Here is a 487459-nt window from a genome sequence, read left to right on the forward strand (position 1 = left end):
GTAAATACAACTGGTGCCTTTGCCAGTCTGCTGCATTGTTCAGACAAGAACCACCATGTCCTGGCTAATTTGACATCTCTCCTGGATATTTGCTCTCAGGGGAAAAGAAAAAAAAGGCAGGAAATAAATCACCAGCTAAAGACAAAGCAGCAGAGGAAGGAGAACAATAGCGAAGAACAAGATGAACTGATGCAATTTGAAACAAAACGAACGGGAAGATTCATGAGGAAAGACCCCTGGAAAACAAGGTGCATGCAAGGCGAGCACTCCAAACAGCGTACCTGAGCTGCACTTCCTTGCGCCTTCCCTCGCCCCGGCTCCTGCTGCAACACCTCCTTCGGGAACTCTGCTCTTTATGAATCAGGGCAAGGGGGAGTGTGCAAGGTCTCAAACCCGGCTGGTGCCTGCGTTTTAACACCAGCCCTTTCCGCCCACGTCAGGTTGAGCTGGCCACGCCTGCCCTCCCCCATTCCCCACACTGCCACGCATGTTCTAGTCCAAGCCCAGGTGTGCCGTAAAAGGGATGGTCCAGATGCTGTAGTCTAAGGGAGGATCCCAGTGCAGCTGGCAGAGGGTCAGGCTCCTTCCAAAACTGCTGGTAGGTAGCTCACAGGAAGTGCAGGAGGCCTGAACACCCGGAGCTGTGCAAGTACCATGCATGCTCCTCTGAGCTGCAAAGGATAGTGCCAGGGAGATGGCAGCAGGCTCCCAGCCCAGCCCACCATGGGCACAGGTGTCACCAACACCGGCCACGCATGATAATAATTAATTCTCTGGGGGGTGCTAGCCCACTTTGAGATCCTCAGAAAGAAAAATCTAGAGATGGGCAAACTATTAATCTTTTTATTGGTTTCAGAGGAGCAGCCGTGTTAGTCGGTATCCGCAAAAAGAACAGGAGGACTTGGGGCACCTCAGAGACTAACCCATTTATCTGAGCATGAGCTTTCGTGAGCTACAGCTCACTTAGTCGGGTGCATTCAGTGGAAAGTACAATCTTTTTATTACTGACCTCGACACAAAAAGTGGGAGTGAGCTAATAAAGTTTGTGGATGATACAAAGCTGGGAGGTATTGCCAATTTAGAGAAGGACCGGGATGTCATACAGGAGGATCTGGATGACCTTGTGAACTGGAGTAATAGTAATAGGATGAAATTTAATAGTGAGAAGTGTAAGGTCATGCATTTAGGGATTAATAACAAGAATTTTAGTTATAAGCTGGGGATGCATCAATTAGAAGTAACGGAGGAGGAGAAGGACCTTGGAGTATTGGCTGATCATAGGATGACTATGAGCCGCCAATGTGATATGGCCGTGAAGAAAGCTAATGCGGTCTTGGGATGCATCAGGCGAGGTATTTCCAGTAGGGATAAGGAGGTTTTAGTACTGTTATACAAGGCACTGGTGAGACCTCACCTGGAATATTGTGTGCAGTTCTGGTCTCCCATGTTTAAGAAGGATGAATTCAAACTGGAACAGGTACAGAGAAGGGCTACTAGGATGATCCGAGGAATGGAAAACCTGTCTTATGAAAGGAGACTCAAGGAGCTTGGCTTGTTTAGCCTAACTAAAAGAAGGCTGAGGGGAGATAGGATTGCTCTCCATAAATATATCAGAGGGATAAATATTGGAGAGGGAGAGGAATTATTTAAGCTCAGTACCAAGTGGACACAAGAACAAATGGATATAAACTGGCCACCAGGAAGTTTAGACTTGAAATTAGACGAAGGTTTCTAACCATCAGAGGAGTGAAGTTTTGGAATAGCCTTCCAAGGGAAGCAGTGGGGGCAAAAGATCTATCTGGCTTTAAGATTAAACCCAATAAGTTTATGGAGGAGATGGTATGATGGGATAACATGATTTTGGTAATTAATTGATCTTTAAATATTCATGGTAAATAGGCCTAATGGCCTGTGATGGGATGTTAGAAGGGGTGGGATCTGAGTTACCCAGGAAAGAATTTTCTGTAGTATCTGGCTGGTGTATCTTGTCCATATACTCAGAATTTAGCTGATCACCATATTTGGGGTCAGGAAGGAATTTTCCTCCAGGGCAGATTGGAAGAGGCCCTGGAGGTTTTTCACCTTCCTCTGTAGCATGGGGCATGGGTCACTTGCTGGAGGTTTCTCTGCTCCTTGAAGTCTTTAAACCACAATTTGAGGACTTCAATAGCTCAGACATAGGTGAGGTTTTTCGCAGGAGTGGGTGGGTGAGATTCTGTGGCCTGCATTGTGCAGGAGGTCAGACTAGATGATCATAATGGTCCCTTCTGACCTTAGTATCTATGAATCTATTATTATAATCAAGCTTAAGAGGTCAGTGATGCAAACCCTGGGGAATAATATTGTAATCCAGCCAGCAACCACTACTCCTGGGGGAATTCTGCACCAAAAAAATAAAAATTCTGCGCACAATATTTTAAAATTCTGCAAAATTCTGCATCTTTTTTGTCAAAATAATGCAATATAATCCAGCTAGTTTCAATTATTTTGGTAATTGGTTTAAACTACAATACAGTGGATAGAGGATGGGAGTGGGAAGCATTGGAGGAAATCCCCAAACCCTCTCTGTCTAATAGTAATGTAGCTTGTATTGACCCTTTACCTCTAAGTATTAGTCAACAAATATATGCAGACATAGTGTTATGTGTTACATCATAGGCAACTGAAGAGCAAGTGAGGGCTGTGGACTCAAACTCACAATTTTTTCTGAGTACTGACCAGCTCCAGAAAGGTCAGTAGCAAACAGTTCATGGAGCACATTTTGATAGGAAATTTTTTCAGGCCAAAAATTCAGACCAGTTCTAATCACTGAAGCACCATAAGCATTTATAAGGTGACACTGTCCTTTACAATAAGTCTCCTTTACACCACTCCGGCAATGTAAGGAGCCTTAACATTTTTACACCTGTTTTATACTCCTGGGGGAATTCACTAAGAATAATGGGAACAATTCACAAGCAGGCAGACTGCTACATTCTCCTCTGCCAGAGGGAACAGAGCCTGCCCTATGCCTACCTCTTTGGAAATACCCCAAAGCCCTGCTCCTCCAGGCTGAGCGTGCTGCAATAGCGAATGAGAGGGACAGTGTGTGTCTCTCTCTCACACACACATGACTACCCAACCTCCCCCCAGGCAGTGATTTACGTCTCTACTGGCTGCTCTGAGTGCCCAAACCGACCTGTCTGCACTGCCAGGGAGTGGGCACATGACCGTTCTTGCGGCTTCCATTTGCTTCCCCGTCAGAAGTCATTTTTCTGTGGATAAGCCAAGAAATCTGTGGGGGCCATGAATTCTGTGCATGTGCGGTGATGCAGAATTCCCCACAGGAGTAAACCACCTGGGATGTTACAGCTCTTTCTATGTTGCACTCCAAGGAGATTGAGAACTTCATGGTGACAGTGAGGATAGAACTTACCCTCCTGCTCCAAAACCCCAAGCCTTTAACACCCGAATCAAGGGGGGATCTCCATTAGAGGTTAGTAGTACAGAACTCATGAAACACAGATGTCAATTCAGATTCCATCCACCTTCAAACACGTAATGTTAATTTCTCCCCTTCAGGCACCTCTGCGGCAGCTGGATACAGATATACCAGGCTTGGATAAATGGATGCACAAGGTGTGTTGCTTGACTGGTGCAGGCTGAAGTGGGACACTGTCTGTGTGAAAGGTCATTTCTAATGGAAGGTCCTGATTCTGCTACCATTGCAAGATGGTGATAAAAACTCCTCAGGTGGTGTAAATCAACACAGCTCCATGGAAATCGGCTGAGGCTCTGACCCGATGGCTTCCATAAACCTGGGCTCTAGCATTCCACACTCTCATCCTGCTGTAGCCAATTGGTTCGTATGTAACAGTACACGCACCGCGGCCGGGAGCCCCGGGAGATGGCGACCACCCGCTGCACGGACAGAGAATGGACGTGGAGCATAACTCAGACTCGCTCTTGAAACGTAGAGATTGGAAAAGAAAGTCAGGAAAGGGACACACCTGTCTGTACTCCCTAGCACGAGCCTCTCAATTCCTTTCTCTCTCTGGTCCTACCCACTGTTCTAGGATTATTAGACAATTACACAACTTGTCCCTTATGGGAGAGATGTGCAAGGGACAGCTGGGCACCTACCTAACTCCCTGTTGTACGGTGCCAAGCAAAATGGGGCCCAGTCTGGTCCTTATAGTCAGGCACTACCATAATATAAATGTATAATAATAATAACTGATCATTTGTGCCTTTGAAAACTCTCTGTATAAACAAGTAATTGAACCATAACTGTTGTAGAATTTAAAGACTTACGATTTCAGTAAGGCATTTATTTGTGCTACATGTAGGAATGATGAGATATCGAGTTTATTACAATTACTGTTTTATTGTTTATCCCCCTATCCATCCATCCTCTTATAGGGGTGCACATCTCCACAGCATCTGTGTGCCTCGCACATGACAACCTCAAAGACCTCATGACCACCTCCCTTGGGTGGCTCTACCCAGAGCAATCTTTATAACACAGATTTTACCGGAGAGATTTACAGATTGAACCTTCATATTTTTCACAGAAGCACCATGAATCATTGCCCTTCTGAGATTCTCTTAAAAGCGCTAAGTCAGATTCTGCAGTCCTTATTCCTGCAAAACTCCCCCGAAGCAGGCCACCAAGGCTGGGTATTAAGCAGTGAAAAGATGAGACATGTAGTATCTGTCCATCCTACCTTACATATTTTTTAGATAGCTCTAGATTTGGGGCCATTGAAACCAATGGGCATTTTGCCACCAGTTTCAGTGGGAGCGAGGACTGCTCTTTAAAAGAATAAATCCATTCAGGGAGAGACTCACTCTGTATACCCCTATGTGCTTTGATTTACCTGACCACCTGGCATTGTTAGCTAACTCTCTGAAATCTCCGACTACCAGGAAATCCATTTGACCACAATATAAACTTCCTTCCTTATTGCTCCTTGATCTCTTTTAACAATCTACCTAGTGTTCAGTTTAACACCCCTTATTGGTTTTTCCTCCCTTAACATTCCTGGGTAAACAGTATTTTCTTGGAATAGTCATTGGGTTGTAACTTTCTGCACAGATGTTTTCCCCATAAAAACGGCGAGATTGTATGAGAAAGTAATCGCCTGGCAAATTTTATTTTCCTTTAATGGCAAAATCCACCAAAATCATTGCTGTGGGGCTCAAAAGCCAGATTTAGATCTAGAACTGGGATATTTATTAGTGCTCTTCATACATCTTTACGGTAGCATCATGGGGTTCCGACCAAGATTAGGGCCCCATTGTTCTGGGTGCTGGACACTCACAAAGTGAGAGATGCTCCCTGCCCCAAGGAGTTTACAATCTAAAAAGACAAGGGAAGTGTTACCACCCCCTTGTACAGACGGAGAGTGGAGGCAGAGAGAGATGAAGTGACTTGCCCAAGGTCAAAGTGGTTGTCGGTGGCATAGCTGGGAGCTGAGCCCAGATTCCCAGAGTTGCAAGGCTGGCCTTCCTTGGGAGATATTTGGCTTTGCAGCCGACAGGGATGCACCATATCTGAGAGCTAAAGATAAGCGCAATGATGAAAAGCACCGACTCGGACTAGTGGTGAGAGAGGAAGGAGGAATTGGGTGGTTTGATGATAGGATACGGAGACATTAGCCTCTGGATTACCATATTGTGTGACCTCGAAGCCCTGGCCAGCTGGTGGTTCTCAGTCCAGCTCCTTGTGGGCTTTCAAGGAATCCACATGACAACACACCCCAGCATAGGCAGCCTCCGCAAAGAGGCCAATGTCTAAATGGAACCCGAACTCCCCTCTTGCCCCTGAAGGGCATCCCTCCAGCCAGGTGCAGCAGCGGGTAATGGGGCTTCCTTGGCGATCCCCCATGGCTGCAGCCTCTCTCACCTCAGATCCCTTTGCCAACAGTAAACTCACTTGACAAACAGAAAACAAAACTCCAGCCTACATGCGTCCAGCTTTCACCCAGACCACACGGCACGATCCATTGTCTACAGCCAAGCTCTGCGATACAACCGCGTTTGCTCCAACCCCTCAGACAGAGACAAACACCTACAAGATCTCTATCAAGCGTTCTTACAACTACAATACCCACCTGCTGAAGTGAAGAAACAGACGGACAGAGCCAGAAGAGTCTCCAGAAGTCACCTACTACAGGACAGGCCCAACAAAGAAAACAACAGAACGCCACTAGCCATCACCTTCAGCCCCCAACTAAAAACCTCTCCAACGCATCATCAAGGATCTACAACCTGTCCTGAAGGACGACCCATCACTCTCACAAATCTTGAGAGACAGGCCAGTCCTTGCCTACAGACAGCCCCCCAACCTGAGGCAAATACTCACCAGCAACCACACACCACACAACAGAACCACTAACCCAGGAACTTATCCTTGCAACAAAGCCCATTGCCAACTGTGTCCACATATCTATTCAGGGGACACCATCACAGGGCCTAATCACATCAGCCACACTATCAGAGGCTCGTTCACCTGCACATCCATCAATGTGATATATGCCATCATATGCCAGCAATGCCCCTCTGCCATGTACATTGGCCAAACTGGACAGTCTCTACATAAAAGAATAAATGGACACAAATCCCCCGTTCCTCAGACATTCCTGTTAACACCTTGAAATGTGCTGGAAATGGCCCACCTTGATTATTACTTCAAAGGTTTTCTCTCCCCCCTACCCCACTCTCCTGCTGGTAATAGCTCATCTTAAGTGATCACTCTCCTTACAACGTATATTTTGTCATGGTCTGTGTGTATATATAAAATCTCCTCACTGTACTTTCCACTTTATGCATCCCATGAAGTGAGCTGTAGCTCACGAAAGCTCATGCTCAGATAAATTGGTTAGTCTCTAAGGTGCCACAAGTCCTGCTTTTCTTTTTGAGAAAACAAAACCCAACTCGCAAAAAAAAAGGGAAGACTTTTGCTGTGTCTTTAACATTCGACTAACGGCCTGACGGGCTCTGTGTCCTAGAGGGATGCAGTTCTTTGTACTGTATTGTTACTGCTCTTGGCACTTTCAAGGCCAAACTGAAATCCTGTGTTGCTTTTTTATGTTGCTCTGCTGTAGACCAGTCATTCCCGACTCTGTGCTTTCCCATTCCCATCCCGCACGGCGTTCGGACTCACCCCGGAGGGCCCAGCTGCCATAGAGAGAGGCCTGTTTGTTGCAGTCCTTTTAAACTCCCCCATGAATTCTGACCTGAGCAAAAAGGGAGATATTCTAAGATCCCTCTGAAAAACATTTCCAAGCCCAGGAAAGGCAGGTGCCCCACAGAACCCACTGGGGTTCTATTAGGTTACAAGCCCAGTCACTGAATCAGTGAAGGAGCAGAAGTGCGATCGCTTGGGTTTCGGGAAAGGACAGATTCCCCCCAGCGTTACTGGCCTGGAGGAGTAAAGCAAGGGAAATTCTTTCAATAAAAAAAACACCAGGCAGCCTTTCCCAGGACGAGGGCGATTTTATAAATATCTGATTCCTGGTTCTGGTGCCTGAACTGCATCAATACCCGTAACGGTACGAGCCTGACCAAACACCAGGGGGTCTTTTCAACCGGGACAACCATGGGGTGAAGGAGGTTTCTTAATGCTCAGATGGAACAGCCGTGCCTATTTACAGTGAGAAAGTGACACAGGTTTTAAAACTCTCTCTCTGCTGGTGCTCTCTGCCTGGAGCGAGGAGGTGGCTTTTGGGCAGCCTGTGCCCTGAGGAGGAGGCACAGCCCAGCAGGATGGCAAAGAAGGCTGCAAGCCCTTGGGATCTGGGCAGTTCCAGAAGCAGAAATGCTGGAGCGGCGTCTAAGGGCTAGGGCAGGGGGCAGGATCTGTTCCATCCGTCCTCACCCTAGGAAAACTCTCCTACACTCAGCTCTGCAGACTCTTCAGAGCAGGGACTTGCTCCCTCTTTTCCTCCCTGGCTCACACAGAAGCACGCCTGCCCGTGCCTGCGTCCCGACCTGGACTTGTCTAACACAGCCCTGGCCGGGGGTCATTTTATAAAAGCAAAGTATGAATCTGGCAACGGGCTGGGAAACATAAAAGCAGGTAGAATTGCTGGGCCAGTTCCTTGCTGCTGCCCCGGCCTGTGAACTCAGGCATTCCTTATGGAGCTGAAAGGCCTGGGGTGGTGAAAACGCCTAAGCCCTGTGACATGGATTAATCTCTCCCCCGCCCCCGGCCCCCGAGCCCACCACAGGCTGTAGAAATCCTTGCAAAGCCTCAGCAAAATAAGAACTAGTTAAGTGGCAGTGGGCCCAAAAGATCAAAGTGACTCACAGGAAGTTCGATAAGGCAGTTAAGCAGAGCAGGAAACAAACAAACACTATTTTGGATCTCAAATTATAAAGAAAAACTCCCCTCCAAAATCCACCCGGACAAGCGACACAGAACTGTCGGTCTGCTGGGAGGGAGGACAGGACTTTCCCAGGAGGAGTCAGGCCATGCCGGTTGGGGTGAAAGCCACTTTTACACGAACTCCTGCCGCTGTACACTAACTGGGCCCTGGTCCACCGCAGGCTGCAAAAGGCAGTGTGGGCTAATGAACAGGGCATCAGGATGGGAAACCTGGGATCTATTCTGGATCTGCCCTGACTTCTATGTGAATTCACTAGCCCTCGTGCTCTGTCTCTGGTCTATTTAGATTGCAGGTTCTCTGGGGCTGGGACTGTCTGTTACTTTGCGTACATGCAGCACCGAGCACGACGGTGCCCTGATCTTGGCTGGAGCCTTTAGTGGCTATTGTAATGGGCTAAGTACTTTGGGAAGGACTCCTATTAACAGCAATGGCCTTTGGCTCAGGCCCAAGTCTCCAGCCAAACACAGAAGCATGACTAGTCCCGTTGGCTTGGAATTCTGATGAGCTGCAAAAAGCTCCCTGGGACCCCAAAGAATCGTAGCTCCCCGCGACTGCCCCGAGCCAGGCACGCGGTGACGTCAGAGCGCAGAGAACATCGAGGTCTGGCGGGCAATGCCGAGGAGCAGCACTGCCTCCTGGCCTGCAATGCTGGGGCTCAGTTCACGGCATCATGCCAGTCCTGGGTGCCAGCCCCATGGCGGCTGCGGTAGGGCTCCCAGCTCCCCCAGAGCACTGTGCTCTGCATGTTCCTCCTCGGTCCTGCTTGTGCCGTCTGCTCCCGCTAGCGGGACCTTTGTTCTTCTGAGGATTTCTCAGCGAGCTGCCTTTTGATTGACAGACCCAAAACGCTGCTTTGGGACGCTCGTCCTGTTCCTGTCGCAGGGTTTAAAACCTTCTCTCCAGTTCATGTGTTCAAACAAGGCATCCAGGCACAGGCGCAGACCTGGAGCACCCATGGAGAAAAATTAGTGGGTGCTTAGCACCCACCGGCAGCCCAGCTCCGCTCCCTCCCCCCACTCTGCCTGCCACCGATCCCTGCCGATCATCTCCTCCCCCTCCCTCCCAGCGCCTCCTGTATGCCATGGAACAGCTGTTCAGCGGCATGCAGGAGGTGCTGGGAGGAAGGGACAGAGGGGGAGGATTGGGGAGGGGGCGTGCTCGGGGGAGGGGGCGGAAAGAGGCAGGGAAGAGGTGAGGCCCCACAGGAAGGGGTGGAATAGGGGTGGGGCCTGGGGCTGAGCAGGGGCGGAGCACACCCCCCAACGGGGAAAATTAGAAGCCGGCACCTATGCATCCAGGTCAGCTGAAAAGGATTTGCAAAATGTTCCTGATCCCAAAGGGAACCCTGGCACTTTGTTATGTGCCCAGCGAAGCAGGATGGACAATTCTGCAAACCCCTCTTATTTCAGACCACCCGGGGAGGAGCCCCAACGAAGCCTTACAATGGGAAGGACAAAAGGGCCAGACCCAGCTCTGCAGTGAAACTTCCTCGCCGGGGTGCAGGAGCGGGCTAATGCTGGAGAGAAAGCACCTAGGACTGCACAGCTGTTCCTGTGTAACCTGCTGCAGCCACTCAGAAAGTCACGGCAACCCAGGCCAAATCTCCCTGCGCCAAAAGGCCCCGTTGCTCTGCGTCCGGCTAGCTCGACTCCTATGCCATGTGTTCCACTCGTGGCTGTTTCTGCAGTCTGCTCTTTTACAGTTCAGAACGTAGGACTTGGAAGACTTTGGGCCCCCTGCGCCTTTCCCTCGCAACTCATTGCCACTGCGCAGGTGAAAGCATTTTGCAGGACTCACTCAAGGTGCGGATACAGCGCTCGGGACTCACTCCAGTTCGGTTTCCTGCACAGCGTGCGCTGCTCGGAGCTCCCAGTGTCCGGACGGGAAAGCACTGTGTGAGCACAGTGGCTGGTTATTATCCGAGCTGGAGTTTTGCGAGTCACCTGTGACATCTGGTGAAGTGCTCTGAAAGGCACACTGCCATCCGGGACGCTGTATAACGGGTGCCGGGTTTTTGATCATTTCAACCATGTTGTGTGAATTTGTCGGTCATGAAAGTTACCAATCACTGGCACACTCGCAGGGCTGGCCATGCAGCCTTCCCCCACGTCTGCCCACGCACCTCAGTCTTGGTTTGCAACTCCTTTACTCCAGAATTCCTCCTGCCCTGGGGTCCCCACACAGCTCTGGAAGCCCCTGCAGTCCGGGCCTGAGGCTCCCAGCTCTTCCAGTCTTGGGATCTCCATATGCAGCCCGTTGATGCACCTTGGCCCTGATCTGCAGCCCCCTATTTTACCCCTTAGAGTGACCAGACAGTAAGTGTGAAAAATTGGGACGAGGGTGGGGGGTAATAGGCATCTGTATAAGAAAAATCCCAAAATATCAGGATGGTGCCTATAAAATCGGGACATCAGGTCACTCTGCCTCCCCTTGAACATTGAACCTCACTCTGAACCTGCAAACACTGCAGTTCTGATGGCTCCTAGGCAGAACCACCGCCCCAGGCCCCGCAGATCATGCGCTGGGGCCAACAAACTCGTTTTGGCTGAGACGAGATTTGAAGGCAGGTCTCCAGAGCCGACGTTGGCGTGACCCGTGCAGCCTGCTCGGCTGGTTCACAGCCACGGGAGGACAGAAGAGCAGACCCTGAGGCAACAGAATCTGAGATTTAGAGGCACAGGCCAGGGCAGCCAGTGGGGTTGCACCAGGGACGAATTTGGTCCATAGCCTCATGCTAGAAACCCGGGGTGGGGGAGTGAAAAGCAGCAGGTCCCTGGTTCCTGAGAAGAGGGTTCTCCCCACCCCACCCCTGCCAAGCCACAAGCTCCGGCAGGGTCTGCAGAACCGCCCCACGTGCTGCCAGGTGAGTCACCTGCCTGCTGAACACGTTTACTCAGAGCAGGGACGCTCCCCCAGAGCTACTTTTATCAGCCTCCCTCTGCTGAACAGGGACCTTTTGTGTTCCCTGTGAGACAACAAACCCTGCGGCCACTCGCATCCGCTCCCAGGGACCGGATCATTCTGGGATGCAACAATGAGCCTTGTTAGGGAAAGACTCAGCACCTCCACCCCTGACACACACAGTCTGAGGCCTGGGCTAGCCGCGGCTGCCCCAGGGTGATGGGTGGGTCTGTGCAGGAGGGAACGTGAGCCTGGCCGTTACCGCGCGGCGCGTGTCGCAGGTTGTAGCTCTCGGCAGGGGTGGCGATGCCTTGTGATGAAGTGGGACTGTTCTTAATGTTTCCTCTGAATAGTGTGGGGGTGCCTCAGTTTCCCCTAGGCAGTTATTAAGTATCTAGGTGGTGGGGTAAGGGTGTATGATCATTGCAGAGCCCTAGAGGGCAGGTGTGTGCAGGGGTCTGGACACAGAGAATGGCCGACACCCTGCTTCCTGGCAACTGATGGCCTGGGCCCTTCCCCCCTGCGAGGTGAGAGCTAAAGGGTTGGAGAACAAAGGAACCAGGTGCCCTCCTGGCCCGGGAAAGGGACAAAGCCCAGGGGAGGAGGGGCTGGGGGGAGTTTCAGTTTGGGGCTGGCTGGAGTCATGGGGTGAAGGGCAGACGGGGTTGTCTGGCTCACTGCCCCCCAAAATGGACCCAGCTGAGGGGTCCTGTTCTCTGCACCTACAAGCTCTGTTTTAGACCATGTTCCTGTCGTCTAATAAACCTCTGTTTTACTGGCTGGCTGAGAGTCCCGTCTGACTGTGGAGTTGGGGGCAGGACCCTCTGGCTTCCCCAGGACCCCGCCTGGGTGGACTCGCTGTGGGAAGCGCACGGAGGGGCAGAGGAGGCTGAATGCTCCGAGGTCAGACCCAGGAAGGTGGAAGCCGGGTGAGCTGTGTGTCCTGCAGACAGGCTGCTCCCAGAGAGGAGACTTCCCCAGAGTCCTGCCTGGCTTCATGGGGAGCAGGTCCAGAGCATCGCCCGGGGACTTTGTGACACGCCTGTCTTCACACGGTGCAGTGAACCCTGCAGCATCCTGTTCATGGTGCCCACGGCCTGGGGGGTGGGAGTTGCTCTCCGGGGGCAGGTCAGCACAGCAGGCCCAGTGCTTGCTTGTTTCCTGCTTTCTGCCTCCATCAGTGGCTCCAGATTGGGCCCTATTGGGAATCCTGGCGGTGAGCAAAGACCGATCCTGGGAGGTGCTGAGCGCCCTCCGCACCAGGAGACGTTAGGGGTGTTGAGTGCGGATAGGGGTCCTGATCCAAAGCCCACTCAGGCCATGGAGTGGACTGCAGCCATCCCCATCTTTAATACAAAAGTGACCCCCACACACACACCGAGGCTGCAGCGCTCAGCTGGTCCCTGCATCCCTGCACCGCCCACTGGCTCGCTGCCTCCCTGTTAGCGATTAAAGGCAGCCCTGGGCTGTGTATCAAACTCGGCAGGTTGCATTTGTCCACTAGCTCGTGCTCTTGGCTGGGCAGCACATCCAGGAGACCCAGGATACAGGCCGCAGCTTCTCCAGCCCACCTGGAGCAGTGTGTCCCAGGAGTCAGGGGAAGAGCACACAGGAGCCCGCGGAAAGGCCAGAGGCAGTCCCCCTATCATTTACTTTTGTTCATGTGTTTTCCCTTATAAAGCCTGGGCCATATCTGCAGCGTTTTCCCCTGGCCAGGCTGATGTTTCCTTTAATTAATCATTTCCTGAGGTGGGATTTTTTAATGAGGAGGTTTGCTTAAAACAACCCCCCCCCCCCGGCGAAGCTGTCTGGTGGGGGATGTCCCCAGGGGTGGAGGGGGCAGTTTGGCTGGTGCTGGCCGCCCCTGAGTGGGTGGTGCCCACTCTTTGGAAATCCACACGTCAGGGGTCCAAAGCTTTCCTTATAAAGGTGCCTCTGGGAGCTTCCTAGCTGCAGTTCTGAACAAGTTCCCTGTTTATGTAAGAGCTGGGATGAATCATGGGCTCGCCAGACATCGTCTAACATATGCCCTGCGATGCCACCGCCTTGCTGCCAATCCCCACCGAGCAGCGCAAGCACCGGTGCCCCCCACCTTCCCAATTGCAATCGCAGGGGCTTCCTGGGGAGCTGGACTGGGGCAGTCTCCCGGGGCAGGGGAGATTCCCGACGCCGTGTTGGCTCAGCAATGCGGGGCTGAGCCAAAGCCCAAAGAACTTGGCTCCCATTGGTGTCAAAGGGACTTTTAGCGCAGGCCCTAGAGGGGCTAGTTGAGGAGCCGTGGACAGGTTTGGAATCGTGGCCCCGTTCGTCATTCCCAGGGACGGATTTACTGATGGGGCCAGGCATTCACGCCTCTCTCGCTGACGTGCAGGTGTGACTTGAGCTCTGTTTCTTTGGTCTCCAGTCCCTAAGCGGGGGCCTCGGGCTGTGATCCCACCGGCTCTCGCCAGCCAAGCCCAGCTAGAACGTGGCTCGGAGACCGCCCAGGAACACCTGGGTGACCCGCGGGCGATGGAGTCGATGTAGGCACTCAGGGTTAGGGGGCATCGCGGAGAGGTCCTGACCACTCCCACCCCTTAACAATCCTCTGGCACCTTTCTCAAGGGGAGGGACCTACACTCCAGGATCCAGGCCAAATTCCCATGTGGGCAGCCACTGGGCTTCCCTAAATTCGCTCTCCCGTTTCAGAGGGATACAATGTTCCTCCCTGTTTCCCGACCTGGCCTATGTTGTTGTGTGTCTGAGCACTGCAGTGTGGATGCACCAGCATGGTGGGGAAGCCCAGATTTCCATTGCTGTCCGGATGCTCAGACACGGGTTTGGAAACGTGTGTTCCACAGAGCCAGGCTCGGGGTGCAGTGTGGACAGACCCCGCCCCCAGTGAAATCATTGAGCGTTTCACCATTCACTTCAATAGGAGTTGGAGCAGAACCTCAAACAGCCCTGACATCCCATCCCAGAGGTGACTGCACTGCCGTGCTGGGTGATGCTTTCCCTGCATAGTTTGTGAAGCACCTTGGGATCCTTCAGGATGAAAAACCCTCTAGATATCGTGCAGTAATAGAGCCCATCAGAGCAAAGGGCGAGACCAAGGCAAGTCAAGGCTCCAAAGGGCTCGTTTCACCTTCAGATCAGCCCCTGAGAAGCCCGGTGTTATGAAAAGCAGCATGTCAGCGTGAAAGCAATGCATTTTGGGGTGGATCCAGTGGGCCCGTCTCCAGTGCAAGTGACTGATTGCAGGGCGGATGCAACACTCACGAGGAAAACGAGTCATTAGTTAAACCCTGGCCTGAATCATCGGCTCTCTCAAGTACCAACAGAATCCGGGTCCTGACGGGAGGCTTGGGGGCGTGTCATTTTATTGTCAGCCAGGAACATTCCTCACATAATCCCCCAATGAGCACGGAGCAGAGAAATTGCTAATACAAGCTGCAGAGGAGAACAAGACGTTGCTAATTAAAGAATCTCCCAGACTGATGTGGGATGAGTCCTTGATCAAACCTGGCGGTTACTTTGGGGTGACAAAGGGGATGGCTTAAAGAATGTGGGGGTTCCCCCAAAATGTCAGCAAAGCCAAATGGTCTGCATGTGGGGTTGAGCCTGCATTCAGGTGTACGTACGCAAGCAGTGTGTGTGTATACATGCGGCATCTGCACACCTTTACCAGGTGTCTGTAGGCGTGCACAGCTGGACCAGAAGTGCGGGAAGGCTGGAAATAGAAACCAGGTTTGAAAATGTTCATTTTAGGAAAATCTGGATTTGTTAGAGGTGAGGAAGGTGGGGTGTGCGTTTGGGGAGGATAGAAAAACTCCTGTTGGAGCTGCCCACCCGCTATATCTTGAAGGAAATGTTGCAGAATCTCATCCAACCTAGAGTGTAGTCGAATCTCTTGCACGGAGGCGTCAGGTGGAGCGCGGGGCGTATGGGCCAGGACGTGGGAGTGTCCTGATCCCTGCCTGTGGCATGCAACAGTCCTGTCCCCTGAGGGCTGACACTCCATGTTGGTGGAGGGGTTTAGTGTGCGGGTGCCGGGAGGGCGGGGGTCTGGCTGTACAGGAGGTCAGACCCGCGATCTGGGGCTCCCTTCTGGCCGTACACTATGGCTCTGAGCAGCAGCTATGGTCAGAGGTGCTCTCTGCTGGGAGTTCACTGCCAGGTCTCCCAGTCCAGACATCCCGATTCTTGGAGGAAGAAGAACTTTAAGGCAACACAGCAGCATTGATGACACGTTTCTCCCCGGCCCCTGCTTTTTCCCAGACATCCAGGAGCGGACACCGGGGATGTTACACCGAGGTATTTACACAGGGGAAGCAGCTGCTGTCTGGGTGGCCCCTAATGCTACATTAACAGCAAAGGGGTAGTGGGGAGAAGCTACAATAAAATAAAGAAGGTGACAGTTGTTGTAGATTGGGCTAGGGCCACCTGATGCTCTGGGTCTTGATCCATTCCATCCATCTCAGGTCTTCGCACAGCCCCCATCCCCATAGGGTCTTCGCAGCTCACGATTTTGTTAATGTCTTTATGCTCCTAGCCGGGGAAGCAGGCAGGGCTGTTGTCCCCATTTCACAGATAAGGAGCTGAGAGAGAGACTGAGATGCAGATTTGTAAAGGTATTCAGGCCTTGGCATCATGATACCGAACTGACCAAGGAGCCTCCATGTCATTTTCAGCAGAGATTTAGGCATGTAGGAGCCAAAATCTCGTTGACAGTCACCACAATCTCGTTGACAGTTACCTGAAAGGGGGTTCCAAAGAGGATGGCTCTAGACTGTTCTCAATGGTAGCAGATGACAGAAGGAGGAGTAATGGTCTCAAGTTGCAGTGGGGGAGATTTAGGTTGGATATTAGGAAAAACTTTTTCACTAAGAGGGTGGTGAAGCACTGGAATGCGTTACCTAGGGAGGTGGTAGAATCTCCTTCCTTAGAGGTTTTTAAGGTCAGGCTTGACAAAGCCCTGGCTGGGATGATTTAACTGGGAATTGGTCCTGCTTCGAGCAGGGGGTTGGACTAGATGACCTTCTGGGGTCCCTTCCAACCCTGATATTCTATGATTCTATGATTCTATGATTCACAACACCTGGACACCTTTAGAAATCTGGGGCTAAGTGGCTTGTCCACAATCCCACACCAAGCTTGTGACAGAGCAGGGACCTGCCTGTCCTGGGAACCCGGCTACCACTCTAACCACTGGACTATCCTTCCTCTCAGGGCACCATTCACTATCAATCGACAGCACTCTCTGGATTCCCTAGTCCAGAACAGCTCACCCAGCCAGGAATGGCTCTCCCATTGCCATTCAGACTGGAAAGAACACTTACACTTTTGACAGTGAGGGTAATTAGCCAGTGGAACAATTTCCCCAGCACCAGCGGTTTTGAAATCAGGATGGAGTGTTGCTTTAGGAATTATTGTGGGGAAGGTCCCTGGCCTGTGCCGTACAGGGGGTCAGATGACATGCGCACAGTGATCCCTTCTGGCCTTGGGATCTAGGACCCTGGAGGCAAGGAACTGTAAAAGGCAAAGCTATTGTTTGGGAGCCAGGTTCTTTGTCAGCAAGGTGAAGTAAGAATAATCCCCCTCCACGCAGATTTTTCCTCTTCTGTCTCCACAGCCCGCGCTGTTTGTCCAGGTCTCATTACCACCAAGCGGGATGATTGATAGGGAAGTAACCCTGGACAGGAAGCTGCACCCAAGTTTGCTCAGCAGAATGGCCAGATGGTGGGAGGCATTTCTGGCCTTGGCCAAGTGTGTTAATTACACTTGGCACTGGTGATAAGGAGGGCGAAGCTGGGAAGGAGGGGGAGCTGGAGATGGGAAGGGAGAGGCAGGGTCACAAGCTGCTGGGACTGATGGAAGGGTGAGGAGGCAGAGGATCAAGAAGAAAGAGGTGAGAACAGAGAACCATAGAAATATGGGACTGGAAGGAACCTTGAGAGGTCATCTAGTCCAGGTCCCTGCACTGAGGCAAGACAAGGTATTATCTAGAACATCCCTAATAGGTGTTTGTCCAACCTGCTCTTAAAACCTCCAGTGAGGGAGATTTCACAATCTCCCTATGTAATTTGTTATAGTTCTTAACTACCCTTACAGTCAGGAAATGTCTAACCCGAACCTCATTGCTGCAATTTAAGCCCATGGTTTCCCGTCCTGTCGTCAGAGGTTAAGGAGAACAATTTATCATCCTTTTCTTATAACAGCTATTTAAGTCCTTGAAGACTTATCATGTCCCCTCTCAGTCTTCTCTTCTCCAAACTAAACAAACCATTTTTTCCCACTCTTTCCTTATAGGTCATGTTTTCTGGACCTTGAATCATTTGTGTTGCTCTCCTTTGGACTTCCTCTAATTTGTCCACATCTTTCCTGAAGCGTGGTGCCCAGAACTGGACACAATACTCCAGTTGAGGCTTTATTCGTGCTGAGTAAAGCGGAAGAATTACTTCTTGTGTCTTGGTTACAACATTTCTGCTAATACGTCCCAGACTGGTGTTCACTTTTTTCCCCAACGATATTACATTGTTGACTCAGTTTAGCTTGTGATCCACTATGACCCCCCCAGATCCCTTTCCGCAGTACTCCTTCCTAGGCAGTCATTCCCATTTTGTATGTGTGCAACTGATTGTTCCTTCCTCAGTGGAGTACTTTGCATTTGTCCTTATTGAATTTCATCCTACTTATTGCAAATAATTTCTTAGTTTGTCCAGATCATTTTGGATTCAAATCCTGTCCGCAAAGTGCTTGTAACCCCTCCCAGCTTGGTATCGTCTGCAACCTTTGTAAGAGTACTCTCTATGTCATTATCCAAATCATTTACAAAGATATTGAATAGAACCAGACTGAGGCCAGATCCCTGCAGGACCCCTTTTGATACGACCTTCCAGTTTGACTGGGAACCATTGATAGCTACTGTCTGAGTATGGTTTTCCAACCAGTTGTGCACCCACCTTATGATAGGTTCATCTAGGCCACATTTCCCTAGTTTTCTTACGAGAATGTCACTTGAGACAGTATCAGAAACATTGCTAAAGTGGAGATATATCACTTCTACTGTTTTCCCCTATCCACAAGGTTTGTTACCTGTCAAAGAAGGACACATGAGGTTTGTTTGACCTGATTTGCTCTTGACAAAGTTGACGGTTACTTATCACCTTATTATCTTCTAGGTGCTTACAAATGGATTGTCTGATTATTTGCTCCATTATCCCTCCAGGTACTGGAGTTAATAATTCCCCAGGTTGTCCTTATTCCCCTTTTTATACCTAGATAGTATATTTTCTTTTTTCCAGGCCTCTGGGATCTCTCCCCTCCTCCCCATTCTGAACAATCATTGCTCATGCCTCAGAGAGCTCTTCAGCCGGTTGTGTTCTAGGATGTATTTCGTCAGGCCTGTTGACCTGAAGACTTGTCTAAGTAATTCTTAACTTGTTCTTTCCCTATTTTAGCCTCAGATCCTACCCCATTTACACTGATGTTCACTATGCTAATCAGCTGATCGCTGCTCACCTTTTCACTGAAAACTGAAACAAAACAGGTATTTGGCACTTCAGCCATATCGTAAGCCTATGGGGTTGTGGCAGGTGCGAATCACGGAGAGCTGGAAACCTGCCAGGAGGTCATTGTGGGTGGGCCAGTGGGGTGCTGGGAGCCTAAGAACATAAGAGCAGCCATTCTGGGTCAGACCACATGTCCATCTAGCCCAGTGTCCTGTCTTCCGACGATGACCAATGCCAGGTGCCCCAGAGGGAATGAACAGAACAGGTAATCAACAAGTGATCCATCATCCCCTGTCGCCCATTCCCCGCTTCTGACAAACAGAGGTTAGGGACACCATCCCTGCCCATCCTGGCTTATAGTCATTGATGGACCTATCCTCCATGAACTTATCTAGTTCTGTTTTGAACCCTGTTATAGTTTTGGCAAGGAGTTCCACAGGTTGACTGTGCGTGTTGTGAAAAAAATCACATTTGGGATCTACTTATACAGCTCCTAGAATAACAGGATCCTGGCCCATGGCTGGGTACTACGTTCATACAAATAATAAATAATAATGATGCTCATTCACCATGGGCCTGACCTAATCCCCAGTGAAGACTATGGGAGCCTTTCCACTGAGTTTGGTGGGCTTTGGATGAGGCCCAAGGGAACCACTGTATATCTCCGCAACCTCTTCTGTCTGAGTCAGGGAGCTCCATCCGTTTGTTTTCCATGCTCTGACTAGGCACCGCTTGGGCACCAGCTGCAACCCTGGTGTCCTGCAGCAAGAGTCTGGTTCCGTTGTGGCACTGCAAGGCGTTTGCTTTGCCTTGGTTTGCAGTCGCTGAGTGGCAGTTGGTGCTGCAGATGGGCCCCTCCGCTGCTCACATTCCTCCGCGTTTGCTCACAGGGGACAGCCCAGAGATGGTAAAGCCAGGGCTGCCCTGCCCAAAAGCATTGCAACAGGCTGACACCTGGCTACCGCTGCTCTAGGCTGAAAACACTTCTGACATCAGCTGGAGCAGGTGACAGTGTGGCCACCTGGCCTACCTACTTCCTCCTGACCTAGTCAGCCACCGTATGGCTCAACGCTGGACTGCAATACGCCTGCTCGACCGGTCCTGCTCCCCCACCCAGCCCACCGTTCCAGCGCTGGAGACACATGTGCAGCTGTCAGGGCACCTCCCTGCTGACACCGACTCCCTGCTACTCCAGTTCTAGGCGTCCCACATTCTGACGCCCCTCGGGCCAGCCCTGCGGCGCCCCCCGGCAGGAGCACACTAACCAGCTCCCCTCTTCCGCAGCCCCAGCGGAAAGATCCAGGATTGAGGCGCAGTCTGTCCAGGAGCGGGGTTGAGGTAGAATTGCTGGGGTGCTTGCCTTGCTGCTGTCCATATTCTAACTGTCCCGTGAATAAACAGAGACTTCAGCTTGCAAGTGCTGGCAAGGCACTAAATCCACCTCAAGGACAGAGCAGTGGGAGCTGCTCATGGAGCTGGAAGCGATTTTCCCGGGAGGAAGGCAAACTGCCCTGGAAAGAAAGCACTGCACAGCTCACTAGCAGGTTTCAGAGGAGCAGCCGTGTTAGTCTGTATTCGCAAAAAGAAAAGGAGGACTTGTGGCACCTTAGAGACTAACCAATTTATTTGAGCATAAGCTTTCGTGAGCTACAGCTCACTTCATCGGATGCATAGCATGGAACATATAGTAAGATATATATACACATACAGAGAAGTTGGAAGTTACCATACAAACTGTGAGAGGCTAATTAGTTAAGATGAGCTATTATCAGCAGGAGAAAAAGCTTTTGTAGTGATAATCCAGATGGCCATTTAGACGGTGGACAAGAAGGTGTGAGGATACTTCACTTAAGGAAATAGATGCAATATGTGTAATGACACTGGTAGATATCTGCCATCATGTGCCAGCAATGCCCCTCTGCCATGTACATTGGCCAAACCAGACAGTCCCTACGCAAAAGAATAAATGGACACAAATCTGACATCAGGAATCATAACATTCAAAAACCAGTCGGAGAACCCTTCAACCTCTGTTGCCACTCAGTAAAAAATCTAAGGGTGGCAATTTTGCAACAGAAAAGCTTCAAAAACAGACTCCAAGGAGAAACTGCTGAGCTTGAATTAATATGCAAACTAGATACCATTAACCTGGGTTTGAATAGAGTCTGGGAGTGGGGCTGGGTCATTACACATATTGCATCTATTTCCCTAAGTGAAGTATCCTCACACCTTGTCAACTGTCTAAATGGGCCATCTGGATTATCACTACAAAAGCTTTTTCTCCTGCTGATAATAGCTCATCTTAACTAATTAGCCTCTCACAGTTTGTATGATAACTTCCAACTTCTCTGTATGTGTGTGTGTGTATATATATATATATATAATCTTACTATATGTTCCATGCTATGCATCCGATGAAGCGAGCTGTAGCTCACGAAAGCTTATGCTCTAATAAATGTGTTAGTCTCTAAGATGCCACAAGTCCTCCAGCACACTAGCACTTCCTCAGCCGCCCCCCCCCCCCCCCCCCGGGCTCAGGGCTTCAGGTTCAGAAGTAAGATTTGCAATTCCAGCAGACTGACAAGGCACAGCGCCCCCCACCTCCCCGAGAGGGGAAACGTCTGGCATGAGGGCAGCTAGTCTGAAAGACATTGGACACCAAAGCCCCCTGCCCCTTCCGCACCCAGAGCCTGCTAAAGCCTTTCCTAACACAGGCACCTCCACAGTGAAGGACCACCAGTCAGAAATGGATCTTGGCAGTTGCGGGTGGGCTCGACCCATGTGTCAAACTTGCCACCATGGCCTTCTTAATTTTCATCCTGCCATAAGGAATTTCCAGTGCTTTTCTCATGACATTGACCAAACGTGGCATGGGAAAGGGAAGGCACTCAGCATTTATGAGGACAAGATGATCTGCCTTCTGGCTTTATTTGTTTCCTTCGTTAGTGAATTAGCCTGGGAACTCTCTCTCTGTCCCCCTTCTTTTCTGTCCCGAGTCCTAGAGTAACCCATAAGAATGCCCATACTGGGTCAGACTAAAGGTCCATCTAGCCCAGTGTCCTGTCTTCCAACAGTGGCCAGTGCCAGGTGCTTCAGAGGGAATGAACAGAACAGGTAATCATCAAGTGTTCCATCCCCTGTCATCCACTCCCAGCTTATAGCAGTCAGAGGTTTAGAGACACCCAGAGTATGGGGCTGCGTCCTTGACCATCTTGGCAAATAGCCATTGACGGACCCATCCTCCATGAACTTATCTAGTTCTTTTTTGAGCCCAGTTATACTTTTGGCTTTCACATCTCCTGCAAGGAGTTCCACAGGCTGACCGCATTGTGTGAAGTACTTCCTTACATTTGTTTTACACCTGCTACTTATTAATCTCATTGGGTGACCCCTGATTCTTCTGTTATGTGAAGGGGTAAATAACATTGCCTCTTCACTTTCTCCAGCGGTTTTATAGACCGCTATCATAGCCTCCCTTAGTCATCTCTTTTCCAAACAGAACAGTCCCAGTCTTTGAAATCTCACCTCATAGGGAAGCCGTTAAATACCCACAATCATTTTTGTTGCCTTTCTCTGTACTTTCTCTTTTCTGAGATGGTGTTACCAGAACTGCATGCAGTATTCAAGGTGTGGGCACACCAGGAATTTATATATGGATTTATATATGTATGATGTCACTGCCCACGTGAGTGTATCATTGAAAGCCAGCCACTCCAATACAAAGGAAGGGTCTGCTCCTAGTACTGCGATGGGTAGTTAATGGGAAAATAAATATAGGTTGCAGGCAGGTAGACAGCTTGTTTATTTCTTCCTGTTGAATGACAAAAGTGTCATGTAAATATTTTCCTGTTAAACTGAGTACCATGAAAACAGGCTCAGAAATGACCTCACTGATAAAGCATATGATGTTTAAAGTCCATTCAAATTCAGAGCTCTGGGCCAGTCCAAGACTGTAAAATGAACTCCCCTGGGATTTAAGCACCATCTCAAACCTCACCACCTTCCATTGCATGTGCAAGGCACTGTTATTCTACTTGACTTTGCTAATATAAACACTTAGCACATACCACACATACTCTGTTCCCCCCCCCACAGGGAGACAGAGAGAGAGAGAAAGAACAAACCACATGTGGCAAATGCTAGTCACATCATTTAATGCACTGTTGGAAGGCGAGCAGATGCCGTCGTCATGGGCTTGGTAGCTGAAGCCAGATATAATAGAATTTTGCAGATTTGCAGATTGTTTTCAGTACCACATATACTGTCAAAACAATGTACTAACAGATGAGTCCATCTGAATCTCAGATTGCTCTGGACTGCCTGCCGGCATGCGTTGCCTAGTACTTAGAGCTGAGGCGTGGGAATCAGTACTCTAGGCTTTTCCTCTGCCTTCTGTGGTTAGCTCACCAGCATTAGTAGGAGAAACCCTGGAGCCGGGATGCCTGGGTTCTGCTCTAGCTCCTTGCCACAGTGCAGCCTTGGGCAAGTCACTTTTTCTCTGCCCCTTAGTTTGTCTCCCGGTAACCTGAGTGACGATGGTGACCCACATCACAAAGGCTTCATCATGAATGTCCGTAAAGAGCTTTGAGATCCTCAGAGGAAAGGCGCTATAGAAATGCAAAGCCCCATCCTCCCCTTAGGTTGTTTATCATTCACAGTAATGGAAAGTGACTAAACATGGATCATGACAACTTTAAGCTGCCATTGCTAGTACTTAGAGGATGCCACAGCTTACATGGCTCAAGGCTGGTTTTAGAATGAGGAAACCTTGACCTTTGCCAGCATCTTATTGTTTCTGGATTTCTCTGGGATTGTCTAACCCTCAACAGTAGCAGCAACAACAAAAAGGGGTTTAATAGAATCCATGGCAGGAAGATGAGGATGTTCAAGCACCAAATGGAGCTTTTAGGCAGTGTTCAGAGTGTAAACAGGATTCCCGGAGGAACTCTGCCTTTAAAGGAAGAATAAAGGGTCATGCTGTGTCACAGAAATCAGAAGAAAATGACGCACAGCTCAAAAGAAGAAATTAGAAAGTCTGTGGGAACCAGAAGTGGAAAGGAAAATACGCTAAAGGGTCTAATTAGAGCTGACCTACAGGGTATGCTCCAGTTCCCCCATCTCTGTGCTGGGCTCTCCTCCCCAGCACAGACAGACACTGCAATGTGGGACTGGTTTCCTCTCATTTTCCCTTTCCACTCATTTTATGCGTATTGCCATTTAATTACTGGGAGGAAGCAGGTTATAGGTGCACAGAGATGTAATAAATCGGATGGTCTAATGTTGCCCTCTAGTGGACAGTAGCTTACAAAGCATGTACACACATTGTGGGAGCCAGGGATTCATTACAACTTGAGGTGATAATGCCCTGGCTCATAAGGCCCAGGCCCAGCTCAGCCCTCTCTTCACATACACACACTTCAACCCCTCTCCTTTTGCTACAAAGCTGCCTCATTTCTTTACAAGGGAGAAGCGATATCTCTCACCCAGTCAGACCAGATATACCCGCTCTTCAATTTTCACTTGTGTTGAAAGGGCTCTGGATTGGGGGGGACTGCCATCACCCCCAGTAAAGCACTAGGGGGAAGGTGTTCTCACTCGATTGCCAGGCACACTGGAAGGATAGCTGAATATTTTGCACACTCCTGCAGCATTCTGCACTACCTTCTGCTGCCCTTTCTCAGCTGGTATTGCCATGGACACTCCTTCCTGATGCTACCCCAGTGATACGTCCATTGTTGCTTCAACATGCCAGCAGCGAACAAATATCTTCCTCCAGGCTGGATTTCTTGAGCAGCAGGGAGTTGCATGGTTAGGAACACATCTACGAATCAACAAAATCAGGCTCTTGTTTAATGCTCTTGCTTTTAATTTATACTCGGATTCTCATTCAGGGTTATTTGCAATATCTGGGACCAGGGATCTTGTTGGGGCTTTTCCTACCTCTAAGATCTTTGGGACCCATACTGTGTATGGCGAGCATCTATCACATTGCAGATGCTACTTAAATAGAAATAACCAGTAATAACTGCTCCTCCTCCTCCTGCTGCTGCTTTCCCCACCACTCAAGCCTCAGTTCAAAACCATCCTTTGCTTCCCTTTTCTCTGTACTCAGCTACATTCTGTGCTATATTTCCCATCAAGAAATGAAAAAAAGACATATAAAGGTGAAATCTTGACTGGCAAATACAGGATGGATCCCTGTAGTCAAATCTGCAGATTATTATTACAGATATGACACTGTGGTATCTGGCTGCAGTGCAGAGGTGAAGTTGAGATACTCTAGTTCTCAGATGCTGTGTTTTTGCCACCTCCATTTGGAAGGGGTGGGATCTTTACAGTCTAGCAGACCTCACCCTCAGGAAGATTTCGCTGCTATTCAGCCCAGTTGGTAGGTTTTCTTACTTCCATCCCTATTCCTCCTAGCTGCACCATTAGTCTATTGCAAACAAGTTACTTGGTCCTTTGGCAGTGTTGCTGTTTGTTAGGTCATGCAGCATCTTCATGTGAGAGTGCAACACTCCATATATCACTCAAATAATATTCAGGCCCTCCAGCTGGTTAGAGATGGTAAAATCCAGCCTCATGTGCAAGGCAAAAGGGGCAGTGTGTGCACAGATGTGTTAGCAGCATATTTCAGCATAGCTCACTGGATGTGAAGCATACACACCACAGTTTCTCATGTCAGCCCTCCAAGAATACAGCATTTTCCCTTCCATGGGGGTGAAGCCTTGGTTAGCGTTAAGGAAATTATGCTCTAAACATGGCCCTGACCCTATGGCCCCATGCTGCATCACGGCACACCTAATTCCTTAGCCACTGCACCATGCCACGCAGGTTTGCAGGGTTAGCTCCCGGGCATCAGACCCTGCCAGTGGGGCAAGTTATAGCGAGATCGCTCGGGTGACAACAGCTGGCTCCGGGGCCCAGAGCCAGGCCAGGCAGCTGCTGCAGCCAGTCACAGAGCTGGGCGAGCGGCCCATGGCTTCAGAGCCCCCTGTGAGCGTCCCACGCTCTCATAACCCCTGGGGATATCCCCCCCCCCGGCCGCCAATGACTTGCTGGGCCAGGGGGCCATGCCCGAACCCACTGCGGCTGCCCCCGGCCCCATCCTCCCTTCTCCAGGCTCTGCCAGGACCCCAGGGCGATGCCCAGCCCCGCAGAGCCAGCTTGTGCCCTGAGCCCCCAGGCCAGGGCCCCCCCCCCCTTGCTCCAGCCCATGAGCCCCCAGCACAGGCCAGGGCCCCCCCCTTGCTCCAGCCCATGAGCCCCCAGCACAGGCCAGGGCCTCCCTCCCCCTTTGCTCCAGCCAACCCTGCGCCAAGCCCCACCCCCCTTTAAAGCCTCCTGCGCCGGACGCCCCGCCCGGGCTATTCCAACAAGCCCCCGCTCCCGGGGGGGGAGCGTCCCTCCTTCTCCAGGGAGGGCACGGCGCGGTCACGTGGTTTTGTTGTGGCCCCGCCCCCCCAGCTGTGTTTCTGGCCAGGTGTTCGCGCTGGGGCCACGTGGGGCCGGGGCCGGGGCCGGGGCCGGGCCCTGGCGGGGAGGAGGCGGCGGAGACAAAGGCCGGCCCCGCTCCAGCTGGTTGCGGGGGGGGCTCTTTGTGGGGTGCAGAGGCTCCCTGGGGGCGGGCTCTGGGGGGAGTCCAGGGGCTTCCTGGTGGCTGGTTAGCAGGTGGCCCCCGGGGGCTGGGAGCTTGTCCACACCCAGCTGTCAAATGGGGGGTGGAGTTTGCACCTGTGCGCCCCTGTTAAGCTGATAACTTTTTATTTAAAACCATAAGCTCTGTCCCCGCTTCGTGGTGGGCCCTCCCCTCGGCACTGCCCCAGCCACCCCTTGGCCAGGGCTCCTCTCCCTCTCCCTGGGACATTGCCCGGCCCCCACTCAGCCCTCGGTCATTCCCTGGGGCGGAGGCTTGTGCATGTGGCTTCCAGGGTCTGTTTTGTGGCAGGCTTTGGGGGGGGGGGTGCAGGTGTCTTTGTTATGAGGGGTTAATTCACCAAATGTGACCCGTCCCCTTGGTAAGAATAACCAGCCCAGTCTGTTTTCCTTCCATCTACGATCGGGCTCTGGGCTCATCCCCGGCCCTGCCGGGGCGCTAAGCGAGGTGATCCCGGGAGTCTGAAGAGTCCAGAGCGCTGATGAGCCTCAGCAGATCAATTCCCAGCACTGCCAGAGACTCACCAAGCGAATGTGGGCAAGTCAGAGAATCCTAGACCTGTAGGGTTAAAAGAGACCGCAAGGGCCATCTAGTGTGACCCCTCCTCCCCGCCTTACTCCCTTTGTGCCTCAGCTCCTCATCTGTAAAATGGGGACAGTGACCTTTCTTTTCCCTACCCCATCTCATCCGTTTGGACTGTAAGGACTTAGAGGCAGGGGCCGTCTCCTCCTAGGGATCTGTATGGCCCACCGCCCGGGGGCTCTGCTATTGTATGGGCCTCGTAGGCATCACTAGACGGCAAGTAACAGCCTGCACCCGTCACTGCCTCACTGCTCACCTGTGAAACGTGCAGTGCTTGTGTAACCCACGCACCTCCTCGGTGGGGTGCTCTGTCCCATCTCATGGCACCGAGACCACTTAGAGAGAGAGAGAGAGACAATGAGTCTGCTCTACAGCCTGCGCTAACAGCCAGCTGGCTATTAGCTCATGCACTGAACTCCAGAGGCCCCAGGTTCGATCCCGCCTGCCGACAACCGGGGTCTGTCAGTGTTACGCTTGCCGTCAGTAGCTACATTGGGTGCCAGGGTCCCCAGCACTGGGGTTCAGCTCCTTAAGCCGCCCTTTATTGAGGGGCTTCTCAAAGCTTCAGTAGAGCTTATTTAATCTGGCTCCGTTAACCCTCCTCACATGCACTGAAATCTGCTCCTCTGTTCCATGCACATGCTGACTTATTGCTGGGTCACTCCTAAGCACTGGGCTGCTGGCAGCTTCCTGGGTTGGGAAGGGAAATGCCCCTTTAGGGGGGTGAAACCAGGCTTATGTGGAATTTGCAGACTTACAAGGAGAGTGGTGAGCAGTTCTATCAAAAACCCACCCCCTGCCTCTCACAGCAGAAGCGGGACTGTAAAGCAAATTGGCTTTTTGTTTAATTCTAACTTCTTTCAGTTGGGAAAGAGATCACACTTGGCTGTCCCTGCCATGCTGGGAGTGCTGACTGCTCTGACTACACCGAATCTAGTACGGTTCATCGGATTTCCACTAATCACCTGAGGTGCAGAGGGCGGGAGGCTACAAAAGGACCCTGCTGAGCTGGTGTTAACAGGATTTCAGCCTGTCTGGCAGTGTTCAGCCTGGAGTTCTGATAACCACGGAACTGCAAACTGTTCTCAGTGGTAAGCCCCATGTCCATGTGGCTACAGCCATCCTTTAATCACCTGTCTGGTCTTCATCTTCATAATTCATAGCCAAGTATTTCTTTTGCATCCTGTTGCTTCTGTTTCTGCCTGTTGTGGGAGTTTAAATTCTTTTCCCTGTTACTTTATATTTCACTTATGTCTAGAGGCTCCAGTTGCTCGGCCCTGTGGAAACACATCACTAGTCTCTTCCCGAAAGAGTTCAAAATCCGGACAGACAAAGAGTGGGAGAAATAACGAATATCCTCGCTTTACAGGCGAGGAAGGGAGGCCCAGAGACAGTAAGCGGCTTGCCCAAGGTTGCCCAGTGACAGAGCTGCAAATTAAACCCAGATCTCCTGAGTCCCCGTCCAGAGCCACCACCCTGAGACCAGCCTCTCTCCCACCCTTTTATTTCTTCACATTCTGTTGGAGAAATTGTCGCAACCTTCTGAAGTGGGGAGATGGCACTGGCTTGAGGTCCCCTCCAGAATGAGCAAGGGCCTTGCTCAGGATGCTTAGTGGCGTGTGGCTTCGTGTGCAACTTTGCATGGTGTCACGGTTTAAAAAGTAAAGCTTCTGTGTAGCTGGGACTTGGGAAGGTCCTTGCTCCTGTATGGTTTCCTCTGTGCCCTTCAGGGTGCTGGCCACACGTTTCCTAGAGCTTGTCTATGTGGGGACATTGGAGGAAGATTAAGCTAAAGTGAATTAAGCCCACTTCACTTCTGAATGAGAGCGTCTACATAGGATGCTTTAACTGTAACTTCACGCCTTTCATTTTTCTTCTCTTTCCAGAAAGTCCCCATGTAGACAAGCACCAAGTCTCGGTCTCCTTTTTGCAGAACCGGACGGTGGACAACGTTTGTGCCAAGGTGGCTTGAAAACCAGTAGGACTTAAGAGCCTAGGTACTGGTGAAAATTTTACCCAATGTTGTTTAACTTATGAATGAAAAATAATGTACATAATACAGCCAGAGGTTTACCAAACTCTTGGTGGGTGTAATAAATACAGAGGAAAACAAATGCTGCTTCTCTTTGCAAATGCTCTCTGGAAGGAATTGACAGCATCTCTCTCCTTCCCCTTTACACGGATGTGCCAATGCCCATCGGAAACTGAAACTGAACTGCCTTGTGATGTTGCCTTTCAGCGAAAGCGGGAAAGATGCGGATGCCTGGAAGCATCACACCAGTGGTGAATGTTGGAACCAAGAGAGAGACTAGGACCCCGAAGAATGGGAGTGTGGCAGGTAAGAGACAGAGTGACCTTTTCCTTGGGTCTTTCGGAGCTACTGCCCCGGCTGAGAGGGTCAGCCACTCAATACAGGGTTCTCTCATGGGTTGTTACACTTTGGGAGGTGGCGAGAGACTCTCCTGGGGTTGACCAGAGACCGTAACAAAGAGAGAAAGGATCCCTAGGGTCATCCCATTGAAGTAGTAGTCCCTGTCCCTGGCTCTAGATATTCCTGCTAACTGAAATGCAATGGACAATAATCTGCTGTATCTAGGGTGTTGTAAGGGGCAGTGTGCTCAAAGTGTGGCTGCCATCTTTCCCCTAATCCACACCCTCTTCCTCACAGAGCTGCCCGGCTCCTCGTGAACCTGACGAGTCCCTGCCCACAAAGGCGCACGCACGACGAGTTCGCTGCTCTAATTCCAGATGGGCAAAGCCAAGGGCCAGGCTGCCAAGGGCGCTATTTACTGCGAATAAAATGGAGCAAACGCTGCCTCCTTTGATACCAGTAGGGTGGTGCTGGCCATGGAGATTGCAGGTTCCAGTGTGAGTAGTGTATCTTTCTGCCTCGCTCGCGATGGACCATTGCCTAGTCCCTGAAGGCTGCACCCCCAGATTGTCTGTCCATAAAGTCATCTGTGGGCTGCACTGTGTCTGCCCCGATTCAAATAGGCTTAGAGCCCAGTCCGGCGGTGGTGGGGAAGGAAAAGCACTCTTCATTGTTTTTCATGTGCTGGGATTATTTGGATTTCAGGTGTCACTTCCTGCCGACATGGGGGTTAACTGTTTTAATCACCGCCCTTACCACATAGGTGGTGATTGGGCCATGCCAAGTCACTTGCAGGTGGGAAGTGTGAAAACCGGTTTGCACAATTTACACCTTATCCGCCAGCTCTGAAGAGGCAGCTCCTCCCATCTCCAAGTTAGGTTTGTCTGTTTGCTTTTGGAGATAAGCCTCAGTCCCCAGGAACTATGAGAGAGCGAATGCAGTACTCACTGGAGAATAGCTTTACGATTTGTATTTAGCTAGTAGGGAAACCTGCATGATTTTGCCTCTTGGAGAAAAAAAAACAGGACAGGAGGAGAGGAGGAATAACACATAATTCTTAACTAGAATCCCCCCTCCCCAAGCCCCCCAGTGCAAACATCCCTGTATTTTGGATTGGGCCCACATTGTGATATAGGTGAACGCTAGTGGCGAAATTTTAAAAAGGTTATTAGTGTTGTGCAGGGGGAGAGGATTTTCTTACTGGGTTTGCACCACAGGAATGATAAACAAGCTATTGAGCTTGTCTGCGTGGCCTAGCAGTTACGTGTAGCTTGTGAATATACCATTTTTACCCAGTGGGATGTGGCCCCGCCATCCCCCCCAAGTTGGCAGCCAAACTTCTGTTTCCTTTTGAGAAAATGATGTCTCGAATAGAGACTGAGCCCTGGCGTGAACAAAAACCTTCTAGCACAACCGTTCTGCCCTTCCAAGGAAGTTGATCATGTTTATTGTCCAGGTGGAAGATGTTTTATCTTGTCCATTCCCGTTCGCATACCCAACAAACCCCAGTTCTTTTGCCTTGGGGAAGAAAATACTCTGACTCTTGTGCTGTTCTGAGCAGAAGGATTAGTGGATGGTTATTTTGGGTCCAAAGACTAGTCCTGCTTTGCCTTTCCTGTTTGGCTTCTTGTCTTGCTGTCACGCTCGAGCAGATGTTCATTCTCCAGCAGTTCAGGTGAAAAAGATTGCAGTAAGATATTGGGCATCTCTGAACCTGTCTGCTCTGCTTGGGCACCAGGACTAGATCTTTCTGCTTCCTCCCCAGTGCTCAGACATCCCACAGGTTCATTATCATTAGGGTGGATCGCATCACACAGTGGAGATACAGTCAAAGTAGAAACAGTCTTTCTTCCCCCTCACTTGGCTCGTGGGGTGGTGGGTGAGGTCTCTATCTAAGCCCTATCTGAAGCCATAGCTTATGTCATGTGGGAAACTTGTTAACTTTGTGTGTTGTGGCAGCACTAGGAGCCCCAGTCGCAGACCTGGCTCCCGTTGTGCCAGGTGCTGTACAAAGACAGAACAAAAGAGCTCACGCTCTGTGTAAGGCAGACAGATGGGGGGAGTACAAGGGAACAGTTAGACCACAATGGTCAGCGTGATGTTAGAGACAAGCTGCAGACACAGTGTCCTAAGCCATAATCCGTTCCCTGCTCTGCCTTCCCAGCATGCCTCACCTCCAGGTTTCCCATTGCTGGAGCCACATGCTAGAAAGCAAGAGGAGAGGGGAGGGTGGGTCACTGGTGGTAGAAACTGTTCCGTGTAACCTCTTGGAAGCTGCAAAGGGAGGCTGAACTCCTCACCCTGCTATGTGTACATTGTTATTCGAGGGTTGCGTGCAGTTAGGGTGGAGGGGGAGGTCAGTGAACAAAACAGTAAAACACTTGGGGTTGGGGTGGGTGGGGGAATATTTCTAGGTGACAGACTTCACACACACACACACACATTGTTTTGGTGGGGTGTGGGCAGAGCGCCTTCCAGGGAGCTGTCAGCATAGGTGGAGTAGAGACAAACGGTAGCAGTTGTTTTTCTTCATTTGAACCTCTGCAAAAAGCCACAGCTAAAGGGCACCTCTTCTATGCAAGTGAGAGAGAGATTGTCAAAGCCAGCTGCCATGGAGAGGGGAGGTATCAGTTTGCAGCAAACGCGATCATTTTCCCCTTAAAGCATAGTAAACGAACACTCGGCAATACAGAACCAGCCCTTCTGATTTCATGAATGGCAGAGTCCATGTGTAGATGAGGAGCAGTATGGTACAGTACAACCCCAGCTGTGAGGGTGGATCGTGGAAACGTGGGAATCCTTCAGAGAGAGGGAGCTGTACTAGAAGCTTTGACAATAGTGGCTGTAACTGAAGTTAAAGCCTTGCCAGCGTTAGGCTCCATTGAAGTTGAGCATCTAAAACTAACTTCTAGTTTCTGCATATTGGACAAGAACTGCAGCTGCAGGCTTTACAGCAGTGGTGGGCAACCTGCGGCCCATCAGGGTAAGCTGATTGTGGGCCGTGAGACATTTTGTGGTCAGTGTCCACAGGCACGGCGCCCTGTAGCTCCCAGTGGCCACGGTTCGCCATTCCCGGCCAATGGGAGCTGGAGGAAGCGGCAGTCACCACATCTGTGTGGCCTGCAGCTCCCATTGGCCAGGAATGGCGAACCGCGGCCACTGGGAGCTGCAGGGGGCCGTGCCTGTGGACATTGACTGTCCACAAAATGTCTCGCGGCCCACAATCAGCTTACCCTGATGGGCCGCCGGTTGCCCACCACTGCTTTACAGGGACTGCATGTGTGAACATTAGCAGCTGGGAGGAGGGTCAGTTTTTATTAACTGGCTGCAAACTATCCTAATCTGGTAACTTTTTGCCAGCTGTATTCACAGTCTTTTGCCTAAGAAGATAGGCATTGCTATGCTACACTGGATCTTACCAACAGTCTGTCTAGCCTGGTATCCTGTCTTTGACAGGAGACTACACAGAAAGGTGCTAGAAACCGTTAATGGACAATTATGGTATCATCCACATATAGGAGAAGTTTTTTCCTGACCCCTATCAGTTAATGGCTGTCCTGTCCTGAAGCCTGAGGATTGTGTTTTCTAACCGTGTTTTAAAATACTAATCAATGTGTCTGTGGATGTTCTCTTCCATATAAACCTTTCTAACTGTTGAGTCCCGGATCAAGCTTTTGGCTTCAGGCAGTGAGTGCCATGGGCTAGCTATTTTTTTCATGCAGCTTATTTCTTTTACCAGTTTTAAATTTGATACGTTTCAAATTTACTGACTGGCCCCTGGTGTTTCTCTGTTGCATTCCCCTCTTATTTGTTTCAGAGTAACAGCCATGTTAGTCTGTATTCGCAAAAAGAAAAGGAGTACTTGTGGCACCTTAGAGACTAACCAATTTATTGAGCATAAGCTTTCATGAGCTACCTCTGAACTAAACAACCCCAGCCTTTCCACCCGCTCTTCATAGGAAAGTATCTCCAGGTTTCTAATTGTTTTTTGTTGACTATCTCTGAACTCCACCTATTTCTACTGTGTTTCCTTTTCTGAGAGCGGGTGTCCAGACCATAACACGGGAGCCCAGAGGAGGCGACCCTCTTGAATGGCATTATGTCTTGTTTTGGTGTTTTCCACCCCATCCCATCTGGAACAGCTGGAAGGATACACCTTTACTTCAGATAATACTGGGAAGAGGGCAGTGTTGGGCTAGAGGGCTGTAGAATATACAGAAATTGAGAGCACCAAAGGTTACATTCAAGGCAACATGTTTTCAATGAGCTGCATAAAACTGTTGTTTAAGCCCGAATTGCAGCACTAACCTCCCAAGCATAACACGATGCTTTAGAAAATCCAGCTGTTCCTTATCTCTACCCAGGGGGTGTGTCACAGTCAGCTGATGCCTCCTGAGGAAAACCTTTATTTGTAGAACTCATTTGATCAGCGAGAGCTTTAATGTAAGTCAGATTCCTTCCCTCCATGATCACCAGTATAACCTAACTCTGACACCTTGGAAGACTCTGCCTTCAACTGAGGGATGCCACCAGAAGTGGATACACTCTGAAGCTGCTGCAATGATGCTGGTTTTCTGCAGACTCTGTAGTGATCAGATGAACAAGGGGAGGCTGAAGTCTCTAAAGTGACCTAGGGACCTGAACACTCCAGTTAATGGATGGTGACGTGTCTAAATCCCTGAGCCTGCTCCGAAAAATCTTGTCTGCCGAATGCAAGCAGAGCAGTCTGTGTAGGGACCACTTACCGACGTTTCCCACAAGGTGTCAGCATCCCTTAAAGAGAGCTCAGTCAGTGTTCCTGTCCCACAGCATGCAGGCTGTTTTACCCAGGCAGGCCTTCGCCTGGTCCCAGGGAAGCTTTCCAGGAGTTAATACCCTTGCATCTCTTTATTATCTAACACAGTGGGAAGGGAGCAAGTCGAAGAGAAGAATATGCCGTAGAAATGTTCATGCGGCTGTACGTTCTGCAGCTGTCAGGATCCAAAGCAAGGTCCGTAGCCACACACTGACTGCTTTCCACGTGCAAAGAGCAAAGCAATTGCATCAGCATGTGAGTTTTAAAGCATAAACTAGACACTGCTTGATGTGTTCTGTCTGTTCCTGGAACCAGACGGGTAACAGGCAGCCTCTTGTCCTACTCCTGAGACAGCAATTCAATAACTAAGTTAGGAAGTTGTCTACCCTGGTGGTAGCACTTGCTTCCAGAATTGTTGGGCCTCTTACACGAGTTACTGCACAGTGTGTTCTGAGTTTGTGCCCAGGTTTAGAAGCAGCTGCCTGCCACTAGTTTTTTTGTTTTTTTTTTTGCAGCTCTTTGCTTGTTTTAGCAGGCACTGCATTCGCTCTGTTGAGCGTGAAAGACCATCCTGTCACTTGCATTTGTTTATTAGTTACAGTCTGATAAGCAAGCCCGATTGTTTTCCCTAAGACACCCTCTCTACTCAGAACAGCAAACAGTTTGTGTGTGCGAGAGCAAAAGGCAATCCAAGTGTCTGCCTTGTTTCTAATGGCTTCTTATAGCAGCTCAACATAATTGCCACTTACAGACCATTGTCTGGTATTGTAATGTCTCCTAACACGCTGATCGGGGATCTGAATTGGAGACTGCCCTTGGAATTCAGATCTTATGCAGTTAGCCAAGCTGTTCCTGTGTGGCTAGTGGCATGGTCCCGGTGATGTGGCTCTGGATAATGATTTCACTTGGCATGAAGACAGCCCTGCATTGTAAGAGTGCAGAGAATGCTGAGCCAGGGCTAATGCTGCTTTCATTTCAAAGCGAACTCTGGGCTGGATCAACCAAAATCATGGCAGTAGAACAGATAAGGACAAGGCCAGCAGCAGCATGTGCTTCCCCTGCAAACGCCTCAACCTGCACCTAGAGGGGGACATTTAATCTCCCTGGTCCTTTAAGGACCTTATCCTGCAAGGTGAATGGTGACCTCAACTCTTGTCAAAGTCCATAGGAATTGAGCGTGCTGGGCATGTAGCAGGATTTGGCCTCTCTGTGGCCCAGGGGACGCTCTCTGGCCTGCACTCCCCAGGGGTCACATCAGAAATGGCCCGCTTTGGCCTTCAGATCTCGGCATTTATCTTCGGCCTCTCTGCTGAGCCTGCCAGTAAAGGGGCCGTGCCACTTCTGGTGTGGACCCCTGTCCCAGTGGGGGGCTGGACTGAAACCCCTCCCCGCCCCCATTCATCCCACATTGGCCATGGATGGGTTGGATTCCAACCTGTGCCTGACCTGAATGCCTGATATGGTGAAGAGCAAATTGTCACATGGGAATTTGCAGACATCTTGGGAAATCTGTTGTCTGCACAGTGTATATAGTTGTATTCTGTCCAGTCAGTTTTCAGTTTTCTTCGCGGGACTCCTTAGACACAGTCTGCAGACAGAGCATGTGTTGAAAACCACTGCCCTAATCTGTGCATTTCATCTGTATTCTGTCTTCAGATAGGTTCCCTTCACAGGAAGAGTGACATGTTTACATTTCAGCCGCTGGTCACTGCAGAATTATTGCAGTGGACGGCTTAGGCCATGACCCACATACCAGACACACGTCTGCGGGGCTTTATGGGGAAAGAATCCTTTTTATTAGTGATATAAAATGAATTAACTTGCAAGCGGGAGATCACCACTTCTGCTGGGCAGGGGTACGCCCCCTGCCCTCCAAAACATTGGTGTGAGAGCCAAGGGATTAGCCAGAAAGCCTGGTGAATTGTTACAGACCTGAGGCATCCTGCTTAATCACATCCTGTTTGTGTATCCACGCCCGCACCCCTGTGTATTGATCCCCACCAAACAATTCTTGGATGACTGGAGGGAAATACATGGTGTTGCTGGCGCGTGACCGGTTTAAGTCTGTGCTGCAGTTTTGTCTGCTCCTGACAGACAATGGCCCTGCTGCAAGAAAGAAGCAGAAGCCTCCAGGCACCGTTTCTGTCCCCCATGCTGGTCACTGGAGCTGCGGAGGGGACATTGGGGCGTTCCCTGCACCACGTTGATGCAGGAGCCCGGATTGCAATGCACGGCTCCTTCCCTGCTCTAGTCTAGGGGTGGCTGGGAGCGCTCTCGAGTCAGCATCTTCAGGCACAGTCCCAGCTGCTCGGGGAGAGGGCAGAAGTGAGTCAAATGAAGGGCCTCATTGTATTGGTGAGTTTCAAAGGGCGCATCTTGTCCAGTCCTCTTTGGCCAGAAGAACAATGGCTCTGACACAGGGGCTGGTGGAAGTGGCTCTGGTTACGACCAAATATAAAGGGGCAAATACATCTCCTCTCTCCGTCTTCTGGGGACGCCGGTGGCAGGACAGTGCGATGTTCAGCCGTGCAGTTCCCTGAGTAGGATGCTGGGCCGAGAAGCTGGGGTTCGAAGGCTATTTCAGGTCTCGGTGGTGGTGGCTAGCAGGCCTGTTCCTGGGTTTCTCACTGTCTGCGGTGCGCTTTCAAACAATCCCCAGTCTGATGCTGGAGCTTGCTCGGACATCGCAGCCATGTGGCGCGCTTCTGCTTGTAGAGTTACCTTGGGGCTGCATCAGAAGCAGCCGGCATGGAAGACATGGTGCTCAATTATCATTTATCTTATTTGCCAGCCCTCTTGCAGCCCCTTCTAAAGCGCTTGTGAAGTCGGGCCCTTGTGCAGCACTGCTCCGTGCGAGGAGGTAATCCTGTGGTTAGGCTTGGGGGCGTTGAGTGTATCTGGTCTTGACGCCTGAGGCACCTCTGGGAATGTTCAGCTACGCCGAAGAAAGTGCTCTGCCACTGAGTTGTCAAAACCTCTTCAGAGGAGCCCTGCGTGGCTGCCGGCAGAAGCTGTACGGCCCGCACTTGCTGTTAGCTGGGTTTAGTCATTCTGAGAGAGGCTGTTTCCCCCTTGTCTTCTCCCTCCCAGCCCAGACACCACTGTACCGACTGTTTCTGCCCGACTGAATGCTGCGTGTGGGGTCCTTGGGAGCCTTCACAAACTCTTCCCACAAAACCACCAACTCTTACTTGCCAGGCTCTGCTGGTGGGACGTAGATAACGTTTAAATGTTGCGTGTAATGGCAGCAGCCAGGGTCTGCCCACGCTGGGACCAGGGCCCTCCTGCGCTGGGCAGCTTGCGAACATGTATCAGGCAGTTCCCTGCAGTCTCGAGTAAGGACGAATAAGATGTAAAGTTGGTGGGGGTGGGCGGGGATAATGGAGGATGGGGAAGGGTGGTGTGGGAATGTCAAAGTTGCATAGACCAGCTGTGCTCAGACCAGCTGTGCTCGTTAAATAAGAGTGAGTGATGGCTACACAAGCCAGTCACCATGTAGACAGGTTACCTTGCCCCAGGCAGAAGCAGAAAGAAGTGTGTCTTCCCCTGCCTTGTAACTGGGGTGGGTGGCACTTCGGTGAATTGAAATGGAAGGTTGTCTGGGATTAATGTCGGTTTACAGGTCTCTCTGACGACTCCTCCTCCTTTCTGGAACTCCACTGTGAGGAGTTGAGGGTCTGAGATCCCTCCTGCTGACATATGGAGGAGCTGTGGGGCCTACTCATATGGTTGGGTGCTAATCGCTTTGGGCACGTCTGAAAATTTTACCCAAATTCCAAGTGACTTAAAAGCATAACTTCCCTTGACTTTGGCCAAGATTTTCAAAAGTGACTTGGGTTGTTTGTAGTTTTTCGGGGCCATGCATGAGACACCTTAAAGGGGCCTGACTGTCAGAAGGTGGGCGGCTTTCTCAAAAACAGGTCCTTTGACCTGCTTTCCATTGGGGCACCAAAAGCTGGAGGCACCTGAAATCTCTAGTCGCTTCTGAAAACGTACAAGGCTTCATCCGTACGCTGGTCGGGTGCCAAAGTTGCTTTTGAAAATGGGTCTTAGGCTCATCGCTCATGGGGGTCTTAGGCACTCATGGAAACGTTACCCTTCCTCACGAACTCCTGCCTGCGCTGTCTGGAGTGTGGGAATACTTGTTGCTGAAGTAAAGTGGGGCTGAAAAGGTGCAAAATAGCATTTCTGGAGAAGAGTTTGCAGAGGCTCTTCTGAAATTCTTCAAGCCTTTCCGTGCAGTTACGGAGGAACCTGCTGCTCTGATATCAAAGCAGCTTCGGAATAGGTAATCGATAGCCGCAATGTTTTATTCAGTAAAACTTAAAAATAGGTACAGCTTGGATGGTTCTGGGTGTCTCCTGGGGTTTTACCCCTGTACTGTTGTGTATGTCAGAGATTCATACAGATCTTCATCCAAGGCTCACTGAAGTCAACAGAAAGACTCCCATTAACTTCAGTGAACTTTGGATCAGGCAAATGGTGAAACAGGAGGGAGCTAGAACCAAGTAGGGGAAAAAACGCAGCAACCTGTTTCTTTAACAGTCAAATACCCAAGACTTCAGTTCGTTAGCTGATGCCCGTCCGACTGCTTTCCACGTGAGCTGGCTTGGGTGTTTCCTCCCTTCTTAAAACTTCAGATCTACCTCTAACTCACACGTTGTCAGAAACGGTAGGCCCAACCTCCGTATGGCACCTGGCACTTGTGTGCCCTGCAAAACTGGGACTTTATTATCAAACAAAGCCACACAAATAGCTAGAAAATAAATAGCTGTTCAATACCTTGTTTTAGACAATTAAATGAAAAACAAAGCAGCTAGAAGGGAAGTGGTAGTTTCAGTTCCCACAATCTGCAGCTTTGCGTTCGTACTGCAATGGCAAGAACGCCAAATCCTGCCGAAAGTCGCTCTCTGTTGAGAACTGTTGAGCTTCTGCTCGCCAAGGCAAGATTTTAAGATTTTTTTGTACCAGTTGTTGGCATGAAGGCTGCCTAAATCAGTGTTGGGAGAGACAGCTGCCTTCTGTGTCTTAGGTGTTTGCAGGAGAAATAGACCCTTGACACAAGATCTTGCTGGATGATTAAAGTAAAAAATGTCTTCCAGCAATGCTTTGTCTGTAACTTAAAATTCTGTGTGTGTCTGGTGACTTGAGATTTTAATACACTGTTGACAAAATCACATAAGTTTGCTTTTCTGTCTTAATGAGCAAGGGGAAATCTCATGCATTTAAGAATACCTAGCTCTTACTTACCTCCTTTGTAAAGTATCATTATCCCCATTTTACAGATGGGGAAACTGAGGCGTATAGTGTGACTTGCCCAAGGTCACATGGGAAGCCAGTGGCAGAGCTGGGACTAGAAACTACATCTCCTAAGTCCCAGTCCAGTGCTCTGTCCTATAGGCCACACTGCTCCTCTACATACCCTGTCTTTGGGTGGAAACACTGAAGCATGTCTAAAATTCTTCAGGACTGTATAAAAACTGAAGCCAGCTTAGCAGTGTCCTCTCCAGCTATCTTCATTTGGGGTCAGCGATCTGGTTGCCCCAAAGAACTGCAGTGCACATGCACTGTAAGGGGCTTTCAGAGCAGAAACAGCTCAGGTACTGGGCCATGATTGTCAAATAGTCTACTACCACTAAACAGCAAAGCTTTACTGTGCATCTTCCTATGGCTTTGCTATTCTTACCTTTTGAGCTCGAGTCCCATAATTAACACAGAATGACTCCAGCCATAAGCTACCAGTTTAGAAAGACATCTTTAAAAAAATTGTCAAGTTTCCCCCTTTTCACATATTTTGTTTTATGGTCACCAATATTCTCAGCCCTGAGTGCGCTGTATTAAATGCCTGTTCTCTAATATCTTGTTCTCTTCCAGCTCTCCCAAGCAAACTCTCATTATATCAGGAGCCATAAGGAGGGTAAGGCTGTCTAACACTGTATCTTGTAGCCTAGCATTGTATTGCTGTTCATACCCATAGCTTTTTCAGTGTGTTTTGTGGGGATCTGTTTCCCTCCATGGACCTGTACCTCTTGTAGGAACAACCAGACAGAGACTTTTGTGTATTTCCGAGCTTCTCTTCTGGTCCCTGCATGTATTGGCTCAGGAGTTCCCGACCTGGGCTAACTTCCCAGGGGGGAGGCAAGGGCCAGTTGCAAGCAGGATTCCTACCATGCTGCCCTTCCCATATTGCTAACTGGGAATGATGGTCCTGGCTAGATTGACGGGGGATCCTTGATACACAAAGGGCTCAAAACTGCTGTATTAAATCCATCAAATGTAGCTTTAAGAGGAGACAAACTCCTCTGTAGAGCTGCTAATAACAATAAAAACTAGTAGTAACGATAAAAATTCCTCTTATAAAGTGTTTGTCACCAGTAGGTCTCCAAGTGCTTCACACTCCTGTGTTTCTCCTCACAACACCCCTGGGAGGCAGGGCAGGGCTGTTATTCCCCATTGTACAGCTGGGAGAACTGAGGCATGGAGAGGCTAGGTGACTTGCCCAAGGTCCCATAGGAAGTCTGTGCAGGGACTTGAACCTAGGCCTCCCACATCTTAAGCTAGTGCCCAAACCACTGGAACATCCCGCTACTGGCTGGCTGACAAGCATAAGAGCAGCCAGACTGGGTCAAACCAAGGGTCCATCTAGCCCAGTGTCCTGTCTTCTGACAGTGGCCAATTGCAGCTGCCCCAGAGGGAGTGAACAGAACAGGGAATCATCAAGTGATCCATCCCGTCGCCCATTCCTAGCGTCTGGCAAACGGAGGCTAGGGACACCGTCCCTGCCCATCCTGGCTAATAGCCACTGATGGACCTATCCTCCATGAAGTTATCTAGCTCTTTTTTTGAACACTGTTATAGTCTTGTCCTTCACAACATCCTCTGGCAAGGACTTCCACAGGTTGACTGTGCATTGTGTGAAGAAATACTTCCTTGTGTTTGTTTTAAACCTGCTGCCTATTTCATAACATCCTCCCCACTTCCCAAACTCTGACACTCCCCACCCGCCATTTGACAAACTGAACCAGGCCTGCGTTAGGAGGTGGGGAGGAGAGGGGAGCTCTTAGCCCACCACCTGCTGCTAATTCAATATCTGCTTATTCAATATCTTCATAAATGATCTGGAGGATGGTGTGGATTGCACTCTCAGCAAATTTGCGGATGATACTAAACTGGGAGGAGTGGTAGATACGCTGGAGGGGAGGGATAGGATACAGAAGGACCTAGACCAATTGGAAGATTGGGCCAAAAGGAATCTGATGAGGTTCAATAAGGATAAGTGCAGGGTCCTGCACTTAGGACGGAAGAACCCAATGCACAGCTACAGACTAGGGACCGAATGGCTAGGCAGCAGTTCTGCGGAAAAGGACCTAGGGGTGACAGTGGACGAGAAGCTGGATATGAGTCAGCAGTGTGCCCTTGTTGCCAAGAAGGCCAATGGCATTTTGGGATGTATAAGTAGGGGCATAGCGAGCAGATCGAGGGACGTGATCGTTCCCCTCTATTCGACATTGGTGAGGCCTCATCTGGAGTACTGTGTCCAGTTTTGGGCCCCACACTTCAAGAAGGATGTGGATAAATTGAGTCCAGCGAAGGGCAACAAAAATGATTAGGGGACTGGAACACATGAGTTATGAGGAGAGGCTGAGGGAGCTGGGATTGTTTAGCCTGCAGAAGAGAAGAATGAGGGGGGATTTGATAGCTGCTTTCAACTACCTGAAAGGGGCTTCCAAAGAGGATGGCTCTAGACTGTTCTCAATGGTAGCAGATGACAGAACGAGGAGTAATGGTCTCAAGTTGCAGTGGGGGAGGTTTAGATTGGATATTAGGAAAAACTTTTTCACTAAGAGGGTGGTGAAACACTGGAATGAGTTACCTAGGGAGGTGGTAGAATCTCCTTCCTTAGAGGTTTTTAAGGTCAGGCTTGACAAAGCCCTGGCTGGGATGATTTAACTGGGAATTGGTCCTGCTTTGAGCAGGGGGTTGGACTAGATGACCTTCTGGGGTCCCTTCCAACCCTGATATTCTATGATTCTATGATTCTATGCTGAGTGTGTTACTGCTCCTCCTTGTGACCTACGTTCATTTAGTCAAGGTCTGTCCGATTTAGCCCCTACTCATTCTTTCAAGGGCGGCAAAGACTTCCCTCCCGCCACTGCCCAGGTGGCTCACGAGAAACTGCAGCCCTGCGTGGAGAAGTTTGCCCCACAGCAACGCATCAATCACCACATCCACCAGCCCCGCAAGTGACCCGGCAGGAAGCAGCACCTGGGCCTGAAAGGATGAGGATGAGCACGTGAGAGAAGGCTAAAAACAGACTGGGGAGCAAAGCCAAATCTCATGCTGAGCCACACAGAACAACAGCGTCCTTTGTATTTAGTGAGGCTTGAAACCAGTTCACCCTTCATTTCTCCCTCCTCCCCCAAGGTTCAGTCAATGGCTAGAGCTTTTAAGACTCCCTTGTAAAATAGAGAGAGCTATGTTTGTTTGCGGGGGGGGGAGCAGAATCAGGGAGCCAGCCTTAGTAAGCTGGAGCAGTCTGTTCATGTCTGGAGCAGTATGGATTGAATTTGGATCCCAGCCCTTAAAATGGTGATGGCTTTCTCTTAAGCTCTCGAAGTGACTCGGAGAAGCAGTAGTGGTCGTCATGCGGAATCCAGATGGCTGAATGGACACGTAGCCAGCTGTCCTGCTTTTTATGTGGTGCAGGTGGGGTCTCCTTAATGGGGACAAGAGGTGCAGTTCTTGGCTGTAGGAGGATGGGGTGGACGTGCTTGGCATTGAACACTTGCCAGAGAGGGAGGAAAAGAGGGCTTTTTGTGACTTGCACTATTTTCTATGGCTCTGTGTAGTGACCACAGGCTGAAGGGGACAGGGAATGGGGAAAGGACCAACAAACTGGTTGGCTACAGAGCAACCTCAGTGACACCAAGACTGCCTTCAGTCTTCACTGACTAGTGAGATAACTCGGTGCTTTGAAAGAGAACATACCGGTTTGAATTCTGATTGGTTTTGCCTTTTGGAGGGGGCCAGCTGAACTTTGAGACTAATTACATGGTTTCGCCTGGTCCCTTCTAATGCACTGGGAATTTATCTTCACACTGCTGTGGAGCTGTTCTTTATGGCCTGGACTCTGTTTTATTTCTCTTTCTGTGCCTGTATGTTTGGGATTTTTTTTCTACATTTAAAAATAGCAAGTCCATTAGCAGAAGAGTTCAGTATTAGTCCAGATTAATTACGGACTGGGTTGGTTTTGCCTTGCCCTGCCCTGAACGTAGCTTCCAGAGACTGAATTGTGCCTCTACTTTGTTGTTCTGCCATGTGTATTTTGACAGACGTGTGGTCAGGAGCTGGGCTCTGAAAATGCCTGAACTTGAGTGTCATGTAGCTGGTTCCAGACCCCATCTGTAAAATGCTTGTGTGAAGTGTTAGTAGTATCTAGTTAAACCTGGAATCCCCTCTTCTAAATTCAGGCAGCAGGGCCCCTAATTAACTAAAATTATCTTGTCTGCATCATTCATAAAAAATTCTTCCTGGTGATCTTGTGGTTGGTTTGGTTAATTGTCTTTTTAAATAAAGGTTTAAAACTGAAATTCACATGAATCCCCTGAGCAGTTAAGTCACTTTTCTCTGTAGTTTGCCAATGGAGGGCATTAAAAGCTGGGCCACCCCTGGGCAAGTGGGATGGTGGGGTATATACAGCTTCTTCTCAGGCTGTAATCTGAGAAGGTTGTTAATGGACCTCGGCTGTAACATTCTAAATGAAGATCTGAACTTGCCCAAAGATCCAGGGTTTTCAGATTGAGAAGCTGGGATCAGATCCACCTCTAGCAGGACAGGTCGGCGTTCTGTACCCACACCACGGGGGAGACCGATCGTAAACTGTAGCCTTGCAGCAGCTCAATGGTCAGGCAGACTCGGAGGTCTGATGGATCTGATCCAGAGTCTGTCGAAAGGCTCCCATTGAGTTCAGTGGGCTTTCAGTCAGTCCTTACGCCCTGACCTTGCAGAGGCTTGCTTGAGGGAGCGGCGTATGCCGCGAGACACCCACAGGGCAGGGCAGTAACTGCAAAATTAAGAAATTAGTATGGTTTCTATGCAGTAGAGTTGCTCCTGCTTACCTAGTTGGTAAATTTGGCCTGAGCTGTATTAAAAACCCTCTTCTCGCATATTTGCCACCTCAAACAGTACGGTGGCGGCGCATCCTTTAGATGATATCTCTTATTGCTACCTGAAGGGTGGGCTGACTTTGAAACTGGTTGAATGCTTTAGCGCTAGAGAGGAACCTTTAGTAACTTGCGTTGCTTGGTGAAAGCCGAAAGGAGCCTTATTCTCTAGGGGCTGAAGCCTGGGGGGGGGTGTGTGTGGGGGGGGCCTTCTGGTGTCACCTGAGGTTTTGTTCCCCTTTGATTCCATGCACCTCAGAATCCTGACTGTGACTGACACCTGACCTGCTCTGTTATGAACGGCAAAAAGGATATTTTTGTTTGGCCTCGTGTTCATCCGAAGTAACACCTGCCCCGGAGCAGGTGACAGTGTGGCTTGTTGACCAGGGATTTAGAAGAGAATGCGTTTCAGTACAAAACCAAAAAAAAAACCCAACAACCTGCTTTTTATTCTTGTATTTGACTAAAGCAAACTCATGCCTGTGAGCTCTGCCAGGGACTGCACATGTGCCCTGCAGTTGGGAATCCAGCCATTTCTATCGCTGCATGCTTAGGGCTTCTTCACTTTTCTCTCCGTTGGTGCTGCTCCCAAAATGCAGTTTTGCTCGGACCACGTCACTCAGTCATTTCGGTGACTTGAGATTGGCTTGCTCACAAGGGATGGAGACCACTCTCTGTTTCAAGTGCAATCTGTATTTTATAAGACAAATTGGAAGCTGTGGTTGTCCCTGGTATGTGAACCGACCTTGCATCATGTGAGTCCAACATGGGGAGCTTGCCATTAGTGAAATGGCTCTTTGCAGAGGGGACAAGTGTGTGCCCTTTGAGAGCGGGCCAGAGCCTGCTGCCTCATGCCTGTCAATCATCACTCTGTGTCCTGAAAAATGACAAATGCTGCTGCTGTGTGTCTGCCAGCAGGTCCTAGGGATTCTCTGCTGATGCGGTCCCTTTGCATCAGAGATCAGAATCCAGCCCAGACTTTGCAAGTGCACAGCATGCTTGCAAAACACTTCATGTTCAGTTCTGGATAGCGCTGCATGCCCGTAGTCAGTTAAGCACCTTAATTCATGGTTAAAATGTTAGTTAATGGGATGCAAATTACAAAAAGGCGATTTTAAAGAAAAAAATCTTTAAGCCTAGTTTTGTTCAGGGCCCTTTGAGTTTTTTAGACTGTGTTGGTTAGATCATCTTTTTTACTGAGGTGTGTATGTAACTGAATACTTTATAAGATGTGGTTGGTCTTTTTAAATGTCTTAGGTTATTTTCACTTGTAAAATAATGAAGGCTGATGGACTGAGAAGCATCTTTCTGTTTGTTTGTTGTTTTTGATTGATCCCATCCACGTCACAGGCCAATTTCATTTTACAACAGCAGTAACTCCTTCTGATTTAACTGTCATGTCGCTACAGGATTGTTGATGTGGTTAAGGGTTAAAAATATCCCAGGATAAAACTGCCATAGTTAAGTTATAAGACAATTTTTATAATGGATATCAACCCTCATGCTTTAGGTAATAAGCCAACCTTGGAGGTTAGGAATAATTTTCCTCTGTGTATAGATTGTGGGATAACTGTCCATCATGGGGTGTTTTTGTTCTGTTTTTGTTTTGTACCTTCCTCTGGCACTGGCCAAAGTCAGAGATAGGAGACTAAAATAGCTGGACAACTGGTCTGATAATTTTTTTAAATACAGGATTCCTAGAAACTAACAAAAATAAAGGTGAATTCCAGCCAGGAGCAATGCTGTCGTCATCTCATCATGTGAACAACTTCCACAAAGTGACCAAAAAATAAGACCTCCTCGTTACTGAATTTGTTTTATTAAAGATAAAATTGTTAACAGTACAAAATACCCTCTTACATATGCAGTAATAAAAAAAGGCATCAGATTTACACAGTAACTGAGCAGCATTGAGGCAAATGGGTTAGAATAAGAATAAACACCATTGTTTTAAAATACACCGGTAAGTTATTTTACTGTATTTATCACCTATAGGTGAAGGAAAATAAGATCTCCAGATAAATTCCCAATTAAGGATATTTTACACACCTTTTTCTATAGAGTAATATTGATGTGAAGCTAGGCTGGGCAAAGGAAACAAACCAACAAAACATCTCTCTAGAGGACTAGAAGGATCGAACATTAACCTTTATGATCAGTAGAAGCTCCACGTCATGGAAAATATACCGGTGGAGGGAAAAAACAAGGTGTGTTTTTAGTTAACGGTAATGTTACTTTTTGCATCACTGGCAAAAACTCATCTTGACAGTCTGTTTTCAGTTTAAAATGTGGTTCAGAACAGGTTAGAAAAAAAGGTCTGTCAGGGATGGGATGGGTAGGTAGACTTAAGACTGCCCCAGTGCAGGGAATGAACTCGAGGATTCTTGAGGTCCTTTCCAACCTGACACTGCTGTGATTCTATTGGGCCCCTAAAGTTAGGCTCCTGAGTCAATATTAGACATCTAAATAAGTGGCCTGCTTTTGTGTTTTTGTTTTTGAGTAACTAGGTACATTGAGATCAACAGTGTCTCCTATGGAAGATACATTTGGTTCTTCGAGTCTCGAGTCAGAAGGGGCCTCTTTGATCACCTAGTGCAGTGGTTCTCAAACTGTGGGTCAGGATCCCAAACTGGGTCATGACCCTATTTTAATGGGGTCACCAGGGCTGTCTTCGACTTGCTGGGGCCAAAGCCCGAGCCTCACCACCTGGGGTTGAAGCTGAAGCCTGACTGCTTCAGCCCTGGGCAGTGGGGCTCAGGTTACAGGCTCCCTGCCTGGGACTGAAACCCTTGGTCTTTGGCCCTCTCACCTGGGGCGACAGGGCTCAGGTGAGCTCGGCTTCAATCCTCCATCCTGGGGTCATGTAGTCATTTTTGTTGTCAGAAGGGGGTCGCAGTGCAGTGAAGTTGGAGAACCCCTGACCTAGTGTGACAGAGGCCACAGGACTCACCTGCATTAATTCCTCTTGAAATAGAGCAGATCTTTTAGAAGAAAAATCCAATCTTGATGTAAAAATTTCCAATGATGGAGAATCCACCACAGCCCTTGGTGAGTTGATCCAGTGGTTAATTTCTCTCTCTCAAAAATGTACAGCTTAGTTCCAGTCTAAATTTGTCTAGCTTCAACTTCCAGCTATTGAATCTTATCAGACCTTTGTCTGGTAGATTGAAGAGCCCTGTATTATCGAGATTTTGTACTCCGCTTTATGAGAGCTGAAGTGCTCAGCACTCTTAGACACGTGGCCTGACTTGCCAAATGCCTAATGTGGACTTAGAGCCTAACTTTAGGCCCACCACTTGCAAAAGATCTTGGGCCAAATGTTTAAGTATCTGGCTCTTCTGTATTTACATAATTTGTGTGTAACTTTACCCAGCATTCTGCTAATATTCCTTTAATAATCTGTCTCATGTAGGCACTGATGCCATAAGGGCTTGAAGTATGTCCTCATTTCAGAGGATGGAATGAGGATTGAGAATCAACATGGCTTTTATAAAGGAAAATCCTCCCTCACCAATCTACTAGAATTCTTTGAGGGTGTTCACAAACATGTGGACAAGGGCAATCGAGTGGATACAGGGTAGTTGGACTTTCAGAAAGCCTTCTGACAAGGTCCCTCACTAAAGGCTCTTAAGCAAAGTAAGGAGTCGTAGAATAACTGGTTAAAAGACAGGAAGCAAACAGTAGGAATAAAGGGTCAGTTTTCACAATGGAAAGAGGTAGATAGTGGGGTCCCACAAGGATCTGTACTGGGACCAGTGCTGTTCAACATACATTCATAAAGGGGTAAACAGGTGGCAAAGTTTGCAGATGATACAAAATTACTGAAGTTAGTTAAGTCTAAAGCTGATGTGAAGAGCTACAAAGGGATCTCACAAAACTGGACAACTGGGCAAGAAAATGGCAGATGGAAATTCAGTGTTGATAAATGCAAGGTAATGCACATTGGAAAACATAATCCCAACCATAGATACACAATGATGGGATCTAAATTAGCTGTTACCACTCAAGAGCAAGATCTTGGAGTCATCATGGCTAGTTCTCTGAAAACATCTACTCAGCATGCAATGGCAGTCAAAAAAGCAAACAATGTTTGGAACCATTAGGAAAAGGATAGATAAGACAGAAAATATAATGCCACTGTATAAACCCTGGTATGCCCACAACATGAATACTACGTGCAGTTCTGATTGCCCCATCTCAAAAAACATATATTAGAATTGGAAAAAGTACAAAGGGCAACAAAATGGATATGGGTACGGAATGGCTTTCCTAGGCAGAGAGATTAAAAAGACTGGCCTAATCAGCATGGAAAAGAGATGACTACGAGGGGAGATGACAGAGGTCTATAAAATCATGCATGGTGTGGAGACAGTGAATAGGGAAGTGTTATTTACCCCTTCATTTAACACAATCAAATTAATAGGATGTAGGTTTCAAGCAAAGAAGAGGAAGTATTTCTTCACAGAATGCACAGTCAACCTGCGGAACTCATTTCAGGGAATGTTGTGACAGCCAAAATATAACTGGGCTCAAAAAAGAATGAGAAATTCATGGAGGGTAGATCCAGCAGTGGCTATTTGCCAAGATGGTCAGGGACGCAACCCCAGGCTCTGGGTGTCCGTAGACCTCCAACTGCTAGAAGCTGGGACTGGATGACAAAGGATGGATCACTCAGTTGCTCTGTTCTATTCACTCCCTCTGGCACTGGTGGAAGACAGCCTACTGGGCCAGATGGACCATTGGTTTGACCCCATATGGCCATTCGTATGTTGTTGTTGTTATAAGACTTGATAAAATTACAATTGCATTTTCTTGGTGACAGTTTTTTTAAATGAAAAATGAATTCGTTTGAACATGTTTAGGCCAGAAAAAACTTAGGGCTTGTCTCCACAAATGGTTCTCAGAAAGCCGTAGCGGGACTCTACCCAGCACTTGTCTGCCACAGACTGACTGTTGGCGTAGGCCTTGGTAGTTCACGTTAACCGTTTGTTAATGTGCTTTGATCTAGTCCCATTTCAAAGAGGATTAGATCAAAGCACATTAACAAAACTGTTAATGCAAATCTGCAGTGTGTACTTGAACAAATTAGTCCACAACAGATTAGTGCAGGGAAGATTCACACCCCAGGTTCCCATAAATGAATTGTTTGTATAGACAAACCCTGTTTCTAGGCAGTACAGCCTTACAGAATACATTCATGTACAAATTCACCTCTCTTATTCTACGTATAGCAACTTTATCTGAATATACAGTACAAGTCAATCCTATTGATGCACCAAAATAAGACCCTGTATTAGACTTATTCCTTGCTCTGGCAAACACATTGAGAGATGATTGGTAGCTTTCCTGAATAAGGAGGGCAGGATCAAACCAAAAAAAACTAAATATCCAGTGTGTCAGTTCACAGCCCCTATTACTTAGGGCTACTAAGAAAGCAGCACTCATTAGGCAAGAGACATGGGCACCATGAAACACTACACAATCCTATTTGATTGTTTGTAATCCTAAATACATCAACTGTGCAGAGCAGAATTTGTTTTCTCCTTTAAGGCAGTGTATCCTTTACTGAAATCTCTTGCCCCCGATCAAAAGCTTTCAAGAGGGTTATTTTTATAGTGAACTATTGTGTAGCAGGGTGCAAGAAGGATCAGCTAGAGGCTGTTTGGCTTCTTGCCAGGGAGGGCAGAATTTGGGTTTAGTGTGCCAAGAGGATGGGAGTTAGGAGCTTCCTTCTGTGTCACTCGGATGTTGTACAACGGCCCCTCCCACAGATGCTGGGGTAATGCCAGGATCTTTTGCCCTCGGTAACTGGTTCAAGGGAGACCTGTCTCTCTGTGTGCTTTAATGATTACATCTCTGTAGTCAGAACAGCTGCCATGGCAGACTGAATTACAGAGACTCCTACTCCAGTGCCATTCAGTCATCCCATGACAGCAATTCCCAGGATGTCCCTCCACAGGTTTGAGTCCTTCAGGCTTCCACTAAATGCACCAACTGGCATGACACTCTGGGCTTCTTTTCCATGTCTTAGTTTACATGACAGTAATCTATTGCTTATCTGCCGCGGCCACATGGCTGGCTGCCACTTGCGAATCAAACTGTAACAAAGAGCACCGTTAATAGCACTGACTGTGTGAATATAAGATGCACTTTCAGGAGTTTATGGAGGTTTATTTTTTAAAATTTCCCTTGCTTTATCAAAAGGCACCAATTACCGCTTCTTCTAGGGAAAAGAGAGGTTGGGTGGCGAACTCGCATCCACATGTTCCTCTATTAAACTGAGGTCAGTAAAGTGAGAATAAAGAACGCTCCTCCGTGAGGAAAACCTGCCTCCCATCTCATGAAAAGCCTGAGCAGCCTTTATGACAGGCTCCAAAGCTTGGCATACATAAGCGGTCAAATCAAGGGCAGAAACAAATTCCAGATGAGAGCCCTCCACTGAGAAATATATATTATATAGCTATAGGGGCCCTGGACTCATTCCTGCTAAGCACTTTGGCCCAGTCCAGCAAAATGCTTATTACACATGTGCTTAAAGTCAGGCATGTGAGTAATTCTATTTGACTTTGTTGGGGTGGCAGGGGCTGGGGACTGTCCGGGTGCTTAAAATTAAGTATATGCTTAAGTATCATGTTAGATTGGGGCCAGAGTACTCTGGCCCCATTTTCAGGATCAGGCAGTAGTGCCCCAGATATTTTCAACTGGTAGTTTACAAACACCGAGGGCTTATCTATGCAGGGACGCTCAGGAAAGTAAATCCAAATTAACTAAAGGTGTGAATTTAAAGCACATTAGTTAAAGTTCATTAACGAATTAAATCAAATCAAATTAAGGCTATTTTAATTCGGAAGTGTCCACATAGGGGTTTAATGTGGTTTAACTAATCCACTTTAAATTCACACCATTAGTTAATTTGGATTATTTATCTGGAGTCTCCCCTTGTAGACAAACCCTCTCATTCAGTACTGAAGTGGCCGCGGTGCAGTTTAGCTTAATTTACTGCCATAACGAAGAAGCTGCCTCCAATGACGCACAAGCCTTAAACTATATGGAACTTTACAGGTGAAACCCAAAATCTCAGCACAAGCAAAGTGAATTGAAAGCCATTGTTTCCCCCCGGCAAACTTTCGAGATTTTGCATTAACATTGACTGTTCTCAAACTTATGCATTTTAAAAATCTGTAGTTTTAGGGTTAATTATGCAAATCTGACTTTTGGAGTGGGGAGAAGGGAACTGGGAGTTGCATGTTTCAGAGTAACAGCCGTGTTAGTCTGTATTCGCAAAGAGAAAAGGAGTACTTGTGGCACCTTAGAGCCTAACAAATTTATTTGAGCATGAGCTTTCATGAGCTATAGCTCACTTCATCGGATGCATTCAAAGTCTAAGGTGCCACATGTCCTCCTTTTCTTGATGCTAGAGATACTGATTCATTCCAGCAACTGAAGCCTAATCAAGAATCAGAAGTCAATGCTAGCTTATACCATGTTTTGTGCTGAGCTTGGAGTTTGAGGCACGGCTTGGTCCCTTTCTGTCTTACTAGCTTGCTCGTTGCTACAAAGTTTGTGTGCGTAAGAAAGAGCAAAATGCAGTCTTGTTAAATGTGGCATTCAAAGCAAGGTGGTGCTCCAGAGAGCTCAGCTGTAACACAAATAAGAAAAAGTTTTTATATTGGAGCAAGGAGGAATGATGCCCAAATGGATTTGAGGGGAAATAGAACAATTAACACGAGGTCTAATTGCTCCCCAGTTTAGTACTCTGTTGTAGCCTTAGCCGAGTCTCTCCAACATGGAGTACTGTATACCTACCTGGATCTCCTGAAATGTGGGGAAGTTAACAGTTTTTGTTCTGCACGGATACAGCTCTCTGGACAAGGTGAGGTTGGACCTGCTCAAATCAGTAATTCAAGATAGCTGCAAGATGTAGGAATACACCAACCTTGGCCCGGTCAAAGCAGGCACAGAACACACCTCATGGTGAGAAAGTGGTAGTTGTCTCTGTCTCCATAGCAATGGAGAACCGGCTGGTCTCCCTGCAGGACGACAGCTGCCAGAGCCGCTCCTGGCTCAGGCAACCCAGCTCCTTGAGAAGCTTGAAGAGGTCATTGCGGAATTTGACGCCAATGAAGGCATAGAGGAAGGGGTTGAGGCAGCAGCGGAAGCAGGCCAGAGTGTAGGTCACGTCGTCTGCCACATCCAGCTGCTTACTCTTCTCGCACTGGCTGTCAGTATTGTTGAAAGCTGAGATGGTCTTGGCCAACATGACGCCATTGTAAGGCAGCTGGAAGACGATGAAGACTATCACCACAGCGATGATGACCTTGATGGCCTTGTTCTTCTCAAAGTTACGGGCCTGGAGCAAGGTCTTGACGATGACAAAGTAGCAGAAGGACATGACCAACAGGGGTACTAGGAAGCCAAAGACCATCTGGGACACTTTGATGCCGGTGTCGAACTTGTGCAAGTCGGTGGTGGCAATGATGGAGCAGCGGGGGGTCTCGGATGAGTTCACTCCACTGTGGACCAGTTCTGGGATGGAGAGGACAAAGGCCAGGATCCAGATGGAGAAGCACGTGATCTTGCTGATGAAGATCATGCGGGAGCGGAGACGGTGGGCGGAGGCGGCCTGGACGATGGAGAAGTACCTGTCAATGCTGATGGCCAGGAGCAGCAGCATCCCGCTGAAGAAGCTCATCTTACAGATGCAGTAGACGGCTTTGCAGGCAAACTCCCCAAAAAGCCAGTACTTGGCTGCACTCGTGGCCCAGAAGGGGAGTGTCAATAGGAAGAGGATGTCCGCTAAAGCCAGGTTCAGCAGGTATATGTCGGTCATCGTCTTGAGCCTCTTGAAGTAGATGTAGGTCAGCATCACTAGCCCATTACCCAGGAGCCCAACAAAGCAGATGAATGAGTACATAGCTGGGAGGAATGCAGCGCGGAAGCTCCGGACCTCCGCCTTCTCACAGAGACTCTCGAACATGTTGTAATCGACAGTGACGTTGGAGTCATAGTAGTCCGTGACATTGTTGCCTGTGCACAACTAGAAGGGAAAGGAAACAAGTGTGCTCAAGGCCTTACCCTGCAATGAGGTAGATCCCTGGTAAATAACTCATTGCAGGAGCGAGGCCTGAACTGGGAACGTAAAGTGAGTAAAACCGCCAAGCCTCCAAAGCGGAGAAATCCCAGATCACTTCCAAGCCTTTCCCTGGCAAGCATCATGAGCTTAGCTGGTCAGAGCTTTTCATAATTTTTTTTTTTTTGGGGGGGGGGGGGGGGGATGAAAAATTGAAATTCTATAGGAAATGCTGGAGTTTAACTAAAATTTTTCATGTTTTCGTAGAAAAACCAGAAACCTCGGGAAAAAAAATTCATACTTATTGGCTGAAATTTTTCAGGTTTCAAAAAACTGAAAATTTTTCAATTTTGAATGAAGGCTTTTAAAAAAGAAAAAAAAAACTTGACAAAAATGACTTCCTCTTCGTTTAGACTATTTTGTGGGAACAAAAACATTTCCTGACCAACTCTGGTCACAAGGAATTTTCTGCCTTTCCTCCTTGAATATTCACCCTTGGGATAACTCTGCGTATAACAAATGGCATGGAATAGACAGAGCGGTGCCATTTAATAATAGCTGGCTTTTATACATGTGGCCATGATCCAGGATGGGGTCTTCTAGGCACAACCATAAATATATACAATTAAAATTATATAATGGTTTTTGAACTTTTGGGGGATTCTTAGTGATGAAACTGCTAAACGAGAGTGATTGCAGGAGGTAAAGCAAGAAATCACTCTCGTTTAGCAGTTTCATCACTAAGACTCCCCAAAAGGTTCAAAGGCCTCTATGCTTCTGGGGCGAAACAGAGCAGTGGTGTCATGAAACACACAGGAACACGTCAGGGTAGGAAACGTATGCAATAGGCCCTGTAAATGGAATATAACAACCCAAGTAAGCCTAGCCGGGAAACATCAACATCGCTGTTCTCATAGTGTCCTGCAGGTTCTTCAGCGACTCCCCCAAAGGATAGAATTTTGGATAAAATTAGAACAGACCTTGACAGGTCCCTAAAGGCCAAACAGAACTGAACCTTAATTTGAGCAATTCAAACTTTGGTTGGCATAATACTTCATCAACAGGCACCTCTGTAGGGAGAAGCAGCTAATTACTGCAAGAGAGAAAGTGATCCTGTGAGGCTTCCAGCCCCATGGGCCAGAGCTGAGAGGCCTGAATCAGTTGCAGATGCGCATTTTCACCCACATCCTTTGAAGGCAGTCAGTTGCTAATATCAGTGTAGCCTCTGCACCAAGGGGAATGTTGCCCTCGTGAACAGAAGTCCTGCTGGCACTGGGTGAATTTGCTAAAAGACCTGAGGGGTGGCATTAGTCCAGAGAAGCTGGCCAAAGCTTCCCTTGACCAAGAAAGCAGCTGGATGCTGAAGAGGGAGTTGGATTCCTTATAGATATTCAGGATGAGAGGGTCAGGCTGGCACTGCCCAGAGCTCATTCCTTAAAGAGGCTCCTTGTTTCAAGTGTTGCGCTCAGGGGTTTTAAAGCTTCAGCCTATGGTATATTAAAATGTTGGTGTGTGTTTTTTTTTTAAATTTAATCTGTGTGCAGGAGCGCTTTGAACTCCTAGACTCCTTGCTCTGCTGGGACCAAATTTCACTAGCCCCCCAGTCATCCCACTAAAATGGAGTGTATTGTAGAAATGCTGGCATGCACAGCGACTGAATTACAAAACAACATCTGAATGTACCACAGTCACGTCACGGATATGGAATGTGGACATGGTGGTATTGCCAATCACAAGTATTCAAAGATTGAGTCGGGTCCCCCTAAAGTCATGAAATGGGCGTATTTTTTTTTTCCTTCAAATGGAAGGTTCCTATTTGATTTCTGGAGCCTTTAAGGGTCACATTTTCAAGGTTTCCTTGTCAGCCAGGAGGATTACAAACATTGGCTTTTTGAAAACAAAAGCTGAAATGCTCACATAATTCCATGATGCCGGGGCCGGGGCGCTAAGAAAAACCACCACGTGGCATGCGATTCATGATAGAATGGTGAGAGTAGGCAATGCTGGAACAGCTTTGCAAGCCCAGTTCTCCTTAGATGCTTTCTGGCTCTCCTAGACCCCAAGGCTGGATGGGTGCACTGTCATTGTGTAACACGAGCCAGAGAACTTGCATAAAACAACTGCTACCCTTGCTCTCCCTGTTTCGAGTAAGCCTGTGAAGTAGCAGAAACGAAGGACTTTGGTGTGGTTGTGGACAGGGCTCCTGGGGGATAGGCTATGACTGGGCCCCCCCACCTCAGTGACTTTCTGTAATAAAACAATAAGAGGGTCACTACAGCCCAGACAAAATCCAGTGAGTGAAGCTGCCAGGAAACGAGTGTCACTTTATCAGAGTCTCCTGCTGCTTGACTCAAGTTTCGTTGCTACTGCTTCTCTCTCAATTTGCCAGACTAGAGCGGCCTAAAGAGCAGCATGAGCTTGTGATGTCTGCACCCTGCTGTTCTCTGTCCCACTACCCTCCCTTCCTCTCTGCTCTGTGCAAAGATGAAAGGCTTCCCCTCTGGGTGGCGTCTACCTGTCTTATCTCTGCGAATCTTTGCATGCTCTTCGTGGCAGCCAGGCTTGGCTTTTACCACATCCTGCATGTATCTGAACCCCTGCCACCTGAAGTGAAAGGGGAAAGAAACCCACCGCAAAACCTTCCTTGCAGAGTCTGAGCCTGTGGGGGGGTGAGGAACACTCCCAAAGATGTAGCAGTCCTAGAGTACAGCTGGTCCTAGAGTAAGTAAGGTGCTTCTGGCCCAGAGTTCACTAGCAGGTCAGAACGGACAGTTCAGTAAAGCTAGATTCTTTGACGTGTTTCCTTTTTCCAGCTCTAGTTTTACTCTGAATTGGAGGAAGAGAATGAAGGAGGAGTTCATGGCAGATGAGAAACTTATATAAAGTCTGCTGCAGTTTCCACGGCATGCATCTGATGAAGTGAGCTGTAGCTCACAAAAGCTCATGCTCAAATAAATTGGTTAGTCTCTAAGGTGCCACAAGTACTCCTTTCCTCCTGCAGTATGAACCGATCAGGTCCCAATCCTGACGGCCTTTCTCACATGATCAAAGGCTGCAGTATCAGGTCACTATGACCAGATTTTTCCAAAGAGGTCAGCACCCAACAGGTGGGAAACCTGGCCATTTGTTTAGGTGCTGAAATGGGAGCAAGGCTGTCGGTATGGAAGCCCTTCTGGAAATCCCAGCCTTAATGCTCAGTTTGTATTACATTCATTATCTTTAGTTCTTTTTCTTTCTTTCCTCAGATCTCACTGGCTCTGGACGGGTAATAATTCAGATAGTTGTTCTGTGAATTCTCCCCACTTTGGTCTAGGTGGCCACCTGAAAACCCTTTAGGATTCGAATATGAAAAGTAGTTTCTATCAGAATCACTTTTGCTGCTGCTTTGTCTATCAAAGTTATCCATACCTTCAGCTCTCCATTCAGTACAGGAACGCAGCTAGATTTCAACCAAGTCCCTTTTTTGTTTTTAATCTCTTACCTGAAAAATGAAGGGAAGACTCAAAACAACTGTCACCTTCACCTGTTTACCTAGAGAAGGAGGAAGCACAATATTAGTGATTACGATTCATAGATATTAAGGTCAGAAGAGACCATTATGATCATCTAGTCTGACCTCCTGCACAATGCGGGCCACAGAATCTCACCCACCCACTCCTGCGATAAACCTCTCACCTATGTCTGAGCTATTGAAGTCCTCAAATCATGGTTTAAAGACTTCAAGGAGCAGAGAATCCTCCAGCAAGTGACCCGTGCCTCGTGCTACAGAGGAAGGCGAAAAACCTCCAGGGCTTCTGCCAATCTGCCCTGGAGAAAAATTCCTTCCCGACCCCAAATATGGTGATCAGCTGAACCCTGAGCATATGGGCAAGATTCAGCAGCCAGATACTACAGAGAATTCTTTCCTGGGTAACTCAGATCCCACCCCATCTATCCCATCACAGGCGATTGGGCCTATTTACCATGAATATTTAAAGATCAATTAATTGCCAAAATCATGTTATCCCATCATACCATCTTCTCCATAAACTTATCGAGTTTAATCTTAAAGCCAGATAGGTCTTTTGCCCCCACTGCTTCCCTTGGAAGGCTGTTCTAAAACTTCACTCCTCTGATGGTTAGAAAATTAAGAGGGGTACCCAGGTAATGTACATTTGTCCTAGAAATAAAGTTTGAAAATGGTTTCCAAGTTTTAACATGATACATTGCACAGCTGTAGCGTCTCTCATCCATGAATCCCAAAGCATTTGACAAACCTTATTAAGCCTTGTACAGATGGATAAACTGGGGCATAAAAGAGAAGTTAAGGTCCAGATCCTAAAAGGTCTTTATGTCTCTAATTCCCACTGAAATCAGTGAGAGGCGCCTAAGGACCTTTGAGTTTCTTGCCTTAGTCAGAGGTGGGCAAACTATGCCCTGCAGGCCACATCCAGCCCACGGGACTGTCCTGCCCAACCCCTGAGCTCCTGGCCAGGGAGGCTACCAACCCCTCCCCTGCTGTCCCCCCCCCCCCCCCCCCAGCCTCAGCTTGTCATGCTGCCAGTGCTCTGGCCTGCTGCTCCTGCCAGGCAGCGTGGCAACATGACTGGCTCCGTCCGGGTGGTGGGGCTGCAAGCTCCTGCTGCTCGGTAGGGGGGCAGGGAGAGGGGGAATTTGATAAGGGGCAGGGAGTCCCCGGGGGGGGCAGTTAGGGGACAGGGGGCGGTTGGATGGGGCGGAGGTTCGGGGGGTGGTGGTCAGGGGATGGGAACAGGGGGGCTCGGATAGGCATGGAAGTCTCAGGGGGCAGAGGTGTGGATAGGGGTCAGGGCAGTCAGGGAGTGGGGAGGGGCTGGGGGGAGTGGAAAGGGAGGATAGGGGGCAGGGGCCAGGCTGTTTGGGGAGACACAGCCTTCCCTACCTGGCCCTCCGTACAGTTGTGCAACCCCAGTGTGGCCTTGGGGCCAAATAGTTTGCCCACCCCTGGCTTAGGTGACAAACCCCAAGTCACACAGCAAGTTAGGATAAAAGCAAGAAATAGAAATCAGGTGTCCTGCATCCTAGGCGTAAAGAATGAAGTTAAAAGACTTGTAGTTAACTTGTGCTTGGTTTATCACATTGTCTGGTTTATTTTTAGTTATTTCTTTACAAAAAGGCTATCCCTCTTGCAGGGGGCGAGGACAATCAGCAACCAGCCACACGTAGCTCATACACGCCTCTTAATTGTTGGGCTAAAGCTTACTTAATGTGAATAAAAAAAAGTATGGCTGTGTCTGTGATAAATTTGGCCCAGCTGTGCCCTGACAGAAGACTACAGAGCAAGGAACTGAGATCACCTACAGGATACATTTGATTTAAGTGGGCTGAAATTTATTATACTTTTCTAAGTGTCAGAGCCAACTTCTGCTTTGAACCCAGAGGTGCTGCCTGCTGAAGATGGGGAAGGAAAAAAAGTAAATTCAGAGCCAGGAGTGACGTGCTGGAGCAATCGCAGACAAGCAGCTCTTCCTCTGTGGTTAATGAAGGCGCAGAGGCCAGTGAAAGCATTTTGCTTTCCGCTGTTTAAAACGGACTCCGGTTTCTTACCTCAGCCTCCAGTCATCAGCTACCTAGGTTAGACGTCGATCCTGCAAGGCATGAAAGCCCTCAGTTCCCTCTGGCTCTGAGGGGAGCTGTGGAAGCATCTCACCTTGGAAGATACGTGGTCTCTTGGGGTATATTTACACAGCCCGCGGCAGCGAGCCTCCCAGCCTATGTTGACAGAGCCCCTGCCCAGGGTCTCCTGCTAGTGCTCTACTGTGTAGACAGTGCTGTGGAGTTGCGGCTTTGGCTCTGAAGCCCAACTCCCTACCTAGGCTTCAGAGTAGGCTGTGTAGACATATCTTGGTATGACTGGGCCCTTCCCGCATCTCTCTTAGGAGCAAGTGGGTTTGTTTGCTAGGATGTCTGCAACCCCCTAGTAATATTTAGCACTTGCTTCACACTGCTTTTTGCAGGGATCATCCAAGTAATGAGAAACAGACCCCATCTTACCAATACGGAAATTGAGACATGCTAAAGTCAAGTGATTTGCCCAAGGTCACTTAGCAAGTCGCTGGCAGAGCCAGTGATGAACCGTTGGTTCACAGCCCTTTGTTTCTTCCCATAGGCCATGCTGCCTTTGTATCTTTAAACCCATTCATTACTGAGTTTGAATCATTCATTCACTCCCACTGTTGTTACCATCCTGTTCTGTGTTCAGCTCTATTCTTTGTGGGATTGCTGGCTGTTGTTTCTCAAGTGCCTTTGCAATGCCAGTTTGTGCCTGCCCGGGGCTCAGCTCTAGGAAGCTCTTGTGCAGTTACTCCTATGCACTGGGAGGATTGATATCCATTAGTTCACGAGTCTGTTGCCACACTGCCATCTGTAGGTCCTAGGCCGGAGTGGCATTATTCAGATAAACGGTTAACTCAGTATTGGGTGATGATCAGCAAAGGTGTTGTAGAGAGAACAAAAGAGGCCTAATCTTCCCATAGAGCGATGAGAAAGTCATGCTTCTCTTTCTCCCAGAGCCTTCTGTGAGCTTACCACAAAGTTTCTCAGAAGTCTGGGCCTTGGCTGGAGATGGGACATTGGCAGGGAGGGCGAGGGCTCCGAGGTGGCACTGAGCTTTCTCTCTCTTGGGGTTGGCTGGCTGGTTGGTGCTCCCATGCTCAGGAGGTAGCGGATCACCATATGTGGGGTTGGGAAGGAATTTCCCCCCCCCAGGTCAGATGGGCAGTGACCTTAGAGGAGTTCTTCACCTTCCTCTGCAGCATCTAGCTGTGGGTCACCTGCCAGCTTCTGTAATCAACCATCTGATATAATTATATCCTGTACACGCACCCACCCTCCCTCTATTGGTTTATACAGGATCCAGGACAATCCCCATCTGGAGGGTCCTAGATGCTACAGCATTAGACATAACACAGAAGCAGAGACACTTTGGTCTCCATCTGTTTCTTTGACCAAACTACATGGGGTATCAGGGAAAGCTGCACATGACCAGTGAAGACAAGTAGAACCAGAAGAGCGACCAGGATGGATCAGACTAGTAGTTCATTCAGTCCAGTATCCGATCCCTGACAGTGGCCAGGACCAGATGCATCCAAGGGTGGAGTATAACACCCCCTCCCACCTCAAAACTGGCAGCAAGAACGGCTTTGCTCACCCTTGAGAGCTGCTACCCCACACTTGGAGCTACAGCACAGCGTATGGGGCAGGAAACATGGAGGGTGCCCACAATCAGTTGAAACAGCTGGTGGAATTTAGTGAGGCAGAAGCCAGTTACCTGGCTTTGGAGGGGACACGGAGGCTAACACCCCAACTCTTCCCAGAAGCCCCGTGGGATCTTTAGTGATAAGTGAGGCCTTTGTCTTTTCTTAATCTCCTCCAAGACCACAGCTCCAGCAGCATGGAGCCTCCTAGCACCAGGCTGTGGCGGGAATTCAGTAATTGAGAGGGCACTGCATCTTTCATCCAACCGCTGACCAGATCTGCCCACACTTTAACCTCTGAGGAGTGACATCAGAACCCCACAGTGGTCTGGTTTTTTGCTTTGGAGAGTGATAATGAACTGAAAACAAAAGTGACTCAACTAACCATTTTCGGATAGCTCATCTGCATAACTTTCCTTTAAAGAACCCCTGTTTTGCTTTCTTTAGGAGTTTTCAGTGTCACTTGACTTCCAATACCAAGAAAAACTGCTTAAACAATCCCCCTGGGGCAGTTGACAAACCAGAAAGGACCAAGGAGACAACGTCTTCCTACCTGGCTTTCCCTCACCAGCTTGTTGAGTGAGTCCCACTCTAAGTGTAGTGGGCATGGAAGCCCACTGCCCTCTCTTGCGAACACCACTGCTGGGAACCAAGCTTTCCAAAGCACTGGGGAGAGATGAAGTGGCTGGCAGGAGAGGAGTGGAAATGAGCCAAACGGCCCTTTGAACTCTGGAGTTTCATGGGCATGTTTAGAACATTTTTTTTTTTTTACCTGTGGCTGTTCTTGGTTCTGGGTATTTTCCTAAAGTTTCATCTCTCAAAATACTAATAGAAACTCCCTCCCTGAAAGTCCCTGTAACAGCAGAACTCGCAACCATGCTAAATAAAACAAAATAAAATATCCAGGGGAGGGAACTAGTTCAGACAGGAGGTCCAGTGCCCCCCACCAGCTCCTTTGGCTGTTCTCTGTACGTGCTTTTCAACCACTCTGTCCTTCAAATGCACCACATCATTCCAGAAGCCCTGCACGGAGAGACTTCCGGCTCAGCCTGGTTCCTCCTGGATCAATAAGGGAAGAGCGATTCCCTGTTGAGGTTCCTACCAGCCTATCTGTGAGGAGGTGGGTCCCAGCTGGGAGCTCCTCACTCCTTCTGGAGACAGGGTAGGGTTTTTTTGAAAATGCTCAGCATTGGCCCATCTCTGCTCCCATGAAGTCACCAGCAAGATGCCCATTAATTTCAAGGGGCAGGGAGATAGGCCTGCGCTGAGTGCTTTTGGCTCTTTCCCCCCAGCGTATGCATTGTGCTCGGGATCGTCCCATTGCACAAGGGAACAGATCTCAAACTAGATCAGGGAAGATACTGCAGCAAGAGGTTAAAAAAGAGGCATTTGTGTTCAGCTGCACAGCCTACGCAGGAGTAAAGAGATGGAACTAGGAACAGGAAACTTTAGGGTGAGCATCAAAGAAAATGCTTCCAGACCATGGGATGTATCTGGCTGTGGAACAGCCTCCCAAGCGAAGTAGCAGAAACCCCATCAACTGGGGTATTTAAAACTAGACCAGACCCAGCCCTGCGGAATGGACCAGAGAACCATCCTACCCAGACTCTTGTGCAATGAACCACAATTGAGCTAACAGGTCTGCTCCATCCTCACCTTCTAAGAATCTATGACTCAGATTGGGGTGGGCTAAACTCTCATCCAGAGATGGTCGTTTTACACCCATTTTGCACTGTAAATGGCTGCACCAGGTGCAGGGCAACAGGGAGCTGGCCACACCACTGGATTTTCAGACGATGGCTGGAGAAGACTTTGAACAGTAGCAACAACAGATCCAATAAACTCAGCAGAAAACCTGCCTGGCTCTTACAGAGGAGAGTCTGCTCTGGGGCTATGGCCACAGGTGAATGATCCTTTCGCACTAGCCAGACATACAAAACCTGAGTTTCCAAGTCAGGGACCTAAACCCACATTTAGACTAAGGGCACATTTACACAGCAAGTTAGCACACTGAGACTGGGCATAACCGTTGTAGATTTAATCTAGCTAGTGCAGGTAACAAGACCAGTGAAAATGTCCCAGCACAGGATTCAGTGTGGGTTAACCATCCCAATTCAAACCCATTGGGGACTCGGGGTACATACCCAGGAACGGTCACATGCTGAAGTCCATGCCACCACATCTACACTACTGTTGTCCTCACTAGCGAAATTAAAACTGGCATGGGAAGGCATAACTGTGTGCGACCAATCGTATGTTCATGTGGGGTGTAGACATACCTCTGGGCTAATGCAGTGTGTGTGTTCTTGTCTTCATGTGCAGTGCTGCTGAGGTGCTTTAGTAAAGACACGACTACACCAACGGGAGAGCTTCTGTCGACACAATGCTGTCTACACCAGGGGCCAGGTTAGGGTTGCCAAGCCTCCAGGGTTGTCCTGGAGTCTCCAGGAATTAAAGATAATCTTTAATGAAAGATTATGTCATGTGACGAAACCTCCAGGAATACGTCCAACCAAAATTGGTAACCCTAGGCTGCCAGGTTGGTATAACCCCGTCGTTCAGGGGTGTGGATTTTTCACACTCTTGAGCCATGCAGTTATACCGATATAAGTCTGTAGTGTAGACCTGGCCTGTGTGTCTGCTACGGCAGAAGCTGCTTCTGACGCCCCCCTCACACTCTTCAAACTCTGTGACCTTCAGGAAAACAACCAGTTGTTTCTGAGAAAGAATGGTTCATCAGCATTCATTAGCATATTTAGTCTCTCTCTCTTTCTGTCACTCAGCTCTTGCTATCAGGGCCTACTTCCCTCATTTCAGTAGCGAAACAGACCAATGGGGCAAAACCGGGTCTTTCATCTCAGGCACTCGCAACACATTGTGACAGAAGGGAGAAATTTCTTTCCCCACCCCCTCACGGAAATTGTGAACCGAAGGAGCGGGCTGCAGAGATAAACAGATTAGCAGAAAATTCATTCTAAAAAAGAAGAGCTCGTGTTTTCTGCCATAAGTGCTGTATCAGTAATAATCCCTAAGCCCCAGTCTGAAAAAGCACTTTAGCATAGGCATAGTCCCACTGGCTCCTGTTGTGCTGGTAGTGAGGTTAACAATGTGTTGAAGTGTCTTGCTAGATTAGGTCCTAAGTCCCTTGAGCTGGACCTTGCTGTCTTTACACAGCTGAGCAGGGATTTTTAATGTGAGTACATGTTGCAGGTTAGGGTTTCTTCTGCATCATCTAATGTCTTGTAGGCTTCCACAGGGCATGGACAATAAGGTGACCTCCCTGTTGTCTCCCCATATTTATTTCAGTGGAATGGCATTCTGCACCTCCCTCCTTTCCCCGCCATGCCAAGGCTCAGGAGTCTCTATCCCTGAACGGCACTGGCCCTACTCGAGCCACACGTGTTCTGTGACAGTTGCCCTATACCTTGCCCTATGTTTGCCCGTTTATTATTCTCAATCCATGTTCACTGTGGGCACTTGCTGCTGGAGTTTCAAAAACTCCTTAGAGAGGAAGCATGGTCTTGTGGTTAAGACTGGAGTGAGATATAGGAAACCTGCGTTCGTTTCCCAGCTCCACCACCATTTCCCTGTGTGATCTTGGGAAAGTCACTTAATTTTTCTGCACCTCAGTTTCACCATCTCTAAAAAGGGGAAAATACTTCCTTGCACCCACCTTTTCTCTGTCTTGCCTATAATGGGTGGGATTTTCAAAGAGCATAAGGGAACTCAAAGATCCCACTGAAATAGTTAAGGGGCAGGGACTATCTTTATATGCATGTACAGCACCCACACAATGGGACTCATCTCAGCTGGAGCATTTAGATGCTACCATGAGGAATGCCCTAATAACGTCCCCCAGGCTGCTGTGCTGGCAGAGGCCTAAATGCACAGGGAAGCCTTTTAACTCCCTACTCATTCCAGACTTTGACTTGAAAATATGGCACGAAGATAGGGCAGCAGGACCCACCTCCTCGCTCAAAGCAAAGCCCAACCATCTACAGATGCTGTTATGCTTCTGTGCTCTTTGGTTTCTGTGGGCAGTATCTCAGAGCAGAGCTTGCCCAGAATCTGTACCACTCTCCTAATTATAGCATTGACCATCCATTCATTCCCAGAAAATCATCAGGTGTCTTTCAATCCCACTTTGCTTAATTCATTTGCAAAGTGGTTCGACCTTCTGCTTTCTTCTGATGGCAAAGCTGTTACCATTCTGCGTTCTCTGTTGTGTTCTCTCCCCCACCCCTCCACCTTTCTTTGCCCCTTTCATTCATTCCGGAATGATTTTTTGCAAGTATTTTGAGCACTAAAGAAAGTGAAAAGAAGTATGTTTAAAAGCAAGCACTAGGAGGAAGGAAATTACTTGAGTAAAGCCTGGAGTCGAAAGGATAAAAATATTTGCACTCCAGTTGTTCAGCCACATCTCTGACCCACTACTCTCTAGTTTCCTATGATTAACCCTGTGGATGCAACAAAACCACTGAAGGGAAATCTGAAACACGTTCTTGCAAAGCAGACCTGAGCTATAATCAAACACTCAAGGAGAGTCTTAAATGCTGACAGTAACAAGCTGCAAGTTCTCCAGGAACAACACTGGTGCTGTATTTCCAACAGCAGACAGAGCCAGTGCCTGCTGCTGCTCATTTTGATGCTTAACGATGAAATAATCCATGGAAATACAGCTCCAACTAGATTCAGTCCCACACTGAGTGAATCCAAAGCAACAACTCTGCATGGATCCAAGGACCTAAAAATGCTTTCCCTTTGAGAGAGGGAAGCATTATAAAATTATCCCCACCTCACACCTAGGGAAATTAAGGCAGAGAGAAAGGAAGTGACTTGCTCAAGACTGCACAGGGAGTCTGTAGCAGAGCCAGGAACAGAATCCAAACATCCTTGCTCCTACTCAAATCGCTAGACTATGGTCAACGATACTCAGGAGAAAGGGTCCCCTTTGTCATTTAAAAATAGGAAAATTAAGTAGTTTTAAAAATTTGGTTAGAGAGATGGTTTCCCCTGTTTGTTTTCAGATGTGAAAATTGAGGAAAATTAAAACAATTTAAAAACAATATTTTAAATAGAAATTTAAAAAAAAAGTATTTCAGTGTAATGCATGGTGGGTCCTTTCCTCTCAGCGTCGTTTGGAATGACGTGGGGAGCATCCCTAATAGCGCAGATGAGAACAAGACTATATGGGGATACCCAAAGGATGGGGAAGATGCACTCACCACTGTCCATGGTCTGCCTTCTGCTGGCGTTACAATCGCAGGGTGGGTGAAGGCACCACATACGACAGTGTGGTGTCAGAGAGCAGCATTTGTCAAGGGCCCCGTTCGGGGGACTCTGGCTTTTATACCCTTATCACTAAGAAGCACATGACATGCTTGGAGGCTGCTGAGATTTTGATTATGCTCCTCCTCTCCACCCCACTGAGCCAGCCACACTATACCAGCCTGGGAACCACAGAGTGCTTTCTGGTGCACTGCAGTATTGCCGAGTGGCACTTTCCCAAAACAGAGACCTGTAAATAACAGCAGAGTCTGGTGCATGAGGCGAGTGACTGTATCTAAGCGGGGAGGGCTTGTCATTCTTTCGTTATTTCGCCTCCCTGTAATTCATCCACACTGAGGTGAGCATAGACTGCAGAACATTTAGCACATCTACCAGAACCCAAGTACTGATGAGAAACAGAAAAAAACCACTCCTTCCCCCCCCATCTTTTCCTGGGGAGACCACTCAACAGCTGCCTGGGAAGGGAACAAGTTTTCTCCAGTGGTTTGTTTACAGCAAGGAAGCCAAGGTAAATCTATCTAGGTGATTATATTAGCTCCCATCACCAAGTTGATCTCCCCCCTGTCTCTAAACGCTGAACAACTTCCAAGCCTGCAAATGAATATCCTCCTCCTCTGTGGTTTGTATCATCAGCCACTAAATATCTCACCGCACACTATCTGCCTTGAAAGTCTCCGTGGGTATGTGATTCCCCTGCTCCTTCCCCACCGCCACCTCACTCCAGGAATTTCTGAGTAATCGCAGGTTCCTGACTAAAGGTCCAGTTTCCACAACAGCGTCCTCCCCTCCTTGTGGGACGGTATCACTGCAGGAGCTTTGGGCTCTGAAGGACATGGTATCCCTCTTTTGGCCTGATTCTTCCTTCCTGGCTGCTCCCTCCAAGGCCCATCCGTGTACAGGATGGACACCAGGAGTTCCCTGAGCATACTGCCTTGCAGAACTCCCAGCCCCTGTGAGCGAGCATGAGGAGACGGTCCCTCCAAGTTAACAACGAGGCGCACTGTAAAGGTAGAGAGAGTGGGAACTTTGCATTGTGGTTGCCCGTGCTGGACTGTATCACCTGCTCTTTGGAGGGACTTTGTTCTCAAGGGCCGTCAGTCCTGTGCTGCTCTCCCCTAATTGGGCTTTGCGTAATCCTAGTTGTCGCTCTCACAACAACGGGCCAAATAAATCCATGATGCAACCCCAGTGACTTCAGTGCATTTACACCAGAGATGAATTTAGCCTAATAACTAGAACCATTACACTAGCAAATCCAAAAGTTGTTATCCTGCAAGCATTATGAGGTGAGGGAGGGAGGGAGGGAAGGAGAAGAAAAAAATATTCCCAATAATTTCTGTGCAAACTCTGTAAAATTGCTTTTTTTAAATAAGACACTGCACGTGGCATGTGCAGAACACACAATGTGTTGTGGGGCTGAAGTTTTAATCAGTCCTCACTTGGGATGATCTACGAAAATTAACTTTTGGCTTCCTAAGCACATACCACCATGATGTGAGTCACATTCTCTCTCTCTCTCTCCCCCTATTTGTCTAGGCATACGTAGGTCCATTTAACAACTGAGTCTTTGACACTTTCTTTGACTACACAACTTGCAGAAGAAGCAGGTGTGCTACCGCTGAGAGAGAGATCCCCCCCCCTTTTTTTTTTTTTAAAATACCTCTTCCTGGAACAAGGTCTGAAGAGGAAAACCACATTGTAGGGCTAGGTAAAATATTTAGAAAGGGTAGGTAGAAAGCTTTTGACTTGCACACTTTACTTACTGTATATAGAAATGAGTGGAGTTGGTAGGATGGTCACATTCTTCTCAACCCTCTCTTGGCCAGCGCAGTTACCAGATATATAGGAGCCAACCTGAGCTTAATGCAGTGTCAATTCAGAAAAAAGAAAAGGAGTACTTGTGGCACCTTAGAGACTAACCAATTTATTTGAGCATAAGCTTTCGTGCGCGACAGCTCACTTCATCGGATGCATTCAGTGGAAAATGTAGATCTTTTCGTACACACAAAGCATGAAAAAATACCTCCCCCCACCTCACCTACCAGCAGGAGAGTGAGGTGGGGGGAGGTATTTTTTCATGCTTTGCGTGTACAAAAAGATCTTCTACGCTTTCCACAGTATGCATCCGATGAAGTGAGCTGTTGCTCACGAAAGCTTATGCTCAGATAAATTGGTTAGTCTCTAAGGTGCCACACATACTCCTTTTCTTTTTGTCAATACAGAGTGGTTCTGGCTGTGGTCAGAGACAATGAGAGTGGGACAGTCAGGCAGATGTTTGCAGTTTCTTCTACAGCTTCCTGTATGCTTGTCACATGGGTTATCTTCAAAGCTGCTGTTCCTGCTTTAGGATCAATTGTAGGTTGTCAGAGACGAGTGAATCTATGTAAATAACTTTCTGCAAGGTGCGGCTAGAAACGTTAAAAATAAAAATGCACAATGTGTTTTCAATGTAAAATATTATCACCCCTGTTGCTTAGCAGCCATGTTCATGGTTTGTTCCCCCCCAAAAAGGAGATTTTTTGGTGACCATTAGCTCAGAATCCTAGCAGACTGTTCTTACTGTCTTATCTGCAAGCACGGGTACACTCGTCCCTCGGTGCCCTCCTCCATGATTGTCCTGTACAGGTTACCATACTTTTCAGACAAAAATAGCATGGAAGAGGTTAACGTCCCAATGGCAGATGATAGGTTCTGCCTGTGACTGATTTCAGTAGTCTCTTTGCTGGTAGTGTCTGGAGATGGATGTTCTGTAGGGAAAACTGATAAAGTGTATGGCAATCCAGTACCTCCTCTATTCCTCTGTTGTCCTTGATGCTACTGACTTGGACCAAGGGGAGTCATAAGGAGGAAAGGATAGACTGGGAGTGCTCCCTTTATTGAAGAGATATGCCTGCTTCTGTGCTCAGTGGTATGGTTCCTTGCTGCTCCTTGATTATCATATGACAGCACTAGCTCAAAATGCTCTTTACCATTTTTCAGGTAGCAGGGTCAGGACAGGGGATCAGGCCCTTCCTCCCTGATGTGCTCCATCCACAGTGACCCATGCTTTTCCTATCTCCAGGCTGGAGGCTACTTGGAAGCTTCTGCTTGTGAGTGGAGGATCATATAACACCTACACTTCCTATCCAGTTCTGGGTGCAATTCAAAGTGTTGATGATTACCTATTACAGGGGCTAAGCGGACACTTAAAACTTTGCATAATCTGAACTTCAAGAAACTTTTCATGTTGGGCCTGATCCTGACCCAATGAAGTCACTGCCAACTGGCCCTTTAGGAGAAGAGAGAATGTACTACATTAAAATCCAAATTAACATTTTTTTCAAACAAATCATATGAGAGAGGATTCAGAAATTGACACATATCATTACGCTAGAACTGCCTTTTACTACTTCCCATCCAGACGGCAAGAAATAAAGAAATCAGCATTACAATTCATTGTATGAAAACCCAATTCTAAGCCCTGGTCTACACTAGGACTTTAGGTCGAATTTAGCAGCATTAAATCGATGTAAACCTGCACCCGTCCACACGATGAAGCCCTTTATTTCGACTTAAAAGGCTCTTAAAATCGATTTCCTTACTCCACCCCTGACAAGTGGATTAGCGCTTAAATCGACGTTGCCGGCTCGAATTTGGGGTACTGTGGACACAATTCGACGGTATTGGCCTCTGGGAGCTATCCCAGAGTGCTCCATTGTAACCGCTCTGGACAGCACTCTCAACTCAGATGCACTGGCCAGGTAGACAGGAAAAGAACCGCAAAGTTTTGAATCTCAATTCCTGTTTGGCCAGCGTGGCAAGCTGCAGGTGACCATGCAGAGCTCATCAGCAGAGGTGACCATGATGGAGTCCCAGAATCGCAAAAGAGCTCCAGCATAGACTGAACGGGAGGTACGGGCTCTGATCGCTGTATGGGGAGAGGAATCCGTGCTATCAGAACTCCGTTCCAGTTTTCGAAATGCCAAAACCTTTGTCAAAATCTCCCAGTGCATGAAGGACAGAGGCCATAACAGGGACCCAAAGCAGTGCCGCGTGAAACTGAAGGAGCTGAGGCAAGCCTACCAGAAAACCAGAGAGGCGAATGGCCGCTCCGGGTCAGAGCCCCAAACATGCCGCTTCTATGATGACCTGCATGCCATTTTCGAGGGTTCAGCCACCACTACCCCAGCCGTGTTGTTTGACTCCTTCAATGGAGATTGAGGCAACATGGAAGCAGGTTTTGGGGATGAAGAAGAAGATGATGATGATGAGGTTGTAGATAGCTCACAGCAAGCAAGCAGAGAAACCGGTTTTCCCGACAGCCAGGAACTGTTTCTTACCCTGGACCTGGAGCCAGTACCCCCGAACCCACCCAAGGCTGCCTCCTGGACCTGGCAGGCGGAGAAGGGACCTCCGGTGAGTGTACCTTTTAAAATACTATACATGGTTTAAAAGCAAGCATGTGAAAGGATTAATATGCCCTGGCATTCGCGGCTCTCCTGGATGTACTCCCAAAGCCTTTGCAAAAGGTTTCTGGGGAGGGCAGCCTTATTGCGTCCTCCATGGTAGGACACTTTACCACTCCAGGCCAGTAACACGTACTCGGGAATCATTGTACAACAAAGCATTGCAGTGTATGTTTGCAGTGTATGTTCAAACAACATCCGTTCTTTATCTCTCTGTGTTATCGTCAGGAGAGTGAGATATCATTCATGGTCACCTGGTTGAAATAGGGTGCTTTTCTTCAGGGGACACTCAGAGGTGCCCATTCCTGCTGGGCTGTTTGCCTATGGCTGATTGGAATGTTCCCCGCTGTTAGCCACGGGGAGGGTTGAGGGGGTAGCCACGCAGTGGGGGGAGGCAAAATGAGACCTTGTAACGAAAGCACATGTGCTATGTATGTAATGTTATCAGCAAGGTTTACCCTGAAAGAGTGTAGCCACTGTTTTATAAAATGTGTCTTTTTAAATACCGCTGTCCCTTTTTTTTTCTCCACCAGCTGCATGTGTTTCAATAATCACAGGATCTTCTCCTTCCCAGAGGCTAGTGAAGATTAGAAAGAAAAAAAAACCGCTGTCCTCCCACACTGACAGAGCACAGACAAATGCATGGAGGCGAATAATGTCAGAGTGCAGGAAAGCACAAAATAGCCTTGGAAACAAGCAGGGAGAACTGGAGGTCCTGGTGATGTCAAGGAATTATGACGTGATTGGAATAACAGAGACTTGGTGGGATAACTCACATGACTGGAGTACTGTCATGGATGTTTACAAACTGTTCAGGAAAGACAGGCAGGGCAGAAAAGGTGGGGGAGTAGCACTGTATGTAAGGGAGCAGTATGACTGCTCAGAGCTCCGGTATGAAACTGCAGAAAAACCTGAGTGTCTCTGGATTAAGTTTAGAAGTGTGAGCAACAAGAGCGATGTAGTGGTGGGAGTCTGCTATAGACCACCGGACCATGGGGATGAGGTGGATGAGGCTTTCTTCCGGCAACTTGCAGAAGCTACTAGATCGCACGCCCTGGTTTTCATGGGCAACTTTAATCTTCCTGATATCTGCTGGGAGAGCAATACAGCGGTGCATAGACAATCCAGGAAGTTTTTGGAAAATGTAGGGGACAATTTCCTGGTGCAAGTGCTGGAGGAGCCAACTGGGGGGGAGCTTTTCTTGACCTGCTGCTCACAAACCGGGAAGAATTAGTGGGGGAAGCAAAAGTGGATGGGAATCTGGGAGGCAGTGACCATGAGTTGGTTGAGTTCAGGATCCTGACACAGGGAAGAAAGGTAAGCAGCAGAATACGGACCCTGGACTTCAGGAAAGCAGACTTCGACTCCCTCAGGGAACTGATGGGCAGGATCCCCTGGGGGAATAACTTGAATGGGAAAGGAGTCCAGGAGAGCTGGCTGTATTTCAAGGAATCCCTATTGAGGTTACAGGGACAAACCATCCCGATGCGTCAAAAGAATAGTAAATATGGCTGGCAACCAGCTTGGCTTAACAGTGAAATCCTTGCGGATCTTAAACATAAAAAAGAAGCTTACAAGAAGTGGAAGATTGGACAAATGACCAGGGAAGAGTATAAAAATATTGCTCGGGCATGTAGGAATGAAATCAGGAGAGCCAAATCACACCTGGAGCTGCAACTAGCAAGGGATGTTAAGAGTAACAAGAAGGGTTTCTTCAGGCATGTTGGCAACAAGAAGAAAGCCAAGGAAAGTGTGGGCCCCTTACTGAATGAGGGAGGCAACCTAGTGACAGAGGATGTGGAAAAAGCTAATGTTCTCAATGCTTTTTTTGCCTCTGTCTTCACGAACAAGGTCAGCTCCGAGATTGCTGCGCTGGGCATCACAGCATGGGGAGTAGGTGGCCAGCCCTCTGTGGAGAAAGAGGTGATTAGGGACTATTTAGAAAAGCTGGACGTGCACAAGTCCATGGGGCCGGACGCGTTGCATCCAAGAGTGCTAAAGGAATTGGCTGCTGTGATTGCAGAGCCATTGGCCATTATCTTTGAAAACTCGTGGCGAATGGGGGAAGTCCTGGATGACTGGAAAAAGGCTAATGTAGTGCCAATCTTTAAAAAAGGGAAGGAGGAGGATCCTGAGAACTACAGGCCAGTCAGCCTCACCTCAGTCCCCGGAAAAATCATGGAGCAGGTCCTCAAGGAATCAATCCTGAAGCACTTATACGAGAGGAAAGTGATCAGGAACAATCAGCATGGATTCACCAAGGGAAGATTGTGCCTGACTAATCTAATCGCCTTCTATGATGAGATTACTGGTTCTGTGGATGAAGGGAAAGCAGTGGATGTATTGTTTTTTGACTTTAGCAAAGCTTTTGACACGGTCTCCCACAGTATTCTTGTCAGCAAGTTAAAGAAGTATGGGCTGGATGAATGCACTATAAGGTAGGTAGAAAGTTGGCTAGATTGTCGGGCTCAACGGGTAGTGATCAATGGCTCCATGTCTAGTTGGCAGCCGGTATCAAGTGGAGTGCCCCAGGGGTCGGTCCTGGGGCCGGTTTTGTTCAATATCTTCATAAATGATCTGGAGGATGGTGTGGATTGCACTCTCAGCAAATTTGTGGATGATACTAAACTGGGAGGAGTGGTAGATATGCTGGAGGGCAGGGATAGGATACAGAGGGACCTAGACAAATTGCAGGATTGGGCCAAAAGAAATCTGAAGAGGTTCAACAAGAATAAGTGCAGAGTCCTGCACTTAGGACGGAAGAACCCAATGCACCGTTACAGACTAGGGACCGAATGGCTAGGCAGCAGTTCTGCGGAAAAGGACCTAGGGGTGACAGTGGACGAAAAGCTGGATATGAGTCAACAGTGTGCCCTTGTTGCTAAGAAGGCCAATGGCATTTTGGGATGTATAAGTACGAGCATAGCCAGCAGATCGAGGGACGTGATTGTTCCCCTCTATTCGACATTGATGAGGCCTCATCTGGAGTACTGTGTCCAGTTTTGGGCCCCACACTACAAGAAGGATGTGGATAAATTGGAGCGAGTCCAGCGAAGGGCAACAAAAATGATTAGGGGTCTGGAACACATGACTTATGAGGAGAGGCTGAGGGAACTGGGATTGTTTAGTCTGCAGAAGAGAAGAATGAGGGGGGATTTGATAGCTGCTTTCAACTACCTGAGAGGTGGTTCCAAAGAGGATGGTTCTAGACTATTCTCAGTGGTGGAAGAGGACAGGACAAGGAGTAACGGTCTCAAGTTGCAGTGGGGGAGGTTTAGGTTAGATATTAGGAAAAACTTTTTCACTAGGAGGGTGGTGAAACACTGGAATGCGTTACCTAGGGAGGTGGTAGAATCTCCTTCCTTAGACGTTTTTAAGGTCAGGCTTGACAAAGCCCTGGCTGGGATGATTTAATTGGGGATTGGTCCTGCTTTGAGCAGGGGGTTGGACTAGATGACCTCCTAAGGTCCCTTCCAACCCTGATATTCTATGATTCTATGACCGGGAGGAGAGGTGGCAGGCTGAAGAGAGTAAGTGGCGGGCTGAAGACAGGGCTGAAGCTCAAATGTGGCGGCAGCGTGATGAGAGGAGGCAGGATTCAATGCTGAGGCTGCTGGAGGATCAAACCAGTATGCTCCAGTGTATGGTTGAGCTGCAGTAAAGGCAGCTGGAGCACAGACTGCCACTACAGCCCCTGTGTAACCAACCGCCCTCTTCCCCAAGTTCCATAGCCTCCACACCCAGACGCCCAAGAACGGGGGGGGGGGGGAGGAGGGGGCCTCCGGCCAACCAGCCACTCTACCACAGAGGGTTGCCCGAAAACAGAAGGCTGGCATTTAATAAATTTTAAAGTTGTAAACTTTTAAAGTGCTGTGTGGCATTTTCCTTCCCTCCTCCACCACCCCTCCTGGGCTACCTTGGTAGTCATCCCCCTATTTGTGTGATGAATGAATAAAGAATGCATGAATGTGAAGCAACAATGACTTTATTGCCTCTGCAAGCGGTGATCGTAGGGAGGAGGGGAGGGTGGTTAGCTTACAGGGAAGGAGAGTGAACCAAGGGGCGGGGGGTTTCATCAAGGAGAAACAAACAGAATTTTCACACCGTAGCCTGGCCAGTCATGAAACTGGTTTTCAAAGCTTCTCTGATGCGTACCGCGCCCTCCTGTGCTCTTCTAACCGCCCTGGTGTCTGGCTGCACGTAACCAGCAGCCAGGCGATTTGCCTCAATCTCCCCCTTACTCTCACAGATATTGTGGAGCACACAGCAAGCAGTAATAACAGTGGGAATATTGGTTTCGCTGAGGTCTAAGCGAGTCAGAAAGGCGCGCTGGCGCAGTTTAAAACGTCCAAATGCACATTCTACCACCATTCTGCACTTGCTCAGTCTGTCGTTGAACAGCTCCTGACTACTGTCCAGGCTGCCTGTGTACGGCTTCATGAGCCATGGCATTAAGGGGTAGGCTGGGTCCCCAAGGATAACTATAGGCATTTCTACGTCCCCAACAGTTATTTTCTGGTCTGGGAATAAAGTCCCTTCCTGCAGCTTTTGAAACAGACCAGAGTTCCTGAAGATGCGAGCATCATGCACCTTTCCCGGCCGTCCCACGTTGATGTTGGTGAAACGTCCCTTGTGATCCACCAGAGCTTGCAGCACTATCGAAAAGTACCCCTTGCGGTTTATGTACTCGGCGGCTTGGTGCTCCGGTGCCAAGATAGGGATATGGGTTCCGTCTATAGCCCCACCACAGTTAGGGAATCCCATTGCAGCAAAGCCATCCACTATGACCTGCACATTTCCCAGGGTCACTACCCTTGATATCAGCAGATCTTTGATTGCGTGGGCTACTTGCATCGCAGCAGCCCCCACAGTAGATTTGCCCACTCCAAATTGATTCCCAACTGACCGGTAGCTGTCTGGCGTTGCAAGCTTCCACAGGGCTATCGCCACTCGCTTCAACTGTGAGGGCTGCTCTCATCTTGGTATTCATGCGCTTCAGGGCAGGGGAAGGCAAGTTACAAAGTTCCATGAAAGTGCCCTTACGCATTCGAAAGTTTCGCAGCCACTGGGAATCGTCCCAGACCCGCAACACTACGCGGTCCCACCAGTCTGTGCTTGTTTCCTGAGCCCAGAATCGGCATTCCACAGCATGAACCTGCCCCATTAGCACCATGATGCATGCATTGGCAGGGCCCATGCTTTCAGAGAAATCTGTGTCCATGTCCTGATCACTCACATGACTGCGCTGACGTCGCCTCCTCGCCCGGTATCGCTCTGCTAGGTTCTGGTGCTGCATATACTGCTGGATAATGCGTGTGGTGTTTAATGTGCTCCTAATTGCCAAAGTGATCTGAGTGGCCTCCATGCTTGCCTTGGTATGGCGTCCGCATAGAAAAAAGGCGCGGAACAATTGTCTGCCGTTTCTCTGACGGAAGGAGGGGCGACTGACGACATGGCTTACAGGGAATTAAAATCAACAAAAGGGGTGGCTTTACATCAATGAGTATTTCAGGCAGGACTACACGGAGGGTTCCAAAAAGAAATATTGTTCTTATTGGGACAAGCAGGTTGGTCTGGCCTCTGATTGATACATGGCTAGATTTACCTCGCTGCACCTTCTCTGTGAGTGACTGCAGTGTGACCTAGAGGAATGAGTCCCCTAGACGGGGGTGGGGGGAAAGCAAGTGAGTACAAAACAAATCTGGTCTATTTCTTGTTTTGATCCACTCCATCTATCTTTTACATCTTTGGCTGGCAGCAGATGGTGCAGAAGGACTGCAAGCCATCCACATCTCATGGCTGCTCAACAGAAGACAGTGCAGTAGGACTGCTAGCCATCCTCATCTCTTGCCTGTCTGGCAGAAGATGGTACAGTAGGACTGCTAGCAATCCGTATCGCCTGCCTGCTCACCATAAGACGGTTCAATAGGACTGACTGCAGGACTAAAGAGAATGACCTGGTCAAGTCACTCCAAATTTAGTCCCTGCGCCCATGTCTGCCCAGGTGCTCCTGGCCGACGTGGCCAGGAGCACTTCGGACATGACGATGACGGCTACCAGTCGTACTGTACCGTCTGCTGCCACAAGGCAATGGGTTGATGCTGCTGTGTAGCAATGCAGTACCATGTCTGCCAGCACCCAGGAGACATACTGTGACTATTACCTGAGTGGGCTCCATGCTTGCCGTGGTATGGCGTCTGCACAGGTAACTCAGGAAAAAAGGCGCAAAATGATTGTCTGCCCTTGCTTTCACGGAGGGAGGGAGGGAACGGGGGCTTGACGATATGTACCCAGAACCACCCGTGACAATGTTTTAGCCCCATCAGGCATTGGGATCTCAACCCAGAATTCCAATGGGCAGCGGAGACTGCGGGAACTGTGGGATAGCTACCCACAGTGCAACACTCCGGAAGTCGACTCTAGCCTCGGTACTGTGGAAGCACTCCGCCGAGTTAATGCACTTAGAGCATTTTCTGGGGGGGGGTACACACACTCGAATATATAAAACCAATTTCTAAAAAACCGACTTCCATAAATTCGACCTAATTTCGTAGTGTAGACATTCTCAACCAGTCTTAGGGTATTTTCCATTAAAATGATTTTTTGCTAGGAACTCCCCCCCCCCACTTTCCACAAAATTAGAAGCTTCTACAATTAAAAATAAATCAAAAGAATTTGGTTCAACCTGACCAGAATCGTTTTGGTTTGCTGTAACAAACTGAAACATTTTGTTTTGAATCAGTTTAAAATTAAATTGCACCTGCCTAGGATGTTGCAGTGCTTCATGGGAACAGTAGTTCAGATACTTTATGTCCCCATTCTCTTCTACGGGCTGTATTTCTTGGCTGGACTATATCCCTTGTGATGTGCTGAACCATGTGGTGTACCATGGGAATCAAATACCTGCAATGCATCATGGGATATGTAGCCTGGCCCACAGAGAGTAATGATGGCAGAAGGCACCAGAATTACACCACTCAAGAGGCTCTGTGCCACCACAGATATTAAGCTCTGTCTGCATATCTGACTCAAAAGGAAATGATTCACAATTTCCAAATGAAAATTTTTCTGAATTTTTCACTCCACAAAATTTTTTGATATTTTGACTTTTTGTCCCAAACAAATGTTGAAATATCAGAATTTCCCATCAGCTGAATATTCCCATTTTTGCTCCCTGCTACCTATTTCCATGTACTGAAGTGTAAAGAATCAGCAAATTGCATTTCATGGATTATCTCATAAAATGCACGGGACTAGCAACATTAACAAATCCTTTCCAAATAAGGGACTGAAATCATCCCAGCACAGAGTAAGGCTGGGTATCAGAAAAAAGGTTTTGTATTGCCAAGTAAAACGCTAAAGGCCAAATTAAAATCTCAGACATACTGGTCCCTGCCCTACCTCCAAGCCCTTTCTGTACTGCCACACATTGAGGTACTGTGGAGGAATGCCTCTTGCTATATGGGGGCCCAGACTACTACCCACCTTCTGCTTGCCCTCTGACCCAGCTGGGAAGATTTCTCCCATAATCACTGAAGCCCAGATTCATCTAGGCTGGGAAATCAATAGGTCACTAAGCATAAGGGGGAGAATTTCAACAACCCCTTAAGTGCCCAACTCCCACTGACTTTCAATAAGAGTAGGGTATCTAACTGCCTTTGTCATCTGCCCCCTAAATGAAAGTGCAGTGAAGCACTTGAAACTTTGTGGAGACAACTCTGCCATCTTCTCCCTATGTGCACAGTTACCCTTTCTGCGCTCGAGAAGCACAGAAAAATTCTCTATGCAAAATAAGATACACAGGAGAGCCAGAGTGTCACACCTCTGGATTCTCTCACCAGAAGTTTTGCTTCTAACTTCTTAAATGTCCCTGACAGTTCTCAAGCTGGTTATACAGAGTTTCGGGGGGGGGGGGGGGGGAGAACCTAGAAAAGTTCAGTTTCACTGAAGTCAGTGTGCTCTTCAAACAAAATAGCAGAAGTGAAATCTCAAGGGAATTCTTGACATTAAAAGCCATAGGGAGCTGGCATACATCAGCCAGGTGGTAATTTTGTGATTTTAGGGGATATCCTGAAAGATCATGTGAATGTTCTGTCCTAATGTGGTTGTTACGGTGACATCCATCCACACAAAGGAGGAAGCAAGTGCTTGTGCAGCAGGCACATCTTGCAGATAATCAGAGCCAGTCAGTTCGCCAGAAGGATTCTGAATGCCAGCTAACCACGAGTCCATTTGACTCAGCATTCTCTGTTGGCCAACCACACGTAAACGACGCATACATGCGGTCATTGGGAATCCACCTCCCTCTCAATTATGCCATTTCGCTTCTCTTCAGTTCTCTTTTTATTTCAAGGGGAATAGTTTGGTGTGGGATTATATTTAGTATGCATTTTAGGGAATAATTTAGCACAAAGCAGGAGATGAGCATCAGGACTCTTGGGTACTGTTCCTGTTTCTTCTACTGACATGAGCAAATCACTTGGCAAGCTCTCCGCACATTTACCCAATGTCTATATGTTAAGGAAAGTGGCTCCCAGACTCTCACATTTGTGTCATGATATGAACTAAGCAGAGCTGCTTTAGACTAAGCTGCCAGGCCTGTAGCTGCAGGGAGGCCAAAGGGCCCATGCTTCACCAGGAATGGGACACTAACCATGTTGGGATTTAATTAGCAGCCAATGTAAATCCCAAAGCGCTGGCTAAATGTGTAGAAAACCCTGAGTTTTAGTTCTGCGCATTGTAAGGGCTTTATACATCTTTCCAGACAGAAGGTTAATGCAAATCAATGAGATGGACAATGGTACAGGTGGGAGAGATTCACCAGAGCGAATATAGGACTGCAAGCAGACATTGTTCTTTATAATTTCAGTGGAAACAGTAAACAAAGAGAAGCATGAAGAACTGTTAATAATAAGCACCAATGTGGTGAAGTAGTTGACAGCTCATTGGGTGCAGATGGCATACAAAAGATGGGCTTTGAGCTTCATTTAAAAAAAGCTGAGCAACAACAGAGAGTTCCAGAAAGCTGGCGTGCTGGCAACAAAGAATGAACCTGTAACAGGACATTGTGAGAGGAGACATTGAGAGGAGGCCAGACTTGGCAGAGCACAGGGTGGTTGTAGAGTTTTATAGAGAGAGGAGATCACAGGCATAGCTTGGGCCATGATGCCTATAAAGGACCTGGAAGAGAAGAAGCATGGTCTTGTAGATGAGGAACCAACAGATGTCTTTACAACATGAGTATGAGCATGAGGGCCTGCTGCAGCCTTGAACTTGGGATATAAAGCCTGGTCGATTTAAGGCAGCTGTAAGTGTCTGCATTAAAATGTAGCTCTCACCGATGCAACTTACCCACTACCCCAACTTCTTAACTCCACCTCCGCAAGAGGTGTAGCGCTTCAGTTGATGTAGTTAGGTCGACACAATGTCAGTGTAGACGCTGCATGGCTTACGTTGACTGTTTCTGCTTTTCAGAAACAGTCTCACAATGCCCCATACCGGCAGTTAAATCAGCGCAAGCGCTTTTGGTGAGTACGCACACCCCCAACCCATGGAGCGCAGTGTGGATGTGTAAAACTGATTAAATTACGGTGGTGGCTGTTTGTCAATGTAACTTAGGTCATCTTAATTTTGTAGTGTAGACTTGCCCTTAGAGATGCAGAATGTCCCAAGGGGAGGGAGTTTCAGACGTCAGAGCAACGGCAGACAATCGTTCCGCGCCTTTTTTCTGTGCGGACGCCATACCAAGGCAAGCATGGAGGCCGCTCAGCTCACTTTGGCAATTAGGAGCACATTAAACGCCACACGCATTATCCAGCAGTATATGCAGCACCAGAACCTAGCAGAGCGATACCGGGCGAGGAGGCGACGTCAGCGCAGTCATGTGAGTGATCAGGACATGGACACAGATTTCTCTGAAAGCATGGGCCCTGCCAGTGCATGCATCACGGTGCTAATGGGGCAGGTTCATGCTGTGGAATGCTGATTCTGGGCTCGGGAAACAAGCACAGACTGGTGGGACCGCATAGCGTTGCGGGTCTGGGATGATTCTCAGTGGCTGCGAAACTTTCGCATGCGTAAGGGCACTTTCATGGAACTTTGACTTCCTTCCCCTGCCCTGAAGCTCATGAATACCAAGATGAGAGCAGCCCTCACAGTTGAAAAGCGAGTGGCGATAGCCCTGTGGAAGCTTGCAACGCCAGACAGCTACTGGTAAGTTGGGAATCAATTTGGAGTGGGCAAATCTACTGTGGGGGCTGCTGCGATGCAAGTAGCCCACGCAATCAAAGATCTGCTGATATCAAGGGTAGTGACCCTGGGAAATGTGCAGGTCATAGTGGATGGCTTTGCTGCAATGGGATTCCCTAACTGTGGTGAGGCCATAGACGGAACCCATATCCCTATCTTGGCACCGGAGCACCAAGCCGCCGAGTACATAAACTGCAAGGGGTACTTTTCAATAGTGCTGCAAGCTCTGGTGGATCACAAGGGACGTTTCACCAACATCAACGTGGGACGGCCGGGAAAGGTACATGACGCTCGAATCTTCAGAAACTCTGGTCTGTTTCAAAAGCTGCAGGAAGGGACTTTATTCCCAGACCAGAAAATAACTGTTGGGGACGTAGAAATGCCTATAGTTATCCTTGGGGACCCAGCCTACCCCTTAATGCCATGGCTCATGAAGCCGTACACAGGCAGCCTGGACAGTAGTCAGGAGCTGTTCAGCTACAGGCTGAGCAAATGCAGAATGGTGGTAGAATGTGCATTTGGACATTTAAAGGCGCGCTGGTGCAGTTTACTGACTTGCTTAGACCTCAGCGAAACCAATATTCCCACTGCTCTTACTGCTTGCTGTATGCTCCACAATATCTGTGAGAGTAAGGGGGAGATTGAGGCAAATCGCCTGGCTGCTGGTTACGCGCAGCCAGACACCAGGGCGGTTAGAAGAGCACAGGAGGGCACGGTACGCATCAGAGAAGCTTTGAAAACCAGTTTCATGACTGGCCAGGCTACGGTGTGAAAATTCTGTTTGTTTCTCCTTGATGAAACCCCCAGCCCCTTGGTTCACTCTACTTCCCTGTAAGATAACCACCCTCCCCTCCTCCCTACGATCACCACTTGCAGAGGCAATAAAGTCATTGTTGTTTCACATTCATGCATTCTTTATTCATTCATCACACAAATAGGGGGATGACGACCAAGGTAGCCCAGGAGGGGTGGTGGAGGAGGGAAGGAAAATGCCACACAGCACTTTAAAAGTTTACAACTTTAAAATTTATTAAATGCCAGCCTTCTGTTTTTTGGGCAATCCTCTGTGGTGGAGTGGCTGGTTGGCCAGAGGCCCCCCACCGCGTTCTTGGGCGTCTGGGTGTGGAGGCTATGGAACTTGGGGAAGAGGGCGGTTGGTTTACACAGGGGCTGTAGAGGCAGTCCATGCTCCAGCTGCCTTTGCTGCAGCTCAGCCATACGCTGGAGCATACTGGTTTGATCCTCCAGCAGCCTCAGCATTGAATCCTGCCTCCTCTCATCACGCTGCCGCCACATTTTAGCTTCAGCCCTGTCTTCAGCCTGCCACTTACTCTCTTCAGCCCACCACCACTCCTCCCGGTCATTTTGTGCTTTCCTGCACTCTGACATTATTTGCCTCCACGCATTCGTCTGTGCTCTGTCAGTGTGGGAGGACAGCATGAGCTCAGAAAACATTTCATCACAAGTGCGTTTTTTTTTTCTTTCTAATCTTCACTAGCCTCTGGGAAGGAGAAGATCCTGTGATTATTGAAACACATGCAGCTGGTGGAGAAAAAAAAAAGGGACAGCGGTATTTAAAAAGACACATTTTATAAAACAGTGGCTACACTCTTTCAGGGTAAACCTTGCTGTTAACATTACATACATAGCACATGTGCTTTCGTTACAAGGTTGCATTTTGCTTCCCCCCACCGCATGGCTACCCCCTCAACCCTCTCCCCTCCCCGTGGCTAACAGCGGGGAACATTTCTGTTCAGCCACAGGCAAACATCCCAGCAGGAACGGGCTCCTCTGAGTGTCCCCTGAAGAAAAGCACCCTATTTCAACCAGGTGACAATGAATATCATCTCACTCTCCTGAGGATAACACAGAGAGATAAAGAACGGATGTTGTTTGAACATACACTGCAAACATACACTGCAATGCTTTGTTGTACAATGATTCCCAAGTACGTGTTACTGGCCCGGAGTGGTAAAGTGTCCTACCATGGAGGATGCAATAAGGCTGCCCTCCCCAGAAACCTTTTGCAAAGGCTTTGGGAGTACATCCAGAAGAGCCGCGAATGCCAGGGCAAATTAATCCTTTCACATGCTTGCTTTTAAACCGTGTATAGTATTTTAAAAGGTACACTCACTGGAAGTCCCTTCTCCGCCTGCTGGGTCCAGGAAAACCGGTTTCTCCGCTTGCTTGCTGTGAGCTATCTTCTTTGTCCCCAAAACCTGCTTCCATGTTGCCTCAATCTCCATTGAAGGAGTCAAACAACACGGCTGGGGTAGTGGTGGCTGAACCCCCGAAAATGGCATGCAGGTCATCATAGAAGCGGCATGTTTGGGGCTCTGACCCAGGGTGGCCATTCGCCTCTCTGGTTTTCTGGTAGGCTTGCCTCAGCTTCTTAGGTTTCACGTGGCACTGCTTCGGGTCCCTGTTATGGCCTCTGTCCTTCATGCCCTGGGAGGTTTTGACACAGGTTTTGGCATTTCAAAAACTGGAATGGAATTCTGATAGCACGGATTCCTCTCCCCATACAGCGATCAGATCCTGTACCTCCCATTCAGTCCATACTGGAGCTCTTTTGCGATTCTGGGACTCCATCATGGTCACCTCTGCTGATGAGCTCTGCATGGTCACCCTGGCCAAACAGGAAATGAGATTCAAAAGTTTGCGGTTCTTTTCCCGTCTACCTGGCCAGTACATCTGAGTTGAGAGTGCTGTCCAGAGTGGTCACAATGGAGCACTCTGGGATAGCTCCCGGAGGCCAATACCGTCGAATTGTGTCCACAGTACCCCAAATTCGAGCCGGCAAGGTCGATTTAAGCGCTAATCCACTTATCAAGGGTGGAGTAAGAAAATCGATTTTAAGAGCCCTTTAAGTCGAAATAAAGGGCTTCATTGTGTGGACGGGTGCAGGTTTACATTGATTTAATGCTGCTAAATTCCTAAATGCTAAAGTCCTAGTGTAGACCAGGGCTAAGAGAACTAATTGTGCATAGGTTGGCTAATCAATGGCTAAGAGGGGATACGATAGTTAACAGTCTACAAATATCTGAAGGGTGTTAACACCAATGAAGGGGAATAATTATTTAGGATGGTACAAGGATGTGTAATTAGGTCTAATGGGATGAATCAAAAGAGGGAAAAATTAGGCTGAATAGAACAAAAAACTTCCTAGCGGTGAGATTAGGTCATTGTGTCACAGGTGTAGTGGATTTAAGCCCATTACTTGGGATATTTAAAAACTAGAGACAAAGGACTATACATGACAATAGGAAACATTCCTGCATTGTCTGGATCACTTAATTGTTATTCTTCACCTCAGAGTTCTATGATTCTCTGAACACACTCCAGCCGTGGTAGAAAATAACAGGATATGCAGACTGAGTTTTTATGCTCTTATCACCATGCCAATTCTCATTTTTACATTTGTTCATTTCTTTCATGGTTAAGAACTCCAGAAGGATGCTTTCTTGCCCCATCTCAACAGAACAAGATAAAGAACAGAACTAAACTCTAGTTGTTTACAATGAATTGTGGCCTTTCACATCTAACAAACGTGTAACCAAGGCTGAGAGTGATGTTGCTGTGAGATGATGAGCAGCCTTGACAATAACAAAAAGCCACTTCAAAGAAAACCCTGAAGGTCAAAACACCAACGAAAGGAAAGGGAAGAGAACAAAACAGCAAGAGACAGGAAAAACCAGAGCAAGGACCCAATCCTGCAAACTGACAGCTTGCCAGATGAACGCCCATTGGTTTCAATATGAGTTTCTTATGAGGAAAGTTTGCAGGATCTGGCTCCAAATCACTATCAAAAGGCACCTCACAGCACCTTATAAAACTGATTAAGCTTCAGAAGCCCCTGTGGGATGTAGGTAACTATCACAGGAGTCATTCTACTAAGCAGGAAACTTAGGCCTGGTCTACATAGAGAGGCAGCTTACGTCTACACTACCAGGATGATCCCGCCGATGTAAATGGCCCACTACATCAATTTAGTAACTCCACCTCTGCAAGAGGCACAGCGCTTAGGTTGATGTAAGTAGGGCAACGCAGTGTCTGTGTAGACATGGAGTTACTTACATTGTCTGTTGGGTGTCAGCCCCGATGCCAACGGCTGACAGCTGGAGTCCTGCTGCCACCTCCCAATGAGGGATCGCAGGTGGGGAGAAGGATAGCCCACGCCTGGCCACTGCCTGGCATGAGCTCTCCTCCCTTTTCTCTCTCAATCTCTCACCAGGAAGCAATGGTGGGGCTCCGGACTGTCAGCCCTGGTGGTGGGACTCTGGGGCTGTCAGTGCCCCGCAATGCCAGTTAAATCAGTGGAAGCTCTCCTGGTGAGGATGGGCACTGCTGACAGGAGCGAGTCTGAACATCCAAAACTGCAGTAATTACTCAGTGGGTGTACATACACCTAAGTGAAGTAGACTTAATTTTGTCTTGTAGACAAGGCCTAAGAGTCACACAGAGAGTTCACCTTCCCTGCTGTAACCATCAGAATGACCATTTGTGACCACTAACAAAGAACGTCTCTGTCCCAGTCCCAGAGAAAAAGCGATTTTTTTTGTTTCTGGCAACAGAGGAGTGTTGTACCTATTCTGTAAGCACTCATACAGTGCCCCCATGGCAAATAGGGCTGGCAGCTGGGGATACTCTGGTCTGGTGAATGCAGTAGGTTGTGTCTAACTCCCAGGCACATGGGTGCTTTTGAAAACCCCGCTAGTTGTCTATCTGCATGTGCAGGGGCCTAAATACCTTTAAAAAGCACAGGACCTTTGTCTTCATTGCCAAAAAGGTGTGTTCTTATAGTGAGAAAGCTAATGTGTGTTAGTGCTCTCAATGTAAAATCCTAGCGGAGGCTAGGCTCTGTATTTTTTTACCACAATGTAGCTAGTTAAGATCAAACCTGGCAGGAGAGGCAGGGGTATCGTGTTGAACTTGCCTAGTTATATCTTGCTAATAGCAACCTATGCCTCGTCTGCTCCTTGTAAAATTGGGTGGACATGCATTCGGTATCTTGTTGTAAAAACCCATCTTTTTTGCTAGTGAAGACAATGTCAGTTTACTGTTGTTGTTTACCACAGACTGAAGTTTTTTGCACTTCCTTATCACCTTTCCCCAAGAATCAAAGAACTTTGCAAACATTAGGGACCAAAATTTGCTCTCTGTTAAATCAGTGCAACTCCAGATTACCTCCCCTAATAACTGAATTGACTGCAGTGGAGTCACTCCAGATTTACAGCAATTTATCTGAGAAAACAATTTGACCTATACTAATTGCATGGGAAAGCCTCCGTGTAGCTTTCCAACCCATACACAGTTAGTGCCTGGAAAGTTAAGAAAACAGGTATATTTGGCTGTATGATGTTTAGTGACTCCTTTCTGCAGTGCATGCAACAGACTGGGCCAGTGGATTCTGAAGGCATTTACTGACATTCTATGTGGTTCTTCTTCCTTTCAACCACAGTTTCTCACATTTTGCAAAAACAACCTGAAGTTAAAATCTTGTGCAAAAAAAAACCCAACAAGACCCTTGAAGCTCTTTAGTTTTTGGGGAACTCAATGTAGGCTGCATATCTTGGGACAAAGTGCACAGAGCCACTAAATCCAGTTGACAAAATACTTCATGCAAACAGTACCTGGCAGATTGACACTTCACTCTGATGTGTGCCATTTTCAGCTGCAACTATAGAGCTGTAAAATGTACGCAAGATGCTTTCCTTTGCATGTAAAACTGGGCTTATCAATCATATTTCATATTAAAGGGATTACTGTTGGTGACACATAGAAGTTTTCATTAAATTTCTCTCTGCTGTTCCCGGATACCATCTTTTCTTTCCTTTCTCTAAGTACACCTTTTCCTAAAGTACATGCATAATGGATTCCACACAAGTTCTTCCAAGGCACCGCTTTACTCTCTGCTTGTTGCATATGAAAAGTGGCTTTAAATTTAACAAAAAAATATTATGGTGTTTTCTTGATTTGTTCACTTATTTCTCTCATAGCTTGGGACAGGCAAGAAATCCACTGCTGTTGCTCACAGTCAGTGATGGAGCAAAATAAGGATTATTATAATATGGAAGCAACATATCCTATAGCCTTAATAGGCAGGGAAATATACTTCCAAATTAGATAATTGTGCAGTTTCAGGCTCTGATCAGAATTTGATAAGCCATGTGTAATGTGCCCTAACTAGAGATTCTTGATGCTGTCCTTTCTGGAGTTCATTGCTAATGGACGTCTTTCAAGCCAGAATAGAACAACATCTGCATTCTTATCCCTGACAGCTACTTACCTGTAATTCTTACTGTAGCTTGACAGCTATAAAGGCTTACGAGGGACACCTAGTGGCTGCATTTGCTGTAATCCTTCATGATCCTGCATTCATTAATCCATCTCTCTCCGATTCATGCCTTGGCTCCATAAACGGACACTAACTGTCTCGGTAATTCACTCATTGATTTATGAACCTGGGAGAGGTTTGTTTTGACCTAACTATTTGATTAGTCCTGGTAGCTACTTCTATTAAGGGGATGCATCTTTTTTTGGCGGGAGTATAAGCAAAGGGGCAAATAAAGGACACTTTATGCATAAATGAAGGCACAAAAGCTTTCAGAGCCAGATTCTACTTTTCATTCCATAGAGGTTGTGTTTGCCAGATCAGCTCAACAAGCCAGAACGAGTCTCTTTACTCACTCTTACAGTCCTCAGCACACTCCCCTACTTAGGGTAATTAATCCCCACTGCCTTCAATGGCTGGACTTTGTAGTAATCCTTGTAATTAACCCTACGTGAGATACTGCTGATTAGCCAGTTGCTAGAGAGAGTCCCAGCTCCACAAAGGTACTTCAGTGCCTAGCCCCCAGAGTTTTCGGCTCCACTTCAACACACAAAACTTCAACTCAACTGCTGCCTAAACACAATCAGCACCTACATTCTTTGCAGAAAAAGTTCCCTCGGTGCTTAAGATTCTGCTTCCGGGCACGTGCACTGCGGCCCCACTCCAGGCACCCAGACACCGATCTCCCTTGAACCCCAAATGATCCACAAATCAGATGAAGTCAGATGGACAGACCCTATCTTGGCCACAGGCACAGCCAGGTAGGCATGCTCAGACGCTCCCTCCCGGATCGGGTCCCATGCAAAATCTCACAAGTGCTGGTGCTGCCACCTATACCTCATAACTTTTCACCTGGAGGCTAGACCACTTGCCTGGAATGTGGGAGACGCAGGTTCAATTCCCCCTCAGACAGAGAAGGGGGAAGAAAAAGGATTTTTAACAGGGGTCTCCCTCACCACTCAGGTGGAACAGCTTGAGATACTCTGATGTGGCTAGTCCACTATATATAAATCCTCAAAGAGTCATAGAGCCAAGCAGAGTGAGAATGATTCTGCAGCCTGGTTGTCAGGGCACCCACCTGGGAAACCCAGTGTCCAGTCCCCCACACGTATCACCAAGAGGCATAGGAGACCCCAATCCAAATCCTTTCTCCCCCTGTTTGAGGCGGCACTTAAACCTGGGTCTCTCATGTCCCACGCAGGTGCTCTAACTACTGGTGCTATAGGATATTCTGATGTAGGGCTCCCTTCTCTCTTGCTGAAGCTGTTCCACTTCTGTGTAACTAATTAAAGAGTCATTGAAGCATGGTGACTGGACCCTGGGGAAAGAGTCAATTTGAATGAACAGTTTAGCCACATTTCTGTCTGCTGGGGTGTTCCTCAAAGCATTCTGGGAAATCTCTTCTTGAAGGAATACTGCTTTGCTGGTGCTTCCTATAAACTAAAAATCAAAACAAAATAATCCTAATAAACTTTGATTTGGCCACAGTTCTCCTGGTTGGGCTGTCCTCACTGATTCAGGCCAATCAGTTCTTCCACCCCTGGCTTACTGTTCCCCTTGGGGTCACCTTCCTCTGCTGGTATCTCCCTGTTCCGAGAACATATCTCTATGTTCCCATATATCCATATAGATATGTCCCATACCTCTTTCCCAGAGCTGGTCCTGGTTAGTTGGGAGAGACAGGAGCTTTGCCCTGCTCTGTGTTCAAGGCTCCTGGTCCGGGGCCCTGAAAGGGAAAGTAGACCAGGTCTCCCCCAAAACACAAACTATAACCCCAGGACTGCTTCCTCTCTCCCTGTAACTGCCTCTCCTATTTTCCTAGGCTTTTGGGGATCTCAAAACTCTCCAAACCTTAACAGGGGCATTCTGTGGAACTAGATCTGGCTGATCCCCTAGGCCCCACTACCCTTAAAGGGGACAGATGACCCATTACAACTCCCCACTTCTTTCAGACCACTTTAAGCACTGGTTCTGAGCCAATGCCCTGTCACAGGATTAGGAGGTGACATACTGCTTTCTTATGGATGAGACATAAAGCAAAGGTCTTCTGAGCTTCATGGGCATTTAAAACACCATGGCATGGCATTGCTTTGCAGGTGGACAAGCGTTAACCTCAGTATCCCAAAATTCTGGCTTAGGCAGAATCAGATTGTCCATCTAAAGTCCCCACTTAACTTTCACGTAGATACCTTCTTCTTCAGTTCCTGCCCTGAACTGTTGTACAACATTGAGTATATCAGGGGTAGGCAACTGATGGCACGTGTGCCAAAGGCGGCATGTGAGCGGATTGTCAGCGGCACTCACACTGCCCGGGTCCTGGCCACTGATCCAGGGGGGCTCTGCATTTTAATTTAATTTTAAATGAAGCTTCTTAAACATTTTAAAAACCTTATTGACTTTACATACAACAATTGTTTAGTTATATATTATATAGACTTATAGAAACAGACCTTCTAAAAATGTTAAATGTATGACTGGCACGCAAAACCTTAAATTAGAGTGAATCAATGAAGACTCGGCACACCACTTCTGAAAAGTTGCTGACCCCTGATGTATATTTTAAACAGCAGCCTCATTTAACTTCAAAGGCATTTCAGCTCAGTCTCCCTTCATCACCCACCACACACAGTGAGTCATCCTAACTACCACCCATGTAACAGTTGATATTTAATCCATCTCGGTCTCCCTGTTTTATTCCGTTGTATCATACAGAACGGAGATTTGCTCTTAAATAAACAGCCATTTACATATAAATGCATATCCTACTTGATATGGATGAGCTTTACAAAAGTATTCCAAAGGATACTCAGGTGATTTTCCAGATTAGTAGCATTAGTCTAAAAGAAGTGCAATTCCCTTTTATGTAGAAAACCAACTTCAGCCACTTCGGGTCAGATTTTTAAAAGGTATTTTAGGCACCTAAAGGTGTAGGCAGGCACCTGGTGGGATTTTCAAACATGCCTAAGCAGGTTAGGCCCCCAAATCCCATGGATTTCAATGCACTTGAGGCAGCTAACTTGTTTAGGCACTTTTATGGTGATCTATAGCTTTAGGTGCCTAAATACCTCTGCAGATCAGGGCCTGATGCTGAGATTAATCCCATATCACGCAAAGTTTATTAATTTCATATCACCCATATCACTTTTCCTTTTCTTATGCTTATACTTTCATGCCTGGGTTTCTTGGGCATTACTGATAGAAATAAGGAAACTCTTTACTTACCTGGGCTACTTGAACCACTTTGAAAACTTTTAATAAAAATCCACTAGTAGGTGTTGGAGGCATAGCTTTGAGAGCTGTCAGGGAAAGAACAAACAGACCTGGCCTACTTGCTTCTAGCCCCACTAGTGGGCACACTGCGAAACAGCAGTGTTAAAGGCTTCCAACCCTGGTCTCTGATACTTCAGGGGAATTCTCACAAATGTGCCTCAGAATGTACCTAATTACAGAATACCTATACAATACTTAACTGTGTTGTATTATAGGGGGACATTTCTCCTCACCCTAGCTCAGTGGTGATCAGTTTATGCCCTGAAGCATAAGGATTTAAAAAATGTTATCCTATTATAATTATGTTATTAATAATTATGTTTATTAAGGTAGTGTGTACCTACCAACCCAGATTGGAGCCCCATGTGTTAGGCACTGTACAAACACAGAGTGGTAGACAGTTCCTGCCCAGAGGAGTTTGCAATCTAAATAGGCCAGGCTACCACACAAAATCAAAATGAACAATGTGAAGGCAGCCAATGTCACCACAGTTCCATGATTTTTTCGGGGGCGGGGAGGGGAGTTAGACAGGGATAAGCTATGACAGCAAACGAGGTGTGTATTCATTTCAAGAGTTTATTCTATGTCCTTGAGCTGGTACTTAAAATGTTTTTGCAGGTTTATCACCTACTGGGAATTAGGTCAAATGGGTTCCATAGTGCTCAGAAGAATTAATTTTATCATTGAAAAATTTATCTGCTCCTTTTCACACACACCCTTTACTGCAAGACATCCTGTTTCTGCCAGTAATTACTATTAAAATATGCCATATGTTCTTGCTGAATACATAAACAACTTAAAAAAACCACAACCTTGCAGATAAAAGCTGTTACAACATAGGAGTTCACAACAGCTAGATCTCTTAATGTCAGCAAATAGCCTTATTAACGAAGAAAGGAATCTCTGCATCTAATCAAAGGAATGACTTACCATTTACAGCCAATAGCACCAATCCTGCCTCATTTCTAAAGGACACATAATATTGATTGGATACAGATCAGCAGCATAACTTGAAAAAAAATCCCTGTGTGCACTGTATAGGGCTATCCAGGGAGAATGAAAGAAGAGTTAGTGTGTCAGGTATTCCCTGTTTTATATCTAAATTAACCATCCTACTAAGAAATATAAAAAGTGCTAATTAGGGCCAACATGTTAATCAGTTAAGAAAGGCAACAGCCCTGCCTTTCTATCCTCTTCCAATAATAATAATTTGATTTTAACAAAGGGAATTCCCCACTGTGTGTGTTCTGTTGCTAATTACATGTTCCAAATGGGATGAGAACAACATAATGGCAGATGCTTACACAATGTTTACCCCGAGCAACTGAACAGACTCAAAAGTAACAGAATTAAGCAAATTTACTTAACTTTAATTGTCGGAGTAAGAATAGGTGAGCAAGTTACAGTTTAATATTAACAGCTGTCAGAATTTTCAGACTTAAAAGCCTCTGCACTAATAGCGCAAAACTAAGAGAACTAAACATTTGCAAGAATCAATTACATTAGTAACTCAAGCCCATATCCACACAGGTACCAAAGTCTTGGGTTTAGGAGTCTGTCCCACTTTTAATCTCCACTATGATCCACAAAACTCCCACCAAACTATGGCACCAAATGATTTTAGGCGCATAATGTTTCTGAGCACGTACACCAGTGCCTCTGTCTAGCTCTCCAGATACTGTATTTTCCACCTAAACCCCTGAGCAATTCGTGACCTGGGGGGAAAGCAAGTGTGCATCCACCTTAGTTGTGTGCAGGACCCAATCCCATGGGCAGCCTCTGACTGACCAGATTTTAAATGGGACCTGATGTGGTAGACTCTGAGGAGGTGCTGCTGCCATCCACTTTATAATTTTTAACCCAATAGTTAGTGCACTCATCTGGGATGTGGGAGACCCAGGTAAAATTTACCTGCTCTTACGGACGGTTGGTGGTGGGGAGGAGGATTTGAATCGGGGTCTCCCACCTTTCAGGAATGTTCTAATCACTGAGCTCTGGGATACTCTGATGCAGGGCTCCCTCCATCTCTTCTGTTGAAGCTCTTCCACTGTGGATAAATGAGTGATTGGAGCAGGTGGGCTGGCCCCTGGGTCACTCACCACAAGTGTGTGCCTGAGCCGCTGGACTAGTCATTCTCACAATCTCTCTTCTCTCTCTGACCCAATGACTGTTGCACTGTGGATAAAGACTCAAAAGTCATACAGCAAGAGAAAGAGCACAATTCTATAGTCTACATACAATATCTGAGAGCTCAGTGGCTAGGGCACTCTTCTGAGATGTAAGCGACCCCTGTTCCAATCTATTCTCCCCTCTGGCAAAGGTGGAATTAAACCTAGGGCCTAGGAATTAAATCCTAGGTGAATGCTAACCACTGGGCTAAAAGTTAAAAGGTGGGTGGCACCCCCTCTCCCCCAGCTCCTTTGTGTGGACTGAGCCAGGCATCTAACTCATTCCCGCAACCAGATGAATTCCCATTTGGGGATCACTAAGCAGAGATAGGCACCTGCCTCTGACCGAGGGGTAGGATTTTGCACAATCCCCCCCCACCATCAGTAGCCCCTTACCTATCGCACTGAAAGACGCCTCTCTCCCCCAATTCATTGTATAGGGAGCGTAAGTGCCTAATTCAGGCTTTGTGGATTGCAGTGGTGTTCCTGTGATATTCTAGGTGCCATGATGCTCAGCATTGCAATACCCAAGACCCTTTGTGGATCAAGGCTTCTGTGATTCAAATAAAGTATTTGTGTAACAATTTGAGAATTTTTATATTATGTAGGAACTAAATGCTTTTGAAGGGGGTAGTTAAGACAAGTTTAGATTTCTTTGTGACAAATTTTGCCTTTGGTCTGGAAGGCAATTAAAAAAAGTCTTTTGTAGTGACAAGTATATAATTAATCTGATTCTGCTTATTAAAGGTCTCTCTTCCACCCAAGAGAGCAAGAAAATGTGTAGCTGAATTTAGCATGAGCACCTAGATTATCAAGCTTGTTGTGTCTGGATCAGATACTATTTTTTTCCCCAGGGTGGTACATTTCTTTAGAAAGGGCAGGCCAAATTGTTAGACGGACTTTTAAAACCATACATAGATACCTACCTTTCTGGAGCAGTTACAACCAAACATGTAATTTCTAGAAAAATTCACTCCTCTCAAGAATCTTAGTAGCTGTGTTTCCAGGAACAAATTTGTGAAGTTAAAGGTGGGAAACTCCTGAAATGTAATTTAACCAATACAGATACAGCTGTTTAAGCATAAAGTTCAAACACCACTCATCTCACCTGAGGAGAGCCTGACTTTTACAGACAGTATTTAGAACAGCTTTTAGGTTTTGGTCTTTGTTCCACATGGCTTGTTTTAAAAAGCATACAAAGAGACATTAAAAAAAAAATCAATCTTTTCCACAAGATTCAGGTGTAACCAAGATTTCCATCAAAGCTTCCACACTCACATGTTTTGGAATTCTCTCCCCACTCAATCATCAATAAGCACTTTTCTCCTCAGGACACGTGCCAAAATCATAACTATCGATTTTCCTTTTAGAGAATTAAATAATCCACTTGAGTAGTTTGCCGTTTTATCTCTGCTAAGCTACGAAAGATCCATTAATTACCATCCTCCCTTACTTCCAACTGTATTTTGATCTTTGTATTTTATGCTATTTAATCTGCAGTACTAATTAAAAAGATAGGTATGCAGATGTGTACATTTTAACAAACATCTAAAGTTAAATTATCTGTATTAACTGGTTTATAATCATTCCTGGTGTGCAAGCAATATTCACTTTTCACTGGCATGGTTATATAACAAGTGTATTCTTCACTGCCTCAACAAGCAAATGTTTTGAAAATGTGTTATTATTCCAACAAGATTTGCCCAAAGGGTAAAACAAGACAAAACATATGCACGCTGAAGCTTGGTGAAACTTGTGATCGTGTGTGTGTGAGTGTTAGTATAATTTCCATAATAAGGATTTAAAGCAATACTCTAGATGGCAAGTCCCAATGCTGTTTCACACAAGAACCCACATGTTCTAAAGATTACCGAAGGCAGTCCAGCGAAAGCCTCTACTCAGCACCAACTGTCAAGAGGTTAAGAAATAGCATCTTACATATTCAGTTCCCCTCCTGGACAGTGTGTACATGAATCTAACCAGTATGTACAGCAAGAGGAAATGATATGCCCATAGTGCATTTTGCATGTATACACAGCAAATGCACAATTTAAAAGGAAGTAATGCAATATAGGATTTAGTTACTATTTGCCTGTGGGAACCCAAAGGCCAAGTCCAGCCCTCCTTAATGTTTGTGAAATCCGCTGATGTCAAGGGGGCTGCACAGCAGTGACCCATGGCAGAATTTATGCTAGGATGTTAAAATACTCAGATTTCATGGTTGGTTCTTCATCTCTTGCAAACCAATTATTGCTTTTAATCCAAACCAAAACATGTTGTGGAAATTTCATTTTGTTCTAACAACATTTCAGTTATTATTTCAAGTCAGTCAAGGGGAGTTAAATGTTTATATGCAAAAGGTTCACAAGCCAGCTGCTCCTTATGGCATTTCCACTTCAAATCTTTTGTGTTCAGTAGTTTAAACTGAAAGACAATTAGAATTCTTTTCAGAGATATTTGGCATGTTAGCTCTTCAGCAAAGAGCAAATACAAAAACCAAAACACAAACCAACCCAAAGACAAGTATTATTGCAGAATAACTTTTTGCATTTAATATACTACAGAAGTGAGGCTTGTGTATAGTGAGTGGACTTCAAATTTTAGCTCATCTCTGATTTAAAAGGGAGAAGTGCTGGGGCGGGGAAGGAGGGGGAAGCTCGTATCAAACATAGCCAATGCCTGAATACACAGATAACACAGACCGATGCAGATTTTTTAAAAAAAACCAACATGTTCTATTTTATTATGTTTAGAACATTTAAAAAAAGACCAAAAGGGTGTTTTTTTTTTTTTTTTTTTTAAAGAGAACACACTATCAGAAATACTACTATTCAGTAAAAACATACTAGAGTTTACATGAAGCAAATGCATCGTGTGGTCTCTTTTAGCTGGAAAAAGTCATGAAATGTCTTGTGTCTGCCTTAATTTTATCAAAAGTTACTGAGCATTTTATTTGGAAGGGGTGGTGGTTTGGGGTGGGGGATAACAAAATTTTCATGTTTTGAAACTGCCAGAGATTTTGAAAGCTCACATCAAGGGAGGTGTCTATTTTTTACTGTTCTCAGTTCACAATGGAGTAAGCATGGGAGGGCAAGAAATATGACATTTAAACATTTCCTTGCTTTATATTTATGCCACACCTTTGGATAAAGTTGTTTGTATTGAACAAAGGCATCAAAGAGCATAGACGAACAAGGACTGAGGCGGATACGAATCCCACATTACATAAACAGCCCTGAGGCTTACCATAACCACAGTAATAGCATTTGAAGCAGATTGAGCTTCTGATCATTTGGAAATGTGCACGCAACTTTTCAGAGCATACAAGAACAACCTGCCTTTTCTCTCTTGTGAAACAGTTACTGTTACTGCACGAAAGAGAGCAGAGACCACACAGAAGAATTGGGACCAAGTCCTGTAGCCCTCACTGAGAAAAGCTCTTCACAGATTTAAAGGCAAGTTTTCAGTGAGCAAAAGCTGAAGGACTTGGCACTTACTGGAGATATGGCACTTGGCAAAAAGGGAGGCAGCTATAAAAGCAAAGTGGCAACACATGCCATGCTGCTGTACTTTTATCCCTTTTAACACTTCATGCTCTTTTCCTGGCATATGGATAACAACATGACAACTACCTGAAAGACAAATCCATTATTTTAGCCAGAGGAATTTAAGTTAGAGAGAGAGAGAGAAACAAAGCAAAGCAAAACAAACTGTGGAGGGGCTTATGCAATAAGAGGTCTGATCTCGCTATTATGGCCTGGAACAAATGGAGTTTCTTCATTGGCACCAATGCAAACTGCACTAGAGCATCTAAAAATTTTAATCCCAACCAGTGTTTATTGTATAGAAGTGAATACAAATGCTGCAAACAAAAGTTTCCCCAACAGCCAATTCAATGCAACTTCATTAACATCCAGGGTTGAGATATCAACTCCCTGGCTACATATTTAGTACTCCCTTATGATAACCAAGATGATGGATTTGGAGGAAAACACCTGAGGCTAAGGCAGAGAACTGGAATGGACTGGTGACCCACACAAAAGGTCAAACCCAAGCTGTACTTTACCCAGTCTTCAGCTGAATGGGAGGGGATGCCACATCAGTCACTGAAGGAGTTCCTAGTTAGAACAGACAGAGAAGGTACCTGATATTTCTTATGTAAAAAATTATTAACTTGGGCTGGGGGAAGGAATCCAGCCCATGAAGGATACTATCTTTATATCACAGAGCACTGGTAAAGGACACAAATACTGTCTTTTCCTTTCTAGGTTACTATCAAGACATTCCTCACCCCCAAAGGCCCCTTTAGGTTGGCCACGCTGGTGTTGATACTTTATGATAATCAAGTAGTTAATGCCCAGTATCCTTTGGTGACAAATGATATGGACAAGGAAGATACCAAAAAAACAAACAAACAAAAAAACCCAGCACATTTTAAACTCAAAACAATACTTTGTTAAGAAGAGACATGAAATAAGCCAATATTTATTCTTTCTTCTCACTATCCTCAGGGGTAGGGTCTGCTGGAGGCTCTTCAACAGTTGCGCTATTGCTCTCTGAACCAGTGTTACTATCACTAGTTCCTTCCTCTGCAGTACTGTCAACCCCTTCCTGGCCACTCTCCTTATCTTCGGGTGTGGACGTTCCTTCTTCGCCGTTCTGCTGGTTCTCTGTAGTTTCTTCTGGGTGAGCCTCCTCTGAAAGAAGACATTTCTCAGTGTCATTTACACCACTATAGTTGACTATGCAAATACATTTTAGGTGCTAGAGAGTTACAGGAGAGAAAGAATTGTCAGGGATATCTTTGATACTATTTAAGATCAATAATTTACATTGTTTAGAAATTTTTAGTAGTTACTGCTCTGGAAAAGTCTCATAAAACATGCATGCATATATAAGGTACCTTCCACACTACTTCTTAAAAGTACTCTGCAGCCTCTAACCCTAAGAATGGTAGCCACAAATAATAAAAAAAAAAAGAAAATAAAGCAACAGAACTGCAACTTCCCTACCATGCTCACCTACCCCCAGCTGTTATGACAACAAGCTATGGTTCAGAATGACGCAGTCATGCTTACAATATCTAATTCTTCCACTAGTGCCACCACTTTTGGTTCGGCAAGCAAATTTGACAGTGGGGGAGGTAAACAAGGGTTAAAGACGATAGGTACAGCCAGGGAAGTGCAGCTTTCCCATGTCTGCTAAAAACAGAGGGAGAGCTCCCTCTCTTCCTTCACTGATGCAGTGAAAACTCCCTGTTTTGTTTCAATCTACATTAATGACTAAAAGATAAGGTGAGATTTAGGGAAGGTTTGGAAATCAAATCTTTTCTACTGGGTGCATCACGCATCCTGCGCAATATGCTGTTTTTGTTGCTATACTTTTTTTCCCTTTTCAAAATTGAGGTTATTTAAAGGTGAAAACCCCCTAAACCTTAGTAATGGCCCTTCCTGCATGTTGTATTGACGTAAGAGAATTCTGAAGCCAGTCTTCAAGAGCTGTTACCTGTCTCCATGGGAGTGCTCTCTTCTTCCTTCTTCTCCTCTGTCTTGTTAACTGCTTGCTCTTCCTCAGGTGCTGCATTAGTTTGACTGCGTTCAGCTTGCTCAGCTGCTTCTTTTTCCCTTTCCTCTTGCCTCTTGCGGGCCTGTTCCTCAGCCTGAGCAATTTCAGCTGCTATTTTTTCCATGTCCACCTCCACCTTCAAACTGCATAACTAGCAATCAGAAGAGAAGAGTCCTTTTATTAATCCAGCACTTCGCTCTCTCAGTTTAGCATTTTGGTGTCAGGCAAAGCAGATATCTTGTGCATTAAGAATGCATTCTGAAACAACCCAGAGGAAAACCTCATTCTGAGTTCAGTAGTTCTGCATGGGACAATGTTTGCACCTTGGTTTGCTAAGTTTAAGAATGTAAAATGGAGAGCTCCAGCAGCTACAGAAGTTCAGTTCTATCACAGAGATCTGTGATAAGACTATGCAGCAAAAACAGAAAAACAATGTAGGCCTTGATCCTCAGCTCTATTCAAGGAATACACAGTGCATTTGAGAAGCATGCACACAAAGGTGGCTTTAAACTATCTTTGCTATCTCTTGACCTTGGGAGCACAGTGCTGGTCTCCTTGACTTCAGTTAGACCAGTCTGAAAGCTGCTTTTAATTATGTTGGCTGCCAATAATCCCACTGGGCCATTGCAGAAGCCTGGAATCACCAAGGTACATGGAAGTCCTCTGGCTAAGACTCACTGCATTCTATAGCTCTGGGGCACTACAAAAAATATGCTAGAATATGAACCCTCTATATTTAAGAGCTAGACTGAAGCTGGGCAGAGGACTCTTTTTGAACAATGTGCAACAAGTAGTGTCCTAGAAGGAGAGAGAACATTTTAAAGTTGTACCCTCTTCAGTTCATTGTTAAAGGATTCTGTGCTTTCCAAGAACTTCCTCTTCTTTTCCTGGTGGCGCTCTTCTATTTGCAGGAGCTCAGCTTCCAGTTTTCGCTAAAAATGAAAGTAACCGAGTTATGAAACTTAATACTCAAATATACCAAATACTGGATAAAATGCTTTGATGCATACAAACTATGTAGTTCATTTTTTTTATATCCATCTCACCCTTATGGTGGAATCTGACTTTCCTGATTTGATGCTCAATAGCTGAAATGTACAAATGAGGGAAGCCCCCCCCATCCCTAAGTTGTAGCAATAAGAAATCAAAGAAATTGGATGGATTATATTGTGCCTGAAGGAGTTCTAGGCCCTTTACAAAAACAGAAGATGATAGGTGCTTGACCTGAAGAGCTTGCACTCTTCAGACATGCAATCTGTCTTTCTATACATTTACAGTGTCTAGCGCATTATATGCACTAGTACAATACAAATGAAGATTAAAATGGGAGAAGTCAATCGGATGCAACATATATTCCCCTTTCTTTTGCAATTTAAAAAGAAATCTTCACTCTTTCTTGTCTCTGCCTAATTTGCCCAAGTGTTATGTATATACATACACGCACAATATATATCAATCAGCCTTGTCTTTTCAATTGGTACACACACACAGGAATCTGTACAGTTGAAGTTAACTGAATGTGTCTTAAATGTGAGTTATTAGAAACTTACTTATGCTTTTAATTTTCAGTTACAAATGTTAAAAAGGGGGAGATTTGCCACATTAAAAAGATGGCCACTAACAACTACACAGCTATAGGTAACAAGCTACTGAAAGTTACAACTGCACCAATATCTTTAAATCAAAAGCTTTTCTTTACCTGTTGAAGGGTTATAGAACTGCAGAGGACTGTGACGTGATGTATTGTGATAATTAAGAGGTTAATCTACACCTCTTAATCACTACACTTTATCCTTTAGTAGATACAAAATTGTGACATTGTATGATGCATGGGAATCACAAGAAGTTTGGACTTATCCCTTGCTCCTCCCAAAAAAACAGGGAGAGATTAGTTATCTGGGGCATGAAGAATATTGACACTTCAACAAGTACATTCAAGTAGATGATCCAAATGATTTTAAACTTGGAGTCCAGCCCAGAACCATTACATTTAATAAATTTTAGGTAATTAATCTTTACCTGATGAACCATTAAGGACTGAACTTGACGTTTGAGAACTTGCATTCTAGCTGTAGTAACAACAGAGCGGACGTCTGGTACTACACTTTCACTCAGTATCTCACTAATCAGACGGTGGTTCCTCTGGAAACGGGCTGTAGCTGTGTGCTTCATAGAAAATCCATCATCATAATCTGAAACAAAAATTTAACAAGTTAGACAAGTCCCATTAAACTGTATCCTTAAAATACATTGCAGTCTTCAATTCAGCCAGGAACAAAACTGCTGCCATGACAACATGAATAAGTTTTATGTACAAAGATACTAGATTTACAGAGCAGTAAAATAATCAAACTCAATTTTGAGACACAGTATTTTATGTGCTGTGAGACAGCAGAGCATGGGAGCTATGATTTTAGCCAGATCCTACACACAGCTACAAACTGATCTATTCGCTTTAAACAGTAATCAGTGCCTATGCCAACACACTACTTTTCATGTATCAAGAACAAGAGAAAAACACACCACACTGATTATACAAATTCTGATAATGAAACTTCACAATTTACGGTGCTCACTACAATAAATTCCTCATTAAAATACAGACGAGAGTTCAACAAATGTAAACTTTGTGCTTCAAAACTAAAGGGCCTAGTTTGTAGAGGTGCTGAGCACCTGCAGCACCAACTGAAGTAAACAGAAACGGCAGATGCTCAGCAACTCAGGTCCTCATGTAAAAAAGCCACACTAACAAAACCTACTCTAAGTTTGTTCACAGAAGCCAAAGCATTTAATTAGTAAAATCACTTGCTGGAAAAAAAATTGAGATAAACATGCATTAGAAGCAAGTTATAGGTCAACAAATGTCAAGTGCTAGTCTCCTGCTTCTTGAGGGAGGAGAAGAAAATACCAGAGAAAGGTTTGGTCTCAAGCCTATGACGACCTGTCTTTTTTTGATACATCTGTAGAAGACAAACTACCCCAAAAAGCATGTGACAGACCAAAGAAATTTTTTCCTTAATTAAAATGGAGCTTTAGCTCTGTGGCAAAAATCGGGAGTTTAGGCAGATGTTATTCTGAGGATTATATAAAACTAATATATTTTTTATTTATTTATTTATTTTTATAACAGTTGTGAAACTGTTATATTAACCAAATATTATTGACTGTACTAGATATTCACTTTAAAAAGCAGAACAACATTTTGAGACAACACCAGGAAAAAAAATAAAAATCTCTCCATGATTATTAAACTGGTTCTCTCTTATTTTAGGACTTGTCTACAGGAATGTTTAGTTCAGGCCAAACAGATGGCTCAATCTACCCTGCACTAGCCTGCCACAGTTTGCTGTCTGTTTGGAAACAGCTGATGCGCATTATCAATTCATTAATGCACTTTGATCTATTTCTTTTTCAAGATGGACTAGATCAAAGCACATTAACGAACTGTTAATGTACCTTGGCAGCATCCACAAGGACAGTTAGACTACAGCAGGCTAGTTGAGCTCCATTCCCACTCCAGCTTGCCACAAACTACATTTTCATGATGACATGCCCTTAGTGTTTTCAATAGTCCCATCACTGTAATATCAAAGAGGTTCTAAGCTTTAAAGGATGACAGTCCTCCTGTGCTTTCATTTTCTACCATCGTCATCACTGAAAAACCTTTCCCCATCTCCTTTAAATGTCTACAAAAATGTCTTGTTATTCTAAGTTCTGTTTTTTATTTTACACAAACTTTCCCAGTTATGGGATACATGTTGAGATTGTTGCTCCACTCTTTACAAAACGGGGAAAAAAAATTGAAAATAAGTTCTGTTATGCCAGAAATTCTAGTACTGAGAAGGCCAATTTTGATTGAAACTCAGACTGAATATTGCTTTTCTGGAAGAAAAAAACCCAAACAAAACAGTTTCACATTTGGGATGTATAAAGTATTAGATTAATTTGAAAATAAAATTAAAAGTGGAAAATAGTAGGAAATGTGGCAAAGAGTTATTTCATAGATTTTCAGGCAAACTGAGACCTTTATCATCATTAGCCCTAGAACTGCACCAAGTGATTCCTGAAAGAAGCCCATACCTTCTGTTTTTTGCATCAGAACACAACTTTTAGAAAGCCATCCAATCCTGATTTAGACTTCAACTGACTGAAATTTATAGGTGATGGATTCTCTATTGTTTTACTACCCTTGCTGTTAAAATTTTAAAAGTGCTTAATTTCTACTCTGAATTTGTCTAGCTTCAGCTTCCAACCACTGGATCTTGTTATAGCTTCATCTTCTAGAAGAAAGAGCCTTCTACCATTAGAAAACTACAATCAGCGATATGTGATTTCAGTAGGAGATTGCAAGTCCCCTTCTATGCTGTCAAATGGTGGAGCAAGTATAACCCACTTCAGTGGGAGATGCACCTGGTTATATCCAAGTTGAATTTGACCCAGGTATAAATCAGGTTGAATAGCAGGCTGTGAAATGCCAATTGCTAAAAAATCCCAGGCACATTCATGTGTTTTACACAGTTTATACTGCATATAGTGGAAAGTGCTATTTACCACGGGAATTATCTCATGGCTGGGCTTGCTGGGAAGGGTGGGGGGGAAGAGGGTGTAATTGCCTGGCTGCATTTTTCACTCTCAGGTTTCAACAGATAATTCAGTCAGCCTTTTAGCATAATTTTAAAAACTGAAATTGACAATATCTTTGCGTAACTTTTCTCAGTGGGTGTGATATGGATGCCAAAGTGGTATTTCCTTTCAGTTAAAGAAAGCATTTTGACAGTTTCCTCATTAAGTTGCACTTTGTATTGACAAGTTATATTTTGATTGACAGAAGCAGTTGAACTTAAAAAGGCTTACGTGTGTTCAGTCACCAGATGGAATAAGTCAAAAGACAACAATCAAGTAGAGTCTGTCAGAACTACCTGCTGCGCCTATTATTAAAGTACAACATTCCATTCAAGTAGGACTGAGGGAACCCTATGCAGTATAAGGTACTGCGTGGACTAAAATAGGTCTGGATTTTGTCAGAGGTCACAGAAAATGTGAATTTGAATAAAGTCAGTGAAATCTTATAAATGGTTGTAAAAATACATATGATTAGGCCTCCAAATTAAGTGTTGTTGCCACCTGGTTCTGTGACCCCGTATGCTACGTTGCAAAGCCAATCAAATTAGACCCATTAGCTCCTCCATTTCCATTTACGGAGGGGCAAATGGGACAAAACCTGAGTGGCACTGCAACCCCTCCCCGTGCACAAGGTTACAGTGAGCAGAATGGGACAGGAGCTGCTGCTGCATGGTGAGTGCAGCATGAGCTTGCTCTCACTCTTGTGTATGTTACTGTAGTGAAAGCTACATTCCCGCCCCAGCACCTCTGCTGTGAAATTTAGAACGGAAATTTTTAGCAAAATTGTAGCCTAAACCACAAATAACCAACTTGTCAAGTCTGAAACAGGCATTTTGAAAATATTTTTAACAGGGTTGCTACCCACACCATTAGAGGTTTACAAGAACTTTTTAAGAGTAGCCTGGCTGCTGGTGGTCAATTCAGTCGTAAGCTTAAGAACAGCTGTGTACCTTAACATGTAGTTTGAGGTAAGATGATTCTGAAAGTTAGTACTAAAGTTATACATTTCATGTTTTCTTTGTTATATGGTGTGCAAGTGTTTCCCGTTATAGTCCAGGAGTAAGTCAGTGAACTATTAAGTTTTAAAAATACTGAGGGAATAAAAACAGCTACCTGAAACTTACTCTAGATTTTATTTCCCATGGTGAAAATATACCTCACCAAAAGTGTATACAAATCTCCTTTCTGCTTACCATCTGGGTCTTCTGCTGGTTGGATGCTCATATAGGGTTCACCTTTCTCCATGCGTGATTGCCTTTGTCGGCTTTCCTCCTCTAACGCAGCCTCAGCCCGACTCTTTGCGTTGATGTAGGCAAGGTAAGCAGGCGAGTTATGGTAGGCCTTCATGGATTCATTGTACTCTATCTGAAATTTGATGGATATTGTTTTATTGAAATAAAAACTTATCTATTGTACCCTGGCAGCCCTGTTTTGCTTACTGACATCAGCCCAATGGTCCAAAAGGACAATTTGGTATAAATAATTTGCCTCCCTTTCTACTGCATTTCTCTTTTAGGTACATAGACTGAGAGACTAAGGCCAGAAGGGACCATTGTGATCATCTAGTTGATCTCCTGCACATCATAGGCCACGGAACCTCCCCCATTACTCCTGCAATAGACTCATGACCTCTGGCTGAGTTACTGAAGTCCTCAGATCTTGATTCAAAAAGACTTCAAGTTAGAGAGAATCCATCATTTAAATCTAATTTAAATCAGCAAGCAACCCGTGTCCCATGCTGCAGAGAAAGGCAAAAAATCCCAGGGTCTCTGACAATCTGACCTAGAGGAAAATTCATTCCTAACCCCAAACATGGTGATCACTTAGACTCTAAGCATGTGGGCAAGACCCATCAGCCAGATTCCTGAGAAAGAATTCTCTCTAGGGGAAAGAATTACACAATTACTCTTTCATATTGCTCTTGATTTAGGGTGCACTACTAACTTGAGTGGTGGTGGAGCATCTAGACACAAGAGCAAAGAAGAATTTAATTCTGGGAAGTCTTATGCTATCCTCACTGCTATAATTAAAGATTAAATCTTGCAAGCAATTCTTTGTTTTATCTGTAACTACTGTAGAGTCATCCCATGTTTCCGATTCTATCACTTCCAACTACTTTACACATCTAGAAATTCTGAGAGTTAACCTTGACCCTGATCTCCTCTCCTCCCTCACTCCAATACCTCTTATCTCAGAGTCTGATTATCACCTCCTCCAGGACAGGACCAAACCATTTTTTATTTTTGTCACTTCTATCATCATGTATTGAAATTCTCACTTTTCATTCTTTTATTGTGTTCTTCAGTCCATCCCTACACGTGGTTAGGGGTGATCCAGACAGTCTATTTTCTCACTTCAGGTAGCAGAATTGTATCACTCCACCTGCTTACATTGATTTACTGCCCATTTCAACCACTTCTTTAAATCTCACTTTTAAATCTTGCTTTACAAAATCAAAATAAACATTTTCACAGAAATGTAGGGCTGGAAGGGAAGTCATCAACTCGAGCCCCCTGCACTTAGGCAAGATCAAGTAAATCTAGGCTACCTGACAGGTGTTTGTTCTTAAAAATTTCCAAAGATGGGGATTCCACAACCTTCCTTGGAAACCTATTCCAGAGCTTAACTACCCTTACAGTTAAGTTAGATCTCAAGAAAAACTTTCTAAGTCTCTCTTGCTGCAGATTAAGCCCATTATGTCTTGTCCTACATTCACTGGATGTGGGAGAACAATTGATCACAGTCCTCTTTCTAACTACCCGTAATATATTTGAAAATCCCTTCCCCAGTCTTCTGTTTTCAAGACTAAACATGTCCAGCCCATTTAACCTCATATAGGTCAGGTTTTCTAAACCTTTTATTGATTTGTTGCTCTCCTCTAGACTCTCTCCAATTTATGCACATCTTTCCTAAAGGGTGGTGTCTAGAATTCGACATAGTACTCCAGCTGAGACCTCTTGTGCCGAGTACAGTGAGACAATCGCCTCTCGTGTTTTACATAGAATGCTCCTCTTAATACACCCCAGAATGATATCCTTTTTTGCAATTGCATCACATTGTTGACTCATATCCAATTTGTGATGATCCACTATAATCCCCACATAATATTCTGCAGTACTACCGCCTAGCTATTTATTCCCATTTTGTAACTGTGCATTTGATTCTTCTTTTCTAAGTGTAGTACTTTGCACTTATCTTGGTTGAATTCAGTTCTCCCATTTGTCAAGGTTGTTTTAAATTTTTTTCTTGTCCTCCAAAGTACTTGCAACCCTTCCCAGCTGGGTGTCATCTGCAAATACTTGCGCATACTTTCCACTCCACTCCATTATTCAAGTCATTAATGAAAATATTGAATAGTCGGAACCAGGACTGACCCCAGTTATAAATACACCGGCCCAGTCTGACAACAAACCATTGATAATTACTCTTTTGAGTATAGTCTTTCACTTGTTTTGAGATGCTCTGTATTAAAGGTCAGTTATACGGTATGATACTGCTGTATGTACCTGAAGGTGTCTAACTTTTAACTAAATTAGTCCTTTTTAGTGAGTTAAAAGTAGGAATCCTTGATTTTGTTTCAAATGGCAGAAACCCAATTTAAAATAATTTTTCTGTTGGTTAAAAATAGTAAAGTGATATTTTGAATGAAAACAGTTCTAAGCACCTATTTGACCAGATTACCTATGACCTCAGATGCCTGAAATTTTAATACAACACAATAAATGAACAAGAGATGTCAAACGAACAGCTTGTAACTGTCCTACATAACTTTGGATATCTATTACTGTAGCAGCCTTGCAAAACTTTAAAATTATCAGCAGAGACACAAAATATATTATTGCCCTTTGTCATGATGATCAATAATGAAAAACTAATGATATTTTACTTGCCCATCAAAAAACAAACAACAACAAAAACATTCTGGCAGAGTAAAGTTTTGCAAGGCTGTCCCATAAAAACCAATTCTTATATACATATTCATAACTGACCAGCTGAAGCTACAGAGAATCAGTTTTGTAAGAGGATTTAGGTGTGGAAAAATCAAGTCCACTCATAGTTAAAATTCCTACTCAATATAAACATTTCGAGTATGGTCTAAAAACTGAAGTCCCTGTTGACATATGATTATTATTATTAAGATGCTTATCAGTATACATAGGGCTTAGTAAATGATATACACATGCCACCATATAGGAAAGATGAAATTTGATTCTCAGAGTAGTTTCTAGAAGAAAAACATCAAACACCACAGGATGGAGGACATATTGTGGGGAACAATCCTGGAAAGGACTAGATGACCTAAGAAGTTATTTTCTATTTATATGTACTGTGAAATGTTAAAAGGTCCCAATTCAGCAAGGCATTTAAGCATATGCTTAACTTAGAGCATGAGAATACTCCATTAACTTCAATGAGACTACTCATGCTTAAAGTTGGGCACTTGCTTAACTACCTTGCTGCACCAGGGAACAAGCTTAACTCTTCTGTGACAGTTGTGCCAGGGACATAAGATGGGAGAATCAGCATTAATAACAAAAGATTTCATCCCTTACCTTTTCTGCTTCATATTCATTCAAGTACTCTTGCTTCTCCTCATCAGTGAGATCTCGCCACATCCCTCCAATGATCTTGCCAATTTCCCATAACTTCAAGTCAGGGTTGGATGCCTTCACTTGATCCCAGACCTTAACAGAAACAGCTGGAGCTTTACTACTGATATGTAAACACTTCCAAATTAAATGTTTTATGGTATCATCTTAGTATACTTTCAGAAAAGATCACTATAAAACAAAACTGTATTAAGAAAAAGTCTGGCTACCTCCAGTGATTACTTTTTGGGGCAGGAAGACAATAGTACAGTCATCTACTGAAACTGGCAACAGCCTGATTTATTGACAATAGCTTCAGTTGTGAATCTTGCCCTTAAATCTGTGAATTCTATTCTAAAATGCACATCACTGTATCTCTGGGAAAAAATTAAACATTATCATGCAAACATGTCCAGCAGCATTTATGTTCAGATACACGACAATGTGCATTGAATTTTTAAGATCAGAACTTGGACCTTCCTGTATTCAAAAAGTTTTCAGTCATGTTGATCAATTGCAATTCCAAAAAGTTCTGATTCCATCAAAAACAAGTTTCTAACTTTATATAAAAAAGAAAGCTGCCAGTGTTATTACTTGCCATGTATGATTAGGAATACTATTTGACTTGATATGCAGCGGTGGGAGGGCTGTTGACTTAATTCAGACTGCTGGTAAAGACACTTTACCAGAAGCAGGAAGGCATGTATATTTCCTTCTGGCTCACCCACTCCTTGAAACTGGATCACACACCCTTCCCAAGCCGAAGCAGATTCCAGACTCTGCACAATACTCCCATTGCCTCTCAAACAGTTTATAAAATAATGAGGTAGTGCTGCAGGTTAGGTAGGTGAACACACACATTCCTCCCACTGCTACTCTTCAGGTCTAGCTATGCCACTGTACTATACAGAGGAAGTTCCGACAATACGTGGATCCTTGACAGCAGGGGCAACGGTAGTAAACAACCATTTCAAAGAAAATCTTAATTTTCCCTCCCCTAACCCTGTAGATAAAAAAATATGTAACAGGAAAATTGAGGGTGCTGACCTTTTGTTTGGGGGATAATTTTTGTTTTCCTAGAAGGTGGCATATGTTTAGACCATTGTTACCATTATTCTGATGGGGAAAGCAACTGTGTTTTAAAATTCCCTTGCTGAATAAGTAATCTCTGCAGGTTGTTAGAATTTAATAGAGTTTAGAAGTTGGAACTAAAATAACTAATCAATTGTTGGCATAAACTTAACCTTTAATGCTACTTATTCAACCTAAATCCAAAACACTGGGTACCCACCTTCCTGCTGTACCTCATGTAGGGCATCAGAGGCTTATCTGGTGGCTTTGGGGGTTTGGGAATTGTAATACCAGAGGAAGCCTATAAAAGAAACAAAAACAAAACGGATAAATCCATTTCTTAACATGAAAACTAGGCAACTTCAATACATAGCAGTCTGGGAATATAAATACTCTTGTATATTAAATACATGTACAGGTACTATAACTGGTCCTCATAATAATTTGCCAAATTCCCCCTCCCCTGGCCCCAAATGTAGTTGTCCAAGTATTAGTTTGAAAAAGGTTACTCAATAAAAGTCCAACAGGGAACAATTTTCTAAAAACCAAAAGAGACAGCCTCAAAATTTGCTTCTGTTCACCGGCTCCAACAGCTTGTTTTCTCAATTTTGATGAGAATGACTGTTATGGTACCTGCTCTGACAACTAAAGAAATTACTACTGGAAAAAGGATAAGGAGAAAGTGTGAAAGAGCAGGAAATTATCTAGACATTCTTTCATTCAGTCCGTTTTAGAAATACACTTCTTCAATGAAATCTTTCAATGGGAACTTGGGAGTCAATCCAAATATTAAAAAACGTCCCTATGAGACTGATCCCTCAACCTGTGCATCATCTGTGTCCAAATTGCATTGTTCTTGTCCAAATTAGATTGTGAGCTCCTTGAGAGACCTTGTCTTCCTTTACGTTTGTACAATGCCAAGCACGTTGCCTGCACTTAAAAAAAAAAGAAAAAAAAAGAAGACACTAAACAGTAAGTGTTATTGATTGAAAGCTGTAGCATCCACTTATTCTTCTGTTCTCTTCCACCTACACACCATCTCAGTTAAAAAATAGTGCATTTATAATAAGACAAGGTTTGTTCCTCCTGGAATAGTATACTGACATCATCTAGTTTATAACAGCTGTAGATTCTAAAGGCCCCAATCCTGCAAACACCCATGTATGGGACTATTTTCACGTCTAAAATTAATCAGGCTCAAATAAGTATTAACAGGATTGGGGACTGAGGTTCCAAAAATACTTGAAAATGGCCAATAAGGTTATTGTTCAGTGTTTTTGCTTTCAGTATTTTTAATCCGGATATTTTTATGTTTCACTACATACATGAAACAATGCATACATACTTGCATAGAGTTATAATGTACATGAGGTGTATGCATTACCAAATGTATACATATATACACACAGAGATGGATTTGAAAAAGATTAACTGAAACTGTTTAATGCTTTTAAATTAACAGGAATTTAAAGATACCATACATATTAATATATGCATGGCAGAGAAAGCTGTGTATGCTTATGACATACAGAAACAATGAAAAGTCTGACAAATCTAACCTATTCATGTATTCAGTAACATAAATGTAAGTTCAGACACTACGTTCAATCAAACGCCAGCTCATACCTTCACTACAGGGCAAGGGGGTCTTTTCTTTAGGCACCTTATTAAACAAGCTGAATTTATGGAGTTTAAAAAGGTATACTGCATTAAATGGCAACATCTATGGATTAACTGACAAATTCTTATTTGTATTACACTCTGAAGAGACTAGAAGTTGTGTAGATAATTTTTTTTTTTTTTACACCTTTGGAAAGAAATTACATAAAAATGAAAATGATCATTTTTAAATTAATAATTTAAAATAGTGTAGGTCTACAGTTTTTACAGTAAATATTAGGTGAAAAGTGTGCATTTAAAAATTTTATTTTCTTTCTTGCCTGTATGTGAATCATGTTCTGCATCTTCACTCAAGCTCAGAGGTACCCCGTATCAGTACATTTCCTCCCACTTTATGCCAAGTATTTCTTAAAGGGTCTACAAAGCATCCACATTTCATCCAGCCATGGAGGACAGAAAGCAGACTCCCTCATATTTTATTGACACCACTCATTTGGTTGGAGAAGTCACTGTTGAAACTGGAGATCTGATACTAACCATACAAAGTAAGACTGGAATGGAAAATAGAAACATGGGTTTCTTACATGGCACAATAGTGCGATGTAATCACCAGTTACAATTTCTAGTTTGGAACTTGCCTTTCCTCTCGTTCCATACCTATAATCTCAATAAAATGTATAATTCCCTCCCTCCAAGAGGAAAATATAATCCACACCCATATTTAAGAATCTTTCCGTAAATGTGCAGTGATCACTGAGGCGTCAAGCCATGGAATTCCAAAAAGACAGACTTTCCACATCTCAGATGGGAATAATAGATCTCTCTCGATCTATTAAATCGAAGCTTATTTTCCAATACAAGGCTTCACAATGAAAGGGGGGAGGTAGGAGAGGAGAGAAGATGGGGAAAAAAAATCCGAGTTAATTTTTTCTCTTTTATAAAAGTGGCAGCAGCCAAGATTCAGAAGAACCTAACTCTAAAGCCATTTCTGGTCAATTCCTGTTGTTTGCCGGATGATGTAATAGTTGATTCTCCTACCGTGACCCGGCTGTTGGTGCCCGGGTTCCCTCCCAGCCTGTAGTTGTTGTAGGCCAGATGGCTGTATGGATTGTATCCCACAAACCCTGGTGTGCTGGGCATTTGCTGATGGAAACAAATGAGACAAAAACACGAATGAGAAATGAGCTCAAACGAGGAAAACACAGAAATGAAAATGATCTGCAATATGGCATGCAAAAACAACTAGAATTTAAACAAGCAAATGAGGTGTAGTAGTTGGTTTCCTCTCAACATGTGAAGTACTCCAACAGAAACCTGTTCAGGAAACAGGATTTTTAGCTGAATGTGTTACTGTAAATTCAAAACTGTCATTTGATGTTTTATTATCAGGCGTGCAAACTTTTAACATGAGTGTGCCGTATAGCCTGCTTATGGCTATTAAAGTTTGCAGACTTTTCATAAGTGGCCAAACAATTCAGGAAGAATCTAGTATCCAACGAAACAAAACATACAAAGCAATACAGTGCATACGATTATGTGGAAATCACCAACATCATTCATTATGTGCACCAATGGAAGCACAGGCTATTGGACAAAAAAGTAAAAAACCCATTGATACTGATAGTAGAAGAACAGTGGTTCTCGAAGTGCAATCTGTGGACCAACAGTGGCGTATGAAGCCATTCCTGCAAAATTAAATGTTTTAGAAATTATGCACCGGGGGGTGCAAGGGGATTTGATTAGAAGGCTGGAAGAAAAGGTGATCCATAGAGGTATCTTTCCCTCATGAAGTACTCTGCAGAATTAAAGAACTGGAGAACCACTGCAATGGAATATACATGTTAAATAACTACAAAAAAATGTATCAAATCACTATTTAAATTGCTTCTAAAACAATTACATAATTTAATTAACATGTCCATATCCATTCCAGCAATTAAATTCAGTAGGTCAGTTTGTATACATGTCTGTAATAGTGTGGGTCATTAAATTTGGTTTCTTAGGGATTCATTCTACTCATTAAACCTTCAACCGTTACTGTCTCATTCTCTGTCTTTCTCTCTTCAAATTAATTTCCGTCTTGCCCCTTCTCCCTGTTCCCTTAGTTTCTTTGTTAGAAACCCCCCCGCAGCTGTTTCACAGTGAGCTAGTCTCACCCTCAACTGTACTGGTGGTACCACCCCACTATAATTTTTCCTTTACAAATCTTTGTATTTTACCCTACTCTGTTCCTTGATGGTTTTAAACCTCATCCATGCAGTGTCTAGCCACATTCTTCAGCAGAGTTGTGGTCTTAATTAGCAACACATGCTGGAATAATGATTTAAGGGGTCTCAAAGTACACTCTGTCAGTGGGATGTATTAGACTGCTGTTATAAACACAGTTAAAATGGAGTTCAGTGTTCATAAGAATCAAGACGTAGAGGCTTCATATCAAAGGGAAGAGTCTTATAATCGGAAATGCACATTCACGTTATAAACACTTCAGTGCAAAAATACATTGACACACTGCGGTCAATTTACTTTGACACAGAAAACACAGTATCTGATGAAGTGAGCTGTAGCTCACGAAAGCTTATGCTCAGATAAATTGGTTAGTCTCTAAGGTGCCACAAGTCCTTCTTTTCTTTTTGCAAACACAGACTAACACGGCTGTTACTCTGAAACAGTAGTAAAGTTACACCTTACTTGCCAATCTTTAAACATTAATGTGTTTTACTGTTAAGCCTCTCAAACACAAGCAAAGCAGTTGCCATTTATTCAAATTTGTCATATGTAACTACTGTATGTAAACTCACTTTTCAATAAGCAGCCATTTCACTACAAGATCAGCAGTGTATGAAATATGCCTAAACAAATTATATTTTATTAGATCTCTCCTCCAAAATAACTGGACGCTATAATGTACAGACCTTAAATCTTTATGGTTGCAAAACAGACAAATCCAATATTACAAAAAAGAAAAACACCACAGAAATGTTTATTTCATGCACACTGTCTCAAGTAAAGTGGATTAATGCCATTTTCAGTACTAAGCACAGTAAGATTTGGTAGTGGAGGAAAAAGGCAACAGATGTGTCTGCTTTTCTGTTTTATCAACTACATTCATAGAGCGTAGATTAGATTCTCAAGTACTGTACATGAAGTACCGTGAGTAGTACAGATAGATGATGTACATAAGATAGGCAACACACATTGCTAACTGCACATCTGAGATCACTCTTTAAAAGACATGCTTATTTGACTAAAGAAAGTAGCACATCTGAAAATGAACAAACAAACACTGCATTCATGGAGAGCCGCACTGAAATCAATTGTGTTCCAAACATATGCAGGGACCTGCGTGCACAGATCTGATTGCAGGATCAGGGACTGTCACATCAATCTGAATAGTAATATAAAACCAAGTAAGGTATTTGCAGAGCAAAAAAAAATTTTAAATAAAACTTTGGACTCAAGCTGTTACCCAAACTGGCACACTTATGCAAAAATAGTCCATCCCACCCCCGCAAATTTATATGGGAAAGTTTACAAATTTCTTTGACACCAATTATATATTTCCTGCTCTCCAACCTCTTTAAATGTGGATTTTTGTCTAATAATAATAAAAAGTTACATATTTCCTATTTTGTAGTCACTGTCTACAGGACTGAGGAAAAAGTAGATCCTAAGAGCACTAATATAATTAAAAGGTCTGTTGACATTTTCTTTGGCAAGCTATTTCACTTGTGCCTCAGTTTACTCTTCTATAAAATGTGGATAATACTTTCCCGTCCCCACAAAGTGTTGTGATGTTTAAATTTGTAGAGTGTTCCAGTCATCGGATGCAAGTTGTTATAGAAGTACAAACATATTTTCAGATGCTTTCCTGACCACATTATGTCAAGAAAGATTGAATATTATGTAATAAAATTTTCCAGGTAAATCCTCAACAGATTGATTCCTTTGCAAACAGAAGTACTTACTTTATACTATGTGAGAAACTTTATTCACACAATGCTCACATTACACAATGCCATGGATTTCAATAAATTTAAGTAGTAAGATTTTCATCATGAGGGTTCCATTATTCTGACCCAATATAAATGAAAGTTTGCATAATTCTACATAACTGTGTGAATACCACTGAAAAACTATAAATACAAATTTAAACCTACTGTAAAAAGTACAAAAAAGTATGTTAAAAACTTGGACCGACATTAAGCTTTTAGAGGCAATAAAATTTAGAATTAAGTATGCTACTTAGTCCTTAGTTTACTGTTATATCAAATTGGAATATTTATAATGGATACATGGTTATCAGGCCCAAAGCCTAGAAACATTCACCCCTGTATTTAACTTTACTCATGTAGGTAGTCCCACTGTCTTCAGTGTAAAGTTAAACACAAGTTTAAGTGTTTGAAGGATCTGGCCTTAAGTATTGAGTGAGTCTTATCTCAGTTTCCCCACCCCTTTTTAAAATTTAATTTAAATGCTGAATGTCATTTCAACAGTTCAGTGCAAATAGTCTTATGTTCATAATATTTTAATATTGGTAGCTGTGACTACCAAATTATTGTCTTAAAAGCCAGACTACCAGATTTGTGTTAATGAGAAAATTCATTATACTTACGGTTGTGGGAGCAGGGGTGGGAGGTGGGGCATAGGATGGCCTTTCTGTTTAAAAGACAAAAGCAAATACATAACTTCCTGACAACTCAGATATATTATGCATACGATATCCAAAAGTGTACTAGGCACACAACAATAATTTGGTAAGAAACTTATGATAACAAGACAGATCCCTGTCCCAAAGAGTTTACAATCTACATTGACAAAATAAAATTAAAAAAAAAGGGATGGAAGAAGAAGAGATGCATTTTAAAAAAGGTGACACCAGTGTCAGGTTACTATTCTTTTATTTAGATGTACTGGGGTAGGGAGAAATGTAGGAAGAGAATTAAAAAAAAACTGTGCTAGCCACCACGGAAATTAAAGCATACTAGATTTTCTTCAGAGGCAAGGAAATGGATTTGAAGTGTAGAGTTTGACATGTAACAGTATGCATTAGGATGAAGCAATTGTAGGCTAAATTTTACATTCAGTTGTGCAGCTCACCCCCTCCCCAAGTGGTTTCATTCATGGCTTTCGGTAGCATATAATTGGCATTAAATAAAAGCATGGAGAGGGAGCACATCTTTTCCTACTTCATTTAGAAGTTGCACAAGAGTAACTGAGTGCAGCATTTACACAATTTATCTTTATTAAAGAAGGAGCAAATCTCGTCCCTTGGTGTGGAAGGTCCTGCCCATTGGAGGGGGAAATTGTGGGGACAATAAGTAAGGGAGTATGAATCCCAAAGCCTAACTCCATTGGTGATCAACGCATGCCACTGAGGTAGGCATGATGGGATGCGTCTTCTGCCACTATGGAGGACATACCCAGACAGCAGAAACTATTCCAGCCTTAAGACTGAAGAAATGGCTACAGAGCAATTCTGCAGCTTGTCAGGTAGGATGCTTGTGTGTTTCTTTCATCTTTTGGACACTTAAAGAAATCCTCAGTGCACAGCCAGGGCTGTGCACTGTGGCAATATCTAGTACCAACTGATTGGTAGTTCACTTATAATTACTGTATATGATAATACATATAACACATTCCTCTTAAAATGAGCCTGGTCCAGTAGCCCTTTTTCATGTGACAGCAATGGGATTATTCATATAAGTAAAGGCTGCTGAAACAGATCTTTACTTGTTAAATTAAAAAAAAACAAAAACGTACTTGACATTTTGGTATATAAATTTTCAGCCAGCTGACATTATATCTCAAATTCTGAAAGACAAAAAGAGAACACAACGTCAGACTATTAAAGAGAACAATTTTTGTTTTCATGAACCATTAAAACTAAGACCATTATAACTAGAGCATCTGCTTTTCAGGGTTTATTATTTTCATTTTTGGGGGGTTATTTTTAGCAATTTTGAGGTTTTATGTATATATGTCCAATCAGTTTTTTTTTGGGGGGCCGCCTCTTTGTATATACTGTAATGAGTAATCTGTGTAATATTTCCTAATGTGCTTTAATGTAGAACAAACAAATAGCATGTTAACGCACACAAGGGAACCTTTAGCACACACCAGCACGGTCTACATAGACCAGGTAATGTGAGTATGCTTTAGAAATCACAGCCCTATAATGTGTACTGCTGCTATGTGTAGACAAGGTCTTAGATACAAGTAAGCATTTCCAATGTTTTTCCACAGTTTATTGGATAAACATATTTCTTTTTTTTTTTTTTGGTATCTGGAGTGTTTTATTAATGTTTAAGAATATAAGAATGGCCATATTGGATCAGACCAATGGTCCATCTAGCCTGTCTTCAACAGTAGCCAGTACCAGAGCTTCAGGGGGAACATACAGAACGTGGCATTTGGACTGATCCACCCTGTCTTCCTCTCCCGGCTTCTGGAAATCAGAGCTTTAGAGCTGCCCTGAGCAAGAAATTGCATCTCTGACAATCTTGGATAATAGCCATTGATGGAATTATTCTCCATGAACTTACCTAGTTTTTTTTTTTTAAACCAGTTATACTTTTGGCATCACAAAATCCCCTGGAAATGATTTCCACAAGTCAATTGTGCACTGTGTAAAAGAGTATTTCCTCCGGTTTGTATTAAAGTTGTTCTTTGCTGGCTAAAACCTAACTTAAGGAGCCTTAATTATAACAATGTATTGCAGATAAATTCACAAATTTGTCAGCTCTGAAGTGAAAGAAAATAAACAACTTCCCAGAAACTAGGCCTACATTTTCTTGTAGTGACTGATGAATTTTTTGTAAACTAGCTTGGCCCTTAAGGCTGAACTACTAGGATTAAATAAACAACTCTGAAACTGAAATCCAAGGTTCGTCTGATCTTCCTTGTAAAGATTTTACTTGTGCATCACTTTTAATAAAAATTACAGTACTATATATTGGATTTCAATTACTTGTCTTATATGGCTGGCTTCAAGGACTGGATATGAATACAGGAGTGTGCGCATATGGTATCCTAAACAACAATATAAACAAGTTCATAGTAATACATTGTCACATGGCTAAATTGCACATCAGAGTAACAGGAAAAGCAAGTGTACCTGTTACAGCTAGTAATGTCATAGTCAATGGAAGCTGGGATTGTGCAACCTGTTGCAGGAGTAAACCCATACATGTAAAATAACAGCAATATCCTGCTGGCCTCTCTCATGAATTAAATCCATTGAAGACTTGAAAGAGCAAGATTTGGGCAAAATCCTGTAAATGCTCAGCATCTGACATTATTAATGTTTATGGCACCAAATACTAAGACTGCTATGCACATGCTTCAATTTTGAACTTGTGATTATTTCCACACATAATGGACAACTTATGCATGTAAAGTTCCAGGCATGCTTGAGTATTTGTATGCCCAAGGCCTACAGATAGACTGCATTGTTGACAACACTAGACAACCCTTACTAAAGAAGTTGCCATTCCCACACAAAGTCCAATGAAAAGAATGCTTACACAGATCAATTTAAAATGCAGACCCTGCTCCAGAGCAACAGAAAGATCTAATTACTCATCCAATTTTGGGGAGAGTAGGAGGGAATGTGCTAAATACACAAATATTTAATATGCAATTCCACCGCCCCCCCCCCCTTTTTTTTTTTTTTTTAAGAGGCAGCAGATGCTAAGCACTCTGGTGACTCAGGTCACTTCTAAACACAGGGTTTCAAACCCTGATAATTTCAATCAGTAACATGGTACCTTAGAAAACCAGACCCACTGCAAAAAAAATGCCTAACTACAGCAGGGGAACTTGCTTAGAGGAGGATAGTACCGGCCTCCTCCTCTACCACTTTTGGGATCCATGTTGGGGATGGGGAAAAAAATGTTTTTGACTACCTTTCTTCCATCCCCCATGGAGGGGGTGTGAGGTAGCTCCCCCTCCCCCTAGGAAGTGCGTGGGTGGGTGTGGTGGGGGAGTAGCTCCCCCTCTCCCAGGAAGAGTGTGGGTGGGTAACTCCCCCTAGGGGGGGCGTTGTGTGGGTGGGGGGCAGCTCCCCTTCCCCCTAGGAGGTGCGTGGTGTGTGTGTGGGGGGGTAGCTCCCCCTAGGAGGTGCGTGGGTGTGGGTGTGTGTGGGGGGTAGCTCCCCCTAGGAGGTGCGTGGGTGTGGGGGGGTAGCTCCCCCTAGCACGGGTGTTGTGTGGGGGGCGGGGGGCAGCTCCCCCTCCCATGGGCGCGAACGCGGGGGTGGGGATCGTCTCCGTCTCTCTCCCTCAGCCCCTCCCCACCCCCCTTCGTAGGCCCAGGCTGCCGCCGAGGGGAATCGGTGATTGCCGGGGCAGAGGCCCCCGCGCTGCAGGCCCCGCTCACCGCCCAGCCCCGCCCCTCGCCGCCCCTCCGAGACTCACCCGCTCCGGCGCCGGCCTCGGCCCTTTGTTCCCAACCAACACCGGTCTCCCGGGTGCCCGGGCAGCGGCGACTGGGGGAAGCCGCCTGCCCTTCCGCCTCAGCACATTCCACACGGCATCCCAGCTCCCCCGCTCTTTTGCTCCCGCCCCGGGTTTACTCCGAGCCAGGCACCTCCATACACCACCGGGGGATTTTTATCGTTTACAATAAGGGCGGGGGGAGGACGGTTATTCTGTGGCGAATCTGAAGAGCCGAGCGGGTAAAGAAAGCCAAGAGGGGAACAGCTTCGCCGGGCCGGAACGCACGCCACGTGACGTGACGCGACGCGACGCGCGGCGCCCATAAAGCGAACGGAGTGACGTCAGGAGAGCCTAGAGACGTGTCGGGCGGAGGTCAGGGGCCAGGGAGCACGTGATGCGCGCCTGCTGGACGGGGGCGGGGTGGCGCTTGAAGCGTTGGTCCCTCCCGGCCTTTACAGTTCGTCTCGCGCCTTCAGGGCCAGCTGGAGGGCGGGGGGAGGAGCTGGGCTTGGCGCCTTTTTCTCTCTCGCGGCTGTTGGTCTCGCGCCTCCCGCCTGGCAGCCGTCGCCCGAGGAGAAGGCAACGGGTTGGGTTGGGCGCCCTTTCCCTGCCTGCTGGCGCTGCCCCTGGGCGTCCCCTCCCGTAGGGTCCTGTCAGGCCCCGCTTCGTTCCTCAGGAAACAGCGGATGCGGGCCCCGCAGCTCTGCCCTACCGCCCTCTGTTCCCGTACCCCACTGCTCCCTGGCGCGCAGCGCTCATTATTAACACAGCGCCCATTGGAGGCTGGGTGCCCCGGCATGCGGTACTGCCGCGCACGCTTCTTCTTAGAACCCAAGGTGCCCTGGCACAGCTGCCATTACAGGAGGAAGCACCCAGGCGTGGGGTATTGCCACGCGCGGTTATGATTATAATGCGAGATGTCCCTGTGCCGCGTAGGGTTACTGCTGTAATATGAGACGCTGCCTCAGATGCCCCTGTCGTGGGGTTATTTTATAGACCGAAGCTTGCCCCACTCAGCTAGCACTCTAAAAGGAGGTGCCCCGAGTGAGGCAGTGTGGACATGGCGTCTGTTAATTGTATGAATTGATACAGAGTCTGAAGCAAAGTACGGGGCTTGGTGCTGGCAGAAACGAGGCCAGGACCGGCTCTAGGCACCAGCAAAGCAAGCACGTGCTTGGGGCGGCACAATTCCAGGGGTGGCTTTCTGGCCATCCTTTTTTTTTTTTTTTTTGGCTTGGGCAGTGGTGCACTTGGGACGGCAAAAAACCTAGAGCCGGCCCTGAATAAGGCCCTGCGTTTTCTCTTGGGCGTTCACAGTTTGTCTAAATCAGACCGTCACTGAAGAAATGTCACTTTTGCAAACAAATAGAAGGACAAGGTCACAATCTGTGGCTACAGTGAAGACTTGGTCAAGTACAAGGGATAAATCCATGACTTGCATTTGGCTACTAAAAGACAAAAGAAACCAAAAATACATGTTTTATGATCAGCTGCATGAGCTTCTTTTTAAACCACCATTTTTACATCGTCAGAAAATTTATGAGAAAAAGGTGAGAAAATATCTTTTTAAATGTGAAAAATATCCTTTTACTCAGGTTTTGCGTGCTGTTGGTAAAGGAGTCCATGGAGCAAAGTGCAGGTTGCACTTAGTGTTAGAGGTGGGACTTCCATCCATGAATCCTGGCTTTCAGTCTTGGGTTCACACCATTACACCACACTTTTCTCTCCAATCTAGCAATAACATGATTTTGGTAATATGAAAAAGCTAAAATGTTGAAAAAGATGCCTTAGATATGGTCATATGAGTCTGTTTCTCATTGGCATTTGTATACTCTGGTCCCAAGTGTGTAATCTGTACATGGTTGAGCATTTAACTCATGAGAGTAGTCCCACTGGAGTTAGTGGGACTAACTGTTGTGAATAAATGTAGAACAATGCAAGTAAAAATTGCACAATTGGGCTTTCTGGTATTAATCTGTAAAGCTTTTTTTGTTAATGGGCTCATTTCTACCACACTTACTCAGACTGAATAGTACTCGATACTGCAAGCATTTCCCCTAGTCTTGAGAGGCCTACAAGCTAAGTAATGCACAATTTAAAATGAGAAGAGTTGGCAGAATCTGTCGTAATGGCCATGGATGACAGCTATCATAGGCTGCAGGAGGCTGTGCCTCCCCAAACAGCCAGGTCTGGCCCCGCCCACACTCCACCCCCAGCAAGCCCCCTCCTGCTTCCCAGTCTGCGGCTCCCTCTGTGCCGTGGCCCCGGTTCAGGCTGGGGCTGCGCCGCCCATCCTCCCAGTGCTCCAGAGCTGTGGCCGAGCCTCCTGTTCTCCCAGCGCTCCAGGGCTGCGGCTGAGCCGCCCGTCCTCCTGGTGCTCCAGGGCTGGGGAGGTTGGCGCTGTGCCGCGCTCCCTCCTGACATTCCGGGGTTGCGTCTGCGCCACCCCAGAACTGTCATGGGATAAGAGGGAAGGTCCTCTCATGGATTGGTAACTGGTTAAAAGACAGGAAACAAAGGATAGGAATAAATGGTTAGTTTTCAGACTAGAGAGAGGTAAATAGTGGTGTCCCCCAGGGGTCTGTACTGGGACCAGTCCTATTCAACACATTCATAAATGATCTGGAAAAAGGAGTAAACAGTGAGGTGGCAAAATTTGCAGATGATACAAAATTACTGAAGATAGTTAAATCCCAGGCAGACTGCAAAGAGCTACAAAAGAATCTCACAAAACTGGGTGACTGGGCAACAAAATGCAGATGAAATTCAATGTTGATAAATGCAAAGTAATGCACATTGGAAAACATAATCCCAACTATACATATGCAACGATGGGGTCTAAATTAGCTGTTATCACTCAAGAAAGAGATCTTGGAGTCATGGTGGATAGTTCTCTGAAAACATCCGCTAAATATGCAGCAGCAGTCAAAAAAGCGAACGGAATGTTGGGAATCATTAAGAAAGGGGTAGATAATAAGACAGAAAATATCATACTGCCTCTATATAAATCCATGGTACACCCTCATCTTGAATACTGCATGCAGATGTGGTTGCTCTATATCAAAAAACATATATTGGAATTGGAAAATGTTCAGAAAATGGCAACAAAAATGATTAGGGGTATGGAATGGCTGCCATATGAGGAGAAAGAAAAGGAGTACTTGTGGCACCTTAGAGACTAACCAATTTATTTGAGCATGAGCTCAAATAGTCTCTAAGGTTAGTCTCTAAGGTGCCACAAGTACTCCTTTTCTTTTTGCGAATACAGACTAACACGGCTGTTACTCTGAAACATATGAGGAGAGATTATTAAGACTAGGACTTTTTAGCTGACTAAGGGGGAATATGATAGAGGTATAAAATCATGACTGGTGTGGAGAAAGTAAATAAGGAAGTGTTTACTCCTCATATAACAAGAACTGGGGTCACCAAATGAAATCAATAGCAGATTTAAAACAAACAAAGTATTTTTTCACACTACACACAGTCAACCTGTGGAACTCTTTGCCAGAGGATGTTGTGAAGGATTCAAAACTATAACGGTTCAAAGAAGAACTAGATGACTTCATGGAGGATAGGTCCATCAATGGCTATTAGCCAGGATGGGCAGGAATAGTGTCCTTAGCCTCTGTTTGCCAGAATCTGGGAATAGGCGACGGGGGATGGCTCACTTGATGATTACCTGTTCTGTTCGTTCCCTCTGGGGCACCTGGCATTGGCCAATGTCGGAAGACAGGATACTGGACTAGATGGACCTTTAGTTTGGCCCAGTATGGCCGTTCTTATGTTCACTTACCATCCTGGTGCTCCCAGGGGAGGGGGGGGCAGCATGGGTCAGAGGCTGGTGGCTGCAGTTGGGGGACTCTGTGCTTCGGCTCGGGGGGACGGGACACAGGGACACATGGAAGGGGCGGGGCCTCTGGCAGAAGGGGCGGGGCCAGGGGCTATCCTCTTCCAGTTGGCGGTTTACGTGCTGCCCATGGTAATGTCACATCCTCTCCCCAGTTAGAGATAGTAATTGAAAAAAAAAATATGGTGACAGGCAAGGAAATAAGGGGTTGGGCTGGTGATTGGACATTCTTTGTATTATTAATGTTTTTTCTAAAAGCCAAAATTTGTTTAGAAAAGCTGTGGTAGAGATAAAGAAAATAATGAATGGCATATAGAAGGCCAGTTTGTGGAAAGGGAGGTGGAGAGTGAGGGAATCACTTTCAGTGATTTGGCCTCTATCAGGTTGGTAGAAGAAAAAGGTCAAGGAGCGAGGACAGCATAAGAGAAAAAAATGAGAGAAGACAAAAGAGCAGAAAATTCAGTAGAGTGGAAAACTCCAAAGGATGAAGACAGAGTACAGGGACTGAAGGAGATACGCAAGAATAGGTATTGGAGGACTTAGAGTGAGGAGAAAAAATGAGTGGAGCTTTTAAGGGACAGGGAAGAAAGCAGTCACTGGGTTGTGGATGAGTAAATACCATTTTCTTCCCACATACCCTTTATGGTAATTTAAGTCCGGTGTTTTTCCTTCTGAAAATAGGTTTACTGTGCAGCTGCTGGAAGAGGGAATGTACTTCATATATTCTTTTACCAGAAAATATCTGCTTTCAAAGTGATGAAGGGACAGCCTCTTCCCCAAGATCCTGCATCTGGAGATGGGAGTAGGCTGCCACTGGTGTCCCTCAGATCTCAGTTACTAAAGAACCTGAGAGATCTTAGTTGAGAATGCAGGCCAGAATGAAAGGAAAAAAGAAAGATAACAGGAACTGCTGTTAAGTCTGTCAATGAGGTATGATGGCCTTTACAGGTATTTAAAATGTTTACTCCATCTCTTAAAGAAAGAAATAGCTTGTTGGGCCACTTGTCAATTCTGCTGACTCAAAGACTGAATAGAGGTTTGATTGGCACTGAAGATGCTTTACTGTGATTAAATTGGGCATCAAAACTTGAAGACAAAGAACAATGAAAATGACCAGAACAATATAGGCCACTTCACCTTGAATGGTTCCTTGAAATATGTGTTAACTGCTTATGCTAAACAAGTTGTTGCACCTTGTATTTAACTGTGACACTCTGAGGGTATGTCTACGTTATGAAATTAGGTCGAATTTATAGAAGTCGATTTTTTAGGAAGCAATTTTATACAGTCGATTGTGTGTGTTCCCACTAAGCTCATTAAGTCGGTGGTGTGCGTCCACAGTACTGTGGCTAGCGTCGACTTTTCGGAGCGTTGCACTGTGGGTAGCTATCCCACAGTTCCCGCAGCTATCCCACAGTCCGCCGCCCACTGGAATTCTGAGTTAAGCTCCCAATGCCTGATGGCGCAAAAATATTGTCATGGGTGGTTTTGTTTTGGATACGTGTCGTCAGTTGCCCCTCCCTCAGTGAAAGCAACGGCAGACAATCGTTTCGCACCTTTTTTCCGTGCGGACGCCATACTGCTTTCAGCAGACGGTGCGGTAGGACTGCTAACCGTCGTCATTGAACCACCGCTTCCACTGCAACTCTGCTCTCCTGCTCTTGTCTCGATAGTGAATTTATCCGTGTTGGCTGTCATGGGCTCCCGCTTCCACTGCAACTCTGCTCTCCTGCTGTCATGGATGCACCTCACAGGTCCTCTCGTTGTTCTCTATAAATATCTATTCTTGTGGCATCTGTCATCCGCCACCGTTTCTGCTGCAACTCTGCTCTCCTGCAGACGCCATACCATGGCAAGCATGGAGCCTGCTCAGGTCACCGCGGCTGTTATGAGCATTGTAAACACCTCGCGCATTATCCTGTAGTATGTTCAGAACCAGAACCTGCAAAAGCAGGCGAGGAGGCGATGGCAGCGCGGTGACGAGAGTGATGAGGACATGGACACCTCTCAAAGTACGGGCTCTGGCAATTTGGGCATCCCGGTGGCAATGGGGCAGGCTCATGCCGTGGAACGCTGATTCTGGGCCCGGGAAACAAGCACAGACTGGTGGGACCACATAGTATAGCAGGTCTGGGATGATTCCCAGTGGCTGCAAAACTTTCATATGCATAAGGGCACTTTCATGGAACTTTGTGACTTGCTTTTCCCTGCCCTGAAGTGCAGGAATACCAAGAGGAGAACAGCCCTCACAGTTCACAAGCGAGTGGCGATAGCTCTCTGGAAGCTTGCAACACCAGACAGCTACCGGTCAGTCAGGAATCAATTCGGAGTGGGCAAATCTACTGTAGGGGCTGCTGTGATCCAAGAAGCCAATGCAATCACTGAGCTGCTGCTATCAAGGATAGTGACTCTGGGAAATGTACAGGTCATAGTGGATGGCTTTGCTGCAATGGGATTCCCTAACTGTGGTGGGGCAATAGACGGAACGCATATCCCTATCTTGGGACTGGACCACCTTGGCAGCCAGTATGTAAACCGCAAGGGGTACTTTTCAATGGTGGATCACAAGGGATGTTTCACCAGCATCAACGTGGAATGGCCGGGAAAGGTACATGACGCTCACATCTTCAGGAACTCTGGTTTGTTTGAACAGCTGCAGAAGGGACTTACTTTCCAGACCAGAAAATAACCGTGGGGGATGTTGAAATGCCTATAGTTATCCTTGGGGACCCAGCCTACCCCTTAATGCCATGGCTCATGAAGCCATACGCAGGCACCCTGGATAGTAGTTAGGAGCTGTTCAACTATAGGCTGAGCAAGTGCAGAATGGTGGTAGAATGTGCATTTGGACGTTTAAAAGCGTGCTGGCATAGTTTACTGACTCGGTTAGACCTCAGCGAAACCAGTATTCCCACTGTTATTCCTGCTTGCTATGTGCTCCACAATCTCTGTGAGAGTAAGGAGGAGTCGTTTATGGCGGAGTGGGAGGTTGAGGCAAATCTCCTGGCCGCTGATTGCGCACAGCCAGACACCAGGGCGGTTAGAAGAGCACAGCAGGGCGCACTGTGCATCAGAGAAGCTTTGGAAACCAGTTTCATGACTTGCCAGGCTATAGTGTGACATTTCGGTTTGTTTTTCCTTGATGAAGACCCACCCCCTTGGTTCACTCTACTTCCCTGTAAGCCAACTGACCTCCACACTTCAATCACCGCTTGCAGAGGCAATAAAGTCATTGTTGTTTCAAATTTATGCATTCTTTATTAATTCGTCACACAAATAGGGGGATAACTGCAAAGGTAGCCCGGGACGGGTCGGGGAGGAGGGAAGCTCTGGGTGGGGTGGTGGAGGAGGGAAGGACAAGGCCACACTGCACTTCAAAACTTATTGAATGCCAGCCTTCTGTTGCTTGGGCAGACCTCTGGGGTGGAGTGGTTGTGTGCTCGGAGCCCCCCCCCCCCCAACCCTGCGTTCTTGGGCGTCTGGGTGAGGAGGCTATGGAACTTGGGGAGGAGGGCGGTTGGTTACACAGGGGCTGCAGCGGTGGTTTGTGCTCCTGCTGCCTTTCCTGCAGCTCAACCATACGCCGGAGCATATCAGTTTGATCCTTCAGTAGCCTCAGCATTGCATCCTGCCTCCTCTCATCATGCTGCCGCCACCTATCATCTTGATCCTGCCACCTCTCCTCTTGCTCCCGCCACCTCTCGTCTCGTGTGTCCTTCCTGTCCTCGCATTCATTTTGTGCTTTCCTGGACTCTGACATTGCTTGCCTCCATGCATTCTGCTGAGCTCTTTCAGTGCGGGAGGACTGCATGAGCTCAGAGAACATTTCATTGCGAGTGCGTTTTTTTCACCTTCTTATCTGCGCTAGCCTCTGGGATGGAGATGATAGGGGGAGCGTTGAAACATTTGCAGCTGCGGGAGGAAAAAAGGGAGAGTTGTATTTAAAAAGACACATTTTAGAGAACAATGGTTAGACTCTTTCATGGTGAACCAAGCTGTTAACATTACATAGCACATGTGCTTTTGGTACACGGTCCCCCCCCCATTTCTCTGGGATGATCGCTTCACCCACCCCCCCCACCGTGTGGCTAACAGCAGGGATGATTTCTTTTCAGCCACAGGCAAACAGCCCAGCAGGAACGGCCACCTCTGAATGTCCCCTTAATAAAATTCCCCTATTTCAACCAGGTGACCATGAATTATATCACTCTCCTGAGGATAACACAGAGAGATAAAGAACGGATGTTGCTTGAATGCCAGCAAACACTGGGACCATATGCTGCCATGCTTTGTTATGCAATGATTCCAGACTATATGCTACTGGCCTGGCGTGGTAAAGTGTCCTACCATGGAGGACGAAATAAGGCTGCCCTCCCCAGAAACCTTTTGCAAAGGCTTTGGGAGTACCTCCAGGAGAGCTTCATTGAGATGTCCCTGGAGGATTTCCGCTCCATCCCCAGGCACGTTAACAGACTTTTCCAGTAGCTGTACTGGCCGTGAATGCATCCCAAGTCTTCAGGGCAAATTCATCATTAAACATGCTTGCTTTTAAACCATGTATTAGATTTACAAAGGTACACTCACCAGAGGTGCCTTCTCTGCCTTCAAGGTCTGGGAGCCCGGGTTAGGAGGGTATTGGCTCCAGGGTGTTAAACAGTTCCTGGCTGTTGGGGAGAACGGTTTCATCCTCCTCCTCATCTTCCTCATCCCCAAAATCCTCATCCCTGTTGCATGAGACTCCCCCCTTGCAGGAGTCCACGTACAGGGGTGGGGTAGTGGTAGGGGCACAACCTAGAATTGCATGCAGCTCATTATAGAAGCGGCATGTCTGGGGGTCTGACCCAGAGTGTCCATTTGCCTCTTTGGATTTTTGGTAGGCTTGCCTGAGCTCCTTAAGTTTCACATGGCACTGCTGCGGGTCCCTGTTACAGCCTCTGTCCTTCATGCCCTTGGAGATTTTTTCAAATATTTTGGCATTTCGGCTTTTGGAACGGAGTTCTGATAGCACAGATTATCTTCCCATACAGCAATCGGATCCAGTACCTCCCGTTTGGTCCATGCTGGAGGTCTTTTGCAATTCTGGGACTGCATAGTCACTTCTGCTGATGACCTCGCCACACTGGCCAAACAGGAAATGAAATTCAAAAGTTCTCGGTGCTTTTCCTGTGTACCTGTCTAGTGCATCTGAGTTGAAAGTGCTGTCCAGAGCGGTCACAGTGGAGCACTCTGGGATACCTCCCAGAGGCCAATACCATCAAATTGAGTCCACACTACCCCAAATTCAGTTTAACGTCTGGTATTTTGCTTGTTAAGAGGATTGTATCTTCCACTTGCAGCATGGTGGATTCGGTGTTACAGATCTTTTCCATCTATATCTTCTGTGGTTTCATGCAAATTATTAGAACTTTTCAAAGTAACCCTTCTAGTTGGTGTGGTTTTGAGACAGTAAAGTAGGATTAGCCCTCAAAGGGAACTCCTTTATCCTGAGTTTTGTAATACATGTTATAGTATATGTATAGTGATGTGACTTTCTGGAAGCAATTTATAACTGTCTTACTAAATACTTCTGCTCACTGTAATGAATTATAACTGCTCCTCTTCAGATTTGTATGCAGTGTTGTTGTAGCCATGTGGGTCCCAGGATACTAGAGAGACAATGTGCATGAGGTAATGTCTTTTATTTTACCAACTTCTGTTGGTGAGAGACTGTGTAGCGTTTTCTCTCTGACCAACAGAAGTTGATCCAATAAAAGACATTACCTTACCCACCTTGTCTCTCCTCAGATACGTTAATTTAAAAAATCAAGATTTGTACCCATGTTTTCAGTAGTGAAACAGTAGTACTTTTATCCACTGACTGCTTAAGCACTTTGATACTTAAGTGGAAATACAACATAACCTTGATTAAACATTTTGGTCTGAACCTTCAATCCTTAATCTGGTAAAACTCCCACTGATTTCAATGACAGGTTTCAGAGTAGCAGCCGTGTTAGTCTGTATTCGCAAAAAGAAAAGGAGTACTTGGCACCTTAGAGACTAACAAATTTATTTGAGCATAAGCTTTCGTGAGCTACAGAATGCATCAGATGAAGTGAGCTGTAGCTCACGAAAGCTTATGCTCAAATAAATTTGTTAGTCTCTAAGGTGCCACAAGTACTCCTTTTCTTTTTACTGACTTCAATGAAATTTTTGTCTGAGTCTGAATGGGTGGTTTGACTGCACTGTAAGGCCCACAGTCCCAATTCTGGAAAGGGTTTACTATATGGGGTCTCGTTTGAAGTAACTAGGATTCTATTTGGGAGTTAAGGATCTGTGCTTGTGATTAAATAGGTTGCTGACTACCATTATAGACCCTATATTCATTTTTTTTTTCTTTTTAGATAATCTACACATTTTAATGTAAGCTTATTAGGCCAGACGTGTTCAGCAGTACAATGCATGCAGTTTATAAGGGTAGTGAGAACAGTCATAGTTGCATTAGATAGGATAAAAAATACAGAAAATATCATGTTTCACAGCATATGCCCAATGATGGATGGTTAAAATTAAATTTTCTTATGGGCAAGGTTATTCCATAGTTGCCCATTGCAGGGATTGTAGCACCTTCCTATGATGCATCTGGTATAGACTATTGTCAGATACAAGATCCTGGATGATTGGTCTTATCTGGTATGGCAATTCCTATGTTCCTGTGCGAACTTTTCCCGTGAGTATCCATGTGCCTAAATAGTTTTACTGTCATATATGTCAGCCTAGACTTCTGATAATTACTTACTTGCTGTTTGTCTATGTTGTCTTTTAGACTGTAAACTCTTTGGTCTAGGGTCTGTTTTCTATTCTATATTTGTACAGTGCTTGGCACAGTGGGGTTCCAGTCCTGGTCAGGGTCACTGGCATACCCAAATAGTAATAGTCAATAATAAATAAATGATGATATACCAGGCAACATTCCCCCCCCCCCCATGTGATATGAGAAGATCCACAGGAAACCTGGATTATAATATTTGTAGAGAAGTTCTAAAGCAAGCATGGGTTGTAATGCTAGAGCACCTGTAGTCCACTGCATTCATTTTAGATTTAGGTAACTTTATATATATATTGATATATATAAAGTTACCTAAATCTAAAATATCTATCTATCTATCTATCTGTATATGTGTGTATATATACTGTGTATACCCCTCCCCCTCCCCACCCCCCCTCACCTTTTAAATGTAAGTGCATGTCAAAATTACATAATATGCAGTTTCAGGTTCAATTTAATTATTCTTTATTGCAGTGGTATCATTTACTTTGGTAAATTCATATCCCTGTTCAAAGTGCCTTAAAGCAGTTTAGTTTAAATTCAAGTATTGTAAAAGATATATATTATAAACACAAAAAAACTGCATAGTGGAATTACTAGAACAGGCTGTTACATTCAGGATGCCAAGTACTCAAGTATTAACAACACCAGATCAATATTTGACTGTCAAGGTTAATGTTAATTAGTTGGCTTAGAACAGTAGATATAGAACAATGGCCTACAGTATAAATGCATTGTTTTTACATTAATACAATTTAGAAGCAGTTAACTAAATAGTGGATGAAATTTGCAGTGTCAGTATCTGTTTTGCATGCCACAGGTAATAGGGCAATTGCTGACACCTGAATAAAATGTTGACATGCTAATGGGAAACAGCAGAAAACAGAGATACTGAATGCTTGCAGCTCCCATGAACTTCAATTAAAGTTTGGAAGGTCAATACCTTAGATATTCTTCATAAGTAAACTGTTATTCTTACCTAAACATATATGTTGTTTAAACCTAGTTTCACAGTATAGTAAGAATATGTTTGTATAAGTTTGTATTTCTATTTTCCTGTGGAAAGAAAGTTATCTAATGTAGCTGAGGTTGACCCACACTGCTTTAAATTAGCAGTGGAAGATACCATAAAAGATATAGTAAAAATTTTTTATTTAAATTTGTAGTCCTTATTTGGTTAATTTAATTAAATATACAGTAAATAAGCCCAGGCATAATAATGATGTGCCATATACTGTAAAACAATAGCATAAATTACTTTTTAAAGAGGATTTTATACAAATTACTTTAATTTTAACACTTACTGTAACAACTGGAAATGTATGGAAATAACTGTTTTCAAAATTGTGGGATGGCTAAATTTTTAACAGCTTCAAGGAGCTATTTTACTTATTGCTCAGACGATAATACAGATATATTAATCAGGAGGGAGAAGCAGTTCTAGGATTTTTCATTTTCTATTTATTTAATGCCAATACAGTAGAACCTCAGAGTTACGAACACCTCAGGAATGGGGGATGTTCGTAACTCGGAACAAAACATTATGTCTTTTCTTTCAAAAACTTACAACTAAACATTGACTTTATGCAGCTTTGAAAGTTTACTATGCAGAAAAAAAATCTGTTTTTAATCATATTAATTTAAATGAAATAAGCATAGAAACAGGTTCCTTACCTTGTCTTTCTAGTAACACAATGGAGCTGATCCTACAAGACTTCTGTGTGTGGAACTTCCATTGAAGTCATAAAATGTCATGCATGGAGTGCTTGTGGGACTAGGTCTAGTATTTTGTATTTCACATCAGGTGAAATCCTGGCCTCAGTGAAGTCAGTTGCAAATCTCCTATTGATTACAGGGCAGTCTGGATTTCACCCTTTATATTTCACTAGAACTCAGAGAGGGAAACCTATAGATGTAGTAAGCTCAATGGCCTATATCATACCTTCAGTTTTAAAGTAAAACCCAGAATTGATTTTAATGGAGAATTCTCCTTAAAAATCAATGGCATGATATCTCTCAATATTATTTCCTTGTAAAACCGGTTTTAAGGAATATGTGCATGGATGCACTGGAGAAAACACTATTTTAGATGGGTTACTTTCTCAAATTAAAAAAAATTAGCCATTTCCTTTTCAAGGAAAATTTATTTGTAATTATTTGTAATAGTTTACATACTTTAAGAGTTTTTATACATTTACCTTTTGTCAGTTAAAAAAAATGGTTTTAGATGTGTACCATCCAGTATGATACTTTTGTGTTTTTAGTGATACAAGGATACATTATGACTGTTATATTGAAGAATAAGAAAATAAAATGTTCAGTTTTCATTAACTGAAAAGAGAAAACAGATTCTTTGTTACAAAAGTAACGTAAAGGTATAAAGGTATAGTTCAATTCTTCAATATTTGACGAAATTCTACAAAGCAAAGCAAGGTTTTGGAAAAAACAAATGAGAAAATTAATGAACAAAGAGTAAAAAACTAATAGGAGTTAGGTTTCTTGAAATATAACACCTATACCCAGCTCTCTTTCATTTAAGACAATCTCACATTATTCGTATATTTATTAAAGCATATACTTAGTAACATTTCATAGTTGTGACAAGATGAGGGGAAGCCATGTGGTCCATCTACATCTGTCCTAATGTTATTTATTTCCAAAGCCCATCATAAATGACCCATGAGTTAGTTTGCTGCAGGTTAAGGTTTGATAGATGGAATACTGCAAGACCTCCTCATTACCAGCCTGACTTCAATGTCAGGTAGGTTATTCTGTTTAGTCTGTAAACATCCATCATCTGTTGCTGCTAGGTGGAGATCAAAGCGCAAAGAAACAGATTTTTTCCTTAAATGAGGATTGTCCTTAAAGAAAGATCCTTCCCATTCTTTAATAACTTCATCCACTTTTTCTGTCCTGAAACAATAAATGAAATGTAAATGTGATCCTGAAGGCACAGTATTACATGTCTTCAAAGTATGCTTTTAAAATGTGATGAAAAATTCCGTAATGGGATATGGAGATAATTTTAGGAAATGCAGAGATTTCAGAGTTCTTTTTTCATAGCTACATTCTCAAGAAATACAGACTAAAGGGTTAGCCTCATTATATATCTACTTATTGTAGAAAAATAGAAATGGATCAAAAGCCATGAGTCTAAACACCCCCAGGTTTTAGTGGGAAGGTTATTTGAAATCCAACCCAGGATCTGAGTTTTGCAGTTACCTCTATATCTGTAATGGGCATAACCAAGTCCCTAGATCTGAATGCATTCAAAGTAAGGAGGGTTAGAAATCCAGATGCAGACTATCTTCAGTGCAAAGATAGAATTAAGTACATAGTAGCTAAGAGCCTGATTCTAGAGCCTTCATTCACATGAGTAAACTTTACTTAAGCAAGTAGTCCCATTTAAGTCTATCAGACTGTTGGGAAGAGTGAGGATTACTTACATAAATAAGAGTTTCAGGATCAGGCCCTAATGATTTCAATGAGTAATTGTACTTAAATATTAGTGACACAGTTGGCCCAGTTTTCATTAAATATTAATGAAAAAAAGAAGGTACAAAAACAACAACAACGATGCTGTCCTCTATTAGTAAAGCAAGTTAAGGTAAATAATATTTAATAATTGCTTTAATTAACAACAAGGAAACCTGGCAAATTTATCATGTATCTGTAGTTCATAATGAAAGTAGGAAGGGGACTAATATGAAAAACACAAGAATAGAATCTGAAAAAATAATGTACAAGGCTAATAAAATACCTGTTTTTTTTTTAGTAAGATAGTATAGTTCACAGTTCTTAGGTCTTAAAATGCTTTTAAGATTGGCTAGGTAAAATATAATTTTATTCTATTCTGTTTCATACTAAAAATGTAGAAAGTCTCTTGAAGACGGTATGTTTTTATATAACCTTTAAATAGTCTATTGCAGATTGATGTAAGTATTCCTCAACTGATAACACATAAGGAGTGAAATCTGGGCCCCACTGATATAAATGGGATTTTTGTCATTGATTTCAGTGGCACCAGGATTTCACCCAAAGGGTATGATTCTGAAAATAAACTATTTGGATTCCACATTGTGGAGGTACATGGAAACCCTCAAAATCACAGTTTTTAGCCTCATGCAAGCAGAAGGTCGACAGCAATGTTGTTGATTTACGTAATAATTATTTAGCACTCTGCAGCATTTAGTGAAGTATTGCATTGTTTACCTTCTTTTTTTTATCATTAAGGTTACTAACTGACACATTATTGGAAAGGAATCAGATACTAGAATTAGTATGTTTATTATAATATATAATGTCTCATAAAAACAAATACAATCACAAAACTTAGATAATAAAAAATTGTGCAACGCAGTATAGCTTGAAGAGTAGTTATTGCTACTCTGTGTAGTGTAATAGTTGCTTATAGAAATCAAAGCATTTATTGGGATGCTGCAAGTAACAATTCCAGCACGCAAAGGCATGGTAAAAACGGTACATACCCCTCCCTGCTCAAATCCAATATCAAAACAAGACAATTTAGTATTAAGAGAAAGATACAGCATCACTTATTGGTGGAAGTGCTGTCTGCACTGATAATTACTACTTTCCCCCTGCTGGTTAAATAATTTAAAAACAGTAACAAAAGTTTGATTATAGTAACTCCTAGGAATCCAGGTAGTTTGCCATCCACACAGATTTCCGTGTTGGTCTGTTCTCTTGAGTCTTCATTCGTAGTTGGATCTAGATTATCAGTGAGTGCAGGAAGAAAAGGAGTACTTGTGGCACCTTAGAGACTAACCAATTTATTTGAGCATAAGCTTTCGTGAGCTACAGCTCACTTCATCGGATGCATAAAGTGGAAAATACAGTGAGGAGATTTATATACACAGACCATGAAAAAATGGGTGTTTATCATACACATTGTAAGGAGAGTGCGGGCAGGGTCCATGTCCTTCATGTTAGGCTTATCTGTTGTGGACAATGCCTGTTGAAGACTACAGTATCTTGAGGTTCTGAAGACACCCTGACAATTCCTCCTCCATGACTTGCCTCCCATAGCTATAGGAACCTGCTTGGATTCTTCCAAATCCTTTTCTGTATCCCTTTGGGATGATTATTGAATATCTTAAGTGTTTGTCTCCCCTTTCTTTCAATTCATCTGTGCATCAGTTCTCTAGGCACTACGAAAGGGTGAGCTCTTGCTTTTTGTAACAGCAAGAATAAGTCATTTATTTTCTTAGTTATTGTGCAAAGTTCCCTCCTAAAAGGTATAAATTTGGATTTTTTTCCAGGCTGCTTTTTCCAGTTGTGTAGCCTTCTCTCCTTCCTGGATGGGCGCATAATGCTCCTATTTCCTGGCATCTTATTCCTGGCATGCTTGCTTCCAGCTCATCTTTCCTCCACCTTCTGGAATGCTGTCCTCAGGTCAGATATAAGACTTGGCCATGTCACCCACCAGTGGAGGTTCAGGGGGCCTTGCTGGTTCCTGCTGCCTCAACATCCACAGGGAAGCATGAATTTGCAGAGTTGAAAAATAATTTCATAGGGAGAGTGAGGGACAGTTGCATGCTGGCTGGTGTTATATGCAGAGATGACAAAAGATATCTTTGTGTCCCAGTCTTGTTGGTCTTCACTAAAACTCTATGCATGGAACCAATGGTCTGGTTTACTCTTTCCACTCTCTCATTACTCAGAAGGTGGACAACACTGGTCCTCACCTTGTTTACCTGGAGTTGTCGGCAAACCTCGTGTAATAACCATGATTCAGATTCTTTCCCCTGATCATTACAGATGCAACTACATGTTTCATCAATGCATCCATAACTCTCTCACTCCTTTTAGCCTTTAGTAGTTGTGCTACCATGTACTTTGAGAAGGTGTCATACACTATCAACCAATATTGATTTCCAGCTGGTGTTTCTGTAGTGGGCCTTTTAAGTCAATCTGTATGAACTCGCAGGGCTCAACAGATTGAGGCATTTCCCATAAAGGACTTCTGCCTCTCGTTGCTGGCACTTTCCTTTCTTGATGGGTGAGACAGGAAAAGTACCTTAACATCAGCAGCCATGCCAGCCAAAAAAAAATCTGTTCTGTACCTGGCTCATTGTCTATTCATACCACTGGTGTCCTGCAGCTTCATTATCATAAAGACACTGCAATACTGTTGTTGTCTGTAAGCTTGCTGGCAAGACAATCATGTTATGCTCCTTCACCAGCAAGTTAGTAGCTGGTTAAACGGGTAATTGTTCTTGAATTGAACCTCCCTCCATCTACATATCCTTCATTTAATCTGTTAGTGCACCAAAATTAACTCAGTCTCCTTAGTCTGTTCTTACTGGATGTCCTCACAGGACCAGTGTGAGTCTATTTTTACTGCCCTGACCTGGCAGAGAGTTTCCTCAACCATATTTTGCTTTCCAGATTTATGGTGAATGTATATTTGGACAGTTAGTGGATGTCCTCACAGGACCAGTGTGAGTCTATTTTTACTGCCCTGACCTGGCAGAGAGTTTCCTCAACCATATTTTGCTTTCCAGATTTATGGTGAATGTATATTTGGACAGTTAGTGAATCTATCTCCACGGGTTTTCCTTCTAGGTTATGCTTCATAAGGAACCATTGCAGGGCATTATATGTGTACACTGTGAATTCCATAACTAATAAATATGGACAATAAGCCTGGAGAGTTTTCACAAATAGCCAAACACTTCAGTTCTGTAACCAAAAGCCACCGATCTGTGACTACCAAGCTTATCAGTTTGTTCAAGTGCTTATAGATTCATAGATACTAAGGTCAGAAGGGACCATTATGATCATCTATGACCTCCTGCACAATGCAGGCCACAGAATCTCACCCACCCACTCCTGTGAAAAACCTCACCTATGTCTGAGCTATTGAAGTCCTCAAATCATGGTTTAAAGACTTCAAGGAGCAGAGACTCCTCCAGCAAGTGAATATCAATTTGTTCAAGTGAAACCTTTGAGCCCTTATAGGTTACCATGAATGGACAGGATGGGTCTGGGAATTTAAGTACAACATGGCTGAGAAATCCTTCCTTCAGTGACTCAAATGCTTTTTGGTGTCCCTCTGTCCAGAGAAAGTCATTCTTAGTTATCTGGTATTCACGTTGTGAAATTTAGTACAAATCTCTTATAGAATCTGGAAAGGTCTACAATCTACTTTACCTTCTCCGGGTTTGTAAGAACCTTCACAACCTTTATAATGGTCAGTTTCTGGGGTTGGGGTTTCAACCCTTCTTGCTGACTGTATGTCCTGATGCGATTCCTCACAAACTGACTTTTGTTTCCTGCATGTTTAAACCATGACTGTTTAAAAAGCTTTAGAATCCTTTCCACTTTTACCAGATATTCCTCCCATGTTTTGTGGAAACAAATGAAGTCATCTGTGTACATGAGGATGTCTTCAGTTCTCAAAACTTGGGTTAAATCATTTACTATTCTCTGGAAATATCCCTGATGCATTCATGAGTCTGAAAAGAATTGAAATAATCCATGAGGTTTCACAAAGGCAGTTTTTTCTTGATCTTTAAGTGCCACTTTAATCTGAAGGTATCCGAATACCCAATCAAAACTACTAAAATATTTTGCTCCTGACATACTATCTAGGAGTCTATGTGGGTAGCTATCTTGAACTGTTTTTGAATTAAATCTCCTGTAGTCAATGCATATCATAGAATCATAGGACTGGAAGGGACCTTGAAAGGTCATCTAGTCCAGTCTCCAGCACTCATATCTTCAAGTCTCTGTTGGGCTTTTCCACAATTACAATTGTGGTTGCCCAAGGTGATGTAGATTGCTCAGTCAGGGCATCCTCCCACAAGTGGTTTAGCTTTCACTGTTACTTGATATGTCAGGGGCATCTGATGTGGAGGCTGCATCACGGGAATGCTCTCTGGTTTAAGCCCAGTTCGATGTTGCACCAAATCATATCTCTCAAGCTCTTCAGTATTCTTGGAGAACATGCTAGCATATTGTAAGAACAGTTCGGATTGTTTCCTTTTATTGCCTTCTACAGGTGCTTCTGTCAAGTCAGCCTCTAGCTGTACTACTGACTGGATTGCTCCACAGCTCTTGACCTCTGTGAGAGGCTTTGAGACACTAGCTACATTGGACACTGTCCCCGTGGTCTGATTTTTCACTAGCTTGCCAGTCCTCATTTGGTCCAGCTTGAAACACATTTCTGCCAAACTGCAATTCTAAATGGATGTTTCTAGCTTCCAACACTCCTACAGGTTCACTGAAACAGTCCTTTATTCTTAAAGGTATTATTGAATGATGACCTGGTTTCACCACAACTTTATTCTGAACCACCACAGGAAGCAATTTATCTCTGTCACCCTCTGTAGTCATGGTAGAGTCACCTCTAAGGCCCCAAGAGTTTTCCCTCAGGATCCACACTTCCTCCTATCCACATCCAACAGAGGTATCTGAATATTGTATGGGGGCAAATTTGTTTTATTAACACCCCAAGGGTTCTTGTGGTGCTCTTGGATGAAATCCACTCCCAATACTACAGCACTAGAAATATTGGTCGCCTCAACAAAAGCCCATTTAGTGTGCAAAAACCCTGAGTTCAGTAGGAGCTGGATGTCTCCCATTATGTGCAGTGGTTGATGATCAATACTTATCAGTTTACCTCCTGCATAAACTTTTTTATTCCTTTCAGCACTGCGTGTTCTCCATATATCAGACATAATTCAGGTCATAAGTCCAACAGCATTGTGGTTTTCCAGCTGTTGATGTCTCTAGACACATAGTAACAGGTATCTGGCTGGCTCTTCAAATGGCCCATTTTAATAGTTGCTGAGGGTGACCCTACTGCCTCAACAACTTTTAGCTTCTCCGGTGTGGGTTCCTGTGCTCGGGCAATTCTGACTCCAGTAGCCTTTTCATCCACTTTGCCTGCAAATGTCAGGAAACGGTCTGTCTCAAGTAACCCATGAGACACCTGAGAATAGCTTGCACCCATGCCTCCTCCAGCATTTTAGCCACCTCACTAGCAATTATTTCGTGAAGTGCTGCATCTGGCATAAAGGAGTCACCATGAGTCTGGGCATTAACAGCTGATACTTTAAGGAAACCCAATTTCTGCTTCCACATTTGTAACTCTGTATATAATCTGGCCCATAGCCTTATCTAGTATTTTATCTTCCTTCCCCAGGAGTTTATGAAGTTCCCCTATTAAACTGTTTATAAACTGTCTTTTCACACAGGATTCTCTCATGGCTTGCCACTGGACATAGGCCCCTCTCTGCATTGCCTGTTCCAGATTTTGCACAGCACATTCTGCTTCACTCAAGTCATGTTCTGGACAGGGTGGTGTAGGGAAAGCCTTATTGAACAATCTTTTCAATGCACACAAATAACTATGCAGGAGTTCCACCTTCCTGACACCTCCTGGCTTGTCATTCCTTCCAGTATTTCAAAAGATCCCCTCCCCTTCACTCCCCAGCAGTGTATAAATGTTTGTGTAACTTTTTGTAAGATCCATGATTTGCACTAGGAAGGTGCTAGCAAAAGGCTTTGGCATCACCATCCAAAAAAACTGTGAAGTACTGTACTGCTTTCTCATCAGTCCATTCATTTACAGAGCGCAATAGCTCAAAGTCTGTTAAGTACTCACAGATTCCAGTCTCACCTGCATGACCAATACATTTATTCTCGGGCCAAAGTGCTTTTGCCATCTTGAAGCTACTGCCACCAGTTGTAATACTCGCTTACAGAAATCAAAGGATTTATTGGGACACTGCAAGCAACAACTCCAGTATACACAGGCAGAACTAGAAACTTCTCCTCTCCTTTCTCCTCCCTTGTTCTGATCAGAGAGCATACTATCAAAACAAGGCAACACCTTAGCACTAAAATAATGATACAGCACCACTTATTGATGGAGGTGTTGTCCACACTGATCTTATAGTTGCCTCCTTGCTAACTGGAAATGGTGTACAAGAAGGATGCTACCAGGGATACAGAGTGCAGCCCAGAGAGGTTTACATTTACATATATAGAACATATATATATATATAATTTTGCTAAATTTATGTTTGTCTTACTGTATAGTGCCATGAGCTTCAGCACTTTCCTTCACAACGCTTCCATTTAAGATTGCTTGCTTTGTCAGTTTTTCCACCTTTTCATATTCATGCTTCTTTACGGCACCAGCTGTAAAGGAAAATGCAAATATACCAGATATTTCTTCTGAGCCCTCTTCAGGAGCCTTCACTCCTTGTACAATCATCAGGAAAAGATCTCTTTATAATGTTCAAGAGATTAGTAGGAGGTAATCCTGGCTACTATGCCAGCTTGTGTACCATCTCCTTAAGGGACTGTAGTCTGTCACTTGGGGGCGTATCTGGTAACTGAGCTATCTATATGTTGTGGTCAGCAGTATGTGCTAGCTTTGGGTGCAAGCTACCCCCTTTCAGAAGAAAATCTGTGTTTCTCTGTATGCCCTCCTAACTCACCCACCTGAATTCAGCCCTGGCAAACAAATTCCAGTGGAGGATCATACACCAGGCCCTGTCTCTGGCCATCTTCTCCATTCTGGCCTGAGAAGAACTTAGGTCAAAATTGTTTATTTTGGCATTATCTGTGACTAAATTAGGCATTTAATTGTTTTTTAAAGATACTGTAGACTGGAATATGTGACAATAGATCTGAGATAAGAGAAATCAGAAATAGTTCTTTCCTAGCTATGTATTAATCAAATACAGAATCAGCTATGGTTTTCAATAATTTACTGTAAGATATCTGATGCACAGCATTCGTCAATATATTTTAATTCAGTAAAGTTTTTACTACTGGAGTTTGGGGTACAAGTTTTACTCTCCTTTGGGTTTATCTATGGGAAGAAAGCATGTGGTCCATCACAACACTAGTACCTTTTTGTCACTCCTGTTTAGGAAATTCATCTGGGCAACATTAAGAACTAAGAAACTATTGTGGTTTTATTTTAGGAATGTTCCCTTGTCTTAAAAAACTCACTTGAAGGTGGGATAAAAGCTGTCTTGCTGGTGGTAGGTTTTCTGTCATCTTTTCTATCAGGTGTAGAACAATGAAACCTGAAAAAAATGAAAATATTACAAAAATGTAATAATGTTGTTGTTTTAATCCAAAACGTGAATGGTGAGCAATTGAGGGGAAAATATGTAGAAATAATGACAATGAGATTTGTATATAGATTTATTGTAGTCATATCTTATTTTGATTGTAGGACTAAAGAATGTTGAAAATTTGTATTTGTATTCCATCATTCTTTCCTGAAAGGTTTTTAGTAATTTTGAAGTATGCGAGAAAGGACTTTTCTTAATATTTTTTTTATTTATTCATAATGAGCTATGTATATTTTTACATAGTTATACAATAGCAATATATTGAAAAAATGCGAAATAAGTTCCCTCACTTGGGGCTCTAATGTGCACATGTTTTTGCCTGTGAGGTTCTTGGAGTGAAACCCTCTAGCTTCTTCTGCATGGGGCAGAGGAGGCAAAATTCCTTCCCACCCAAAAGTATTCCTAAGAAACACTTTTACTTGCAAAAATAGTGGAGTTTCATGTTGCCTATGGAGGTTATCCCTATTTCAGGGAGAATGGGACCCTTATTCTTTAACGTGGGAACACTACCAATATTTCAGTATTTAACATCATTTATGTTGACAGATACAGATGTGCCAAACCCAAATCCTGCCTCTGATACCTGAGATTTTCCAGATGAAATTTATCTAATTTATCTTCAGGGAATTCACATATTCAAAGCATGGGAAGGCTTAAAGATGACAATGCTAATGTATGAGCAGTACAGTGTATGTGGGAAAATGAAGAACTGTTTAAACTAGTAGCTTTGGAATTATAATTATTTAAGTTTTCTCTCTTTCTTTAAAACATTAAAGCTAAATCTGTGTTGAATTATTACAGCAGCATTTTGTTTTTACAGGTTTTGATCAATATATTTTACTCCAGTTTGATGCTGGTGTAACTCAATTGAAATCAAAATGGTGTAACACTGTGGTAAATCAGGTCCACTATGTATAATTAGATTAAAACTGTACTGAAGCAAACATCTGATAATAGAGGTGGGCACACACACCCAGTACTATCCTTTTTTGTTTTCAATTAGGGTTGGTGAGTCCTAAATATTTCCTACTGTGGGGGCCAAACTGCTTTTAAATATTGGTTAAATAATAAACTTTACTTTAAAAAAACAAAACCGATAATTTGTCTAAAGAAAACCATGGAAAATCAGAAAAAATAAGCACTGCAGAATTTGTAAGATAAGATATTTTAATGGCATGAAAGTTGTTCATGCAATCATTTAACATATTAATTTTAGATTTTAAATATGCCTGAATAGAACTTGCACAGGTCAAAATGAAAATTCCTTTCATGAAGGATTTGCTACTATATTTGATGGCGGAGTTCATGTGATTGCAACTCTGAAAAGTACTGCAAACAGAAGTTCTGAAAAATAATATAAAAGCAAATACACTTTCTCCATTCTGTAAAATACCTGTTTTCCTCTTTCTCCAGCAAACTGCGATACGTTGCTATCTCCTGTTCCAGCCTCATCTTAGTGTTCAGTAGTATTTCATGCTCCTGAAGCTGTTCCTCAATACCTCTCCTCACTTGCTGTAGCTCCTTCTCTAAACTTTCAATCTCAGCTTTTAAATTCTGCAGTTGCATCTGGTACCGCTGCTCAGTGGCATGCAGACAACTTTCCAATCCTCTTTCCTGGCAAATAAATCCAATATTAAAGGTCCAAAAAGTAGTTCTAAAAGTTCAGTTCCACATAGTGTTTACTAACAATTCAGACAACATATTTTAAAATTTATTTTTCAATTTATTTGCTAAATAATCTTTAGGAACTGTAATAATAATCCAGCTTTTATAACACCTTTGATAAGAAACTTAAACTGGTGGCTTTTTGCATCTAATTTTCCAGAAAGATCTGTAAACATATAAACTCAATTAGAAGCTCACACACAAAAATTGTAGCCTTCTACTATATGATGAAATCAACCAGTTTTGATGAGTAATTTCACCCAGCTGTCCAGAATGATGTGTTTTCTAATAGTCACAGGTATTCACAGTGTTGCAAAGTCATCATCATCAAGTTACAACCCCTGTCTGCAATAGGGAAATTGACAAATATCTGACATCTGTTGTCAGTAGTGGATCTCCCTGAAATCCTGTTACAAACAGTGTAATTCCTAGGCTTTGTCATCACTAGTGAATTTTAAGAAAAATTCCCATCAGTGCTACCACCACTTTATCTACACCACTGGGAATGCTGGTGTACACAAGTCTCTTTTGGTGTGACACTGGAAGTTGCCAGAAACTAATCTACACTAGATCTCCCACCAGAGCAGATGAACTGATGATAGCAGTGGGAGAAGGATTGTTTTCTAAAGTTCCCTAATGTAGTCAGTCAAAGCAGTTGGATAGATGGACAGAATTGTTTTCAACACTATTATAGACTTTAAGCTGTGATTCAGCAAAACATTTAAGTACATTCTTAACTTAAAGTATATTATTAATTGTTTTGTTGACTCAGAGCCATAGTTCCAAAGAATTAAAATAAACATGATTTGAATAGATCAGTCAGGCAGGATATTTATTAGGAAATTGATATGGGGATATTGTGGAAGAATTCTTGAAATCTGTGGGTATTGATTGTCAGGAGTAAAAAAGTAAACATATAGCAGTATGTGCAAAATTATAGATTCTGAATCAAAAGATGTCATATTCTTAAGCATTGATAACTGACTGGGGGAGTTTCTGGCAATTAATGACCAAGAGAAAGAGATAAAGGCCCCAGGCAAAGCCACTATGCATTTCTGTTCTTGCTGTGTTTTCATCATCTGTTGGATGTCATTGATGTGCATATTGAACTATGGAATGCTGCATGTCAGAAGAAGAAATGGGTTATTTTTTTCAGGAAGTTGATAATATCAATTTTTGACCATGCTTACCACAGCCTGGAGAGATTCAATTTCAATTTGCATACGATGCCACTGTCGCCTGGCTTCACTGAGCTCTGCTCTGGCTGCCTTTAAAGCTTCTTCATCTTTGTCCATTCTTTCACTTGTACCTTCTTCTAGCTACAGAAAATGATAAACAAGATAACAGTATTACAAATAAAAAATATTTTAAAAGAATGAACATAAAATAAATGTACTTTTGAAAAAAAATCTTATCTACTTCTCTTAAAACAGGTTTTTTAGGTTAATTTTTTTGTGTGGCAACTGAATATATTTGTTCAAGGTTGTAATGAAAAGCTAAACTGTCATTATCAGAATATTGTAAACTCTGAGGAACCTGTTGTATTGCAACCTCTACTGGGAAATACTTTGCTGTATCTTTAGTAACTGTTGCACTTCTATGAAAGAGGCTTAAGAAGACAGGTTACTTTTGTCTCTGCTATCTTAACATAAATACTCACAGAAACAGACACAACTTGGACATATTCTGTACAAAATCTCAGTTGATTAACAATATCGGGGCCAGATACATTGGCATGGATTGAACAATCATATAGTAGAGAAAGAATGAAGAACTCATTGAAATATTTTATTAATAATTTTGAGACTTGTATTATCTTAGGTGCAGAAAAGTATAGGATAGGGATGGTCAGGCTAACCTATTAGAGAACCTAAACCAGATGTTTAGAACACTCTCTTCCCCTGCACTTTATAACACTCTTCGTTGTAATGCTGATCCAGTATTGGCTTATCAACTATATTATGACCAAATCCAGCTCTGTATTAAATAAGCCTAGCTTCACTGAAGTCAGTGAAGTTGGCAATGCTTATTTCAGATCTTATTCCACTATTAGATATGTTACATAAATTAGATTGTGAAGCAGCTTGACAGTAACTGTGGTTATGGGGTATATTACATGACTTTAAAATGGTCTTGTCAGGTCAGTTTCTAGTAGGAATAATGCTCGGTATTTATGTAGTGTTTATTATGATAATGATAATTAGGGTTCCTTTCACATTTCTGTGTTTTGCCTGCAAGCATTGGTGACATCACAAGCACCGGAAACAGAACATTTTCCTTTGCGCACTTTCCTACTTTACCATAGGTTCTTGTTATGACATCAGCTGTTACTGAGGGAAAAATTCTTGAATTCGGGTCTTGGCAGGAGAGTAAAAGAAGAACTAATATTTTGTCTTTAAAATGTTAATGTGTTTTTAATGTTATCAATCCACCATTATGATAAGAAAAGCCATGTAATTCACACTTCATGCTGAACTCTGTTCTCTACCTGCTGTTTTGTGTCTCAGTACTGCAACACATGTGAGGCCAGATTTCTCAGTACACTTTGGCTGCTTTGCACTGCCCTGGTGCAAAGAAAATGTAAAGTTGGCTTAATAAGACAGTTAAACTGTGTTTATGGCTGCTTTGCGTCTTCAGAGTGGCGCAAAGCCGTCAGAGTGTATTGGGGAATCTGGCCTATGATGAGTAAATCTCTCAGTATTCAGAATTTCTGCAATATTAAAGGAATATGGTGGCAATTTAAAGACTAACAGATTTATTTGGGCATAAGCTTTTGTGGGTAAAACACCAGTTCTTCAGATGCATGGAGTGAAAATTACAGATGCAGGCATTATATAATGACACATGAAGGAAAGGGAGTTACCTCACAAGTGGAGAACCAGTGTTGACAGGGCCAATTCGATCAGGGTGGATGTAGTCCACTCCCAATAATAGATGAGGAGGTGTCAATTCCAGGAGAGGCAAAGCTGCTTTTGTAATGAGCCAGCCACTCCCAGTCCCTATTCAAGCCCAAATTAATGGTGTTAAATTTGCAAATGAATTTTAGTTCTGCTGTTTCTCTTTGAAGTCTGTTTCTGAAGTTTTTTTGTTCAAGTATAGCTACTTTTAAATCTGTTATAGAATGTCCAGGAAGACTGAAGTGTTCTCCTACTGGCTTTTGTATGTTACCATTCCTAATGTCCGATTTGTGTCCATTTATTCTTTTACATAGGGATTGTTCGGTTTGGCCGATGTACATGGCAGAGGGGCATTGCTGGCACATGATGACATATATAACATTAGTAGACATGCAAGGGAATGAGCCTCTGATGGTGTGGCTGATGTGGTTGGGTCCTCTGATGGTGTCACTAGAGTAGATATGGGAAGAGTAGGCAACGAGGTTTGCTACAGGGATTGGTTCCTGGGTTAGTGTTTCTGTGGTGTGGTGTATAGTTGCTGGTGAGTATTTGCTTCAGGTTGGGGGCTGTCTGTAAGTGAGGACTGGCCTGCCAAGGTCTGTGAGAGTGAGGGATCATTTTCCAGGATAGGTTGTAGATCATTGATAATGTGCTGCAGAAGTTTTAACTGGGGGCTATACGTGACAGCCGGTGGTGTTCTGTTATTTTCCTTGTTGGGCCTGTCCTATAGTAGGTGATTTCTGGGTACTCTTCTGGCTCTGTCCATCTGTTTCTTCACTTCAGCAGGTGGGTATTGTAGTTTTAAGAATGCTTGATAAAGATCTTGTAGGTGTTTGTCTCTGTCTGAGGGATTGGAGGACATTCGGTTGTATCTTAGGGCTTGGCTGTAGACAATGGATGGTGTGATGTGTCCTGGATGGAAGCTGGAGGCATGTAGGTAAGTATATCGGTCAGTAGGTTTCCGGTATAGGGTGGTGTTTATGTGACCATCACTTATTTGCACTGTAGTGTCACGAAGTGGATCTCTTGTGTGTACTAGTCCAGGCTCAGGTTGATGGTGGGGTAGAGTGGAAATTGTTGAAATCCAGGTGGAATTCTTCAAGGGCCTCCTTCCTGTGGGTCCATATGATGAAGATGTCATCAGTGTAGCGCAAGTAGAGGAGGGGAGCTAGGGGACGAGAGCTGAGGAAGCATTGTTCTACGTCAGCCATAAAAATGTTGGCATACTGTGGGGCCATGCGGGTACCCATAGCAGTGCAACTGACTTGAAGGTATAAGTCATCCCCAAATCTGAAATGGTTGTGGGTGAGGACAAAGTCACAAAGCTCTGCCACCAGGTGTGCCGTGGCCTCATCAGGGATACTGTTCTTGACAGCTTGTAGTCCTTCCTCATGTGGAATATTGGTGTAAAGAGCTTCTACATCCATGGTGGCCAGGATAGCGTTTTCAGGAAGATCTACCAATGCATTGTAGTTTCCTCAGTAAATCAGTGGGGTCTGAAAGATAGCTAGGAGTGCTGGTAGCGTAGGGTCTGAGGAGAGAGTCCAAATAGCCAGATAATCTTGTAAGATTGCTGATGCCTGAGATGATGGGGCGTCCAGGGTTTCCAGGTTTATGGATCTTGGGTAGCAGATAGAATACCCCTGGTCGGGGCTCTGGGGGTGTGACTGTGTAGATTTGTTCCTGTGCTGTAGCAGGGAGTTTCTTGAGCAGATAGTGTAGTTTCTTTTCATACTCCTCAGTGGGATCAGAGGATAGTGGCCTGTAGAATGTGGTGTTGGAGAGTTGCCTGGCAGCATCCTGTTCATAATCCCACCTGTTCATTATGACTACAGCACCTCCTTTGTCAGCCCCTTTGATCATAATGTCAGAGTTGTTTCTGAGGCTGTCGATGGCGTTGCGTTCTGTACAGCTGAGGTTATGGGACAAGTGATGCTGTTTGTTCACAATTTCAACCTGTGCATGTCTGCGGAAGCACTCTCTGTAGAAGTCCAGTCTGTCATTTCAACTGTCAGGAGGAGTGCATGGAGAATTCTTCTTTTTGTAGTGTTGGTAGGAGGGTTCCTGTGGGTCAGTGCACTGTTCTGTGGTGTTTTGAAAATACTCCTTGAGTCGGAGACGACGAAAGTAGGCTTCCAGATCACCACAGAACTGTATCATGTTCGTGGGGGTGGTGGGGCAGAAAGAGAGTCCCCGAGATAGGACAGACTCTTCCGCTGGGCTAAGTGTGTGGTTGGCTAGATTAACAATATTGTTAGGTGAGTTGAGGGTACCACTGTTGTAGCCCCCTGTGGCATGTAGGAGTTTAGATAGTTTACTGTCCTTTTACGTCTGTAGAGAAGTGAAGTTTGCGTTGTAAATGGCTTGTCTCTTTTTTGTAAAGTCCAGCCACGTGAAAGTTTGTGTGGAAGGTTGGTTTTGTATGAGAGTCTCCAGTTTTGAGAGCTCATTCTTGATCTTCTCCTGTCTGCTGTACAGGATGCTGATCAGGTGGTTCCTCAGTTTCTTTGAGAGTGTGTGGCACAGTCTCTCACCATAGTCAATGTAGTATGTCGATTGCAATAGATTTTCTACCTTCAGTCCATTTGGTATGATGTCCATCTGTTTGCACTGGGAGAGGAAGATGATGTCTGTCTGTATCTGTGTGAGATTTTTGTTGAGGCTGATGGATTTCCACTCCATACAGCTAAATTTAGTGCCTTGCGTAGTGTCAAGTATCAGGGGGTAGCCGTGTTAGTCTGTATCCACAAAAACAACAAGCAGTCTGGTGGCACCTTAAAGACTAACAGATTTATTTGGGCATAAGCTTTCGTGGGTAAAACACCACTTCTTCAGATGCATGGAGTGAAAATTACAGATGCAGGCATTATATAATAAATTTTAGTTCTGCTTTTTCTCTTTGAAGTCTGTTCCATCATGTGCCAGCAATGCCGCTCTGCCATGTACATTGGCCAAACCGGACAGTCCCTACGTAAAAGAATAAATGGACACAAATCAGACATCAGGAATGGTAACATACAAAAGCCAGTAGGAGAACACTTCAGTCTTCCTGGACATTCTATAACAGATTTAAAAGTAGCTATACTTGAACAAAAAAACTTCAGAAACAGACTTCAAAGAGAAACAGCAGAACTAAAATTCATTTGCAAATTTAACACCATTAATTTGGGCTTGAATAGGGACTGGGAGTGGCTAGCTCATTACAAAAGCAGCTTTGCCTCTCCTGGAATTGACACCTCCTCATCTATTATTGGGAGTGGACTACATCCACCCTGATCGAATTGGCCCTGTCAACACTGGTTCTCCACTTGTGAGGTAACTCCCTTTCCTTCATGTGTCATTATATAATGCCTGCATCTGTAATTTTCACTCCATGCATCTGAAGAACTGGTGTTTTACCCACAAAAGCTTATGCCCAAATAAATCTGTTAGTCTTTAAGGTGTCACCAGACTCCTTGCTGTTTTTGTGGATACAGACTAACACGGCTACTCCCTGATACGTTGTAATATTAAAATACAAAAGGGTGATATAAGACCCAAATTTCAGTGTGGAATTTTTGGCATTTGATGGTTTGTAGTCAGATTTGTCACATTATTGTAACATTGTTGTTCTCAAGAGATGTGTTGTGTGTGAATTTATAATAGGGTATTTATAACCTTTAAAAATATGACACAGAGAACAAGTAATATAAACATTGCAGACAAATATGGCATAGTTTTATGAAAACAATAGAAAATCTGTCCCGAGAAGGTAAAGTTTTCCATAACATATGTGCTCAAAATTGTAAATCCTCTTTATAAATGGCTTCTTTACGTCATCTCTACATGATATTCAGGATGTTTTCCTCCTGAGGGATAATTCTAAATGAGGCTAGAGGGTACCATGTTATTGTATATGTCATCATGTTTTTTTAGTCACAACAATATAACTGTCTTGTATGTACAGACAAACATCCAGATTCATTACAGAGCATTCCTTTCGAGTGAGTTTCATAACCTAAGCATAACATTTTCTTAGCTTCTAGGTCTAGTCATACTGCAGTAAATTCTAAATCAAGTAATATGCTGCATTGAAAAGGAAATACTGTACCTCAAAGAGGTTGAGGCTGAATTTGGTAGACATAGATTGTCTCCTTTTTCTCTTTACCTGGGTTCTTGTTGAGAGGACGGTCTCTATCTGATTTCTGGTGATGAGCATTTCATAGTTTGCCCTGATCTCATTGAGGAGCTGGGACAGTTCCATTCTGCTCCCATCCTCCACCTTGACTAACGGGAACCTTATTGATAGGATGAGCCAGCTGCTGCAGAGCCTGCACTGCCTGCAGTGAAAGCAGAGAGAGGGAGAGAAAATACAGCAGAATTTTAAAGATGCAGAGCTCTTTTTTGTAGGAGCATTGAAAAATCATCTGCTTTTAATCGGTTTTGAAGATCATGTTTAAAAATACAAATACCTCTCAATTCTGCAGTGATTAAAAAGGTAAGACCCAGATAATGTGATGAAATGAACAAAAGTAGTGTCTTCATGTGTATATTACATTGTAAAGCCAGACACTTACCCAAGAAACTAGAGTCTGAAAGATATATTGATAATAAGGGCAAAATTATAGCTGTCCAGTGTGAATTTGAAAGACCAGAGAGGGGGCACAGTACACTTTCCTGGCAGTACACTCTTGCATGTGGCAATCATAATTTGGTTGGCTGTACTCCTGGAATGCAAAGGAGGGAAGTAAGCCAGCATTAACAACAGTCAGAAAGTCTAGTGTTGTACTGGGTGACTGGGCAACTAAATGGAAGATGAAATTCAATGCTGACAGATGCAAAGTAGTGCACATTGGAAAACAGAATCCCAAGTATAGACATACAAAATTATGCGGCCTAAGTTAGCTGTTACTACTCAAGAGAGAGATCTTGGAGTCATTGTGGATAGTTATCTGAAACCATCCACTCAATGTGCAGCGGCAGGCAAAAAAGCTAACAGAATGTTAGGTACCGTTAGAAAAGGGATAGATAATAAGATAGTAAATATCAGAATGCTGTTATATAAATCCATGGTACACCCACACCATGCAGTTCTGTTCGCCCCATCTTAGAAAAGATATATTAGAAATGTAAAAGGTACAGAGAAGGACCACAAAAATGTGTAGCAGTATGGAACAGCCTCCATATGAGGAGAGATTAAAAAGACTGGGACTGTTCAGTCAGGAAAAGAGACAACTAAGGGAGGATATTACAGCGATCTATAAAATCATGATTGGTGTGTAGAAAGTGAATAAAGAAGTCACTGAGCCTCAAACTGGCAGATGCTGGGACTAGACAATGGGAAGAATCACTTGATAATTGCCCTGAACTGTTCATTTCCTTGGAAACATCTGGCATCACCCACTATCTGAAGACAGGATACTGGGGTGGATGAACCATTGTTCTGACCCAATATGACTGTTGTTATGATAGAAATTTAAAAGACCTAGATAGGTTTACAGTGTACAGTAGTACAGTTAGGACAACTAACATATGCTTTTGTTGATAATATATATTTGATCATTTTCCAGTTAATTTTTGGTGTGAATATTTAGATAAAACTAATACTATACATCTTGATTTATCTAGTTATTTCTGCTTAACTAGATAACATTGATATATAACTTGCTGAACTCTACTTGCGAAAAAAAGAACTTTTAGAAACACTGAAGTGTAATTTAGTCCAAAGAATGTTGCTATCAAAATCTAAATCTGTATTTAGAAGTCATTATTCTATGCGAGTTTTATCTACTGTTAGCATAACTGTATCTTAATTTTTATTACGGTCAAGAAAACACCATAATAGAGGCTCAGACTAAATGTATACCCCAAATCAAATAAAGACAGTAGGAGAACCAAAAGAATGCCACCATGGCTAAATAGCAGAATAACAGGCTGTTAGAGGCAAAAAGGCATCCTTTAAAATTTGGAAGTTAAATTCTAGTGAGTAAAATAGGAAGGAGCACAAACTCTGGCAAATAAATTGTAAAAGTATAATAAGGCAGCCCAAGAAATAATTTGATAAGTAACTTGATAAAGATGGGAAAAGTAGCAGCAATTAAAAAAAAAAAAAGTAAATCAGAAGCAGGAAGCCTGCCAAGTCAGCAGTGGGGCCACCAAACAACAAAAGTATTAAAGGAGCACTCAGGAAAGACAACGCCATTGCAGAGAAGCTAAATTAATTCTTTGCATTAATCTTCACTACAGAGGATGTGGGGGCAATAGCCACATCAGAGCTATCCTTTTTGAGTTTTTTCCTACCTACAACCCCCCCGTTCCTCAGACGTTCTTGTTAAACCCTGGATTTGTGCTGGAAATGGCCCACCTTGATTATCATACATATTGTAAGGAGAGTGATCATTTTAGATATTACCAGCAGGAGAGTGGGGTGGGGGAGAGAAAACCTTTTGTAGTGGTAAACACCCATTTTTTCATGGTTTCTATGTATAAGAACATCTTCTGTATTTTCCACAGTATGCATCCGATGAAGTGAGCTGTAGCTCACGAAAGCTTATGCTCAAATAAATTGGTTAGTCTCTAAGGTGCCACAAGTACTCCTTTTCTTTTTGCAAATACAGACTAACACAGCTGTTACTCTGAAACAAATCTGAAGTATTTTCCCAAATTGAAGTTTTACAATGAATTGATAAATTAAACAGTAATAAGTCACTAGGACCAGATGATATTTACTCAAAAGTTCTGAAGGAACTCAAGTATGAAATTGCAGAACTACTCACTGTAGTATGTAACCTATTACTGAAATCTGTCTCTATATCAGATGACTGGAAGGTAGTTCATATTGCTAATATTTTAAAAGGGCTCCAAAGGAGATCCTGGTGATTACAGGCTGATGACCCTAAGTATAGATTGTGAGATTAAAGGAAAAATTTTCAAAAGTGACTTAGGTGACTAAGTCCTAGGGTATGTCTACACTACGAAATTAGGTCGAATTTATAGAAGTCGGTTTTTTTGAAATCGGTTTTATATATTCGAGTGTGTGTCTCCCCACAGAAAATGCTCTAAAGTGCATTAAGTGCATTAACTCGGCGGAGCGCTTCCACAGTACCGAGGCAAGCGTCGACTTCTGGAGCGTTGCACTGTGGGTAGCTATCCCACAGTTCCCGCAGTCTCCGCTGCCCATTGGAATTCTGGGTTGATATCCCAATGCCTGATGCGGCAAAAAACATTGTCGCAGGTGGTTCTGGGTACATGTCGTCAGGACCCCGTTCCCACCCTCCCTCCCCCCGTGAAAGCAAGGGCAGACAATCATTTCGCGCCTTTTTTGTCTGCTGCCAGCCAAAGATGTAAAGGATCGATGGAGTGGGTCAGAACAAGACATAGACCAGATTTGTTTTGGACTCATTTTCCTCCTCCCCTGTCTAGATCACACTGCAGTCAGTCACAGAGAAGGCGCAGCGAGGTTAATCTAGCCATGTATCAATCAGAGGCCAGGCTAACCTCCTTGTTCCAATAAGAACGATAACTTTGGTGCACCATTTCTTATTGGAACCCTCCGTGCAGTCCTGCCTGAAATACTCCTTGATGTACAGGCACACCCTTTGTTGATTTTAGCTCCCTGAAGCCAACCCTGTAAGCCGTGTCGTCAGTCGCCCCTCCCTCCGTCAGAGCAACGGCAGACAATCGTTCCGCGCCTTCTTTCTGTGCGGACGCCATACCAAGGCAAGCATGGAGGCCGCTGAGCTCATTTTGGCAATTAGGAGCACATTAAACACCACACGCATTATCCAGCAATATATGCAGCACCAGAACATGGCAACGCGATACCGGGCGAGGAGGCGACGTCAGCGCGGTCCCGTGAGTGATCAGGACATGGACACAGATTTCTCTGAAAGCATGGGCCCTGCCAATGCATGCATCATGGTGCTAATGGGGCAGGTTCATGCTGTGGAACGCCGATTCTGGGCTCGGGAAACAAGCACAGACTGGTGGGACCGCATAGTGTTGCAGGTCTGGGACGATTCCCAGTGGCTGCGAAACTTTCGCATGCGTAAGGGCACTTTCATGGAACTTTGTGACTTGCTTTCCCCTGCCCTGAAGCGCATGAATACCAGGATGAGAGCAGCCCTCACAGTTGAGAAGCGAGTGGCGATAGCCCTGTGGAAGCTTGCAACGCCAGACAGCTACCGGTCAGTTGGGAATCAATTTGGAGTGGGCAAATCTACTGTGGGGGCTGCTGTGATGCAAGTAGCTCACGCAATCAAAGATCTGCTGATATCAAGGGTAGTGACCCTGGGAAATGTGCAGGTCATAGTGGATGGCTTTGCTGCAATGGGATTCCCTAACTGTGGTGGGGCTATAGACGGAACCCATATCCCTATCTTGGCACCAGAGCACCAAGCCGGCGAGTACATAAACCGCAAGGGGTACTTTTCAATAGTGCTGCAAGCTCTGGTGGATCACAAGGGACGTTTCACCAACATCAATGTGGGATGGCCGGGAAAGGTGCATGACGCTCGCATCTTCAGGAACTCTGGTCTGTTTCAAAAGCTGCAGGAAGGGACTTTCTTCCCAGACCAGAAAATAACTGTTGGGGATGTTGAAATGCCTATATGTATCCTTGGGGACCCAGCCTACCCCTTAATGCCATGGCTCATGAAGCCGTACACAGGCAGCCTGGACAGTGGTCAGGAGCTGTTCAACTACAGGCTGAGCAAGTGCAGAATGGTGGTAGAATGTGCATTTGGATGTTTAAAGGCGCGCTGGCGCAGTTTACTGACTCGCTTAGACCTCAGCGAAACCAATATTCCCACTGTTATTACTGCTTGCTGTGTGCTCCACAATATCTGTGAGAGTAAGGGGGAGACGTTTATGGCGGGGTGGGAGATTGAGGCAAATCGCCTGGCTGCTGGTTACGCGCAGCCAGACACCAGGGCGGTTAGAAGAGCTCAGGAGGGCGCGGCACGCATCAGAGAAGCTTTGAAAACCAGTTTCATGACTGGCCAGGCTACAGTGTGAAAGTTCTGTTTGTTTCTCCCTGATGAAACCCCCCGCCCCTTGGTTCACTCTACTTCCCTGTAAGCTAACCACCCTCCCCTCCTCCCTTTAATCACCGCTTGCAGAGGCAATAAAGTCATTGCTGCTTCACAGTCATGCATTCGTTATTCATTCATCACACAAATAGGGGGATGACTACCAAGGTATCCCAGGAGGGGTGGTGGAGGAGGGAAGGAAAATGCCACACAGCACATTAAGCACAGCACTTTAAAAGTTTACAACTTTAAAATTTATTGAATGACAGCCTTCTTTTTTTTGGGCAATCCTCTGTTGTGGAGTCGCTGGTTGGCCGGAGGCCCCCCCACCGCGTTCTTGGGCGTCTGGGTGTGGAGGCTATGGAACTTGGGGAGGAGGGCGGTTGGTTACAGAGGGGCAGCAGTGGCAGTCTGTGCTCCAGCTGCCTTTGCTGCAGCTCAACCATACACTGGAGCATTCTGGTTTGGTCCTGCAGCAGCCTCAGCATTGAATCCTGCCTTCTCTCATCACGCTGCCGCGACATTTGAGCTTCAGCCCTGTCTTCTGCCCGCCACTTACTCTCTTCAGCTCTCCACCTCTCCTCCCGGTCATTTTGTGCTTTTCTGCACTCTGACATTATTTGCCTCCACGCATTCGTCTGTGCTCTGTCAGTGTGGGAGGACAGCATTAGCTTGGAGAACATTTCATCTCGAGTGCGTTTTTTTTTCTTTCTAAGCTTCACTAGCCTCTGGGAAGGAGAAGATCCTGTGATCATTGAAACACATCCAGCTGGTGGAGAAAAAAAAAGGGACAGCGGTATTTAAAAACACACATTTTATAAAACAGTGGCTACACTCTTTCAGGGTAAACCTTGCTGTTAACATTACATACATAGCACATGTGCTTTCGTTACAAGGTCGCATTTTGCCTCCTCCCACCGCGTGACTACCCCCTCAACCCTCCCCCCTCCCCGTGGCTAACAGCGGGGAACATTTCTGTTCAGCCACAGGCAAACAGCCCAGCAGGAATGTGTCCCTGAAGAAAAGCACCCTATTTCAACCAGGTGACCATGAATTATATCTCACTCTCCTGAGGATAACACAGAGAGAGAAAGAACGGATTTTGGTTGAATGCCAGCAAACATACACTGCAATGCTTTGTTCTACAGTGATTCCCGAGTATGTGTTACTGGCCTGGAGTGATAAAAGTGTCCTACCATGAAGGACGAAATAAGGCTGCCCTCCCCAGAAACCTTATGCAAAGGCTTTAGGACTACATCTAGGAGAACCGCAAATGCCAGGGCAAAGTAATCCTTTCACATGCTTGCTTTTAAACCATGTATAGCATTTTAAAAGGTACACTCACCAGAGGTCCCTTCTCCGCCTGCTGGGTCCAGGAGGCAGCCTTGGGTGGGTTCGGGGGGTACTGGCTCCAGGTCTAGGGTGAGAAACAGTTCCTGGCTGTCGGGAAAACCGGTTTCTCCGCTTGCTTGCTGTGAGCCATCTACAACCTCCTCCTCCTCCTCCTCATCTTCTTCGTCCCCAAAACCTGCTTCCGTATTGCCTCCATCTCCATTGAAGGAGTCAAACAACACGGCTGGGGTAGTGGTGGCTGAACCCCCTAAAATGGCATGCAGCTCATCATAGAAGCGGCATGTTTGGGGCTCTGACCCAGAGCGGCTGTTCGCCTCTCTGGTTTTCTGGTAGGCTTGCCTCAGCTCCTTCAGTTTCACGCGGCACTGCTTCGGGTCCCTGTTATGGCCTCTGTCCTTCATGCCCTGGGAGATTTTCACAAAGGTTTTGGCATTTCGAAAACTGGAACGGAGTTCTGATAGCACGGATTCCTCTCCCCAAACAGCGATCAGATCCCGTACCTCCCGTTCGGTCCATGCTGGAGCTCTTTTGCGATTCTGGGACTCCATCATGGTCACCTGTGCTGATGAGCTCTGCATGGTCACCTGCAGCTTGCCACGCTGGCCAAACAGGAAATGAGATTCAAAAGTTCGCGGTTCTTTTCCTGTCTACCTGGCCAGTGCATCTGAGTTGAGAGTGCTGTCCAGAGCGGTCATAATGGAGCACTCTGGGATAGCTCCCGGAGGCCAATAACATCAAATTGTGTCCACAGTACCCCAAATTCGAGCTGGGAACGTCGATTTAAGCGCTAATCCACTTGTCAGGGGTGGAGTAAGGAAATCGATTTTAAGAGCCCTTTAAGTCGAATTAAAGGGCTTCACTGTGTGGACGGGTGCAGGTTTACATCGATTTAACGCTGCTAAATTCGACCTAAAGTCCTAGTGTAGACCAGGGCCTATTTTCAAAAGGGATTTAGGATCCTAAGTCTCATTGAAATCTGGCACTTCTCAGGTCCAGATTTTTAAAGGTATCTAGGTGCCTAAAGATGCAGATAGGTACTTAATGGAATTTTCAAAAGCACCCATGTGCATAACTGCTATCGATTTAAAGAAATGTTTCTAGGCTCTGAAAGTTTTACCCTGGTATTGTTTCTCATTGTAAAAAGTCATGATTCAGTCTACCTATATGAATGTCTGTGTTATATTCTGTGTAATAATAATTAGTAATTAATTGCTAACAGCTTTTGTAATCACATATAAATCATAGGGCTGAAAAACCACAGTTTATTTAGGAAGCCTTCTGTGTTGAACAAGGGAGGATTTTCAAAGTTAAAAATAATCAGGGCTAATGCAAAAATTATTTGCAACAGTTAAAAAATTTATTGAAAAACAGCAGTAAATAGAATGTTTCTTTTAGCACCCATAAAAGACTACATCTCAGTGAAGTGAGAAGAGAAAGCAGATACTAGAACCCTTATTTTTAAGATGGAGAACTCTTAAGCCACTTAAAATTCTACATTTGTCCAGAACACTTCCTTGTTTTTGGTTCTGTCTGTAGGCACATATAGGAGGATCCTCTGTTCCATTTTCATGTTGCTTATTTAGCTGGCCTTTCTTCAACTGACTGGACTTTTGATGAGACTATTTTGCCGTCCACCAGCTCTTCAACAATTGTCTTAACCATTCTAGTTTTAGATGGTTCTAAAAATAAAATATTAATAGTATTATCCATTCAAGATATTAAAATAAAGACTCAAATAACATAAAAAGTTGTGGTCCAGTTAAATAAACATAGGACAGTATGCCTTAGGACAGTGTAAACTTTCATGGCAAAAATTATAAATATATATGTATATATATATAGGACCTTTATTTGTCACTTTGCTGAAATACATAGTGCAGCAGAAAGTTACCTTCAAACATGAAAAAGAGGTTGAAATCTTAACTTTGACAGATAGTGGTGTACATTAAAATCTTTGAGGCTTTTTTTCTTTATAACAAGTTACTAATTTTATTTCACCATTTCAGGCTCAATCCTCTGGGTTATTACTTGTCTCCTGATAACCTCAAGGGGAGTTGAAGGTTCCTAGCACTTCACAGGAAGCACTCAGCACTTTAAAGAACTGGGGCCTGATTCAGTGCCCAGTGAGGACAATGGGAAACTTTCCATTGACTTCAATGGGGATTGGATCAGGTCTTCAGTAAGTAATTACTTATACAAATATAAGTTACCAAGATCTGAAGAGTTCTTTTCTGGCAGAGGTAATGCTGTTTGATTTTTAAAAGTGCACTCCTACATCCTTGTAGTTCAAAGACACACTTGAAAATAAAAACAGTAACTTATTTTAATTACCTTTGATTTGAACTCTTGATTCTTGATATGCATAACCTCCAGATCTAAAGCTGCTGTTAAAAATAATTAATAGTCATTAGTTATCTTACAGTACTTTTGGAATTCTAAGAAAATATAATTATTTTGAGAGTTGATGAGAATACTGGTGTTAAAAGCAAGTTTATTGCTATCTTTCTAGAAACAGCATGGCAGGCAATCAGTTTTGTAAGTGATTGGAACTGCTATGTATCATATATATCTGATTGCATTTTTTTGTTGCCAAACAAAAAGGTGAATAATTGATTCCACCAAAATGCTTTACAGGATAAAGATTAAATAAAATACTTTATCAAATATGGATGTAAGATCAATCTGCTCTTTTATCTTGATTGATAAAATGAAAATTTTCTGTGGTGGATATTCTATTTACTGGAGTCATTTTCAGGTATTTGCAGCTGCACATAATGTACAGTTCTATAATATTTGCAGATGCTGAGACAGAACAGAGAACTGATACAGCAATTTGTTTTCACTTCACTTAGGTCTATTTCAGTGGGCATTGCAAGGCTCTGACTGATTTCAAAGTGTGTTGAATTAGGTCCTTGGATCCCACAACAGAGCCTTACAAATATTTTTATTTCTGAAGAACATTTAATGAAATGTGCTACTAAGAAATATCCTTCTTAGTAAATATTCTGTAGACAAAATACATAGAGTCCCAAACTTTTAATCTCTCAATGACTTCAAGAAAAGGAGTACTAGTGGCACCTTAGAGACTAACCAATTTATTTGAGCATAAGCTTTCGTGAGCTACAGCTCACTTCATTGGATGCTCAAATAAATTGGTTAGTCTCTAAGGTGCCACTAGTACTCCTTTTTTTTTGTGAATACAGACTCACACGGCTGCTACTCTGAAACCTGTCAATGACTTCAAATCACATTGAAGTCAGTGGATTTAAGAGCACCCTGACTCATCACCTTGCAGGATCAGATTTATAGTGTGATAGAGAAGAAAAAATCCTCCTCTTGAAAAAGAGGATGCTTCCTATGGATCATATTTGAAATGTGGGCTCAATCCTGCAAGGTGTTCAGCACTCATGCAAGGTTATGAAGGCCCTCAGCTTCCACTGAAGTCAGTGGAATTTAATGTAGTTAAGCATTTAACTGGAATGATCTGCACCTTACAGGATTTATCCCTATATGCACGGAACATGGAATAAGATATATTGATGTTTATTTCTTATTTCTAGAGTTCTGTTTTTCAAAATAAATTCATCTAACTGAAATAGTTTTTTCTTCAGGCTGTTTGCTTACCCTCCTTCTCCATCTAGCAGTCGCCTATAGGTCTCAATCTCCATCTCTAGATGTGTCTTGATGCCCAGGAGCTGTTCATATTCTGCATTCTGGCACTCCATTTCAGATCTGATCTGCTTTAATTGTTCCTCCAGATTGCTAATCTGAAGCTGAATTTGTGAAAGCTGAGTACTGTAGTTTCCTTCAGTTTCCGCCAAGGTGCCTTCAAGGGAGCATTTCTATCAACGCATAACAATGGCATGTTACTGATGAAGCTGAAATGCTTGATTGCACACAAGGAAAATTTTCTTTAACAGTGAAAATAATTTATACCAGAGAAGTAGAAAAAATATTTCCCTAATCATAACACTTAATTAGAAATAAAATTAAATTTTTTTCTCTATCAGTTTTCAATACCACTAGTTTTTGTGATGAAAATTATTTCTCTGGAATAGTTTTTCCTTTCTCTTCTCTCTTTCTCACTGTAGTTTTTTAGTATTATATTACTAGTTTTATAATGTTTTATTGCTTTATACACTGCTTCTTCTGTAACACTTTTCTCAAACAATGCAAAGTAAAAATGTATTAAATTAATTGGATATGCATGTAAAACAATTTTACTTGTATGTTAAGTTTATGAAAATAAGTGAAAGGTCAAAGTGGGAATATAAGAATTTAATCTGTTTGGTGCATGATTATCTGCTATACAGGTGTTTGAAAGAAATTCAGATTTGTTCTTATTGGCGAGATGTTGAAGATAAGTAGTTTGGCTATTGACTGCTCTTCTGAAGAAATCCATAAGAGCCTTTTGAAGTTGTCTTTTCAGAGATCAGAATGAATGAAAAATAGTCACTGAGAGAACATGATGAAACAACTTCATGCCAAAAAGCTGGATGGCATTAAATTTAATATCCTGTTGTTTTTTATTTACATTAATGGTTTATCATATGTAAATATTAAAATACTGATTAGGCCACCAAGGGATTATTCAATATTCAGCATTCCCCATACACATATTCAGTCATTTTACACTTACTTAAAAGGTGGTGGACCATATTCCATCCTGGATTCTTGCCAAAAAAAAAAGTTCCATTGAAAGTGGATAAACTTGCATGTGTGTAATGAAGGTGGAATATTGACCTGTAATGCCTCTTTTGAGGCCATGTCTATTACAAAACTTTATAAAGTGTTTTTGAGACTGTTTAAAACAAATCTGTTTATTTTGATTATTCTTTCTAACTAGTCAAACTCACCACTCTTCCTTCTCTATGGACTTTAGTATTTAGTTTAGAATTACAGTTGTTTCTCTGTGCTTAGAGTAAATATAGGTGAGCTATCAAAACACGTGTCTATATTAGAAACAATTATATATTAAATGCAAATATGCCCTTACATAATGCCAAAGTAGTGGATAAAGCTATTATGGACACTGTAAATGTTTTTAATAAGAATTTTGAATTATAAAAGTTACCTTAAGTGGCAGCTATTACAAACCTTGGCCAGAAGGGCTTGTAGCTCAATGTCCAGGGTTTGGAGAGTACGTTTGATCTCAGTTATTTCATGCCTGGCTGAGTCTGCTGCACCAGCATCATCATAGATTTGTTGCTGCAGCTGTTGACTCTGGAAAAGTCATAATACAATATAATGAATACAGGGTGATGAAACAAATCTTTGGATTTGAATATGCTTTCAGAAAACGTATCAATCATATTGTTACCATTTTATTAAATTGTTCTTCGGCCTCCCTACGATTTTGCTCAGCAAGGGATTCATACTGAGCTCTCATGTCATTCAGAATCTTTGTTAGATCAACTCCTGGAGCAGCATTAATTTCTACATTCACTTCACCTGTAGAGCCATGCTGGAAGCTTTTTATTTCCTGGTTAAATGGAAGACAAGGAGATTTTAATTTTAAATATATTGCAACTGCAGAAGCAGGGAAAAATTAAATAACTGAAATCAGTAAGTGTCAAAATCTGAATGTTTTGAAATAGTAAATTGACCATAAACCATTTCACTTTTAAACCACTTTTAAATGGAAAGACTCTCATTGACTTCAGTGGGAGTTGGACTGGGACCTATATTTGCAAAAGGAAGGCAAAGATCTTACTTCCTCATGGTTCTTCTTAAGATACACTAGCTCCTCAGTCAGGCTTTCAAGCTGTGCTTCCAGGTTGGATCTTGTCATAGTCAGATCATCTAGGACTCTACGCAGACTATTAATGTCAGCTTCAATACTTTGGTAAAGGAAAAGCTCATTTTCATACCTTTAAAATGTTAGGAGAATTTTGAGAATATAATCAGATCAGAAAGAAAGGAAAATCTCTTTTTCCTTGCAAGAAAAATATTTGATATTAATAAAGCAGAATTTAATTAGAGAAGATGTGAGAATAATGCATTTTTATTATCTGTTTATTTTGTATTCTGGTTTTTATGATTTGGCAAAAGTTTTAATAGTTTTTTTAAAATTAAAAATATAGATCTATTGCATATAATAGTTATAAAATTGATTTTAATATTGTTATCATTTTTGGAATAATACTTCAGATTTCTTTTAATACTAAAAAGTGTAGAGAAAAGTGTCTAAGGACCATATGAGATGATCAGTTTGTAAGCAGCAAACAATGGTGAGTTCTGCTTAAAAACAAATGGCATGAGGTGGCCTAAGTTGTTACTACCCCATCATTACTAACTGGTTTTCACTGAACTCACTTAAGTCTGAAGTCATCAGCAGCAAGCTTGGCATTGTCAATCTGCAAGACTATCTTGGCATTGTCAATAGTTGCAGAGATGATCTGGATAAATAGAAAGATAGATAAGGAAAGAGGCAATATTTATATGACTACTATGAAAATATCCTTTGCATTTAATTTTGGGCAAATTTAGAGGCTAACATGAAAAATGCAGATTTAAAAAATAATTTGTTTATATGCAGTTTAAACATAGAGACATGATTTCTTTCCCTTTTTTTAAAATTAAGTATTTCCTTTCCACGTTAACAAATTAATTTTAATGCATAAACAGTAAAAAAAACTAAACATTCTTAATAATAAAATAGATACTTTTATAGTCATATTAAATTAACAAGAATTTGTGTGAAAAATCAGTTGGTAGAAATATTACATCTTAAAGTCTACTGCTTTAAGTATTCTTAATGTCAACAGAAAATGATAAATGTCTGAAATTAAGCTGAGCAGAATTTCTCATTTGGTAATAACTCATGCACTGCTTGTGAGTTATAGTTTAACACAAGATATGGTTACAAGGTGCATGCCATTGTAAAGTGCTGAAAAATTATTTATTACCTGATTCTTAAGATCTTCAATTATCTGGTAATATTTGCTGTAATCACAGCATAACCCAGCAGCAGCAGGATCATGTTTCTCATACCACAGCCGGATTTTATGTTCAAGATCAGCATTTGCCTCCTCCAGAGCACGCACCATATCCAGGTAGTTAGCTAGGCGGTTATTAAGGTTCTGCATGGTTTCCTTTTCGCCACCAGACAGAAGGCTGCCATCAGCTCCACCAAAGGCCCCACTAAAGCCTCCACTATAGCCACTACCCAAGCCCCCAAATGAGCTACTGCGGTAGGCATTTCCATAGCCTCCTCCAACTGATATATTACCAAACCCACCACTATAGCCTCCACCAAAGCCACCACCTGCTCCCCTTCCTAATCCACTCCCTAATCCAACACCAGATCCCCCAGCCAAACCACATACACTCCCACTACCAAAGCTTCTTCCTATGCTGGAGACTCTGACTGATCCACCACCTCCACCAAATGAGGAAACCTGGCTGGATCCACTAGCAATACAAAGAGACATAGTTTTTTAGTGGTGGTCTGAGTTGTTAAAGTGTAACAAAGGCAGCAAAGTAGAGTGAGAGAATGTCTTGGCTAGGCAGTTCCTTTACCTTTTTATACAGAATTATTAGGGTGTTTCTTTCTGGATTCCTCCTACCTATGGCAAAATATTTTTTTTGCCAACTCAGTATAGTGTTAGCCATGATTGGATGATTTCTCCTCATTAGCATTTAAATCAATGGTGACCGTTCATGTAAAGAGGTTAGTGCCCTGAAGATGTTTGTTATATCAGGAATAGAGAAGGGTGGAACAAAGCAAAAGAATCATTATTACATTTTAATCATAGATGAGTAATTCCTTTGCTTCTTCCAGACCTCAGGCATAACTCTCATAATTCCCCAAGAAGATAGAGCAAAATTTCAAGTGATATATCTTTATCATTCTTACCACCAAACTTATCATTTCTCTCTTTGATAAATTAATAGGGCTGTCAAGCGATTACAAAAATTAATCACGATTAATTGCACTGTTAATAATAGAATACCATTTATTTAAATATTTTTGGATGTTTTCTACATTTTCAGATATATTGATTTCAATTACAACACACAATACAAAGTGTACAGTGCTCACTTTATATTTATTTTTGATTACAAGTACTTGCATTGTAAAAAAACAAAAGAAATAGTATTTTTCAGTTCACCTAATACAAGTACTGTAGTGCAATCTCTTTATCATGAAAGTTGAACTTACTAATGTAGAATTATGTACAAAAAATAACTGCATTAAAAAATAAAACAATGTAAAGCTTTAGAGCTTGCAAGTCCACTCAGTCCTACTTCTTGTTCAGCCAATTGCTCAGACAAACACGGTTGGTTACGTTTGCAGGAGATAATGCTGCCTGCTTCTTGTTTACAATGTCACCTGAAAATGAGAACAGGTATTCTCATGGCACTGTTGTAGCTGACATCACAAGTATTTACGTGCCAGAAACGCTAAAGATTCATATGTCCCTTGATGCTTCAAGCACCATTCCAGAGGACATGCGTCCATGCATGCATGACGGGTTCTGCTTGATAACAATCCAAAGCAGTGCGGACTGATGCATGTTCATTTTCATTTTCTGAGTCAGATGCCACCAGCAGAAGGTTGATTTTCTTTTTTGGTGGTTTAGGTTCTGTAGTTTCCTCAACGGAGTGTTGGTCTTTTAAGACTTTTGAAAGCATGCTCCACATCCACAGCTCGTCCCTCTCAGATTTTGGAAGGCACTTCAGATTCTTAAACCTTGGGTCGAATGCTGTAGCTATATTTCAAAATCTCACATTGATAACTTCTTTGCGTTTTGTCAATCTGCAGTGAAAGTGTTCTTAAAACGAACAACACATGCTGGGTCATCAACCGAGACTGCTATAATATGAAATATATGGCAGAATGCAGGTAAAACAGACCAGGGGATATACAATTCCCCCTAAGGAGTTCAGTTACAAACTTAATTAACGCATTATTTTTTTAACGAGCATAATCAGCATGGATGTATGTCCTCTGGAATGGTGGCCGAAGCATGTAGGGGCATACGAATTTTTAGCATATCTGTCCCGGAAATACCTTGCAATGCCGGCTACAAAAGTGCCATGCAAATGCCTGTTCTCACTTTCTGGTGACATTGTAAATAAGAAGAGGGCAGCATTGTCTCCTGAAAATGTAAACAAACTTGTTTGTCTTAGCTATTGGCTGATCAAGAAGTAGGACTGGGTGGACTTGTAGGCTGTGAAGTTTTACACTGTTTTGTTTTTGAATGCAGTTTTGTAACCAAAAAAAATAAATCTACATTTGTAAATTGCACTTTCACCACACAGAGATTGCACTACAGTACTTGTATGAGGTGAACTGAAAAATACTATTTCTTTTGTTTATCTTTTACAATGCAAATATTTGTAATCAAGAATAATATACATTTTGATTTCAATTACAACACAGAATATAATATATATGAAAATGTAGAAAAACATCCAAAATATTTAGTAAATTTCAATTGGTATTCTGTTGTTTAACAGTGTGATTAAAACTGCGAGTAATCGTGATTAATTTTTTTGAGTTAACTGCGATTAATCGACAGCCCTAATAATAAATAAAAGTGCCATTAGTCCCAATGTTTGTTTGTTTGATTTGCATGCAGTTTTCCTTCTTAACTGTTGTTCAGGTGGGATCTTCTTAATATTTCTAAGTATGAGCTACTTCAAGACTTCCAGTAAATTTGGGGGCCGACTAAGGGCCTTACATAGGTTCTTCAAATTTGCCTTTACTAATAAAATCATCACCATTATTATCATCTATAATCTTATTTTCAGAGTGCCTTCCTGCAGAAGCAGTTTGTGTATTGCATGATATTTGAACACATTAAAATATTAATCCATTATTATTAAATTTGACCTCTTAAAATTTAAATGAATAAAATGTAGGCATATCCTGGAATTCCTGATGCTTAATTTTTTCTTAGGAGAGGTGGAGAGTGTGGTCAGATATTGGCTGCATATGTCCCAGCTCTGCGTAGATAGAGGAGATAACAGACCTCAATTAAACTGCCCAATAAATCCACAGACTCAGTTTTTAGCCAAGGCACCTGGCCAGGTTTATTGTCAATGAGGCACGGTCTTAGTATCCTGCAGACTCTACAGGACCACTAACACATGTATGCCCGTTACAAAGGACCAGCTCGGTGAATGGCGGGACTTTCTGCTCCCCACAAGGCCAGACAAAGACATTCCCTCTGAGATATATTTTTATACCCCAGTACAAACAAGTTATGTACTACCTCTCTGATATAGTTAGGTGCCACACTCTGACGTGAGTTACTGCCCCCTCTGACGTAGCTAACCACAACCCATTACCTCGTACCTGTTGGTTTGATTAAAACATCTCTATCCATCATGCTGTCATCCTGACCTTATTTTTAAAATGGGTCAGCATGTTCCTGTTATCTTTTGGGGAAAGTGTTGTGTGACAGGGTCGGGCCAGATGGCTAGAGGAGAGTAATAGAAGGCAGATATATTAGCCCCAGGCTAAGTAGGTCCCTTTTCCCTGGGTAAGGTAACAGGGAAGGTTCCAGAACAATCAGGAAGCTTCTGGAGACAATTAAGTCAGGCTGATTAGAATACCTGCAGCCAATCAAGAAGCTGCTAGAATCAATTAAGGCAGACTAATCAGGGCAACTGGGTTTTAAAAAGGAGCTCACTTCAGTTTGTGGTGTGCGTGTGAGGAGCTGGGAGCAAGAGACACGAGGAGCTGAGAGTGAGAACGCGGACTGTTGGAGGACTGAGGTGTACAAGCATTATCAGACACCAGGAGGAAGGTCCTGTGGTGAGGATAAAGAAGGTGTTGGGAGGAGGCCATGGGGAAGTAGCCCAGGGAGTTGTAGCTGTCGCACAGCTGTTCCAGGAGGCACTCTAGACAGCTGCATTCCACAGGGCCCTGGGCTGGAACCTGGAGTAGAGGGCGGGCCCGGGTTCCTCCCAAATCCTCCCAACTCCTGGTCAGACACAGGAGGAGTTGACCTGAACTGTGAATTCAGAAAAACGGCCAATCTGAGGGCTGCCGTGAAGCTCCAAGGTGAGCAAATCCGCCAATAAGCGCAAGACCCACCAAGGTAGCGCAGGAACTTTGTCACAGTTGGTATCGAGGTGTTCTGATACCACCTTTCCGGAATGTGTTTGTGTATATATTCTTGTGCCTATCACTGCTTAGGAAAGTGTGTTTCTGCAATACCAGCCATGTTCTTGGCAGATTCTGTGAGCAGGGCCTGCTTCTTGCTTACAACTTAACTTTGCTTTATATCAGCAAAGTTTTGACCACTACTTTAGCTCAGGCCCCTGATACAAGGGCTTATGTTTCAGGCCCTTTTCCTACTACAGAGAGATTTGGAGCTGGGAATTTTATCAGGACTGCTCAGTAGATAAAAATGTAGAGTCAATTAAAGTAATCTCCTCTGCAGAATTCGCCCCAATTCAGAAATCAGTTACTCAGGCACTTACCTTTAAAACACGAGTAAGTCCATCCTTGTCCTCTGAAGCACTTGAGCACATTCTTGAATCTGCTAACAGTTAAGACTGTGCTTAAGTGCCTGGCAGAACAGGGATGGATTTACATGCTTAAATTGAAGGATGTGGTTAATTGCTTTGCTGAATTGGGCCAACATGCAGTATGTATGCATGAATTATTTTGGATTTTGTACCAACCTTTTAGCTTAAAATCCAGTGAATGCTAGGTACACTGAGTTGATTTGAGGATGATCTTTGTAATAACTGAGGGAGTGGATAATTTACATGGTTGTTTAAATGTTCTGTTGTTTAATAAATGGAGGTTCCTTTTGCATGTCATTTATTTTAATCGGTTGAGGTAATGAGGCTATTAGTATAGCTCGCTCTTAGATGCCTGTGCAAATCCTTTCTTTGGATCCCAGTGTCATTGTGCAGTTGACTGAAGTTCAGAGTATTTGTGTATAACATGTAGGTGACTTTGTGTTGATCTGTGTTGTGTTTAATAGATCATGACAAGAAGGTGAAAAGATAATGCTTTGTCTGCTATTCTCTCAATTGGGGAGATGCTTTTCACCACTTTCTCTTGTGTTAATGGTCTTTTTCAAATGAACATGTATACTTATTTTTTTAAATTTATATTTTATTGTTTTTAGATACTTTGAAAAAATAATTAAAATATAAAATTAGTCTATTTAAACTGAACAAAATACTGTATAACCTTTTGTCACTTTTGTATTGAGCTTTAAACAAAAATAGCTTTGTCAACTCACACCTGACCTTTGGAGCAATACCTGTAAATGATATACATTAGAGAAAGATTTTACTCTAATCCTAAAAGAACCAAAACACTTTCCAGCTTTCTGTACAGTGGGAGGGGAAAGATGTCCAGTCCCAGCTTCTGGCAGTCGGAGGTATATGGAACCCTAAAGCATGGGGTTGCATCCTAGACCATCCTAGACCATTGATGGACCTATCTTCCACAAAGTTATCTAATACTTTTTTGAACCCAGTTATAATTTAGGCCTTCACAACATCCCCTGACAACTAGTTCCATGGGTTGATTGTGCATTCTGTGAAAGAAGTACTATCTTTTGTTTGTTCTAAACCTTCTGCCTATTAATTTCATTGGGTGACCTCTTGTTCTTCTTATGAGAACCTTTTCCACACCATTCATGACTTTATAGACCTCTATCATATCCCCCCCTTAGTCGTCTCTTTTCTGAGCTGAACAGTCCCAGTCTTTTAACTTCTCCTCATATAGAAGTTATTCCATACCCCTAATCATTTTTGTTGCCCTTCTCTGTACTTTTTCTAATTCTAATGCATCTTTTTTGAGATAGGGTGATCAGAACTACAAGCAGTGTTCAAGGTATGGGCGTAGCATAGATTTTTATACTGACATTACATTATTTTCTGTCATATTATCTTTCCCTTTCCTAATGCTTTTTTAACTGTTGCTGCACGTTGAGAGGATGTTTTCACAGAATTATCCACGAGGACTCCAAGATCTTTTTCTTGAGTGGTAACAGGTACTTTACACCCCATCATTTTATATGTATAGTTGGGATTATGTTCTCCAATGTGCATTATTTTACACTTATCAACACTGGATTTCATCGGGGGCCATTGTGTTGCCCAGTCACCCAGTTTTGTGAGATCCCTTTTGTAATTTATCGCAATCTGCTTTGGATTTAATTATTTTGAGTAATTTTGTATTGTCTGAAAATGTTGCCATCTCACTGTTTACTCCCTTTTCCAGATCATTTATGAATATGTTGAACATATGATAATCTGATAGCCATATCATAACAGATGATAAAATGATAACTCCTAGTTTCAAGTGACTGAAAATAATGTAGACTCACACTTTGGTCTCAAGTATTTGAATAATGAATTACTCAGATAGCTGTGTCTTGCTGTGTGTTAAACTACCGCACTAGCAGTATTTCTTTTCAACAGTGTCATCAAAGAACATTGATGACGCTTCAGATTAATGGTATCAGAAAGGCCCATTCTTATCTTTAGATGGGCAGGTGTGCAGGAAAAGGGACACTTGATTGTTGTATTGTGAATAGCGAAGAGTGGAACTCAGTTTTTACTAAGTGAACTTGGAAGTGGCAGGGCTCAGTCTCTTGGTGGCAGATAGGCTAAAGAAAGAGTTATCTGGTCTCTAATGGTTTAAATGTCACAACCCTTACTTGGCCACACAAGGAAGTAAGGGGGACTAAGGCCCATATTTATTCCCTTCTGTGGCCCCGCTTTGATTATGATGTTGGCTGTGGTGAAGATAACAGGGGTTAGTGGCCCCATACTCCCTAGTTTGGGGAAATGTGTGGGGAAGGGACAAAGAAGGATGGAATGTGGGAGGAGCCTTTGCTCTGGTCCCTCCCACCTTCAGCCAGAGTAGCTGGCTAGGTGCACAGCAGGGAGGAAGCTGCTTCATGAAAAGTAATTTACACCCTCTCTCATCCCCGTTCCCTCCTTGATCTGTGGGTGGGGCAGTGCTCTGAAGTAAATGATAATGTAGTGCACAATCTTGTAGTGAAATGGCAAAAATTGTTGAAATCCTGCTATGACAATTACTTCCTAAAACAGGCATTGGCTAAATGAAAAAGATGTCACAACTACACAAAGTGTTTCTTTCTCTAAAGATATTGTTTAACTGGATTCCTACTCTTGATTCGTAGGTCCTCAGCACAGTATAGGCTGGAGCATCTTTCAGATCAATCAAAATATTGCATCCCAATTCTTTTCTGACCATGGTTAGCTAGAGAGCTCCCCATTGGAAGTGCAACCAGGTTGTAGTTGTCTTTCACCGTTACAGACCTTGGCTTTGGAAAATATTTCTATATACCTTGATTGGTTTGCCATCTTCTTCAGTGCCCAAGGGTAGCTTCTTGGAGCAGCAGTCTTCTTTGATGTTTTTAGCTGCATAGCCAAAGTAATCTGTGAGTTGTTGGCTCTTCTAGGAAGCGAGGACGGTGTTTTTGGACATCATGGTTCATGTGCAGCAATCGTTTTGTAGTGTGAAGGGAAACATCTAATTTAAGAGGCGAACCTTATGTACTGCAAAAAGTGTGCAGGTAGTGTATTTTATTTATTTTTTTATTTAGTTAGCCTTAACTTTCTTTTTTGTTTCTTTTTGCCATTCCTATGTAGAGAACATCTTCCTGGCAAGACATAGAAATTTCTGACAGCAAAAGGTAAGTGTAAACATTTATATCTTTGCTGGTTTTTATATCTTTTTGAATGCTAGTAACTTTGAATACTTACATTACCAATGTTGCCTTTTACTTAGTTTTGTACTCTGGATATTTTGAGTAAATTGTTTTGCACTGTATGGGCTAAAAATAGTGGCATGTTAGTTGCTAGCTGCTCTGGTCAAATGGTCGTCACTGGTGCCTTTTGTTGCTGCTTTCTAAGAGTATGGTAACTGACTGACTGTGGCTGGTGGTGTTGTAGTTGCTCCATACTATACAAGTTTATACTAATATTTCTTCTGATGTCATAGTGACGGTTTGATGATAGTATCCAGTTTAGGAAAAAATGTAAATGTAGATACACTGCAAAAATTATTCAATAGAACAACAGCAAATAAACTAAACTCTAAGTTACTGTGTTTTGATTTTTACAGCAACCATAATTCCGCTTTTGTGTGTGTATATGGTATTTCTTATTCCTTTATATTGGGTAATATTTACACCTAAATCCATGTACATTTGGGGGAAAGGGGATGAAAAGTGGCTACATTTTCCCCATCAAAAGGGAGATACTGGTAAGAGTTGGAAAGAGATTATGGCCTCAGGTTTCTCTCATATGAAAAAGAAATGTTGAGAGTTGAAGAGGAAGACCATGAGCGGTGGCCTCCATTATTAAGAGGTGCTATTCAGATTAAATTTCCCTCTTGAAGAATTCCTGTCTGAAGAAGGTCAAGGTGGGATTTGGGTCTGTACCCTTGAAGATAATCAAAGGTGATGGTGAAGGGTAGTGGAGTTGATGGAGTTAATTCTAGCATTCGATGCTGCTGCAAGCTGCTGTTGTGTTTATGTGTGGTGAACAGGATAGAGGGATGTCATTCTAGAAGTGGCCTCATAAAATGTGGATAAACATTCGTAATTTATATGCTTATCAGAACTGAGACTAAATTCTAAATATTTTGAGTTTCTCTCTCTGCTGGTATTAACAAGTGAGGTACAGAGTTTCACAGTTTATTGTAACTATAGTTGTGACCAAATATATAACTTGTAATAGTAAAAAAGTTTATTGAAATAGACTAGCAAATGAAATTAGAATATCAGAATATACTTTTTAGTTTCCATTAAAGAATATTTTCCAATTAAGTAGAAAAATGAGAAACTCTTGGTGTAATTCTGATTTTAAAAATAGAAATTATTTCCTCAGACCACTCAGGATGCTGCACTTGTTCGGGAGATTTCCTCCTTTCTTGACTCTTGGTTTTGACACCTGTAAAAGGATCACCTGTGCAATCTTGATGCTGTTTATTTAGTTGGCTTTTCTTCAAAAAGTCACAAGGGAACATATTTTCACGGTGGAATATAAATCCCTATCAGAATAATTATACATGAAGCAAAGGTGTATTGTATTTTGAATTATGAAAACTGGTGTGACAACTATTACATACCTTGGCAAGTTGAGACTAGAGCTCTAATTCCAGTGCATCAAGAGTGCCTTTTAGTCTCATTATTTCACTCTTTCTTGAGCTTTGTTGATCAACATTGGCAGAAATCACTTGTTGCAGGGCTCCATACTGTAATACCACAATCAAATAAAAATAAAATGTTAGTTAATGAAATAAAAACAGTGTTTCATATACTTGCTATACCTTTCAAATAATGCCATTTTTACCTGAGAGTTGAACTGTTCTTCTGTCTCTCTGTGATTCTTTTGTGCAAGGGCTTCATACCGTGCTGTCTTCTCATTTAGTCAGATAAACTCTTGGAGATGCATCCATTTCAACATTGATATCACCGCTAGTAACCCTTTGAAAACTTTTTAGTTTCTGGAGAAGACGAAACCAGGAGGACTTTAATAACACAGTGAAGTAACACTATAAGATATGAAAAAGTGATCACCGCCTGGAATAAGTTTAACACAGCCCTGACTGTATCCACAAAGTGAGACTGTCTTTGGATCATTTGATCTAGGCCATGATTCAGTGAGGTATTTAAGTACCTGCTTACTTACATGAGTAATCCCATTGACACGTTCTCTGAGCCTGGGTCTACACTATGAGCTGGGGTGTGATTTCCCTGCTCATGTATGCTTACTCGCAGTAGATCGCATTGACCTAGCATGGGTATAAATAGCAATATTGCTGTGGTAGCATGGGTAGCGGCAGCTTGAGGCACAACTCCTTCCAAAGCTGGAACCACCACTACAGTCTAGGCCACTAGATGTTCTAAGAGGTCCACCACTACCACTCGTACTGATTGAGGAAAGGCATGAGAATAGAGACAGATATGGCATTAAAACAGAAGTGGGAACTGCCCCAGTATATCAGACGGTGTATCAGCCAGGCAGATTTTTAGCCGGTATATGTGTAATTAACAGAGGTTTTCATTCCTGAATTTTGTCTCCTCATAGCAAAATGTAGTTTGACAAGTTAATGTCTATTATCTACAATCGGGCAATTTTTTTCTAATGTTTTTGCTAACTTTATTAAGTACACTTTCATAGAAATATGTTCTTAGGATATTTGTTATGCCAAGGATTGTTATGGCAGTAGGTAAAGTAGAGAAAAACTTATTTCACTATTCTTTTAATCTTTTATTTAGATGAGCAATCTTTTTCCCCTTTTAACTTTAGCTCTGCTACATTCTCTTCATCTTTCACACCTCATAATTTCAACAGGAAACAGAACAAAACTTAGAATGACATATCTGAACAGCACTGCTACCTGGATTATTAGTTTTGCATTTTTTATTTTTAGCAAAGAAAGGAACATCAGATCCGTTGTCATTGTTTGACTCAAAGACATAATTTAGCCAATGCACAGATTTCTTCTTAAGTTATTTTTAAACAAATTTGGTACTAAAACCTGAGCTGTGCATTTGCTCCACAGGAGCCTGCCAGTGAAAGTCCTGGTATGGGGGGGGGCGGTATTCACTAAAGCAAAAAGTTCTTTCTAATTTGGGATTTATAAGAGGCTGAGATATTGCCTGGTAAATTCATTTTATAATCTGAGCTCACTGGAATTCTTTAGCAAATATTGATTGTAAAAGAGGATTTCACTGGTTGTTGCAATAAATCATCTAGTTTATTTTGTAAAAAGAAAAGGAGTACTTGTGGCACTTAAGAGACTAACCAATTTATTTGAGCATAAGCTTTCGTGAGCTACAGCTCACTTCATCGGATGCATACTATGGAAAGTGTAGAAGATCTTATTATATACACAGAAAGCATGAAAAAATACCTCCTCCCACCCCACTCTCCTGCTACACAGACTATGCTGACAGCTTGTGCCACACGCTCTCAAAGAAACTGCAGAATCACCTGATCAACATCCTCTACAGCAAACAGGGAAAGATTAAGAATGAGCTCTCCAAAATGGATACTCTCATAAAAAACCAACCTTCCACACAAACTTCCTCGTGGCTGGACTTTACTAAAACTAAGCAAGCCATTTACAACACACACTTTGCTTCTCTACAAAAGAAAAAGGACACTAAACTTTCTAAACTACTACATGCCACAAGGGGCTACAGCAGTGGTTCCCTCAACCCACCCAGCAATGTTGTTAACCTATCCAACTATACTCTCAGCCCAGCAGAAGCAGCTGTCCTATCTCGGGGCCTCTCCTTCTGCCCCTCCACCCCCACGAACATGATACAGTTCTGTGGTGACCTGAAATCCTATTTTCGATGTCTCCGACTCAAGGAATATTTCCAGCATACCTCTGAACAACATACTAATCCACAGAGACCTCCCTACCAACACTACAAAAAGAAGGATTCTAGGTGGACTCCTCCTGAAGGTCGAAACAGCAGACTGGACTTCTACATAGAGTGCTTCCGCCGACATGCACGGGCTGAAATTGTGGAAAAGCAGCATCACTTGCCCCTAACCTCAGCCGTGCGGAACACAATGCCATCCACAGCCTCAGAAACAACTCTGACATCATAATCAAAAAGGCTGACAAAGGAGGTGCTGTCTTCATCATGAATAGGTCAGAACATGAACAAGAGGCTGCTCGGCAGCTCTCCAGCACCACTTTCTACAAGCCATTACGCTATGATCCCACTGAGAGTTACCAAAAGCAACTACAGCATTTGTTCAAGAAACTCCCGGAAAAAGCACAAGATCAAATCCGCACAGACACAACCCTGGAACCCCGACCTGGGATATTCCATCTACTACCCAAGATCCATAAACCTGGAAATCCTGGGCGCCCCATCATCTCAGGCATTGGCACCCTGACAGCAGAACTGTCTGGCTATGTAGACTCCTTCCTCAGGCCCTACGCTACCAGCACTCCCAGCTACCTTCGAGACACCACTGACTTCCTGAGGAAACTACAATCCATCGGTGATCTTCCTGATAACACCATCCTGGCCACTATGGATGTAGAAGCCCTCTACACCAACATTCCACGCAAAGATGGACTACAAGCCGTCAAGAACACTATCCCTGATAATGTCACGGCTAACCTGATGGCTGAACTTTGTGACTTTGTCCTTACCCATAACTATTTTACATTTGGGGACAATGTATACCTTCAGGTCAGCGGCACTGCTATGGGTACCCGCATGGCCTCACAGTATGCCAACATTTTTAGGGCTGATTTAGAACACCGCTTCCTCAGCTCTCGTCCCCTAACGCCCCTACTCTACTTGCGCTATATTGATGACATCTTCATCATCTGGACCCATGGAAAAGAAGCCCTTGAGGAATTCCACCATGATTTCAACAATTTCCATCCCACCATCAACCTCAGCCTGGACCAGTCCACACAAGAGATCCACTTCCTGGACACTACAGTGCTAATAAACGATGGTCACATAAACACCACCCTATACCGGAAACCTACTGACCGCTATTCCTACCTACATGCCTCCAGCTTTCACTCTGACCACACCACACGATCCATCGTCTACAGCCAAGCTCTGCGATACAACCGCATTTGCTCCAACCCCTCAGACAGAGACAGACACCTAAAAGATCTCTATCAAGCATTCTTACAACTACAGTACCCACCTGCGGAAGTGAAGAAACAGATTGATAGAGCCAGAAGAGTTCCCAGAAGTCACCTACTACAGGACAGGCCTAACAAAGAAAATAACAGAACGCCACTAGCCGTCACCTTCAGCCCCCAACTAAAATCCCTCCAACGCATTATTAAGGATCTACAACCTATCCTGAAGGATGACCCAACACTCTCACAAATCTTGGGAGACAGGCCAGTCCTTGCCTACAGACAGCCCCCCAACCTGAAGCAAATACTCACCAGCAACCACATACCACACAACAGAACCACTAACCCAGGAGCCTATCCTTGCAACAAGCCCGTTCCCAACTGTGCCCACGTATCTATTCAGGGGACACCATCACAGGGCCTAATAACATCAGCCACACCATCAGAGGCTCGTTCACCTGCACATCCACCAATGTGATATATGCCATCATGTGCCAGCAGTGCCCCTCTGCCATGGACATTGGTCAAACTGGACAGTCTCTACGTAAAAGAATAAATGGACACAAATCAGATGTCAAGAATTATAACATTCATAAACCAGTCGGAGAACACTTCAATCTCTCTGGTCACGCGATTACAGACATGAGTCACTATTTTACAACAAAAAAACTTCAAATCCAGACTCCAGCGAGAAACTGCTGAATTGGAATTCATTTGCAAATTGGATACAATTAACTTAGGCTTGAATAGAGACTGGGAGTGGCTAAGTCATTATGCAAGGTAGCCTATTTCCCCTTGTTTTTTCCTACCCCCCCCCAAGACGTTCTTGTTAAACCCTGGATTTATGCTGGAAATGGCCCACCTTGATTATCATACACATTGTAAGGAGAGTGGTCACTTTAGATATGCTATTACCAGCAGGAGAGTGGGGTGGGAGGAGGTATTTTTTCATGCTTTGTGTGTATGTAATAAGATCTTCTACACTTTCCACAGTATGCATCTGATGAAGTTAGCTGTAGCTCACGAAAGCTTATGTTCAAATAAATTGGTTAGTCTCTAAGGTGCCACAAGTACTCCTTTTCTTTTTGCAAATACAGACTAACATGGCTGTTACTCTGAAACCTAGTTTATTTTGTGTTGCAGCTATCAATGCATTTAATAATAATAATAATTAATAAAATATGTATATAGTGATTTTGTGTAAGGGGCTGCTTCCTGACTTTGAACTTGTCTCAGGAAGGATTACTAGCATTGTAAGAAAAAATTGGTGCATAAAACAAATACCACAACTTTTGTCTATTTAACAGTTTTTCAAAGAGATTTACAATACCTAGTGCAGTTTTTCATTTTTTCTACCACAAGCACAATAAACATTTTCCCAGCTAAAATTGTATGTTGGTTATGAAAATGAAACTTAAGCATCACAGTGGAAGTTCAGTTTGGGAGAAATTCTCAAAAAGTAATATGGAACAGATGATCAAGTGTCCTCTTTTTAAAAAGAGCAAGTCATTTCAAATTGAAATGTGCTATTATAACCAGTGCATGAGTACAGTTGCAGCAGGATTCCTGTTACTTGCACCTGGTATAGAAATGTCAGCACCCACACTATCCCTTATGGGGTTTGTGGTCGGACATATTTCTGGGTGCAGCCCACAGGTTGGGACTGCATACTATATAGTTCCTCTTTTAATAAAAATAGCAAAAGTGTTAGAAGCTAGGCCTCCAGATAGTGTCACTGAAATAATAGCAGCAGAAGATAAATTAGCAGCATTTCATCTTCCATAATTCCAGTGCATTAAACTTAACTCTGTGAGTATAAATTCTGCCCTTGACATAGACAGGAGGGTTACATTGTTAATCAAACCCAGTTACCAAATTGTTTGAGCTTTGCCCAACACTAGAATCAGACAGTACTTAATTCACATAAAAATAATCGGGGCAATGTATATAATTAGCAAAATTAAGAAAGTTTATTGACATACACCAGAACATATATATATTTTTTTGTTTTGCTTTGCATAATAGAACACTTCTGATTAAAGTGAAAAGAAAAAGCAAAGACCTTTCACTAGACTCTCCCTTTTTAAGGAAAGAAAATATTTCCATAGCCACTCGGGATGATGCATTTACTCATTTGCATTCATTCTGGTCACTTTGTATTAGTATCTGTAAAAGGACCATATCTTGATGTTGTTTATCTTATTGGCTTCTCTTCAACTGACTGGACATTAGATGATGTGATTCTACCATGCTGATCTAACTCTTCAATGATTGTTTTAAATACTCTGATTTTTGTTGGTTCTGAACATGAAATAGAAAATGTGAATGTCAAAACTTAAATATAAGATAAAAAGTAATGCTCAATTCACTGTCATTTTTTTGCAAAGGATATGTTTCAGATATACTATAGTACATCAATCAAACATTGATTGTAGGCAGACAGTGGCGTAAATTAATTTAAGATACTACAAGGACTTCTTCATTTCTTTCTTAACTCGGAGGATGAAATTCCTCATTACCATTTTGGGATAAGAACTTGACTAAAATACTCCATTATATTTAAAGAAAGTCAATTAGATTAATAACAAACAACTAACACATACTGAGAGCATATTTTTTACTCATAAATAATAGCCAAAAACCCCAACATTCTTCTTCTACACCTGAATTGCCAAGATCTCTACAGCCTAATAACAAAAATCATAGGAAAACAAACACAGAAACTGATTTCCTTTGCTGATATCACCTGACTTAGAATCAGAGCTTGCAGATCCAGAACGTCTAGATCCCAACTCTGCACCAGAGCCAGAACCAGTAGATTCTGAAACCGTAGCAGATCCTGTACCTCTCAATTCCAAACCTGTGCCAGATCCTAGATTTCTAGATCCTGAATCCCCAGATATAGAACTTCTAAATCCAGGACCTCCATATCCGGAATCACTGTAATAAGTAATATTTTATTTTAATTATTATTTAACTATATTTTCAGCTCTCCCATTATACGCAGTGTGGAACAAAAGTAGAGAATGAGATTTTGTGCTTCGCCTCTAAAATTTGCAGCGCAGAACTTGAAGCACAGGGAGATGAGGGATTAAGGTGGCTTTAAACCAGGGGTTCCCAAACTTTTTACTAAGGAAACCCACCAACTGCATTTTGTCTTTATTTTTGTGCCCTAGCCAGGGACCAAATTCGTGGGGTGGAGGGTGGGGAGGCAAAATCATAGGCCAGCATCCCCTTCTTCTCGTCCCACTGAGGGGGAACTGATCACCCACAGCAGTACCCTCTGTCCTGGCACTGCAGCCCTAATCCTGGCCTGGTGTGGAGGGGAGACCCCAAGAAAATGGGGTTGGAGAACAAGACTGTGCTGTGTTCACTCTGCAGCAGTAGGTCCATTCCCACAGGATTGGGCCTGCCTCCCCGCTCTAGGCAGTCCATCCTGGTGCATGGTGTCACAGCCCCATCAGGTTTGGCTCAGCCACCCCTCCGTCATGATGGAGGGGTAGCCAGGCCAAATCTGAGTGGCGCAACCACCCCTTAGATTGGAATGCCTGGAGTGGGAAGCCCGGCCCTGCGGGACAGGAGCTATCGCTGCAGGGTGAGTGAATGGCAGGTTTATTCTCCAACCCCTCTGCACGAGGCCTGCGACCCATGGAGAACCTTCTGGCAACCCACTGGTGGGTTGGGGTCCACTGTTTCGGAAACATCACTTTAAGCAACCTTCATATCCTCCTAGTCCTGAGCTGGACTAGGCTCTGCGACCAGAGCCCTATGGGCTGCAGTGCCACCTGGAATCTCCACATTGTTGCATGTTCCAGCCTTGGGCTTGACATGCTGTTCCTGCCTCCATCCCCCTCCCTGGCATGCCCATATTCCTGTGCTTGCCAGAGAATCCCTGGACAACAACTTTAGGGCTGTCTTTCACAGTTCCAGCACTGGGAGAATTTTCTATCAACTGGAACTGAGGCTTGTAGAGTCCCTTTACACTGGTCCTGCCCTTTTATCTCATTTAAAGAGGCTGGAGTATGAGTGACGATTTAATCTGCAGTCCCTGCCCAAGGAGCATGCATTTCAAACGAAACAATCCATTTCAGACACATTGTATATCAGATTATATGAAAGTCTGATATCAGAGTAGTACTGATGGCCAGTTTCAATGAAAGGTTTTGTGGAAAAAGGTTTGTTTTAAGAATGGATTTGAATGAAGAAATGGTGACTCTTTTACACAAAGGAGGGAGATATTTACCATATAGTAATATTAAAATTTCAAGGAATACAGAGAGATTTCAAAAGGGAATCAGAATTTTATGAGTCTGTCAATATTTTAAAGGGTTGTAGAAAACATAAATGTTTAACATAAGATTTTTTTTCTTAGTAATTTTAATGCAATATCAAATTAGATCCCGCTAAACCGCACTAACATGAAGTGGCAGTAGTCAGAGAACAGTGATACATGTAGTACCTAGACTAGAGAGTGGATAATACATCCAGAGCTGGGTGAATTTTTTATGACACATAGTTTACTTGCTGAAACTGCTGTTTCTGGCTTGATCGAAACTATTTGTGAAATTGAGTCGAATTCGCTGAATTGTTTTGGACAAAAAAAAATTTCAAAAGTTGATGCATTTTGGTGTTTTGCTTAGAAATGTAGTTAGATATATTTAAAAAACAAAACCAAAAAGAGGTTAAAAGCACCTAAAACCAAAGTGAACCCCTCCCCCCCCCAAATTTTTGTTCTGGGTCAAATAAAACATTTTGTTTGATCTGAAACAGAATTTTTTTTGTTTTTTGTTTTGGCAAGGAAAACTGAAAAAATTGCCTTTCTAGTCGACCCCAAAAGATGTAAAAAAAATTTTCACTTTCCTAAAAAAATCAGTTATTTGTTTAGCTGTAAATACTTTGTTTCCTTCAGTACTCTTCCCTTTTCTTAACTTCCCTCTCCATCTAGCAGGCGGTGGTAAACCTCAGTCTCATTTTCCAGATGAATCTTGATGTCCAGGAGTAATTCATACTCTGAATTCTGGCATTCCATATCATCCCTTATCTGTTGCACTTGTGTCTCCATGCTGCTAATCGCCACTTGTATTTCTGAAAGTTGTGCACAATAACAACCTTCTGTCTCTGTCAAGGTGGCTTCAAGAGATTGTTTCTGACATAGAATAAGAATGCACAGTACTATTATGAGGGGGTGGAAGAAAAACCTTAATAACAATGAGATATGAGCACATGAAATTTAGGAGCCTAAGCCCCATCTTCAAAAGGAATGTAGCCACTTGGAGCCAAAGTCTCATTAACATTTTACCTTAGATCTTTGGTTTAATAACATGGAATATAAAGATAAAGAAAGCAGGTTTTATTATTTAGTATAACAAACCACTCAACAATTAGTAATGCACAATTTTAACTCTTTAAAATGGTCACATATTAGTTTTCTTTGTTGATATACCACTTAGGAGCCAAAGTCCCATTAAAAATTTGACCTTAGATCTTTAGAAATTAATTTAAGAGGTATCTATTCTCATACCAGAACAAGTTGGGATTTCAGCTCTATCTCCAAGGCTTGAAGAGTGCGTTTCAGTTCAGTAATCTGCTTTTTGTTGGTACTGGTCTCCTCAGCTCTAAAGTTGATCTGTACATTGAATTCTTTACTCTGAGGTATTGCAATAACAAAAAAAAAGTTATTTAGTGAAGCAAAATGTCCAAGTTTCATGGAATTGAGTCTGCTTTCAGAACACTTGTTAGCATATAGTTACCTTTTCACTGAACCAGGCTTCAGCGTCTTTCCGATTTTTCTCAGTGAGGGCCTCATACTCTGCTCTCATTTTATTCAGATGAGTAGTGATACCAATTCCTGGAGTAGCATTAATTTCTACATTAGCATCACCAGAGATCGTGCTTTGCAAACTTTTCATTTCCTAAATGAAGAGAAAAGAAGACTTGTGCCTTGATCCTGCAAGGAACTAAGTTCTCTAGCCTTCATGCTCAGTGTTCAGAGTACCTTAAGGAAATGTCTATGCTGCAGTGTAAGCCCAGGGTTCAAATTCAGGCTCAAACTGAATCTCACTTCCCTACAAATCATGTTAACCCAGGGTCCGAGGACCCCACAGATGTGGAGGGTCTGAGCCTGAATCAGTCTGGGACTTAGGTTCAAGCCCTACTGCTTTGTAGTGTAGATGCAGCCCCACTAGACTTCTGGGAGTCAAGCAAAAGTATTCCACAATCCCGTGAGCCGACTTGCTTTGTCCTTTGAACAGTCAAGTTTGGTGGACAGACAGTTTTCCCATGCTTGCACCATAAACAAAGAGCTAGCATGGCCACATTTTGAGAGGGCAGTAGGAAGTCTGAGATGTGGATGGTTAGATTTGGCCCTGTATAATACAGTGTAGGCACTTGAGCACCACGTTGGGACCCAGGGTTCAACAATTCCTAACCTGGAGTTACAAATGAGTGTAGACATACCCTAAGTGGCTTGTTCGTGGTCTGCCTAGTTCTATTGCTTTTTATGCCATGTGTAAGTAGAGTCAGGATGAGCTCCACCCTGACATCTGGTGGTGAGGTGTGGCGAGTTTTCAGGGGCTGATCTCATTTGCATAGGCACACCCCCCCCCCCGCCTAGAATGAGGCCATAGCTGCCCAAATGGTCACTTTGGCTGCTCTGGGATCCCCAGTGTCTCTGTTATTGGGGCAGGAAGAATACATTGTTATTACCCTGATTATGGGAATCAAGGACAGTGGAACTGTACTTGGCCTTTTGTTATGATGGAGGGACTCGCCATTAACTAAGTAGCGTTCGCTAGGCAAGGGACATGGGTTCCAAAACTCTGTGAATTGAGAGAGGCTGGAGACGGGTATTAGTACCTGGTGGTGTGGGCCCCTTTGTGAGGGCCTGAAACATCAATTGCACCTCTGTCTCTCTCCACTGTGGAACATCAGAGCTAATTTTGGGTCTATTAGGAGTCTAGCTACACTTGCTGAGCTGAATTCACTTTGGCCTTATGGTGCACCAGCACTGAGGCTCCCACTACTACAAGCTGAAATCACTAAAGAGCTAAAATCACTGAGCACTGTGTCCAGTAGTGGGGAGCCTGAAGATCTGGAGTGGAGCAGAGCAGTTCATGGACCGGCTGGTGGAGCAGTTCATGGGATGGCGGGAGCTGCTTGTGGGATGCGGAGCGGAGCAGTTCGTGGGACAGTTGGTGGAGCGGAGCGGCTCGGAGTGAAGTGCGCGCGCACACACACACATACAAAAAACACTCTGCAGATGAACTCTGGGGCTGGACTTTTGGGTTGTTGGACTTTGGGTGATTTCTGGATTGCTGGACTCGAGACATTTGGGTTGTGGGACTCAAGAACCTGAGGGAAAGGACATGGCCCAATTTGCTGGGGTGGGTCTTTGCTCATGGTTTGGTTGATGAACCCTAGTTGTGGTGTTTTCCCAATTTAATGCTGATGTCGTTTACCTCATGTTATTAAAGATTCTCTGTTACACCGAGACTCTGTGCTTGCGAGAGGGGAAGTATTGCCTCTTTGAGGCACCCAGGGGTGTGTGTAAGATTTTCCCAGGTCACTGGGTGGGGGCTCGAGCCAGTTTTGCATTTGCTTTGATGAGAGGGAACCCCTGTGTACTGAACCCGGCCCTTGCTGCTATCAACTCGGCCTAGCAGAAGGGTTACACATGTATACTTGTTTCAAGTACATGGGGATAAGATTTGCCTACTAACAAAGTATTCCATCTAACAGTAAGTAATAACAAAGTGTAAAAACCATTTTAAAAAGACTAGCTGCATAGCCCTTTATAAAAATACCTGCCAATTTATGATTAACATCCAGATTTAAAAGATTAAGCACTTAAATTTAAAAATCCAGTATTATGCTTTTAAATTTTGTTTTAAAGTACTGAGTTAATTATAATACACACGAGGAATTTTTTCCCCAAAGTCTCAGGATGTAAATTCAGAATTTTGTTTTCAATATATAGTTTAATTAATAAATCTGTTTGGAAAGATGAATCAGAGCCATTAAATGTATGTGAGCACTCTGTTTTGGCCAAGAATTCTCTAAATCATATAGTATTAAAATATAAAATAGTTTAAAACTAAGATTGAGTGTCATTAAAATTTTGCCACATGAATTAATATGTGAAGGAATTTGCTTCCACATCTCTTTATTTATCAAGTGTATTGCTCTGTACATCCATAGAGGGGCAAAAAAGTACAACTTTATTTCATGTTCTTTTACCTAAAGAAATCATAAGGCAATCCTCTTGATTTGTAAAGACATATGAAAATTAATCCTTTTCTTTCAAATGTAAATCTTTGCAAAATTGCAACAAATCCCTCCCTTATTGCCAGTTATGAATTCTAACAATGTCTGACTAGTATAAATGCTACAACTCACTAAATAATTGGCTAGATTGCGTCTTTGCCAGAAGTCATGAATGAGGATCAGTGTTGTTGTTCTACTGCACCATGAGAAGACCAGGGACCATATTGTGGCACCAGAGACTCAGTAAGGTTCCTGGTTCCCTGCTTATTCTGTGGGGAAGTAATCTGTGCCAGCCCCCTACCCGGTGCAGATTACTTCCTCCTCCATGCAGGCTCAGCTGTGCTGAGTGTGGAGCCAAATCTCTCTCCACTCCCAACTCTTGCCAGCCCACTTCCCACTAGCCACGTACTTGGAATGGGGAGTAGTGACACTGCAGAGACTGCTCTTTTCAGCACTGCTACCTGCAATATTGATACACTGCACAGAAGAGCAGGGGGGCACCAGACACAATCTTTCTCCTCTGCATGGTGTGCAGCGTGAGTGAGAATCTTGCTCAATATCAAATTATCAAAATTTACAATTTATTTTGTCCTTAAATTTTTCTGAAAAGCAGTCTCTTTTATAATGTATACCCCCAAAGAATAAAAATATTATCTAATCCTTCAAAACAATAATTTACAAAGATAGTATGCAATGAATTATTAATAAACAAACATCTTGGGCCTGATTCTCAGCTGCTTAAATCAGCGTACCTTCATTGACTTCAGTGGAGCTACACCCGTTTATAAAAACTGAGAAATTTGGTCCCTTGACTTCAGGAAGCTAGTTATAGATCCTGCCTTACCTCCTCATGGTTCTTCTTGAGGTAAGCCTGCTCTTCATTCAGGTTTTTAGTCTGCATCTCCAGGTCACTCTTGGCAAGAGTTATTTCATCCAGGACTTTACGTAGACCATTGATGTCGGCTTCAACACTTTGGTGGAGGTGTATCTCATTCTCATATCTAAAAAGAATTGTTAAAAGAAGTAGGGTCAAATTGTAATACCATAGCCATTGCTGCATGGTATCTTATTCCACAAACAGTACATTTAAATCAGTGGGCTTACTCACTGAATAAGGTACTTCTCAGTGTGAATAAGGTTGGCAGAATCTGGCCCTTAAGTCTAGAAATCAATTTAGATCATTTGAGTAAAAATTATTTGTTTTCATCTCTTTTGCTAATTTGTAAGTTCTGGAAAATGCATGCAATCAAAATTTCCATTGACTGAAAGATTGGGTTGATGGCCATTGGACATTAGTTTTACAATCTAAATCCCTCTACAATTCTATTATTTTTATAAACCACCAAATGTGTGCTAAAATCTGAGTTATACATTGTATTACACAAAGAGTAGTTGTAAAATATTTTCACAATATGAATTTTTTACAGAGATGTTAATCAGTGCTGGAATCTGTAAAAAGATTTAAGAATTATGCTTGGAACAGTGTCTCCTTCAAATGCAAAAGAGAGAATATTGAAAGATTCTAGTACAGTGGTCTAATAGTATTAACTTTTGCATGATTTTGGCAATACATGTCTAATATAATTAATTCAACTTACTTCGGTCTGAAGTCAGCAGCAGCCAGCTTGGCATTGTCAATTTGCAGAATGATCCTGGCATTGTCAACAGTTGCAGCAATGATCTAAAAAACAGCAGGAGGTACTGAAAAATAAGTTATTTCTTGGACTCTTGTAAGTTTGACAGGTTTACTTGTGTCTCATGGATTGGATGAACTTAATCAAAGTCAATGGAGAAAAAATTTAAGTAGTTAAAAAAACGATATCTGATACTTACATGAATATCTTACTTACATGATATCTGATACTTACATGAATAACTAAAATGATAAAATATTTGCTTATCTTGGTTAGTTCAGTATTTTAGAAATATTTAATCATTTGTCCACATTCTCCTTTTTGTTACTCCGTTCATGCTTATTCTCATTTTTCTTTTTCCATATCCTTTTCCAATAGTTAACCTAACACCAGGTGTGCATCAACTTCATACCCCCTCTAAAATAAAGCCACATTAGGACAATGTTTGACACAATGATCTCTTTCTTGTAGTTTCCTTTAATTCTGGCAGTCTTTATAGCTCTCTACTTTTGGAGATTTGTGAATATCTCCTGGGTTATGTCAGTGAACTTCCGCTGATTTTCTTAAACTTGATCTTCATTATGAACCTATTGAGTACACTCAGGTCCCTGGAGCCCAATCCTGCTGCAAATGAAATTGTCAACTTACTTATAATGTAGGCTTGATATTTGACATTAATATTAGCCAGAGACATAGTTAACAATTTACTTTTCAGAATAAGACAATAATTAAATACATTATTTAATCCCAATAAGAAATTGTTTAAAAATATAACTTCTTACCTGATTTACAAGGTTTTCAATAATAGCACAGTATTTACTGTAGTTGTGAGGTCTTCCATCAGTATGTGGTCCAAATTTCTCTTACCAGTCCTTGATTTTGTGTTCAAGCTCTGTATTTGCCTCTTCCAGAGCATTTACTTTGCCCAGGTAGGAGGCCAAACGGTCATTAAGGTTCTGCAAGGTTTCCTTTTCGCTACCTGAGAGAAGTCCACCATCTCCGCCTGTAGCACCAACAGCACCATAACAGAAGTTATAAAAGGATCCACCTGCTCCACTTCCAATGCCACACCATCCAGAACCAGCACCCCAGCCTCCGCCAGACCCATACTTTCCCACTCCAGAACCTCCACCCAAGCTACATGCTCCACCACTAGGTATTTTTATAGATGCACCGCCACTCCAGCACCCTGTCTTGTTGAGTCAGACATGCCAGTCTGCTCCAGCACAGACCCAGGGTCTGAACCAGGTGCCCCAAAACTGCAGACTTAACTGAAAATAACTTAAGAAGAGTTCCTGTCTTTAACACTCAGATACCCAACTCCCATTGGGGTCCAAACCCCAAATAAATCCATTTTACCGGTAAACTCATAAAATGTTCGCCCTCTATAATACTGATAGAGAGATATGCATAGCTGTCCCCCCCCCAGTAAAAAGTGATTTTGTTAAATTCAAAAAGTAGGATTTAAATGGTTCCAAGTAGTAACAGACAGAACAAAGTGAATTACCAAGTAAAATAAAATAAAACATGCAAGTCTGTCTAGTAAAGTAGTAAAACTGAATACAGATAAAATCTCACCCTCAGAGATGTTTCAATAAGTTTCTTTCACAGACTGGACTCCTTCCTAGTCTGGGCACAATCCTTTTCCCTGGTACAGCCCTTGTTCCAGCTCAGGTGGTAGCTAGGGGATTCCTCATGATTACCACCCCCTTTGTTCTGCTCCACCCACTTATATATCTTTTGTATAAAGCAGGAATCCTTTGTCCCTCTGGGATCCCACCCATTCTTCTCAATGGAAAAGTACCATGTTAAAGATGAATTCCAGTTCAGGTGACATGATCACATGTCACTGTAAGACTTCATTACCCACTTGCAAGCCCACAGGTATACAGGAAGACTTACAAGTAAAACAGAGACATATACAGGTAATTGTCCTTGGTAATGGGAGCCATTAAGATTCCAAACCACCCTTAATGGCCCACACTTTGCATAACTACAATAGGACCTCAGAGTTATATTTCATATTTCTAGTTTCAGATATAAGAGTGATGCATTTATACAAATAGGATGACCACACTCAGTAGATTATAAGCTTTGTAATGATACTTTACAAGAGACCTTTTGCATGAAGCGTATTCCAGTTACATTATATTCACACTCATTAGCGTATTTTTATAAAATCATATAGAGTGCAACTTCACACTTTCTGTAATGAGTTACATGTGTTTGCAATTTTTGAAGTTCCTTTTGCCGGAAGGCTGTGCAAATACTTCTGGGTTGATTTCATCTTATTTTGTTTCTTCAATCAGGATAGTGCTGAATAACTATGGGCTAAATTGTCACTTTACAATTTTCCCTGAGCAAGGGGATGCATGTAGTTGTGTTTCCCCAGAAGCAGCCTGGCAAGCCAGTTTTGACTCAGAGCTTTCTGGTCTCTTCACTGCAGTGGGTAGGTAATGTTCTATACTGGGTTTATGCCTGGCTCAGCATATATAATCTGGCACATCACACAGAGGGTCGGAGCCAAGGCTCTGTCTAGTCCCTGCCCCATCCTGCTCACCTGCAAAATGTGGAGGTGTGGGGAGGAAATAGTGGTTCTTTTTCGAGTGGATCTGCATATTCCCACTTATGGGTATTGTGCCACCTAGTGGTGCATAAGAGCAGAACCTTTTCCAACCAGTGTCAGAGTGCTTATGCGTCCTCTTCTGCCCCTCTGCTCAGCATCTCTGAACGTTCTGATTGTGAGGCTATATAAAGGCTATATAAAGGGGTGCAGAGCCCTCCACCACCTCAGTTCCTTCCAATTGCATGCCAAAGATGGAAGGCAACTGCTCTGGTCCATTTGGATCTGGGTATTTTTCCTCTGTTCTTAGTGTTCTGTTAATTGTTTAGTATCGTGACCCTGGTCGCTGGAGGGGCCTCACTGAGATTGCTCAATCAGGGCAAACTGCAAAGAATGGGCGAGACGATCCTCCAAACTGATTATTCTAATAATTAGCAAAAAGAAAAGGAGGACTTGTGGCACCTTAGAGACTAACCAATTTATTTGAGCATAAGCTTTCGTGAGCTACAGCTCACTTCATCGGATGCTGTAGCTCACGAAAGCTTATGCTCAAATAAATTGGTTAGTCTCTAAGGTGCCACGAGTCCTCCTTTTCTTTTTGCGAATACAGACTAACACGGCTGTTACTCTGAAACCCATCTAATAATTAGGTTAATCAAGCCAGCAACAAAACAGCTTCTGCAATACCTTACTGGTTATCAAGAAGCTAAAATACAGCTCCCCTAAAGCAGTCCACCTGTGGTCTCCCACCCAGACAGCCCAGTCAAATATGGTGGTGATTATTTCAGATCTTATCTATATATAAAGTTCCACCAAGAGATTGGACACATTACCCACCAGGTCAATGAATAATTCAGATTTTACCCAAATGCACGCCTATAGCCAATTCTTATGAACTAATCTAAGATTTATTAAAAAAGAAAAGAGAGTACTGTGGTTAAAGATCATTACACATACATATATGGATAAAGTTCTTAGGTCAGTTTCATAGCAGAGATGGTGAGCTGCTAATTTGTAAAAAGTTTGTCCAGAATCAGTTCCATAGGTTATAGTCCAATAGGCAGTCATTGTGCAGCGTTTGTTTAAATTCTTCCATAAGAAACAGCAGAGTAATACAGAATTGAGCTGGAGGCCTCTGTCTTGTGACTTAAACTTCCCCTGACAAAGTTCAAGAGATTTGAGATGAACAGGATCAGGTCCCAAAGTTCTTTTATAGTTGAAGCGCAGCTGATAAACCTCTTGTCACAGCAAGCATTCCTTGATGAAGAATAGATAATGTATATTGTTGCTTTGAAGTCAATTCCTATTTCCTATGTATACACAGGCAGTTAGTTGCATTGACTAGCATATGGCAGTTAACCATTCAAATGTTCCCAGTAGGTAGTTTACTACAAACTTTACAGAGAAATAAAGACGATATTATTATAACACATGTTTCATCAAGAGTTCCTGTACCTGCTGTTGGTACCAGGGGACTACAACCCCTGAATGGATCTTGAATGGCTCCCAGCGGAGCAGATTACTGTCATACCAGTGAAAAAGGTCCACAGTAATTAGCTTGCATACACTGCAGTTTGTTCAAGAAGGAATTACACAAGTGGTAAAGGGTTACATTAAGCACATAACTCCTGTGTTAGACATTAAAGAACTATACAGTAAGAGCTTGAAGGGTAAACCCCTTTAAAATCCCTCCTGGCCAGAGGAAAAATCCTCTCACCTGTAAAGGGTTAAGAAGCTAAAGCTTAAACCTCGCTGGCACCTGACCAAAATGACCAATGAGGAGACAAGATATTGTCAAAAGCTGGGAGGAGGGAGAAAAACAAAGGGTCTGGGTCTGTCTGTGTGATGTTTTTGCCGGAGACAGAACAGGAATGGAGTCTTAGAACTTAGTAAGTAATCTAGCTAGGTATGTGTTAGATTATGATTTCTCGAAATGGCTGAGAAAATAGCTGTGCTGAATAGAATGAATATTCCTGTCTGTGTGTCTTTTTTGTAACTTAAGGTTTTGCCTAGAGGGATTCTCTATGTTTTGAATCTAATTACCCTGTAAGGTATTCACCATCCTGATTTTACAGAGGTGATTCTTTTTTTTACTTCTATTAAAAGTCTTCTTGTAAGGAAACTGAATGCTTTTTCATTGTTCTAAGATCCAAGGGTTTGTGTCTGTGGTCACCTATGCAAATTGGTGAGGATTTTTACCAAACCTTCCCCAGGAAGTGGGGTGCAAGGGGTGGGAGGATTTTGGGGGGAAAGACGTGTCCAAACTCTGTTTTTTCAGGAACCCAGATAAAGTTTGGTGGTGGCAGTGGAAATCCAAGGGCAAAGGGTAAAATAATATGTACCTTGGGGAAGTTTTAACCTAAGCTGGTAAAAGTAAGCTTAGGAGGTTTTCATGCAGGTCCCCACATCTGTACCCTAGAGTTCAGAGTGGGGAAGGAACCTTGACAGAGCTATACATTCCTCTTAGTGAGCCTCTCTTTCACAAACATACACAAACAGGCCCTGTGCTAGCCTCACACAGTTCCTGCTTGGCAAACGGAGAAGGTAGTTAACAATTCTATGGACGACTTCTCTCCAGGTCTGGTCTCCTCAGCCCTCTGGTCTGTCTCAGATTCCCTCAAGGCAAGGCTTTGGCTGCCTGGAAACCCCTCTGGTCACAGTCCTACTCGAGCCCACAGAGCAGAGTTTTGGCTACTCTGTCTAGCGCGCCGTGAAGCGTCAATTAAGGAATTCCCCCAACCGTAACGTAATTTGCTTGATTTTTATACTCTTTTTCCTCAGAGGAGTCACATGTCCTAAAAGCATGCCCAGTGGGCGTGTGGCTACTAATTTTTACTAATTAAAAATTTCCTAATTAATACTTTAGGAGGAGACTGCAGAGTGGTGCCAACTGAACATTATCCCACATTCACTCCCTTTTCAATCATTCACTTCAGCCTCCTGTCCTTCAGCAGGGTTGAGATGCCCCGGTGAGCCCATGCTCCATTCAGGATGTTCTGCATATGTTGTTTGCTTTCAAGTGGACATTTTTGCTGATCCAAAGATCAGTATTGATCATACACACAGAATGGAGCCAGTCAGTTTCACCTCTGCCATCTGCCTGATGCTAAGAGAAGGATTCTGCTCCCAGAATCCTCTTTCGCAGTTCAGTCACGTCAAGCCATGTTCTCACCATTCATTTAGTATGGCCACACCAATTCGGCACCATCCCAACACTTGCGATGGTACAGTCTCATTGCACTAGAGTTGGGGCAATGTCTTTTGCTTGTCTTAAGCAAGCCCCTGAGATTTGCAGGGCTGCTATCTGCAATTCTGTATACACATTTACTATCACATTATGCTTTCTATTTGGCTTTAAGGGGTGATGCTAGATTTGGTACAGTGGTGCTTCAGTCTCTGTTCTGTTCAGTTTCCTCCAAGTTATTTTCAGCACTGCTTATCAAACAATCCGTAAGTGGGAATATGCAAAGCAACTCAAAGAAGAAATTAAGGTTACTTACTTGTAACCGGAATTCTTCAATATAGCACCCGCCATCCCCTCTTTCTCAGAGTCCTTTTATTCTGTGTCTGTGGGTTGGTGGTGGAAGGAACTGAGATGGTGGAGGGCTCTGTGCCCCTTATACAGCCTTGCCCTCAGAATGTTCTGAGACACTGGGCAGCGAGGGAGGAAGGGGTAAATGAGTGCTCTGACAAACTGCTTGGAGAAGGTTTGGCTGTTAGGCATCAGTAGGTGGCACAATACCCATAAGTTTATATATGCAGAGCCACCTCGAAGAACTCAGTTTACAAGTAAGTAACCTTCATTTCTGTGGAGTCTGCTTCTTCTGCTGCACTGTGACCTTTGCAGTAGAAATATATTAATAAAGCCCTAGTTGTGACATTAGTTGAACAATAATACACTCATCCTGACGCTATATATTTTTATAACCGCTTAGAGGCCACTTTCACCTGAATAAAAACATGAAAAGAGGCCATTTATGGAAAAAGAACATTACTGAACCACAACTGCTTTGTGTCCTGTTTTCTGTTATTGATAATATTTTACTTTAAATAATGTCTCTCCACATAGTTCAACTTTTTCTGCTACTTTTGTTAGAGACCACATTTCAGCAAAGCACATAAGCACATGCTTAACTTTAAACATGAGTAGTTCCAATATTGGAACATGAGTAGTTCCAATAACTTGGCTGTAAAGTTGTTTATGAACTCCCAGATTATTAACTAGAACTGACTAGGAATTTAAATTAGATTGCTTGCTTACATAAGTAAGGTGAGTAGGATTTAGCTTAAATGGGTAAAAGGAAGTACTACTTTAAAGAAGTGTGTGTGTATATATATCACAGCCATAAGATTTAATAGCTTAGTAAAATTAAAAACAAATAAGACATATAGCATCTGCACTTACACTAGATTAAGATAAAAATTTTAATGGCTATTCTTTTCTTCAGAGCATCATATGATCCTATGTTGTGGTCTTAAAGAAAATATCCTGCAATGTTGTTGAAGTGGGGGTGGAGGAGAGGGAGAGGGCTTACATCTTTCTTGGGAGCATATGCCATAGCAGAAAAGGATACCGGACTAGGTAGACCATTGGTCTATTTTGGTATTGTAATTTCTAGGTTCACATAAGGGTAAAAGTGAATTAACCTCATTTTTTTTAGGTCCTGATGTCTATCCTCTGGACTTCATTTTTTTTATTTGAAAAATCATTAAAAAGAAATTCATCTCAACTGTGTCTGGCCCTAGCTAAATAAAAAATAAATTTGTACAGAACTTTACATTTACTGTGCATTTGCTAATGATCTTTGCAATAAAATGTGAAGTTATTTTAACCAGTTACCCCATTCAAGCCTGGTAAAAGCTACTGACTTGTTAAATCTCCTGTTTTGTTGAAATCATTTTCTGTATGTTGCAACACATACTCATTCCTAAACCTTGAAACACAAAACAGGTTTTTGGGCCATAAAAACAAGCTTTGTTAAATGATTAGTCATTCACATCAACTATTCTTACCCTATTAAGGAGTGAATACTTCTGTGATTTTGCCCTTCTCCATTCAATGAAGGTTTGGCTAGTTCTTCACCATGCTTGACTAATAAAGGTTCACAAGGGTAAGTTGTGATGCTGTTAGTCAAATCTGTCTTTTAAATGATCCTAGAACAATGGTTAACCAATTACAAATTATCATCCCCTGTGACATGTCTCAGAGTCTTTTTCCTAGTGACTCAGCAACGTGGAAATGGTAAGTCCCACTCCATCTCTTTTGTGCCATTCCTAAGGTGCAAATGGAATTACATCTGCTCCGAACTCCCCTGATGGGGATACCCCAATCTTACATCATCTTCCCCAAAGTTCCTGCAGGGGATATATTCAGATTGGAGAAGGACAGTCGCCTTACTGCCTAGCACACTGGCTCTGCACAGCTGGTTGACAGTACATTAGGACCAGCTTTTCGAAGGTATTTAGGTGCCCAAAGATGCAGCTAGATGCCTGGTGAGATTTGTCAAAAGGACCTAAGGAGGTTAAGCACCTATGGGACATTGAAATCAATAGAATTAGGTACCTAACCTGAGTAGGTGCTTTTGAAAAATCTCACTGGGCACCAAAATATATTTGAAAATCTGGCCGTTACAGACTGTTGCCAGGGAGGTGCAAGTTGGAGCAGTTCCCAGTGGAAAATCAACTTAGCAGAAAATCTGGACTGATATCTCTGACTTCTTGGTCAATGTGTTCCTAAATACAGAGAAATGTTTTTAAAAAGACCAGTGTTTATTTCTGAGTTTGAGACTGTGATGGGTTTGGTCACAGAGACCCCCTTGGAACTGTTACCTGATGTGCTAGAATTACCTCTGAGCCCATTTTCCCTGCCAGCTTGGGACTCCAGAACCCTGCCTTGTTGAGCCAGACACACTAGCCTTCTGCAACACAGACCCAGGTCTGGTCCATGCCCCCAAAGCTGCAGACTTTAACCAAAAACTTCTCAGCAGGTTTCCTATCACCCAGCTCCCAATGGGATCCAAACCCCAAATAAATCCGTTTTACTCTGTATAAATCTTATACAGGGTAAACTTATAAATTGTCCGCCCTCTCTAACACTGATAGAGAGATATGCACAGCTGTTTGCTCCCCAGGTATTAATCACTTACTCTGGGTTTAATAATAAACAAAAGTGATTTTATTAAGAATAAAAAGTAGGATTTAAGTGGTTTCAAGTAATAGACACAACAAAGTAAGTTACCAAGCAAAATAAGACAAAACACGCAAGTCTAAGCCTAATACATTAAGAAACTGTTTACAGGTAAATCTCACCCTCAGAGATGTTCCAATAAGCTTCTTTCACAGACTAGACTTCTTCCTAGTCTAGGCCCAATCCTTTCCCTAGGAGGGCCAATCCCTAGGAGGGCCAAATCGCACCTGGAGCTGCAGCTAGCAAGAGATGTCAAGAGTAACAAGAAGGGTTTCTTCAGGTATGTTGGCAACAAGAAGAAAGCCAAGGAAAGTGTGGGCCCCTTAATGAATGAGGGAGGCACCTAGTGACAGAGGATGTGGAAAAAGCTAATGTACTCAATGCTTTTTTTGCCTCTGTCTTCACTAACAAGGTCAGCTCCCAGACTGCTGCGCTGGGCATCACAAAATGGGGAAGAGATGGCCAGCCCTCTGTGGAGATAGAGGTGGTTAGGGACTATTTAGAAAAGCTGGACGTGCACAAGTCCATGGGGCCGGACGAGTTGCATCCGAGAGTGCTGAAGGAATTGGCGGCTGTGATTGCAGAGCCATTGGCCATTATCTTTGAAAACTCGTGGCGAACCGGGGAAGTCCCGGATGACTGGAAAAAGGCTAATGTAGTGCCAATCTTTAAAAAAGGGAAGAAGGAGGATCCTGGGAACTACAGGCCAGTCAGCCTCACCTCAGTCCCTGGAAAAATCATGGAGCAGGTCCTCAAAGAATCAATCCTGATGCACTTGCATGAGAGGAAAGTGATCAGGAACAGCCAGCATGGATTCACCAAGGGAAGGTCATGCCTGACTAATCTAATCGCCTTTTATGATGAGATTACTGGTTCTGTGGATGAAGGGAAAGCAGTGGATGTATTGTTTCTTGACTTTAGCAAAGCTTTTGACACAGTCTCCCACAGTATTCTTGTCAGCAAGTTAAGGAAGTATGGGCTGGATGAATGCACTATAAGGTGGGTAGAAAGCTGGCTAGATTGTCGGGCTCAACGGGTAGTGATCAATGGCTCCATGTCTAGTTGGCAGCCGGTATCAAGTGGAGTGCCCCAGGGGTCGGTCCTGGGGCCGGTTTTGTTCAATATCTTCATAAATGATCTGGAGGATGGTGTGGATTGCACTCTCAGCAAATTTGCGGATGATACTAAACTGGGAGGAGTGGTAGATACGCTGGAGGGGAGGGATAGGATACAGAAGGACCTAGACAAATTGGAGGATTGGGCCAAAAGAAATCTGATGAGGTTCAATAAGGATAAGTGCAGGGTCCTGCACTTAGGATGGAAGAATCCAATGCACTGCTACAGACTAGGGACCGAATGGCTAGGCAGCAGTTCTGCGGAAAAGGACCTAGGGTGACAGTGGACGAGAAGCTGGATATGAGTCAGCAGTGTGTCCTTGTTGCCAAGAAGGCCAATGACATTTTGGGATGTATAAGTAGGGGCATAGCGAGCAGATCGAGGGACGTGATCGTTCCCCTCTATTCGACATTGGTGCGGCCTCATCTGGAGTACTGTGTTCAGTTTTGGGCCCCACACTACAAGAAGGATGTGGATAAATTGGAGAGAGTCCAGCGAAGGGCAACAAAAATGATTAGGGGTCTGGAACACATGACTTATGAGGAGAGGCTGAGGGAGCTGGGATTGTTTAGCCTGCAGAAGAGAAGAATGAGGGGGGATTTGATAGCTGCTTTCAACTACCTGAAAGGGGGTTCCAAAGAGGATGGCTCTAGACTGTTCTCAATGGTAGCAGATGACAGAACGAGGAGTAATGGTCTCAAGTTGCAGTGGGGGAGGTTTAGATTGGATATTAGGAAAAACTTTTTCACTAAGAGGGTGGTGAAACACTGGAATGAGTTACCTAGGGAGGTGGTAGAATCTCCTTCCTTAGAGGTTTTTAAGGTCAGGCTTGACAAAGCCCTGGCTGGGATGATTTAACTGGGCATTGGTCCTGCTTCGAGCAGGGGGTTGGACTAGATGACCTTCAGGGGTCCCTTCCAACCCTGATATTCTATGATTCTATGATTCTTTCCCCTGCTACAGTCCTTGTTACTTCCAGCCGGCATCTTAGGTGAAAAGCAGGGGCTTTCTCATGACTGGGACGCCTTTTGTTCTGTTCCACCGCCTTTATATCTTTGGCACAAGGCGGGACTCTTTTGTCTCTCTGGGTTCCCACCCCTCCTTCTAAAGGGAAAAGCACCAGGTTTAAGATGGATTCCAGTTCAGGTGACATGATCACACATCACTGTAAGACTTCATTCTTCATTACCCAGGAGCTGGCCGACATGTACATAGGCAGGCTTGCAGGTGAACAAACCCATTCACAGGTCATTGATTCCGAAGCACCCTTCATGGCTTCCACTTAGCATGTTTATATCAGTAAGACAAGTTTATATCTTATTCTCCTAACTCTAGACAGAAATTATACATGAAAACAAATGGGATGAACACATTCCGTAGATCATAAACTTTTTAATGATATCTTACAAGAGAGCTTTTGCATAAAGCATATTCCAATTACGTCATATTTACACTCAAAGCATATTTAAAAAAAAACATTTTGGAATGCAATGTCACAGACATATCTTAAGAAATGCTCTTTTCCTTGCAACATTGCATAGCCTAGTACTGCAATTTGTACAAGACTTCATCTGCCATCAGTGCAAGTTTTCTCAGATGCCTCGCAGCACATTTGTGAAATACATCATAAACTTAATATAAAAAACCTACCCATTTTTAATTAAATAAATAAAATTAGTACTGAATGTATTTTAAGCTGAATGCTAAGTTATGTTGTTCTAGTAAAAAAGGCTTAAGGGTGAAATTCACCCCTGTGCAGAGTGCCAGCACAAGGCATATTAAACACTGAAATCTCACTTGAGCTGTTTTGAAGGCTTATAGTACCTTGTGATGACCTTGTGCACAGGGTTGAATTTCACAATAAATTAACATCAGCTCTGTTATATACTAAGAATCATGAAAAAACATTTCCCTGCAGTTGTCATTAAATATCTGTCAGCTCACTGAGAAGTCAGACACCAAGAAGTATATTCTAGTAAATGAACACTGTCAGTTTTAATTGCTTTATCAAGAAGAAAGGTAGCAAGGATAATAGTTCTGTGAAGGTACCCAATAGAACACATGTAAAATCATTGAAGTCATGGCCGATTCCTCTCCCCTTGCATGCAAGTTTAAGATTTTTGTTCATTTTAAGACCAGATTGTGAACCCTTATCTGGATAGACTTATGCTTTTCAGATAGCCTCATTGAAATCAATGGGACTATTTGAGAAGTAAGTTTCTGTTCCCTGGCTCACAATCTGTCTCATACCTTTGTTTCAGGTTAGATACTTTCTAATAGGTTTCAGAGTAGCAGCCGTGTTAGTCTATTCGCAGAAAGAAAAGCAGAACTAGTGGCACCTTAGAGACTAACCAATTTATTTGAGCATAAGCTTTCGTGAGCTACAGCTCACTTCATCGGATGTATTCAGTGGAAAATACGAGGAGATTTATATACACACAGAACATGAAAAAATGAGTGTTATCATACACACTGTAAGGAGAGTGATCACTTAGGATGAGCTATTACTAGCAGGAGAGCTGGGGGGAGAAAACCTTTTGTAGTGATAATCAAGGTGGGCCATTTCCAGCAGTTAACAGGAACGTCCGAGGAGCAGTGGGGGGTGGGGGAAATAAACATGGGGAAATAGTTTTACTTTGTGTAATGACACATCCACTCCCAGTCTTTATTCAAGCCTAAGTTAATTGTATCCAGTTTGCAAATTAATTCCAATTCAGCAGTCTCTCGTTGGAGTCTGTTTTTGAAGTCTTTTTGTTCTAATATTGCAACCTTTAGGTCTGAAATCGAGTGATCAGAGAGATTGAAGTGTTCTCCAACTGGTTTATGAATAATTCTTGACGTCTGATTTGTGTCCATTTATTCTTTTACATAGAGACTGTCCAGTTTGACCAATGTACATGGCAGAGGGGCATTGCTGGCACATGATCCATATATCACATTGGTAAATGTGCAGGTGAACGAGCCTCTGATAGTGACAGAGCCAGAAGAGTACCCAGAAGTCACCTACTACAGGACAGGCCCAACAAAGATAATAACAGAACGCCACTAGCCATCACCTTCAGCCCCCAACTAAAACCTCTCCAACGCATCATCAAGGATCTACAACTATCCTGAAGGACGACCCATCACTCTCACAAATCTTGGGAGACAGGCCAGTCCTTGCCTACAGACAGCCCCCCAACCTGAAGCAAATACTCACCAGCAACCACACACCACACAACAGAACCACTAACCCAGGAACTTATCCTTGCAACAAAGCCCATTGCCAACTGTGTCCACATATCTATTCAGGGGACACCATCACAGGGCCTAATCATATCAGCCACACTATCAGAGGCTCGTTCACCTGCACATCTACCAATGTGATATATGCCATCATGTGCCAGCAATGCCATGTACATTGGTCAAACTGGACAGTCTCTATGTAAAAGAATAAATGGACACAAATCAGACGTCCAGAATTATAACATTCATAAACCAGTTGGAGAACACTTCAATCTCTCTGATCACTCGATTTCAGACCTAAAGGTTGCAATATTAGAACAAAAAGACTTCAAAAACAGGCTCCAACCAGAGACTGCTGAATTGAAATTAATTTGGAAACTGGATACAATTAACTTGGGCTTGAATAGAGACTGGGAGTGGATGTGTCATTACACAAAGTAAAACTATTTCCCCGTGTTTATTTCCCCCACTCCCCCACTGCTCCTCGGACGTTCCTGTTAACTGCTGGAAATGGCCCACCTTGATTATCACTACAAAAGGTTTTCTCTCTCCCTGCTCTCCTGTTGGTAATAGCTCATCTTAAGTGATCACTCTCCTTACAGTGTGTATGGTAACACCCATTTTTTCATGTTCTGTGTGTATATAAATCTCCTCACTGTATTTTCCACTGAATGCATCCGATGAAGTGAGCTGTAGCTCACGAAAGCTTATGCTCAAATAAATTGGTTAGTCTCTAAGGTGCCACTAGTACTCCTTTTCTTCATACTTTCTAATAGTTACTTAAGTGTTGTGGTTAAAAAGTCAAAGATATTTGAAAAGTTTGTTTTGTGAGCCCCCAATAGATGGCACCCCAGGATAAAATCTGGCTGATAATTGGTTATGATATTATACTTTGAAACACTGATAGAAAGACTGTCTGTCTAGCTACTCTCAAACACTCTTCATTTTCAGTAAGTGTACAAGCTTGGGCATTCTTGATTCTGCAGAAAGCATATTTATTTTAAATGTCTTTCTACATTGTGGCAATAACAGTTTGGCTAATTTTGCTCTTCATGAGTCATTCATTTTCTGATTTCAGGGAGGGAGTGGGTTCTACCAACATGAAACTCCATTGCTGGCAAATGAGGAATGCCATGTCATATACGCTGGCTGTCCCCATCTCACGCCCCAGCGCTGGGGCAAGCTATTTATATCATGCTCAGCCTCCTTTAACACACCACACCATGACAAGTCACTGCTTTTAGAGAATGTTCCCTGTGATAGTATCTCGGTCATTATCATTTCATTCATTTCTAACTCGGGATCATACTTTTAGGCTGACACTATATGTAAATGCTCTATTATAGTTGCTTGTGTATTCATTAATGAAGGCACTTTTGCCACTGCTTCTTAGTTTTCTGTTGTGCTATGCAGGCTATTCAGTAAAGTTTACAGTTGTTCATGAAGTCTGACTGCTGTTATGGAGTCCCCTAGTGTAATGTGCTCTGTATTCTGGGGTATTGGAGCAGCTGAGTGATATTAATAATAATTATAAAATAATTATTATTACTCATATCACCACAATAAATGTTCACGATGCTTTACAAAATACAGAATAAAACAGTTCCACTCCAGCAAACTTATAGTCTAAGTCATATGTGTTCTTCGTTTGGAAGCATTATGTTGAAATAATTGTGACTGATTAATGGAATTTATTTTCCTAAATGTCCCTAGTGCCCCAGTAGTAAAATCATTAGTATGAGGCTTCCTTTATTACATTTAGGTTAAGGTTTTAAAATAAAGTCTCATCTACAACATTTGTGCTCTAGAGTATGTTGGGTGGTTCCAATTGGAAAAAAATTAGGCAACAAGAGAATGTACGTACATTTCATAACAAATCATTTTGATACTCTGATTTGTTACAGGTTTCAGAGTAACAGCCGTGTTAGTCTGTATTCGCAAAAAGAAAAGGAGTACTTGTGGCACCTTAGAGACTAACCAATTTATTTGAGCATGAGCTTTTGTGAGCTACAGCTCACTTCATCGGATGCATACCGTGGAAACTGCAGAAGACATCATATACACACAGAGACCATGAAACAATACCTTCTCCCACCCCACTGTCCTGCTGGTAATAGCTTATCTAAAGTGATCATCTAGTTGGGCCATTTCCAGCACAAATCCAGGTTTTCTCACCCTCCGCCCCCCCCCCCCCCAACTCACTCTCCTGCTGGTAATAGCCCATCCAAAGTGACCACTCTCTTCACAATGTGTATGATAATCAAGGTGGACCATTTCCTGCACAAATCAAGGTTCTCTCACTCCCTCACCCCCCTCCAAAAACCACACACACAAACTCACTCTCCTGCTGGTAATAGCTTATCCAAAGTGACCACTCTCCCTACATTGTGCATGATAATTGAGGTGGGCCATTTCCAGCACAAATCCAGGTTTTCTCATCCCCCCAACCCCATACACACACAAACTCACTCTCCTGCTGGTAATAGCTCATCCAAAGTGACAACTCTCCCTACAATGTGCATGGTAATCAAGGTGGGCCATTTCCAGCACAAATCCAGGCTTTCTCACCCCCCCCGCCCCCGGAAACACACACACACACACACACTCACTCTCCTGCTGGCAATAGCTCATCCAAACTGACCACTCTCTAAGTTTAAATCCAAGTTTAACCAGAACGTCTGGGGGAGGGGAGGGTGTTAGGAAAAAACAAGGGGAAATAGGCTACCTTGCATAATGACTTAGCCACTGCCAGTCTCTATTTAAGCCTAAATTAATAGTATCCAATTTGCAAATGAATTCCAATTCAGCAGTTTCTCGCTAGAGTCTGGATTTGAAGTTTTTTGTTGTAAGATAGCGACCTTCATGTCTGTGATTGCGTGACCAGAGAGATTGAAGTGTTCTCCGACTGGTTTATGAATGTTATGATTTGTTACAGAGTATGGGATTTAAATTGTGCACCATCAAATACTGCTTTGATCACAAACTTAAACGGTGCTTGAATGTAATGTTCTTGTTACAAACACTCTTTCTTAAATGAGGATTAAAATTACAAATATACACACACAAATTGTATGCTAAAGCAAGGCATATGTACAAAAAAAGTATATGTTCAGTAACTACAGTTCTAAAGTTATGATTACACCTCTCAAAGAGCACTCATTTTAAAAGCTTGCTTATTCCCTTTTTATTGGTCAAAAACTGTGTATGGGGTTTAGAATAGCAGAGTAATTATATTTATTATTCACTTATCAAAATTACAGATAAGCCTACTGTATAATAATAAACTGAAAATTTAACATGTACACTAGAAATCTGTTTTGTTTTGTTTTTTCAGATATTTACTAATGACATAACAGTAGCTGGTTTTGAATGGTGAATACATTTTGAAAGTAATAAAGACAAGTATAATTTGAAACAGAATGTTTATTGCATTACCAAACTTCAGAGATTCAGAAATGTATTTTAATTTTGTATAAAAGAATCCTGGTAAAATCAAAAGAAAAAGAAGGCAACATGGACTCATCACTTCAGACAAAAGAACAGAGATCCAAAGTTGTCTCTTCATTGAGATGCTTGTCAAAGAAACAATCTAATGACTGGATCCTCTGCAGTTTCATGCTGTTGCTTACATCTTCTCTTCAACTTCCTTTACATGGGATGAGACAACTTTACCATCCACCACCTCCTCAATAATTGTTTTGATCTTTCTGGTTTTGGTTGGATCTAAACATTAATAAAAAAGAGTTTGTTTATGTAGGATTAAGGTTATTAAAAAAACCCTCCAAATGCAGAATGGAATTTGGAATGCTGCCTAAGGAATGACAGGGATGTCAAAATAAGCTAAATGTCTTTTGAGCCGCTGTGCTTACAATGCTTCCATATGCTTGGGAGACATGGACAACATATTGTCGTCACATTAAGAAACTTGATCAGTTACATGTGCTCTATCTTTGGTCTGTTTGCAGGGTCAAATGGTGTGACAGGATTCCCAGTATCAAATTCCTTAATCATTGTTGGATGTCTGTCATTCAAAGCATACACAGTTCAGCTGCTTTGGACTAGGCATTTCATTCATGTGGCCAACTCGAGAAAAACCAAAGCCATATTTTATAGTCCGCTAAAGCAAGGCACCCGTTCTCATGGTGGCCAGTACAAACAATATAAGGACATACTGAAGTCAAACTTGAAATCATGTTGGCTTGACCCTAGCAACTAGGAAGCAACAGCCCATGCCAGAGCAAGATGGAGTCAGATTTATCATGTCGCCATTCACCGCTTTGAAGCATTAACAGCAGATATGAAAAAGGTGGTCATCACAAAGCAAGGATATGACAGCCTGCAATAGTTAAGAACAATCTTTTCTGTCACACATATAACTGTGTTTGTGAATCTCACATTGGTCTGACCTCGTGTGTGTGTGTGTGTGTGTTTGCTGAATCTTCGTACATCAACATTGACATCAGACTTCATCAATTAAAGTTATAAAGCAGAATTATATACACAGATACTAGTTATGTCCTTAATCCTTTTAAAATTAAAGATTAAAGTTTCTTGCCATGATGAACTTTACAGTGTAGAGGAACAGAATGGCATTTACTAATTTAGTACAGCAATTGTTTTATAAAATCATTTTAACTGGGTATTTCCTCCCGCACACAAACATTAACGGCAATTTTACATCTACAGTTCACAGTACTTAGGAGTATATACACACAAATCTAATCATCAGTTGAAGTTCAATGCTCAAGGTCAATGGACACTTGCAAAAATAAATGTTATCCCAGGAGACTCTACTCACCATTAGAAGAATCCAGTGATTGTGTTTGTGATTTAGAACCTGTCAAGGATGAACTTTCAAATGAACCTCCTTGTCCCCCAGCAAATTCACTTCTGCAAAGAAATCACAGATATACAATGCCACACAATAGTTGTCAGGATCAGGAGTATAGAGCAGCAAGTTTCTTGTTGATAATTTTTTAATCCTGGATGAGTCAGAAATAAGTTCTCTCTGATTTCTTCTTCTTTTTTAAAATACTGAAATCATCAGCATCATGGTTGAGAACTTTACTTTAAAAAAAATCATTATATTATCCTGCTTCGATCAGTCAGTATGATTGCAACCCTGCCAGGTCAGTTCTTACCAGGCCACCAAACGTATTCATTGAAAAGGACAATTTATTTACCTCAAAAACATATATGACTACATCTACTTCAACATTTTCTTAAGTCATTGGTCTGGTAAATTTGCGGGAACTCCATGAAAAACAAAATTTCTGGCATGAAATAGCCCAAAATAAAATAACAATTTTTGAATGAAATTTTGTGTAAACAGTCTCATTACTTTTACACAGGTTTAATTCTGTCATATCTTAGTTAAACCCTGAAATTCCATGTATCTCTGGAATCTCCATGGCTAACACACACTAACTCTAGTTCAGACATAAAGAGTCACATTTAAGGAATGACTTAAATATAGGATAGAATTGCTGATTCTCCTTAAGTGGTTTCTATATATAAAAAGAGCTATAACTTTAATCATTACAGGATCTTTTAGAACCAACGAATGTACAGTTGAAATCTGTGTGTGTCATAGGCCTTACTTTCTATTGGTTTGAGGACCACCAGTCTGCACCATTTCTACTTCCTTGGAATTCACGTTGAATTCACCATGGGAATGAGTAAAAAGGGAGTTTTCAATTTCAGTTCTGTACTTACCCAAATTCCCCATCTAGCAGGCGACGGTAGGTCTCGATCTCCATTTCCAGCCGGGTCTTGATGTCCAGGAGTTGTTGATACTCTGCATTCTGGCGCTCCATATCAGCCCTGACCTGGAAAAGCTGGGACTCCAGATTCCCAATCTGAAGCTGCATTTGTGAGAGTTGAGCACAGTAACTTGCTTCTGTTTCTGCCAATGTGTCTTCAAGGGATTTTTTCTGCATAAAAAGATATGTTATTGATTAAATGTAGTCTGTGAATGGGGAGAAGAAAACAATGTAATAATTAGGAAGAAAAGTAGGCTAAAATGATGGAGAGAAGTGGTATTCTTTCTCTTTGTGTATAGTGAAACATTTACAAATTTTCCTCTTAGAATGAAATATTAATTTGTAGAATTCCTACTTTGGCTTCTTATTAAATCTGTAATCCTGTTTTTTGCTGTACCCAGTCATAACAATGTATTTGTTTTATAATGCATTACTTGCAATTCAGGTATTCCAGATATTACTGGAGTTTATGAACTAAAAAGAATACAGAGTTCCCTGGGATAATTAAATGTTAATCTTAAACAGCAGTATATCTGAAATCGGAAAAGCTACTCTGAGTAGCAGCTGTCTCTCAGCATACCATGGCAAGTTGAGACTGTAGTTCAATTTCCAAGCCCTGAAGAATGCGTCTTAGATCTGTGATTTCACTTTTTCCTGATTGAAGCTGTTCAGTGTTGGTGGAGATTTCCCTTTTCAGTTCCAGGCTCTGAAATGTCATGGAAAAATAGAATGTAATTCAGCTACTACAAATGTTTTTCCTATATTTAACTGTGTTTGGCTGAATTTGTTATCTCTAAGATGTTTACTTTTTCATTGAACCATGCTTCAGCCTCTTTACGGTTCTGTTCAGCAATGACTTCATACTGTCCTCTCATATCATTCAGAAGCTTGGTCAGATCAATTCCTGGAGCAGCATCCATTTCAACACTGACTTGGCCAGTGGCATTACCTTGGAAACCTTGAAGTTCCTAGAAGGGTAAAAGGAAGTAAAGGTGTTTCAGTATAATAATGAACAAAATTATCAGCTCTAAATTATGTATAAAGAAAAGTGTATGATTCAAGATCCCTTTAAGTCAATATTAAACCTTCCTAGTCAAATCTAATCTACCAGTACCTGTACTGTAAAATTTACCCCATTTTTAATATGAATTTCTTTTCACTGTATCACAGCAACCTCAGCAATTCATATCTACAATCTTGCCATTTCAATTTTTACACCTTTTTGGACATTTCTAAATTACAGAGAAGTCATCTCTTCCCCACACAGTTCCCTAGGCTATTAGTAAAAAAATCACTGAAGGGAAAGATAGGGTACTAGTTTAATTGACTTCACAGATTCCTCTGGTTCATTTCGGTATTCATTTCGGTATTACTTGAGAGAAAACTTATCCTTGGTGGGAAAAATATTTTTTCATACATTATTTTATATTTGATACAGTTTTGCCATGTCTGTTGAAAACATATGTAACCATCCATTGTATCAAAATAATACATCTGACTGATTTTCATGATACTTCGAAAAAGAATATGAAAAGATCTTGCAAACCACTTTCATTTCATTCATCGCTGAATCGACTTACAAAAAACTGAGAAGAGTTGTTAGGATGAAGTGATAGCAAGAGTTAAAAATGTGTTGCATACTAGTGGAAGCAAATATGCCTACAGTTCAGTGTCCTGTACATTTCCAGAATGAACCCAGAAACTCAGGAGCAGCTGAAAAGAAAACATGTTGCTGCCTACCCAAAGGCTAAAGGTAAATAACTGAACTTTGCAAAACCAAAATAAAGAGAATGTAACATGCTGGTGCATTTTAAAGGGCTTTTGTACCTGATGTTTTTTAAAGCCCAGAAAAGTAATCAAAAGGTGCAATCTGAAGCTTTTTCTATTCTTACATGGCAGATCTAAGCCTATTTAATCCTTTTTCAATAAAGTAGTTAGCTGGATCTTTGCCACACCCATCTTGGCCTATCCGTTGTATTTACATAGAGAGGCCTTACACAAAGCATATATTCTTGGCAAAATTGCTTATTATATTACGTAAAGTGAATCTGAGAAAACCAGTAATACTAGAACCATTAGCGCTCACAGTTTGCCTCTTGGTCTGCCTCTTTCTGTGTCTCTCTCCCCCAATTCCTTGATTGAACTGAAGACAAAAAAACAAAAACAAAAAACCCAACAACAGAAAGAGCTCTTTCTCAGGATAAAAAAATCAGAGAAAAGACTGACATTGCACATCTCATCTCCTTTTTTCTAGTACGTTTTGAGTTTTACTATTAATCAATTTATGAGAAAACTGCAATACTGAAGCAAAAAATCTGTTTACCTCCTCATGGTTCTTCTTGAGGTAAGCCAGCTCCTCATTCAGGCTTTCTATCTGCATCTCTAGATCAGCTCTGGTCAAAGTCAGCTCATCCAGAACTCTACGCAGACCATTGATATCAGCCTCCACACTCTGGTGAAGAGCTGCTTCATTCTCATATCTTTAAAAAAATCATAAACCAGGTTTTTGTACCATAAATGGGATCAGTGTAACCCATACAAATAAAAATACCATAACTGTTTTTTACTAAATGGTTACATCTTTTACTACCACTTCAAAACCAATGTATTATGATTATGATTGTTATTAAATTATACAATAATGTTTCATTTAAATTTTCTAAGAGAAATATCTGAAAATTGCTGAATCGATTTGGAATTTTTAAATAAAATATTTATAATGGGTTTCAAAACACATTTCATGATACTACTCCCTGCTTACTTCAGTCTGAAGTCATCAGCAGCCAGTCTGGCATTATCAATCTGCAAAACGATCCTGGCATTATCAATAGTGGCATTAATTATCTGGAAAGACAAGCAGGATGCCCAGAGAGTGATTCTATAACCTGATAGACTTACTGTTCAGTGTATTTAGTAATATAATAATGCAAGGGACATTCATTAGGCTGTTGTACAAGTATATCTAAAATATTTAGGACCACATTCTCGGCTAATGTAAATAAGCAACACCAATTTATGCCAGTGACTATCTGGCACATGGGCTCTAAAGTAGCTTTTCAGATAGTCTCTTTATTGCAGAAATTGAATTTGGGGTGCAAAAAGTAGGAAGGGTATTAACATGAAAACTTTTTTTCAACTATCAAGAAGAAAAGTAATAATCTGAGTTAGTATTAGTTAATTTTATCTCTGCCTTCTCTTTAATTCAAATGAGGCCAGGTTAGTTCACATCATCAAAAGGGATTTAGCCACACAATTTCAATAAATTTGCTTTATCTGTACTACAACTAAAATGTTCTTAGTATCAGCATAATATGATAGATGATCATTACAAATAATAGTATGATAGAGAAAATTTGCTGTTAGTTTCTCAAAAGAATTATTATAATTTTCACCTTGGAAAATATTAAGTGAATTTAGATTGTAAAAAGATGTAACAGGTGATTTTTTTTACCTTATTCCTAAGGTCTTCAATTACTGGGTAATATTTACTATAATCATGGCCAGCTCCAGGGCCACCAGCACCAGGACCATTTTTCTCATACCACTCACGGATTTTATGCTCCAGGTCAGTATTACTCTCCTCCAGAGAATGTACTTTGTTTAAGTAGGCAGCCAGACGGTCATTCAGGTTCTGCATAGTTTCCTTTTCCGTGCCAGAGAGAAGGCCACCATCACCACCACTGCCAGCACCAAAGCCACCTCCAAGACCAGCGCCTGAGCCACTACCAAAGCCACCTCCTAAACCTCCACCAAAGCTACCTCCAAAGCCACCACCCAAGCCTCCCCCAAAGCTACTACCAAAACCTCCACCAAAGCCAGAACTAGAGCTAAGCAGAGAAGCAACACCAAAGCCTCCTCCACCACTGGAACTAGATATTCTTACAGATCCCCCACTAAGAGCACTCCGGGACGAAAATTGCCGAGATCCTCCCCCTGTACGCACAGAAAGAGCCATGGTGTTCAAGGTGCCCTGATGTAGTGTAACAAGTAGATGAAACAGAGCAGGGTAGCTCAGAGAGCACTTTTAGCCTTTATATACAGAAAGGAATGGGTGTTTCAGTTGTACAGTCCACACCTCCTCAAGCAAAGCACTTCAATGCTTTTCTTTTTTTCCCAGCTTAACATCTCCTGACCAGACTAAATGATATGTGGAAATCCATATTGTCCATTCATGTGAAAATATATCACCCTCCAGATATTTGTTCTACTAATAGGAGATATGGGTGGAGTAGAGCTAAGCTTTCATTATAATGTTTCCTCATGTGCAACTGAGCACAGAAAAGTCATCTTTCCTTTTAATCACTCATACATAATTTTTTTCTCATTCTAATATTAATCTCCTTTATTATTTGTGGCTGTTCTTGTAGGAATACACCTGAGAGAACCAGTAGAAAAATTCCGTTAATCTCATTATATTTCTCTTTCTGTCACTTGTCATGAAAGAGAAAGAAAGAAAAGAACATTATTTTCTATAGATCAGTAAAGATTGAGCAGAAAGCAATACCAGCACTTAGACACCAATAATAAATATGGATGGGGAAGAGAAATATTTGTGACGTATCATACCATAATTTTATATTGGACTCTTTAAAGGTTTTTCCTTGTTTCTCTAAGTTGTCTGAAAATTATTCAAGACTGTACTGTGTTTGTACTTTGTCCCAATGAGAAGGGGATCTACAGCATACATGTTTTCTTGGGTATCTAACAGGATTTGTATTTGAGTCTCCCTTGTACTACCATTCCAAAGTTATGTATTTATGAATAAAGAAATAAATATTTTGTTAGGTCCAAGAGTCACTTTTTAGGAGCACTAATTGTATTATTCACCTACATTAGTACTATCTTTCCTAATGAATTCATAAATAGACTGCGCATAGACTGGTATGTCCTTTTTGTTTTGTTTTTCTTTAAACCGTGTTTCCTTCACAATAAACAGACATCTTATGTAGTAAATCTCTGTAGTGATGAGAGGGAGAGGGGTTGAGTTGGTATACCTGAGCCTTTTTAATATGCAATAACTCCTCACTTAATGCTGTCTCAGTTAACGTTGTTACATTGCTAATTATTAGGGAACAAGCCCGTTTAAAGTTGCATGATGCTCCCTCATAAGGCCATTTGGCAGCTGCCTGCTTTGTCCATTGCTTGCAGGATTCTCTGGAAGAGCAGCTCCTCCTTGTGGGGATTAGAACTGTGGGGGGGGGCAAACCCCACCCCATCAGCTCCCCTAAATTCCCTGTAAGGTATGTGGCTGGACGGCTGCCCATCAGCAGTTCAGCTGTCCCTCCCCCAACTGCTGTGCTGCCCCTGCCCTGCCCTCTCTGCCTTGGAGCTGCTCCCAGGAGCTTCCTGCTCGCTGGGGGAGGTGGGGAGAGGGGTGCCACAAAGTGGAGGAGGGGGACAGGGCTGGGAACAGAAAGGAGGGAGCTTGCTGGAAGCTGTTGCTTCCTGTCTGAATTGGCTGATCTGCTTGAAAGGGCAACATACGAGAAGTGGTGTTAAGTGTACTTAAAGGAGTAATGCATGTCTCTCTTTCTCACTGATGCGCACACCCCACAGCACTTTGGAAAGTCAGCACCTGTGCAGTCGTGCATGTGCTGTCAGGAGGAGGGAGTGATGCGCTCCAGCTGGATAGCATGGGCTCATCATCGTGTTCAGTTTTTGCAGGGAAGTGTTTGCAGCTACTGCCCTGCATCTGTTGTGTTTCCTCACTCCTGCCTCAGTCCATGCTGCCTTGTAGAGTGTGAGGCTACATTAGCAACAGCATATTAACCCTTGAGGGGTCAGCCGAATGCTAGTTCCATCATTTAGCAGCGGGGCATTCTCTGGGAAATATTCCACCCTCCTACTCCACCACCTCAGCCAAGCTTTACAATCATTCATTGCTGTGTACAATATTAAGCTGTTTGTTTTAAATTGTTTAAAACTTATACTGTATATGTATATAATGTCTTTTGTCTGGCAAAAAAAAATTCCCTGGAACCTAACTCCCCCCCTCCCCCATTAATTCTTATGGGGAAATTGGATTCGCTTAACATGGTTTTGCGTAGTCGCATTTTTCAGGAACATAACTACAACGTTAAGTGAGGAGTTACTGTATCTGTAATTGGAAATATAATACATTACTACATCAATTTTATGTTTTAAAAGGAATATAGTTCTTGAAAATTTCTGTCATGCATGTGTTTTTAAATCTGGAATAAAAAATTGCAGCCTTCTCCAACCAGCATTTCAAATTAGGAAAAAAGGATATATAAAAAAAATCATACAGAAAGTTCAATAAGAGGTATTACAGATGACATACACAAAGACTTTCTATTGTCAAACTGAAATCACCTTTGTTTCTTTTATATAATTTGTTAATATCCCAAAGTCGGGGCTCTAATCTCTGGGGTAGCTGATGGTCGTCTTCTGTTGTGACTAGAGCTTGGTGAAAATTTTAGGCAGAAACTTTTTGACAGAAAATGCAGATTCAGTGACACCAAAACATTTTGTGAATTAATGTTAATTTTGCCTAATTGTTCCCATTAAAAATTTTCAAAAAATCAAAACAATTCACTGAAAATTTCAGCAAATTTACTTTTTTGTTTGACCTGAAAATAATTATTATTTAATATTGTTTATTTTATTAAATATATATTTTTAATTGCCGCTGAACTAAAATCCATTATTTTCCCAGCTCTACTTATGACAGTGGACTTAAAAGGGGAGGGGACACCCTAGGAACTGCTGTTTGGGGGGCCTTGGGGACTTTCAAACTTCATTAGTAATGACATTATCAGCCCATTTGTCATGGGGGCAGTTATTAGGTAGCACTGTCTCTTTCTTAGCCACTCCTGTTCCATGTGAGATTGCCTGCAGAAATCACAAAGCCTAGTGGGTTATCTGAAAAATACCTCTTTTCCTGCTACGCAGCTCATAAGGTTCACAGAGAACCTTAAGTAAAATTGTATCATAATGTAAATGCACAAAGTGGTAGCTTGCACATTCATTTTTAATGCTGTCAGTTTTTGATGTCTGGGTGTTTAACCATGCAATCCTAATGTGCTTCTAATGTAGCTTTGTGTGTGAAGTACTAGCACTAGAGCATTTTAGAAGGTGATTTACAATCCCCTATCGAGAAAAGAGAAAAGGAGAGGACTTGTGGCACCTTAGAGGCTAACCCATTTATTTGAGCATCAGCTTTCATGACCTACAGCTAGTAGTGTACATAAGTAGTGTACATAAGCTACAGCTCACGAAAGCTCATGCTCAAATAAATGGGTTAGTCTCTAAGGTGCCACAAGTCCTCTCCTTTTCTTTTTGCGAATACAGACTAACACGGCTGCTCCTCTGAATCCCCTATCAGTGCATATTTTTTCTCTTTCTGCCATTTTCAAAAACTATATCACCTTTGGTATGAATTGTACCAATGTTCATGAGACTCAGAAAATGCCAATTTTCTATATAGGTTCTCATAATTGCACTCATTATCATGCTATTTATTCCTTATTAAACTTTGGAACATGAAATAGGTTGGAGTACCCTCCAGTCAGTGTGTTTTGTAGATGTGGGAGGGCAGGAAGCACAGTCTGGAAACACCTTATGCTACACCTACAGAACTATATTGTGATATGCAACTAGCAGGATACTTTACACAAACACTAATTTGAATAATTGGAGGTACATACAATGTGGGACAGACAAAGTGATTGCATCTGTAATAATCCTCAAGGAAAAAGGGAGAGGGCAGACAATATTCTACATTTATTGGCCATAAAATCTCATTTTTAGGTGTAGATGTGTGCAAATCTTTAAAAATAGTTATTGGGACTGAAAGCTCTTAGTACAATATTTTTTTCTGACTTGTATCTAAAGATCATATATATGTTCTTGTTGCAGGTTTAAACATGGGAACACTTGAAGTCAACACACTTTCCTTTTAAAGTTATTTCAATAAACAGAAAACTTACTTTTCTTTGTAATGATTTAATTATATAGTTAGATATGTCATCTCAAGTTTATCACTTTTTAATTTATCCACACCCTAGAGCATGGGTATACATTTGACAGAAATTTGATATGAGCTGTATTGGTCCCAGAGAACAAAGGAAAAGGTAGGTTCCATTAAAAGCATTTTTTGTTTAGAATAGAATCAGTCTGATGGTGTCTCATTCATGGTTGTGAAAGATAAAAAGTATTTTCTTTGACAGCTGTGTGTATGCCGTTCATAATAGAATGAGCAGGTGACTTTTCGAAAGGAAGATTTTTGTGTTTGTTTTGTCAAGAGGACAATATGTACTTACTAAACTGGTACTCTGTGGAAAGATAGTATGCATTTACTGCTGGAAAAAGGTATTAGTAAAACATTTCTTAATAACTTTTACCCCAGTGCTTCAGGTACTCACCTAGGATGTTAGTGACCCCCAGTTCAAGTCCCCTCTCGACATGATGGTAAAAGGGATTTGAACAGTAATCTGCTATCTCTCAGGAGAGTGCTGTAACCATTGGTATATAGGATATTCCGATGGGGGAAATCCTTCAATCTCTCCTATGGAAGCTGTGGCACTGTGGATAATACAAATAATTAAAAAGCCATTCAAGCAGGGGGACTGGCTTGTGGGTCTCTCACATCCTGGGTGAGTATTCTAATTACCAGGCTATAGAGTCATTCTCATGCTTATGCTCTCTCATGGATGTAGTTGGGCCAATGACCTGGCCAACTCAAATAGGAAAGAAATGTATATTAGTAGTAGTGTACTTTGCCACTAGATACTCAGAGACAGTTGCCTATTCTAATATAGAGGCTGAAACAGTGGGTAGGGCTCTGTTCACTGTGTTCAGATGATTAGATTTTCCAGAGGAGAGCTCAGATTGTGAGTCAAATTTCATGTCACAGTTATGTGGTGAATTATGGCAGATGTGTGGTGTAAAACGTGTGGGGAGACAAACGATTTAGTTGAAAGGGTCAATAGGACTCTAAAATTTATGCTGAGAATGTATGCAACCAAGAGGTCAAATGACAGGTATGTAATGTTACCCTATAAGTTATTCGCTCGTTTTTATTTGCAAAGATAAAAATGAGAGCCAACATAATCCAGAAACTAGCTGGTACAACCTGGGGTGCATCATTGTTGCAAACATCTGCAGTAGCACTTGTATATTCAGTAGCTGAATACTGTGCACTGGTATGGAGCAGATGCAGCCACATGCCACTTGTGGATACCCAGCTGAATACAGTGATGCGTTGCATCACGGTAACCCTTAAGTCAACTCCAACCCCATGGATACCTGTTCTGTCTAACATCGCTCCTCTGCCGATAAGCCAAACTGCTGCGACATTCCACAAAGCTAAGCAAATCCAGGAAAACAGATGTCTTCCTATCCACCAAGACCTTGACAGCGCCCCCACACTGCAATGTCTTAAACCCGGAAGCCTTTCTGTGCACATTCATTTAGCCTCATGCAATCAGGCTACGATCAGGAGGAGGCTTGGAAAGCAGATTGGGCTAAACAAGGCTTAAAAAATAAGCACCTTGTGCCAGATCCCATGCAGAAGGTTCTTGGGTTTGACCTTCCACCGTCATCTTGGTCAACTTTGAACCGAATCCAAACCAACCATGGTAGATGTGGACATCTAATGCACAAATGGAAAATCAAGGACTCCCCGGTCTGGTTCCTCACAACAGGCCATTGAACATATCAGTACCTACTGCCCAATTGATAAATATGAAGGAGGCATTACTGCAATAAACTCTGCTACTCCTGTCGTAGCCATTTGGCTTGATCAACTTCAGGTGAAATTATAATTGCTGCTCTACACTAGCCATGCAGAAGAAGAAGATAAATTATTCACTTACAAGGATGTACCTCACAGAGTACACCCCATGCGATGGGCCATTGGACCTCATCAGGAACTCCTGGGACGATGGCACTGAGGCAGAAGGGGAACCACTGGCTGAATATGTACAGAAATTTAGGAAAGATTTATAAACTATGATGGAAATTGTTTAGCAAAACCTCACTAAAAGCCATCTGCATGGAAACTGTGGCATGACCGCAATGCCTGTGAGCAATCGTTTGATGCAGGGGGACTTGGTGATGGCGTACTCTTGTAAAAAGGCACAAAATGCAGAATTCATGTGTAACCCTTCTGCCAGGTTGAGTCGGCAACAGCAAGGGCTTGGTTCAATGTTTAGGGGTTTCTCTTAACAACAGAAAACAGAACTGGCCTGAGCCTCCCCATAGTAATCTGGGAAAACGAAACACTACCCGTGAGTGCCTCTAAGAGGCAATGCTTCCCCTCTCTCAAGCACCGAGTGTGTGTAAAACAAAATCAAACTTTCATTAAAAGGGAAAAGAGGACAGAACATTAATTTGGAAAAACACTACAACCATAATCAAAAGCACATGACCATAGGCAAACACCCACCCCCCACAGTAGGTTGGGCAGTGTCCTTTGCCTCAGTTTTTCATCTTGCAGCATGAAAGTCCAACAAACGAGTGTCCCTTAACACACCACTCCCCTTTCCCGCCATGGCACCACACTCACAGTTGGTAGTCCTTGGTTAGTGAAGACCCAGAGTTCAGAGGTCTGTTCGTGGGCAGGGGGAGGGGCCTTGGAGAATGCCTCTGCTGCTGCTGTCCCTCTGCTGCCACTGGCTGCCATCCCGCTGCCTCTTTCTGCTGTGACATCATATTCTGAGGTTCTACCACTAACCCAGCTCTCAGTGATTTCAGCAGATAGTGGGGAATCTCACTGCCAGTGCAGTTTCTGGGTTGCCTTTCTCTGTCCCTACACGAAGTCTAAGGCTTAGACTTGCTCAGCAATCAGGGCAACTCTAGGAATCACCAGCTGGAAACAAGGGCTCTTAATTGAGTCTAATCAGCTCTGTCATTAAATGCTACAGAAGGATAGGCCAAATGGTATCTAGGACTTTCTAGGCAGCAGCCACACCACCACTAGGAACAACTGTTCCCACTCAGTCTCATCTTCACTGGGATTTGGCATCTCTACCCCCTACTTAGCAAGCAAGGTTCAGTTTAGGGTGACCCCCTCAATCAGGGCATGTTAAGCATAGTTCTGCTGCCCTTTACTTGTACAATAAGGATAACATTTCATTACTCCTGCATTCAAATACTAGAGTGATTTGTGACCCTGCGCCTGCTGCCTGACTCTGACTTCCTGGTATCCCGACTTTGCCCCTCATCTTGCCCCTGATCTGCCCCATGACCTGTCTCAGACTCTGATAACCTGAGTCTGCCTGCTTCCTGACACATGGCTTCGTCTGCCCTCTGGCTTGTCTTGGACTCTGATCTCCTGTCAACTTGACTCTCGGTCTGTCCTTGGGCCTATCACAGATTCTGGTCCACAGGTATCCAGATCTGGCCTGCCTCCTGGCCCCCAACTGCTGCTTTGACCACTAGGTCAGACCGCCTATGTCCTGGTCAATGACACTAAGCACTCTAGACCTAACAAAGGGCTATTGGTAAATCCCATTAAACATCAAAGCACTGACAAAATCCACCTTCATTACTGATTTAGGACTTTTTGAGTTTAAAGTGTTACCTTTTGGGTTAATTAATGCAGGAGCCATCTTTCAGAGGCTTGATAGTCAAGTGTTAGCTTACAAGACTTTGCATAAGTTTATATGGATGACATTGCAATATTTAGCAATTCTTTGTCAGATTATAAAAATATCTTGGGAATTGTGCTGACAAAATTCAGAGATGTACGTCCCACTGTGAAAGTGTCAAAATGCAAAATAGGAGCAATCAAAGACCCTTATTTAGGACACTGGGAAGGAGGTGGCTAAGTTTCCCCAGATCCTTTGAAAGCAGAATCCATAGTTAACTGGCCTATAGCCAAGACTAAAAAACAAGACCAATCTTTCATAGGCTTGGCTAACTACTACTGCTGATTTGAAAATGGTTTCAGTGACATTGTGTCTGCTTATCACAGAGTTGTGCAAAAAGACAAGACTCAACAAAGTAATATAGATGGCAGCCTGTCAGAAAGATTTCAGTGAGATAAAGAAAATCCTGTCCTGACCAGTCCAGATTTTGACAGAATGTTTGAACTGTCTATACATCTATTTGTTTACATATACATTTGAGTATTGTTGAGTATATTTGAGGGATAAACATAAGTAGCATAAATTTGATGCAGGGAAGGTTAATTAGAGGTGAAAAGAGATGTTCTTTTAAACTTGGCTTAACATATTTTGACTAGAGTATGGTGAATTGTTGGAAGTACAAGAACCACATTAATCTTCACACTCAACAAAAGCAGGCACTGATGTGCTGTGTAGTGTAACACCAGATACACAGATACCATACGTTACATGTAAAGTTTATTACCAGAAGTACAGAGGAAACAATTTTGATAGTTTAAGAAAGATTCAATAACATTAAACTACATGGCGCATGCATCATGCTCAGGCTTTTGTACTTGTATGATCACTACAGTTTTATTAAGCTTTTTCATAAATATATAGCTACATAGTAATTGCATATTGCTGAAAATTGGTTGTTAATTACTCCGAGAAGATCCATAGTAATTGCTATAATCATATGTACCATGGTTAAGATAAACTGAAATAATAATGGATTTATAACAGCACGGCATTCACTGTGTCTATACACAATATTCTCGCACTGAATGGCCCTCATTTTGTAATCAACTTGCCAGTCACCATGTAAGTAAAGAGCTTTTAAAGGATATTTGTGCCTTGTAACTTAGTGATGCAAAGCAATTTTTGGTTAATGGACAAAAAATGAGGATATAGCATGTTGTTTCTCAGTAGATAACATGGCAGTTTTCTTTCAGCTTGATCCAGGTACCATTGAAGTAAATAGCCTCCCACCGTACTTATGTGGCTGTGTCTACACTGCAGAATTTTATTGCCAAAAAGCAGCTTTTGGTGACGAAACAGTGGAGGTGTACGCACTGCAGTGCCACTTTTTTCAGCAAAACTCTTCAGTTTCGACAACAAAATGAAACCACTTCAACGAGAGGCATAAAGCTTTTTGTGGCAAACTTAAAGCGACAAAGCGTCAGTGCAGCTGCTGCCATTTGTTATATTGCCTTACTGGCCTCTCCCAGTATCCCACAATGCCCGCTGTGACCACTCTGCTCACCGTTTTGAACTCAGCTGCCCTGCAGGCATGCACCCTCTCCCCTTTCGAAGTTCTGACAGCACCACGAATACAGATTTCAGAGTAACAGCTGTGTTAGTCTGTATTTGCAAAAAGAAAAGGAGTACTTGTGGCACCTTAGAGACTAACATACTTAGAGATGCATACTGCATCCGATGAAGTGAGCTGTAGCTCACGAAAGCTCATGCTCAAATAAATTGGTTAGTCTCTAAGGTGCCACAAGTACTCCTTTTCTTTTCACGAATACAGAGACAGGCAGGCAGAGGCATGTGTGTGTATGTCTGTGTGAGAGAGAGACTGCTGTGCTGTGCAGCGCCAGGGTGGGGGGCTGATGTCAGGGATGTCCCCCTCCCCCTGCCTCAGGACTGGTTCCTTCTGGTGGCTGTCTGAATTTAGAAGTTGGGGGAGTTTTGTTCACTCTCCCCAATGCACACACTCCCGCAACACACATTGTCTCTGTCTCCCCCCCCCCAACACGCTCCCTGTCACACATACTCCCCCCTCCCCTCACACACTTTAGTTGAAAAGCAGCTGGCAGTCTAGTAGGATGTCCACGGGCCCACGGAACGATGGGATTGAGAAACCTGCAACATATGACGCTGTATCTGCCCCATGAGGCATTGCAAACCCTTCCCAAAGCACCCTATGGCCAGTTGCACAGTGCACTGCTCTCTGTGTCGATGCAAGAGCTGCTAATGTGGATTCACTCTGCAGACACAAGGAGCATACTGTGGAAATGCAACAGCAGTTTAATCAAAGCACTTTAATTAAAGCAGCATAAAACTTTTGGCGACAAAACAGTCCAATCCAACTCCCATTGAAGTTTAATCAAGTAATTTTTGCCATTAACTCTAAGAAGTTCAGAGGCATCTCCCTGCTGATGCTGCTTATATTGTCTCTTCAATCTCTTTGGTCTGGGAGGAGACAACTTTGCCATCAATCAGCTCCTCAACAACTGTCTTGATCTTCCTAATTTTATTTATTTCTGGAAATAAAATTGCACAGAGTGTTAATTAAAACATTTATATTAATATATTTTAATGTTTACTTCAGTAACTAGCTCTATACTTTTAGTTTTCCAGCCTGTTGAGCAAACATATTTGGAAGAAAAGGAGTACTTGTGGCACCTTAGAGACTAACCAGTTTATTTGAACATAAGCTTTCCTGAAACCTGTCATATTTGGAAGCACTGCCTTAATCCCACATTGGCATAATCGAGTGGAACATCAGAAAATTTGAAACACACATGAAAAAGAAAAGTTAAATTACTGATCATGTATAATTTTGCTCTTCAGTTTAACAGTGGGTTTAAGAATGAAAGTGCCATTTATTGTAAAATAGATATTGAGCTTCTTCTTAAGTGTAAATGATATGCTTATTTCAGTCTGAAGTCAAAATTCTGGGTTTTCAGCTGTCATATTAGTAGAGTGCCTGCTGGTCATAGCTGGGGCAAATGGAAGTGTTCACTTTCACTTGTTTGGAAAAAATCCCTCATTATGGAAAAGAATAAACAAAATAGTACTGTCCAATTCATGTGTGGGCTGAGGCCAGTTCTAGGGTGGAGGTGGGGGAATACCTATGTAAAAGGGAAGCATCAAGGACAATGCATGTCATCTCTTGAAGAATATACAGCTGAACACAAGGAGGCGCCAGTCCTGTACGTGTGAATATGCAAAGGTGACACTAGTAGCTGTTTTGTGATAGTAAGTAAACTTTCTTTCTTGGTGTACAGAATATGGTTTCTCCAATTACTGAACATCCTGTACATCACCCTGAACTTTTTACAGAACATTGTTTTGAGTGAATCTTTTATTCCTCCTGAGCATATTTTGGTGGTTAGGTTTTGTACAAACTGAATAGTTCTAAGGTGCTTTTAACGGAAACATTACATTGAGAGTTATATAGTCAGGCAATTGAATTGGCAATTTTGCCATAAGATTTCACTGATTTAATATTTGCATATGAAAGACTTATAGTACCTCAATTTGTTTTATATCAGCTTAATTAATTTTAATGCAGCCAAATTAGTAGCAACCAAATATAAAAATATGAAAACAAAAATTTAAGTGACATACCTCTCTCAGACTCTTCAATAGTAGATATTTCTGACTGTAAAGGTCTGTTAAATATATGAATAAAACATACTTTGTAAATAAAGGTGCTTATTAAATTTAAGAAATGTTGAGATCACTGATCTTTGTACATTTAATTTGTTCACTTAAACCCCAATACAGCAAGGTACTTAAACATGTGCTAAACATTGTTTTTCTTGTTAAATTCCTTGGATTAATCTCACTCAGTTCTACAAACAGTTATCTCTGGGGGGAATGGAACAAAGCCTAAGTAAATGAACTTTGTGTCAGGTACTGTGAGGAGGCTTGGTGGATACTGAACCAACCAACTTCTTTAGCAGCCTCTAGAATGTCCTCTCTGCAGCTGAATGTGGTGACTAACTGACTGACTGTCAGCAGGAAAAAGAGAGCGGAGCTCCTTGAAAAGTCGCTACCACATTTGGGTTATATGGAATGGGAAAGGAGGACAGACTTACCTGAGAGTAGCCAACGAGTCAACAGGAAGTAACAAGACCAGTTGGGGGCACTGACCCACCATGTGCACCAGGGGGAAGGGGAGCGTATTTTTAACCTGTACATTCCGGAACACACACTCTCTCTGTCTTTCAATCACTGATCAGCAATAGTTTCTGCAAGGAGGTGTGACAATGCAGTAATGCCTGTAGCCTGCTTTACTAAAGAGTGCCACATTGTTTTCAGACCCACTGGCCAAGTCCCAGATTGTCCACATCTTCTCTCCCCATGCTGCTTTGCAGAGATATCCATGGTGCAAAGGATAATGAAGAGCGCCCTTGTGCTACCAATCAGGTTGCCCCAGAAGCTGAACAGTTCAGTGCCATAGTTTAGAAAAGACGTTACCATATACAACAAGGGTACTTGTAATTGGTCATTTCACTGTTACTTTTTGTGGGGGAAGCATTTGTACTCATTTTTTAAAATACAAATATTTTTCTATTTTAGAGCATAATTACCTTCTCACTTTGCTTGTTTGTCTTTGACTTTCATTCTCTTTAGTTTCAGCCAGACTGGACACCACCAGTAGAGTAACCAGTGTTGGCAGGAACAAATTTTAATATGCAGAAGTATCCTTTATCCATTCATTTTATTGAATGCAAGTGTAATTCAACATCTGTCCTCTTTTTACCCCTAGGCAGCCTTTATAAAGAGTATTTAGAATAATTGCTGACTTGGGGGGGGGGGAGGGATAGCTCAGTGGTTTGAGCATTGGCATGCTAAACCCGGGGTTGTGAGTTCAATCCTTGAGGGGGCCATTTCGGGATCTGGGGCAAAAACTGGGGATTGGTCCTGCTTTGAGCAGGGGGTTGGATTAGATGACCTCCTGAGGTCCCTTCCAACCCTGATATTCTATGATAGAAAACTGAACTAAACAGCAGACTTCACTGATACTCAGTTCCTTACCTACTATCCTCTCCCTCCAGTAGGCGTCGGTAAGTGGCAATCTCCATTTCCAACCGTGTCTTTATGTTCAGCAGAGAACTGTACTCAGAACTCTGGCTCTCCATGTCAGCTCGAAGCTGCATCAGCTGTGCCTCTACATTGCCAATTGCAGCCTGTATTTGGGCAAGTCGTGAACCATAAAGTGCTTCAGTCTCAGCCAGTGTGTCTTCTAAAGCCTTTTTCTACAGAAGGTGAAATAGAGGACTTACTTATTTGTATTTTTAAATTATGTTTACATTGAAAAACCTTGTAGTTCCTTGTTTATCCAAACAACTATCTGTTAAAGATATTCCCTATGTTAAATTTTAGATATGCTTTACCGTAATAAGCTGGGACTGCAGCTCTATCTCGAGACCCTGGAAAGTGCGTCTCAGATCTGTGATCTCAGTTTTTTTGGTTTGCAGTTGTTCAATGTTAATAGCGACTTCCTGGTTCACTTCTTCTGTCTGAAATACAAAGAATGGAAAAGAAGGTGTAAAGGCAGTGAAGTTCAATTTTAAATCTTGACTGAACTCCTTGTGAGGTGCTGCTGCTATATGATCAGTGAGACTTTACCTGTTTATCAAAGTGGTCTTTGGCTTCTTGACGATTCTTTTCTGCCATGCTATCATATTGCTGTCTCATGTTTTCCATAATCTTGGCAAGATCAGTGCTCGGAGCAGCATCCACCTCTACATTAACTGTGCCCCCTAGCTGTTTACGCAGTTCACCAACTTCCTACAAACAATAATGATTATAGATAATTCTATATTTATGAACATCAGTTAACCTTTTAAATAGGAAGAGAAACGTGCAGTCATCTTAAGACAGAAAGACAAACAAATTCAAAATGCATAGAAATAGGGCTATAAAAAGTAATTCCTAGGCCTGCGTTAGCACCTTTCTTCAGAGACTCTCAGTCACTTTACAAATATTAATTAAAACCTTACAACCCACCCCCTCTGATGTACTGTTTTCCCCATTTTATGGCAGAGAAAACTAAGATACTGAGGTGAAATGTTTCAGAGTAGCAGCTGTGTTAGTCTGTATTCGCAAAAAGAAAAGGAGGACTTGTGGCACCGTAGAGACTAACCAATTTATTTAAGCATAAGCTTTTGTGAGCTACAGCTCTCTTCATCAGCTGCATGCAGTGGAAAATACAGTGAGGAAGATTTATATACATAGAGAACATGAAACAATGGGTGTTACCATACACACTGTAACAAGAGTGATCACTTAAGGTGAGCTATTACCAGCAGGAGAGGGCGGGTGGGTGGGGGGGGACTTTTGTAGTGATAATCAAGGTGGGCCATTTCCAGCAGTTGCCAAGAACGTCTGAGGAACAGTGCGGGGTGGCGTGGGGGGAATAAACATGGGGAAATAGTTTTACTTTGTGTAATGACACATCCACTCCCAGTCTCTATTCAAGCCTAAATTAATTGTATCCAGTTTGCAAATTAATTCCAATTCAGCATTGTTGGAGTCTGTTTTGAAGTTTTTTTGTTGAAGAATTGCAACTTTTAGGTCTGTAATCGAGTGACCAAAGAGACTGAAGTGTTCTGATTTCCCCAAGGTCATAGTGAGCAGTGTCAGAACTGTGACTAGAGTGCAGGAGTCTTGGCTCCCAGTTATCTGGTTTTGCATTTAGTGGTGGCCCATAGAACCAAAGGATATTCTTTAAACTAAAGGAAGACCATCACACCTTAATTTTCAGAGCCTCTAAAATGTCATATTTTTCTACACAGTTAGAAAGAAAGTAGGTATGAAAAAGTTAATACTATGACTTATGATTGCTAAGAGGAATCATTTTGTGTTATGGATTGTAACAAAGGAAGCCTAACGTATGACACAATTCAGGCTTTCTGTTAGTAACTAATAGAGTAGCAGGTTAATTCCAGATTTCAGTTATGTGACCCTACTTCTTGAAAAGAACGGAAGAAACCAAGATTGGTTAACATTCTTAGTTTTATCTTTTCACTTTATGTCTCAAATTATAAAGTTTATGTTTTTTCAGATTAACCATGGAATTTTCAGTATTCTTAACAAGATTTGCATGTGTCAAATGTTTTCTGTGTGTCATTGAGAAAATATGTGAATTCTGAATGAGTTTCTCTGCTGCTCTCACCTCTTCATGGTTTTTCTTGAGGAAAGTCAGCTCTTCATTCAGACCTTCAATCTGTAGCTCTAAGTCTGCCTTTGACAAGGTCAAGTCATCAAGGACTCTGAGTAGTCCAGCAAGATCATTTTCCACATTCTGTTTGATTGCTAGCTCATTCTCATACCTGGAAAATAAATGTTCATTCCAGCATCATTAATATATAATTACTAATGTGCAATTAATATGTAATTAATTACTGATATGCTTTACCGTGATAAGCTAGGACTGTAGTTCTGTCTCAGAGAATCACGAACTATTACTATCTCACTCTGCAAATTGCCTTTTTACTGACTCTTTAGGGACAAACAAACAGTTTAATTCTCAATTTTAACTCCAATAACTTTATTACCAAGACAAGATATACACGTGTATATGTAGGGTTTCTCTGTGGGAATAGGGCAGGTGGGATTTATGTAATGTATCCATTTTGTATTACTATTCAATTTCAGTGATCTGAAGGCATTCAGTTCTCTCCTAAAAAACACACATTTGCCAGAAGACCCCGCTGACTTTTAAAGAGATCACTTGACTGACATTTGGGGAGGACATCACATTAATTCATCATAGAAACTTACTTCATTCTAAAGTCATCAGAAGCCAGCTTGGCATTGTCGATCTGCAGAACGAGCCGGGCATTTTCCAGATGTGCAGCACCAATCTGGAAAAGAAGATGATAGATTGTAAAGTAATCTAGAGTTAGCAAACCAAACCAATATTTAAATGTTATAAAAATAACTTTGGATGACATTTTGAAATATGGAATCTGTGCCAGCAATCAGATTGTTCTGTTTTCAGAAAATCTTGATATATAGGCAGATACATTCCTCTCTAATTTATAGTGTTAAGGGAAGGCAAATCTAAGGTTACCTGTACTCTTCAGAGACTACACTATATGCTGTCGGCATAGTCCCTTAGGGACAAAGCAAATGAAGATTAAATAAAACATTGAAGCACAGATTAAGTTATGGAAAAAGAGATGTCTTATACATTGAACTTCTAGTTGTTTGTGATTTGTGACCCCATCTTAACTTAAAGATTGATTTGTGTTATTACAAACTATAACCCTGTCTCTACAAAGAATGGTAAGTGATATTGTTGACATTTTGTCATTGTTTCAAGCTTCTCATTTCCAGAACTGGAGGAAGAAGGAAAGAAAACTACAGACTTTGAAAAACTAGGGAAGAGATATGAGACATAAAATAGAAGGAAAAATGTCAATAATGTTAGTGCATGTACCCACACATACATTATGTTTCAGTTTGTGTGTGTGTGCGCATGCGCATGCATGCATATTTCCCTGCTTCTGGTGGATTTCATTCCCATCTCTAGATACCACTACAGTGTTCCTGCCATGGTTTATTATTATGCTAGATCTTAGCTATGTCTGAAGACCAATTAATTTTTTTTGCCTTTGGAATGCACCAGATTGCACCACAGAGAGGGTGTTTTTTTGTAAAAATTCCTGGAGCAGAATATGCTTGGACTGTCACAAAGAATTTAGGGTAATTTGTAAAATATATCTTGTAGGCTGGCCAAAAGGTATGGTCCAGACCACTTGATGCTGTAAACAAGAAAAAATCTCAAGACCATAGAAAAATTAAAACACAAACTATGGGCAACGTTGAAGAGAGGCCTATCAAAATCTCAAGGCTCACATCTCCAGCAGGAAAAAAAAAATGAAATGGGCTGGGGAGACCATTTTTATTAAAATTAAGAAGAGTGTTTAACAGGGGAGGCCACTTTTTGAAGAAGCTTTTGAAAAAACCTTCAGGAACATCAAAAACCATGATGTAAATGTTACATTAAGTATGGTGTCATATGTGTGAATTGATTCTTTCCACAGTTTCCTCCCTCATCATGTCATAATCTTAGGAGCCACGCATTCTGTCAGTCGTGATATTTTGACAAGGGAGATTTTTTTGCAGGTATAAAGATAGACGCTCATGAATAATGCCTATAGGTCAGACATTGGAAAGACACTGGTTTCCTGTAAATGAAAGCTGCACCTAGTTTGCTCAGCATAGTAGTCAGAAAGTGACTTCCCTCTAGATCTACAATGAACTGGATTTTAAAATAAAGTTTAAAACCTTAATCCACATTGCTGAATATCTTGCTGTTAGAGACCTTCTCTTTGGAATGTAATATTTGTGACACTGGCAACATGGGGTCCGATATGTAAAATGATGAGACATTTTCCTTCACTGCTACTTGAACAGTTGAAAAAAGATTAAGTATTAATGTTTTTGTGTAAATAGTCAACAGAATGTTTAAATAAATAATAAAAAATGACAACTGAAATTACTTGGGGAAATCAGTTAATTATGAAACTGCAAAGAGAACTTTGGATTTTTAGATTGCCTCAATAAACAGCACCTCCCAGATAACAATCTGTTTATTTACTGTTGTCCAGGTGTAAGAGATTAGATTAAACACACACACACACAAGAAGAAAAACAAAGTCTAAAAGTCTGATGTGAAGCCCACAAATACATAGCAATCCACAGAGATAACCAAAATGCTGTCTTTAAAAAAATACTCACTATTATACATAGATAAATAAAATTAATGGATGCTGGGAGACCTTTTTAATAAACAATTTAAGATGAGCTAAGAAAGGAATTTTACCATTTACTCTAAATTTCCTGTCTTTTGTAGGTATAAATCTGATCCTTAACGTCGCTTTATCTTGGGTTTTTTTTAATTCCGTGATATTAAGAAATAGGTTACTTGTCATTGAGTGTTTGGTGATCCATTCATACGTTGATTATGACAAACTGTAACAGCACTTTCAAAGCCTTTAAAGCCTTCTATGAACTTAGAACTTCTGAAATAATTTACATTAATATGAAGGTAAGTGTCTAAACTTAGAGTGTGTGACCTTCTACAACATTGAGGAAAGAATTAAAGTTTTATATTCTCACACTCCAGTTGTGAGTGTGGTTAATTGGATAGTGCAATGTAATGAGAGGCAGGAAACATTAGTTCTGTCCTCACCCCTGCTCTTGATTTGGTGTATTATCTTGGGCAAGTGACTTCACTTCTTTGTGCCTCAGTTTCCTCAGCTGTAAAATAGGGATAATTATATCTTCTCTAGAAAGCCCCACTTTGAAATCTACAGTTGAAAAACCCTATATTATGTAATTATAGAAGAATTAATTCAGCCTTTATGATAGATTTTGAACTGTTAGGTTACACATATCCATAGACATTTTTATAGCAATATAAAATGAGATGTGATAAACTGACTTTGCACAATTTAACCTGCATCTTGCCAAAGTTAAATGGTTAGCGTACATACAGTGAGGCCACAGTGAATTGAAAAAAAAAAAATATTCACAGCTAGCTGACTCTCTTCATTCTCTAATAATTGGAGTACAGAAGCATATAAAGTTACAAAATAATGGATACTTTTATGATTTCTTACCTTGTTTTGGAGGTCTTCAATGGTTTTAAAATATTGACTGTGGTCATGCGTTGTAGTTGAGGATCTATTCCCATAGTACTCCCTGATCTGCTTTTCAAGCTGGGAGTTGGCTTTTTCTAGAAAATGCACTTTCTCCAGATAGGAAGCCAAACGGTCATTCAGATTTTGCATGGTCAGTTTCTCATTTCCACCAAGCAGGATGTCACTACTGCTGGTGTTGAGTTGAAATCCACTGCCAAAGCCACTACCAAAGCCTCCTCCATAGTTAGTGCTGGTGGAAATGCGGGTGCCATAGCCACCAGCTCCCCCATAGACACTCGGTGCCTGATACTTTCGGATAGCTGTTTTCCTGTAGGTTGAACCACTTAGACTGGGTGCAATAGGCTGGAAAGTGGAGCTTGTACCAGTAAGGTAGCTTCGGCTGGAGAGTGACATTGGTGGTGTTTTTGTTTTTAAAAAATAGCTAAAGCACCACAAGATTGAGAGCAGCTAGAGTGGAGAGCACTGTATGCTTCTTGATCTTTTATACTTTATCTGAAAAAGAGGCATGACAGTTGTAAACTCCACCTCTGCTGACACATAGTTTAATTGGGGTCAACACCACCAACTCTTAGCATCTTGCTCAGAGTAATGTAACAGAACTTTAATTTGTTCATGTGTGCGCCAGGAAAAGTCCCCAGGTAGTGGGGGCATCTTTGTGATTTTTTTAGAGAAAAGGTAAAACACTATTGAAAAATGTATTGCATTTTACCTGAGGCCACAGTCTCGATATCCCTTTTGAAAAAAACAAAGGAAATATTTTACTCCCTATTTGTAGATTATGGTATAAAAAAAGCAGAGGTGTGTGTAGGTAACGAGGGGCATAAAACTTGGTTAGAGTCAATAATATATTTCTACTGACAAGACAATAGTCACTGCCCGAGAAACGATTTAGAATAATAGTAGTATGTTTGTATAATCTAATTAGGCAGATGATTAGAAAGATTACTTTTGTATTTACCATGGTCATTTATTTTATAGTAAATGGAAAACAGCATTAACATTTAAAACAGACATTAAGCATTTGTGATTTAGCAAAGGTAAGGTATGTTACATATAAATATAATATGGGTTTTAAACAAGAAATCCTTACTATAATTTAAAATGAACAGACTTTCAATACACTTGAAAATAAAAAGAATATTACTTTGTCATATGATGTAAGTAAATGCAACTTAAACAACAGGACAAGAGCATTTGAAATCTCATTGCTCACCTTCATTTCCATAGCAGCAACTGCATCAATGGAGCTATACCAGGGATTAAGTTTAGCCAAATTAATTTATCGTAGACATACTTACCTGCCCAGTGTAGCTGGTCTCAAACACTTTTTGCACTCTCGTGTGGCTGAAGTTAAAGTGAAACGAATAAGCTTTCATTATATATTCTTTTCTTGTTTTATATGCTCAACAGGTAAAAGTATATGTATTAATTTGAGCTGTATTTTGGCAACTACAATAGGTTGCACTCTGTGTATTAATGATTAACATTAACTGATTATGTTGGCATGTTAGTAAAAAACCATTCTACTTTTCCAGTACACTTGTTTCCTTTATTAAAAAAAATATTTTGCTTAAAAAACACAACATTTCTTTCCCCCAACCCACCCATACACACGTACACACACACTGTGTCCACTTGGCTATTTTCTAAAGAAATTTGAAGATTTTAGACTGTTCCCTGTCATCTGACAGAATGGTTTAGTTTCCAAATGTTGGTGATACTACAGTTCTCCTCTACACAGAATTGTTATATCTCAAAGAAACAATTAACCCTTAAAGAAAGATAATATATCTTTGTATCATTCAGGACCAATAAAAAGGTAGGTTAGAGTTCGCAAATTACTTAGGTATCTGGCATCATATGCACACTTTTACTTTCTTTGTTATAGATATATGATAGAAACAAAAGGGTTGTGTGCCAGTGACAAATATTTGCTAATTTGAAAAATGTATTTTTACTTGCACAGTTCCATTTTCGTTTATTTGAACTAGAAGACCTACTAATGCTGTTGCTGTTGATAAAGGAAGGCGGGGAAGAAAGGAATGTGGCTAGTAGGTTCAGGATTATTCGGATCCACTGACAACCTCATTTAGGGCAAGTATGGAGACAGTAGCAATGCTGTAGTAGAAGCTGTGTAGAAGTTGCTGCTGTGGTCATAGCTTAGGAGGGAAGAAAGATTCTTTTGCCCCAGTCCTGATGGCGTTCCCCTTTGTTTTCTCTGGTGCTGTGCTAGGAACAGGGATGAAATGCTGGCTCATTGAAGTTAATGGCAAAACTCTCATGGACTTCAGTGAGGCCAGGATTTCACACCAGGATTTCTGCTTAAGTGTCCCACTTACACTCATAGGTGAGTGATTCAGCAATGAGGTTATAGGGTCTGTGACAGGGTCGGGCCAGATGGCTAGAGGAGAGTAATAGAAGGCAGATATATTAACCCCAGGCTAAGTAGGTCCCTTTTCCCTGGGTAAGGTAACAGGTAAGGTTCCAGAAAAATCAGAAAGCTTCTGGACACAATTAAGGCAGGCTGATTAGAACACCTGCAGCCAATCAAGAAGCTGCTAGAATCAATTAAGGAAGGCTAATCAGGGCACCTGGGTTTTAAAAAGGAGCTCACTTCAGTTTGTGGTGTGTGTGTGAGGAGCTGGGAGCAAGCGGCACGAGGAGCTGAGAGTGAAAACGTGGACTGTTGGAGGACTGAGGTGTACAAGCATTATCAGACACCAGGAGGAAGGTCCTGTGGTGAGGATAAAGAAGGTGTTGGGAGGAGGCCATGGGGAAGTAGCCCAGGGAGTTGTAGCTGTCGCACAGCTGTTCCAGGAGGCACTCTAGACAGCTGCATTCCCCAGGGCCCTGGCCTGGCACCCAGAGTAGAGGGCGGGCCGGGTTCCCCCCCAGATCCTCCCAACTCCTGGTCAGACACAGGAGGAATCAACCTGGACTCTGGGTTCAGAAAAACGGCCAATCTGAGGGCTGCCGTGAAGCTCCAAGGCGAGCAAATCCGCCAATAAGCGCAAGACCCACCAAGGTAGAGCAGGAACTTTATCACAGGTCTGTTTTCTACTTTCTCTGCAATGTACACACAGAACTATCAGGTTTCTGTAGCAGGAGACTGACTGTCTTTTACATCCCATGATTAACCAATTACCAAAATCAGTGGGGCTCAATGATCTTACTAGGTAAACTATTCTGTAAGCTGAACATTGGGCACAGGTGTTTATGTGCCAAATACAGGGAGATAAAGCTAGGGAAGAAATGGGTTATTGAATGAATTTTTCAGAACATGAATGGCATAGGTGTTCACAGAACAGACAATAGCTCTAGAACCTCAGGGCATTGCAGTTAATTTACCTTATTAAGTAGAACAGCAGAACAGTCAAAAAAGCACACAGGGCTTTCATAGTTTAAAGTAGCTATACCAGATGCTGGTGTTCAAAGCTTGGATCAGAGAAATTGTTGGAGCTTGTTATTCAAAAGCAGTCTCCTTGTTTTCCTTTGGTTCCCTGCTGTGGAGGAAAATGGGTATGGCAGCTTCTTGGAGTTTGTAGAAAGGTTTAGGAAATTGAAATAATCATGCAATAAATTGTGGTGGAATTAATTTTGCAATAATTACATGGTCATGCATTAATCGTGACTAACAGTTCAGGATGACAAGGGTTAACACCACACCTTTGTGCAGTTGTGCATATATCAAGAAAGTGGCATGTGAAAAATTAGCTAATACCTAGAGAATGCTATATAGGTTTTAGTGAGTTACAAGGACATTATTCTATCAATTTGTTCTGGTGACAACATAAACCACAAGAGTGAAGCCTAAGATGGATGAAGTCATCATTAATTTGTTTGAGGAAGGAAGAGAAACTTTTCTTCTGTCAAATGGCAAATTTAGCATCAAAAAAGAAAAAAGCAAAGGATTCACCATTTTCTGTCTTTTTAAATTAACTTTGATAAACTAGTTGGAAAGTAAAACAATAACTACAACCAAAAACCTATTTGCTGTAGACCACAAGAAGTGTGAAGTGTTCTGCCTCAGACGGGGGTCCAGTCAGGGTTACCTGTCAGATGTCTTTCTTATCCTTTGGGCACTGGGACTGCTGTAGGCCTTCCCCTTGGTCCCTGTGATACTGACAGTCCTGAGGAAACTGAGGCAAGATCTAGGATTGATTATTATGACTGTCCCTGCATAGGCAAAGCAGTTCTGGTGTTTGGATTTGGTGACTCTCTCAGTGCAATCCCCGATTACTTTGCCTGCTCTGTCTGACATAGTCTCACAAAACCATGGTCACATCATACATCCAGACCCAATATTACTACATCTGGCAGCCAGGATGCTGGCTGGATGACATCCACTGAAAGAAGAAGTTCAGATGAAGTTTGAAACATTCTACTCCAAAGCAGGAAAGCCTCAACCAGACTTATAAACCTAGGTGGAAGAGGTTTTCTATTTGTCTATCTCAGCAGCATCTCTCTCCTTTGAGATGACCCATTTCACCAATATTGGACCATGTGCTAGCCCAGAAACAATTGGGACTTTATCAGTTCTATAAGGGGCCATTTAGCAGCAATATCTGCACATTGCTCTGCTATCCAGGGCCATACTGTATTTTCTCACCCTCTTTATTCATGTTTTCCCCCAGTTCGGGAGTTCCCTTCCCCTTGGGACCTCAACATTGTAATAACTGGGTTGATGGGTCCCTAATTTGAGCCCTTAGGTGGCATAGGGAGCAGGTTTCTGTCAGTGAAGAAATAGCTTTTTATAGCTATTACATAAGCTGGAAGGGTAGGGGAGATTCAGGTCTTCAAGGGAGGTCCCTCTTCTACAGTGCTTCATAAGGACAGTGTTACTGTTAGGCCTTATCTTAAGTTTCTGGCCAGGGTTGTTTCAGAGTTCCATATGAACCAGTTCATTCATCTGACAGTTTTCTTCCCCAAACCTCAATCAGCCTTGGCAGAAGCTAAATTTCAGACATTTGATACAGTAAGGGAATTATTATACCACCAACAGGAAAAAAAAAAATCATTCAGGAACACATCTACCCCCAGTTTGTGGCCTTTGTTGAAAGGGTTGAGGGTCAGGCCATATCTTCACAGACAATTTCAGAATGGGTCTCCTCATTTTTAAGAACATGTTATAAATTAGCCAGGTTAGATCCACCTAGCCGTATTAGGGTTCATTCCTCTAGAGCTCAGGCACCCTTTGCTGCTGCCTGTTTGAAGAATATTGCTCTTTATGAAACTGTAAGTTAGCTATGGGAAGCTCAGTCCACACCGTTACAGGACACTTCTGTTTTGCAGAGATTCTCAGATCAGATGCCTGCTTTTGTAGGACTACCTGGCAATCATTATTTAAGTAGGTCTCCTATTGTCCACCTCCAAGCAAACAGATAACTGGTTGTTAGTCACAAAGAATGGAATCCATGTGGACAATCACTAGAAGAGGAAAGAACAGTTACTTACAGTACAGTAACTGTAGGTCTTTGAGATGTGTTGTCCACATGGATTCTACAACCTGCCCTCCTTCCCTTCTACTACAGAGACCTACTCCTCTGGGATTCTGTATTGTGTGACAGATTCAGAACAGAAGAATATAAGGGAGTGCTGGAAGGCAGGTATATCAGCCTGGATAGCCAAACAAAGGCTACTCTAGGCCAATTAAGACACCTGATGCCAATTAACCAGTTAAGGCCTTTAGGCTAATGGAGACAGCTGAAACCAATCAAGGTCCCACTTATACTGTTTAAAAGCTCTCCTTCCAGTACCCTCCAGGGGGCTGAGGTGAAAGAAGCTGGAGGAGAGGAAGCATTGCTGAATCCTGAGGTGAGGGTGAAGCTAGGAAAAGGGGACCATGGGGGAAGTGGCCCAGGGAATCAAAGCGGTATCAGTGGTGAAGGGAAAGCCACCAATAGCTGCTACAATTAGGGTCCCTGGAGTAGAGGGCGGTCCTGAGTCCCCATCCCTCCCATACTCTACAGAGATCCCCTGGAGAAGGAAAGCAGGACTTGGTCCAGGCAGGATGCCGAACTGTGCTTACTGAGCACGATGGAGCTACAGAGACTGGGGGGTAATCCCCCTTCCCATTTCCCATACTGGTCGGTGATGAAAGTAAGCCACGAAAGCTTGTGCTCCAATATGTCTGTTAGTCTATAAGGTGCCACTGGACTCCTTGCTGCTTTTACAGATCCAGACTAACACAGCTACCCCTACTCAATAGGCTGTGACTCTTGCCGCTACACTGAGAAAGGGAGGTCACACTGGGGCCTTATCAAGTTTGAGGCCACTGAAACTTCCCAGAAGCGCAGTATGCAGTAATTACTCAGAGAAGCTGGCAAGATGTAAGCCTCAGTGGGCTCACCCCAGGCGAACTCCCAGGCAAACTCCTGCTGTTTGCTGCTCTGCTGTTCCCCGCTGCTCAGCTGACACAAGGGAGAAAGGAAAGCAGCAGAATACAGACCCTGGACTTCAGAAAAGCAGACTTTGACTCCCTCCGGGAACTGATGGGCAGGATCCCCTGGGAGAATAACATGAGGGGGAAAGGAGTCCAGGAGAGTTGGCTGTATTTTAAAGAATCCTTATTGTGGTTACAGGGACAAACCATCCTGATGTGTAAAAAAAGAATAGTAAATATGGCAGGCGACCAGCTTGGCTTAACTGTGAAATCCTTGCTGATCTTCAACACAAAAAAGAGGCTTACAAGAAGTGGAAGATTGGACAAATGATCAGGGATAAGTATATAAATATTGCTCGGGCATGTAGGAATGAAATCAGGAAGGCTAAATCACACCTGGAGTTGCAACTAGCGAGGGATGTTACGAGTAACAAGAAGGGTTTCTTCAGGTATGTTGGCAACAAGAAGGCCAAGGAAAGTGTGGGCCCCTTACTGAATGAGGGAGGCAACCTAGTGACAGAGGATGTGGAAAAAGCTAATGTACTCAATGCTTTTTTTGCCTCTGTCTTCACGAACAAGGTCAGCTCCCAGACTACTGCACTGGGCAGCACAGCATGGGGAGGAGGTGGCCAGCCCTCTGTGAAGGAAGAAGTGGTTCGGGACTATTTAGAAAAACTGGACGTGCACAAGTCCATGGGGCCAGATGTGCTGCATCCGAGAGTGCTAAAGGAATTGGCGGATGTGATTGCAGAGCCATTGGCCATTATCTTTGAAAACTCATGGTGATCGGGGGAAGTCCCGGAAGACTGGAAAAAGGCTAATGCAGTGCCAATCTTTAAAAAAGGGAAGAAGGAGGATCCTGGGAACTACAGGACGGTCAGCCTCACCTCAGTCCCCGGAAAAATCATGGAGCATGTCCTCAAGGAATCAATTCTGAAGCACTTATACGAGAGGAAAGTGATCAGGAACAGTTAGCATGGATTCACCAAGGGCAAGTCATGCCTGACTAATCTAATTGCCTTCTATGATGAGATAACTGGTTCTGTGGATGAAGGGAAAGCAGTGGACGTGTTATTCCTCGACTTTAGCAAAGCTTTTGACACGGTCTGCCACAGTATTCTTGTCAGCAAGTCAAAGAAGTATGGGCTGGATGGATGCACTACAAGGTGGGTAGAAAGTTGGCTAGATTGTCGGGCCCAACGGGTAGTGATCAATGGCTCCATGTCTAGTTGGGAGCCGGTATCTAGCGGAGTGCCCCAAGGGTCGGTCCTGGGGCCGGTTTTGTTCAATATCTTCATAAATGATCTGGAGGATGGTGTGGATTGCACTCTCAGCAAATTTGCAGATGACACTAAACTGGGAAGAGTGGTAGATACGCTGGAGGGGAGGGATAGGATACAGAAGGACCTAGACAAATTGGAGGATTGGGCCAAAAGAAATCTGATTAGGTTCAACAAGGACAAGTGCAGAGTCCTGCACTTAGGACGGAAGAATCCAATGCACCGCTACAGACTATGGACCGAATGGCTAGGCAGCAGTTCTGCGGAAAAGGACCTAAGGGTGACAGTGGACGAGAAGCTGGATATGAGTCAACAGTGTGCCCTTGTTGCCAAGAAGGCCAATGGCATTTTGGGATGTATAAGTAGGGGTATTGCCAGCAGATCGAGGGACGTGATCGTTCCCCTCTATTAGACATTGGTGAGGCCTCATCTGGAGTACTGTGTGCAGTTTTGGCCCCACACTACAAGAAGGATGTGGATAAATTGGAGCGAGTCCAGCGAAGGGCAACAAAAATGATTAGGGGTCTGGAACACATGACTTATGAGGAGAGGCTGAGGGAACTGGGATTGCTTAGTCTACGGAAAAGAAGAATGAGGGGGGATTTGATAGCTGCTTTTAACTACCTGAAAGGTGGATCCAAAGAGGATGGATCTAGACTATTCTCAGTGATAGCAGATGACAGGACAAGGAGTAATGGTCTCAAGTTGCAGTGGGGGAGATTTAGGTTGGATGTTAGGAAAAACTTTTTCACTAGGAGGGTGGTGAAACACTGGAATGAGTTACCTAGGGAGGTGGTGGAATCCCCTTCCTTGGAAGTTTTTAAGGTCAGGCTTGACCAAGCCCTGGCTGGGATGATTTAGTTGGGGTTGGTCCTGCTCTGGGCAGGGGGTTGGACTAGATGACCTCCAGAGGTCCCTTCCAACTCTGATATTCTATGATTCTATGACCCACCAATACAGGCTCGGGACTTTATCACAATTGGTGAAGGAAATGAGGGATGGATGCACCTGCTCCACTCTTTATTCCCCTGGGTGGGGAGGAGGTGACCTGGGGACGTCTAAAGCCCAAGTAATAATAAGTCAATTTCATAGTAGAGGACAAATATTAGATAGAGAACAAGAGGGAGGTGGTGTGGCCAGAGTGCCCTGTGTTCTAGCTATGTTTAGTTGGCAGACTGTCCTTAATGGACTGTTGTGCTCTGGCAGCTCCTAGGTTACTCTAACCTGCACCTGGGACCAGGCAGAGAATCGGGAAGTAATAGGTAGCTCTCTGATGGCCTCTTTCCAGTTTCGTGCAATGCAGATTGTCCCTAAATTTAAACATTTTAAGTAAATTTTGAGAATCTGCACTTCCCTCATACTTTTTGATCATTATATAAAGTGCAATTTTCAAAGTATGAAAGTTTTCCAGACCAATATGAACAACCTTTAAAATATCTCATGTTAACTTTTTATACAAGGATGCCCTGCCCTCGTCAATGTGAATTGTCTTTGGACTTCAGCCCTCTGTGCGTGTGACTGGTATCTGTAAATGACTGAAGAATATTTATGAGTTGAAGTCAAGGTACACTAACCAAATCTCTTAGGCAGTAACTATGGAAACCTGCAATAGGTCTTTATCTGTTTATTAAAAACATTAAATCTGAGAGGAGTGGAGAAGCTACTAGAATAGAGTTCATACTTACGAGACCTTATTTTGAGTGCAGTAGGTGTGTGAGTCATAATAACTTAACTTGGCTAATTATTCCACTACCTGATTGTCTGGCAGTGGCTTGTAATATCCAAATTAAAGGTATCTTTCTTGCTCTTTAATTTTATTTTTTTGTAATTACTCATTTGTCAAACACTGCATTTTCCCTCTCTATTCAACATTGAGCAAAAGCCAGCATTCAAGTTTGTAACTTCTGTGTTAAACTAAAAACATCACTGATGATGTCAGCATATTTTTAAGACCAGCTTTCATAGGCCAAATTCTCAGCCTGGAAATCCATAAACATCCTCTATCCAGATCAGTCTATGGCTAGATGTTCCCTGTATTCAAAGAGCAAATACCATGCATAGACTATAAAACTAGGTAGCAGTGTGGTGAATCTGCAAATTATAGGACTATGATCCTGTATCGAGAAGCAAGAATAAAACTGTAAAAAAGGTCTTAAAAATGAAGGCTGGTTCTTAGGTTTGCTTGGTTAGTGAAACAGAATGCATCAAGTGTTCCTGCATATTTATAGCAATAACTAACTTTGCAAGTTACACAGGCCCAGATCCACAAAGGGACTTAGGCACCTAGAAAATCACTGGAACGATACTATGGTCCACGGTGCCAAGGCTCCCTGTACAATGAATAGGGAGAGATTGGTATCGCAGAACGTTATCCACAAAAGCCTGCACACTAAGCAGGGAGTCACAAAAGCTAGCCAATTGGAGATGCCGAGGGAAGAGATGTGCCCTAAACATTTACCTGTGTTATGGGAGACCCAGGATTAATTTCCCCCTCTTCCTGAGAGAAGAACAGATTTGAAGAGAGGTCTCCCACACCTCTCAGGAGAGAGCCCTAACCACTGGGCTATAAGATATTCTGATGTGGGTCTTTCAGAGTCTCTCCTCATGCAGTTGTTCCACTAACAGAGTACAGCATCCACCGTCTGGACACAATGATTCATTGAGGTGCCAGAGCACTGCTCCTTCCATGGATAACAGAGTTGTTAGGGGTTTTAGGAAGAACACAATCAGACCTACCCCAGTGAGAAATTTTCCTGTCCTGGTCAGAGCAAAATTTTCTGTCTCTATGTGCTCTCCTTACCAAGAAGGAAATGAACACCAAGGATAAACAGTGAGGTGGCAAAATTTGCAGATGATATAAAATTACTAAAGATAGTTAAGACCCAGGCAGACTGCAAAGAGCTACAAAAGGATCTCTCAAACTGGGTGACTGGGCAACAAAATGGCAGATGAAATTTAATGTTATAAATGCAAAGTAATACACGTCGGAAAGCATAATCCCAACTATACATGTAAAATGATGGGGTCTAAATTAGCTGTTACTACTCAAGAAAGAGATCTTGGAGTCATTGTGGATACTTCTCTGAAAACATCCACTCAACGTGCAGTGGCAGTCAAAAACACGAACAGAAAGCTGGGAAAAATTAAGAAAGGGATAGATAATAGGACAGAAAATATCATGTTGCCTCTATATAAATCCATGGTATGCCCACATCTTGAATACTGTGTGCAGATGTGGTCGCCCCATCTCAGAAAAGATATATTGGAATCGGAAAAGGTTCAGAAAAGGGCAACAAAAATTATTAGGGTTATGGAACGGCTTGCATATGAGGAGAGATTAATAAGACTGGGACTTTTCAGCTTGGAAAAGAGATGGTTAAGGGAAGATGTGATTGAAGTCTATAAAATCATGACTGGTGTAGAGAAAGTAGATAAGGAAGTGTTGTTTACTACTTATAACAGAAGAACTAGGGGTCACCAAATGAAATTAATATGCAGCAGGTTTAAAACAAATAAAAGGAAATATTTCTTCACACAACGCACAGTCAACCTGTGGAACTCCTTGCCAGAGGATGTTGTGAAGGCCAAGACCATAACAGGGTTCAAAAGAGAACTAGATAAATTCATGGAGGATAGGTCCATCAATGGCTATTAGCCAGGATGGGCAGGAATGGTGTCCCAAGCCTCTTGTTTGCCAGAAGCTGGGAATGAGTGACAGGGGATGAATCACATGATGATTACCTGTTCTGTTCTTTCCTTCTGGGGCACCTGGCACTGGCCACTGTTGGAAGACAGGATACTGGGCTAGATGGACCTTTGGTCTGACCCAGTAGGGCCATTCTTATGTTTGTATTGCAAAAGTTGGATAAGCAGAGTAGCTCCTACATCCAGAAATACCTTTACTCATTGAGAATTTATTTGGTGGTCTAATGATTGACCTCTTTGCATCTGGAAAGAGTAAAAAAAAAAACCCAAACAAACAAAAAAACAAGTGACCTGCAGCCCTTCTGTGTGTTGGGACCTGGGATGTGAGATTGTGAAGGGCCTTTTGCCAAGCTGGGCAAAGTCTCTAGTATATGTCTTTCCATCTTTTCCACTTCTCCTCAGGACAGTGCAAAAGATGAGAAGGAGAGAGTGGCAGAGATACTTTTCATCTTTGCGGGCTGAAGAGGCTATGGCTCTGAGGATTAACCTAGTGTAGGATCTTTGGATGTCTCTGTTTCACAGAAGAAGTCTGCTACTGCAAGATCAATCCTTCGTCTCAGACCAGACAGGTTTAAAATAAATAGCTGGATGAAATGATGATTGCTTTAATAGACACTTCCCACCACTCCTCCCCCCAAAATAAGTCAACAAACACTTGTTCTAATAGCTGGTGCAAAGTCCAGAGTTTAAGTACCATGTTAAACAAGTGAAACACAGAACTGAGTTCCTTCAGGAGGATTTTATTTGAGTGGGAGTGTCCAACCAAAAAAGTCAAGTCTCTGTAGTATAATGTTCTCAGTGTGTTCAAGAAAGATAACTTTTCTACAGATCCCAACATAAAATCTTTCTTAGGGCATCAACTCTTATTCCAGTCCTGCAAGGTCATAGAGCACAACATAGTAACCTTATTTTGCTTCTTACATTACAACCCAGGTTGAACTCCTGCAGCAGGTTTTATTAGTGGGAGTGTTGAAAGCAAGATACTAGAAGTAATTCTTCCATTCTACTCAATACTAATGAGGCCTCAACTAGAGTACTGTGTCTAGTTCTGGGCACCAAGCTTTGAGAAAATCCAGAGGAGAGCAACTAAAATGATTAAAAGTCTAGAAAACATGATCCCTGAGGAAAGGCTGAAAAAAATTGGGTTTGTTCAGTTTAGAGAACAGAAGACTGAATGGGATATGATGACAGTCTTCAAGTACATAAAAGGTTGTTATAAAGAAGAGTTCAGCAGTATATGCTGGCTAGCATATATTTATATAGTCAATAATATGTATTATCTGTACCGTATGCATATTAGCAGGCATGAAGCACAAATAGCATTAAGCACATTGTAGCAGTTATATAGCCTAAACTGGCCTATACCTTTACTATCATCCTGTTCACTTACGCTAAATATTCCACAGCACCTTGCATTAGCAGAAATAAGCTTTGATTTCAGTAGATAGGAAAGCTGTCAGGATCAGGACATATGAGTATTTTACCACAGCAAGAAGCTATTATCACAAGCCAATACTGGAATATTGCAAAAGAAGATGACAAGATATATGATTGTTCTACCCTCGTACAAACCTGGAAGTTGCCTTCACAGACCAGTACCTGGAATGGTCGTATCCGAAATAAAGATAAGGAAAGTAACAGAACAATAAGTTAAGGAACTGTGACAAACTGATGGTTTGAATTTTAGTGACCTGTAAAGAGATGTGTAACTTGTAAAATCATCCCATAAATACTACCAGCTGCAATGGATATGTTTGGGAGCACACCTTCTACGGTGAACGTAATAAAGCTGGACAAGACAGTTTCCTGGAAGCTGGTATTGTACAGAACCTTTTCCCTGTATATTGTTATTGGCTTATAGCACTAAACTGGACATTGGTTAATTGGTCTCTTAAGTATAGTTAATAACCAAAATGTGGTCAAACAATTGATTATGCAAATTTTCAATAATGGTGATAAATTGTTCCCCTTATCCACTGAGGACAGGATAAGAAGTAATGGGCTTAAGTAGCTGTGTGAGCTATTTTCCTGATGACCCACAAAAGGCGGTGAAGTGGATTGGCCAAACTATTTATCCAAGATGTTATTGATTTGGCAGCACTGACTGGGCCTTTGCAAAACCAGTTTACAGAGCTCCCTGTGATACAACACTGGAACTAAATTTCTCTAGTCAGAAACTCAGCAGATGTTGATTGTCTCGGAGAGAGAAATTAATTAATTAGTTGCAGAAGCCTGGAAAGTTCTTATACCATTTTCCTGTTTGCATTGCTGTGAATTAAGTTTCTCTTAGATGGTGATGATAAAAGCAAAGTATCATAATCATCTATTGATTGAAAATTACTTAAGATTGTGTATTTCCCTATTCCACATTTTGTTGAAGATCTTTCATCAGCACAACAGGCTTTAAACTAAATGGTGTGATTAACCCCAACCCTCCCCAAGATTGTTGCTGTTTTCTTTCTAAAAGCCAACCTCAGCCAATTTTACCACTAAATGACAAATTCTGAAAAGATACTGTAGCTTCTTTTTGGCCAGAGTGGTTAGCCAATATGTGGGACCTTGCCATGTTGTTTCCATTAGGAGGAGAAACTGATTATATGAGTCTGGAATTTTTTTGGTTGCAATTTTATTTATTTGCAGAGAATGTTCATAAAGTCCTGTTTCCATGAACACAGTTATAATCAACAGGAGATAGTTTCCTTGTTCACAATTTCCCAGCCTGCCTTTCCAGCGAGTCCTGTGCCCTAAAGAACTCTTTCTCTGCTTCCTTTCAAGACCGTGTTCTCCACTGCTTCTCTTGCTTTGAAACGAGAGTAGTTCAAAGCACACTAGGGAACTGTTAGTCCCCAGCAGCAGGGTCCACACAGACACTTAGTTCACGGCAGGCTACTACAGGGTAGATTTACACCTCAGCTTGCTTCAAACTAAATGTTCATGTAAACAAGCCCTCACACTCACACACACAGCTGCAACCAATCAGTCTTCCAGCCCCCGCATTTACAGTCTGACCCCAGGGAAACCCTTGGCCCACATGGCTTAGCTTCTGCTCAGGCCTTGCTGTGTTTCCAAGGCCTTGGGCTTTGGCTTCTATTGTTTCATCTCTTACTACATGTGATAGGATTTACAGACCCCACGTAGAGACTAAGGGTACGTCTACACTACCCACCAGATCAGCAGGTAGTGATCGATCTATTGGGGATCGATTTATTGCGTCTAGTGTAGATGCAATAAAACCGATCCCTGATCGTTCTGCCGTTGACTCCTGTATTCCACCGTGGCGAGAGGCAGAAGCGGAGTTGATGGGGGAGCGGTGGCAGTCGACACCTCGTGTCCTCACAGCGCGGGAAGTCAACCTAAGATACGTTGACTTCAGCTACGCTATTCTCATAGCTGAAGTTGTGTATCTTAGGTCGATTCCCCCCCGCCCGCCCCATTGTAGACCAGGGCTAAGGAAGTGAAAGAGCAGCACTAGACCAAGAAGGCCCTGCCCATCAGCAGCTGCAGAGCATGCTCCAGTTGGAGGATCTACTCAAAGTCAAAAGGGGATTCTGACAGTCTAGCAATGAGGAGAGTGAAGGAAAACCTGCCTGAAGGGGGAAAGCCAGTTTGCTGCTTCTGGGGACAGTGATTCACAGGAGAGGGGTCTCTCACTGTTGGTAACAGCCCAGCTCAGAAGGTAGGCCTTGACCCTTCCCCTGTCACTTCCTGCTGAACTTTGGGAAGAGAACTGGGGAATACTTATTTGACCAACTGAGCTGCTGAAATTGATTAGGAATTCCCTGCTAGGGTGGAGGTGGGGGCTGTCACTATGCCCCAAACTGAAAAGAGAGCGGGGAGGTAGGAAGCAGCCCAGGGAAGGCTGATCAGGTGCACGAGGAAGAGGTTTCTGCGCCTCTCCCCCTTGGGCCCTGGGCTGGGACCCAGTAGAGATGAAGAGCCTGGATCCCCCTACTTTCTTCCCTCCTGGCCTTCCTGTCAGGGGAGTGATGGACCACAGCTTGACTGCTAGCCAGGGGTGAAAGTAAGGGGGTATGGGCCGGTATGGCGTACCGGTAAAAGTACCAATGCTTAAAGCGCTGCCCCAGCAGCCCTTTAAAGTCAGCAGTACCAATACTGGCCTGTGCTGCTGACTTTAAAGGGCTGCCAGGGCAGAGCTTTAACATTGCTGCCCCTTTTGCACCCCCAGTTGGCGGCCCTGCCAGGCCCCTACCAGCAGGGCCGCCAATGGGGGGGCGCAAAAGGGGCAGCGATGTTAAAGCATGGCAGCGCTCTAATATCACTGCCCCTTTTGGACTCCCAAGCCGCTGACAGTGGGGGGGCCAAAAGAAGTAGCTGCCCTGGGGCCACGATTTAAAGGGCCTGGGGTTCCAGCCACTGCTACCACGGCAGCGCCAGCCAGAGCCCTGGGCCCTTTAAATTACCATTGGAGCCCCAGGTGGCGCGGGCTAGGGAGCATAGGTGGACTGGCTGGGGGGGGCCGGGGGGGCAGGCAGAGCGGCCCCGTACCGGTAAGATCTGCATTTTACTTTCACTCCTGCTGCTAGCCCACTGACCATCAGGGAAGCCTATCCCAGGACTCTGGGGGGGTGGGAAGACTGTCAAGCCATGGCCTGCCTGCAGGCCTCTAAATGGACCCTGCTACAAATGGTGGAAGGGCTACCTAGGCAGGGTCTGTGCAGTAGGCCTGCTGGCCCCCAAGTGGAAACCACTACACTATACAAAGGGGCATTTAATTGCTCCTTCCATTTAGCCTGAATGAAGGGGACTTAGTACACCCATCAGCTCGAACCAGGTTGTGACTGACGGCAGTCATTAACACCTTACAGCCTAACAGTACTTCTCTCTCATCCTGGTGCATTTATAGTAAGTTATTTCTGAGTCTAAAGGCAAATGGAAACATTAACAATAGTGTTTATTAGGAGAAATTTAACTGCAGAAGCAGGCGAACTACAGTTCAACCACCAAAAGGGATTGAGGATAAATCAACCAACCAATGAAAATTCTAGTTAGATGTATTACTTCATCAGAATAACTCTCCTTGGGTGATTGGTGATCCTGAAGGTGGAACATTGTTTCCTAGCAACTTCTGAAAGGTTACAATTAAACCTTTTGTGGGTGTTAATATGCTACATGTCTTCCCTCTCTTTCTTTCCCACCCACTGGCTGTTACCTTCCTTCCCTCCCAGTAAGTTTCATTCCTGAATATTCTGTTAAAACAGGCTACAGAGTCATATACAACAACTACTTTCAAAGAAAGGAGCTGCACGGGCTGAGTGGTTTGTGTCTAGTGAAATAAGGTGTTCACAGAAACATTCAGAGATTATTTAATTTCCTGAAGTTTTACCTGTGTGACTGAAGTTAAATATATTTTAGGAGGCAATGAGGATGACTCATGCAGGAGCGTGCTAATATGTGCATGTCATTAGTATTACTCATCTATTTACTAACCGACCCGCTGAAGTTCAAGAAAGGGGCCACACCTCTCCTCAGTCCTGTATTCTTGCAAATCTGTGTGTGTAAAGTAGGCTTTTCTTTTATTGTAAAGAGAGAAAACAAAAACTGGCTGACTTCCGGAATTGATAATGGGGTATAGAACCTTTCATCTCAGCCGTTGATAGTTGCCCAGGTTGATAGTGTACAAAAGTCATGGCTCTCTGCTGCCTGTAGTGGCCTGTGTGAAATGAGTTGCTGATCTCAGTCCAGTTCTTAGGTTGGACTTTTGTATACTGCAGAACTTCACTGATGCAGTCTTGAATAGACTCCCTATGTAAATATGCATTCAGGGGAGAAGGGGTTCCTTGTTCAATATTGCAACATATCTCTTGGCAGTTCCCCTTCCACCTTTCTAAATCTCAGGTTTTTTTCCTCTCTAAATATATGCTAAGGTGGTTCTTGCACAATGAGAAATGGTGCAGGACAGAGCTTCAGGGGAAATAAGAGGCTATTTATAGTGTAGTTAAGACCAAATCACAAATATGGATAGGGAACCCTTTGAGCAGAAACAGCAAACATGGTGACTATTTGTTTTTCCTCTGAATTGAGAATCCAGCACTATGTGTTTCATATCGATTAATGTCACATATGGAGTGTAGCTGACATGCAACAAGAAAATGGCTATTTTATTGTGCTATGTTTTATCCTTCTTTATCTGCTCTTTGCTGTAACACTATATCTGACATACCATGGTGCCCAGTCACCTGAAACCCTAAAAAATTATTCTTACAATAACAATGACACTTCATACACTGATGTGGCATGGAGTGGGGCAGTTGAGATATGTAACAATACCAGCTCTGTAGCAATTTCCTATACATTTTATAGCAAGCTAGGATGTAATACAAAGATAATGATCAGTTCTAATCTTCACCAAGTAATATAATTTTCATCTGCTTTAAATTAAATATTTTCACTGTGAGAAGAGAACTTTGGACACTTCTCCACCCTGTAAGCAAATTATTTCCCACATCCTACATTACTCTAAATACTGCATCCTCAAAATGCCCGTCTCTATCTAATGCTCAGAATGATTACTACTCATGCCAGGTGTGACCAAGAAGTACAGTATACTGAAGTAAATTAAGAACAAAGCAAGTCCCCTGCTCTGTGACAACTGCAGGAAGCAATAATCGATGTAGTTTATAGGGGCAGCTGTTCTTCTGAACATATAGACTAGATGTGTTCAGAGTTCTGTACTCTGAATTATCCAAGATAAAAGTCCAAATCAGTTGCATAAAATTGCTTGTTTGTAAAACTAAGCAGAAGTTAGAGACAAAGATCTGTATAAATTGAACATTTAAGTTAAAAGAACTGTGAGAGAGGTCTTCAGAGCCTCTGGCAAAGTCATGGGATGGCATAATAATGAGCTGAAAGATTCTAGAAATGGGAGGAAATATTTGTGGTTGAAATCACCAAATGCAGTGCTGCAAGTGAAAGTCTGCACCACAGACAGAAGAGGCTGCCTCTTCTACCTTTGCTGCTCTTTTGAGACAGGATCGGACTTCAGTGACAACAGTAACAGCTTAGGCCATCTTAATTAACCTTTTCTCTTTGTCTTCCAAAAAAGGACAGTAAATACCATTTTTAATACCATCTAAAAGAATGTCAAGCAGTGTTTTTTCTCTGTAAAAGACTATGAAGCTAAAGGGAAAGGACCCTTGGAATGAAGGAGGTTCACAAACATTTTAATTAGTTTTGTTGTTTCTTTTAACATCTATTGGTTTCTGCATGCCACATGAGGTATGGGTATCAAAACCCTTTGGGGACTTGTCCAAATCACTAACCCACATTTTTTATATATATATTCATTCATCACTAGAGGCCTCCACATGCCTTCTTAAAATCAGCCACTTGTAGTGTAATTAGGATGTTATTTTACAGGAAGAAACCCATGCTGGGACTTGAGAATGGCTAACAAAGCAGCTGCTTCCAGTTGAAGCAAATGTACTTTGTCACAGTAGTCTTATATATCTCCTATTTTTTACACCTTAAAACATCTGTTCACACTATCCAGTAGACAAAAGGATTAAGGACTCTTGCATCTAAATGTTTAAAGTGCTGTGAGGATTTACCTTCATAATCTCAAACATTACATAAAAAGTGTTGAGTTAAAGTACAAATATATTGCAATGATTTTATAAGCAGCAGGAACAGCTATTATGTAGTCTGCAATTGCTTACGTATCACTGTGCACATTAGAAGATGAATTTCTGAGAAAGTGAATGTTTACCACTGGATTAGTCATTTCTTACTCTTTGTGATAAGTGCCATCATAGCCTTTAACTCCCAGATAGCAAAACCTCTACAGATCAAAAGAAGAGACCTTGTTAATACCTTATTTAAGGGCACCTCCAACAGAGCAGCAGACTCACCCCAGTATTGCACTGTGCAGCTTGTGGGACTAAAGATCATGCATCTCTGAGATTGTTCTAAATATTTCTGCTTACTGTGAAATGGAGAAATAAGGTCTGGACACTGACTATATAGACATTAGCTACAACTAATCGTGGATAGTTCTCTGAAGACATCCACGCAGTATGCAGCGGCAGTCAAAAAAGTGACCAGGATGTTAGGAATCATTTTAAAAAAGGATAGAGAATAAGATGGAGAATATCTTATTGCCCTGATACAAATCCATGGTATGCCCACATCTTGAATACTATGTACAGTTGTGGTCTCATCTCAAAAAAAATATACTGGCATTAGAAAAGGTTAAGAGAAGGGCAACTAAAATGATTAGGGGTTTGGAATGGGTCTCGTATGAGGAGAGATTAAAGAGACTAGCTCTTTTCATCTTGGAAAAGATGAGACTAAGGGGGGATATGATCCTGCTATATAAAATCATGGAGTGGTGTGGAGAAAGTGAATAAAGAAAAGTTATTTACTTGTTCCCATAATATAAGAACTAGGGGCCACCAAATGAAATTAATGGGCAGCAGGTTTAAAACAAATCACAGTCAACCTGTGGAACTCCTTGCCTGAGGAGGTTGTGAAGGCTAGGCCTATAACAGGGTTTAAAAGAGAACCTCCATGAATTTATCTAGTTAAGTCCATTAACGGCTATTAGCCAGGAAGGGTAAGGAATGGTGTTCCTAGCCTCTGTTTGTCAGAGGGTGGAGATGGATGGCAGGAGAGAGATCCCTTGATCGTTACCTGTTAGGTTCATTCCCTCTGGGGCACCTGGCATTGGCCACTGTCAGAAGACAGGATACTGGGTGGATGGACGTTTGGTCTGACCCCGTATGGCCATTCTTATGTTCTTAAGCATTGGGCAAATGTGGGTGACATTCCTCCCCCTCAAATAAAATGTCATTGTGTCTTACGCTTTCTTGTGCTACCCCCAAAAACTTTTATTTTAAAACCTTCTGGAAGTCTGTGATGTTCTTCTCTTAGGCCATGCAGACTTCCAGAAACTAGTTACTCACTTCAATAACATTTTCAGAAATGGAGTGAGAAATATTTTGTTTCTAGACACTGGTCAGTTTATGGTCCAGATGCTCTCTGAACCCCCAGCCCCACACCCTGTGCGCCACTCAAGCAGTGCAAAAGGGAGTCCTCAGTAGATGTAGCTCCACTATAGCTGACATCTGCACCTCCTTCCCTTCCTACCTGTGGAGCCATGTAAGGGGCAAATAGAGGTATATTAGTAGTATAGCCAGAGCACAGCACACTCTGGCTATAATCACCTGGCGGACAATCCTTTGAGCAGGTGGAGTTGAGAGCAACCTTCATGCTTCTCAAAATTTCACCGGGGCTGGTGCAACATTGGCCTGAGAAGATGGCTTCTCTGCTACAAGCAATGGGGACGTCAAGATGAAATTTCACTGATTAGAATTGCTCCATTTCCTCCAGAAATGTGGTCAGAAGGGCTTTCTTTCTGTTGCTCCCATCAAGCAGGAAACAGATTTGAGGCCCGATTTGAGGCCCACTTTGGTACTCTATCTTCAATAGCATTGAAGAATATTTATCTCCTATATAACCTATCAAGAAAGAAGTACCATTACTGTGTCTCTTTTGTTAAAAGCTTTAGCTTGCTTCCTAATGTTCTCCCATCCAAATAGAAAACTTTCATAGGAAAACTAGATAGTTCTGTAAACTGAATTTTATTTGCATCTCTTGCTCCCTAGCCATAGCTCAGAGCATTCCAGTCCAGGTCAGGGACCTCTTCTGATTCTTGTCTAATCTAATCTGGCAAGTCTAATATCATGAGAATGGTAAAAAGCTAAATGAAAACAAATATTTACAAAATGGTGCATTGATCATACAAGTCATCCATGAACATTAATGAAATGTATCCTGTGTGATGTGGCATTTACCTAATATACTGTATCTTCAGTAGAAAATTCAGATAAATTACCCATAGAGTCCAGACAATTGTTGGAACTGCTTTTACTTTAATTGTTTTTATTGCTTATATGCCTTTGATCTTATGATGCACATTCAAAGCATTTTAAGAGGCTTTTTTCATTATGTATAAAAGAGCATACACATGTCTTAACATGGTATGCCTTATTACTTTGTCAACCATACACTGGGTTTTCCATTAAAAGGACCTTGAACCTCAATTATAAATCAACACTGGCATCTGATGTGGCATTTTACAAACAACTAGTTGAGATCAGCAGCCATGAGAGAGAAGCATAGCTTGTGTATGTAGATCATGTCAAGTTAGCAATAAACTTTTTTAAAAATTGCTAAATTTTACACTGAGGAAAAAAAAGTGAGGAAGCAGTGAAAAACAAGTCAGATCCTAAATTATTTTGGATACCACTAAACCAAGTTTACAAATGAAGCCAATAATTTAAACGATTCTGCTGTATAATTCAGAAAGTACAGGTTCTTAGCTGTGCTAGGGGTGTAAAGGCCTCCCATTTTTGTTCCTCTCCTTGTTTTCCTGTTGATAGATCCTTCCCTTTTCCAAATGATTCATCACAGGAATGGGCATCTCTCAACAAACCTTCAGGGACTTTTGTAGATTGAGGGTGTGGACATCACTGAGTTTCAGTGTTCCAATTCTATTATAATAATGGTTCCTATTTCCTAATGTTATAAAGGTCTCATGTCTCTTAACTGAATTTGGGCTATCCTGGGTGGGAGGAAGTCTGAGCTAATCATGAAGAATTTTATTTACAGGAAGTTCTGGTCTATTTCAAAGTTGAAGTGATTCTATTTTCCTGTTTGCTCTTCTCTGCCTCCAGCAGCTAAAGTCAGTAGTGATTTCCATTTTCCAGGTGGCTCTTGAGATACAGCATCATCCAGTGCATTGAAGTTCCTTGTGCATTCTAATCCTTATCTTTGCCAATTTGCCTTCCATATTACAGAAGGACTTGATAGGAAGATTTTCAAAAGCCTCTCAGGGATTTAAGAGGAATTAAGTTTGATGGATGCTAGCTTTTGAAAATCCCCCATTATGTTCTGCAGGTGGTTGAAATTGCTATTCTCCATCTCAGATTACACTATCAGAATTACTTTCTAGTAAGAGAACATTAAATAAACCCATCTCAAGAGCAGATATGCTTTTCTTTAGTCAGTCCCTATGAAAATCAGGCCTTTTTTGCCTAGTTGTTTTCACTACTTTCCTTGTATCTTTACTCACACAAGTAGTTCCACTTTCATATTTCCCATTACTTTCCATGGGAAAACTGACTGAAGTTAAACTGACTGGTCTGTAATTCACCGGGTGGTCCTTTTCCCCCCCCATTTTATAGATTGGCACTATATTTGCCCTCTTTCAGTCTTCTGGAATCTTTCCTGTCTTCCATGAGTTTTTGACGATAATTGCTAATGGCTCAGATATCTCCCTAGTCAGCTTCTAGGATGTATTTCATCAGGCCTGGCGACTTGAAGACATCTAATTTGTTTAAGTAATTTTTAACTTGTTCTTTCTCTATTTTGGTCTCAGATCCTACCTCATTTTCGCTGGCGTTCACTATGTTAGACATCTAATTGCTACTGAACTTTTTGGTGGAAACTAAAACAAAGAAGTCAGTTAACACATTTGCCATTTCTACATTTTCTGTTACTGTCTTTCCCTCATCGAGTTATAGGCCTACCCTATCCTTGATCTTCCTCTTGCATCTAATGTATTTGTAGAAGGTTTTCTTGTTACCCTTTGTCTCTAGATAGTTTAATCTCATTTTGTGTCTTGGCCTTTTTAATTTTGTCCTTACATGCTTGTGTTTATGTTCATCCTTTGTAATTTGACCTAGTTTCTGCTTTTTGTAGTGCTCTTTTTTTTTTTTAAGTTTCAGATGACTTAAGATCTCCTGGGTAAACTAGGGTGGTCACTTGCCATAATTCCTCTTTCCTAGGCAGTGTGATAGTTTGCTCATGTGCCCTTAAGTAACATCTCTTTGAAAAACTGCCAGCTGTTTTTTCCCCTTAGACTTGCTTCTCATGGGCTCTTACCTACCAACTCCCTGAGTTTGGTAAAGTCTGCCTTCTTGAAATCTATTATCTTTATTGTGCCGTTTTCCCTCCAGTCATTCCTTAGAATCATGAACGCTATCATTTCACAGTTAAAATGAAACACTAAACATAACACATCATATATGAACATATCAGTAATGATGTTCCAGTTAATATAGTACCTGTTTCAGAGTAACAGCCGTGTTAGTCTGTATTTGCAAAAAGAAAAGGAGTACTTGTGGCACCTTAGAGACTAACCAATTTATTTGAGCATAAGCTTTCCATGAGCTACAGCTCACTTTATCCTTTTCATAGTACCTGTGTTTCACTTTGATTATAATCTTTTCAAAATCAAACAAACATTTGTCAGTGAAATACATCCTGTGAAAAAATAATATTTATGGTTTCTGTTATGGACTATTTGAAACAATCATCCATATTAGTATTACTCTCAAATTATGTAGTGCTGAATATTAAAATGTTGATAAGAAATTAGTTAGAAGTTTTAGAAATAAGCATATATACATACAGTCACATAAAATTATTCTAATCTTAGATCAAAAAACAAAACAAATGCATTGGGATATTGGTAATTTGAGCTCTGCTCTTGTGCTTTGTGATACCACCAAGTTTAGCCAATAGAACTGTAGCTTTGCATTAAATGGTTACACTCCTGTTCTATTTATCATATAGTCAGAAATAATGCATAGTCAATAGTAATGTATCTGAGAGTGCTAATATGAGCCATTGGATGGGCCCCTTAAGTAGCAGCAAGAGATCTGGGTTCCATTCCTAGCTCTGCCACTGGCCTATTATATGGCATTGGACAAGTCATTTCACCTCTCTGTGCCTCACTTTACCCATCTGTAAAATGAAGATATTTTGTTGTTCCTCTGTTTGTCTCACCTTGAGACATATGGATGAAAAATCACTATTTAGATTTTTTTAAAATATGTCTACAAGTTTCGTAGTCTAAAGCTTGTAATTCCTTGGCTCTTGTTGGAGATTCCAGTGGTGCAAGGGGTGCTTAAAGCCACCTCAGGCAGGTATCTAAGTATTCCCTCAGTGCAAGGGAATCCTTTGATAGCACAGAGCTGGCATAGCCACCTACTCACCCATCCTTGACAAAGATTGGGAGGGTACCTATGGGACCAGTCCAGTCAGTATCATTTAGAGCAGACCATAGGGTTGGGGGAGTGGAAAGGTAGTTTAAAAGAATCCAAAATTTTTGTTTACAGTCAGCCAGGTACATTCCAGCCCAGGTGCTTTAAGTAACAGGTCTGGCTGGTTGGAGCTGCTGAGCACTAAGGAATACAACTTCTATTAGCCTAGAGCCACCAATCCAGTATTACCAGTCTTACCCAATTTAGACAAAACATTAAGTAATTCGTTCAAGGCCCTTGGGAATCTTCTTTCTGCAACCAGGGGTGGGTGATCACTAACTTGTCCTAACATGCCAGTAAGAAAGGGTTAGGTCATGGGGTTGGATTTTGTGCATTTTAGAAGTACATTTTTCCTGAGTCTTTGAGACTTTCATCCTCTTTTGTGATCCTTGTTTCAATGCAGACTAAGCAACAGAATATATGTGCAAACCCATTAAAGCTAAGGATGAGCAGATATGAAGGAACACAATGTCATTTTCTCCCATTGACATAAGACTGGTCAGACTAGAACTGTTTTGTCTTGTGTGCATGTTTGCTGGGGAGTACAAATCACATACAGTTGCTCATGCTCCTCCATACTGTCTCTTCCATTGATTCATTTTCCAGTCCTCCCTGGCTGAATATCCACTTGTGTTGATTCTGTTTGCCAGACTCTGTTATACTTCACTGTCATTTGTCCCCTCATAGTCAGGATTTTCTCCTGATTTGGTGAATGTGCTGATGTGAAATGTAGGGAGGAACCACAGGCCTTGACCACAGAGATTGTTGGCCTGAATTTCAGAAAAGTTGAGCGTCCAGAACTGCTATTGGCTTCTACTGCAATTCAGATTGTTCATTGTATCTGAAAAATCAGTCTCTCCTTGTTACTAGAGTTTGTTGAGAATTAATTTTTTCCTGCAACATTTTTTATGAGAATGAATTTTGTTTTCATTGAAATTTTTCTTTTCCCCCCCTCAACAAAAATCGTAAATGTTGAAAACCTCAAAACTGAAAATGTTTCAGTTTTTGGCAACTAAACACCCAAAACGTTCAGTTCTCAGTTGAAATTTTTTTTATGACCTCCACAAATTTTTATTGTAATCAAAACATGTCCGATGTAAATTTCTGTTCTGATTAAAAAAGCCATTTTTCATTTTAAAAAATTTCAAATTAAAAATTTTTCACCAGTTCAGCTCACTTGTTCATGAACTCCTAAAATAATCAGATTGACCCTGGTTCTATTCTTTGATACCTCAATAGACACCTATTTATCTGTCTATGTTCTTATACAGCAGTCAAGAATATGGGATATGATCTTCTGTTAGAAAGGCAAACAGTCAAGTGATGGGTTGGTGTAGCAAGATCGAGACTCACCGGTGCAGCATCTCCCGCTGATAGTCCTGAGAATTAGCTCTCCAGAGCACCCTCTGCAGGCTGGTGTCCCACTTCCCTTGGCCTTCCGTGTCCCTCCTAGACCCCGGTGCCCTTTACCATGGGGTTCTGCCCCAGCAGTACCCCCTCACTCTGGGTCTCCCCTCCCAGGGGAACCCCCAACCCCCTAAACCCACCTTGCCTCAGTGGCTACTGCCAGTCATCATCCAGCCCCCTTTCCCTGGGGCAGACTGCAGTGTAATGGCTACTAATCATTGGCAAGGGGTTAGGACCAACTGCCTCTGCCTATTCCCAGGCTGCCCCTTTGCAGCCCCAGTACCTTTCCGGGCCTTTACCAAGGCCTGCAGCCTGGAGATTTACCAGGCTGGAGCGCCCCAGCTCCCTTTGCCCTTTCCCAGCGCAGCGTACCTCACTCTCAGGCAAGTAGCCTTCTTACTCCAGGGCTAAAGTAAGACTCCTTTGCTGCTGGCCCAAAGCCCTCTTATAAGGGCCAGCTGGGCCCTGATTGAGCTGGCTACAGCTGTGGTCAGCTACTCACTCAGCTTCCCACAGCTGTTCTCACTCCTCTTCCTGCAGCCACATCCCTCTCCAGGGCTCCTTTAACCCCTTCAGCGCCGGAGCGGGGTGACTACCCTGCTACAGTTGGATTAATCAGATTACAGAGAAAACTTGGGAATTCAGAGATGGAGGCTGAAGGCGGTATCTGGACAAACTGCCTGAACTATAGATGAAAAAGAGGAATTTAATTATACTGACTGATGGAAGGAGGGTTTTACAGGCAGATTTCTCTACAGTTGGATTTCGCCGTGCAGAACACAATGCCATCCACAGCCTCAGAAACAACTCTGACATCATAATCAAAAAGGCTGACAAAGGAGGTGCTGTTGTCATCATGAGTAGGTCGGAATATGAACAAGAGGCTGCTAAGCAGCTCTCCAACACCACTTTCTACAAGCCATTACCCTCTGATCCCACTGAGGGTTACCAAAGGAAACTACACCATCTGCTCAAGAAAGTCCCTGAAAAAGCACAAGAACAAATCCACACAGACATACCCCTAGAACTCCGACTAGGAGTATTCTATCTGTTACCCAAGATCCATAAACCTGGAAATCCTAGACACACCATCATCTCAGGCCTTGGCACCCTGACAGCAGGATTGTCTGGCTATGTAGACTCCCTCCTCAGGCCCTACGCCACCAGCACTCCCAACTATCTTCGAGACACCACTGACTTCCTGAGGAAACTACAATCTGTCGGTGATCTTCCTGAAAACACCATCCTAGCCACTATGGATGTAGAAGCCCTCTACACCAACATTCCACACAAAGATGGACTACAGGCCGTCAGGAACCGTATCCCCGATAATGTCACGGCAAACCTGGTGGGTGAACTTTGTGACTTTGTCCTCACCCATAACTATTTCACATTTGGGGACAATGTATACCTTCAAATCAGCAGCACTGCTATGGGTACCCGCATGGTCCCACAGTATGCCAACATTTTTATGGCTGACTTAGAACAACGCTTCCTCAGCTCTCGTCCCCTAATGCCCCTACTCTACATTGCGCTACATTGATGACATCTTCATCATCTGGACCCATGGAAAAGAAGCCCTTGAGGAATTCCACCATCATTTCAACAATTTCCATCCCACCATCAACCTCAGCCTGGACCAGTCCACACAAGAGATCCACTTCCTGGACACTACAGTGCTAAGAAGCGATAGTCACATAAACACCACCCAATACCGGAAACCTACTGACCGCTATACCTACCTACATGCCTCCAGCTTTCACCCAGACCACACCACACGATCCATTGTCTACAGCCAAGCTCTACGATACAACCGCATTTGCTCCAACCCCTCAGACAAAGACAAACACCTATAAGCTCTCTATCAAGCGTTCTTACAACTACAGTACCCACCTGCTGAAGTGAAGAAACAGATGGACAGAGCCAGAAGAGTACTCAGAAGTTACCTACCACAGGACAGGCCCAACAAAGAAAATAACAGAAGGCAACTAGCCATCACCTTCAGCCCCCAACTAAAATCAAGCGCATCATCAAGGATCTACAACCTATCCTGAAGGACGACCCATCACTCTCACAGATCTTGGGAGACAGGCCAGTCCTTGCTTACAGACAGCCCCCCAACCTGAAGCAAATACTCACCAGCAACCACACACCACACAACAAAACCACTAACCCAGGAACCTGTCCTTGCAGCAAAGCCCGTTGCCAACTGTGCCCACATATCTATTCAGGGGACACCATCATAGGGCCTAATCACATCAGCCACACTATCAGAGGCTCATTCACCTGCACATCTACCAATGTGATATATGCCATCATGTGCCAGCAATGCCCCTCTGCCATTTACATTGGCCAAACTGGACAGTCTCTGCGTAAAAGAATAAATGGACACAAATCAGACGTCAAGAATTATAATATTCAAAAACCAGTCGGAGAACACTTCAGTCTCTTTGGTCACTTGATTACAGACCTAAAAGTGGCAATTCTTCAACAAAAAAACGTCAAAAACAGACTCCAACAAGAGACTGCTGAATTGGAATTAATTTGCAAACTGGACACCATTAACTTAGGCTTGAATAAAGAGAGTGGGAGTGGATGTGTCATTACACAAAGTAAAACTATTTCCCCTTGTTTATTTCTCCCCCTACTGTTCCTCACACGTTCTTGTCAACTGCTAGAAATGACCCACCTTGATTATCACTCCGAAAGGTTTTTTTCCCCCGCACTCCTGCTGGTAATAGCTCACGTTACCTGATCACTCTTGTTACAGTGGGTATGGTAACACCCATTGTTTCATGTTCTCTGTGTATATAAATCTCCCCACTGTATTTTCCACTGCATGCATCCGATGAAGTGAGCTGTAGCTCACGAAGGCTTATGCTCAAATAAAGTTGTTATCTCTAAGGTGCCACAAGTACTGGCTTTCTATTTCCAGAATGGGCATTTCATTAAAATATACTTTAAAATAATGCTAAAAGTAATATATTTAAAATCTGACATTTAAAAAGTTGTACACAGGAAATGCCTAATTGACCTTGTTTATATACAGTAACTCCTCACTTAAAGTCATCCCAGTTAATGTTGTTTCGTTTCTGATCAATTAGGGAACATGCTCGTTTAAAGTTGTGCAGTGCTCCCTTATGACATCGTTTGGCAGCCACCTGCTTTGTCCACTGCTGGCAGGAAGAGCAGCCCGTTGGATCTAGCTGTTGGGGGCTTGGAACCAGGGTGGACCGGAGCCCCCCCATCAGCTCCCCACTCTGCTAAGTTCCCTGTGCAGCAGCTGCCCAACAGGCTATCCATTGCTCGAAGTTCAGCTTTCCCTCCCCCAACTGCCATGTGCTGCTCCTGTCCTCTGCCTTGGAGCTGCTCCCAGGAGCCTCCTGCTTGCTGTGCGGGGGGATGAAGGGGAGGGGCTAATGTCAGCGTGTCCCCCTGCTCTTGCACCCCGCTTACCCCTTCTCCATATAGAGCAGGGTGGGGACACAGACGGAGAGAGACAGAGAGCTTGGGGCAGCAGCTGCTGTCTCAACTTCCTGATCGGTTTAATAAGACAATGTACTTAAGAGTGGGGTCAGCGTACTAAACGGGTCAATGCGCATCTCTCTCTCCGTCTCTCTCTCCCACACACAGGGTGTGTGTCTCTGTCTCCCCTCCCACCATTCATGCTGCCTTATAGAGTGTGAGGCTACATTAACAACATGTTAAACCTTGAGGTCTTAGCCAAAAGCAAGTTAATCATTTAGCAGTAAGGCGTTCCCTGGGAAATATCCCACCCTCTAACTTCACCACCTCATCCAAGCTTCACAATCCTCATAGCTGTGTACAGTATTAAATTTTGTTTAAAACGTGTACTCTGTGTGTGTGTATATATATGTACATATATATACACACACACACACTTTTTTGTCTGAAAAAAATTTCCCTGGAACCTAACCCCCCCTATTTATATTAATTTTTGTGGGGAAATTGGATTCACTTAACATTGTTTTACTTAGTCGCATTTTTCAGGAACATAACTACAAAGTTAAGCAAGGAGTTACTGTACATGGCAAGTGTAGGATTTTGTGCACAGTGTCAACCCTTTTCTTTGATTATTTTGATGATTGATGATGATGTTACCATCCAGCCTCACGCTTGCCCAAGACACACAAGGTTTTCAGGCCTCTTGGATCTGCCTCCCTCTAATTTTTTAATATAAAAAAACAACTACCAGCGAAAGTATTTGAATAGAGTTTATTACAGGTCATGAGGTTTATTGTAAAAGATAAAACGTAATTGTGGCTGACAGAGAAGGTGGAAAATTATTAAATTCACATTAAGTTAGTCAGTTTGGAAAACAATATGTCAATTATAGAAGGTCAGCAGATTCCTGGCACTGGTGAGAAATGTATACCACATTCAATACCAACATTCCCAAGTCATTTTCATTATCTAGTTTTTCTTCCATGTCTTGGTGGATAAAAGAATTTTTCTTTAAAAAAAAACACAAAAAACCCATCTAGCTCTTATATAACACTTTTCATCTGTGGATCTCAAAGTGCTTTACAAAGAAGGTCAGTATTATGCTGATTTTTCACAAGGAGAAACTGAAGCACAGAGCATGAAAGATTTGCACCAAGGCCACATATTAGGCCATTGGTAGAGCCAGGGCCTAGTATGCCCCTTGCTTCACATCTGCTGGTCAATTTCATTTATGGTGGAGGACACCACCTGCCCATTCACGCTGTCCTGTGTGATTGTTTTGATCTTTCGACTGGTCGTTCCAGCATGTTCTGAATGGAAATAAATAAGAGATTTATTAGGCAAGAGGAGTACAGAAAAGAAACTAAGCAGGGGAAAGTTTGCTTTTGTACATAGTTTATGGGCCAGATCCATATGGTAAATTGTCATAATTCTCTTGAAGTAATTGGAGCTATTCTGATTTATACCAGCTGACAATTTAATCCTATATGTTCTTTGGCCCCGACCTGGCCTAGCCATGAAGAGATTTTCTGGGGTAGTATAGTTCATAAATAGGTTTCTGGTATGTGATGTGAATGGTGAAATTTTTCTGTTTGAGCGGCTATTCAAAAGTTCTGTATGTTTCACCTTTGGCTTGACATGGCAACATTCTTACGCTCTGTGTTTTTAAATTGGTATTGAAGCAGGGTACAAACTGATTTCCAGTCTCTAATGCTGGTTTCTGACCCTTCTAGGACTAAATAGTCAGCCGTAGCTTCAGGTTTTTCACTGTCACTTTGTGGACACAGCTATTTGGTCTTGCAAAAATTAGTATGCACCTTTTATGCAAAACAAACACAACCACTTGGTGCTTGCACATTGAGTATTTAGGCACCAATTCACAAAGGCAGATTTTTTCCCATACGCAGAATGGAGTGATGATAGTTCACCTTTAGGTTATCACATAAATAGAAAAGGAGTACTTGTGGCACCTTAGAGACTAACCAATTTATTTGAGCATAAGCTTTCGTGAACTACAGCTCACTTCATCCGATCCATACTGTGGAAACTGCAGAAGACATTATATACACAGAGACCATGAAACAATACCTCCTCCCACCCCACTCTCCTGCTGGTAATAGCTTATCTAAAGTGATCGCTCTCCTTACAATGTGTATGATAATCAAGTTGGGCCATTTCCAGCACAAATCCAGGTTTTCTCACCCTTCTCCCTCCCCCCCCCCCCACACAAACTCACTCTCCTCCTGGTAATAGCCCATCCAAAGTGACCACTCTCTTTACAATGTGTATGATAATCAAGGTGGGCCATTTCCAGCATAAATCCAAGTTTAACCAGAACGTCTGGAGGGGGGGGGTAGGAAAAAACAAGGGGCAATAGGCTACCTTGCATAATGACTTAGCCACTCCCAGTCTCTATTTAAGCCTAAATTAATAGTGTCCAATTTGCAAATGAATTCCAATTCAGAAGTTTCTCGCTGGAGTCTGGATTTGAAGTTTTTTTGTTTTAAGATAGCGACCTTCATGTCTGTAATTGCGTGACCAGAGAGATTGAAGTGTTCTCCGACTGGTTTATGAATGTTATAATTCTTGACATCTGATTTGTGTCCATTTATTCTTTTACGTAGAGACTGTCCAGTTTGGACACAAATCAGATGTCAAGAATTATAACATTCATAAACCAGTACTCCTTTTCTTTTTGCGAATACAGACTAACACACACAGCTGTTACTCTGAAACCTGTCACATAAATAGAGATACTTGCCCACATCTCTAACCAAAGTGTCTTAATGTGTCTAAAAGAAATGTTAAAAAGAAAATGTTGTCTATAGATATGGAGACAGCATTGACTTGCACCTGGCACAAACAGCCCAGAACTTACTGGCTAAAACCAAAGGGGTTGCTACTTTTTAGCTTGCCTTGTGGAGCTGCTGTTCCTGTTATGGACCATGAGGGCCTGAGCTAGAGTTTCAGCTGTGGATAAAGTATTTCAGTAACTGGCGAAGTCTGTACCAAGAAATGGCTACAAGCTGGTGGACACAGCAGCATACACTGAGGATATGTCTGTGCTGCAATAAAAAGGTGTGATTGCAGCTCAGGTAGACATACCCATGCTAACTTTAATCTAGCTAGAACAGCTAAAAATATCAGTGACGCTGCAGTGACGACTGGTTTCATTGCAAGCTCTTACCCGAGTGGATTGGGTGCACGTTTATGTGTTCATATTCCTAGCCCACATCTAGCTTCACTGTTACTTTTAGCTGGAGTAGTTAGATTAAAGGTGGTACAGGTATGCCTACCTGCACTCTAATCACACCTTCTGTTGCAGTGTAGACAAACTGACTGAAATTCACCCCTGCATGAGACATATATGCACCAGTTAAACCATATCAAAATGTGGCTTAAGTGGGACTTAAGTGGTGCATAAGCTTTGCATAGACCCTCCACACAGGAATAAATTTTACTGAAAGTGAATGTGATTGGTATTTACTATAGAAAACAAAATAAGTAGTTTTTACCTTTAGTGCTTGATTCAAAGTTTTTTGTTCTGTAAAGGTAATATAATGAAGGTAAAATAAATGAATGTTCTCAGTTCAAGTATCCATTCATATATCCATCAATGGTATTTCTAATGTGACCATCATACCAATATCTAAGGGGCAAAAACAAAAACTGACCACATGCATTTTTTACCATGAGGGATTTTGCTCTTCATTACTCTTAGGTCCAGCCACTTTTACTTTGAATGCCCCCCTTTGTTTTTTACTGTTACTTTTCCTCAAAAGCAACATCTTTCATCATGTCCTATAAATGGTTAGTGTTGGGCCCATTGTGGTTTCTGATAAGGAGTTCAATATTTGGAGGGAGAGTGCTCTCTGGGAGGTTCAGTAGCAGAGCTGTAAATTACTACTAATAACCTTCCTCCATCTGGTTTGTTAATGGCCAGGTTTCATGTGTTTGAAGCAAGTTGTGTATTTTAATTGACAGAACAAAGAACTGTGAGCTAAGAGGTTTCTGAATGCAGAGATTCATAGAAGTCAAAGAATGGATAGAATAGATAATTCATTAGTGAGGGGCAAAACTTCAGAGATGCGCTATGGAGGCAACTGTGAATTTGGATGATTATCCAAACATATCTCCATTCTTCTTTTTAGACAATAAATAAGAGCTGAAAATAAAAAAAAAAAACTATGCATTTTTCTGAGTCCAACTGAATCATACACAGTGTAAGAACATAGTAACAATTTTGTTTTAGTTACATTGTGTGTGTGTGTGTGTGTGTGTGTGTGAGTGAGTATTTAACAAAATAACTAAATTATCACAGCCCTGAAGAATCTAGCCTGGGTGTTAGACAATACGCAGCACATTCTGTTACAAGACTTTGAGATGCTTCAGTTACTACAGGGTGGATTCTAGCTTTGTGTAATGCATTTCTCTTGTCTGCGCCTTGGTTGCCTTACCTATAAAATCAAGTTAATTAAATGTATTTACCTTACATGGATATTGTGAATTTATTTTTTTATATATTTCTAAAGTACTCAGAGTCTGGGATGGAAGTTACTATACAAATACAAAATATTATTATAATTAAAGTATCCCAATTACTAGACAAGAGCAATACATGCAGGTATTTGTTAAATAAATTTAGTTAATCAAAATAACATTGATGCAAGTTTCACTGTGCAGTAAGTGTCTCATGTGGATTTTATTATGGTCCATACACATAAAAATACCAATGTTTACTACCATCTTCATGGTGCCCACAAGTACTGAGTAAACAAATAAATAAATTACATAAACATAAGGACTCCCCTCTCCTCTACCCAAATTAGGCTAGCTTTATCTTACCCATCAACATTTCTCTCCAGGAGCTGACGATAAGTGGAAATCTCCTTTTCCAGGCGGGTTTTGATCCCAAGGAGGATCTTATACTGATTGTTCTGGCACTTGATATCTTGGCGGAGTTGACTCAGCTCTTCCTCGCAGTTGGAGATCAATTGTTGTATATTCTGGAGCTGAAATGTGTAGTGAGCCTGGGTCTCGGCCAAGGTACCTTCGAGGGCATATTTCTGGAAGAGCAGAAAATAACAATACTAGTATAATTATTTGTGAGGTGCCTATAGTGTGTCCTGTACAAAAATACCAGATGGCATGGTCCCTAACCAGAAGAGCTTCCAAACTTAAGGCTCTAGTCTTTCAAACATTTAAGTTACATTCATGACTACTCATGTAAGTAATTCCATTGAAATCAGTAGGATTACTCACATGAATAAAGTGTTGCATGTGCATAATTGCGGGAGTGGAGCCTAAATCATCCCATCTCTGTTCTCCATGCTCAAAGGGTAACTGAGTCGGTCTTTAAGGAAATCTTGGAATGGCCTTTTGATCCCACCTGACTTGCACTCTGACAATCTCCATAATTATGCACAATCCTCACAAAAAGGTACAAAAATTAATGTTTGCATTGTTGACTAATATATGCTGGCTAGCATATGTATTTATCTATCTATGCATTAAGCAATAATAACATTAAGCACAAATATTGTAACAGTGATACACACTAAACTGGCCTATACAATAATCCTGTTACCGTATTCTAAGTATACCATAACTCTTTGCATTTGATTAGGTAGGCAATTGGCACAAACAGAAAGGAAACTTGCAAAATCAAGGTACAATTTGTTCCATGTCTTAGTACATGCTAGGGAAGTACCTTCATTGACCAGTACCTGGAATGCTAGTATCCCCCCCCCCAAACCCCCCCCCTCCAAAAAAAAAATAAGGAAGGGACAGAACAACAAGTTAGAGAACTGAGACAAACTGATGGATTAGATTTTTAGTGATGTGTAAAGAGATGTGTAACTTGTAAAATCATCCTATAAATAATACCAGCTGAAAAGTGTAGCACAGAGAGCACACCATCTATGTACGATGAATGTGACATTGCTACACAGGACGGCTCTTTGTAGCCTGGTATCATATAGAACCTTTTCCCTGTACCATATTAATAAACCTGACTGACATTGGTTATTTGGTGTCTAGAGTATATTTCATAATGCATCAGTGTGGTCAAACAATTGATTATACAATTTATCAACAGCAGTAATGTAATAATAATACTTAGCACTTTTCTGGACTGATTAACCACCATGTTGTTTCACTTTTACAACAGTGTAGCTCCTGTTTTAAACAGAATTACACTGGCGTAAAACTGCATTCATACTGGGATCAGTCAGGCCCTTCTCAGACATTAACTATCATAATCAATCTGAAATTGGTGTCCACAAGGACTAAGTAAACATAAATAAATCTCAAGTTAAATCTTAGAAATATTTCCTCTTTCTGGATATAACTTTTTAATATGATCTTCACAGGTCATTTATTTTTTTCTTAATAACCTCTGGAAAAGTTATTAACATAACATTGACATATCCAGAATTCTTTTTTTAGAAAGGTGAAATGTTAAGGTTATATTTTCAGCTTAATTATGAGAATTCCTCTGACTCTTTGTTTTTACAATGGTCTAAAATGAAAAGGAAAACAATAAGTTGACACCAAATGTGCATTTTATGATGTAATTTTCTAAATGGAAAGATTATATCTGAGGTGTTAGCAAATCACAAAGGATAATTTTTGATTAGTTTAAAAAAGGGAGGCAAATATACATGTTATACAATGGCACATAGAATTTTTCTAACCTTAGATTACTGACTTTAGAAGTTACGGATTTCCTCTCTCTGGAGTTGTAAAATACACTTTTATATTTTGTAAATGAGACATTTCTTGGACCATTTTGTCAGTTTTCCTCTTATTATACAGTATTACTCCAAGCTTGCCATGTCATGGACACAGAAGCTTTAATCTCTGGGAAATCTGAGGAATTCTTAAGATTTTCAGCCAATATTCTTCCTACCGTGTGTGACTGTTGGTAGCAGGATTTCACATATCATATGATCTTCCAGACCTGACATTTGGACCAATAGGCAAACTCCTCAGCCTTCCCCTTCCCCCCGACTGGAGCACCTTGCTGGCTGGCTTCCAGGTCATCTCACCCATTTCCTCCTGTTTCCTCCATGTGCAGTCACAAGAAGGGAAGTATCTAATGAATTTTCTATGTGGTGACCGTGTAACAGTCTTCTTTGCAAGTGTCCATGGGTTTAAATATAGGAAAAAGGGGTCAAATTCTACTTTCATTTATATATAACTCCATAGAAGTCAATGTCGTTGCATGGGTGTGAATGAGGGCAGAATCTGGATGAAGGTATGCGTTCCTGGAAAACTTATTGGATAAAAAGTGACCTGCCATTGATTTCCCCAGAAGATACCTTGCTAAATTGTGCCTGCAACTCAATCTCCAAGGCCTGAAAAGTTCGCCTCAGGTTCTTGATTTCACCCTCCTTGCTCTGTATTTCTTCTGGGCTGATGTTTGCCACTGGGGACACAGTTGCAGTCTGTGGAGCAAAAGTAATTGATACTGGTCAATCTTTTATGAAAATAGGACTCTGTGAAATCAGCAGAAGGAAGTTTGATTATTCCTTTGTTACCTGCTCTTTGTACCAGACCTCAAGGTCTTGGCGGTTCTTTTCAATAATGGCTTCATAATCCTCTCTTATCCCTGCTAAAATCTTGGCCAAATCTTCTTGCAGCACTGCATTCACTTGCACATTGACCTTGAAATCCTGTGATGAATGATGCACACCCATTTCCTGTTCATATTAGCAGAGAAGAGAAAATAAGACACATTTATGAAAATGATGACAAAGAATTCCCCATTCTCACCTTGTCCCCTTCATTCCTATTTTCAGTAAGTAGCACTAAAAGATTAGTCTCCTTATAGTGAATTAATTGTTATACACACAGTTAACAATTGCTTATATCATACTAGTTTGACCTGGATAATCCTAAAACACACAGTGATTTAATTTAAAAAGAGCAATCTTCTTAAATTATTTTTTAAAAAAGATTATTACTTTAGACTTCCTGCAGAAAGACTCTCACCTACCTATGCTTTGTGGTCTCTTAACTTCTTACTAAAAGCTTGTATTTTCATACCATTTCTCTGGTCAGCCAGGAAAGCGCACTGCCTGCGCTGACTCTTCATGTATAATAAGGGAACACACACATCTGGGTTTTTGCATCTACTCGTCTGACTGATTCCAGACCCAACCTTTTGGAACACTATTTTATCATATGACAATGTGAGTAAATTATTGTGCAGAATCCGCTGAAACAAAGACAATCATGGAAGCTCCCAAACCATTAGGGAATTCCGATTGGCTGGAAAGGAAGTTGATTTTATTCCTATTGCAAAATTCCATAATGGAAGAGTTCATTTCCTAAAAAATGTACGTGATTTTTGTTTGTCTACAGCACAAGATATATTTAATCTGTAAAATATATGACAAGCCATCAAGGCAGATGTGGAGCCCTCCATGTAATAAGAATGCTTTGGGGTTTTTTACAGTGTAGATGACAGATCCAATCAGTTTTACTTCACTAGTCTCACACCCATACCAGTCAAAATATTAAACTCTTATAAAGGTTGCCTCATTACAACCTACAAACCCCTCCCCCACTTTCTTGCTTTGTTGGCATACTTAACAGAGAACCTAGTGCTGGAAGTATGCCTCCATAGACAAGCTGTTCATTCTGATATCTTTATACCAATACTTTTGAGATGTGGCTATCCCCACCTCGCTGGTTGCTGGGGCTTCTGTTCACCAGAGACTGGTGCAGACAATCTGCAAGACCTATTGATTGCTTTTTTTAAAATGAATATTCTGTTGGTGAAAGATGTTCTACTGAGAATCCTGGAGACTGAAGTCCTCTATATCCACAAAACAGGTACAGCATGGACAAGAGCAATGCAAACTTCCCCCAGGTCATCCACTAACATGATTCCATGGAAAGACCACCTCTTGGGTGATAAAATAGTTTGTTCTCCACTTGAGATGGATGATTTTCTAGATAAATTCAGTTGTTCTTATGGGTCTGCAAACTAGTCTGGCCTCAATAAGAGCCAGTATATCTTTATCTAAAAGAAAAGGAGTACTTGTGGCACCTTAGAGACTAACCAATTTATTTGAGCATAAGCTTTCGTGAGCTACAGCTCACTTCATCGGATGCATACTGTGTTTCCACAGTAGCTCACGAAAGCTTATGCTCAAATAAATTGGTTAGTCTCTAAGGTGCCACAAGTACTCCTTTCCTTTTTGCAAATACAGACTAACACGGCTGTTACTCTGAAATTTATCTAAAATGTGACTCAAACCAGAGCTCAAAACTTTTTTGGGAGGTTCAGTAAAGTTTAATTAAATATTGTGGATAGGTAATGTCATGGTGTATCTGACATGGCCAAAACCAGCAGCCTGCTTCTGCTCCTGATGACTTCAGTGCATGTAGGACTGGGTCAGAGAATTCAACAAAAAACTTGTTCTCATAGTATTTCTAGAAGTAAGACACTTGAATGAAGTATTGCCACATTTGGATGTTTATCTGAATGGAATTTGAAACCATCCAGATTCATTCAACTCTAATTCTAATTTCACCTTTCAGAGAATACATAGTATTTATGAAACTATAGCCAAGTTTACAGGAGAAGACTACAAAAATTCCGTGTAATTACTAGAGGAGCAGTCAAATTAAAACATATAATTACTCTGTAAACACCCTAATTATAGCACAAGTCAAACAGGTTTGGTAAAATTCTCTTCAGTGTAGCATAATCTCATGTTTTAAATACTTTTTCTGGGGAGCTTTTGAAAATGGTAACACTCCAAGATATGATACTACAGCATTTGAAATGCAGACTGACTGGACACAGTAACATCCTTCTTGGTTGTCCTGCTTCCAAAAACTGTTAGAATATAGCTCATTAATATTTCTGGGTACACAAGTGAGTCAGCCAATCGAAGTCTGATCTTTTACTATTTACCCTTTGGATTTCTGTTCCACTTTTTAAAAAACGATGATCACTGAGCAGGATACTTGGTACCTAAGGACAACAGTACAGCAGTCAGCATGAAAATGTCATGTTGTCAAGCAGTGGCACAGTGCTGTGTGGAGGTAGCAACATATACAGCACAACAACAAAGCGAGAATTAAGAGTGGTAAAGTTTAATTGTCAAGGCTTAAGTACATTAAGTGCTATCTATTTAGCTGTGTTTAGAGCTTTGGAAAAGTAATTAATTTTCACTTGGGAGGGATTTGCGCAAACATTTTCTTCAATTTTGATCTATCTGTATTCATTCTTGCCCAAATCTCTTTCAAACTTTCATTCTGAACTTTGGGTTCAGATGAAACCAAAATCTCAAAGCAACCTCCTTTGCAGAACTGACATATCCAGAGTATGAGGGTAAATCTGGGGGCGAACACACCAGTAACAATCATTTCATACATTAGGAATCACAATATATAATCTGAAATAATTTCACCACATTGCTAGTATTTGCTTTGCTAACCCTAAATATGAATGGTGCTGTATCAGCTAATGATAATAATAATCTCAGTTTCAGAGTAACAGCCGTGTTAGTCTGTATTCGCAAAAAGAAAAGGAGTACTTGTGGCACCTTAGAGACTAACCAATTTATTAGAGCATAAGCTTTCGTGAGCTACAGCTCACTTCATCAGATGCTGATGAAGTGAGCTGTAGCTCACGAAAGCTTATGCTCTAATAAATTGGTTAGTCTCTAAGGTGCCACAAGTACTCCTTTTCTTTTTGCGAATAATCTCAGTGGTTTTCATCTGCAATCACTGTACAAATATTATATAATTTCTCACACTATTCCTGTAAGATAGGCAAGTTTTATTATCTTCGTTTTACAGGTGGGGTAAATGAGAGGCAAACAGGCAAAATGAACTTTCCAAGGACATACAGTGAGTCATTGTCCTATCTAGGATTAGAATTAAAGAGGTCCAATCCCAATCCATTAGATCATGTATAATGCAAACTCTGGGTTGGACCCAACTCTCATTGAAGTCAATGGAAAGACTCCCATTGACTTCAGTGGGAACACAAGTGGGCCTTGAATTATCTGCCTCATTTTTAGGATGTAGATATTACACAAACTTCTCCATTCATTAGAAAAACTGTATTAGTTAGGATTTTAGGGTCTAGATTTCTCCTACCTTCTCATGGTCTTTCTTCCTGAGGATCTGCTCTTCCTGGATGGCTTCAATCTCCAGTTCCAGATCTGTCGTGACAATGGTCAGGTTGTCAAGTTCCTTACGCAGGTTCTCAACACTGATTTGCATTCCCTGCCTGAGAGACTGCTCCGCCTCATACCTTTACCAGGAAAAAGGAGGCAAAACATGCATGCTGAGAACAGGTCAATTCATGAGTTCTCTATGAATAGCATCAAAGAGAAGCAAATGCTTGGGCAAATCACAAGACAGTAGGCTCTTTGAAAACATATTCTTTGCTATTTCTTAGAAATCCTTTAAAATGAAATGTCCCCATACCACTGCCTTATATGATAAAGGGAAATGACCAAGATAGCATTTTCTTAATTTTCTTGTTTGTGACTAGCACAGCTCTAGAAATAGGGGTTTCAAAACTCAGAAAAAAATTGCTATTAGGGATATTAAAACAGCATCTATAATTTAATGTCTCCTGCAGTTTGCCCCAGAGTGATTGCCATACAGTCCAGGTGAAATCACTATGTGTAAAAATTGCTTAAAAACTAGCTAGTAATATCCTTTAAAACTCTTCAAGTTAGCCACATTTAGGAAGTTGACACCTCCGAGGCAAAAAAAAAAAAAAAAGAGACAAAAACAACACTTGAAACTTGTACTGCGGTTACTTTCAGTTCTGGAACAACCTTTGGAAGAGGACAGGACAAGGAGTAATGGTCTCAAGTTGCAGTGGGGGAGGTTTAGGTTGGATATTAGGAAAAACTTTTTCACTAGGAGGGTGGTGAAACACTGGAATGCGTTACCTAGGGAGGTGGAGGAATCTCCTTCCTTAGAAGTTTTTAAGGTCAGGCTTGACAAAGCCCTGGCTGGGATGATTTAATTGGGGATGGGTCCTGCTTTTGAGCTGGGGGTTGGACTAGATGACCTCCTGAGGTCCCTTCCAACCCTGATATTCTATGATTCTATGATTCTTTGATTCTCTGATTGCTCCCCAAGCTCAGATATAAGAGAAACCAAAATCTCTTTCTCCCTCTAATTTTCATGGGGTCAACTAATGTTTCCTCCAACTAATTCACCAGACTCTCTTCAGAATGCGATAATCACACAGAAATACTATTCTGCACATCATTCCCTTCCATTTAAGAAGCTTCACAGTTCCAATTTTTAGTGGCGCCGCTCAGTGAAATATTTTGGTAACCAGTAATGAAGTGAAAGGAAGCACAGAGAATGTATGGGATAGTGACTTGGGCTTTTGAGTCTTAAAAGAAAAAAGTCATTTTTAAAAAATATTGCCTTATAGTGCTAGGCCACTTAAGTGACTGAGCTTCTTTTGCTGAATGGAAGATTCTGTTCAGGGTCCATCAGAAACTAGCCTACAATAATGTAAATTCCCGCATGTGCATATATTTGCCTGGAAGTTTGCAGTTCAAATTAAACCATTCAGGTTTCTTAGATTTTCCTGAAAAAAGTCTCTTAATACTATTTATTGCCCATTGAGATGGTACACGAGTGGTTCATGAGGAACTGATTCAATTATTGTGGCAACCTCACTGTGAAGACCAGCAGAAGGTAGTGAGGGAGAGGGGCATGCTAGGGGTCAGGAAGAATGAACTGAAGACCATAGGAGACAGAATAATTTGGTTGAATTTGGGGAGAGGATGAGGTGCAGACCAGAGTTAATTTGTATTCAGCCTTATCGTCTATACATACTTTTTGTGATAGGAATTAAACACCTGCAGTAAAACCTGCTCTTCAGGCCCTGATCTACGATTCATAAACAGAGTGACTCGTGATTGTTCAGCAATCATTTGTAATTTTAACATTAAGTTCTCATCTCTCTATTATTTTTGCTGTACATTCATTTTATTGATCAGATGTCACCAAAGAACTTCACCAGAAACAAGTTTTATTATATTATCAGGGACAAAGCCTGGATTTATTTCCTTTCACCCTCCTTACAAATATGAAGAAGCCAAGAAAGAACTTACTTGAGACTCAAATCTTCAGATGCTATTTTAGCATTATCGATATTCAGAAGAATACTGGCATTGGTGATCTTGCCATCCTCAATCTGTAAACCACAGACACTAAGTTAAGTTCCCACAGATATGCCATATAGTGGATATCTTTCGCTATTCTACCGTTCCTATTGTTTGACGTATGAATGGATTTAGAGTAAAATTTTCAAATGCCCCTTAGTAAAAATTTCAAATGGGCCCAGATCCTCAAAGATTTTTAGGTGTATGTAACTCCTTAGGAGCCTAAGCCCCACTCTCAAAAGTGACTTAGGTGTTTAGGAACCTAAGTCTCACTGAATGTCATCTCTTGCCCATGTTAAGAATACCAGCAAAGTGAAATTAGTTAGTGACAATTCCAGTGGTGGCTTGTGTGATGTGGAAGCCTGCTCTAAAGGAAGAGAAGTAAGAGCACTAGCTCATTTTACAGAAGGTACTGGGCCATCAAAGGGTAATGGCTTTCAGTCACCACCAACCTGGGATAGGTTGAACACTGATATGAATGTGAAAGGCTCAGTATTTCATTCCAAATCCTTAAAAGCAATCCAGTTCACTTAAAACCATTAATTTAATATATAATTAGCATGAACTAAGAACTGTGACATATCAAGTCTTTTACTAATTAAGGGGGAGGAGGAGAAAAGAGGTAATCACAGGGAAATTTCTCACTTCAGCCTTTACTAAACATTTAGATGGCAATAAAAGGTGAAAATATTCCTAAAATCAGAAATAGCTTTATCCAGTGAATTCCCAGTAGTTTTTCAAATAAAACTTTCTGCACCTAGTCAGCAAGAAACCAGGAAAAATAAAACATGACAAAAATATCTTGAAGTGCTCCAGGTTGACTTTTGAATGGAAAAATCAAGGTGTCCTTGGAATGCATTAATCAATCAATAATACAGAATACGCAGTACATTCCTGGTCAATTACAGCACATTTCAGGTTTTGCCCTAAGGCATAATGAAGGCCAGCTGAGAAGTACAATAATATCCTAAATGTTGGGCCATCTGGGGTTTGTTATTGCTGGCAAGGAAAAGAAATAAAGAAAATAAAGAAAATAATTGAACCCATTTCCCGAGCATTATGGATTATACTGTGGAGGAGCATAATTGAGAGCCGATCAGAAAGGTCCATTAGTGTCTTGAGTTATGTAACCATTTTATAATATAGCAAATCAACAATAAAAATAATGACATTGTAAGGGCTTAGTGTAAAAGAGACTCTGTCCGTGGCATCTAAAAGGCTAGTTGCAGCTGATTTTGAAATGTGGACATCTATCTGCTTAGAAGTAGACTGAGCCTTTCAATTTGTGTTACAGTGAGCATGAAACAGCCATAATTTAACAACTTTCCATCTCTAATGCCAACACTAAACCCTATTGTTTGAGGCTGCAAAGGTAGATTTGACAAAGCACTAGATAATATGCTGAAAGGCCTGTATCATTTGTACCATATGCACTGAGGTGGGAGGTGGGAACTGTTAGCTTAGGAAACTGAAAATGCCAGGTTTTATTGTAAGGAGGGATCTTGATTATGAAGAGCATACAGCTAAAATAGCAGTAAAGTCCTCAACAGAGAGGCATCATCAGGCAGTAAATATCTGCAAGCAGTAGTCTAATACCATAACCATTTTACTGCTCTATGGATGTATGATAGATATTCAGAAAAGTTCTTTTTGGACATATTCCACATTCAATCAGAAAACATGGGCACTTTGACTAATACATGATTAATTCATTATGATTAATAAATATTTATTTCATTGACCTTCACAATGGTGGCAATTATGAGGTTAGCTGGTGTTCCTTCCAGAGTAAACGAAAATTCTGGTTTAAAGCTGTCTGAGGCTCCCACTGTAAATAACCATCTGATATCCCACCTCCTCTATGAATGGTATATAAATATATATACTAATAAAATAATACATACTTGGTCTAAGAGGCTTGATGCTAGTAACTACTGGATAACCCACCTTAACTGTGAATGGTAGATACAAGAGTTATATTGGTGGTACAGTGCTTCCCTCACTTAGAGTTTTATCCTGATCAATCCTATGATTTGCGTCTTTTCATCTTTCTTAATTTCTCTTTTCCTTTCTAAAGAAAGGTTCTGGCATGGGTGAATTCTGTAGGTCTGGATTTTTCCCCTGAATCAGAACTTCTCTGGGCTCTCATACAAGACGTGAGAAAATCTGTTTAGTTGGAGACCAAGTATTTATCTCTGGTTTAGAGATATTTTTCTTTTAAAATGAATTCACTGAGGAACTGACAGGCCTGGAGACTGATGACCTGTTTTTATCCTAAGAACAGGCCAAGGCAGCAGTAGAACTAGCTTTCCTTATGCATTGCCTGGGGCCAGTGTCCCTCATCTTCTGCCTGAAGGGAACACCTTTAGCAGTGAGAAGGAAGTTTTATCCATGTTTATTCAGTCCCAGGTCTCCCTACCGTAAATCAGCAAAGGTGCCAGTTAATGCCAATGTTCAGGTATCTCTGGAAAAAAGTTCTCAAGATCATAAGAAATCCTAACCCATTCCAAACAAAAAGTGCCATTTAAAAACTAAACACATAGCATTGTTGAAAGAAAAGGAGTACTTGTGGCACCTTAGAGACTAACCAATTTATTTGAGCATGAGCTTTCGTGAGCTACAGCTCACTTCATCGGATGCATGCCGTGGAAACTGCAGCAGATTGTAGCTCACGAAAGCTCATGCTCAAATAAATTGGTTAGTCTCTAAGGTGCCACAAGTCCTCCTTTTCTTTTTGCGAATACAGACTAACACGGCTGTTACTCTGAAACCTGTCATAGCATTGTTGAGTAGCTTTGCTTCTTGCCTTTTATGGTCATGTAAAGTTAATTATTTTGATTAGTCACAGGATGATTACTGAGTTAATTAGGTTTTATTATGTATGCAGATTAATATTATTCTTACATTTTTAGATACATGAGTTTGAAAGACATATTGTTGAACGCTAATATGCAATAGTGGTGGGAACCATAAATTCACTTTTTAGTTACAGTGAAAACATGCCAAAGAGTATTTGTCAGTTTTCATATTTGTCAGTATTTGCTGTTTTCATAATTAGAATGGACATTTCATTTTTCTGTTTTATTTGGATATGCTCATTATGATTCCTTGCTCCACCGCCACAGAAATCAGTGAATGAAATACATAGCCTGTGTGAATGTGTATTTCTACTCATTCCATTACAAACATATTGTGAGCTTTTCTATGTTTGTTATTTCCTAAGGCATTGCAAAATCTATTCCCTTCAAAAGTGCTATATTGGGAATCTTGGTGACATCATTTTTGCATGTGATTTCAGGAATGATTTCATTACTTGGCTATGGGTATCTTTGGTATAGCCAAAGCCTGCTGCAAGGAACTTCTAGATAGGAGGACGAACAGTTGTAGGTAATGGTTTCTATATGGCATCTGCTGACTGACTCATATTTCTAGACTACACACTAGACATTTATGGTTTTTCGATATAAAACCTACAAGATTTGGATTATTTGGAAGATTTGTAACACCGTTGTCAGTGCTCTGAAGGGGCATTCATGAATGACTTTTTGCAGATTTTCTGAACTTTTAACCCCCACATCCTCCTATTTTCTACAATAGGCCAGCTCTTCCCCTTGCTCCAATAGTCCTAGGCAGTCCAACCTGCTTTTCTCCCCCTTTGAAATAAGCCAGGCAATCTCTTCATTTTCCTGCTTTACAATTTGTCTTTGTGTGATTTACCACACTGGGCATTCAATGAGAACATGTTATGCAAGAAATTGCAGATCTGTCTGCAACTTCAGGTTAAAAACAAAAGAACATTTGACAGCGTTTTAATTTCTTTATATCACAGACATCTACAGACTGACGTACCTCTCTTTTCCTTCCCTCCACCCTTTCCTATCCCCCTCCTGCGTCCTTGAGTGCACAATGAACTTTTATGCATAGATCTGGTAACTATTTTCATTAATGTTTCTAATATTTTATTTATGCTTCTGTAAAGGAGGGCTGCCAGCCTGAAGGAGTACCCGGATTCTACAGAGGGGGAATGCAGAATGGCATAGCCAAATGCAGCTCTGACTTACCTGTCCTTGCATGTCAGTGATATTTTGCTCATATTGGTTGAAGTCATGTTTCTTTTCATGAAACCTCTTCTTGTGCCGCTCCAGGATACAGCTCTCCAGCTGAGCATTAGCTGCTTCCAGAGAACGTACCTTTTCCAGATAAGCAGCCAAACGGTCATTCAGGTTTTGCATAGTCTGTTTCTCATTCCCACTCAGAAAGATGCTATCCCCATGGCTCTTGCCAAAAGCTCCCCAAGATACTCCCACTCCAGAGGCCAGCCAGAGGGGCCTGGTGGAGGAAATGGAGTCTGATGTGCCAGCGGCCCCTCCATGTGCACTTGAAGGTCTGTAGGAGCTTCCTAGCAGGGACAAATCACACCCTGCACTACCCCTGTGGGATCCAGAAGAGAACTGGAAACGGCCTTGACTGGAGTTCATGACCACATCTATTAGGGATCTAACACAATGTTTGACTTACTAGCATCGACTGAGTAGTTTCTCAACCTTCCCTAAGCCTTTTTTATGCCTTTCCTTGTGGGAGTTCCCTTACGTGAATGACTGTAGCAACAGGATTGTGTCATCATTAAATATGTGTTTCCTCTTGGTCAATTCTGAACTATTTATGTGTCTGCACACACTGTTGTTGTTTGAACAACAACTGCATAAAATGTTCAGTTATTTGTCTTCTTTTTACCCCCTTCTTCTTATTATTATAACAGTGAGGTGTGGCCAGCAGCAGGAGGTGTGGAGCTGGACCAGCTCTGCCTCTGTCTAATCTCTCAGTAAATATGTTGTGTGTTCCTGTCTACGGTGGGAAGAGCGTCTTGAATTACACAGAGTACTAAAGGCCCGAACAGGGTTGGGTTTCCCATGTGTCTTTTTAATAAACAGACTTTTTAAATGTCAGTATTTTTATAACAAGCTTTAGAATTTTAACTGCATGTTAAACACCACTTCCTATGAAGCTGTTATGAATGCTTCTAAGAACAAAAAAGGGATAGATACTCAAGTAGTATAAATGAATGAAGCTAGGCCAGTTGATATTAACTGGAGATCTGGCCCGGTGTTACTAACTGCTTTGCTGCTACATTCCACTTGTTCTTTCATGTTGTACGGGACCAAAGGAGAAAGACCTAATTTCCACTTAAATAGGAACTTAGTATAGCAGGTAGTGATGGGAAAATGTAAAAAGTTTGGAGTTTGAGTTTGTAGAAGAGACACCCAAAACGTCAGATGCTTCTCTGAACCTAACTCAAAAATTTGCCTGGAAATCTTGTCGGAATGGGCTCCTAAGACATTCCAGTTATTTCCCAAAGTCTAGATAGGCTAGAAATAGTGTGATAACAGTTTTCCCGTAATATCAGCTCGTCCACTGTTAGTCCTGAGCTGAACCCAGAATTGCAAAGGCAGCATGAAAATACAAAATAGTGGGGTTTGGGAGTGGCATTGAAGGGAAGATGACTGATCATTTGACATTCAAAGGGGTTTGCTTTAGTTTGGATCCATTTCTACAAATGGGCAAATGTTCCAGGGGCAGAAGATCTTACTTTTTCCAAACTGGTACATTGGTCAGGACTGGAAGTACATTTTTCTTATTGAATTTGTATGTTAAGCAGCAGTAACATGCTTACAGAATATATACTAGCTCCAGTTTCAGTAGAAAGGGCTTCATAAATACTGTAGGATTAAAAAATAAATTCCCCTTGTAACATTTTGGAAGCATACTGTTTGTTTTGGATGTATGTCACTAATTATTTGTGTGATTTGGAGTGATATTAAGTTCTGTGTGTAATTGGTTTTGGAGCCAGTAATTAACTTAGTTAAAACATTTTGGGATGTTTGCTTTTCCTTCAAAAATAAACGTTTATTCGGAGGTGTTAGTCCCTCAACATGCTTTCTGTTCTAGCTGTTGCTGTGTGTCAGCTGGAACCATAACAGATTTCCCAGTTTTCTTCATCTTTCCCTTTTCTTTTACCCACCATCCCTCTTAGCACGAAGCATTCTGTTCCCACAAACACCCAAAGATTCAAGAATGCTGAATGCTTTCTGATAAATTATGCTCTTTCAATATATCCAAACATTTCAAAGAAAATTTTTACAATTATTACAAGTGTTTCCTAGTTATTACTATTTTAAAATAAATCATATATCGGGTTCATTTGTTCCCAAATTACTCTAAATGTTCCCGTTTACTACACATTAGTTTTGATGCCTTGCACCGAGAAATATATAAAACAACCAACTATTAAACTTCAACCAGGACACACAACTGACCCATTTGTTAGTACAGTTTAGATAATATATTAAATTGGATAGCCAGGAAATAGAAAAATCCATCTTTTTAAAAGCTACCCAGTTCTACTCCAGACCTGGGACCATATGGTGGCTGCTCTGATGCATGATTTATTTTAGCTGAAAGATAATCTTTATCTTGTCTACAGAATGGGGTGTGAACCATACACTGGCAATTTCTGCTGCTTTTATTTCAACATTTATGAATAAGGTGGCATCATGGTATGGTAGACTCAACAAAACATGGGAAGACGGAAACTCTTGTCTTCTATTTTAATCTCTGCCATTGGCTTACTGCCTGATATTGGGCAAATCACATTCCTTCTTTTTGTGTCAGCTTCTGCATCTATAGAATAATACTTGCTTATCTCAGGTGGGTAATTTGAGACTGTAGTTTGTATTGTTTGTACAATGCTTTATGTGTATGTGTTTGTGTGTATGTGTTAATGGGGAAATTCTGTTGCCTGCATTACACAGGAGGTCAGACTAGATGATCACAGTGGTCCCTTCTGGCCTTAGAATCTCTGAATGCATGAGACCAGCTCCTCTTTGGGCAGCTTCTTTTGAATAGTAATGCCTGAGAAAATAATTGGCACTGAGCTGTGTTTTAACAGATTCCTGTGTTATTTTGCTTTTACTTTGGCATTTTCCCATACATCAAAGCTACCACAGAAGTTTGTTTTTTTCCTTAAAACTGCAGACAAACTCATTGATGAAACCAAAACAACAACACTGGCCAAGATTTTCAGAAGAAACCAGTGGTTTTGATTGCCTCAGTTTTTGAGTGCCCTATTTTAAGGGGTCTGATTTTCAGACTGTGGATGCTCAGCACTTTCTGAATGTCAAGCCCCTCTGAGGTGTCACAAGTTGAACACTCAAAATTTGAGTTGCCCCAAATCACAATTTACTTTTGAAACCTCGGCCAATTAATTTCTGAATGATCTTATGGTGAGTTCTTTCACAACAACAAGCTTTTCCAGTTTTGCATTAATGGAAAGAAACTTTGAACATGCATCACGTTCCTCTGACATACCAAAGCATTTGGTCATCTGTATTTATGCATCTGCTGCAAGAAGAGTGTCTATTATATAACTAAATGTTTTATCAGCGAGCTTTTCTGTCTTTTCACAGGTGTATTGATACTAGAGAGAATAACAATGTTGTGTGGCCATAAAAATATATATAGTTGAGATCTACCTTCAAATTACTTCCTAAAGCCTTCCCCTTTATCATCTCTATGTTAATAATCACCCTCATTGTAGAACTATGAGTGAGAGAGAAGATTTAAATACAATACTCCTACTTGTCATGGTGGGCACTCTTCACTTAATTACATCTCTGCCTATCAGCACCTAGAAATGCCTCTCTTCTACTTCATTCTCAGCTTTGTACTTCACACATTTATCCTTAAGAAACTATCATTACATCATTATTTTGGATGTAATTATCAATTTATCTCCATTAATCTATCATGTCTTTACTGTTTAGACATACTCAGGAGGATTAAAATTTCATTTCAGTTTACCTAAATTTATCTTGCTTGGAAATTTCTAATCTAGCCTAAAGGAAAATAAGCCTCACTTCTCAATAGATCCTTAATAGGCTTGTGAAAAATTCATGTGTTCTTGTTGAAAGGCTAGAATCACTTAAGGATTTTTCATTTCCCCTTATGAGACTCCTTTCTTGCCATCATTACAAGTTTAAATATGTGTCTTTCCTCTTTTTCTCCATGTCTCTGTACATAATTTTACTCACAGAACTTCACTGCTCTGCTTGTGCTTTTGTCAGCTTCCTCTTCTCCAGAGGGTCCCAAACTGCAACTGGTTGATCACGTAGTTCTGGTTCTCCTCTTTATTTTCAGCTGCTAAATCTCATTAAAATAAGCTGATAGACATTAAAAAGTCTGAAAACTCCCCCTCTACCACCATCTATTAAATGATCATATGGATTGTCAGTGATTACATAGATGGTGGAAGAACTCATCTGTACCTAAGCCATGTGTTGTAAACGCAAATTGCTCCTTTGGAGCTATGATAGCCTAGCTGGGATCCCATGGGCTTTGGACACATATCTTACTTGGTATCTCCCTCACATAGTCTTCCCATTCACCTCTGAGAAAAGACAGGATGAACTGGTTTAATCTGTCCAAATATATTTATTTCTGGTTGCTTTTTTGTTCTTTATTTCAGTAGAGTGCAGTAGAAGACACACAATGTTCTCCCAGCCTTAAAGTCAGAGGTTAATACAAAGAAAGATAAAGGTATTTATAACAGAGAGCAGAGGTCCTACTTGATTTGTGGCTTTTGTTCTGGTTTCTGAGCCCTCTGTGATATTTTCCTAACATTTCTGACCCTCCTAAACACCTCCCTATTATTCTTTATCCCTTGGGTGCTAAGCGAAGACATTGTGATGGGGTACTGTACTCACACCACGGGATGACACTGCCCTATGGTGGTTCTAGGGATTGACTCTGCGAAGCTGACGCTCCTTCCTGCAGTTGCCCTCTGTCTCTCTCGCCCAGTCTGCAGCCCCTTTCTTGCTCCGGGAGCTGCTGCTGCCTCATCATGGCTCAGCCTGTTGCCCATTTTGCTACGTGGTTTCCACTTCCAGGGGTAGTCTTTCAAAGTCTCTTTCCATAAGTGGCATCAGGCATTCCTCACATCTGCTGCCCTGATTATGTCACTCTCGCAGTGATTCCAGCAGTCTTCATATTCACATCCCTTAGCAATACCACTCTGCAGTGATTGGTAGGGGAACCCAGGCCCACCTTGTACTTTAGATTCCAGTTCAGGGCCCTGTAGTGAACAGTTAAGGTCTGCATCTGCACCACCTTACTGCTCTCACCCCTGGACTCCTTCCTACTGTGCTTCTCCCTTACCACAGGGAGAGGAACTGCAGGCTTCCTCGCTGCTACTTCCCCACGCTATTTCCAGCCTCCTCACTTTATAAAAGTTCTGGCTGTTCCCTCACCTTCTAATTAGCTCCATCCAGCCTAAATCGCTCCTGTTTGCATACTAACTGGTTTATTGGACCCACTTGGTCTAATGCAGCTCTTGCAGGGCCAGTGTGGGAAGTACACCCCCTCACAAGGCTCTTTGAAAATATACTCCTCATTCTCCCTGGACCTGGTGCTTCTTGCAAATTAGGCTAAACAAATGTAATAACACAGAAACAAGAGAGTTGATGGAAAAGGCTGGCTGTACTAGGTACTCTGGTAATTCTTCTTACCAAATATTAGCTGTTAAATAGTGTAATCAGTCTGTGGTTCAGATAGTTCAGCTCCCTCACTTTGTTATAAAAGCATCAGCAAGTGAAAGGATGATTGATTAAAAGTGTTGATTGATCTAATCCAACCCTCCCAAGGACAATCAACATTACATGCAGTGACTTAATCCATCAGTTGAGAGGCAATAGAGAAAGTGACATGGAGAGAAAGATCATGCTGATCTCATGAAGGCAGAGCAAAGAAAAAATGACACACAAAAAATTAACAACATTGGAGGGGAAAAAAGACAAATATGTGAGTGTAGGGCCATCAAGAAAGAAAGGTATGAAATGATGCTACTAAGAAACACAAAGTGAAACTATGGTATGCAACCTGTCGCTTAAATCAGCCTCTGTACCAGATAAATGGAGGATAGCGAAGTAATGCCAATTTTTTAAAAAGGCACCAGAGGCAATCCAGGCAATTTGAGGCTGGTGAGCCAAATTTCAGTATCAGGTAAACTGAGTGAAACTATAATAAAGAACAGATTTAGCAGATACATTGATGTACACAATATGTTGGGAAAGAGTCAACACAGCATTTGTAAAGGGAAATCATGCCTCATCAATCTATTAGAATTCTTTGAGGGTGTCAACAAGCATGTGGACAAGGGTGCACCAGTTGATACAGTTGTATTTGGTCTTTCAGAAAACTTTTGACAAGGTCCACACCAAAAACTCTTAAGCAAAGTAAGCAGTCATGGGGTAAGAGAGAAGGTCCTCTCATGGATCAGTAACTAGTTCAAAGATTGGAAACAAAGAATAGGAATAAATGATCAGTTTTCACAATAGAAAGAGGCAAATGGGTGGGTGGGGGGAGGGGTTGGTTCCCTAAGGATCTGTACTGAGACTTGTGCTGTTCAACATATTCATAAATAATCTGAAAAAGGGAGTGAACAGTGAGGTGACAATGTTTTCAGATAATACTAAATTAGTCATAATAGTTAACTCCAAAACTGACTGTGAAGAGTTACAAAGGGGATCACACAAAACCGGGTGATTGGGCAACAAAATGGCAGACAAAATTCAATGTTGATAAGAGCAAAGTACTGCACATTGGAAAAAATATCCCAACTATACATACCAAATGATGGTGTCTAAATTAGCTTTTACTACTTAAGAATGAGATCTTGGAATCATCGTGGATAGTTCTCTGAAAACATCTGGTCAGTCAAGAAAGCTAACAGAATTTTACAAACCATGAGGAAAGGGGTAGATAATAAGACAGAAAATATTATAATGCCCCTATATAAATCCATGCTATGCCCACACCTTGAACACCGCATGCAGCTCTGGTCTCCTCATTTCAAAAAAAGATATATTACAACTGGAAAAGATATATTACGATACAGAGAAGGGTAACAAAAATGATTGAGGCAAGGAACAGTTTTTATATGTGAAGGGATTAAAAAGATTGGGACTGTTCAGATTAGAAAAGAGACAACTAAGGGGGGATCTGATAGAAGTCTACAAAATCATGAACAGTGTGGAGAAAGTGAATAGGGAAGTGTTATCTACCCCTTCACATTACAGAAGAACCAAGGATTACCCAGTGAAATTAATAGGCAACAGGTTTAAAACAAACATATGGAAGTACTTCTTCACAGGCACAGTCAAACTGCGGAACTTGTTGCTAGGGGTTATTGTGAAGACCAAAAGCATAACTGGGTTAAAAAAAGAATTAGATAAATTCATGCAGGATCAGTCCATCAATGGCTATTAGCCAAGATGGTCAGGTATGCAACCCCATGCTCCGGGTTTCCCTAAATCAGTGACTGCCAGAAGCTGGAACTGGACCACAGGGGATGGATCACTTGATAATTGGCCTATTCTGTTCATTCCTTCTGAAGCATCTGGCACTGGCCACTGTTGGAAGACAGGATACTGGTCTAGCTGAACCATTGGTCTGACACAATACTTTTCTGTGACAGGTTTCAGAGTAACAGCCATGTTAGTCTGTATTTGCAAAAAGAAAAGGAGTACTTGTGGCACCTTAGAGACTAACCAATTTATTTGAGCATGAGCTTTCGTGAGCTACAGCTCATTTCATCGGATGCATACTGATGCATACTGCATACTGATGCATCCGATGAAGTGAGCTGTAGCTCACGAAAGCTCATGCTCAGATAAATTGGTTAGTCTCTAAGGTGCCACAAGTCCTCCTTTTCTTTTTGCGAATACTTTTCTTAAGAGCCTTGGTGTAAGACCTTATCAAAGGCTTTCTGAAAGTCCAAGTACACTATATCAACTGGCACTCTTTTGTCCACATGTTTGTTGGCATCCTCAGAGAATTTAAATAGATTGGTGAGGTATGATTTCCTAAATAAACCTAAATCCCTCCACCAAACACCATAATCTCATCCATGCATTGAGACCCTGCAGTTCTGCTTTTCTAAGTGACCCTGCATGTGGAACTGGAAGCATTTCAGAGAACGGTAGCATGGAGGTCCTGCACTTTAATCTCTGACCTGGCAACCTAAATTGGGCCTCAAGGACCTCTCTCCTACCTTTCCCTATGTCATTGTTATCTACATGTACGGTGACCACCGACTCCTTTCTAGCAGTACACATAAGTCTGTCTAGATGTCTTGAGAGATCTGCAACTTTTGCACCCGGCAGGCAATTCACCATGCAGTTTTCCTGGTTATCACAAATCCAACTACATATATTTCTAATAATCAAATCCTCTGTTACTGTTATCTGTTTCTTCCTGCTCATGGGAGTCCCCTCCAACAGAGAGGAATCCTCAGTGCGGATACTGTGACGTCATCTGGAAGGAAGGTCTCAAATATGGGATTGTTTCCCTCTGCTCCAGCTTGACGTTTGTGGTTGTGAATCAGATGGATACTATGTATATGTCAGATTATTAATAAATATATTAATAACACAGGTAACATGGACATCTTAATATGATGGCCAAATCCTGCATTTGGATGCTCAAATAAGCACTTTACCTATATTATTTTTATGCATTAATTCAAGTATCTGAATCCAAGATTTAGATTGTTTATTAAAGAAAGGAACACAGATTTGAAAACTGAGCTTTTTCTATGAGGCATATTAACTTCTTGTTTGCTTTGATATGGAGCCTATACAGAAAAATTGGATTAGGATAAGAATACCAACCGTGAAATCCAGGCTCCACTCAAGTCAATGGCAAAACTCTCATTGACTTTAATGGAGCCAGGATTCAATCCCAAGTGCTCAGATTCCCCCAGTAATACAATATGTTATCATATGTTGGATCACAATTACAAACTAATGGTCAATCTTTATACATGGGCTGTAAAGGACAGGGAGGAGAAAAGTGTGCACAGCACTAAAGGGGCTGCTGGGGTGAGAAAAGAATATCTTTTGTAAACAGCTGAGCATTGACCTTCCCTCTCATTGCTTTCATAGTGTCAGTCAGGTTCCAGAGGCAACTGTATGAAGGCCTCTGTAACAAGGTCATAAGTTGCCATAATACAAGTTGCAACCTTGGAACATGTGGTTCAGAGTACTTCTCTCATGGTGGGATGGGGAGGAGGTGGTAAGGTCATTTAAAGTCATCAAAATCCAAAACATAGAAATTAAAAATTCATCTTTAAGACTGTGCACAGACATCTTAATATCTTGGAAAACTGTATGATCTTAAGTACCTTATGTGCCAATATACCCAGACACAAGAATCCTCTCTGTTTTTGTTGGTCAGTGCACAAGCTAAATGGAAATACAGACTTTGTTGCAATACCTGTGGAATGACCATCTTCCAGCTGTGGTACTTCTGGCAATGGTATCCTATGTCATTGGGTATTCTGAGTATTTTCAAAGGTGTCAGCTGGTGAACTTGGTCAAATCATAGGTCCCAGCAAACAGTACCTGCACCTTTGCACAGTATTCTAACAGATTAAATGCAGGTAAAATAGGGTTCTTGCAATAACAAGAGAAAGGCACCAGTATGCTGATCTGCTCCACACCAGTGGTAGACCTACTAGGCTTCATTCTGATAGCTTCAGCTATACTGCCTGTGTTTGTTGGATCAATGTAAACTGTTTCCCTGTTAAAAATGTTTTTCAACAAGACATGTTTAACAGTAAGTGCATTCTCAGTGGCAGACTGTGAAGAGATACAAAAGGATCTCTCAGAACTGGGTGACTGGGCAACAAAATGGCAGATGAAATTCAGTGTTGATAAATGCAAAGTAATACACATTGGAAAACATAATCCCAACTATACCTATACAATGATGGGGTCTAAATTAGCTGTTATCACTCAAGAAAGAGATCTTGGAGGCACTGTGGATAGTTCTCTGAAAACATCCACTCAGTGTGCAGCGACACTACAAAAAGCGAACAGAATGTTGGGAATCATTAAGAAAGGGATAGATAATAAGACAGAAAATATCCTATTGCCTCTATATAAATCCATGGTACCCACATCTTGAATACTGCGTGCAGATGTGGTCGCCTCATCTCAAAAAAGATATATTGGAATTTGAAAAGGTTCAGAAAAGGGCAACAAAGATGATTAGGGTTATGGAGTGTCTGCCATATGAGGAGAGATTAATAAGACTGGGAATTTTCACCTAACCCTAACCCTAACCCTGAATACCCGGAGTGAAGGTCTTAGACCTTTTACTGACTAGATACCAGCTAAAGCTGCTATCAGCCTCCTTCCTGAGGTGTGGAGCCCATTGTCTCACCTCCCTTATCTATTGCAGCTAATTGAGAAGGTAGCAAAAAAGAGTCTCCAATACCACTTGCTAGTTGTCAGCATTCACCAGATACTCGTGTCTTGCCTCCAAGTAGCTTCAGAGGTGAATAGAAATACCCTGAAATGGCTTAGGTCTTTTCCATCAGAATGAACCCAGAGGATCATTATGGGAAACTGTGTAATGACCTCCAAAGCCTCCAATGCAGTGTCCCACAAAGCTCGATCCTTTTACTCACATTATTTAACATTTATAGGAAGCTGTTGGGAGAGCTGGTGAAGCAGCACAAACTCAATTTACACCTGTCTTACATCTGCTTTATATCAAACAGAAATGGCGCTGACTCCCAGCAATCTCAATGCCTACCCAGAATCTTGGAATTGTCAACTGATAGCAGAATGGGTGTGAGTACAGAAGACATAGATTTCACAGGAAAGAGACCTAGATTATGGAATTCAGCTCTGCAAGAGATAGGAATGATCGGGCTCAAAGCCTTTGGAATTTAATACAAAACTCATTTATTCTACTTAGTTTTCCCACAATAAATTCTTCTTAAACCTACACACACACACACACACAAGTGTGTATGGATATATATATATATATATAAATTATAAACTAATTAAGTTATTTACTGAGGCTTAGAGGGAAAGGAGAGATTTTAAAATACTTATGAGGTGCTAAAATGATATTGTGAATGGGACTATATAAGAACATAAATTAGACTAAATCCCAAATACAATTTCTCAGAGCGGTTGCTTCCAAATTGTTTTCCCTAATGAGCCCTGAGCCCTCTTTTACAGCTAGAAATGTTGTCTGGTGAAATATATTTGTTAATGAATTAAATTATTCTAAATTAATAACTATTACTGAGAGTCAACTCTTGTAGTGATACTCTAGTTAAGAATTTGTTAATCAGTCCTTTAAATCTGAGATCGTCACAGGAAAATCTATCTTAAATTGTCTGCATATTCCTTAAAGGAAGACAACATATTATTTTGGTGCTGTTGACAATAATAATAAATACTAGCAATTAGCACTTTTATATTTTTTAGCTACAGCTGTTTCTCCACCAGCATAAGGCCCTTGAGGGACCTTACACTAGTCACATAAGTTAAAGCTGCTTCCCTGCAGCTCTAAATTGTGCTGGGGCTAGACTGCGCAGGATCAGAGCACTGTAAGCAACTCCCTGATTGCCCCCCGCCCCATTGATCATACCCAAGCAGATTTAGAGTGGAGAATATTCCCCAAACAGCTTAAAGACCAGGTTTTCAAAAATGGCTTCTAAATTTGTTTTTGTAACTTTAGAGACTTGGGGTAAGATTTTTAAAAGCGCTCAGTGTTAGCATATTTCTGAAACCATTGAGGATAATGAATTGATTTAAATGGGAGCAGAATTAGACCAATATTGGGTGCTTTCTTAAAAAATCTACCCTGAGAGCTAGATTTTCAAAAGAGCCTAACTCCCATTTAGACACCAAAATAAGTGGCCAGGTTTTCACATTTTACAGCAGTAAAATCATTAGCGTGCACACTTTCAAGCAGACTATTCAAACAGATCAGTTGTGAAGACACTACAAATACAGCCAAATTATTTGCTTCTGTAAGCAAGCACAATGACAATAATTTGGGTACTGACTAGGCCTTGGCATGGCACAGCTAAAACTAGTATTGAACTTGACACAGAACCATAATCTTACACTGTTTAACTCCTCTTCCTCTCTCTCATACACACAAGCACTTACATAGTACATATAAAAATTTAGTAGCACTGTAAACAAACAGATACTCAATAGCACTGGTATTGGGACTAAAGAGCTGAGGATAAATAGGAGAGGATAAAAAGCCAGCCAATGAATTCTGATAGCTAGCAGAAAAGATAGGAGGGGCAAGGGTTACCATTAGGCAGGAAGAATTAAATAATGTAGATAATAGAATTCTCATTTTCAGACAGTAAAGCAGATGTGGACATTAATCAAAACAAACAAAACTCTTCAACAGATATCTGGAAAACCCTTTATTAGTGAAATTGCTGTAGCATGCCAGGTATGACAAAGCAATTGAAGAAGAAATGTACACATTTGTACTGTACATACTGTCCTCAGTGGAGTATGTTCATCCTGGTGGAATGAAGCCCTCACAATATATGCTTTGTGTTGCTTTTATATTGGGCCAGTTCTTGATTAAGAGACCGGCTCTGCAGTTTGGAATTAACTATGTGTTTTTTGGCACTAGGTCCCAGGAACAGACATAGAGGAGTCTGGGTTGGGGCACTTTTCACTTACTGTCTCCTCCTCTTGTGGCTTTCTTCTGCCCTTTTCCGTCTTCTCTCCTCCTATGATATTCCTTCACCATTCCTGTGCTAATACTGTACTAACTATTGACCCAACTGAATGTATACTAAGTGAACAAACGCTGCCTCTCAACTCTCTGCCAGTCGCTTCAAATTCATATGCGTTACATTCACCATTTTAAAATAGCATGGTTGAATTGAAAAGACTGGTAGAGAGGGAGGAATTGGCACATCTGTGCATCTAATCAGCATTAAGTTAAGAGCAGAAGAGGCAAATAGAGAAGATAGGAAGAAGAAATTCACTTGTGGGAATAAAGAGTGCCCCCATGAAGCACCTACCTCCCAGCCAGTGCCCCCCCACATTATTTTCCCATCAGCTGTAAAATGCTCCCAAGTACCATACGTAGAACAAGTTTCCCTCAAAAAGCATCCTCACTTCCAAGAGTGATGTCCAGTTTTCAGAATCTGATCACCCATGATTTTTTATGACAGCCTGAACATTCTCAGGTTCCCAGAGGATGACGAGAGACGGGACCGTTCTTTCTAGAAACAGTCCAGCATTTCTTTCTCTCAGCGAGTGCAAGTCTATGTATCTGCATGTGATTGCTCATATTCAGAGCTGCTACTCTCAACCAGAATGATGGGGTTGTCTTTCCTTTCTAGTATTTTGCACAGGTGCTATCTTGAGAGAGCAACTCAAACTGTCTTCTGACTTGGGGATCTGAAAACTGGTTCATCAAAAATTCTGTCCTACCCACTGTACCACTTGGGGTCCCTGTATCCACATTAGTATTATATTAATTCTAACAATCTTACATGTCCAATGTTTTTGTCTCAACATAAACAAATAAAAACATCTTTACAGACTAAACTGAAACAACTGTCTTCAAGGGAGTTTGGTTTATATTAAAAAGTATTGGTAGCACCACCTACTGGTGAAAAATGTAGAACTGAAATGATTCTTCCTCAGTTGCTATTTCCAAATGCGGGGAATAGTGTGGGAAGACACTATATTTGTCCTGGATAAAGAAGTTTTCTATTCCTTTGAATTCTTTACAGTTGAAATGTTTGTAAATATGTTATTTGATATATGAGACAAGGTGAGTCAGGCAATATCTTTACTGGACCAACTTCTGTTGGTGAAAGAATCAAGCTTTCAAGCTACACAGAGCTCTTCTTCAGAAGTAAAACATACTTCCTCACCCATCTTGACTCTCTAATATCCTGAGACCAACAAGGTTACCACAACACTGCAAACAACTTATTTTATATATGGTCTTTTCATTTTATATTATATTTTGGAAACATTTATTAGTTTGATAAAGGACAATTGATGAACAATTTACAGAAGAGTTTGTCTTGTATTCAGGTCTGTGGGACGCAAGAAAACAGGTACATGGGATTCGGAGGTATAAAGGATGGCCAAAATATTTATGGAGCAGGATAAACTTGAATTAATACAGAGTCAGTTCTTTTAAGGCCAAAACTTACTCCAAAATAACTCTTATTGAAATGAATCCGAGATTCACCTAAGTAAGTCTTCAATAAGGACTGCCAGATTTGGCCAGTAGTTCTAAATCCTGCTGCATACAATTAAAATATTTTAATCAGTACTTACGTTTACTTGGTCCTGAAGCAACAGTCAGTGGTCTGCAATTCTCAGCATCATCCTTAGCTTGTAGACTATCTAAAGCTGAACTGAAATGTTCAGGACAGTGGGACAGGTACAAAAAAGTGCAGTATGCTGTTGCTTCATATTAGAAGATTGATCAAATTCTGCTATTTTATAACATGATTGGCTGTAATACAATTATACCCTCTTACAACTGGGCTACAGATAGCTTTTTATATTTTTATTCTGTTTGTTGAAGTTTCCAGTAATATTACTAGCAGTAGATATTGCTGCCACCTTTACCCATTCTTGATGAGGCATCCTTACCAAAGAGACAAACACAGGAACATTATATAATACACTCTCATCCAGCTTTCGCTGAGTTGCAAAGGATTTAAACTCCCCTTTATAGAGGTTTCTCAGAACTAGCAAAGAGCTTTGAATTTTCTTTTTAAAATTCTTCCCAGGTCATATTCCCGTTCAAAGTACATCTTCCTTCTTTTGTGTTTATACATCATTGCATGTGTACAAGCTGTGTTGGGCACATAATGTTTTAAATTGCTGAAGGCAATTTATCCACTTTTATAAAGTGGATATCCACTTCAGCATACTTAAATTAAAAATACTATTATCTAATGACAGGTTTCCGAGTAGCAGCCGTGTTAGTCTGTATCCGTAGAAAGAAAAGGAGTACTTGTGGCACCTTAGCGACTAAGAAATTTATTAGAGCATAAGCTTTCGTGAGCTACAGAGCTGTAGCTCACGAAAGCTTATGCTCTAATAAATTTCTTAGTCTCTAAGGTGCCACAAGTACTCCTTTTCTTTTTACTATTATCTAGTAAACAGATGGATATCATACCAAAAGGACTGAAGGTAAAAAATCCATTACAATCTACATACCACACAGACTATCCTGACAGCTTGTGCCACACACTCTCAAAGAAACTGCGGAACCACCTAATCAACATCCTCTACAGCTAACAGGGAAAGATTAAGAATGAGCTCTCAAAACTGGATACTCTCATAAAAAAACAACCTTCCACACAAACTTCCTTGTGGCTGGACTTTACAAAAACTAGACAAGCCATTTACAACACACACTTTGCTTCTCTGCAAAAAAAAAGGACACTAAACTATCTAAATTACTACATGCCACAGGGGGCCACAATGGTTCCCTTAACCCACCCAGCAATATTGTTAATCTATCCAACTATACTCTTAGCCCAGCAGAAGAATCTGTCCTATCTTGGCGCCTCTCCTTCTGCCCCTCCACCCCCATGAACATGATACAGTTCTGGGGTGACCTAGAATCCTATTTTTGACGTCTCTGACTCAAGGAATATTTCCAACACACCTCTGAACAACATACTAACCCACAGAGACCTTCCTACCAAGACTACAAAAAAAAAGATTCTGGGTGGACTCCTCCTGAAGGTCGAAACAACAGACTGGACTTCTACATAGAGTGCTTCCGCCGACGTCAACGGGCTAAAATTGTGGAAAAGCAGCATCACTTGCCCCATAACCTCAGCCATGCAGAACACAATGCCATCCACAGCCTCAGAAACAACTCTGACATCATAATCAAAGGGGCTGTCAAGGAGGTGCTGTCGTCATCATGAATAGGTCGGAATATGAACAAGAGGCTGCTAGGCAGCTCTCCAACACCACTTTCTACAAGCTATTACTCTCTGATCCCACTGGGGGTTACCAAAAGAAATTACAGCATTTGCTCAAGAAACTCCCTGAAAAAGCACAAGAACAAATCCGCACAGACACACCCCTAGAACCCTGACCAGGGGTATTCTATCTGCTACCCAAGATCCATAAACCTGGAAATCCTGGATGCCCCATCATCTCAGGCATTGACACCCTGACAGCAGGATTGTCTGACTATGTAGACTCCCTCCTCAGGTCCTACGCCACCAGCACTCCCAACTATCTTCAAGACACCACTGACTTCCTGAGGAAACTACAATCTGTCGGTGATCTTCCTAAAAACACCATCCTAGCCACTATGGATGTAGAAGCCCTCTACACCAACATTCCACACAAAGATGGACTACAAGCCATCAGGAACAGTATCCCCGATAACGTCATAGCAAACCTGGTGGGTGAACTTTGTGACTTTGTCCTCACCCATAACTATTTCACATTTGGGGACAATGTATACCTTCAAATCAGCGTCACTGCTATGGGTACCCGCATGGTCCCACAGTATGCCAACATTTTTATGGCTGACTTAGAACAATGCTTTTTCAGCTCTCGTCTCCTAATGCCCCTACTCTACTTGCGCTACATTGATGACATCTTCATCATCTGGACCCATGGAAAAGAAGCCCTTGAGGAATTTCACCATGATTTCAACAATTTCCATCCCACCATCAACCTCAGCCTGGACCAATCCACACAAGAGATCCACTTCCTGGACACTACGGTGCTAAGAAGTGATGGTCACATAAACACCACCCTATACCGGAAACCTACTGACCCAGGAACCTATCCTTGCAACAAAGCCCATTGCCAACTGTGTCCACATATCTATTCAGGGTACACCATCATAGGGCCTAATCCCATTAGCCACACTATCAGAGGCTCGTTCACCTGCACATCCACCAATGTGATATATGTCATCATGTGCCAGCAATGCCCCTCTGTCATGTACATTGGCCAAACTGGACAGTCTCTACGTAAAAGAATAAATGGACACAAATCAGATGTCAAGAATTATAACATTCATAAACCAGTTGGAGAACACTTCAATCTCTCTGGTCACTCGATTACAGACCTAGAAGTGGCAATTCTTCGACAAAAAAACTTCAAAAACAGACTCCAACGAGAGACTGCTGAATTGGAATTAATTTGCAAACTGGATACAATTAACTTAGGCTTGAATAAAGACTGGGAGTGGATGTGTCATTACACAAAGTAAAACTATTTCCCCATGTTTATTCTCCCCACCCACCCCGGCTGTTCCTCAGACGTTCTTGTCAACTGCTGGAAATGGCCCACCTTGATTATCACTACATAAAGTTCCCCCCTCACACACCCACCTTCGCCCGGCTCTCCTGCTGGTAATAGTTCACCTTACCTGATCACTCTCGTTACAGTGTGTATGGTAACACCCATTGTTTCATGTTCTCTGTGTATATAAATCTCCCCACTGTATTTTCCACTGAATGCATCCAATGAAGTGAGCTGTAGCTCATGAAAGCTTATGCTCAGATAAATATGTTAGTCTCTAAGGTGCCACAAGTCCTCCTTTTCTTTTTGTGGATATAGACTAACACGGCTGCTACTCTGAATCCTACAAAATTATTGTTATCTTTCTGAATTAAACTATTCTGACAGAAGATGGCACTAACAGCTAAGGTTTGTTTTCTGTTTGCTGCACGAAATTAGTGATTGGTAAAAGTGAGGAGAGCTCACTGAATGCATCCGATAAAGTGAGCTGTAGCTCACAAAAGCTTATGCTTAAATAAATTGGTTAGTCTCCAAGGTGCCACAAGTCCTCTTTTTCTTTTTGCGACTACAGACTAACACGGCTGCTACTCTGAAACCTGGCCAGAAATTAAGCTATTTAGCTTAATCTAATCAAATGGGAATATGGTAAGGGAAAACATGACTTCTTGGTATCCAGTATAACTTATCACTGATAACACTCATATCAAGTCTGCTCAATTTTCAAGTCCAAATGGGACTTTTGAGACTGACAGTTTTGTGGGTTCAGCCTAGTGTATGAAAGTTAAACTGCAGCCTTTCTGCTTCATACTCACTGTGGAGTCAGAACGTGGCTAGCAGTGATGCTGATGGTTCACGAGACAGAATATACTCCATTTTACTCCATGATAGCGATACTGAGCATTATACTGATACCCATGACTGCAGTTCTCTTCATCCAGCAGGTTGAATCTCACAATTTGGCATCCAAGAGGACCATTTACTCACAATTTTGGTGCTCTATGCTAGACCAAAGTTCAGATAGCTTCTTCCTCTACATTGCTCAACAGGCACAGGAGCTCTGGTAGCTGGTTGCTAGAATGAGTTACTGTTTCTGCCAAGGTGCTTTGCAGAGCAGCGTTCTGAGATGAAAAAGGAACATGACTGTAAAGAATATTATTATTTACGCAGGACAGGTCCCAAGCAACCAATATTGCCTGTGTTTTTTCTGAAGTTTACAGACAGATGCAGTCAGTTTTGTTCAATTCTAAATGTCTAGTTTTATAGATTAGAAAATTCCAGATGACCGTGATATACTTTGCTTCTAACTACTTTTTATGAAGTTGGCCTGCCCTGCTGCACTTAATTGGGAGGCCCTCCCTCTCAAAATGTGTCTTATTATGAGAATGGGATAAACATCTACTAAGGACTAGGCTGAGACAGGTGAACTATCCTTACTTGTGTCCAGTGTCTGATTTAAAATCCATGCCATCAGAGATGAATGGCAAGTCCCTTATTCTTCCTATGCTACAAAGCAACTTGTCAGCTTACAGGCTGGTTGCCATTTCAGTGTAAGAGAATCTTCAGATATATAGATAAATATAAATATTAGGTCTTCTGCTGGAGTACTATGTCAGACATAGTACTGTTAATTCATTTTCAGAAATGTCAAAGATATTGTCAGTGGTCTGAGTATTACACACCATGCTGAGATGGGTCTGCAGGTCAATCTTTAGAGCAGGAACAGTGTCCTAGTTACGTGATTTTGGTCTGGCTGCACTGCATCTGTTGTCCACTGGTAATCACCTCTGTATTCAGTTCCTCCATCTGAAATACAAATAAGGCAAAAGGAAACAGTCAGACAATGGTGGCTCCACTTTACATGACAGTTGGGCATCCTTTGGGTTTGGAATTTTGTGGTGACTTGTCTGCCACAGAATACTCACCTGGGTGCAGTACCAGTTCTAAACTCAATCCCACTTCTTCTCAGCTAAGTGTTGTACTGATATCTTATCTCCCCCTCATTCAGATTTCATGAGGAGGTTGCATCCACTTCCATCCTGATTCTGTCAGTGACCTGACAGCAAAGTGGATTAGCTTCCAGGAGAGCTGGAAAAGTAAGAGAGTGAGTGTCCAAGCCTCACAGAGTCTCTTCTGTGTTCTCACATTTCTATCAGAAATGAACCTTACATTCAGCTCTATCCAGTTCATTATGAATAAAAAACAAATAACCAATATCTCATCTGTTTAGAGCATTCCACAAAATCCATTTCCTAGTGCTTAAACTGGATGAGGCAGCCATCTTTATCTCCCACCAGGAATTCATATATTTAATGGCCAGGTGGGACCATTATGATCAGTTAGTCTGACCTGTGTAACACAGGCCATAGAATTTGAATTCATCTTTAAAAAAAAACCCAGATCTATAAAAGACATGTTTCAGAGACTCTTAAAAATGCAACCAGTTAGGTTTTCTAACCCTCTTATCATTTGTATTGCTCTCCTCTGTACTCTTTCCAGTTTGTCCATATTCTTCTTAAAGTGTGGTGCCTAAAACAGTTACCTCCTTTGTTTTACATGCAACACTCCTGTTGATACACCCCAGAATAATATTAGCTTTTTGCAGCTGTATCACATAGTTGGCTCATGTTCAATTTGTGAACAACAATGACTCCCAGATCCTTTTCTTCAGTAAATCACTGAGCAAAGAGTTCAAACCTTCTGCAGTAGACTTGAGACCAAGAACAGTTTTGCTTCTGATGTATGGAAATTCTATATTAATTTACCATTTTAAATGCTTGTACATCTTTATGATCTTCAAAATTATAAACCCCATCCTATGAGTCAAAGCAACTTCATTTAGTGTTTCTTAACGTTAAAGTGTAAAAAATTGTATTCCCTAGAGTATATTTTGGAAAAGGGAAAATCATGTATCTTTTGGGCCCTATTCATCTCCCACTCCAATCCAGGGGTACAGTTTGCAAAAGCACCTAAGTGACTTTGGTGTCTAAGTCCCATTTCAGAAGAGATTTAACCACTTAGGGCCATATTTTCAAAGGTATTTAGGCACCTAAAAATGCAGATAGGTGCTTAGTGAGATTTTCCAAAGCATTTAAGATGCATAAATTCCATAATAGGAGTTAGGTATCTAGGTGCTTTTCAGAATCCCACTGGGTTCCTATCTGCTCTCTTAAGCACCTAAATACCTTTAAAATCTAGCCCTAGGTGCTTTTGAAAATGTGACCCTTAATCTCATTTAAAATAATTGGGTCTTAGGCACCTGTGTCACTTTTGAAAATGTGACTTACGTTTCTAAATTGCTTAGGCACTTTTGAAAATTTTACCCAGTAGAAGCAGGATAGGACCCTTAAATACTGAGTAAACAATTTGTTCTGCTTTGCCATGTTGAATATTTGGGCTTCTCATTCTACCGTTATTTTGTTGAGGAATCTGCTGTGGAACCATTTTGCCCACTGAAATCATTTAAACCATACATACAGTGTCAAATGACTTTCAAATCCATACCAGAAACATACTGAAAGGAATTGATAACAATGGGAACCTAATTTGCTGTGCAAGAGAAATAAGGTTTATTAGAATATAAGCAAAAAAATTTCATTGCATCAAAGAAGATATAAAAGTGCGCAGAATAAAAGACAGGAAACACAATATGAGAGAAGCCTTGAAAGCAAAACATGCTAAAGTGAAAAGATCTTCAGCAAATTCCAGTGTCCAGAAGTTCAGTTATAAGCCTTGATTAGATTCCTAAGCAAAGGGTAGAGAGTATGTTTCTTTTCTCAGTTGCCAGGCCCTGTCCTTGTCTGGATGCTTTAAATCAGTATGTCTCGTGCTGGGGATATTCAAATGCGGCAAATATTAGTGGAAATCCAAGTTACTGATACACAGGGTAGACAGGCTGGAGCACACATTGGTGCACAGGGATTACAGTAGGCTGCACCTGGGTTTGGTTCAATCATTGGCAGATAGGGTCTATAGTCAGGGAGAAAAACTGGTGCACAGATTGATTCTGATGCACAGGCTGGTTTGCAGATTGTTGAGTACATGGAGTTGTACTTTCTGGGTTACAGGGGTATTTTGGCAGCCTGGTAAAACAAAATATTTTTGGATAAATTTAACATGAGGTGAATAAACTTTACAGAAGTTAATGTGAACCACGAAAAGTAAGCAACAAAGAATATATAGTAAAATATTAAATCCAGAAAAATCTCAATTTTGACATGTTAGATCTTTTTTCTTTTATATGTGTAAAGTAAAAAATAATATAAGGAAATTAGACAATGTCATTGTGGGAAGTCTTGGAAGGCAAGGGGATTTTCCCTTGGAATAGTTCACCTCAGCATTCAGGATAAATAGTTTTCTTTTTGCTGAGCCCAATTACAAATGGTCATTGAGCATCCCCAGCAACACACAACTGGACCCCCCGTTAGTGGAAGGGGCAAAGAAAGGAGGGGGAAAATATATGGGAGAATCAGAGCTGGAATTATGCAACTGGGGGGGATAGAGTGTGAAACACTATGAAACAATCAGCAGTTGGAGACAGCAACTTCATCAGAAGGGTATGTGGTTTAGAGAATTAAATGTCCCTTTCAGTTGATCCTTCACGCAACCATAAAACAATTTTGAGAAAGCCTGAAAGATTTCCTAATAGGTACAGAAGATAAGCACTGGAGTAGAAAGCTTCTTAATGAAGTATTATTCAAGACTTTCCACTTTTAAAATATACTTTCATGTCCTGTGAGTTTCAGGCACTGTGGATGGGTACTTACTACCAATAGGTTCATATCGATGTACCTGGCTTAACTAGCAATCATTTGTGGTATACATAACTTGCAGTCCCCCTCCTTCCAGCAGCCTCTGGTAAGCACTGATCTCACAATCCAGCTGATACTTGGCAGGGACCTTATTTTATGCCTGTGTGAAACACCTTTACATGCTGTTTGCACTATATAAATAAAAAAGTAATAATATTAATTAATATTAATTGATCCTCTTGTATGTGATTTAGAATTTGGACTGGCATAGGACCTTTTATGTACTAGGTACACTTAAGAAACGTTGAAAGAATGAAAGAGAAACTGGTTAGATACGTTTAAAAAAGTGAGAGGAAACCTTGAAGGGGAACACATTTCCACACCTTTTAAAACTTTTTTTTTCAACTGGAAAAATGTGTATGTGGGTTGGAGGGGAGGGAAGGGCAGGAAGAAAGAGAAAAAGTAGTACTTCCAGTGGGGAAAAAAAGGAAAGAGTTTAAAAGAGGGAGGGGGAGAGAAATGGGAAACCCCCAAAATCAAAAGTTGAAACATTTCTTTTAAAGAACAACATTTTTTAATGTTGTTAAAATTTGATTTTGTTGTTCAAATTAAAATTTAACATGAAATGAACATATCAGTTTTATCTTTTGAATTTCCCATAAAAATTACAATTTTTGAACAAAAACTTTTCCTTCAAAATGTTCTTGTGTGGAGAAATCCTGTTTTTCCACTACCTTTAGTGTGCAGTGGCTCTAGAGACAAATGAAACATTCAGAGTGAGCACAGCCATAGATGTTAGAACTTACTGTATTGAGGGAAAGTTATGCAAGACACCAGATTTCTCTCTTACTCTTTTTGAAAACTACCTGGTGATCATTATCTTCCACATAGACAATCCACATCAGATGAGTATATGGGACTTCAGTTCACCCTTATCTAAAGGACTACTCCTCTAACAGAACAGTACCCCGTAATGTTGTACTGCATGGTGAGTATTTGTTATGAGTCCAGCCCTGGTGTGGGTCAATTGAAAAGGCAGTTGCTGAAATGCACTCTCGTTTTCTGCAAAAAGAAAAGGAGTACTTGTGGCACCTTAGAGACTAACCAATTTATTTGAGCATAAGCTTTCGTGAGCTACAGCTCACTTCATCAGCTATAGCTCACAAAAGCTTATGCTCAAATAATTTGGTTAGTCTCTAAGGTGCCACAAGTACTCCTTTTCTTTTTGCGAATACAGACTAACACGGCTGTTACTCTGAAACCTCTCGTTTTCTGGGAGCAGCTATCTGTGTGCCCTTGTGTATTTCTTTGATAGGTGTAAATCTTCATAATTTTATCTTGATACAGTCCCTTGGGTGCACAGAAGACCAGATGGCCACTGGCTCTTGTGTTATGGCTGAAGAATCAGAATGGAAAAGTACAAGTACATTTATATGTCTCATGCAGCCACATCTGCAGTCCCTGCGCTCTCTTGAAGGAGGGGATTGCTTCCTGCTAGTGTCCCTTGGATCTGATGATCTAACTCAAAAATGGCAGGGAAAAGGCAGAATCATTCCTCCTTGTCCCCAAGCTGGCCAGCAGAGCTGGTTGGTCTGGAAGGTGAGTTCATGCAGTACTCTTCTTAAGGCGTAATAGATGGTGCAGTGACACACTGCCACCTGTATTGGGCAATGCGATTCTCACGTTCTGATCTAGAGTCAGTCACAGATTGACCAAAATGCCAAACAATAATGAACCAATACAACTGTTTAAGAAACATTTCTTGTTACTGAAATATATCTTACTGATGTTTATCAGATGTTTATTTATCTTGCAAAGAGAAAAAGTATTTCTTGTATCATACTTTGCAAAGGGAACCATATAAATTTAATGGCTAAATTTAGAGTTTATTTTGCTTTGGAATTTTGATGTTGGTTTTAATTTTTATTAGTGTTCACATTACGGTACTGTCTAGCGGCCCTATGTGAAATCAAATAAACTATTTTCTAATTTGTGTGTATTTAATGAAGAACACAAGCACATGGAAAGGAATGAATAGCAATGATAACTAAGTTTTGCTTTGCCAAAGAAATTAGGTTTATCAGAAAATTAACAAGGCAGCTTTAGTCTGCCTTAGGCACTGAAACAGAATCGGAGACAGGGAATGCAATACAAGTGGCAACAAAAAAGCAGAAAAGTATGTTGAAATGGTAAGAAGTTTAGCACCTTCAAGAGAATAGGACTGAGATTTGTAAAGCCAACTAGTGGATTTAGACACCCATTCCCATTAACTTCCCTTGGACGTGTGCATCCAAATCCATAAGGTGGCTATGAAAATCTTAGCCTAGGCTCTTCTTGGTAAGTCTTGAGTATAGTGTATTTTCTCTATCACTGTTCTGTATCTTTGTCTTGATGCCATAGATCAGTGTTTCTGCTCCTGAGGATTTTCAAATATGACAGATTTTAGTAGTGACCCGGGTTACTGATGAACAGGGACTGCAGCCTGACGCACAGGCTGGTGCACAGAGATTGCAGTAGGCCAGAGCCAGGTTTGATTCAATCATTGGAACACAGTGGCTGCAGTCAGGAGGAAAAGCTCATGCACAGATTAGTTCTGGTGCACAGTCTGGTTTGCAAATTGATGAGCAGATGGAGGTTGTACTCTCTGATTTACAGGGGTAGTGAGGCAGCCTGGTAAAACAAAATCGTTTTGGATAGATTTAATGTGAGGTGATGGACTTTACAGAAATCAGCGTGAAACAAAAAATAAGCAATATGAAAATTTTACAATAAAATGCTATAGAGTAAATCTAAATCTAGAGAACTCAACTTTGAGCAATTTGGATCCTTTCCTTTATATTTCTGAAGTTTAAAAAAGGGGAAGCTGGGCTGTTTTGGAGTGCAAGAGGATTTTCTTTTGAAATAATTCATTTTAGGGTATGTCTACACTACAGCTGGAATGTAGATACCCATGGAGGCTAAAAATAGAAGTGAAGGCATGCGGGACTAGCTGCCTTGAGTATGATCCCATATGGGACCCTACATACATACTTGGGGCAGCTAGCTCTTCCTGCTGCTTGTATTGCTGCAGCTACATTTCTATTTTTAATGTGATAGCAGGATCAGACCTAGAGTGAGTATTTGTACTCAAGCCGGGAATTACACCTTCCTGCAACAGGGCAGACATACCCTTAGAGGCATAACCTTAGCATCCAGGACAGGGCTTCCTAATACATACTTGCAGTCCTCTCCATCCAGCAGCCTGCAGTAAGCACTGATTTCACAGTCCAGCTGGCACTTGGCATCCAGGAGGACCTTTTACTCGCAGTTTTGGTGTTCTATGTCAGATCTAAGTTCAGCTATTTGTGCCTCCCCACTGCTGATCAGGCACTGGAGCTCTGGCAGTTGGTTACTATATCAAGTTTCTGCCAAGGTGTTTTACAGAGCAGTGTTCTGAGATGGGAAAAAAATGGAAATAAGGAATATTGTTATTCATGCAAGCCAGGACTTGCAAATACTGTATGATTACCCGGTGTTTGCCTGCAGTTTAGAGACAAACCCACATACTCCTGTTCAATTCTCAGTGTCTGGAATGATAAAAACAGATGACCTGTCACATGTCCTGTTTCTAACAACATCTTATGAAGATGCACTTAACTGGGAGACTGCCGCTCTTAAAATATGCCTTATTCTGAGAATGGAATAAACATCCACTAAAGACTAGGCTGAGAAAGGTGAACTTTTCTGTCTGATTTCAAATCCATGCCATCAGAGATGAAATGGCAGTGCCCCAAAGCCACTTGTCACATATATGTCGAAAGGATGGTTGCAACTGCAGTGTAGCAAAACTCTCAGATATACCAATAAATATACAGCCACCAGTTATTTCGGTTTCCACTACAGTGCTGTGTCATATATGCCTGTTAATTCATTTTCAGACATTCCAGAGATGTTGTGAATGCTTTGAGTGTTACACACCGTACTGGTTTGGGCCTGCAGGTCAATTTCCAGAGCCTGAACTGTGTGTCTTAGCTCAATGACCCATGTCTGGCTGCTTTGCACTGTTCTCCAGCAGAGATCACCTCCTTATTCAGTTCTTCTGTCTGAAATACAAATAAGATGAAAGGAAACAATCAGACAATGGTGGCTCCATTTTATAGGCAGCCGGGCACCCTTTGGGTTTGGAATTTGATTTTGATTTGTCTACCATAAAATACCCACGTGGGCACAGTACCAATCCTCAACTTCACACTGGTTCTTTTCAACTGAGGTCTCATACTGACATCTTATCTCTCCCAGGACCTTGGTTAGGTCATATGTTGGAGCTGCATCCACCTCTACATTGATTCGGTCACCAAGCTGACTGCCAAGTGGTTTGGCTTCCTGAGGAGATCAAAGAGTAAGAGGTTGAACAATGCAGAAAGGATCCTTTCCTCCTATTGGTCACCAAGCACCCTCTGAAATTTTCCTGACCCTCTTCGTGGTCTCTCTCTGCTCTCACTTTTCTATCAGAAATGACTCCCATTTTCAGATGTACTGAACCCAGTTTATTATGAATGCCAGTACAGAAATAGAAGCGAATGCCCTAAACATTTTAGAACTGCTACCAAAATCCACTGTTTTTCCCAAAGGAGAAACATAATATTCCTCCTTTGCGGGGGGAAAATATTTTTGTGGAAATAACACCTTGTTGTTGGCTTTGAGTGCAATTAGTGTAGAGATGTAATGACACCCGGATGGAATTCACACTTTTTCACCTCTCCTCTTTTGGGGGCGGGGTGAGGAGGGAGGAGGATTCTCAATGACGTTATAGAGAAACTATGACAGGTTTCAGAGTAGCAGCCGTGTTAGTCTGTATTTGCAAAAAGAAAAGGAGTACTAGTGGCACCAAAGAGACTAACCAATTTATTTGAACATAAGCTTTCGTGAGCTACAGCTCACTTCATCGGATGCATTCAGTGGAAAGTACAGTGAGGAGATTTATATACACACAGAACATGAAAAAATGGGTGTTATCATACACACTGAATGCATCCGATGAAGTGAGCTGTAGCTCACAAAAGCTTAGGCTCAAATAAGTTGGTTAGTTTCTAAGGTGCCACTAGTACTCCTTTTCTTTTTATAGAGAAACTATGGAGATTATAAATGTATTTGGGTCTATGTCAAGGACAACATTTGCTCAAGTTTGGAACAATTTAGACAAATAATAGTGAAATGTGTACGAAAAAAACTATTCAAAGGAAGTATGAGGAGCAACTAATAGAAAGAGGTTAGAAGGGAACTCAACCACTGAGGTATTGAAGAACATTATTCAAACAATGGCTGAGAGTAGGTGAATCACCTCTGCATTTTCTATGCTTCTCTCTAGAGATATAACATTCCTTTATCTCCTTTGTATTTAATAAATACCTATCAGTTCACATATCCTAGTCTGTTGCAAGTGCTTTGGAGTATAGCATTAAAATTCAAAATAATCTGGACAAATTGGAGAAATTATCTGAAGTAAATAGGATGAAATTCAATAAGGACAAATGCAAAGTACTCCACTTAGGAAGGAAATGGGAAACGACTGCCTAGAAAGAGTACTGTGGAAAGGTATCTGGGGGTTATAGTGGACCACAAGCTAAATATGTGTCAACAGTGTAATGCTGTTGCAAAAAAACCGAACATTATTCTGGAATGTATTAGCAGGAGTGATGTAAGCAAGACATGAGAAGTAATTTTTCCGCTCTACTCTGCTCTGATTAGGCCTCAACTGATGTATTGTGTCCAGATCTAGGCACCACATTTCTGGAAGGATGTGGACAAAGTAGAGAGACTCCAGAGAAGAGCAACAAAAATGATTAAAGGTCTTGAAAACATGATGTATGAGGGAACATTGAAAAAACTGGATTTGTTTAGTCTAGAAAAGAGAAGATTGAGAGGGGACATAACAGTTTTCAAGTACATAAGAGGTTGTTACAAGGAGGAAGAAAAAATATTTTTCTTAACCTCTGAGGATAGGACAAGAAGCAACTGACAGATAAATATAGGGGTATGTCAGCCAGGTGGATGCAAAGAAAAAGACTTGGAACAAACCAGTCTTGCAAAAATACAAAGCTAAACCTAAAAGTAGAATGAGATCAATGGAAGAACATCAATGAATTGCACCAAAACAGATAAAATTAGTATGATGCTTGCCTTGGCAATGGAAAATGAATGTTGCTGAAAATATTGAGAACTGCAGAAGCACACTCAGATTTCCTAGAGAAAATAAATATTATTAAAAAGATACATTGTGTTCTAAAAGCAGCTAGAATAAAGGCCACTGAGGTCCGAATAGTGCAAGACATCTTGTCTCAGAAAAAATTAAATTGAGTCTGCTTTTACAAAGCAAAGCAAATACCATGGTTAGAGGTCAAAATTAGATTTGATTCCTTTACTATCTTGTGCTTTGTTGGAAAATACCTAGAAAATAAAAGGAAAGCTACAGTGCTCTAGTGGTGGGACATCAAATCTATACACAAGTGCGTGGCCAGCCCAATAAAGAGGTGAGAACACTGAGAATACTACACAAGTTAAATGATGGAAAGGGGATGGGGAGAGAGCAAAGAGGAGGGAGACGTATTGTGCTGTTGAAATATATTAACTTGAAAAATTGTATATGCTTCTGAGTGTCCAGGAGTTAATGATGTACCTTCTGTATGATTGCTGGGACTGGTCCCTCACTGTGGGCTGGCAGGGGCTAATAGCATTTTGATTGCCGTGTGATCAGGTCCTGTGGGAGGGAATGCTGTTATTTTATATCAATCCTTCTGGTTGATTGAGAGAGAGTGTTGAGGGGTGTACCGTTGACACTTTGAAGGAGTTGTAAACAAGGAGACAAATGGGAAAATATTTTTCAGCTAAGCTAATGGTGCTGGCAACCAGGAGAGTATTTTGATTGCTAAATCCATCAGAATCTCTGCAGAATACCATAGAAACAGTGATGGACAGATGGTGGGGACAATATTATCACAGTACAGTATCAAACCCAGACTGGGTGGTCCAAATGCCACTTAACGTACCCATGCCCAATTAATGAGAGTTATTGTTTAGGTCTGATGACAGGTCCCTTTGATGATGCAATAAAAAGAACATTACAGTGGCAAAACTTACTGTGATGAGTCCTGACTTATCTAAACCTTTTAGTACTGGCTGACTCACCATAAAATATCTTGTTGAGACATCAAGTTACCCTATGCCATCTTGGGATCTGAATTTAGTACTGTTACATTTTATTAAAATTTCTTTTGAACCTTTGGAGAGTTGTTCATTATTCCATCTGTCTATAAAAACAGTGTTTTTGATAGCAATCTCTTCTGCAAGGCATACAAGTAAATTACATGTGTTAATGGATGATCTGCAATTCACTGTTTTTCATAAAGACAAAGTGTTTCTTTTTACTCACCCTAAGTTTTTACCAAATGTGGTTTCTGATTTTCATATAAATCAGTCTATTATTTTAACAGTTTTCTTTCCCAAACCCCATACTCATGATGGAGAGCCTAAATTACACGCACTAGATGTTAGAAGAGCTCTATCATTTTATTTAGACAGAACTAAACAATTTAGACAGTCCCTAAAATTGTTGATTGCTTATGAAATGAAGAACAAGGGGAAAGCTATTTTTGTACAAACACTTTCTCAATGGGTTAGATTAAGTATTTATGAAGTTTATAACTTGAAGGAGGTACCCATTCCTGAAGGGATTAGAAAGCATTCGATTACAGAAAAGGCAGTCTGTAGAGCTTGACAGTTTCCTCTAATAAAGATATGTAGAGCAACACAGTGGAGTTCTGTTCAGACCTTTACTAAACCTTATTCTTTAGATTTGGAATCTAGATCTGATGCAAAATTTGGCAAGGCAGTCTCTGATGTAGTTTACAAACTCTACACTGAGGCTGAGTCAAGGAAAAGGCTGGAGCAGTACTGGGCCAGGAAAGCTCTGCACCATAGGCACTACTGCTGAGCATGGTCCTGGGGAAAGAAGCAGTATATGGAGAGCTCTAGCAGCGTAGGCAAGGGGAAGGAAAGAAGCCATTTCCGGGAGGACCACTGCCCTGCAACAGTAAGAAAAGGAGCCCTTACTGAGGTGGTCCAGCAGTGAATCTTTCCCTCCCTCCTTTTAGACATCACCCAAGAGAGTCACCTGAAACAATGGACTATAACTTAACAGCAGCCATGCCCCAAACTGGTCCATTTGATGTGGTAGGACCTGGCCCAAGGCAAGATGTGCAGGAGATAGGTCTAACATATGCCATGCCACGCTATCACACTTTCAGGGCCTTGGGCTGGGATCCAGAAGAGCAGGAGGGCCTGGGTCCCCCTACCAATCCCAAATTCCCCTACACCTAGCCCTAGGATGGGCAGGATTAGGGGGTTATCGACAAAGAAGCTGACCCAGCTGAATGCCATTCAGGGAGCTCAGAACACATTGAACTAAAAGGGAGACTGGAGCAGCAGGCTCTCACTACTAGGCCTGCTGACTGAACAGCCAGCCCTGCTACACAGTCCTTCAGTCCTTGTATAATTAGGACTCCATCATCCCACTATTCTGGGTCAGAGTACTGTTTATCAATCTATCCCATAAATGGGAATATGCAGAGGACAATCAAAGGAGAAATGGAGGTTACTTACCTGTAACCGAGGTTCTTCAGGGTAGACTCTGCAGAGTCACAGACCCCACCTGCCTTTCTCCACTACCTCAGAGTCCTACTTTCCTATTTCAACTCTCCGAATGACATTATAGGAAAAGGAACTTCCTGATCTAAAAGGGCATGTCTGTTTCTCCTTTTCAGGAAGTAATGAAGACTCCATATGAAAAGGAGCTGAGCAGGGCTTCAGCTGTTTGGAGGTGGTTATTATATTTGTCCTATTGTGTCCCTAGTGCGCAATGCCATAAATGTTTAGTTCTTTAAATCTTTCCTCATAAATCAGTCTGTCCAGTTCCTTGATCATTTTTTTCTTATTCTTTCCTGTATCCTTCCAGTTTATGGATATCTTTCCTCCATTGACCTGGTGCCTAAAGGTGCCAGGTACAATCTCAATATTACAGGTGTAAACACTGAATATCAAGGGACTATTGCCTTCTTGCACCATGACCTAGTGCCTGTATGTATGCAGCCCCAAATCATACTGATATTTTGCTTCCAAATCACATTATAAATTCACGTCTAGCTTGCTCTCCTCTATTACCCGTCTCTTTCAGCATTATTGCTTTCCAGTTTTTTCCCCCGCCTTCACTATCTGTATTTTAGATGATTTTCCCCAGATGTATTAACTGTAGCCTAATTTTGTTTTATTTCTGCCCATGTATTATTAGTAGGAGTAGTGTTGGGAACTTAATAGTATATAAATTTATTCATATCTCAGTTACTCCAAAAGCTGTTCAGAATTAGACAGTTGAAGGCAGATGTATGACGATAGTAATTTGGTTTGGATTGTGCTGGACACGTGACATGGGTGCCACATCTAACACACAAAACTATGTTGCTGATTATGAAAAAAAATTAAAGAAAAACTCAACATACATTTATTTCAAGCCAGGAAAGAAATTTTATTATCCAGACTTATACAATACAGTAAAGCTGCTGGTATGCAGTAAAATGAGCCCTTCACCTCAGGATTTAAGAACAGATAGTCATTGTAAAAGACAGAGAGGAAATTATAAGAAAGACACCAAGCTGTTGTGCATTATCGGATTACGCTCTTGTGACTATATCATTATCATTTCAGTTAGCATTTTCTAGTGTGCATACCAAACAGATTCCTTGTTACTCTGTTGGCAGGTATTTCATGATTCCCCTCTCAGATGCTTGCTGTCGTTAGAACTGGTACAACACAGGTGGTCTCATGTGGGTGAGGGGAATCAGTATTTCCTTTCCTGGGAAGAAATTACTTTTCCATCTACTGAATCTTCCACACTAATGCGAACTCTGCTGCTGCTGCTGCTAAGGGATGCTGTGATGAAGAGAAAGGGAAACTGTAATTATAACTGGGGAAATAAATATACATCCGTAGAACACTGAAGAATCCTGTTTTTCTCCCACTAGAAGCTTCCTTCACTTATCATACACACAGCCCTGCCTCTTCTCACGACACTAGACTGTCACAGTCTTGAAATATGAGGATCATGAGATCTAAGTAAAGCTTATGTAATTTCCATATGAAAATTACATATCAAAATTGGCAGTACCTTACTGTTAGTATGACTCAGCAGAAGCCGATCAAGGGACCCCCAGATCTCCATAATTATTTCGAATTCAGAGATATGAGTACAAGTGATCAGATGCCTGCCTACCAGTTTGCTAGACCAGGGATAAAATAATTTTGGTCCTAAAAAAACTTTGGGGGCTATGGAGACAGTATGATCAATCTTTGGGAGGAGGAATGGAGATACTGTCTGTAATCCCTCTAGTCAATAGAGGATGGGCTTGTTCAGTTCTATTTTACCATAAGGATGGTGGTTGTATCCACCAACCGCACTACTAAATGTATTTTATTTCCCCTCTTTATTTCAAAATCCACCTTACCATCCTTAGGGCTCCATCCCGACAGCCTGTGGAAGAGAAGAGATACAGGATTAAACTAATGAGTTCCACTGCAATTGTGCACTGTGCAGCAGATTCAATCCTACTGATGTAGTCTGACCACTGAACGGCCTCTAAGTTGGAACATGCAAATTTTGTGTACAAAAGATCGACTGTGAAAAACTGCAGATGCGAAATGGAGGCCCTTTTGAAAATGTGGCCCTTAAATGACCATTCAGTAGTTATAGTGTTTTGGTTGTAATTGCTTATCCTCTTTTGCATATTCCGAAGGTCACTTATTTTTGCTCAGTCCTATAACAGTAAAGAATATGAACAGCAGTCAGTACAGTTGTAGCTCTTTAGATTCCTATTCCCATTCTTGACATTTCTACATTTTTACGTCTCTTAAAATTTCATTATTTAAAAAAAAATAAAAACTAAGAGCTGATTTCCCCCTCAAAAGTAGTGCTTCAGTGCACACACAAATGTCCTACTAGCATTAATGCAAGTTCTGTTTGTGGATCAGAGATGGGAATAGTCCCCAGCAAGTGAAAAGTTTATTTAAGAAGTGTTCTACACACTGGAAACATGAGGAAATAGCTTAGAATTACACCGTATAACAGTGGATATTTTCATCTTTCTATGGAGGAACCGGGGGTGTGACATTTACATGAGTAGTGAGAAGAGACTCTAATAGATGGTTCTACGCTAATGGCCATGATTCCCATGCAGCAAGAAACATGCAGGACCTTTATCTATTGCTCATCTTGTAGCTCATCTTAGTTAATATGAGTGCATTCCCACTTTCATAATTAAAGTTTTCATTATCAGCTCATTTGCCTTTGAAGATGGATTTGCATTTTGGCAGCCTTTGGGGTTTTCCTGGACACCTCTTGGCAGCCCACAATAGGCCCAGTACCCAGTCAGTACAATTCAGAAATCTGCAGTAGTCCTGGTTGTAATGAGGCTCAAGTTCACCTAATTTCAGGGCAGATTCCATACATTACTGTTATAACATATGTCATGTTAATAAGATTATAAATTGCCATTAGGGGTTTTATTTTGGACATAGTTACATACTGGGAGTCCTGGCCTTCCAACAGATGGCGGTAAGTGGCAATCTCCTGCTCTAATCTGGTTTTGATGTCCAGGAGCATCTTATACTCTTGGTTCTGCCGCTCCATGTCACATCGAAGCTCAGCCAGTTGCTCCTCAATGCTGGTGATCATGGCCTGAAGTTGTGCTAGCTGTGCACAGTATCTTCCTTCTGTTTCTGCCAAGTTGGCTTCCAGCCCAGCTTTCTAATATAAAACAAAGTTAAAGTGGGTTATCATGCAGATTCATTCCATAGTAGAGCAAGAGATCAAAGGGAGGCATGTGCTAATAGTGACTTATTGTGTGCATGGAACAGCCACATACCATGCTGAGCTGGGATTGGAGTTCTATCTCCAGGCCCTTTAGTGTGCGTCTCAGTTCTGTAATCTCGCTCTTGCTGGTATGTATCTGTTCAGTACTGGTGGCTACTTCACGGTTCAGCTCCTCAGTCTGGAAGAAAAACAAAAATAATAAAAATCAAATGCAAATTGGATTACCAAATGTTTTATTTCCCAAAAGGAAAGTACCACCCTAATCACTGTCGTGGTGCTGCTTGCTTTGGATCTGATTCTAAGCAATGGTCCAATGGTGAAAAGAGGATGAATGTTTAAAATCTTGGTAGGTGTATCAGGACTCTTAGCTTCTTACCGAATGCAGAAACTGATCAGCAAATGCAGGAGTGTTGCACAGAAATTGGGACCATGATGAGATGATAGTGCATCATTTTATTTGTTCATTGGGATAGCCATACCTGTTTATAGAACCAGGCCTCAGCATCTCGACGGTTCTTATCAGCCAGTATTTCATACTGCTCTCTCATCTCAGCCAGGACACTGGTGAGATCAACTCCAGGAGCAGCATCCATCTCTACGCTGACCTGTCCACCCAGCTGATTGCTGTATTCCTTCATTTCCTACAGAGACAGAAAGACACAAAAGAGGTTATACATTCTTCCCTTGTACACTTTCTGCCCTCAGCAATCCATATAGCTTAACTGGGAAACATGTGGTTTGAGTTATGGTTATTACACACCTCACTGCCTGCTAGCCCGTAATTCCCCATTTCATTTTAAATTTTACCATGCTTAAATCCCTTACGCTTAACAATCTGTCCCAATTTGTAATTAGCTCAGACACTGTAATTTCCTTCCCCAGACTTGAAGATGAGCTCTGAGAAGCTCGAAAGCTTGTGCCTTTCTCCAACAGAATTTGATCCAATCAAAGACGTTACCTTGATACAGGTTGCAACATCCTCTGCTAAATTAGAAGTTTTTATTTTCTTTCTTTATATATAATTTAACTTTATTATATACATTTTCTGTTGCATGTATTATAACTTTAATATCTTAACACATGAGTTCTTTATCAGTTCCTTTTCATAAAGAAGTTTATTCAGACACTGAATTTTTGTTCGCATATGTGGTTGGAACTGAAATTTTTAAATGAAATATCTTGATTACTGTGGATTGATGTTTGTCTATGTGTGTGATCTTTTTTAAAATAAAATGTCTGGAACAATCATATTTTTGTTTCTAAATGAATGGGAACATTTCATGTAAGAAATATTGTTGTCTATGGAATAATTTAAAAATTTCTGACCGCAGGCTCATGCACGTCAAAGCAGGTACACAACTCACATCTTTAACACAGTTTAGAATCAGAGGGATATTAGTCTGGGGAGCCCTTTGGAATTGTTTTAAGGTTAAAGATTTTTTTATAAATCATCCAGTTGTGAAGCTGTCATTCCTTGGGGTATTTTTTAATCCCAAACTGAATTCTAAATGTGGATGTTTCTCCCCACTCCATGTTTAGAGCACTCACTTCCTCATGATTCTTCTTGAGGAAAGCCAACTCTTCCTTCAGGTTTTCAATCTGCATCTCCAGATCAGCTCTGGACAGAGTCAGCTCATCCAAGACTCTACGCAGGCCATTGATATCAGCCTCAACACTCTGGCGAAGGAACAACTCGTTCTCATATCTGCAATTTAAATAAAAGAAACAGACATTTGAAAACACATGGCTTTGTATCCTATGTAATTGTAAAAACAGGGAATCTTATGCCTGTTGTGTCAGAGAGGAACAGGACAACAGAAATGTAAAGTCAGAAGACAGACCAAAAATAGTAGGCTAGAATGTTTGTTCCAGTTTTAAAGTATGCTATGCAAAAATGTGTGAGATAGCCATCTTGGTCCTTTGTGGACATTTGACAACATCATATCACCAAATAAGTTGGCATTTTTGGCAATCCCAAGATACCAGCACCTAGTTACAACAGTGATTAGTACTATAAGACAGACTGACAGACAGATCAGGATTTAGGTGCAATGCCAGAATTGTATGTGGGAACTTACAAAAAGCCCACCTACTGGGTTATCAGGCTGGTGCTCATATGCAGTAAGAAAATCACTATATTTAAAGAGGAAAACTTGAAAATAACAAATGTATTTGGACTTGAACTACATTTCTGAAGCATAGCTAAATATGAGCTTTATGGGTTTGTATACCTAGACGGGGTTATTAACATCTATAAAAAAGATAATGGACAATCCAGTTTTCGTGACCTCTCAGTGATGAAGAAAGGCATACGTTGTAAGCTTTGCCCAGGGCACTAGAGGAGAAAATATAATCCTGGAGCTACATCATTGTAAGGGAAAGTACTTGGTGGCATCTTGACAGCAGTGCCCTGAAGACAAGCTCATTTCAACAGCGTACCTGAATTTCTGTAGGTCACTCTTTGGCTTTCCTATCTATCTTTCCTCTCCTAATGCCTACATCCTATGAGAGAGAATGAGTACAAGAAAGAGATTATCCCTCCATCCCATCATGCCACTTCAAGCTGAAAGCAAATTCAGACCCTTTCTCATTTTAAAATCTTTAAGTGAAAATTTTTTCAGTGAGAATGAACTGTACAAAAAGTTAATAACAGTATAGGAAGTTAAGACATGAGGTATAACAAAACAGGAAGACATCTTGATTGGCTTGGTGTCATTGCCGATAAAGTTTCTTCTCCCATTTCTTCCTTTAGCATATCTATTCTTTTGCCAGGATTTTCTCTTGTAAATTATAAGGGAAAAAATTCCATCCCTAAACTTGTGAGCTGTGGTTGGGAATCCATACTCTCTGCTACTATGATGAGATGTTCAGCTTCCGAAATATTAATTTGAAACAGCTAGAGCAAAATTAACTTACTTCAGTCTGAAATCATCTGAAGCCAGTCTAGCATTGTCAATCTCCAAAATGACTCTGGAATTGTCAATAGTAGCTGCAAGAATCTGGCAATTGGGAGACAGAAAAAAGATTCCTGTGAATAATGGTAAAAAATGACTGTACAGGGGTGGGCAAACTTTTTGACCTGAGAGCCACATCTGGGTATGGAAATTGTATGGTGGGCGATGAATGTTCACGAAATTGGGGGTTGGGATGCAGGAGGGAGTGAGGGCTCCAGTTGGGGGTGTGGGCTCTGGGGTGGGGCCAAAAATGAGGAGTTCAGCATGTGGGAGGGGGTTCCGGGCTGGGGCAGGGGGTTGGGATGCGGGAGAGGATGAGGGCTCCGGCTGAAGGTGTGGGCTCTGGGGTGGGGCCAGAGATGAGGGGTTTGGGATGCAGGAGGGGGCTGCGGGCTGGGGTGGAGCAGTGGGGTTCGGAATATGAGAGTAGGCTCTGGGCTGAGTCGGGCTTGGGGTTTGGGAGGGGTTAGATAGGTGTAGATTGTTACTGAGACATGTAAAGCAGTGAAGAAGAGAGAAGGATTGGATCTGGGGTGATAAATCATTAATCAAAGCACGATTTATGAATTCCAAAAAACACATTTCATAATATCGCCTTTACCCCACACCATACTATTCATAGCTTATACATGGGAAAAACAAAAGAAGCTAAACATTAGTCGTATTCTAAATGTGGACCCGGGAGCTGAGTGTAAAATAGAGATCTTGAGGTTTATCCGAAGCAAGTGTGGGTGTGTCAGACTGAAATTAGACAGCTTGATTTTCCCTCTCTTTCCTATTTGTAAAAAGAAAAGGAGTACTTGTGGCACCTTAGAGACTAACCAATTTATTAGAGCATAAGCTTTCGTGAGCTACAGCTCACTTCATCAGATGCTGTAGCTCACGAAAGCTTATGCTCTAATAAATTGGTTAGTCTCTAAGGTGCCACAAGTACTCCTTTTCTTTTTGCGAATACAGACTAACACGGCTGTTTCCTATTTGTGTAATCTCTCAGTTCATGCAATTAATGGCAACAAAATCCAACCCTTTCATTCTCTGTGCTAATGTTCTTAAGATAAAAGATGAAATAAGAATTAAAACTGACTGCACATTATTATCCAGTACAGTTCTGATGGCAATAGAATATTGAAACATTCTCCTTGCCAAAATGTGTTTGAAATAATGAACTCAAAATATAAATCTAACTTTTCATAAGCATGTTTCTCTCGTTCTAAATGTATTCTATGGTACTTTTGTACAAATTTTATAATCCTTAAAAATTAATTACAGTGGGAAGTTAAACAGTACATTCAATTCACACCCAGGGTAAATGGAAAGTAAACTTACACCATACAATATTTCACCTTACCTTTGCCCCGAAGACTTCCTTACTTTTGAAGGCCATGGTTTGTACTTTGTCACATTGTTTAATATTTGATTGCTTTACAACTTATGGATAAACTTTAATGTATTGTGTCACATTTTGTTACCATCTTAGAGCTTTCAATTAACATTAAAAAAAGCCTACATTTTCGGTGTGAGACTTTTATTTTAATAAAATAAAACAGCAATAGCTGTTCCCTTCTTTCCTGCTGGAGTGTTTTTATCCACAATGCATTTACTTTTTTGGCAAGAAATTATGACTTTGTAATTCTTTCTAATTGGTTAAAAAAGTTGGAATGTGCAATTCACTAATAATAAATTGTTATAACAATCCCTTCTAAATATGAATGTCATACCTTGTCTCGAAGCTCATCAATTATCTTGTAATAAGGACTGTAGTCACGTTCTGGACTAGTGGGACCTTGCTTCTGATACCAGTCTCGGATTTTGATCTCTAGATCAGTATTTGCTTGCTCCAGAGCTCGCACCTTGTCCAGATAGGCTGCCAGACGATCGTTCAGGTTCTGCATAGTTATCTTTTCGTTTCCAGATAGGATTCCTCCATCACCACCACCAAAGTCATAAATACCACCAAAGCCACCACCAGCACCTCCTCCAAAGCAACCACCAGCATCTCCTCCAAAGCCAGAATAAAAGCCACTACTTCCTCCATAGCCCCCACCCAAGCTAGAACTATATCCAGCCCCATAGCTACTGCCCAAGCCACCACCATATCCACTTCCAGAGGAGACATACCGAGTGGAAGAGACAGAAACGCCCCTGCCACCAGATCCTCCATGGATACTTGGGGGTCTGTAGGATCCTCCCATTCGGACTGAAGAAACACGAGAGGAGCTACTGCCCCCACCCCCCAGACCACCACCATAGTTAGAAGAGGTGCTCTGCATAAAGGAAGTAGCCATGACAGCAGCACTGAAGGATCTGGTGTCAGTTACTCAGCTTGGCCTAGTATAAGAGAGTAAGTCTCTGCACTGTAGTGGAGCCCAATTTATACCAACCACAGTGGGTGTTATATGACAAACCCACTCTCCAAACCTCCCCCAAAAGATCTCCACCCTTAAGGGTGATGCCAAGTTATAATAATTTTGCTTACTAACACAGCTGGCTGTACATCCTGAGGAGTTGGACTTTTTTTCTTCAGTTAAACAAAAGGTATGATTCAGGATGAATGCATGTTTGTTTTTTTCTTGAGGCTACAGTTCTACCACTTGGATTATGTTTTACATTTTTTTTACATTCAAGAAAAGAAAAAACAACTGAGTTTGACCACACCCAATTTATGCATTAACAAAAACCACTGTAGTCACTTTAAGAAAAAGTCTTCCACAAAAGTGAAGTTTGTTTTATATGAACTTCCACATTCATTTTAAATGCATCTTTAGCAGCTTATCCAGTGCTGCTGCTTGTCCCCCCACCCCCTTAAAAAAAAAGTCATGGTTTGTTTCCATCAAGACTTTGGAATCAGCTACTTTTCTATTTCTATTCTTTGCTCAGAATCATCCTTCAGGGTTTGGAACCTCAATGTTTAAGGCATAAAACACATAATCCTGCTGGAGTGTGAATCTCAAATGAACGGGACAGTATTCGTAGTTATTAAAATAACTGAATAATTATTGGGAGGTAACAGTCAAGAGAAAACAGAAGAACGGGGATGATACGAGGTGAGTGAAAAGTAATTAAAAGGCTGCTGCAAAGAAGAGGTGGCAAAGCTTCCCACTGCTAACTATTGCAAAGGCTAAACATACTGGATATAACATTAAACAGAAAAGTTTCAGTCAGATAGAAGTTAACGTTTTAATGGTGATATCCACTTGGAAATTGAACAAATTTCTGAAAATGACGGTGCAATCAATATCAAATTGATATCTTAAAAATCACAGCTTAAGGAGTACCTATCAGAAATTATCTACAGGTATTAGTCCGGCATTAAAGCAGGGGAGTGAACTATGTGTCCCTTTCAGTCCTAACAATTCTCTGATGAAATTCCACAACACAGATTGGTCATCTGTTAGTGTAATTGTGCAACATGAACTGGATGCTGTTAAGAAACATCTTTTCATTCTCTGTGGACAGGATGAGACTGAACTTGTGAGATTTCCGATGCAAGTCTTATTTGTTCTGTCCTGCTAGAGTAGCATGTGTGCGTGTGAGAGAGAGAGAGAGAGAAAGAGAGGCTGGAAACAAAGTAGCGTTGCTCTTAAAACCCCTGTGCCCCCTGCCCCTGCATCCCTTTTGTGGTGCTTGAATGACAGTTTCCAAGGAGATTGTTCTTCAGATGAAAGCAGTGTTTTTACTGGGGGCTGGGGGTTAGCATGAGGAGTAGTAGGGCATGCTACAAGTCAGAATTGTAGGTTTAGGGAGCTGGGAATGCTGCCGGTCAGGACTGACTGGCATTGGCAGTGATGGACAGGGAGCCAAGTTCTGGAAGAGGAGGTTGTACTGTAGGACCTGATGTGCATTGACAGAGCTAGGGTGAATGGGAGAAACTTTTCCTGCCCTTCGCTTCAGAAACACCAAGTATACATTAAAATCAAACATTTAAAAAAGAACAACAAATGCTATGTGTTTGCTGGCAACATCAATAAAAGAGGTTTCTGTCTATCACAGTTGCCGAATTGGATATAGATAAATAAATTGGAAAATGGGATGGGAGGTTTCAGATTAACAGTCCTCAGTATCAAGGGTTTTTTTGAGGTTGCATAGTTGACAATTGAATGGAGTGCAAGAGACACATCACCAGAAAGACATGGCACTGGGAACCAAGAGCTATATCAACGGCCCCTCTTTGATCCACACTTTAACAATCTGCTTATGATACTGCCCTCTCACAATCTGTTTTCTCACCTTTTCTATTCTAAAGAAAAGCAGTATATTTCCAAATTTTGATAGCGTGTTTCAAACTGAGTTTGGAATTAAGCCATGGAGGCTTAGTCTTGCCATGGGTTGATTGATAGTTCTTAGTAGCTTGCCAAATCTATATATCACCAAGTCTTTAGTATCTTAAAGAACAAGTTTCAACAAACTCTTCTAACAGTGAAGAATGTTCCATAAAACCCCTGTAATGTAAGCATGCTGAAACTTACATGCTACTAGGCTCAGTTTAACTCCTAATGATCCTCTAATAAGCAAGATCATGTTCTGTTTCACTAAAATCCTGGGTTTCAACAGAAGCCCTTGTGGAAAATGTCATAGATTTTATAGGGACACTGAAGAGATTTTTCATAATTTTGAATCTTTTTTGCACTTACTGTTCATAATAACCCCTTTGGAAGCTTGAGGGTGAAATATGCTTTGCTGATTTTATTTTACTCCATGCACACACTGGATTGTTATTGGACAGGATCTCATGAATGGTAGGTAGCAGATGCAGCCGAAAAAATAAAAACAATAGAACAGCTTAATTTATTCTCCTATAACATAACTCAGAAGAGCAGCCTGACAGAGAGTCTGATGTTTTTATTCCTCCTTCTGTAACATCAAGCCTGAATTCTCAGGGCATATTTCATGTGATCAAGATCCTGCAATCCAAGAAGGGCACAGCAGTTGCAGATCTCAGCCCTTTCCATCTTTCCATCTTCTTATTCTTGATTTGTCTTTCATTTTAAATGACAAGGCCAGCTTTGTTCCAATAGTTTACAATATTTTTTCTCTATATTGTTTGTAATATTTTCTTACCAAAGGTGCCAACCACCTGTGAAGTTTGGAGTTGTTCAGTTCTGGACCAAGTCTTTACCGCATGAACCAATTGCTGTTTCTTACAGATGCTTTCAAGGAATCGTAGAATATCAGGGTTGGAAGGGACCTCAGGAGGTCATCTAGTCCAACCCCCTGCTCAAAGCAGGACCAATCCCCAACTAAATCATCCTAATCCCCAACTAAATCATTCACAATAAGGTTCATTTCAGTGAGTTCTTGTCTGAGTGTTGCTTCTTCTTATGAAAGAAAAATGATCAAATTATCCACGAGTGCAGATTGCTGGTAAACAATTTGTGTGTATCTCTAGTTCACAATTCACATTCTGTTGGTTATTTACATAAGCCTCATAATATTATTACTGGCTCTTGTTTGGATTACTTCTCTAACTAGACAATATATAATTTTATAGTCAAATAGACAGTGTGAAATTAATTGGCTTTTGTCAAATAATTGAGCTAAGATGTTGCTTTTCTTGAGTATTCACATTAGTAAAACTTGAGATTAAAACTTTGGCTAATCAAAGTTCATTTTCGAATTTGATTAAATATTCACTGAATTTTTCCACAATATTAGCTCAGCTCTAGATCTAGGTGTGAATCCTGATATGAACAAATGTGGGTTTCTTTTTCTGGAGACTATTTCTGTACGTTACTCTTGTTGTATGAACTGCCTAAAAATTCTTAACATTTCCCCAAACATTGACTTCTCCCAGTTTCACCACCCTCCTGTGTTCAAATGAACCTTTCTTTGAGGTCAGTGGAGCGATGCCGTTTTACACCAGCTGAGATCTAGTTCACTGTCTTGTTCATCCAGCACTTTTCAGCAGCTGGGTATGAAGTGAAAATGACTCTACCGAGAAAGTCACAGCAGAGCCACCCATCCACTGAGGCGGTAGGAGCTGTATTGAGCTTGCCACTTGTGGTCTTTGCACACTTCACACTAACCTTTCCCTAAGATTTGATACCTCATGTCTTGACGCTTACACTCAGTTTAGTCCTTTGCATGGTACTCAGTACTGTGCCTCTGTAAATGAGGAATTCCAAACTAAGCTATGTATAAACTACTCCGTTTGTTCTGCCTTGGCAGAGCTTTGTTGGCAGACGTCCTCTGGCATGTCTGCACTCTGCAAACTCCGTTATTGTCATCGTTTTTTTACTAGATTTCTAAAAAATAATATCCTGTCAGCTCATGCAGACAAAGAGTTCCATTCAGAAAGAGGCCTGTTTGTCACCATGACATACCCAGCCTTTGTGTGGTCAAACCATAACGATTCATCACATACCCTGCAGGCTGTCTATTTCTGAATGAACTGAGAGAGCCAGACTTCAGATTTAACACTATCTGACACTATCTGAATGATTTTACTTTGAATATTTCACCTGAAACCTTCCAGTACAGTAAGAGTATGTGCCAACATTTTCAAACTTTGGTGCCTAAAATTAGACACTAAAATCCATATTTTGGTGCCTAAATAAAGGTGGCCTCATTTTCAGGGCTACTGAGCATCTGCAGGTAGGCCTTCAATAAAATTTGTGAATGTTTAGCACCTCTAAAAATCAGGACATTCCTTTACATGGTTAAAGGTCCATTCAGTACCTAACTTTAAATACTGAAATTTGAAAATATTGGCTGTAGGATGTCCATGAAGGAAAGTGTCCCTGTACATCTTACTTTCTACCCTGTAGCATTTAATTACACAAACAATGCATGATAGAAATACTCAGCTTCATGAGTCCACATAATGCAAAGCACTTTGGGGGTTAAGCATTTTTCACATATTGTTTTAACTGTTGCAATGCTGAAGAACCTGACTTACTGCATGAGCATGTAACATGCTGTAAGCTAACTAATATTGGTACTCTATTGGGACTCTGTTCAGACATTTGGAATAAAGAGAACTCTGACAAAAATTACAAACCAACAGGGAATGGGCTCCTATGTATAGCCTTTGGAGAATAAAGACAGGACAGGAGATCTTTGCTCATCTGTAATGGATTCCAGGTGTAATCACTAGGTTTAGGAGACAAAGGATTTGCAATTTGATATGAAACATTTCTTAGCAAGTGAGTCAGCAACTTTGAAGGAGAGATACAGAAGCCTCTTTGTGTTTGATGCATTACAGACTTCTCCCGCTGCTCCCACAGGCAGATGTAAAATATAAAGGTATACTGTTTTAGAACAAGCTTCATCTCTACCAAAGCTAATGCTTTTATTGATAACCTGCAATACTCCCAGCTCTTCTGATTCTGTGCTCACCTCCAGCTCTGCCAAGGCACCTCAATGCAACTTCTGTTCCTGTCTTAGTCTCCCTCTCACTACCCTGCCTTTGTCAATGCACCTCCATCCTGATCTGCATGGGTAGGATTCTGTGGTGGGGATAAGAGGTATTTTAATTATTGTTCCCCTTTGGTTATTTTTCAGTCAGACAACTTTCTAATGTGAATTTACCAGATTCCAACAAATTAAGCATGGATAGGCTGTGTCAGTACTTGGAAAGAAATCTCCAAGGAATACCCAGGGTTTTGCAGGAAATGGTGTTGGCAATTCCCATGAATCATTACCAAATGAATGCACCAGTATGGTGTTTGCCTCCATGATTAAAAGGGTTTGCTCACACTTTGTGGATGAGATTCATGGTCTTGGGATACTTCTGGATACCCAGATGCTCTTGCAATCTGAGGTACTGCATTAGCCAGATGTGCCTTTTCTTGTTTGTGCTTGGCACAGAGAATGCAGCTGTTCTCTCTAATGTGGAAGTTGTCACAGTGCTCCATGTCTTTGCCACCTACAGATTAGAATTACTGCCACGCTACACTTGAGGACCATTCTGAAACTAACATTGATGCAAAATACTTTGATTTGTTTACTTATCAGTGCTAATTACAGGGCATGTGTTACATCAATACTGCAGAGGATGAACTGGCCTCCTGGTCACTTCCCAATACAATTAAAAGTGCTGATAATGACCTTTAAATCTCTGCATACTTTGGGACCTGAGAGCTCTCCTTTCTCACCATGTCCTACTACAAAGTTGAGATCTGCCTCTGTGGTTTTATTCAGAGTCCTTATTAGAGGTAAGTGTCAGTACTGGTGGCAGATTGTTTTAAATAGTGATCCCTCAACTATGGAATTCACTTCCCACTTTGCTCTAACAAACGGCAAATGTATCCATTTTCAGGGCACATCTAAATCTATGTGTTTGCTTGAGCTTTTGTCTGCATGGGTAAGATGTGGTGTGTTTTTATTTAGAGCTATGTATGAGGTTGAGTTAATAGGTTTTGGCTGACATTGGTCAACTGATCGTAAGGTTTTTAATGGTTTCAGAGTGGTAGCCGTGTTAGTCTGTATCAGCAAAAACAACAAGGAGTCCTTGTGGCACCTTAGAGACTAAGAAATTTATTTGGGTTTTTAATAAAATTATTATTGTTGTTCTTGTTATTTATCTAACATTTACATTGTACTAGAACCCAGGTGCTGTACAACCACATAACAAGTGACCGTATCTGCCTCAAATGGTCTCTGCACATGTGACTGAAAATAAGGTGATTGGCACATTTTAAAAAATAAGCAAACGGGAAACTTAGAAAAAGCATTCTTCACTTTCTTGCCAAAACCGTTGGATACTGTTGCTCTGTGCTGTTAACCAGCTAATACATATCTGTAATTAATTAAATTAACTCTGTGTATAATATTTTCAGCACTCTGTTAAGTTTGTAAAATGCTCTGGGAAACTTCAAAATGAAAGCAGAATATAATGTACAATATTACTTCCTAGTAGATTTATATCTTTATTTTACTTCAGTTACCATTAAAAATGCATAATTTCAATGTTTTTTAAAAAAAGCCTCTTTTAGAGATGAGATTAAGAACACCAAATTCATTTCACAACCAGCTGAGTCTCTTTTTAGAGATTTGAAGATAGGTCTCACTCTCCAGCTGTGGAAAAGCTAGTTTGCTAACATCCTGTTTGTCTAATTGTAACTTCTAAACTGCGTACCTTCCCTAGCTTCATTCTTCTGCAGCATGGCTAGAAACAGTTTTCAGAAAAATGTTCATAAAAGTGCTATTAATTGCAAGAGGGTTACCCGCTCTTACTCCTCTGCTAAGCTCTGCTTGGACTGTGACTCAAGCCCTGGACAAGAGAGCAGGGGCTACTCGAGCTACCCCCCCACCATGAGCAAGTGGGCAGGGAGGAGGTGGGGAGGGAGAGGAGCGGAGCCCTGGCTTACTTGCTGTCCAGAGTATCTGGGTGGGTGCTCAGAGAAGAATTCTTTGTTTCATAAAAAATTGAGAAATAATGTACTCCTTCCCCAGAGTAAGTGGAAGGAGGGGAAACATTGTTACCCTGTGAGACACAATTTGCAATTTGGTCTGTTCCTAGGGGATACAGCTATGCATTGCCCCTTACTCAGGGCCGATTGTAAGACAGCTGTCTAGCCCTCAGTGACTAATCAATAACATGGCCATTATGATACTTGGAGGTGTGGATGTCTTATGCTACAGGTAGGCTATTACTGTGGGTATTTTGCATGTTGAGCTGCCTTTTAACATGAAGCCTATAAGGATGCCACTGGTTTATGTCCCAACCCCGGTCATAACATACAGTTTCCAAAGCAATGGCTGGGAATGAAATTTGATACTCGGGGGACTGAACAATTCAGTTAAACATCATCAGTGCCTCAACTATGATAAATCTTCAAGAGACTGGAATGAAAATTGTTCCCTTTGAATCTTAAAGACATCAGTTCTTCTGCTACTTTTAACTGCTTTGTTTTATTTTTTAAGTTATTGTTTTTTTCTGTGAATCTATAACGCTGGTTAATTCCTGCCTTTTAGGGGGTCTGGGTGAAGGAAATGCAGGAATGCAGAGGGTTAACATTGGGGAAGATTGCAGAAATCTGACTTAATTCCATGTGGGTCACTGACTGAAATTTCTCAGATCTCTGTATCCTGTTGCACTCATAATACTTTAGCAGTGAAAAACTTTATGGGATGGAATAGCCTTAAAAACTAAAGCTAGATCCCAGTTTAAAAGCTCCAAAATTCTAGACTACAAAGCAAGCTTGTTGAGAACATATCATGGCTTATATTGGTTGCTACTTGCAGAAATCAGCGAGCCCTAATAATCTCAATAAGGCTACCACATCACTATTTGATGGTTGCTAATGTTGTAGAACAACGAAGTATCAGTGCCAACTCAGCAAGCATACAGTATGGCAAATAATGAACCAGTCTTGTGCTCCTGTCTGGGAAGCTGGAAAGCTTTGTGGTCAGGCACGGGAGACTACTATCATTCACCATAATTGACTTTGGGTCTGATCTTGCAAGATATTAGCACTGTCTCTAATGTGCTGAGTCTGCTCAATTCCCGTTGAAGTCAATGGAAGCTGAGGGTGCTCATATCTTGCAGAAGATGCTCAGTATGTTGTAGGATAGGGTCAGGCCTTTTACATTGGCACAGTTATGTTGTTGTAAGTATTCAGAGACCGAAGGTTTGTTGCGATTGGATGTGGATTGGGTATGCATTTGCCACTTAACGGGGTATGGAGTAGAGGTTTATCTTTTAGTTTGAGGATAAATGTGTTCAAATATATATTGCATGAAAAAACCTTACATAACTTTCCATCTTGAGGGATCCTATAAGTTTCTATTGGATCTCACTCCATTTTGAGATGCTTTATTCTTCCACCCATGAACACTGGTTCCCACTCACCATGTTTTTACCAAGAGTACTTTGGAATTCATTAATAGTCCTTTTCAGTTGGCCGCAGCCATTGCTATTCATAATAATATCTGTTTGGTATATCACAATAACCAGACAGAAGTGATGTTTGCATAAATCAGATGATTTTATTAGACAGTAGAAACAGCAAAAATAGTAGTAAAAGAGAACTGGAAATGCAAGAACAGCTAACCCAGTTCATAAATGTATCACTAATAAATGGCCTATTCTACCTTGAACATTGTGTGGTCTAGAATTTCTTATAAGTGAATATCTCAAAGCACTACTGTCTGTTTGTGATGGCACCCTTCGGTACTGATTCCTGGTTGTCTAGTGCTTTTATTCTTGGAGAGTAAGATAGTCTGAGTCTCTTCAGTAGTTCTTTCCATCAGCCACCTTGTCTCTTTTGCTGCTGCTTTGAGAGCCTGCAGTAAATAAGGAGGTAAAGAACAGTGATTATTCTAGCATGTTACACATGTGAAAACGGCTTCAGCAGGTGGAGAGAAAAGTTTAGCTCCAACCTCAACTCTCAATCCTCCCTCTCAGAACTTTTCTTTGAAATAACATTAAAGTAGAAGCCTGTGTCACTTCTACAGTATTTTGCAAGATACTGCGGACCCAAGAACATTCACAGCAAATTCTCCTTAAATGTGTGCATAATAGTTCTGAACTGCTCAGTCTTGAATTTCTTCATAGTCCTCTCACCCATAGGAATGACTATGTGATTGGCTGTTTATATAGCCATTTATTGTGCTATAGTCTTAGATACTTTTCCTCGTCTTTAGTATCTTGCTGTGACTATATAAAGATCCCTAGCAAGGAGCTGTAATTTGTTAAAAATTTCTAACTAGACTGAATGGCATTCTTTGTTTGAATTCTATCAATGACAGGGAGCAATGTAGGGTTGCCAACTTTCTGATTGCAGAAAACCAAACACCCTTGCCCTGCCCCCTGCCATGCCCCTTCCCTGAGACCCCACCCCTGCCCCCCCTTTTCTGAGGCCCCCCTCCCCACTCACTCCATTGCCCCTCCCTCCGTCACTCACTCTCCCCCACCCTCATTCACTCGCTCATTTTCACTGGGCTGGGGCAGGGGTTTGGGGTGGTGGAGGGGGTGGGGGTTCCAGCTGGGGTTGCAGGCTCTGTGGTGGGGCCAGAAATGAGGGATTTGGGGTATAGGAGGGGGCTCCGGGCTGGGGTGTGGGGCTGAGGGGTTCAGAGTGTGGGAGGGGGCTCTGGGCTGGGGCAGGGGGTTGGAGTGCAGGAGGGGTGAGGGCTCTGGCTGGGGGTGCGGGCACTGGGATGAGGCTGGGGATGAGGGTGGGGCAGGGGCATGGCAGGGATGTTCAGTTTTGTGCTATTAGAAAGTTGGCAACCCTAGAGGTGGTGTGGGGTGCAGGCTCTAGGAGGGAGTTTGGATGCAGGAGGGGGCTCAAGGCTGGGGCAGGGGGTTGGGGTGTGGGAGGGGGTGCGGGCTATAGGCAACACTTACCTCAAGCTGCTCCCTGAAGTGGCCAGCATGTCCCTGTGGCCCCTACGCACAGGGGTGGCCAGGAAAACTTTGCGTGCAGCCCTTGCCTGCAGGTGCCGCCCCCGCAGCTCCCATTGGCCAATGGTTCCAGGCCAATGGGAGCTGCGGAGCTGGCTCTCAGGGCAGGGACAGGGCACGGAGCCTCCTTGGCCACTCCTGTGCCTAGGGGCCACAGGGATGGTGGTGGACGATTCTGGGAGCCACACGGAACTAGGGCAGGCAAGGAGTCTGCCTTAGTCCTGCTGCACCGCTGACCGGGCCTTTAACGGCCTGGTCAGCAATACTGATTGGAGCTCCCAGGGTCCCTTTTCGACTGGGCGTTCTGGTTGAAGACCGGATGCGTGGCATAGACAGCAAGATGGATACCACTCATCAATAGATTCTTCTTTTATTAAAATAAAAATACTCTGCCTTTTATAGGTTCCCATAAAGAAAGAGAATCCTTACCAGCAGTTCCATAAAGGGTCCAAAACATCCTGTGACACAAAGAGAAAATAATTATAGCAAAGAACGATAACAAATATCAAATGCTGGATGAGAGGAAGATATGAAAAAGTAAAGTCTGTCTATCAGGCGCCCTTTTCAGCATCAGGAAAGAAAGCGTTAGCTCCTTGTTGGCTCCTGTACTGACTCTTCTACTCCTTCGCTCAGGGAAGAGGAAACTATAGAAGATGTATCAGAAAAGGACAGAAGTGGCAAAGAGGATTCTGGAACTAAGGAAATAAATTAAATATGAGAAATTTAAGAATCTGTCCAACCCCAAATGGTTTTTCATGTTCCAGAATATGAGGAATGTTTTCCCTTTGGTCCCACACATGAACTGAGAAAAGGCTATGGCACCAAGTCCAGGGTGAAGTTATACTGCTGTTTGAAATTAGCTATATAACTGAGTCTGCATTCAAATCCCTCCTCAAGATTCACTTCTACCATGATGCCTACAAGAAAAGAACCAACTGTGGATATTTGGAGATAATCTATTTGTTTTATAAAACAACACTAACAACATTGTGTTATTCAGACATTGTGTAACTAATAATCACCTTGATTACTTTACTTATATGTTCCACTTTTTTCCTCTACCCTTTGTCATTTTGTCATTTAGTTTTGAAACTCTTTGGGGCAGAGATTGTGCCTTCTTTTATTTTTAGAAAGCAACTAGCACGATGTAGACATTACTGGAAACAAATAATAAATTAACTAGTAATAATTAATAAAGTATAAAAATAATAATTTATGTAGATCAGTGGTTCTCAAACTTTTGTACTGGTGACCCCTTTTACATAGCACGCCTTTGCGTGTGACCCCCCCCTTATAAATTAAAAACACTTTTTATATATTTAACACCATTATAAATGCTGGCGGCAAAGCAGGGTTTGGGGGTGGAGGCTGACAGCTCGCGACCCCCCATGGAATAACCTTGTGACCCCCTGAGGTGTCCCCACCCCCAGTTTGAGAACCCATGATATAGATATATATGATGCAAAATAATAATTCCCATCTGCACAACATAGGTAGGATCACTGACATTTGCAGATTTGTCATGTATCCTGCAAACGTCGTTCACTGGACATTTTAGAGTCTCCAAGTGTATTTTAAATTGAATATACTGTGGTGCAGAGTTACCACAGGAATATCATGATAGTCTAACAACCCTCAAATGTCATTTGCAGTGAGTATAGTTACATACTAGGAGTCATGGCCTTCCAGCAGCTGGCGGTAAGTGGCAATCTCCTGCTCCAGCCGGGTCTTGATGTCCATGAGTATCTTGTAGTCACTATTCTGCCGCTCCATATCAGCACGAAGGTCGGTCAGCTGTGCCTCGATGTTTCCAATCAGGTGCTGGATCTGTGCCAGCTGGGCACCAAAGCGATTCTCAGTGTCTGCCAAGGTGCCTTCCAAGGCAGCTTTCTGAGAATAAAGAAGTTGGAAGAAAAATAATTCAAAGTCTGTCACCAAATACAGGATTGTTCTTTAGAAAGGAAACACCCTCGATTAGGGGTCACTTATCACTATACCTGTCCTAGCATGGATTTGTAAAGTGCAAATCTTGGGAGAAATTGCCACATACCATGCTAAGCTGGGACTGAAGTTCTATCTCCAGGCCTTGGAGGGTGCGTCTCAGATCTGTGATTTCAGTCTTGCTGGTCTGCAGCTGTTCAGTATTGATGGCTACTTCTTGGTTCAGCTCTTCAATCTGAAGTGGAGAAAACATTTGAAAAATGGAGTGCAGTTTTCTGAAGATCATGAAAGGCTGTAGGAGCCCTTTTCTACAAGAGGTTTGAAATTATTTTCTTCTGTCTTGTATTGTTTTATTTTTTTACCTTGCTGTTGAACCAAGTTTCAGCATCCTTCCTGTTCTTCTCAGCCATGACTTCATACTGGTCTCTCATGTCAGCCAGGATCTTGGTCAGATCAATACCTGGAGCAGAGTCAACCTCAACACTGACTTGCCCTCCTGTTTGACCACCCAGGGCTTTCATTTCCTATAGTAACGTTGCAGAGAAAGACACAAGAAGACACAAGCATGAGTTAAAGACACTACTATTCTCTCTTGAGTTCACCCACTCTCCTCAAGGGCTAACCTCTGATTGACCATTCTCAAATATTTGCAGGTGGACTTTATTTACCCAATCTATAAAGAGGCTTTTTATATTCTACTAGAAAGCCCAGCATAACTGAGAAATTCCAGATTCCCTCCTACATATCAGTCATCTTTTTCCTACTGCTATTTTCACATGTGTGCTTTGGGTTTTATACCTCCTCATGGTTCTTCTTTAGGTAAGCCAGCTCCTCCTTCAGGCTTTCTATCTGCATCTCCAGGTCAGTTCTGGCTAGGGTCAGCTCATCCAGGACTCTCTTCAGGCCATTGATGTCAGCCTCAACACTCATGCGCAGGGCCTGCTCTGTTTCATACCTTCAAAAAAAGCAGAACAAAACCAAGAGTTATTTAAATCTAGAACAAGGGGCAAATAGTATTTATTACCATTTGACTTTGACTTTAGTTTTCTTCATCATATAAAAAAGCCCTATATTTGTAATAATGAATCTATCCCAATATTTTGCACATAGGTTTATATGTGGTTTATATGAGCAGTATAACTTACGTGACATGTACCGCACGAGTCGAATTTAATGTGTGGAATTTAATGATATTACTTTAACAGAGCAAGACGCTGTGCAGGAAGATGTTGTGTGATCTTCCCGCTACACTCTATAAATTTACATTGTAGGATGCTATACTACAATTTTTCTCACACTTATATGGCTCTGCAGAATCGTTCTCAGCACCCTCGTTATTGTGGCCGTTATTAACTTTGCTGAATTGTGTCACGATCTTTATAGACGGTCTGCTAACATAGAGGAGGAGGTCCACCCAACCCATTATGGTTGGTTGATTAAGCCAGGTATGTTGTGAAACCCATATTATATGCTGGCTATATCCATTTTCAGACCATATTTTTATTGTCTAGTTTTAATGCATGGCTCAAGTGACATTCCCTTTGCTTTTTCAAATGATAATGACTTGAATATCTGCCTGCCTTTCAGTTAGGGTTGCCGGCTTTCTAATCACAAAAAACCAAACACCCCAGCTCCGCCCCTTCTCCGAGGCCCCACCCCCATTTGCTCCATCCCCCCTCCCTTCATCACTTAATCTCCCCCACCATCACTCACTTTTACCGGGCTTGGGCAGGGGATTGAGGTGCAGGAGGGGGGTGACGGCTCCATCTGGGGGTGTGGGCTCTGGGTGGGGCTGGGGATAAGGGGTTTGGCGTGTGGGGGGTATGGGTTCTGGGCTGGGGGTGTGGGCTCTGAGTGGGGCTAGAAATTAGGGGTTCAGGGTGTGGGAGAGGGCTCTGGGCCGGGGCTGGTGTATGGGGAGTTGGGGTGAGGGCTCCGGCTGCAGGTGTGGGCTGTGGGGTGGGGCCGGGGATGAAGGGTTTGGGGTGCAGGAGGGCGCGGGGCAGGGTGTTGGGGAGGTGCGGGTTCCGGGAGGGAGTTTGGGTGTGGGAGGGGACTCCAGGCTGGGGCAGGGGGCTCGGGGTGCAGGGTCCCCGCGGCACTTACCACGGCTCCCAGGAATCAGCTGCCAGGTCCCTGCAGCCCCTAAATGCATGGGTGGCCAGGGAGGCTCCGAGCGCTGCCCTCATGCCTGCAGGCACCACCCCTGCAGCTCCCATTGGTCACAGTTCCTGGCCAATGAGAGCTGCAGAGCCGGCCCTTGGGGCGGGGACAGCATGTGGAGCCTTCCTGGCCGTCCATGAGCCTAGGGGCCGCAGGGACCTGGTGGCCGCTTCTGGGAGATGAGGGAAGCTAGGGCAGGCAGGGAGCCTGCCTTAGCCCCGGGCCCCTGCTGTGCCACCAACTGGACTTTTAATGGCCCTGTTGCAGTGCTGACCAGAGCCACCAGGGTCCCTTTTTGACCGGGCGTTCCAGTCAAAAACCAGACGCCTGACAACCTAACTGTCAGTATCTCCTTGCCTTAGAGGAATGTACTCACTTGGTTTTGAAGTCATCAGCAGCCAGCCTGGCATTATCAATTTGCAAAACAATCTTGGAGTTGTCAATGGTGGCAGCAAGAATCTGGAAAAAGCCAAGTGGCACAGAGTGAATCACAGTCTGGGCTGAAATAAGCGTATGCCTCCATTCATTACAATCCGGGATAAAAGACATAACAAATTCTGGTGAAATTCTAACGAAACTACGCGGGGCCTTAAAGTTGAGTAACTGACATTTCAGCTCTTTTTGTTTTAGTCCTAAAGTAGGCCTGTCTCTCTTTGATCAAGGGCAGTAGGGTCTTCAGTTAACATACTGGACAAAATTAATCTCTGACGTAACTTCTCTCAAGGCTGTGGAGCTACATCAGGAATGGATTTGCCCCTTTCTTTGTGTGACCTGCCATTAAGGATCTACTCATCAGTTTCTGAGATGTAGCATGTAGATCAGGAAATGACTCCTTCTCTGGGCAGGCTCACTGAATTCCACTGACTGAATTCCTACCACCATATTAAAGAGCCTCAAGGAGACAGAGGTGCTGAGCAAAGGAAGTCTGCTGAGTCTTTCTGGCCAGAAATTCTGCTCAGGAGGCTTTTATCTGTGTTAGCCCTGACCAGAGATTTGGGGGTTCATATTACTTTTATATAAATAAAAACAAATTATGCCTTTGTATATAACTCTGTAATGGAATACAATATAATACTACATGACAGTTCTATATCACATTTGTATAGCGTTTGAATGCATTTTATCTCCTAGCCTAATCATACAACAGGTTCCCCAGCTCCAGAATGCTGAGTGATTCCTGTAACACACCATAAACGGCCACACAGAGAGTTTTGTTTACTTAAAACTTCTTCCCTGTGTACCTTACCTGACAAATTTACTTTTATGAGCCACCTTATGTGGAACCAGGAAAGAATTTCCCCCCAGGTCAGATTGGTGGGGACCTTGGCAGGGTTTCACCTTCCTCTGCAGTGTGTGGATGCAGGTCACTTGCCAGGATTATCTGGATATATCTCACTTCATCATTTCCCTGCTATTGCAGGGCCTTGGGCATTGGTCTATCCAGTTCTCTGCCTGTAGCACACAATAGTCTGGTCTCTTTTGGGCTTTAATACTTTGCTCTAATTTTGATGGTTGAGTTTAGTGTGTGGATTTTGGGTGGTGTTGGTGGCCTGTGGTTTACGGAAGGTCAGACTAGATGATCTGGTAGTCTCTTGTGGCCTAAAATTCTATGACTATCAGAAATCAATAGGTCATCTGGAAAACACAGTGGGAGCTGCTCACTCTCATGAGTTGGGAATAAAGAGCAAGAGCCCAGGAGATTTCAAATGAGGGAATCTAATTCCAGCTCTTCTTTTTCGGAGGTTCATTTCTGAAATCAGTACAGTGTGAGCGAGGTAAGCCCAAGGGAAAGGAAACTGTGTGGGTGGGGTCATGAACCACACTAAGATCTGAAAAATAAACTTTAGGTTTTCTCATGAGGCTGTGTTTACATAGTTCAGTCAGCAATCATGTATGTCTTCTAAGGTGTGTACCACCCTTAAACAAACTTATTGTGCACTAATGGATTTGCTGAGGCGCAATAAATCCTGTATTTATATATAATTTGTATGCACTTAATTTAGTTAATGTTGGCTGTTTCTTTTTTCTTTAAGAAACATATTTAAACACTTTCTTCTTCAAAGTTCAAGCTCAGAAGGCGAAATAAAAAAGGTTTAAAAAATCTCAGTTTCATGTGGTAAAATTCTGAAGTGCTTCAGTTCACATTTGCAAACCCCTATATTTGATCAATTCTTATTTTAACTGTTAATATCAACTCAGAGATTAGTCATCTTCTCTGATAACTGCTAAAGCAGTGCACATACTGGCTGTCCAGAGGCTTAAACAAACGTGTATGATTGGTAGGTGACTGCAGAGATAGACAGATACCTACAGTAGTCTGACAAGATTTAAACTGAAGGGTGACTTTTTTTTGAGATGCCAAATTCATTCCAAAACCAAATTGATACAACTCTCATTGACTACAGTAGCAGTTGCATCCACTTACATCAAGGCTAAATTTGGTACAGTAATTGTGCAGAATTAATTGAGAAAAATGTAAGGACTTTACTACTGTTTTCAGGGGCATCGAGTATTTGTGGGGTTGTGGGAGTTAGTGGGGCCCTCAAATCATTTCACCATTGACTATTAAAGGTGTCACTTGTGCACATTTTCTTAGCTAACAGTTTTATAACAGATACATTTCATACTGGGCATTGTCATTGTCCATCCCTTCTGATTCACTACATACTCACATCACCCTTCTACTCTCCCATAATCCACCATTTCTTTTGGCTGGTTTTCTATTGATTCATTGTTAGTGGACACCACATAATAAAACAGTTATAATTATTTACAGATAATAACATTTTCCTTCCATCTGCTAATAATAGCCACATGATATAAATGCTGTTTTAACAAACATTTGGGTCTATCCTTAGATGCTTTTTAACAAACTTTAACACCTACCTTGTCTCGAAGATCTTCAATAGTCTTGTAATATGGGCTGTAATCAGAGGCTGGCCCTGGTCCTTGTCTCTGGTACCAGTCTCGGATTTTAATTTCTAGCTCAGAATTTGCCTCCTCCAGAGTACGTACTTTGTCCAGGTAGGATGCCAGGCGGTCATTCAGGTTCTGCATAGTTGTCTTTTCATTTCCAGAAAGGAGGCCATCACCACCACCAAAGCCACCGTACAAACTACCACCATATCCACCCCCAAGGCCACCTCCTACCCCAGAAGAGACAAACCGAGCAGTAGAGACAGAAATACCCCTGTCACCAAATCCTCCATGTATACTTGAAGCCCTGAAGGAACCAACAGCCCGACCGCCTGAGGAACCACTAATATTACCTAACCCAGAAGAAGTTATTTGCTTCAAGCTGTAAGTGGACATTGTGAGTAGATAGCAAGGATTGAACTCTAAGCACAGTTCACACAGTTTGTGCTCTTGAAGCAGGAGTGAAAGATTCTTTCTCCCACCTGGCGTCTTTTATGCCTGTGACAATGGGAGTTGTCCATAGAACATGATATGTAAGCCCTGTGGAATTCACCAGCCGTAAGCCTTTTGCCAACACTGAAATTCTTCTTATTGGTCAGTCGATATAAAGTGGGCTGTGTTTCTTTGCCAAATACTTTCAGACATACCAGATTTCTCCAGATTTTTTTTTTCTCCCTTCTCTTCCTCTTCAGACAAAAGGTGTGATTCATAGTATGTGGCTCTCTGCTCAAAGAGACATTTGTGACTCTAGAATTATAATTTACTTATACTGAAACAAAAGACCCTTAAGCACACACCCCTTCTGCACTGTACAGTGCCTCCATTGTGAAGACTTTCCTTAGGTAATTTCAAAAGAAGGTTTATAATACATAGTAATGCAGTGAGTAGCTGTTAATAGAGCCTTGTATAGAGGGAACCCAGATGACAAACAGCACTGTGAGGAGAGACCTTTGGAAAAATAAATTCCCACACTTACCCAACTTTTTCATTACTTCTCCCATAAAATTCTTCTTTCAAAAGAAAAATTTCTCAAACACTGGTTCTTTGCTCTCAGTTCCTTCTAGGAGTACAGCAGGACAAAGGGTTTGATGGTAGAAATTACATGAAAATATCTGTTTCTTTTCATAATATGACAGTCTCTTTCAGTGGGCCATGGTTTGATTTTTTTTCCCTAGCCCTAATTCATAGAATCGTAAGACTGGAAGAGGCCTCAAGAGGTCTCTAGTCCAGTCCCCCGCACTCATGGCAGGAGTCAGTATTATCTGGACCATCCCTGACAGGTGTTTGTCTAACCTGCTCTTAAAAATCTCCAGTGATGGAGATTCTGCAACAGAGGTGGTCAAACTATGGCCTGTGGGCCACATCTGGCCCGCGGGATCATCCTGCCCGGCCCCTGAGCTCCCAGCTCGGGAGGCTAGCCCCTGGCCCCTCTCCCTCTGTCCCCCCTCCCTTGCAGTGATGCCGCCGCACGGGCAGCGGGGCTGCGAGCTCCTGCCACTCTGAGTGGCATGGTAAGGGGGCGGCGGCTGCGCGCATGCGGCTGTGGGGTGGTTGTGTAGGGGGTCCCGGGGGCAGTCAGGGGACAGGGAGTAGCTGGATGGGGCTGAGGTTCTGGGGCAGTCGGGGTCGGAGAACAGCGGGGGTTGGATAGGGCGTGGGAGTCCCGGGGGGCCTGTCAGGGGGGGATGGATAGGGGTTGGGGGGCAGTCAGGGGACAGGGAGTGGGGGGGTGGATGGGGGTGGGATCCGGGAGAGCAGTTTGGGATGGGGAGTCCTGGGAGGGGGCGGTCAGGGGACAAGGAGCAGGGGGAGTTGGATGGGTCAGGGACTCTGAGGCGGGCAGTCAGGGGTGGGAAGTGGGAGGGGGTGTATGGGGGCAGGGGCCAGGCTGTTTGAGGGGCACAGCCTTCCCTACCCAGCCCTCCATACTGTTTCGTACTCCGAAGGGGCCCTCGGGCCAAAAAGTTTGCCACCCCTGTTCTACAATCTCCCTAGGCAATTTATTCCAGTGCTTAATCACCCTGAGAGTTAGGAAGTTTTTCCTAATGTTTTTCAGATAATCCTTTAACCTTTACTGTGACAGCATTTCTGGGGTGAGCAGCACAGTGACAGGTGCATGGTTATAAACTGGTCCTTTCCCTGAAAGCAGGGGAATGGGAGCAAGTGGAGCAGGGTCCCTTACTCCTGCAGTCTCTCACATTAATGAACGTGTAAAAATCCTTTATTATCCAAGATGAAATTGGCCAGAAAAGTCTTGCTATTGGTGCTTCTGACTTATCTACAAGCACCCCTTACAGCTGGGCCTATGTTTGTCCTTTGTTTGCTTCTCTTTCTTCAGTTGCTTCCCCTCAGCCCCGTCAAGAAATGTTACTTATAGAATGGCAGGAGCAATGCAGCCCACCAGCATTTTGCATTGCTGTGGAACAATCCCATTAGTACCACTGCGGGATGGGAGAAGCCCTTCCAAGAACAGAGGAGCATTGCACCATTTGGAAATGCTTCCACTATGGGGAACAAAGTGTGCCAGGCTGGGGCACTCCTTGGCATAGGTGCCGACTGCATGGGCTGAGCACCCACCAGCAGCCCCGCGGATCAGTGCCTCTCCTTTCCCCCAACGCCTCCTGCTCGCCGGCGGACCCCACCGATCAGCTCCTGCCCCTCCCGCCCTCTGCAGCTCAGCTGTTCAGCAGCATGCAGGAGGTGCTGGGGACGAGGAGGAGGAGCGTGGGCAGGAAGAGGCAGGGGAAGGGGGTGAGAAGAAGCGGGGTGGGGGTTGAGCAGGGGCGGGAAGAGGCAGGGCAGGGGCTTGGGGGAAGGGGTGGAGTGGGGGTGGGACCTGGGGTGGAACAGGAGTCGAACAGCCCCCAGCAACTAAGAAATATGGTGCCTCTGCTCCTTGGGTACAATCCATACAATACAAAAATAAGAAAATAAGATAAAAGTCAAACAAAATACCTACTCCAATTCAGTACCTGTGCATAATCCTCACATACACAGTGAAATGCAGCAGGTGTTTAAAAGTGCACAGCAGTGTTACATGTAGCTTGTTCAAATAACTCCACTGACTGAAAACTTCAGGCCAAATTTACATAGAGAGAGTGTAAATACCCAAGTTGCAAAGTAGAAATTGCAGGTCACCTGGACCAACAAGTTTATTTTTTCTTCCAAAAAGTTCTATGCACAGGCAGTGGCAGTGCAAGCTTTCCTCGCGTTGCTGTTTCAACCCTGCTATGAAAGAAACACATCTGGGAGACCAGAGTTTCGATGCTTCACGCTTGCTCAGTGCTTGGCCTCTCTTCTGGGTCTCAAGGAAGCACTAAGATACTACAGTGCAATTAGAGCCAATTCTAATAGTATTTGTTATGCCCCTTAGGAACTGCAGTGAGACCACCAACTCATTTAACAAAGGCCATGATCAGACATCAGATGGTAATGATTTTTAGTCACCAGTTAGTACCTATGACCAATCGATGAAGAACTCCGTACTCCATTATTGCCCCATGAGTCATCTATACCATTAAAAAACTCTTGCAAAAAGAACTTTCTGTCTCAAGAGCTGGGTTCCTCAAAGTTTCACTATATTGAGCAACAAGTTAGACTTGTTTAATGGTACCAGCAGTTCTGCGCACAATTTCTTCACCAAGTATTGGGACTCAGATTCCAGAGGACAGAAATTTGAATGAACTGATAAATAGATTGTAGCTAGGAGCTACAATCCAACTTAACAAGGCTTGCATGCTAGCTGGACTTGTTTTCTTCCTTCTTGTTTCCTTTTATATGTCTTTTTTTTAACATCTCACAAGATAAATCACTGAGTGTAATCTATTGTATTCAGGCATTGTTGTTTTGAAAGTTTGTGATTTGCACTTACATTTAACATGAGAAACATCCACTTCAGAGTCTGGTTTGTTTTGTCCTGTTGGCAAATGTGTGACAAACATCAGACTACCACCCATCCTAAAAATGCCTAATATGTCCTGCATAGGGCTGGCTGTTAATGGCCATTTCTAACATATGCTGATTAGACAATTGAGGCACTTCCATATTTTGCCATGCTGTCTGTTTGAGAGATCAGTATTTCCAGGACAAGCTCCTCTAAACCTAATTGGGGGCACTCACTCTGCCTCTAATTCCTTGGTTTTAAAAAGCCAGAACATAAAAAAAAAGGCAATGCAATATTTATTCCTCTCCCAAATCTGGTGTTCTGCCAACATTGCCGCCCAGTACTTTACATAACAAACATAGACACAAACCCAGTGGATTCTTTGTTTCTAAGTCTCCTTCACACTGTTAGCAGGTAAGTAGCCCTGAAGAATACCATAGGAATGACCTTTCTCCCCTTCATCATTACAAATCTCCCTCTCTATTTATCTACTTAAATGGCACGGTATCTGATAATTTCCATTTCCTCTTGAACTTTTTACTGGTCTAGGTTGTCTACCACCCTGCTATCATACCGTCTTGTCATTCATTACAAATTACCACAATTTGTTGCACACATCATGGTGGACAGTTGCTTTTAATCATGGATGTTTTAACCCCTACTCCAAATGAACAGCCCTGGAAATTGGCAACTGTAATTTTAGATCTTCATGATATCAAATAATGCGGACTTTCCATTGGAATTAATTGCCTAACTACTGTTTTCTCCTTTGAAAATCTGCCCCTCAGTATCTAAGTTCTGCAGCCGTAAAGCATAGTGGTGACAGAAATGAACATCGATCTCATGAGAAGTCACCCAGGAAAGATTATTAAATATAAGAAGGTTGCAAAGTGACATATCACAATCTCTTGTAATGTATCATATGGTTATTGGGGAGTGAAGTGTTATCACCACTGTTGGTCTTTAGCTCTTCTATGCAAATCTTCTACCAGGAGGGAGGGGTCTAAAATAAAACAAAGTGGATGTAATGAATGTTAAAGCAGAAGCCAAATCTTGGAGTGCTTTGTAAGAACTGGCTTCCAGCAAACTATGGTGTGAGAAAGAGGCTCCAATCCTCTACTTGGGATTTTTTTTTAAGTGAATTTAGTGCTTATAAAGTGGTGATGATCTTCTGAATAACACAGGACATTAAATTTCACTCCCTTACTCGTATTGAGCCCAGTAACTTACGTTTGATTAAAGCATAACTTGTATTTGGCCAAATCATATCTTCTAGAAAGGCATCCAGTCTTGATTTGAAGACATCAAGAGATGGAGACTCACCACTTCCCTTGGTGGTTTGTTCCAGTGGCTAATCACCCTCATCGTTAAAATGTGAGTGTAATTTTCTCATTTGAATTTGTCTTTCTTCAGCTTCCATCCATTGGCTTTTGTTCTGCCTTTCTCCTCTAGACTAAAGAACCTTTTGATACCTACTCTTTTCTCCCTGTGAAGAAAAGTAACGGCTGTAATCAGTTCACCATCTTCTTTCTGATAAGCTGCACAGATGAGCTCTTTATGTCTCCCACTGTAAGGCATGTTCTCCAGCTCTTGAATTATTTTTGTGGCTCTTTTCTGCACACACTCCAATTTTGCAACATCCTTTTAAAATGTGGAAAGCAGAACTCTATGCAGTATTACATTATTGGTCTTCCCAATGCAATATACAAAGGTACAGTCATCCTTCCACTTCTACTCACTACTTGCCTCTTTATACATCCAAGGGTCGCATTGGCCCTTTTTGCCACAGCATCCCATTGGGAGCTCATGTTGAGTTGCTTGTCCACTATGACCCCTAAATCTTTTCAGTGACTGCTTTCCAGGATGCAGTCCATCATTCTGTAGGCATGGCCTGTGGGCTTTGTTCCTAGATGTATAACTTTTCATTTGGCTGTAGTAAAATGCATTTTGTTTGAATGTTTCAGTTTACCAAGTGATGCAGATTGCGCTGTATGATTGCCCTGGCCTCATCATTGCTAACCACTCCACTGGCAGAGATTTTATATTTATTTCCAGATTGTGTATGGAAACGTTGAATGGCATCAGGCTCAGTACCGATCCCTGTGGAAGCCACTAGAAACACCCCCATTCAATGATGATTCCCTGCTGACACCTACTTTTTGTGATCCGTCCATGTGCCAGTTCATAATCGATTGAATGTGTGCTCTCTCAATATTGTATGGTTCTCTCGATTTAATCAGAATGCCATGCAGGACTAAATCAAATGCCTTATAAAAATCTAGGGGTTGAAAGCACTGACTGCTAAGCCACAGCCTGGGACTTTCACTGTGCTGTAGCATTGTCCACACAACGAGTTAGTGCATGCCACACTGGTGCAGCGTAGATTGACACCCTGACTAGCCACACACTAACTTGGTACGTAGACAAGCCCTAAGTATATTACATCTCTACAGTTACCTTTATCAACCAAACTTGCAATCTGCCAAAGAAGGAAACCAGGCTTGTTTGACAAGAGCTATTTCCCATAAAGCCAGGTTGACTGGCATAAATTATATTCCTATCCTTTAATTTTTTATCAGTTGAATCCTGTATCAAGTTTGCCATTATTTTGCTCAGGATTGATATCAGGATAACAGAGCTATACTTATCCAGGGCATCCCACTTGCTCTTTTTGAATATCGGCATGACAACAGCACGCTTCCAGTCTTCTGGCATTTCCCCTGTATTCCAAGATTTATTAAAAATTAACAACAGTGAACCAGAGATATCCTCAGCCAATTCCTATAGACTCTTAGGTGCAAATTATATGCATCTGCTGATGTAGATATTATTTAACATCTTCCTCAGTTACTAATGGACTGGAAAGTACGTCATCCTCATGTGATTCGAGTACATTATCATGCTTTTTTCAAATATTGAACTGAAATATTTGTTGAACACTTCTGCCTTTTCTGCATCATTATAAACAGTTTTACTATCTCCATTTAGTAATGCTACGATTGCTAGGATTTCTTTGGTTCCTAATATACATAAAAAAACTTCTTATTGGCCCTAGGCCTGCTAGCCATGGATATTTCCCTAATGTCTTTAGCTTCTCTTATCAATTTTTTATACTTCATAATTTCTGATTTATATTGATGTCTTCTTTCCCCTTTTTTCCATTTGCTATATATTTCTTTTTCATTTCTAATTGCTGTTTTCACTTCACCAGTGAACCAGCAGTGGCTTAGTGATGATACATAAAGAGCAAATATCTGCATATCACCTGACAGTTCATTACATGGCATCTGATAGTGATATGGTCACTCTAGAGCAGTATTTCCCAAAGGTGGGTCCCAACCCCCCAGTGGGTTGTGGGAAAGTTGTAGGTGTGTCACCATATCCAGGGCTGGATTAACCCGTCACTGGCCTTGGCTTGGGCAAACATACACTTCTCCCAGGGCGGAGAGGAAGCCCTGTGGGGTGGGATAGGTTGGAGTGTGAGTCCACCAGGCACTTATCCCCCAGCAGCAGACCTGGCTTTCTGCTCCAGGTGTGGTGACCTGGCACATGGGGTAACAGCACCGAACTTGAGTGACACTGTGATTCTGTGCATCACGTCACAACACTCAGACTGGTGAGCCAGGATCAGCTTTACAAAGCCCTGGCTGGGATGATTTAGTTGGGGTTGGTCCTGTTTGGGGGTTAGACTAGATGACCTCCTGAGATCTCTTCCAACCCTAATCTTCTATGATTCTATGGCCAGCCCCATAGGACAGGAGCTGCCCTAGAACCCCACCTCTCATGGCCTCCTCTCCACACTGGGCCGGATTACAGTTGCGATACCGGGGTGGAGAGTGCATATGTGTAATGGTGGGTTGCAAAAAAAGACAACTAGCAGTTGGTGGGCAGCCATAGTAAAAAGTTTGGGAGCCACTGCTCTAGAGGCAGCACAGTCGAATTCCTTTCTCTCGAAATGGGCTGCTGTGTTCACACAGCTCTCCCAAGCTTGTGATATAAATATAGAGTGTTTAGGAAGAAACACAGATGACAAGTTTGCCTGCAGAAGATCTGAGTGTCCTGCTCAACCCAGGGCAGGAAAAACCGGCCCAACAGGTAACTGATCCAAATTTTCTCAGGAGGTGAAACATTCCTCTCAACATGTTAGAGTGTCTGCGTGAATAGAGAGGAAAGCCATTTGTAGCTACAGCGATTTTCCGGTGTTATATGGTCATTGTGAATGCTGAAGTTTGTAGTTAGAGCATAAAGTGGTATAAAAGAAATGTTGGGTCTGTCATTGCCCAATGATGAAGCTTCATGAGGGAGTTCCATCAACTCTCTGCCTTTTCCACCTAAATGTTCAATGGAACAACTTGGCAGCCATGCCACTTTTCATCTCCTATCATGCCAGACACCGCATCCTCAGGAGAAATCAAGCCAGTGACAAATAGGACCTTCCATACATTTAGGATTTAAAATATGAAAGCTTTTATAAATGATGAGACACAAACAAACAAAACAAAATAATATCAAGATACACTAACCAAAGCAACCACATGATCTTGTTGTAACTTCTGTCTCCTGTCCCTGTACTCCCTTGAGGCTAGATTCTCTTACCTGTTAAGTCCACTTTTGATTAATTACATAAGAACAACAGAACAGCCATACTGGGTCAGACCAGTGGTCCATCTAGCCTAGTATCCTGTCTTCCAACAGTGGCCAATGCTAGGTGCTTCAGAGAGACTGAACAGAACAAGTAATCATCAAGTGATCCACCCCGTCGCCCATTCCCAGCTTCTGGCAAACAGAGGATAGGGACACCATCCCTGCCCAACCTAGCTAATAGCCATTGATAGACCTATGCTCCATGAACTTATCTAGGTTTTTTTTTTTGGCCTTTTATAGTCTTGGTCTTCACAACATCCTCTGGCAAAGAGTTATGCATATGTGGTGCAAAGTGAACTTAAAATGGCAGGAGATGGCTAGGAGAGAATTCCCTCTGAGCAAGAGAACTCTCCACCAGAGGAAAGCTGGCAGCAGCTCAGGGTCAGGAACCCAACCTCATTCAGTGAAGAATCTCCCCCTCAGGGTTTGGAACCAGCCCTCACCTCTGACATCTTAGATGTTAAGTTATTGGGTGTGGACATTGTGTATGTTGCTTTACAGTCAAGTAAAAGATATTTATGGTGCAGTATGAATTTATCATCATCATTAAGGTCAAGTTCTGGCAGCCCTCCGGGATTCTTGATTCACTGAGATCTCAAATACAGACATTAATTGCCCAGATAAGACAACAGAAGAATATTAATAGTGTACTGTAGTCGGATTAGATCTGGCTCACGCCATAGGGACTAACCATTGCATCATGGCTACACTACAGTTTATACCACTGCAGGAAAATACTTCTAAAATTTCCCAGTGTAGATGGACCTTTACTGTGATCATCCTTAAAGCGTCTGGGTGCCTCAGTGAGAGGAGAGTCTAAGATTCCATTTAGGTTCTGAGATTTTATCTCTGTTGCCGTGATGGCCACATGAATTCACTTTTTCCAGCACTCCCCAAGCCTGGCTGTGCTCACAGCTGCAGCTCAGTTTATTCAGTTGATCTAATGTACCTAGATGCATGGAAAAATGCTTCCCAGGCCTGAGCTTTCCTACTTTCCTATCACAAAAATGAAAGAGGTTAGAAACCAAAAGAGGCACCAAAGAGAGTCCATAGCACAAGGTAGAAGCTGCTTCATCATTCTGCCTTGACTTTTCTTCTACTGCAGTGACTTTAATTCATCTTATTCACTGTAGTCAGTTACCTACTGAACTTTGGGAACGTAAGCAAAACTTTACCCTGTCCCTACCCTGCCTCACCGATCTCTGCTGCTTTTTTTTGTGATGTATGATTTCCATAAACCAATGTTTTTCTCAGCCCAGAGTTACACTACTATCTACTCCAGCCTCCTGCATCTCCATCAGGGTTGCTTTCAGGTAACCCATCAAATAGCTATTTCAATTTACAGTTTACAAATAAGTGAGCTATGTCAACATTTTAACCTACATTCATCATTGTCTGCGATTTCACAGAGGAAAATATCAAGACAATCAAATCTGACACCCTAGCTTTATCTTTAAAATCTTTTTTCAATGTCTGTCCCTTCTGATAGTTCTGCCATCCAATTCTATCTCACTTAGTGAAAATGTGCCCTCTGAGTCTTTTCTCTGTGTATTGTGTGTCTTCACCTTTCTTCCTGTTCATTAACTCCGTGCCCTCACCTGTTAGTGAGGGCTTGCTCCCATTCAGAGCAATGTCATCTAGATTTATCAGTTTTCCTTCTTTCATCTGAGGTTACTTCTGTGTTACTGAAGCGAACAGTCAGCACTCTCTGTTAGACCAGGTGCTTCCTTTCCCCTGAGGAATTCATTCATTATAGACTGGTTATTAGATAAAACAGTTTCATCTCATCCACAAATGCATCTTATTATAAACCCTGTCACTACAATAGAGATGAGTGCGGATGGAGCCCGTGACTATAGCAGCCACATAGAGGGTTTGTGAGCCATGCTGCTGCACAGACCACCTTATTGTTGCTCCAAAGAGGAGCAATTCCCTACCCCCATCATGTGCTGTCAACTGTAGCCTACACACTAAGGATCAGAGGTGAGGCATGGCATACTGATTCTCTAGGATTCAGGCTCAAATTCGCCTTCATTTTTTTCCCTTTCAGTTTCTTGTTGGAAATAACACACAGTAAAAGGAGCTAGTCTGAGGCTCTTTATGACTAGGCATGTGGCAAATGACTATAAAATGCAATCCTTAGGGCTTCTTGTGTGCGTATCTCAGCATATCCCGTCATTAATCATTCACTTGCAAATCCCCACAGTGTTTGCCTACTCCAGGTAGGTGCCAACAAATTCAAAGACAAGAATGTTTACATGTGTCAAAGGCAGGTTCTAACACATACACACACAACCGTTAATAAACTGGGAAGAAACATTTTTCAAGATCATGATTTTCCAGGTGAAAAAGATACTGTCTTGTTATCTCTGCTGGATTTGAATGTGTTACCTCTCACTGGTGTGGAGGATGAAGCACATAAACCCTGTCCCCATAGAGAATAAGCTCTTTTTATCTTCCTGCACTGTTTCATTGTCCTAACCAAGAAGGACAACTTCCAGATCTAAATATCTTTTTTCCATTGTAAGTGAAGGCATATTTTAGATTAGACAACAATCTGCAATACTGTAACCTTCCCAGTATTACTATGCAGCCAATAAGAAAGAAGTAGAAAAGGATCATTTTGACAAATTAGGAGGATTGGGACTAGGTGAAGGATTTACAGAATGTGAGAGAGACAAATACTTCAAATAGATGGGCTGGTAGATCTAATAGTCTATACAAATTGATTCATAGATACTCTGAACAGATAGAATGAGAGTAGAGACAGAGAGATACTGTATAAAGGTCTATTTTAGAGAAAATTACAGGAATAGCATTTTATGACAACCATCCCTTATTATCCAGGGACTCAATTCTTCCAGTTCAGAAAACAAAAGATGATCCTGTGGTTAAGACACTCACCTAAGAATTGCAAGATGAGGGGTGAATTCTCTGCTGCGCCACACACTTCCTGTTTGACCTTGGGGCATGTCACTTAGCCTGTCTTTGCTATAATGGCACTTCCCTATTTCACAGGGGTGTTGTGCGGAGAAGTACATTAAAGATTGTGACACACTCAGAAACTGATAATAGGGACCATATAAGTACCTAGAATAGATAACTATGTGAAATTCTCATTAACTGCAGTGAGAGAATTGGGCTTCAGGCTGTATTATACCAGGACATTTCAAGGCAGGTTAAAACCGATGCAATATAGTTTCACACTGTGCTTTACAGGGCCAGGGCCAGAAACTGATCAGTGGTCAGTTTGGGCATGAATGGCCAGATTTTCAAAGGTATTTAGGTGCCTAAAGATGTGGCTAGTGGGATTTTCAAAAGCATCTAAACAGATTAAGAGCCTAACTCCCACTGAAAGTTAATGGGGCGCAGGGGTTATCTACATGGTGGAAAAAAGTGCATTAGAGGTGTGTGATTTGTAAAGAGTTCTAATGTGCTGTGCCCTAACTGCTTGGTGTAGGCCCAGCTGGCGCACTCTAAAAAGTACCTAGTTTGCATTCATGTATTTAATGTTGTTCTAAAATGGATTTCCATACAAAATGATTAAAAATCATGTGGAGAGAAAGGATCTTGTGCTCTGATCAGTGAAAAATAAGTCCCTGAATTTTTCTTATACATCTTGTATAATCGGTCCTCTGCTGCGTAAATACTAGCATGGATGTGCTGAGGCTGGAGACTATTATTAGGAGCCAAACTTCTGAAACAAACATGTTGATTTGTCCCAGAAGTCAGGTTTCAGCAAGCATCAAGAAGTATAACGTGTTTGGTGGAGGCTGCCAGAGCCAACTGAATTAAATCTTTCCAGGTCTGCAGGGAACTCAACAAACATTTCACATGGTTCATATGTCAATGACAGCCCTGTAGTGAGTCATTTTAGAGCAGAAGCCCAAAATAAAAAAATCTGAGTAAAGGGGCAGTGGCCTGTGGGGCTGTAGTTCTCTTCTACCTTCTACTCTCCCACCATCCCCATAAGTTGTATTTTACAACTTTTCCTATCTCTGTTAATTGCAACCTGATTGCACATTCATCAGGTAGAAGACAGACCACAACCTCACTGGATCTGGGCACTGTGCCGAGGACAGAAATACATAGTCACATAGGATCAGAAGCAGCTGCAAACTTTTCATGTCCAGAATGGTTTGATGATGACGTCTCTACATCTCTAAGACATTGTAGACAAAGCTGGTAGCACTGTCTATTATTAAGGTTGCCTGATACTTCCCTTTATAAGACCCAGCTGCTTATTATTTTGCCAAGCTTAAGTAGTTCAGCTGTTTCCAAGAATGAGGCCAGGGAAAAACATGGCCCATGATAAAAAATTATGGCAACTATTTCTTTGGAGAGTTCTAGAATTCTAGCGCTTCCATGGGTTGGAGCAGGGACTTGAAATTTGGCCATGGGGGGGTTGCCCTTAACTGAATGAAGCAGGGGTCCTATGCAAAAAATAGTATGTGGCTATGCAATTGAAGATTGTGTCAGAATGACACACACAAGGGAGCTGAATTAAGGTGCACAGGAAGCCTGAATTCTGGAATTTCCAAATCTTCAAGTGCTTGATTTTGCAATCTCAATCACGTTCTTTTAATATGTTTTTGTGTGCAATATAGAATCATAGAATCATAAAAATGTAGGTCTGGAAAAATACTTTTCGGATGGGATTTTGAAAAGAGCCTAAGGGAGTAGGGAACCCATGTCCCATTGAATATTCCTGGGGTTTGGGCAACTGAAATAAGCAGAAACTAAAAAAGCTTATGTGGACACAGAGGGAAACGAAATAGGCAAGGAGGGATGCTTGCTAGAACAGCATGTGGGGAGATCTTGCACAGATTTGATTAGCTAATGGTTGTAAAATATTTTGGGGATTCAACGTGCCATGTAAGTGCTATATTATTATTTATTATTATTGTTTATTTGTATTCTGGTAGTACCATTCAGGATCATGTTCAAAATTGTGCAAGACATTACACAAATATACAGGTAGGTGAGAACAGGCAGCTATGCCAGAGAGCAAGGATGTCTCTTCAGGTCCTTGTTCTCATAGCAGCTGGTCAGGTGCTGGGACAAGGAATACTGCAGCCCTGGTATTCACCTGACCAATCTGGCAACACAAGTAGAAGGTAGGGGAGGTGGCGTTTCTAATCATTCAAATACTTCTCTGCATATCTGGAAGATTGTTCCATTTTTTAAAAAAGCATGCAGAAGAGCTTGGAAGCATTTATTTATATATGCCAACTGGATGCAAGTCAGACACCCAATTGGATCACAATATAGATGCCTTCCCGAGTGGTCTGGCTACATTAACTGTAGCGGAAACTTGGATGTATCTGGGAGCGTCTGGAGAGATCATCCACTTTACAGTCTCTTTACAGTTTGTTAAAATCTGCCTTCTGCTTAGCAAATAACTTCAGTTGTTTTTGATGCTGCTGCCTCCATGTGCAGCTCCCCCCCGGAAGCCCTTAAAAAGCTGTGGTTCATCACTCATTAAAGACGAGGACAGACTCATGCTATTGTGGGATTAACCAAAAATGCAAATGCAAATTTTAGGTTCAATGTCAAATTTCCACCTGAAAGTAATTTTTGCAGCATTTATTTTAATTTTCTCTGTGTGCGAGATTATTATGAGCTTTATGGACGCCTCCTGGCCCCTGGTAGATTTGTGTCTGGGGCAGTGTGGTAGGCTCTCTGTCATCAGGCTGTGGGACAGGTTTGACCTGAGATCATAAATACTGTAGGAACAAATAGATTTACATGATTTAAAGTGCCTCTTATGCACCTCACAAGACTCAAACCAGGCAATTCACTCACAAGACTACATTCCAGTCAAAAGATATTCCCTGCAGCCAGCCTCTGAGTACCTCTGTATCTCTGAGTGTAGGTTCATAGATAATGGGCTATTAGAATTAATTACAGAGTGCATAAACTTCTCTCTAGGCACTACCAAACAAGTTTTTAGAAGGCATCTTATGTGGATCTGAAATTGCCTATTCAGTGCACCAGTCGTAAAGGAGCATTGTCTCTTGGGGTTTGTTTTAATGACAGGCAAATTTCAAGAAGTTTCCAAATTGTTTGGATTTCTACTCAAAATTGTGGATGCTTATCTCGAAATTTAACAAAAACAATTTTCATGTAGACACAGGGAGAAAATGGATTTTCATATAAGAATTCCTGTACTTCCTTAGTTGACTATTATTATTAAGTTTATTATTTCTATTGATATAATACATATTTAAAATACTATATGAGCAGCTTTCCTTGCAGTATTTTATTTCCAGTGTTTCTTGTCACAAGCCTGGAGAGTCACAAAGATCTTTTTTAAGTAACCAAGTTGTTTGGAAGGGGGAGTTGCCTCAAAAAAGGCTTATCTGGCATTCTGTGAGGAGATTAGACCAGACAACGATTTTATCCAGATTAGCTCACGATTGTCTAGTCATATATTTGGAAATGCAGACAAATTCTGGAATGATCTGTTTGTCAGCTCATAGCAAATTTCTCTCTCCTATGCAAACAGCAAAAAATAGAATTTGAGTTACAGTTGGATAGTGGGAGTATGAGACAATGTAGGCATTTTAGGTTAGATTTTCCAAAGAGACTTCAATTAAGGATCTGAATACACACCCCTAGATTACTACACAATCATCTATGGGTGGAAGGATATCTCTGTCGATACAAACTTCTTATGCTGACTTGCAAAAAGGCAGTCTGCAGCCATAGTTTTCCATGACTAATACAGGGGATTTCCTTCTTGCACACATCTGCTGGACATTATTATATTCACACTGGCAACTGTGCCAAGCCAAGGGATTGCTAAAAAGCCTATTCTAAATTCTGCTGCCTGGGGTGGGGCTTGGTGAGGAACACAAACTACTTTAATGTCACTAATCATGACATCACTATTCTATCGTTCTTTCTGAACTAAAACTGACCTCTGCATGTAAGATTTTCATGTCCGTAGCTAGATCCCAGAGATGGCATGAAAATTTCTAAAAGCCATTTTCTCCCCAAAAAATACTTCAGTGGAAAATTTTACATCAGCTGTAGTCATCACTTTGTGATATAGCAGCATAACATCATTACTTTATCTCAGCCTTGAAGATATGGCATTTTGAGATGCTTTTAATGCAAGATGCAAGTCAGCTGTCAAAATCAGGGGTATCCCATTAAATTAGGATAGATAGTGATCCTGTTTGAAGTTTCATTGGTTCTCTAAAACTTTCCCTTAACAGTTTTAATAGTAATTTCTAACTATTAATGTGTTTGTATCCCTCTCCAATCTTCAGTTCCTACAGAAGTTGGATATACAGCCAGCATAAATTTGAGGTTGCTGCAGAAGTATGCTTTATATTCTATAGGTATGTGCTTTGTGCCCTCACAGACCCTTCAAACAAATAGCACTCTTTTGAGTGAATGCAGCATTCCCTACAATACAATGTATAGCAATTTTCAGTGCAATGTACAGGAGTTAATAGTCCAGGGACCATACTTGGGATGTATCTTCATCCACCAACTTGTGTTGGCCCTTCTAATAGAAAGGGGGGGAGGGGAAAATCAGGTCCCCCAAGTTCTTGGCAAGTTTATCCCTAATGTCTATATGCTGTAAGCTAAATCTAGGGTTACAAATTTCATTTCAGTCTTTGGGGGAGATCCTCAGGTGGTGTAAATGAGATTCAGTGGAGCTATGCTAATTTACACCAGCTGAGGATATGTCCCTCAGTGTTTTGCCTGATTTTCATGCTCTGAGATCAGCAGACTGTAGTGGTTGAAGGTGTATTGTGCTGCATGAAGCAGCAATGCTGTCAGAATCACAGAGGAGAAGATGGTTGGCTGCTACAGGGACAGAGATAGGAATATAATCTGTGCCAACTCATGAAAAGGTGAACCCTTCTGTACTCAGGGTAAGGCACTGGGTTCTTATCTTAGTTTTCTCGTTTTCAGTCAGCACATTACCCACAGGATCATGTATGGTCACATTCCACAGACATGGCCTCATCTGCTTTCCTGCATGTTTCTATTACACAAGCAGAGATTATTAATTCCCAGATTTAAGAAAACCAAACACACTTGGAGGTTGAAGTTTGAGGCTCTCTCCTCCCTTGGAGACAGTAACAACATAACACAAAGCAACAGTAACAAATGCAGTCCTCTCTTGAGGGCTATGTTATAAACACACGACTGAGCCATTAAACCTCATTCTTAATAGAAGTGTCGTTTTATGATTATGCACCTCTGTCAGTAGGTAGGTGAGTTGGCCACAAGGACAGAAAAATATGCATGCTAAATATGCACACAAGCACAGCACTGGCAAACTCTTGCTTCACTTTGATCTGCTGGCTGCTTATGGAATGATTTGAAAAGATTCAGAGACAATCATGCCTAAATAACCAGAACGTCCTCTAACACTCTCCTTTGCTCTATATTACCAGTGACATTTCCATTATCTTTTTTCTATGAATGTCCATCTGCTTCTTCTGTTTATTCCCCCATTTGAAATCACAACACTGCAGTTGTGAAAAATGTATCAATTTTATTAATATATTTTTGCATTAAAATCCGACATTTTCATGAGTTACATGTGAATTTTCTCAGGAGCAATTTTCCCCTCCATTTCTGTTCATCAAACATGTTAGTGAAATTTCACCCTGGAAGAAATAGCAAGTGCATGTTTACACACTTGTTTGGGATTAGAGTGAAGTATTTTCATAGACAACTTTCACCCCACATTTGCTAATGAAAAATAAGCTCTTACTTTTTGTGGAAAATGGCAGTTAATTCAGAGAGAAACCACAAGAGTTCTTGTTTTGAGGAACTGGTTAAGAAAATTTTTCTCTGGTCTGTTTTCATGCAGCTTTAGTCAGATCATCTATTTGTGATGTCATCAACTTCCCAGGAAATAAGTGTGATGTCTTAACAGAGAATTGTGCCTTTATGTGGGGAAGAAGCAGCAGGAGCTGGGTTTTTTAAATGTTTCAAAACTTATATGGTTCGAATACTGGCCAAAGTGTGGAGAGGATGGGAGTGGGTTGGTTAGCATCAGGAACTAGAGGGCATGTTCTTTGGGAGTTTAAGGGCACGTATTCATGGAAGAAAAAGGTCACAGGTTTTGTGAAAGACTGTTGTATCTTGAGGATACAAAACAAGGAGCAGGTAGAAACTTCATAGTCTTTTAATGGTAGCTATTATGAAGTTATAAAGTATGTTACTTTCATGAGACTGTCCCTTTCTCTAGTCATATACCTGAATGATGGATGGTCCCTCAGCCTGTGAAGCTTGGTACTATATTAAAGAGTTTGTGTTGTAAATTCTATCACATTTTCTGTGCTTGCCACTAGAGGATGCCACATGAGCATACTATGTGATTGGCTATGCTAAAAAAGGCATCTTCCAGCAGAAAAAAGGAGATACCCAAGTACACAGAACTACGTTAAGCCAGGAAAAAACAAATTGAAACAAACAAACGCCTGAAAGCTGAGAGTTCAAGCTGTATTTCCTGTCTGATCTGAGTTCACGATATTGTGTCTTGAGACAGCAGCAGAAAAAATTATACCCAGTCACACCCTGCCATAAGAATGTAGCCGTGGACCCCTGGGGGTCTGCAAGGGTATTCCAGGGGGTGCGCGAGTCATGTCCAGGGCCGCTGACCCCCTGATCATCTCCTCCCCCTCCTTCCTAGTGCTTCCTGCACACCACGGAACAACTGTTCCACGACATACAGGAGGCGCTGGGAGGAGCAGGGACAGGGCGCTTGGGGTAGGGGCAGAAAGAGGCGGGGAAGAGGAGGGGCAGGGGTGGGGCGGGAAGAGGTGGAGTGGGGCATTGGGGTAAGGAGCTGAATGGGGAGCTTGGGGGTTCGCAAAAAATTTTTAACAAAATGGGGGTCCTTGGGTTGCTAAAGTTTGAGAACCACTGCTCTAGAACTTTCTCACTTAATTGTAATTTTATTTACCCAGTTGAAAAGAAAGAGAAAATCCCATCTATAAGTCTAGTTAAATGTCTTTCAGGTTTCCTAGAAAGGAAATAAATGTTTTTTCATCTATTAAATCTCCAACTTTCACTTGACTGGCCTTCCCCCGACCCTTTCTCAGCTTTTCAGAACTGGAGTCTTTCCAGCCTTATGTCCCACCTTTGATTCTAATGAAATGTGTTTTAGTGTTCAGAGAAAGTGTAACCCATTGCCTGAGTGTGTATTAAAGGTTTCCCTCTCTGCCCCATCCACAGAATACATCTAGGAAGGTGATGGAATCTCCATCCTTAGAGGTTTTTAAGGCCCAGCTTCACAAAGCCCTCGCTGGGATGGTTTAGTTGGGGTTGGTCCTGCTTTGAGCAGGGGGCTGGACTAGATGACCTCCTGAGGTCTCTTCCAACCCTGATCCTCTATGACGATATGCGTTGTTACAATCCTCAGCTAGAGAGTCTAGCTCAAGGTATAGCACCTAATTGTGCTTTGAAGTCTGGAGGTCCCCAGTATAATCCTGAGTGTGTTGGCCAGATGGCAGCTGTCACACAAGGAAGCGTGTGGGTGTATAGATATGGAAGAAGCGGGTAGTGTGATAGGCTGGGAAGTGTCCCATTTGAACTGTTCTATTAGCATAGGAATGCTGTACAACCGTTTTCTCTTTGCCTATGTGTGCAGCAAACGTACTGGGTGCACTCTCACTTTGTCAGTGGGTCTGGACATTAAAGGCCTGGGATCAGCTCCCACAGCGACTTTCGCCTTCTTAACTCCAGGCCCTCAGTCTGCAATTCTCCCCAAGCCACCTGTCTGTTTCTCCTTCAGACCTCACCACCATTTCTCTTCTGTCATTTAACCCTGTCCTCTCTGGGCTTTCTTGCTTCATAAAACTTTTCTCTTCCTTCCCCTCTGGGAATTGTTTGTTTTTGTTTTAATGAATATAGAAGAGTGGGAGTTTTGGCTTTATTATTATTCATTATTTATATAGCAGCTAAGGTTGGCTTGGTGTTTCATAAACAGTGGGAATACAAGATCCCTGCATCAAAGAATTTATATAAAAGTACAGACAAAATGCAATGTGATTGAACAGTCTGATTATAAAACATTGTGCTAGTTCCATTTGAGATTTTTTGTATGTAGTTTGTTTTGGGGGGTTATTTTTGCTAACCCTTCCTTGATGGAAATGTTTGAGGATGAGTGTTGCAGGGTGTTGTCTTCTCTGTAGCATCCTCTGCTGACCTAGTGTGGTGCTGCATAAACTCCCTGGCTCAGTTTCCCTTCTCTAAGGACCCCTTAATAACTTCACACAGTCCAAAAGCATGTGAGACAAAATTCCTCTACTTTATTCAATACAAATAAACTTGAAATAAAATCTCTCCCCTTATCCTGCCCCCCTCCTAGAAGCCAGTGGTCTCTGGGAACTCCTGGCCCCGAGGAGAGCATCTCTGTCTGTGAGCACCGCCTGCAACTGAGCCCTGGTGGCCTTTTCTGAGGCTCAGGTGCTTGTTATTCAACTATGCCTAGATGGGCTCATTCCCCTTAATTTAGCTCATCATGGGGAGCTTGGGACCCTTACATGGCCCAGCAATCCCATAGCAATGGGTACGGCGGAAGAGGAAGTGGAACCATGGCAGATTTAGTCAGGAAGGCAGTTCAAGGTAAAGAGGATGCATGGAAGAGAGCACAAAGATGAGGGAGGGAAGGAGATGAAGGGGTGGAGAATTATGTGGCCTGGAGGGGTGAGGGGAAAGGAGGAAAGGAGAGCAGCAGAATACGGACCCTGGACTTCAGAAAAGCAGACTTTGACTCCCTCAGGGAACTGATGGGCAAGATCCCCTGGGAGAATAACATGAGGAGGCAAGGAGTCCAGGAGAGCTGGCTTTATTTTAAAGAATCCTTATGTAAGCAGAGTCAGGATGAGCTCCACCCTGACATCTGGTGGTGAGGTGTGGCAAGTTGTGGAAAAGAACTTCAGGGGCTGATCTCATTTGCATAGGCACACCCACCCCGCCTAGAATGAGGCCATAGCTACCCAAATGGTCACTTTGGCTGCTGTGGGATCCCCAGTGTCTCTGTTATTGGGGCAGGAAGAATAAATTATTACCCTGATTATGGGAATCAAGGACAGTGGAACTGAACTTGGCCTTTTGTTATGATGGAGGGACTCACCATCAACTAAGTAGCACTCGCTAGGCAAGGGACATGGGTTCCAAAACTCTGTGAATTGAGAGAGGCTGGGAACAGGTATTAATACTTGGTGGTATGGGCCCCCTGGTGAGGGCCTTACATGCTAATTGCACTTCCTCCTCTCTCCACTGTGGAATATCAGAGCTAATTTTGATTCCATTAGGAGTCTAGTTACAGGCTGCTGAGCTGAATTAACTTTGGGCTAATGGTGCACCAGCACTGAGGCTCTCCTACTACAAGCTGAAATCACAAAAGAGCTGAAATCACTGAGTGTTGTGTTAAGTAGTGGGGGAGCCTGAAAATATATGGTGGAGCAGTTTGCCGGACGGCGAGCAGAGCGGCTGGTGGAGCAGAGCAGTTTGCGGGACGCGGAGCGGAGCCGTTCGTGAGACGGTGAGCAGAGCCGTTCGTGAAAGAGCAGAGCTGTGCTGTGCGGAGTGGAGCCGTTCGTGAGACAGCGGAGCAGAGCAGAGTGGAGGCATTCGTCAGATGGCGAGCAGAGCAGAGCCCTGTGGAGCTCTGGGGCAGTCAGCTTCAGGTCACGTAAGGTGCTCCTTACCTCTCCCCCCCCCCGGCACATTTTTACCCAGACTGGGGAGTAAAACTCTGCAGATACACGTTTGGACTCTGGGGCTGCCCTGACCAGGGACAGAGACTTTTGCGTCGTTGGACTTTTGGGACTTTGGGTGATTTTGGGTTGCTGGACTCAAGAACTAAAGGGAAAGGACATGACCCAATTTGCTTGGGGTGGGTTTTTTGCTCATGGGTTGTGTTATGAATCCTGTTTGTGGTGTTTCCCCAACATAATGCCACATTGTTTCTCTCTGTTATTAAAAGGCTTTTTGTTACACTCAGACTATGTGCTTGCGAGAGGAGAAGTATTGCCTCTTGGAGGTGCCCAGCGGGGGTGGTATATATTTGTCCCAGGTCACTGGGGGCATTGTGTTATTGGAATGGAACCACTAGATACTGAACCCGGCCCTTGTTGCTGCCAACTCTGACAGGCAGAAGGGTTACATTTATTAAGGTTACAGGGACAAACCATCCTGATGTGTAGAAAGAATAGTAAATATGGCAGGCGACCAGCTTGGCTTAACAGTGAAATCCTTGCTGATCTTCAACACAAAAAAGAAGCTTACAAGAAGGGGAAGATTGGACAAATGACCAGGGATGAGTGTAAAAATATTGCTTGGGCATGCAGGAGTGAAATCAGGAAGGCCAAATCACATCTGGAGTTGCAGCTAGCAAGAGATGTTAAGAGTAACAAGAAGGGTTTCTTCAGGTATGTTGGCAAAAAGAAGAAAGTCAAGGAAAGTGTGGGCCCCTTACTGAATGAGGGAGGCAACCTAGTGACAGAGGATGTGGAAAAAGCTAATGTACTCAATGCTTTTTTTGCCTCTGTCTTCACGAACAAGGTCAGCTCCCAGACTGCTGCACTGGGCAGCACAGCATGGGGAGGAGGTGACCAGCCCTCTGTGGAGAAAGAAGTGGTTCGGCACTATTTAGAAAAACTTGACGTGCACAAGTCCATGGGGCTGGATGCGTTGCATCCGAGAGTGCTAAAGGAGTTGGCGGATGTGATTGCGGAGCCATTGTCCATTATCTTTGAAAACTCATGGCGATCCGGGGAAGTCCCGGACGACTGGAAAAAGGCTAATGTAGTGCCCATCTTTAAAAAAGGGAAGAAGGAGGATCATGGGAACTACAGGCCAGTCAGCCTCACCTCAGTCCCCAGAAAAATCATGGAGCAGGTCCTCAAGGAATCAATTCTGAAGCACTTAGAGGAGAAGAAAGTGATCAGGAACAGTCAGCATGGATTCACCAATGGCAAGTCATGCCTGACTAATCTAATTGCCTTTTATGACGAGATAACTGGTTCTATGGATGAAGGGAAAGCAGTGGACGTGTTGTTCCTTGACTTTAGCAAAGCTTTTGGTACTGTCTCCCACAGTATTCTTGTCAGCAAGTTAAAGAAGTATGGGCTGGATGAATGCACTATAAGGTGGGTAGAAAGTTGGCTAGATTGTCGGTCTCAGCGGGTAGTGATCAATGGCTCCATGTCAATTTGGCAGCCAGTATCAAGCGGAGTGCCCCAAGGGTCGGTCCTGAGGCCGGTTTTGTTCAATATCTTCATAAATGATCTGGAGGATGATGTGGATTGCACCCTCAGCAAGTTTGCAGACAACACTAAACTGGGAGGAGTGGTAGATACGCTGGAGGGTAGGGATAGGATACAGAGGGACATAGACAAATTGGAGGATTGGGCCAAAAGAAATCTGATGAGGTTCAACAAGGACAAGTGCAGAGTCCTGCCCTTAGGACGGAATAATCCAATGCACCGCTACAGACTAGGGACCAAATGGCTAGGCAGCAGTTCTGCAGAAAAGGACCTAGGGGTTACAGTGGACGAGAAGCTGGATACGAGTCTACAGTGTGCCCTTGTTGCCAAGAAGGCCAATGACATTTTGGGATGTATAAGTAGGGGCATTGCCAGCAGATCGAGGGACATGATCGTTCCCCTCTATTCGACATTGGTGAGGCCTCATCTGGAGTACTGTGTCCAGTTTTGGGCCCCACACTACAAGAAGGATGTGGAAAAATTGGAGAGAGTCCAGCAGAGGGCAACAAAAATGATTAGGGGACTGGAACACATGACTTATGAGGAGAGGCTGAGGGAACGGGGATTGTTTAGTCTACAGAAGAGAAGAATGAGGGGGGATTTGATAGCTGCTTTCAACTACCTGAAAGGTGGTTCCAAAGAGGATGGATCTAGACTATTCTCAGTGGTAGCGGATGACAGGACGAGGAGTAATGGTCTCAAGTTGCAGTGGGGGAGATTTAGGTTGGATGTTAGGAAAAACTTTTTCACTAGGAGGGTGGTGAAACACTGGAATGCGTTACCTAGGGAGGTGGTGGAATCTCCTTCCTTAGAAGATTTTAAGGTCAGGCTTGACAAACCCCTGGCTGGGATGATTTAGTTGGGGATTGGTCCTGCTTTGAGCAGGGGGTTGGACTAGATGACCTCCTGAGGTCCCTTCCAACCCTGATATTCTATGAATAAAGGAATTGGAAAGAGATGGGAGTTTTGTGTAGGAGTTAAGTTGTCCTGAATTTGAAGATGATCATAAGGAATGTAAATTTGATCCAGAAGCCCTGCGTAACTTATATCTTCCTACCTCTGTATTCCCATCGCTTCGTAATAGCACCACTACTACTATAAGTTACCTAGCAGAGTCCAATTCAGAAGTAAAATGCTAATAAATCAGTATACCATTGTAAAGCTAATTTTTAGCTATCATATTACCATACTAGGTACCATACTCAGTGACACTGAGACTGCGAAGATGATGAGTAGGACTCGGGGGGATCTTTGACCTCTTCCACCTCCTCCTTTTAGCCCGACTTGAGGGATACTGTGAAAAGGTGGAAGTTTTGGGGACTGAAACAATAAATAAATTCAGAAAAGTTCTTCCTATTGTATTGATCAGCTGATAGAAGGAAGTACAATACAATATAATTTTATATGTCAATTGTTTTCATGAGATTTACATCCCCATGCTGCAGAACAAGGAGGACAGGATGAGGTTGGGATCAACTTTTTGGTGCTTATCTGAACAACATCTCCAAATCTTTTGAGGTGTGCTCATTACAATAAGAATAATCCCATTTCAGTGCAGATATTGTGGCTGCACAATCCCATGTACTAGCTTCCCACCCAGAGAGTTTCCATCGTTGCTAAAATGACTATAAGTCACTTTAAACAGACAACTGCACTGGTATTTTACTTTATGCCCTGACTTCTCTACAGCGTACATATACAAGGTCTTGCTGTCCTTCCTGCAGCAGCTCCCAGTATTGACAGATCTGTTTCAGTTGGGTCTTAATGCCAAGAAGCATTTTGTACTCTCGATTTTGAATGCCCATGTCACGTCACAAACAGGCCAGTTTCTCCTCTACAGAGTCAGTCAGGGCCTGGAGGTGTTGCACTGTGTGTTATAATGAGATTGCATTCCTGCCAAGGAGTTTTCCAGAGTGCTTTTCTGAGAATGCAAAAAGAAAATCCAGAATTTTAGGAATGGTGCAAATTTAATCCCTTTTCCTACAAGAAATTAGGATTTTCTAGTACAAAGTAATGCAAACCCTTTGCTAACCTCATTACACTGATACTTGCAAAAGAAGTGCAAGCCATGGCACCTTCTTCTCAATCCATATATCTGTGTGTCATACAGCATGAGAGTGCAGATCCTATTGGCGTCAGGTACCATGCTGAGCTGGGCCTGCAGTTCAGTCTCCAGGGCCTGTATGTTATGTCTTAGTTAAGTGACCTGTTTGTTGCTTATCTGGACCTCCTGACCACTTGAAGTGACTGCTGATTCACGTCCTCAATCTGAAAAATACAAACACAAATGGAATGAGGTTTAACTGTTGAGTGAATATGGTGACTAATGAGGATGAAAGTAACTAAAAGGTCTAATGATATTGGTTTGAAAGTAGTTGTCCAGGGGCTGTGTTTTCAGAGTATAGTGCAAGGTTCATCTTTTCATCCAAGTCTCTGCTAGCTAGTTCTAACTAAGGGTAATATCTTTCCATTCTTTGTTTAGTTCTTTCTTGACATTCAATAGTTTATTGCAAGAGGGTTAATATTGCATTGTGGGTAGTTATAAACAGATGTTTGCTTTTCTGAAAGGTTCTTCCAGATGCCAAGCAAGGGGTATAAGGTGTTACAATAAATTTCAGAATACATGAATACATTTGACTGGACTGAGGTAGATGCAACTTCCAAAAAGCCAGATAATGATGAGTTAAAACTATGATTCTTTCTGGCAATGCCAGGTTTACAATGGCGCCATGGAGCCAGGCCCATGCTCAGAAGGGGCCCCAGCCTGCTCCGCTTGCACTGCGCCCTGAGACCCCACCAACCTGCTGGCACCCCCCTGCCCACCACTTGCTCCTCTTGGCCTGCTTGCCGGCTGGCCGAGGGCTTCTCTCTGCCCCTTGGCCCCACCTGCCAGCTTCTCTCTGCCTCCTGCCCGGACCCCAGTACACCTCCGGCACCGGGCAGTCTCTGCTTCCCACCACCTGTGGGGCCCCACCTGTCTCCCCAGAGCTGAGCTACCTGGGACTGGTGCAGAAGCCTGGTAAGTTTGGGCCAACTGGGGAAGAGACAGTGTGGGGGGCTTGGCTGGGCCCCTCCAGGCAAGTGGATCCAGAGAAAGCCCGGCTGGGGCAGGCCCTGGCCTGGCTGATTGCTCCACTCCCAAGGGGCTGGAGCGATGTCCCGCCCTGGGACCGCCATGGCTGCACTGCTGGCTCAGCATGGCAAACACAGTCACCTCCCAGAAGGGCTGGTGAGTGTGGCTGGGAGGAAGGGTATGGGGGAGTGAGTCTCTGGGGGGTGCTGGGCTGTGAGGGGGAGGGGAAGATCTGTGTGTGTTGGGGCACTAGGGAGTGGGAGTTCTGTGTGGGGTGCTAGGCAGTTGTGGTGGGGCTGTCGGCGGGGGGGGCGCTGGGCAGGGGTGGTGTTGTGCAGGGCACTGTGCATTTATGGCAGGGTCTGGGAGGGGACAGTGGGCATAGCAGGTCCGGGGGGTCTCTGCCCATAGGGAATTGGGGGGGTCTTCCAGGATTGGGTGCGGGGGCTGTGTGGCACATCATAGGCCCACCCCGAGGGGAAGGGGCATGCTGGCAGCACAGGGCCGGGTGGGCCATTGTGCATGTGGCAACTGCTGGTTTGTAAATAGTACCCTCACACTGGGCTGGGCGGAGTAGGGCTACCCCTGCCATGCCATACCCCTGACCAGCCCCTGGCTGCGAGCACTGACCCCCCCTACACCATGCTCCATTGCCCCCATGGGGGCTGTGACGTTATCTGATTAAAATATAACTATGCAAACCATTGTTGTTATCATTGTTATAATTATAACTGTAGCAAATCTTATACAAAGTTTAACACATGGCCAGAAAGGGTTAAACAGCTTGCAGGCTAACTAACCCAAAGCCAACCTTTAGAGACATGTTAGAAAGTATGCAAATGGTAATTAGGGCCATTCCATGTTAAATAGGTGCCACAAGTACTCCTTTTCTTTTTGCGAATACAGACTAACACGGCTGTTACTCTGAAACCTATATTGTTAGAAGTTAGAGGTGATACTAATTGCCTGTGTAGACTGATATCTTAGATGCGAGCCATGTAAACAGACAGTTCCTGTCTGTCACTATAGCTGTTAATTCAGAGATCAAAAGGGAAAATTAACATTTAGATGAATCTTGGGTGCAATGATGTCATTGTGTATTTGTCTCTTTAAAAGTTTGTGACAAACTGCTTAATGGATAAATTATCTTATGTTAATCCATGTAGTTAATTACCTATGAGGTTTAGGAAACAGAAGGTTACCCAGGACTGAATGGTCAAGTGTCTGCTAGAAAACTCTATAAAAGACCCTTGGGTCCCAGTTCTTTTTTATCTCAGATCTGCTTGATGCTTCAATGCAGGGGAAGCTTAAACCACAAGATTGAGATCCCAGCTCTGACTGGACCACCTTGAATATAATTTGGACTATAACCTATGGACTAATTCTGAAAGAACTCTTTACAACTACAAAGCTCACCATCTCTGTTATGAATCTGAATCTCAAGAATTGTACTCATGTCTGTGTATACTGATCTTTTAGCCAGTGCTCTCTATCTTTTCCTTTTTAATAAATTTTAGTCAGGGGGTGAAAGTAACTTAAGGAACTTACCAGTACGCAGGGCCAGGGTCCTAAGCGGCGGGGAGGGTACCTCAACCGGAAGGGGCGGGGACTCAACTGGAAGGGGCTGGGCCTTTACATCCATGGGCCCTTTCAATCGCAATTTAAAGGGCCCAGGGCTGCAGTAGTGGCAGCTTGGAGCCCTGGGCCCTTTAAATCACTGCCGGAGCCCTGGGGCTCCCAGCCTTTACCGCCACTACCCTGGGGCTCTGTCAGTGGGGCTCCGGTGGCTATTTAAAGGGCCCAGGGCTCCCAACCGCAGCGGAGTCCCAGCCCTTTAAATCGCCGCCAGAGCCTTGGGGCTCATGGCCGCTATGCCAGGGCTCTGGAAGCGGGGATCTGGCCGTGATTTAAAGGGCATGGGACTCCAGCCGTTGCCCGAAGCCCAGGGCCCTTTTAAATTGCCAGCCTGGGGAAGCTCTCCTCTGCCGGTACAGTCAGCTGTGTACCGGCTCTTGCCGGTACGCTGTACCATACTGACTTACTTTCACCTCTGATTTTAGTGTAGTTAATAAGAATTGGCTGTGAGCGTGTATTTGGGTAAGATCTGGAATATTCATTAACCTGGGAGGTAATGTGTCCAATCCTTTGGGATTGGTAGAACTTTTTTATATGATAAATAAGATTTTCAGTAATCCTCATCATATTTGACTTGGCTGTCTTGGTGGAGGCCTGAGGCTGGGTTGCTTTAACGGAACTGTGTTGTTGGCTTCTGGGTAACCAGTGAGGTATTATAGAAGTTGTTTTGTGCTGGCTTGGTAAATCTAAGTATTGGAATATCCACCAGCTTTGGGGATTGCCTGCCCCATTCTTTGCAGTTCACCCTGAGTGACCTCAGTTGGCTCCCCTGGGACTCCGGTCACAGGGGCCCACAAATATGTTTGGCGCCGGGCCCACAAAAGGTGAATCCGGTCCTGCTTTCTGGTGGTAAAGGATTCTTTACTTCATTATCAAATTACAAATACTGTGCAAATGGTTTTCACAAATGTGTATAAATAAGCTTTTCTGTCTGCTTTCACATGTACACTAGCTAATACAAACAGTGGAAGTATTACTATCAATATTAACATCTCAGAAAAAAATTTGCAAAGCCCCTAGAATAAGGTCTATAAAATAACAAGCCAGAATATTATCCTTCCCTGAGTACTCCGTCAGTACTGACAGTTCAGGGAAGAAACTAATAGCCAGATGTGTTAAAAAAGACATTCTCTCCATGTTCTAATATAGGTAGGGAAATTGGGATATGTTGTGTAAGTTTTATCTCTTCCTCTGATGTAGTCAGCACTGGGTACTGTCAGACACAGAATACTGGACAAAACAGATAACTGCTTTCTTCCAGCATGAGAATTCTTTTTTCCTCAAGAGAGGGTTCTTGGTTTCTATATTACAGAACTATCCTCTTTTCTTAGAAGGGGATTCCCATGCAGCCATCTCTTTGTGACTGAGGGACCGAGACACGTGCTTTGGAATTTGCCATATTTACAATAAAACTGGCTTCCCTTGACTTCCCCCATTCTCTTCCTGTAGCTATCACTTTTGAGTTTGTTTAACAGTATTTTCTCTTCAGGTCCCATAGTTTTATCGAGTCATGCAGGATCCAAGGGGGATACAACCTCAGATTCAAAAAGGTTTTCTTTAGGGAAGAAACAGAAAATAACAATGAGAGGGAAACCCCCCATATACCCTGCAAAAGTTCCCAGTTCTTGTTGGCTCTATATAGATCCATCCTGTTCTGCAGCAGGTTAATTGGGTGGCGATAATTACTAATTTGGTAAACAAATTCATTTTATGTGTCTTTTTTCACTTTTAAAATCTACAGTTGTGGTATTTCTGTTTGTATTTGGCTAAATCAATTGGAATTATGAATGATTTTTCTTGACTTCTTCCTTTTTCTTTTAAATTGAATGTTTCTGTACAAACTGATCACTAGATTCCACATTTTCAAGTTTACACTGTACAGTTTAATTCATTCAAGATCTCACAAAGCTAAAACTAGATCAGTGCTTAAATCTCACAATGTCTGGGCTGTATCATTACTCAGATCTCATTGAGTCACGACTGGTTGGTGTTAGTTGTGAATGTTTAGAGCCACTATTCAGGGTGGTCACTAGGGGCAAATAGTAAGGAAGTAAGAGTCTGTATAAATCAGTCTTGTATTCACCCCGACCAACACACTGTCCTGTGTCACTGTTATCTCTGCAGACTGGACCAGCACTAATTTCTCACAGTCTTGATTCACTTGGTTGAGTGATCTTACAGAGTCTGGTCTAGGCCCTGGTCTACACTAGGACTTTAGGTCGAATTTAGCAGCGTTAAATCGATGTAAACCTGCACCCGTCCACACAATGAAGCCCTTTATTTCGACTTAAAGGGCTCTTAAAATCGATTTCCTTACTCCACCCCTGACAAGTGGATTAGCGCTTAAATCGACGTTGCCGGCTCGAATTTGGGGTACTGTGGACACAATTCGATGGTATTGGCCTCCGGGAGCTATCCCAGAGTGCTCCATTATGACCGCTCTGGACAGCACTCTCAACTCAAATGCACTGGCCAGGTAGACAGGAAAAGAACCGCGAACTTTTGAATCTCATTTCCTGTTTGGCCAGCGTGGCAAGCTGCAGGTGACCATGCAGAGCTCATCAGCACAGGTGACCATGATGGAGTCCCAGAATCGCAAAAGAGCTCCAGCATGGACCGAACGGGAGGTACGGGATCTGATCGCTGTTTGGGGAGAGGAATCTGTGCTATCAGAACTCCGTTCCAGTTTTCGAAATGCCAAAACCTTTGTCAAAATCTCCCAGGGCATGAAGGACAGAGGCCATAACAGGGACCCGAAGCAGTGCCACGTGAAACTGAAGGAGCTGAGGCAAGCCTACCAGAAAACCAAAGAGGCGAACAGCCGCTCTGGGTCAGAGCCCCAAACATGCCGCTTCTATGATGAGCTGCATGCCATTTTAGGGGGTTCAGCCACCACTACCCCAGCCGTGTTGTTTGACTCCTTCAATGGAGATGGAGGCAATATGGAAGCAGGTTTTGGGGACGAAGAAGATGATGATGAGGAGGAGGTTGTAGATAGCTCACAGCAAGCAAGCGGAGAAACCGGTTTTCCCGACAGCCAGGAACTGTTTCTCACCCTAGACCTGGAGCCAGTACCCCCCGAACCCACCCAAGGCTGCCTCCTGGACCCAGCAGGCGGAGAAGGGACCTCTGGTGAGTGTACCTTTTAAAATACTATACATGGTTTAAAAGCAAGCATGTGAAAGGATTACTTTGCCCTGGCATTTGCGGTTCTCCTAGATGTAGTCCTAAAGCCTTTGCAAAAGGTTTCTGGGGAGGGCAGCCTTATTGCGTCCTTCATGATAGGACACTTTACCACTCCAGGCCAGTAACACGTACTCGGGAATCATTGTAGAACAAAGTATTGCAGTGTATGTTTGCTGGCATTCAAACAACATCCGTTCTTTATCTCTCTGTGTTATCCTCAGGAGAGTGAGATATAATTCATGGTCACCTGGTTGAAATAGAGTGCTTTTCTTCAGGGGACACTCAGAGGAGCCCATTCCTGCTGGGCTGTTTGCCTGTGGCTAAACAGAAATGTTCCCCGCTGTTAGCCACAGGGAGCGGGGAAGGTTGAGGGCGTAGTCACGCGGTGGGAGGAGGCAAAATGCGACCTTGTAAAGAAAGCACATGTGCTATGTATGTAATGTTAACAGCAAGGTTTACCCTGAAAGAATGTAGCCACTGTTTTATAAAACGTGTCTTTTTAAATACCGCTGTCCCTTTTTTTTTCTCCACCAGCTGCATGTGTTTCAATGATCACAGGATCTTCTCCTTCCCAGAGGCTAGTGAAGCTTAGAAAGAAAAAAAAACGTACTCGCGATGAAATGTTCTCCGAGCTCATGCTGTCCTCCCACACTGACAGAGCACAGACGAATGCGTGGAGGCAAATAATGTCAGAGTGCAGGAAAGCACAAAATGACCGGGAGGAGAGGTGGCAGGCTGAAGAGAGTAAGTGGCGGGCTGAAGAGAGTAAGTGGCGGGCTGAAGACAGGGCTGAAGCTCAAATGTGGCGGCAGCGTGATGAGAGGAGGCAGGATTCAATGCTGAGGCTGCTGCAGGACCAAACCAGTATGCTCCAGTGTATGGTTGAGCTGCAGCAAAGGCAGCTGGAGCACAGACTGCCACTGCAGCCCCTCTGTAACCAACCGCCCTCCTCCCCAAGTTCCATAGCCTCCACACCCAGACGCCCAAGAACGCGGTGGGGGGGCCTCCGGCCAACCAGCCACTCCACCACAGAGGATTGCCCAAAAAAAAGAAGGCTGTCATTCAATAAATTTTAAAGTTGTAAACTTTTAAAGTGCTGTGCTTAAAGTGCTGTGTGGCATTTTCCTTCCCTCCTCCACCACCCCTCCTGGGCTACCTTGGTAGTCATCCCCCTATTTGTGTGATGAATGAATGAAGAATGCATGAATGTGAAGCAACAATGACTTTATTGCCTCTGCAAGCGGTGATTGAAGGGAGGAGGGGCGGGTGGTTAGCTTACAGGGAAGTAGAGTGAACCAAGGGGCGGGGGGTTTCATCAAGGAGAAACAAACAGAACTTTCACACCGTAGCCTGGCCAGTCATGAAACTGGTTTTCAAAGCTTCTCTGATGCATACCGCGCCCTCCTGTGCTCTTCTAACCACCCTGGTGTCTGGCTGTGCATAACCAGCAGCCAGGCGATTTGCCTCAACCTCCCACCCCGCCATAAACGTCTCCCCCTTACTCTCACAGATATTGTGGAGCACACAGCAAGCAGTAATAACAGTGGGAATATTGGTTTCGCTGAGGTCTAAGCGAGTCAGTAAACTGCGCCAGCGCGCCTTTAAATGTCCAAATGCACATTCTACCACCATTCTGCACTTGCTAAGCCTGTAGTTGAACAGCTCCTGACTACTGTCCAGGCTGCCTGTGTACGGCTTCATGAGCCATGGCATTAAGGGGTAGGCTGGGTCCCCAAGGATACATATAGGCATTTCAACATCCCCAACAGTTATTTTCTGGTCTGGGAATAAAGTTCCTTCCTGCAGCTTTTGAAACAGACCAGAGTTCCTGAAGATGCGAGCATCATGCACCTTTCCCGGCCATCCCACATTGATGTTGGTGAAACGTCCCTTGTGATCCACCAGAGCTTGCAGCACTATTGAAAAGTACCCCTTGCGGTTAATGTACTCGGCGACTTGGTGCTCCGGTGCCAAGATAGGGATATGGGTTCCGTCTATAGCCCCACCACAGTTAGGGAATCCCATTGCAGCAAAGCCATCCACTATGACCTGCACATTTCCCAGGGTCACTACCCTTGATATCAGCAGATCTTTGATTGCGTGGGCTACTTGCATCGCAGCAGCCCCCACAGTAGATTTGCCCACTCCAAATTGATTCCCAACTGACCAGTAGCTGTCTGGCGTTGCAAGCTTCCACAGGGCTATCGCCACTCGCTTCTCAACTGTGAGGGCTGCTCTCATCTTGGTATTCATGCGCCTCAGGGCAGGGGAAAGCAAGTCACAAAGTTCCATGAAAGTGCCCTTACGCATGCGAAAGTTTCGCAGCCACTGGGAATCGTCCCAGACCTGCAACACTATGCGGTCCCACCAGTCTGTGCTTGTTTCCCGAGCCCAGAATCGGCGTTCCACAGCATGAACCTGCCCCATTAGCACCATGATGCATACATTGGCAGGGCCCATGCTTTCAGAGAAATCTGTGTCCATGTCCTGATCACTCACGTGACCGCGCTGACATCGCCTCCTCGCCCGGTATCGCTTTGCCAGGTTCTGGTGCTGCATATACTGCTGGATAATGCGTGTGGTGTTTAATGTGCTCCTAATTGCCAAAGTGAGTTGAGCGGCCTCCATGCTTGCCTTGGTATGGCGTCCGCACAGAAAAAAGGCGCGGAACGATTGTCTGCAGTTGCTCTGACGGAGGGAGGGGCGACTGACGACACGGCTTACAGGGTTGGCCTCAGGGAGCTAAAATGAACAAAGGGGGTGTCTGTACATCAAGGAGTATTTCAGGCAGGACTTCACGGAGGGTTCCAATAAGAAATGGTGCACCTAAGTTATCGTTCTTATTGGAACAAGGAGGTTAGCCTGGCCTCTGATTGATACATGGCTAGATTTACCTCACTGCACCTTCTCTGTGAGTGACTGCAGTGTGACCTAGAGGAATGAGTCCCCTAGACAGGGGAGGAGGCAAATGAGTACAAAACAAATCTGGTCTATTTCTTGTTTTGATCCACTCCATCTATCTTTTACATCTTTGGCTGGCAGCAGACGGTGCAGAAGGACTGCATGCCATCCACATCTCATGGCTGCTTGGCAGAAGATGGTACAGTACGACTGCTAGCCATCCTCATCTCTTGCCTGCCTGGCAGAAGATGGTACAATACGACTACTAGCAATCCTCATCTCTTGCCTGCCTGGCAGAAGACGGTACAGTACGACTGCTAGCAGTCCGTATCGCCTGCCCGCTCACCATAAGACGGTTCAATAGGACTGACTGCAGGACTAAAGAGAATGACCTGGTCAAGTCACTCCAAATTTAGTCCCTGCTCCCATGTCTGCCCAGGCGCTCCCAGCCGACGTGGCCAGGAGCACCTCGGACACGACGAGGACGACTACCAGTCGTATTGCACCGTCTGCTGCCAGAAGGCAATGGGTTGCTGCTACTGTGCAGCAAAGCCGTACCGCGTCTGCCAGCACCCAGGAGACATAGGGTGACGGTTACCTGAGCGGGCTCCATGCTTGCCGTGGTATGGCGTCTGCACAGGTAACTCAGGAAAAAAGGCGCGAAATGATTGTCTGCCCTTGCTTTCACGGAGGGAGGGAGGGAACGGGGGCCTGACGATACGTACCCAGAACCACCCGCGACAATGTTTTAGCCCCATCAGAGTGCTCCATTGTGACTGCTCTGGACAGCACTCTCAGATGCCCGATTGTTTGCCGTTGCTCTGACGCCGGGAGGGGCGACTGAGGACACGGCTTACAGGGTTGGCTTCAGGGAGCTAAAATCAACAAAGGAGGTGGCTTTACATCAAGGAGTATTTCAGGCAGGACTTCACGGAGGGTTCCAATAAGAAATGGTGCACCTAAGTTATTGTCCTTATTGGAACAAGAAGGTTAGCCTGGCCTCTGATTGATACATGGCTAGATTTACCTCACTGCACCTTCTCTGTGGGTGACTGCAGTGTGACCTAGAAGAATGAGTCCCCTAGACAGGGGAAGGGGGGAAGCAAATGAGTACAAAACAAATCTGGTCTATTTCTTGTTTTGATCCACTCCATCTATCTTTTACATCTTTGGCTGGCAGCAGACGGTGCAGAAGGACTGCATGCCATCCACATCTCATGGCTGCTCGGCAGAAGATGGTACAGTACGACTGCTAGCAGTCCATATCGCCTGCCCGCTCACCATAAGACGGTTCAATAGGACTGACTGCAGGACTAAAGAGAATGACCTGGTCAAGTCACTCCAAATTTAGTCCCTGCGCCCATGTCTGCCCAGGCGCTCCCAGCCGACGTGACCAGGAGCACCTCGGACATGACGATGACGGCTACCAGTCGTACTGTACCGTCTGCTGCCACAAGGCAAGGGGTTGCTGCTACTGTGTAGCAATGCCGTACCGCGTCTGCCAGCACCCAGGAGACATAGGGTGACGGTTACCTGAGCGGGCTCCATGCTTGCCGTGGTATGGCGTCTGCACAGGTAACTCAGGAAAAAAGGCGCGAAATGATTGTCTGCCCTTGCTTTCACGGAGGGAGGGAGGGAATGGGGGCCTGACGATATGTACCCAGAACCACCCGCGACAATGTTTTAGCCCCATCAGGCATTGGGATCTCAACCCAGAATTCCAATGGGCAGCGGAGACTGCGGGAACTGTGGGATAGCTACCCACAGTGCAACGCTCCGGAAGTCGACTCTAGCCTCGGTACTGTGGAAGCGCTCCGTCGAGTTAATGCACTTAATGCACTTAGAGCATTTTCTGTGGGTACACACACACTCGAATATATAAAACCGATTTCTAAAAAACCGACTTCTATAAATTCGACCTTATTCCGTAGTGTAGACATACCCTAGATTGGCACTAAGAACATAAGAATGGCCATACTGGGTCAAACCAATGGTCTATTGAGCCTAGTATCCTGTCTTCCAACAGTGGCCTGTGCCAGATACTTCAGAGGGAATGAACAGAACAGGGCAATTGTTGAGTAATCCAATACTGACTGAGTCATCCATTCCCAGCTTCTGGCAGTTAGAGTTTTAGGAACACCCAGAGCATGGGGTTGCTAATAGCCATGGATGTACTGATCCTGCATGAACTTATCTAATTCTTTTTTGAACCCAGTTATGCTTTTGGTCTTCACAATAACCCCTGGCAACAAGTTCCGCAGTTTGACTGTGCATGTGAAGAAGTATTTCCATACGTTTGTTTTAAACCTCCATGAATTTATTCAATTCTTTTTTGAACCCAGTTATATTTTTGGCCTTCACAGCATCCTCTGGTAGTAGTGAATGCCACCGGGAGACTCTGCCTTGTGTGAAGCAGTACTTCCTTATGCTTGTTTATTTATTATTTGCTGAGTGCCACAAGAGTAGTTGGTACATTAAACTAAAAGATGAAGACATGGTCCCAGCCCCGAGGAGTTTACAATCTACACTGAACAATCAGAACAATACCAGTGTGAAATGTGCTGGATAATCTGGGATTGAAGTACATGACCACTAAGAGATGCAGATGTATTTTCTCTTAATTTAATTCTCTTGCTTTAAGTATAACGCCATCAACTACTGCAATGTATAACTGACCCATTCCTATATACTCTGTGTGAGGATGAGTTGATATTTGCATCTGAAATGTATAGCAACAAAAAGTGTGTTAAAGGAAAATACTTCCCAGCACAGGTTTCTGATTGCATCAGGCAGAAATAAAGTTTTATTAGAGACACTTTTCACTGGAAGGCAGATTACCAATCTTGGTACAGATTGTCAGAACATTACAGAATGGAATTACAGAATGGAAAAAGCAAGTAGTAATAGGCGGGAAAGTGGCCCATCTGAACAGCTCTGATGGACCCCCTATGGATTGATGGCAGCAGCGTTGAATAACTCTTAGGAGCATTTCTCCTTGCTCTTTGTTTAGGCATGCAGGAAATGTGGTGAGTTCGCTCTAGCTTTGTCTGAAGTTTGCTCCAATGGATGGTGTTCGGCTGGAGGATCATCGGCATGTCTGGTTAATCAAAGGATTTTCTTGAGTATGCTGTTGAGAGAGAGAGAGGGAACCATTACTTTGTTTAGTGGGGTGGGGGGAATCTCTTTGCACTACCGTTTAGCACACAGAAAACAGGCTGGGGACAAATGCTAGGACGGCTGTAAGTACTCCAGAGCTTTATTTAAAAAGTGTATTTTTGATGGGTTTCTGCAGAAAGTAAATGAGATGAAGAAAACCAGCTGTGGTTGTAATTAAATGTGTGTTTAGGGCAAAATTCTGCTCTCAGATGGGCACTTACACCTTCTATTGAAAAAAACAGGAACTGAGCACACATCTGAAGGGAGAATTTGGTCTTTAGTTTTCATAGCATGGTAAAATGTCTTTTTAAAAATACATCAGTAATCCACCATGAATTGAAGCATCTTTCAAAAATGCTCTTTTATCTGCAGTTCTGTTCTACCTATGGTCCCCCTCTCTGTTTTTCTGTTGTTTCCCACCACGCTGCTCTATAAGCATCATTCTCTCTCTCTCTTTCTCTCTCTTTTTCTCACTCTCTTTCTGTCTTTTCCTCCTTTCTCTTTCAGACACACACACATGCGCACACATACATGTTACAGGATCTTCCTCCAAGTTCCACCATTCCTATTCTCCTCTAGTTCACAGTTTGTTTATATTACCTACTTTTTACTCCCACACTACTCCTTGTAACTTGCATCTCCCAAATTGCAAACTTCCTCTGTAGCGGGTGCAGAAACTTCGCCTCTGTACTTTTGAGGTCCCACCCCCAACCAACAAGTATCATTATTGCCATGTCCAAATTGAACCTCATTCAGCTCACTCTCACTGGGGCTCTGTGACACCCAGATAATGGAAAAGAAAGAGTATTTGGCCTGGTTAAAAATGAGGTACAGAGCAGTGCAGTGTACCAGTTGCATGGCAATGATACTGCAGTCCAATTCACCTCAGTCTCTGCAACAGCCTCACATATATTTTGAAGAAAAAAGAGACTTAATAAAATGTTGCAGAGCCCCACACAAGGAATCCTTTGAGCCAAATGAGCAATTAGCCTACTGTTTGAATGAGAGTGTAAAGAACAAGGAAACAATTATCCTTAAAACAGTTCTTACCATAGCTTTCACCAGACTTGCATGGCTGAGAAGCTGAGTGGCCAAAGGAAGATGAATAGGAGTGGGAAGAACTACTACTAGCTCCTGAAATTCTTTCTCCTCCTCCAGTTATACCACACGATCTTCCTCCTGTTCCGTCCCCTGTGGAAATGTCACCTCCTCTTCCTCCTCCTGTGCTAACTCCAGTATAATGGACACTCTCTCTTGTTTCTGTTCTGCCTCCTGATCCTCCACCTCCAATGATGCTTCCTCCTCTTTCACCTCCTCTTCCTCCTCCTGTGCTACCCCCATAAGTAAGGCTACTTCCTCCAGTTCTGCCTCCTGATCTCCCACCTCCAATGACTCTTCCTCCTCCTAAAGAAGCGCCAGCTCCTTCTCGTGGAACACTGTAAAAGGAAAAGAGAAAAGTGAATGAAACAACAAATCGTTTCACAAAAGGAGACCCACACACTGAAGATGCATGGAAGCCTGGCCAGCACTCTTCTTCCGGTCCATTACCCAGCACCCTCAACCCCCAGGGCCAGTGCAGATCATCAAGAAAATGACACTCAAATCCATCTCCCCGCCAACCTCACGTCCACAGGCTGAATTTTCCCATGACCCTGCTCAGAGATTTTTTGCCTGATTCGGTTCTGCTGCCAACCAGTTCTGAAAGCCTACTATGTCACTGATATCCAAAGTTGAAATGCATAAAGCTAACTAATTTTTGCTTGCTTCATGGTATGGGTTAAGACCAGTCAGAATTAGGCACAGGCCAACTGCTTCAGGTAAAATAAAAAATAACCTCAATTTTCACCAGAACTTCAAACTAAAATTCTTCTCTATTTTCACTGCTGCCTCTGTACTTACCAGCTTCTTCTAGAATCAAAACTAAGAAAAGAATGAAAAAAAGGTTCTTTTCATGGTATTTCCTGCCCAGCCCAAAGTAGTACAGCAGAAGAATAATTTTTAAATTATGGTTATACCCGTACGATTTCTGTTCCAATTCTAAAGTCCAAGAATGCCATGAGTTTTGGAGCACCCTATGGTTTATGAAACAAATCTCCAGATATTTTCAGGATCACTCAGTGGCATGAAATTAGCCCCCATTCCTTGCAGGTTTTGTGGCTGCAGAATCTGTTGTACCAGTTCTTTACCCTGCATGATTCTCTTTGTTCCTAAGTACTATAATTTGCACTCAGGAATTACCAGCATTGAGGTTTCATGTAATGCCCTGATATCTCAATAGTTTACATACCTAATGTCTTGATGTCCTTCATCAAGCAGATGCCGATACTGAGCGATCTCCTGTTCCAGCTGGTTCTTGATGCCAAGGAGCAGCCTGTACTCTTGATTCTGATTATCTATTTCACATCGGATACTTGCCAGTTCTTCTTCCACAGAGACAATAAGGCCCTGGATCTGTTGCAGCTGTATGTTGTAGCGATCTTCTGTGTCAGCCAAGGAGGACTGCAAAGATTGTACCTGAGAAGTGAACAGGAAGAACAGGGTCTGTAGGAATGTGGCAAGTTTAACCTATTTTGATGCAGGAAACTGGGATTCTCCAGGGCAAAAAGTACAAAGCAAATTCTTCACAGCAACAGATGTACCAGCCATCTCACCCTTTACTAAAGGAGCACTAGCTATGGCTGGTCTCCTGTCATGCCTGTAATCTATGTGTCCTGCTCCATATGTCAGATACAGAAGCAAATGCTGTTACATACCGTGCTGAGGTAGGACTGCAGCTCAATTTCCACGTTCTGATAGTCACGTCTCAGCTCTGTGACCTGTTTGTTGCTTGACTGTATGTCCTCACCACTCGAGTGGACTTCTCGATTAACTTCTGTTATCTGAAAAATGCAAATACAGAATCGAGATGTTTTAGCTTTAATTATAGGGTGAATATGGTGAATTTATCATCATGAAAGCATCTAAAAAAATAAGTAAATCTGGCTAGAGGCTGAATGAGTTGGTGAGGTTCTGTGGACTGCAATGTGCAGGAGGTCAGACTGGTTGATCATGATGATCCCTTCTGACCTTAAAGTCTATGAGTCTGAGTCTATGAGTAATGTAAACTGGGGACTGTGTAAACTTTCCACACACCGTTCTGCAATGCCAATGCACCCCAGGCCTGGTTTGAATTCCCCTTGCTATATAATACAGAGATTCCACATATCTTTACCAGTTCACCTCAGGGAAATGTGGTCTAGATAAAATTACTAAATGGGGGATGCACAGCTGGTTGAAAGACCGTACTTAGAGAGTAGCTATCAATGGTTCGCTGTTAAATTTGGAGGGTCTATGTAGTAGGTTTTTCAGGGGTCAATCCTGGATCCAGTGCTATTCAATATTTTCATTAGTGACTTGGATAATGCAGTGGAGAGAGTGCTTATAAAATTTGCAGGTGACACCAAGCTGGGAGGGGTTGCATGGGGAATAACTGTTTAGATGGTGATAGTGGTGAAAAATGCCTGGGGGTTCTAGTGGATCACAAATTGGATCTGAGTCAACAATGTGATGCAGCTGTGGTAAAAGGCTAATATCATTCTGGGGTGTATTCACAGGAGTGTTGTATGTTAGACACGGGAGGTAATTGTCTCCCTCTACTCTGCACTGTTGAGGCCTCAGCTGGAGAACTGTGTCCAATTCTGGATGCCCCACTTTAGGAAAGACATGGACAAATTTGAAAGAATCCAAAGGAGAGTGTCAAAAATGGTTAAAGGTTTGGAAAACCTGACCTCTGAGGAAAGGTTAAAAAAAACTGGGTGTGCTTTATCTTAAGAAAAGGAATCTTGAGGGAGGACCTGATATCAATCTTCAGATATGTTAAGGGCTGCAGTAAAAGTTGATCAGTTGTTCTCCCTGTCCACTGAAAGTAGGACAAGAAGTAATTGGCTTAATTTGCAGCAAGGGAGATTTAGGTTAGATGTTAGGTAAACTTTCTAACTATAAGGACAGTTAAGCTCTGGAATAGGCTTCCAAGGGAAGTTGTAGAATCCCCATCATTGAAGGTTTTTAAAAACAGGTTGGACAAACACCTGTCAGGGATAGTTTAGGTTCACTTGGTCCTGCCATAGGTGCAGGGGGCTGCATCTGACTTCTCAAGGTCCCTTCCAGCCCCACATTTCTATGATTCTATGAATTCTAGCTTGCAGCAAACCCTTTCACTCCAGTTCTGAACTTCTCATGCTAAACTGTCAGCATAATTTAAAGATGATCTGCATTAAGTAACGTGCACAATTGTCCTACCACTATTATACCTGTGTGTGCTAATAAAATATGTCAAGTCTTTTTGTGAGAGATATAGTTATAGATACTGCAACTTACCTTGGTTTCATACCATTTTTCCACCTCTCTACGGTTGTTCTCAATGACATGCTCGTATTCGTTTCTCAGGTCATTTAGCACTTCTGTCAGATTGCAGCCTGGAGTAGCATTGACCTCCACATTAACATCACCACTGGTCTGTGGTTGCAGTCCTTTAAGTTCCTGCAATGAAAACCCAGGCCCCCCAGAAACAAACAAATACCTCATTCTGAGCTCATATTTGTAGCAAAGAAGGTTTGGACGACAACCTTCCCACTGCCAACACAACCCTTTCTCATGTGGCCTGATTCTGACATTCACCCCTTATGTTTCACAAGACCCTCCTCTGTCATATGCCAGGAGAGGAGCAGGATCCACACTTTTGACTCCCTAGTTAAACAACACAATGGCCAACACTGTTTTACTCTGTGAAAGGGCCAGTTTTGAATGCTCAGCCCCAACTCTGCCTCCTGTGGGGTGTTTGATTTCCAGTGTGTTGTGGACCTTGCATGTTGAGTGTTCATTATGGTAGTGAGTTTATGCATCACATTTCTTCCGTGAAAAATATTTTCACAAGAAGTTTAAATATTTCCTTGTGGCTTTTACATACATGAAATCTATTGTTTTCTTCCATGGCTTCACCAATGAATTGAATTTGGAGAATGAAAGCTGCTCATTTCCCTAATCTAGTTTGGTCTAACATTCGAAGTAGACTTCACCTGGCCATCCCTTTCCTGAACAAGAATGTACCTGCTGAAGTCAGTGAGAGTGGTGGGCAATCAGTACCTCTGAAGATCAGGCCCAGGATGTCTCAAGTTAGACACTCAAAATCAGTGGGCAAAATTTGGTGACTAGTAGCCAAGGAAACTCTTTGAATATTGAATTTTCATTAATTATTATTTTTATGGGGGGATTTTACCTCCTCATGGTTCTTCTTGAGAGAAATCAGTTCCTCCTTCAGGGTTTCAAACTCTAACTCCAGGTCAGACCTGGTTAGGGTCAGCTGGTCCAACAGAGGGCGTAAGCCACTAATATCACCTTCCACAGTCTGGCGGAGACCCAATTCAGTCTCATATCTAAATCACAGAAAGGAAAGTCAGTAACCATGGAGCCAGAGGAATACTAGGTTAGTATTCTTAGCACTATCAGGTTTCTTTGCGAACAGGTCCTCATCACCTAGTTGCCTTTTTCTACCTTATTTTAATCTATTTGCTTATTCCTGATTCTCTTTCAATTTTTATTGACTTTACGCTGTTTTAATCCCATTGGCTGCAATGGAACCTCTCCTGATTAACATTGGGGTAGGTGAGTACAGGCTGACCATCTGACCTATTAGTTCAATGTCATGGACTGGATTTTTAGTACAATTAAGCACTCCTTCCTCAGTCTTTTCCATGTTCCCACTCACTGTAGGCATTGTACAGATATCACCTACCAGTGTATCCTGTTATCAGTGAGGAATCATCAATTTTTTGTTCAGTTACCATGTAAAACTATGGGTCAGATCCTCAGTGCGTAAAAATCAGCAAAACCCCATTGTTGTCAATGGCGCTACACTTATTTATACCAGCTGAGGATCTGATTCTAAATTCATAATACCTAAGAAACTCAAGAAAAGTTTTGGGTGACAACGAACTGAAGTCCTTGGAATGCTCCTCTTCTAAAGCATCTCTAGAGAAAAATGATAACGTAAATCTTAAAAAGCCAGTGGTTCCTGGAGTACTTCTCTTTCCAATAACATCTTCTGTCATGTAGTTGGAACTAAAATACTGTAACCCCCTGTATGAATTGCTTTGGATAGTGGATTCATGGAACTGATGTGAAGAGGTGGAAATGACTGGGTCAGGCAGGAAGGAAGAGAGATACTCACTTCAGTTTAAAGTCTTCAATAGTCATCCTAGTGTTATCAATGTTCAGAATGATCTTGTTAAGATCCACAGATGAATTAACAATCTGAAAAAGAGGTGACAGATGACATCCAGCCCCAGAGATGGGGGGACGGGGGGTCTTGCCCCTGCTTGTGAACGCCGGAGTCCTGCCCCCTTTTTAAAATATATAATTTTAGCAAAAACAGTTCAGCTATTTCTCTAGACAAGGTTAGGTAAAATACAGTGTTTTGTCTATGTAAAAAAAAAGCTCTTACTAACATTTTGTTGAGTTTAGCACCTCCATCTTTTGGAATAGAGACTTTAAATTTGGCAGGAGGGTGTACCCTGGCATAAAAGACATACCTTTTGCTGACTCTGTAAATTTACAATCAGCCCCAAATTGGAAAAGTTATTTGCCTGTGAAAATCTGAGATTGCACATGCTCAGTAAATACTTGTTAGAGTTTAGTAAAGTCTCTGAAGTTTCCATCTGCACAGGTAACCTTAATGCTGGCATGTCCTAATTTTTGATTGCTTGTATGTAATCTCATATTACATGAAATATTTTACCTGCTGTCTGCCTAAGTAGCTGTGCATAATCTCAAAGAGAAGCCTTTATAATTAATAGAACTTGTCTGAAAAATAATAGCTTACCTGATTGTTAAGGTCTTCAATTTCTCCATAATAGTGACTGTAGTCGTTTAATGTAGCAGTTGGACCTAGCTTCTGATACCATTCTTTGATTAAATTCTCAAGATTAGCATTTTGTTCTTCCAAAGCTCGCACGCTATTCAGGTAAGAAGCCAGGCGGTTATTAAGAGTCTGCATGGTTATCTTTTCGTTGTTGGAGAGGATGCCAGTATCATCGCCACCAAAGCCAACGCCTCCACCAAAGCCGATGACTCCACCACAGCCAACACCTCCACCAAAGCTGCCACCTCCATAACTGCCATCAAATCCCCCAAAGCCACCACAACTTGATCCAAAACCCCCTCCATAACTGCCGCTGCTTATTCCCCCTCCGTAACTGCCACTGCTTATTCCCCCTCCACAACGACCAATGCTTATTCCCCCTCCATAACCACATCTGGAACCTCCTCCACCATAACTTCTACCAGAAAAGCTTCCACCACTGGTTATCCTTCTAGAGGAGCTTGAAGAATGCCCACCACCACCTCCACCTCCAACAACTGAAGAGGAGGTAATCGTAGTCTTAGTGCTACGACTCATAGTGATAGCAGTAAAGTGTCCAACCCAAAGCCCAAGTTTAGTTGCACAGCCTGATAAAGACTCAGACTGTAAATTTTTGATGTCCTCCGATTTCTATTTATACCTTACACATTGGGTGTCACCATTAGGGTGTTTCCTCTTCCCAGGGCATTTGGCAACCGTATTGCTGATGCCAACAATAGTTTGCCCAAGGGATTTTTTTAAATATAAAGACAATCAAGCACACATTGCTGATTTTTTTCAGTGTGTCTTTGTTTGAGACAAACAAACGTAATTTCAGTGGGATGGATGTATTAATGTGGATCTCTGTGTTAGATAGTGCAGTGCTTTACCTCACTCATCCCATTTGTACCTCTTTCATCATAGCAAGAAGGCTTCTGTAGTCCAATAAACTGCAAAAGGCAACTACTGGATAGTGTCTCTCTAATGGGCATGGTCAATAAAGTTCTTTTCCAAATTCCATTTCCCTATATGAAATAGAGAAAATTAATCCTAATTCCCTCCAATTTAGGTTGGGTATTTATTTATTCTTTTTGTTTGCTCTGATTGTTGTTGATAACTACTGTTATAGAATGTTACTGTTCTCTTTTGTATTTTCATATTCTGTATATTTCCATTTAAATTCTGCTCATATTTTTGTCTCAGTGGGCAAAACATTGCAATATATTTTTACTATTGAAGCTATTAAACTTGTCTGGAATGTGTATTTAGCTTCAAGAATCCCGGTACCAAGACAGTTAATGTTCATATCAGAAGTCTATTCCAAACAATGCATCAGTATTAATATTTTTAAATCATCAACTTTTCTTTATGAAGAAAACTATACAAAAGCCCTCCGAATATTACAGAGAAAGAATAATTACAGTTTATTTGCAGCAAAGAGCTCTTCAGCATATACCTCTTAAGCTGTTCTTGTCTAGGAGAGTGATATTCACTATGAAATCATAATAAAATCAATTGTACAGTAATGTTATTAAAAATTAATTGCAGTGCAGTGAAAAGCTGTATTAAGCTGAAGAGTTTTCATAAACCAAAGTGTGGTAGAAAGTGTCAATTCCATCTATGATTAGAGTGTTATGTATTCTCATAGTAAAGAGATCTTAGAGAGTCTGAAATAGTATCCAGGGAAAATGTTGGAAGTCCCATAATTTGAATCAATTACAATTATACTGGACAAACCACTAGAGAAGATACTTTATGGAAGAATCTTGCTCAGATCCTAAAGGGGTATGGACCATAAGACCTATAGGACTTTTTCATCTTAAATTTCTAAATCTGTGCTAAAGTAGGGAATCAAAAGATGTGGGTCGCTTCAAAACTTCTGCCAAGCATGCATGTTGTAGCAGTCTGTGGAGAGGCAGTACCCCCAAACAATCCTAATATTTTCACTGAGTGTTTGGACACCAGCACTGTTTCTGAGAAAGCTAAAAGAGTATTCTGAGTATTGTCATGGAAATGGCCAACCAACACTGAGTATAACAGCTTGCTTCCACAATCAGCTTTTGTCTCCAAAAAGCATTTGTCTGATGGTATGAATTGCTGTCAACTGATTAATTAATTTTTTCCTTTGCCAGATCCAGAACTCAACCCCACTGCACCCCAGAAGTCTGTTTTTGTGAGATTTCCAGCCCATATTTGTATACATACGAGGTTTAGTAAATTCAGGTCAACATCCAAACCCTGGATTGCTTATCTGAAATCAGCCTCTAAACCTTGTAAGATTCACCTATCAGTACTTCTTGTGATCTTCCTCACGTGGATTAAACCTGAGAAAAGCATAAATCCTCTGGCAGGTGTGGTTTGAGGAAACTGGACTGTTTTTGCAGTATCAAGTGTTGGATATTACTGAATTATTTTTAACACTATCCTGCCTTTGTGATATTTTGTGATTGCTGGTTTAGTGAGTTGTGATGCTGTTGTGAGATTTAGCAATTGGTATGGACACAATATTTTCACCCCATGCTCCCCCTGCTAAGACCACAGTGAGACATACCTAGAGTGTCATCATCATTTGTCCTTGTATCTCTGATGGCCCATTTTGCAAGCTCTCCATGGATTTGCAAATGTTACCCTGACTATGCAACCTGTTTGGTTTGCTGCAAGTCACTGCTCACAAATTGCCATCTGTCACAATGTGCAAGGTTCTTTTTCAAGATATCTTTCTGCGTCTTCATTTCTGGCTGTTTTTAATTTAACAAATCATTATACAACATTTTCTTTCTGAGCTTAGTGGGTGCCATCTGCGACATGTCCTGTCCAATAAAGCTGTGCTTTTGTGTTTGCTTGATTGCTCTTTATGCATTCTCTTTGCAGAAGCTCACTGTTTATTATTTTGTCTTGCCATTTGTTATGCATAATAGCTTAATGGTGATGAAATATTTTATTTTCCTTGATAAGATGATAACTTGTCCTTGTTGCACAGATGGAGAGCAAGGTGGCAACCTACAACAGAGTAAATGTAGACTTTGGTCTTATGTGTGATACCCTACTGGTGCATGACTGAAAAATGCAATTTGCCATATGCAAAATCTCTTTTCTGTGTCTTTTTTTTATTCAGGTAACATATTTTTGGTCAGTGAGGGCCCTCTTTGACAAAATTCCATAAGGTAACTAAAATCAGTTAACACACTGAGTTTCCCACCACTAATTCTAGTGCTGTGTCTTATATATGCTTTCCCAGGTGCAAGGCAGTACATTACTTTCATTTTATCAGACCTATTTTATTGGCTTAGTAATGAACTGAAGGTTCTCTGGAGTGTGTGCAACAAGAGCAAAAGTATTTGCATCAAGTTCTCTGATATAACCTGGTCACTTTTATGAAGGCTTTCAGTCTCCTCAAGTTAAAGAACCTGCATCCTTTCCCCTCCTCCTGTCCTGTATGATGTTTTTTAGATTGAAAACTCCTCAGGGCAAGGTCTTGTCTGTCTATAAATGCCCAGCATATTTTGGGGGGCTGTAAAATAATAATAAATTATAAAGATTTTAAAATGTTTTAAATTCTTTTCCCACAATATAAAATGGATACATAATTCTAAAAAAATTAAGAATTTCACAATGAAGTATTTAATATAATTACAAGAGACCAAAATATGAGATTTTCAGACATGAGATTTCCCTAGTACTCTTTTTAAAATCCCTAATAACACTCCATCCTACTTTCAGTACTTTAGTCTCAGAGGCTCTTTTAGTCCCACTCTAATACTTAAAAATTCTCATCGGTTATATTGAAAGATGGAACAAAAGTATGAATTTTTGCTTCTTGAACTTCAGTAACTTTTAAATGGTATACCTGTGGGGTTTTCCTTTTTTTCTTTCAATATTGCTATTATTTCATTATCATCACTTGAATTCTAATGCTTTCTTTTCATTAATCCAGCGGTGTTTATTTTGGTGTAGCAAAGGTCTGCTGCCGTTTCCATTAGCTACTCATCCAGTCAACCCATAATAGTGGCAGTCAGCTCCTTCTTGGTCACTGAAGTCACTTAAAAGGAGACATGTCTCAGCATTTGGGGGTCTTTTGATAGCTTCATCTAATTTGCTGTACAAATTTCCCTTTTTTCTCATTGCTATTAGTCAAAGTACATGCATTGTACAGTGCACTGCACGAAGCATGGCCTTTTTGTTAAAGTGGCAATTATGTGTCATACACCACACACTTATTCCTAGAGTTGGTCAGAATTTTTCCCCCACTGAAAATTGACTTTTTGTCATATAAAAACAATCAGTTTTCAGTCACATATTTTCAGTTTTTCAATGAAAAACCTGTGGAAATCAGACACTTTCTATGAATATTTTAATGTAGTCAAAATCCCGTTTTTCCATCGAAGAAAACTTTTGATGGCAGATTTTCAGCCAGCCCTACTTTTCCCATTTCTAAACTATCAAGTTATTAAATGAAGTTATTTCAAAGTTTAAATCCAGTACTAGCAGGTTTGGGTTCCTGTGATTTCCTCCACTAGGTAAGCTCTCAATCGCACACAAACTTTGGTTAGTTCAATCTTCTTGGGAAGTCACTTAATGCAGCAGTATCTGTATGGTTATATGTTAATTGTTTGAAAAACAGGGCACACTTTCTCTCTGGCAGAATCAATCTTTCCTATCCTGAGCTGTTTTGATGTTTCAAGACACAACAATAATCATTACTTTTGATCCATTTTTGTTCACATAAGTAACTGCAAAATGGATGACCTAAAAGCCGTGGTTTTCTGGGGTGCCTAAAGGACACACTGACAATTTTGAGGGCAGCTTTTCTAGTCCCTTTTTTTCTTTTTATCTTTGAGGAGCACTGTGATTCTGATACAGTTATGCTCTTTACCCGTCCAAGATGCACTAAATGCTGTAGCTATTTTCAAGTCCAGTGCAGAAAGACCAACGTTCTGGATTGCCTGCATACAAATTCATGATTACTACTGCCAGCATTACTAAGGGCTGTCTACACTACTGCTTAAGTCGATGTAACTTACGTCAGTCAGGAGTGTGAAAAAGACACACACCCCTGAGCGAAGTAAGTTACATCAACCTAAGCACTGTCCACACTGGCACTATGTCTCCCACTGACATAGCTTCCATCTCTTGTGGAGGTGGAGTAATTATGTTGACAGCAGAGTGTTCTCCCGTCAGCATAGGTCATCTTCACCAGATGCTCATGCAGCTGCGCCAATATAGTGCAGTAATGTAGACTTGCCTGAAGTCTGCAAAGGATTCAGATCTTATGACATAGCTTTACCACTAGTTTATTGCCACCACTGAAACTAGCTGTTAAATCTACATGCATGTGATGGATTTAAAATGATGTTGATTTCCTTTGACTCTCTCTCACTCTTTGCCTCTATCCCAGGCCCCAACAGTACATATCAACGAGAGAGCTGGTGAGCATCAGACCAAAGACAAAGTCCACAAACAGTTAATCCCATTGTGTACTTCACCACAACCCAGAGACCCTTAATTTAGGCAGTTCATGAGGCTGTTGTATACAAAATGGACTTGCAAAAAAAATACACCGACGCTTGTGTGTCTGTCCCAGGAAGTTAAATATGTACCAGGATATCCAACCACGTCTAATATTTTATGGCAAACTTTGTAAACCTTTCTGCTGTTATATTTGACAGTCTCTTCCCCCCAACTGTTACCAGAAACTTCTGCTTGAAAACAGGATTTTTTTTATTGATTTTGCTTAGGAATCTGCCCTAGCTGTTCATGTCCAGCTAATTTCATAATAATCTGTGAAATCATGATAATTTCCAAAGGACCTTACTCTGATATTCCAAATAGGAAATTATGATTGGAAATAAATATTTGAAGTAAATAAGTCCCTAAGCAACCAAGATGCCCTGCTCATAAAAAGAGTAGGGAAAGCACCAGGAAATACATGATGGAGATGGATGGTTTCTAAGGAGAAAGTTTGCCGGTTTACCATCAAACTAAAGAATGTTCCCCCTTTTCTTCCGTTTTTCCCCCCTTGTAGTCCAATAAGGGAGCAGTTTTCTCAGCAGGAAGTATTTCTGTACACTTACACATGTACTGACGAATTAGATCAGCCTAAGAAATAATGGGATTAATTTAAATCTTCTCTAGGCAATTTGAAATGTGTTAACAAAATTAAATTGATTCTTTCAACTGCAGAAAGCAAATTATTCTGAGAGTGAAGGGTTTTTGCAGGACTGTGTGTGCTAATTTATTTTTGCCTACGACTGTTCAGAAGATCTTGCTCCAACATGTATTGCGGCAAGCTTATTGAGTAACTACTAGAAACATCAGATACATTCTGCAAATTGCAAGACTTGATGCTCACAAGATGAGAGCTCATAATGCTGATTAATCATAATGAATGCAGATATTGTGCAAGGTTCTCCACACAGCTCTGTCAATACTACCCACACTTCACCTACAGCAGTCCCTCTATTTCCAGCTATGGTATCCCACACAGCTCTGCTAATGTACTTAATTCCTGGCCTTCAATACTTCTGCTTTTCTAGTCCTGTGTCTATGCACAGCTTTGCCTGCACTGTCTGTGCTATTCCAGATCTGGATTTCCCATACAACTTGGCCAGTGCACCTCAGTAATAACCCAAAGCAGGCCTTGCTATTCTGGGATAAAAAAACAATCTGAAATAAAATTTGAGAGGTTGGCAAGCTATGCTCCTGGGAGCATAAAATATTAAATCTGCCTGGCTTGCTCTGGCTTTGTTCATGCTTCAGTAGTCCTCAGATTCCCTCTCTAGGTAATTTAAGTGGGTATTCATTAGATTTTATTGTTTTACTTTCAGGATATAAAATACATTATTTAATGATGCACTCTAATTTTATAATGTGTCTTTACTACAGCTGCTATACAAAGACACAGCAGTTCTACATGATGTGTGAGAACAGGTGTGGACATTAGGTAAGGAGGAAAGTACTGCCAAAAGTGTTGAGTTATAGTACGTTCACATAGCATCTTCCCTCCTGAAATTCTTCTGCAAACTGTATATTATTATAATCATACTAATTGCAAGTATAACTCCGAATGGTTCAGCATCATTATTTGACAGGGTTACTGACCTAGTGGATGGGGGGAAGTAGTAGACTTGATATATCTTGATTTTATTAAGGTTTTTGACAAAGTCCCACATGACAGTCTCATAAGCAAACTAGGAAAATGTCATCTAGATAAAATTATTGTAAAGTGGGTGCACAGCTGGTTGAAAGACCATACTCAAAGAGTAGCTATCACTAGGTCACCGTCAGATTTGGAGGGTGTACCTAGTGGTTTTCTGTAGGGGTCTTTCCTGGGACCAGTACTAGTCAATATTTTCATTCATGACTTGGATAATAGAGTGGAGAATATGCTTATACAGTTTGCAGTTGACACCAAACTGGGAGGGATTGCAAGCATTTTGGAGAACAGGATTAGAATTCAAAAACAACCTTGACAAATTGGAGAATTGGTCTGAAATCAACCAGATTAAATTCAGTAAAGACAAGTGCAAAGTACTTCACTTAGGAAGGAAAAATCAAATGTGCAACTACAAAATGGTAAGTAATGGTCAGATGATAGTACTACTAAAATGATCTGGGGGCTATAGTGGATCACTAAATAAATATGAGTCAACAATGTGATGCAGCTGCAAAAAAAAGATAATATTTCTGGACTATAGTAACAGAAATGGCATTTGTAAAACATGGGAAGTGATTGTCCCAATCTACTTGGCACGTGTGAGGCCTCACCTGAAGTACTATATCCAGTTTTGGGTGCCGCACTTTTCAGAAAGATTTAGATACAATGGAGAGAGTCCAGAGGAGAGCAACAAAAATGATAAATGGTTTTGAAAAGTTATTTGACCAATGAGGAAAGGCTAAAAAAACTGGACGTGTTTAGTCTTAAGAAAAGAAAACTGAAGGAGGACCTGATATAAGTCTTGAAATATCTTAAGGGCTGTTATAAAGAGGACGGTGATCAATCAGTTGCTATGTCAACTGAAGGTAGAACAGAAAGCAATGGGCTTAATCTGCAGCAAGGGAGATTTAGGTTAGCTATCAGGAAAAACTTTCTAATTATAAGGGTAGTTAAGCTCTGGAATAGGCTTTCAAAGGAGCTGTGGAATCCCCATCTGTGGAGGTTTTTAAGAATAGGGTGGGTGAACACCTGTCAGGGATGATCTAGATTTACTTGGTCTTGCCTCAGCACAGGGGTCTGGATTTGATAATATCTCAAGGTCCCTTCCAGCCCTATGTTTCTATGATTATAACACTTTGCAAAATACAATATATTAATATTGATAAAATTTCAGTTAGTGCTAGTTCAGGAGTTTGTCACATGTAATATTTATAGCCATCTGATCTCAGACAGTTTAGTGTTCAGCTATCTACTGAGTTCTCTTCCCAACAGCTTCCAACCCTGCAGGTTGTGTTATGCCTGTTCTCACTTCCAACTCTATTATAATGAGGTTCTGCTTTAAGCAACAGTACACCCTGGCTCAGGATGGCTGGTCTGTAATGAGGAATTGGGCCCACCTCAGCTGTGACTAAACAGCTGCCTCCCAGATGATGCCATCATGTGAGAGATCAGGTGATAGCTTGAAGATCACCACCAGCAAGGCAGGCAGGCATCTGTATTATATCCTGGCCAAGGGGAAAAGGACATGATTGATATATTTCACTTGTGTTAAAATAAAACTGAGTCCCTGATGAAAAGGGACTAGAATCCTATGACTAGAGATTGTTCCTTGGTTTATAGGCAAGTGCGTTAGCCCTTTGGCTTATATCTCTGAAATAAAAGGAGGCAGTTGGGAACAGAGAGGAAGACAGAACTAACAGAGCCAAGAGACTATATAGGGCTAGAGGGAGAGCTAAAACTAGAAAATACCTAAGAAGGGATATAAAGATGAGGAGCATGATTTTGTAGTAGATAGGGAAACAGTGAAGGTTTTACTGAACAGCTGATATAATCATGTTTGTATTTTAGGGTGAGAATATTAACAATGCTTAGCATTTAGATAGCACTTTACAAACATTTACCAAATCCTGACAACAACCCTATGGGGTAAGCAAGTAAATGCTTGTTCAAGATGAGGAAATTGATCCACAGAAACTGAGTGACTTAAATAAATCAACACAGTGAGTCACTGGCACAGATGGATGAGGAGCTCAGGTGTTCAAGGCTCCCATTTCCATGATCAAACCACTTTGGGGGTTGGCGATCCCTTATCAGAAGTCAAAAAAATGTGTTACCTCTTTATATTTGTTGTAAAAGTAACAGTAAAAATGTTATCAGTGATAGGCCAGTATAATTGATGTGTGTGTGCACGCACATGGTGCACGTGGTTTGAGAGGTTCACAGAGAATACTTGACCTTGAAGGTGCATAGGAAGTGAGGGAGAAAGATAGTGGGAGAGGATTACATGTGTGAACTTGAAAGGGGTGGAGCTATTTATATATTTGACATCACAAACTTTAAAGGTTGTGGCCACCCTAAAATTATTCTGGAATTTTTATTTTCTTTGCTTTAGAATCATAATTAAATTTTCAACACCTCACAACCCCCTTTTGCCTTTTAGATCAATCTGGGGTTTGCAACCCACCGATTGAGAAACAGGGCTCTAAACAATGCTCCCTCACTCGGTGTGCTACCCCATTCTGAACAGACTGGAGTTTGTCTATGAGTACCAGAGAGTCTAAAGAGGAGGGAATTGGAGTAATCAAAGAAGGAATGGAGAATGCATGAAAGTAATAGATCCAGGTGTGGGTTATAGTAGATGGAATTGCAGATTTTAACAATATGAGGTTCAAAGAAAAGCTATGGGGCAAGGATGCCTCTAAGATTATAGGTTTCAGAGTAGCAGCCGTGTTAGTCTGTATTCGCAAAAAGAAAAGGAGTACTTGTGGCACCTTAGAGACTAACAAATTTATTTGAGCATAAGCTTTGTAGCTCACAAAAGCTTATGCTCAAATAAATTTGTTAGTCTCTAAGGTGCCACAAGTACTCCTTTTCTTTTTCCAAGATTATAGACATTAGAGGCAAAAGAGAGGCCAGAACTGAGAGAGCTAGAGAGAAATTCATTTGTCAACAAGTCAATTGAAAAAAGTTATGCAAGAGCCAGGTGTTGATATTTTAGATTGGTGAAGATAGACTCAAGGGTGGGACTGCTGAACGATTTAGTGATCGGTGTTGTCAGCATAATAATAGCCTACACCTAGCTTGATGGCATTTCTCTGTTTGGATGGAACATAATAATTTTTAAATGCCACATCTGCTCAATTCTAAAATTTCAGGGAATGTTCTAGGCACCAATGGGCAGAATCCTATTGATTTTGGTGAAAATTGGAAAACTGGAAAGGGAGGATGGAGGGACACATGGAGCCTGTAGCATCTGGTTAGCAGACTCAGCAACATCAGACAGGTCTGTAATTGTCTATACAAATATGAGACTTCACAGAGAAGGATCTTCACAAAAAGATCTTCCACCTCTGTCACATCTGGTTTTTCAGTGATGTTGGGCAGGGGTAGGGGTTGTTGTGAGCAGAACAGGGACTGATGGGAGAAAAGGAAAATAGCCACGTTTGATAAAAGCCTGAGCTAGGACTGAGAGAGTCCACCTGCCTGTGTCTAAGTAAGGAGAAGCAACTGCTACAACCATGCTCCAGCTGTTTCTCTCTGGACCTCTCACACTTGTGCTGTCAAAAGCTGCTGCTCTAAAAGTTGCTGCGTGACCCTGGTTGGGAATCTTTAACTATCAAGACGACTCTGGCTAGGATTTTTCTAAAATGCATCCCAGAATCACCCTGCAGCTATTAAACCTGTATTTTCCATTTACAGCAGATAGGCTACTACAAAAACAAAAAACATAGAAACCTCCAAACACAATGAACAATCTTTTGGTTATTCTCTCTGTTCCCCAATTAATACATTTTGGAAGAAAATATCTCAAGGGAAACTATGATTAGTTCAGATGAGGACTTGGACTTTCATTCATTAATTAGATTATTTGGATTTGTAAAAAGCACTCTTTTAACCTCACTCTAAGCACACATACAAAACACACTAAATTAACAATACAGTCATTAATAAACCTAGGGTCAGTTAAAGATCCATCCATTTTATAGGCCTCAATGAATCACCCTGAAGAAAAGCCCTGTAAATCGGTGAGTTAGACAATGTATCCTGGAGATGGAGATTAACAACTCAGAATTGGTTGGACCAGCACAGGGGAATGAATTCAAGATAAGGCCCCTTCATCTGGAATTTCCCTGGCCCCTGACTTGAAATCTGGAGTTTAGTAGTCTAAGTGTCTTGTCTGCTGTCAAAATCAGGGAATAACACATGGACAGAAGCAGTTTCAGGTGGCTAAGAGCCAAAATCATTAAAGACTTTACTGATTAAAATCACTTTCAATTTGATTTTAGCTTTTTATTTAGCTACCAACCCCACAGTATCAAGGGCTGAGAACTGTGCTGACTACAAGGACAGAAGTGTTTAGCCTCCCTGTGAGAGATACCATTATGTGTATTCTGCACCAGCTGAAATTTGAATGATTTTCATGTGGAGCCCTATGTACAGTTTAGTTTCTCACAGAGAAGTACATTAGAAAACCATGACCAGACATTATCCTTTTTATTCCATCAAAGTGGAGGGCTAGGTCGTCAACACACAAAGATTGGGGATCAGTCAGAAGGAACTCTCCCACCCCCAATCCCAGGATTTGAACTCCCTTTGGCCTGCAGCCTGGATGAGGGAGGTAATGGATAAATTTGAAAAAACAAGATTTAACCTCTGTTCCTCAGCATGCTCCTGCTGCCCCCTCCTCCCAGGCAAATCTATCTTCTGGTGTGAGCTGCAGGCAGACTGACTCTGGAACTGGCACAGGGCACTTTTTCTCAGCAACCCCTCTTTCCTCAGAACAGTGCTAAATGTGAACAGTCCTAACCAATCTTCTTTATTGGAGGAGCTCAGATACACATATGCATACATCTATGTTAGAAAGGAGGAACAGGTTGCTTTCCAGGATCATCTGGGTCCATCTTGCTTAATCAATTCGTTGCTGTTTCAGGTGCCTTGGGCACTGGTGCACCTTGGTCCTTCCTTGCCTGTGATACATAGTAGTCTAGTTTCTTGTGGGCTGTAATACTTTGGCCATCTTTCCCACCCCAGGCACCCTCACAGAATTTTTCTCGGTACTATGTTCTTCAGTGTTTTGCCCAGTCAGTTTTAAATGGTGCATATGATGGGACTTCCACCACTAAACTTGGGAGAGTGTTTAATAGTCTTGTTGACCCATCACTGTACATTCTGCATATATGGCTTAGTATTTGCACCTGAATTAGATTCCAACAAAAAGTTTTTGAAAGGGAATTAAGAAATTCCTGGACACAGGTTTCTGGTTGCATCAGACAGAAGTAAAGTTTTATTAGAGACATTTTTATTCAGAAGGTAGATTACCAACTATGGTAAAGATTAACTCAAGTAACAGTGATTGGCACACAAAGAGATAAAGATGAAAGAAGCAGGTGGCATGGTAGGATTGAAGATGGCCATTTGATCAGCTCTGATGGGCCTCTTTGGATAGGTATTATCAGCCGTTTTAAGTAACTGGAAGAAGTATTTCTCCTTGCTCTTTGCATAGGTGTGCATTGAATGTGCTGGGCACACTTTCACTTTGTGGATGGTTCTGCTTGAAGGGGCTTGCACTGAGAGATGCTGGATTCACTGTCTTGAAAAACCTACTGAGAGACAGCAGAAACCATAATTTTGCTTAGAGGGGGAATAAAATATCTCACACCACATTTTTATTACTTATTTAGCACCGTGTGCTAGGTCCTTTCTAATCATTCAAGAAGGAGAGTTCTGGCTCTGGGGATCTTCCAAAGGAAGGACAGACAGACAAGTAGGCAGGTTAGGGTATGGTATAGGTTAAAAGATCCATGGCTCATCAGCTTGAAGGGTGTGATTCATCACCATAATTACACATTATAATCCAGCTCCTATTATTTAGTAAAACCATGGAATTTTATTAGTATCTCGTAATCACTAGGGAATTAAAAGCATTTTTCTGTAATAAAGATACAGTATAGTTCTTCAAGCACATAAGATGCTGAAGATATGACACTTTTTTCCCTCTGAGGACCTGTGCTATTTCTCATTCCACCAGCAACAAAGAGCTAAGAGCTGGGCAGGAAATGGTTTGTCCGACCTGTGAAAAAAATTGAGGTTTCAAAAAGTTCCCTCATCCTAAATTGGCACAAAAGGTCAAAATCTTGAAAATTTTTGCAGACTGAAAATTCAAACAAAGTGTTGGTTTGGGTCAATGGAAATGTTTTGTTTTAATAACACTGAAATGTTTTGTTTCAATTTCAACCATTTTTACCTCTAATTAGTTTAAACAAAACGTCGTTTTCAGCTGGAAAACCAGTTTTTTTCTCATTTTGAAAAGGTCAAAACAAGATATTTTGACATTCTGAAAACTTTTTTTCAAAAATGTTTTGAGTCCAAAAATTAATCAAAACTGACCCTTTCCCATGAAAAGTTTGTTTCAATGAATCAGTATTTTACCATGAAAACACATTTTGTTGAAAAATGCCCAAGCAGCTCTAGTTCTGACCTTGAAATAAATTGAGAATACTGCAAGTGCAGCTGGTTCAAAGATCATATACCCTTACTCCCATAGAGGGACTTCAACAGCAGGTGGTTTTAGGATTATTTAATAGCAAAATACGGTACTATTCTCTCTCTCTCTCTCTTTCTCTCTCTCTCTCTGTGTGCATTTAAAACAATATCAAGTTAATTGTTTAATATCTTAAAACAATATATTTTACGAGACCAGCAAAAGTCTGCTGTGTTTATAATATATAACCGCTGATACACCAACTTACATATACAATTTATTATATTTAGATTCCCTAGATGCATATTTTGAAGTTACAAAGTACAAATTGCAAGGAAAGATTGTGTGCCCATTGCATCTGACCCACACCCCATTGGAGGCAGTCACTCACTATGCTCACTGGTTTCAGAAGATGAAGATCCCATAGAACATTCATCTTGCACCCATCAGTGAAAAATTGCCTTGCACTTCATCCTTCATGGGCAGTTTGCTGCTCCTGGTAGGTGCAGACAAGAATACATTATCCTAACCAAATATTTGCCCTTTAGACTAATAAACCATTGTTCCATGCAGCATACTTAATCTGTTTCCTAATTTGTTACGTAATCTAGTATACACTAGTATTCACAAAATGCTACAGAGCAGCCTCTTGAAGACGCATCAACCAAACAGAGAGTTGATGATTATGAGTGGGCAGATGTATTCAGTAGTCATATCTGCCAGAATCCAGCTGTAGCAACAAGCATCGGGAAAGAGTTTTGCTCCCCGAGCACTCCAGCTCTTTGGGGCAGGTGCCATCTCTTTGTTTTTTGTTTGTACAGCACCGAGCTCAGTGGAGTCATGGCATGATCCATCACCAGGGTTCCTAGGTCCTACAGTAACACAAATAATAAATAATAAGTCCAATAATTTGCTCAAGGGGGGGGGGGGGACTACACCAGTGCTAGTGCAAGAGCTGGAGAATTAAATGAATTGCTCAGTGTAGACACAGCCTAGCTGGTACAGCCAGGAATACACTGGGCTTATTCCTAAACATATGCCACAATCTCTAATAGGTAAAAGATGCCAAAGTCATTCTGACAATGCACTGGTTTATGTATCTATAAATCCAGCAGGCCTGTCCACCTTCATCTGGTCTCTGGCTGCTGGCAGTTGGTTGTAATCACTACCACAACCTCCAGAGCAGCAGGTAATAATTCCGTCAGTCATACACAGGCGAATGTGGTCAGGAATCCCAGAGAAGGTGGGAAATAAATTTACACCATCTCCCAAGAAAGTAACCTAGGCAAAGTCAGGCTCATCTCAAAGTTCTCATGGACCTGACTGATTAAGATGGGCAACTGGGCTAGGGCAATGAGCAACCAAGATAGGCAGTTGGAATCTTATCTTCTTAGTCAGTTTCCTCATTTTCAGTTGACACGATTTCCACAGGATTATGTTTTATCACATTCCACCGATAGGGCCTCATCTGCTTTACAGCATATTTCTGTTAAACAGCCAAGATTCTTAATTCCCAGAATTAGCAAAACAAACACACCTGAAAACTGGAGTTTAAAATATAGCTTTATTGCCTATGTGAAGAAACAACCTACACAATGACAGGTTTCAGAGTAACAGCCGTGTTAGTCTGTATTCGCAAAAAGAAAAGGAGTACTTGTGGCACCTTAGAGACTAACCAATTTATTTGAGCATGAGCTTTCGTGAGCTACAGCTCACTTCATCGGATGCATACCGTGGAAACTGCAGCAGACTTTATATACACACAGAGAATATGAAACAATACCTCCTCCCACCCCACTGTCCTGCTGGTAATAGTTTATCTAAAGTGATCATCAAGTTGGGCCATTTCCAGCACAAATCCAGATTTTCTCACCCTCCACCCCACCACACAAATTCACTCTCCTGCTGGTGATAGCCCATCCAAAGTGACAACTCTTTACACAATGTGCATGATAATCAAGTTGGGCCATTTATCATGCACATTGTGTAAAGAGTTGTCACTTTGGATGGGCTATCACCAGCAGGAGAGTGAATTTGTGTGGGGGGGTGGAGGGTGAGAAAACCTGGATTTTTGCTGGAAATGGCCCAACTTGATGATCACTTTAGATAAGCTATTACCAGCAGGACAGTGGGGTGGGAGGAGGTATTGTTTCATATTCTCTGTGTGTATATAAAGTCTGCTGCAGTTTCCACGGTATGCATCCGATGAAGTGAGCTGGAGCTCACGAAAGCTCATGCTCAAATAAATTGGTTAGTCTCTAAGGTGCCACAAGTACTCCTTTTCTTTTTGCGAACCTACACAATGCATCATTAACAACACAGTGCCCTCTAGAGGACAAGATGGGAACAACAAAACAGTACCTTCAATCTTGTGCTGTCATTTACACCTGCATAAATTGAATCCAATGATGTAAGATGCTTCCAGATCAGAATTCACCACTCACCTGTTTCAGTGGTAGCATTAGACAACCCTTTTGCACAGGTATAAGTAATGACATAAGGCGCAGGACCATGGAGAATCATACTTTGTGTCATTAGAGGGCAGGGATTGTGTTTCCATATGTGTTGGAATAGAACCTAGTACAATGAGGTTCTGGAAACTATTGCAGTTTATATTATATTAATTTATTATCTTATATTATATATCAAACACTACTCCCTTGGGACTATTAAAAAAACTTGCTATACATTTTACTACCCTTATTAAAATATTCTCCAGTTCTTTACCCAGCATTTTCAGGCTCTCTTTCTCTCTTTATGATTGTGCACAGCTGTCAGTGTTTGGGTGAGTTGAACACCAGGGCAGTATAACAGTTGTACTAAATCAAGCAGCAAGAGCCAGGACTTTAAAATACTCCCACATTTTTTTCATGCTTTGTTAATCAGACTAGTGGTGGGCACTGAGCAGCACTCAAATACTATAGAGAATGGGTACTAATATAAGAACACAGGAAAATAAATAGATGGTCTCAGAATTACGAATTGCCAAATGCTGTATAATGCTTAAAGAGGCAGGTATCTTGTCAACCATATCTTCTGCCCCTTCCTCACACTTGAATTAGAAAGCTCCCTGTGAATAGTGGTATTAGAAGATGTCTCTTTCCTTTGTTTGATATTTTCTAGTGCTAAGCACTAGAGGTCGTCATCTGAGCACACTGCTTTGCCTGTTGATCTAAGGAAGCTTATTTCTTCCGGCAAAAACTGGGAAACATTCTTGTTTGGCAAGAACTGAGACTTTTCTGTCTATTTGAAGAGTATTTCACCCCTTGCCAGATAAGTTTGTATTCTCTGGATTCTTTTAACTTCCTGACTTCTCTTGGCTCCCTATATACCAGAGGTGGGTCTTGCTTCCTCTGTTGGTGTGTCAGAGCCAAAGTATTATCCCTCCCCAGGTCCTCTGTCTACCCTGTTGTTGCAGGGCACAAAATGATCCCCAGCTGGGGTCAGAAAGACAATCCCTCTCAATTTATGGTGTTAATGACATACTAGGAAAGTTTTACACTTTCCTCTGAATCATCCAGCACTAGCCAGAGACGGCCAAAGACTGGATATGGGACCAAAGAGATCACTGCTCTCTTCCAAATGTGATGATTTCTTTGTTCCTCTAGGGAGAATTTATCTGTTTCTGCATTATAAGTAATGCTTAATTTCTAAGCAGAGGATTCCCACACACTGTTCTATGTGACTGTGGGACTAAGAGACATGCTTTGAAACATGCTGTATATGCTAAAACCTGGCTGTCCTCAAACATCTCCTATTTCCTCCCTGTAGGTGGCTCTCTTGTGTTTCAGAGTAGCAGCCGTGTTAGTCTGTATCCGCAAAAAGAAAAGGAGGACTTGTGGCACCTTAGAGACTAACCAATTTATTTGAGCATAAGCTTTCGTGAGCTACAGCTCACTTCATCGGATGCATTCAGTGGAAAATACAGTGAGGAGATTTATATACACACAGATCATGAAAAAATGGGTGTTATCATACACACTGTAAGGAGAGTGATCTCCTTGATTGTGATGGCCCACCTTGATTATCACCAGAAAAGGTTTTCTTTCCCCCCTTCCCACCCGCTCTCCTGCTGGTAATAGCTCATCTTAAGTGATCAGTCTCCTTACAGTGTGTATGATAACACCCATTTTTTCATGATCTGTGTGTATATAAATCTCCTCACTGTATTTTCCACTGAATGCATCCGAGGAAGTGAGCTGTAGCTCACGAAAGCTTATGCTCAAATAAATTGGTTAGTCTCTAAGGTGCCACAAGTCCTCCTGTTCTTTTTTCTCTTGTGTTTGTTAACAGTAATTTCTGGTTCCATCTGGATTTTGTATGATCAGAGTGACAGTGCACTTGACCCTGAATGATTTTCTTTTTATGGGTGATTGTCGATGAGAAACAGCCCACCCCAACATATTGTACCAAACCTTGCAGTACTTGCATATTCCCTTCCCTGTGCAGAAAGCTGATAGGGAGAGTGTCTCAGAAAACTTTTCCAGGATGTGCTCACCATTCCTGTGCACCTACACTTTTTAAATTAAGACACAGAAACAAAAGACCAAATTCTGCACTTTGTTTCACCAGTTGTATGCCTGTGTAAATTGATTGAAGTCCATGGAGTTAATCTGCTGTAAGACCAGCGTGACAGAGTGGAGATCAGGCCAGATGTTACGATAGTTAACTAAGATTTCTAAAAGACTGATTTTTTTCAAATATTGATTTAAGTGAGTGTAGTTGGTGCAGTAAATTGCCAGTTGTGTAAAATATGACTTTGGTGTCTAATTGCTTTTCATGTTTATTCATAGAGATGTGGAAATAATTGATTTTCAATTCACTGGTGGTACTGAAAAATGAGAAAAAAATTATTTCAACTTGACCAGAAATGAAACTTCTTTGAAATTTTTGGTGGGAAAAAAATCAAATGATAATTCATTTTGGGTAAAACAGAAAATGTTCAAAAAAATATTTCCTTTCATTTTTGAGCTTTTTTAATTTTTAAAAATAAAAGTGAAGTAAATTTTTTAACAAAATGTCTTTCTGAATTCAAAAATAGAAATGTTTCATTTTGGAAATATCAAAATGAAACTTGTTTTTTCTAAAATATTTCAACTCTTTTTTTTCCCCAGCCAGAACAATTAGGCAAAATTGATATGCATTCATATTTTTTATTTAAAAAAACCCCCATTGTGGACAAAAAGTTTTGCCAGAAGAGACCATTCTTACCACCTAGTCTGACCTCGCACATAACGCAGGGTAGAGAATTTCACCAGTGATTCCTGCATTGAGCCCAGAACTCATTGTTAAGCTAAAGCATATCTTTTAGGAAGACATCCAGTCTTGATTTAAAGACTTCAAGTGATGAACACTCTGTTGCACCCCTAGATAAGTTGTTCTAATGGCTAATTACCCTCACTGTTGAAAAAAATACCTTATTTCCAGCCTGCATTTGTCTAGCTTTAGCCTTCAGTCTCTGGATGTTGTGTTTCTGTCTGCTAGATTAAAGAAAATCAGAAATCTATCCAAAATCTTCTCCCAGTGTATTTATAGACCATGATCAAGTCACCTCTTAACTTTCTTTCCTGATAAATAAAATAGATAGAGCTTCTTGAGTCTCTCACCATAAAGCAGGTTTTCTAGACTTGATTTTAGCAACTGCAGCCATATTTCTGCTCGGATTTAGCAAAATCATTCTATTTATGTATTGTCCATTAGGCTGAACCTAGGCTGATTTTTACATCTTTGCAAAGTCCTGCTCAGGATATTCAGGATCTCAGAAAGTCTGAACTGGACTGGCACTCAGATTTACTAAAGCCAAGGGTAGGGATGGTGGAACCTTGTGGCCAAGCATTCACCATCCATGGAAACTATAGTTCACGAGGGTGCTCACAAAACTAGTTGGATTGAACTAACCTTTTATTCCTCTGGTTTAAACCCATGGTTTTTTCTCTGGTGACTCAGTCTATTTTTAAAATTTTTTTTTTTTAGCTAAAGAGAAGTGAGTTTTCTGTATTAGGTGTAGAAGAGCCCCTGCCCCAACCAAAATTGGGCAAGCACAAATGGGTTCCCTGAATTTGTGTTTTCATTAGAATGTTTCTTTGTCTCTGGACTTCTCATCTCTCCCCTTCCCCCCACGCTCACATTTTGATTTTTTTCACATCCATAAGAACATAAGAGTGGCCATACTGGGTTAGATCAATGATCCATTTAGCCTAATATCCTGTCTTCCAACAGTAGCCAATGCCAGATGTTTCCAAGGGAATGAACACAGGCAACTGTCGCATGATCCATCCCCTGTTATCTAGTCCCAGCATCTGGCAGCCAGAGACTTAGAACACCCAGAGCATGGGGTTGCATCCCTGACCATCTTGGCTAATGGCCATTGATGGATCTATCCTCCATGAATGTATCTAATTCTTTTTTGAACCCAGTTATATTTTTGGCCTTCACAACATCCTCTGGCAACAAGTTCCACAGGTTGACTGTGCGTTGTGTGAAGAAATGCTTCTTTTTGTTTGTTTTAAACCTTCTGCCTGTTAGTTTCGTTGGGTGACCTCTGGTTCTTGTGTTATGACAAGGAGTAAACAACACGTACTTATTCACTCTTTCTGCCCCAGTCATGATTTTATAGACCTCTGTCAGATTCCCCTTAGCTGTCTCTTTCCCAAGCTGAACAGTCCCATTCTTTTTAATCTCTCCTCATACTGAAGCTTGTTCCATGCTCCTAATAATTTTTATTGACCTTCTCTCTACCTTTTCCATTTCTAATATATCTTTTTTGAGATGGGGCAACTAGAATTGCATGCAGTATCCAAAGTGTGGGCATCCCATGGATTTATATAATGGCATTATGATATTTAATATCTTATTATCTATCCCTTTCCTAATGGTTAGGAACATTGTTAGCTTTTTTGGCTGCCGCTGCATATTGAGCAGATGTTTTCAGAGAACTATCAACAATGACTCCAAGAGCTCTTTCTTGACAGCTAATTTAGACCCCATCATTTTGTATGTCTACTTGGGATTATGTTTTCCAATGTGCATTACTTTGCATTTATCAACACTGAATTTCATCTGCCATTCTGTTGCCAGGTCCTCCAGTTTTCTGAGACCCCTTTGTAACTTTTCACAGTCTACTTTGGACTTAACTATCTTGAGTAATTTTATATTGTCTGCAAACTTTGCCATCACACAGTTTACCCCTTTTTATTCCCTATCTTTGTCAGAGGAGGAAAAGCCCAGGTGTTTCTGCATTGCTGTAACACTGTGTGAGCTAATATAATTCTCAAAATAATGAAGACATTTTAAAAATTTGCAAAACATTGAGCAGGAGCAGTATCCTGGCTTGTCAAAGAGCTATGAGCATGTGGTGTACAGCAGACACTAGAATAATCCATGAACCTCAGTGATATGTGACATCTACATAACTACATCCTATCCACTTAGACACAAGTCGGAAGAATGGTATGTGTGTTCTTTCGGGGGAAACAAGGATCTTGGTCTTGTAAATAAGGGTTAGTAGTCTGGATAGCTCTGCATATCAAAGGGCTCTGTTTGCACTAGTCTTTTTCCCCCCTTTCAGTTCTCCACACTGCTGTTACTGATGCAGCTCCCCAATAGTGGGCATGTTCCAACATAAAGCGACTGTCCTCAGAGGACACCAGTTTGTATCCCAGCCAGGGGTCCTGATTCTCACAGGATATGAGTAGTCTCCCAGGTCTCATGCACATGCACACTCATGCACACACACTTCTTTTTATGTTTGTGTAGCTGCCTCGTTGGCATCTGTCACTTCTGTGTATGTAAAATTCACTTCCACGTGGCATGATCACTACATTGTGCCTTTACATATTACTCCGTATGTACAGTCACTGAAACATCTGTAGGGCCCTGCTCTAAAACAAAGGCCAGCAAAGTTCTTGCTACTGCAGATGATATTTGTGACTTCCTGTGTGCAATGTACAGCTCTGGGATGCTGTGTTTAGGTGGTGCTGTTGTGGAGGGCAAGAGGGGGGTGTTGGCTTTGTTTTTGTTGAGGGGTGGGATAGGCTTTGGGGTTTGGTTTCTTTCTTGGACTATGCTGGCAAAACGCTAACAACCTATGCATGATCCGGGGATGCTTCCACAATACTGTGTTTGCTCGAAGCATGGCTCTCCTATTTGCCACAAAGTGGGCACATGGAACACTGCCTTAACTACATTCTGCCCTCCTCACCATCATCAGTTGTACCACAGCACCTTCCTTCCACCTCTGCCCTCATTCTCTGCCACCATTCCAAAAGGTATGTACAGCAGATGCATTACAAAGTTTTAACCCTATTAACAGTTCTAGCGACATTCCTAATATTTAAAACAAGGACTATTGGTGGAACCAGTAATACCTCTAAAATTGGTGTTAACTTTTTAAATGCTTCCATTGTATTTACATAAAATATGCATACGATGAATAGATCTACACCTATAAACATTCATATTAAATGTTACATTCTTTTTCTCTCTCGGCCTCTTTTCTCCCCATCTAATTTCTACCCATAAAAGGAACATTTTCAAGATGGCCACTGTCCCACCTTCACTTCTGGGTTGAAACTATAGTTTTACAAAATCCTAGAATTTGAGAAAACGTGTTTGGTTCAAGTGAGTCCTCATGGGCACAAACACAGATGACCAGGTTCTGACAGAAACTGTCACAAACCCATTGAGAACCAAACCCAGTGTGTGTCTCAGAGTGGGACTGGATTGCTGGGGGGTGGGTTACATAACCTTTCCCCTTTAGGTTACTAACCTGAGTTCAGTTTAGGCTGGTAGTGACCAAAGGAGTTGTCCAGTGAGTCTTTGGTGACCTGTACAAAGGGAATTGGTTGCTTCAGTCCATTTCTTAGTGAGAAGGTGTCGACATTGTAGAAATAGGCCTGTTTGTTGTGATCTCAGAAGAGATGCAATGACTTATAAAGAACAATGTTTCACTCACCCCTCACAGAGCTTGTCACTGCAAGGTATTGCTGGTGCTTAGTGTGAGTGTGCGGGAGTACCTGTTCTGCAGATCTCCAAAGCTGTCATTCAGACACTTCAAACTGCTCTTAATTCTCTTCTTACACCTGAAATGTAGCATACTCATAGCAGAGAAACCAGCATAAACCCTCATGCATTAGCTGCACAAAGGGCCTCTATCCAAAGAATATTAGCTCAGATAGTAACAGGAAGTGTCTGATACATAACCATAGACACGACGGGAGGAAGACACCTGCTACATCAACTAGTCCATTTCCACAGCTCTTTTGCCAAGGCCAGATTGTTCTCCTTAGTTTACTGTCCAGACCAGTTTTAAATGATTCATGTTGTGGGGCTTCCACCACTTCCCTTTGGGGATGATGGCACAGTCTAACAGACCTATCTGAGCGCATGGCTTCGTGGTTAACCCGGTACCAGAGACCACTGAAAAGTTGGATAGAGGAAACCATTTCCCAGACACAGGTTTCTTGATTGCATCAGGCAGAAGCAAAGTTTTATTGGAGACACTTTTTCAGCAGAAGGTAAATTACCAACCACGGTACAGATTAACTCAAGTAAGTAATTATTGTAATTAGACACACAGAGCATCACAGATTGGAAGAAGCAAGTATCATGATAGGCAGGAAGATGGACCAAAGCTCAGATGGGCCCCTTAGGACACTAGTGTTGGCATTAGCAGTGATGAGTAATTCTGAAGAGCTCTTCTCCATGTTCTTTGCAGAGGTGCACAGTGAATGTGCTGGCTGAGCTCTCGCTTTGTGTATGGGTGGGTCTTTGCTGGGTGGGTCTTGCACTGGAAGATGCCGGTTTCTCTTCTTAGTCACAGATCTTTCTGCCGTGCCCTGGAGAGGGATAAATAGAACCATTACTTTGCTTAGAAAGAAAGTAAAACCTTCCCTGCAGCATCAGGCTTTGAGATGTGCCTATTTAACATATACCCTGAGTGTGTGGGCTGCACACAGACACCCTGCTGACTATAAATTCAGATGAGCTCCAGAACTTCCCCAAAATTGTTTATGTGTTTAGAATACAAAAAAAGAATACAAACCCCGCAGGTCGGGCCAGCCGCTGTGCTGGGAATGCACAAGGGAAGCTCCTTGTGCCCTTCCCCTGGCCTAGTCCATCCCCTAGACACCCAGCTCACTCTGCCCCCAATGTGTTTTATTTTTCCTAGAAAGCAAATATAAATTGTTGTGCTCTCCCCACGGCTGAATGCACCTCCCGGAGATACTGTTTGTGGCCTTGGATCCATTTTCCCATCCCCGACCAACACCTCGTTGGTTCCGTCTCTCTGTTTTAAGGATGTTTTACCACCTCCTTCGTCCTACAAAACACCCAGCCTCCATTTCCCTCTCTCTCACTGCTTCCACTTCAGGCTACCTTTCTTTTCCCTCTTTCCTCCTCCCTCTCTTTTAGCTCTCTTCTCCCTCACTTGCACCATTCATAATTCATAGAGAGTCACAACTGCATTTGATCCTGTTTCTTGACAACACTCCCCAAACCATACCACCGTTGTGTCACCATGTCCTACCAGACTCTCCAGTTGCCTTACAACAGGGTCCTGAAAGGTGAGCTACAGCACCTCACAACCACCTAACAGAGAGTGGGTTTGACAGCTTCTCTCTTGCCCTATTGGTAAGAAGAGGACCAAAGAAACATTTTCCTTTATACGGTAAGTCAGTTCTTACCTTTTAGATCACCAGGGTGGCAAGACGTGACATGGGGCAGAGAGTGGGAAGATGAAGAGTAGGAGTGGGACGTTTTAGTGACTGTTCCTCCTCCTATCCCACCTCCTACGCCAATCCCTCCATCCGAGCCACTGGGACAAGGAAAGAATGTTTGGTGAATGAACGAGAAACCAACCTTACAATGGCATTGTAGGTTCAGTGAAGCCATGTGACTTTGTCTGTCCTCAATCGCTACCAGTCCAGCAAAGAGCCAGGACCTGTCCAGAATGCCTCCCCAGCACCCTCACTCCGCTTTGTCCACGTAGAAAAGCAAAAGCACATCACTACAGGGCGAGTCATTCTCCCCACTAACTTTGCCCACAAAGGATGAATTAGTCATAGGCTGCCATTGCCAATGGGCTTTTTGCACAGATCACAGCATAGGTGTTGCTTTATGCCCCGCTGTGTCTGTAGTCTACATACACAATGTCACGCTGTCCTCCTTCCAGCAGGCAGCAGTAAGTGTGAATCTCCTGCTCCAGTCGACATTTGACATCCAGGAGGATCTTGTACTCGTGGTTCTGGGACTCAATTTCTGCTCGCAGGTCAGCCAGTTGCTGCTCCACACAGGTGATCTGTTGCTGTAACTGGCACAGGTGGCCGTTGTAGCGACTTTCAGTTTCAGCCAAAGAGGCTTCCAGGTTGTCTCTCTAAGAATTGAAGCAAAAGACCCACATGTACTTTAGCCATGCACTAAATTAAACCCATCTCGATGCAGGAAGTTGAGGATTTCAACGCAAAAATAAAAGCAAATCGTTGCTAACAATGGGTGTGGCAGTGATATCATCACGGCTACATAGAGTGCCAGGCTAGGCTGGTCCCCATCAGACCAGAAATCCAGACGTCAGTGTGTCACAGGTGAGATATCAATGGTGACAACATCACATACCTGGCTGAGATGGGCTTGCAGATCAATTTCCAGGCACTGCAACTGACGTCTAAGTTCAGAGACCTGGCTGTTGCAGGACTCAACCTCCTGACTGCTTGTGATGACCTCACGATTCACCTCCTCAATCTGAAAACCAGAAACCCAGAATAAAGAGCTTCAGAGGGATTTTTTTAATTGTCAGGTGGATCTAGTGAATGTATAAAGGAGTGGGTAACAAAAGATGTAAGATGGGCAGGAGCTGAGCAAGTTTTCTGCATACTGGAATCAATCTCATCTCTTGCTTGTAACTCCCCTTGCTATTCTAATGCTAAGACCCCTCACAACTTAACCAGTAATTCTCTTCTGTCCTAACTGACAGGCTTGCCCACTGTTCCACCAACACACCTCAATAATGACATGTAGCAAACCCCGTTCTTCCATGAGACACATTCACTGTGTATGCACAGGGCCTCCATCCCCTGTGCACCTGGTCACTATACATCTATGCTGATGACGTTTAGAACATATGATACAGGAATAAATTCTCCCCGTGGCGTGCATGTGTGATTCAGAAATAGCTCCTGTATTTTTGCTTGAGAGAGTTACAGTTGTGATGAATTTACCTTGCATTCATACCAATCTTCAACCTCTTTGCGATTTTGTGCAATCATTGTTTCATACTGGCATCTCATCTCCTCTAGGATTTTCTTCAGATCTGGGCCAGGACAGGAATTGACCTCCACGCTGACATCACCAGTGGACTGGTTTCTCAGACAATTGATTTCCTGCAAAGATAACCCAGATCAGCTTGTTTGAAAAGAAAAAAAACATGAGTTGAGTTCTCTGGCAAGTGAGAGCAGCATGCCACTGTCAGTGAGCCTCTACGTCCTGGGGCCCATTTCTGACAGTCACCACACTGTCTCTGATGCATCTTCTCCAGTATACACCCAGCTCTGATGGGGAAACCACAGCTGATTTCCAAGCAAAGCTCTACAGTGAGTACTCCTGAGATAAAGAAACAGTGGATGTTTATTGGTTTGTGTGATGGTTAATCACAGCAAATTAAGGAATTCCTGACTATTTTTGCAGCAAAAAAGGACATTTTTATGCTTCATCTTCACCTGGGTCTTTTTGTCACTGGATCTTGCATAAGAGGTGATTTCCTGTGATAGTTTCTACATTATGCTTTTTAACAGTTTGTGTTTTCACAAGAGCCATTTTTGTGTGTGGCTCTTCTACTCACCAAATCCAGTCAGCGCATTTCCACTGACATTTTTGTTGCATACATATTGTGACAGAATTAACTTTGATGAATGAAAGTCACTCATTTTCCCGAATGGGTTTGGACTAGTGTTACAGGTTCTCTTGGCCTCTTTTTGACAAAGAAGTCATTCTTTATTTTAGATTAGTCACAATAGGTTGGCTCTCTTAGAGTTCCTGACCTACTCTTCCTGGATCTGCTACTGAGTTTCCAAGTGATTTTGGGCAGGACACTTCTTTTAACCATTCCTTAAATATCCTGGCTTTGCAACAGAGAGAATACTAGCATCACAGGGATGTTGTTAATACTAATTAATTGTTTATGAAGTGTTTTGAGTTAAATTAAGTAATGGGCCCGTGACAAATCAGCTGGAAGATTTCTCCAACTCACCTCTAGTCTCTAAGGTAGCTCTCTCCCCTTCCCCTTCTGCAGAGCCCAGGAGCTCCCAGAAGCTTGACATTCATTCCTAACACTCAGGTCCTACATTGTTCACAAACCTTAGATGGCTGGATCTGAGCTCTTGGGCTGATTGTGACAATTACTCCGGCTCAGGATCCGCCCTCTTTATATTTCAAATTAGAATGAATATGATAGGCAACGGGATTTGTGAAAGGAGTACTATCATAATAATGCAGATTATTATTAATATTCTCTTGGTCGTAGTTGCAGTCGTGCCCTGGTGTTTTAATCAGGGTCAGGTCCCCACTGCCTTAGTAAGTAATGTACAAAATTTAAAAAAAATCCATTTAAGGGAATGAGCTCCTACCTCCTCGTGGTTCTTCTTCAGACAACACAGCTCTTCCTTCAGGCACTCAAGCTGTGACTCCAGGTCAGACCTGCACAGGGTCAGTTCGTCCAGAACTTGGCGTAAGCCATTAATATCAGCCTCCACACTCTGGCGAAGGGCCAGCTCAGTCTCATACCTAAGCCATGGACAAAAGAGACAGAAAAGTCAGCCCCTGGCTGAGCCCACCATTAAGGAACTACTACAAAGATGTCACACACTAATTTTTCTGCACATCCCCTGGGAAATAATTGAAACCCTTTTCTTTTTTAAAAATCCGTGGGCCAGACTCTCAGTTGGTAAAAATCTGCATAGCTCCATTGCCTTCAATGGACTCTTGCCAATGTACATCTGTTGTCCCTATATTTTAGCCCATTAAACCTGACAAGCAAACTCTTTGTTGCCTCAAACACTCTGTCCTGGAAATGCCCCTATTCTGGCACCTCTAGAGGCAAAGACCAAAGGCACATATCAAAATCGGAGATCGCCACTTATGTGTCATTGTTCCCAAGTACTCCCCCATTGGTCTGTCTGTATCCATTGTTGTCTTTTGTCTTCTAGTGGGATTGTCAGCTCTTTGGGGGTGGTGAGTGTCATTTTGTTCTGTGTTTGTACAGTGCCTAGCACAGTGGGGTCCTGGGCCATGACTGAGCTTCATAGCTGTACTCTAATACAGATCATTAATAATAATAATAATAATAATAAAATCTCACAAAAATACAACCTGTCATGAATCAGGAATTCCAGTAATTCTTGGTTGGGGATTTCTTCATTTGTCAATTTGTAAATAGGATGTGAGGGAACAAGAGGAGAATGACAGGGTTTGTCTGGTACAGAGAGGTACTCACTTCAGTCTGAAGTCATCAGCTGCCATCTTGCTGTTATCAATGTTCAGAATGATCTTGTTGTTGTCTAGGGTAGTGCAAACAATCTGGAAAAGAATAGAGTCCAGGGGATTTTCAGCTCTGAAGTCTCTTCACTATGTCACATTCAGTGCCACATTGCAAATTTCAGTCTTTTTACGCTCCCAGGATTCAAATTCAGACAGATAGGAAGCACAGAAAATTTCAGATCCAAGGAGAAATGTTTGAGAAATGTCCAAGTGTGTGAAGTGAAATAGGTGAAATGAATGAATGTGTAAAAACACGCTGTTAAAATGCTAACAGTTTTGCAATTATAATTAGTGCTCCCTAGTGTCTGCTATAACAAACCTCACATTTTCAAATTTGGTCTATGGTTTGTAACTAGGAGTTTATATTTTTTTATCGCAAGACTTACTTTACAGCTCAGCATTTGGCAGGTATCTCTCTCCTGCACCCTGTGATTCTGTCTCCTTTGTTTTTCCTGTCTGGCTAACTCTTCTTCAGAATACACTTGGAAAATATTTTTAAAAAAAATTAAATTGCCCCTTCAAAACCATTGGTGACAAAGTATCCTTTTTTTCTTATTGTTCTTTAAGAGAATATTCCCCTTCCCCACCCTCACTTCTGTATACGAGCTCAAAGTTGGTTGAAATAGAAATGAGATTTTAACTAGAATCCGGGAAAACTGATGACAGGATACAATGTAATAATGAAGATAAATCAGTGGATTAATGAATGAATTTCTCTTCAACGAGGAGTAATGGTCTCAAGTTGCAGTGGGGGAGGTTTAGATTGGATATTAGGAAAAACTTTTTCACTAAGAGGGTGGTGAAACACTGGAATGCGTTACCTAGGGAGGTGGTAGAATCTCCTTCCTTAGAGGTTTTTAAGGTCAGGCTTGACAAAGCCCTGGCTGGGATGATTTAACTGGGAATTGGTCCTGCTTTGAGCAGGGGGTTGGACTAGATGACCTTCTGGGGTCCCTTCCAACCCTGATATTCTATGATTCTATGATTCTCACCTCCCTTTTGAATATAAATATTTTAAAACATCCCGTTACAAACTTCATTCATAAGGAGTACTGACCAGGGCCAGAATGTGCCCTGCATATGTAACCTTTTTCTCTATGTGCAAATCTGGTCAAGAAAAGGCAAATTGTAAATGGATTCATGAGTTTTCACACCCTCACTCGTAGTTCATAAAAGCAGTTGCCTTAATTTATGTCTTCAAAGAACATTTTACAAAAAGTGAAATATTGCCTCTCACAACTGCCCTTAGGATCTGAACACAGACTCAGAGGGAAGCTCTTACAATGGGGAATGCAGCCAAAAAAAAGTCACCTGATTTTGAAGATCTTCTATTTCCTTATAGTAGCAGCTGTAGTCCTTTGGTACACCGGAGTGTCCATGCTGGGCATACCATTCCCTGATTTTGCACTCTAAGGCAGCATTTTCTTCCTCCAGGCATCGCACCTGGTTCAGGTAAGAAGCCAGGCGGTCATTCAGATTCTGCATGGTCAGCTTCTCATCACAGTTGAAAAATATGCCATCTCCACAAACACCACCACCACCACCAAAGCCACCACTGACTGCACCACCAAAGCCACCTGCATATCCACAGCGGGTGCTGCCACCACTGAACCCAGTGCTGGAACAACCTCCATAACTGTATCCTGGGAGACCTGCTCCTAAGACCCCTCCATAGCTACCTCCAGAAAAGCTACCAGCACTCAGTCCCGCTCCACAACTCGCTCCACCACTGTAACTCCTGCCCGAAAAGCCTCTACCGCTGCCTATCCCATAGGAGCTATATCTTCCCGAAGAGATGGAAGAAGTCCTTCCTCCACCACCACTTCCAACCACACAGCTACCACCACTACTCCTGCCTTTGGAAGAGAGAGTAACAGTCTGCTTGGTGCTGCAGCTCATAGCGACAGCGATTGAGAGTCCAGCCCAAAGCCCAAAGCAAGAGGCCCAGCTTGATATGAATTCAGACTGCAGATTTTCTATCCCCACAGATCTCTATTTATACCTTCCACAGTGGGTGTCACCAGTAGGGTGTTTCTCCTTCTCATGGGGCTGACTAGTCTTGCTGTTTATGCCAAGAATAATTTCCCAAAGGCAGTTTCCCTCCAGAAATCCCAGTACAACAAGGAAGTTAATTTACACTTTAGCAGCTAGTTCCAAATGTACACTTGCAATGATGTTTCATGAATCATTGGCTTTTCTTTATGATACAAATTTTACAAGAAGAAGCCAGGAAAAACACTGCCCTAAATTATATACAGGGAAGAAATAATGCAGCTTATTGCAACAGAAAGCTCTTTATATGTTGTTGTTTTATTTTAGTTTTTATTTTGTCTTTAATAAGCATGTTTTACATGTGAGATGCTGGGGCGTAGATATCGAAGATCAAAGTGAATGAATGAATAAACATGGAGTCATGCTTTAGTAAAGTGAAAATAGTGATGAACCTCTCAGTGGAAAGATCTGAGACACCATGATATAAATATTCAGGTCTGCTCCTAATACTGTGACAGATGCTAGGTCCAATACACTCCTAACAAAGAGAATTGTTAGGCTGTGGAAGTAGAGCAGGGGTTCCCGAACTATAGCCTGTAGATTGCTGCTGATCCACAAAGAGCTCTTGCTGGTAGTCTGTGGAGAGTTGGCTGGTTAACTGGTTCCCCTCCTCCTTGTGTTCAGCTGAAAACTGCATTGAAATAAGCCAAAAATACATTAAATACTTTCCTAATGTTACTTTTCCCATGTAAGTAATTGCTGTAGATGCCAGCTGGATGTTTTGTGACAATGAGTGAAAGGGGAAATGGTCCATGCAGTGGTGAATGGGGGTGGGGATGTCCATGGACAATTTATCTGTTAATATTTGTTGTGTATGTGAAAAACTCTGGGAACTCCTGAAATAGAGAATGTAAAACTGGACTGCTGATAGCACTGGAGGAACAACTGGCTGGCTGCAAAGGGGTGGACTAAGTGTGACCAAATAGACCTTTTCCATTGCTAATGTGTAAGAATCTATACTGAGCAGGGAAATTGAAGGGAGAAGAGCTGTTCTCATTTCTCAACTGCATAGTAATTCATTCTGATTTGCTCTGAGAGCTTGGACACCACTACTGCTATGATATACAGGTGGGAACAAGAAAAGGATTCACAGAACTGGCATACTGCAGAAAAGGTCAGTAACGTTTTCCCAAGAGGACATCTTAATAATTGGATGCTTTTCTCTTCAAGTGCACAAAGGCACACATTCCCTAATAGATCGCAATTTAAAAGCACCATTAGTAGTAACTGGGCTTTGTCTCACCTCCTCCCTCCTCCCAGTTAGCTCGTTACAGGAGAAGTTGTGATGAACCCTCATTTATATAGACTGGTGCTGTCAGAGAAGACAGAGAGGGCATCAGCTGCCACTCCAGAAGAGGGGGGCTTCTTTGCAAAATGCTTAGAACTATTTACACCCAACCAGAACTTGTCAGCTGTGAACAGCTGAGATTTGCTGGCATGAGATATTGTGCTAGGGATCTGGAAGCCCTAACACAGAGATTTAGGAGCAATCAGGAACTCTCTGTATAAGGAGAGGCTAAATTCCTATATCGTGTTGCCTGAATGAGACAGAGAAAGGGATTCCATATTAGAGGAAAAAGGGTTATTGAAAAACTACTTGCTGTTTTAAATCCCCATTTAAGTGATCATAATTTATTTATTTAGATTTCAAATGATAAAAAGGATGCCTATCACAAGGCTCTAGATGCCCTGCCACATTCATTAACTACTCGTTACATGGAAACCCCCAACAGCATTAAAATAATCCTTCCACAGAGAGAGAAAGTGACTTCCTCAAGGTCCCAGAATGAAACTGTGGCAGAGCCAAGAATTACATGCAGGGCTCCTGAATTAGGCTACAGTGCTTTAAACAGAAGCCAGTCCTCCCTTCAGAAATGTACCCCACTCGCTTCCCAAATGCAAGTCAGCAAAGACACAATCATGAGGAAAGTTGTAAGGAAGAAAATCTGATTTTCATCATTTGTACTGTGGAGTATAATTGGAGTCAGGGTGAGGCTCTGAGGACAAACAGAAATTAATATAATGCTTTTATTGCTTGAAGCTTTCGTTATGCTGTGTCGGATCTCTGAAGAAATTAGCCAATAGCTGTCCTCACTAAGCAGCTTTTGTGGAGAGGGTAACTTCTGTTCTCTCTTTCAGAGGTATCGTTTTGGCACAGCAGAGTTCCGCTTTCTTGCCAGCACAGCAAAACTTGCCTGAATTACATGCAGCACAGAGGTTCATTGTCAATTCCACGGAAGATTTTTGTACATTTGTAGTTAGCTAAAGACTCCGTTGCTTGACGTACAGGCCCTGCCAGGGATCAGAGAGGGAAATGCATTTATGTTTGCTACTCATCTCATTAACTCCGACTCTCTCTTGCTGTCTGTGACAGCAAACTGTCTTTTTGCTTCAAAACTTGCAGCATCATGTGTTACCGTTTTTCCCACCTAAATGGTTGATTTCCCACTGCACCTTCCCACTGATGGTTTTTTATAACAATGGGCAGAGTTAATTTTCAGGACATCTCTCTCTTTTTCTCTGTCTGGTTCTTTTGTTCATCAAAAGTCCACTATAGAATATTTTCTCTAAGAGCCCTGTGTGCTCCACGGGGAGGGTGTGTCCAAACCAGCGGAGCTTTCTTTCCTAAGCATTGCTTCGTGATGTTTCTGCAACCTTGTTATACATGATTTTATCTTGTCACTTGTCATAATTACCTTATGCAATTTGCATAATTAACTACCAGGCATACATACCACATACAACTCAGCAAAGACTCACTCATGAGTAAGGAGGAAAGGGGTAAGGAGGAAAATCTGATGTTCATCACTTGCATTGTGGAGTACAGTTGGAGTCAGGGTGAGGATCTGTGGATGAAAAGACAATATAATGATTCAAGCTTTGGTTGGGCTGTGTAAGACATGTGAAAAATGATCCAGCCACAGTCTACAGCAAGCAGTATTTCTGATGAAGTTTCATTCCGTTTCCTCTTTCAGAGGTATCGTTTTAGCACTGCAGAGTTCCACTTTCTTGCTGGCACATCCAGTTGCCTGAATTACATGCAACACAAACAGAGGTTCATTGTCAATTTCACGTTCAGTATTTTAGGAAGATCTTTGTACATTTGTAGTTAGCCAAAGACTCCGTTGCTTGACATACGGGCCCTGCCATGGATCAGAGAGGGAAATGCATTTATGTTTGCTCCTCATCTCATTAACTCCGACTCTCTCCTGCTTCTGTGACAGCAAACTTGCATCATCATGTGTTACCGTTTTTCCCACCAAAATGATTACTTTCCTGCTGCACCTTCCCACCGATGGCTTTTTACAACAATGGGCAGAGTTAATTTTCAGGACATCTCTCTCTTTCTCTGTCCGGTTCTTTTGTTCATCAAAAGTCCACTATAGAATATTTTCTCTAAGAGCCCTGTGTGCTCCACGAGGAGGGTGTGTCCAAACCAGCAGAGCTTTCTTTCCTAAGCATTGCTTCGTGATGTTTCTGCAACCTTGTTATACATGATTTTATCTTGTCACTTGTCATAATTACCTTATACAATTTGCATAATTAACTACCAGGCATCATCTATTAAATTTTTCCAGTTCTTTGATGTGCAAACAGAGAGTAAGTTGGAAATCAGTACTCTGCGGTAAATGTGGACTTTAATTTTTGCATGTGGGTGGGTGTGGGATACTGTGCTGATTGCAGTTTTAGTGTTGCAACCCTTCAAATTCAGACCATGCCTTTTTATTGGGCTAATGATTCGCTGGTCTGTAATGACGATGCCTGACAAAATTCCAAGCAGGTAAATTAAATCATTACCATGCTGAATTTGGCAACATTGATTGTGGTCCTAGGTCTTAAATATGCTTTCCAAGGTGCCAGTTTTGTACATTACTTCAGTTTCTCTCACACTGGTGGTTAGTTCGTAGCTTTGAGTTATCTCAGCACATTTGTTAGTGATGAATTGGAGGTGTGGTAGAACGTGTACAACAAGAGCAGAATCATCTACTCTTAGAAGCTCATCCTTAACCTCCTCGATTTCTTTTCTGGAGGGTTTAATCTGCTTGCAGAGTCTGCCGATATTTCATGATGCAATAAAAATTCCTGGCGTTTACATCGCTGGGGGTGTCATTGTTGATCAATAATCATGGCAAAGAAGAATCCAAAGAGACATTAGGGTCAAGGTTCCTCCCACACTCTGAACTTTAGGGTACAGATGTGGGAACCTGCATGAAAACCTCCTAAGCTTACTTTTACCAGCTTATGTTAAAACTTCCCCAAGGTATAAATTAATTTTATCCTTTGTCCTTGGAATAACCACTGCCACCACCAAACTCTAACTGGGTTTACTGGAAAACGTAGTTTGGACACATCTTTCCCCCCAAAATCCTCCCAACCCTTGCACCCCACTTCCTGGGAAAGGTTTGGTAAAAATCCTCACCAATTTGCATAGGTGACCACAGACCCAAACCCTTGGATCTGAGAACAATGAAAAAGCATTCAGTTTTCTTACAAGAAGACTTTTAATAGAAATAGAAGTAATAAAGGAATCACCCCTGTAAAATCGGGATGTAGGTACCTTACAGGGTAATTAGATTCAAAACATAGAGAATCCCTCTTGGCAAAACCTTAAGTTACAAAAAAGACACACAGACAGAAATAGTCATTCTATTCAGCACAATTCTTTTCTCAGCCATTTAAAGAAATCATAATCTAACGCATACCTAGCTAGATTACTTACTAAAAGTTTTAAGACTCCATTCCTGTTCTATCCCCAGCAAAAGCAGCATACCGACAGAGAGAGACCGTTTGTTTCTCTCCCTCCTCCCAGCTTTTGAAAGTATCTTGTCGCCTCATTGGTCATTTAGGTCAGGTGCCAGCGAGGTTACCTTTAGCTTCTTAACCCTTTACAGGTGAGAGGATTTTTCCTCTGGCCAGGAGGAATTTTAAAGGGGTTTACCCTTCCCTTTATATTTATGACAAGGGAATACCAGGAAGAATGAAGTGGGAGTGAAGGCACAGCTGGTTCACCCTCCTTTTATATTTTCTTGCTAGGATCTGTGTGCAGTGATGGATTGGAACAGGAGACAATGCCCAAGCCTGCAACAGAACACGGAAATGTACTGGCAGAGCACTGTGAGAAAGTGGGAAGTGAGCAACAGAGCTGGACTATTTAAAGTGCTTCAAACACCAGACATCAAAGTGGTCAGTCCAATGCAGGCAGATAGATAGATAGATGATGTGTACCCAACTTGGTGTTTCTTTTGAAATGATTCTTCCATTTGCATTTAATTTTTTTTAAATATTGTACAATACATTTATGATTTGTCATTCATGTGACTACTTCACAGCATACAGCTTTCACAGCCATTGATACTAACACCGTGTTAGACTAGGTGGAGACAATAGACAAGAAGAGGGGTGAAATATAACTATTATTTATTGTTATTTCTATTGCAGTAGCATGTACAGATCCCACACAAGTAGAACAGCCCTATTTTACTAGGCACTGGACAAACAACACAAGGACAGTCTGAGGCCTTGAGAGCTCACAGCCTCAGGGTTGGTTATTGTCATGGGAATTTACACTTACATAAATCTTTACAAATGGTACAAATGGTACAATAAATAAATACAGAAAAACAGATCTACATCACAAAACAGACTTATATGGAGAATGTAGAGTGTCTACATCATACCATAAAATACATGAGTATTCAAAAAAATCTAGACACCACATAGTCTTGTATAATTATTTTCAACACCCAGTATTTAATAGATGCTTATTGCACACAGTTTGCACTCCATGTGGCTAGTGGTCTCCTCTCCATCTCCTCATTCACACCTTGTAGCGTCTGTTCATTTGTCCCTGCAAAGATTTCTTTTTGATGATGCTGTAATCTGTATTCATTTCTGCTCCCTCATGAATGGGCTGGTGATTCTGCCTCTCCGTAGGAGCACAATTCATTTTAATCACAACTGTTGGCATCAATGCTGACTGCTTCCCAATTCCATTCTGCACTGAGCCTTGAGACTCCTTCCTTGTGCTCTGCCCACACTCCTTGCTTGTTCTTCTCTTTGTCTTCTCCTACTTGCATCGTAGTGCCTTTGCTCATGCTGTCTCCTACTCTCGGAACAGCCTCCCCTTCCCAGCGCACCAAACATCTTCACTCCCCCTTTAAATTCCTCTTCAAAACTTACGGTTTTCAGCCTAAGCCTGTGCCTCAGTCACCTGCTCGTCATCTCTTGCTCTAATTGTTTACAGTGAGAAAAGAAAAAAATCAATGCTCACAAACAGCATTCCCCACATAACATGAATCACGCCTTCTCTATTTGTTATAACCCTCCTTCATCCCTTCCCTCCTTCATCTTAGCCTCTTGTCATCATTTCCTCTGACTGTCTAATTTAGATTGGAAACTTGTTGGGGCAAAGACTGTGTCTTCTTTTATTTCTGTAAAGCATTTTGCACACTTAGTGCTGATGAGCGGCATGGGTTAGTGATCAGAGGGACAGATGAGCCTCTGTAACCTTTCTGTAATATCTTGGATCAGGGCTCCAGGCAGGCTGCACACCTCCCAGGACATAAGGTCAGGTCAGCAGATGGATGTCTCTGTTCCCCTCAGAAGGGAATCCCAGGCCACCGCCACCCTACATCTCCTTCTCTTGGGTGTGGTGACTGTGAACCCCTAGCCTTCGGGCAGGTGGTTCCTCTTCCTCAGCTTTTGGGACCTGCTCCTCTCTTGCTGTTGGCAGTACAGCATACTGATTCTTGACCTCAGTGGATGGGGGACTTGAGTGGAGGGGTGGATCGCTGCCTACTGCCCAAGGTGGCCAGCAGCTAAGTTTCCTCCCTGCAGAGCAACTGGTTTTCCTTTATCTTTTGGTGCTGTGGTAGACTTTTCTAGTCAGCTAGCATCCTCCATATTGATGTCTTCAGATGTGTCCTGTTGATGAAGTCCTCATGCTTGTGGATGCTACTCAAACCAGCCACTTCCTCTTGCAGTTCTCCTACCTGCTTCCTCATGGACACTACCAAGAGACACCTCAAACACTGGGTGGTTCCTGCCAGAGATGCTGGAACAATTTTTATTGTGTGGGTGCTGAGGGCCATTGAACCAAACTGTAAACCTGGATCTAATGAAGCAGCACTCCCAGCACCGGTAGTTCAAGCACCTCTGGTTCCTGCTGCCTGGCTTTCTTTGGCAGGGATATGCAGGCTATATTCCCAGCAACTAAAGACCAGGGTCTAAGTAGACACCTCCAGAGTCAGAATGCCTGTCTGCCATGACCCACAAAGGTGCAGGCAGAGGAAGAGCTAACGGAGTATTGGCGATGTGCTGTTTTCCTCCCATTACAACTTCTTTTTGTAGAGTACCTGCAAGTTATGGGGAAAAAACTCCTACTGCCCTGGATTCCTCTAAATCCCAGAATTCTGTTTACTATATACCAGAGGGGAGTCGTGCTTCCTCTGCTGGTGAGTCAGAGTCAAAATATTACCCTTCCCTGGGTCCTCAGCAATCCTGATGTTACAGGGCACAAACTGATCACCCGGTGGAGTCAGAAAGACAGTCCCTCCCAGTTTATAGTATAATTAAGCAATGGAATTATGTGTATTATGAAAGTTTTACACTTTCCTCTGAAGCATCCAGCACTGATCACTGTCAGAGATGGGATACCAGGCGAAGGAGATCACTGCTCCCTTCCAAATATGAAGATTCCTTTGCTCCTATAGGGAGAGTTTATCTATTTCTGTGTTGTAAATAATGCTTCATTTCTGAGCAGAGGAATCCCACACACACACACACATACACACACTGTTCTATGTGTCTGTGGGCCTGCAAGACATGCTTTGGAATATGCTGTAGATGCTATAATACTGGCTCCCCTCAGGTGTCCCCTGTTTCCTCCTGTTGTGTCTCCCTTGTGTTTGTTAACAGTAATTTCTGGTCCCTTCGTTTAATCTGGATCTTGTATGATCATGGAGTGACATGATTCTGGACTTTAAAAGGTTTTCTTTGTGGATGAGAGTGTCCATCAGAGGGGAGTGTAAGAGACATTTCATCCCAATATACCATGCACAACCTTTCGGGTCTGAGTGCTCTGTATAGATATTACCCCCACGCCGCAAGCTGATGGGTAGAAGATCTCAGAAACCTTTTCTAGGATGTACACTTATTTTATTTTAGAAACCTTTTTCCTTTGTTTCAGAAACCTTTTCACCTTTGTTGTGAATTTTATTTTATTTTATTTGAATTATGACATAGAAATCAAAGGCCAGGTTCTGCACTCTGTTACACCAGTTTTATGTCCATGTAAACGGATAGATGTGCATGGAATTATCCTGTAAAACCACCATAACGCAGTGGAAATCAGGCAGATGTTAATATAGTTAATTTTCATTTCTAAATGTCTGAAGAATATCAGATGCTGATTTTAGTGTGTGTATTTGTAGCAATAAATCACCAGCTGTGTAAAAAATCATATCTAGTTTGTTGTCACATTTATTCAGCAAAAGCTGTGTGAACAATGGATTTTTCAGTTCACTAGCCATACTGAAAAAGTTTTAAAAAAAATTCTTTCAGCTTGACCCAAAATGAAAATTTTTTGAAATTATTATCACTCCCAAAATCAAAAAGTTGGAGGAAAAATAATTTTGCATTAAACAAAACAACCCAAAACAAAAAATTTCCTTTCATTTTTGAGCTTTTAAAAACATTTTATGTTTTTTAAAATAAAATTGAACCTATATTTCTGAATGAAAAGTAGCTGCAAATTGATAGATTGAAACATTTTGCTTTGGGGTCAATTATTTAGATTTGGGGTCAATTGTTTTTACTTTTTATTTTTAACCAAATCAGTTCAGTGAAATCAACATGAATTAACAAAATGTTTCCCTCTCTCAGAATCGACGTGTTTTGATAAAATGAAGATATGGCCAAAAAAGGTTACTCAGCTCTACTCAGGTTTGAGAGTGATAGCCGCATTAGTCTGTATCAGCAAAAAGAACGAGGAGTACTTGTGGCACCTTAGAGACTAACAAATTTATTTGAGCATAAGCTTTTGTGGGCTAAAGCCCACTTCATCAGATGCATGCTGTGGAAAATACAGTGGGAAGATATATATATATACAAAGAACATGAAAAAATGGGGGTTGCCATACCAACTCTAACGAGAGTAATCGATTAAGATGAGCTACTATCAGCAGAAGAAAAAAAAACTTTTGTAGTGATAATCAGGAGTCTGATTATTATTTCACACCTTCTTGTCAACTGTTTGAAATGGGCCATCCTGATTATTTCCCAGCTAAAGGTGGCCGTTAACAAGGATTCAGGATCTGAGTAGCTTCCCAGGACTCATACACACACGCACACGCAAACACACTTGCTTTTAGGTCTGTGTGTCTGCTGAGTTGGCATCTGTGTATGTAAAATTCACTTCCACATGGCATGGTCTCATACTTATTCATTCACTGTATTGTGTCTTTATTAGGGCTATCCATTAATCGCAGTTAACTAACGCGATTAACTCAAAAAATTAATCACGATTAAAAAAATTAATCGCAGTTTTAATCGCACTGTTAAATAGAATACCAATTGAAATTTATTAAATATTTTGGATATTTTTCTACCTTTTCATATATATTGTATTCTGTGTTGTAATTGAAATCAAAGTGTATATTATTTTTATTACAAATATTTGCACTGTAAAAATGATAAACAAAAGAAATTGTTAGGTTTCAGAGTAACAGCCGTGTTAGTCTGTATTGGCAAAAAGAAAAGGAGTACTTGTGGCACCTTAGAGACTAACCAATTCATTAGAGCATAAGCTTTCGTGAGCTACAGCTCACTTCATCAGATGCATATCGTGGAAACTGCAGCAGACTTTATATATACACAGAGAATATGAAACAATACCTCCTCCCACCCCACTGTCCTGCTGGTAATAGCTTATCTAAAGTGATCCACTTCATTCAAGTACTGCAGTGCAATCTCTTTACAAAATGCAACTTACAATTTTAGATTTTTTTTTATACATAACTGCACTCAAAAACAAAACAATGTAAAACTTCTGAGCCTACAAGTCCACTCAGTTCTATTCTTGTTCAGCCAATTGCTAAGACAAACAAGTTTGTTTACATTTACAGGAGATAATGCTGCCCTCTTCTTATTTACATTGCCACCAGAAAGGGAGAACAGGCATTTGCATGGCACTTTTGTAGCTGGCATTGCATAGTATTTATGTGCCAGATTCATATGCTCCTTCATGCTTCGGCCACCATTCCAGAGGACATGCTTCCATGTTGATGACGCTCGTTAAAAAATTAATGCGTTAATTAAATTTATGACTGAACTCCTTCGGGGAGAATTGTATGTCCACTGCTCTGTTTTACCCTCATTCTGCCATATATTTCATGTTACAGCAATCTTGGATGATATTCATTTTAAGAACACTTTCACTGTAGATTTGAGAAAACGCAAAAAAGATACCAATGTGAGATTTCTAAAAATAGCTACAGCACTCGACCCAAGGTTTAAGAATCTGAAGTGCCTTCCAAAATCTCAGAGGGACGAAGTGTGGAGCATGCTTTCAGAAGTCTTAAATGAGCAACACTCCGATGCGGAAACTACAGGACCCAAACTACCAAAAAAGAAAATCAACCTTCTGCTGGTGGCATCTGACTCAGATAATGAAAATAAACATGCATTGGTCTGCACTGCTTTGGACTGTTATTGAGCAGAACCCGTCATCAGCATAGATGCATGTCCTCTGGAATGGTGGTTGAAGCATCAAAGAACATCTGAATCTTTAGTGCATCTAGCATGTAACTATCTTGTGATGCCGGCTACAACAGTGCCATGTGAACGCCTGTTCTCACTTTCAGGTGACACTGTAAACAAGAAGCGGGCAGCATTATCTCCTGAAACTGTAAGCAAATTTGTTTGTCTAAGTGATTGGCTGAACAAGAAGTAGGACTCAGTGGACTTACAGACTCTAAAATTTTACATTGTTTTATTTTTGACAGCTGTTTTTATTTTACATAATTTTACATTTGTGAGTTCGACTTTCATGATAAAGAGATTGCACTACAGTACTTGTATTAGGTGAACTGAAAAATACTATTTCTTTTGTTTTTTTACAGTGCAAGTACTTGTAATAAAAAATAAATATAAAGTGAGCACTGTACACTTTGTATTCTGTGTTGTAATTGAAATCAATATATTTGAAAATGTAGAAAATATAATATTTAAATAAATATTTAAATAAATGGTATTCTTTTATTGTTTAACAACGCAATTAATCGTGATTAATTTTTTAATCGCTTGACAGCCCTAGTCTTTACATATTACGCCATCTGTATGGTCACTGAAACATCTGTAGGGCCCTGCTCTAAAACAAAAGCCAGCAAAGTTCTTGCTCCTTTGGATGATATTTGTGACTGTTCCAGCAATATTTAAAATGGGAAGTATTTCTGGAACTAGGAATACTAAAATCAGAATTAATTTTAAGTGCATCCATTATAAGTAAAATATGTATTCAATGACAAAAATATTACATATAAAATGTTGCATTCTCTCTCTCTCAGCCTCTTTTCTCCCCATCTAATTTCTACTCAAAAAAAGAGCATTTTCAAGATGGCCACTGTCCCATTCTCACTTCTGGGCTGAAACTGTAGTTTCACAAAATCTTAGAATTTGAGAAAACGTGTCTGGTTTAAGTGAGTCCCCATGGGCACAAACACAGAAGATCAGGTTCTGACAGAAACTGTCACAAACCCATTGAGAACCAAATCCAGTGTCAGGTTTCAGAGTCGCAGGGTAATAGTAGCCGTGTTAGTTTGTATCCACAAAACGAAGAGTGTCTGTGGCACCTTAGAGACTAACAAATTTATCTGAGCATAAGTTTTCGTGGGCTTCAGCTCACTTCATCAGACACAGTGTGTGGCTCAGAGTGGGACTAGATTGTTTGGGGGTTGGTAATGGCTTACATAGCCTTTCACCTTTAGATTACTAAAATGAGTTCAGTTTAGGCTGGTAGTGACCAAAGGAATAGCCCAGTGACCTGTCTGAAGGGAATTGGTTACTTTAGTCCATTTCTTAAGGGCAGCCTAGCAGTGACAAAGCCTGTCTTCCAGAATTATACTGAGGCATTCAGTCTCCACAACTGTCAGCCAGATTCTTTCAGCTGTGCTCAATTCACCTTTTTTTAAAAAAAAAAACAACCCTAAAATTTAGCATAGTGTTATGAAAGAAACCCACAAATTCACATAAACCTGCCCATACGGGCTGTACATATAGACTGTGAACAATCGCAGTTTATACAGTAATAGGCAGTGTCTGACATAGAAGTTAGGGCTGGAAAAGACGTGCTAAGTTAGCTAGTGCATTCCCTCAGCCCCACTGGACAAAGCAGAATTGTTCTCCTTAATTTATTGTGAGGAGGCTTCCGCCACTTCCCTTTGGGGACGATGGCACAGTCTAACAGACCTATCTGAGCGCATGGCTTCGTGGTTAACCTGGTACCAGAGACCACTGAAAAGTTGGATAGAGGAAACCATTTCCCAGACACAGGTTTCTTGATTGCATCAGGCAGAAGCAAAGTTTTATTGGAGACACTTTTTCAGCAGAAGGTAAATTACCAACCACGGTACAGATTAACTCAAGTAAGTAATTATTGTAATTAGACACACAGAGCATCACAGATTGGAAGAAGCAAGTATCATGATAGGCAGGAAGATGGACCAAAGCTCAGATGGGCCCCTTAGGACACTTGTGTTGGCATTAGCAGTGATGAGTAATTCTGAAGAGCTCTTCTCCATGCTCTTTGCAGAGGTGCACAGTGAATGTGCTGGCTGAGCTCTCGCTTTGTGTATGGGTGGGTCTTTGCTGGGTGGGTCTTGCACTGGAAGATGCCGGTTTCTCTTCTTAGTCACAGATCTTTCTGCCGTGCCCTGGAGAGGGATAAATAGAACCATTACTTTGCTTAGAAAGAAAGTAAAACCTTCCCTGCAGCATCAGGTTTTGAGATGTGCCTATTTAACATATACCCTGAGTGTGGGGGCTGCACACAGACACCCTGCTGACTATAAATTCAGATGAGCGCCAGAACTTCCCCAAAATTGTTTATGTGTTTAAAATACAAAAAAAGAATACAAACCCCGCAGGTCGGGCCAGCCGCTGTGCTGGGAATGCACAAGGGAAGGTCCTTGTGCCCTTCCCCTGGCCTAGTCCATCCCCTAGACACCCAGCTCACTCTGCCCCCAATGTGTTTTATTTTTCCTAGAAAGCAAATATAAATTGTTGTGCTCTCCCCACGGCTGGATGCACCTCCCGGAGATACTGTTTGTGGCCTTGGATCCATTTTCCCATCCCCGACCAACACCTCGTTGGTTCCGTCTCTCTGTTTTAAGGATGTTTTACCACCTTCTTCGTCCTACAAAACACCCAGCCTCCATTTCCCTCTCTCTCACTGCTTCCACTTCAGGCTACCTTTCTTTTCCCTCTTTCCTCCTCCCTCTCTTTTAGCTCTCTTCTCCCTCACTTGCACCATTCATAATTCATAGAGAGTCACAACTGCATTTGATCCTGTTTCTTGATAACACTCCCCATACCATACCACCCTTGTGTCACCATGTCCTACCAGACTCTCCAGTTGCCTTACAACAGGGTCCTGAAAGGTGAGCTACAGCACCTCACAACCACCTAACAGAGAGTGGGTTTGACAGCTTCTCTCTTGCCCTATTGGTAAGAAGAGGACCAAAGAAACATTTTCCCTTATACGGTAAGTCAGTTCTTACCTTTTAGATCACCAGGGTGGCAAGACGTGACATGGGGCAGAGAGTGGGAAGATGAAGAGTAGGAGTGGGACGTTTTAGTGACTGTTCCTCCTCCTATCCCACCTCCTACGCCAATCCCTCCATCCGAGCCACTGGGACAAGGAAAGAATGTTTGGTGAATGAACGAGAAACCAACCTTACAATGGCATTGTAGGTTCAGTGAAGCCATGTGACTTTGTCTGTCCTCAATCGCTACCAGTCCAGCAAAGAGCCAGGACCTGTCCAGAATGCCTCCCCAGCACCCTCACTCCGCTTTGTCCACGTAGAAAAGCAAAAGCACATCACTACAGGGCGAGTCATTCTCCCCACTAACTTTGCCCACAAAGGATGAATTAGTCATAGGCTGCCATTGCCAATGGGCTTTTTGCACAGATCACAGCATAGGTGTTTGCTTTATGCCCCGCTGTGTCTGTAGTCTACATACACAATGTCACGCTGTCCTCCTTCCAGCAGGCAGCGGTAAGTGTGAATCTCCTGCTCCAGTCGACATTTGACATCCAGGAGGATCTTGTACTCGTGGTTCTGGGACTCAATTTCTGCTCGCAGGTCAGCCAGTTGCTGCTCCACACAGGTGATCTGTTGCTGTAACTGGCACAGGTGGCCGTTGTAGCGACTTTCAGTTTCAGCCAAAGAGGCTTCCAGGTTGTCTCTCTAAGAATTGAAGCAAAAGACCCACATGTACTTTAGCCATGCACTAAATTAAACCCATCTCGATGCAGGAAGTTGAGGATTTCAACGCAAAAATAAAAGCAAATCGTTGCTAACAATGGGTGTGGCAGTGATATCATCACGGCTACATAGAGTGCCAGGCTAGGCTGGTCCCCATCAGACCAGAAATCCAGACGTCAGTGTGTCACAGGTGAGATATCAATGGTGACAACATCACATACCTGGCTGAGATGGGCTTGCAGATCAATTTCCAGGCACTGCAACTGACGTCTAAGTTCAGAGACCTGGCTGTTGCAGGACTCAACCTCCTGACTGCTTGTGATGACCTCACGATTCACCTCCTCAATCTGAAAACCAGAAACCCAGAATAAAGAGCTTCAGAGGGATTTTTTTAATTGTCAGGTGGATCTAGTGAATGTATAAAGGAGTGGGTAACAAAAGATGTAAGATGGGCAGGAGCTGAGCAAGTTTTCTGCACACTGGAATCAATCTCATCTCTTGCTTGTAACTCCCCTTGCTATTCTAATGCTAAGACCCCTCACAACTTAACCAGTAATTCTCTTCTGTCCTAACTGACAGGCTTGCCCACTGTTCCACCAACACACCTCAATAATGACATGTAGCAAACCCCGTTCTTCCATGAGACACATTCACTGTGTATGCACAGGGCCTCCATCCCCTGTGCACCTGGTCACTATACATCTATGCTGATGACGTTTAGAACATATGATACAGGAATAAATTCTCCCCGTGGCGTGCATGTGTGATTCAGAAATAGCTCCTGTATTTTTGCTTGAGAGAGTTACAGTTGTGATGAATTTACCTTGCATTCATACCAATCTTCAACCTCTTTGCGATTTTGTGCAATCATTGTTTCATACTGGCATCTCATCTCCTCTAGGATTTTCTTCAGATCTGGGCCAGGACAGGAATTGACCTCCACGCTGACATCACCAGTGGACTGGTTTCTCAGACAATTGATTTCCTGCAAAGATAACCCAGATCAGCTTGTTTGAAAAGAAAAAAAACATGAGTTGAGTTCTCTGGCAAGTGAGAGCAGCATGCCACTGTCAGTGAGCCTCTACGTCCTGGGGCCCATTTCTGACAGTCACCACACTGTCTCTGATGCATCTTCTCCAGTATACACCCAGCTCTGATGGGGAAACCACAGCTGATTTCCAAGCAAAGCTCTACAGTGAGTACTCCTGAGATAAAGAAACAGTGGATGTTTATTGGTTTGTGTGATGGTTAATCACAGCAAATTAAGGAATTCCTGACTATTTTTGCAGCAAAAAAGGACATTTTTATGCTTCATCTTCACCTGGGTCTTTTTGTCACTGGATCTTGCATAAGAGGTGATTTCCTGTGATAGTTTCTACATTATGCTTTTTAACAGTTTGTGTTTTCACAAGAGCCATTTTTGTGTGTGGCTCTTCTACTCACCAAATCCAGTCAGCGCATTTCCACTGACATTTTTGTTGCATACATATTGTGACAGAATTAACTTTGATGAATGAAAGTCACTCATTTTCCCGAATGGGTTTGGACTAGTGTTACAGGTTCTCTTGGCCTCTTTTTGACAAAGAAGTCATTCTTTATTTTAGATTAGTCACAATAGGTTGGCTCTCTTAGAGTTCCTGACCTACTCTTCCTGGATCTGCTACTGAGTTTCCAAGTGATTTTGGGCAGGACACTTCTTTTAACCATTCCTTAAATATCCTGGCTTTGCAACAGAGAGAATACTAGCATCACAGGGATGTTGTTAATACTAATTAATTGTTTATGAAGTGTTTTGAGTTAAATTAAGTAATGGGCCCGTGACAAATCAGCTGGAAGATTTCTCCAACTCACCTCTAGTCTCTAAGGTAGCTCTCTCCCCTTCCCCTTCTGCAGAGCCCAGGAGCTCCCAGAAGCTTGACATTCATTCCTAACACTCAGGTCCTACATTGTTCACAAACCTTAGATGGCTGGATCTGAGCTCTTGGGCTGATTGTGACAATTACTCCGGCTCAGGATCCGCCCTCTTTATATTTCAAATTAGAATGAATATGATAGGCAACGGGATTTGTGAAAGGAGTACTATCATAATAATGCAGATTATTATTAATATTCTCTTGGTCGTAGTTGCAGTCGTGCCCTGGTGTTTTAATCAGGGTCAGGTCCCCACTGCCTTAGTAAGTAATGTACAAAATTTAAAAAAAATCCATTTAAGGGAATGAGCTCCTACCTCCTCGTGGTTCTTCTTCAGACAACACAGCTCTTCCTTCAGGCACTCAAGCTGTGACTCCAGGTCAGACCTGCACAGGGTCAGTTCGTCCAGAACTTGGCGTAAGCCATTAATATCAGCCTCCACACTCTGGCGAAGGGCCAGCTCAGTCTCATACCTAAGCCATGGACAAAAGAGACAGAAAAGTCAGCCCCTGGCTGAGCCCACCATTAAGGAACTACTACAAAGATGTCACACACTAATTTTTCTGCACATCCCCTGGGAAATAATTGAAACCCTTTTCTTTTTTAAAAATCCGTGGGCCAGACTCTCAGTTGGTAAAAATCTGCATAGCTCCATTGCCTTCAATGGACTCTTGCCAATGTACATCTGTTGTCCCTATATTTTAGCCCATTAAACCTGACAAGCAAACTCTTTGTTGCCTCAAACACTCTGTCCTGGAAATGCCCCTATTCTGGCACCTCTAGAGGCAAAGACCAAAGGCACATATCAAAATCGGAGATCGCCACTTATGTGTCATTGTTCCCAAGTACTCCCCCATTGGTCTGTCTGTATCCATTGTTGTCTTTTGTCTTCTAGTGGGATTGTCAGCTCTTTGGGGGTGGTGAGTGTCATTTTGTTCTGTGTTTGTACAGTGCCTAGCACAGTGGGGTCCTGGGCCATGACTGAGCTTCATAGCTGTACTCTAATACAGATCATTAATAATAATAATAATAATAATAAAATCTCACAAAAATACAACCTGTCATGAATCAGGAATTCCAGTAATTCTTGGTTGGGGATTTCTTCATTTGTCAATTTGTAAATAGGATGTGAGGGAACAAGAGGAGAATGACAGGGTTTGTCTGGTACAGAGAGGTACTCACTTCAGTCTGAAGTCATCAGCTGCCATCTTGCTGTTATCAATGTTCAGAATGATCTTGTTGTTGTCTAGGGTAGTGCAAACAATCTGGAAAAGAATAGAGTCCAGGGGATTTTCAGCTCTGAAGTCTCTTCACTATGTCACATTCAGTGCCACATTGCAAATTTCAGTCTTTTTACGCTCCCAGGATTCAAATTCAGACAGATAGGAAGCACAGAAAATTTCAGATCCAAGGAGAAATGTTTGAGAAATGTCCAAGTGTGTGAAGTGAAATAGGTGAAATGAATGAATGTGTAAAAACACGCTGTTAAAATGCTAACAGTTTTGCAATTATAATTAGTGCTCCCTAGTGTCTGCTATAACAAACCTCACATTTTCAAATTTGGTCTATGGTTTGTAACTAGGAGTTTATATTTTTTTATCGCAAGACTTACTTTACAGCTCAGCATTTGGCAGGTATCTCTCTCCTGCACCCTGTGATTCTGTCTCCTTTGTTTTTCCTGTCTGGCTAACTCTTCTTCAGAATACACTTGGAAAATATTTTTAAAAAAAATTAAATTGCCCCTTCAAAACCATTGGTGACAAAGTATCCTTTTTTTCTTATTGTTCTTTAAGAGAATATTCCCCTTCCCCACCCTCACTTCTGTATACGAGCTCAAAGTTGGTTGAAATAGAAATGAGATTTTAACTAGAATCCGGGAAAACTGATGACAGGATACAATGTAATAATGAAGATAAATCAGTGGATTAATGAATGAATTTCTCTTCAACGAGGAGTAATGGTCTCAAGTTGCAGTGGGGGAGGTTTAGATTGGATATTAGGAAAAACTTTTTCACTAAGAGGGTGGTGAAACACTGGAATGCGTTACCTAGGGAGGTGGTAGAATCTCCTTCCTTAGAGGTTTTTAAGGTCAGGCTTGACAAAGCCCTGGCTGGGATGATTTAACTGGGAATTGGTCCTGCTTTGAGCAGGGGGTTGGACTAGATGACCTTCTGGAGTCCCTTCCAACCCTGATATTCTATGATTCTATGATTCTCACCTCCCTTTTGAATATAAATATTTTAAAACATCCCGTTACAAACTTCATTCATAAGGAGTACTGACCAGGGCCAGAATGTGCCCTGCATATGTAACCTTTTTCTCTATGTGCAAATCTGGTCAAGAAAAGGCAAATTGTAAATGGATTCATGAGTTTTCACACCCTCACTCGTAGTTCATAAAAGCAGTTGCCTTAATTTATGTCTTCAAAGAACATTTTACAAAAAGTGAAATATTGCCTCTCACAACTGCCCTTAGGATCTGAACACAGACTCAGAGGGAAGCTCTTACAATGGGGAATGCAGCCAAAAAAAAGTCACCTGATTTTGAAGATCTTCTATTTCCTTATAGTAGCAGCTGTAGTCCTTTGGTACACCGGAGTGTCCATGCTGGGCATACCATTCCCTGATTTTGCACTCTAAGGCAGCATTTTCTTCCTCCAGGCATCGCACCTGGTTCAGGTAAGAAGCCAGGCGGTCATTCAGATTCTGCATGGTCAGCTTCTCATCACAGTTGAAAAATATGCCATCTCCACAAACACCACCACCACCACCAAAGCCACCACTGACTGCACCACCAAAGCCACCTGCATATCCACAGCGGGTGCTGCCACCACTGAACCCAGTGCTGGAACAACCTCCATAACTGTATCCTGGGAGACCTGCTCCTAAGACCCCTCCATAGCTACCTCCAGAAAAGCTACCAGCACTCAGTCCCGCTCCACAACTCGCTCCACCACTGTAACTCCTGCCCGAAAAGCCTCTACCGCTGCCTATCCCATAGGAGCTATATCTTCCCGAAGAGATGGAAGAAGTCCTTCCTCCACCACCACTTCCAACCACACAGCTACCACCACTACTCCTGCCTTTGGAAGAGAGAGTAACAGTCTGCTTGGTGCTGCAGCTCATAGCGACAGCGATTGAGAGTCCAGCCCAAAGCCCAAAGCAAGAGGCCCAGCTTGATATGAATTCAGACTGCAGATTTTCTATCCCCACAGATCTCTATTTATACCTTCCACAGTGGGTGTCACCAGTAGGGTGTTTCTCCTTCTCATGGGGCTGACTAGTCTTGCTGTTTATGCCAAGAATAATTTCCCAAAGGCAGTTTCCCTCCAGAAATCCCAGTACAACAAGGAAGTTAATTTACACTTTAGCAGCTAGTTCCAAATGTACACTTGCAATGATGTTTCATGAATCATTGGCTTTTCTTTATGATACAAATTTTACAAGAAGAAGCCAGGAAAAACACTGCCCTAAATTATATACAGGGAAGAAATAATGCAGCTTATTGCAACAGAAAGCTCTTTATATGTTGTTGTTTTATTTTAGTTTTTATTTTGTCTTTAATAAGCATGTTTTACATGTGAGATGCTGGGGCGTAGATATCGAAGATCAAAGTGAATGAATGAATAAACATGGAGTCATGCTTTAGTAAAGTGAAAATAGTGATGAACCTCTCAGTGGAAAGATCTGAGACACCATGATATAAATATTCAGGTCTGCTCCTAATACTGTGACAGATGCTAGGTCCAATACACTCCTAACAAAGAGAATTGTTAGGCTGTGGAAGTAGAGCAGGGGTTCCCGAACTATAGCCTGTAGATTGCTGCTGATCCACAAAGAGCTCTTGCTGGTAGTCTGTGGAGAGTTGGCTGGTTAACTGGTTCCCCTCCTCCTTGTGTTCAGCTGAAAACTGCATTGAAATAAGCCAAAAATACATTAAATACTTTCCTAATGTTACTTTTCCCATGTAAGTAATTGCTGTAGATGCCAGCTGGATGTTTTGTGACAATGAGTGAAAGGGGAAATGGTCCATGCAGTGGTGAATGGGGGTGGGGATGTCCATGGACAATTTATCTGTTAATATTTGTTGTGTATGTGAAAAACTCTGGGAACTCCTGAAATAGAGAATGTAAAACTGGACTGCTGATAGCACTGGAGGAACAACTGGCTGGCTGCAAAGGGGTGGACTAAGTGTGACCAAATAGACCTTTTCCATTGCTAATGTGTAAGAATCTATACTGAGCAGGGAAATTGAAGGGAGAAGAGCTGTTCTCATTTCTCAACTGCATAGTAATTCATTCTGATTTGCTCTGAGAGCTTGGACACCACTACTGCTATGATATACAGGTGGGAACAAGAAAAGGATTCACAGAACTGGCATACTGCAGAAAAGGTCAGTAACGTTTTCCCAAGAGGACATCTTAATAATTGGATGCTTTTCTCTTCAAGTGCACAAAGGCACACATTCCCTAATAGATCGCAATTTAAAAGCACCATTAGTAGTAACTGGGCTTTGTCTCACCTCCTCCCTCCTCCCAGTTAGCTCGTTACAGGAGAAGTTGTGATGAACCCTCATTTATATAGACTGGTGCTGTCAGAGAAGACAGAGAGGGCATCAGCTGCCACTCCAGAAGAGGGGGGCTTCTTTGCAAAATGCTTAGAACTATTTACACCCAACCAGAACTTGTCAGCTGTGAACAGCTGAGATTTGCTGGCATGAGATATTGTGCTAGGGATCTGGAAGCCCTAACACAGAGATTTAGGAGCAATCAGGAACTCTCTGTATAAGGAGAGGCTAAATTCCTATATCGTGTTGCCTGAATGAGACAGAGAAAGGGATTCCATATTAGAGGAAAAAGGGTTATTGAAAAACTACTTGCTGTTGTGAGCGCCTAATTCTCCAAGTCCTTCTCCTCTGGGATCTGAAAGACAATCCCTCCAAATCCATACCTCTCAAACCATCTCCTGTTTAGGGAACAGTTAGGGTACCTAACTGTAAGTTAGGGTACTGTGATCCCCGTTTAAGTGATCATAATTAATTTATTTAGATTTCAAATGATAAAAAGGATGCCTATCACAAGGCTCTAGATGCCCTGCCACATTCATTAACTACTCGCTACATGGAAACCCCCAACAGCATTAAAATAATCCTTCCACAGAGAGAGAAAGTGACTTCCTCAAGGTCCCAGAATGAAACTGTGGCAGAGCCAAGAATTACATGCAGGGCTCCTGAATTAGGCTACAGTGCTTTAAACAGACGCCAGTCCTCCCTTCAGAAATGTACCCCACTCACTTCCCAAATGCAAATCAGCAAAGACACAATCATGAGGAAAGTTGTAAGGAAGAAAATCTGATTTTCATCATTTGTACTGTGGAGTATAATTGGAGTCAGGGTGAGGCTCTGAGGACAAACAGAAATTAATATAATACTTTTATTGCTTGAAGCTTTCGTTATGCTGTGTCGGATCTCTGAAGAAATTAGCCAATAGCTGTCCTCACTAAGCAGCTTTTGTGGAGAGAGTAACTTCTGTTCTCTCTTTCAGAGGTATCATTTTGGCACAGCAGAGTTCCGCTTTCTTGCCAGCACAGCAAAACTTGCCTGAATTACATGCAGCACAAACAGAGGTTCATTGTCAATTCCACGGAAGATTTTTGTACATTTGTAGTTAGCTAAAGACTCCGTTGCTTGTCGTACAGGCCCTGCCAGGGATCAGAGAGGGAAATGCATTTATGTTTGCTACTCATCTCCTTAACTCCGACTCTCTCTTGCTGTCTGTGACAGCAAACTGTCTTTTTGCTTCAAAACTTGCAGCATCATGTGTTACTGTTTTTCCCACCAAAATGGTTGATTTCCCACTGCACCTTCCCACCGATGGCTTTTTACAACAATGGGCAGAGTTAATTTTCAGGACATCTCTCTCTTTCTCTGTCCAGTTCTTTTGTTCATCGAAAGTCCACTATAGAATATTTTCTCTAAGAGCCCTGTGTGCTCCACGAGGAGGGTGTGTCCAAACCAGCAGAGCTTTCTTTCCTAAGCATTGCTTCGTGATGTTTCTGCAACCTTGTTATACAGAATTTTATCTTGTCACTTGTCATAATTACCTTATGCAATTTGCATAATTAACTACCAGGCATCATCTATTAAATTTTTCCAGTTCTTTGATGTGCAAACAGAGAGTAAGTTGGAAATCAGTACTCTGCGGTAAATGTGGACTTTAATTTTTGCATGTGGGTGGGTGTGGGATACTGTGCTGATTGCAGTTTTAGTGTTGCAACCCTTCAAATTCAGACCATGCCTTTTTATCGGGCTAATGATTCGCTGGTCTGTAATGACGATGCCTGACAAAATTCCAAGCAGGTAAATTAAATCATTACCATGCTGAATTTGGCAACATTGATTGTGGTCCTAGGTCTTAAATATGCTTTCCAAGGTGCCAGTTTTGTACATTACTTCAGTTTCTCTCACACTGGTGGTTAGTTCGTAGCTTTGAGTTATCTCAGCACATTTGTTAGTGATGAATTGGAGGTGTGGTAGAACGTGTACAACAAGAGCAGAATCATCTACTCTTAGAAGCTCATCCTTAACCTCCTCGATTTCTTTTCTGGAGGGTTTAATCTGCTTGCAGAGTCTGCCGATATTTCACGATGCAATAAAAATTCCTGGCGTTTACATCGCTGGGGGCGTCATCGTCGATCAATAATCATGGCAAAGAAGAATCCAAAGAGACATTAGGGAATACCAGGAAGAATGAAGTGAGAGTGAAGGCACGGCTGGTTCACCCTCCTTTTATATTTTCTTGCTAGGATCTGTGTGCAGTGATGGATTGGAACAGGAGACAATGCCCGAGCCTGCAGCAGAACACGGAAATGTACTGGCAGAGCACCGTGAGAAAGTGGGAAGTGAGCAACAGAGCTGGACTATTTAAAGTGCTTCAAACACCAGACATCAAGGTGGTCAGTCCAGTGCAGGCAGATAGATAGATAGATGTGTACCCAACTTGGTATTTCTTCTGAAATGATTCTTCTATTTGTATTTAATTTTTTTTAAATATTGTACAATACATTTATGATTTGTCATTCATGTGACTACTTCACAGCATACAGCTTTCACAGCCATTGATACTAACACCGTGTTAGACTAGGTGGAGACAATAGACAAGAAGAGGGGTGAAATATAACTATTATTTATTGTTATTTCTATTGCAGTAGCATGTACAGATCCCACACAAGTAGAACAGCCCTATTTTACTAGGCACTGGACAAACAAATAACACAAGGACAGTCTGAGGCCTTGAGAGCTCACAGCCTCAGGGTTGGTTATTGTCATGGGAATTTACACTTACATAAATCTTTACAAATGTTACAAACGGTACAATAAATAAATACAGAAAAACAGATCTACATCACAAAACAGACTTATATGGAGAATGTAGAGTGTCTACATCATACCATAAAATACATGAGTATTCAAAAAAATCTAGACACCACATAGTCTTGTATAATTATTTTCAACACCCAGCATTTAATAGATGCTTATTGCACACAGTTTGCACTCCATGTGGCTAGTGGTCTCCTCTCCATCTCCTCATTCACACCTTGTAGCGTCTGTTCATTTGTTCCTGCAAAGATTTCTTTTTGATGATGCTGTAATCTGTATTCATTTCTGCTTCCTCATGAATGGGCTGGTGATTCTGCCTCTCCGTAGGAGCACAATTCATTTTAACCACAACTGTTGGCATCAATGCTGACAGCTTCCCAATTCCATTCTGCACTGAGCCTTGAGACTCCTTCCTTGTGCTCTGCTCACACTCCTTGCTTGTTCTTCTCTTTGTCTTCTCCTACTTGCATCGTAGTGCCTTGGCTCATGCTGTCTCCTACTCTCGGAACAGCCTCCCCTTCCCAGCGCACCAAACATCTTCACTCCCCCTTTAAATTCCTCTTCAAAACTTACGGTTTTCAGCCTAAGCCTGTGCCTCAGTCACCTGGTCATCTCTTGCTCTAATTGTTTACAGTGAGAAAAGAAAAAAATCAATGCTCACAAACAGCATTCCCCACATAACATGAATCACGCCTTCTCTATTTGTTATAACCCTCCTTCATCCCTTCCCTCCTTCATCTTAGCCTCTTGTCATCATTTCCTCTGACTGTCTAATTTAGACTGGAAACTTGTTGGCATCTGTGTATGTAAAATTCACTTCCACGTGGCATGGTCTCATACTTATTGGTTCACCATATTGTGTCTTTATTCACGCTGTTGATTAATCTCAGTTAACTCACGCGGTTAACTCAAAAAAATTAATTGCGATTAAAAAAATTAATCGCATTTTTATCACACTGTTAAATAATAGAATACCAGTTGAAATTTATTAAATATTTTGGATGGTTTTTCTACATTTTCATATATATTGTATTCTGTCTTGTAATTGAAATCAAAGTGTGTATTATTTTTATTGCAAATATTTGTACTGTAAACAAAAATGATAAACAAAATAAATTGTATTTTTCAATTCACCTCATACAAGTACTGTAGTGCAATCTCTTTATCGTGAAAGTGCAACTTACAAATGTAGATTTTTTTGTTACATAACTGCACTCAAAAACAAAAAAACATAAATCGTTAGACCCTACAAGTCCACTCAGTCCTACTTCTTGTTCAACCAATTGCTAAGACAAAAAAGTTTTTTACATTTACAGGAGATAATGCTGCCCTCTTCTTATTTACATTGCCACCAGAAAGGGAGAACAGGTATTTGCATTGCACTTTTGTAGCTGGCACTACATAGTATTTACGTGCCACATATGCTAAACATTCATATGCCCCTTCATGCTTCGGCCACCATTCCAGAGGACATGCTTCCATGCTGATGACGCTTGTTAAAAAAATAATGCATTAATTACATTTATGACTGAACTCCTTTGGGAAGAATTGTATGTCCCCTGCTCTGTTTTACCTTCATTCTGCCGTATATTTCATGTTATAGCAGTCGTGGATGATGACCCAGCACATGTTGTTTATTTTAAGAACACTTGCACAGTAGATTTGACAAAATACAAAGAAGGTACCAATGTGAGATTTCTAAAAATAGCTACAATACTCGAGCCAAGGTTTAAGAATCTGAAGTGCCTTCCAAAATCTCAGAGGGACAAAGTGTGGAACATCCTTTCAGAAGTCTTAAAAGAGCAATACTCCCATGTGGAAACTACAGAACCTAAACCATCAAAAAGAAAATCAACCTTCTGCTGGTGGCATTTGACTCAGATAATAAAAATGAACATGTGTCAGTCCACTCCGTCTGGGATCGTTATCAAGTAGAACCCGTCATTAGCATGGACGCATGTCCTCTGGAATGGGGTTGAAGCATCAAGGGACATATGAATCTTTAGAGCATATAGCACGTAACTATCTTGGGACACCTGGTGCAACAGTGCCATGTGAATGCCTGTTCTCACTTTCAGGTGACATTGTAAACAAGAAGCAGGCAGCTTTATCTCCTGCAAATGTAATCAAACTTGTTTTTCTGAGTGATTAACTGAACAAGACGTAGGACTGAGTGGACTTGCAAGCTCTAAAATTTTACATTGTTTTATTTTTAAATGCAGTTGCTTTTTGCATAATTTTACATTTGCGAGTTCACTTTCATGATAAAGAGATTGCACTACAGTACTTGTATTAGGTGAATTGAAAAACACTGTTTCTTTAGTTTTTTACAGTGCAAATACTTGTAATCAAAAATAAATAGAAAGGGAGCACTGTACACTTTGTATTCTGTGAGAACATAAGAACATAAGAATGGCCAGACTGGGTCAGACCAAAGGTCCATACGGGCTGTACATATAGACTGTGAACAATCGCAGTTTACACAGTAACAGGCAGTGTCTGACATAGAAGTTGGGGCTGGAAAAGACGTGCTAAGTTAGCTAGTGCATTCCCTCAGCCCCACTGGACAAAGCAGAATTGTTCTCCTTAATTTATTGTGAGGAGGCTTCCACCACTTCCCTTTGGGGATGATGGTACAGTCTAACAGACCTATCTGAGCGCATGGCTTCATGGTTAACCCAGTACCAGAGACCACTGAAAAGTTGAATAGAGGAAAGCATTTCCCAGACACAGGTTTCTTGATTGCATCAGGCAGAAGCAAAGTTTTATTGGAGACACTTTTTCAGCAGAAGGTAAATTACCAACCACGGTACAGATTAACTCAAGTAAGTAATTATTGTAATTAGACACACAGAGCATCACCGATTGGAAGAAGCAAGTATCATGATAGGCAGGACAGTGGACCAAAGCTCAGATGGGCTCATTAGGACACTAGTGTTGGCATTAGCAGCGATGAGTAATTCTGAAGAGCTGTTCTCCATGCTCTTTGCAGAGGTGCACAGTGAATGTGCTGGCTGAGCTCTCGCTTTGTGTATGGGTGGGTCTTTGCTGGGTGAGTCTTGCACTGAAAGATGCTGGTTTCTGTTCTTAGTCACAGATCTTTCTGCCGTGCTCTGGAGAGGGATAAATAGAACCATTACTTTGCTTAGAAAGGACGTAAAACTCTTCTCCCTCACTTGCACCATTCATGATTCATAAGTGAGAGAGTCACAAATACATTTGATCCTATTTCTTGACAACACTCCCCAAACCATACCACCGTTGTGTCACCATGTCCTACCAGACTCTCCAGTTGCCTTACAACAGGGTCCTGAAAGGTGAGCTACAGCACCTCACAACCACCTAACAGAGAGTGGGTTTGACAGCTTCTCTCTTGCCCTATTGGTAAGAAGAGGACCAAAGAAACATTTTCCCTTATACAGTAAGTCAGTTCTTACCTTTTAGATCACCAGGGTGGCAAGACGTGACATGGGGCAGAGAGTGGGAAGATGAAGAGTAGGAGTGGGACGTTTTAGTGACTGTTCCTCCTCCTATCCCACCTCCTACGCCAATCCCTCCATCCGAGCCACTGGGACAAGGAAAGAATGTTTGGTGAATGAACGAGAAACCAACCTTACAATGGCATTGTAGGTTCAGTGAAGCCATGTGACTTTGCCTGTCCTCAATCGCTGCCAGTCCAGCAAAGAGCCAGGACCTGTCCAGAATGCCTCCCCAGCACCCTCACTCCGCTTTGTCCACGTAGAAAAGCAAAAGCACATCACTACAGGGCGAGTCATTCTCCCCACTGACTTTGCCCACAAAGGATGAATTAGTCATAGGCTGCCATTGCCAATGGGCTTTTTAAACAGGGTCTGCTGACTCCCTTGTTTCCAAATCAGGAAAATCTTTGCCTAATTATTTCTACCATTTGTTTCACAACAAAGTGGAGTTGGGGAGGTGCAGATGCTTGGGATAAAAGAAGGAATGACCTGGACTTTTGGCAAAATCTCAGACTGGGTCTTTTATGCAGGTTTGAAATACTTAGGTTAATGTCTTGTTACAATTCTCTCTCATTTTCACAGCTGCCTCTGCACCCCCGGCTTCTGTCTGGAGCAGAAATGGCAAAATATTGCAATTAATCCTCTCCTCATGGTAGTTGTTGCCCAGCACATACCAGGAAGTACACAACAATACGAGATGATGCTATATCGTTAGATACAGTATTGGAAGGCACCTTGTCTCATTAGAAGTTCTCCATTCCGCAGACCCGCAAGGCGGGAACAAGGTTTGGCTCAAGCTTTGGATACCTATCTAAACTGAATCCCACACTCTCTGTGATTTTAGATCTCACACATTGCACAGATCACAGCATAGGTGTTTGCTTTATGCCCCGCTGTGTCTGTAGTCTACATACACAATGTCACGCTGTCCTCCTTCCAGCAGGCAGCGGTAAGTGTGAATCTCCTGCTCCAGTCGACATTTGACATCCAGGAGGATCTTGTACTCGTGGTTCTGGGACTCAATTTCTGCTCGCAGGTCAGCCAGTTGCTGCTCCACACAGGTGATCTGTTGCTGTAACTGGCACAGGTGGCTGTTGTAGCGACTTTCAGTTTCAGCCAAAGAGGCTTCCAGGTTGTCTCTCTAAGAATTGAAGCAAAAGACCCACATGTACTTTAGCCATGCACTAAATTAAACCCATCTCGATGCAGGAAGTTGAGGATTTCAGCGCAAAAATAAAAGCAAATCGTTGCTAACAATGGGTGTGGCAGTGATTTCCTCACTGCTACATAGAGTGCCAGGCTAGGCTGGTCCCCATCAGACCAGAAATCCAGACGTCAGTGTGTCACAGGTGAGATATCAATGGTGACAACATCACATACCTGGCTGAGATGGGCTTGCAGATCAATTTCCAGGCACTGCAACTGACGTCTAAGTTCAGAGACCTGGCTGTTGCAGGACTCAACCTCCTGACTGCTTGTGATGACCTCACGATTCACCTCCTCAATCTGAAAACCAGAAACCCAGAATAAAGAGCTTCAGAGGGATTTTTTTAATTGTCAGGTGGATCTAGTGAATGTATAAAGGAGTGGGTAACAAAAGATGTAAGATGGGCAGGAGCTGAGCAAGTTTTCTGCACACTGGAATCAATCTCATCTCTTGCTTGTAACTCCCCTTGCTATTCTAATGCTAAGACCCCTCACAACTTAACCAGTAATTCTCTTCTGTCCTAACTGACAGGCTTGCCCACTGTTCCACCAACACACCTCAATAATGACATGTAGCAAACCCCGTTCTTCCATGAGACACATTCACTGTGTATGCACAGGGCCTCCATCCCCTGTGCACCTGGTCACTATACATCTATGCTGATGACGTTTAGAACATATGATACAGGAATAAATTCTCCCCGTGGCGTGCATGTGTGATTCAGAAATAGCTCCTGTATTTTTGCTTGAGAGAGTTACAGTTGTGATGAATTTACCTTGCATTCATACCAATCTTCAACCTCTTTGCGATTTTGTGCAATCATTGTTTCATACTGGCATCTCATCTCCTCTAGGATTTTCTTCAGATCTGGGCCAGGACAGGAATTGACCTCCACGCTGACATCACCAGTGGACTGGTTTCTCAGACAATTGATTTCCTGCAAAGATAACCCAGATCAGCTTGTTTGAAAAGAAAAAAAACATGAGTTGAGTTCTCTGGCAAGTGAGAGCAGCATGCCACTGTCAGTGAGCCTCTACGTCCTGGGGCCCATTTCTGACAGTCACCACACTGTCTCTGATGCATCTTCTCCAGTATACACCCAGCTCTGATGGGGAAACCACAGCTGATTTCCAAGCAAAGCTCTACAGTGAGTACTCCTGAGATAAAGAAACAGTGGATGTTTATTGGTTTGTGTGATGGTTAATCACAGCAAATTAAGGAATTCCTGACTATTTTTGCAGCAAAAAAGGACATTTTTATGCTTCATCTTCACCTGGGTCTTTTTGTCACTGGATCTTGCATAAGAGGTGATTTCCTGTGATAGTTTCTACATTATGCTTTTTAACAGTTTGTGTTTTCACAAGAGCCATTTTTGTGTGTGGCTCTTCTACTCACCAAATCCAGTCAGCGCATTTCCACTGACATTTTTGTTGCATACATATTGTGACAGAATTAACTTTGATGAATGAAAGTCACTCATTTTCCTGAATGGGTTTGGACTAGTGTTACAGGTTCTCTTGGCCTCTTTTTGACAAAGAAGTCATTCTTTATTTTAGATTAGTCACAATAGGTTGGCTCTCTTAGAGTTCCTGACCTACTCTTCCTGGATCTGCTACTGAGTTTCCAAGTGATTTTGGGCAGGACACTTCTTTTAACCATTCCTTAAATATCCTGGCTTTGCAACAGAGAGAATACTAGCATCACAGGGATGTTGTTAATACTAATTAATTGTTTATGAAGTGTTTTGAGTTAAATTAAGTAATGGGCCCGTGACAAATCAGCTGGAAGATTTCTCCAACTCACCTCTAGTCTCTAAGGTAGCTCTCTCCCCTTCCCCTTCTGCAGAGCCCAGGAGCTCCCAGAAGCTTGACATTCATTCCAAACACTCAGGTCCTACATTGTTCACAAACCTTAGATGGCTGGACCTGAGCTCTTGAGCTGCTTGTGACAATTACTCCGGCTCAGGATCCGCCCTCTTTATATTTCAAATTAGAGTGAATATGATAGGCAACGGGATTTGTGAAAGGAGTACTATCATAATAATGCAGATTATTATTAATATTCTCTTGGTCATAGTTGCAGTCGTGCCCTGGTGTTTTAATCAGGGTCAGGTCCCCACTGCTGTAGTAAGTAATGTACAAAATTAAAAAAAAATCCATTTAAGGGAATGAGCTCCTACCTCCTCATGGTTCTTCTTCAGACAACACAGCTCTTCCTTCAGGCACTCAAGCTGCGCCTCCAGGTCAGACCTGCACAGGGTCAGTTCGTCCAGAACTTGGCGTAAGCCATTAATATCAGCCTCCACACTCTGGCGAAGGGCCAGCTCAGTCTCATATCTAAGCCATGGAGAAAAGAGACAGAGAAGTCAGCCCCTGGCTGAGCCCACCATTAAGGATTCCTGCACTTTGGTTATGAATGTGTCTGGGTTTCCCTTCTTTCAGCTTTACCTTTATATCTGTGCTTGAAGTATAACACACTACGTCTGCTGCCTAGTCTATCTGTGTGTTCAAAGGCAGGATGTGATGTTTGGTTCATAAAAGACCTTCTTCTTCAGCTGTTTTTTTTCCCCTCTCCTCTCGACTGGAACTACTACAAAGATGTCACACACTAATTTTTCTTCACTTCCCCTGGGAAATAATCTAAATCCTTTTCTTTATTAAAAAATCCGTGGGCCAAACTCTCAGTTGGTATAAATCTGCATAGCTCCATTGCCTGCAATGGACTCATGCCAACTTACATCAGTTGTCCCTATATTTTAGCCCCCTAAATCCCACAAGCAAACTCTTTATTGCCTCAAACTCTCTGTCCTGGAAATGCCCCTATTCTGGCGACGTGGCTCGTAGGTGCCATGATATTATAAATAATTAACAATAATAAAATCTCACAAAAATATCACCTGTCTCGATTTGGGAATTCCACTAACTCCCCCTTAGGAGATATCTTAATTTGGGAATAGGATACGTAATTCTTGGTTGGAGGATTTCTTCTTTTGTCAATTTGTAAATAGGATGTGAGGGAACAAGAGGAGAATGACAGGGTTTGTCTGGTACAGAGAGGTACTCACTTCAGTCTGAAGTCATCTGCTGTCATCCTGTTGTTATCAATGTTCAGAATGATCTTGTTGTTGTCTAGGGTAGTGCACACAATCTGGAAAAGAATAGGGTCCAGGGGATTTTCAGCTCTGAAGTCTCTTCACTATGTCACATTCAGTGCCACATTGCAAATTTCAGTCTTTTTACTCTCCCAGTATTCAAATTCAGTCAGATAGGAAGCACAGAAGATTTCAGATCCAAGGAGAAATGTTTGAGAAATATCCGAGTGTGTGAAATGAAAGAGGTGAAATGCATAAATGTGTAAAAACACACAGTTAAGATGCTAACACTTTTGTAATGATAATTAGTGCTCCCTGGTGCCTACTATAATAAACCTCACATTTTCAAACTTGGTCTAGAGTTCGTAACTATGAGTTTATGTTTTTCATCGCAAGACTTACATTACAGCTCAGCATTTGGCAGGTATCTCTCTCCTGCTCCCTGTGATCCTGTCCGCTTTCTTTTTCCTATCTGACTAACCCTTCTTCAGAATACACTTGGAAAATATTTTTTACAAAAATTAAATTGCCCATTTAAAACTATTGGTGACAAAGTATTCTTTTCTTCTTATTGTTCTTTATGAGAATATTCCCCTTCCCCACCCTCGCTTCTGTATACGAGCTCAAAGTTGGTTGAAATAGAAATGAGATTTTAACTAGAATCCAGGAAAACTGATGACAGGATACAATGTAATAACGAACATAACTCAGTGGATTAATGACTGAATTTCTCTTCTCCTCTCCCTTTGGGTATAAATATATTAAAACATCCTGTTACAAACTTCATTCATGAGGAATACTGACCATGCCCAGATTGTTCCCTGCATATGTAACCTTTTTCTCTCTGTACAAATCTGGTCGAGAAAAATCAAATTGTAAATGGATTCATGAGTTTTCACACCCTCACTCATAGTTCATAAAAGCAGTTGCCTTAATTTATGTCTGCAAAGAACATTTTAGAAAAGTGAAATATTGCCTCTCACAACTGCACTGGGATCTTTATGTTGAAAAAATGGCTTCATTGTGTGGACGGGTGCAGGGTTCATTCGGATTTAACGCTGCTAAATCTGACATAAACTCATAGTGTAGACCAGGCCACAGACTCAGAGGGAAGCTCTTAAATATGGGGAATGGAGCCAAAAAAAAGTCACCTGATTTTGAAGATCTTCTATTTCCTTATAGTAGCAGCTGTAGTCCTTTGGTACACCGGAGTGTCCATGCTGGGCATACCATTCCCTGATTTTGCACTCTAAGGCAGCATTTTCTTCCTCCAGGCATCGCACCTGGTTCAGGTAAGAAGCCAGGCGGTCATTCAGATTCTGCATGGTCAGCTTCTCATCACAGTTGAAAAATATGCCATCTCCACAAACACCACCACCACCACCAAAGCCACCACTGACTGCACCACCAAAGCCACCACTGACTGCACCACCAAAGCCACCTGCATATCCACAGCGGGTGCTGCCACCACTGAACCCAGTGCTGGAACAACCTCCATAACTGTATCCTGGGAGACCTGCTCCTAAGACCCCTCCATAGCTACCTCCAGAAAAGCTACCAGCACTCAGTCCCGCTCCACAACTCGCTCCACCACTGTAACTCCTGCCCGAAAAGCCTCTACCGCTGCCTATCCCATAGGAGCTATATCTTCCCGAAGAGATGGAAGAAGTCCTTCCTCCACCACCACTTCCAACCACACAGCCACCACCACTGCTCCTCCCTTTGGAAGAGAGAGTAACAGTCTGCTTGGTGCTGCAGCTCATAGCGACAGCGATTGAGAGTCCAACCCAAAGCCCAAAGCAAGAGGCCCAGCTTGATATGAATTCAGACTGCAGATTTTCTATCCCCACAGATCTCTATTTATACCTTCCACAGTGGGTGTCACCAGTAGGGTGTTTCTCCTTCCCTTGGGGCTAGCTAATCTTGCTGTTTATGCCAAGAATAATTTCCCAAAGGCAGTTTCCCTCCAGAAACCCAGTACACAAGGAATTTAAGTTACATGTCAGCAGTTTGTTTCAAAAATACACTCGCAATGATGTTTTATGAATCATCAGCTCTTCCTTATGATGAAAATTTTACAAGAAGGAGCCAGGAGAAACACTGCCCTAAATTATATACAGGGAAGATATAATGCAGCTTATTGCAACAGAAAACTCTTTATATATTGTTATTTTATTTTTATTTTTATTTTGTCTTTAATAAGCATGTTTTTCATGTGAGATGCTGTGGTGTAGATATAGATGATCAAAATGATTAAAGAAATGAATAAATATGGAGTCATGCTCTGATAAAGTGAAAACCTCACTGTAGAAAGATCTGAGACACCATGATATAAATATTCAGGTCTGCTCCTTGGCACAGTGACAGATACTAGGTCCAGTACACTCGTAACAAAGCTCTGAGAGCTTGGACACAACGACCGCTATAATATACAGGGACAAACTAAGAGGATTCAGAGAACTGGCATACTACCCAAAAGGACATTTGCTCAAGAGGAAATCTTAATGTTGGGATGCTTTTCTCTTCAAGTGCACAAACGCACACATTCTCTAATAGATGGAAATTTACAAGCAACTATTAGTAGTAATTGTCCTTTGTCTCACAAACAACCAATTAGCCCTTTAAGGGAGATGTTATTATCAACCCTCATTTATATAGACTGTGATACTTTAAGAGAAGACAGAGAGGGTATCAGCTGCCACTCCAGAGGAGAAGGGCTTCTTTGCGAAAGAGTTAGAACTATTTACATCCAGCCAGAACCAGTCAACTCTGGACATGCAATACTCGTCAGGATGAGATATTGTGCTGGGGATCTGGAAGCCCTAACATGGAGAATTAGGAGTAATCTGGAACTCTCTGTACAAGGAGAGCCTAAATAGTATTGCCTGAATGACAGAGAAAGAGATTCCACGTTAGAGAAGACAGGGTTACGGAAAAACTGCTTGCTGTTGTGAGCACCTAATTCTCCAAGCCCTTCTCCCCTGGAAAATAGTGTAAGATTAAACTCCTATTCACACTACTCAAACCATCTCATATTTATTGGTGGGATTAGCTGTCTCTTCTAGGCATTTATATAGCTCCCACCACCACAGCATTCCAAGTGCATCTCAAGTGTATATGGATTTATCCTCATCCCATCCATGTGAGGTACGGTACTATGATCTCCACTAACTGATTGATTGATTTAGATTTTAAATGATTAAAGGGATGCCTATCCAAGGCTGTAGGCACCCTGACACATTCATTAATTATATAGTACATGGAAATCCCAGAAGCATTAAAATAATCCTTCCAACAGGGTAGAAGGATGAATACAGAAATGACTTGCTCCAGCTCCCAGAGTGAAATTTTGGCTGAGCCAGGAATTGAACCTAGAGCTGCTGAATTAGGCTACAGTGCCTTAAACACAAGCCTGTCCCTCCTTCAGATACGTGACTCAGTCCTTCCCCACATACAACTCAGCAAAGACTCACTCATGAGTAAGGAGGAAAGGGGTAAGGAGGAAAATCTGATGTTCATCACTTGCATTGTGGAGTACAGTTGGAGTCAGGGTGAGGATCTGTGGATGAAAAGACAATATAATGATTCAAGCTTTGGTTGGGCTGTGTAAGACATGTGAAAAATGATCCAGCCACAGTCTACAGCAAGCAGTATTTCTGATGAAGTTTCATTCCGTTTCCTCTTTCAGAGGTATCGTTTTAGCACTGCAGAGTTCCACTTTCTTGCTGGCACATCCAGTTGCCTGAATTACATGCAACACAAACAGAGGTTCATTGTCAATTTCACGTTCAGTATTTTAGGAAGATCTTTGTACATTTGTAGTTAGCCAAAGACTCCGTTGCTTGACATACGGGCCCTGCCATGGATCAGAGAGGGAAATGCATTTATGTTTGCTCCTCATCTCATTAACTCCGACTCTCTCCTGCTTCTGTGACAGCAAACTTGCATCATCATGTGTTACCGTTTTTCCCACCAAAATGATTACTTTCCTGCTGCACCTTCCCACCGATGGCTTTTTACAACAATGGGCAGAGTTAATTTTCAGGACATCTCTCTCTTTCTCTGTCCGGTTCTTTTGTTCATCGAAAGTCTACTATAGAATATTTTCTCTAAGAGCCCTGTGTGCTCCACAAGGAGGGTGTGTCCAAACCAGCAGAGCTTTCTTTCCTAAGCATTGCTTCGTGATGTTTCTGCAACCTTGTTATACATGATTTTATCTTGTCACTTGTCATAATTACCTTATACAATTTGCATAATTAACTACCAGGCATCATCTATTAAATTTTTCCAGTTCTTTGATGTGCAAACAGAGAGTAAGTTGGAAATCAGTACTCTGCGGTAAATGTGGACTTTAATTTTTGCATGTGGGTGGGTGTGGGATACTGTGCTGATTGCAGTTTTAGTGTTGCAACCCTTCAAATTCAGACCATGCCTTTTTATCGGGCTAATGATTCGCTGGTCTGTAATGACGATGCCTGACAAAATTCCAAGCAGGTAAATTAAATCATTACCATGCTGAATTTGGCAACATTGATTGTGGTCCTAGGTCTTAAATATGCTTTCCAAGGTGCCAGTTTTGTACATTACTTCAGTTTCTCTCACACTGGTGGTTAGTTCGTAGCTTTGAGTTATCTCAGCACATTTGTTAGTGATGAATTGGAGGTGTGGTAGAACGTGTACAACAAGAGCAGAATCATCTACTCTTAGAAGCTCATCCTTAACCTCCTCGATTTCTTTTCTGGAGGGTTTAATCTGCTTGCAGAGTCTGCCGATATTTCACGATGCAATAAAAATTCCTGGCGTTTACATCGCTGGGGGCGTCATCGTCGATCAATAATCATGGCAAAGAAGAATCCAAAGAGACATTAGGGAATACCAGGAAGAATGAAGTGAGAGTGAAGGCACGGCTGGTTCACCCTCCTTTTATATTTTCTTGCTGGGATCTGTGTGCAGTGATGGATTGGAACAGGAGACAATGCCCGAGCCTCCAGGAGAACACGGAAATGTACTGGCAGAGCACTGTGAGAAATTGGGAAGTGAGCAACAGAGCTGGACTATTTAAAGTGCTTCAAACACCAGACATCAAGGTGGTCAGTCCAGTGCAGGCAGATAGATAGATAGATGTGTACCCAACTTGGTGTTTCTTCTTAAATGATTCTTCTATTTATATTTTCAAAAAATTTAAATACTGTATAATACATTTATGATGTTTCATTTGTACAGCATTTACAGCCATTGATACTAACCCTGTGTTAGACTAGGTGTGAAGTATTATTTCTATTCCAGTAGCATGTGCAGATCCCACACCAGTATAAAAGCCCTATTATACTAGGTACTGGACAAACAAACAACACAAGGACAGTCCCAGACCTTGAGAGCTCACAGCCTCAGGGTTGGTAATCGTCATGGGAGTTTACACTTACCTAAAACTTTACAAATGTTACAAACTGTACAATAAATAAATATAGAAAATTAGATCTACATCATAAAATAGACTTATATGGAGAAATTAGAGTATTTACATCATACCATAAAATACACGAGTATTCAAAAGATCTAAAATACACATAGTCTTGTATAACTTTCTGCAACATGCAGTGTTTAATGATTATTTCAAACACGTGACCCAGTGGTCTCCTCTCAGTGTATGTCTACACTAGCACTTACGTCGGTATAACGTATGTAGCTCTGGGATGAGAAAAAGCCACCCCGCTGAGCAACATAAGTTACACCAACCTAAGTGCCGGTGTTGACATGCAGCTCAATCGATAGATTTGACAGCTCTCGGGGGAGCTTGTCTCACTGACATAGCGAGCGGCGGGGCTGAAGTCGCAATGCTGACAGGAGGATTCTCTCCCGTCACCTTAGAGCTGATACATTACAGAGCTTACAGCAGCGCAGCTCCATTCTTGTAAATGCTCTAGTGCAGCCGTAACCTCAGTCTCCTCTTTCACACCTTGTAGCAGCTGTTCCTTTGTCCCTGCAGATATTTGTTTTTGATGATGCTGTAATCCGTGTTCATTTCTGCTCCTCATGAATGGGCTGGTGATTCTGCCTCCCCGTAGGAGCACAATTCATTTTACCCACAACTGTTGGCATCAATGCTGACTGCTTCCCAATTCCATTCTGCACTGAGCCTTGAGACTCCTTCCTTGTGCTCTGCCCACACTCCTTGCTTGTTCTTCTCTTTGTCTTCTCCTACTTGCATCGTAGTGCCTTTGCTCATGCTGCCTCCTACTCTTGGAACAGCCTCCCCTTCCCAGTACACCAAACATCTTCACTCCCCCTTTAAATTCCTCTTCAAAATTCATGACTAAGGCTACGTTTAGGTCATGGAAGTCATGGAAGTCACAGAATCCATGACTTCCAGAGACCTCGGTGACATTCTCTTCTTCAGCCCCGGGGGGCTGCAGGACTCTGGAGCTGGCAGCCAGCAGGCCCCTGGCAGGGTTCCTCCGGCAGCAGCGACAAGCGATGGGGGGGCCCCTGCAAAATTCCAGCGACAGGTGACAGACCTCTGAGGAGACGCTCCTCAGGGTTCCAGTGATGGGTGACAGTCTCACGTGGGGGGAGGGGGACACCTCGGGCAAGCAGCTGGAGGTGTCCCATTTTCTCTTTGGGAAATATGGTCACCCTGCAGCTCCCAGCTGCTTTGGGTGGCGAGGGAACCCCACAGCTCCCAGCCATCACAGTGGCTTATAATCACTTAAAATCTATCTTTTGTAGTCAATAAACTTGTTTTACTGTTTATTTTTACCAGTGAGTTTGCCTGAAGTGTTTGGTAAATCTGCTCAGGTTACAAAGGCTAGTGTATGTCCACTTTCCATTGATGAAGTAGTGAACCAATTAATAAACTTGCATTGATCAAGAAAGGGTCTTGAGCAGTTGTCATATATTTTCCTTTTGGCTTTTATAGAAACTAAATCCAATCTGCCCATATCTAGTGCCAGTTTTTCCCACATAAATGAACGAAAGGACCTTGATGAATCAAACCTGCTCATTCCACTGAATTGACTTGGACTAATGTTACGGGTCTGTAGATCTAGACACCATGCCAGCGAAGCCATCTATATGTGTCTTTTCTATCTCCAATATGTAAGAGTCTATACTCTGCAGGGACGTTGAAAGTTGTGGAATGTTGTCCTGTCTCACAACGCTCAATGTAGCCGTCTGTCATAAGACACACCAATGAATCCAATCATTCCGGCTTGCTCATGAATCTCTTACACCAGAACCACGATGCTGCTCTGAGGAAGAAGAGAACTTATAAAAATATTTATTGTGTGAATCTTTTGCCTTATTATTCAGCATCTCTCAATAATTCAGTTGGACCCACCTGTCTCCCTGAAGATTTTTGTAAATACCTCTCTACCCTACTCTTCTTTGCCCGGTAGCCTCCAAAGAAAGTACCCTGACACCAGTCCACTCCTTCCTTTCCTGAATAGATATTTCTGGGAGCTGTAGGTTGGCCAGTCTGTCAGCTACTGCCTGGAATAACTAGTTTTGCACATGGTTATCTTCCATTCTACAACTTTTGAGCAGGTTTTCCTTTAGGGCAGGGGTTCTCCACCTTTTTCTTTCTGAGCCTCACCCCCCCCCCCCCGCCGCAACATGCTGTAAAAATTCCATGGCCCGTCTGTACCACAACAACTGTTTTTCTACATATAAAATCATTAGTGGGTAGCAAGCAGGGCTATTGCCCAGGGCTCCATGCCACAGGGGGCCTTCTGGAGCTAAGTTGTTCAGGCTTCGGCTTCAGCCCCGGGTGGCAGGGCTTGGAGCCCTGGGCTTCAGCCCCAGGTGGTGAGGCTTCGACTTTGTGCCCTGGGCCCCAGCAAGTCTAATGCCGACTCTGCTTGGAGGACCCCCTGAAACCTGCTTGCGGCCCCCCAGTGCGCCCCAGACTCCTGGTTGAGAACCACTGCTTTAGGGAAGAGACAGCTAGAGGAGTCCAATTACCAGGGGGGAATGCAGTAGTGTTTGTTATTTGGGCTCCAACTCCTTCTTTCTTGATTAGAGAAATACCATCTATCTTACATAATACAGCTTACTTGGAAATTTGATCTATCACATGGTTTCTTAGTTCACCATATTCATTTGTTTTCCCTTTTATCTCTCCCCATGTTGCAGTCCATCTTTTCCTGTGTTTGCTCTATTTTACCCATTAAAAGTTCACACTTCAGCATTTTCTCTGGCAACCTCTTGTCATCCACGAGGAGAATGTGTCCAGTCCTGCAGAGCCTGGCTTTCCAAAGTATTGTTTGTCCTATTTGGCTAAGCTCATCTTGTCACCACAAATATATAATAGCTCGAAGGTGCTCTTGATTATTTATTTTCAGCCCTTTGTGGTGCCAACAATACCTTGGCTATAATTAATAAATGTAATATATGCTGCAGCTACACTGGCAAATTTAGGACACATAACTCACCATTATTGCACCTCCATTAGTGATGTCAATAGTGAGACTGTAGTGTAGACAAGCCTTGTGCACTTTTACCATCAGGTTATCTAACCCATCTCTGAGCAGAATTAGATGACACTCTGATAAAAATGCCTGTGTTTACACTACAGTCTTTGCTATTGCTGTCACTGGTGGAGATGTAGAAATGGTAAATGGCAAGAATTGCTGGTCAAAATCTTGTTTTTTCACCATTTGTAAAGATAATGATCATTTTACATTTCATTCAAAACAATTCACTCTTATTTTTCTACAAAAACACTTCAATATATTTTGTTTCATTTTGAAAGTGGGTAGCATTTCAAATTTTTTTAATTGAATTTTTGAGGGGTTCCCCCTTTCTGTCACTGTTTTACTTTTTCCCCAAAACTAAACATACCTGGATTTTTAACCTTTCCTCATAGGTCAGGTCTTCTAAAACTTTTGTTGGTTTTTTTGCTCTCTGTTAAATGTGATCACAAGGTAATGTGAAGGGTAATGTTTCTGTGAACATTTTATATATAATATGCCTAGTTATGTGGTTACCATGTAAGTTAAGTAAGAAAATAGGAACTGAAATGACATTTGTGCTTTGTATCTTTATATTTAATTTACTCTAATTTTATAACGTGACTTAGAAATACAGTGGAATTCTGTACAGAGAGGGATTTGGAGCGATTCCCTCCTCTTCTGATAAATATATCCAAATAACGTCTCTATGCAAGTCATGAAACTGGAAGCTCCTCAAATTGAACATTTCATAAAAGTAAAACCTCCATCTCTCATGAACAGAGTCCTTTGTGCAGATATTTTAATGCCTAGATTGGTCAGTTAAATTGCAGTAGGCTCAATGCTGCAGTCCTAACTCGCTCTGAGTAATACTTATGAAAGTACTAGTCCTATTGAAGTCAATGATACAACTTTGTATGTGCTTCTCAGTGTGACTGAGGGTTACAGAATTGAGCCCAGTATTGTTAGCTTTAATAAGAATTCCTGCAAACTGTTACATTTTGTTCAATCTCAAACACAATCCCCCAAATGTCACCTCCACCATCAATAAATCCTATAAAATTTTTCACTCAGCCATTCCCAGGTATTTCCTAGCAATTCGCTGAGTCACAAAACATTCCCCAAGGTTCTTTATGCTGCATTTGGGAAACCTATCCCTCTTGCTGTCTTCCTTCCTTCAACCTCAGAACAACTCCATCTTCTGGCTGCCCATGGGTGACTCTTGGCTATCATGGTACATCCCACCAAGGGTTTGAGAGAGCCCCTGCCTCAAGCCTTTAGAATGACAGAGACAAGATTCCATTTTGCATGAATGAGAAGAAAAGGTTTATTAGACATTTGCAGAGTTCAGTGTGGCACTCAAAGACAGGTGAAAGAGAATGCAAGACACAGAGAAGGGAAAGAATGCACAAATTGAGCTGAATATTCCCCACGGCCCAGTCACATACAGCATCTGGATCATTCAGTGAATCTCTTTCTTTATTGTTTCTGAGCAGCTCCAGCCTTGGGACCGGGATCCATAGAGTGCTCTGTACTATTAGCGGGTGGAAAGCTGAACCTGCTCACGGGAAGAGACCACCTTTCCATCTTGGACCTCCTCAACAATCGTGCGGACTTGACGACTGGATGAGATTACTTCAAAGAAGAAGAGAGAAAAACAGTTATTTGGAGCATAGAGAAGATATTATGTATGTTCCCTAGGCATCTTGAATATACTGTTTCAAACAATTCTTCATTGGCTGAGAGGAGAAAGGAAAAAATGTGATTCCAGCAGTTAACTTGTATCAATCACCTAAACAAGTAAAGAGAAAGCAAAATCTCAGCCTGGATTCATAGAAAAGTTCACCATGATTTGCAGACCTTTCAAGTGAAGATTGAGTTATTCTCAACGGTTTGAGCATTGGCCTGCTAAACCCAGGGTTGTGAGTTCAATCCTTGAGGGGGCCATTTGGGGATCTGGGGCAGAAATTGGGGCTTGGTCCTGCTTTGAGCAGAGGGTTGGACTAGATGACCTCCTGAGGTCCCTTCCAACCCTGATATTCTATGATATGATATAATTTTGATCTCATATTTGAGTCAGTACCTCCATCTCCAGATTCCAATGATGGATTTTCACACTTGATCCCAACTAATCAAAATTAGGTGACCATTTGAAGGTTTAGGTATTTGATTTTTCAGATTTCTCCAAACATGGAATTCAAAATAATTCAGGACAAGATTGAATTCATGTAAACATTATCTGCTGCTCCCGAGCCAACCTCCCTTTTCTTCATGAACCCAAAGCAATGGGTTTCATACAGCTCTACCTGACAACTCAGTTAGATGGTCCCTTTACCCCATGTCTTTTCTGCTTCTAAGGGCAATGGTCATTTGGGGATTTTCTATTCCTGTCGCCTTCACCCATTCTCCACAGACTAAATACTTTGTTAGTAATCAGATTGTACAATTTGTTAACCGATTAGCTTGTACTCTGCAAAGCCGCCTGTTACAGATGTGAATGAGTTACACTTCAGATAAGGTACATCCTTACCATCTCTCCCAGACTGCGAGGACAGAGCTGCCGAGTACTGGGAAGCAATGCTACAAGGGGAAAAATAATAAGGGCAAATTAGAAACATGAACACGTCTTCGGGATCCCACGGTCTGTATTCAGTGGTGGAGGAGAGGCAGCAAGGTCACTGATGATAAAAAATTGTAGACCCCAAAAATGTGAATTAATTATTTAGAATGACACCTGACAATATTCGTTCTGACTTGACCTTGCTTTTCACTTTCTGCAACAGCCTGAGTCTCCCTGAAATTGTCCAGTATTATAACCCTAGGAGAAAACCCTTTCAAAAAGATCAAAGCATCTCACATCACTTTATAGATCTGTCAAATAACTCTCTCAGCCCTCCTATGAGGCACAACAAAATGTTATTTACACCCTTTTACAGATGGGAAAGCTAAGGGCTAGAGAAGTCAATTAACTATTAAGCTTGCTCAATGAGTTAGCACCAGAGCCCAGAAAAGAAACCAGTTCTTCTAATTCCCAGTCCCATGCTCTAACCACAGTACTGCAAAGGGAGCACTCCACAGTTCAGAGAATGAATACCTCCCAGAACAAGGTTCTCACTGAGGATGGTAACGTGGGATAAGCCATTGAGCCATCAGTAATTGGCCTTCATATTGATGGATCTTGACTATTTATTTCAAAATGAGCCTCTAAGAATACAGGTTATTCAGCTGTTTAGCTGTGTCATTATTAGCCAGCTCTGCCCCATGGCACTCTATCTCAGCGACTCCCTTTACGTACTGGGTATCCTCGCCCTCCAGCAGGCGGCGGTACGTGGCAATCTCTTGCTCCAGGCGCGTCTTGACGTCCACGAGAATCTTGTACTCATGATTCTGGCGCTCCATGTCGCATCGGAGCTCGGCCAGCTGCTCCTCCACGCTAGTGATCAGGACCTGGAGCTGTGCCAACTGGGCGCCATAGCGGCCTTCTGTTTCTGCCAAGGTGCCTTCCAGAGCGGCTTTCTGGGAATGGAGAGTAGAGGGAAAAGAATTCAGTGAGGGGCTCACTCATCTCTGTGCCTGCCCTTGTGTGTGTCTCCCTGGGAAGCCAGTGGCACGTACCATGCTGAGCTGGGACTGCAGCTCTATCTCCAGACCCTGGACGGTGCGTCTTAGTTCTGTGATCTCCGACTTGCCGCTCTGCAACTGTTCCGTGTTCATGGCTACTTCTCGGTTCAGCTCTTCCGTCTGCAACAAGGGGAAACAATCTAGTCACTGCACGAATGATGTGTGTAAAGCTCTGCCCCCACCCATGAGTGTCAGGAAAGTGCTTCTCTTCATTCAGGCATTGCGCACCTTGGTGAAGAACCACTGCTCGGCCTCTTTACGGTTCTTCTCTGCCAAGCTCTCATACTGCTCTCTCATGTCAGCCAGGATCTTGGTCAGGTCAACCCCAGGAGCGGCATCCATCTCCACAGTGATCTCTCCACCCAGCTGGCTCCGTAGTACATTCATTTCCTGTGACAAGAGAGACACGCTATGTTCATCTGCATCTTAACTATACAGACCCACTGCAGTGCATCTGAGGAGGTTTTCCCACTTGCACCCTGCATAGAGACCTAACAAAAATCCTGTGGGGGTTTCAATTGTTTCTGTTTGGCTAATAAAATCCCAAGCATCAGGTGGCTTCACAACCTAGCAACCAACTTAAGGTTCTGTTCCTATAGCCAATGACTTGGCTCCAGTAGAAACTACCTGAATCGTAAGCGGTGGATATAATTTACCTGGTACCTACAGAACATATGTTCAGAGTCTATTATTCTTTACCTGCCCATATACCTGCCCATATCCCTTCCCAACAACTGCAAATCTCAGAACTGTTCCTACTGATTGGCCTGTGTGGATTCCATTGTGCATTAGCTACAATGTATAGGTCCCTCTTTTGTGCCTTGTTTCGTCCTCACCTCCTCATGGTTTTTCTTGAGGTAAGCCAGCTCCTCCTTCAGATTTTCAATCTGCATCTCCAGGTCAGCTCTGGCCAGGGTCAGCTCATCCAGGACTCTACGCAGGCCGTTGATGTCAGCCTCAACACTCATGCGCAGGGCCAGCTCTGTCTCAAACCTTCAAGTGTTAAAAAAGGGCAAAAACTCAGGCACATCCAGCTGATACCAATTTTTCACTCCCTTTTCCTCCCCAAGTTTCATATATTTTTGAATGGCATTTTTGCTAACAGAGTTTTCTTCAGTGTTTCCAAGGTTTCTTCCAAATTCATGGAAGCTAAAAGAAGGTCACCCTTGACAAAGGCTCCCCCGTTCCCTTTTCCAGTCACCACATAACATAGGAACATGGGAAGCATCTTCAAATGCAATAAACAACAGAGATCCTCAAGCAGAATGGCTTTTTTACACATTTCCCTTCTCATCAGAGCTCCAAGGAGCCCTGGACTTACTTGGTTCTGAAGTCATCGGCTGCCAGCCTGGCATTGTCAATCTGTAAGACAATGTTGGCATTGTCGATAGTGGCAGCAAGGATCTGGGGAAAAGAAAAGAGGGGATAAGAGGGAGTGGAAAAGAAGTTTCAAAAATTGCATATTGCTGATTAATTGAGGGATGCAAAGAGAAATTTATGTTTAGGAGAAGGGCCAGGAGCAGCACTGACTTTCCACTCCTATATGGTAGAATCTGCATAACTGTGGAGATATGAGACAAGCTGGTATGGACCAAATTCTTATTTGTACTAAGGGCCTTTTGCACTGCTCTAGTCATGTAAACAGGCCCCAAAGTGTGTGCAAATATAATTTACACCCATTTTAAGGCCTCTTTACATGGCCAGCATGGTATAAAATGAGCTTAGTGTATATGAGAATCAGGCTTCCTATATCTGTCTCTCTAGATACTTATTTTGTACATATCTCTGTATCATCTGCATGCCTATAAGACTGAGTATTCATTTTGGGAACTGAGAAGTGCTCACTTGAAAGAAAGGTAGTGAGCAAGCATTATCTCATCCCATATAAAGAAAAGGAGGATTTGTGGCACCTTAGAGACTAACAAATTTATTTGAGCATAAGCTTTCGTGAGCTACAGCTCACTTCATCGGATGCATCCGATGAAGTGAGCTGTAGCTCACGAAAGCTTATGCTCAAATAAATTTGTTAGTCTCTAAGGTGCCACAAGTCCTCCTTTTCTTTTTGCGGATACAGACTAACATGGATGCTACTCTGAAACCTGTGATCCCATATAGTTTCTCCAACTTCAAATATTTTAGCTGGATTTTAAAAAGAGCTGGATAATTTAAAGATTAATGTTTGCAGCTACATGCTAATGTAAGGTTGCTCAGATCTCATGCTTCATGAGATATGACAGTAACTTACAGAGGTCAGGAAAGATTTTCCCCCCACCTACAGCGTTGTGTGTATTATGGAGGGGGCAGGTTTGCCTTCCTCTGAATCATCAGGTATTGGTCATACAGGAAGCAGCATATGAGACTCGATTGACCACTGGTCAGATCTAATATGATAAAGCCTGTAGCAAATGGTTAGGCTGTTGGTGTGCCGAGACCACTGCATGTCATGCCAACCTATATTCTCACTGTTTCCTTGTAATCCCCCATTGGTCTGTCTGTATCCACCTGTTATCGCTTGTCTTATACTTAGATTGTATGCTGTCTGGGGCAGGAACTCTCTTTATGTTCTGTTTGTACAGCGCCTATGTACAATGGGGTCACGGTCAATGGCTGAGCAGGGAGTCGAACCATTAAAAATTTGAGTTCGGTTTCAGTTCAGGTTCATCAATACTTCGTAACTGTTCGGTTCAGACACTAACTTCGAATGATGGATCAGTAACTAATTCAACCACTTGAACATGTATGAACCAGTTCAAATATATTTCCTGCAGATTAATGTCACACACTCTTATGCTTGCTCTGTAACTCCTAGCAAAAGAGAACAATGATTAAAATATTTTACAGTGAAAGAAATATTTAACAAATTATTTGCATGCACTAGTCCAACATCCTCCAGAACTCTGTCCATCATATTTGATCACTGAGGTGACAAAATGAAATTCAGTCCAGAAAATGCTCTTTCTACGCTGACTTCTGTAGCAGGAAGGAACATGTACTCAGCAATAAGCAGGAGGAGACGGAGAGGGGAGGGAGGTGTTCTGGGAGTTGTAGTTTCCTTCCACTTACTCCTCTCATGTCATCTCCTCCAATGGCTTCCTGGGAAGTGTGGTCCCTGCCTCTCTCTCTCTAGGGCGGGAACAGAGAGAGACCCTTCCTCAGCACCCCCAAAAGACCATCTCTCAGCACCTGATTACTGAACCTGTTATTCTGAAGCAGTTACTCGTTTGGGGGGTTTGGGGTTCCATTCAGGTTCAATGCAACGGAGAGGTTTTCAGTTCTGGTTCACTTAAAAAACCTCTCTGAAACAGTTTTCAGGTTTGGCATGGGTTTGACTCTCTGTGGCTAAGGCTCCTAGGCACAACAAGAATACAAATAATAAGTAATAATAATAATTGATTCTCTTGCTCCATGACTTTCATTGCTGTCAGTCACACTCTCGTGCATGAGGAAGGGGCAGAAGCGGAGGGGAATTCTCTGAGCAGAAAATCTCACTGTGCCTGAGTGCCCTTTAATAACTTCTCCCGAAGCTCCAGGGAGAGGAAAACCAAACCTGGGATTCTAAGTAAGGCTAGCAAAGTGGAGCCAAAATGAAGAAAAGGAAATAGCATGGGAGTATTATTAGCTTGCAGTCTGATTCACCTGCCTCATTGAGAGTCTCAGTTTCTGCACCCCGATACTTTGCCGACATTCACTGCTGATGCTTTGTAAGGAGAAGACAGTGACAGCGAGACAAATGTTGCATTTACTGCATCCTTACTCAGGAGACACTCCCAATGACTCCCAGTGACTCTGTGTTCAATGAGCTTTGACTGAGTAAGGATGTCACAATCTAGCCTACTGAAAGGAATGTAAAATAAAATGAAAGCAAACAACACATGTGACCAGTGAGTGGCGTGAATGTTGGTGCTGCAGTGAGGGCATCCCTCGGGCCTTTTCATGAAGCCTTACTGTGCGAATACTGAGACACAAAAATGAATTAGAATGAAGACGCCAGGACTGGTTCTGCTCTCACTGACTTGAGTCAAGTTACTCCTGACCTACACTGGTGTAAGAGATCTAAATCAGGCCGAAATTATTCTGAATCCTCCTCCTTTTGAGCATATGGAAAATGTTAGATCTTGTGTCAGCCATTCCGGAATTGCAAAGGTCCCACATCCTTGGTATCATTTGATTTGGTCTCTTTTTTAACCGCTAAATTCAGCCTCGTAACAGGCTAGAAGTGATTATTATTATCATTATGCCCATCTTAGCATCTGTATGTTCACAAAGTGTCCTGCAATAGGTGAACGGTGCCAAACAGATAACACATCCCTGCCCTGAGCTCACAGCCTTCTGATGAGCTAAACATCTGGCAGAAGAAGCACATACCTGCAGCATAAGTAATATCCGGTACTTAGCCATTTGTGTATAATCCTACCAGCCTTATTGCTGCTGCAGCCCGCTGCCTTCTCATGTTGCTGCCGCACCCAAGACATAACAGCTAATGAACATGAACCAGTAGGCTTCTGCTGCTACTTTCCTGCCCCGAAGTCCGTTTCCCTATTAGAAACCATTTGCTAGGAAATGCAGTTTTGCTCCTTCTGAAGGAATATCATTAAATCACGGGGGAGTGCAAGGGCATGTCTTCGTCAAAGTGCTGCTGCGGCACCAGCCCTGGGAGAGAGCTCTCCCAGTGCTCTAAAAACCACCCCCACGCGGGGCGCAGCTCCCGGCACTGTGCTCTGTCTACACTGGCACTTCACAGCGCTGAACCTTGCAGCGCTCAGGGAGGTGTTTTTTTCACACCCCTGAGTGAGAAAGTTGCAGCGCTGTAAAGTGCCAGTGTAGACGGGGCCTAAATTGCTAAATCTCCTTCATTTGTGTCTGGGCACAGGATTTCTGTGAAGCCCTTATTATACCTGTTGCCTGTAATCAGTTAATCCCTCTGTATTCAGATTTTAGATACAAGGCAATCTGTAAGAAAGAAAATCAGACGAGAATCAGACTTTTTTTAACAATAGTGTCATACCTTGCTCCTCAAGTCTTCAATTGTCCTGTAATATGGGCTGTAGTCACGGTCAGGACCGGGTCCCTGCTTCTTATACCACTCCTTGATCTTAATCTCCAGATCGGTATTGGCCTCCTCCAGAGCACGCACCTTATCCAGGTAGGTAGCCAGGCGGTCGTTCAGGTTCTGCATTGTTTCCTTCTCACCCGCAGGGAGAATGCCATCACCACCTCCAAAGCCACCCCCAAGGCCACCTGCAAGGCCACCCCCAAAGCCACCCCCAAGGCCACCTGCAAGGCCACTACCAAAGCCACCACCAAGGCCACCAGCAAGGCCACCTCCAAGGCTACCCCCATAGCCACCTCCAAAGCTACTACTGTAGCCCCCCCCATAGCCACCACCCAGGCTACTTCCTACTCCAGAGACATACCTAGAAGAGGAGACAGAAAAGCCACCCGATCCCCCATGGATACTTGGGGCTCTGTAGGGACCTCCAAGATGCACTGAGGAAACCCGTGAGGAGCCACCTCCTAATCCACCTAACCCACCTATCCCCTTTAGGGATGTAGATGAGGAATATTGCCTGACGCTGGTGGTCATGGTGAAAGGTGGTTGAGGATCTAACGCCCAAGAGAGTCACCCAGCTCAGTGTGAAAGAAGGAGAGTGCTGCTAGCTTCCCTGACTCCAAGCAACTTTTATACCCACAACACGGGCGTTGCCACTTCTTGGTCCTTTTCTCTCTCACATTCCCCAGGGTTTTCATCATCCTTGAAGTCTGAGCCAACTTCCAGAATCACCATTTTTCTCCTTGATCTGTTCATGCTTTTGTCACATTCCACTAGAAACACTTTACCTCACGAGGAGTGTTTTTATGTTTCCTCTTGTTTCCAAATGTATAGTCAGGAGTGATTCAAAGTGGGAGGCTCATTGCTCCAGGCTACATTTTTACATTGTTTTACACTGTTGTATGTGAGACAGAGCTATTCAGACTCCTCCAGTGCATTTCTGTGAAGTAAATCTTTCTTTCTTTCTTTCTTTCTTGGGTGTTACAGGGTACTACCATTCCCAGTAATTACTGTGTGCTTAGTAAATCTGTTGTGATAGTTGTTGTTTTAAGGAAGAACCTTAAATAAAGCCTTTAACACAGCATTTCTCAAAAGCGGCCACCATGGCCACCAGAGGCTTTTCTGGCAGCCACAGCCTCCTGGGTTGTGATTTGGGGGTTGGGGGGGCAAAGAAGTTGCCCCTCCTCTGGGGCTGCCAGAAGGGGTTGGGCCTTGCCCCCTTTTGGAGCCACAAACACCGGGGGAGCAGACAGCCAGTGTGAGTTCCCCACCTTCCCAAGGTAGTGGGGCTCAGGCTTCTGGATTCATCCCTCGTGTGACAAGTGGCAGGCTCCGGCCGTGTGGCAGCAGGCTTTTGCCACGGGCTCTGACCACAAGGCTTTGGGCTCCGGGCTTTGGCTTCTCAGCAGTGGGCTCCAGCCCTCGGCTGCACCACTCCATCCCCAGTCTTACCACACCACTCATCACCCCTGCTGCTTCCCTATCCACCTCCCCATCCAACTCTTAATTTGTTCCCTGACTTGCCAAGGCTGAGTAGGTCTGCTGTGAAAAGTAATATTTGTATATTTGTTAATATCACTTTTCACTGCCTCTATGCTAGCTAACAAGTCTGCTGCTATGAAAAGTGATATTAACAAACATATAAATATCACTTTTCATAGAAGCAGACTTACTAGCTAGCAAGTCTAAAAATTGCAGCCAAAAAAGCAAAAGAAACAACAACAAAAGATAGGAACATGCAAAGCACCTGATTTGTGTTTCTATTCTATTTAGGTCCAGTAAAGAATAGAGACAACTGTACGTTATTTTTATTATTGAGTCTGCCTACCTAAATAAATTACTATGATTTGGACATATACATGTGCATATTTATTTGTTTTTCCTAAAGTTCATTAAGTATTTTAGGAAAAATTGTCTGAGTGGCCACCAGCAAGAGTTGCTGGTTGCACTCTGAGGCCACCAAATTGTTGTTAGAACACCTGATCTAACGTGTGTCTTTAATTTTGTGAGTATGGTGTTGGTGAAAGATGCATGGCAGACAGCACTGAACCCAAGTCTTCTCTGTATCCACAGAACAGACACAATTGGCAGCAAACGTGCAGGCTTTCTCCACAACGCTCCCTGCCAATGTACCTTCACCTCATCTCAAAAGATCTCCTGTAGAGGTGAGGGGACTTCAGCCCCCTGGCCAATTCAATACTTGGCCTCTCTGCTGAGGCAGCCATTAAGGGGCCCACTTAGTGCTGGATGCAGTCATTGATTTTGTGATGTCAACATCTGCCACTAAGAACTAGACTGCGATCCCCCAAGTCATTTTTAAAAAGCCAGGGCATGGCTATTAGATGGAAGAACTTTAGAAATTATAGGTTTCAGAGTAGCAGCCGTGTTAGTCTGTATTCGCAAAAAGAAAAGGAGTACTTGTGGCACCTTAGAGACTAACCAATTTATTTGAGCATAAGCTTTCGTGAGCTACAGCTCACTTCATCGGATGCATTTAGAAATTATGGAGCTCTCCAAGAAAGAGGACAGTTCAGTGTAAAGAACGACCTGAATGGCCTGGGGACCGATTATTGGGTTTAAGAATTGGGGATTAAGAATAATGCTCAGAACAACACAGTTCTGTATCATTAATCTAATGAACAAGTTAATCAGATGTTATAAGAAATTTCCCTTGTGGCTCCCTGTCCTGAGCACACCCTCTGGGTGATATACACACCCAATGTAAACCCAACTGCTGAAGAGATGCTAACTGCCTGTGAAGAGCCAAGGGGCTCATAAAATTGCAGGGCTGAATAAGGTCAAGTTCTGTTGTCTCCATTCTCAATACTAAACTCCCTACCAGACTGAAAACCCTCAGGCACAGATCTAAGTGGCACTATTTAATAATGTTCCAGGGTGTGGAGAAAAGCATATTTCTTCACGTGTTGTACCATGTCAACCACTTTACTGTCTTCCTAGACAGGCCCTAACAATCCCCTTCCCCAAAGCTAGAAATTATTTTCTTTAGATCAACTGCCACGAAAGGGAAAAGAGCCTATGTCCCACAAGCAACAGATGTATATTTCTGAGCAGGCTTGGATTGCTCAGCTCTGTCCAGGGTGGATTTAATTTAAATCACTAGTCAGGAAGACTCGATTTAATCATGGGTTTTCTACATAAAACTGCATTCTTGTTGGTTGTTATAACCTTAGCACATATTCTTCACAACTCAAAGATAGATGTAGGTTTCATTTTTAGAAGGTACACACTATACATTTTTAAAGAGTGATTTATTTTGAAAACTTTTCAGATTAGTTTTACAGCTATATCAGAAAATGAATGATTGTTTGGTTATTTCATTTACCAAAGGTAATTGAAACAGATATTTATGAAGTCATTGGGAGGTGAACTATCTCCAATTCAACAGGTTAATCATTAATAGTTGGAGGATTTTCTTGCTATGCTGTATTAGGAGGAGAACATCACCAGACAGATATTTAAATTGTTTTATTTAACTAAAACAACAACATTAAGTATTCTGGATTTTTCTCTTCAACAGCAAACATATAATATTTTAACAAAACAAGCATATGTCCCTCGCTTCTCACATTTATCTCCAGACTTCTCCTTGTCCAGATCTATTCCACCCCCAAGAATCTTCTATTCATTGAACTTTTTGAAACTTTGCACTTTTTGAGAGAGGTAAGGGATTGAGTCTGTGTACACAAATTTGCAGAAGGACAATAGAGTTGCGGTCTGTTATTTCTCATCTCTATATATTATTTATTTATTTTAAAACATTTTTGCTGTTAACAAACACGTTACCTCTGGAGACACAAATCCACAGTTTGAGAACTGCAAAACTAAGCATCTCTGATGGTATCTTCTGGACTGAACACTGAGTCCCATTGGGTAGATAGAAAGATTAACCTACATAATCTCTACAGAAGCCCCTGGAACCCCATAAAATTGGGTCCCTAATCCATGAACTATTGGAACTCATTTACAAAACTTTTCTTAAACATGACATGAATAATATTGTCTCATACTATAGAATTAGAATGTATAATCCCTATTCCATGATGAGATATCTTTGAGCTATAATGTATCTTAATTAAAACTATCTTTAGATAGGATTTTCCCTCAAAAATCATTTTATCAAAAATATCCAATTTAAATAAAAAAATCCAATTTTTAATTATTTTTTTAAAATCATTTATTTTTATCCACTCTGGCTCCATCCCACCCGGGCTGGAGCACTTTACAGGAAAGAGGATGGAACTGATGAGTGAGAATAGGGGTGGGATGTGTGTTTGGGATATTTCCTACTATTACATTACAACTAATTCTAGATATATCAGAGAAAATAATGGCACAAAAGCTTTCATATGATTATAATTTACTGAAGCAGCTTTGTACAAGCATCAGCTGAGATAGGAGGAGGTGAACCTGATGTTTCAAGAGATCCCTTCTGGCCGTAAAATCTATGACATCTATGGATACTCACATCCACAGGTACAACATGGGTACAAAGTGAGTGTCAAATCCTACCATTGCAACGTGGTGGCAGTTTACATTCACTTTGCCCAGGTGTGAATGACAACACAAGATGTGAGGCAAGGCCTGTAATTTTGAGGTCCAGATTCTCTCCCCCACTTAATGCCAGAAACATGAAAAGAGAAAAAAAACAGAAACTTCCTGCATCATGCCAGCTGAATGTAGTGACAACATAGAAAGGTAAACCATCCAGAATGGTATAAGATCTAAATGACCACAAGGCCTGATTTGCTTGGCAGTTGCAGAGAGCAAGGATCACATATGAAGCGATCCTACTAACCTTGTCACTGAAGTTTATATAATTCGCCCATCTGTATTTTAGCTAAGGAACACAAATCCAAAGAACATCAGAAACCTAGTAGAGGTATGGGGTTATTTGTGTTATTAAACCAATGTGTGGTTCATAACCTCTCTCTTTCATGCACGGATGCTCCTGCAGTAGGCGAGTCTGCTGTTAGAACAGAGCCAGTGTGGCTGGATGCTTTGCTAATCCCCCTGCAGCACAGGTGTAGGGACTGTGTAAGGGCAGGCAGGGACTATGGTTCCCCCATCTGGATATCCCCAGCTCACACATGTTACTTTTGGAATATTATTACCTGGGCTGCAGCTGTGACCAGTGTACAAGCAGCCTGAGAAAGAGGAACGCATAACCATCTTACTGATGGCCCAGTAGACACACCAGAGAATCTGAACCTGAACTTCTCAAGTTATGTTTGAAATAATTTTAATTCTTTCTTCTAGTTCTTTAATTGTTTGATCTGTTCTTTCAGCAAAAGTCTTATAGCATTGTGGGTGTACCTGGCATTTACGAGAGAAAAAATACAAAGGCAAGTTTCCTGCTTTCCATTGAAGAACTAAGCAGACAGCACTCCAAAGACACATGCTTTAGTGAGCTGTAGCTCACGAAAGCTTATGCTCAAATAAATTTGTTAGTCTCTAAGGTGCCACAAGTCCTCCTGTTCTTTATGCTTTAGAAGAGGAATCTTGTTCATTTGTTTTCCTCCTGTAAAATGCCAGGCACATCAATGATGCTGTATAAATGCACAAATGCATTCAGTAACAGGATGCTAATCTTACAGAGTAATTTTGCTGATCATAACCCTACATTCATGGCTCATGTTTATAATGTACCTGAATAGAATCTGAGTGGAATGATGATGGGTCATGTAAGTTCTGGGATTCTGAACCAGAGAGAGAACAGAAAGGCTCCTTTCCCCCTTTTCAGGGAGAACCAGAGCTCTCTCTAGCTATACCAGCACTTAGCCAGGTTAAATCAGGGCAAGGTCCCTAAAAACAGGGGCTTAAAATAGGAGGACCAGATTCTGCCAGCTTCACACATGTTCAGTAATAGCTTACTCAGAATCATCCTGTTGATGTCCAACAGCACTGCATATGGAGCCAGGTGCTACTCAAAGGGAGGAAGGGTGGCAGAACCTAGCCACGACTGAGGGTAGACGTACACTGCAATCAGGTTGTGTAATTGCAGCACATGCAGACACACCTGAGCTAGCTTGAACCTCGCCAGCTCAGGCAGTGACGTACCAATGGCTGTGATGGACAAGCCTGCCTGAGGCCCTGGGTAATTACTTGGGTGGCAGCCCACGCAGCAGTCTGTGCCACTGTGGCTTCACGGCTATGAAAGCTGGAGCTAGCTAAGTTAAAGCATCTCAGGTATGTCTACATGTGCTGCAGTTACACCCCTGATTGTGGTGCAGACGTACCCTGCTAGCTGACATTGTCTTCCAGGAACTATCGGTCCTGCCAGTCAAGATGGAGTGTATCGGTGTACCGCTGCATCAGGAATGGCCGTTAATGACAAATGGACACAGGATCAAACCCCAAACACAGCATGTAATAACCTTATCCTGAGCAGGTCACGCACCCCCTGACAGCTATCTGAGGGGTCTGCCTTTTTCTTACCCTTTGGAAACACCTGGACAGTTGCCAGGAAAGTCACACTGAATGAAACTGAAATTGTATTACCGAGAACGAGGTCAGCCAATGGTACCATTAACACATGTGCAGCACAAGTTAATTTTACCGCCGAGCGTTGTGAGCTGTGTAACAGCCAGCGCCGGTAGAGAGGTGTGTGGCTGACAGGTGGAAGGGAGCTATTATGATGGTATTGGTGAGTCATTTTCTTTCACTGTGCACCATGCACCTTGGCTCAGACTCAGGGAGCTGATGAAGCCCCATCTCTTACCTTCCTCTGTGGAACAGCCACTTGTGTCCCTGAGCAGGACTCTGAAACAACCAAATTGGGACCGTTCCTGAGAAGTCTGTCTCAGGTTTCAAATTTTGAGACCATTGCAACTTAGGGCAGAATATCTGACACTGTTTATACAGTTTAGTTGCAGAATTTCAGCCAGGTTGGATGTGATCAATAAAGCCACTAGTTCTTTGCCTTAATATTTAGTCCTGGTGTATTAATTCAAGTCACTCAGTGATCTAGCATACAGTGCCTTGTAATGACCATCTGAACAATTCCTTCTTCTAGCTGCCCACGAATGCTGATGGAAGCTCTAGCAAACAGCACCAATCTCCCCCTAGAGAGCCTGTGTCGTCAGTCCCCTAGAACAACCAAGACAAGACTCTAGTTTGCATGAATGAGAAGATAAGTTTTATTTGACATTTATGGGAAGAGCACAGGATAGCACTCAGACAAGGGTGAGGGAAACAGAGGCAGAATGAAAAGGGAAGGAACACACTAATGGAGCCCAGTCCTCCACAGCCTCGGTGACAGTGTGACATCTACAGCACATGGACTGGAGTCTTCTTTCCTTTTCTGTGACAATCTGTATATTGATGCATCCAAGGTGCTCAGGACTGGGGCCTGTGGAGTGGTGTGTAGTCTTAGCGGGGGGAATGATGGACCTGCTCACGGGAAGAAATCACCTTTCCATCTTGGACTTCCTCAACAATTGTACGGACTTGTCGGGTGGTCGTGGACACTACAAGGGAGAAAGAGATAGAAGAAACTATCAGCTGTCCTAAGGATCTGATCAGCCTTTGGAATTTTTATCCTAGCTAGTGTATCTGCAGAATTGAGTGTCATAAATGCATATCCTGTTTTCCATTTTACACAAATACTTTTCTTAATAATATCTTCAATATTTCAGAGGAATCATTCCAGGTCATTCCAGTTTTGCACCCACTAATGAATGAGATCCTATGGAAAGAAGCTTGCTAAGGATGTGATGCAGAAATGTGTGATCATTACTTCAGATAAGACAAATTCCTACCTTCTTTTGCTGCAGCGTACTGGGAGGCAATGCTACAATAGGAGAAAAAAGAAAGAAAATTAGAAATATAGACCCCAGAGGACAGGGCTCAGTGAGATAACAAAGGTCCAGGCCTCTTATGGGGAGAAATAATTATTTTGACACAAGTCTGATTAATTTAATTATTATGTCGACTTGCAGGTCCCCAATGTCCTCTCCTTGAAATTGTCTAGAGTAAAGGTTTGAGCAGAACATTTGATCTTGGAAGGATTTTCAGGGTGTGAAGGGATTTAGACACATTATATTAACCTCTCAACCCTCCTGTGAGGTTGATTAGTGTTATTAGCTACTTTCCCAGGGTCATGCAGTCGCTGAAGAAGCCAGGAATAGACCCCAAAAGCCCTGAAAACTAGAGTTTTCACATAGCTACTAGACAATGCTACCTCTCCAAATGTTATGTTACACTCCATAATTCAGACAATAAATACCTCCCAGGACAGGGTTCTCACTGAGGATGGTAATGGGATAAACCATTATGGGATAAACCATTGAACCATCACTTACGGGTCTTCTTCACAACTACCTAGGAATCTGGATTATTTATTTAAATGAGTATCTAGGGACACAGATTATTCAGCTGTTTAGCTGTGTCATTATTAGCCAGCTCTGCCCCATGGCACTCTATCTCAGCGACTCCCTTTACGTACTGGGTATCCTCGCCCTCCAGCAGGCGGCGGTACGTGGCAATCTCTTGCTCCAGGCGCGTCTTGACGTCCACGAGAATCTTGTACTCATGATTCTGGCGCTCCATGTCGCATCGGAGCTCGGCCAGCTGCTCCTCCACGCTAGTGATCAGGACCTGGAGCTGTGCCAACTGGGCGCCATAGCGGCCTTCTGTTTCTGCCAAGGTGCCTTCCAGAGCGGCTTTCTGAGAATGGAGAGTAGAGGGAAAAGAATTCAGTAAGGGGCTCACTCATCTCTGTGCCTGCCCTTGTGTGTGTCTCCCTGGGAAGCCAGTGGCACGTACCATGCTGAGCTGGGACTGCAGCTCTATCTCCAGACCCTGGACGGTGCGTCTTAGTTCTGTGATCTCCGACTTGCCGCTCTGCAACTGTTCCGTGTTCATGGCTACTTCTCGGTTCAGCTCTTCCGTCTGCAACAAGGGGAAACAATCTAGTCACTGCACGAATGATGTGTGTAAAGCTCTGCCCCCACCCATGAGTGTCAGGAAAGTGCTTCTCTTCATTCAGGCATTGCGCACCTTGGTGAAGAACCACTGCTCGGCCTCTTTACGGTTCTTCTCTGCCAAGCTCTCATACTGCTCTCTCATGTCAGCCAGGATCTTGGTCAGGTCAACCCCAGGAGCGGCATCCATCTCCACAGTGATCTCTCCACCCAGCTGGCTCCGTAGTACATTCATTTCCTGTGACAAGAGAGACACGCTATGTTCATCTGCATCTTAACTATACAGACCCACTGCAGTGCATCTGAGGAGGTTTTCCCAATTTGTGGCTTTTTAGACAAGAGACCATCTCTTACTGTGTGTTTGTTCAGCACCTTGGAACTGTGACCCTGTCAACAACAAGTAAAATAATAAAAATAATTTTCTAAGAAATCTCCATTTGGGGATTCAGTTGCCTGTGTCCAGAGACTAAATCCCAAACAACAGGTGGATCCGCAGCCTGGGAAGCAGGTTGCTGTAGATCCTGGCTTGGCCCCAATGGAAGCTACTGAAAGGATAAGTGGTGCATGAGTCTGACCTGTGGCCTACAGAGGACATGTTGCTGTCCAGAATGAATTATTCCCCACTTCTTTATCCCCAAATGCCCTCCCAACAACCCTAATGCTTGGAAATAGCCCTGCTGATTGGCCTGATTTTCACTGTACCTTAGCTACAACTTATAAATCCCCTCCTTTGTGCTTGGTTTCATCCTCACCTCTTCATGATTCTTCTTGAGATAAGCCAGCTCCTCCTTCAGGTTTTCGATCTGCATCTCCAGGTCAGCTCTGGCCAGGGTCAGCTCATCCAGGACTCTACGCAGGCCGTTGATGTCAGCCTCAACACTCATGCGCAGGGCCTGCTCCGTCTCAAACCTTCAAGCACAAAAAGGGTGCTCACTACGGAGTTATACGTTCCATTCTATGCATCGGATGAAGTGGGCTGTAGCCCACAAAAGCTTATGCTCAAATAAATTTTTTAGTCTCTAAGGTGCCACAAGTTCTCCTGTTCTTTTTGTGGATACAGACTAACGCGGCTGCTACTACGGAGTTGTCACCCCTTTTTTGTCCACTGTCATCCTTTCAATTTTTTATAACTTTCTGTGCTGCGTGGGTGTTTGGGTGCATGAGGGACACAGTGAGTGAGGTGCAGTGTCCAATGAGTGGAACAGCACTGGTTGCTCAAGTCTCTGCTAAGACTAGTAACTTTACTTGGCAGCTTTGGGGTATATTCTATATCCAGCCCTGAGATGGGTGCTTCTGTTTAGATATGTAATTCACCTCCATTAAATTACTGGTAGCACCATTGCCCCAGGCCTATGTGTTCTGAGTGATATATAAATTAGATCAAGTCCTACATGCAAACTAAATAAAATAAGATAGGTTCTACTGGAAGAAAGACATTTCCCAAGATTTTAGTCCCTATTTGCTTTGCAAAATACATATTTATTTTAAATGCCTTGTTTGCCAGTGATTTTTCCTCATTGTGTCAGTTGTCTCATTGGAAATGAATAGGAAGTTCCCTCTTAGAGAGGAACTCTCCCTCTTTTCCAGTCATGACACATGTGAGGAAGCTTGACATGCACAAAAGGATCCCCATATGGATCTGACCCCCAGGGAGAGCATCACTTACTTGGTTCGGAAGTCATCAGCCGTCAGCCTAGCATTGTCGATCTGCAAGAGGAGGCTGGCATTGTCAACAGTGGCAGCAAGGATCTGGGGGAAAGAGAGCAAAAGAGCAAGTGGGAAAGAAGCCTCCAAAGCTCTTCATGTTGTTGGCTGATTGTGGGATCCAAGCAGGGGTAAATGTTAGGGATGGGCCAGGAGCAGCACTGAATTTCCTGTAGAGGGATTTACCGAGCTGTACCATGGAGAAATGCAAGAGTGCTGAGTTAGACTGAGCAGTGTCTGCCTGTACTTTCCTGCTTATCCCTTGGGACGAATTGCAAAAGGCAGCATGATAGTATCTGAGTATGTGCAAGGCCTGATAAGGGCACTCAGTCTCATGCTTCAGGGCATTTGCTGATCCCACATGGGTCAAGAAAGAACCAACCTTCTTTCCCTCCTCCCCGCCCCATGTATTGCTGTGTGTAATTGTCATAGCAGGAATATTGGAGGGGGAGGGGAGACTAGCCATCCTCGGAAACATCAGGTATTGGTGACTGCCACAGGCAGTATGGTTGGACCCATAGTGTGCTCTTGTATGGCAAAACCTGTGTCCATTTATTCTGTAATGGAGCTCATTCACACTAACTCACCCCTACGATGAGGATTGTTGCAGAAGCTGAACAGAGAGTAGTGAGCAGATGCTCATTATATCTGATGTTTGTGATACATACTCAGATACAGATAATCCATCCCCAGGGAATAATGTTTCTAGTTTGCTCCTGCCCCTGCATGGCTGAGGCTTTCTGCTTCTGCTTGCCTCCGATTCCCTTACGTTTACTAATGACAGTTTGTAAGTGATCAATAATGACAGTAGGAGGGAAAATCAATTCTGGGGCTTTCCTCTCAAGATGTGAAGCCAGGAAACCAAATCAGAATGGAGAAAAATTGCCCCAAATGCTCCAGATTTTGAGATTATGGAAGAAGTCAGGCCTTGCATTGATCATTCCTGGAAGAAGGCTGTGGAATTTATCAATCCTTCCACCTTTTCCTTTTTAACCCTCTGCACTCAGCTTAGTACTAACGAGCTACAGCAATTGAGAGGAGATTGCAAATTCTTTGATTCTGTGCATATACAATAACACTAAGTCTATCCTGCTTTGCATTACCTATAGATTAGTTTGTTTATAGAGTATTCAAGCTGTACCATATTATCAGCACAGGCCAGTGGAGATAAGACTCTGCTGTTGCTTTACTGCCTCTTATGTTTGTTTCATAGAGTCAAATCCTAAGAAATACACCGTTTGGTCTTTCTGGAGGAATGTAATTAAAAAATTGAAGTTGATAAATTACTAAATCCCCTTCCTTGATATCTGGCACAGGTGACAACTGGGTTGCCTTTTATTGCCAGCTTTTAGTTACAGAATTATTATTCAGTGCCCCTGTGCCAGTTTAAAGAAGAGTTTCAGACAAGACACATCAGACCTTTTTAACAATAGTGTCATACCTTGCTCCTCAGGTCTTCAATTGTCCTGTAATATGGGCTGTAGTCACGGTCAGGACCAGGTCCCTGCTTCTTATACCACTCCTTGATCTTAATCTCCAGATCGGTATTGGCCTCCTCCAGAGCACGCACCTTGTCCAGGTAGGTAGCCAGGCGGTCGTTCAGGTTCTGCATTGTTTCCTTCTCACCCGCAGGGAGAATGCCATCACCACCTCCAAAGCCACCACCAAGGCCACCACCAAGGCCAACACCAAGGCCGATCCCACAGCCACCTCCAAGGCCACCCCCATAGCCACCTCCAAAGCTACTGCTGTAGCCCCCCCCATAGCCACCACCCAGGCTACTTCCTACTCCAGAGACATACCTAGAAGAGGAGACAGAAAAGCCACCTGATCCCCCATGGATACTTGGGGCTCTGTAGGGACCTCCAAGATGCACTGAGGAAACCCGTGAGGAGCCACCTCCTAATCCACCTAACCCACCTATCCCCTTTAGGGATGTAGATGAGGAATATTGCCTGACGCTGGTGGTCATGGTGAAAGGTGGTTGAGGATCTAACGCCCAAGAGAGTCACCCAGCTCAGTTGTGAAAGAAGGAGAGTGCTGCTAGCTTCCCTGACTCCAAGCAACTTTTATACCCACAACAGGGGGCGTTGCCACTGCTAGGTCCTTTTCTCTCTCACATTCCCGAGGGTTTTCATCACCCTTAAAGTCTGAGCCAACTTACAGAGTCATCATTTTTCTTCTTGATGTGTTCATGCTTTTGTCACATTTCACTAGAAACTGTTTAGCTCACCCAGGGTGTCTTTATGTTTCCTTTTTGTTCCCAAAGAAAGGGTGAGGTGCGATGCAGGGAAACAGGCTCATTGCTCAAGGCCACGTTTTAACATACCTTTACACTGTTACGCAGGTGACATAGAGACATTCAGACTCCACCCAGCAGTTTGTGAATCCACCTTAAATTAAATGAAAATATTTACAAATCTGTTTGCAAAAGGTGCTGATGTGAGAGGTCTGTGGGAACAAATCCTTTGGACTGGATCCCAAGCCCACTGAAGTCAATTGGAGGGCTTCCAATCAGGCCCTTTATCCATGGGACAGGTACAGACCAAGCAGCTTCTCTGAGCCCTGCAGGGCAAAAATACTGTAGCTCCACAGACTGTTCCCACTGGTAATTTCTTTCTGTGTATTGATGTTGGCTAGGATCATAGAATGGATTTGAAAAACGTCTAAGAATGCCAGTCCATTGCCCTGCTAAGGCAGAATCTAGTCCCCTGTTAGAGAATGTACTGCAGGGGTTCTCAAACAGGGGGTCGGGACCCCTCAGGGGGTTGTGGGGTTATTACAGTGGGGCTTGCGAGCTGTCAGCCTCCACCCCAAACCCCTCTTTGCCTCCAGCATTTATAATGGCGTTAAATATATAAAAAAGTGTTTTTAATGTATAGGGGGGGTCGCACTCAGAGGCTTGCTGTGTGAAAGGGGTCACCAGTACAAAAGTCTGAGAACCATTGATGTACTGCATATTAAATTGATACATTAGATTTTAGTTCCCAGGCCACATTGCATGCTGTTCCTTTGGGCGGTGTGTGACCAGATTTTCTTTGTATTTCTGTATGAATTTGTATTTCAGCTCATTTGCAATCACAAGAGAATATTGTCCAGGCAAATTTCGCAGGGGAACTGACGGGTATTTCAGAGTGTGTGACGGGTTACGGGCAGTGTTTGCATTTGTACTGAGCACTGGGCACTAACCAGTAAGCAGACAGTCTTGACAGAGCAGGGCAGGGCTGAAACCCCATGTGCTCATGAAGCAACAAAGCCATCTGAAAAGAGAGGAGCCACTCCTGTAATATGTTATTAAGGGATTGAGAAGAGTGAGTATAATACCGGTGCTGGGCAGCTATTGGTGTGAGGAAGCAGCAGGAAAACCAGGCCAGGATTAGCGGCACTGTTTCATTCTCTGCTTTGGTTTTACATTGCCAGGAGCCAGCTATCACTTGCAGTGTGCAGAAGCAAATTGCAAACCCAGCCCACTGGCCTGACGGTTCCAGAGGTAGCACTGATAGATAATGTGAAATGACGCCTTTTCCTCTGGGAGATGCTTATTGGCAGAGGCCATGCATGGGGAGGGCATACAGGGTCACGTTCAACCCCCCCCCCCCCCGATTTGCTGCTTGGCTTTTACTGAGCATGCTCACACAGACTGAGCGTGCTCAGTAACATTGCTGAAGCCGGCCGCCCTCACTCTGCTCCCCCACTCTCGGCAGGTTGTCTCTACTTGTGGGGTAGCAAAAGAGGGTGACTTATGGGGATCGTCTTGGGATTCAGGAAGCAGTTTGTGGTGTATCTCTTCCATTCTGACATTTTTCATTAAAGAGGGGTCTTGGTTGTCCTTGTCTGAGTCCCAGTCATGTGCTCTATCTGCTAGGCTGCACTGCCTCAGCACTGATGTGCAATAGATTTTCGTTTCTGTGTGGGCAGACAACGTTTTCTCTAATTTCCAGATTCACTTGTTTCATTCTCCCTTTGTCTGGTGAGTTCTAACAAACATTTGTTCCTCCTCCTGGTCTTGTCCCCTTTGGCGTGGGTGTCCACTCCCTGCTGTTGTGTGCTGGAGGTGTTGCCGTGATGGCATGCTCCCCATTCCAAAAGCCAGTGATTCCTCATGGGTCTGAAATTGCCAGTGGAGGCTGCCTATGAGATAGTCAATGTGCTCGTCGTTTTTGCTGATACAGACTAACATGGCTACCACTCTGAAACCTGTTCAATGTGCTGAAAGTGCCAACCTCACCCGTCCATAGCCCTGCATGGAAGCACTCTCGGGGTTTGGCTGAAATTGCCATAAAACCAGCCAAATGTTGCTATGTCCCTTCACTAACAAAATCTCTGTTTTGGGTCTCTTCCTTGTACATGAGCTGCCGTGACATTTATCTTCATTTAACCTGTTACTGTATCTCAGCCAAGGAGGAGACCAACCTGTGGTCTGGAATGGGTGACTGAACGTTTCCTCTTTCTGTCACCAGGCTGAATCCAGCCTGTGCTAATAGTGACCCAAATTCATTATCATTCAACTGCTGCTTACTGACTTTCAGTGGAATCCCTAAGGAACAGGTCTCCACATCAAACAAAGCACCCCCAAAGCTGGACACCTTGCTGGCACAGCAGGACAGGAAAGGACTGACTGAGGAGGCCTTAAGCCTGAGATTTCCCCTCCACTGCTAGCAGGTCCCCCAGGCCAGTGATGATTCCCAGTAGTAGGACAGTGCCAGGGAAGCCTTCTCTGCTGTAACTATTTTGCAGAGGAACAAAGGGCTTCACTCTCCGAGGCTGTCAGTCCTGCACCTCTGTCCAGCCAGCAGGAGATGGTATCTGAGTCTGTTCCAGCAAGAAGCACATTGCAGATGTTATTTCCTCCCTCCCGTTAAGTACAGATGAACAGCGAGAAAGTACATGACCGACAACAACAATCATCTCTCCTGGGAAGGAAAATGAAGTAATTGCTTAGAAGTTCTGGAACTCTGCAACTAATACCATAATTCAGTGTGAGGAACGGGTTTGAATGGACCTCAGTAATTGCGTTGTAGAAGTTATGATCAAACAGTGAACTCTGCTTTTAATCTAATGAAAAAGCTAATTAGAAACAATTGGAGATTCCCCTTCAGGCCAGTTTCCTGGTGAGTGCTACTCACAGTGATACGTACAGCCAGTAGAAACCAACGCCAATTGGTGTCTAGAGCTAAAGAGGCAGAATCCTGAGCAGAGACAGTAACATGGAGAAAGGGCTCAGGTATTGGCAGGAGTGGAAACACAAGAGCTTTGCTCTAGGCCAGGCATCCTTGCAGAAATGCAGGTAATGCTAGGCAATAACATACCGAGGTGTGAGTACAGCATATTGTTTTTGTTTCTGTCCAGTTTCTTAACTATTTCCTGTCTGCCAAGGCTGCTCCTACCAGCCCCCTACTCAACAGCTGGAAAGAATGTTCCCTAAGTATGTTTGCAGGAAAGGAAACCCTAAAATGACCTGTATACAACAGAGGCACATTTCTGAGTGGGCCTGTGTACAGTCTCATGCCAGCTGGGCTGGAGCGCTGGCTGGAAGGAAGCCCCCCCCCCCCCCCCCGCCCTTCTGAGAGCCCCATTTAAAATAGACAGAAGGAAAACTCCTTCCAAGGCTGGCCTTAAGCAGAAGCATGACACACGACTGCTTGGGGCCTGCGCATTTTCATTCCCCCAGGCCCTCATAGTCCAACCCATCCCCTGCCAATAGGGTTGGAGTGGAGGAGAGGGCAAGTCATGGCCTGATCCCCTTTAGCAGTAGAGGTGGAAAAGGAGGTCCAGTTCTGCCTCTGGGACCAGGAAAGAAAGCAATTTTAGGCCTGATTCTTTTTCCTGCCCCAAACAGGTTGGGGTCTTGCAAATTGTAAGGCCAGTCCTGACTCTGTTGTTATCCTTTAGGACCCAGAATACGCATGCTGGCCTCAGTCTGAAGTTTAAGAGGTTCTCTTATCTTAATGCCACTTCAGCCCTTAGGCTGTCAGCATGCTTCCCTTTTTCTCATTTAATTAAATGTTATGGGGCAGGTCGACACCCCGTCCTCCAGCTTCCAGCACCCGTCTTCCAACTCTTTTGTTTGCAGAACATCAAGGCAGAGCATCATGTGGGCTCTCTCCCCGTCAAATTCCTTGAGCCATATCTCCACCAAGGATCAACCTGCCATAAAGCACCAACCTGTACGCTGGTTTCCTGTACCCTTGCTCTCTGGTAGGGCGGGTGACTGACTGACTCTTGCTTGTCCATTTCCAGTTGCAACATGCACTGAATAATTCCTCTCACTGTAATGGGTGGGTGTGAAAGATTCCCAGTGATTCACAGTGGTGAGTTCAGTCCGTTCACACAATGAGTTATTCACCTGGTTCAGTGGCCTCCTCCAAAGGGAAGGGGAATGCACTGAACAGCAATTAATTTGGCTTTGCTTGGGAGACTGGAGACCTATCTGACGCCAAACAACCTCCAAATGATAACTCAAGCCATTCCCATTCATGTGCTGCAATTCATTTACCCTCTTAGTCATGCAACTGCTGCCACTGTCCAGTTACAGTGTAAGCTCTTCAAGGCAGGGAGTGTGTCTTGTTCTCTGCTTGTAAAGAGCCGTGCTCATTTACAGCACTAATTTTAATACAAATAATAAGTCGACTTTAAGCCATGACCAACCTTGAGTACAGGAACCTGCTGCAACTCACCTATACCTGCTTTTGTGATATGGAGCTGAACCCACTGTGGGTCTAAGACTCCATGAGCAACTCTAATTCCATATTTATGAAATAAAAGGTCATCACTTGCCCCTGGCAGCTCTTGTCCTTAAGGGGCTCTCTATTTCCATCACAGGCCGTCGCGGGGACAGTTCTGCTTCTGGATTGGTGGTTTAATAAGCAAAGCTCTGGAGTTCTACTCTGGCTGATGTGAGAATGGGATCTCCTAGGTTAGGCTGAGGACACCATCTGACGTTATTATACAGCACTAGTAATTGACACATCAAAGAGATCTAGTGGTAGAACAAAGCACCTTTTATTTTATCAAGACAAAGAATCAGTTCTTTGCCTCAAAGGGGCCAAAATCCTGAAGTTGTAGTGTGTTTATTAAAGGCATCTGTTTAACAGAATATAGTCTTGGAGTTTACCCACGTCATTTTTCAGAGTCAATCTTCCACATTTGGCAGAGAGCCCTCACCACTGAAATTCACCCCCACTGGAAATACAGCTGAGCCTGAACCTGGCCACCCGGCTTAGAGCGAGCTGACTCTCCACTCTTACAGGGTTTGGAATCCCCCAGGATCTCATCAGATGCCTGGGTTTGCCCATGTAATCTGACCCTTCCAATGCTGTTTGGTGGTGCAGGGCATTGTAGTGCATAAGCTCCTGATCGGGGGAGAATCTTATTTGCTTCTGGTCTAAACTGTGGGAAGTTTGCCCAGTTTCTCCAGTGACAGCATCCTTAGAAAAGTAGGAACTGCCAGACTGTATCCCCCAGGAGTCCAGCTAGCACAGTCTCCTGTCTCTGACTGGAGCCAGCACCAGCTGCTCATGAGGCAATAGGTCATTAAGGAATAACTTGCCCACAGGGGAAGTTTCTCCCCAACGCCCATCAGATAGAGGCTGGCTCATGCCCTGAAACAGGTGGGTTCAGATCTCTTTCAAAATTCAATGTTTTCTAATCCTTGTTACTGTAGCTCTGGATTTTTTTGTTAGCCATATAAATGTCCAGTCCTTTTGGAATCCTGCTGAGTTCTTGGCCTCAGTGATATCTAGTGGCACTGACTTCCACAGGCTAATTGTGCATGGTAAAATGCTTATAATAAATGTCCATAAATACACTACGTGGCACCTTGAGCTACTGTCCAAATGCTGGAAACGGGACAGGAAAGAGCATTTACCCACTGTACCCCAAACTCCTCCCTCCAACCTGCCACAGGCCTCTATCAGCTTCTCGCCTTCTGCACGTCTGAGCCACACCAGCTCTGTGTCACGGAGCTGCACCCATGTTTCACCATCCAAAGGAATTCCTCTAACTAGACTTTATTAGAGCCTCCCACACTGCGACAATAATTTTGCCTCCCGTTAATCTGTGTTTGGCAACCAGTTTTATGGTGCCAGTGTCAAGACTCAAACTGCATGAGCCCCACAAGCACCAGAGGTTCCCACCAGTTTTTTAAGCAATTCCCATTGCAGTTTCTCTCTGCATTTTGGGAGATCTCATCCTCTAGGTCCACTGGCTGGCTGCTCCCTCTGCGCTCCCAAGCATGTGTTGTGTCATAGCCACAAACAGGGAGTTCCGTGTTTCACTGCTCCTAATGGCAGCTCCTCCCCATGGGCACTGGACTCTCTGATCCCTGCTCTTACATTTGGCAGTGCCCTGCAGGGCTCCTCGCTGCAGTTCCCAGCCACGCCTTGGAGCTTAATGATTATTTACAAGATTTCACAAAGGGAAAACAAAGCCGCTCTGCCAGATAGGTATGTGAAGGTGCAATTCGTGTCTCTGGGCCTTGCTCTCTCTCGGTTAGCTCAGCTCCCTGCCTGCCTTCTGCCTGCAGCACAGCTGATAATTTTGACATGACAGAGGTAACTGTGATTTGTATTTTGTCAGCAGCGTCTCTGCAATCAGCTCTATTTTTTCTCAATAAGCGTGCCTGGGCTCATCGCTGCAGGAGACAGCAAGTGCCTGAGTTGGAGAATACTGTTATACTGGGCCAGCAGGGAGCAGACAAGTGGTCTGGCTGGCCCAGTAGCCCGATCCTTAAATCAGAAAAGCCCAGTGGTCCATCTAGTCCAGTGTCCTGCTGTCTGCCAAGCCAGAGGAGACTGATGCTCTGCCTAGCCCGGTGTGCTGTCTCCATCAGTAGCCAATGCCACATACTTCAGAGGAAGCCGTAGCCCGCACCACTAGTGCATCTGTGTGTCCTCTACACCAGGGGGTGGAAAAGACACTTCCTGACCCACAGGTGGTGGCCAGCATACGTCCAAGGCATGAACATTAACAATCTTTTGGTTTTATCCTACTTCCTGTCAGTGCTCCAGGTCCTCTTACTCCAGTACGACCTGGGCCAGACCCACAGAGGGCCCTTGGGCGCAGACCCCCAACTTGAGGCCCCTGCCACCCAGTGGAATCTTCAGCCCCAGGTTTGGGCACCCTGGACAGTGCATGGGGGGCACTAGGTGCTTATGAGTGGGATCCGCTGGGCTGGGAACCACCTCCGCTAGCCCATGGGAAATGCCAGGGCGAGGGGCATGGCCTAAGCACAACCCACCCAGAAGAGTTAGGCTTGTAACTCCGGTTCCAGAGGGAGACAAGCCATAGCTGTGAACCTGCTCTCGGAGCCAGGCACCTCACTGAATGCCCTAACCTCTGGGCTCTAGGGTAATCCGGGGAGCGATCCTCTCCTGGGAAAGCTGCTCCATTTTGTATGAAATGCTTAAATAGTCATTGGAGCAGGGACTGGAGCTAGCTGGGCCTTACCCACTAGTCCATAGAGTCATTCACCTGCTCCCTCTGGCCCAAGGGATAACTGGGTATTTTAGACCAAGTGGAAGAGTTTCACCAGGAGACTGAGCCGGCCATCCTGGGGTTAGAGTTAGAGCACTCACCCGGGAGGTGGGAGACCTCCTGTCAAGTCCGTGCTCTGAACCAGGCAGAGGGGGGATTTGAACCTGGTTTCCCACAGCGTGGCTGAGTGCACTAACCACTGGGCTAGTGGGAATAAGGGAGACAACACAACCATCCCCTCCTCAGCTGTGTTCAATGAGGAGCCCAATCTAGTAAGCACTCCTACCAGATGAGGCCCCGCGGGCGAGGTAGGTGTGGGAATGCCTTGCTGGAGGATCCTGCCAGGGCGTAAACACTCAGGAGCAGCAGGACAGGGGCAGCTGTGCACACATACCCACGATGGACACTGAGGTGCCTAGAGGGTTGGGTGGCAACTGGGCAAGGGGCTGAGGATCTAAATTTTGGACTTAGGCACCTAAATCCCTTTGAAGATCTACCCTTACGTGTCTGTCCCGGGTTGGCCGACCCTTTCAAAGGAGCTGGGCCCAGCCTCCGCTGGGACTGGTTAGCTGTCTCCCAGCTGAGACCCTCCAGTTAAGGCTCAGGGATTATAAAAGCAGCCCGGGCAAGGAGGCGAGGGTGGGAGAAGAGCACTGCAGGGAGCAGGTTGGCCCCTGTGGCAGGCCCTGGAGTAGGGGAGATCCCAGGTGGATGCCCTATAGGAGTAGAAAAGAGCTGTTCAGAGCAGGGCGTCTCTGGGTGGGGAGGAAAGAAGCACAACCTGTGCATGCCTCACAGACAGCCTGCAAAGCAGAAGCTGTAGGAAATGGGTGGCCCCAGTAGAAGACCCCGGGTCAGGGAGATGTGGATCTTACGTTACCAGTTCTCATGGGGAAGGAGTAAAACTGAAGCCCCTAGGAAAAGGACCTAAGCCAGCCTCTGGGTGTGACATCCATCCTCCCTGGGCTGCGGGAACAGGCCAGCAGTCTGTGGTGCCTGATCCTGCAAGGTGCTTCACTCCCGGTGAAGTTGGTGCTGCACGGGTGCAGGCTGGGAGCTCAGCTCTCTGTGACTAGCCCAGGGCAGGGGATGCACAAAGCTGGGGGCCACAGCGCCACAAGGGCCACATTGTGCCGACTTGTGGGAGCTGTGGGTGCTCAGCCCCTCTGAAACCAGGCCACTTTCCTGCCTGTGTCTGAATGTAGATGTGGCAGCTAGCAGGCAGCAAGCTTAGCTTCTGGGGGGCAGGGAGGAGCCACTCCAGGGCATTGGGCACATGAGCATTGCACCAGGGCCCCCGGCACAGCTCAGGAAATGAGGTGGGAGAGAGGCCCTCCCTGGGTGTTTGCAGCTTGTTCAGTACCTGGCAGCAGAGGTGGGAGACAGGCTGAGAAGGATCAGCTGATGAAGTGAATGTGGAATAGTCTGGTATCTCGAGAGGTTTCCCGCAGGCCCTCCCCAGCCCCCCCAGAGCCCCCCTCAGAGCCAGCCAGGGAAGGGAACAGGAAGTTGGCTGTGTTCAATGTTGAACCCTATATGGCAGCACATAGGAATACACCCCCCCAGGCAGCGCACGCCCTCCTCCCCCACCTCACACCGTGGTGTGTAGCATGCTGGTCTGGTGTGAGATTCCCCAAGGGATGAGGAGCACTAGTTTCTTCAATTCTCATCTTCCCCTCCTCCCATCAGCAATCCCCCGGGGCCCACCACCATGACCCCATGGACACTTTATGTTACTGTTAGCACCTGAAAGCCCCTAGCCTCCCTGGACAGGGGCTTGCCCCAGGGCTGGCCCCAGGTCTTGCAGAGCCCTCTGTGAAGTGAGACTTGTGAGGGCCCATCTTGGCCCTGCCTGTGACCAAGCCTGCCATCCTCCATGATCCACCAGGGAAAACTGGGAGTAGCACTTTGGGTGGCCAGTCGTGTGTGTTTCATGGGACTCTGCATGTGCATGGCAACTACCTTGGTAGCAAACACCCCTGCTGTCTAGTCAGCCCAAACAGTCTCTTCTATCAGTACTTTCTGGTCATCTCAGAGAAACTCTGGTCTCCCTGTGCATCCAGTTCTCTGAGGCCTCTGGGAGAGACACTTCTTCCCGCCTCCCCAGTATAACATGGAAGGGATCTGAGAGCCCAGGGAGAACTGGCAAACTTGAGCCATCTCCCCAGCTCCAAGAATGCCGTTTCTGGGAAACCAGGTGTGGGAGGGAATATCTTTTACTGGACCAGCTTCTGACAGTGGAAAGACAAGGTTTGGAGCCTGAAGAAGAGCTCTGTGACGCTCAAAAGCTTATTTCTTCCTCTACAAGAAGTTGGTCCAGTAAAAGATAGTCCCTGCCTCCACCTTGTCTCTTTCTTAGCCTCACAGCTACCACACTGCACTCAGGGAAGGCAATCTGACTTCTGTAGTGATTCTTGTTGGGACCTGCTGCTGGAGACCATGTCTGGGGAGTCAGGGCTGTACCTGAATTCTGTGGGAGTAAACATGGTATAATTTGGCATCTGCTGCTCGGCTGCCAGTGCTCTCCAGGCTCAGAGACGTGAAGTCTGGCCTGGCAGGGCAGAGAGAAGATGCACCCCACAAGGAATGCTGCACCTTGGCAATTGACTGCTTGGTGCTGGTGACTCAGTAGGGGTGCTCTGCCCTCTGGGTCAGTATTGATCTAGTGTCCCAGGCAGCAGGGGGTGCTGTGCTGCGCTGCAGGAGAAGGCATTGGCGATGGATGGGTCACGATCCCCTCTGAGACAGTACTGAACCACTGTCCCATTGTACTTCAAGGAGCACGTTTTCTCCTGAGATGCACTGGCCAACCTTTAAATTGTGGGACAGGAATTCAGAGTTGGGGGCAGGAGGAAACACTAGTGCAGGAGGAGGTGCAGTGGGAAATACCATGGTGCTGGCTTCTGTAACAGAACTTCAGGAGCTGAGAATCAGTGTTTCTTCGGTGGGATATTTGTTACAGTGAATGCTATGCTCGTGAGAGCCACTGAGCTGACAGCCCTGCAGAATGAAGCCACCACCTGTGTGTCCATGGAGTGGGTACAGTAAGAAGCATAGCCACCTGGGATGGTCCCATAGGTGGGATGGTCCCATAGGTGGGATGGCCACCAGGATCTGTGGGCTGTATAAGTCAGCCGGCCACGTGGGTCTAATAGCCATAAAGGTCTATTGGCCATACGGGTGGATGGCCACTTGGGTGGGATGGCCACATTTGGCCACGTAGTAGCAATTGCCATATGGTTATAATGGCCAGGTTGGTGTGATGCTCTCCACAGCTGCAATTATTGCAGCTAATTTCTCCCAACTGCCTTTTTCCTTCTTAAAACAGAAAAGGAGGACTCGTGGCACTTCCGATGAAGTGAGCTGTAGCTCATGAAAGCTTATGCTCAGATAAATTTGTTAGTCTCTAAGGTGCCACAAGTCCTCCTTTTCTTTTTGCGGATACAGACTAATATGGCTGCTACTCTGAAACCTACCCCTAATCTGGTTATTCCTTATCTTCTGTCTGCCTTTCCCTCCCCCCATCCAGCCTGGGCTCAGACATTAAGTCGTGTCCCTTTGCAGGGGCTTCCAGTTTGCATTTTGCTTCAAGTTTCAAGTTCAAATCAATCAAAAAACGCAAAGAGAAACTGCTGATTTGTCTGGTTTCCAGTCAGTCCCAGGCAAAGCTCCAGGCTCTCTGCTGTTTCCAGGGTAAACCGTAAGCCAGCTCCCGCTGTGCTCAGCACTCAACTGCTGTTTGTCAAAGTTTAGAGCTGAGAGGAGGGGGCAGCAGATCAGGTGACATGTCAGTGATGGGGCTGGGGGGGAGGGAAGTTCTGAGTCAGTTCACAGAGCTGAGCAGCTTCATCTGTAGAGCTGTAAGGGTCAAGCCAACCCAGTGACTTTGCTGCAGGAGTTCCAGGGTCAGAGGGACACTTGAGAGTCTTAAGGAAGGGCTGAAAGCCTGGTGGCAGATACTGACTGGCTCCTGAGGGAGAGGCTAGCGCTGAGAGCCAGCAAGGCTGGGACGGAGTGAGGCCTGGCCTACACTTGAACGTTTTGCCAGCATGTTGGTGAGGAATGTGACAAAAATCCCACCCCTAACCAACACGGCCTGAATGTAGACGCAAAAAAAGTGCGTTTGCTGGTGTAGCTTTATTTCAGCTGGGGGGCTGGTATAAGTACTCCTTTGCTATGCCTCTGCTGGAAGGTTTGCAGGTACAGCCAGCCAGCCAGCCCTGTCTAGCGCACACAGAATTCCTGGGAAGGTGTTTTTTCCCCTTCAGTGAGAGCCATTGTGGAGCCATTGCCAGGGACATGTTCCAGAGCCACCCAGAGATATCCGCCCTCTAGGCTCCTGCACACCAACCAGGCGCTTTCGCGCAGTGTTGTTAATTATTATCAAGTATTTATTGTTACTTCGTGTGTTTACACTGCTTTCCAGCCAGGGCTTACCGGGCAGTGTGACAGATCCCCTTGCGCCCTTCGACAGCACTTCGCGGTGTCAGAGAAAGGCATTCTGGCAGCCTCACTTGGTTCTCCGATGCCTGGTGAATGCGCTGGGACAAGTCGCCCACTCCATTTCAAGTGTTTAGCAAGAGGGCCCTCCCCTGGTGACTCTTGGTACTGCTGGTCGGCGTTGGGGATTTCCAAGATACATCCCTTTCGTATACTGTGTGACAGCAACAGACTCTGAGCAGAGTTCAGGGGCAGTTCCTGACACTGCACGGTGCCCTGTGCAGGGAAATAATTGCATCTCTTCCAGTGTGCAGTGCGGGTCGGTGCCCCCAGTGGCTGCAGGCATCAATTTATCCTCTTCCCCACCAGTGCATCATATTTTCCAAGGGGGACATGCAGCGGGGGACATACTCCAGAGGGGACGTCATTGAGAGACTGGTAGTAGCAGCTCATTCATCACCCTGCGACACTACAGCAACCAGTCTTCCTAGCTGTGACACCGGGGGGCTTAGCCCCACTCGCGACCAGCTGCCCTGCTAGTGCGTGTTGGGTACGTTCGCTTCTCTGTGCAGTAGTGTATAAAATAGATTTTAAATGATTACGTAATATTGGTATTGCACCGTGCCTAGGAGCCCTCTGTTGTGCTAGGCCAGTGATTGTCAAAGTTTTGTGCTGGTGACCCCTTTCACACAGCAAGCCTCTGAGTGCGACCCCCCTTATAAATTAAAAACACTTTTTAATATATTTAACACCATTATAAATGCTGGAGGCAAAGCAGGGTTTGGGGTGGAGGCTGACAGCTTGTGACCCCCCAGGTAATAACCGTACGACCCCCTGAGGGGTTCCGACCCCCAGTTTGAGAACCCCTGTGCTAGGTGCTGTACAAACATAACACAGAGATGGCCCCTGAACTGTCTAAGTAGAAGGCAAGAGACAATAAACTGGCGGGGGTAGTGCAAGGGAGCAATGAGATGAGACTGGTTACCGGGGTAAGGAATGGTCACAGATGACTTATTATAAGCTGCTTTTGTAAAGCAGCAGGATTTTATACACCTGCTGCATGTGGCTATGCTTGTACAGAGGGTTCTTTCCACCGGTGGTTTGCAATATAGGCGCACAGACAATATACAGGCATACATGTGGGTATGTACATGCATGCTGGCCCACGTAAAAATGGGAATCTTGACTGGATATGTAACTCAATGCAGTCTGAATGTTACAGGCTCAGATCCTCCTCTCGCTGGGCATGGCTTCCCCAGTGTCCATGGCACTTCTGTGCGGCATGGACTGAAGGGAGACTGTGGCTTTCCTGAAGCCAAATAAAGTGTTGGGAGGGAGGCAGGCAGGAGTCCCTCAAATTCTTTCCTATTCAGCAGATGGAAGGGCTTCTGCTGCCCAGGCCAGCCAGCCTTACCGCCCCCAGGATGTGCCCTTTGGCCCAGGGCAGGGGCAGGCAACGTGTCTCCCCGCATCGCCTGGTACAAGTGATGTAACGGCGCGGAGTTGATGGCCGCACAGGTAGCGTGGCGGGGCAGGGCTGCTTCTCAGATTAAAGCTTCTGAGAAGTGACCGGATGGCCGGCCCTGGGCCAGCAGCTGCTCAGTCCCTGCTTCCTTCTTTGCCAACTTGTGGGTTCCTCTCCTTTCTATGGGGCATGGGAGGGTGTAGTACTGACTTCTGCCTATAGATGGAACCAAACTGCTAACCATCCAGCTCGGAGGTGCTGGGAATCCGGTGGGTGAAGGCTGGTAGCAGCGTGAGCATGGAGCTGCCCCCCTAAATACCCCTGTGACTCGCGCCTGGTGCCCCTGCACGGAGAGGGAAACCCGCTCCCAAGCCGCCCCTGGCCAGTGGGGCAGGAGCTGTGTACAGCTCACAAGCTTTCCACCTCCCTTCCTGGGAGTGGCCTTGCAGGCAGCAGGCTCAAAACTGGGCAACTGGATGGGGGGGCAGGCTCTGAGGACGGTGGGAGCTGGTATCAGTCGCCCACAATGGGGGCTCCAGGCACGGGGCGTGTCAGAGCATGCAGGGGGGTTAATGTCTACAAGGGAGTGGAGAGGTTGCCACGGGGGATCTTGAGGATGTTCTGTCCCCGCAGCTGTTTCTCGGGTTCCCTGGTGTCATCAGAGGAACTTCCGCTTCTCATTAATCCTGTGTCATGCCCTCGGCACGGCCTCTCCTGGAGAGAATCCTCTTCTGGGCTGGCCTCGCCTTTGAGCAGGCAGGGTGAGTTTAACTCTGAGGGGCCCTGCCCACTGGTACCCTCTTTACACTCGAAGTTATCAGGACCATTAGTGACTGCATTGTGGTTGCACCTAGAGGCCAGGGCTCTGTTGTGCGCAGAGCTATACACGCACCTAACAAAGAGACGGTCCCCACCCCGCAGAGCTCGCAGTCTGTGCACCTGACAAGCTGCTTGGTGGATACGGTGCAGTACCAGCTTCAGGGACCCTGTGCGTCTGGCTCACCCCAGCAGGGTGAAGCAGCGATGGCCTGAAAGTGGCTTACATCTGTGGTCCTCCTGCTCACTGCTTCTGTGCTTTCCATAACTCCCACCCCAACCCCCCAAGCCTGAGCTGGACAGCCACCCGCCCCACATGGGTCCCCCACCTCCCAGCCCCAGTCAGCGTCTGCAGCACTGGGAACGCCTCACTATCTCTATTGCTCCAAGAGTGGAATCATCCCCTCACCAGCCCTTGCCCCCTATTGGGATGGGTGCATGAGCAACCAGGGCTCTTTAAAAGGCATGGCTACTGGCTATGGTGGCAAAACCCTTGCTTGCAATGGTTCCCTGCCTGTGTATGCAGAAGCAAAAGGAAGGCAAGTCTGACCCCGGCCAGTCCTTGCAGACATGGTTTCAGATGAGATTGGAGAAGAGGTGGAGAGTCAGTGAAGCTGATCGGGAGGCAAGGGCTGAGGGATTGGTGAGGGGCGGGGGGGGCACAGCAGGTGGTTCTGGTTCTGGTTCAGGAGCCATTCAGCCTCCAGCTCTCCACCTTTCACCCATGCTAACTTCCCTCTAAAAGGTCAGGCAGGCAGATCAGGACTGAGCAGAGTGTTAGAGGCTCCAACTGGTTTGTCCTGGACAGTTTCCATCTGCCATGACACAAGCAGCTCTCACCCAGCATTTACCAGGCTCCCCCGGCTTGTATTATGCAGGCCTCAGAGCTCGCCTGGCAGAGGAAATGTTGTAAACCCCTGACCTGGACAAAACTAGGCCTGGTTCTCTGTGACTCAGGTGCATTCCTGAGGCAGGCCAGGACGTGTGAGTTTCAGGTGCTGTTTATCTCAGTGCTCTCGCCGCAGGCTGGGGCGGCCTCCGCTCCACGCTGAGACATGCGAGAAGGTAATTACAGGCTAGTGAAGTCCTCAAAGGTTTTACATTCCTTCCCATTGGGCCACGCCTGGGACAGAACATTCTCCAAAGTGCCACTTCCCATGGATCAGGCCCCTCAAAGACACAGTGGCCAGTTTGCGCCCTGCCTGAGCCGCAGTCACGTCACCCCGTATTTCAGGGTGACATGCATGGGCTCTCTTCCACCTCTCCTCTGAGACCTGGCTCGGTGACACCCCATTCACACTCTCTTGGGGATCTGACAACTCTGGAGCCTACTTCAGTGACAAACAGACCTCCAGCAGGTTCCTTCAGATCAGCAAGTCTGGGTATATCCCAGGCAGGGCACCCCTTCTCCTGTGCCTCAGCCAAGAGCCTGTCTGGTGAAGAGGGGATGCTCAGTCTGCTTGGCCCAGTCGCTTCTGCTGACAACAAGCCTGCAGCTAGCCCCAGCTGTGGTGGTGGTTTTTGTGACGTGGACACTCACCCCCTGGGGACTGGGCTGAGATCACCCTAAGCCCATTCACACAAGCCTCTGGGCAAATGCCAAGGGAACTCAGATGTTTCTGCCAAGCTTATCTGCCCTGTGTAGCTTTGGCCATCTCAAGAGCATTCTCCATACGTTCCGGTTTGGCCTGGGCTAGCAATACCTTGAGAACGGCCTTCCTCGCTCCAGTTCTCTTGTGCTGGTTAGGGCTCCCCAGTGCTGCGGGGAATCATGGCGTCCTTACACCTGCTCCTAAGAAGGAAAAACCGACTGATTTCCACTGAAATGTGATTTAATCCTGCCTCCATCTCCTCTTTGGGGCTGCACAGCAATTAGAGCCAGGTACATCCAGTCATGTTGTTGTCTTCAGTGGCGTAACCCTGGACAGCTGCGGGTGTAACAATTAGTGTCTGATTAGGAGAATTGCTCCTGCTCCCCTTCCTGTTTGACCCCACAGTGATGTCATAGTGTTGCACGTGACAGCCCCATGTGATGTCACTGCCGTGGAAACAATTGTGTTGTCCCCATTTCAGCACTACACCCCAGAAGCTCAAAGTGGGGAATAAGGCACCAAAATAAATAGCCTGATTCCCAAGGGGCACAGCAGCCAGCAGCTTATTTCAGGGCCTAAAGAAGCATTTAAAGGGTGGGATTTTTCAAAAGTGCCCGAGTGACTTAGCAAAAAGAAAAGGAGGACTTGTGGCACCTTAGAGCATATTTATTTGAGCATAAGCTTTCGTGAGCTACAGCTCACGGTGCCACAAGTGACTTAGGAGCATCATTGACGTTCAGTGGGACTCAGGCTCCTAGGTCACTTGGCTGCTTTTGAAAATCCCACCCTTAAATCCTGACAGAGGCACCTAAACAGGTGGCCTGAATTTCGGCACCTACTTTTGAAAATTGTGGTTTAGCAGCAGGCTCAGAAAGGGGCAGAAGGCAGCAGGGAAGTGCAGAGAAACAGGCCAGGGGATGAAATCTGATTCTGCATGAAAGTTCCTCTGGGAGCACCAAGTGATTCAAGCCTCAGCAAGTACATTTAATTAATGACCAAGACCCCGCAAGTAGGGCCATTTGCCATCTGTGTGTCTCACCTGCCAGTCCTCTGCTAAGCCCCAGTACCTGCTTGTGACAGCTTCTGACTCACACCAGACTTGGCAGCTGCTCCCGGAAAATCCCCACTTTGCATTGTTCCCAACCAAGGGTGTGGAGCACTGCAGCGAAACTGCAGCCCCACCTCTCCTGCAGACGCTTGCCAGGGCCAGGGGATAGTCGCTAGCAAGTGCGGAGGCACAAAAAGCTGACCAGGCAGGAGCTGCTGCCCCCCAGACCTGCGCAGGGGACTGGCGTTGCGGGAGTGACTCTAGGCCATCAGTCTGCTTTATTCTTTTGCTGATTTAATCTAATTTTTAAGTACATTGAACGCCAGTGAATGGTGCCTGGCCCTGCAGGCCTCTGCTTATTTCAGAGCAGGCCCAGCTCAGGCAGCCACAGGGCAAACTTCCCACTAACATAGAGCTCCCCCGCCAGGGACAAAAGGGCCAATCAGTCCCCGGGCCCCTCTTCTGAGACCGCCAACAAAGGGCACCAGCTAGTGTCAAGTCTGGGACATGGATCCGTGCAGTAGCGACTGGACTGAAACCCACCAAGTCATTTCACACAGTCCAGCAAAGAGCGTCAGCCTCTCCCAGCCCCTGCTGGATTCTTGCTGGTGGCCTAGAGAGGATCCCATTCCCAACCCCCAGTGAGGTGTATGTTGCTATCCTGTGTGGACAGAGGGTTCACACACAAGGAACTTGGTTTAATGAGCAGCTGCTGCCACTGGTAAATATCCCATTTGGGACCCGGCTGCGTCTTGGACACCCTGTCACATCTGCTTTTCACACCCTTCTCCCTTTGCAGCAAAGGTCTCGCATTCTGCCCTGCTATGAGCATCAGGCTCAGATTCCAGACGTCTAAGTAACCCTCCTCGTGGCGATATAAGAGCAGAGGTGCCGGAACTAAGGGGGCTGTCGCACTCCCCGGCTTGCAGTGGTTTCCATCATATCCAGGGTTTACAGTTTGGCTCAGTGGCTCTCAGCCCCCCACTATACACATTGTTGCAGCCCCCCTGTATCAGAGCTGCAGAAAATCTCTTGTGTCCTGCACATGCCTGAATGCTGCCCCGTCAGTACAGCCTGGCGAACACTTAACTTTCGCAAGGTGGGGCACTGGCAGAGAGTGACGGGCAACCTAATGAGACAGCCTCTCTCCAGAGACAGCCTGGAAGGCATGAAGCCCTTTTCTCCATCCCCCTATAATACACCTAATTCTGAATCCTGTCCCATTACGAACATCTCTTCCTGATCCCAGCTGGGGGGCCAGCTAGTGCCTCGTCAGGCCTGGGGTCCCTTGGTAGCTAGTGTCACTGCATGTGGTGTTCTTCATCTGGTCCTGGTGTGAAGATCGTTAACCTGTTTGTGTATTCCAGGGGCTAATTGATTACAGTGTATTTACCTTTGTCCTTTTAAACTATGGGACCTTTGAGTTTCCCAGAGCATTGTGGGGTGCACAGGGAGGGTCTGGCATGAAAAAGAGGCAATACTCCAGACTGACAGAATGAGTGTCCTTGCTCTGTGCTGTCGGCCCTTCCATGGCCTTATCTGCGCCACACCGCGCTCCAGGGCACAGGGCTGCTCTGCGCTGCTGAGGGCAGGGGCCTTGCAGTGGGGCCATGTGTCAAGACAGGGGATTCTGCAGCACAGGCCATGGGGAGAGCAGGGTGGGGTCTTGTAGCACAGGCCAACTATGCACAAGGTGCAGGGGGGATCCTGCAGGACAGGCCATGCACTGGGTGTGGGGTCTTGCAACATGGGACAGCTCCAGCCTCAAACCCCAAAGAAACCCTTGCTCCGTCTGCTTCCTCTTCCTCCCGCCATGCCCCTTACTCTGCTTAAACCTTTCCCAGGGCCGTACAGCAGAAGAGGGCACAGCCAGACAGCTGGACACGGTTGAGGCGCTGCTAAGTTTGCAGCCCACAGTCAGGTCAGATACCGCAGGGCTGTGACTTCGATTTGAATCCCTTCGGTTTGCAGCACCCAGCAGTCCCTGTAGTTCAGCCTGTGCCCTTCGCAGCGCACAGAGAGGGGCCTGTGGTGGCGGCCCAGTCCGGGCAGTGGCAAAGAGCTGGCTTTGCCAGTGCATTCCAAGCTGAGGCTCGTTCCAAAGCAGCCAGCAGCAATTTGTTTCCTTATACGGTAAAAAATCAGCTTCTCTTTGGGAGGGAGCCACAAGCAGCCAGGTCCAATCATGCAGGCCGCGAAGACACGCCCGGCTTGGCAAGGCCTGGGAGAGCGGGCTGGCCCTGGGGGAAGGAGTGCCCACAGAGGGACGCTCTCCAGGGCGCTGGCCGCATCTCCTCCCGGCTAATCAGTGACTAACACCAAGGCGCGGAGCAGCAGAGGCAAAGGCAAACAGAAGCATCAGCTAAAAGAGGAGTCTCCCTGCATGTGGAATTTACACCCTCATCCCTTAACCACTGGCCTTCCTTGGGGGATGAATCCGTCTGACCCAAGCACCAGGCCTGGAGCTCCATGCTGGGAGCAGCAGTGGGCACAGAGCCCAAGTGGGCAGCGACCATAGCGTGAGGGTCTCTTCCCTGCCATGGCAACTGGGAGCCCCTCACAGAGGGGGAGGGGGAATCCCAGAGCCGAGGAGAGTCCAACATGAGCTTTGTTTCTGCTCAGGAGTGAATCTGGGACAAACTCTACAGGAGATTTGGCAAGTGACGGCTTATAAAACAAAGACCACAATTCAAACAGAATCTGTCTCAGATCAAAGGGGAAACGAGAGGCCTCAAAGCAGCAGCTAAAGATTTCGGAAGGCGAGAACGTTCTCGCCCCAAGTATGTCAGCCCAGCAGCACACACCTTTCGTGAGGAAGGGGGGCAGCTCACAAGCAGTGGGACGCCACCGAGGAAACACCCAGGAGTTCCACTGTTTCACTGACCCTCCCGCAGGGGACCCAGGCTGGAGAACAGCCTTTCCCATGGCAGGATGGTGCTTTGGCCTCCAGGCTGGACCGAGGGCGCTGTGGAAGAATTTTGCAGACATTAGCCAAGCTTCCCCTCTCCAAAGATGTGGGTGCAGGTTTGGGCCAGTCCTTCCCGTATCCAACCCAACTGACCCTTCCCAAATCACCAGCATTTCAGAGGCCCCCACTTCTCTGCATCTCAAGAGAACCCCATTGCTGAGAGGAGCCTGAGCCATGAACTGGGGACTCCAGAGCAAAGACAGGTACCTAGTGTCAGATGTGCCCAGTGGGGATCAGCCCATAGGAAGTGGACAGACAGACAACACTCTGGTCCTAGCCAGTCATTGCACAAAAGGCAGACACATCCCGTGGGCCACTTGCCTATTGCGGTGAGCACCCCCATGGGATGGCAAGAAAGACTCCTTTCTCCCCAGGCTTATAAAAACACTGGACACATTTGCAGTTGACCATCTGAGCAGTGCACTCATAGCAGCATTTGTATTACAGGAAAGCAGCACATAACATCATCCTCATAGAGAGGCAATGAGGGTCAGTGGCTAGGACACTGGCCTGATAGCCAGGACTCCTGGGTTCTGTTCCCAGCTCTGTCACTGACCTGTCACTTCCCCTGTTTCTCCTCCCTCTTTTGTCTGTGTAGATTGCAAATTCTTACAGCAGGGACTGTCTCTTGCTATATGTCTGTGCTGCGCCCGGCACAAGGGGCCCAATCTTGGTTCAGAGTCTCTAGGTGCTACTGTGATACATGTCATGGTTACAGAGATTGGCCGGCCTGGAGAGCTGCATCTCACTGAATAAATCTCAGCAAACCAGAGCAACTTTTGACCTGATTCTTTGCCACTGGGAGCTGGGATCTCCTAGCAGGTTCAGCTACTACCAGAGGAGCTGGCAGTGACTGCTGGACTATCCCTTTGCCTGGCGCAAGAAGGGTTAAATGCATCCGATCTGGCATGTCAAGAACTGAGAGAGACAAGTGTTTGCAAATCTCCTGTTGCCAGTAAAGGGCCACATGCAGCCAAGGGAGAGAGGTTGGTGGGATCATGTCTGGGGCCCTTGTGGAGCCTTTGCTCATTGGCAGCATTGTTTGGTTTTGCAGCCCCAGTGGGTTGAACAAGTGTGGCTGATTGTGTAAGCTGCTGGCAGTGTGAAGAAGGCTGGATACACATTCTACCTGTGATGAGGCCTGGCTGTTGGGGAGGGACGTGCCCTAGTCTCTTCTTTCCAGTAACCAGAATCAGAGACATCTGGTTCATTTCGAGACAGTTCAATCCCCAAAATAGAGGCTTCCCTGCCACTGCTGCTCTGTGTGCCCGTTACGGTGCCCAGTCTGCATCACTTGCAGGGATAAAAAACCAAAGGACGCGCTCATGCATTCACAGGCCAACCAGTGCACCTGGAAGGACGGGCAGAGAACAAGCTCTAATGCACTCGCTCAGGACAGCTGGAAATCCCCAGCCCTGCCGCCAGTGGGCAAAGAACAGGCGGGTTTGTGTGGGGAGCAGCAGAGAGCATGCCAGCTGCACTGCTCCGGCACCGGGCATGGCTCCCAGACATTCTCCAGCAACCCCCACAGAGCCATGGGTCACACAGCGCATACCTTACCATAGCTCCCCCAAAGCTTTCTACTGCAGGTGTCCCAGCATGCATCTTGCTGTACATGACTCTGCCCCATGGGCAGTAGAATGGTGCCGTATGTTACCATTTTGCACAGTTTAGCAAATGTTAAAAATTAATTGACACCTTAAAATACTCATCTGAACTTTATCGCAAAACCCCAATGGCCACACCCCTGGCTGCCCATGGACCCAGCCCCATGCTGCAGCCGGGCTCCATGGCAGGTGTGACACCAGCAGCCCAGTGCATGCTGGGATGCCCCAACAATGTACAACTCCTTGGGCCTAATCCAGAAGGAAAAGGGAAGGGTGAAAGGCCTTCTGGGCAGAATGCCCCAGGCTCGGCTGCCTGAGCAGAACCCCAGAGTCAGTGCCTTTAAATCAAGCACTTTCTGGTCCCTGGCTGCACTGGGAGGCTGATGTAAAAGAGAGCCTGGGCCCCTAAAGCAGCAGCCATTTAAAAGAAGGGATCCTGCTTTGCTATGGAGGGCAAGTCAGGGATCAGACCTGAGCAAAGCCAACTCCCCAGGCCAAATCTGTCACCCTGGAGACACCTCCCTGAAGTCAGCGGGGGGATCCCAAGAGTGACTCTGGCCCCGTGTGTCCCAACCAATGAATGTCCCGTCCTCCTCCCAGCCCATCTCAGAATGGATCAGTTGGGTGTAGAAGGTGACGTCTCTGCTTGGTGCTGAGCAGTGGAAATCTCTCTGCGGTCTGGGTGTTGTCCCCGTTCAGGGTGGGTGGGGTGTTTGTGCACCGTGGGAAGCGTTGCTCCCGTTGCCAGGTACACAGGAAGGAGCTGCTGGAGCGTAGCCAGTGTTTGGCCCCAAGGGGGAGGCTGGGTGTGTGGGCAGGGAGCAGCCTGGCCATGGGGCTGGGATGGGGCTGGGAGAATGCAGGAGCTGGGCAGGAGCCAGCGGGACGCTGCAGATTGAGACATGCGCTCCTCCCTTTGGTTTTTTTGCCTAGTAAGTGAAACCTGAATCTGGAGAGGGAGGAAACCAGCCAAGAATTGAGGCCCAGAGCAGGACCGGGCAGCAGAGCCAGGGTCTTTTCCGACTTTCTCCCTCGCCTGTGGTGGCGAACAGGGTACAAGGCATGTCCCTTCTTCTCCTCTCACTCCCCCGATATTGCAAAGTGGCAGCTACGTCAGCTTTGGCGGAGTTGTCCCTGATTTGAACCAGTGTCAGTGAGCAGAGACTCAGGCTCTGTGTTTCATTAGTATTGTTCACTAGCTCTCCCAGCTGATTACAGGCCACAGAGACCCTGCAGAGACAAGGGGAGCCCCGCTCTCTGTGCTATCAAGTACGAGTGACCACAGCAGATCTCAATGACTCAGCTCCACACAGCAGAGCTAACTAACCCCAGAGGGTGAGGCTCACTCTGGGACCAGGAACCTCCTCAGACCTGGGCCCCACTCACAGCACAATTCCAGAAGCACCGGGAAGGGTGGGATGGCACGTGTGGAATGGGGTTTGCAGAGAGAGGGAGAGCCAGTAACATGGAGCTGCACAGGAGAGAACACGCACTGATGGGCCAGGATGGGGGGACAAGGGAGAGGCCAGTGCTAAAGGGATGAGAGCAATCCATGCTGGGCAGGGCCATGGAGGGTTTTAAACCCTGGAGGGCTATTTTGGCCTGGACCTGAAATGAGTGGGGAGCCAGTGCCACTATCCATGTCAAACGGGCCTTAGAAATCCCCCAGACAGAGACCCATCAGCTGAAATGCCTTTGACATTAGCCCCAGTGCAGGGGCTGCCGTGCGAAGGCTCATTTCCTCGGTGTTTGATTCCCTGCACGGCGTTCAAGCAGCATGAAGATGGAGGCCGCCGGCACTGCAATCCCAGCTGGGAATTGGGAGTTATTGTCCATTCAGGTCTCAGTCCAGCAATTCCAGGTCTGCAGCAAATGTGAATCCCAGGAGTGAGAGCCCTGTAACAGCCCAAGTGTGGCCCAGAGGGAGCGGCGCAGAGACAAAGGCTCCAGCAGCTGAAAATCACCCAAGGGTACTTGTGGCACCTTAGAGACTAACAAATTTATTTGAGCATAAGCTTTTGTGAGCTACAGCTCACTTCATCGGATGCAACTTTGTGTAACGACAAAACTTTATGTAATGACACATCCACTCCCAGTCTTTATTGAAGCCTAATTTAACGGTGTCCAGTTTGCAAATTAATTCCAATTCAGCAGTCTCTCGTTGGAGACTGTTTTTGAAGTTTTTTTGTTGTAATATTGCCTCTTTTAGGTCTGTAATCAAGTGACCAGAGAGATTGAAGTGTTCTCCGACTGGTTTTTGGGTCTCATCCTTCTCCTGCTCTGTCCTCATCACCACGCTGCCCAGGAGAGGACTGGCTCAAGGGGAGGGGCTGCAGGTCAGGACTGAGGGGCATTGCCAGAGTGGTGAATGGGCCCAGGCCTGGAGTAGCAGCGGGGGCGGAGGCCAGCACTGAGGGAGGGCGGGGTGCTGGACAGCAGTGGAGGCTGCAGATCAGGGAAGTGCATTGGCTGATCTGTATGGGCCCAGGCCTGGGAGAGCAGAGGGGCTGCTGGCCTGGATTAGGGTGTGCTGGTCGGGGGCAGCACAGGAATTGCGACTGGTGCTGCCCTGAGATGCCTTGCAGAGCTGTGTGGTTGCACAGCCCCAGCGCGCTCCTCCTGTCACTTGCTAGAGCCACGTCGTTCCTCCCAAAACAAAACATAAGGCCAGCTGCCCGCTGGGACATTTCTGACTCCAGCTAGCCGTCACTTCCCCGCTCGGAGGTTCAGATGCGCAAACC

At 43.1% G+C, this 487459-nt stretch overlaps 16 protein-coding genes and 2 long non-coding RNA genes across 46 annotated transcripts; 2 read left to right on the top strand and 16 right to left on the bottom strand.

Annotated features, from left to right (window-relative positions):
- Nucleotides 1–28894: 28894 nt before the first annotated feature.
- LOC140903859 (uncharacterized) lies at nucleotides 28895–29841 on the top strand. The gene is made up of 3 exons (XR_012156351.1): nucleotides 28895–28999; nucleotides 29242–29340; nucleotides 29671–29841. It is a non-coding gene; the product is annotated as an uncharacterized LOC140903859 (long non-coding RNA).
- Nucleotides 29842–46147: 16306 nt separating this feature from the next.
- Nucleotides 46148–65931, bottom strand: CCR7 (C-C motif chemokine receptor 7). 3 transcript variants are annotated; one of them, XM_073325765.2, is made up of 3 exons: nucleotides 65841–65931; nucleotides 56883–56932; nucleotides 46148–53368 (listed from the first exon to the last, which is right to left on the bottom strand). In XM_073325765.2, the coding sequence occupies exons 1-3, from the start codon at nucleotides 65899–65901 to the stop codon at nucleotides 52301–52303; spliced, it is 1179 nt and encodes a 392-aa protein (XP_073181866.1). In that variant the 5' UTR covers nucleotides 65902–65931; the 3' UTR covers nucleotides 46148–52300. The 3 variants fall into 3 exon arrangements, with proteins under 3 accessions (XP_073181866.1, XP_073181869.1, XP_078706842.1); XM_073325768.2 differs by lacking the exon at nucleotides 65841–65931 and adding an exon at nucleotides 59948–60068; XM_078850716.1 differs by lacking the exons at nucleotides 56883–56932; nucleotides 65841–65931 and adding an exon at nucleotides 56033–56138.
- Nucleotides 65932–87129: 21198 nt separating this feature from the next.
- SMARCE1 (SWI/SNF related BAF chromatin remodeling complex subunit E1) lies at nucleotides 87130–118576 on the bottom strand. Of its 4 annotated transcripts, XM_073325812.2 has the most exons (12): nucleotides 118252–118576; nucleotides 116952–117000; nucleotides 115598–115648; nucleotides 114450–114493; nucleotides 110813–110980; nucleotides 108438–108518; nucleotides 107111–107242; nucleotides 103751–103922; nucleotides 99954–100126; nucleotides 98765–98866; nucleotides 97875–98085; nucleotides 87130–97066 (listed from the first exon to the last, which is right to left on the bottom strand). In XM_073325812.2, the coding sequence occupies exons 3-12, from the start codon at nucleotides 115602–115604 to the stop codon at nucleotides 96855–96857; spliced, it is 1302 nt and encodes a 433-aa protein (XP_073181913.1). In that variant the 5' UTR covers nucleotides 115605–115648; nucleotides 116952–117000; nucleotides 118252–118576; the 3' UTR covers nucleotides 87130–96854. The 4 variants fall into 4 exon arrangements, with proteins under 4 accessions (XP_073181913.1, XP_073181912.1, XP_073181914.1 ...); XM_073325811.2 differs by lacking the exon at nucleotides 116952–117000; XM_073325813.2 differs by lacking the exon at nucleotides 116952–117000 and having other exon boundaries at nucleotides 110876–110980; nucleotides 118252–118575.
- A 12764-nt stretch (nucleotides 118577–131340) lies between these two features.
- Nucleotides 131341–148894, bottom strand: KRT222 (keratin 222). Of its 5 annotated transcripts, none has more exons than XM_073325822.1 (7): nucleotides 148757–148802; nucleotides 144576–147576; nucleotides 142903–143031; nucleotides 141441–141661; nucleotides 139920–139996; nucleotides 138989–139097; nucleotides 131342–131840 (listed from the first exon to the last, which is right to left on the bottom strand). In XM_073325822.1, exons 3-7 carry the CDS (start codon nucleotides 143005–143007, stop codon nucleotides 131627–131629), a joined length of 726 nt encoding a protein of 241 aa, XP_073181923.1. In that variant the 5' UTR covers nucleotides 143008–143031; nucleotides 144576–147576; nucleotides 148757–148802; the 3' UTR covers nucleotides 131342–131626. The 5 variants fall into 5 exon arrangements, 4 of the variants coding, with proteins under 4 accessions (XP_073181918.1, XP_073181923.1, XP_073181922.1 ...); XM_073325821.1 differs by having other exon boundaries at nucleotides 148700–148775; XR_012156374.1 differs by lacking the exon at nucleotides 144576–147576 and adding an exon at nucleotides 136101–136405 and having other exon boundaries at nucleotides 131766–131840; nucleotides 148700–148894.
- LOC140903888 (uncharacterized) lies at nucleotides 147824–462874 on the top strand. The gene is made up of 3 exons (XR_012156378.2): nucleotides 147824–147924; nucleotides 169575–169618; nucleotides 462762–462874. It is a non-coding gene; the product is annotated as an uncharacterized LOC140903888 (long non-coding RNA).
- LOC140903903 (keratin, type I cytoskeletal 12) lies at nucleotides 156411–162403 on the bottom strand. Of its 2 annotated transcripts, XM_078850703.1 has the most exons (9): nucleotides 161879–162403; nucleotides 161286–161368; nucleotides 160684–160840; nucleotides 160291–160452; nucleotides 160068–160193; nucleotides 158595–158812; nucleotides 157302–157354; nucleotides 157174–157216; nucleotides 156411–156669 (listed from the first exon to the last, which is right to left on the bottom strand). In XM_078850703.1, the coding sequence occupies exons 1-9, from the start codon at nucleotides 162401–162403 to the stop codon at nucleotides 156546–156548; spliced, it is 1491 nt and encodes a 496-aa protein (XP_078706829.1). In that variant the 3' UTR covers nucleotides 156411–156545. The 2 variants fall into 2 exon arrangements, with proteins under 2 accessions (XP_078706829.1, XP_078706830.1); XM_078850704.1 differs by lacking the exon at nucleotides 157174–157216 and having other exon boundaries at nucleotides 156411–156649.
- Nucleotides 170756–190664, bottom strand: LOC140903887 (keratin, type I cytoskeletal 10). Of its 3 annotated transcripts, XR_012156375.1 has the most exons (8): nucleotides 190527–190664; nucleotides 185246–185466; nucleotides 184428–184510; nucleotides 183674–183830; nucleotides 180318–180479; nucleotides 180089–180214; nucleotides 171282–171483; nucleotides 170756–171183 (listed from the first exon to the last, which is right to left on the bottom strand). XR_012156375.1 is itself a non-coding variant. In XM_073325825.1 (7 exons), the coding sequence occupies exons 4-7, from the start codon at nucleotides 183728–183730 to the stop codon at nucleotides 171352–171354; spliced, it is 477 nt and encodes a 158-aa protein (XP_073181926.1). In that variant the 5' UTR covers nucleotides 183731–183830; nucleotides 184428–184510; nucleotides 185246–185466; nucleotides 190527–190664; the 3' UTR covers nucleotides 171223–171351. The 3 variants fall into 3 exon arrangements, 2 of the variants coding, with proteins under 2 accessions (XP_073181926.1, XP_073181925.1); XM_073325825.1 differs by lacking the exon at nucleotides 170756–171183 and having other exon boundaries at nucleotides 171223–171483; XM_073325824.1 differs by lacking the exons at nucleotides 170756–171183; nucleotides 171282–171483 and adding an exon at nucleotides 179192–179713.
- Nucleotides 201046–207271, bottom strand: LOC140903880 (keratin, type I cytoskeletal 12). Of its 2 annotated transcripts, none has more exons than XM_073325799.1 (8): nucleotides 206768–207271; nucleotides 206078–206160; nucleotides 205640–205796; nucleotides 204123–204284; nucleotides 203897–204022; nucleotides 203270–203487; nucleotides 202353–202441; nucleotides 201046–201277 (listed from the first exon to the last, which is right to left on the bottom strand). In XM_073325799.1, exons 1-8 carry the CDS (start codon nucleotides 207269–207271, stop codon nucleotides 201180–201182), a joined length of 1437 nt encoding a protein of 478 aa, XP_073181900.1. In that variant the 3' UTR covers nucleotides 201046–201179. The 2 variants fall into 2 exon arrangements, with proteins under 2 accessions (XP_073181900.1, XP_073181899.1); XM_073325798.1 differs by having other exon boundaries at nucleotides 202353–202444.
- On the bottom strand, nucleotides 216939–227061 carry LOC140903787 (keratin, type I cytoskeletal 19). Its single transcript, XM_073325577.2, has 9 exons — nucleotides 226797–227061; nucleotides 225542–226075; nucleotides 222693–222775; nucleotides 222085–222241; nucleotides 220536–220697; nucleotides 220301–220426; nucleotides 219942–220162; nucleotides 218526–218569; nucleotides 216939–217435 (listed from the first exon to the last, which is right to left on the bottom strand). The coding sequence occupies exons 2-9, from the start codon at nucleotides 225974–225976 to the stop codon at nucleotides 217338–217340; spliced, it is 1326 nt and encodes a 441-aa protein (XP_073181678.1). The 5' UTR covers nucleotides 225977–226075; nucleotides 226797–227061; the 3' UTR covers nucleotides 216939–217337.
- On the bottom strand, nucleotides 256096–272575 carry KRT23 (keratin 23). The gene is made up of 8 exons (XM_073325578.1): nucleotides 272120–272575; nucleotides 268008–268090; nucleotides 266014–266170; nucleotides 262431–262592; nucleotides 262212–262337; nucleotides 259735–259955; nucleotides 258405–258433; nucleotides 256096–256199 (listed from the first exon to the last, which is right to left on the bottom strand). Exons 1-8 carry the CDS (start codon nucleotides 272534–272536, stop codon nucleotides 256096–256098), a joined length of 1299 nt encoding a protein of 432 aa, XP_073181679.1. The 5' UTR covers nucleotides 272537–272575.
- On the bottom strand, nucleotides 303830–311096 carry LOC140903785 (keratin, type I cytoskeletal 15). Of its 2 annotated transcripts, none has more exons than XM_073325575.1 (8): nucleotides 310530–311096; nucleotides 308774–308856; nucleotides 307406–307562; nucleotides 306337–306498; nucleotides 305910–306035; nucleotides 305571–305791; nucleotides 304494–304519; nucleotides 303830–303921 (listed from the first exon to the last, which is right to left on the bottom strand). In XM_073325575.1, exons 1-8 carry the CDS (start codon nucleotides 311094–311096, stop codon nucleotides 303830–303832), a joined length of 1434 nt encoding a protein of 477 aa, XP_073181676.1. The 2 variants fall into 2 exon arrangements, with proteins under 2 accessions (XP_073181676.1, XP_073181677.1); XM_073325576.1 differs by lacking the exons at nucleotides 303830–303921; nucleotides 304494–304519 and adding an exon at nucleotides 304030–304047 and having other exon boundaries at nucleotides 305567–305791; nucleotides 310530–310840; nucleotides 310889–311096.
- On the bottom strand, nucleotides 322829–328576 carry LOC140904100 (keratin, type I cytoskeletal 19). The gene is made up of 6 exons (XM_073326413.1): nucleotides 328151–328576; nucleotides 325641–325723; nucleotides 323900–324056; nucleotides 323464–323625; nucleotides 323211–323336; nucleotides 322829–323050 (listed from the first exon to the last, which is right to left on the bottom strand). Exons 1-6 carry the CDS (start codon nucleotides 328574–328576, stop codon nucleotides 322829–322831), a joined length of 1176 nt encoding a protein of 391 aa, XP_073182514.1.
- LOC140903878 (keratin, type I cytoskeletal 42) lies at nucleotides 364856–372342 on the bottom strand. Its single transcript, XM_073325796.2, has 8 exons — nucleotides 371767–372342; nucleotides 371116–371198; nucleotides 370165–370321; nucleotides 369267–369428; nucleotides 367664–367789; nucleotides 367198–367424; nucleotides 365961–366346; nucleotides 364856–364881 (listed from the first exon to the last, which is right to left on the bottom strand). Exons 1-8 carry the CDS (start codon nucleotides 372340–372342, stop codon nucleotides 364856–364858), a joined length of 1743 nt encoding a protein of 580 aa, XP_073181897.1.
- Nucleotides 395229–401843, bottom strand: LOC140903879 (keratin, type I cytoskeletal 19). Its single transcript, XM_073325797.2, has 8 exons — nucleotides 401256–401843; nucleotides 399901–399983; nucleotides 399035–399191; nucleotides 397631–397792; nucleotides 397029–397154; nucleotides 396563–396789; nucleotides 396101–396231; nucleotides 395229–395254 (listed from the first exon to the last, which is right to left on the bottom strand). Exons 1-8 carry the CDS (start codon nucleotides 401841–401843, stop codon nucleotides 395229–395231), a joined length of 1500 nt encoding a protein of 499 aa, XP_073181898.2.
- On the bottom strand, nucleotides 414900–421515 carry LOC140904102 (keratin, type I cytoskeletal 19). The gene is made up of 8 exons (XM_073326415.2): nucleotides 420928–421515; nucleotides 419573–419655; nucleotides 418707–418863; nucleotides 417303–417464; nucleotides 416701–416826; nucleotides 416235–416461; nucleotides 415772–415902; nucleotides 414900–414925 (listed from the first exon to the last, which is right to left on the bottom strand). The coding sequence occupies exons 1-8, from the start codon at nucleotides 421513–421515 to the stop codon at nucleotides 414900–414902; spliced, it is 1500 nt and encodes a 499-aa protein (XP_073182516.1).
- Nucleotides 428855–435307, bottom strand: LOC140904101 (keratin, type I cytoskeletal 19). The gene is made up of 8 exons (XM_073326414.2): nucleotides 434696–435307; nucleotides 433518–433600; nucleotides 432633–432789; nucleotides 431229–431390; nucleotides 430627–430752; nucleotides 430161–430387; nucleotides 429205–429335; nucleotides 428855–428880 (listed from the first exon to the last, which is right to left on the bottom strand). The coding sequence occupies exons 1-8, from the start codon at nucleotides 435305–435307 to the stop codon at nucleotides 428855–428857; spliced, it is 1524 nt and encodes a 507-aa protein (XP_073182515.1).
- On the bottom strand, nucleotides 443123–451196 carry LOC140904088 (keratin, type I cytoskeletal 14). 6 transcript variants are annotated; one of them, XM_073326367.1, is made up of 9 exons: nucleotides 450935–451196; nucleotides 450618–450886; nucleotides 446934–447016; nucleotides 446449–446605; nucleotides 445841–446002; nucleotides 445607–445732; nucleotides 445287–445507; nucleotides 444522–444571; nucleotides 443529–443626 (listed from the first exon to the last, which is right to left on the bottom strand). In XM_073326367.1, exons 1-9 carry the CDS (start codon nucleotides 451194–451196, stop codon nucleotides 443529–443531), a joined length of 1428 nt encoding a protein of 475 aa, XP_073182468.1. The 6 variants fall into 6 exon arrangements, with proteins under 6 accessions (XP_073182469.1, XP_073182468.1, XP_073182470.1 ...); XM_073326369.1 differs by lacking the exon at nucleotides 444522–444571 and having other exon boundaries at nucleotides 443529–443613; nucleotides 445260–445507; nucleotides 450618–450826; XM_073326365.1 differs by having other exon boundaries at nucleotides 450618–451196.
- LOC140903882 (keratin, type I cytoskeletal 14) lies at nucleotides 458052–463280 on the bottom strand. Of its 10 annotated transcripts, XM_073325810.1 has the most exons (9): nucleotides 463019–463280; nucleotides 462750–462958; nucleotides 461271–461353; nucleotides 460357–460513; nucleotides 459681–459842; nucleotides 459447–459572; nucleotides 459127–459347; nucleotides 458441–458472; nucleotides 458052–458149 (listed from the first exon to the last, which is right to left on the bottom strand). In XM_073325810.1, the coding sequence occupies exons 1-9, from the start codon at nucleotides 463278–463280 to the stop codon at nucleotides 458052–458054; spliced, it is 1350 nt and encodes a 449-aa protein (XP_073181911.1). The 10 variants fall into 10 exon arrangements, with proteins under 10 accessions (XP_073181911.1, XP_073181908.1, XP_073181910.1 ...); XM_073325807.1 differs by having other exon boundaries at nucleotides 462750–463280; XM_073325809.1 differs by lacking the exon at nucleotides 458441–458472 and adding an exon at nucleotides 458997–458998 and having other exon boundaries at nucleotides 462750–463280.
- Between the last annotated feature and the right edge of the window lie 24179 nt (nucleotides 463281–487459).

The sequence above is a fragment of the Lepidochelys kempii genome, chromosome 27 (assembly GCF_965140285.1).
Source record: "Lepidochelys kempii isolate rLepKem1 chromosome 27, rLepKem1.hap1, whole genome shotgun sequence".
NCBI lineage: Eukaryota > Metazoa > Chordata > Testudines > Cheloniidae > Lepidochelys > Lepidochelys kempii.

What these genes read in the sequence shown, in the direction of transcription:
- LOC140904100 (XM_073326413.1), bottom strand. Translation starts at nt 328,576, where the DNA reads ATGTCCACTTACAGCTTGAAGCAAATAACTTCTTCTGGGTTAGGTAAT. An exon ending in GCTGATGACTTCAAAACCAA is followed by an intron (nt 324,057 to 325,640) that starts GTGAGTACATTC and finishes CTTTTTTTGAAG; the next exon opens with GTATGAAACAGAGCAGGCCC. An exon ending in AAACTTGGTTCAACAGCAAG is followed by an intron (nt 323,337 to 323,463) that starts GTAAAAAAATAA and finishes TCTCCACTTCAG; the next exon opens with ATTGAAGAGCTGAACCAAGA.
- CCR7 (XM_073325765.2), bottom strand. Translation starts at nt 65,901, where the DNA reads ATGTGGTGCCTTCACCCACCCTGCGATTGTAACGCCAGCAGAAGGCAG. An exon ending in AAGGCAGACCATGGACAGTG is followed by an intron (nt 56,933 to 65,840) that starts GTGAGTGCATCT and finishes CTCCTTCTCTAG; the next exon opens with GTAAACAGGTGAAGGTGACA. An exon ending in GTCTTCCCTTCATTTTTCAG is followed by an intron (nt 53,369 to 56,882) that starts GTAAGAGATTAA and finishes TTTCCCTTCTAG; the next exon opens with TTGTGCACAGGCAACAATGT.
- SMARCE1 (XM_073325811.2), bottom strand. An exon ending in CCACCCCTGCTCCCACAACC is followed by an intron (nt 110,981 to 114,449) that starts GTAAGTATAATG and finishes TGTTTCCATCAG; the next exon opens with CAAATGCCCAGCACACCAGG. An exon ending in ACATGAGGTACAGCAGGAAG is followed by an intron (nt 107,243 to 108,437) that starts GTGGGTACCCAG and finishes GTTTCTGTTAAG; the next exon opens with GTCTGGGATCAAGTGAAGGC.
- LOC140903787 (XM_073325577.2), bottom strand. Translation starts at nt 225,976, where the DNA reads ATGTCACTCTCCAGCCGAAGCTACCTTACTGGTACAAGCTCCACTTTC. An exon ending in TTGAAGACCTCCAAAACAAG is followed by an intron (nt 222,776 to 225,541) that starts GTAAGAAATCAT and finishes CTTCTTTTCCAG; the next exon opens with ATTGGTGCTGCACATCTGGA. An exon ending in TATTGAAGAGTCTGAGAGAG is followed by an intron (nt 217,436 to 218,525) that starts GTATGTCACTTA and finishes TTTTATTTCCAG; the next exon opens with AAATAAATAAAATTAGGAAG.
- LOC140903887 (XM_073325824.1), bottom strand. Translation starts at nt 183,730, where the DNA reads ATGCAGACTAAAAACCTGAATGAAGAGCAGGCTTACCTCAAGAAGAAC. An exon ending in AAGCCTGGTTCAGTGAAAAG is followed by an intron (nt 180,215 to 180,317) that starts GTAACTATATGC and finishes GCAATACCTCAG; the next exon opens with AGTAAAGAATTCAATGTACA. An exon ending in TGAAATCCCAACTTGTTCTG is followed by an intron (nt 179,714 to 180,088) that starts GTATGAGAATAG and finishes ATTCTATGTCAG; the next exon opens with AAACAATCTCTTGAAGCCAC.
- LOC140903879 (XM_073325797.2), bottom strand. Translation starts at nt 401,843, where the DNA reads ATGAGCTGCAGCACCAAGCAGACTGTTACTCTCTCTTCCAAAGGCAGG. An exon ending in AAGATTGGTATGAATGCAAG is followed by an intron (nt 397,155 to 397,630) that starts GTAAATTCATCA and finishes TCTGGTTTTCAG; the next exon opens with ATTGAGGAGGTGAATCGTGA. An exon ending in TGCAAGCCCATCTCAGCCAG is followed by an intron (nt 396,790 to 397,028) that starts GTATGTGATGTT and finishes TTCAATTCTTAG; the next exon opens with AGAGACAACCTGGAAGCCTC.
- KRT23 (XM_073325578.1), bottom strand. Translation starts at nt 272,536, where the DNA reads ATGAACTCCAGTCAAGGCCGTTTCCAGTTCTCTTCTGGATCCCACAGG. An exon ending in TCACTGACATGCAAGGACAG is followed by an intron (nt 268,091 to 272,119) that starts GTAAGTCAGAGC and finishes TGTGGTTTACAG; the next exon opens with ATTGAGGATGGCAAGATCAC. An exon ending in AGGTCTGGTACAAAGAGCAG is followed by an intron (nt 262,338 to 262,430) that starts GTAACAAAGGAA and finishes TTTGCTCCACAG; the next exon opens with ACTGCAACTGTGTCCCCAGT.
- LOC140904102 (XM_073326415.2), bottom strand. Translation starts at nt 421,515, where the DNA reads ATGAGCTGCAGCACCAAGCAGACTGTTACTCTCTCTTCCAAAGGCAGG. An exon ending in GCTGATGACTTCAGACTGAA is followed by an intron (nt 418,864 to 419,572) that starts GTGAGTACCTCT and finishes TCCATGGCTTAG; the next exon opens with GTATGAGACTGAGCTGGCCC. An exon ending in CCACCCTGGTGATCTAAAAG is followed by an intron (nt 414,926 to 415,771) that starts GTAAGAACTGAC and finishes ATCCCTCTCCAG; the next exon opens with GGCACGGCAGAAAGATCTGT.
- KRT222 (XM_073325817.1), bottom strand. Translation starts at nt 148,852, where the DNA reads ATGGAACTGTCCCAGCTCCTCAATGAGATCAGGGCAAACTATGAAATG. An exon ending in AGCTTTTATCCCACCTTCAA is followed by an intron (nt 139,098 to 139,919) that starts GTGAGTTTTTTA and finishes TTTCCTTTACAG; the next exon opens with CTGGTGCCGTAAAGAAGCAT. An exon ending in GAAGCTCATGGCACTATACA is followed by an intron (nt 131,841 to 138,988) that starts GTAAGACAAACA and finishes TTATTGTTTCAG; the next exon opens with GACAGAAAAAGTGGATGAAG.
- LOC140903880 (XM_073325798.1), bottom strand. Translation starts at nt 207,271, where the DNA reads ATGGCTCTTTCTGTGCGTACAGGGGGAGGATCTCGGCAATTTTCGTCC. An exon ending in TTGAAGACCTTAGGAATAAG is followed by an intron (nt 206,161 to 206,767) that starts GTAAAAAAAATC and finishes TTGTCTTTCCAG; the next exon opens with ATAATTAATGCCACTATTGA. An exon ending in CTGCTAGATGGGGAATTTGG is followed by an intron (nt 202,445 to 203,269) that starts GTAAGTACAGAA and finishes ATTTCTTTGCAG; the next exon opens with AAGTGAATTTGCTGGGGGAC.
- LOC140904101 (XM_073326414.2), bottom strand. Translation starts at nt 435,307, where the DNA reads ATGAGCTGCAGCACCAAGCAGACTGTTACTCTCTCTTCCAAAGGGAGG. An exon ending in TGCAAGCCCATCTCAGCCAG is followed by an intron (nt 430,388 to 430,626) that starts GTATGTGATGTT and finishes TTCAATTCTTAG; the next exon opens with AGAGACAACCTGGAAGCCTC. An exon ending in GGAGGACAGCGTGACATTGT is followed by an intron (nt 429,336 to 430,160) that starts GTATGTAGACTA and finishes TCCTTGTCCCAG; the next exon opens with TGGCTCGGATGGAGGGATTG.
- LOC140903878 (XM_073325796.2), bottom strand. Translation starts at nt 372,342, where the DNA reads ATGAGTCGTAGCACTAAGACTACGATTACCTCCTCTTCAGTTGTTGGA. An exon ending in GAAGGACATCAAGACATTAG is followed by an intron (nt 366,347 to 367,197) that starts GTATGTAAACTA and finishes TTCCTTTTACAG; the next exon opens with TGTTCCACGAGAAGGAGCTG. An exon ending in CAAGTCTGGTGAAAGCTATG is followed by an intron (nt 364,882 to 365,960) that starts GTAAGAACTGTT and finishes CTCTCTCAACAG; the next exon opens with CATACTCAAGAAAATCCTTT.
- LOC140903882 (XM_073325800.1), bottom strand. Translation starts at nt 463,280, where the DNA reads ATGACCACCAGCGTCAGGCAATATTCCTCATCTACATCCCTAAAGGGG. An exon ending in TTGAAGACCTGAGGAGCAAG is followed by an intron (nt 461,354 to 462,749) that starts GTATGACACTAT and finishes TCTTTCCCCCAG; the next exon opens with ATCCTTGCTGCCACTGTTGA. An exon ending in TCAAGAAGAATCATGAAGAG is followed by an intron (nt 459,843 to 460,356) that starts GTGAGGATGAAA and finishes CTCTTGTCACAG; the next exon opens with GAAATGAATGTACTACGGAG.
- LOC140903903 (XM_078850703.1), bottom strand. Translation starts at nt 162,403, where the DNA reads ATGTCTCTTTGTATTGCTAGTGGATCCAGCCAGGTTTCCTCATTTGGT. An exon ending in GCTGATGACTTCAGACTTAA is followed by an intron (nt 160,841 to 161,285) that starts GTGAGTTCAGTG and finishes AACATTTTAAAG; the next exon opens with GTATGAAAATGAGCTTTTCC. An exon ending in CTGCTAGATGGAGAAGGAGG is followed by an intron (nt 157,355 to 158,594) that starts GTAAGCAAACAG and finishes TATTTTTAACAG; the next exon opens with CAGCTTTAGATCTGGAGGTT.
- LOC140903785 (XM_073325575.1), bottom strand. Translation starts at nt 311,096, where the DNA reads ATGGCTACTTCCTTTATGCAGAGCACCTCTTCTAACTATGGTGGTGGT. An exon ending in TCAGATGATTTCAGACTGAA is followed by an intron (nt 307,563 to 308,773) that starts GTAAGTTAATTT and finishes TTTAAATTGCAG; the next exon opens with ATATGAGAACGAGTTGTTCC. An exon ending in TTGGAAGGCCAGGACTCCCA is followed by an intron (nt 304,520 to 305,570) that starts GTATGTAACTAT and finishes TCTCTTCCACAG; the next exon opens with GCTGTCGGGATGGAGCCCTA.
- LOC140904088 (XM_073326363.1), bottom strand. Translation starts at nt 451,196, where the DNA reads ATGACCACCAGCGTCAGGCAATATTCCTCATCTACATCCCTAAAGGGG. An exon ending in TTGAAGACTTGAGGAGCAAG is followed by an intron (nt 447,017 to 450,617) that starts GTATGACACTAT and finishes TCTTTTCCCCAG; the next exon opens with ATCCTTGCTGCCACTATCGA. An exon ending in AGCAGTGGTTCTTCACCAAG is followed by an intron (nt 445,733 to 445,840) that starts GTGCGCAATGCC and finishes CCCTTGTTGCAG; the next exon opens with ACGGAAGAGCTGAACCGAGA.